Genomic DNA, 576,716 nt, shown 5'->3' with positions numbered 1-576,716 from the left:
AATATGTTGATCACCGTTGTCTGGATCAAATAATGCCCAAATGAAGTGAGCACTGCAGACCCAATGGCCTGCAAGGCAGTGTCTGGAGAGGAGTGTTAGCATCCATTTGTAGCACAACTAGCCACAACTTCAGCATCTCGCCGTCCGACAAAGGCAGCTTGTGAAAGCTGTACGGGGTGTTCGCGACATCCTGTTCTTGCGTTCGGGAAAAAGGCCCATTTATTTTAGCACTCCAAAAACTCCGGTAACACTCCAGAGGGTAGCACGTAAAAGACTCCGTCCCAAACTCTGACTCTTCTAGCGTAACACACACACTTCATACACACATACTCATTGACTGACAGCTGACTCCACTCATTCACACTCACCACTGCCCCGGGGCTGCTACAATATGCTATCTACAGACATAGCACTGGCGATCTGAACCGGTCAGTGGCGAAAAAAAGCACTTTTATACGGGACGCATTTGCCCCTGTTACCGTTTTAGCTCGTTTCGCGCCTCAATAGTGAACCAATTTTAGAACGAGTGGTACCCATGAATCATATGCACACATACACATGGGGAAATAGAGCCCAGGTTGAAAAATACCGAAGTTATCCTTTAATGTGAGCAGAGGTCTAACTCTGCTGAATGCAAGTCATCTAAATAGCGCATGGCTTTCTTGTTAGCCATATGTGTGTCATGGAGGAGAGAAGCATTTTGCTCTCTTAGAGTTTCTACCTCCTTCTCTAGAGATGCTTTGCTCTGAAAGGCAAGGGTGGTTTGCCTGTGGAAGACCAGAAGCAAGCATTTTATCAATGTACCATTGGATGCAGTCTTTGCATCACAGTGGTCACTGAGTAGAGAGATTATCTCTTTATTGCACTCACTGGGACTCAATCCGTTGATGAGTTCAGGACAGCCAGGGTTTATGCTCTGTGCAATGGAAGAGATAAACTGTTCTAAACAGGGGTTCTCCGTTCTTAGTTAAGGAAAGGAGGGTGAGGCTAAAACAGGTTGTCTTAGTACAGAAATCAAATGTGTAGTTGGCTATGGTGTTGCTTGGCAGACATCTTTAAGTGTAACTTGTGAGTACACTAGCCTAACAAAAGAATGTGCTGGCCTTCACTGTGGGGGTAGCTTCCTGTAGAGGAGGGTAACTACAACACCAACAGGCACGAAAGATTAGGGCAGGAATTTACGACTACAAATGTGCTTTCAAGGATAACAACATGCACTAACTAAAATGCGTGGCAGTATCAGCTAGAGTGTTGTTTCTTAAAGTTAACTCAAACTGGAACTTGGATCGTAACAGCGAGGTACATAACTTCACAGGGCTAGTAGCACTCTGTGGCTCTATCTTTTACTTCTCTATGTTTCACAGGGCCGTTGGCATGCTGTGATGAATTACAAAGGAGAAAAGGAACAATAGAATCAACTGCAAATTTTGACAGCTTGACCAGACTGCATTGAATATGTGGTATTCAAATGCCGAACCAAAATCTTACAAGTTTCTACAGGGTAGGTCAACCTGAAAAGCTAGCAGCAAGCAAACTCTAGTCACTATGAGGGCTTAAGATGGCGGTGATCAGTTACACAATGTCTCTCAAACTGCTTTAGCTTTATGAATAAAATAATTCTCACCACAATGTACTTGTTTGTAAGTACAGCTGAACATGTACTGCTGTAGCAAACTAGTGGTGAACGTAAAGACTTCTGGGTAGTCTAAGAATGGAATCAAAGATTTTTGGTGTGAACCAAAAATGTTCGCTGATATTAATATTGCACAATATGAATGAATGTCAGCAGTACTACGCCTCACACGGGGCACCAATTATGTTGGGAACAACAATATTAGGCCTCACCAAGGGGACACCACTAACCCTGTAAGACCCAGATATAGAAAAAAATGAGCAAAATTTTTTTTGACCTTCAGATATTGTTTTAGGAGGCCTCTGATGTAGAAAAAGAGTTTTCAAAGTTTTTACATTTTAGTAAGTTTTTAGGGAAATGTTGTAAATTTGCAACGTTGGGCATAATTGGGAGCAGAAATTCTGTGTTTGTACTCACTTTGTCTGAACAGATATACAGAACATTTAAGTATTCATTTGCAGGGTTGATTGCTTACTTAGCCCCATAACAGTATAGATCATGAGTAATAATCACACAACAATCATAGTTTTATGAATAAGCATTTATTAATAAAAAATATTGGAAAAAAATGTATTTACAAAACTTTTTCCTCCATCACTTTCAATGTGGTTTGAATGAAGTCTGTGTTCACTTGCACTGATAGTCCCTAAAACAGTTCTTTTCATCTGTGAAGCACAGGCAAACATTGCACTTGCTACACAGTGTGTTTGTGTATCCATTATTGCAGTGTCTGCAGCGTCCTCTCTTCGTCTTTTCTGGGAAATGTGCAATCATGTCTTTGCGTACATCCAGTGGGGGGGTGGTCCGATGACCTCTTGGCTGGGGGACTCACATCTGTTGAGGATGGTCTCTTCTGAGGATCCAAAGGGCTCCCTGATGTCACCGTCTGTGTGAATGTGTTCGTCTTCCCTGAAGATGGTCGCCCTCTCTTGGGTGTTGTGTGTGTTCACTAAAAAACGATATATTTTTATACAGAACGATTCGATACGATTTGATACAGTGTAGGAACGATACAATATGATTCAATACAATTCGATACGATTCTATGGTTAACATTTGTTGATGTAGACATTAATCATACATTATAAAATAAAGAAGCCAATTCTATAAAAGTGACATTCTTACAGTATTTTCAGATTTGTAAAAGACCACATCCCCAAGCATTGTTGCTGTATGGCACTGGCAAAAATAAAATAAAAAGTCAAACAACAACAAAATCACATGTCAGATGTATTTATTTTTAGACATGGACCAAAAAAAGACTTGCTGAATGAACATCATTTTGTTGGATGGGATCAATATAAAAATGAGAAGAAGTTTTAAACTTTAAGTGAAGTGAACTTTAAGTAAAATTTAAGTGTTTTAAACCTACTTGTTGTGTTGTTTTTATGGTATTGTCTGTGTTTTTGTATGTATCTTATATGGACTTGAGTCTGGAATAAAGTTTATTATAATGCTGTACAATATAAACATAAAGCAGAATAAAATAATAACATGCGATGTAGGGGCAGAATCTGACATCTCCTGGTATCATGGTCTGTGATGACTAGCAGCTTATCACTAACAGCATGTCAGACTATTTCTCTGTGTTTGCTACACTCTGTGTTTGTCATTTATAAAAAGATAAATCACTTTTCTATAATACATCAATGATATTTCAATGGAATAAATTACTTATTGACTTATTCATACTTCAAAAACAGCATCAATAAGTGATTAACATAAGGGGGATCAAAATAAAATAAATAGAAAAAATAAAAATCAACCAGCCACCCTCCTCCTCTGACAAGTAAAGAACACTCCCTAAAGTGCGGTGAGGTTTGTGGAAATGTGAACTGCTTGTTTCTCCTCTGACACGTCACATACCTGAGTGCTGCCAGGGCTTGGCTGGAATTTCTGGGCAGTCATGACACCGACGAAGACTTCTTGGACCTGGAGTCGGGCTTGTCGGTCGATGGTAAGCCGTTATCATGCTCCGCCGTATTTGACAGGAATACATATTTCTGTCTGTGTCTGTGACCCCGCGTTCAACCCACAATCGGCAGGATTCGCCTTTAGTTTCTGTTGCAGCTTGGCTGCTCCCTGGTTTATCCAACCAGCATTAGCTTCTGTTCCTCATCTCCACTGGTCAAGCTGGCGCTAATGTTTACATCCATTATCGTTGTCAGTATTGCCTGCTACGAGCATGCCACCAGCTCTAGCGTTTTTTTTGAGATGCAAACTGTTAAAGCCAGTCAACCGATTGCTAGTCTCGCGATACCCGAATCCATGACTCTACAATCGATTCATCTAAGGATTCATGGCTGATTCATATCGATTGAGGAGGCTGCTACCGACGTAGCTGTATCTCTCGCTTGTCAAAACGGATATCCAGTCGTATTGGTTAATCGTTCCCAACCAGGATGAGAGAGGATGCAAGTTGTGCCTGAGACTGTCTCCTGTTCAGTATCTCTTTCTTGGTCATCTTCAGAGCTTTACAGTCCCACTTGTAGAGGAGCCAGGCGTTAATCACAGCAAGGATCATGGTGTGCCAGAAGATGTACATGTACCAGCGGCGGGATTTCATGGGGAACTTGTACTTGGCAGCAAATGAGTCCAACAAATCCACACCTCCCATGTGTTTGTTGTAGGTACCAACAATGTAAGGCCTCTCAGCATCAATAATGGTTTTGTGGGCTTTGTCCCAGCGCTGAATCTTCTGCACAGGTTCTGGTCCAGCAAAAGATGACACAAGTGTGACCGCTCTGTTGTCACACCATTTGACAGCGCAGATGTTGTGGTTCCCTTCCACTCGGACATCAAAGCTTCCTCGTCCCTTTTTCTTCAAGCTCTTCTCATCTTCAAGGTTGCAGTTGGGTAGGCGTACCTGCCTCGCTGTTCCCACATAATGGATTCCACGCTCAAGGAGCTTGACTACTAGTGGGACACAGGTGAAGTAGTTGTCTGCATAGATCTTGTAGTTTTGACCCTCTGGAAGCGTGGAGGCGAGCTTCATCACAACATCACCTGACTGTCCAAGTTCAGATTTGGCTTGACGTATTCCATCAACACTCCCTTGGTACACATCAAAGTCACAGAGCGTGCCAGAGATTCCAGTTCTCACCCACAGTTTGAACCCCCATGGGTGTGGCATGCTGCGCATATATTGCTTGATGTTACTAAATCTCCCCTTGAAAGGAATCATCATTTCATCCACAGAGTTGTGCTCTTCGGGTACCACCTGCAGGCATCTCTCCCTGAATGAATTCAGCCATGGTCTGTGTTTCCAGAGTTTGTTCTTCTTTTCCATCTCTGACACACTCAAGTTGTTTATAAAGTGTAATGAAGTCAACAGAGATTGGAATCTGTTGCTGGCCTATTATGCTCTCTACTTAACATACTAAAAGGAACACATGCATCCCCCCAGAGCACTTACAGGTTCACATTCAAGACCATTCGCACCTGTCCCTGAACAATGCAACAGCCCCCACCCCCCACCCCCCCCCCCACCAACAAATCCAGTTGTTTTTCTGTCTCCTAATGCTACAAACTGCTGCTTGGGCAACACTGAGAAAAATAGCTCAGGATCATTTAGAAGTTAAAAAACAAACAAAAAACTACAAAGATACAGGGAGTTTCAAATACTGCTATAGATGCTGGAGTTTCAAATACCCCATACAATTTATTCATGTGTTTAATTATGGTCTAAGCTAAACTAAGTAAACATTTAACAGAAAAGCACATTTAGAGCTTAGTTACAATGAATCATCTAATACTTTAAATTTCTACTACATTTTTTTTTTCAATTTGTGACCATGTGAGAAGTGCAGTGACCTTATGTAATATGTAAGGAGCACAGGCTATTTTGACTACCACACTGACCCAACATTGTAGAATTACAACATAGACATAACAAGCTCTAAATCAAATTTGATGAATGTTTTCCAAAATAACTAAATATGTACATGTTCTAGACATTGTAATAAACACAAAAAAATATATTTACAGAATTTTACTTATTTAAATCCTGACAAATCCAGTCATGCAAAAAAGGGAGATGAGCTCAATGGGAAGTTTGCAGGTAGAGTCAGATCATGGCCAGATGACCAATCCAATAGCATTGTGAGGACAAACAATAGGACCCATTAACTATGTAAATGTGGTCTTGAGGAAAAAAAAAAATTTGTAGGCCTATTTTTAGAATTGTTAAAAGTGATGTTGTAAATTTGCAACAGTGGGTTTTACAGGGTTAGTGCTGTAAATTGGCTATCGGAAATAATTAATTATTAATAATAATGAATAATTATGTTAAATAATGTGACTTAATTAACATTAAATCACCTTGTGGGGCACCATCCTGGAAAGGGAAAATGATAGCCAGTTAAAGATATCAGTCTCATGAAATAAGCTAAACTATTAATTTGGAAGTTTGATTAATTATTTAAGCAATATCACACGAGAGGGAGTGATGTTATACTGTATATCGTCACAACTGTGATTCGGTCATAGGCACAAGGCCACAGCTAACTAACAACTACATACAAGCTTGGTGAGTATATGTGTGTGTGTGTGTGTGTGTGTGTGTGTGTGTGCGAGAGAGAGAGAGAGAGAGAGAGAGAGAGAGAGAGAGACAGACACACAGACACACAGACACACAGAAAGAGAGAGGAGGTGTTTGTCTGACTGTGTGGTCAGGACAAAGACAAAGGAAAAGAAGCGGGAACTTTGAGATGCCTGTTTGGGTGTAGCTCTGTTAAAAGCCTAGCTGTTAATGAGTCTATGTGAATGTGATATGTGTTGCATAGAGTCTGGATTAGTGCAGAGATTGTTTAGTTGTGTGCAAGAATCTGTTTGTGAACAGCATTAGTAAACTAAACACTTAGCTTTGGCGAAGCCAACTAACCAATGACCTAACTGCAAACAATCATAACAATTACTCAGGAAACAGCATTAAATCACATACAGCAGGATAAACAGTCTTGCTTAGCCTGTACAGCTGTGATAAAGCTATGCCCAGTTGTCACGTTACCGATCCTTGAATGGATGGAAGAAAGAGTCACTTTGCGGTGTGCTGCTTTTGATAGCTGACAGAAGAAGGCTGGAAAGAGCTGTGGTTCCAGATGCAGCCTTTGTTGTGTCCCTTGTCCCAGAGGTGAAGATCCAAGGATGCCGGTCGCTCGGGGTCCTTGCAGAGTTAGACGCTTGGGTGCTAAGTCAACTTGGTTCTCCTTGTTGCTGGAAGGTTAGTTGCAAACCTTGTGCTTGCACCTCTAACTTTCTGGTTCAGGTTAACCTTGTGGGCCCTTGGCCTTTTTTGGGGTATTTTTACTGCCTTTATTTTTAATCTCATATCACAGTCATTATAAAGGCTACATACACATGCTATATCTTGTTTTTTTCAGGACAACCTGGGCTAATCAGATTTGCCATCATTATATGTCCTTCTATGTGCCTGTATTTTATATTCATTTTTACATCAATGAAATAAACAAATCCGTGTTACTAAATTCTTACATTTGTACCTGTATCTCAGCATAGCAAGTTGGAAGTTGACATATTCTGCCATATATGAAGAAGGGAGACTCTCTGGAATCTGGCAATATAAGAATCATGATGCTGGGACATTCTGTCACTTCACAGCTGTCCAAAACATGTGGTTTGTGCCAAGCGGACCCCTCAATGTATATGGTGACTACTACCCTGTCATGCATGCATAATTAGGCTACAGTTGTCTGGGTGCGCAAAGGTGAAGTGGCTGGTCTTGACATACAAAGTTTGATGGGGTGTCAACTGGACAATATGGAGATATTTACATCTTGAAAGCTGGACTACAAATGTGGATAGACAGGGAGAAACACGGAAGCCTAAGACGTGGTAAGATACGATATTCCTCACTATATGAAGTGACTGATAACAAGATCTGTATAATGGATTGTAAAGAAATTCGTCAGGTTTTTATTTTGTAGACAATTGATCTGTATTTACAACGAGATGGGATGACAGCACAATGATGTGTGTGGTATCCTGGGGCGCCGAAAAGTGGGAAAAAGAAGAAGGATTCTAGAGACCCATGATTAAAAAGGGTCCAGAGAGGCCCCTAATAAAATTATAATACTGCCAAAAATAATATGACACTAAGTTATTAACTAACTTATAATCAGAAATATATTTTATTTACAATTAGTGCTGGGTAAGGGTTACTTTAAAAGTAATCAAAGTACGATATTGCGTTACTTTCTAAAAAAGTAACCAGTTACTTTACTGCGTTACTCCCTGAGTAAAGTAAGTCAATTACTTTAAAAGTACTTCCAACATTAGTCCCTGAGAAAAATAACTCAAGCACTTTTAAAGTACTTTTGAGTATTCTACATTTCCTATTGGGCCAATTGGACCACAGGGCGCTAAGCCTACATTTTTTTTGTCTCCAAAATTAAAGTTATGGACCACTTGCCCTTCACTGAGATCCAATTCTCCCATCACAGCCGTCACTTTGACCAGTAGAAACACAGAACGATCTGCTGCCGTAGACAACTGTATGACAACAACACCCCAGTGTTTTAATATTTCCTCTAGGGATGTTACCACACAGAGTAAAAGGGGGAAATGATGGTGTGAAACAGCAGAGGCACTTTGTCAACCCGCTGAGTTAACGTTACTGTCATTAGCATCAAGCTAGCAAACTATGGTACATCCTCACAGTTGGACATAAAATAATAACATTAACAAATAGCGGCGGGGCTTTTACTCACCACAACTGCAGAGGCTCCCAGCTTCATCTGAAACAGACTACATTGTAGACGGTCCGTTATTTATTAATCCTTCTGTGTGTTTATATATTTTTACTTTTTATCCGCTCCGTTGTCTTTTTAAAGTTAACATATCGCACCGTCATTTCAAACTCAACACTTGTTTCAAATTAAAAGCCCCTTATAACCTCGGCTGAGAGAATCCCTCCATTTTCTAAATAGACTTTTATTCTGAAACATTTGTTAGAACTTCCTGTGGAAGATACAGTAGCTTGACAGTTTACATATGGCGCTTCAAATGCATAGACTGTATAAAATAATGGACGTAGTCACCATGACGTCACCCATCTGTTTCTGAAGAGTGGATTTGAAGCTCAAAATACTCCACTCTGGACGTCGCCATCTTTGCAGTGCCTGACTCCGCCCAACACCTGGACAATCAAAAATGGGCTTCTTCTTCTTCTGTTGAATTTCCGGCAGACTAGGCACGGTTTAGTGCATTGCTGCCTCACACTGGAGACTATTCATTATTGCAGCTTCAGGCACTATTCCCTATATTTTACCATACAGGTTTGTTGTTAAAAGGAAGTGAACTACTTCCCTAGCGCCCTCCCTTTCACCCAGTCCAGTACCCAACACAGTTGCAAGTGAAAATCTTTTGATTCCCACCTTTTCTAGCCCTAGAAATAGAGTCCTACTCTGCTCAGCATATGCTGGGCAGTGCATCATGACATGGAGCACTGATTCTGAGACTCCACAGTGTTCACACTTGCCATCTGTGTGTTTCCCCACCAATATCAACCCACTCGCAAGCGCACAGTGCCCCAGCCTAAGCCTTGTCAGCTTGATGTCATATACTCGTGGCATGCTCACTGTCTTGCTAGATTGCACTGATGGTTGGATGCTGAACAGTTTTCTCCCCCTACTGTCTCCCTCCACTCCTGCTGCCATTGCCGATGGAGTCTTTCATAAATAATGCTACGGCACTCCATTTTCCCTAACGCCACCCTAACATCCACCTCATTCCTACCCAAACTTTCCTTGGCCGCCCTGTCTGCCATCTCATTTCCCTCTACACCTACATGTGCTGGCACCCACATGAACCCCACACTACACCCCCTCCTCTCTAGTCGAGACACCACCATCAAGATTTCCCCAACTACATCCAGTCTAGCTCTGCCCCCTTCCCCTCCCCCCAGTGCCATCAAGGCCGAAAGTGAGTCTGTGCATAAAACCACCTGTTCAAACTCCCCTTCCTCCACCCACCACAATGCCCACAGCAATGCTGTCAATTCTGCTGTGAATATTGAGATCCCATCAGACAGCCTTCTACTTTGGCAGATGCGGACATGGGGAATATACATTCCAAAACCCACTTTCCTACTTTCTGGGTCTCTTGAACCATCTGTGTAGGTTTTAATATAATTACCCCACCTACTTTTAAGACGCCTCTCTACCCCTTCCACCACATTTCCTATTTCCCCCTTCCGCCTTAGGTCCCTCACTCCCAAGTCCACATCTGCCTCTGCCCATAACCACCTTGGAACAGGTGACCAGCACATTGTGGGTGCTACACTCATTTCCTTGAACCCCCGTTCCTCTGCGTATTTCCTAACAGACTCTATCTGACTGCTCCTATGAAGCCTTCTCTGCCCATTCTCAAACTCCCAGCATTCAGTCAGCAGGGCACTTGATGGGAGAGCTGATGAAAATCCCTTCAATTTAGCCCAGTAATTGAGTGCTAACTTTTCACGCCGCAGCCTCAGTGGGGCCTCCCCTGCCTTCACCAGCAGCGCAGGGATTGGCGTTGTCCAGAATGCCCCAGTGCATAGCCTCAGAGCTCTGGCCTGAATGACATCCAGCTTAGCCAGAGTAGTTTTGGCTGCTGACCCATATGCCAGACACCCATAATCAAAGATAGATCTTATCAGAGCCTTATAGATCATTAACATTTCACTCCTATTCGCCCCCAGGAACAGCCAGTCAAGCACCTCATAATATTGACAACCTTCGCACATCTACTGACCATTTTTTCCACATTTACTCCGTATGTCAATCTTTCATCCATCCAGACACCTAAAAACTTAAAAAACTTAACTTTTTCCAATGGTGCCCCCTACAACATTAGCCCCTGGTGGCCTATGTTCTTCTTTCTTCCAAAGGTTACATAGTTAGATTTAGCCACTGACATCCTAAACCCCCACTTATCAGCCCACCCCTGCACCTTATCCAAGGCTCTCTGCATTTCTTTCATCAGAAATTCCAAATTCCGCCGTCTCTTCCAGATTGCTCTGTCATCCGCAAAAAGGGATCTACCAAAGCCTTCACCTACCTATCATCAAACATATCATTGACCATTATATTGAACAGGACTGGGCTGATAACACTTCCCTGCGGGGTCCCATTATCCACAGCTACAGTACTAGAAAAGCTCTCTCCCACTTTCACCTGAATAGTACGACCTACCAGAAACTCCCTGATCCAATGCAGCATCCTGCCCCGGACGCCTACATCATACAACTTAATCACCAGTCCCTCCTTCCATAACATGTCATATGCCCTCTCTATATCTAAAAATACAGCAACCACCACCTCTTTTTTCACCAGTGCTTTCTTAATATCTCTGTCTAATACCAGGACAGCATCCCCACTTTGATGTGGGGAAAAGTACCCTCTCCGCTCTAAACAGTGCACTATCCAATCAGTAATCATTCTCTCCATTATCTTACATACAAGTGCTGTAAGGGCAATAGGCCTATATGATCCATGACTGCTGGCTTCCTTCCTGGGCTTCAATATTGGAATGACCACTGCATGCTTCCACTCTACTGGAACTCCTTCCTCCCATACTGTGTTTTTTTTAAGGCTAACAACTCATCTAATGCATCATCATCCATTTGCTTAAACACCTCATACCCTAAACCATCTCTCCCTGGGGTGGGGTTTCGCCCTCGCCCTATTGCACGCTTCAACTCTTGCACAGAAAAGAATACATTTACCACATCACTATTATCTATATTTACCCCCAACTTATATCCTTCCTGCTCAAGCATCTGCTCTCTCCTCAACTGTCCTTCCCTTCCCACATTGCTAGCACTGTGTACTCTCTGATAGGTCCTGACTAACAGGTCAGTCTTCTCCTTACTGCTCACACTTTCTTCACTCCCTTCTACCAACACAGGCATTGACTTTCCTCTGTTATTCCCAGCCATTTTATGAATCATGCCCCAGACTTGCCCTACGGTTGTATCTGCACCTATAGTGCCACAAAACTTACGCCAATTATCCCTCTTAGCCTCTTTGATAACCTTCCTGGCCTTTGCTCTCAGCCTCTTGTACTCAATAACATGGCTCTCATCTGGGCTTCTCCTAAGCTGCCTATACGCTATATTGCGGGCCCTCACTGCCTCATTACAAGCCTTGTTCCACCACGGCACTATCCTCCTCTTTTTCCTACCCTCCTTCACTGGCACTGCCTTCCTAACTGCTTCTATCACTACAGAGCAAAATGACCTGCTCCATTCCTCTACACTGTGTTCACTCATCACATCTCCCAAACTTGCAGTGAGCTCTTTCCGAAACTTGTCCCAATCAGCTTTATGATAGTCATACCCTCTCACTGTGCTACCCTCCTCCACCTGCAAGTCTCTACCAAACCGGCTTAAAATGGTGAAATGATCATTCCCCATGGTATAGCAATCCATAAGCTCCCATTCTCCACACCTGGCTAACTCAGATGATGTAAAAGTAAGGTCCAAGCATGACAGACTCCCATTTCCTACCTGAAACCTAGTCGCTCTACCATCATTCATCATCACAAGAGAGTGGTTATCCCAAAAGTCTTCAATTACTGCACCATTCCTATCTTTTCTTTTACTACCCCACAGAGGGTTATGCGCATTAAAATCTCCTGTCCACACCACTGGAGGGCGCACCTGACCCATTAACCCTTCCAATTTCTCCAAATCCAACTGGAGACATGGGTTGCAGAAATTAACCACTGAGAACCTACCTAAGGAGCTCCATATTTCCACCACCACACACTCAAAGTCTGATTTCACATTTACTCTCCTATGCTGAGTTCCGTCTTTAATGTAGACTGCACACCCTCCCCCAGCTGTGTTTCTATCATTCCGTAGACACACATACCCTGGTATCACAAAACTCAACACTGGCTTCAACCATGTCTCCTGCACACATATTAATTCCAGCCTCTCTTTAAAAGCATCCACAAATCTTTTTAACTCTTGCCCATTGGCAATTAAACTCCTAGCATTCCACTGGAGGATAAAAAACATGAATACTTTAAATATCATCTGCAGTTATCTCTTGCTCCCTCTCGACTCTATCCCTTCTCTCTCTTGAGAAAACTTGTCTATGGAGAGCAGACGGATCCACCCCTCCAATCCCAAGAACCCTCTCTGCAGCCAGCACAACACTTCTCACCACATCAGAGTTATTTTTGGTCTGCTTGACTACACACAGTACCTCAACAATGAAGGCCAGGAAATTCACCTTGCTCACCACCACTGTCTCCTCCGTAGCATATGCAACCTGTGGAGGCCCCCCTCTTTCTTTGCTTATTACACCATCTTCACCACCTTTTCTGACCTTCCTGAGAGCCTCAGCATAAGACACCCTTTTATTCACTTCCCTACACTGATGCACACTCTCGTAGCTTGCTTATACTTCTCACAATCTCGGCTCCCAGCAATGTGTCCTCCTCCACAGCTACTACACTTTACTTCCCTTTCTTTACAGTCAAAGATCTCATGTTCGCCACCACACTTACCACATCTCCTTACTCCTCAACAAGCAGCTGCAATATGGCCATATCGTTGACATTTATAGCACCTTAAAGGAGGCCTTCGATACGGGTACACTTTAAAGGACAAACACCCCAGAAACACACGCTCTGGGACAGCTTCTTCCTTAAAAGTTAACACCACAGTTGTTGAATCACGCTTCTCTCCATCACGGAAGACCCTTATCCTATATGCATCACTGACATCCACCCCTTCAATTCCCCTGACTAGATCCACCATGGAGATTTCAGCCGAAACCCCATAGATAACCCCCCTCAATCCACCAGCCCTACTTCCTGGGACAAATCCTTCAACTTGCTTCTTCCCTATCAACTGCAGAGAAACAACTTTGGCCAACTGAGTTGCAGACTTACACAGAACAAGCAATTTCCCATCTGCCAAAATTCTTGCACCAACAATTTCACCCAGCTCTCCCTTCAAAGCCCTAGCAAGCTTTATAGGATTGAGAGACCTAAACCCTGACTGCTCCCACTTCAAATTAAAGATAACTTTAAACTCTTCTGACTGACTACTGTCCATTCTCATTGTCTTTGCAACTATCCGCTGCTCTTCCCCTCCATCTTTATCCTTACACTCTGAGTTAGATCTCTTCCTATTGTTCTTTCCCTTAGTCTCCCATCTCCCTTCTTCTTCATCCATTTCATAACATCAACAGTAGTTCACTTCCTTTGCTTAAGGCTATGCAATTTAATTGAATTAAGCTCCTCACGGAGCAATTCAGAGTTCCTCTGGTAGCCCTCAAAAATGGGCAAAGAGGCGGGCCAAAGGAAGCCTGGTTGCTTAAACACGCCCACCTCGCTTGGCGCTGCTAACTTAACTAAGGCTAACAAGCTAGGCTAACAAGCTACGAGGCTAAGAAGCTACGCTACTTTGGCTAGCCCTGTGGTGTTGTTTGCTTCCGCTTGGTGCCAGCTCCCCTGCAGCTCCCTCACGAAACTTGAGGTAAGTTGAGTTTAGCTGAAACTAATGTTATACAACAAACCTTGAAACAATGATTCAGCTGTTATTGAGATTACACAATCTTAAAAACGCTTCAACGTTTTTAAATATATAACGCTAATTATTTATTACACTCATTTTACTTTCAAATGCACAGTGTGGATCATTGGTGACAGCTATGGTGGAGAGCTGCAGAGACCTTGGGAAGCAACCTCAGCATGCCGGGGCGTCCGTGTCTGCTGGTTTGGCTGACTGCAGTAGGGAGGCCTTCTCTCCTTCTTTTCCCACTCCCTGTCCTCATCATCCACTGTGGCGGCAATGACATGGGGAAGGTTAGCAGTGTCAAGCTGGTCAGCATGATGAAGGAGGACCTGCACCAGCTTCACCTCCAGCATCCTGGCATTAAGATAATATTTTCTTCATTGGCCCAAAGGTGCAGGTGGGAGGCTGGTGGCAATCCAGCAAAGACTGATAAGGCCAGGAAATGTGTTTACAGTGTTATGGCTACATTTGTTCATAGTTTAAATGGTGCCATAATTGAGCACCCTCACATCAGACACATTCATCTCACACCTAGGAGAATTTATATGTTTTTAAGTAAATTAGTTAATTGTCTTAAAGACCACCTCCAAACGCAGTGAACTGCTTACAGTTGGCAGTGTCACTGCTTTTGAATTTGGCCTTTAGGACACATTTTGTTAGGCCTGATCATAGCCCAGGCTGTCATGGCTAATGTTGAGTTTTTGATATTCATCTATAACTTGTTTAAAATTTCAATAAATTCTATTTATATTTGCACTCCTTTTGTCTTTGTTACTGACTGAATGATGTATTTCACAATCAAATCTGACTGTCAATTGAAAGGACAAACAAATCATACACTACAGATAAAACATTAAGTATTAATGTTTAACATTGTCACTGACAAAAAATTAAGCAGTCCATTTCTATGTGGGCCTGATTATTTTAACTTTGTACTTGAAGATAACTAAGCACCTTACACCCAGCAGCAGAGCCTGAGAAGATTTTGGAGAGTAACCTTTGTTTGCTGCTCTGTTAGAAGTCTAGTTTTAACACAGAAGAATGTGACTGGATAAAAGGGCTCAAAGTGAAAAACAAAGAATTAGCTGGACACAATAGTTTTGAAGCCCCCAAGGTATCACTTGTTTGCTATGTTGCCAACTCTGAGAGGGTCTTCCTCAGGCAAAGGTATTGTGACTTTTTTGTAGTGAGGCAAGCAGAAAGATAATCAGCCAATTATGTGTTGCTGTTTTTTTTAGCCTCACTATATAAGCCTCAATACCGAGCAATACCTACAGAACCTTTTCATATGTCACAGTGTCACAAATAAATAATACCTCCTACGGGACTTAAAACTATTCAGTGTGCAGATATTTCCTTGTTTTTCACAAAAGGAGAAGAGTTTCTCAGTGAAATTTTCTTCATTTGTCTTAAAGAAATGTTCAAACAAAACCAGCACATAACATCAGCTTTTCATTTTTTTTTACATTCTGCTAAGATAAATGCAAACTTGGGTAAATATTAAGACATAAATGAAAACATTAAGATGCCATTAATAATGATTATATTTTGTTAATGGTTTAAATCACCACTATATTTCCAATCATCACAGGAAACTGATGAATGACAGCTTTTAAAAAATTTGCTTTTACTCTAAAGTAAATTTTGTCTGATCCATTTTATATGGCAAAAGTTATAACCATTACACAAACAGTTTAAAAAAATTAAGTCAAAGCTTGCATTCATGAAATCATCCATATTAAAAGGTTACAAAAAGTACACATTGAAATAAATGAAAAGATTTATAACAGTAATTATAAAATCTATGGATTAGGACCCAGTGTCATAATTTGCAAAATCTTAATTTCTTGTGAAACAGCCTCTTTACTGTGGAGTAAATATCACATTGGTCGAGGCGTTGTAACTTTCCTCAAGTGTCCTACATGAGAGAAAGATGACAGGTTAAAAACACAGGTAGAAAACAACAGCCTGTCTTGGTTACAAGCCCACTCACCACCAAAATGATCTTATTGCTGAGTAAGTGGCTGTCATCCATAAAATAGTTTTGTGTTTAAATTCTGTAGATATTCGACTTTATATTTGAATGTGATTTTAAATTTAACTGTACTATCAAGACAAGTGGAGTATGAATGTACAATATGCAATTCATCCATATTAAAATAACTGTTGCTATTGTTACAGTCCGGCTCGGGGACTGCAACCAATAACGGGAGGGGAGATGAGGTTCCAATACAAAAGTGACATGTTTATTGAAACATAGTAAAATAAGGCGAACGATCAGTATCAGTGATCAGTAGTGTAGGCGGGTGTGGATGCATGTGTGTGAGTGTGCGAAACAAAAAGGAAAAACCAGGGAGCACAGCCGTGCCGTGGCGTCCCCCTCTGACGGCGTGGATGGAGTGAGACAAGAGTCTCGGCCAGAATGGGGATAAATACGCTCCACCGGGCCCAGCTGTAGCACATCTCCTGATGACAGTCTCACCTCTGCTGAACCTGGAACATAGAGCAGACCAACCAGCAACCTGCCCACACACCCCCCCAACGTAGAGGGCGGGGCCGTCACACTATCAAAAGGAAACTGAACTGTTCTCAAAGCTCATGCTATGTTTGGCTGTCTCATTATGAGAATATTTTTTCCATTGGTTCTTCACAGACTGTGTGTGGGGAAAAAGGTAGTAATTCTCACTTTGATAAAGGGTCTTTGCATAAAAGGCACTAAAATGTTAAAGTTGGTAAATACATGTCATGTTCCTTGATTGATAAAATCTTCATTTGGCCTTTTGCATCAGGGGAACACTAAACTGCACTGGTGTGTCAGTAATTTCACCTTATCAGTAATAGTACGGAGCAAGCTGTGCCCTAATCGAGTACTTAGTAATATATGAGAATTAGTAATTTATGTAATGCATTTAAATGTATTATGGACAATAATTCATCATTTTAAACTAATAAGTTTCTTGACTCTTTGTGAGGTACTGTATGGAAAAAAAGGTGTCTTTATCCTGGAGTCAGTGCTGAAGTGATGACTCTCAAAGTGTTCACTGCACAGACGGGAAGTCTTGTTTGGAGTCCAGTTCTGTCTCCTCGTGTTGTGTCCACTGGTCCAGTCTGTCTGGGTCACCTAGAGGAAAACTTTACACAGACAAATAGATATTAAAAGTAATGTATGTGTTAGCTACCTACTTCACAGACTTCTTTACATGCAAACAATACAACATAACTTACTTCAGTGTTCAACAGATCATAATCAGTTTATTTTAGCAAATCAAAAAGGTGGTGGCCATCACAGTCCTCATATTCTGTCTGTGCATTATCTATTGTTGTGTAACTACACGCCTACAGGCCTATATCATACACTAGTCTTCTTAATATTTTATATGTGACAGTCAAATGTCACATTAGTTTTTTTAATCACGTTACACACCTTATTGTAATTTCACACAGTTCGCCACTTTTTAATTTACATAATGTTACACAAGTATAGCCTTAATGTTACGTTAACGTTACACTGCTCATATGACAACGTTAACATTGCATCACGTTAGCTAACTAACGTGGTGGACCTTTATTTTCAAACCTCACACAGCCTCAGCCTTTTGTTCAAAATATTCTCCCCCTAAATGCCAATATCCTAACATTTCTCTGTCAGGCTCTGACTTCGATGCATCCCTGGACTGGCGTCTTGCTCGAAGGCTAACCGTTAGCTGGCTGGTTAGCTAGTTAACAAGCTAAACTTGTGTTGTATAGTATTGTCTGTGGCTCTGTAACTTGATGTGGATGTTGCTGCACTTGAAAATGAGACCTCCGGTATCAACGTGATTTTACATGTGTTAAATAAAGGCTTAATAATATAATAAGCTGACAAGCTAGGTGGTGACCGCAGACACCGATACCCCCTAATTAGTGCTAACCTATAAACATAAATAAAATAATACTAGAATTTCCGAATTTCACTTACCGAAAAACCTGGAGCACAGACTTCTTGGACGATCTGTTGGTATAATTAGTCGAACAGCAAGCCATATTACTCCAATATTTGCCTGAAAAAATATCCAAAAGGCACAAACACGGCTGAGAGGACAGGTTCAATGCCTTGAACATGGGCACGAATCCGCGCAGCGAAGCCAGCGGCTAGTTAGCATGCTAGTTAGCCACCCGTGATGGTGCGACCTGTCACCCAAAGTGGCCACGCCCGTAATTATGCGCAGTTTCAAACCTTAATAACATTTAAACGGAAGAGTTAGAAAAAAAATCTCCCCCCCCCCACCACCACAGTCGTCATGAAAGGGGAAATTAACTATAGAGACCAAAACCATTTTTTGTACCAGGCTGTAAACATGTTTATTTCTGCTCTAAAGTTGGGCATTTTAACATGGGGGTCTGTGGGAATTGACTCACTTCCGGAGCCAGCCTCAAGTGGACAGTCAGTGAACTGCATTTTTTGGCACTTCCACATCGGTCTCACTCGTCTCCCCCGGAGGCAATATTTTTTTTCGTAGTATGGTAGGGGAAGATACCGCCTTTTCCGCCTCTTATTGGCTAGAAGGGCTCTCCTCCGATTGGTTATTTGCTATATGCTGTCGGCTAGTCTGTTTTGATTGTCTTTACCACCAACAGAAGTAAACAAAGTCAATCCAACAGTGTGATAAGTGCGTGCCGTCAGATTTATATTAATGGAAAGCACATCGCTGAATTTAAGGTTGACACCTAAAGTGTATGTCCACATCTTAACATATGTTCTCATAGGCACGAAAAGTATGCAAGGAACGAGGAAACGGTAAACTAAGCGATTTCTCAAGGCACTTTGGCAGCACACTCTGGAGGACAGACATGTGTTGCAACTTTTCTCTGTAAGGCTGGACTCCTCAAGTGTCCAAACCAGCTAATGGAACTGAAAGTTGGACTAACCTGTTTTGAAGTCTGTGTTACTGGCGTGTGTTGTCACATGTCACATGAAAAAAAATATTGCCCCCTGGAGGTTGGGGCTTGTTCAAATGTAGCTCCTGCTATCTGCTGACGCTTTTAGGTGACTACAACAACATGTCGGCTGGCACATATTTTTATACAGCCTATGGAACAGACACAGTTCTGGCAGTGACTCAAATAACAGTCAAAGTAATAAAAATAGGACAAGAATAACCCGATGACATCACACACGCTGTGAAAGATGACCGGGGATAATTGGTGAGTACCAGCGTGTAGCGGGTACCAGGCATAATGCAAGTCCTGAGTCTGAAATATGTCTGTCAGCGAGTCCTACTCCACCTATTTAGACTCCACATAGATGACAGCAGCATTTCTCCGACCACGTAGCGAGCCACAAGCTCCGTGGCTTCTTTCAGACTGACAGGTTTAACGTTATCTCCGTTATTAGAACCAAACGACAGCTGTTGCTGTTTTGGAGCTGAAGGACCAGCGTTCTAAAAGTAACAGTCTTGTTTGAAAATGTACTTAAGTATTTGATTACTCAAACAGCAAACTAAAATGTTAGGTTACGCATTACTGCAAAAAGTAATCAAAGTACTCTAACACGTTACTTTGTAACGCGTTATACCCAACTCTGGTAAGGGGCCCAGTAAAAATTCTTTTCATGGGGCACTGAGTTGGTCAGAGGCCAGGAGAAAAAGCAGGCCTATCTGGGCACCTCTGGGCTGGTCCACAGCTCAGGGCGAAGAGGTGTGAACTGCTCGGCACCTACAGATTAACTGTGCGTTCACACCGGGCGCGAGTGAAGCGCATTACTTGCGCGTAACGCGTGTAACGCGCCACATGTAACGCGTGAGTTTGGACACCGGACCATTTTTTAAATTTGCGTTATCACGTCAGTCGCACGAGTAGCGAGCCCGCCCATTTTCACTAGATAACAACATCTGGCCCGCCATTGTCTCCTCAACCATGGCTGAGATAACCACCATCGCTGCTTTGTACCTGCTCTGGAAGTCCCAGATGCGTTGGAGGGCCAAACGCCATTGTTTTTGGGTTCACCCTATTCTGCAGAAGCACATCAAGCTCAGCAAGTTTCACCACCTCCTCCAGGAACTCCGTCTGGATGATAGCAGCTTTCAGCGGTACTTCAGGCTGACTGGGGCCCAGTTTTAGGACCTGTTGGCGAGGGTTGGCGCTAGGATCTCCCGTCAGGAGACCAGCTACAGGCGCTCCATTTCAGCTGCGGAGCACCTGTCCATCTGTCTCCGGTGAGTAGCAGTTTATTGTTGTGTCAGCAACTGGACGTCAGGGCGTCAAGATGTCACTGACGTCAGTGACGTCGGGAGAATCTCAATGCTGATTGGTGTCCATCGCGCCACCCGGTGCGAACTCGGGTCTAATCGCATCTTTGCATTGACTTTGTATGTAATCTTGGCTCACAAATTTGCGAATTCGCACTCGGTGTGAACGCACAGTAAGAGAGCATCTGGGCTTGTACAGGCCCAGTCGAAAAGAGAAAAAGTCTGAAGGGAGCAGACCTTCTACAGATGCCTGTGACCTCACAGAGTCACATTTCACCGTAAAAGTTCTGTCCAATCAAGTTTGGCGACTGTTCTCACTGAGGTGAGAAATAGCTCTCTTTGTCTGAAGAACAAAGAGCATGCAGAGAAGAGAAGCCTTCACATATCCAGTTTAGATTTTAACAAATCTAAACAAAATCCAAACAAAAATCATCTGTGGTCCTGTGAATCCCAACAACACTGTCCCAGCCACTTGGTTGTGCCTCTCCATGTACGCTGATCCTGCTTGCATCTTACACCCTGCCACTATGTGCTGGATCGTCTCAGTGGCATCTTCGCACAGCCTGCAACTTGGGTCTGATCTGTTGTGGTGGACCCTTGCCTCAATCAGCCACTTCCTCTATCTGATAGTGGTATGCACCAAGTAGGGGCTTCTCCCTCCATGTTGCTTGCTCCTCCACCTCTTTGCCCTCATCGGGTTTCTGTTGTCTGAGACATTCACCTAGCAGCTCATCCTTTGGGTGGTCAGATTCATATGTCACTAAACACAGTCATAAAACAAATTAAATCACACAATACCTTGTTCCCATCCCAGCTGAGTGTTTATTCAATACAAATCCTTTCTGTGACCAGGTGAGTATGTGATCAGGGACAGCCGTGCTTATGATTTTTATCGCTCTGTACCCCAGAACCAAAGCACCTTTTTAACTCATAGCAAGAGTTGATAACGGGGAGACTGAGGTTGGGCATTGTGACATATTTTTATTGCATGATTTTATTTTTTATTAACGGACAAGGTGTTTTAATTGCATGGAGTATTTTGTTGCGTTTTACTTTTGGATTGTTCGTACATAGCCACCTCATGTCCTGGTTTAATTGTCCGACTGCCTAACTAAGTCTTATCCTTATTTACGGGCCTCATTGGGGGTTGTAGTAGTTAACTATGCGTAACCCGTTTTCCTTCCTTCTTCACGTTAGTTTTCTGACTTTCAGAAGCGATCTCCTTCATGTCAAGTTACCTACTCTCATAAGCAAATTTCCGTAACCAACCAAGGGCGCCAAAATAAAAGACCCATTATGTCAAAAAGCACTATTAAAATAAAAGAAGGGCGAAAGTGGTTATTTTTACAATTAACAAAAGAAAGGTTTGCAGGAAGTGGATATCTTATTAAAAGACCTTCATAGGAGTCTTTTACACAGTGTGCTAGACTTGGGGTGGAGCCCTCCATGCATGGTGAGGAGCTTTCTTGTCTTGATATTGGTTGCTTCTATCTCCTCCTTTGGCCAGCTTATGATCCCAGCTGCGTATCTGATGACAAGCATGTTGATGGCTGGGACCTTGCTCTGACCATTCAGCTGACTCCTCAGGACTTGCCTTATTCGCTGGAGGTATTTGGTTGTGGTCAACTTTCTTGCGGCCTCCTCATGATTTCCACTAGCCTGCAGGATCCTAAGGTACTTGGAGCTGCCCTGGATATCTCCTATGTTGCCCTCTGGTAGGTCAACTCCCTCAGTTTTGATCATCTTGCCTCTCTTTGATACCATCTGTCCCAACTTGTCTAATCCAAATGACATCATTACGTGCTTGCTGTAGATCCTGGTGGTGTGGATCAGTGAGTTGATTTCTCACTCATTGTTGGCATACAGCTTGGTGTCATCCATGGAGAGCAGGTGGCTAATTGTTGCCCCACTTTGGAATTGGTATCCATAGCCAGTCTTCTAGATGATCTGACTGAGGGGATTCAGGCCTACGCAGAACAGCAGTGGTGACAGAGCATCCCCTTGGTATATGCCGCATTTGATGCTGACTTGGTCAACCAGCTTTGAGTTGGCCTCTAGGATTGTCTTCCAGATTCCCATGGAGTTCTTTATGGAGGCCATTAGTGTCCTGTTGATCTTATATAGTTCCAGACATTTCAGTATCCATGTGTGTGGCATTGAGTCATAGGCTTTCTTGTAGTCAATCTAGGCAGTGCACACGTGCAGTCTTGGGTGATTGCTCTGACAACCAGTAGTTGGTGCTTGGCTCCTCTGGTGTTAATGCCAATTCCTTTCTGTGCCTTGCTCATGTATTGGACCATTTGCCTAGTTATTTTAGTTGCTATGATGCCTGACAGGAGCTTCCATGTTGTGGAGAGACAGGTTATTGGTCTGTAGCTGGATGGAGTGGTTCCCTTTTGGGGGTCTTTCATGATCAGGAATGTCCTGCCCTGTGTCAACCATTCTGGGTGGGTCCCATCTCTTAGCGGCTAGGTCATCTGTGCTTTAGCAGCTGGGTCATCTGTGCTGCTAGGTGTTCATGGAGTGCAGTAGGCTTCTTCAGCCAGTATGTATGGATCATATCAGGGCCAGGAGCTGTCCAGCTCTCCATCTTTGACACTCTTTCCTGGATGTCTGCCATTGAGATGGTTACTGGTTCTTGTTCAGGGCGGTTACTGTGGCTAGCTAGGTCCACTAGCCACTGGGCATCAGCGTTGTGTGATGCTTCTCTTTCCCATATGCCCTTCCAGTATCCTTCCATCTCAGCTCTTGGTGGGTCTGATCTACTGTTATTTCCCTGCCACTGAGAGAACACCTTGGCTGGTTCAGTGGAGAACATCATGTTTATTCTCCTGGTATCTACTTCTTTGTATCTCTTCAGCCAGGTGGCAAGAGCTATTAGTCTTTGTTTGGCAGTTTCTAGTGCCTCAGGAATGGAGAGCTTGTTGTGTTTCCTTGGTACCTTGGTATTCATCATGTTCCCTCTGTGCTAGTTGGCTAATCTCTCTCCATGCTGCCTTTATCTTGGCTTCCAACCGTCTCTTCCATGGAGGGTATTGGTTCTTTTGTTACATGTCCATCTTGTATCCAAGCATCTCCAGGATTACTGTTGCTGTACTGTGAATCAGCTTGTTGGACTCAGTGATGGTCCTTGTAGGGATGGTATTTAGTGCAGCATTCACATCTTCTATCAGATAATCTGTATCACTCAGCAGGCATTTTAAATTTTTTGCCTTAAAATTGAAACTTCTTAAAGGTCATTTGATCACTGTTGTAGGTTGTCATAGACCAATTATCGTTCAAAAATTACCACTGTGCTCTGACCCTCCTGGTGCGTAGTCCAAATAAATATCCAGCAAGAACAAAAACAGTTTGAGGATCACACACAGATATGTCCATCAGCAGGTAAAAAGATTTTACCTGAATGAACATAGAAGGAGGAGGAGTTTAAGTATCTCGGGATCTTGTTCACAAGTGAGGGTAGGATGGAGCGGTAGATTGACAGGCGGATTGGGGCGGCGTCAGCAGTGATGCAGGCACTTTACCGGTCCGTTGTGGTGAAGAGGAAGCTTAGCCAGAAAGCGAAGCTCTCAATTTACCGGTCGATCTACGTTCCAACCCTCACCTATGGTCACGAGCTCTGGGTAGTGACCGAAAGAATGAGATTGCGAGTACAAGCGGCCGAAATGAGTTTCCTCCGCAGGGTGGCTGGGCTCAGCCTTAGGGATAGGGTGAGGAGCTCAGACATCCGGGAGGGACTCGGAGTAGAGCCGCTGCTCCTCCACATCGAGAAGAGCCAGTTGAGGTGGTTCGGGCATCTGGTAAGGATGCCTTCTGGACGCCTCCCTTGGGAGGTGTTTTGGGCATGTCCAACCGGGAGGAGACCTCGGGGCCGCCCCAGAACACGCTGGAGGGACTACATCACCCGGCTGGCCTGGGAACGCCTCGGGGTTCCCGCGGAAGAGCTGACGGAAGTGGCTGGGGAGAGGACTGTCTGGGCTTCTTTGCTGAGGCTGCTGCCCCCGCGACCCGGACCCGGATAAGCGGAGGACGACGACGAGTACAAGTACGAGTACGAACATAGAAGCAGCATTAAACGAGCCAACATGACATCCCCTGTAGCACGCCACTTCTGTGAACATGGACACAGGGTTAAATATCTCAAATGTATCGGCATTGAGAAGGTGGTGTTGAACCGTAGAGGTGGCGACCAGGAGAAAAAACTGTTACAACGCAAATGTGCCTGGATCCACAAACTGAAAACTCTTTTTCCATCTGGCATGAACGAGGATTTCAATATGTGCCCTTTTTTGTAACAGTTGACACAAACTTGCCTCCATGTTTCTCTCCACCCATGTCATTAAAAGAATTTAAAAAAAAAATTAAAAATAAAATCGTTTTTAGGAAATTCTGATAGATTTTTCGAAGACTGGTTTTTCTGAGGAACCTTACATCTATAAATATGAATACAAATTACATCTGACATTTAGAGTTTCCCAGACGGGTTACATGGAGTCTATGTTGGGAACCTTAATATGTCCAAATTGTGATCAGCTGTTGTATATTCAATCAACTTTTACCTGTCCTGATGTATGAACAGTAGTCATACCTGATGTTTTCAGTAACAGTTGGAGTTGTTGATAGACATGTTTTTTAACTTAGCACATATGTATGTGATATGGGATTGTCTGTTTGTTGTCTTTTGTTTTTCAAGATATTGTGTGAAGCATGTACCATCTTACATGCCACTCTAGGGTCTGTGTTGGTGACTGTTGATTGAACACAGCTGATCTGCAGACTCACCTGCAGCTGTTAAATCAGTGCATGCACTACTAGTCCTGTAACTCACATTGATGAAGGCCGGACGGCCGAAAGCGCGTTGTCATAGACCCCCATCAACAAGCAGTGAGGATTTGTTATCACTGTGTAAGCAACTATCATCCTTTGATTTTAATGAGATTCTCCTGACTGGAGATTTTAACTGGGACTGGCTGTCTCCTGCCTCTGACAACTTTAAATCTACCTGTTACTCATTTAACCTTACATAACTGTCACATTGGCGAAAAGCATTGTTTATTTTTAATTCTGGCTTATTGTGTGCAGTGTTTTTACTACTGAGTGCAGTGTTTTGATATTTGTTTGCAGTGTTTTTATTATTGAGTGCAGTGTGCAGTTATTTTGCATGTTGCATGTTTTTATAGTTATTATGAGTGGTTTTATTGTGCTTTTATGTTGAAACTTTTTACCTGGTGCTGACTTCCCGCTGCTGACACTAATTACTCATTGCCTGCACCTGCGAGCGGGTACCGGTGGACTTTTAATGCAACAGACTTGAATGCAGGAGAGACAGAGGAACAGGAGTGTGTGATCCAGGGGGAGAGGAGCAAGAAGAGAAATGACAGCTGTCGCCACCGGCCAGATGTACAAGGCTGACACCCGGCGGAGGAAGGCATGGAAGACGGCAGTGGTGCCAATCAACGGGAGTGGAGTTGATACTCTGCCCCATCGTGTGAGTAATGACCCTTGAAGTGAAGTTACTGTGCATGTATTGGGTGTAAAAGTGCAGTGACTGCCATCTTGTTACCCTGACAGCTCCCGAGTCTGCGCCCAGCAGAGGACAGTGTACGAGCTGAGGACCGGCGTGGAGGATTGATATTGCTGAGCAACCACAAGGACAGATCCACACTTCTCCCCATAGACCAACAAAGCTTCCGGCACATGCACTGTGGACCCTTCTCTCCTCTACAGATAAGACATTTCCCCTGAACTGACTTTTATCCTCCTTTTAATTAGTTTTTATTCCTTTTTAGCCTTGGTAGCCTTCTTTTTTCAGGCCTAGCCTTTTGGGTGATACTTTTCACCCTTATTGACTTTTAACTTTGATTTTATTTCTGATTTTATTTTCTGTGAATAAATATTGTTTTAAATGCCCATTCCAGTCTCCCGGCACAAGGTGAACATTATCAAGGTCAACAGCTGCTCTCTCTGGCTTGATTTTAAAGAACTTGTTTTAATTGAACACACGTTTTCAATTACACACATACCCTCACATAATTAATTAATGGCTTGACTCGTCCAAATCTTAAATGCCCAGAGAAATCCTCTCTTCTAGATGTATTTTTAACATTTGCTCCTCCATAAATACTCAGATATAGATATTTTTGCAAATGATATCAGAGACCACTGTCATTGCTGCTGTCAGACAAGCCAAGCTCCCTAAATCCAGACCTCGAATTGTTTATAAAGGAGATCTTAAGCACTTATGTGAGCAAGCTTTTCTTCATGATCTGTGGGCCTTTGACTGGAACAAAATCGCTCTCATTAATAACGTAGAATTGGCTTGGAAATATTTTCATGATGCTTTTATTAAAACTGTAAATAAACATTCTCCTGTTTGCAAATTTAGAGTGAAAGGCTGAAAGGATCCATAACGACCCCCAAGTTGTTGCTGACTGGTTGATTTTTATACAGCTCCGAAATCATGTCAAGTCTGATTTTTACCTTTATAAAACTACTAGCAACCTTAATGACCCAAAGCAGTTTTGGAAAGTAATAAAATCTTTGTATGGAAATGTAACCACAAACAAATTTCCAGCCTGCATTGTGAATGATTCACGCACTATAACGGATAAATCAGCCATTCTAAATTGTTTCAATGAACATTTTGTCTCATCAAGTTCCTTATTTGAATCTCAACATCCAGTTCCAATTCTGCCAAATGAAGAGAGGGCTCACTCTTTTGTACCACCAATCAACTTAAAAATTCAATCATTCAGTCTCACTCTTGATGTGATGACGTTCATAGAGCTTTAAAGCATCTGGATCCCAGCAAATTAGCTGGTCCTGACTTGCTGGATCACCACTATCTCAAGCTTGCAGCAGATTTTATAGCAGAACCTCTGACATATTTTTAATCTTACTCTATCTAATTATTCCTAGCATTTGGAAATCTGCTTATGTGCTCCCGTTGCTGAAAGGAGGAGACCCCTCAGTTGTTAATAACTACAGGCCAATCTCTAAATTATGTTTCTTGGCTAAAGTCCTTGAACACTTCCTTATGAACAACTTAGAGTTTTTAGAAACAAACATTTTATCACATCAGTCCGATTTTAGAAAATAACACAGCACAACAACAGCTGCTATTAAGGTGGTCAATGACATTATTAGGCACTGGACTCCATAAAATATTGTGCAACTCTTTTTTACAGCTGAGGAGACTGCTAATGCTATGTACTGGGACACTGCTATGCTGCTTGCCGTGCTGCTGTAGCTCAGTCGTAACTTTAACTGATGCTTAGACTCTACTGACTGCTGAATGGTAGACAGCGGTGGGTGGCGCAACAGGCCAAAACACAAATTCAAAACATAAACATGATTTGTGGACCGTAAAAAATTTTTCAAATGCGAATATTCTGGCTGTACTATTGTTGTTGGTGAGATCAGTATGTTATATGAACATTATTCCTTAGTCTCTGTGACATATTAGGAGGATTTTACGACTATTTGCTTTACATTCTTACATATATCTCCTTTTTAAACTGGCGTTAAATGCGGAAAAATCTAAATTCATGCTATTATCATACAGCAAAGAGTTAACATGTGATCTTCCAAAGATCTTAACTACTCAAGGGATTGAAATTGAAATGGTTACAATGTACAAGTATTTAGGTAGGTATCACTGTGCTTTGTGCTTTATTACTGGTTGTGCAAAATGCATACACCACTGTACTCTGTATGCCACTGCTAAATGGCCATCTTTGTATGTCCGCAGGCTCTTGCATTGGTTGGTTTTTATATATAAATCTATCCTGAGCCTGGTTCCCTCTTATCTGTTTACATACATGTGCAGAATCCTTCACTCTCATAATATTTTACAAATGCTGGTTCCAAGGGTGAGAACAGAACTTTGGCAAAAAAGCTTTTAAATATGCTGCTCCTTCATCCTGGAATAATTTACAGAAGGATCTGAAATTGGCAGAGCTGATCATTGTAGGGGAATTTATCAGTTATGAAGGATCGAGAAATTAGCTCTTTTAGTCAATGAGTGCGTTTACATGGACAGTTTAATTCACTTTTCATTCGGAATGAAAGTTCATTCCTATTAAAAGTGATCCTGTAAACACCAAATTCGGAATGAAAATGGCCAATGCTATTGAAAATTCAATCCGATGTAAGGGGCCGGAATATTCCATTTCTAATTCCGAATGAAAGAATTTCTCGCACTTGTATACACTTATTCCTCTTTAAGTTCATTCCGGTCTTTCTTCACATGCTCGTTTCCTTGCCCTTGTGGCGTGATGACGTATACAGCGCGCATAGCAATGGGCTGAGATAGAGCAGTCGGACTCGTTGCACTCACTGGTTTCCATTCGCCACAGCACGGTCTTCTATCTCCCTTCTTCGACCTTCTACCTTTCCCCTCCTCCTCAACAGACGAAGCATTAGCAGAACAAGCTTGTTGACGTACTGCTGCTTCAAGAATATAAGCAAAACAAGCCCAAAAAATGCACTAAGAATGGCGTTGTCAAGCATCTTGTTATCCGGAGCGAGGACTACAGTTTTTTCTTCCGGTAAATGTAAACACGTAACATCCGCCCCGCCCCCTATCCAGTCAGACACCTTTCCTGCCCCAAACCTTGCGCGGACCCAAATACAGGCAATTAAAAGGCGATTAAACTGATCTCCCGTGTAAACCCTCATTCAGAATGAATATTTCCCATGTAAACTACCTGGCATTCAGATTTATTTCATTCTGAATGAGAAGCCATCATGTAATTGCACTCAATGTGACTGTTCCTAAATCATTTTAGAAATTGTACTCACATCATATTTGTTTTCGTCCTGGACCTTATATTTCATGTTAATTTCATACTGTAGTTTTTGTTCATTTGTTGTGTATGACAGTTGTATACGTCTGTTTGCCTTGTTGTAACTTGTAACAATGTTTTATGCTGTCCCTGTTGGCCAGGTCACTCTTGAAAAAGAGATTTTTAAGCTCAATGAGGCTTTTACCTGGTTAAATAAAGGATATACAAAAATGTCCTCACTTTAATTGAGATTTATTTGAGATGTATTTATTCTTTTAAAAATGGGACAATTAAGCAATATCACACGAGAGGGAGTGATGTTGTACTGTGATATCGTCACGGCTGTGATTTGCTCGTAGGCACGAGGCCGCAGGCCTCACGAGCTTGAGTGTGATATTGCTTTTATACAACAGTTCAACAGTTAAATAAGCAAGGCTGATTAAGAAATGTTGAAAAATGAGGACAAAATAGATAATTTAAGCATTTTATTTGTCTTCCGCCAACAAAAATAGTTCCCTCAGGACTCCGCTGTCACCGTTGCTATGTAACGCAGACATGGTGCGCCAGGCACTTAATCTTTATACACATTTATCTGCATGTTTCCATTAATTGTGCAGCCGGTGAAATAAGTCTCGGGTGACTGCATGGTGGACTGTTGCTTCACAGGCACAGCCGACTCTGCCTTCTGATCTGACAGTATGTTGCTTTTCTCCAAGTCATTGAGTTCCGCTGATGAAACACTGACAAACCTGGATGTGTGCTCAGATGGATTCAGCTTCTCCTCTCCCTCATCTTCCTCTGATGACCATTCATAGTTCAATTCAAAACTTATTTTAGGAAATAAATCCATATTTTTGGCTGTTTGACAGTGGATGAATTAATTAGCCTACAACGCAACTGCTGAGCTAACTGACACTAACCATCAGTTTTGATTTGATTGTTGATTGTAATCAGCTGTGAGGTGGAGTGATACATACACAGTGAAATAACCGTGATGTTGTACTCCAATATCATCACGGTTTTACTGTCTCTCGACCAATCAGATTGCAGGGCCGGAACTAACTGTTGTATAATATGTATTAATAAACAATTACTTGTAAATACATGAGATTATAGCCAGGCAGCTAATTTCCGTCTCCAGTCCCATGGCAGGTTGATGTTAAACACATAAAAGGCAACAATGCCAACAATAAGAAAGTAAGATAAATAAAACAGAGTAAGACAAGCAAAACAACATACACAGAAACATAGTAGGCCAAGAGGTGGGAGACCATAGGAATGTTTAGATATCAAGTTATGAAGTGCTTGAGTGCTAGTTAAAGTGTCAAGTGCAAAAGTGCCAAGTGCTAAAGGGTGTGCTTGTTTAACTACTTGTCATATTGCACATTGCTCAAAATTGCACCAAATAGTAAAGTGCTAGATTGAATTGCATGATGCCCATAGCACACGAATGCAGGTGTGTGTCTAAATATTGCACAGAATTAGCATACATAGTTCTATTATGTACGCACTACTGCATAAAATTGACAATGGTGTCCCAACAATTTGCCTCATAGACAAATAAACAGTACAAACAATTTAAACATAGCTAATGATCACAGTCCTGGTTTCCCAATAGCCATGCTTTGAGATGTTTGGTAAAGGAGGTGAGAGTTGAAAGTTCACATATTGTACTACTTGGTATTGTGTTCCAGGTCTGGGATGCACGGTAAGAGAATATTGCTTGTCTAAGGACACTCTTCCTGAATGGTATAACACAGTCACCTCTAGAGCCTGCTCTGGATGACCTGTTTGAGTTCTTTTTGACAAAGTCTTGTAGTGGAGGTGGAGCTTGACCATGAAAACACAGAGTCGGTGTATTTTACTATGTTGTCCCAATTTAGTTGTTCATGTTTCTTCAATATCTGGCAATAATGGAACAATTTAGGTTTTTTATCTAATACTTTTGAAGCCTGTTTATAAACTGTTTCATTTGGCTTTAGAGTTGTTTTACAGGCCATGGCCCAGACATGTGTGGCATAATCATGGCATCAAAGTATAGCTTGGTTGACTCTGGGTTTAGGTTATTCCTAATAAATCTAAAGTTGGGCAAGTTAAATTTTACAAAAATGCATTTAGTTTCCAACATTGTCAGTTTACAAAAATACTTTTAGTTTACAAAAATGTCCTCCAATTAACAAAAAAGCTTTTAGATTACAGAATTGTTCTTGGTTTACAAAGATGTCCTGATGCATTTAGATTGTTCTCAGTTGACAACATTGTTCTCACTTTACAAAAATGTCCTCAATTGGGGGGAAAAAAAAAAAAAAAAAAAAAGACCTCAGTTTCCCCAAAATGTCATCAGTTTGCAAAATGCATTTAATTTATTGCTCTCAGTTGACAACATTGTCCTCAAACATGTCCTCACATCTCAAACATGTCCTCACTTTACAAAAATGCATTTAGTTTATTGTTCTCCATTGACAACATTGTTCAAAGTTTACAAAAATGTCTTCAGTTTACAAACATGTCCTCACGTGCTCACGTTACAACAATGTCGGCACTCTCAAGGTCTAAAACTTAAATTGGTCCTCACAAAAGAAACTGTACAATACATCACATACATACACACACTCTCAAACACATATTGCCCTTGACACGCTGACGGAATGTATTAGTGCATAAATTTAGAGTGTTCCTTTATGAAGACTTAATTCAGTTGTTGGTAGTAAATAAGTTGTGCCGCAGCTCTTCCTAGTGGCTGCTCATGAAAAATACAGGAAGTGATGATAGGAGAGTAAAAAGACGAGGATGAGGAAGAAGGAGGGAAGAAAATTGAATGATATAAAAAAAGAAGAAAGCATAGAATAAGGAGATGGAGAAAACGATTAATGATTATAAGAGAAAATGGGCTGTGACTTGACTAGGCTTTAACTGCAGCAGTATATCTTATCTCCACTGTGTACATGTGTAGCTCCTACAAAGGAAATCAGTTGCACTGCATCAGCAATAAAGGATAGTGTAAACTCGACATTTTACTGTAATTGTATCCCTCCAGAAATAAGACCTGTCTTCACAACAGATCCACAATCCTAAATGAAAATCTGCCTCTCATTTTATACACATCTGATCAAAATCCATGAATGATAAAAAAAAAAATAGCACTTAACTTTGAACTCTAATAAAATCTGGCTTTGTACACAGTTAACGTGGCAGACAGACAGAAAACTTGTAAACCTTGTTGAATTTCAAATACCACTGAATACAAACTTTCCTCATGGTTTGAGGTTTTTGTCATGATGGAAAAATAACAACCAAAAGTTATACTAACGTGTTAAAGACACAGCAAGTTTGTATCATGTGTTTTCTTCCAAATACAAAAAGGTGCTAACTCTAAAGCATGCTCAGAAGTCTGCTAATTTTCCAACCATGTAATTTTGTTAACATACATACATAGGTCCGTCTCATTCTTGTGATAAGATATCTCAAGAACACCTTGAAGAAATTTCTTCAAATTTGGCACAAACGCCCACATGGACTCAATGATGAACTGATTAGATTTTGGCAGTCAAAGGTCAAGGTGATGTTGTCTGTCTCATTCTTGTGAATGTAATATTCAAGAACACCTTGAGGGGATTTTTTCAAATTTTGCAAAAACGTTCACATTGCAGCCTGTTTAGAGCTGGTATTAACACATGTTTCGGTGATCCAAAAACAAATTGACATCCAAGACACATCACTGTTCACACCTGTGAGCTGACCACTTGTATTCAGATTTTGTAACCGCCCCGTACACAGTTACTATGTTCACACTTTTGCTGGCTGCTCTGTAGCTCGCTAGTCACTGTGTCAACACAGCTGGAGATATCGCTGTCAGCAGAATTCAGTACATCTCCTGCCATAGAGCAAAACAATGAATGGTCATGCAACACTTTGTCCAACTCCATATAAAATAGAAAGTTATAGAGCACTAGTGCACTGTCACCAAAACAACCACCAGGTCCTGCACTGATGATGTAGTCCTTGTCATAGATGCATCAGGACACATTTGTGTTTACACTATGAAAGATATATGGTCAAATACATCCCAGACTACCTCAGCAAGTGGTGTGAGTGATCAGATCACAATACATCTTGGTGGCTGTTTACACTTGTATTTAGCGCTGTCCACGTGTGATCAGATCAAAAGGTCAAAGGTCAGCTTCACTGTGACATCATAATGTTCTGCTTAACATTTTTCCAGCCATTACTCAACTTCATATCTCAGAAACAGAAGGTGAGACATTTAATGAAAATTTAATGAAAATACATCTAATACAGGATATAAATCCTCTACATTAGACTCAAAATACTATCAGCCATACAAGAAAACAAAACACAATATACAGTTAAAAACCTCAATAATACATACATATCACTTAAATACATACAGTGGTGGAAAAAAGTTTTTGGACACCCCATGCATTTGTGAAATATTGCATTAAGAATCACTCTTAGGTCTTCAAGTGCAATTTCTTTTAGTATGGTCACGGCCAAAATACTAAATAAATCCTAAAAAAAGCCATTAAAAACTTAGAATTGATTGGTTCCATAAAAATACATAAGAAATTTTGAGTATTGGGTCATTTTGGTACCAGTGATGAAGGTCGTTCTTTTTATTAAAAGACACAATTTTTGTTGCCAAGCTTCGTGTCTACATAAAGCCAGCACATTTGAAAGTTCTTCAGACACAAAAATGGCTAAAACAAGGAACCTAACGCAGGAAACACGCCTGAAGATAAAGATTCTCAGCCAGGAAGAGTACAGCTGCTGCCAGGTAGCCAGGAAGTGCAGATGCAGTCCTTCAGCAGTTGGATACACTCTGCAGAAATACAGACGAACCAACAGCTTGGAAGACAAACCAAGATCTGGGCGTCCAAGGGTTTCTTCAGCAAGAAATGACCGCATCCTGATCGGCACATGCAGGCAAAACCGCCGAATGACATCACAGGAGCTTCAGCAGCAGTGGTCAAACCAAACTGGTGTCCAGTGTTCCACCCGCACTGTACGTGGCCGACTTTTAGATCATGGCTTAAGGTCCTACAAGGCTATCAAGAAGTCCCTGATCAATGAGAGACAGAGGTTAGCCCGCGCCGTTGGCTGGCACCCAGGCACACAAGAACTGGACAGCCAGGAACTGGAAGAAGATTTTGTGGTCAGATGAGTCCAGTTTCCAGCTTTATCTTCCTCCTACTAATGTGAGGGTACGCAGAAGGCCAGGCGAAGCATTATCTCCAGCATGTACAGTACCTACTGTCAAGCATGGTGGAGGCAGTATCATGGTTTGGGGATGCATGAGTGCTGCTGGTGTTGGTCATCTCACTGTCTGTGATGGCACATTGAACTCTACCAAGTATTGTACCATTCTCAAAACCCACATGCTCCCTTCTGCGCACTGTTCCGTCGAGGTAAAAACTGGATGTTCCAACAAGATAATGCCCCTTGCCACACATCCAAGGCCAGTAGAACTTGGCTGCAGGAGCACAGTATCCAGGTCTTGGAGTGGCCAGCTCAATCCCCGGACATGAGCCCCATTGAAAATCTGTGGTGGATTATCAAAAGGTCTGTTTCAAAGCATAAACCAAAGAATTTAGAAGAATTAAAAGCAGTAATTCAAGAAGAATGGGGCAAGATTACCCCTCAACAGTGTGAAAGGCTCGTGGGGAACATGCCAGCCAGGATTAGAGCTCTACTACGTGCCAGTGGCAGGACTACTAAATATTAACTTGATGTGATGGTTTATTTATTTTTTGTTCAGTTTTGAACACATTCTCTGTTATTTGTTGACTTTGATACCGACAATGTTGAGAACTGACATATTGAAACTGTCAAGAATTTAGTTTTGTTAGTTTTTCTTGTAAACAATAAACAAAAAAATATAAATTGTATTTGTTTGTATCTGTCTAATGCAGCCACACCTTTTGAAACACAAAAAAGATTTTTCCACAAATATTTCATGATAATATTTGAGATTGTGTAAAATTTTAAGGGTGTCCGAAAACTTTTTTCCACCACTGTATAACAATATATCCAAGATAATCTCACTTTATCTCAAAAATAATCCAAATCCACAAATCATATCCTTACTTTATAATTATATATATAAAAATCCTTATTTGACCAGAATTTATCTAGTCTAATTTTAAAAGAATTCACTGATGGAGCCTGCACTACATCCTCTGGAAGCTCATTCCATACTCTTACAGCCCAAAGTGTAAAAAAGTTTTTTCTTTTGTCAGAGTGACACATTTTTGGGAGGAGTTTTAAGGAATTTCCTCTTAATTCATACCTATTATTCCAAAAACTGACAACAGGCTCAACTGTGGAGTCATATACTTTGTGGACAAGTTTGTGAACCTCAATCATATCACCTCTATACCTCCTATAAACAAGAGGTGGTAATTCTAAGTGCCTTAATCTCTCTTCATATGGCATCTCTTTCAGACCTGGGATTAATTTGGTTGCTCTTCTCTGAACCGCTTCAATTTTTTCTATATATTTTGCTTTATAAGGACACCAGACAGAACTAGCAAATTCAAGATGAGATCTCACCAAAGCTTTGTATAATGGTAAAACAATTTTTGGTCAGATACTGACTCAATGACTTTAATCTTGAATGAGTGTTGATTGTATTATAGATCTTCTGTGCTGTCGGTTGGAAGATGTGTGTGAAACATCTGTGTTTTTACAGACATGGCTGTAAACTGTAAGTGTAACTTGACTGGCTTGCGTAGGCATACAACCACTAGGCGGCAATTGCAGTGTTAAAGCAGCAGAGTTTTGCAAGAATGGTTTGCCTTTACAAGAGATATATAATGTTTGCTGGTTTGGTCTAAGGTTTTGTGGTTAGTGTACAGAGTTTTGCTAGAGTTTCCCTATAGTTTTAAAGATAGTGGCTAAACAATCAGACAAAACTTAAATGACAAAAGATTAGTTGATTTTGATTCCATTAATTTCCTGTGTGATGTTTCGCAGTGTTATTATTACAGTTACAGGCTCCTTGGTTATCTGACTCTCACTTGTTGTTGCAGCTCTTAATTTTGGCCACTAGGGGTCATAATGAGACCATATTCTTCAGGAGTAACAACAATGAGTTGTGAGTCCAAAAAGATTTATTGACATGATTTATTGACAAAAACATCTTGCATCCAGTCAGGAAAATCAAGCATTAATGTGTGTGAAAATGAACTTATAGTTGTGTTTATTTGTTTGTGGGTTTACTTTTATGAATACATTTCTATTTCCATCACCAGAATGAGAAAACATTGATATTTCCAGTTAAATCATCACTACAAATAGAAATAAAGCACTGCAGTGCATCTGGATCCTGTTCTATTTAATTCAACATAAACAATATCGCTTCTCCAAACAGACATGTTAGACACAGAAGGACTGTTCCTGCCTCTCTGTGCAAGACTTCTTAGATAAAAACATTTTATCATTATTATTATTATTATTATTATTATTATTATTATTATTATTATTTATGTGTAAGTGTTGGTGTGAGAGCCTTTATTGTCTGTGTTTTATTTTTTAAAAATATCTAACCACAGTAACAGTCTTTCTCCTCACTCTAACCTTGTATTTTTTTGACCATGTGAAGAATAATTAGTTACAAAAATGTTTCACCTGATACAGTGTTTTGCAGAGTCATACAGAATGAACCATTTATTTGTCAGCATTGGGTTGAAGTTTGAAGTCATTTGCACATAAAAACAGTTAATTTGTTTCAAATTCAATTTATAACATAAACATATTAAATAGAACCAGTGATCCTGCTGCTATTTTTAATTCACACATGCCTAAAACTAAGAAAACCAGGAACAATTCACGTTGCAGGATTTTTTTTCCAGATGATGGCCCGCCTCTGCCTTTATGTGATTGGGCTTAAGTTGTCATCTTGCTCTCTCACTGGCTCATCAAACTGTCGCTCTGCATTCCACCTGTTGGAGCAATCACAGTTAAACTCACTAAGTCCGTCCTGAAAATCATTCTGTGATTAAAGACTGTAGACTCACTATGTTTGAGAAACTTAATTAATAAAAGATCCATGCACTGGTCTCTGTGAACATTGAGATGCACAACATGGACAAAAGTAAGTGGACAGCTGAGCATTGCAAATGTGATTATGACACCATGTTCTTTAAAGGGATAGTGCACCCAAAAATGAAAATTCAGCCATTATCTACTCACCCATACCCCCTCTCCCCTTGGATCTCTGCAAGTGTTGTGAGGACTCTAAAACTTCACCTGAGCCTCCCTCGGCATGAGGGTGAGTAGATAATGGCTGAATTTTCATTTTTGGGTGCACTATCCCTTTAATGTGCTGCTCTAACAGCCTCCACTCCCTTCACAGCTCACTTCCCCCAGTCCATCCTCTCACTCCAGAGACCTGCCATCCTCCAACTATTCACAAAGTGCCCTCAGTCCCTCCTGCCAGTTCTGAGGCTCATCACATTTCCCTATTTTGTGCCTCCTCATCTTCTCTCTTCCCCCCTCCTCCTGCCCGTGAAGTCAATCTCAACGGCGCGCCTTCTTAATGTGTCAAAGGATGTCTCAATTCCTGAAATGCACCTTGAGAGGTGAGGAGAGAGGTGGCTTGCTGTGAGAGCTATGTACAGGTGTATCCTTTGCGGAAGTATTCTTGGCACCTGTGGCATATAAATGTGACATGACACACAGCTGGAATGTACAAACCATGAGCCTGGTAAGAACTTCCTGATGACGTGAACTCAATATTCTGTTTCGCTTTCTGTGTCAGTCTGGAAATTCAAATCCAATCAGGCCAATCAGGGATCTGCACCATAGTTGACAAAATAAGCAGCCAATCAGGAACTGCGTTGCAGATGATGATGTAAAATGCAGGCCGCAGCTTGCATAACAAGTGCTAACTCTAACATTAGCATAGTAAACACAGCAGTAGTAGGTGGCTGTGGCTCAGAGGTAGAGTGGGTTATCCACCAATCAGAAGATTAGCGATTCAATACCCGGCTCCTCCAGCCTGCATGTCAAAGTGTCCTTGAGCAAGATACTGAACCCCAAATTGCTCCTGATGATGCTTCCATCAGTGTGTGAGTGTGTGTGTGTTAAAAAAAACAACAACTGAGTAGCAGGTGGCACCTTGTATGGTAGGGTCCATGTCATTGGTTCGACAGCCCATTGGTTCGACATCTCATTAGTCCAACTATCCAAGGTGCTGAACGGCTCGCAGCGGGCATATGGTGCGCCACGACCGGCTTGAGGCGGAGCAGGCTCACGGCTTATGTGTTTGTCACTTTCTTTTTCATTTTAACCCACACAATGATCTTTTCCTGACCCTAACCAAGTGGTTTTTGTGCCTAAACCTAACCAGACCTTAACCACAAGGCATCATGATGATTTCGGAACGGACTTCGGAACAATGAGTTTAATATGGTTGGAACAATGGGATGTCGAACCAATGGGCAGTTCCCGTATGGTAGCCTTGGCCACCAGTGTATGAATGTGTGTGTGAATGTGACTCGTACTGTAAAAAGCCTTTGAGTGGTCAGATGACTAGAAAGGCCCTATATAAATACAGGTCCATTTACCAATAAGTGAAGTTATTGAGTCAATAACAACAATTAAACAATAACAAGAGTATGCACTGCAAAGTTTCTCAGAGGAAAAGACATTTTTGCTAGCTAACATTAGCCAGCAAACTAGGTTTCCGTGACTGGGACTGCCCACATTCAACACGAGTGTCGCCTCAGCAGATGATAATCCCTCAGTTGCTTATGTGTACCCTAATGCCGATCTGATAGATCATAAAATACAGCAGTTGGCTCTAACAAAACAATGGACAGGGGATGTACATGCACCACACCTCTCACTTAATTGACGTCACTTTAAAAGGACAGCTCCAAACCACTCATTTTAATAAATGCCTGTTGTCTCAACTCCTCTCTCCTCGTGTCTCTTCCTCAAGTGGGATTTATACTTTTGGCATTGAATTGATGCCGTATCTATGGTGTAGCCTGACGCGCACCTCTCTAGAAATGTAACCACATGTCATGGTGACACAAACTTCTTGTTTATTTTTGTAAACTGAAAAACTTTTATTTTACAGATAAATGGTAAATTGTGAAGACAATAAAGCACCTACAAAATATCATTTGAAGTGTGTGATTTATCCTTGCTGCCTATGAGTAGAGAGAAGTCTGACAGCCACTAGGTTAATTGATGCAATGTGAAATGTTGTTTGGTTAGTGCTAATAATGTTAGCATGTTGTATTTGTTGGGGAAATAAGTCCAGTATACGACAGTTGTTTTGTCTGTGAACCTTGTGAGTTGTAACGGAGCCAAACTGTGTCCTTGTGTTTGATATTGTCACTAAAGCGATGTTTAAAGTCTGTTCAAATCAATCAAACTTTACAGCACTTCACACAAACCCTACTGCTGACTAGGGTTTTGGACAGAGCGACACAGACATACCACCGCACAAGTGTAAATGCTCACAACGGCACAGGCGCTGTGTAGAGCCAATGTACAGCTATAAATTAGCCTTAAGATGCAAGGGAAGGAATTGAGGATGTACAAACTGAGAAAAAAGTAATGGTGCAAATCACCTGCCATCCCCTTATATCTACACACCTGTTCCCACTTCCCCTGTCAGCCCTGCAGTTTCCTGATATTACCCACCTCCTCTCACCTGTTTTCACTTTCCCTTGTCAGCCTTGTGGTTTATAACTGGCCCTTATCCACACACACACCCCCTGTCAGTTCCTCATAGTTTCTACATGCTTCTTGCTGCTTTCTAGTGTCTGTATCTGTTTTCTGTTATCTGGCTTTTGAGATTTGTTTGATTCCCTCACCTGCTCCTTGTTGGACTTGTTTGTTTGTATGGACAACCCCCCTGTTTTTGACCTTCACCAGCCTTACAATTCCTGTACCTGCCAGTAAGACTATTTACAGTATACCTTCATTGAAATCACTGAACTGACCTTGTCTGCCTGCTATCATTTGTGTTTGAGTGTTATGTTGTCTCTGGCCATTACAACACTGACTATGTTTACATGCACGCTAATATTCCACTATTATTCTGAATATAACAGTGTTTTGAATTTGATACAGGTCGTGTAAACAGCATAATCTGGATATTTTGAAATAACCTTTATTTCAATAAAGATATGTTGGAAATGTGGGGTGTTGGTTGCTTAGTGGATAGAGCAGGTGCTCCATGTGCAGCAGCCTGGGTTCAGACCATATTTCTGGTCTTCTTCAGACCAGAAATATGGGTTTTCTTTTCGGCATGCATCTTTACCTCAGCCTGCACACTGCTGGCAAGTTGGTCTGTATACGTAGCGTATCCATGACAACACATAGACCTGACCGTAAACAGACAGGAGGTTGTGTCACAAACTGTGGTAAAAAACACAGTTGAGACACATATTCTGAATGCACAGTATGTATATCCAAATAATGCTATTTAAACCACAATAATACTGACATTTCCCACATCTTAATTGGAAGATGCCACAGTTATCAGACTGACTATGGGGGAGCAGTCATGTCGTCCATCTTTATATTCAGCCTATGATTCTAACGTGATAAACGTAATGTTAGGGCATGTTAATTGCAGTATGCATGGCCAGATGTAAAAGGGAATATTAGTGGAATATTTTCATTTGCCAGGTAAAGAGCTTAGTAGGATTATTGCCGTTTTTGAATAAGGGCAAAACAGGGAATATTTAGTGCATGTAATTGTCAATGTCATGTTGAAACAGACAGGATAAAGAAAAACTGCCGACACAAATTTGGACGCTCACTCTTAATTTTTAGCTTTATTAAAACGAAGAAGCCTAGACCAAGAAAAACTACGAAAGAAATGGTACTTTCTGTGATAAAGTTAAACTACTGGCTCAATTCGTCTGATTGAATTCATGGTACCCAGTGGATGACTCATGATAACGTTGATCAGCATCACCATCACCATCAAAATAAGTGGTCCACTTTTACTTGAGGAATTTCACGGTCTTGCTGTCCAGAGGATGACTCCTTCAGATTTAACCCTTTAAAAACTGACCTCCTACAGACTGCCACAGGAGATCATTGTTCGCACGATCCTATTTAAACAGATCCATAATTACAACTGTAATAGCTAGAACACTGATTCTTTTAGCAGCAGAAAGCTAAGGCTTCTGTCTTAGGCAATACCTTATGTTACCCTACCTCACATGCCGCGCAAACGTAGTATTTCACTGTAATTATACCAAAATGTCCCCAGAAATTTCCTTGTAATAGCTGAGGAAAATCATTTGTGTAATCCTGTATATATATCAATCTAAAATAAAAGCCAAAATAGCTAGAGCATTCATTGTTTTTGCAGAAGAAGGCATCTGTCCTCTAAGTCATCACGTTGTACGCTCATAATGACATAACTGTGCTAAGTTACACTGGGTGCAAAACGCACAGTGGCACCAGAGGAATTGATGATGACTTTATCACAACAACTTCACACTCTGCTCAAAAAAATGAGCATATTTCAAATACTAAATGATGTATACAGTTCAAATAACATAGAGGGTGTTAAGAAATATTTTCTTTATGTTTTTACATTTTAAAATCTTTTGGATCAATATAATTTGTGCTTTCATTTTGTAAAATCTGATGAACATGACAGAAAAACATGACAGATTTTTATATTTTTTAATGACACAGTAGTAATACTTTTATCAATTTATCAATTTAAAGCAATATCAATATTGCTTTATTGAAAGCACAGTAGTACCATTGTTAATAGTGGGATAGTAAGTGGGCTAAAACTGTACATTAGTAGTTGAGGTAACACGTTGAAAGGCAGATAGTTAAAGTGTTTATATGTTGTATTGACTTAAAAGTCAGGGGGCGGCAGTAGCTTGGGTTGGGAACCGGAGGGTCGCCTGTTCAAGTCCCCGTCTGGACCAAATATGGAGCGTGGACTGGTGGCTGGAGAGGTGTCAGTTCACCTCCTGGGCATTGCCGAGGTGCCCTTGAGCAAGGCACCGAACCCCCCAACCGCTCGGGGCGACTGACCAAGGGCAGCCCCCTCACTCTGACATCTCTCCACCTTGTGCATGTATAGGTCCTGTTGGTGCATGTGTGTGTCTTTCGGACCTGTGTGTAATTGACAAGCATGAGTGAAAACATTGAATTTCCCCTCAGGGTGATTAATAAAGGAAATAAACTAAACTTAAACTTAAAGTGGGGTGTACTGGTAGAATGACTGACTGACAGAATGACACACTGACAGTTTCCGTGATTATGTACAGCATACCATACCATGACTTAGTCATACCAAAAATTAGAAGAAAAAAAAACAGTGGGCCACAGGGGGAGCCACAGTGATTGGTCACATTTTAGCCATTTTTAAGCATTTTTCTGTTGTTATAGCGCCACCCAGTTGCCAATTAGAGTTAAATTTCTCCAGTCACCTTAAGGCGTCCTGTTCTACATATCTACCAAGTTTAGTAAAAATCCATATGGCGGTTAGGCCTAGATAAGAAATGAGCTCTCTAGCACCCCCATTTTGTTTGATGGGGTCAATAATGGAGGGGTCCCCTCAGATTATGTGTGGTCATACGCCTAGAGATGTTATACACCTTTATGTGATGAGCCACACCCTTCGCAATATTCATTGTGTTAGTGTCACTCTGTGCTCTGTTATTGTTTTGCATGTGTGTGTGTGTCTGTTCTAAGTCTGTGTTCTAGGTGCACTTCACTGAGGAGTGATTGAGGGCACCTGCGTGAAGTTGTGGGCTGGGTCTATATAAGTGGCTCCTTTCTCCGCCCCCTCTCTCTCTCTCAACTCCCTGGCACAAGATTCCAGCTTTTGTTTGTGTTCTTTTGCCCTTTTTTTGTCTTTTTGTAAATAAATGTTATATCCTTTTTGCATTTAACCCAGTGTTGTGTCCCTCATTGTGTTGCGACTCTGAGTCGGTCGTAACATAATGGGGGTACGTCTAAAACCTAGTTTGGAGTAGGTGAGTTAATTTTTGTACCCCTGGATTGACATTTTATATTTTGTTTGTTAGTAAGAAGGTTCATGCTTATGTTGCCACATGAGGTAAGTTTTTTCTTTTTTGAGAGAGGTGTGACCATCACCACTTTATTGTTTTTGTGCAGTAACCCTGGGGTGGCCCCTGGCTTGCCCGGGAAAGCCGATGAAGACTACTTGAGTTCTAGTTAGATAGAATTTCAGTCTCAGATAGAGAGGAAACCAGGTAAGTTCTAGAGTAGGTTAGTTAGAAACGCCAGCTTCTAATTTAGTGATAGGATGTGGTGGCATTTGCTGGCCTTTGTTCTTCACACGCACCATGTTCTGTGTGAATGTAGGGAGTTAGAGCAATTTTATTTTGTTATGCGTAGTAGTTTCTGTTAAATACTGGGTTGTAGTGGTGCTCTTTTGGAACATTTGTAACCCTGATTAGTCTGGCAGTTTGAGTGTGAAGTGCCAGTGCTCATGCTTTCATTTTGTCCGTGTGAGCCTTGTGTTTGTATTGTCATATGCTTTTTGCAGGGACTACATTTTGTGTAACCTACTTTCTTCTCAGTGGAGTAAGAGTAGAGTTTAGTGCTTGAGTTGTGCTGACTCATGTAACGGTGGCAGTATTGTCAATATTATTTCTATACTGTGTGGTGAGAAATAGTCATGGAGTAACTGCTATGGTTATCAGCCTAGTGATTTCTTTGTAAGTCTTGATTGCTTACTTCTGGCTTTGTGTAGGTCTACAGTGATATTAACTGTGTTTTTGTTTCGTAACACTTTAGTTCTGTGTGAAAGTGTTATATTGTGTTGTGCTGGGTTGTTTGTAGTTTGTTAACTGTGCTTTGTTTTGTAGCATTTGTTCTGTGTGGGAATGTTACTTTGTCTTAGGGATAGCTTATTTTGTGTGCAGCCTCAAGTAGTATTTTTTTTTGTAACTTTGCATAAAGTCATTTTGGTAATTTCACGATGGAGTTTGATCTGGAGACGTTTGGTGAAGCTCCTATGACAGAGCAGCTTTTTCATTGTACCAAAGCACAGCTCATGTCCATTGCAGAGCATTACCACATTGAAACTGCATCAACTTTTCTTAAGAACGATGAACTGAAAACCAGAATAATCACTGTGCTTATTGAGCAGGGAGTACTTCCCAGGGAGTCTGAAGACTCAGACTCAAGTCAGTCTGTTAAGGTGTCTGCCAGCAAGACAGAGGCTGTAGAATTGCAAAGTCAAGCTTCTCAATCTTTACGTTTACAGGAGTTGGAGTTGCAGTTCAAACTAAAACAGCTAGAGGTTGAGGCCAAGGATAGAGACGAGGGGAGGAAGTTAGAAATGGAGAGGTTACGGTTAGCACATGAAGAGAAGATGAAAGAATTGGAGCTTAGGTCAAAATCTGAAGTTGACACTGTTAATTTTCAGAGTGCTAGTTCTCATACATCTTCTGTTGATGTTGGTAGGAACATGAGTTTAGCTCCTCATTTCTCTGGGAAGGAGGGGGAAAAATACTTTTCCCATTTTGAGCGTGTGGCCACCATTTTTGACTGGACTAAAGATGTCTGGACATTATTGTTGCAGTGTGTCCTAACAGGTAAAGCTCAGGAGGTCTATTACTCATTAACCCAAAGTTCTGACTACGAAGTTGTTAAAGCAGCCATTTTGCGTGCTTATGAGCTGGTCCCCGAGGCCTACAGGCAGTGTTTTAGAGGTTGTCGTAAGGTTGAGAAGGAAATCCTGTTTAATAGGTGGTGCACATCTAATGTGGCAAGGCAGCGAGGGCAATGGGAGACAGCGACACCAATTGGAGACAGAACACCAACTGGAGACAGCGACACCAGTTGGAGACAGAACAGCAATTGGAGACAGCGACACCAGTTGGAGACAGAACAGCAATAGATGTCAGAGCGGAGGCCCGAGCTAGCATCAGGGCTGGTAGAAGGAAGACTGGACATTAGACACAGCCCTTGACTGTCCAGCAGCTTCGTTGCCAACTGGCCGGGGAAGATGATGAACATTAGAATGTTGACCAGCTGTGGTTCGTCCTGTCCGACACACAGCTGGCTGGCTAGCACTGGGAGGACCTGCTGAGGGCAGAGAAGGATCCAATGAGGGAGGTCTGCCCTGTGCCAAGGGGATAGCAGGAATAGGTGTGTCTCCAACTGGAGTCACAGCAAGGGGCTCCATGGAACCAGGAGTTCTAACCACAGCAGTTGGCAAAGGAGTTTCAGGAACTAGCAACCATAAATCATCATTGGATAAGTTACCCATAGGAGCTGGTGATGGCGACAGAGCCGTAACAGGCGGAACAGCAGGCATGGGCCCAACTTGGGCCTTCAACATGTCGCGATGCACATGGCATACTTTGTGCAAGTCATTCACTGGGGCAATCGTGTAAACTGCTCCTTCGCCCAGCGGGGCTCTCAGCACCTGGTGGACCACAGAACTCCACATGTCCTGGATTTTATGTTGACCTCTAGCGCTATGGTCTCAAAGGTAAACCAACTGACCCACCTGCAGTGGCGCCTCATGCACCCGCTTCATGCATGACGCTCTTTCTGCTGATCAGCTGCAGCCAACAACCGCTCCTGTGCCCCCTCAAAGGCCATCTTAAGTCTGGCCTGATGCTTAGCCACCCAGTCCTGCACGTTCCCTGGTATGGGGTCCTGAACTCGACCCAACAAAAAGTCGACAGGAAGCCTAGGTTCGCGACCGAACATAAGAAAGAACAGGGTGACCACCATATTTTGATTTCCAAAAAAGAGCACACTCAGCCGGCCACGACATAGCCTACTTAAATGATACTCGCAGTTTACTCAAAGATGCCTTATAATTTTAATATATTTAAAATTTATATGTATGGATAGAAAATTCAGTTATATCACAAAAGAATATCTCTCAAAGACAGAAATTCAGATAGGCCCCAATAGGGGACACATTCACACACACACTAGAATGTGGCGATCCAAGCCCAACGGTACCCGACGGGTCAGGCCGGGTTTGGTCAGAAATGTAGCTATAAATTGTTTTCGGGCTCGGGTTGGATTCGGTCAGCTTTCAGTGAAAATGTAGTGTAAAAATAAATAAAATCCTATTGTCTGTCCTGTTTATTGCTTGGGCACTGTTATTTACGTGACAACACCTGAACATAACACACACAGACACAGATTGGCTGTTTGTTTCTACCGCTCCCCTCTCTGGAAGTCTCGGACCTCCAGCCGCCCGCCTCCGCCTTGATTAAACGCTGAAAATAAAATAAAAGAGGGAGACAGGTTTTTCCTATTTTATCTTGTTTTGTTTTATTTCTCCCTCTCGTCTCGCTGGAAGCGTTGGACCTCCTGCTCCCGTCTCAAACACGGAGGTCTCCCTCTCCGCAGCTGAGCACCCATGGCACACGCCCGGCCTGTTAAATAGCCTGTAACCACTGTGTGACACAAACTCAGTGCTTTGGTCGTTAAATAATGTCGGGCTCGGTTCAGGTTCAGACAGAAATATGCTGCCCGTGCCGCACTCTAACACACACACACACACAAACACACGGAAAACCGGACATTATCATCAGTTTATAAAACCCCCCTGGACGCCCAGGACGGGATGTGAAAAGTGGACATGTCCGGGCAAAAGAGGACGTTTGGTCAGCCTAAGAAAGAATGAACACTCCCCTGTGACCTGATGCTGTGTGGTGTTATAGCAGAACAGCACTTGTGGAAGACAGGAGGCCCAATCCTGTTTCCGCGACGTTGGCAGTGTGCGTAGAAGGTTGTGGAGGGTCCGATTGAACCGCTCGCACTATCCATTGCCTGCAGGGTGGTATGGGGTGGTGCGAGATTTCTCTACGGCATACAAACAACAGAGCTGTTGGATTAAAGAGCTCTCAAAACACCAACCCTTCATTCAGCAGAACCTGAGCCACAGTAGAAGCATGCTGATCTCGAGTTGGGACAGCTACAGTGTACTTGCTAAACACGTCTGTCATCACCAGAACATTTTCTAGCCCGTTCCGGGAGGGCTCCAACATGGTGAAATCAAGTGCCACAGTCTTGTTTGGCCTAGATGCAAGCAGGTGGCCCATAAACCTGTGTGACACTGGTCCCAAATCTTTCGCGTCCTGACAGCGCTCACATTCTCCGACCCATTGCTTTATGTCAGAGCACATTCCTGGCCAGTAACATCGCTGTCGTCAGCCTGCTTCTGACAACTTTATTGCATTTGCAAATGCCAATCTTATACGCAGGTGTTTACATGGCCAGGCCCCTCAGGTTCTCAGTGACATTGTGCGACCGTTACAGGCCGTGGGACTGGTCACTAGGAATACCACCACAGGGAACTGTAAAGTGCCGTACCGGAAGACTTCCTTTGGCCAGACATCCTTTGTCATAAAGGGAGCTAATATATGGAATGGACTGCCTATCCAACTTAAAACAGAACAAAACTGTCGACATTCTAAAATTAAACTGAAGGAATTTTTAAAAGGTAATCAGTTATGTAGTCATGTGTAGAGGTGGGTAGGTGGATGGGGTGGGAGGTAGGGTAGGTATACAATATGCATATGATGTGTATCTGTATGTAAATATGTGTATTGTTTTTGTTGTGTATGTATATGTTGTTTTGTATGGGTTTTTTTTAAAGGCCATTCTAGGGACGGGCATTGGAAATTAACAGTAGCTACAAATGCTGTGATACATTGCATTGGTTAATTGCTGTGCAATTCTCTATGTATATGTATCTGTCCCTATCAAATAAACATGAAAATGAAAAGTGTACCAGCTCGGTCGTTCGGTCAATGCCCTGGTGGCCGTGTGCCTGGTGGAGCTGTTTCAATGTCTGCTGTTTCAGGAGAGCAGGCAATATAAGCTGGAGATTTTCCATCCGAACCGAAAACCCAACGGTGGAGCACACCTTCTCTTTCCACCAAGCAGTCCCATTGGTGCAACAGTGTAAAGACCGGTCTGGAGAGTTGTCGCCTCTCCTCTGGGGTTGGCCGAACTTGTCGTCTCCAAAAGACTGAGACCTCCTTCAGGAGGGGGTCTGCCTCCTGCAAGGAGCGAATGTCAGAAAGCGAGTGGAACAGGAGGGCAGATACCATGGACTGAGTTACTGCTGCTATAGAGTCTGGGCAGACTGCTTGCTGAAGACGAGCTGGGACCAAAGTGCCAGGTAGGTGCTCAGCCAAGCTGGAGCCTGATGTGTACTGCCTAGAAAGCGCGTCAGCATTCTTATTGCTGCGGCCTGATCGATACTTCAGCTCGAAGTCGAAAGCAGCAAGTTGGGCAGCCCACTGATGCTCTGTGGCCCCCAGTTTGGCAGAGTGGAGATGACTTAGTGGGTTGTTATTGGTGAAGACCACACATTTGTGCCCCAACAATACTCATGGAATTTCTCAGTCATTGCCCACTTAAGGGCCAGAAATTCCAGCTTCATGAAACTGTAATTGTTCATGTTGCGCTCTGTGGACCGGAGACCTCGGCTGGCATAAGCTATAGGCCTAACACCACCGTCGCCCTCCTGAGACAAGACAGCTCCGAAACCACCATGACTAGCGTCAATCTCCAAGATGAAGGGGTGTGAAAAGTCCAACCTTGCCTCAAAGGCCTCAATGGGCGACATCATTGTGTTCTCTTCTTCCAACATGATATTGATACTGGTGATTGTCTTCCTATTAAGCAGCATCCTTATTGTGTGAATCCAACTAAAAGAGCTCAAATGCAGAGGGAGGTTGAGTATTTACAAAAGCATGGCCTCACTGTTCCTAGTTCCAGCACCTGGAGTTCCTCGTGTTTGTTAGTGCCAAAGTCCGATGGAACACAAACGATTTTGTACTGATTTTAGGAAAGTAAATGCTGCTACTAAACCAGATTCTTTTCCTCTTCCTCGTGTGGAGGATTGCATAGACAGGGTTGGAGCTGCACATCACAAAGCAAGACTTGCTAAAGGGTTACTGGCAAGTGTCCTTAACATTCCGTGCTTCTGAGATTTCAGAAGACCATTTCTATTGCAGACTTCAACAGGTTAAATAACCCCATGACCTTTCCTCCTGCACCGCCCTAAGGACAAACTTATCTCCACTGCTGGTTGTAATGAACGTTGCAACCTCTAGAGGATGCTAGCAGCAGTTCAGGCTGTTACTGTTCCAGTTTTTCCTAATTGTTTAAAGGAGACCTATTGTGCTTATTTCCAGGGTCATATTGATATAAATATGTAATATTGGGGTCTAGTAAAATAGATTTATGTGCTTCAATGTTCAAAACACATTATTTGTCTTATACTGCTCACTGCTGCAGCACCTCTGTCTGAAATGCTGTGTTTGGGCTTATAGAATAGAATAGAATAGAAAGCCTTTATTGTCATTGCACAGGAACAAAAGGATGCTACATATACAACGAAATTGTGGGGGCTACTTCTAAGGTGCAGACAAGCATAAGTTGCGTTTGCATAGCAGACAACATTTATGCAACAGGATTGTCGCGTAACATGAGACAATATATAACACACAATATAAGGTAAGTAGCGCGCAATGTAAAGTAAGTAGCATAAATACTAAGTGATGAGAGAGGATTGGGGGGGGGTGTAAGTTTGTGTTCAATGTAGTGATGGCTTGTGGAAAGAAGCTGTCTCTCAGCCTGTTTGTCCTGGATCTGATGGACCTGGAATGCCTGCCAGAGGGCAGCAGGACAAACAGGTGTGAAGCAGGATGGGTGCTGTCTCTGATGATTCCCTCAGCAGGATGTATAAATGTCCTTCAGAGAGGGGAGGGGGCAGCCGATGATCCTCTGCGCCATCTTGACCACTCTCTGGACCCTCTTCCGGTCTGCCTCAGTGCAGTGGGTGAACCATACTGAGATGCAGTATGTTAAAATGCTGTCAGTGGTTGAGCGGTAGAAGGTCACCAGCAACTTCTCAGTAATATTATTCTTCATGAGCACTCTCAGGAAGTGCAGACGCTGCTGTGCCTTTTTGATGACAGCCGTGGTGTCTCTGCTGTGCCTTCTTTATCAGCTCCGTGATGTCGGTGCCCCAGGTCAGGTCCTCCTCCATGTGGATGCCAAGGAACCGAAAGGTTGAGACCCTCTCAACATAGTCCCCATTGATGTAGAGTGGTTGAACGTCCGTTTTATTTTTCCTGTAGTCGATGATCACCTCCTTTGTCTTGGTGGTGTTAAGCGCCAGGTTGTTATTGCTGCACCACCTGGACAGCCGCTCCACATCGTCCCTGTGGGCTGATTCTTCCCCCCAGAGATGAGTCTGACTACTGTGGTGTCATCACCAAACTTTATAAACGTATTGCTGGGGTGGGTGGGGGCACAGTCATAGATGTAGAGGATGTAGAGTAGGGGGCTCAGCACGCAGCCCTGTGGTGAGCCGGTGCTGAGAGCAGTGGAGGTATGGGGGCCCACTCTAACCCTCTGCGAGCGTTCCAACAGGAAATCCAGGATCCAGTAGCAGATGGGTGGTGAGAGACCCAGCTCTGTCAGCTTGGACACTAGTCTGTGGGGAAGAATGGTGTTGAAGGCCGAACAGAAATCCATGAAGAGCAGCCTCACGTAGCTCCCCACTGCTCCAGGTGGGACAAAGCAGCATGGAGAGCTGTAGCCATAGCGTCCTCCGTGATTCTGTTGGCTCTGTAGGCAAATTGGTGTGTGTCCAGAACCGGTGGTAGACTGTCAATGATGTGCCTCCGCACCAGCTTCTCAAAGCACTTCATAATGATGGGTATGAGTGCTACTGGACGGTAGTCATTGAGAGTGTTAATGCCGCTTTTGGGGAGCGGCACTAGGACAAACCCCCTCCAGCTGGTCTGCGCAGTCTTTCAGAACCCAACCAGCCATACCATCTGGCCCCGATGGGGTTCACGGCCCTCAGTGTACCCCTCACCTCAGTTTCCTCCACTGTGAGTGTGTGGACCCTGCTGACAGGTGGTTGTGACGTTGCTGCCAATGAATCTGCCTCAAAATGGGCAAAGAAGAGGTTCATCCCCCTCAACAGCTGAGAGGATGCTTGACATACAGTACAGAACTCCTTCAAGACTGTTTTCCAACAGTCTTGAAGGAGTTCCCAGAGGTGTTTAGCACTTGTTGGCCCCTTTGCCTTCACTCTGCGGTCCAGCTCACCCCAAACCATCTCGATTGGGTTCAGGTCCGGTGACTGTGGAGGCCAGGTCATCTGCCGCAGCACTCCATCACTCTCCTTCTTGGTCAAATAGCCCTTCCACAGCCTGGAGGTGTGTTTGGGGTCATTGTCCTGTTGAAAAATAAATGATCGTCCAACTAAACGCAAACCAGATGGGATGGCATGTCGCTGAAGGATGCTGTGGTAGCCATGCTGGTTCAGTGTGCCTTCAATTTTGAATAAATCCCCAACAGTGTCACCAGCAAAACACCCCCACACCATCACACCTCCTCCTCCATGCTTCACAGTGGGAACCAGGCATGTGGAATCCATCCGTTCACCTTTTCTGCGTCTCACAAAGACACGGCAGTTGGAACCAAAGATCTCAAACTTGGACTCATCAGACCAAAGCACAGATTTCCACTGGTCTAATGTCCATTCCTTGTGTTTCTTAGCCCAAACAAATCTCTTCTGTTTGTTGCCTCTCCTTAGCAGTGGTTTCCTAGCAGCTATTTGACCATGAAGGCCTGATTCGCGCAGTCTCCTCTTAACAGTTGTTCTAGAGATGGGTCTGCTGCTAGAACTCTGTATGGCATTCATCTGGTCTCTGATCTGAGCTGCTATTAACTTGCGATTTCTGAGGCTGGTGACTCGGATGAACTTATCCTCAGAAGCAGAGGTGACTCTTGGTCTTCCTTTCCTGGGTCGGTCCTCATGTGTGCCAGTTTCCTTGTAGCGCTTGATGGTTTTTGCGACTCCAATTGGGGACACATTTAAAGTTTTTGCAATTTTCCGGACTGACTGACCTTCATTTCTTAAAGTAATGATGGCCACTCGTTTTTCTTTAGTTAGCTGGTTGGTTCTTGCCATAATATGAATTTTAACAGTTGTTCAATAGGGCTGTCGGCTGTGTATTAACCTGACTTCTGCACAACACAACTGATGGTTCCAACCCCATTGATAAAGCAAGAAATTCCACTAATTAACCCTGATAAGGCACACCTGTGAAGTGGAAACCATTTCAGGTGACTACCTCTTGAAGCTCATGGAGAGAATGCCAAGAGTGTGCAAAGCAGTAATCAGAGCAAAGGGTGGCTATTTTGAAGAAACTAGAATATAAAACATGTTTTCAGTTATTTCACCTTTTTTTGTTAAGTACATAACTCCACATGTGTTCATTCATAGTTTTGATGCCTTCAGTGAGAATCTACAATGTAAATAGTCATGAAAATAAAGAAAACGTATTGAATGAGAAGGTGTGTCCAAACTTTTGGCCTGTACTGTATAGCTGGTAATATTCTGGACCCCCTGCCATACTTGCCTGGTGTTGTTGCTGTTGAGGTGGTCCTCTATCCTTCTCCTGTATAGAATAGAATAGAATAGAATAGAATTGAAGTCTTTATTGTCATTGCATACCAGATACAATGCAGTTGGGGATGCTGCTCCAAATGGTGCTTGACAACATTCTCACATAAATAAATAATACTGATAAAAAAAACTCACCCACACACATCCCACATCATAAATCATAGAACTGACATTAAAAACAACAAGTCCAACCATAGTGCAATTCTGCATCAAGCAGCAGTAGTGGAGTGCAAACAGCTATATAAAAAGTCCATATTTCAAAATGTGTGGACCGCAGAGTTGTTATTGAGAGTTAAGTGCAATAATGGCCTGGGGGAAAAAAGTGTTATGAAATCTGGACGTGTGTGCTTTGATGGACCGATAACGTCTGCCTGTAGGCAGTAGCTGGAAAAGTTTATGGCCAAGGTGTGTAGAGTCTTTGGCAATGGTAGAGGCTCTTTTGAGGTAGCGGGCGGTGGCAGTGTCCTTAAGTGAAGGTAACGGGCAGCCAATGACGTTTTAAGCTGCGCATATAATCCACTGCAGTGACTTTTTCTCTGCAGCTGTGCTGCCTTCGTACCACACTGTAATGTTGTAGGTTAGGTAGGTTGTATGCCGCTTTAGCCCCTCGGATGCCTCTCTTCAGGTTGGCTCTGGAAGCACTGTATTGTGCCCCATCCCCAGACCTGAACGCATTGTTCATCTCCCTCAGGAGCTTCTGGACCTCACTCGTCATCAAGGGCTTCCTGTTCGGGTAGACCCGACTGCGTTTATCTACAGTGACAGTGTCCGTACAGAACTTAATGTATCCCAGGACCGCTACCTGATGTTCAAAGATATCCCAGTTTGTTCTCTGGAAGCAATCCTGCAGCTGGTGCACCTTCAGGCCATGTCCTAACAGTCTTTGATGTGAGAGCCATTGTCCTCGGGGGGAAAAACGTCAGGAACCCATACAACGCACACAAAAACAGCCACACAAAACACTGGCCAGAAGAGCACCGAGCCGCTGTGTCTGTGCGTGCTGCCATTTTCAGTTCATCTTCATCATGTAGAGGGGGGATGGATCTGCCCTGCGCTTCCTAAAGTCCAGAATTATCTCCTTTGTCTTTGTGGTGTTCAGAACCTTGTCCCTGTAGGCAGACTCATCTCCACAGAGATCAGCCCCACCACTGTCGTGTCGTCAGCAAAATTCACTATGGTGTTACTGATGTGGGCGGGTCTGCAGTCAGAGGTGTAGAGGATGTAGAGTAGTTGGCTCAGCACACATCCTTGTAGGGAGCCCGTACTCAGTGTCCGGGTGGAGGAGAGGTGGTGTCCAAGTTTCACTGTCTGAGACCTGTCCCCAGCAGCCCAGAGACAGCGTGTATCAGAAATATCACTCCCCTTACCTTATCTGACTTCACATCAACTAGCTACGTGGCGTTAGCAGCTGGCTTTAGAAAAACATTAGTTAATATTAGCTGAATGACTAGTATTAACCACTGGTTGACATACCTAGGTAATGTAATACACAGTAAGTTATTTAGCAGTTGTCAGCTGAGAACTCGCTTGACCACTAAGACTCGCTCGTGCTAGCGGCAGTAGCTGCTTAGCTCGGGCATCACACATAGAAATGTTTCAGCTTTTGTCAATGTGGACATGCTGAACATCTTAGCTCTGTTAGATTCTCCACAATTCAGTCATTAAATTCATCTTACTGACACCACCAAGCTGGCAGTTTAACTTACTGTATGCCGAGTAGCAAAAGCATTTTTAAACAATACCTTTGGTTAGCCAGTTAGCCGAGGCCTACAGCCAGTGGTCGAATTGTTAATTTTTAACAAGGGGGATGCAATGTAGCTTTGATTTTTTTTTTTTTTTTTTTTGCGTGCACAAATCATCAAATATGACAGCATAGATGTGCAAAATTCATCAAGATAAAGAAAAATGGCATGACCTGCTGCCTTTAAAAAACACAAATAAAATTAATCTTAGAGTCACTCTTATCCTATAGCCTAAGCCAGTTGTAATTTCTCCTTTCCTGTGAAGCCTTGGGCTGATAATTGGTGATGCTGTCAGGTCCCTGTCTTGATACCTGCCTGGTTTCTCCCTGTCCCTCTTCTATCTATTACAATAATATGAATAATAAATGTGCAAAGCAAAATTTAGAAACAGAATCAAGAATAGTAGTGGTGATATAGCTGTGGAAATTAATCGCACATTTACTTTTATGCTCTAGATATTTTCTCTCAGCCAGTTATAATCTCTCCTCACCCGTGAAGACCCTGCATGATCATCCTTGCTGGCCTCTGGTCCACTGTCTCCTCCCTGACCCTGCTCTTTTTATTGAGGCAATAAAGATTAAAATAATATGTGCAAAGCAATAGTGAGCACAAGTTCTGCACAGAAATTAAGGAGGAGTGGGTTTATTCCTAGCATGAAACTAGCTAGCAAGCGATTTAACATAGGTAACAATAAAATTAGTATTTTTGTTAACTAGCTTAACTTGATATACTGGCATCTATTAATTAGTCATCATTTAGCTAACATTATCTACATGCAACAACATTATTCAACTTACACGGTTTGTTTGATTTTACACAACAAATTCACAACTCATAAAGCATACTTACAGGTTGTGATCCCAAATCTCCAGATTTGTCCAACAATGGGAACTGCCCCATCTTTCAGCAGTAGCTGCTGTGAAAATCCAGCAGTAATGTGTTGCCAGTTTGTGAAGCAGTCCTCAGGAAAATAGGGGGAACACAGTAAAAGGTCCAGGTTGTACTGTGGAGGAATTGTATTAAAAATAAATTCCAACCACTTCTTCTTTGTTCCTTTGCCCTTTGGCAGTCCAAACAAGGATCATTTTTAGTCACAATGAAGAAAGCAGCGTCTCCTAGACATGGCGTCTCCTCAACAGCTCCTCAGTGGTTCAAACTCTGCAGCCTGTGCTCAGGCTCTGCTGAGAGCAGGCTTGTTTGGGGGTGCGGCTCAGTGGCCTGCAGGCAGGTACTGTGTGCCATGCCAATTGTGCAGTTAGGAAATAATGTCGCGTAACTAAAGGCGGGAAATTCAAATGAGCTGTTTCAGGCAGGTCAGGAGCTGTGTGCCGGTGTGGAGACAGAACTCCCTTTAGCCTGCACTTTTTTTTTTTTTTTTTTTAGCAGACCTTATAGAGGAAGAAAAATGCTATATAACACACTGAAGAAGAGGGAAACCCCCAAAAAGCATAATAGGTCTCTTTTAAAAGTTTTAAAGTTTCCTGAAACACAAACTGGAAAGAGTTAAACATTTCATCAAAACTCCACAAATCTCTTTCAAATTGCAACACTGCACTCCAAGCCATGTTTTCTCCTCTCAAAACTGATACTTTACAACAAAATTCACACAGCTATCATGTGGATATCTTACATAGCACCAGTGAAACACTGGTGTAACACATTTAAAAAACAACTGTATACTGTTTTGGCCTCATGAGGGAGTTGTATTTTCAAAATTGTGTAGAAATGTTTCCTTTTTCAAATTTTTTGAAGTTAGGAGTTTTTGTTTTTTTGTCCCTAAAAGGGGGACAAGGTTAAGTTTTGTTACTACTAAAATGGAAATATTTCTTTTTGCCTTTATATCTCCAGTGGAGTTTATTGCAGACAATTCATATTTGAATGTAAGTCAGATTATAAGTGGTTGCGCCAGCCAAACTTAAGTTTGAGAAAAAAGCAGCGTTACAGTTGTACCAGCTCTTCCATGAAAGTGCTGAATCTTTCATAACAACTGCTTTCTGTATAAAGTTTGAGCAGCTACATGTGAAGTCTACTCCAGAGGATTACTGGTATCTCTGAATGTGGACTGTGATACAGAGTCATTGTATTTATAAAACTGGCACTTTTGTCTCTACTTTACTTTACTACCATCTACTGGGTTTTGAAATGTATGGCATTTATTCCACGAAGACAAAATGCTCACAGTGTAACAAGAGTGACAAACAAGCTGTGTATTTGCCCCATAAGTCAGATCTGCTTCAAAATGTAATGGGTTCTTCTTTGGCCCATGCTACACTCTCACACCAAATTTCATGAAAATCAGGTGGCAATATAAGTCAAATGTTCTAGATAGATACTATATTAATCCTGAGGGCACACAGTCTATTATGCAATGCATACAAAAACACAGATACACATAGGGATAGAGAATATAAGTATAAGTCTGACATCGTATAGTATGCAGTAAAAAAATGTCATAGTATAGCATGTACTAAATTTTTCATCAAAAAATTCCTAGCATAGTTTGTAAAAATTTTTTTTTTTTTTTTAAAAATGTCAACGTATAATATGTCATTTTAAAAAATCATTTATAATGTCATAGCATAGTATGTCAAAATTTCCACAATGTCATAATGTCAGTATATTTTGTCATAGTAATAATAATATCTGAAAGCCATCGTACATTATGTATCACAATTTTTCACAATAATGTCATACTAGTTAGTCACAGTTTGTCAGAGTTTGCCATACAAAAGAGTCATGGTGTGGTATATCAGCATTTTTGCAGAAAGTGTCAAAGTATAGTATGTCATTAAAAAAAGAAAGTCATTAAAAAACACACACAATAAAAAAAATCATTGGAGTCACTGTTTAGTGTCAAGATTTTTATAAAAATGTCACAGTATAGTATGTCATACAAAATTGCATGGTAAGTATTAAAAATGTTCGTTAAAAAAGTCATAGTGTAGCATGTCTTAAAAAATCCTCAAAATGTCACAGTATATGTCCTAAAAAAATTAATTAAAAAAAACATAATCTAGTATGTTATTTAAAAAATCATCAAAAATGTCATAGTATAGTATGTCCTAAAATGTTGATAATTTTCAGTGTGAGAGTTTCAGCTAAATGTCTAAAATCTTTATTATTGCAAATATATCTTCAGTCCAACACAGTTCAGAAAAGTTGTCCTACTCTGCTTCCAGAAAAAAACAAACAAACAAAAAAAAACCCATACAGGCAAAGATTATTTCTGTCCCAGCTGACTTCCTGGCCGAGACAGCAGCTGGACGTCTGGAAAAGTGCCATCACTGATATAATACATTCCTCAGCCCCACACCCTGACCTAATTCTAAACCTACACCAAAGTCTTAACTCTCATTTTGAGACAGTGAGGACCAGACAAAACGTTCTAACTTAGATAGCCGCTAAATGAAGCATAGCAACAATACTGATGCGTCACAGTAGCAAAATGATTATTGCCAACTGTCCATCAGTCGGCTGCATACCTCGTGTTGCGGAGATACAAAGAGCCACCAGTGGAGAATAGATCCACAGACATCAGCTCAGGCCAACAGACATGAGCAAAGCGTTTTTGTCTTTGACAGCGATGGTTGCTGCTACTCTCCACATAATCCACAACACAAACAGAACTGCTGGGCAATCAACTCTTGAACACAGCGCTGGCTGACAGAGATTAACATGCTGTTGATGGGTTGATTCTCTCTCCACTCTAATGTGGTATTTTGTCAGTATGGTGGGGTGATTCCAGGTCCTAAAAGAGTGGCCATGTGTGGTTTGTAAACCTCAACAGAACTCCTGCATTAAATCTTGATTTAAAGCATTTACAATCTGAACAGAAAAAGAACCCAAACTTTTCAAATCCATTACTGTTAAATTTTGTCTCAATACAAAGCAGCTGCAAAAGACCTTTGTCTAACCCTGTAAAAGTTTTAATTTGGGAACTATCGTATCAAAAAGTAGTCAGAAAGTATTGCAATTCAATCTTTAGTCCTAAACAGGAAGCAGTTCAGAGTCTTGCTGCACTTTGTCTACAATATCGGGCGATACGGAGATAAGAAACACAGTTTAAGTAAAATAAATCTGGTAGGGGTAAAAACAAACGTAAGAATATTATTCAGCAGCCCGAACAAGAAAGAGAGGTCACTAAGTGAAGGTTTCCGTGATGTCGGACAAATTGACTCTTCAGTTAGCCCCACCCCTGAAAAATGGCCCATAGAACCCAAAGCCCAAGTTATCAGGCCCACATGGAATCAGCACGTACAGAATTCTCAGAACAGAACTCCAACTGAACTGATTTTTTTTTTTAATGAATCTATAATATTACAAAACAAAAACCAACAAAAAAACATTTCAATCTGGTTCTGGTTAAAAATAATGATAATTTTTTTTAAAAAAATCAGCAGATTTCATTTGGGTCTGCTAATTACTTTGTGGGGCGGCACGGTGGTGTGGTGGTTAGCACTCTCGCCTCACAGCAAGAGGGTTGCCGGTTCGATCCCGGGCGTGGGAGCCCCTCTGTGCGGAGTTTGCATGTTCTCCCCGTGTCAGCGTGGGTTCTCTCCGGGCACTCCGAGAGTCCAAAGACATGCAGACTGGGGACTAGGTTAATTGGTAACTCTAAATTGTCCATAGGTGTGAATGTGAGCGTGAATGGTTGTTTGTCTCTATGTGTCAGCCCTGTGATAGTCTGGCGACCTGTCCAGGGTGTACCCTGCCTCTCTCAGCTGGGATAGGCTCCAGCCCCCCCCCCCCGCGACCCTCAAGAGGATGAAGCGGTTAGAAGATGAATGAATGAGAATGAATAATTACTTTGCAGAATGACATCATCAGGCGTTCCGACCGGTTCTGACTATGGTTAAGGCATGACCAGCCCCACTCTGCCCCTGACTGACTAGAACTCCTTTGTTGGTCTGGTTGGTTAGTTTTAGGCATGAGGAGTGAGACTGTTAAAGGTCAAGGTAAGAATATCAGGGTAAGCCAATCAGAGGCAGAGTAGGGCAGGTAATGGCTATAGTAGGAAGGTCTGATAGGGTCATTCTGTTTAATTATTAGCTATGTACTTCTGTTTGTAAGAGTGTGTAACACATTTTCAGAGAAATATTCCTTTTCAGACTGTTAAGGCTTTGGAATTATGGACCTTCAAAACAATGGCATGGCCTGAAATGATGCAAATAATCTAACCTTATATACTGTAGGTACATTAGCATGTAGTTCCTATTGTCACGTCCTTGATCAGGGGTGTTGGCACTGACTGGCTAAGCATTGGTACCACTGTGGCATCCATTGGATTGATTGCTTTGTTAAGCAAGATGCCACTATTTCATGTGATGACCAGACAAAACAGTCAACTCTGCGGATTTAAAGCATTTAAAACCCAAGCAATGAACCACCAGGTTAAATGCACAAAAAGAAGCACCTGAACAAAGAGCCAAACAGTTCATGTAAAACATAAATATGCAGACAGATCCAGTGGTACATAAGATACAGCACAAATTAAAAGCACAGCACAAGCAGACATGTAACAGTGTAAGGCCTTGAAAGAAGCTTTTATTTTAACCTCTCTTCAGCCACTCTAGACATGTACAAAAACCACAGATTGAAAACAAACACACTCAAACACAGTACAGTACAAAAGGATTGATCAGGATCATGTGTCTGTTTGTTTGTTTGTTTGTTTGTGACGTAAACTTCATCAAATATGCTTTCACTTTTCCACTTACAGTTTTAACATCTTGTAAATCTGTGCATGACACCTACAGCACATTTCCATTGCATTAAATTCAAATATTAGCTATTATTATTATTATATTACCATCACCAAACATTTTGTGTGTTGTTAACACATTGTATTCTTTGCATTCCTACAACAAAATGACTAATATGTCACTGCCTTCCAAAATAACTCACCTGAGCCTTTTCTAATGTGATGTCTCTGTAGTTAAAGTTTAGTGAGGTTAAGGCACAAAAACTGTGTTTAACACAATAAAAAATTAGATTTCCTCCTGTCAGACACACGCACCCCCTAAAATAAAAGTATATAAAATGTTCAATATTGTTGAAGTTCTGAAGTTTGCCATGAACATCACATGGCAAATAGAAGAGAGAAGCTATTGTGGAAAATAGAACAGTCTTAACAGTCAGTTTCAGTATTGCTTAGTAGAGAAAAACTTAAGGACACAGCTAACAATTATTTTCACTTTGGATTAATTTGTTAATAAACTTTTCAATTATTCCATTAGATGTCTAGTTTATGAAACAATAACTTATTCCTGTTCAATGTGATCTCATCCCTGCTCATCATATTTTGCTGCTTGGGCAGAAGTGTTGCTATAACGACGCATCGTCATACAACAGTTTGTATGATAGCTTGTGAAAATGCATACATAACTGTTGATATGATATTAGTGATATATGATATCAACAAATAAGCACTGCATGAATAGGGTTGTCATATTACGTACTTAACGTAAAGTTACGTAGGTGAGGTTTAGGAAAAGGAACATTAAGTCATGCGTTTATTTGACCCATCCACTACCCAAACCCACCTCCTGCTCTTTAAACAACTTTCTTCTTTACTTTAAGCGTTCATCACCCGATTGCAGCCTTCCCGAATACGTGAGTAACATAACAATTACTGGCTCATGATTACACAGGATTTATACAAATTCTGGTGCATTACATTTTGCTGGTATACAACCAGTGCATGAGAACAGCCTGACTATAATAACACCAGGGGAGGCCTTTTGCATTGTATCTTGACGCAGAAGGGGTCGACAGTTAGAGTTAGGCAACAGAAATACTTAGTTATGGTTAGGAAAAAGATTGCTGATGATGCATGAAAACACCTGGCTTTGAGTGGCACAAACCCCGCAACCCTAATGTTGCTGTTTATTGGCCTAGAACTCTGGCCTCTTGGGTCAAAGTCCTGTGCTTGTTGGACCTGTTGACATCCACTCCCACCAACCCAAAGGGAAGTTTCTCACTCTTTAAACTGTCTATTGCTCTGAATGTCTAATAATGATGTTGATGGGTTCACATTATAGTTTGTAAAAAGTACGGTGAGTCTGACACAGATGCTAAAGGGTGCCCCCGATGTCATTATAGAGACGCCAGGGTCACTGCCCAACCGGCATAGTTTGACGACATGGGAGTGAGATCAGGCTGCTACAAGGAACAAGAGTACTAAGTTTTTTGTTTTTTTTGTTTTTTTTAGATATTTAATTAACATATTAATCTAAATAATTAAATATCTGAAGCTGAGGCCAATGGGTAATATTTTTACTTTATAATGTAATAACAGGGCCAATTATCAGTTTCAAATGGACTGACTCCTTGTGTCTTATTGTTAATATTTAATGTTTTTACTCTGCCTTCCCATAATCACTCCACCAGTGTTCTCTCAGTTTTACCAGACATGTTCAGCCTCCTTACTCGACGATCTCGTCCTCCTCGTCCTCAAAGTTCTCCTCGCCGTCGTTGGCAGTGGCCTCTTGGTACTGCTGGTACTCTGACACCAGGTCGTTCATGTTACTCTCCGCCTCTGTGAACTCCATCTCGTCCATGCCCTCGCCCGTGAACCAGTGCAGGAAAGCCTTTCTGCGGAACATGGCAGAGAATTGCTCGGAGATCCGCTTGAACAGCTCCTGGATGGCAGTGCTGTTACCGATGAAGGTGGCGGCCATCTTGAGCCCCCGGGGAGCAATGTCACAGACAGCCACCTTGACGTTGTTGGGGATCCACTCCACAAAGTAGCTGCTGTTCTTGTTCTGGACGTTCAGCATCTGCTCATCTACCTCCTTCATGGACATGGGCCCGCGGAAGACAGTTGCAACGGTCAGGTATCGTCCATGGCGAGGGTCGCAGGCTGCCATCATGTTTCTGGCATCAAACATCTGCTGGGTGAGTTCAGGGACAGTAAGTGCTCTGTACTGCTGGCTGCCTCGTGCTGTCAGAGGAGCAAACCCTGGCATGAAGAAGTGGAGTCTGGGGAAAGGCACCATGTTGACGGCCAGCTTGCGGAGATCTGCGTTGAGCTGCCCGGGGAAACGGAGTGAAGTTGTCACGCCGCTCATGGTAGCTGACACAAGGTGGTTAAGGTCGCCATAGGTGGGTGTTGTGAGTTTAAGAGTGCGGAAGCAGATGTCGTAAAGGGCCTCATTGTCGATGCAGTAGGTCTCATCTGTGTTTTCAACCAGCTGGTGGACAGACAGGGTGGCGTTGTATGGCTCCACTACAGTGTCTGACACCTGATAGATCAAAAGAAGATCAGATACAGAGATGTTAAAGTTTCAAGGAGAAGGAGACATGAAACAACTACAGAAAGGGTGGTCTGTGGAGTTGTTGCATTCGCCATAAGAAGAAGGTTTGGGGTAATGGTTTAAGGATTTCAGTGAAAAGAGTAGATGAGAGGCATGAAAGAAAGCAGGAAGAATACCTTTGGTGACGGCATGACGCTAAAAGTGTTCATGATCCGATCAGGGTATTCTTCCCGGATCTTGCTGATCAGCAGGGTGCCCATGCCTGACCCGGTGCCCCCTCCCAAAGAGTGAGTCAGCTGGAAACCCTACAGAGTTACAGCAAAACAGTCATTTCACAGTAAACAGTGTTGAGAGATGGGGGGGGGGGGGGGGGTTCATTTAACTAAAGAAGACAAAGTTCCCAAATGTTAGATATTAGGCAATTTTGGACTGGAGGGACTTTCTCGAAGCTCTAACAACTTTGTTTTTTACTCTGTTACTTAAGTTCCTTAAGACGCTAAAAACCTGAAGTCTTGTTCACCTGGAGACAGTCGCAATGCTCACACTCCTTCCTCACTATGTCCAGGACCGAGTCAACGAGCTCCGCCCCCTCCGTGTAGTGACCTTTGGCCCAGTTGTTCCCCGCACCTGTCTGACCTGCAGACAACCAATCAGCACAGAGAAAATCCATCTGTGAAATGTAAAATGATCACCACAACAGTTGGGAATGTGCGTGCAGACACACACTCAACTGGTGACCCATTTCTCAGATGGGGGGATAGACAGATCTACAATCTCCCTGCTTCTTCTCCTGCTGAGACATCAGTTTATAAAACAAATGCTACGGTCTGTTTACAGTAGAGATTTAATGCTGGAAAGTTTCACTGCTGCTCCAGCTCTGTCCTCTGTAACTACACAAAGAATAAAGTATCTCAGAGAGTGATGAGCTCACGGAGAATTACCTCTATCTCTGCAGCTCTATGGAGCTTTTTAGCCTCTTTAGGCTCCTGGTTTTGGATTTGTGGCACATTTCCTGTTTGGCTCAGCAGCAAACAGCAGACAGAGATTAGCTGTTGAACATAGTAGCTTTAGCAGCTACAGAGACAGATATTTCCCTCGGGAGCTGGTGAAGACCAAAACCAGAGCTACAAGAGAGAGAATATTGGACTGACATTCATCAGGTGAAACACAACGATGAATCACCGTTTTGCTCTGTAACTGCTGGAGGAGGAAGCAGTTGGCTGTTTGTTAAAATGTTAGCCACAACATCTTTATAATCTGATAATGTGTCAATTTTTGCATTTTAGGCTTCTTCCTCTGCAACAAAAAAAACTGTTAAATCATCTTTAAGGAATTTTACCTGCTAAATTACACTCACCAATCTCATTCAGCCTCGCTGGTGTTTCCTGGTGTTTAATTACAGTTATGTTTTAGGATTTTTTTCAAACTGCAAAAAACTTGTAGCTTACCAACTGTCTAAATATATAAATGAATGAATTTTTTTTTCACATTAACAACCCTGTAAACTTGCACAAAAGGCCTAAAAAACCGAATTCATTGAGTAAAAAAATGTGATTGTTACCAAAAATAAAGTTGTCTGGTCTGAAGAGTTGTCCGAAGGCTCCTGAGCGTACGCTGTCCATGGTTCCTGGTTCCAGGTCCACCAGCACAGCCCGGGGGACGTATTTATGTGCTGCACAAACAGAGAAGAAGAGTTGTCATGTTCTGGCACCAAAATGTTGTGTTTTATAACCGATACATGTCCTCACCACCATCAGTCATCTGTTCAAATGCTTTCAGATGGTGCACGTCTCTTCGTGACCACACTCATGGGCACATTATGAGACAGTATTCCCTTGGGCACAGATATGCAAAAGAACCCACCACCCTTCCTACACAGGAGGAGGTGATTTTGCCTCTTTTGTTTTGTGGTTGTTTTATGACCCTTTGTGGTCTTTTTGTGTCTTCTTGTGGTTTTTGTGTGTATTTGTAGTTGATTTGTGTCTCCTTGTGGTCATCTTGTGTCTCTTTATGGTTGTTTTGTCTCTTTGTGGAATTTTGTTGTCTCTCTGTGGTAATCTTGGATCTTTTAGGCCGTTTTGTGTGTCCTTGTGTTTATTGTTTGTCTCCTTGTGGTCATTTTACATCTCCCTGTAGTTGTTTTGTCTCCTTGTGGTCATTTTGTGTCATCTAGAGGTCAGTTTGGGTCTCTTTCAGGTTGTGCTGTGTCTGTTTTGAGTCTTTTTGTAGTCATTTGACTCTCTTGTAAGTAAATTTGTGTCTTATTGAAGAAATTTTGTGGGGGTTTTGTGTCGCTTCATCATCATTCTGTGTCTTCTTATAGTTATTTTGTGTTTCTTTACAGTTCCTTTACATCTCTTTGTGGTCATTTTGAGTCTCTACCTAGTTGATACATGTTAATTTGGTGGACACTTTGCAGGTGAAGGTCAGTGGGGCAGCTGACAACTGGGGCCCCTGGGCCTGTTCCCCGTGGGCCCGTTCAGTAATCCATCCATGACCACCCTAAACAATTTTTGTTTGAGTCAGTCTGCCTTATTTAGTAATGTGAATTAGTGATGAATAGGTTAGGTGGCTTCTCTATGTCTTAGAGAGGAGGGTAGGGTGACAATTAAAATATTACTTTAAAATATATAAAATGTCTATTATGAGAGCTAATAAGCTGTAAAATATGATGAGATGAATGTTTAAAAAAATTTAAGGTCAAGATAAGAGCACAACAAAGTTCACTTATCAAATTAATAAATAAGGTTGTGTTTATCATCCTTGACCCTTTGACACTAAGAAAAAAAGGCCACAAAAATCCAAAAACCAAGCTTGAGTTGGTTTAGGAGGTGAAATGTGATTAATTTTCCAGTAGAAGCTGAACTCAGACCATCTCCAGTCATCCAGAGGACATGTGACTCACAGTGACTCTCACACTCACACACACACACACACACACACACACACACAGACACACACACCTCTCTACTGTTATTTTGTACTTACAGGATGCCTCATTGTAGTAGACGTTGACCCTGTCCAGCTGAAGAGATGAGTCACCCACATAGCTCCCCGCTGGGTCAATGCCATGCTCGTCACTGATCACTTCCCAGAACTGACCGAGTCACAACAGCAGAAAAAGAGAAGAAGAAAAGAGCTCAGACCTGGTGACCTCCTGTCTGTACAGTACATTTATTGACACTGCTCAGCTTCTCTGACTGGTTTAAAGTTCTAGTGTGAATTTAGGGGGCAGAAATGGAATAAAATAAAATATAATGTTTTCTTTCATGTATAATCACCTGAAAATAAGAATTGTTGTGTTTTCGTTACCTTTAGAATGAGCTGTTTATATCTAGATGGGGAGAGTTTCCTTGTCTACAAAGATCACCATGTTGCACTGCCACGTTTTTACAGTGGCCCAAAACAGACAAACCAAATGCTGGCTCTAAATAGGGACATTCACATTTTCGCATTGACCACCGTAGTTAGCAGCCCCTCCATGATGAGAGAGTTGGAAAAACACTGATTTTTTAAAACATGAAACTGTTTTATTCAGTATTTTTAACTGTTTAAATCAGCTGGTCTGTTTGTTTCAGAGATGAAGAGCTCCCGTTAGATAATTCAGCTCCTGGTAAAAAACCTCCTAAACATCTGGATTTTAAGTTATCAGAGAAAGAAGGTGAGCACATTAGCAGGTGCTGGGCCAGCAGCCCATCCCTGACATGCCAAACAGCATCAGAGAAACACGGATTTTTAATGTGAAAAAACTTTATTCAGTGTTCTTATTGGTTTAAATCAGCTGGTCTGTTTGCTTTGGAGAGGAAGAGACCTCTGTGGATAATTCAGCTCCTGGTAAAAACCAACTGAATACTGAAAAAAGGAGAGTTTCAGCTTGTTGCATGCAATTCTCACCTCTAGACACCGATGAATTTACCTAAATCTAATAGACTTCTCCTTCATATGTTTCTTAGGCTGCTCTATTATCTTAAGCAGTATTGATGTTTGGGAATGTGCTGCATGAGTTTCACTACCAGGTAGCAGGATGAGGTTGGACAACAAGAGCTATACTTCCTCTCACTTTGTAACAAAAAGATAAAGTTTTAATGGCAGCAGAGAAAATGCGTAGATGTGAAGACTTCAAAGTCGAAATAAATATGCTGGTTTGTTTTCATAAGTAAAGAAATAAACTTCCAACAAGTGAAACTACATCCCAGCGTCCACTTGTGTCTCTGGCAGGAATATAATTAAGCACGTTAGTATATTGTTCTTTTAAAAATCCTGCTTATAATCCCCATTTTTACTAAAATCTAAAATCTTGTTTTTCTGTAGCTGAGAACATTAAGGCTGCCTTCTTCTGCCTCTGTGAAAGCATTAGCTGTGGCCTAAGGCATGTTTTTTGTTTGGCCATCTGTGCATCTCATTCTCGTTGAACGGGATATTAAAAAAAAAAAAAAAGGCCTTGACAGCATTTCTTCAAATTTGGCATACATCCACCTAGAGTCAACTGATTTGGTGGTCAAAGGTCAGTGTGTGACTCAAGAATTCATACACTAATTATGACAAAACTTCACACGAATGTCTAACAGGATAAAATGATGAAGCAATTTATATCCAAAAAGTCAAAGGTCAACCTCACTGACATCAGGATGATTTCTGGCCATAATTTAATGCCATATTTGAGGTATTGTCAACTGTGATGGCAACATATGAATCTGGACAGACATGGATGTGTACTGGGGCTGCAATTTCACTGATTTGCAGAGGCATACAACCGTGTTGAGGTAATTCTAGTGTAGTATCCTAATTACTTGGGCTGCACCTGACTCAGACTGAAGTCAGTCAAATCAGAAATTCAAATACAAATATTGATGATTGTGTTTTTCCACATAAAGTTTCAAAGATTGAATGGGGCTCAATGGGACATTCGGCATTCATGTAATATAGAAAACACACTAACAATGGATCAGAAATGTGCAACATTTTTTTCCAACATTAAATATCAAACAAAAGCCAGAGACCGTGGCATATTAAGTATCTGTGAGCTGTAAATTCACCACTTCTAAGCAGAAGAGAGAAGATAAAGTTATGTTGGCGCCATGTTCACGGCTGTTGATACCAAAGAGTAGCGTGAAAGTCAAGAGTGGTCACTCTGCAGAAAAATTTGGGGACCAAATCACTCCTAGAAGTACACTGCACAACACACTGACAAGCAAAAAAACTCCCACAAAAACCTGAGGGGTCTCTGACTGATGATTTGAATTTCTGACTCTCAAGGGGCAGCTCTACTTATAATGTAACACCATGTATTCTGTTACTCACCAAGCCTTGTATTTCACACTTTCCTCACAAGCACAGCTGGTTCATTACCCAGAAACCTTTGTAGTAGTTGACCTGCTAACTGCTCACTTAGCTCTGGTTCTTTCTCATGTTTCACTTTCTTCTTCTACAGCTGCATGCTTGTACATAGTTTAGTAGTTGCACTCAGACTCCTTGAATAGTTTCTCAGTGGCTCTGAGTTCACTTCACTCCCCCTCTCCACTGAGATGAGTTTCTTACAGGACAGAGAGCAGTCAGTGCTCACTGCATTCATTCATTCACTTATTCATTCAAACGTGCTGTAAACTAGAACCAGATCTCAAATGTCAACATGTTCTGGTAATTTAATTTACAACGAATATAAGGGTATGGACGGGGCATGGGCAGATGACGCCTCAAAGAAATCCAATATCTAATCTTCCCTTTCTGTCAAAGATCCTTGAGAAAGTATTCGCAGACCAGCTGCGTGATTTTCTCCATGATCATAATTTATCTGAGGAATTTCAGTCAGGATTTAGAGTGCATCATAGCACTGAGACAGCACTAGTTAAAATTACAAATGATCTTCTGATTGCTTCAGACAAAGGACTCGTCTCTGTACTTGTTTTATTAGATCTTAGTGCGGCATTTGACACAAATGACCATCAAATTCTGCAAGAGAGACTGGAACATTTAATTGGCCTAAAAGGTTCTGCACTAAGCTGGTTTAAATCTTCTGATCGTTTTCAGTTTGTTAATGTTCATGATGAATCATCTTTACGTACTAAAGTTTGTTTTGGAGCTCCACAAGGTTCTGTACTCGGACCAATTCTATTCACTTTATTTATGCTTCCCTTAGGTAACATCATTAGAAATCACTCTGTAAATTTCCATTGTTATGCGGATGATACACAGTTGTATTTATCTATGAAGCCAGAAGAAAGTAATCAATTAACTAAACTCCATAATTGCCTTAAAGACATAAAAACCTGGATGAGCACCAATTTCCTGATGTTAAATTCAGACAAAACTGAAGTTATTGTTCTTGGCCCCAAACAACTCAGAGACTCCTTATCTGATGACATAGTTTCTCCCGATGGCATTGCCAGAGCAATGCCATCCAGAGAAATGGCATTTGTCTTTTAATTCCCATTTAAAACAGACCGCACGGACTGTGTTTTTTCATCTGCGTAATATTGTGAAAATTAGGCCTATCCTGACCCGAAAAGATGCAGAAAAATTGGTCCACGCTTTTGTTACCTCAAGGCTGGATTGCTGCAATTCCCTATTATCAGGTAGCTCTAGTAAGTCCTTAAAAACTCTCCAGCTAATTCAGAATGCAGCAGCACGTGTACTAACAGGAACTAAGAAACGAGATCATATTTCTCCTGTTTTAGCTTCGCTGCACTGGCTCCTTGTAAAATCCAGAAATTAATTTAAAATCCTACTCCTAATTCACAAACTTTAAATGGTCAAGCTCCGTCATATCTTAGAGAGCTCATAGTGCCATATTATCCCACTAGAACTCTGCGCTCTGAGAACGCAGGGTTACTCGTGGTCCCTAAAGTCTCCAAAAGTAGATCAGGAGCCAGAGCCTTCAGCTATCAGGCTCCTCGCCTGTGGAATCATCTTCCTGTTACGGTCCGGGAGGCAGACTGTCTCTCTTTCTGTCTCATTGTGTCATACGGATTACTGTTAATTTATTATGTTGATCTGTTCTGTACGACATCTACTGCACGTCTGTCCGTCCTGGAAGAGGGATCCCTCCTCAGTTGCTCTTCCTGAGGTTTCTACCGGTTTTTTCCCCGTTAAAGGGTTTTTTGGGGAGTTTTTCCTTATCCGCTGTGAGGGTCATAAGGACAGAGGGATGTTGTATGTTGTAAAGCCCTGTGAGGCAAATTGTGATTTGTGATATTGGGCTTTATAAAGAAAATTGATTGATTGATTGATTGATTGATTGATTGATTTTCTGGCATCTATTTTCTCCTGCAGAAGACTATGTGGAATATTAATTGCCTTCTGATCTCCTATTTCTGCACCTCTGTTCCCGCAGCAATGCAAATGACACTGTGAGGGGCAGATGGTATGTGTTACAGAAACCCAGGAGGTACAGAAGAGACGATGTGCAGCTTTCCAAAGGAAACATTAAAAGTAACAGTTGATAAAAATAACTCATAAAGATAAAATTGATAAATATTCATCAGAAATTTAAAATGGTGAATAAAAAAAACAAATAGAGCTTAGCAACAATAATAATGAAGCGCACTTTTAACTCTTACACAAAGTTGTTTATAAAATGACAGTTAAAAATTATTAGTTAATTTTGTGGCCCTGTGTCAATATCTACTTTTAACAACTTTCTTATAGATTATATTATACTCATATGATGCACATACCTGTTGTGTTTTATCCTGTTGCTGCACAGTTACACTAATTAAGTATTATACCATAATGGGAGTGCTGGCTGCACTGGCCTTAAAGTTAGAATCTTGAAAATCTCTGTTTCGGTCTCTTTGGTGATAAGCAGCACTTCAGTTTTTTATTATGCACTTGTTTTTTAATTTTCATCATCTGTAGTCATTGCTCTTCTCTTCCTTTTTCTTGTTTGGCCATAGTATCCATTTACTTGCAAGGCTAGCAAAGACCAGAAAAAACACAGTATGCTGCTTCACACACAAGTGAGTTGAAGAGTGAGTCTGCTGTGTTAGCGCCGCCGACCTTTTCCCGTGGACCAATCACTGCTGGGTGACGGACTAACTGTGCACCACTTGTGATTTTTTTGGATTGCCGCCACAAACACACAGTTATTAATACTGCAAATGTGCTTTCATCAGTGGGCCACAGACTCAGTTACCATTATGTTACCTCACTGAACGACAGACAGTGACTTGATGGATAGCTTCTGTATTTTATAATCTGGACTCTATTTTCATCAATTCTTAACAACCATTTTTGAAGCTGGTCCAGTACTGAGCAAGAAAGAAAAAGCTGCAGTGTAATCATCGCAGGCAACTGAGCACCGTCAATGTACATTAATGTACATCAATGTACTAAAAGTTTGTTTTTGTCACTGACAGGCTCAGGTTGTTATTCTAAGTGTCAACATTATGGAAAGGATCTCTACAGAGATATACCTTCTGTTAGAGAAAAAAATCCTTTTTGTTTAACAGAAACAGCCCCAACATCACCATTGTCAAACCTACCAGACTCCATTTAAATAAACAGTAATTTTATCATTGAAAATTAGACTTTATTGAAAATTGACAGAAAGAGAATAAAACAAAAGCCATGTTGGTGATTGCTGGAACAGTGGAAAGACGAACACTTGTTTGGTTAAAATAAACCCTTAATTTACCCAGTTAGATGTGAAAATATGCTGGCTCTATACACACTAAAATGACAGTTTATTTAAATGGAGTAAGGATCGTTTCCATCATGTTGTCAGACGCTTAAAATTACAATCCGAGACTGTCAGCAACAAAAACAAACACTCTTACTGGACATAAACACAAACATGGACTAAACATGCTCAGAGTGCTGTTGAGCCCATTAGTCACTTTGACACAAAAACATGAAAAATCCATCTTGAAAAATACCGGAGTTAACCTTTAACATATATTAATTTAAATGAAAAATCTTCGATTGTTACTTTAATGAAACAGGATGGATATTTTTGCAATCTTTTCAGTGTTACACTGAGTGAAACATTCCAACAGGGTACACGTTAAACATTATATTCTACAGTTCCTCAAAATTCAGCCTGAAATATCTGGAAACTTTGTGATCATAAAATAAAGTTTGGTTGGTTCGGGAAATGTTTTGCTTGTTGTTCTGTTTATTAGGTACAGCTGAACACGTGCTATGAGAATGTTACAGTACAAGAAACTATTTTTTAGAGTATTATAATTTGGAATAATGAATAGCCTAATAAGAATGCTTCAGTATGTAAACTCACTGCAGAGAACCACTACAGAAAAGCTTCAGACTCTACCTTGGTCCCGATCTGGTTCCCGCACTGTCCGGCCTGGATGTGAACGATTTCTCTCATCTTTCCTCCTTTTGTTGGTGTGTCTCTCTCCGCTGCTGTTCTGCTGTCTGTCTGCTGCTACGGGCTGATGTGCGTCTGTTTAACGGAGCGCGCGGCCGGCCTCCTCCTCCTCTCACGCGCGTTCACAAGACCACGCCTACAGGGGCCACCCGTGGGCTCAGTTTGTTCCAGTCAGCATAAAACCTTTCTTTGTTTTATTTGTCCCACAGAAATACCACTACTGCTACTATCATTGTTGCTACGTTTAGTACTTCATTCTCATGCTGATACTATTTAATAAAGTGTGTACAGTATCTGATGTAGCAATTTTGTGATGTAGCAACTTTATTTTATCTTTTTATTTATTTACTATTATCTCATTTTATTTTATTTTTCTCTTTAATCTTATTCTATTTAATTTGTTTTGTTTTGTCTTGTGCTGCTGTGATATTTGAATTTCCCCTCTGGGGGATCAGTAAAGTATATCTTATCTTATCTTATTCCGGAGGCAGAAAGTCAACTGGTCACCTGGCTCATTAAAACTGTCCAACAAATAAAGCTCATTTTCATTGTGGTAACAATACTTTTTTGTTAACCTTTCTTTATTAGAGTTTCAAAAACAAACTATATCAATATACAAGCATATACTAGACAAATGAAAATTAAAAACACTACATTACATTACATTACCCTCCAGCGTCTGTTTTCGATGTTTAGAGATGGCATGGCAATTTATGCTCCTTCCATGCACACAGTCTTTGCCAAAATAAACTTACAACTTCAGTAAAACACTTTGTTTTTGGGTTAACTTCCAAGAGTTTAAGCAACAAATGCATATGGTTAGGTTTAGGGGGAAAAAAACACCTTGATTTGACTTACAAGCCACATGGGAACTGAGCAGCAGGCTCCTGTGTGAAAGTCTGGAGTTTGTTTGACCCACCCACCCTATAAGGACTTTCTCGCTATTTATATCATGGTAGTTGCCAGCTGCATTACAAACTGCTGGTGACCGGTGGTACGAATCGTGCCTCTCTGCGTGTCTGTTAGCGCCCACTCCACTGACAAAGTGGTGGTATTCGATGATTTGGATTATTGCCCGCTGCCTCTAAAACTGACACACCTAGTGCATATCATACCACTGCGAAAGTTGCCTCTGCCTGTCTGTGTGAGATGCTGAAATCACAGACAAAGCGACGATATTTGACAAGTTGGGAGTGAGAGTAGGCTGGCTGCTGCTAGCAAGGGACCATAACAATACTTTTACTTTATGTTTGTTAATTTAGCTAAAATGCAGTTGTTTCCTTTTTTGAAGTTCAGCTTTTTGTGTATGCTCCTTTGATAATTATTTTGATGATTTTTGATGGATGCTAACAAGAGCTTCTCTGGGACTAAAGAATTATCTTTAAACCCAATTCACTGCAATACAACTTTATTTATTCCTGTATGTATGCAGGAGTTTCCCGCCCAGTTCTTGGCAGGCAAAAAAAAAAAAAAACAAAACATACAAAATTAAGAATTGTTCAACATATTTACCACCATTTACCACTGTATAAACATTCAAAAAATTCCACAGAGTAAAATTCATAGAGACAAACAAAAAAAAACCTTTTTAAAGTATTTAGGTATTTATTTTTTGTAGCACTATCCCAGCTGGAAACGCAACAATGTCTCCATAAAAAAAACAATACCCACGCTTTGTGCCAAAAATGTCCCTGGAAACATATGAAACATACAAATGTCACATATTCTGGGTTTGCAGAAATGCACAATACAAACATTTTCTTCTGGCACTGGCACAATACAACAGGTAAATGAACAAATTCAAGATACACAGAAAGGCAATCCAAGCACTAGAAAAACATATAGAAAACAAGTGAGGAAGCCAGTCAGGGCTTTAAAAACATACAACAAATGTATGGTCCCACCTATATAGTTGCAGGGACCAATAGGAAGCCATCATATGGCCCAGGTAATCACATGACAGGTGGAACAAACAGAAAATAATGAAGTTGTAGTGTATAAAATTTGCCCACTCCATCACTGACTAATCACTTGGCAACAAGTTAAAGGTAGGGTCTGGAGGATTTTCCAGCTGCTGTTTGTAAACACACATTCAAATTTGGCCCCTCCTATCAGGCTCAACTCTCCCGGGTGTACGGAGCCCAGAGGTACGGAAGAAGGCTTCACAGAAGAGGTTCAGGCAAGGCTCGCGCTGGTGCACGCTCGGACACGCTCGGGCACGGCACCTGCGCTCTCTCACTGGCTGGGGAAATCTCCGTCCAGAAGCGGTCCGAGCTCACAAAAACATCAAAATACAGTTAAAGGGCAGGAGCTCTGCAAACAGAGTCACTACCACACATGAGTAGAAGCCCATAGGTGACGATTAAGCAGGATTTCATCTGTATATCTATAAAAAGCTTTCCACACAGTATAACAAAAGTAATGTTGCAATTAATAAAATAATTTAGTTTAACGGTTCTGTTTGTGTAAACATCAACAAAATGTTTAGATTCCAAAACATTGTCACAGTGAGGACAATGCATACATTTAAAAGTGCGAGGTGATTTGGATAACCAAGTGCCTTTTTGTCTGCTGGAAGATGTTAAAGGGAAATTTCGGTTTATTTCAACCCGTCTCCTATCGTCCTAAATTTGTTTCAAGTCACTAGTGACATGGAAATAATAGTTAGCATGTTAGCCGTTAGCCTAGATACAGCCGGGGTGCATAGTAGCATCAGACCTGTTAAAACGTAAGTGAACGGGCAACCTTCAAGTGCAAAGTTAGTCCACTAAACAAGCTTTTTTTCCCACAAAGACCGCCTCTTATCGTTAGGATAAATGTCAGAGAACATATAGAAAACGACATGTAAACGTGTTGTCTTACCTTACTGGTGTGGTGCCATGTTTGTTTATCATCTAGCTCTGCTTTCCAAAGCGCAGTCGAAATATCGCGAGAACAAGCAGCAATCTCATACAGTGCCTGAAATCTCGCTGGCTCTAGATAAAGCCCAGCTGGATACTGCTGTCTCGTCCTCGGTCACATCCAGACCTTGAAAATAAGGCTGAAACCGGTCCCATTCCTTGCAACAGAGGCATTCCTCTTCTGTGGGCACTGGGGCACAGCATTCACAGGTACACCACTAATCTCCAGAGCTACGCAGCCTTGCAGCAGCCATTCCTCCTCTCTCGTCCTCTACCTGTTGCGCCTCTCTCTCTCCTCCTCCGTTCTTCAATTTCACGGAGCTCTTCGTCAGTGTATTCTGGCTCAAATAAATAAGGGCGGCCATCAAACTCTGCAAAATCAAATTCATCAAATTATTTTTATGTCACTTGTCACTTTAAACAAATTTAGGACGATAGGAGACGGGTTGAAATAAACCGAAATTTCCCTTTAATGCACAAGTCTGTCCCTACACATTGGGAGACATCTAAAAAATATTAAAATTAAATAAAATAGGGGTTTCAGGAAAGACTTAACTCAACAAAGTATCACTCTCAATAATGGCCCTTAACGGTATGTTTGATTTGTTCAGCATGTCTACGACAAAAAATGGATGAGACTGATATGCAGGCTTCTGCCTGTTGTGCATGTTTTTTTTGAAGAAGTGTGTCACACTTGGGGCGTCGGTGGCTTCGTGGATAGAGCAGGCGCCCTATGTACATGGCTGCTGCTGCAGCGGCCCGGGTTCAACTCCAGCTTGTGGCCCTTTGCTGCATGTCACTCCCTCTCGCTCTCCCCCTTTCACACTTCTCTGTCCTATCAATTAAAGGCTAAAATGCCCCAAAAATATCTAAAAAAAGAAGTGTATCACGCTCAGTGAAAAGCCTGCTTTTACACCCTGGGTTTGACAGCTTTGTTTGACATAGCCTCAGGCAGCCTCAACGAAATCCATGTCTTCGTCACAAATATGTTGCAGGCATTGGAACTGGCCATATGATATGTATTCTTTAAAGGTAGTGGGGGTGAAAAGAGTCTGTGAAGAGGACTATGTTGTGTGAAGTACTCTTCCTAAAAGGAGTTGTATGTAACTGTCCTTCAGCCCCCTTACAGATTCATCAGTTCATCCCTGCAGTCCATCCAACAGAACCACTGAAGTAAAGATGAAGTATTTACAACATTTCCATAGTTTTCCGTTATGGTTTTAATGATGAATGAATGCTCTTTGCCTCGTTCTAGCTGCAGAACCTGTCTGAGAATCATTACGTTTTTAACTTTTCTTCAGTCTCACAGTAATCCAGTGATAGTTGTCTGTACATCCACATGTACAATGCAAACATGAGCTGCTGACAGGCCATTCAGAACACTGTGAATGCTAATTTAACTAAATGTACATAAACTGTTCTAAAACTTAGAGCATGATTTTCCCACATACAAAAATAAGACAAAGATATAAATATTAATAATAGCAGTGTCAAAATCTCAGATGAATTGAGTTTTAATGTTTCACTATGAGTATGCTTCATCTTACTAAGACTCAAATATCTGTGGGCTAATGACGCTCTCTGCTTCAGGTATTTGTCCTGTGTGGGGAAAAAATCTGATCTGCAGTGGTGAAATAAAACATTTACTGTATTCAAGTCCAGTACCGAGGTACCTGTACTTTTCCCGGGTGTTTAAATTTCTTGCTACTTTATACTTCCCCTCCACCACAGAGTCACAGGAGTTGCCATAAAAGAATAAATCTGTAAAAGAATAAGAAAATAAAATGTGGAAATATAAAGAAAAATATATCTACAAAACAAAAATAGACAGAAAATAGGAGTAATTAATATGCAACAAAATAAACATATTAAAAAAATACATAAGTATAAACAAAAATGAATTAACATGCTAATAATTATTACTTTATGTCTTTACATTTCCACATTTTATTTATGTATTTTTTTTGCTTTTATTCCTCTGTATAATTCCACATTTTATTAATTTATTTAATTTTTTATTTACTTATTTTTAAATTTTATTTATCCTTATATTTCTGTGTATAATTCCATATTTTTATTTACTTGTTTTTAATCTCCTTTTATTTCAACATTTAATTATTATTTTATTCATTTCTCTGTATGTTTTCTCATTTTTTCTATTTACTTATCATTTTATTTATTCTTCTTTATATTTTTTTAACATTTATTTTATTATTCTTATGTATTCTTTTAATGGTACTCCTGTGAGTCTGTACTCAACTACATCTCAGAGGAAAATGTAGTTTTTTAGTACTACATTTATCACCTGCAGTTACTTTGCAGATGAAGATTTAAAAAAACAATGGGCATAAAAAAATCCAACACACTGTTACGCAGTAGATGAAACTACGGAACAATATAAAAATTTGATCAAAATACTGCAGCCCACTGTGACATTAAAATGCATCTTAATGATAGTGTAATATATAACAATGTAATGTAGTGTAATATGTAATAATGTAATGTATGATAATGTAATATGTAATAATGTAAATGTGCATAGTGAGTACTTTCATATTTAAGTACATATACACTGAAGTACATATACACTGAAGTACTTTTACATGTAAGTATTTTTAAATTGTGGTATTGCTACTTTTATTTATGTGAATGCTTCTTCCACCACTGGTGGGTTGTATATGCAAACACACCAAATAGAATGAGTGACTCTACAGCATGACTCTGCACTGCAGTGTGCACAGGGAAATGAGGAAGGACACACGATGGGGATTTTTTTCTGCTCTGTCAGGGAACATTCCCACAGAGAGATGATGAAGCATGGGTCAGCTGCTGCCTGCTGGGGCCAGCAGCAGTGTCAGTTTACACAGCACCCAGAGCTATAAAACAGGAATTCATCCCTGATACTGTACGCCTGCTACTTTCTCTGTGTGCATGACACTGATGACAATTCATCCTGCTGATCATGTTCTACACAGCCATAATCCAGTCTGTTCTCTGCACATCCATCACCATCTGGTTTGGATCTGCCACCAAACTGGACAGGAACAGACTGAAAAGGACAATCAGGTGTGCAGAGAGGATTATTGGGAATGAGTTTGCCTCCATCATTTTTAATATTTGATATATAGTTGTATATTTTTTGTATATTGTATATTCTGTATATTCCACTTCTTGTCATTTCTGGTACTTTGAAAGCTAATCTACCGGAGTCAGATTTTTTGTATGTACACACGTACTTGGCAAATAAAGCTGATTCTGAGTCTGATTCTGATTCTGCAGACAACAGGCTGTGGGACACTGTAGGTTTAATCCTGACCTAGACATTAGTTTAAACACGACAAAAAACTGGTCTGTTAGTATGGGTGGATCATGAGACAATGGGCCTCTGGGCAAAGACATGCTCGAGGCCCCACCACTACCTCTTCTAAATGGTAGAAAGACACAGAGACTATGTGGTGGTTTTACTTCATGCCGGAAGGGCTGACCAGATCTTTTTTAGAAATGTTTTCACAAATTCCTGTGAGGTGATACATTGTGGCCAATGAAATTCATTTCTATAAATGATTGAAAGTTGCGTGTAAATGCTGCAGTAAGAAATATGACCCCAATCAGCCACATGGGGGCACTATAATCAAGCCCAAAAAAATTCTGTTTTGGAAAGGCCACACCCCTCACACCATGAGTCGAACCTGAATTTTGACACACTAGTGCAGCTCAGTGTGCTCTACGAAAAACACATAAGAACCATTAAGGTCCACCAGGGAAGATTGTCTGAGGTATTTTTGAGTTTTTGAAAATAACATTTTTAACAACTTCTCCTAAACGGGAAGTCTGATTTCTACCAAATTTTCAGTGGATTGTCATTTGACCAAGCTTATCAAAATGTATCAAAAGCAGCTGAGGTTACAAGTTGTAGAAACAGCTAAATGTTCAGTCTCAATGTCAGAGTCCCAGGTAAATAAATAATATCATGAAAAGACCTCTAAACATATCAATATTAGAATGTATGTACCAAACAACAGGAAATAACACATAAATACTGTACATGTATCAGGTGTGACAAATAATCAGCTGAGATTACTAGTCACATAAATAGTCTCCTGCTCAGTTTCAACATCAAAGCCAAACATCCAGGTACATCAACAATACAGAGAAACATATCACACTCAAACATCGGCCAATTCAGTCAACAGTAAATTAGAAGAAAATACATGTAATAGAAAAAGATACGTTTCTTTTTCAGAGAGAGGCCTTCTGGCTCCATACTCTGCAGTCGGAACACCCTAAGGGTCTTAATGAAGAGCTACTTTGGGGATGTTTTTTATGATCTGCAAGTAATTGTTTTCTTTTCAGCTGCTTTTTGTGGCTGTTTTAGCTCTAAGATGGGTAGATATATATAATCGATAGGACCCATTCTTTTGTATATTGTGTATATTTCTTGTGGATGTTAACATTTTTTAATCTTTTTCTATTAAAAGGACATTTGTGAGTGCTGGCCTCCTTTGATATTCACTATATAAATAGACCTAACTCTCCACACTTGGACCAGTCATCACAAAACCCAGTGGCGTGCACAGACTTTTTGAAGGGCAGGGGCGAAAAGAAAAAAAAGGGCACATACAGCGCGTTCTCGCCACTGAAGAGGGCACTAAGTTCCGCATGTTTTCGAGGGCACTTTAGACATGTTTATATGTTATACATGTTATATGTTATTCTGGCTCAATATAGATCAAAAAAGGGCCCAATATAAAGTCATTGCAACAGTAATGTTTTAACCAGCCAAGAGGGAGTTTAGTGTGTTTTTTGGCTCCAAAGAGGGCACTTTAGTGCAATTAATTAATTAATTATCTAAAAATGCCAGTGGGGTGAACCATTAAAGGTCTCAATCCTTGGCAGCTTTCGTTTTGGTCATTTTGTGTCTCTTTGTTAGTCTCCTTGTGTTCTTTTTGAGGATATTTGTGGTCTTTTTGCATCTCTTCCTGGTCTTATTGTGTCTCTTCCTGGTCAGTATGCGTTGAATTAAGTGACATTTTGCAGGTGAAGGTCAGCTGGGCCGGTTCCATAATCCATTCATGACTACTGGCAAAAGACGACAAAGTCAAAAATGAGAAATCAAAAGAAAAAGAGAAATTAAAAGAGAATCAACAGATTAAAATAGTTTAGATTTATAGGGTTGTGTATCTGCGGTTATCTGCGGTTACAACTTGTTCTCTGGAAATTGACTATAAATCTAAAGAGTGAGATATCCTGCTTTCCGGTAACTTACAGGCCTAAATAATTTAGAAAAGCTCATCTTTATTCATGTGTTTGATTTACAGTCACATTTTAAAATTTACAGCCCCAAACTTCCTCTTATGGCACTAAATACAAAAAAATCCACACAGCTCAAATCAAACATAAAACAACATCAAAGTAGAAATAATTTCCTCTCACCATCACATCTAAACACACTGTCATAATATAGACATTCAGACAGTTTAATCATGCCTAGTATTCAGACAAAGAGGAAGTTAATTAGCAGATAAAAATCTGAACTAGAGGAAAACTTTTAAAAGCTTCGTCTCATACACACAAACTGATGGACTAACTTCAGCTGTTGGCTGGAGGGTCCCTCCCAACTTAGTTAGAGTAACACACACACACACACACACACACACACACACACTAGCAGTGTTCCTCTGTGGTGAACTGCAGTAATGATAAGGAGGTGTAGAGCAGCAGCTGGCCCATCAGTCTGGTCAGGTATGTGAGACAGTGCAGCAGGGACCTGACAGGAAGTTACGCACTACATATGAGCTTGAGCCAGGATGTTGTTGTGGCACATTATAGCATTTATGAACTCCAGTTGATTTGATGATCGGCACTAACAGAATAAATATAAAACTAATGACTGATTCTTCTAGCCTGAGCTGTAATTTGAGAGAAATGCTAGCTACAGAAGAATTTAAAAAGACTAATTTCACATCTAAAGACAGTGTGAATCTTTAATTGACTTCTGTTTCACATGGGGTATGAACAGCAGTCTCATAGGTGAAAGTCTGTAGCCCTTCTTACAAAGAGATCACCCTATGGAGCAGCGACAAAGACCCTTCTTTATGCAGTCTTTGCATATTTACACACAACCAAACAATGGCGGCATCATGTCGCTCCAGTGTGTGAGCTTAGACAGCATGCTGGCGCCGGCAGCGCTTTATAAACAATAACTGTGGCATTAACATGTCAATAACAATCATTTACCATTTCCTTTATATGGCAGCTGATCTATCCTATGCTCAGACTGAGGGTAAGGAGCTCTTGGACCTCACTGCTTTCCCAATTTGTGGACATTTACAGACACTACTCTTTTTTGAGTTCCTGCGGTGGGTCACACACATAACATTTTGTCGAAAATGTCACACCCATCCTGACAGTAGTCCTGTCCTGATGGCCGTCCCTTTTATATTGACATTGTTTTGGCCCTGTTACAGCTTAAAGGCGAGACAACTCTGTCCCCCTATTCTGCGAACGTACCTTTCATACAGAAGTGGCGTGATATTCCTGTCTTGAACAGGCAGTGTTAAAGGGGCTCATTTTTGTTTGACCCATTCACCTCCCTTCCCACCCGACACAGACTTTCTCGGCCTTTATCCTACATCATTTGCTCTCAGTGTCGAGTACTGCCATTGATGTGTTTATATTGGAATTAGTTGAAAGCTAGAGACGCCAAAGGACACCTTGGGTGTGATATCACACGCTGAGGGGCATGATAAAAATTGTTGGATTTTGTCAGAGCACACAAGAATATGAAACCTGATCTTTATACAGTTCAGCCCAAACTCACAGCCTCACCAGAGAAACACTCCGTTACAGCAAGGATGTTTTATTCAGTGATTAGTCTTATGATTCATCTGGATGACAACTCCAAACTCAGTCAGCAGCGTCTCCACAAGCTCACCTTCATGGTTCAGCTGAGGTCAACTCACCTGAGGATGCATTTTATGCTGGTGCACCTGAAGGTGAGTGTGTAAGTGTCATACAGAGTGTTGCCAGATGGTACCATTTGAACATGTTGCCATCTGGTGTAAGAACTGGAGAAAGTAACAGTTCACAGTAACTCGTACAATTAACCTTTAAAACATCCAGCTGACTCTGAGGGGGGCTGGGACACAGTGTTGAGGAAATACAGACTACAAATAAAGTTTTAATATCTGCTGTTGATACCTTGTGATTTTAATGGAATGACAGCTACTCTTAGGAGTTTGAGACCAATTTCTCTACAGAGACATATAATCCATTCATCAGTATCATGGATCTGATCACCACAGGAGGAGCCATTTTCTGACTACGTCACAGTCGCACATGTTGGAATGTTGCTCAACTCTAATGCAAGTGTAAAAGTCCAGCAAAATAGATATAAAACTATCAGAACATTAAAATAACCACAGTACCAGATGATGTCTGCCAGCAACACGCAACAACACTAGAGCTGCAATAACTAGTTGAGTAATTGATTGGCCAATCGACAGAAAATTAATTGGCAACTATTTTGATCACCGAATAATCATTATAGAATTTGTTTAAAGCAAAAAAGCCAAACATTTGCTGGAGTTAGGTTTCTCAGATGTGAGAATTTGATGCTTTTCTGTCATACATGATAATCAGTGCCGTGCACAGACATCAGCCATTTTGCAGGGCAGGTGCTCAAGTGGAAAAAAAGGGCATCCCTTCCCCATTTTTTTTTTTTTTTTTTTGTGCATGCGATGTGCTGGTTAAAAAAAGGAGGTTTCATCTGCCAGCATCAACGGGGTTCTTTAGGCCCAAGCACACACAGTACATTTGTACACAGTAATGAGCAGCGAAAATGTCTAGCTTACAGCTGCCACACATATACTTTCACTTTCGACATTTATCATTTATTTATAACAGGCAACAACAAAGAAAACAATGCCACACTGTGCATTCTTTAGTTGTCTGTGTAATAAATAATCATTTCAGCCAACAAATCCTTACACAAAAATGAAAATAAAATCCTATTCTGACTAAATAAAATATTACACCAACCAATTTTCCCTCCAACCTGTGTTCATTTGCAACAAACAGGCTAAGTGCACTCTGTTCTCCTCTCCTCTCTTTATCCTCCACTCCTTTCCTTTTCTCTCATCTTCTTAATTTGTTCTCCTGCTCTCCTCATTCTCGTTCTCCTTTCTTTTCTAAATAGTCACATGCTAATTCTTAGAATAAGCTTTAAATTTTCTTAGAGTCCCAGAAAACAGATACATGGAGCACAGCGCTCCTTCTCTCCTCCTCTGTGCCCTCCTCTGACAAACAGCATGTCATTTTTGTTTAAATTAATTAGCAAATACATCATCTGAAATGTACATAGGAATCATTAGATAAATGTGATAAATAGGCTAATATTAATTTACACATGTGGTGAATTTCATTAGGCGTACTTGAATTGTTAGATTTAATAGGTGTTCTTATCTACATATATTTCGTCCCTTTGATGCGGGATTTATAGAACATGATATTATGCTGAAATGCTTAATTTTCTTTGTCACTTACGCATTCAGCCTGTCGGCAGTATTCTGCCACGCCACCTCCTTGGCATAGCTGATTTCAACTCTCGCTAATTTCACTTGATGGAATGGGTTGGCGCTAGAGTGGGAGTTGGCATTTAGTCAAACTTCAAAATTACACCTTAGTCTGGATTTTCTTAGCTACATTGATGGAATATGCCCCTGATCTCCGCAAACAAACAAACAAACAACAACTGTGTTTTTATTCACAAACAATCAGTGGTGGAATCTATGTTAGTAAATTTACTGAAGGTCTATACAGATGTACAGTTTTGAGGTACCTTCACTTGAATTCACTTGAAATTTTTCTGCTATTTCTACTTCTTCACTACACCTTACATAGAAATATTATACTTTTTTATTGCACCACATTTATGTAATAACTTAAACTGCTTTACAAATAAGATAATTAATACAAAATATACCAACTAATAAATGATGATGTATTAGATGAAACTACCCAGCAAACTTAGAAAATAAGCTCCATGTTTAACCAGCTGCAACTTTAAAGTGATCAACACATGAAAGCATCGATAATTGTAATATAATACATGATTCTGCATAATGAGTATTTTACTTTTAGTACTCTACATATATTTTGATGATAATACTTTTTGTACAGAGTATTTGTATTTTAACATTTTTGGACTGGCTTTTCAAATCCACCGGAACTGTTGACGGTGGCTTCTGTTTCCATCGGACCTTAGACACAGACGGACCAAACAAACTAGCAGCGCTTTTTAAGTTACATCAGACATACATCACCTGAAACGAAAGCAGATGAACTCCATAACTCAGCTCAGATTTCATGGTTGAAGTTACTATCACAAGTCAGGATGAAGTTTCGAGGGAAAATCATAGACATCGCCTGTCTCAACCATTTCACCCGTAAGTCACCAGCTTCTTCTACCGGTAAACGACAAACTGACACTGCTAACCAGGGTTAGCTTCCACTAACAGTCCGCACGAAAACTCACGATTCTCTGCGATAAAATAACAACAACGTAAATCCACCCTTTACTCCTATACAGTAGCGGATCCTGATGTGGGCCGAATGGGCGTTTGCCCAGGGCGGCACTTTGTCACGACGTGTGGGGGGGCGGCAGGAGCGGCAAGTGCTGGAATTTGAAATTTACGTGACAACGCCTGAACGCAACACAGGCTCCACTGTGTGTTCAGTACTGTGCTGCGCTGCTGTGTGAGCTGCGTGTTACACACTGGCCATAACAATAACTATGTCAGGTAACAAACTGCGTCGGGGTCGTTTTCGGTCAGGTAAATGCGGCCCGAGCCGCGCTCTAGTGTGCCCTCCTGTGTGTGTGTGTGTGTGTGTGTGTGTGTGTGTGTGTGTGTGTGTGTGTGTGTGTGTTGGGGCCGAACTCCGCCGTGCGCGATACAGAGAGCAGAGGAGAATTGTAATCGTGACCATGTAGAGACAGAAATTACATGCCTTCATGTAAATAAGATAAATAACATAAGAATATTTGGTGTGTTTAATAAAAGGACAAGGAACACCCGCAAAATCTTGGGAGCACCAACGGTGTAATCGATTGTTTTCATTGCAACAAAAAGTCCACATCACACTGTATACATTACATTGTATTTGTATAGTACCCTTATCATTAAAATTTTTTTCAGTTGAAGACATTTTTAGAAAAAACACCACTGAACACCACTGTGAATGATAGAGAAACCTTAGACAATGATAACAATGATGATGATGATGAAAGCCATCACAAGGGGTGGACTTGTGAATGAGACATTTGACTTGGGGCAAAACAGTCGCACCAGAAAAATTATTTACACTTGCACCAGTGCTCCCAATTATATTTTGAGGTCGCACCGATGAAATTTGGTCGCATAGTCGAATAAGCACTGTGTTACTTTCATAAGGAGAAAAGTGCTACATCAACAGCTTTCCAGGATTAATCCATTATTTCCTGCGGCGGGGGGGACAGACTAGGTTACCTGTGAAAATGGGGGTGTTTTCAAAACACCCCCGTTGTTGACAGAAAGTTGAACTTGCCCACCCTCACGCTCAGCGTCGCGGACGGAGACCTCCTATCTGTTTCTGTAAGCTGAAACATTTTAAGTCATGTGTATGATTTATCCTTCAGTGATTTATTCACCTTATTTTTCACGGAAACACGGAGGCAAAACAGAACGCAGCCAGCTTCCGTTTTTTTGTGCGACAATTCCGGTCCAGCACTCTTGACCACTGTGTAAATGGGAATCACCTTGTTGTTTACCTTGTTGAGTTTAGCTATACATATAAATATACATATATATATATATATATATATATATATATAGATAGATAGATAGATAGATAGATGTATGTATGCATATGACATTTTTCACGTCACTATATCACTGTTTAGACTAATCTGATGTTTGTAAAGTCTATAAACACAATGACTGAACAAACATTACTATTTGTGTGTGCACATTTTGTAATTAATAACATGGTTAACGTAGATTAGCTGGGCTAACCGTTAGCTGTTAGCCGTTAGCCATTAGCGGTGTCTGTAATAACTCAATAAATGGTCCGTGAAAAAAAAACATTTTCCAGCAGATGTCTTAGTTACAACATGATTGAGCTGGAGTAGTTTCATGTCGTATCCGACAACAGGAGGCTTTTTACAGATGACGTCCTGATGTTAGCTTTGCTGCTGCTGTTAGCTGTCCCTGTCAGCTGCAGCCACTGATGCTTTCTAGACATCTTGATTTCCCAAAGCTGAATAAATACCACACACAGCAACACAAGACTGCTTTGCTAACTCAATCATGTTATAACGGCTGGATGGCTGATGCGTACATGCTAATTCAGGTACTATCAGAGCCAATCTGCGCATCACTATGGCTTAATAATCAATTCAGTCAATAAAAACAACCCGTCCTGTGTTAGCAGTGTATGTCACTGACAGAAAGAAAGAAAGAAAAAAAAAGATAGAAAAGCAGCGTACACCTCACATATTTATTTCTCACAGTTGCGCACACATTTGGCTGGCGTGTAGAAGCACTGTCTGCGTGTCTGTGTGTCAAGGGTGCGAGCCGCAGCTTCAGCTGCTCAGGTAGAGAGGCTGTGTAGCCTGTAGGGTTGGGTACTGAAACTTGGTACTTTTTGTACTTGGTACCAATTCACGTCAGTACTACCGAGTACCGATTCACTTAAAATGAATCGGTGCCAAATTTCGGTACCTGAGGTGGAGGCGGAGCAAGAGCGCATGACTCGCACCTCAGACTCAGCAACAATGGCGACATAAAAAATGTGCAGACAAAAGTTAACATGCAGCACAGTTCCTAAATGTTCTCAAACAAATGTTGTAACAGAAGTTTAGACTATGGGCCTGAACGACGCATAGTGTGTCCAAATTCACACCTGTTCTTTTCTGTGGGTTTTCTCCGTGACCATGCGTCATAGCGAGAAGCCATGCATATCACGTGAAACAGCAGAACTGTAGCTTTCCAATAAGGCCAAGCACTTGTCGGTGATCCAGTGTTTTCACAGCAAAAAAAATTATAAATTTACAATAAAATGATGTATAACAGAGCTTTCATACAGCTTTGCACACACATTACTGTTGGATGGATTACTCGCGAACGCAGCGAAATGCCACGCTTATCACATGAAAGCGCAGGAGCAGAGCTTTCCAGTGATACCACACACATCATTGTGCTGTCATCCCATCACGCTATAAATCTAGATCAATTGTCTACAAAATAAAAACCTGACGAATTTCTTTACAATCCATTATACGGATCTTGTTATCAGTCACTTCATATATTGTGGAATATCGTATCTTACCACAGGGTATGAAATTAACAAAATATTTTGGAGGCAATTTTGGCCCCCACTGTCTAAAAAATGGGGGCATTTTCAAAATGTTTGGGGGCCATCAAAAAATTGTAATTACGTTTTAACAATAAGCACATGAAAAGCAAAACCAACTAAGATAGTGTCTTCACTTTTCAGTAGAAACCACTATAAATGAAATAAATAATGGGTTACATAAAGTTATGGTTGCAAAATATCACTCAGATTTCCTATAATTCAACCAGTTTAAATGTGATGATTTAACCATTAATCTACTGATAGCAGTACTAATGTTTCACCACATTACAGTTACTTTTACTGTTAAAAAGGCCAAATTACTATAAATTCCTTAGATGCAATCCTGGAAGTAAGTTAATTTAAAATTTAACATTCATTCTACCTTAATTTTTCATTAATTTGTCATTGTGTAGACACAGATCACCCAAGAAATGGTTAATTTAAACTTATGGTACAGCAAAGCCGCCTCCCCTTCTCTGTCAGATTACTCTCACGTAATCAGTGCAATCTCGTTGATTATGCCTAGAAAATGAGTTGTAGACGTGACGGCAAATTAATTTAATGAAAATAAAATTATACTTTAATGTCAGATTGTAATACTGTTAAAAATATAAATACATACAGTTGTTTCGAAAACTTGGGGGCAATTTTGGCCCCCAGAACATGGCTTTTGGGGGCATTCTTGGATAAATTGCGGGCCAAATGGCTCGTGGCCCTTGCTAATTTCTGACACTGTCTTAGCATGTCTTAGGCTTGCGTGTGTTTCTCCCTGTCTATCCACATTTGTAGTCCGGCTTTCAAGATGCAAATATCTCCATATTGTCCAGTTGACACTCCATCAAACTTTGTATGACAAGACTAGCGCACTTCACCTTTGCGCACCCAGACAACTGTAGCCTAATTATGCATGCCTGACAGGGCCGTAGTCACCATATACATTGAGGGGGACACGTGCCCCCCCACCAATGCCCAAAATGTCCCCCCAATATATAGCTGAAACTGAAAAACAACAACAAACTTTGTTTACTGCAAACAAAGTGGCAAATATTATCTTGGAGGACATCATTGCACTTGGTTGACTATTTTTCTATGATCTTAGATGTAAATATTGCATGTTTCTTTCAGATAAAACACATTTTTGACTTGTGAATGAGTCAATGGAATTTCTTGCAATAATGAAAAAATACTGGCAATTATGTCCACCTGGTACAAACCACATGTTTTGGACAGCTGTGAAGTGACAGAATGTCCCAGCATCATGGTTCTTATATTGCCAGATTTCAGAGAGTCTCCCCTCTTCATATATGGCAGAATATGTCATTTTCCAACTTGCTGTGGTGAGATACATGTAAAAATGTAAGAATTTAGTAACACGGATTTGTTTTTTTCATTGATATAAAAATTAATATAAAATACAGGCACATAGAAGGACATGAAATGATGGCAAATCTGGTTAGCCCACATTGTCCTGAAAAAAAAAACAAGGTATAGCATGTGTATGTAGCCTTTATGACTGTGATATGAACTTAAAAGTAAAGGCAGTAAAAATACCCCAAAAAGGCCTATGGCCCATAGGGTTAAAAAGAACCGAAATAAGGTACCGTTTGGTACCGGTACCGAATTCCAGATACGGGTACCGGTACCGGTACCGTATTGGTTCAATTATGAACGGTACCCAACCCTAGTAGCCCAGTGTGTTTTTTCGCTGATTCGGTTCTGCAGGTTCTCTGCTGGTACACTGGAGACGGGGATCAAGCAGTTTGTCTCACTCGGGATAGATTGTACTTTTTTGGTTCATAGTTTTTGATTGACGTGCGATTTATTCGCGTTTAGAGGGAATTATTTTTACCGGCAATTACCGGATAACGGAAATTGGGCACAGTTATCTGTATAAAATACACAGACTGTTGGGAAGAGGAGAAGCTAAATATGATCATTGGCAATAATTCATAATTATTAATATTAATTATGGATTATTAAAATATTTGATTAATTAATTAATAATTAATTAATTATTGCATAAAGGGAAGCACTCAGAAGTGTGGTCACGCAGGCGGTATTGAGATGCAGTAACCCGTCTGTGTTACGCAGAGACGCGCTCGGCTCAGCTGGTGAGCGGCGTGAATCTGGACATTGAACCAACACAGCCGAAGTACTGATCGATCCCGCGTGCGGGGCAACACAGTAGCGGTCTGACGAGGTGGGATCACTATGTATTACAAGCAGACACAAACGGGCAGAAGAATAACAGACAGCAGCAACACAGGCAATATTTTTACAAGATCAAAGCAGCCAAAATCGGACGTGGCGGTCCGTATCAACAAGCCCTTACAAAACTTAAAAAGAAAACACACACTAACTACTATCTGCCCAGAGCTAAAGCCTCTTACTGTTGCAGAAGGTGGAGTGATGTGTCGGTCGTTCCTCGTGCGTCCTTTGTTGCGGCAGAGGTGAAGTGGTTAGCGGCTGCCCCAGATTTTTTTTTTCCCACGACTAATCGATTATGTGCGACTTTAGTCGACCAAGATTTTCTTTGGTTGACTACAGCCCTACTTGGTGTATTGGTGCATAACAAAGAATATAAAATATATAAAAAATATAGAGTAATTAGAAGCATACATATTAAAAGGAAATACTATATACAATTAAATATAAAATCTGAATGCAAATAATAATAGAATATAAAAAATATGTACACTGTAAACATGAATAGAGTTGTGTGCAAATAACAGTTAATAATAATAATAACTGATTTCTTTTACTCTTTTACTGGTGGTTCAATATGTATGTAATATTTTTGTTGTATGTTTTTATTCTGTGAAGCACTTTGTGCTGCAATGTATGAAAAGTGCTATACAAATAAAGTTTGATTGATTGATTGAACAGTTGTGCAAAGTACAGATGTGCAAAATCAACAGGATGCAGAGTGTGACAGGTGAATGACCAAGATGATGAAGAGATGTCTGACTGTGTGTTACAGGGAGGGTGGGGGGCAGAGTAGCTGAGGGTCTCTGGTCAGCTGCAGATGGATTCAAATAAACACTCTAGAGAAAGGATCAGCACTCAGTTAATAACCCCCTAAGCCCTATGATAAGCTATTATGGCAAGGCTTAACTATACAGACCAGTGAGCGGCGATAACTAACATGTCTTTGGGGTCATCAGGTGGGAACCTCCTTTCACCAATGTTTCATCTAGTTGGTCCCATGACACCTACAGGAGGCCAGACACTGATCTCTGACTGAAAAAAAACTGTTTTTGTGGTGTGAGGTTTTGGTCCTGATTAGTGTTGTCACAATACCAAAATCTTTGTTTCGGTACCAATACCAATATGAATTTCGATACTTTTCGATACTCTTTCCTTTTCCTAAGGAAAAGTCCTTTTGGCTACAAACCTTTGGAACAATAAATAGTAGGGGTGTAACGGTACCAAAAAATCATGGTTCGGTAAGTACCTCGGTATGGACGTCACGGTTTGGTTGCTCAAATGTTTCACCAAGTTGGTGTTGTCTCGTGTTGTCTTCCTTTGCGAGGCAGACTTTCTCTTGTCTTTTTTCACGTACGCCAGCTGCGAATGTTGATACAGGTGTTGTCATACACACCACTTGCGCAATATGTGCTCCAATAGGAACAAGGAAGGCGTTTGTGTGCATAAATTAATTAAATGAATGAATTGAATCAATTTAAAAAGTACTGGTATTTTCCAAATGCAGTATAGTACCGTTTGAATTACTCTAGTACCACGGTACTATTTTAGTACCAGTATACCATGCAACACTAGTCCTGATGGACCGCAGCCTCCTGCCAGAGGGGAGAGTCCAGGGTGGGAGGGATCAGCCACAATCTTTCCTGCACACCTCAGAGTCATGGAGGTGTGCAGGTCCTGGAGGGAGGGCAGATTGCAGCCAGTCACCTTCTCGGCGGAGCGAATGATACGCTGCAGTCTGCTTTTGTCTTTGGCAGTGGCAGCAGTGTACCAGATGGTGATGGAGGAGGTGAGGATGGACTCAATGATGGCAGAGTAGAAGTGCACCATCATTGTCTTTGGCAGGTTGAACTTCTTCAGCTGCCGCGGGAAGTACATCCTCTGATGTACTTTCGTTATAAGGGAGCTGATGTTCAGCTCCCACTTCAGGTCCTGGGTAATGGTGGTCCCCAGGAAGCCGAATGACTCCACAGTGTCAACTGGGGAATCACATTGTTCAGCCTTTACCAGGTCACCAGCTGGTCAATCTCCCACCTGTAGGCGGACTAATCCCCGTCAGAGATGAGTCCAATAAGGGTGGTGTCGTCCGCGAACTTCAGGAGCTTGACGGACTGATGACTGGAGGTGCAGCTGTTGGTGTACAGAGAGAAAAGCAGAGGAGAAAGAACACAGCCTTAGGAGGATCCAGTGTTGATAGTCCGGGTGTCAGAAACATGTCTCCCCAGCTTCAACTGCTGCCAAACGCTGCAAGTGTGTGTTCCACCAATCAGCGTTCTTCAGCGCACAGCCCCGCCCCTCAAGAATTCCGGGTAATCTGAAAAGTCCTACCCCCCTACTGGTACTTTTTTCAGGGAAGGTTTGGGGTTGAGGGAAGTGGAGTGGAAAAGGGGCTTATGTAACTGTTCAGATCAATGTGTCGTTACACCCCTGGTATTAAAATTTGATTTGTATTTGACTTTTCTGTAGATATTCTTTATCTGCACGCAGTCTGTAATAACGATACAGAACAAATCAGAGACACTGTCTCTGTTTATGGTTCAAAGCAGCCTGGATTTAAATAAAATGTGTTTTTACAGGCTGAAGTTATGTTTGCTGTGGTTAATAACTTCTCTCTTCCTCGTCGTTACCAGGAGTCATCACTACCATCTCAAAGCTGACCAAGATGTGTGTCTTGAGACTGACTCCAGACAACCTGTTCTTCATTCTGTCTGGTAAAGTGGCCAACGGAGGTGTCAGCATGTGGTGTGAACTGTCACAGGTAAGAGTTCCAGTTGTCCAGTTGGGCTCCATGTTTGCCAACAGGATGGAGACGGATTAGGCAGGAGCTTGAAAAAAAAGAAAGATGAATTGTGAGGGAGACACCTGATTAGGTCTTTAAATGTAACTTTGTCTGTGTTTTTATGCTTCTGTGCCGGCAATAGCTGTGGCCGGAGGCATTATGTTTTCGGGTCGTCTGTCTTTCCGTTTCATTCTCGTGAGCGCAGTATCTCAAGAACAACTTGAGGGGATTTCTTCAAATTTGGCACAAACTTCTACTTTGACTCACTGATGAAGAGATCAGATTTTGGTGGTCAAAGGTCAAGGTCACTTTGACCTTGTGTCCGTCTCATTCTCATGAATGCAATGATATCTCAAACGTCCACTTGAACTCAACAATGAACTGATTTCAATTTGGTGCTCAAAGGTCACTGTGACCTTGCGTCCGTCTCAATTTGTGAATGCAATATCTCAAGAAGGCCTTGAGTAAAATTCTTCAAATTTGGCAGAAACGTGTACCTGGAGTCAAGGATGAATTGTTCAGAATTTGGTGATCAAAGGTCAAGGTCACTTCGACCTTGCGTCCCTCTCATTCTCATGAATGCAATGTCTCAAGAAGACCTTGAAGAAATCTCTTCAAAGTTGGTGCAAACTTCCACTTTGACTTAATGATGAAGAGATTTTGGTGGCCAAAGGTCAAGGTCAGTGTCACCTTGCATAGGTTTCATTCTTGTGAATGTGATATCTCTCTCTCTTTTTTTTTTTTTCAATTTTGGCATAAACATCCACTTGGACTCAGATTTTGGTGGTCAAAGGTCACTGTGACCTTGTGTATGTGTCATTTTTGTGAACGCGACATCTCAACAAGGCCTTGAGGAAAATTCCTCAAATTTGACAAAGACATCTACCTGGAGTCAAGGATAAATTTATTAGGAATTGGTGATCAAAGGTCAGGGTCACTGTGGCCTTATCTGTCTCATTCTCCTCAACGTGATAACTGAAGAATGTGTTGAGGGAATTTCTTTAAATTTGGCACAAACTTCCTCTTGGACTCAACGATGAAGAGATTAGATCTTGATGTTCAGGTCAAGGTCACTGTGTCCCTGCATCTGTCTCACTTGTGAAAAGGATATCTCAAGAACAGCTTTAGGGAATTTCTTCAAATTTGGCACAAACATCCACTCTGAGTCAAGGATAAACTGATGAGAATTTGGTGATCCAAGGTCAGAGGTCAGTGTGACTTCACAACACGTTTTGGGCCGTAACTCAAGAATTAATTTACTACTTACGACAAAATATCACACAAATGTCTAATAGGATAAAATTATGAGGTGATGAAATTTTATATTGAAAATGTCAAAGGTCAACTTCACTGACATCTTCATGTTTTATGATTTGGGCTAAGTGAGCCTTTACTCTTCCAGCCGATCCTGTCAGTGTGTCCTTGCTCCCTGTAGGCCAACTTTTTTGATGAGTACCAGATGGAGGGCGTGTCCTCAGAAGACAATGAGATCTGTCTGGAGGTGACTCCAGAGAACCTGTCCAGAGCCCTGAAGACGGTCCAGTGCGCCAAGGCCGTCAAAGTTAAACTGACCAAGAAGCACTGCCCCTGCCTTACCATCGCCGCCGAGCTGGTGAGACTGTAAACATGAAAACTCAGCAGTATCATGCAGTAGTATGCACACCACCACACTAAGTAATGTACTAGGGCAAATCAAAGAAAGTTGTGTTCTGCTAAAAAAAAAATTTTTGGGAGGGGGGGTTCTTGATCAGAATCGTCTAAGGACAGAGGGCGCCAGATGCTGCACTGATTGTAAAGAGGCAAATTTTTGATATTATGAATTTTAACTGTAAATGTTTTGTACAAAATTAAAATTAAATTATTGACACTGAAATAAAAAAACTAAACAGAGAGGCACTCACACGGACAGCTAACTATTCTCTTCCTGTTTTCAACAGTTGTCATCACTAGAACAACCATAGACACATTCAGCTGAAAGTCACCAGTTAACAGATTCACTCGTTAATCAATAACTCTGGTCTGGTTACAGTACTTTTCCACACACATACATACCATAGACTGTGATACATACACATATACCAAACGCCACCAGACTGCGTCACATACAGTGGTGGAAAAATGTTTTTGGACACCCCATGCATTTGTGAAATATTGCATTAAGAATCACTCTTAGGTCTTCAAGTGCAATTTCTTTTAGTACAGTCACAGCCAAAATACTAAATAAATCCTAAAAAAAGCCATTAAAAACTTAAAATTGATTGGTTCCATAAAAATACATAAGAAATTTTGAGTATTGGGTCATTTTGGTACCAGTGATGAAGGTCATTCTTTTTATTAAAAGACACAATTTTTGTTGCCAAGCTTCGTGTCTACATAAAGCCAGCACATTTGAAAGTTCTTCAGACACAAAAATGGCTAAAACAAGGAACCTAACGCAGGAAACACGCCTGAAGATAAAGATTCTCAGCCAGGAAGAGTACAGCTGCCGCCAGGTAGCCAGGAAGTGCAGATGCAGTCCTTCAGCAGTTGGATACACTCTGCAGAAATACAGACGAACCAACAGCTTGGAAGACAAACCAAGATCTGGGCGTCCAAGGGTTTCTTCAGCAAGAAATGACCGCATCCTGATCCGCATGTGCAGGCAAAACCGCCGAATGACATCACAGGAGCTTCAGCAGCAGTGGTCAAACCAAACTGGTGTCCAGTGTTCCACCCACACTGTACGTGGCCGACTTTTAGATCATGGCTTAAGGTCCTACAAGGCTATCAAGAAGCCCCTGATCAATGAGAGACAGAGGTTAGCCCGGCGTCGTTGGGCCCAGGCACACGAGAACTGGACAGCCAGGAATTGGAAGAAGATTTTGTGGTCAGATGAGTCCAGCTTCCAGCTTTATCTTCCTCCTACTAATGTGAGGGTACGCAGAAGGCCAGGCGAAGCATTATCTCCAGCATGTACAGTACCTACTGTCAAGCATGGTGGAGGCAGTATCATGGTTTGGGGATGCATGAGTGCTGCTGGTGTTGGTCATCTCACTGTCTGTGATGGAACATTGAACTCTACCAAGTATTGTACCATTCTCGAACCCACATGCTCCCTTCTGCGCGTGCACTGTTCCGTCGAGGTAAAAACTGGATGTTTCAACAAGATAATGCCCCTTGCCACACATCCAAGGCCAGTAGAACTTGGCTGCAGGAGCACAGTATCCAGGTCTTAGAGTGGCCAGCTCAATCCCCGGACATGAGCCCCATTGAAAATCTGTGGTGGATTATCAAAAGGTCTGTTTCAAAGCACAAACCAAAGAATTTAGAAGAATTAAAAGCAGTAATTCAAAAAGAATGGGACAAGATTATCCCTCAACAGTGTGAAAGGCTCGTGGGGAACATGCCAGCCAGGATTAGAGCTCTACTACGTGCCAATGGCAGGACTACTGAATATTAATTTGATGATGTGATGGTTTATTTATTTTTTGTTCAGTTTTGAACACATTCTCTGTTATTTGTTGACTTTGATACCGACAATGTTGAGAACTGACATATTGAAACTGTCAAGAATTTAGTTTTGTTGGTTTTTCTTGTAAGCAATAAACAAAAAAATATAATTTGTATTTGTTTGTATCTGTCTAATGCAGCCACACCTTTTGAAACACAAAAAAGATTTTTCCACAAATATTTCATGATAATATTTGAGATTGTGTAAAATTTTAAGGGTGTCCGAAAACTTTTTTCCACCACTGTACATGCATAACCAGTCTTAAAGGGGAAGACTGGCCAGTAACATTAGCCTTGGCAAGTGAGAGCCTTGCTCGAGGAGTTGTAGCATGACATGTTTGAGGTAATTTGCATGACTTGACATTACACATTCTGCATGCACACATCACAGTGTTGATGCTGAAACAATATATGTAGTGAAGAGTGAGGCTCCAGAGGAGCTTTGTCATGACTAACCGAGTGATATCCTGTCCAGCCCACCCTGTCCAGCATCAGTCGAGTCGTCACTCATGATGTCCCGGTTGACATCATCCCCCGGAGACTCTGGCACGAGTTCAAAGAACCAAGCATGCCAGACTTCGATGTAAGTAGCATTTCTATACAGAGCAGCACACATCTAACCAAACACTAGAGACATTATCGGTTTTTATAGGACAGTTCCTCTTAAATTAGTCTTTCATTACAAGTCACGTGACGGCATCTTCGACATGTTCTATGATGTTATGTATGTTCTTGCAGGTCAGTATCTACCTGCCTCCTCTGAAGACAATTAAGAACGTTGTGGACAGAATGAAGAACCTCTCCAACTTCCTGGTAGCATCATATTACTTCAAACTTCACTCAGGTTAAGGTTTGGCAATTTAGGGTGTTCTCAAACCTGAAAAAACTGATCCATGCAAATTTAAAACAAGGAAAAGTATTAACATTTTCTTAAATATGGAGTTTAGAGGCCTTAATTAAACCTAAAATCACGTCATGGTTTGGAAATGGAAAGCACCACAACTTGTCACGAGACCAAGTGAATGGAGATTACTTTATTCTTTGGTTTTTTTTTTTATAAGATTACCTGCATCTTATTTAAAGCCCCATTCAGACAGGTTTTTTTTCTGTGGAGGTGGGCTGTTTTTAATATTCCTTCTGCTGGTCAGTGATTTTACCCCACTGACATATGTATATCAACTACTCACCCCATGTTATCTTGAATTCATGAAGGAAACTTTTTTTTCTCGCGTGCCTTCATGGTGACCGTGGAATCGAAAAACAAAGAGAATTCTTGATGACTTGGGGCTCTAGTTTCCTGGCCCAGCGCAGGTGGCGCAGGGTGGCGAACCCCGCGCAGAGCTAGTTTCGAGCAGCACAACCCGGTAGTTTTGGCAGACCGAGGTGCGCTGAAATGGGTGTGGCAGCGCAGCAGGGGGAGGTGTCGACAGATCCAGCTTGGCGCAGTGACAGTTTCGTGCCAAAAGGCTTCGCCGAAGGTGCGCTAAAAGCTTGCCATCTGAAACCAGGTCTACTGTCAGCGCAGGGGGAGCGCAGCCGGTGTAAGCCAAAGTTTGGCTGACCGGCGGATAGTGTGCACACGTCACCAAAACCTCACAGGCAGGTTTCCAGAATGTCAGGCACATTAACGATGCAATAAATAGCCACAAAACCACTATTCAATGCAACTATCTGCAATCAGCACATAAATGTATCTCTATATCGACTGTCTTGGCACATCTGATGTCAGATCAAAGGGGATTGGCACCGTTTGGCACGTTTGGCATGCGTAATGGAAACCCAACCTGATTTGATTAACACAGCTGCAAACTAATGAGTTCACACCCCTCTCAGCCAACCACAAACAGCCACAGCATCAGATAGGGAGTATATATTCAGCATCTGTCATCTTAGAAAAGTCAAAAAAAAAGAAGTAGACTGTGAGAGAGAAAGAGAGAGCGCGCGCGCACGAGAGAAACGCAACATTGATTTACAATTGTGGTGACCTCCTCCCCAGGCTACCTTTGCATCATCAGTCCGTGGAGGTCTGCTCGCAGTTGCATATATTCGGACACTGCGAGCTTGGACCTCCCAGACCAAAACATCAGTTTCCTCCTGGGAGAAGTTTGGCCGTCTGACGCTGCTGCTCTCTTCTGCCATGGCGAATTGAGTAAACTCTCATTACACCTTCGCGCGGCGCATTTAAGGGCGAGGAGAGGGGCTCATTTGACTGGTGTGATGTGTGTAAAACCCACTCCACGCCTTCTCTCCTCCCTCTTTCCGTCTTGCGCCGGTAGGAGGGACGGAGGTGGGAAAGAGGAGTAGCTGTGCCAGGGCGCACGGTGTGCCAAACTTGCAAAATCCGCCTGGCCACACCCAGTTGGCAAAGCGCAGGTGCGCTGCGCCCCCGCCTCGCCCGGTCTGCGAAACTAGAGCCCTCGGAGTCATAGGCGACTGTATTTAACCACAGCAAAACTGTATCAGAACATCTGTTCACAAACTCTCACACAACTTGAACAGTATAATCCAAGTCTCATTCATCCAGTCATGCTCAGTACTTCACAAACAGACAGACCTTTTCAATGGGTAACTGAACTGAAAGTGAAATTATCTATGCTCTCTTCAAAGCCAGACTTCAAACTTCAAACTAACTCTTTAAAATGCCAAAGTCACACAATGTTTGATTGAGGCAGCAGTAGACCAGCAGCTCATGTGTTCAGCAATGTAAAATTGTTATTTTTATCAATGGAGTCTGGCTTTTGACGAGAGCAAAGATAAGTTTCACTTTCTGTTCACTTTCCTGTCAGAAATGTTTGTCTGTTTGGGAAACACTGAGCATTGAGCTGGATAAATGAGACTTGGATTATACTGCATGAGTTGTGTGAGAGTTTGTGAACACATGCTGTTTAAAGCAGAGCCTTGTGACTTCAATTCATCAAGAATTTTCTCTGTTGCTGGATTTATCGTTCACCGTGGAGGCATGCAAGAAAAACAAAGTTTTCTTCACAAATTCAATTTAACACGGGGTAAGTTGTTGATTTACAAATAATCATTTATGGGTTGAAGTAATTCTTTAAATCCCAACTGGACTAACGTCAGTTTATTTTGAAGTGAGTCTTTAAAGTTTTTTTTTCTTTAGAAGAGCTGCTTTTTTCCCGCTGTGTTTTAGCAGCTCACTCTAATATTAACTTGGTGAGAATAATGTTGTTATTACAGAAATGATGGATAAAACTGTAATACACCAATTTATTGAATTGGAATCATCTTTTGAGTTTGTCAAAACATTGATTAAAATGTTCTCATAACTGACATGCTGAGTGTAACCTAATTAAAAAGTTTCAGTTGGTTGAATGTTAATTAAAGTTTGTGTGCATCTATCAGGTAATGGAGGCCAACCTGAATGGAGAGATGAACCTGAAGATCGAGACTGATCTGGTCTCTGTCACCACTCACTTCAAAGACCTTGGAAACCCTCCATGGGGTAAAACAATGTTACTGTCACCTGTGTCTTTTTCTCTTTGTTTGTTAGTTTTTGCCATGTGGCAATGTCAGTCTGTCAGTCCAACCCTTAGGTCCAGTTTGAGAATGAGAGCAAATTTACTGCAGACATTTACTGTATGTTCCCCAGAGGAAGAATCCCACAGACTTTGGTGATCCTCTGACTTTTCCTTTAGCACCACCATAAAGTTAACATCCCAGTTTTAAGTGAAATGTCATGGTGCATTTTCTGTTGGATGGATGTGATAAAAATGTAGCTTTGATGTGCATGTTCCCCTCAGGATTAATTATACAGAGTCCCCATGGTGAAATTAGAGAAACTGTTTTCCAGGCCTGGAAATGGTTTGCAATTAACAAAATGTTTTGGAAAAGTTTTGAATATACACTTTTGGCTATTGCTTAAAATATGTTCATTAAAATCCCAAAACTCGTCTAACATAATGCAAAATATGTTCCTTGTATTACTAATTTAAAATTTGGTTGTTGCATTCCCCGATCAGGCTCAGGGGATGAGGGAAGTAACACTGAAAAAAAGGGGAAAATGTAAGCAGAAATGTGGTGCACAAACAAAAGTTATGATTTATTTACAAAAACAGAGAAAAGTGCACGTAATAATCCTCCAAAGAGTTCACAAAAAACACTTTGTTTAAAAAAAAAAGAGAGAGAGAAAGATACGAAATTACTGTTTACTGATTAACTGATTGAATAAGATCACAGTTGAACAAAAGTTCACCACCGTCCCTGCAGAGGAGAGTTAAGTTCACAGACTCTGGTGCACTGCAGCTGAGTGTTTTCAATCTGCAATCCAACACAAAGCACCTTAGCTGCCACACTGGCTCTGACTATTCACTTCTTCAGGTTTTTAACTACCATGTCCTTGATGAGTGATCAACCACAGGTGTGTTTAACCACTCTCTGCATGGTGAGCAAGAGAGGGCAGCACAAGGCGGCACAAAAAAAAAGCAAAACACAGCAAGAAAAATGGTGAACTCCAGTTTCAGCTGGAACACTAGTGTTTCGCTGTGAGACAGTTGAAATGTCACTAGTGTCTCATGATACTCATAAACCAGACCAGCATCGTGTCATCACCGTGACTGCATACTCTTTTGGGAGAAAGAAACGTGCCGTCACATTAGGAGAGAAACAGGAAAGCTGCTGTGTAGCAGGTTAAACAAGACTTTCACACTGAGATTTGAGTCACATAATATTCACTGTCAGTGTGGTAAATCTCTAAATGATGCTGGTGACAATTACTACAGATGGAGAGCTAATGTTAAATTATAATGTAATAAAATAATTAAGGTCAAGGAAAATTTGGTTTTGAAAAGCCACCACCCTCACACCACCCTCAGATTGACATGAAACTTGAAAATAATGGTCTGGTGAAGGAGTTCTATGGAAGCTTACAAAATACAAAAGATCCGCCCAGTATACGTATTGTCCACCATATTGAATTTTGTGAAAAACACCTTTTGATATCTCCTCCTAAGGCGTAGGTCCAATTTGTACCAACCATTCTATGAATCAGCATGGAATGAAGGTTTGTAAAAGTTAAAATGGACCTGCATTTTTATAGTGGCTTTCTAGCCAACCGACTACTCAGAGCGCTTTTTACACTTTGAGTCACATTCACCCATTTACACACACATTCATACTGGTGGCCAAGGCACCATACAAGGTGCCACCTGCTACTCAGTTTTAACACACTCACACACCGATGGAACAGCCACTGGGCTCAAGGATACTTTGACATGCAGACTGGAGGAGCCGGGGATCGAACTGCTGATCTTTCGATCGGTGGACGCTCTACCACTGAGCCACAGCCGCAGTTATCAAAGACTTTTTGATATGTCATTGCATTTTGATGTTATTGACCAATGAACTTTAGAGGGGGCGTGGCTCAGCACATACATGGCTTTTACTCCTTAACCGTTGAGTCAATTGTCACAAAACTTGTAGGAAATGTTGACAAATGTATCATACCAGGAAAGTTTGATTCAAATCAACTAATAATGTCACCAAAATATTTGACAATATACTTCAAATTAGCACAATGATTTGCGATTATTTTCAGAATTTTATAACCAACGCTTTAACTGTTATTGATATCTCATTGCTTTTTGAAGATATTCACCAATGAACTTTAAAGGGGGCATGGCTCAGCAAATGACTCCCCAACGTTTGGACCAATCATCACAAACCTTGCAAGCAATGTCTTAAGAGGTTCAAGGCGCATATCCTGAAAGTTTCATTCAAATTGACCAATTGACACATATCAAACTAAAAATCAGAAATTGATTGTCTAATCATGACAAAACTTGCAGGGTATGTTAAATAATAATGAAACATGTGCATTATTCTGAAATTGGTCAATAGGGGGCGCCACAAGTTTAAAATAAGTGTAATGGCCTTTCACAAAATTTGGCTATAAATCAATGAGGGTTTTTTCAAACATCACCAAACTTGGTGGACTTTTTTAATTAAACCATTAAAGATTGTCCCTAAAATGTTTCTGCAGTTGACCAGTAGGTAGCGACAGTGCTGCCAAAGAAGAGTGTGGACCAATAAAGATTTGGACATTAATGAATGAGCATCTGTCTGATTGTCAGACTGTTGGTAATCTTTAATGCAGGTATCCTGAACTGTCAAAGTTTTTTAATCTACTTAGCTCTAAAGATTTACATTTCCATGCTGGCTTGAACCCAGGCATTGACACTTGCGGCTATATTTATGATTGTTTTGCAAATTTACCGTGCAAGTTGGTCTGGTTTATTGGCATATGCAACTAGTTGGTGGTAGCATTGTCTAATGAGCAAGTGAAGTTAGCAAGCGCTAGCAATTTGCTTATCTGCAAATGCCTGGGAAGTGCAAGTTTAATAATGTATGGCTGTATTGCTATATTGGCCTAACCATTTTAAACTTGTTTTGGAAATGGGGTAAAATATTATGGAATTTAAAAAAATAAAATAAAATAGTGGGTTAGTCGTATAGCCAGAGGGTGGGTTGTGTAGCGGCTCCAGCTGCAGTTATACCTTTTGGCTGTTGTTGGTCTGAACACAGCTTTGTGTGATGATGATATAATCCCCTCCCCTTTGTTGCAAGATCAGCAGGTTAAACATAAAAATAGCTGATAGAGGAGCTCACTTTGGGTCAGATTTTGGTTCAGGCCCCAGCCCCTTCACCATGTCTCTTCCTCCTCCCTGTCTCGTTTTGTCTCCCACTCATCTCCCTTCATCCCTCCAGGTGATGACGCCTCCCAAGACGGTGGTCCGTCTCAGAGCAGGGACCCAGAGGCCATGGCCCAGGCCAGAGTGGACATCAGGAAGCTGCAGCAGTTCCTCATGGGACAGCAGGTCAACCCCAGCAAGGCCATGTGCAGTAAGTCAACCCATAGCCGAAAAGAGTGAAATGCAGTCGAACATCTTTATCTTGTCATGCTTCTCAGTGACTGCCGTTACAGTGGAGAACATTTGTGTGCACATGATGTTATTATTATTTTTTTTTTTTTTTAAATCCAGTATCATTTTATGAGCATTTTCGCTGGGAGCAGCCATGCCCAGAGCCCTTGGGTCTCATTCATGAAATGTGAGCAGATCGAATTTGTGTGTAAACAGTTGATGTATCTTCAGCGTTCATCAATATGTGAGTCACTATGATCTTTTTGTAGGTACTAACAAAATCTATACCTGCTTCTGACTGCTCGTAGTGCTTATCTTAATAAGATATTGCACATAGATATTGTCATTATTAGAAATTGCATATTGTGACCATAAGAGCACAGTACAAATTCAAATTGTAGACACCTTTGAAACACGCAAGTTAAACATGAAAAAAGATTAGTAATTTAATACGTTTAATTGAAGTAGTTGGCAATTAGCTGATTTAAGCTTCAGATTAGGGTTCTTAAAAACGTGAATGAGTTATTTAAATCGACTTAATACCAAACTGGAAAATGCTATTCTCTGAATAAAAGAAATAACAAACCAATGCGCTCCTCCTCTCCTCCTCTGCCCTCTCTATGCACCACAGCCCCAGACTGCATGTCATTTTTGTTTAAATTAATTATCAGGATGTGACATGGTTGACGTAAACATTATTTCATTGAGTTTTGGTTTAAAAAGACTTGTGGACGTGGGAAAGCAATTTGACATCTGTCTCCGCTCACACTGGGCAGCTTGTGAACCCGAATCTGCTAGAGAGTTGGAGGGAGATGGTATGATTTTACACCAGACTATCTTGTTGTTAAACTTAACTGTGGGTTATTGCCTAAATTAGACTGGCTGTATGAAGATGTTTTAATAGTGGCTTAATTTCACAAAAGAGAGAAAGAATGCCAAGGCTTAGGGCAGACACTATTGTTACCGGGCTGTCCATGATGGCAGATGAGGGAGACATGATGCTGCAGGGTGCTTGATTTGTGTGCTGCCGCCACAAGGGAAGCTGAAGAGGAAGGAGCAGGGGCTTGACTCAAATGCAGTTGTAGGGCAAACAACACACTTATAATTAAGAAGTGATGCCATGGGCCAAATTTAAAAACTAAAATAGGAAATCATTAAAAAGAATTAGAGAAAACAGAGGGCAAGAGGGCAGGTGCTTGAGCACCACCTGGGGGTCTATCTGTGCACATGCCATCACCGTACCTTCTAAGTTTGCTGTTAAAGCCCAACTTGCAGGTTGGAGACCATGGTGAATAAATGTGTAGGGAAGTGATGCAGAAACTCGATTAAAACAAAAACCAAAAACATATACACACTACAGTGACTTTTGGGGTCGTTTTTGTGAGAAAATTTTGCTTCCGCATCTAAAAACCCACTAACCGGAAGTGACGTAGCGCAAGGGAGTCTGGCCAAGTTCGACTGAGTGTAACATTAATAAACATGGATCCCAGTACTAGTTTTGAGACTGATGAGGTTGAAAATGTACGTTCATATGCATATGACGGCCCACAGGCTTATAATTATGAGCCTGTTAGGCGTCCGAGAGACCAGGAACAGATCAGGGTTAGGAGAAATAACGGCCACAGGAGAGAAATAGAGCTGTGGTGTGAGGAGAACCAGTGGAGAACTGGGCAGGTGTCTTGGTGAGCGACCAGCGTTAGCTAATGACAGCTAACAATGTCTAACGCTGTGTTCACATCACAACATTAAGTTTGCCATCAGGTATTAGGTTATAACAAAGCTACCAATAGTTCTGCCAGTATTAGATAACTAATGCTACTTACCCATAACAGAAACTAATGCGCAAATATCAGCTTGCATCAGTCGTATCTTGCTATGCGTGTTATAACTCTGCATTACGGTGTATTGACGTCTGCAGGGAAGAGAGGGAGAGAGAGAGAGATACGAAGATTTCCTGATAATTTTTTGTATGATAGGTGCTTGTGTGGGAACTGCCAGCCCATGTCCTCAGCTGTGTAGAGTATGTGCTGCAGGGAGGTGGATGCCTTCTGGGCTCTGGTGGAGAATCTGACCCCCAGACCAGACATAACATGCCTCACACTGCCCATCAACCCTCACGCCGCCCGCTCCCGTCTCAAACTCAGAGGCCTCCCTCTCCGTGGAGACCGCCCGCCCGCACATAACCCCGGGCTCCACCAGGAACATAATCCTCCTGTCCAAAATGAGCGCTGCACACAACCACATTTTTGGGCACAGATGAAGGTGTGAAATCACGCCTCTTCACCTGCACAAAATGCACCCAGGCACGAAAACTAACTCCACTCCTTTTTCTGTCTGGAAAATGGTGGACTCGATGTCCTGACAGACTCAAGTTTGTGCAACCTGCACAAACACAGTAATTCAGCATAATCACAAACGGAGAAATGCACTGTTAACAGCCGAAATATTACTAACTCACAAGTTTACTACTGCTCAGACTCAGTACCACCTACTACTGCGCATTCGACAGAGGCAGGGTCAAGGACGCAGAGTCCCTCTCGTGACGTAGTATCAGGTGATGTTGGAAAAAAAAGCGTTTTTAGAAGAGGAGCTAAAAAGAGCCACTTTTTCCTCTGAATTTGTGCCCTTATGTCATGTAAACCATAATAAAATTCTGAATTAACTTCTCATATGGTAATTTTCATTTAAGGTTATGTCTATATTTTTTAAAAAAAATTAACCTGCAGGTTGCACTTTAACTGCTTCAGTGGAGGCATGTTGCTTTCTCCCCTGACAGAGAGGTCTCACCGATGATTCACTTCACCTAAAATAACTTTTCAATCTCCATGTCAGAACAGCTTTTTTCTCTCTCTCTCTGTCTTTGTTTGCTTCATGTTTGCAGGACGACAGGATGCACCTATCCATACTAATTATCACCTCCTTATATGGTGGTCACTGGGTATTCATGGGCAGGGATGTATGCTAATTGCTGACAAGCGGGAGCACTTTGTCAGTTTACTATTGATATTGATACTACTTACTGGCATTCATGAACATACACACGTAACTACAATGAAATCCCAGTTTCTTGTGGGGTTCATGTACCCGGTGAAGGTTTTTAGTAACGTTTTTTATGTGCAAAACTACTCACAGATTTACTAACATTTCATGAATGAGACCCAGTATGGTTTCTGATTTTCAAATTGTCATGAATGTAATATCTCAAGAAATCCTTGATAATTTTTTTTTCAATTTTGGCACAGACGTCCAGTTTGAGTCAAGAACTGATTAGACTTTGGTTGTCGAAGGTCAAGGTCACTTTGACCTTTGGTCTGTCTAATTATCTTGAACATGACACCTTAACCTTGCCTTAAGGGATTTTTTTCAAATTTGGCAAAATCATCCACTTGAGCTAAAGAATGAACTGACTAGATATTAATGGTTGAAGGTCAAAGGTCACTGTGACCTCACAAAACATGTTTTTCCCATAATTCAAGAATTCATACACCAATTATGACAAAATTTCACACACATGTCTAATAGAATATAATGATGTAGTGATGACATATCCAAATTTCAAAGGTCAACTTCACTGTGACATCATAATATTCTGCAAAAACACTTTTCTTTTCTTTTCAACATCATATCTACAGAACAGAAGGGGAGACATTTGGTCAGTTACTGAATTGGTGACAATCTTGAAACTGTGCTGATTGTATAGATCTTCTGTGCTGTAATTTTAATTAGTGTCATGTTTCCTTTGAAAAATAATATGAAAATGAAAATGTCTATTTCTCATCAAATGTCATTATTGTGGTTTTACATTAGAAGCAAACTGAAAAGTGGCAGTTTTAAAAAGTGAATGCACCTCTAGCTGATCAATTTGTTTATTTACCTAAAAAAAGATATGACAATATGTTCCATCACTGGTTAAATCGTATTTCCATTCATCTTCTCCCCTCAGATATCGTCCATGAGAGGGTCGTCCACCTGATTCTGCTGCATGAAGACGTGTCACTGCAGTATTTTATTCCTGCTGTGGCGTAAACACTCTGCAGACTGCATGTTAATCCTGCTCACTGAGAGTTTGGGGAAATGAAAAATGGGCTCAGAACCTGTGTCAGGTTTTCCCCCCACATTGCAAAGGATTCTCTTCCTTGTGGAACCCAAGAGACAAAACTCACACTCTCTGGGAATCTGTCCTACATTTTGATGAGACTGAGGTTTCTGTCCTCACAGTGGACCTCTGGAAGACACTGAACTTCTGTAGTTGTTCGCACATGCTGGTGAATCCACATTTATCAAGTAGGATTCTGACTGTTGAGATTAAAGAGAAAACAAAAGTTAAGTAACTGTTAATGTTTGTGTTTTGTATTAAAAGTTTTGTGGTATTTCATTTGATTATTTCTTTTGGTTTCACTTACACACATCATGGGTGTCGATGTTGATTGTATAATTTGTTGAGAACAAAATGATGTAACAGCGGTCCTCATGCTATCCTTATGAAGTCTGTTTATGACAGTTAAGTCAGAAACATGCACACAAATAGCCTGCTGCAGGTCATTTTGTAGGGCTCTGACAGTGCTCCTCCTGTTCCTCCTCACACAAAGGAGCAGATACTGTTCCTGCTGCTGGGTTGATGCCCTTCAATGGCCCTGTCCAGCTCTCCTCATGTAACAGCCAGTCTACTGTTATATCCTCAATCCATATGGATATACCATCCTGGAGGAGCTGCACTACCTGTGCAACCTGATTGGGCTGCAGGTACCACCATATGCTACCAGTAGTGACAAGGACACTAGCGGAACACAAACCTAGAGAAGAATCAGTCAGGAAGGATGAGGAGAGAGCAACTGTCTGTGGCCACCACATGTAAAACTATTGCCTTTTTGTTGGTTGTCCTGGTATTTGCCTCTCCATTGAACATGTCACTTTCATTTGCACCCAAGCAGGTGAAACTGATTCACAATTACCTGTGCTTCCTTAATGGACAGATTGATATCTCTGAGGTTTAACTGACTTGGTGTTATACTGTGATGATTAAGTGGTCCCTTAATTTTTTGAGCAGTGAATATGGATAGGAATGAAACAGAGCGACTGTCCAAGAGTGCACTTAGACACAATCCCATTTATGAATAAAAATGCCTGGAAAGAAAACAAATTACGTAATCAGTGGGTGAAAACAACTTTAAAAATATGGTCAAATGTGAGAAGTAAGTTAAGTCTCCCCATGTCCATATCTAGAGCAATGAAGATTGCATATAAAACTGATTTTTTTGGTAACACTTCCTATGAAAACCACATCTATAATGCATTATGAGGGCATTCATAGTGAATTGTAATGCATTTATGGTGCTTTATGGCTATACTCATGAAAACACACAATGCTTACTGATGTACTATATCAACAGTCGTAAAACACTACATATGTGACTTATAATGAATTAAACAATTATACAACTCAACAATCAACTGTGTCAAGGACTCATAGAATGTTACAATCATCCATGCAGTATCAAGCACAGGTTAAACCTGGAGTCTACGATTTCTAACATATGTCATAATCATCTTCAATATGATGGTGTTTATGACTGAAAAGTACTCCCTATGTGTTACAAACAGCAAAAGGAACCAAAAAATCCACCCTCCCTGGCAGTTACAGGCTTGCTAAGAATCTAACCAATCCAAGTATCGCTGGCCAGGTGGGCGTATCGCCTCGGTCAAGTTTGCCCATCCCCTTGCTTCCGTCTCCTCCCTGTTCTCCCGCAGCGTCCTCCCTTCCAACCTCGTGCTACGCCCCTCAACACTCAAACAAGTGGCGTGGCTTCCCTCAACTGCGCAACACAGAGAAAACTTAAGCCAGTGCAGCCATGGAAGGAACAAACACACCTCCCCCGCCTCTGCTTGCCCAAACAACCAAGAAAGGAAGGAAAGGAAAGTTGAGCAGTTTCCTTACAAAAGAAAGTTGGATCAGACCAGAGGACAAACACAAGTAAACATAGGGGCTTTTCAGCGCTGGAGGCAGCTCCGACATTCACTGGGCCTTAGAAATGATACCACAACAGCAGCGTAATCTTTTATGCAGAGGTGGAAAGTAACTAATTACATTTACTCACGTTACTGTAATTGAGTATTTTTTTGTGTAATTTGTAATTTTTAAAGTAGTTTTTAAAATCTGTAATTTTACTTTTACTCAAATAAATTTTGACTGAAGTACTGTACTTTGCTACGTTTGAAATCACATCCGTTACTGAGTTTAAAAAAAAAAGAGAGATGGAGGTGAGTGCTTTAGCAGAAGCACAAGCAGACGCAGCAGTTGAAACGAACAAAACGAAAGGAAAGTCCGTGTGCACAGGGGAACTGCCCATTGTTCCGACATCCCATTGTTCCGACCATATTAAACCCACTGTTCCGAAGTCCTGTTGTTCCGAAATCATCATGATGCCCTGTGGTTAAAGGAGCAATAAGTGAAATCATTTCACCGCTAGGTTTGCTGTTGTGCACTGCCTGTAGAGCAAAACAAAGTGTGTCATGAGCACTCCTCCCTCTACCTCTGCTCTAGCCTACCTCTGCTATTTCCCTGCTTTCCTGTTAGCGTTAGCACTACTTGGCTGCCACGCTAACGCTCCAACTGAGCTGGGAGCCGGGCTCACTAGGCGGTAGGCCGAAGGTCGCTATCTGCTTTTGTTTTTGAAATGATCGATCCTCAGCGATAGAGTAGCTGCTTTTTTAACATTAACTTGATATATTTTTTCTGAACAAGTTTCTGTTTGTTGGCAGTCTCAATTCGATCATATTTTTATGAAAACTAAACTTATGTTTGATAAACTAATCAGGCAAACGCTATGGTGCACTATACCGCAAACCAATCAACAACAAGTTCCAGCGTCACCTGACTTGAAGTGTGCCAATGATATTCGCCCAAATAGGAAGTTAACCGTAAAAAGTATGTAGTCTGTGTCTTTATTCATGGTCTTTATGCTATCTAACCGACAGTATTCACCTGGACATTTTCTGCATATCTTCCGTGAGAAGCTGAAGACGCTTCTAACGTTAACTTAGTTGAAGTGTTTTGAACAGTTATTCACGTCGTGTATTAGCTCATTAGCCACCGATGTGTTGTTCAATCAATCAATCAATCAATTTTATTTATAAAGCCCAATATCACAAATCACAATTTGCCTCACAAGGCTTTACAGCATACGACATCCCTCTGTCCTTATGACCCTCGCAGCGGATAAGGAAAAACTCCCCAAAAAAAACCCTTTAACGGGGAAAAAAAAACGGTAGAAACCTCAGGAAGAGCAACTGAGGAGGGATCCCTCTTCCAGGACGGACAGACGTGCAATAGATGTTGTACAGAACAGATCAGCATAACAAATTAACAGTAATCCACATGACACAATGAGACAGAAAGAGAGAGAGAGAGAGAGAGAGAGAGAGAGAGAGAGAGAGAGATGAATTAATAATGAAAGTAATAATATTATAGTTATAGTTCTGGCTACTGTGGTACAATATGTTGAAAGTATGTATTAATATCTGGCAGTATACATGTGTGACAATAGTCATATGTGTGTAATAACAGTAGAAGTATGACTAATGACTAATGATGGCAGCAGCAGCAGCAGCAGCAGCAGCAGGAGGCATCTGGCAGGACCACGGCAGCAGCACAACCACACACGTCACGCTGTCCAGGCACCGCTGCGATATGAGTTAATCTGAGAGACAGTGGAGCACAAAGGCTCCGGAGAAGAAGCCGAGTTAGTGACATCCAGAATGGCCGAGTTAGCAAGATGCAGTAATAGAATACGAGAGAGAGAGAGAGAGAGAGAGAGAGAGAAGGAGAGAAGGTGCCCAGTGTATTATAGGGGGGTCCTCTGGCAGACTAGGCCTAAGTCAGCCTAATAGGGGCTGGTACAGGGCAAGCCTGAGCCAGCCCTAACTATAAGCTTTATCAAAGAGGAAAGTCTTAAGTCTAGTCTTAAATGTGGAGATGGTGTCTGCCTCCCGGACCGTAACAGGAAGATGATTCCACAGGAGAGGAGCCTGATAGCTGAAGGCTCTGGCTCCTGGAGCCGAGTGCACCAGCTGGGCGTAAAAAAGAAGGTCTTAACTCTTACGCCGGACTTAACTACGTCCGACGTTGTGACTGGAATTTACACTGCGTGCACCAAGCCTGACTGACAACGGTCGTAGCTGCGCCTGGTCTTACAATGCGCGTCCACGTGAATACACGCGAATCGATGATTGTTGCCAAGCAACACACTTCTACCCAAAGCGCTCTCAAACTTGTCCCCACAGCTGGAAGAAGAAACAATATGGAGAACACTAATCAAAAAAAAAAGGAAAAAAGGAAAATTTTTACAGATGGAGAAATTAGGAAGCTGATAGAATTATATTCAGAACATAAGGACATCCTCACGGCAAGATTAAATAACACCAACACCAACAGGCACAAACTGTCGGCGTGGAAAACAATCACTGCGTCCATAAACAATAACTGTGATGGAGGATCATGGACAGTGGAAGAGGTCAGGAAAAAGTGGAAGGATCTTTTGTCAAGAGCCAAAAAAGACTCTTCCATTCTCAAAAACCCGCCGACTGGGGGAGGACCTCTCCCGAAGATATCACCTTACAGCGCTATCATAATCGAGCTGTTTGGAGAGGACTCCCCCACCTTCACGGGTCTGAACGGGATTGACAGTACAGAAATGTCAGCAGCCGCTGATGTGTGTGAGTCGGACCGCTGCAGCACAGACTATGGTGTGACAGCTGTCAGCTGCTGTCAGAGTGGTAGGTTATTAACAAAGTAGCTTTATACTACAAGTGACTTTTTCCTACAGTCATCAGTTCGGCCTATATTGTCTCAACAAACTTTGAATACAATGTTGCAATTTTACAGACTCATGCTGTTGTCCGGTGTACATTGATCATGTCCCCCACTGTATTTTGAAAGGCCCCGTTGGCGTAAAACCTGAGCGCAATCAGCACCTGCAGGGCGGGGGACAGCGCCGAGTTTCTGTCAGACCGATGCTGCAGTTGAGGGGAGAGCTCTTCAATTAACTCAAAGAGCGCTTGTCTGCCGAAACGAAACCTCTCTATCAGCTCACTCTCTGTATACACATCGAGCGGGTTTGTCCTGTCACGAATGACTCTTTCCCGTCTAAATGCTCTCTCGTTAAGCATCCAGTAAATAAGACGTCTTGCCATCTTTCTTTCTTTTTTCCGGCCGTTTGATTCCGTTAAAATTACCGTGGCTACAAGTCCGAGTTTCCAACTTACGCCTGCTCCACATTAGGCGTAAAAGTTACACCCAGACGGAACACACACAGGGCTTAAGTCTAACTGGTGCACTCGTCTTAACCTTAAACTGGTCGTAACTTTCCGTTCTAAGTCGGACGTAACGTTACACCCAGGCGTACGCCCAGCTGGTGCACTCGGCCCCAGATCTACTTTTGGAGACTTTAGGGACCACGAGTAACCCTGCGTTCTCAGAGCGCAGTGTTCTGGTGGGATAATAAGGCACTATGAGCTCTCTAAGATATGACGGAGCTTGACCATTTAGAGCTTTATAAGTTAACAGTAGGATTTTAAATTCAATTCTGGGTTTTACAGGGAGCCAGTGCAGAGAAGCTAAAACAGGAGAAATATGATCTCGTTTCTTAGTTCCTGTTAGTACACATGCTGCTGCATTCTGAATTAGCTGGAGAGTTTTTAAGGACTTACTAGAGCTACCTGATAATAGAGAGTTACAGTAATCCAGCCTTGAGGTAACAAAAGCATGGACCAATTTTTTTTCATCTTTTCGGGTCAGGATAGGCCTAATTTTCGCAATATTATGCAGATGAAAAAATGCAGTCCGTGAGGTTTGTTTTAAATGAGAATTAAAAGACAAATCTTGATCAAATATCACTCCGAGGTTTCTTACGGTAGTGCTAGAGGCCAGAGCAATGCCATCTAGAGAAACTATGTCATCAGATAAAGAGTCTCTGAGTTGTTTGGGGCCAAGAACAATAACTTCAGTTTTGTTTGAATTTAACATCAGGAAATTGGTGCTCATCCAAGTTTTTATGTCTTTAAGGCAGTTATGGAGTTTAGTTAATTGATTAGTTTTTTCTGGCTTCATCGATAAATACAACTGAGTATCATCCGCATAACAATGGAAATTTATGGAGTGATTTCTAATGATGTTACCTAAAGGAAGCATATATAGAGTAAATAGGATTGGTCCAAGCACAGAACCTTGCGGAACTCCAAAACAAACTTTAGTACGTAAGGATGATTCATTATGAACGTGAACAAACTGAAAACGATCAGATAAATAAGATTTAAACCAACTTAGTGCAGAACCTTTTAGGCCAATTAAGTGATCCAGTCTCTGTAGCAGAATTTGATGGTCAATAGTGTCAAACGCTGCACTAAGATCTAATAAAACAAGTACAGAGACGAGTCCTTTGTCTGAAGCAATGAGAAGGTCATTTGTAATTTTGACTAGTGCTGTCTCAGTGCTATGATGCACTCTAAATCCTGACTGAAATTCCTCAAATAGATTATTATCATGGAGAACATCACACAGCTGGTCTGCGACTACTTTCTCAAGGATCTTTGACATAAAGGGAAGATTAGATATTGGTCTATAGTTGGCTAACTCCTCTGGATCCAGGGTGGGCTTTTTTAGTAGAGGTTTAATTACAGCTACCTTAAAAGACTGTGGTACATAGCCTGTTAATAAGGATATATTGATCATATCTAATATATGAGTGTTAACTAAAGGAAAGACCTTCTTAAGTAGCCTAGTTGGGATGGGGTCTAAGAGACACGTTGATGATTTAGATGAAGAAATCAATGCGGTCAATTCTTGAAGAGAAATTGGGGAGAAGCAATCTAAATATATATTAGGTTTTACAGCTGTGTTTGAGGGCAGATAGGTACTATCTGAGGACAGGAAGTCATGAATTTTGCCTCTAATAGTTAGAATTTTGTCATTAAAAAAGCTCATAAAATCATTACTGCTAAGGGCTAAAAGAATACAAGGCTCAATAGAGCTTTGACTCTCAGTCAGCCTGGCTACAGTGCTGAAAAGAAACCTGGGGTTGTTCTTCTATTAATGCTGAGTAATAGTTTGCTCTGGCATTGCGAAGGCCCCTCTTATAAGTTTTGAGACTGTCTGTCCAGATTAAACAAGATTCGTCCAGTTTGGTTAATCGCCAATTCCTTTCAAATTTTCACGATATTTGTTTTAACTTACGGGTTTGGGAGTTATACCAAGGAGCGAACTTGTTGTTCGCAGCGAGCCTACGGCGCTATCGACAACATGATCAAAGTCGGTACGGGAAACCTCTGTTACTGAGGGACATGGTATTGAATTTAACGACGGGGTAATCTTTTCCTTAAATTTTGCGACAGCACTATCTGATAAACATCTAGTATAGTAACTGTTGCTGAGTGGCGTGTAATCAAGTAAGTGGCATGTAATCGAGTAAGTGGTGTATAATTGAGTAGTTAGCATTCATCACTAGCAAAGTGAACAGACTTTTAGCCACAGTATAACCTCTATGAGTACAGCTAACTCAGCTTACTAATGAGGCTGCAGTTCATAGTTTCCGATGAGGAGACCCTGAGGAATAAACGGACTGTGCTGTGAGTAACCCAGCTAACGCTCAGAGTATCCTGACTGCACTGCTCGGGCCCCGCTGTCATGGACGACATCGACGGGCCGTCTTCATCTTCGCCACTGACTGAATGAATGACTGAAAGGCTGTTACACATCATCTGGACACATGTGTGACATCTTGATCCTCGCCTGCTGGTTCGAGAGACCATGGAGTTGACAGGAAATCAGACACAAACTATCTAATTATCAAACTATGTGATGACTATGGTATTAGTACTTTTACTGAACAAAAGGATCTGAATACTTCACCACTGTATGATATATGAATAACAAAAGCATCTGAATACTTCACCACTGTATATGAATATTTATGATATGAAAATTGAAATTGAATGTACTGTCCAAAGTCAAAACCACAATGTTGTACAAACCAATCTGCTGTATTGCTCTCTCTTTACTCTTGCGAGCTCTCTCAATGTTTCTTCTGTTGGCATATTGCATATAACATTCTCGGTGGTAGCCAACATTAGCTGGCACACAGACATTTTCCTTTAACTCATATTTTTCTACAGCTATTGCTGCAACTTGGCTTTCTTTATGTGGTGGACTAGTGCAGGAGAGGGAGTGAATGCAGCTTGGGCCTGACTCCTCCTGTGTTTCCACCTCCTAATCAGGGCCTGGCAAATATAAGTCACCTGTAGCCTTTCCCTCTCCCCTTTTTCTTGCCTCATGCTCTGTTCCTGCTGTGGCTGTTTGCTTGCTTGCTCCAGGTACCAGGCTGATTTCCCTCCTGCCCTGCTGCATTCCTATATCAGATACCTTGAGGTGGTCCTCCTGCCCCTTTTTGTACCGCTGCTGCTTTGCCCTACTTGGTTTTGTTTGCTTTGTCCCTTTGGCTTTATGTGCCTTTTTGCCGGTTTTGCCCTGAACCATTAATTTGTTTTTGTTAATTATTACTTTAGTTATTGTACAATTGATTTGTGATTTAGCTGTTGTTTTTTTTTAGTCTGGCATATTTTGTAATGTTATCTCTTGAGTTTCCATAGTTGAGTTTTGAGTTAATTCACATTTGTTCAGCCAACTGGGATGCATTTTTGTTTGTGTTTCATTATCTTTCTGTGAGTTTCTTTTTCTTTATTACAGGAGCAGAGAGTCATATTGGTAAGAGGCTAGGCACCCGTGGTGAGGTCCCTTCACGTTTGTGTGTGAGTAGTTGCACTGGGACACCATAGACTGCACCATTTTTTTGTTAAGGATTGCTGTGTTTGTTTGCTGTGCCCACTTGTGGTGGTTAGTGGTAGCACCCCGAGGCACTCCTCTGTGTAGTCTGCCTCTCCCAAGTGGCCTCAGCTCCATTTCTTTTCCTTAGTTTTGTTTATGTTGGGCTGAGTTTTTAATTATTGTATCAGTCATTTTTAGAATTTCTATCAAGGCCTTTTTTTTAGTATAAATTGTAATAAACTATTTTTATATACCTAAATTTTTGGTTGTTTATTAATCTTATTCTTCTTCCTTTTCAGCAGCCCCAGCCCCCGCCATTTGCTTTGATTATTTTGTTTATCAATAAAAACATTTCTGCCTTAACTGATGACACGTCTCAGCCCCTTTCAGTAATGAACCTGTGTGCCTTAGCAATTATTCTACACACTATTCACGGTACTTCAAGTATTTCCTGGGGTGAAACTCCCCAGGTGGCGTTGTTGGCTTATCCTCTATGCTCCCGTGTGTTAAAATTCCAATTTATACCTACCTCCCCCTCGCCACATTTAGTATCAAAACTGACCCACTCCAGAGAACTTCTTACAAATGCTGCCCAACTTGTGCTGCCTGTTATGTGCATACAGCACTCCATATTTTCCAGGATGCATCCTTAGCTGCAGATGTGCTAGCTAAGGTAAACATGTGTTTGGGTTGATGCAAATGAGATGATATTTTTTTTAAAAAAAATCAAATCAAGTGGAGAAAACGACTCAGACTCATCACTTGTTGTATACTGTAGTTTATTAGGTCATTCATTAGACTCTAGAAGCTTATAAACTAGTCAGTTTAGGGTCTATTATTAAGAAATATATACATATATATTAAAATTACTCTTTTGTATAGTTTTAGAACAATATGAGAAGCAGATGTAACATATGCCTCTTGCATGTTACATTAAATACATCAGTTGAGCTTTAAATGGTCACTATGTCGAATAGCAAAATCTTGTAATATAGAATATAATTTTGCCAGTAATTTTACCTTTATTTAATAGTTGTAAGGTGTACATATTTGTGTTATTTTCATATTTTTATGCTATTGTCTTATATTTCAAATTTAATACTTGGCTACACAGTATCCAAGGTAACGATGCAGCTATAAAGCCCATCACCGGGGGAACAAGTCAGACCGGGCTTGTATCCCCCAGGTGAGTGTGTGACTGTTAAATGGAAACCTGTAAATATTAATGTGTAGCTGATCTGAGAGAGACTTTATTACTAATTATAACTATATTGACATTCAGAGTGATTATCAATGTGTACTTGTTCATCTGTATCAATAGTGTCTTTTATGTAATTTGTAATATAGTAAGTCTTTGACATAGCTGTCAAGTCTCCCATTTTGGCCAGGAAACTACAGTATTTTACCCCTCTTTCCCGCCGTCCTCCCGTATTAGTATTTTCCCGTAAATCTCCCGTATTATAATAACATAATAACCCTGTATTATAATGTAGGAATGTTCACAGCATTTCAATGTCAACAAAGGTAAGCCTATCAGACTCTGATCACCTAATTGTAGTTAGTAAGTGGTTGACAAATGGTTATTTTAGATTTCCTGTACACCTGTCTTAAAATGTAAGGGATACTGGAGCTTGGTTGGGGTGGTGGGACGACTCGCGGCGGGCGCCGGAAAATTTCCCTTATTTTCAGATCCAAAACTTGACAGGTATGATCTTTGATCCTGGTCAAAGTTAGACCGTTGACCATGTAATTTGTTATTTAACGGTTATTAAGCTTTGTCATGTTGACATCATTTATTAGTATTGTAAGTTTCCTTTGATTATGATTCTATTTATATTAAATAGTTTTACTGAGACCGGGCTTGTATCCCCCAGGACCCCGAAGTGCTTGTAAGCAATAAACAGTCATCATTGAATCGACATCGGAGCATCTGTGTGTCTTCGTTGGAGTCAACTGACGTTACTAACTGTTAGCCGTTCGTCCACCGTCATTATCACAACACAACGCAGAGACTGTAGGCTGTCGCTATTATCAGCAATATAAAAGAAACTTAACGGGGGCATACATAGAAAAATAAATCACAACACTGGCCATTTTTAGCACCTGCAAAGGGATTTGTGTAGACCCTAAGATTATGCAATCATGTTACATACATATATTAATGATGATGGTGATTATATAATTGTTCATTTTGACACAATAATAAGTCAAAAAAAGACGGAGCTGTCAGTTTTCCCTGTTTACATTTTCGGGTCCTAAGGCCGTCTGCCATTGGCTATTCTCTAAACTACAATCTGGTTGGTTCATCAGCTAGAGTTATCCCGCAAGTTGCCTGAGCAGAGTGACAATTAAAATACAAGTTTGTGAAAATATATGATCAAACCAGAGCTGACAACAAATTTTCCCGGACTCTATAGAATTGTTTAATATCACACACAAAAAACTGTGTACTCTATCGATGGAGATCGATCAACAACACGAAAAACACGTTCGGCCCACTGTCTACACGGTTTAACGCAGAAGAGTTGGAACGTTAGCATGGCAGCCCATTAGTGCTAACGTCCCCATGCTTCTCCGCCAGGCTCAGTGAGTCGGAGCCGAGAAGCGTGGGGACGTTAGCGTTAGCAGTAGTCGGCTGCCATGCTAACGTTCCGGGAGCCCACTTCTTGGCTCCGGCGAGCTCTAGCGTGGGGACGTTAGCGTTAGCACTAGTTGGCTGCCATGCTAACATTCTGGGAGCCTGCTTCTCAGCTCCGGTGAGCTCTAGCATGGGGACTGTTGGGAATAGAATGATTTTATGTGTTTTACTATCAGTTGTGTTTCACTATGTAAGTTTTAGATGTGTGAACAATGAGAATACTGAGATGATTTCAGCTGATCTGAATGTGTTTGCTTTGCAGAAGTGGAGAAGTACAGGAGAGGAAGAGACATGAACTCTGAGGAGCACATACCGCAATGCTTAGATAATTAGTTTCATATATGGTAAAAAGAATAGAAAGTGATGTACAGATAGTAAGGTACAGCACGTGTAGGGAGTTGTGTTGTTCTCTTGTCTTTCAAAACAGGAACCACGCCCCCACCGCCAGCGGGAAGGAGTCAGATTAACACGAGGCAGGGGCGTGGTGTGGTGAAGGAGGAAGTGGAACTGCCAATGAGAAGAGGACAACGCCTTGCGTGCACAATGACACTCTGTTACACTCAAATATACTGGGTCAGGGAAAGGACAGGAGGTCAGACTTCGTGAACTGACACACCTTTGTTGTTCGTCAGGGACGTGAAGTTGAGACCCAGAGCTCTGTAATTTTATTCCTTTACTGCTTAATAAACTACATTAACTGAGACCGAATATCTTCTCCTATTGCTTCATTAAAGAACACGCAGGACTGAGCTCACACATAGCACACTGGAGAGTAGGATGAGCCCCTAGTCCATCAGGACGTTAGCATTAGCACTAGTCGGCTGCCATGCTAATGTTCCGGGAGCCTGCTTAAGCATGGGGACATTAGCGTTAGCACTAGTCGGCTGCCATGCTAACGTTCCAACTCTTCTGCCTGGCGGGCTCACAGAGAAGAGAGGAATGTTAGCGTTAGCTCCCAGAGTTAGCACTAGAGCTACTACGGCTATTGGAGTAGCTTGCAGCTGTGGAGCACTTCTACCAGCTCTTCTAGTCACTGAGCCTCGCCTCCATTTCAGCAAATATAATGCATTTATTAAAGGTACCATCATCATTGAAGTAGGCAGGGGAATAGCTAAACACAGCCGCCAGGCTGCCTGCTGGGCTACATTTTACAGTGCTAATTGCAAATGTTACCTGAGCTGCCGGGCTACTCACCCTAACACAAACGAAACGCCTGACCCATTGCTGGGACCGAGCTGCTAATAACTCAAGCTCCGGACATTAACCCATGCTACGATTGTAACATTAAATTTAATTTAATTGACATAGTGACATGTGCCTAATGTTACTGTAACACTAATTAAAACAGACATTTGTATACAGAGAGCAGAGGAGGATTGTAAAGGTGCGACCATGTAGAGACAGAAATGACATGCCGTCGTGTAAACAACAGAAGTCATCACGTTATAAGGTGAAACGTTTCACCGTATAACACTATAAATAGTAGGCCTGTTATTATATGAAGCATCCGTCGCACAAAATAATGTAACTTTAATTTATGAAGAGATAAGACAGAGCCTCCCAAAAATCCGACCACAGTAAATTTACATTTCAGGGGGGACCAGGCAACTTTCCCCTTTCAGTAAACACAGAGCAGCTGTACCACTAAACAGCTGCAATATCTCTATGCGCGGACTGTGAGGAAAGTTGCATTTATCTCATCGACAGGAAATCACATCATCTGCTATATGTGATGTACGTGCCCTTATTTGGATAACACATCCTGGTATTCCCCACACACGGGAAGATGTTTTAAGTAGGGGGACTGCCAACTGAATGAATCAATGAGTGACATCATTGTATTTTTTTTCCTGCTGTATAGCGCATCGCACATCGCCACTCACTAGGCTGCTGACTGGCTGCCATAAGCTACACACAAATAAAACATTAAGAAGTTCTAACAAATGCAAATTTTATTACATTTTTTCCATAAGGAGGCCAACAGTAGAATTCACCACATGACAAAAGCAGACAAGAACCACCGTAGTTTGAGCGCTGTCCTTGGTGCTGAAGATGTCCCCGAGCCTGTTACAGGCAGCGGTTATAACAAAATCACTTTAAGCGCTGCAAAAACAAACAAATGTCTATACTCCAAAACTCACTACCTCTGACATGATGAACCAAGACAGTGACTAGGGATGTAACGATATGGAAAATTTGATATCTCGATTATAGTGACCAAATTATCACAGTAAACGATAATATCCCGATATATTTAAACGCTGTAAAATGTCAAAAAAATAGATACATTGAAATAACTTCATTAAATCTTGTAACTTCCTTATCATACCTAAATGTTAACAGCCAAAATCTTATATTAAAATGAAACTTTCATATTAAAGGGGCAAGGGATTGGCACAGCAACAGAAAAATGTATTTTAAATTAACAAAATATGTAAACACATTACAGGAGCAAAGCTTATTTGTCTGGTGCATTTTAACAGTCAGCAAAATATGTAAACAATTTATATATTAATTATTTATTTATTAGCACAAGAGGAAAAATATATATAAAACAAAACAATGCAAGAGTAGAACAAAAAACAAACAATATATAGAATAGATATCACAAATGTGGAGGAGAAACCAAAAAAACCCTAACGGCAATGGTCATCATTACACAGAATAATTCACACATTAGAAGTGTGCATGTGAGTCAGGATTACCTGTATGAGAAAAGGAGTGCATGCTCTCGGTCAAAGGTTAACACGGCAGTGTTTTATGTTGTTTCCTTGAGCTTATGTCAAGAAAGCATAACTGGCCGTCTATATCGATTCTAGCTCGCCATACAATAACAGGGTTCAGCAATAAGGATTGCCCGATTGCCTGGGGCAAGTAAAACTCGCAGTCGGGCATGTAAACTAACAACTCACTCTCTGATGCAGCGGTCTCTCTGCCTGAAGTCACAGGCACAGCTGTGTAACAGTGTCCTGCCCACAGCCCCCATTGATATTATTTTGCGCTATGGACGCTTCATATAATAACAGAACAATATACTATTTATGGTGTTATGTCATCGTGTCATTTCTGTCTCTACATGGTCACGTGTTAACAATTCTCCTCTGCTCTCTGTATCGCGCACGGCGGAGTTCTGCCACACACACACACAGGTGAGCACGCTAGAGCGGCTCGGCCGCATTTTCCTGACCAAACCTGACCCCGAGCCCGGTGCAGTTTGTCAGCTGACAAAGTTATTGTTATGGACAGGGTGTAAATAACCATCAACAGACTGCTGTTACGCACAGACAAACACGCAGCACGGCATTCATGCTGAGCTTGTGTTGCGTTCAGGCGTTGTCACGTAAATAACAACTTCCAACACTTAAATAGGTCATAGCACAAAACAACAGCATGTCAAGTGACTTTACTTTTATTATATTCAATAAAATTGTATGTTCCTAAATCTTGAGACACCTCATATGTAAGCTAGACAGACATTTCACCTGCTCATTACTGTGCACACATGTACTGTATGTATTTAGTCCTAAAGAGCCCTTCTGGTGCCAGTAGATACATAGAAACATCCCAGCAGGCTGTGCTTTGCAAGCATACAAAAAAGTTTCACGCATGTGAAAATTATTTTTCATGTACAGTACAGGCCAAAAGTTTGGACACACCTTCTCATTCAATGCGTTTTCTTTATTTTCATGACTATTTACATTGTAGATTCTCACTGAAGGCATCAAAACTATGAATGAACACATGTGGAGTTATGTACTTAACAAAAAAAAGGTGAAATAACTGAAAACGTTTTATATTCTAGTTTCTTCAAAATAGCCACCCTTTGCTCTGATTACTGCTTTGCACACTCTTGGCATTCTCTCCATGAGCTTCAAGAGGTAGTCACCTGAAATGGTTTTCCAACAGTCTTGAAGGAGTTCCCAGAGGTGTTTAGCACTTGTTGGCCCCTTTGCCTTCACTCTGCGGTCCAGCTCACCCCAAACCATCTCAATTGGGTTCAGGTCCGGTGACTGTGGAGGCCAGGTCATCTGCCGCAGCACTCCATCACTCTCCTTCTTGGTCAAATAGCCCTTACACAGCCTGGAGGTGTGTTTGGGGTCATTGTCCTGTTGAAAAATAAATGATCGTCCAACTTAACACAAACCGGATGGGATGGCATGTCGCTGCAGGATGCTGTGGTAGCCATGCTGGTTCAGTGTGCCTTCAATTTTGAATAAATCCCCAACAGTGTCACCAGCAAAACACCCCCACACCATCACACCTCCTCCTCCATGCTTCACAGTGGGAACCAGGCATGTGGAATCCATCCGTTCACCTTTTCTGCATCTCACAAAGACATGGTGGTTGGAACCAAAGATCTCAAATTTGGACTCATCAGACCAAAGCACAGATTTCCACTGGTCTAATGTCCATTCCTTGTGTTTCTTGGCCCAAACAAATCTCTTCTGCTTGTTGCCTCTCCTTAGCAGTGGTTTCCTAGCAGCTATTTGACCATGAAGGCCTGATTCGCGCAGTCTCCTCTTAACAGTTGTTCTAGAGATGGGTCTGCTGCTAGAACTCTGTGTGGCATTCATCTGCTCTCTGATCTGAGCTGCTGTTAACTTGCGATTTCTGAGGCTGGTGACTCGGATGAACTTATCCTCAGAAGCAGAGGTGACTCTTGGTCTTCCTTTCCTGGGTCGGTCCTCATGTGTGCCAGTTTCCTTGTAGCGCTTGATGGTTTTTGCGACTCCACTTGGGGACACATTTAAAGTTTTTGCAATTTTCCAGACTGACTGACCTTCATTTCTTAAAGTAATGATGGCCACTGGTTTTTCTTTAGTTAGCTGATTGGTTCTTGCCATAATATGAATTTTAACAGTTGTCCAATAGGGCTGTCGGCTGTGTATTAACCTGACTTCTGCACAACACAACTGATGGTCCCAACCCCATTGATAAAGCAAGAAATTCCACTAATTAACCCTGATAAGGCACACCTGTGAAGTGGAAACCATTTCAGGTGACTACCTCTTGAAGCTCATGGAGAGAATGCCAAGAGTGTGCAAAGCAGTAATCAGAGCAAAGGGTGGCTATTTTGAAGAAACTAGAATATAAAACATGTTTTCAGTTATTTCACCTTTTTTTGTTAAGTACATAACTCCACATGTGTTCATTCATAGTTTTGATGCCTTCAGTGAGAATCTACAATGTAAATAGTCATGAAAATAAAGAAAACGCATTGAATGAGAAGGTGTGTCCAAACTTTTGGCCTGTACTGTATGTGCTTCACCTCCACTGCTACAACTCCATCCTAGGGGAAACACTGCTGTGTGCGTTTTGTGCAACAGGTGGATGTGGTAGTCTACTGGTAGAGTAGAGAGAGAACTAAGTAGCGTTGAAGTAGAGTAGAGCAGGGCAGAGAGATGGAAGCAAAATATATTAAACCCGGTGTTAATACAGCAGAACTGGAGAGAGGGGTGAATAATAAATAGAGGTGGGCATGGCTCAAGTAGGGTGCAAAATTATAGATGGAGAATGACTGACAAATTTTTCACTTTAAGCCCTGACACTGTCATTTTTGTGTAGGAATTAAGCTACAGTACATGACATATGTTGTTTTAATTAATAAATACAGTGTGAATAAAGATTACATTACATAAAAATAACTGCAGTCTTTGTTATTTGATAGCCGCTTAAATTAAACAGTTTTTTCAGGGCAAGTAAAAACTGACTTCGGGCAAGTAGATCTCTGACCAACTTGCCCGACTGAGCAAGTGAAAAAAAACCTTAGTGTTGAACCCTGCAATAACCATAATCACAGTGATTCAATCATAGTTGATCTCAATTAGCGTTACGTTACGTCGGTTTATATTCTGTCAGCTGCGCTCAGTGTTTTCAGCTCCGTTTCGTTTTGAAACACTTAGCAACATAGCTGTTAATACAGCTATTAGCTATTCAGCTAGTATTAGCTCCTAAGTGTCTTAAATGAAAACGGAAAACCTAGGACGTTTAGGAGGACAGATACGGCTCAAATGTCCCGTATACGTCGAGAGTTATTATGACAATCTTAGTAAAACCGAAGTCCCTCACACAGTAACTGACGTTTGCATGGTATAACTTGCATTGGCTGTAAAGCTGCGGATGATGGTCACGGAGATGAGCCAGCAGATTTGTAGTGTTGCTACCCTTCGCAGCAACTTTCTTTCTGCATGTTCTGCACACAGGATAGTTGTCCTCCACCAGCTGTCCCTCGGCATTCTTCAGAAACCCAAAGTACACCCAGACCTCAGACTTTGTGCTTTTAGTTGAGGGGAAAATGTCCTGAGTGCTGCTATCACCACCTTCCGCCATGTTTTCATTTTGTGTTTACACATGCTACGCATTCACGCAGCACCTGCATCGCGAGACTTGAATGAGGCTGTAATTACATATCCTGATAATCCACCACGATAATGCAATTAATTTAAACATAAACGGTAATTCTTACCGTGTAAAAATTAGCCGAGATTTACCGTAATATCGGTAATTGTTACATCCCTACAGTGTACATAGATAAAAAAAACAACATCAGCAGAAAAACAGAAGTCCTGCAAACCAACAGCAAGCGGCGATCACCATGACCAAATAACGTCGCATATCTATAATAAAGAAATAAAAACAAGACAGCTGTTGGTAACTAACACTGTTGCTGCTGCAGCTACTATTAGGCTACTACTGTTATCCAAACTAAATTAAAGGAAGCAAAGATTGTTTAACCTATAATTCCACATTATGTTGCCTTCTTTCCACAGCCAATAAATTATTTCCTTTTAACGAATGGCTCAGAGAAATGCCATCTAACAAAGTTAAATATTTTCACCACCATTTCATCACCATTGTCTACAACAACCTTATGAATTGATTTATATGTCTTTCTTCTCTTTTATATGAACACTGCATGACACTCTTGCAACCCCCCCTTTTTTTCCCCTCTTTTTCTCCCTCCTCTCGTTGTATGTTTTGTCCTGTATGTATGTATGTGTGATTTGTATGTATGTTGTTTTGTTGTAAAATAATAAAAAACTCTTAATAGCAAAAAAAAAAAATATATTTTCACCACCATTTTAGTTATGAAATAGCCTCACATATGATATTCAAGGTGCACACACACACAAGCAGGATCTCACACACATAAAACGTGACTGGAATTAATAAACAAGCAGTAAATGCACAGGGGGGGTTATTTGTTTTCTGTATCGGTGTGACGCGCTGTGTTAATTGAATGAATTGTCCGAGCCAGACACGTATTAATTTGAGTTTGATTTAATTTAATTACACTAAAGTTGTTGAGTTAAACTAACCATACGTGTCCTTTTCGTTTTTATACAATTTATTGCTGCATTTTGAAAGCAAAAACAGTTAGGTTTTTTTTGGGGTTTCATGTTATATCAGGGGTTTCAGCTTGGCACCATGAACCTGTGCCTCCTGTGACCTGTAAAAGTAGCATTGTGACATAAGCCTCAGTTGTTGTTGGCGAATTGTTACAAGCTGATGAATTCGCTGGTCAAGGCTAGGCAAAACGTTAGTACAGGTGAGACGACAGACAGATGGATAGTTTGTCTCTAACAAAATACTTTCTGTAGATGTGCTGTAAGAACAGATTAATGCTTAATATACATCTGCAGCCAGAGCGCATTATGCTGTCAATAGGCTTTATGTGTGGGGAATGCCAGGATGTGTTATCCAAATAAGGGCATGTACGTCACATACAGCAGATGGGTGTGATTTCCCGTCGATGAGATAAACACAGCTGTCCTCGCAGTCTGTGGCAGCACAGTGAGGGAGAAATGCACAGACTGTTTCGTGTTGGAAGTGCTGTGGTTGGACTAACGGGCGGTCGACATTATGGGACTAAAACTCGCCGTAAACCTACATGGTCGGATTAGCGGGTAGTCAGAGTTATGGGTAGTCGGACCTATGGGAGGTTGCACTAACGCTTGGTCCCCAATGCCCAACAACATTGCTCAAGAAGTTGCTCTGTGTATCATCAGGCTAACAGTTGTGTTGGTGAGTCAAAATGAATGAGGGCTGCACAATATTAGACAAAACTGACAATGCGACAATTTTGTATACTGTGATATGTATTGCAATATACAGTGTATTGCAATAACTTGAATAGCTCTATTTGGAAAGAAGTCATCATTTGGGCTTTGGAAAGGCTGTATTTGCATGAAATATACATTTTACAATCAAACTGTCATGGAACTTGAGAACTTCACAACCTAAAATATTAACCAGCAAAATAAGTATGGCATATTGCCTTTGACTAATATTATATTGATATGATGAACTTATACTGCGAGTCTCACAATGTGACTATTGCACAAGAACACATTGCGATGGTGATGCTCTAATGATATTGTGCAGCCCTAAACTGAATTGAATTCTATGGTTCATCATAGAAAAATAACCAGTTTTCAGATTGGATTGATGACTCCTGGACCATTTTTGCACTGCACGGGAGTGACCCCCATCAAGTTGTTGGAAGTAACTAAGTAACTTCTACTTTAAGTACATTGTAAACGAACTACATTTTACTTTTACTCGAGTAGATTTTTAGATGGGTAAGTTAGCTTTACTTGTACTTAAGTAGAATTTCATCAAAGTAAAGGTACTTTTACTTGAGTAGAATTTTTCAGTACTTTTTCCACCTCTGCTTTTATGTTATTGTGGAAGTTGCGTCATGTTTATGAAATGACTTACAGTAACGTCACTGTATGTAACGTTATCCTATGCAGTGCGATCGGTAACTTGAATGCCAGATTTTAAGACAGAAAAGCTAACATTAGTGTATGTTAGCTTATCTGTCGGCTGGTGACAGCTATTGTTGGCTAGTGACAGCTACTCGGCCTCAAAGTAATGCTAGCATCTATACTGGCTAACAGCACTAATCTGTTGCCTCGATATGTGAACTAACTGTGATATTTCATGTGTACAGCCTCTCACAGTTACCTTGTTCACTTTAAAGATCAACAGCATCTGTTAGCCTCTGTCACCACAACAGCGTTAGTAACATGAAACTATGTCTGCATGGTCCATGTGTACAGTAGGCTATTGTGATGAGGAAGTGTTTAGTCTCTCTTTGTGAACTTTGTTTGTCATCTTGCCGGTAGAGTATGCATCCTGCATACAAGGCACGCATTTCTTACCCAAAGTAACGTTACACAGGTACGAGAAGTCTGCTGAAAATACGCAAAACAAAGAAAGTGTCTGATTGGCTTACTGTAGCCTATACAACCCTCAGATTAGATCAGGTGAATTGGGGCTTTTTTCGCATAGCCTAGTGTTTCACCTCAACAGTTTTCAATGGTCAAAATGTGCCCTAAACTTTGAAACAAAGCGATCCTCATTTTTTTTATAGGGTGCCATTTGGATGTCATAACTTGTGGAAAAAAAAAATTGACTCACCCAGATTTGAATGTTCCCTTAAAAACAAACACATTTAACGTAATGAAAAACATATTGGTTGAGCTCAGGCACCTACATAATATTATATGTTTTAACAACATGTGACACATGGGATGTGTCCACTAAGCACATAGACATACCATTTTAAATGTGTTTTTACTGCATGACTCCTTTTGAAATGATATTTTTAAAGAAAGTGTATGTCCCTCACTTTAGTCAGATAGTTTATTTTACAATCAAGTTATTTTAAATAAGATTTTATTTAGAAAAACAAGTGTGTATTATGATCATGGAACATATTCCTCCAGTTAATTTCATTAGAAAAGTGAATTATGATGCAAATTACTAAACATTTCTAGCATGTACAATCAAACCCCTCCATATCACTATGTCACTACAAATACATGGTTAAAATATTATTTCATGAAACTATGATATATATATAAGGAAGTAAAGCTGCAACAATTAATCGAATAATCAATTATTAAATTAATCGCCAACTATTTTGATAATCAGTTAATCGTTTTGAATCATTTTTAATAAAAAATTATCCAAATTTTCTGATATCAGCTTCTCAAATGTGAATATTTTCTGGTCTCTTTAGTCCTCTTATGATAGTAAACTGCATCTCTGTGTTTTGGATATAACAAGACATTTGATCACGTCAACTTGGGTTTTGGAAAACAGGGTTCACCATTTTTCACCATTTTCTGCCATTTCACGGACCAAACCACTAATCGATTAATAATCGATTAATCAAGAAAATAATCAACAGATTAATCGATGATGAAAATAATAGTTAGTTGCAGCCCTACAAGGAAGGCCAAGGAACAGCTGGAGAATGTCTGTTGGGCAGAACTCAAAGAAACTGAAATATATTGGAATCCCAGCACCAAACCACCTGTAAAAAGTTCAAGAATAAGAACCAATAAAAATGACACTGTGGAACTTCTCACTCTCTAAAAGTGACACTACCACACTGCACTCAAGTCAGGCTAATCAGACAGATGAGTGAAAACACCTGTGTGGGTGCACAAAGACTTTAAGCCACATTTTTAGTCTATGTAGTGGTCTTCCAGATATTTCCATTAGGGATGTCCCTATCCGATATTCGAGTCGGTATCGGCCGCCGATATTAGCAAAAAACGGGCATCGGCATCGGATCGGACTGCATGGAAAAATGGCGATCCATGAACTCTGATCCAGTTTTTCACGGAGTTTTTCCATGCCAGGTTTTCCAGCCAGCCCAGCGCTCCGTGATTCAAGCAGTCCATTCCAGTGATCGGCTCCAGCTCTTACTATCAATTAGTGTTGTGACGTTCACGAACGAACCGATTCTATTGAACGGCTCGTTAACATGAACGATGGGAACCAAGTCGCAGCTGGGAACCGTTCTTTTTTTTTTTTTTTTTTTTTTTTTTAATATCACTGTGTTTTCCTCCTTTGCTCCTCCCCTGAGTGGGACAGAGAAGTTACATGGGGAGGAGCGCAGCCCAGCTGCATGGTGCTTATTAGATATGCAAATGTAGCATGACGCCACCTGAGTTGTGCACGATGCCTTTGCGTAAAAACAAAACAAAACAAAAAAAAAAAACAGAAACACGTGACTGCCCCTGCCTTAGAGAGCAGAGCAGCTGCAGCGGTCTTAATTAGGAGGAGGACAGTCAGTCTGTCGTGTGTCGTGACGTCGTCGTTTGGACAAAATGAGCCAAAGGAAACGGAGCAGCATTTGGATGTACTTTTCTCTTGTGGAAGACAGTAAGGCAAAATGCATTATTTGTCAGAAAAATATTTCTTTTAAGTCCGGTTCAACAAATAATTTGCACAGACACTTGAAAACACAACACCCAACAGTGAAAGTGGCAGAGGTGAGAAGAGAGCCAACTGACTCAGGCAATAGTGACAATGAAGTCTCCATTGACACTGAAAATGCTAGTGCTTCCCCTGCCTCCACATCAGGTGGTGCTAGACGTCATACCAGTGCTACTATTACTCTAGCCACAGCTACAGCTACAGCAGCCTCTGACACCACTGGGCCCACATCTTTGCCTGACCAGGCACCTGGAAAAAGCATTCCTGCTGCTACCACAAAAACAAAGCAGACATTGCTCAGTCAGTATTATACAGCTCCTGTCTTGACCCCATTGAGACAGGGGAAGATAGATGAAGAGCTGGCAAAGATGATAGCCACTGATTTTCAGCCATTTAAAATTGTGGAAGACAGGGGATTTAAAAACTTCTGCTATGCTCTCAACCCCTCCTACATTCCTCCATGTAGGAGGGTACTAACCCAGAGAGTGTCTGAAATGTATGAGAGAGAAGCAGCATCACTTAGGAGAAGGGTGTCCAAAGTGTCAGCAGTATGCCTAACAACGGATTGTTGGACGTCAAGGGTTACTACCTCATTCATGTCTGTAACATGCCACTTTATTGAAGATTTTCACATGTCCTCCTGCCTACTGGACTGTTTTGAATTCAATGAACGGCACACAGCAGACAACCTGGCAGAAAAGCTTCGTAGTGTTGCAGCAGAGAGGGGGATTGATAAGAAAGTGGTGTGCTGCTTAACTGACAATGCTGCAAACATTACAAAGGCCATTCAAATAACAGGATGGACCCACCTTCCATGCTTGGCACATACCATTAATCTTGTGGTCAGAGATGCCCTCAAAGGTCCACAGTCTATCATTGATAAAGTTAAAGAGGCAGTGGAATACTTTCACAGAAGCACAGTGGCTGCGCAAAAACTGAAGGAAACACAGCTCCAAATGAAGATGGATGAACTCCAACCCAAACAGGACTGTGTCACAAGGTGGAACTCAACATATTACATGTTGCAGAGTTTTCTGACCAACAAAAATCCCATCGTGTCCACCCTGGCCCTCACCAATGCACCAGTCCGCCTTTTATCCCAAGAAGAATGGACTACAGTGCAGGAAATGTGCACCATCTTGAAGCCATTTGAGGAGGTCACTGTTGAACTCAGTGCAGAAAGGTATGTTGTTCAGCTGGTCAGCAGTAGATTTCTATAGCATGCATGCAAATTACCTGATACTAAATTATAAGATTTGGTACCATAATAGATATGTGTAGTACATTGTAGTATTTGTCATTGTTTATCAACTTTATAATTGTATCATTAAAGTAATATTTATTTTTTTCTCACTAGCTATGTGACGGCTTCCAAAGTCATACTGCTGGCCAGGGGACTGCAAAGAGCCACAAACGAGGAGGGCAACAACACAGGCAGCAAAAGACATGGTCAACTGTCTTTGTGCAAGCATGTCGGCTAGATTCCATCAAATCGAATCAAACCACATGCTTGCAGATGCTGCTGCTCTTGACCCTCGATTTAAGAGGATGGCTTTCGCTGATGCCAAAACTGCAGATGTGACCTTCCAGAGGATATTGACTGCAGCAGGAAGATTCAGTCCTAGCAGCAGTGAACCCATCCAGCAACCAGTCGAAGTGGAAGGAGCAGGCAGTGCGGCCGCAACTGAATCAATGGTTTGGAGCTATTTCCATGAGGATGTAAGTGTGGCAAAATTGATCACAATTTTTTCTCTAAATCTAGGATGACATCAATTTAATATCACAATCTCATAAATTGTTGTATCTCACATTGTTATATCTCCCACCCCTATGAGCAGGTAGAGGGAACAGTATCAGCCAGGAATCCCATGGCAGATGCTGTCATGGAGGTGCGAGCCTACCTACAGGAGCCTCTTGTTGCAAAAAATGAGGATCCCCTCAAGTGGTGGGAAAGTCGGGTCCCTGTGTACCCCAGGCTTAGCAAGCTGATGGCCAAGAAGTTGTGGCAACATCAGTTCCCTCTGAGAGAATATTCTCGAAAACCGGGCAAATTATCTCAGAGAAGAGAAGTCGCCTCAAGCCAGCAAAGGTCAGATCACTTGTCTTCCTTAACGCTAATTTGGGACACGTAGAAGAAACCATAAAGTATGGAACTGCTTTGTATTTGTTTACACTGCATTTTGTTATTGTTCAATTAAGACTTGAAGGGGCTCATCTCCTGTTTTTCTAAAAGGAGCTCATTTGCACACACTTGTAGGACAGTCCACCAGTCCATTGCAGAGTTTATATTAGTAGTAATAGTGGACTTTATGTTCATATTTTCCTCTTATTTATTCTAGTTATATCTATTTTTCTAATACTTGAAATATTTTTTGTAATTGAAGTACTATGTTGCAAGTTGTTTTCTAAGTTTTTCGAACAAAAATAATAACTGTATAGAATTTGCACTGATGCTCAGGTATAGGCTGCTATTCACCCAAGGACAGTTCAGGAGTCCTCCTCAGGGTTTAACTTTTTTTTTACAAAGCAGCAAAATGCACGCCAGGACAGTCCACCAGTATATGCAGATTTTATATTAGTAGTAATAGTGGGCTGTATGTAAATATTTTCCTCTTATTTGTTCTAGTTTTATCTATTTTACTTGAAATATTTTTTTGTAAAATGTGTTTTGTTTTTCTATCAAAATATTCTTGTGTGAAATGTTTAATCTTATAATAAGCCTTTATTACAGTAGTGTAAAATTGTGTGGAAATGTTTGCACTAAAAGCTGTTTTGCATGGAAATTCATTGTAGCCTGCTTTGTTTTTTAATGTTTATTTGTAAGTGTTAAGGTCACAGTGTTGCATGAATAACAAGTCATGGTAGCTTTACACACATACAAACAATTTGTATAAAGGGTAAATCCAAAATAGTGATGTCACTGTCAAAGCAGAGTGATATGGCGCAACCTTGTGGAATATTGACAATGAATCCAGATCAGACTTTAAAATCTAGTCCACACATGTCAAATGAGGTTATAATCAATATTTCAGAATAATTCAAACTCAGATATTGGTGGGATATCTAATTTTGTATTATTTTGTTCCAAATCTCACCCCATCATACCTCCCAGTGATTTCCAAGATAAAATGAGTTACCACCAGGCTGGCTTCTTAAAACTTAATAAATATAAAAATCAGTCAAATGAACCAGTTTTTTTGAACGGCTCTTTGAAAGGAACGGCTCACCAAGATCCGGCTCCCCTCAAAGAGCCATAAATCCCATCTCTATTATCAATCCACCAGGTCAGCATGCAGATGGCAGATACACAGAGGGTAGGAAGAGTAGCGGTCAATTTAGTTAACTGACTATTTGTTTTCTGCTCTGGTTTTTTGAGAGTGATATTTTTATTTGGTTTACACTCTTACTGTTTAAGTAAAGAGCACTGATGGCACTGTTTTGGGCACAATTAGTGAAATTGGAGCCATGGATGGACTACAAAAACACTACTAAAATAACTGAAAAGGAAAGGCTGCATTGTTTGTTAAATGTCAAAAATGTCTTGTGGTGTTAATCTATTTTTTATTTATTAGGGGGGCAAAGCACAAGTGTGTGGAGTCTTGCTGCTATTTTAATTTCATTGTTAGACATTTTAAAGATTTCTTGTGTTGATTTATTTTCTATTAAGGGGCCAAAGCAGCCAAAGCAAACCAGCTATATTTTTATTTAATGTTAATGTTCAAGTTTAAAGTTTGTTTATTTAACCCTGTTAACAATAAACAGGTCAGTTTCTCATACCAACTGTTGTGGATCATTCTAACTAACCTGATCAAGTAGTTGTTCTTTGCTTGATCAAACCTTTTCTAACATGACTGACAACAAAATAAGTGAATATGTATAATACGTGCTTGGATCGGATCGGTATCTGTTTCGGCCAAAACTCAACGCTGTAATATCGGTATCGGATCGGAAGTGAAAAAGCTGGATCGGGACATCCCTAATGTCCATGTAGACTTCTCCAGTTGGACGGAGCGCTTATTGAGTGCTTGTGGTTCTGGTATAAGACAGAGAAGTTGGTCATCTGCATACCAGCTTACATCTTCACGTGGACTTGGCCATTTGAATTTATTCACCCCATTGCTATGCATGCACTTAACTTGAAAGCTGTGTTCTTCAACATCCATGATGATGCCAGGGTACGCGTCACTGTCATACTTGACAACACACCACGCTCCAATGTAGTTGCTGTCCACCTCCTCTGGTCGCCATGGCATCTGTCTGTTCGTGGTTGGGGGTGTCTGCACTTGGGGTGTCACTGCTCCATCCAGAGTAGCTACTTTAAGGCCAAAGCAGGCACAACCCAGTCGACTATTCAGCCTTTGACAGAAACAAGTAATGTCCCAGTACTTTATCTGCCCAGGTATGAGGCTGATTACCTGGTAAATCATCAACTAGATCTGCTTCTGTGTTCTGCACCATCTTCTTCATATGACCTTCCTTTCTTCTTCCCCTGTTCTTTCAGCACACCATTGTACCACTTCTACAGTTTCTTCCGTGGCAGCTCTCAAAATTGGGTAAGTGGTGCTGCGGAATTCTTTGCAGTCACCATAGGCGCAGACTTTAATTCATGTGGCGCAAACAGTGCGGTCAGCAGAGGTGGAAAGAGTACTGAAAATTTGTACTCAAGTACAACTACTGTTACATTGCTTAAATTGTACTCAATTACAAGTAAAAGTACTGGTGTTTAAAAAATACTTAAGTAAAAGTACAAAGTACTCTTCTCAAAAACTACTCAGAGTATTAATTACTTTTAACTGATGGATGTTTTATTGTGTCGTCAATAGCAGGCATTCGATTCGATTCACCTGTATAAAATATCAAAAACAGCTCACCTTATACAGTGAAATTACTGCAATGATATGCCTATTATGAGGCAAGAGTGCAAGAGTGTAAACACATGGCACACACATGAATACATGGGGCTCACTGACTCCACAAGAGTCACAGCTTTCCAGTCAGCCCCAATTTATCCAACTGTAATACTGTTTAAGGACTCCAATATGCAGAAATAATGAAATAGAATAGGCGAAATTACATAAATACCACACTCAAAATAACCGTGTGGGTTTTGCACAAAACTGCAAGGGATTAGAGTGAAGTGGATGTGTCTGTAAAGGGGTAACGCTTATCGTACGAAAACATCTTCATTCAGGTATCTTGAAGTAAGAGAACAAGGGACCCCTTGCTTGTGCCCTGTTTACCATGCTAAACGTTAGCCTGAATTTGGAACACTATTTACCCCCCTTACCGACAAGCTAACATGACATGGTTAATTTTCATGGTTAATGTTTCATATAACATAGCGTCACTCTAGCACAAAATATAGGCCTGCTGAATGTAGGCCTGTGAGTACTAAATGTCTACAGATTTAATTTATTGTAATGACGGTGGTTTTCCAAATATTAAGCTAAAACATTTCTAAGAATTGTAGCTTAATTATGCATGCAGGCACGCGCACACGTTAGCTAGCTCCGTCTTATTTTAATATCAGGCAAACCGGTGGCAGTGACAATATCTTTGCAGATTTATCTTAGCCAAACTAATAACCAGTGCTTAATTTGTAAAATTAGAAGTCGGTGAACACTTTGGGCCTCTGAGGGAGCAGTGTTCCCCCACTCCCAAAAGTGGGAGCCGCCTCACTGCGCGACCCCGAATGGAATGGTTGTGACATCTTGTCACGGTACCAAAATTGGGACCCACGGTACGATACCAGTGGAAGTATCACGGTTCTGAGTAGTATCACGATAACACAGCAAAAATGAGGCAGATGTGCCTTTTGTCATTTATAAAAAGATAAATCACTTTTCTATAATACATCAATGATATTTCAGTGGAATAAATTACTTACTGACTTATTCATACTTCAAAAACAGCATCAATAAGTGATTAACATAGGGGGATCAAAATAAAATAAATAAATTAAAAAAATAAAAATCAACCAGCTACCCTCCTCCCCTGACAGTCCCTTCATAAGTAAAGAACAGTCCCTAAAGTGCGGTGAGGTTTGCGGGTCGTTACTGACACAGAGAGAGAAATGTGAGCGGCTCATTTCTCCTCTGACACACCACATACCTGTGTGCCTTGGTTGTCCAGGTACTACTGGGCAGTCATGACACCATTGAAAGAGGAAATTACTGGACCTGGAGTCGGACTCGCTGGTAAGCCGTTATGTTGCGGCGCGGAGCTCACGGGATTTGCGCGGAGAGCATGGACACTCACCCCGATTCTTGTCTCCAAATCTTCAGTCCATAAATTAGTCTCTACTCCGCTGTGTAGGTATGTTACCGCCAGACACTTGTGCCTGCTGCAGCGGAGTTGTCCTTTCCTTATGTCATAGATTAACTGGCGCGGTCGCGATTGGACAGCCTTATGGGCTACAAATATGAAAGGTTTGAATATTAATTCAAATTGTGGACGTACTCAGTAGCGACTTATGATTTTAAAAGTAGCGAAGTAGATTACATGGTGTAAATTGTACTCAAGTAGGAGTAAAATTACACACTTGAAAAAAATACTCATAAAAGTACAAGTAGGCCTACCCAAAAAATCTACTTCATTACAGTAACGTGAGTTACTTCCACCCCTGAAGACAGATGTATACCAGCTTTCACCAGGGTCTGTGACAAATCCTGATTCACCGCTATGCTCAGGCAATTAATTTTGGAAAATAAAGACATTAAGGACTGGCGACAGGGACAGGTTTAGAGAGCCGTACAAAGTACATGTTTAGCAAGGTGGTAAGAAATGTTGAAGAAACTTGCATAGCAGTTCTCGGCAAACAAAACTGCCTCCATCTGGAACAGAGCATGTGAGCGGAGCGGGGAGCGGGAGGATTTTGTGTTGAGCGAAGAGCGGCTATTTTTTTAAAAGGTGGAGCGGAGCCTTGTCTCTCGCTCCAATTTCGCTCCAATTTCGCTCAGAATGCAAATTTGCACCTGCACACACCCACACTATTTTCTTTCAAAACTATGGAGTTTACTGTGTACTTCAGAAAAGAAACTGAGAAGAGAAGCAGCGGTACCTTGGAGAACAGTCCCTAATAGTGGGGCAGATAACTGCAAATTACAGAAGAATCGTTCACTTGTGGAAACAAGCACCAAAATTGGCACACATACTCCTTGGGGATTGCTCTTTTGATAAAACCCGTTAGCCACCTAAAAATTCATGATGGCGGCCATTTTTCAAGATGGCCGCCATTGAATATACAGTAATACTGCATTTCGCGATAAAATCGCATAGACTTATCCTATTTGAATGATATTGGTGTCAAATCATACACTTTTCACTATGTAGAATCTGAATTTGGACCCTTGGACTCACTCACTGGCTTCCTTGTACCATATATCAGTCCCAAAATCCTAATATTCTGCTAATTTAGAGGTTCAGTTTAGTATGTATAGCATCTTCCTGTGCAAGGCTTCCAAGCTAGACATGACACAATGCATTGTCTGTGTGTGTGTGTGTGTGTGTGTGTGTGTGTGTGTGTGTGTGTGTGTGTGTGTGTGAGTGTGTGTGTGTGTGTGGTGGTGGTGGTGGTGGTGGGGGTCAACAGAGCGGATGTCAAAGCACAGCCAGGGCACACTGGTGGCACCGCTGCTGTGAAACTCAGCATGGGGTTCAGTATCAGCTAAATAATTAGTTTGCTGTAGCTAAATAATGACTTTAGTGTCCCAAATGCTGTCTAACAAGCCCTGCATCAGTTAGCTAGTGTTGATTACATGTAGTTTAACATAGATGTTTAGTTAGCCAGCCGTGCCTGAATTGACAGGGTGTGCCAGCGCGGGAGAGCCGAGCCAAGGGTAAGGGGGCTAACATGACTTGTTCATGGACTTACCCGGATGGTGTACAGATCGCACGGGACTTAAATGATACTGGATGAACGATCGGGCTAGGTGTAGGTCATATATTTTTATCCCCGAACCTAGTCGTATCCCATACCTTATTGTGCATGATTGCCCATTGTGCAAGGTGGTAAAAGGATAACCCCTCGGCCTTGATTCACTGAATACAGATAATTGTCGTACTGTGATACCTTGATTACCATTCACCAAGATGGCCAATACAGATCCAGGACCGTCTAAATTCCGGACAGACTGGAGCATGTGTTGTCTTTGCCAAAAGAATAATGGTGAAGAGCTCAAGTCACCACGTGCACAACAACCACAACAACATGATGGCTACACTATGATTGCGACTAATATTCCCCTCTTTCATGCAATTAATGATATGCCTATTGTTCTGGATCCAGCCAGACTTGATGATGGCTGTGGCATTGAAGAAACTCTGAGGAGGAACAAGGCGCAGTATCACCAAAGTTGTCGCCTTATGTTCAACAACACAAAACTGGAGAGAGCCACACAAAGAAGAGCAGAGAGTGCTCATCCAGTGGAATGCCAGACCAAGCTGCGTAGAACCAGCTTTAAAGGCCAAATGTGTTTCATATGTGACAAAGAAGCCCCATCCTCTGAACTCACAAGACAGGTTATGACAATGACTCTCAATAAGAGAATTAATGAATGTGCAAAAATTTTAAATGATGGAAAACTTCTTGCAAGACTAAGCGGTGGAGATGCTATTGCACAGGAGTTCCAATACCATGTTGCATGCTTGACAGACCTGTACAATAGAGAGAGGTCATACATCAGAGCCACCAAGAGACTGGAAAAGGAACGTGCATCCGAAGAGGATGCCCACCCACAGGCATTCTCTGAGCTAGTCACGTATCTAGTGGAGACCACCAGATCTGGTGAGGGTGCTGCAGTCTTCCGTCTTGCAGACATAGCTCACCTGTATGCCCAGCGCCTGGAACAGCTGGGTGTTGATGCACCTGCTGTCAACTCCTCAAGACTGAAGGAAAAACTGCTGAGTTGGAAGCTCACAAGCAGGGAAGAGATGTTCTTCTGGCTTTCCAGAAAGATGTTGGCTTTGTCTTGTCAGAAGCTTCTGACTATTATAGTGAAGCTATTATCCTTGGCAAAACAGCTAACATCTTGCGAAGACATATGCTGAACCACAAGTCCACATTTGATGGAACCTTCCATGAGGGCTGCATCGAGGAGGCCATTCCAGTCACTCTTCTTCAGTTTGTGGCCATGCTTGAACATGGAGCGGACATCAAATCTCAACTGAGGTTTGGCACATCAAAGACAGATCTAGCAATTGCTCAGCTGCTTCAGTACAACTGCTACACGAGGTACAAAGAAGGAGCTGCAACTCACAGACACTCTAAAAACAGAGAGACCCCATTCCCTGTTTACATGGGGATGTCCGTCTATGCAAAGACCAGAAAGAGAAAGTTGGTGGAAATGCTTCACGAGCATGGCATCAGCATTTCATACGACAGGGTGCTAGAAATATCTGCACAGCTGGGAGACGCAACAGTCAGCAAGTACGTGGAGGATGGGGTGGTCTGTCCACCAGTTCTGCGAAAAGGACTGTTCACCACATCAGCCATGGACAACATAGACCACAATCCCACTGCAACAACAGCGACGACTTCTTTCCATGGAACCAGTGTCTCTGTTTTCCAGCACCCAACCAAAGAAGACAAAGGTGAAGAACGTGGACAGCTGAAGTTCGGAGAAGAGAAAGTGAAGACTGTTCCAGAACTTCCAGACTCCTTTACCAATGTCCAACCGGCATTCTTCACTAAGAAGAAACCCTCTCCTCCCCAGGGTGGTGTGTCACATCCAGACACCAGTTTGGTGAGGCCACAACTGGCAATGGAGTACGAGTGGCTGGAGAAAGTCACTGTGACAGATGGGCCAGTGGATGTGACTTGGTCAGCCTACCATGCTTCACAGAAGCGAGGAAAACCATTTGAGATCAGCATTACATCACTTTTGCCTCTGCTGCGAGATCAGGCCCACTCTGTTGCTACAGTCAAGCATGTGATGGACAAGATCAAGGAGATAGTGACATTACTGAACCCCGGTCAGGTGCCTGTCATTGCTGCTGACCAGCCAATATATGCAGTAGCCAAGCAGGTCCAGAGGCACTGGCCTGAAATCTACGGTGAGGACAAGTTTGTCATAATGTTTGGAGGCTTGCATATTGAGATGGCGGCACTGAAGTCCATTGGAACTCTACTCCAGGACAGTGGTTGGACAGGAGCCCTCTTGGAGCCAGGGTTAGCATCTCCTGGGACAGCAGATTCGTTTCTGACAGCTTCGAACATCACTAGGACACAACAGATGCACCAGATAACAGCATGCAGTCTGTACAAGCTTCTGAAGGCAGCTCACACGGACTACTCGAAAGAGACAGATGAACAACCCGAAGAGGGGCCTAGCTTCGAAGCTTGGTGTGAGCAGCGCAAACTGCAAAGTCCCCAGTTTCATTTCTGGCATATGGTGCTGTCCATGGAACTGGTGATCCTCTTGTTGATCCGATCATTCAGGGAAGCCAACTTCTCCCTGTACTGTCAGTCACTGGCTGAGATCATACCGTACTTCTTTGCGAACAACAATGTAAACTATGCACGGTGGCTTCCGATCCACTACAGAGACATGGTTACCCTGGGACAGAAGCATCCTCAGCTGGCTCAGGAGTTCCAGAATGGAAACTTTGTTGTACACAAATCAAGCCGACAATTCTCAGCAATGATGGGCGGCACGGTGGTGTGGTGGTTAGCACTCTCGCCTCACAGCAAGAGGGTTGCCGGTTCGATCCCGGGCGTGGGAGCCCTTCTGTGCGGAGTTTGCATGTTCTCCCCGTGTCAGCGTGGGTTCTCTCCGGGCACTCCGGCTTCCTCCCACAGTCCAAAGACATGCAGATTGGGGACTAGGTTAATTGATAACTCTAAATTGTCCATAGGTGTGAATGTGAGCGTGAATGGTTGTCTGTCTCTATGTGTCAGCCCTGCGATAGTCTGGCGACCTGTCCAGGGTGTACCCTGCCTCTCGCCCGATGTCAGCTGGGATAGGCTCCAGCCCCCCCGCGACCCTCAAGAGGGTGAAGCGGTTAGAAGATGAATGAATGAATGAATTCTCAGCAATGGCTATTGACCAAGCTCATGAGCAGGCTAATGCTGTCATCAAGGCAGATGGAGGTGCGATTGGCGTCACTGAAGACCCATCAGCACTGAGACGGTGGATGATAGCTGGTCCTGAAGTCAGTCACTTGGTTGCACAGTATGAGGAAGCATGTGGGACCAAAGAGGGCACTACGCACACCAGCCACCATGAGGAGACTGAACGAGCACAAAGAGTGTTCCTTGAGAAAGTAGAAAAGCTCTCTCAAGCCATGAAAGATATGGGCAATCCTTTCCAGGAGGAGAGTCAGGACCTGCTTTCGCTTGATACAAGGGATATTGCTCACCCCACTGCCGCTGAGCTGGTTGGCACACACCTTGAGAAAGGCAAGGTCCGTTTCCAGGAGTTTATGAAGGGACTGGGAGGGGAAGAAGAATCCACCTTCTATGAACCAATCAAGAAGAATAGGCTTGACTTCTTCCAGCAGGTACCAGCTTCTGCTGACTCTTCAAAGCAATAAGTGATGTAGGAAGACTGTCAACTGTTCTCCAAGCTGTTCATATCATGCCAGAGCAGAGAGTGTGACTTGAAGGAATTCTTCCGTCATGAGAACCAGTCACATCCTGCTGCCCTCAGTGATGGTGGAAAGCTCCACACCTGTCAGAAATCCCACCTCACTACCATTCTTGAGAACCAAGTTACAACCCCGGAGGCAGAGCCGTGCGCCGACACCATCATCATTGATGGTGCAGCGTTGGTGAACAGTCTGCCCCCACGGACTTCAAAGACATTTGAAGAGTATGCAATTCTCGATGTCCTTCCTGCAATACAAGCATACTCTACCAAGTACAAGAGAACAGACATTGTATTTGATGTTTACAGACCATCTAGTCTGAAAACTGAAACTAGATCAAAGCGAGGAAGCGGGGTGAGACGCAGGGTGACAGGTTTGGGCAAAATTCCCCCAAAATGGCAAAACTTCCTGAGAGAAAATGACAACAAAGCCAAGCTGTTTAACTTTCTGGCTGATAAGATAGCATGTATGGCCACACCAAATGTGGTCATTGTGACCAAGGAAGTTGGAGTACTCCTGGCAGGGTTTCCCAAGTTGAGCAGGTCAAAGGGTAGAGACTAGACAAAGAGTGACCCCACAGCGCTATTACTACATGTAATCTACACTAGCTAACTGATGCGGGGCTTAGTAGACAGCACTGATATATGGTACAAGGAAGCCAGTGAGTGAGTCCAAGGGTCCAAATTTGGATTCTACATAGTGAAAAATGTATGATTTGACACCAATATCATTCAAATAGGATAAGTCTATGCGATTTTATTGCGAAATTCAAGATGGCAGCCATCTTGAAAAATGGCCGCCATCATGAATTTTTAGGTGGCTAACGGGTTTTATCAAAAGAGCAATCCCCAAGGAGTATGTGTGCCAATTTTGGTGCTTGTTTCCACAAATGAACGATTATTACAGTTATCTGCCCCACTATAACTGCGGGGAGAGGCGAGAGGGCTTCCCCGGAGAATCTACCAAGCTCATGTTTTATTGGTGACCTATTGTTCCGACATCTCATTGTTCCGACCTCTCATTAGTCAGACGTCCCGTTGTTCCGATATGTGATTTTTACTGTAGTCAGTAAACAGTAAACGTAACAAAGTAGGCTACTGATCAGGATACATGAGAGTGAAACTCCATAACCTCCTTTTATTAACTTTGGGGTCCGGGTTGTGTGGGGAGCTCTCCGCGGTGCTGAATGGCTCCCGGCGGGCGTATTTCTGCCTTGATGGTGCGCCGTGATCGGCTCTGGGTCAGCTGGGAAAGACTTGAGGCGGAGCAGGCTCACGGCTTATGTGTTTGCCACTTTCTTTTTCATTTTAACCCACACCATGATCTTTTCCTAACCCTAACCAAGTGGTTTTTGTGCCTAAACCTAACCAGACCTTAACCACAGGGCATCATGAACAATGGGTTTAATATGGTCGGAACAATGGGATGTTGGACTAATGGGCTGTCGGAAAAATGGGCCCGTTTTATTTGTGAATAGAAGATTACAGGTTAGGGTAGTACGACGCAGTTGTTTTGAGCGGAGTGGTGAGCGAGTGGAGCGGGATAAAATTTATGATGGAGCGGAGCAGAGCGAAGTATGCGCAGAACCAAGCGGAGCGGACGAGTGGCGCAAAGTGACAGGTCTGCGAGCAAGGAGCGGAAATTTTCACCCGCTCCGCTCCGCTCTCATGCTCTGATCTGGAAGGGTCTCAGACAGATCATTTAGCCTACTACAAACCCAAAGCCCACCGACTGGAGTTGGACTTGGCGTTCTGTGCATGCCCCACTTTTTCTTTTGTGGGCTTTCACCCGGAAGAAGAAGGAGATGACTTAGCAGCAGTTCAGTATATAGCAGTGCAGTTATTCCTGGAAAATCAAACAAACAAATACCATGGCGACAGAGAAGCAGAAGATGCACTTCTGGACGGACGAGGAAACTACATTCATGCTCCGCCATCTTCATTTGTCATTAGCTTCCTCTTCGGGTCAACCGGAACTAGTCTTCTTCTTCTTCTTCTTCTTCTTCTTCTTCTTCTCCTTCTTCTTCTTCTTGATTTCCGGCAGTGTAGACGCTGAACTGCGTATTACTGCCCTCCACTGGTCGTTATTTCTAATCTACTTCAGATTCTTCTATATAGTCCAGTTTCATGCAGAAACTGCAAAACCGCTCTGGAAGTCAATTGACGGTTCTCACAGTGGCAACAAAGAAGAAATAGAGAAAACTTGAACTTCTAATTCTGCCATTTGGGAAAATAGTCTCTGCCTTTCAGCGTTGTATTGACTGCATTCTACGAACACATGTTTGACTGTTTCAGGCCTCCCACAGTGACATAGACCTGTGTCGTGCTTTCCTATAATAAAAAGAGACTGGTTTAAACCACAATGACCCAACCTCAACCTACACAGTTTAACAGAGTCCCTTCGGGATGGAGAACTACAATGACATTTCCTATTGACTAGAGATTGTATAGAAAAGTAATGCCTCCCCTTACTTTCTTTCTCCCAGCCCACCTGCCACTCCTTTATTATGCCCTCTTTAATTATCCCTCTCAGTTCCACTCTTCCTAGGGGGAGTTGTACTACAGCTTGCTTATTCAAGCTTTCTTTGGCTAAGCTGTCCACTTGTTCATTTCCCTGAATCCCAGCGTGCCCAGGAACCCAGCAAAATGAGATGTCACTGCCTACCCTTACTTTAATTATTACTTTCAGGATTTCATTTACAATATCAGATCGAGCTTGAGATTTCCCCCCCCTTAACGCCTCCAGGGCAGCAGCAGAATCAGAGCAGATAACAACTCCTCTGGCCTTTGTCTCCTCTACCCACCGTAAAGCCCAAAGGATTGCCATTAGTTCAGATGTAAACACAGAGCTTTCATCAGAAATTCTAATACTAAATTTCAAGTCAAGTTGCTCTACATAGACCCCAAACCCAGCTCTCCTACTATCTGGATCCCTAGATCCATCTGTATAAATTATCAACTTGCTCTCCCTGATTGAACTAAGATACATTTGAACACTTGTAGTCATCTCTCTCTTATCTTTCTTCTGAAGAAAACTCAGCTCGATGTCTAATTCATCCATTACCCACGGGGGAATGGGAGACCAGTTTATGTGCTCCACTATGCCCCTATGCTCCATGTTTAGTTTTGTAGCCCACTGATTCACATTAACAATACTCTTGTAGAAGACGCCTAGCTGGGAAAGTTTGAGCACTCCCAGAAATTTTTACCCAGTACTGTAATCCTAACTTAAGGCACCTTAGCCATAAGGGCATTTCTCCCATTTCAACAAGCAAAGCAGGGATTGAGGAGGTTCTAAAAGCTCCACAGCAGAGCCTCAAGGCCTTTGCCCGAATTACTTCCAGCCTGGCTAACACTGTTTTTGAAGCCGCACCATAAATAAAACACCCATAATCAAAAGCTGATCTAATCATGGCCTGATAAATAAGCTGCATCATCTCCCTGTCAGCTCCCCACTCACATCCAGCCAGGCTTCTTAAGATGTTGATAATCTTTTCACACTTTCCCACTATTTTACTAATCTGTACAGCCCAAGTCATACGCTCGTCAAACCAGACACCCAAAAACTTAAAAACCTTCACTTTTTCTAATGGAGAACCATATATTTTCAACTCAGTAATAGGTAGTTTCCTTTTAAATCCAAATATCATATATTTTGATTTTGGTGCTGAAATCTTAAAACCCCATGTCATTCCCCACTCCTCTACACTCTGTAAAGCCTTTTGGACCTGTTTCACAATAAACTCCACATTTCGTCCTCTTTTCCAGATAGCCCCGTCGTCTGCAAACAAGGACAGCCCAAATCCTTCCCCTACATTATCAAAGATGTCGTTTATCATTATATTAAATAACACCGGAGAAATAACACTTTCCTGTGGAGTGCCGTTCTCTATTAACACTGTCTTAGAACTGACACCACCCACCCGAACTTGAATAGTTCTTTCCCATAAAAAATCCCTGATCCAATTAAACATTCGACCTCTAACTCCCAGATCATAAATTTTAATCAATAATCCATCCTTCCACAGAACCGGAACTAGTTCAATACGCACTATATTAAAAAGGACACAGCGCCGCCTATCGCGGCGGTGTCAGACATATTTGGTTAGAAATTCGATTTTCTTTACTGCATGTATACTCAGACAAGACGAGAAGTCCAACTTGACTCATCAGCCGAGCTATGAGCTTAGCTCAACTACTGCGTGTATGTAAACGTACTGAATGTTACCTTTCTCCATCCTAGAGAGGGCTGTCAACAGACTTTTCAAGAGGCAAAACCCCAACAAAGCAGCCAGGCCAGACTCTGTCTCTCTTTCTACCTTGAAGCACTGTGCTGATCAGCTCTCTCCAGTGTTGACAGACATCTTTGACACCCACTGGAGTTTGACTACACAGCCAGCAGGTCTGTCGACGATGCAGTCAACAAGCCTTTCATTTCATCCTCCAGCACCTGGACTCCTTGTCCTCCATGTCACGATCCTTTTTGTGGATTTCAGCTCTGCCTTTAATTAAGGTTCAGCAATTTCAATTCAATTTCAATTTCAATTTTATTTATAAAGCCCAATATCACAAATCACAATTTGCCTCACAGGGCTTTACAGCATACGACATCCCTCTGTAATTAGGACCCTCACAGCTGATAAGGAAAAACTCCCCCCCCAAAAAAAACCCTTTAACGGGGGAAAAAAACAGTAGAAACCTCAGGAAGAGCAACTGAGGAGGGATCCCTCTTCCAGGACGGACAGACGTGCAATAGATGTCGTACAGAACAGATCAGCATAATAAATTAACAGTAATCCATATGACACAATGAGACAGAAAGAGAGACAGAGAGAGAGAGAGAGATGCAGGACAGACGGTAGTGACAGTATCTTACAACAACATTAATGAAAGTAATAATAGTTATAGTTCTGGCTACTGTGGTACAATATGTTGAAAGTATATATTAATATCTGGCAGTATACATGTGTGACAGTAATCATATGTGTATAATAACAGTAGAAGTATGACTAATGACTAATGATGGCAGCAGCAGCAGGAGGCATCTGGCAGGACCACGTCAGCAGCACAACCACACACGTCACACTGTCCAGGCACCGCTGCGATATGAGTTAATCTAAGAGACAGTGGAGCACAAAGGCTCCGGAGAAGAAGCCGAGTTAGGGACATCCAGAATGGCCGAGTTAGCAAGATGCAGTAATAGAATACGAGAGAGAGAGAGAGAGAGAGAAGGAGAGAAGGTGCCCGGTGTATTATAGGGGGTCCTCCGGCAGACTAGGCCTAAGTCAGCCAAACTAGGGGCTGGTACAGGGCAAGCCTGAGCCAGCCCTAACTATAAGCTTTATAGCGATATGGCTAAAAATGTTATTATGATAAAAATGTACAAAGCAGCTGATATTGATACTGCAATAAATGTCAAATCATTATTTCTTTCAAGTTTAAAGGCTGATTTTTGATCCTAAAGTTAAGTGAAAGAAGCCATACGGTTGATAGTAGTTTAGTTTATTTCAGGACATCCATCATGGTGATCTTGATTGTCTATCATGCTTTTTGTGAGCATTAAGTTTTAGATCTGTTCTGTTCGATAAGCCTCTTGGTGTTAGAGGTGTGGCCTGTCGAAAATGTCGCTTTTTTTGGCTGTTTATGAAAGTGACGTCAACCGACTAATTGGGATCAAATTTGATGTGAAGCATTTGCACATAATATCCAGTTATTGGGCCAATTTCATGTTTCTAGCTCACTCTAGGTCATGGCAATTTTGCATTGCAGCAGAAGACAACGAATAACAATATTAATAAACTGGCACAAACTCATTAGGGTTCTGCTCCTTTGGGGCTTAAATATAATCATTTTAAATCTAATGTCTCACATTGTACAAACTGAGCAAGAAGATTTGTCATTTCTGGCTACCATCTATGTTTGGATAATGAAAAAGTGTTCTAAGGAACTTGTCAAACAAGTTAAAAACTCCTTTAATGGAGAAACAGAATATTTTTTATCCACATGTTGATACTGTTGACACCGACTTTGTAATAAAAAAGACACAGAAATCTGACCTTTTACAATATTGCATTTAAAGCAACATTTAGACTGTTAAGCCTATGTATGTAGGTAGAATTTTAAAAATTGTTTTTCTTTTCTGCCTGAAAGCGGACAGGTTCGTGATGGAAGAATTTGGATTCAAAGCCTCAGTATTTCTAAAACTGGCTACGGCCCTGAACCCATATAAGATATAAGACAGTGTATGATTCATACATTCATTTAATATGTAAGGGGGGCTGACAACAGAAAGGAATATGTCAATTAAAACATATTATGTGGCTTAATTTCATCATAAGAATGTATGTATGTATGTGCATATGTTGTTATTGTACCTTAATATTCTGTGTATATTCTTAATTCTGAGAATAACTAATAAAAAAGAAAAAGTTTAGAAAACACATCTGTCAACAGAGACAACAACATGTCCTCTGTCCCCTCCCATCCCAACAAACATTTCAGCCACAGTATGTGGGAGGAAGCAGGCAACAATAAACATCTGCACTTCAAAATAAAGGGAGGATATAAACTACAGAAAATTAAACTTTATGTGATGTAATTTGATATATTTACTTGCCTCTAACTAAAATCACATATTAAACATTTCTGTCAGATATCACCACAGTCCTCTTCTGAAGTGTTGGCTTTAAGGGTTTGCTGTATAGCATGAATATGACGTACAGACCACCAATGTGACATTATGTATAAACCCAAATCTGTATATAGGCCTAACTAAATATAGGCTAGCATACACAGATACAGTATATAACAACTAGGCTTGAGTAGTATCTATCTTCATTACCTTCATACTTTCCCAGTATTTCAGAAAAAAGAAAAAGGAATGTCAAAACTGTCATGGAGCATGTTTGTCATTGTACAGCCTAAAATGCTATGTTTCTAATATGAAATTAGTCTCCTCAGACAAGTCTTGCTGGGTTGAAATACTCATAGTTCATAGAATAATGAACAGATAGGGAAAAAGCGTTGTTCTCAGCAAGAACTCGTTGCCATGGAAGCACATAAGTGGACTGAAGTGTTGAATAAAATTATGTGACTAATAAACTGCTTTTGTAGCTTGAACAAATCGTTTTTAAATAAAACTATATCACAATACTCACAAGCAGGGACAGAGCCATTTTCTCCACTCTCTCTCCCTCCCTCTCCTTCTCTCCCTGCCTGCAGGGCAACAAGGAGAAGAAACTGCTGTCCTGTGCTGAAATGGATGATGCGGTAAAAGAGCTATCAGGCTACAGCAAAAGACACAGGAGATGATATCAATCAATCAATCAATCAATCAATCAGTTTTTCCACCATAGCACAAGCCCTACCTGACCTGGCCAATCAGTGCACATTTTCGGCCTGAACCTGGTTAAACCCGTCTGGCTTTTTGGGACCCACTGGGCTCGGGTTGATATTGAGAACCCTGGCCTCTGGTGGCATGTGCCACTGCATCATTACAATAGTATCTCCGTATCAGTTGGAGCATCTGTATTTTTGATGGTGTTGAAAATCATACTGTCGGGATTTCTAAATATCCCTGTACACTGTAATACATTGATACTGCCCAAGCCTAATTATAACATCTAAAATTGTAGCGTTTAGATTTATTTTGTGGCTGGTCAAAAACATTTCTTAGGAATTAGTTCCCCAGCATGGGGTCCTCACCCCCGCCAAAGCTTCACATTGGGGTCACAAGTCCTTCTTGAATTTAAGGGTTATGTGTCTTATAATTTCATTCAATTCTATGATGAAAAATAAATGAAATTGTTACTTTTTAGTAAGTTATGATTATTATTCAAAATGTAAACTTTGAAAAATACATCCCCAGGATACAAGCAGGGTATCAGGGTTCTTATCAGTATGTATGTCTCTGTATAGATATAGTATAGGCTACAGTAGTATAGTATAGTATAACAGTATGAAAGAAAAGAGTTTTGGAACCACTGCATTAGAGGGTGGGATTACTCTGAGGGACTTCTGACTATTTTGTATCTCTAAAATCTTGGCAGTAGTCCTGCATCTGACAGTGTAGACAGAACTACTGGTAGTAGGCCAGCAGTGGTAGAAGTAAAAAATGTGGTTTTGATAACAATAGTCACCCACAGTTAAGACAGTTATATATTACTAGCAACAAAAAAAACGAACAAAAAAACAGGTTATGTTCATTTAGCTACATGGAGGTGACGCTTTTATTGTGAAAGAATTCAGTAGGAAGTGTGTGTGTTGCTGTACTAGGAGCACGGACACCGGTGGCACAACCTAAGTGTTGCGTTGTTGTCATTAGTATTCGATTGTCGGAGGGTTTAGTTTCGTCTCTGTGTGGACGGCAGGAGCGCAGGTATCATTCTGAATTCATCTGAAGGCTGATTTACTGAAACATAATTGTTGTAGTCAAATGAGGAAGTCGTGTTGGTCTTTGTCGCGAAGCTGTCAGAACACGATCAGAAAACTCACAAAGTCCGTTTTATTCCAGATGTCCTTCAAACGGCTTCACGATGTGTCCAGCACACAGTACGTTTTATCTCTAGAACTTGATTCAGATCAGTAAAAACTCCCAAATTAAACTTTAACGGGGAATAAACGGCAGAAATTTGTGAGCAAGATCAACAGAGATGCCAGGACAGAGATGAAATACATCCCATGTATACATCCGTGTTGGCTTTATTTATTTATTTATTTATTTATTTATTTATTTACTCTTTACAAGTAAAAGTCGATTTCAGAAACATAAAACCTTTATATTGTAATTTAATGTCTAAAATGTCGATGTTGCCTGGTAAAAGTCGAGCTCATTTTAATGACTTCACTGCTTGGTCATTTTATTATAATCATATATTAGAATTCATGAGTTGATTATATGTATGTGTTAATAATCTTTATCCATCAGCAAAGTAACTAGTAACAAGCTATCAAATAATTATAGTGAGGTGTAAAGTACAGTGTTTGCCTTTAAAATGTAGTTGGAATAGAAATACTCAAGTAAAATAAATAAACACTAAAAGTAACACACCTCAAAATTGTTCAGTACTTGAGTAAATTACCAACCAAAAGTTACATTTTGCCAAAAATCAGGTAATATGGGACACTTTTTGGTAGAATTGCCAGACCAACACCAAAAAAGTGGTTATTCACTGATGAATATGATGTTTTTATCAGTTATCATAGATCTCTACAAGATTTCTGTTTTGAAATTATGTTGTAATGTATATTTTTTTAAGAAACTACAGACCTATAAAGTCACTGAGACCCCCTTCTCTCCCCGTTCTGCATATTCAGGTAAAATGGGACAGGTGTTATGGTAATATGGGAGATTCATTTTTAGTCTAATTTTCTCTTCTTTATTTGAACATATTAGTGGTTCAGGTCAGTTTTTGAACATAGAAATTGATAACATAGTTAACAAACAGTACACCAAGGAATTCATCAATCAATTCATTATAATTAAAATAACATTTGTTGAATACATGAATACTGTTATTGCTTAAAACCTAAAAAAGGCTGAGTTGCCCAGTGAATTAAAACAGAATTGAGACACTGTAGATTTGTGTTTCAGGTTTGTGTGGCACATTCCATGCCCTGGCAAGGAACCTCAGCCTGGGTTTCTAACCTGCCGCAACTTCCTCCTGATATTCTTTGATGGCACCCTCCATCCTCTCCTCACTCCACTGATTCCTATTTAGATTCTTTCCCTCTCTTCTCTCTCTCTCTCTCTCTCTCTCTCTCCTTGGTGCCATGTCTGTAGACTAAACTATCAATTTCAAAAATGTTATTTATTTATTTATTTATTTATACCACACACACACACACACACACAGAAAGAGAGAGAGAGAGAAAGAGAGAGAGAGAGAGAGAGAGAGAGAGAGAGAGGAACAACCTAATCCCTAGATTCACAGTGTTAGCATTTGCTAGATTAATGTAACGTTGTGAGGCTAAATGTGTCCACAGTTGAAAATTATACAAAAACTACCTGTAACAGCAAAGCGTTTCAGCATAACTGCTTAAATCATGATTTTATTGCAACTATTAACAGTTTATAAAGTGTCCCGATGCTGCTGAAATTTTTGTCCCATATTACCAAACACCTTTTGGCAATATGGGACAGTGCCTCAAAGGCTAATTCACAAAAAAACAATGTGTATTTGGCAAATGTATTCATGAAAATTGTAAGACTTAATAAAACACTTCGTGAAAATACAGTTTTTTCAGATACTTAAATAGTTTGATTTCTGTTTAGAAGCCTTATTTTGTAAAAATGAAATCCCACATGTCACTGCACTTACCGTGTGAATTTCCCTCCAAGATCTCCTTCAAAGTTCATCAACAACTTCCTGGTTACCAGTGACCAATCAAATTGATTGTTTGCTGCTAATATTTTAATTGCAAATACCTCAGACCTTATATGTCCTGTATTGATGATGAACTGATGTCCCATATTACCATATTACCCTATGGGTCATACCCACCTTGTTTCCTGGCCGTGTACAGTATACCCACCTACCAGCCAAAAGCCATTGAAATAAACCCACTTCCTCCTCAGTAACCTATAGTCCACCCAGCTCATCAAGTACCACTACACCACTGAGCGGGACAATCAAAATTACAGATAGATTATATAAAGAATATGGATCTTAGAGTAACTTCAGGTGCTGCTAAATGGGACTCCCTAAAAACACAGGGTTTAACCCGGGCTTATCCATGTGTAACATCAAATACATCAGTAAATACCCCACTTGTTTATTTTGAAGCTTTTTTGTGTTTTGAATGTCATCATTCCAATGCAGCTTTACAGCCGCACTGTTGGGGCAACATTCAGACACACGACCTTGGTGTAGTTTGTTGATAGTCTACCATTGTCATAGGTGAGCACGCTAGAGCGCAGCTTGGGCCATGTTTTCCTGACCAAACCCGACCCGAGCCCGGTGCAGTTTGTCACCTGGCATAGTTATTGTTATGGACAGTGTGTAAATAACCATCAAAAGACTGCTGTTATGCAAACATGCTGCTCACACAGCAGTGCAGCACAGCAATGTACACACACTCAGTTGGAGCGGAGCCTGTGTTGAGTTCATGCGTTGTCACGTAAATAACATCTTCCAGCACTTAAATAGGTCAGCAACATGTCAAGTGACTATTTACTTTTATTATGTTCAATGAAACTGTATTTTCCTGAATCTTGAGACACTTCATATGTAAGCTAGACAGACATTTCACCTGCTCATGTCCTAAAGAGCCCTTCTGGTGCCAGTAGATACATAGAAACACCACAGCAGATACTTTCTTCTCCTCTTTCTCCTATCTCTCCTCCTCTCTGTTCTGCTGTCTATGCTCTCTCTCTCCTCCTGTCTGTGCTGATCCTCTTTGGATGCTTTCTTCTCCTCTCTGTGCACTCGGTCCTCCTCTTGGTTCTCCGCCCTGTTCTCTCCGTTCTCCTTTCTGTCCTCCCTGTCCACTTGGTTCTCCGCTCTGCCCTATCTCTTCTCCTCTCTGTTCTCCACTCTGATCTCTCTGCTCTCCTGTCTTTCCACACAGTTCTCTGCTCTGTCCTCTCCATTCTCCACTCTGTGCAGTTCCACACTTCTTTCTATCCTCCTCTCTCTTCTGTCCATTCTCATCCTCTCTGTCCTCATTGTCACATGGCTTAGGTTTTTTTAAACAAATGAATCTAATGTATTCTGGAGAAAATGTTATCTTTTTGACATCTTTCTTTCCCTCTTCTGTCACTTTCTGACTTGTTTTTTTCTGTGTGTGTGTGTGGGGGGGGGGATCAAGGAGCTTGATTAGACTTTATTGATTACATTATAATGTTTGAGGATAATTTGGAATTAAAGGTTTGAATTATTGCATGTGATTATTATCAAATTCTAGACTAGCAAGAGTAATGCAACAACAACAAATAAATAGTAGATGACACAAACGTGTAGTCATGTACTTTTCAAATAAGTGAATAAAGAGCTGCATAATGTAACAACATTATTTGATGTGGTTTAAGACTTCAAGCCACTGAATAGTGTTCAGATAGATAGAGGGATGCTATTATTGCCCAGTGCATTATATATCAAATACCCATCTCAATCAAATCTAGTGTACAACATACAAGTGCATCACCATAATTTAGAATATCAAGTTAAATGTTTTTGTCATATATAGTTTCTACACCACCTAACCTCTTGTAACTTTATTGGGTCATGGAACAGCCACCTGCATAACGTTAAATAATGTTACCTTCAGGAGCATGGCACTGACTTATTGAGCTCACATCATGCATGATTGGCCAGTAGCTTTCAACCCATTGAGTCACAGCTAAAGCTTCTAACATTAACGTTACTTATCAAGAACTTAACTTTTTCTTAAACTTTAACTTACAGTGGGCTGCTTGGTCGTTGCTAAAATAATAATAAAAAAAACTGTCATTCATTCACCTCGTCTTTCAGCTAGCAATATCGTTGTCTTCCTGTCAACTGAATTCAAGTTTTCCGCGTTCCGCCGATACATCAGATAACTTCCTGCTGTCTGGTGTGTTAATATGTTTACCATGCTGTTTGGGGTTTCTATTTTTTTCTCTTTGAAATTTTTACTGAGGTCAGGACCTCGGTGACCTCATAGCTGGCTATGGCCATGAGACCAAATATTCAAATAATAGGAATACATTAATAGTGTATTCTGTATGCCTTCTCACTTGATGTGCATCAAACTTTGTCACTCAGTCCAACTCCTCATTTTCATCAAACGAAAGTAATTCAGGATTTTTGTTATGCATTCTTACAAAGATACACACAGGTTATCATAAAGTAGCCTACAGGCTAAGGTGGGCACCGAGCTTGCAGAAACATGTGAAACCACACTCATCCAGGTGAAATGCCACATTTTTAGGGAGTTGCGTCCCCAAACAGACCTGAGCCACATTACCTCCTCTCAAGCGAGTGTGCTGACTGTGCATGCTCCAGTGAGAAAATGTAATCTCTTGTTCCACACTTGAGTCCAATAAGTGGTGCATGCACCTCCAGCTGGTTTGCCAAGAAGAAGAAGAAGATACTCATAACAGTTGCTTGATTTGATGAGAGGTGTGCAAGAAGATCTGCCGTTACCCACATTTCTATCATTTGTATTACAAAGACAGCCAATGATACTGGTTTTCCTCTCAGACCTGTGAAGATGAGTGATTTGGAGGAAGAGGAGGGCAGAGCAGAGCCTCCAGTATCCAGCTGTCTGTCAATGAAGAGTGATGAGACCAAAGGAAATCCTCCACTGTTCAGTAATGAACCTGGACCCTCAGACACAAAGTAAGAGACTGTTTTCACTGTATACTGACCTGAAGTTCACTTCTTTAAAGTCATCTTATAATCAGCGCTACAACACTGTTGTGTTGTAACTTTTATAGTTACATGGTATCAGTCACCAGGGATGTTTCAGTAAAGTTTATTTGGATCCACATCCATTCAGAGTCCTTGAACATTGGGTATCTGCCCATACTGAGTCCGACCCAGTACTTCTTTTTACTTAAGTGTCAATTAAACATTTATCTTTCACACTGAAATAACAGCCCGAGACATCAAATCTGGCACATATTAGGCCCAGACCACATGTACATGGGTACTTTTGAAAATGGGGTTTTTCCTCCTCTGTTTTGTCCAAATGAAAATGCAAAAACACAGTTCAGCGCTCTCAACAACATGTTAAACCAACAGGCGGCAATATATTCTTAACCCTAAAGCCACACAAAGAAGACGTTGGCCAATCAGACATCTGGAGGAGTTACTCCAAATATTGCCATGGACATACATGTGGCAACTAGCCATCCAAACTGTATTGAAAAAGTTTTAAATATTAGATCTTGTACTTTTATTTTTAAATGTGTTAAAACTCCCATTAGCACATGAGAACCAACACTTTTATGACCATGTCCAGGGCTTAAAATTAACTTTTTTACATGGTAGCACTGGTGCTCCTAACTTCAAAAAGTTGGGAGCACCAGCAAAATTTTGGGAGCACCCACCGTAATGTAAGAAGCACCAACAGTGTAATCGATTTTTTTTATTGCAACAAAAAGTCGACATCATACTGTATACATTACATTGTATGTGTATAGTAGGGCATTGACAGAAAAGTCAATTTGTCGACGTGTCGACATCAATGGCACAAGTCGACACCCCCTGGGAGGAGTCGACAAATTGTGTGTTTTTTCCCTCTCTCTCTCTCTCTCTCTCTCTCTCTCTCTGTGCTTGTGTATGGAATGCAATCGCTGCCTCTGATTGGCTTACGCTGATACTTTATCCTTGACTAAGTGAACATACTCGGGCATACTAAAAGCGGAGCAGACTCCGCGAGGAATGTCCACAGTCATTCATTAAAGCTGTTACAGCTCATATAGGTTTAGGATGTGTAATTTGACAAGATAGTTGATTTCCCAAGACTGTCCAATATGGCGAGTCGCTTAAAATGTTGCTGCAGCACAGAATTGTGGGATGGCATTGTCACCTTTCCTTTCATAAAGGGTGGTCCTATGCTAAAGCTGACTATAAAGGAAGCATTGCATCAGTGTAATGTGTTAATGATCACTTATACTGTGTAATATTCAATATGTGCAATAACCCATACCCATACTGTATACAAAATCCTTATTTTGGATACAGTATACTTCTTTTTTGCATTATTTATTTAATTTTTATGTCTTATTTTTATATTTTACATACATGTCTGTACTGGGTAGGAGCTGCTTTTAATTTCATTGTACATGTGTATAGTGACAATAAAAGGCATTCTGATTCTGATTCTGATAACCTCCACAGAGACAAGAAGAGGAGTCATGTTTTTGTGGAGGAGCGGCTATCCTGCTGTGCTTTGTGTCAGGATGTCCTGAGGGATCCGGTCTCTACCAGCTGTGGACACTGGTTCTGCAGACAGTGCATCACCTCATACTGGGACCAGTCTGCTTCATCAGGAGACTCCTCCTGTCCCCACTGTGGAAAAAGATCCAGAACAAGAGCTAGACTGCAGACAGCCAGTCAGACTAGCACAGTTCAAAGTAAGACTGCACATCTGTCTGATGATGTAATGACATATTTTCATAAAACCCATACAATTTGAAACCCTTTTTCATTCTTCTGTTTTTTTCTTGTTTTTGTTTTGGTCTTGAAAATCTCCAGATTCTCAAAATCTTTTTCTTTAGGGTCACATTTTTTCTTCTCTTTCAGCAGATGTTTGTCTGCAGGAGGTTTTAGATGAACACAAGATCAGTCTGAAGAGGAGATGTGAATGTGTGACTAAAGGAACTGATGAAACAGGAAGTGGAACCCTCCTCAACAGGATCTACATCACAGAGGGACAGAGTGAAGAGGTTAATACCCAACATGAGGTTTGGCAGCTTGAGACAGTTTCCAAGATGAGGACCCTCCATGACACTCCAATCAAATGCCACGACATCTTTAAAGCCTTACCTGACCAACAGGAACACATCAGAGTCATTCTGACAAATGGTGTCGCTGGCATTGGAAAAACCTTCACAGTGCTGAAGTTCACGCTGGACTGGGCAGAGGGTTTGGAAAACCAAGATGTCAGTCTGGTGATTCTGCTTTCGTTCAGGGAGCTGAACTTGATCAAAGATGAGCAGTACAGCCTTCTCAAGCTGCTCCATGTTTTCCATCCAACATTACAGAAGGTCACAGCAGAGGACCTCGCTATCTGTAAAGTTCTGTTCATCTTTGACGGCCTGGATGAAAGCAGACTTTCATTGGATTTCCACAACAATGAGGTTGTGTCTGATGTCACACAGGAGTCATCAGTCAACGTGCTGTTGACAAACCTCATCAAGGGGAATCTGCTTCCATTGGCTCTTGTCTGGATAACTTCCCGACCTGCAGCGGCCAATCAGATCCCTCCTGCATGTGTTGACAGGGTAACAGAAGTAAGAGGCTTCACTGACCCGCAGAAAGAGGAGTACTTCAGGAGGAGAGTCAGTGATGAAGAGCTCTCCAGCAGAATCATCTCACACATCAAGACTTCCAGGAGCCTCCATACCATGTGTCTAATCCCAGTCTTCTGCTGGATCACTGCTACAGTTCTGGATCACATGTTGACCACAGAGCAAAGAGGAGAGCTGCCCAAGACCCTGACTGAACTATACTCACACTTCCTGCTGGTTCAGACAAAGAGGAAGAAGCAGAAGTATGACGAGGGACATGAGACGTGTCCACAGGAGCTGACAGAGGCAGACAGGGACATTCTTCTGAAGCTGGGGAGGCTGGCGTTTGAACATCTGGAGAAAGGAAACATCATGTTCTACCAGGAAGACCTGGAGCAGTGTGGTCTTGATGTCACAGAGGCCTTGGTGTACTCAGGAGTTTGTACAGAGATCTTCAAAAGAGAGAGTGTGATCTTCCAGAAATCAGTCTACTGCTTTGTTCATCTGAGCGTTCAGGAGTTTCTGGCTGCAGTCTACATGTTCCACTGTTACACCAACAGGAAGACAGAGGTACTGAAGGACTTCTTGGGGAAAGGCTGGATATATAAAAACCGTGACTCATCTCTAGATGTCTTCCAGAGGAGGGTCATGGAGAAATCCCTGAAGAGCAAAAATGGTCACCTGGACCTGTTTGTCCGCTTCCTTCATGGTCTCTCTCTGGAGTCCAACCAGAGACTGTTAGGAGGTCTGTTGGGTCAGACTGACAACTGTATAGAAATCATCCAGAGAGCCACCAACAATCTAAAAAAGAAGAGGACCAAAATCTCTCCTGACAGAAGCATCAACATCTTCCACTGTCTGATGGAGATGAATGACCACTCAATTCATCAGGAGATACAAGAGTTCCTTAAGTCAGAGAACAGATCAAAGAAGAAACTCTCTGAGATCCACTGCTCAGCTCTGGCCTACATGCTGCAGATATCAGAGGAGGTTCTGGATGTGTTGGACCTGAATAAGTACAACACATCTGCAGAGGGAAAACTAAGACTGATTCCAGCAGTGAGGAACTGCAGAAAGGCTCTGTAAGTCTGGATCTGATTTACATTTTAATTTAGTGTAGAATGGTTCTTTTTAGTTCTATTTTTTATTTTACAATTAAGTGCTAACAGTAAGACAATGCAAAACATGGTGTTAAAGTCAGAAGGGGTAGTAGCGTCACAAAATAATCAGAGATAATTAAATCAGAACAGAACAAAACAAACAACCAAATCTTTGAAGGGCCAATTTTGCTCCACACCAAAGCACTTGTTTCAAGTGTTGGTGGCCCCTATGGAGCAATTTCAAAATGATTGAACAAACAATTACTCATTTATAGTCTGATTTGTATTATGCCACACCTTTTTTTTAGGGATGCACCGAATATTCGGTGGCCGAATATTGCAAAAAAAGACACATTCGGTATTCGGTGGAATAAATTAAAAGCAAGGCCGAATAATAGCGGCATGTTTTGATCACGCAATCAAACGGTGTGCCTGACGGACGGAGTAAAATGTCGGCAGTGTGGCGATCCGTCCGTCACCACACTCGCATTTGCAACTAAAAATAGTTTTGAGCGAGCAAAATAGGCTTAAATCATTCAGCAAGCTGTGCGAACAGCCTACAGATTTCAACCAGCAGCAGAAACGAAAGGCGAATCCCATCAGTTGTGGGTTGAACGGGGGTCACAGACACAGACAGTAATGCATTCCTGTCAATTACGGCGGCCATCGGTTTACCGGGCGACGGAGAAGTCGGCTCCAATAATATCCTCTTCTTGGTGTCATGACTGCCCAGAAGTACCTGAAAAGCCAAGCCAGCCGAACACAGACCGTACGTGATGTGTCAGAGGAAAAACGAGCCGTTCACGGCCCACAAACCTCACCGCACTTTGGGGACTGTTCTTTACTTATGAAGGGACTGTTCTTTACTTGTCAGGGGAGGAGGGTGGCTGGTTGATTCTTATTTTATTTATTTATTTTATTTTGATCCCCCTTATGTTAATCACTTATTGATGCTGTTTTTGAAGTATGAATAAGTCATTAAGTAATTTATTCCATTGAAATATCATTGATGTATTATAGAAAAGTGATTTATCTTTTCATAAATGACAAAAGGCACATCTGCCTCATTTTCGCTGTGGTATCGTGATACTACTCAGAACCATGATATTTTCATTGGTATCGCACAGTGGGTCCTAATTTTGGTACCGTGACAACACTAATCTGGAGGGGGTGCATCTGCAAAAACTAATGAAAAACTAAACAATGATATTCAGTATTCGGTACTGGGTATTCGGCCAAGCGCTTAATAATATTCGGCTTCGGCTTCGGCCACAAATTTTCATTTCAGTGCATCCCTACTTTATTTGTATTTGTAGTGCCCCTAGCAGTCAATTTGAATGAAACTTTCAGGGTATATTTTAGGTACTGGATACATCCTGTAAATTTCATGATGACTAGCCAAACAGTTGTGGATTTAGGTCTATTTACGTGCTGAGCCACACCATTTCGAAATTACACTGAACAAAAATATAAACGCACCACTTTTGTTTTTGCTCCAATTTTTAATGAGCTGAACTCAAAGATCTTAAACATTTTCTATCCACACTAAAGACCATTTCCTCACAAATATTGTTCACAAATCTGTCTAAATCTGTGTTAGTGAGCACTTCTCCTTTGCCGAGATAATCCATCCCACCTCACAGGTGTGGCATATCAAGATGCTGATTAGACAGCATGAATATTGCACAGGTGTGCCTTAGGCTGGCTACAATAAAAGGCCACTCTGAAATGTGCAGTTTTATCACACCGCACAATGCCACAGATGTCGCAAGTTTTGAGGGAGCGTGCAATTGGCATGCTGATTGCAGGAATGTCCACCAGAGCTGTTGCCCGTGAATTGAATGTTCATTTCTCTACCATAAGCCATCTCCAAAGGCGTTTCAGACAGTTTGGCAGTACATCCAACCGGCCTCACAACCACAGACCACGTGTAACCACACCAGCCCAGGACCTCCACATCCAGCATGTTCACCTCCAAGATCGTCTGAGACCAGCCACCCAGACAGCTGCTGCAACAATCGGTTTGCATAACCAAAGAATTTCTGCACAAACTGTCAGAAACCGTCTCAGGGAAGCTCATCTGCATGCTCTGCTCGTCCTCATCGGGTCTCGACCTGACTGCAGTTCATTGTCGTAACCAACTTGAGTGGGCAAATGCTCACATTCGATGGCGTCTGGCACGTTGGAGAGGTGTTCTCTTCATGGATGAATCCCAGTTTTCACTGTTCAGGGCAGATGGCAGACAGCATGTGAGGCGTCGTGTGGGGGGGGCGGTTTGCTGATGTCAACGCTGTGGATCGACTGGCCCATGGTGGCGGTGGGGTTATGGTATGGGCAGGCGTATGTTATGGACAACGAACACAGGTGCATTTTATTGATGGCATTTTGAATGCACAGAGATATCGTGACGAGATCCTGAGGCCCATTGTTGTGCCATTCATCCACGACCATCACCTCATGTTGCAGCATGATAATGCACGGCCCCATGTTGCAAGGATCTGTACACAATTCCTGGAAGCTGAAAACATCCCAGTTCTTGCATGGCCAGCATACTCACCGGACAGGTCACCCATTGAGCATGTTTGGGATGCTCTGGATCGGGTATACGACAGCATGTTCCAGTTCCTGCCAATATCCAGCAACTTCGCGCAGCCATTGAAGAGGAGTGGACCAACATTCCACAGGCCACAATCAACAACCTGATCAACTCTATGCGAAGGAGATGCGTTGCACTGCGTGAGGCAAATGGTGGTCACACCAGATACTGACTGGTTTTCTGACCCCAATAAAGCAAAACTGCACATTTCAGAGTGACCTTTTATTGTAGCCAGCCTAAGGCACACCTGTGCAATATTCATGCTGTCTAATCAGCATCTTGATATGCCACACCTGTGAGGTGGGATGGATTATCTCGGCAAAGGAGAAGTGCTCACTAACACAGATTTAGACAGATTTGTGAACAATATTTGTGAGGAAATGGTCTTTAGTGTGGATAGAAAATGTTTTAGATCTTTGAGTTCAGCTCATGAAAAATGGGAGCAAAAACAAAAGTGGTGCGTTTATATTTTTGTTCAGTGTAATTGGTCAGTATCTTCAAAAGGCAATGAGACTTTAGCAAGCTTCATCTAACTTTTGATAAGCTTGGTCCAGTGATGATACACATAAAATTTGATACAAATCTGACCTATGGTTTTGGACATGATGTTAAATGTGTGTACTAAAAAAATTTCAACAAATCTAGTCAGGTGGACTTTAATGGCTGTTGAAACAGATTTGTGGAGTGAGTATAGATGGATGTCTGTGCCAAGTTTCATGTAGATCTGACCTATGGAATTGGTTTTTGAACAGAAAATCCTACACACTGGTCAGCTGTGAGTGCAAAAAATGTTGATGTTTCAGCTGATTGTGTCTCAAGCTGTCAAGTTAATGAACACAGTTATTCTAATTATTTCTACTAACTTAGATTTGACAGACCTGGTAAAACTAAGGAAGGATTGCAGAGGTTTTAGTCGAGGTTTTATCACAGTAGTGTTTTATCACAACAGAAGTATTCTACTGTTTATAGTGAATGTAGTGAAGTTATTATTAAATGTCAATCTGTTTTGTTTTGAAATGTGTGGACTGAAAAATATAGTTGTGATGGGGAAATAAAGTTTCCTCTCTCATAGTAAAATATTGTCCTCTTTCTCTTCCCTCTTTCATAGTAAAATTTTGTAATAAATATGTCCTGACAGACTTTCCTACAGTGGACTCTCAGAGACTCACTGTGAAGTTGTGGCCTCAGCTCTGAAGTCCAACCCCTTCCATCTGAGAGTGCTAAACTTGAGTCAGAACTGGGAGCTAAAGGATTCAGGAGTGAAGCTGCTGTCTGGTGGACTGGCGAGTCCACACTGTAAACTGGAGACTCTGAGGTCAGAAACCATGTTTACATCTGTGCTGAAATTGATGAGATGTAAAAGTTGAAGTGACACTAAACTGCATACATAAGGCTGATATTAGGCTTGAGCGGTATCTATTTTCTATACACTTTAGAACTTTCACCAGGGTATACAGTACATGACTGTATTATTGTCCAGCGTTACACTGCTCTCCTAGCTTTTTCAATTTAATAAATACATTATTTAAACTCACACAATGATTAGAAAGATGACATACCTACATTTATTTTCCTTATTAAACAGAGAAATACACACCTTCTGAATTCCAGTTTGTCTGTTTCACCTAATTAAGACTAACACTAGCATGATTGCCTTGTTAACCCATCCTAAAATACATTTCATTCAAACTAGATAAAAACAGAATGAAACTCACCAAAACCATCTCAGTTCGTCTTGTTAGTCATCTATCATCATCTAGTAGTCATCACCAGCTCTGGTGTTGTCGATATAAACCCTTAATTCAGGAGTTAGATATGAAAACATTGTTTTTCATTCGAGTTTTGTCTGAGAACAAATCTAAACAACTTTATTTATTTATTTTCAGATATTTTCTGTCTTTCCAAATGTCTGATTATTTGGTATTTAGAGAGATGAAAAATTTGACAAGACAATTTTTATGCCTCTGTGCTGGCGATAGCCGTGGCTAGAGGCATCGTGTTTTCGAGTTGTCCGTCAGTCCATCTGTCTGTCTGTCCGTTCCATCCTTGTGAACGAGATATCTCAAGAACACCTCAAATTTGGCACAAATGTCTACTTGGACTCAATGATAAACGAATTTGATTTTGATGATCAAGGATGAAGGTCACTGTGACCTTGTCTGTCTCATTCTCATGAATGCAATAACTCTGAGAATGCCTAGAGGGACTTTCTTTAAATTTGGCACAAATATTCACTTGGACTCAGTGACGAACTGATTAGATTTTGGTGGGCAGGGGTCAAAGGTTAATGTGACCTTGCATCTGTCTCATTCTCGTGAACGTCATATCTCAAGATCACCTTAAGGAGACCAAGTTATCCAGACAGACAAGGCCAAGCACTTGTCAGAAGTCCAACTTTTTCACAAGGAAAAAAAATTATAGTTACGCTAAAATTATATATATAACAAAGCTTTCATACAGCTTTCACCCACATTATTCTTGGATGGATTACGCGCTAATTGTAGGGTCGCACAGAAATGCCACGATGAAAGCGCAGGACCGGAGCTTTCCAATGATATTAAACACATCACTGTGCTGTCATCCCATCACGCCATAAATACAGAGAGGAAGAGCAACTGAGGAGGGATCCCTCTTCCAGGACAGACAGACGTGCAGTAGATGTCGTACAGAACAGATCAGCATAATAAATTAACAGTAATCCGTATGACAGAATAGGACAGAGAGATGCAGGACAGACAGTAATGACAGTAGCTTACAACAACACTAATGAAAGTAGTAATATTGTAATAATAATTACGGCTATTGTGGTACAATATGTTGAAAGTATATTAATATATGATATACGTATGTGCCAATAATCATGTGTATAATAACAGTAGAAGTATAACTAATGATAACAGCAGCAGCAGCAGCAGCAGCAGGAGGCATCAGGCAAGTCAAGATCATGTCGAAAAGAAAACGTCCAGAATTTTCTTTACTGCAAACAAAGATATATATTATCTTGGAGGACATCATTGCACTTGGTTGACTATTTTTCTATGATCTTAGATGTAAATATTGCATGTTTCTTTCAGATAAAACACATTTTTGACTTGTGAATGAGTCAATGGAATTTCTTTCAATAATGAAAAAATACTGGCAATCATGTCCGCCTGGCACAAATATCTCGAACGCCGTAGCGTTTTGTGCCAATGTGCTCAGGCTGTCAGATCCAGCGTTCAACAGTGCGAGCGTTTCACTCGACTAAAAATACGTGTGCGAACTGTAAAAAATATTTAGGGACACGTGTGCATAAAAAAAAATCAGCCGAAGCAGCCTATATTTTTGTCAATAAAAATATATGATAATCTAACCGCAAATGTTGGAGGAACTCCAGCCGCCTTCCCTCTTCCCTCTTCCCCGTGTGACACGGTTATGGGCGGTTTTCCAAGCCACTGTCGGCACAATGAATATAAGTCTCACTGTCGGCAGCGTGGAAATAAGTCAAAGGGCTCTAGTTTCCCGGTGCAGCGCAGGGTGGCGAACCCCACGCAGAGCTAGTTCCGGGCAGCACAACCCGAGGCGCGCTCAGTTTGGTAGTTTGGCAGACCGAGGTGCGCTGAGATGGGCGTGGTGGCGCAGCAGGGGGAGGTGTCGACAGATCCAGCTTGGCGCAGTGACAGTTTCGTGCCAAAAGGCTTCGCCGAAGGTGCGCTAAAAGCTCGCCAGCTGAAACCAGGTCTACTGTCAGCGCAGGGGGAGCGCAGCCGGTGTAAGCCGAAGTTTGGCTGACCGGCGGACAGTGCGTACACATCACCAAAACCTCACAGGCAGGTTTCCAGAATATCAGGCACATTAACGATGCAATAAATAGCCACAAAAACACTATGCAATGCAACTATCTGCAATCAGCACATAAATGTATCTCTATATCGACTGTTCCATCACATCTGATGTCAGATCAAAGGGGATTGGCACTGTTTGGCACGTTTGGCATGCGTAATGGAAACCCAACCTGATTTGATTAACACAGCTGCAAACTAATGAGTTCACATTCCTCTCAGCCAACCACAAACAGCCACAGCATCAGATAGGGAGTATATATTCAGCATCTGTCATCTTAGAAAAGTCAAAAGAAAAGAAATAGAGTGAGACTGCGAGAGAGAAAGAGAGAGAGAGCGCGCGCACGAGAGAAATGCAACATTGATTTACAATTGTGGTGACCTCCTCCCAGGCTACCTTTGCATCATCAGCCCATGGAGGTCTGCTCGCAGTTCCATATATTCGGACACTGCGAGCTTGGACCTCCTGGACCAAAACATCAGGTTCCTCCTGGGAGAAGTTTGGCCGTCTGACGCTGCTGCTCTCTTCTGCCATAGCGAATTGAGTAAACTCTCATTATGCCTTCGTGCGGCGCATTTAAGGGCGAGGAGAGGGGCTCATTTGATTGGTGTGATGTGTGTAAAACCCACTCCACGCCTTCTCTCCTCTCTAGTCTAGACTAGTGTAAAAAAAACCCATCAAATTTCAGTTCAGATTTATTTCATGAAAATATAGGCAAATATGTATGTATGTTAAATTAGATAATGCCTCATTTGCATATTTTCTGAAATTTACATTTTAGAAAATGTGTAATACATAAAATAACTGTCTCACTGGAAGTAATCAACTGGGGAAGTTTCATGGTCATATCTATCAGTTTGAAGTTTTACCCTATTCACCTGTAGTATCTTATGTTTTGTCTAAACATTTATAGAATTTTACAGTTCATATCTTTAAAAGCCATTTCACTAACAAAGACTATGGCAATAAAGATAGATTCAGAACAGTTCATTGCATATGATGGATTAAAAGTCTGGAGGAAAGGATGAAGGGATGAGGATTGGGGGATCAGGGGATAAAGAGATGAGAATCAGAGGATGAGGAGATGAAAGGATAATAAAATGTAAGTTGAAGGGATGAGGGTCAAAGGGATGAAAGGATGAGGATTGAGGGATGAAAGGTTGAGGGTCAACTGATGAAAGGATTAGGGTTGAGGGATGAAGGCTGGGTCTACAGATCATGGACAAGTGTGATGATGGACTTGTCATTTAAAGGCAGGAACTGGATGAGTTGAGACCGAGTGGGGGAGATGTCTCTTTGTAAACTTGGATTTGAGGAGAGCCTCCAAGAAAAGACTTAGAGAGTGCAGGGGCGTTTCAGATGTTTAAATCATAGCGCATGTACATGAGGTTCACTTAAAGAGCAGTAGTCAAGAATTTTATGACGTGGTCAAGGACTTGCTGCCTATAAGCAGTTGAAGTGGCTCTGTTGTATAGAGAGGAACTCAAAACAGTGGGACTAGAGTTGAAAGAGTGTCAAAGGTTGGTGCTAATTGTCTTACTTTCTGGATACAAGGACTGACAAGTCAGTCAACAATTAAGTTTGTAACCTAGGATATGGGAGGCTTGGATGAGGAAGAGAATGGATCAGGTGTGTTTGGTTGGAAATGGAATGTGTTGGAAACGTGGTCTTTGTTCCCAAACTTAGTTATAAAACTACATTTTTTTCAAAATTGTTTTTTTTTTTCTCTGAGCCAGAATCTCCATTTCAGTAGAACTTAGATACACCAAACTTTCCAGTTTAATTCCTATCTACACTCTAAAAGGTTTTCCAGAGGGGTTTGTGAGTTATAAAACAGTTATTCTTATTATTGTTATTAGTATTAGTAATACTACTACTACTACTACTACTACTAATAATAATAATAATAATAATGATGATAATAAACATTGAATGTTTTCAAGCAGGAACATTGTCCTCTAAAATTACATCATTCATTCTTTATTCAGACTGAGTTTCTGCAGTTTGTCAGAGATCAGCTGTGTTTCTCTGGCCTCAGCTCTGAAGTCCAACCCCTCCCATCTGACAGACCTGCAGCTGGGTGACAACAACCTGCAGGAATCAGAAGTGAAGCTGCTGTCTGACCTTGTGAGGAGTCCAAACTGTACACTGGAGACTCTGAGGTCAGTAGAAGGTTGGAGTCAGTCCATGCTGGTTTCAGCATGCTGTGATGTGTTGCCTCAGTGAACCTGTGAGAAGAGAATGGTGACAGGCTTCAGGATTAGACAGAAAGACAGAGAGAGAGAACAGTCAGCCAAGCAGATCAGCCAGAAGCTTGTTGTGATCATGTGTTTGAGTTGATGTGAAGATGACTGCTGTTGTTGTGTTCATGTCTCCAGAAAATTAAGCTGTGTTACAGGTGACAGCATCAGCAGATGTACAGAGACAGTGTTCCTCATTCATCAAACTGTTGTACCATCAAATCTGATCTTAAAGTGTTTTTTCTCTCATTTCAACACTGAACAGCTGATCAGTTTTTCTTTGTCTCAGCTCTGAGATCAGTCTGACTGAGGCCTGCAGATCACTGGCACTTATTTCATAGAACCAACATTACAATTAATAACCATGTGGTCTTTATACAGAGCAGAAGCTCTGCTGAAGTCCAGTAATCACAGCTGATGTTTTCCTCTTCAGTCTTTGGATGAACATGTGCGAGCTGATTTGTTTGGTTTAAATATTGGTGGTTTGAACAGGACTGAAATCCCTGCTGCTCTTTATACTGGATGTGCTGCATCAATGACTGACAGCTGATGAAGGGAGTCTCTGTAAACACTGAGTCATGATTTCTGTTGTATGACTTCTTCTCTCATCAGATGGAAGTGAGAGCTTCATCCAGCAGTGACTGATGAAGGAATCCCAAGAATTGGAGATGTCTCTCAGTGCTGCTGTCTGAGCTGCTCTGCTCTTAGCTCCACTAATGTCAAGTCCACCATCATCCCTGTGTGGTCCTCTGGATCTGACAGAGTCTCATCAGCTGCTGCTCTGTCCTTCTACACTGTCTCTGCAGATACACTGAGACTCCTCCACTCCTTCTGCTCCACACTCAACCACCCCTCCACCTTCACCTGGGTTTTTTATGCTTCCGTGCCAGTGGCGGCTGCTGGTCATTCAAACAGGGGAAGCTCACTTTAAGTTTACATCATAAAATTTGTCATATTGTAGCGAGGCAGTAACTTATAAAAGGAACATTTAATTGAAGCTGTTTTTCAACCACACTCATGCCAAAGAACCACAGCAAAACACACCTCAAAGATTTTCAGATTGTTTGTACAGACAGTGAAAATTAGCTATATCGCTTATGGAAATAAGGAACTCCGGACGGCACTCTGTCAGTAGACTCCACTTGCATATATCCGCATAGGACTGAGCTCGAAATGCAACGATGCCGCTGTGTATTTCCAAAGCGCTGTCAGTCACAAAGGGGTTCAGCCTTTTAGACAATTCCTCCAATCATCATGCATACACCGAGCATCCGCTCCCGCCTACCGCTTCATTAGGTCCCAGGGAAGCTGAGCCTCCGTGGAAGTGACAATTTTGTCGCATTTATCCAATGATCGTCTCACTTTGCTACATGAAAAAAACCTGCTCAGCGCTGTCTCATAGGAATGCTTGGAGGCTCCGCGTCCACCGTGCTGACACAAAAATGACAGGGAGGTCGCATTTGAAAACTGGTGATAAACAGCTGACATTTGAACATCATAGTCATGATGTTAAGTGCATCCTAGCGCGCGTTTAATGCAATGCAAATTCTGATTTTAATGTAAATTCAATAGTGCATATTTGACCATTTCCTCTATGGAATTTTAGGGGAAGTTCAGCCTCCCTTGTTGTCTCAGAGCAATCGCCCCTGCTCCATGCTGGAGATAGCTGGCCAAAAGCATTATGTTTTCGGGTTGACTGTCCATTCATTAGTCTCATTCTCCTAAATGCAATATGTCAAGAACATCTTGAGGGAATTTCTTCATGTTTGGTATAAATGTCGACGATGAACTGATTAGAATTTGTCAGATGTCAGTGTGACCTCACAAAACATGTTTTTGGCCATAACTCATATGCTAATTTTGTTTTTATTTTTTTCAAAATCTGTTTATTGATTTTCTCATTTTAAATGACAAACATACAAAACACTCATAACAACATCCCCAAATACCCCACCCCCCAATAAGGTCCTCAGCAAAAGTACTTGACAAAAAAATAAATAAATAAATGAAATGAATAACATAAAAAAAAATTTTAAAAAATGGTAAGAGTTACGCTGAATAAATATATGGAGTGATCTTCCACAAAACCTAAATAAAAAGTGAATAAATAAATAAATAAATAAGAAAACAGAAAATCATAATAAGTGAAATAAATTTAACATATCTGCAGATTCATAGTTTGTTCGTGCACAAATCATATGTTAAAGTTAGGATTACATGTTTCCCTAACATATCAGCTGACATGAAACCCGTTTCTCCTAAGTTTGAAGACTATAGGAAAGATAAAGAAAGCCAACAATATCTGTGTCTCATAAGCGGTCACATTATGTAAATGAAAGGATAAAATAAATTAAAAAGTGTCTAAATAAGTAATGGATAAAACCTTAACTTTTTAGTTGGTAAAATTTGAAGGGTACTACAGAACTACAGAAAACAGATCCAAAGCACTAAAGAGAAGAGGAAAATAAAGAGAAAGAAAAAGATAAAATACAGGTGGAAGTACAATCATCCCATTTCCCGTATAAGAGCAGCAGAGTCAAATTGTTGTACTCTTAGGTATAGTGTAAAAGAAAAAAGGCATTGAAAATAAACAACAATTAACTGTCATCTGATCTTTGTTCATGGGCACCACTGGGCAGATTGTCCATAAAATACAAAAAGGGTGTCCACGTGTCATTAAATTCTTCAATTCTACTTTTTAGAATATATGTTTAATTTTTCTAAAACTAGATGTGAAGATATCTCTTTCAACCACTGAGTGGGATCAGGACTCTGAACATCTTTCCACTTTAAGGCTACTAATCTCTTGATTTGTAACAAACAAAAATCAATGAGCTTTCTTTTCTTTGCATTTGCCACAAAGTCCTTAGGATATATATGAAATAGACATAGTTTAGGTTCAACAGGGATTATACATTCCGTTAATCTTGAAATCAGGCAAAGGGTATCTTTCCAAAATGTCTGGAGCTTCTGACATTTCCATATGCAATGAAACAAAGTGCCTCTTTCTATGTTACACTTAAAACAATTGTCTGGAATGTTGGGATTGAAATGATTTAGTTTAACCGGAGTAATGTAGGTTCTGAAGAGCCATTTGTATTGTAATAATCTGCCTCTTGTGTTAATACTCTGGATTTGGGCCAAAAGACAGGCCTTATCCCATTCCTCTGTGGATATATCTAGCTGTAGCTCATTCCTCCAAGAGGATAAATAAGAATGGGAGTTTTCCCTCGAACCATCTAAAAGCACGTTATATAGCTTTGATAATTGACCCCTGCCCTGTAAATGATTAACTGTAAATTGCTCAATTAGAGGTAATGGCGGTTCCACATAAGTTTTACTTGGAGCGTGTATGAAGCTTCTCATTTGTAAGCCTTTAAAGAAATGTTTCCTGGGAAGGTTATAATTATCCACCAGCTGTTGAAATGACATTAGAGTGTGATCAATAAATAAATCCTTCATTTTACTTATCCCCAAATCTATCCACTGTTTGAAACATGCATCTTGCCTCCCAGGTTTAAAACTATCATTTCCTCAGACAGGAGTGAAGCATGATAGTTTAATGTTTTCATTCAGAAAGGTGTGGGCTTCAAGCCAAATAGATATGGTGTTTCTTAGAAAAGGGTTGCGTGTTTGCTTCAAGAGCGTTTTCCTTTGTGCTGAATACGTATAAGAACAAAGTGGAAGTTCTGTTGAACTATTCTCCCTCTCCACCCAGACTGGAATATCTCCGTTCAGAAAATAGAACATGGCAGCCTGAAGTTGAGCAGCCCAGTAGTAAAGTTTCATGTTGGGCAGTCTAAGCCCTCCCCTGTCAAATGGTAGGTAAAGGAGGGAAAGACACAATCTAGGACGCTTATTGTTCCAAATAAAGTTGGCGATAATTCTCCTCAGTTTGTTAAAGAAAGAGGCTGGAAGAGGAAGAGGGATTGATTGAAAGAGATACAGGAACTTGGGTAATATTGACATCTTTATGATATTAATTCCTCCAATCATGGAAATCAGTAATGAACTCCATTTTTCAAGCATGTCCTCTACCCCTTTAACCAGCAGGTCATAATTGGCAGACAAAATGTTATCAACCTCTGCAGTTATTTTAATTCCCAAATAAGTAAACCCCTCTGTAGCTTTGGCAAATTGAGCTTGAATCAGTGGGTGTTCCCTCTCCTCTTTATTCAGCATTAATAAAGCACTTTTAGAGTTGTTTGTTTCATATATATATATATATATATATATATGTATGTATATATATAAGGTAGAGCATCCCATAGCGTATATCCACAGCTCTGAACCGGGCTTTGACTCCGTCAAATTGCCGCTGACGCTTGCGGGTCTCGGACGACAAGTCAGGGAAAAAACTGAGACGGTGATTTTCGTGTTGCACTTCTCCCAACCTCCTGGCTGCTCTCAGGGTCTTCTTGCAGTCCTTATAGTTCAGAAATTTCACGATGATGGTTCTGGGTGTGGTAGAAGACCTGCTTGGGTTTAACTGGCCGACACAATGGGCTCTCTCAATAACAGGTGCAGGAGCGAGAGTGTCGCCCAAAGTTTTAGGAAGCCAATCTTCCAGGAGGGCGCACATGTCCGTACCCTCAGTTTTTTTCAGGGAGTCTGACCAGCCTCACATTAGAATGTCTTGCCCGGTCTTCTTGGTCCTGAACTTTGTTGCTCAACATCTCAATCGTTTCTTCCAGGCGTTCAGCCTTCTGTTGGAGAGTTACGTCATCCTCCACTTGTGAAATTCTCCCCTCTGCTTCTTCAATTCTCCTGGCATGGGATTCAGTATCTACCTTGATCCCGTTTATTGCTTCCATCACATCGGCAGATTGTTTGGTGATGTCCTGCTTTAAAGAACGAATCTCACTCAGGATGTCACTGTTTGTGGGCATGCCTGCTCCCGCTATCCCCTCGCTTGCATTATCCATGCTGCTAGCATCATTCGTGGAGGAGTTAGCCTCTGCATTAGCCACGTCACTTCGCATCCCCGTTTTGGATGTTTGCTGACCTGTTTTACAACTTTTAGGCGGCATCCTTTCCAATGAAGTCTTTACAGGGCTGCAGATAGTCGTCTGTCAAGCTGTCAGTAGAGTTTCAGGTATATTCCAGAAAGTTAGTGGAGAGCCGTGTTACCTTTGACTAGTCAGTGGCACGTCATAACCACCTCATATGCTAATTATGATAAACCTTTACACAAAGGTCTGATAGGATACAATGATGAAGTGATTACATTTTATATCCAAAAGGTCAAAGGTCAACTTCCCTGTGACCTCACAGTATTCTGCAAAAATGCTTTTCTGGTCATTATTCAACATCATATCTCAGCAACCAAAGGGGAGACATTTGGTCAGATACTGAATTGGTGACACTAATCTTGAAACTGTGCTGATTGTATAGATCTTCTGTGTTGTTGGGGCAAACTATGTGTAAAGCATCCATGTTTTCACAGACACAAATGTAAACTGTCTTCTCTCTCTCTAGATGCATTCAGATATGCAGAGCTTAAAGTGACTCTGCAGAGTATTTCCGTTTATGACAACATATCTGTAAATGTACAGGCACACAGAACTCATGTGACCTCTGTGGTTAACTTTGTTGGGGCTATAAAGTTTTGGTTGAATGGTAGATTGTTTGGTCGTGATGCACACAGTCAAAGTCTCTTTGATCAGACAATCACTGGTGTTTCTTTAATAAGGCCGTGTGTCCACCAAAACCTTTCATTTCCCAGCTGAAAAATGTCAGCTGTTGTTCAGCACTTTTATTTGTCCTCTGTGACGGTCGGTCTTTGCTGGGTTTGTCCTGCTCCTTCTTCACTGATATGATGGCTGGTGACAGTGACGAGTGCAGCATTTTACTCAGTTAAAACATTTTCAGTACTCATTTTTCAACAGAAATCAGAAAGTAATCACAGACGACATTCAGTGTTAAATTTATCACAGCAGATTTATTTTACTACATCTCCTGAAAGACACTGTAGTTCAAGGCTGGATTACAAAGTGTTAATGTTGAGCTCTGTTACAGGAAAAGCAATGCTTTTGTGGAAACAGTGCTGCTAAGTAGATTTAGGTAATTTAGTTAACCTACAGATAACCCGTGCCAATTTTTTCACCCGTCAACCAATTGATTGAAGAGTAGGTAGAACTTCAGTTGACCAAGATTTTCTTTGGTTGATTACAGCCCTAATCTCTGTATTTCTTTGCGTTACACCTGCACGCTGTTGAATGATGGAGAACTGATCAGTGAACTCACATACAAAAACTTAGACATGATGTCAGAATGCAGTAGTCTGCCATTAAAGGCTCATTCTCAACGGTGCTGAATTTTATTTCTGTGTACTTGTTGTTTTTCTATATGTTTATGTTCATATTTCATATGAATCATTATATTCTGGAACTGACTGCATTGCTGAAACCAGTGTGTTGACATCACCAGTTTAATAAAAATGTTAAAACAGAATTAAAGTCAACATCACTTTTGTCATGAACTGTGTTCAGACAAACAAGGGAGACCACACAAGTAATTCTGGTTAAAGTAAAATAAATGTATTTAACCAATTTTAAACATTATTAAAAAATAAGGTGAAAAGTGTAAATCAGTATTATCAGTGATGTAGGGAGTGCTTGGGTGGAATGAATGTGTGGTGTAGGTGAATGCAAGGGAAAGCAAATCAAACTAACATAACAAAACAACCCACAAACCCTGTTAGCCAGGAGCAGAGAGAGACTGGAACTGATACATCCAGCCCTCTATATAGACCCAGTGGCTTAATGAGAAAACTGGATTCAGGTGTGGCTCATTCTCCAGTCACACCTCTGCACGCCAGCCCGCTTCCTGCAGGGAAGCAGTAAAAAGGACACCACAGAAACAACCATCAAAGAGGGAGGGGTTGTCACACTTTCTCTAAGGCCTTGTTTACATGGATACTGATACAAATAAAAACAGATTTTTATTTATCCTGTATAAAAAAAAAATTCTGGGTTTACACGATCACTTGTGAAAACGATATCCCTGTTTCCACGAAAACACAGAAATGGCAGCTTTTTGCTGCAATTAGCATGCCAGGCCAGTAGGTGGCGATATGCCATAAGTCAAACACCATAGAAGAACATTCTGCGCATGCACCGATTTGCTTTCCTCTTGGCGCTAGTGATAAAAACAATGATAAACTACATTTTAACCTTATGTAGCATAGTTAGCTACTATGCACTTACTAATATTGGGCACAGCATATGTCTTTGGTGCCGATGTAGCGGTGATGTTGATGCAGCAGTGCTAAGTTCATTTGTAAGCCTGTAAGTAGTCCCACAAGTGTTAACAAAACATAAACAACCCAGCATATATCGGCCACTGTTGTTGTGGTACCTGGGCGCCTAATTGGCATCCACAAATTGGGTTGCAATGTCATTGTTGTCCAAAATCTCCTTTAATCCTGTTACACGTCTCCACAGAAACGGATATTTTTGTCGAGAAAAACGCCGGTTACGTGTACATGATAGGTGCAAATGCAAAGATAAATAGGCCTACCCATTTTCAGAAATATAGGGAACTGTATAAACAGACCCTAAATGCCACATGTTTCAGATGAATGAGAGGAGGTCTAAATAAAATATTACTGGGCTGTTCACATGTCACAGCCTCCACCTGCATGAAACTGTCAGTGAATTTTTGTTCTGTAATAAACAAAACTGTTTAAAAACAATGTTGTTGTCATTTCACACGCTGGTTGATGCTCAGCTGCTTACTTGTGAAACATTGGATAATTTGACCTTGTTAGGCCTCAAACAGTTTTGGTGTTCAAATGAAATACAGAGGTTTGGGGGGAACTGCTAACAACTGACAGACATCTGATATTTGACAGCGAGTCCTGACTAGATGTTTTTTTTAAGGAGTCAAACTACTGGTTGAATTTTTTTAACAATCCACTGAGTTTAGCTGATCAGCTTTTGTATAAAATCTGCCTACAGCTGTCAGATAAATGTAAAGAGGACAATATTTCCCTTTGAAATGGTGTGCAGAAAAATGGATGTTTTATATGTAAAATATCTGATCAGAACATGTGCCCGTCTGTCCGTCCTGGAAGAGGGATCCCTCCTCAGTTACTCTTTCTCCTGAGGTTTCTACCGTTTTTTCCCCCGTTTTTTTGGGGAGTTTTTCCTTATCCGCTGCCCTGTGAGGCAAATTGTGATTTGTGATATTGGGCTTTATAAATAAGATTGATTGATTGATTGATTGGTTGACTGATTGATTGAACTAGCAGGCTAACAGCCGTCAGGTCAGTGTTCTGCAGTAAAATGTCCATTATTTCCAATGTAATGGAGTAAAGTGTTTTGAGTCTGGACTGTTGATCTGAATGTTCAGTTGGGAAAGTGTGAATGTTTGAGTATTTACAAAGAAAAATTAAAAATGAAGTGGCAAAGGAACGACAGAAGAGTGAAGGGGCAGACATTATTTCTCTCTGCAGCCTTCTTTTAAGAGGTAGAGGTTAATAATTAAATCTGGAAGATGGGAGGCTCTTGTTCAAACCATGCTGAGACTGGGTAATTGTGGTTTAGCTATTTGAAAGTCACAGGCAAACATCCAGAGCTCTGTGTCAGCGTAGAGATTTGGAATCAGTCCAACACCTTATGTTCTCTTGTAACAAATACAGAAGTGAAAGGCAACTGTTACCCAGGGAATTGTCAGATCTGGGTCTTCCAGCCTTCTCTTTCAAATCTATTTTTACCTCTCAAGTGAGCTTTCAATTTATTGGTAGTGTTACAGGCCTCAGCACGGGTTACCTGTAGGCAGAAGATATGTCCTGTGGTGTACAGGAAAAGTACAGACAAGAGCCATCAGTTGTGTTCATTCAGCAGGCTGTCCTCTGTCAGAGGGACGGAAGCCTGGCGCAGCTTACTACAACTAGCGCTCATTTTTTGGTGATACTCCCTCTTGTGGTGGAGTTGGGGAAACGCACCTTACAAAAACCCATACAGAAAACACATTTAAATCTGGCCTTTTTCACAGAAAACTTCACAATAATTCAAACAACTTAACAATTGTGACCATACATTTGTAGGTGTCACACACTCCCCAACAAAAAAATAAAATGGCTCCTGACATTTTACCCACTTTAACTCATTTACTTAATATCATTCAACTCTCAATGCTCTCCTTGCCCCTTCTGAATCAAGTGTACATAGGCATGTTATAAGATACTGGCCATGTGTATGGTGGTGGCAGGTAGGATGATGGAATGTGATGTGCGATTGGAACAGAGTACGGTTTCGGGGTGTATGGTTGCATGTTCCAAAGTGTAGGGCTGTGCAATTAATCATCTGGTGATCGCGATTACGATTTTGAGGTCAAACGATTTCAAATTTACTGACATCGAGGGTAAACGATTTTTGGTCACAGACACCTGGAGATGTTATTTTGTCTTCTACGGAAGCCGCGCATGTGCAATACCGCCCCCTCCCCTCCTCTCAATCCAGAAGCCAGTCAAGTAGGTGAACTACGAATGATGCGAGGGGCAGGTGATTGTGTAAGATTTCAAAAACAACGTGTGGAAAATGGCTGAGGGAGAGCGAGAGAGGTTGGTCTGTGTGTGTGTGTGTGTGTGTGTGCGCGCGTGTGCACGATACAGAGCAAAGGAAAATTGTAAACGTGCAACTATGTAGAGACAGAAATGACATGCTGTCGTGTAAACAATATAAGTCATCACGTGAGCTGCATAATCGTTTGCATAATTGTGATTTCAATTTTGACCAAAATAATTATTATGATTTTTTCCATAATCGCACAGCCCTACCAAAGTGTCATGTGTGGCACCTCATAAACCTCTGCACTACTGACCGATGGTTGTGCATGAAGTGAAGGCTGGCCTAAAGTGTTGTAGGTGAACAGTGCTGCTGGTCGCCTATCTCTAGCGGACCTTCTGAGTGTCTGTTCATCTGGATGAGGGGCCAGGCCAGGTCCACCATGAGTCTCTTCTGAAACGGGCTGCACAGTTTCACTTTCACTCTCCGTGGCTGGTGCGTGAATGACCCCTGACTCCGCATCACTTACATTTTCCTCCTCTTCACCAAACCCGTTAGGTTCCATGTTTTGTTCGTCACACTGGTCTTGTTCGGTTTCTCTCTGTCCTCTTGTCAGTTTTACCAGTGTCTCCTTTGTGTGTCTTAATTCTCTTTCCTTTGCAGGTTTTCCAGAACTGGCTATGTGGCTGGATTCAGCAGGAGCTGAATTCCTCCATGGAACACTGGGGGGTCCACCGGTAGGTATGACATTCTTTCTGTTTCCAGTTCTCAGGTTATATCTTAGTTCGTAGTAGGTGGAATCGTCATCCTCACCAGAACTTGTTTCACTGTCTGGTCACAGTTCTGTCTCTCCTACAGTTTTTTTTCCTGTTTGTCTTCTCTGGGGTTGTCTTTGCTTTCTGCCCTGTTACAGGCAGATCAACAGGTAAGTCACTGATGAGATGCAGTAGGTTACAATGCAGGACACGTGACTTCTTCCCGTCCCTCTCTGAGACGACCTTGTAGACTGGACTGTCTGTGATTTGTTCTTTCACGACATACACAGCATTTTCCCAATATGCCCTCAGTTTGCCAGGACCACCTCTATCGCTCAGATTTCGTTCCAGCACCCAGTCTCCAGGTTGCAACACCACTCCTCTTGTGTGCATGTCATAATACTTTTTGCAACATGCAATTGAGGTTTTGCTGTTCTCCGAAGCTATCCGGTATGCCTCGGTCCGCCCACTTCTCAGCATAACTCCTTGCTGTCTGGGGTTCCTTTTCTGTGGTCAGCCTGAGCAACAGGTCTATGGCCAAACGTGGGTGTCGGCCAAAAAGCAGGAAGAAAGACGAGTACCCAGTTGCTTCATGGCGCATACAATTGTACGCATGTACAATCTGGGGAAGGTACTCTTTCCACCTTTCCTTTTCCTTCTCACCCAGGGTGAGGGGTCGCTTTATACATGGGCACTGTCTGCTAACATAAGCTTCAATCTCACGCCTCATGCACAGCCAGTAGAACCTTTGCCTTGCCAAGTTGAGGACCCTTTCAGTCCCGACATGACCCATGTCATCGTGTAAGTGTTTGAGGACCAGTGGTTTAAAGCTAGTAGTTAAGACTATCTGATGCCTCTCTGCAGTCTTACGATACAGGACCCCATCCTCATTGTGAAGCCTGGTCCATTCATGCATCACTTTTCTGACTGTGCCTGTCACATCACGTTTCATGTCATCTGTGAGAGTTTGGCTAGAACCTTTCATTTTTAGGATCTCACCTATCACTGGGTCTGTCCTTTGGGCCTTTTGCAGTTCAGCAAGGCCAATGGGTTGTATGGGTTCTCTACTGCTTAATTTGGCTTGCTCACTTTGTGACAGAGCCAGGGCAGCAACCCAGGCGATGTCCCCATCCTTGTCTGCCCTACAGCCTTCCCATGCGGCAGTGACAGTCTCCCTAGGCAGCTCTTCTGTACACTCTGAGACAAACGTGCTAATGTCGAGTGGGCATCTTGACACGGTGTCCGTGTCGACGTTTATTTTGCTGGGTCAGTAGCATATGTCAAACCTAAAATCGGACAGTTCACCCACCCACCGAAAGCCAACAGCATTCAACTTAGCAGTAGGCTACACATTATATACGTCAAGGGATTATTGTCTGTGAAGATGGTAAAATGTGGGGCATAGAACAAGTAATCCCTGAATTTCTCGCAGACGGCCCACAGCGAGAAACTCAAGATTTCCTGAGTAGAGCTTGTAGTTTCTTTCAGCGGAACTACTTTTCTTGGATGGTAAATGGGTACCCTTTCCCTTCTGTCCCCCACACCTCACCTGAGACTGCTCTGGGCTCCTTTTTGGCTGCAAAAGCTCATAGAGCCTCGAGAAATCTTGAATATATGAGCGATAGTAGCTCAAAAAGCCAACAATCCTCCTTACCTCTCCGACAGTAGCAGGTTTTTCCTTCCTCAGTGCATACACTGCCTCCAGGTCCTTCGGATCAATGCACACGCCCTTGGCTGAGACCAAACGACCTACATATCCGACCTCTCATCTGAACAAGTCGCATTTTGTGGGCCTGAATTTGACCCTGTGGTCCTGCAGGGCTCTCAGGACCTTTCTCAGCCCTTCCACGTGCTCCTTGAATGTGCGGGCATAGCATAGAATGTTATCCAAACATGGAATGCAACACTCATCTCGCAGGGGGGAGAGCATTTCTTTCATGCTGCGTTGAAATGCAGCAGGTGCGTTTGTCAGCCCAAAAAGTATACGCACCCACTCATAAAGACCCCAGGGGGTAATAAATGCAGTCAGGTGGCGTGACCCCTCTGCTATGAACCCCTGGTGGTACGCCTTCCCTTGATCCAGAATGGAAAACCAACTGTACCCACCCAGAGTGTCTGTGAGGTCTTGGATTCTCGGTAAGGGGTGGTGGTCTGGGACTGTGCGCTGGTTAAGGAGACGGTAATCGATACAGAGTCTGAGTGTTCAGTCTTTCTTACGCACGCAGACGACAGGTGCTGAGTAAGGGGATTTAGACTTCACAATCCACACCGCCTCTCTGAGCTGAGCTGAGCTCTGGGTGACCCATCACCATCAGCTACCTGAGTGACACTTGGTGTGGGTGGGTCTAGCTCATCAGTTTGCACCACTTTGACTATTGACTCAATGCTCCCTAGTACAGTTCTACTGGGCAGGGTCACATCATGTTTTGTGTGGTTACCTATGGGGACTTGCACATAGGGGACGTTTGTCTGGCAAATCTCTATGAGGCTGTCACCAACATCCAGCTGTTGCAACTGAGGGTTGATCTCACTTGGTTCAAAGAGTACGAGTGGCTTTGATGTGTCAAATGTGGATGGTATTTTACACTTAACGTGCCTGACCTGACCAGCTGGAATAACCACATCATGCGGTCCCACCTTCAACACACTCTGACTGAAGTCATCCTCATTGGTGAGTTTTATCTGGATGAGGCTGACTAGTGCAGTGGCTTTGTCATCCCGCAGGTCCATCGCACCACAAATGAGGCTCACAAGGGTGGGGATGAGATCAGCATCGTCCTCTGGTCCCATTATTAGTTGCTCGACCACACTGAAACCAATCAGGGGGCGGTCCAAGGACACGCTACTCACCAGGAAGGGCACTTGTATTACCATGTTTGGGTTGCTGTTGTTTGGGAGACTCACCATCACTCCCACCCAACCATCATACGGCAAAACGGTACCATTGCCAGCCAGCACGTTGAGAGTCTTCAGTTCAGCCAATGGCCGCAGCTTGTGGTCACAGAGGTAGGTCTTTACCCACTGGGGATCGAGGATGCTCACTTGGGCACCGGTGTCCATTAAACAGTCCACCGCATAGCTGTTAATGTAGCACTTGATCTTACATTTCCTTCCCACTAACCGAGCCACCTTTACATGAGTTTCAGTTTGGTTTGTGAGTGGAAAAGTGACACAGTTGGTTTGTACATCGGTTTGGTTATCCAGTTGTAGCTCTATCTTTGTGGTGCACTGCCACTCACTATTGCTTAGCGCATGTACATCAACGGAGGGCTGGCTTGAGTTCTTTGCTTGCCACCTCTTAAGACATCCAGCTGCTCTGTGACCTGCATTTCCACAAATGAAGCAGTGGTTACATGAGTCTGTGCCCTTTTCAGCACACTTTGGACAACCATATCTCTTTGCTGTCTGTCTGTGTTTTGGTTGGGTGTGGACACACTGATGCCAGATTTCCACTGGATGCGTTTCCGTTGCGGAACGGCAGCGCTGGTTATCCGCTGCGTGCTCCGCTGTCCGTCAATACCCACCGGCTGCGTTTGCTGTGCGGTGCGGTGCAGCTCCGCCGGAAGACTGCCATGATTAATATCTCCTCGTCCATGGTGTTCACGGGGTGAAATGACGTCTGAAAACCTCTGACCTGTTGACTTCAGGCCTGCCTCTGCCCATTATGATGTTTTCAAGGTGTAGTGCAGGGAAATATGATCCGCCGTGAACACTGTGTATTTTATTTTGAAAATTAACCGGATGTTTTAATGTGTTTCTGTGCACGACTTCCTGCCCCGCACGATCTGCTCTGTGCTGAACTGCTGCGTTGTGCTCCGGCGTCCGGCAAAAATAGAAGTCCTGCATATCTGTTGCGGAGGGCTCCGGAGTGCCGGAGCTGAGACGGAGCCGGAATGCATCACAGCCGCAGCTGGTGGAAACACACACATTGACTAGAATGGAATCCTATCGGCTCCGCTGCTGTTCCGGGGCGCAGACACAACCAACACGCATCTGGTGGAAATTGGCCATGACAGGGTTGTTCTACAGTCTTAGTGGCTGTGAGAGCTTCAGCCATTCTGGTCAGAGCATCAACTTTTGAGCTCAGTTCTTCTATCTCTTTATTTTTATTCTTTGTTTTGGAGTCTGGTGGTTTTTCAGTGTCTTTATCAGTTTCAAGTTGAGCACTGTGGGCATGGGTTACCTTTTGGCGGGAAGAATATCCAAGCCTTCGCTGTCGCTCACTCTCTTCACTGGATATTTTATTCACCTGTCGTATCAGCGCTTCATCTGATACCGAGCAGTCAGAAAGAAGAGGCTTGAGTTCATTACGAATGTCACTGTACTTGGGGAGGAGACCCTGATGAATAGTACGCAGAAACACATTCTGAACTGTACAGGACTCATATTCAATGTCCATGTTGTCTTGTCTGGAAGCAAACATGACTTTCTGCTTCAGTCATATCATCCTGTATAGAAACTGTTGGGGACTCTCATGCTCATGTTGCTTTGTGCTCATTAACTCCTGAAATAACTCACTTCCACTCTTTTCACTGAAGTGTGAACGCATGAAGCTTCTGAGTTCACTGAGGGATAAGTCATCTTTGTTAATCAGCATGTCCTTAAACTGCCCTCGTTTGATGATGCGTAGGACACCTTGGATGATCTCACTCTCTGTATACCTTGCCATCAGTCCCTCATCAATCTGCTTACACAGTCCATGGTAGCTAATGTCTGATGTATTGTCCGCGACCTGACCCCGGTGAACTTTGAATTCTCTGCGCTGCAGAAATGACAAGTCTCTTAAGGAAACCATGTTATCAGGTTTGTTGTGTGCTGAATCTGTTGTAGGGTCGCTATTGGCTCGACTTCCTGCTCTCAAATGTGGCAGTTGTGTGGCCATGGAGGTAAGTGCATGTTGAACGGGTGCCATCTTAAACTCAGTTAACTTTTTACCCAAAGCCTCATAGTTAGCCATTAGCATTAGATACTCTGCCAATTGTGTATCTGCAGACTCGATGGTAAGTGTGTCAGCTGACTTACTCTGTGTTACTCTGCTGTGCTATTGTGGTTGGTGAAGATGGTGTTGGTGTCAGTGTAACAACCTCACCCCCTGATAATACAGGCTGGCTGACTTCAGTAGCATGACTAGCAATAAGCCCAGTAATTACATCTTTCAAACACAACAAATGGAAAATCCCTGGTCCTCTAAATCAAGCAGTGTTTTACAACTCAAATAAGTACATATGTAATCAACACAACTCTCCTCATTACTCTGGATGGCACTTACAGGATCCAGATCAAGTACTGGTGTGATGTTTCTGATGACCTGAAAGAGTTCCTCTGCTGTCAGCGCGTCTTACAGTAATCTCGAGCAAGCAGTGTTGCACTCCTCCAGCTGGGGTCTCCCTCACACTCTGTGGCCCCGTAGCTGCCTCATTCACACATCTGCCGCTCCGCCTCGCCGGTCCTGTGATGTCTGCCTTGGTTTCGTAGATTAATGGATCAGCATCACCTCGCATATGACGCCGATCCCAGTGGTGCCTCCAGAATTCTGTTACAGGCCTCAGCACGAGTTACCTGTAGGCAGAAGATATGTCCTGTGGTGTACAGGAAAAGTACAGACAAGAGCCATCATTCAGCAGACTGTCCTCTGTCAGAGGGATGGAAGCCTGGCGCAGCTTACTACAACTAGCGCTCATACCTTACTAAAACCCATACAGAAAACTAATTTAAATCTGCTTTTCACAGAAAACCTCACAATAATTCAAACAACTTAACAATTGTGACCATACATTTGTAGGTGTCACAGTAGCAATCTTAACATTTCTCCATAAAGAAGAAGAAGAAGAGGAGGAGGAAGAAGAAGAAGTAGAGGAAGATTTTTTGATATTTACAAAAACACTTTATTTACCATTTTTCACATATTTACAAAAAACATCAGTAAAAAGTTATGAAGTGCATATCGTTTTCTTTCATTAAAAATTTGCAAACTTCAGCTCTTAATTTTCAACTGTGCAAAGTATGTCTCCATAACACCACTGTGTTTTGAATGTTTGTAAATCTGCCAACATTGTATAAAATTTTAATTACAACAGCAGTCTGGACCTAATACTACATAAAAACATGGATGTGACCTCCTGACCTGCCTTGTCCTCTGCTCTGTTCCTCCTGCTCACATATATGGCCAGCTTAGCTTCTCCAACAATGAAGTTTAGGAGCTGCCACTTGATTTTGTTTGTCTTTTTGTAGCCTGCACCTAAAATAAACTAGGCCACAGAGGACTGTTCATCAAACAGATTAAAAACACGTGTTAAAACAATTGAAAGACCTGAGCATCTGTTACACTGTCTAAAAACAGTTTCCTGCGAATCACAAAATAGACATCTGTTGGACCCTGTGGGGTTAATGATTGAAATAAAAGCATTGGAGGCAATAGCACCATAAAGGATCCTCCACTGGAGGTCAGCTGTTTGCTTTCATATGGGAGGCTTGTATAGGACCCTCCACTGTGGCCTCAGTTCAGTGTCCCCATTAAATTGGTCTGTCCAGACACTGAGTCCTCTGTTGCTCAGTCCTGTCCTGTTCAGACTTTTTACACAGTTTATAGATGCTCTTTTTATCCACTCTGTGCAGGCTCAGCTTTTTAGGGTTGCCCACAGTCAGGAGGGGTCCAGTCACATCTCCAAACACAGGGCTCAGCTTAATATCAGGGAAGAGGTCTCTGGGGTTGAGTTCAGCGGTTCCCCGGCTGAACTCCATGATGAGGCTCCTCTCCCTCCCATAGAGTCTCTGTCTCCAGAGCTGCAGGACCCTCTGAGCCACCCTCATGGACTGGATGCCCAGGAGAGAGCCCATGGCCTCAGCATCCACCAGCTCTGGTTCTGCTGCCTCCACCAGCTGTTTTAGGCACATAGTCCTTGTGCGGCACAGTGTCTTCATCAGTCCAGGTTTAGCACTGCTGCAGACATCCAGCCTCGCCCTGTGGATCAGCGGCTCCCTCAACAACCAATGCAGAGAGTCAGATTCCTCGCACCTTTTAAAATTTAAAAGTGCCCAGGATTTAAAAACGCACTGATAAAATGGAGGTAACCCATTTAACTTTAGAAAATTAGAATCAGTTAAAAACAGAGCAGCATCCAACACCAAAGTATTTGCACGTCTGAGAATACAATCAGCAACCTCTCTCCACACTAAGTCTGAGGGACCAGTGAGATACCTCTGAACAACCTGTAACCTGAAGGTGGCTGTTCTGCTGGCCAGGTGGATCAGGCTCTGCCACCCTTCTTCTCTGGATAAAAACAACACGCCTTGTGGTACCCAGTGTAAATCATCCCAGAAAAAATTGACAAGTTTTCCTTGAAGCTGGGCTAATAAACCTGAGGGGGGGTCCACACATGCCAGGCAGTGCCAGAGTAGAGAGGCCACAAGGTTATTTAGCACAAGTACTCTACCTCTGTAAGATATTTGAGGGAGTAGCCATTTCCATTTAGCTAGTTTACCTTCTATTTTTTCTGTGATGTTCTCACAGTTCTTCTGTACCATCATTTTATTTCCTAAAAAAACACTAAGGTATTTTAGGCCATCTTTTTTCCAGGCCAGGTTCTGAGAACTGGTAGACCATAACACCATTCACCAACAGCGAGGGCTTCACTTTTTTTCCAGTTCACTCTCGCCGTCAATACAATGGTAAAATCATTTGTAATATTTGCTAAAAGGTCAACATCACTCTGTTTTTTAATAAGAACAATAACGTCATCCGCATATGCAGATAAAACAATGTTCTCATTAAAACCAGGTAAAAACAGGCCTTCAGTGCTTGAGCGTATTTTTTGCAGCAGGGGTTCTAGGGAGAGTGCATAGAGCATACCAGACAGTGCACAACCCTGCCAGACACCCCTATGCGCTCTAAAAGGAGCACACAGACTACCGTTAAACTTCATCACACTCTCAACATCACTGTACAACACCTTGAGCTTAGCAATAAAACCAGCGCTGAACCCAAACCTCTCCATGACTTTCCAGAGGAAGCAGAGCTCAAGACGGTCAAATGCCTTTTCCTGATCTAAAGAAATGAGACCAGAGTCTATACCCAATGAGCTGGACACGTCCAAAACATCTCGAATTAGGTGGATATTATCTACCATGGACCTGCCGGGCACACAGTACGTCTGGTCCCGATGGATGACTTGCTCCGTAGCTTCTCTGAGCCTACTGGCTAAGGCCTTGGACAGTATTTTGTAATCCGTGCAGAGGAGAGACACGGGGCTCCAGTTTTTAATATCCTGCACAGGTTACAATTTTTTTGGTAAGAGGGTGATGATGGCTCTGCCGCAGGATAGTGGCAGAGAACCAAGCCCCAACCTCTGCAAGACTGTATGGTGAGACGAGTGAGACCAATGCGGAAGTGCCAAAAACTGCAGTTCACTGACTGTCCACTTGAGGCTGGCTCCGGAAGTGAGTCAATTCCTATAGACCCCCATGTTAAAATGCCCAACTTTAGAGCAGAAATAAACATGTTTACAGCCTGGTACAAAAAAGTGGTTTTGGTCTCTATAGTTAATTTCCCCTTTCATGACAACTGGGGATTTTTCTAACTCTTCCGGTTAAATGTTATTAAGGTTTGAAATTGGGCATTATTAAGGGTGTGGTCACTTTGAGTGACAGGTCGCACCATCACGGGTGGCTAACTAGCATGCTAACTAGCCGCTGGCTCTGCTGTGCGGAGCTCGGCGGAGCTGAGCTCAGACTCGGCCGTCTGCTCGGCGTCATCTCAGCCAATTCATGCCCATGTTCAAGGCATTGAACCTGTACTCTCAGCCGTGTTTGTGCCTTTTGGATATTTTTTCAGGCAAATATTGGAGTAATATGGCTTGCTGTTCATTTAACTATACCAACAGACCGTCCAAGAAGTCTGTGCTCCAGGTTTTTCGGTAAGTGAAATTCGGAAATTCTAGTATTATTTTATTTATGTTTATAGATTAGCACTAATTAGCGGGTTGCAATGTTAACGTTGTCATATGAGCAGTGTAACGTTAACGTAACATTAAGGCTATACTTGTGTAACATTATGTAAATTAAAAAGTGGAGAACTGTGTGAAATTACAATGAGGTGTGTAACGTGATTAAAAAAAACTAATGTGACATTTGACTGCCACATATAAAATATTAAGAAGACTAGTGTATGATATAGGCCTGTAGTTACACAACAAAAGATAATGCACAGACAGAATATGAGGACTGTGATGGCCACCACCTTTTTGTTTTGCTAAAATAAATTGATTATGATCTGTTGAACACTTGTAATTTAAGTTGTATTATTTGCATGTAAAAGTGTCTGTGAAGTAGGTAGCTAACACATACATTACTTTTAATATCTATTTGTCTGTGTAAAGTTTTCCTCTAGGTGACCCAGACAGACTGGACCAGTGGACACAACACGAGGAGACAGAACTGGACTCCAAACAAGACTTCCCATCTGTGCAGTGAACACTTTGAGAGTCATCACTTCAGCACTGACTCCAGGATAAAGACACCTTTTTTTCCATACAGTACCTCACAAAGAGTCAAGAAACTTATTAGTTTAAAATGATGAATTATTGTCCATAATACATTTAAATGCATTACATAAATTATTAATTCTCATACATTACTAAGTACTCGATTAGGGCACAGCTTGCTCCGTACTATTACTGATAAGGTGAAATTACGTTCCCCTGATGCAAAAGGCCAAATGAAGATTTTATCAATCAAGGAACATGACATGTATTTACCAACTTTAACATTTTAGTGCCTTTTATGCAAAGACCCTTTATCAAAGTGAGAATTACTACCTTTTTCCCCACAGTCTGTGAAGAACCAATGGAAAAAATATTCTCATAATGAGACAGCTGAACATGATTCCACAGTGGCAGTGAGCTTTGAGAACAGTTCAGTTTCCTTTTGATAGCAACAATTATTTTAATGTGGATGAATTGCATTGCATTGTACATTCATACTCCACTTGTCTTGATAGTACAGTTAAATTTAAAATCACATTCAAATATAAAGTCGAATATCTACAGAACTTAAACACAAAACTATTTTATGAATGACAGCCACTTACTCAGCAATAAGATCATTTTGGTGGTGAGTGGGCTTTTAACCAAGACAGGCTGTAGTCAATGTTTTCTACCTGTGTTTTTAACCTGTGATCTTTCTCTCATGTAGGACACTTGTGGAAAGTTACAACGCCTCGACCAATGTGATATTTACTCCACAGTAAAGAGGCTGTTTCACAAGAAATTAAGATTTTGCAAATTATGACACTGGGTCCTAATCCATAGGTTTTATAATTACTGTTATAAATCTTTTCATTTATTTCAATGTGTACTTTTTGTAACCTTTTAATAGTGATGATTTCATGAATGCAAGCTTTGACTTAATTTTTTTAAACTGTTTGTGTAATGGTTATAACTTTTGCCATATAAAATGGATCAGACAAAATTTACTTTAGAGTAAAAGCTAATTTTCTGAAAGCTGTCTTTCATCAGTTTCCTGTGATGATTGGAAATATAGTGGTGATTTAAACCATTAACAAAATATAATCATTATTAATGGCATCTTAATGTTTTCATTTATGTCTTCACATTTACCCAAGTTTGCATTTATCTTAGCAGAATGTAAAAAAAAAAATGAAAAGCTGATGTTATGTGCTGGTTTTGTTTAAACATTTCTTTAAGACAAATGAAGAAAATTTCACTGAGAAACTATTCTCCTTTTGTGAAAAACAAGGAAATATCTGCACACAGAATAGTTTTAAGTCCCGTAGGAGGTATTATTTATTTGTGACATTGTGACATATGAGAAGGTGCTGTGGGTATTGCTCGGTATTGAGGCTTATATAGTGAGGCTAAAAAAACAGCAACACATAATTGGCTGATTATCTTTCTGCTTACCTCACTACAAAAAAGTCACAATACCTTTGCCTGAGGAAGACCCTCTCAGAGTTGGCAACATAGCGAACAAGTGATACCTCGGGGGCTTCAAAACTATTGTGTCCAGCTAATTCTTTGTTTTTCACTTTGAGCCCTTTTATCCAGTCACATTCTTCTGTGTTAAAACTAGACTTCTAACAGAGCAGCAAACAAAGGTTACTCTCCAAAATCTTCTCAGGCTCTGCTGCTGGGTGTAAGGTGCTTAGTTATCTTCAAGTACAAAGTTAAAATAATCAGGCCCACATAGAAATGGACTGCTTAATTTTTTGTCAGTGACAATGTTAAAAATTAATGCTTAATGTTTTATCTGTAGTGTGTTGGGAATAGAATGATTTTATGTGTTTTACTATCAGTTGTGTTTCACTATATAAGTTTTAGATATGTGAACAATGAGAATACTGAGATGATTTCAGCTGATCTGAATGTGTTTGCTTTGCAGAAGTGGAGAAGTACAGGAGAGGAAGAGACATGAAGTCTGAGGAGCACATACCGCAATGCTTAGATAATTAGTTTCATATATGGTAAAAAGAATAGAAAGTGATGTACAGATAGTAAGGTACAGCACGTGTAGGGAGTTGTGTTGTTCTCTTGTCTTTCAAAACAGGAACCACGCCCCCACCGCCAGCGGGAAGGAGTCAGATTAACACGAGGCAGGAGCGTGGTGTGGTGAAGGAGGAAGTGGAACTGCCAATGAGAAGAGGACAACGCCTTGCATGCACAATGACACTCTGTTACGCTCAAATATACTGGGTCAGGGAAAGGACAGGAGGTCAGACTTCGTGAACTGACACACCTTTGTTGCTCGTCAGGGATGTGAAGTTGAGACCCAGAGCTCTGTAATTTTATTCCTTTACTGCTTAATAAACTACATTAACTGAGACCGAATATCTTCTCCTATTGCTTCATTAAAGAACACGCAGGACTGAGCTCACACATAGCACATTAGAGAGTAGGATGAGACTCTTAGTCCATCAAGTGTATGCTTTGTTTGCCCTTTCAATTGACAGTCAGATTTGATTGTGAAATACAACATTCAGTCAGTAACAAAGACAAAAGGAGTGCAAATATAAATAGAATTTATTGAAATTTTAAACAAGTTATAGATGAATATAAAAAACTTAACATTAGCCATGACAGCCTGGGCTATGTTCAGGCCTAACAAAATGTGTCCTAAAGGCCAAATTCAAAAGCAGTGACACTGCCAACTGTAAGCAGTTCACTGCGTTTGGAGGTGGTCTTTAAGGCAATTAACTAATTTACTTAAAAACATATAATTTCTAACTGTAAACACATTTCCTGGCCTTAATAACCTTTGCTGGATTGCCACCAGCCTCCCACCTGCAACTTTGGGCCAATGAAGAAAATATTATCTTAATGCCAGGATGCTGGAGGTGAAGCTGGTGCAGGTCCTCCTTCATCATGCTGACCAGCTTGACACTGCTGACCTTCCTCATGTCATTGCCGCCACAGTGGATGATGAGGATATCTGGTGCTGCTCTTCCTCGCAGGGAGTGGGAAAAGGAGAGGCCTCCCCACTGCAGTCAGCCAAACCAGCAGACACGGACGCCCGGCAGTAGGCATTCAGAGGGTGACTCCCAAGGTCTCTCCAGCTCTCTGGACACCACGCCGGACATAGCTGTCACCAATGCTCCACACTGTGCATATGAAAGTAAAATGAGTGTAATAAAAAACAATTAGCATTATATATTTAAAAAAAAGCTGAAGATAACAGCTGAATCATTGTTTCAAGGTTTGTTGTATAACGTTAGTTTCAGCTAAACTCAACTTACCTCAAGTTTCGTGAGGGAGCTGCAGGGCTAGCCAAAGTAGCATAGCTTCTTAGCCTAGCTTGTTAGCCTTAGCTAACTTAGCAGCGCCGAGCGAGGTGGGCGTGTTTAAGCAACCAGGCTTCCTTCAGCCCGCCTCTTTGCCCATTTTTGAGTTGGAGTTGGGCGGAGTCAGGCACTGCCAAGATGGCGACGTCCAGAGCGGAGTATTTTGAGCTTCAAATACACTCTTCAGAAACGGATGGATGACGTCACGGTGACTACGTCCATTATTTTATACAGTCTATTATTTCATACAGTCTATGCAGAGAACCTGAAGCCAGACTTTCATTAAAAACATCTAATATGTCATTGACAACGATGTCCCAGAAGGCTCTGTAAAACTCGATGGTCAAGCTGTCAATGCCCAGAGCCTTCTGTCCCTGCATATTCTGCAGAGCAGCGTATAGATCCTGCAGCTGCAAAGGCTTCTCTAGCTGAGAACTGACCTATGGCTAAGCCCCGCCCTCAGACACGATGAGCCAATCACAGTGCGTATAGCCATTCCCATACACTGGGACATTCTCTGCCTGGACGTTCATTGAAATGCATTACAGAAAGTCAGTTTCATTCAGTTTTATGAGCTTTATCAGAGATTTGGAGTTTAAAAATGGTCAAGCGGTGTGCATGGGGTACATGCAACTCTGACACAAGGTATCCTGAGAGGCTGGGCGACGAGGTGAATTTTTTACACTTTAAACCACATCTCAACCGAGAAAAGTGTCTCCTCTGGATAAAGTTGTGTGGTAACGTTAGACCACAACATCAACTCAGTGTGAATAAGATAACAATGATGTCTACATCTGTTCTAAGGTAGTAAGTCAAGATTGTGTTTGAGGCAACATATTGTCACTTTGCTGAAAAGAAATATAAAGTTATCTTTAACATCTCTAGCTAACGTTAGCTAAAGTTAGCCTAACGTAAGCTGTAGCACTCTATGCACCATACCAAAATCACACATATTCACAGATGTGTGTGCCATTGATTGAGAATCAAGCTGTTGTTTCTTGGCCTGTTGAATTTATGAAAACATGATTTCATTTTTCATTTTACAAAATATTAATAAAATGTCTTTTTAAAAAAACATGTTTGCTTCCCTGCCCTAAGGTCAACAGTCTGCTGGCTTTATGTTGTAACGTTACTAACTGCTCTGCTGTTTGTTGAAATAATTAGTATATTTAATGTAACCATATCATGAGATTATATATGACCATAAACATAACATAGGCCTTATTTAAGAAATCCATGAATGTCTTTTTTATGTAATTGCAGCTCAATGCAATATCCTACATTCACAGGCCTGTGTCCCAAATGACCAAACCTACTGTCCCAACTTACCAAACAATTTGCAAAAAGTTTTGTGTCAGCACCTCTATAATAGAGTGCTGTGCTCTCACAGAATATTTTTAGTACATCATTACTCACATCAAGAATGTAGACACCTAGAAGGTGTACAAGGAGGGTCAAAGTGGTCTCCACCTGCTGAGGAGGCTGAGGTACTTTGGAGTGTGCAGGACACTGCTAAGGACTTTTCATGACACTGTGGTAGCATCTGTCATCTTCTATGCAGTGGTCTGCTGGAGCTGTGGAAGCACGGAGAAGGACAGGAAAACACTGAACAAGTTGGTCAGGAGGGCCGGCTCGGTCCTGGGCTGTGCCCCGGAGACCATCCAGGAGGTGGGTGAGAGGAGGATGTCAGCCAAGCTGATATCCATCAAGGACAACACCTCTCAACCCCTACATGAGACTGTCTGTGCACTGAGCAGCTAATTCAGCAGCAGACTGCTGCACCCACAGTGCAAGATGGAGCGCCACCACAGGTCATTTATCCCATCAGCTGTCAGACACTTTAACATCAACATCTGATGTAATGTAGCACTCTTATGTCTGCTGCATAACACTGTTTTAAACCATCGCTGCTAAGACCCTGTGCAATATACATAACCTGTGCAATATACCATATCTTTATTACACTGTATATATATTGTAAATACTCTTGTGTGTACAGTAATTCAATTTAGTGCCTTATTTTTTTAAATATATATATATATATATATATATATATTTATAGTATCTGATAAAAGTTCCCATCAAAAATGCTTTTGCTGTGCTCATAAGGATGTGAGTGTGGTCTGTATAACAATGATGCAATATGAGTTTGTGTGTGTGTGTGTGTGTGTGTGTGTGTGTGTGTATGTACATGGGCTCAAAATACACAATGTCAAATCCCTATGTGAAAATATAGCTAAATGTAAAACCATCAATTCCATATTTCTTCATCACATCCTCTTGGCAACTTATGAACATGAATTTGATGATATTAGTCATGGGTTATGGGATAGAAATTGAAGTTTTTACTAAATTCCAGTAATTTTGTCATATTTTTTTCATTATTGAGGTTTGCAAGCCATTGTTGCAAAAAAATAAATAAATAAATAAATAAATAATAATACTAATAATAATAAATGCCAAGTTTGTGTTGATATGGATGTTGATAGTCTTCAAAGCACCACAGTTCCTTGAGAACTGCAATATCATTTTTGACAACAATGTCAATTCATAAATTGATCAGTTATCAGTCACTTTATTTGGGTTCAACCTGAGAACTAATTGATTTGATGTGATTTATTTACCTTCTGTAACAACATCAGAACTTACGTTATACAGATAGGCTTCAATTTGTATTCTGTAAGACAACAGTAGTGCAGCAGAGACAGAAGGAGAAATAACTGGCATACGGTAGAGGGCACTGAGGGCCAGAAAAAATGGCATGTGCTACATACATGTTTATAATAGGCCTACATGCGGCTTTAAGGCTACTTGTAGTGGAGTATTTTCACACTGTGCTATCAGCACTTTGACTTAATGAGTGAAAGTGCAAATGTCCTCTTGTCTGTTTCAACACTCTACACTGTCACGGCCATTGCATCTTACCTTACCACATTTTGATTTGTATTTTGTTTCCTTGCAACCTGCCTTCACAATCATGATAGCCCCCATTAATACCACAATCAGTTGGCGTGGTTGGGAACTGGGCCAATACCTGTTTTTTCACACTTTATGAGACAGTTATCTGCCGTGGCCGAGCGATCAACGCCCATGTCCACAACACCAATCTATACTGCGCACGCGCACCTGCTTGAGACTCCGCAAACGGCGGTTCGATCCCCGCTCGCTCACCACTTCGCCATTGCACTCTACATGAGAGGGTGCCTTTACATCAAAAGCTTTCACCACACGTCCTCCTCCACAACCAAAACCCACCTCACCCTAAGCAGTGCCTGCTCCAGCTCCTCCAGGTCACCTGCACCCTGCGCCACATGCAATTTAGGGCTACAGCTCAACTGGAGGTGAGGGACGGGAAACCACACACCCCTTTGCAGCGCCCTGCTCATTTATTTTCCTGCTTTCTTTTCATCCACAAAACTCACAGCTCCCATCCTATCCTGGCTGCTGATAGGCTGACATAGCCGCCATTGGCAACAGCCAATCAGCTTTGGGCAGGCGTATTTCAGACTCCTTACTGTATTATAATGATAGGCTATATAACAACAGTAATGGAGGATCTTTTATTTATTCATTCATTTTTTTTTACCATGTATTAATACATAAAATTAATTTAGAATACTTCATAAATACTCAATGCCACTAAAACCAAACTTTTTTCTGCTTACAGCAGGTGGTGCACTTTCGCTCACTGCTTCAATACATAGGGTGAATTCAGGTATATTGGGACATCAGGTCATTTGCCACGGCTTAAAGGGATAGTGCACCCAAAAATGAAAATTCAGCCATTATCTACTCACCCTCATGCTGAAGAACGCCTTGGTGAAGTTTTAGAGTCCTCACATCCCTTGCGGAGATCAGCAGGGGGAGCGGCCAGCACATCTAATGGCTGACGGTGCCCCAGACTAACGTCCAAGAACACAAAACTGAATCCACAAAGTATCTCCATACTGCTCATCCGTAGTGATCCAAGTGACTTGAAGCCCCGACATAAAAAGTTGTTTCGAAAAACGTCATATGAACTCTGTTTTTAGCCTCACTGTAGCCTGTAGCTCTGACTGCTTCTCTGTGAGCTAATAGAGAGTTACAGTAATCCAGCCTAGAGGTAACAAAACCGTGGACCAGTTTTTTTTTGCACCTTTTCGGGTCAGCATAGGCCTAATTTTTGCAATATTACGCAGATGAAAAAATGCAGTCTTTGAGGTTTGTTTTAAATGAGAATTAAAAGACAAGCGCTAGAGGCCAGAGCAATGCCATCCAGAGAAACTATATCATCAGATAAGGAGTTTCTGAGTTGTTTGGGGCCAAGAACAATAACTTCAGTTTTGTCTGAATTTAACATCAGGAAATAGGTGCTCATCCAGGTTTTTATATCTTTTAGGCAGTTACGGAGTTTAGTTAATTGATTACTTTCTTCTGGCTTCATAGATAAATACAACTGTGTATCATCCGCATAACAATGGAAATTTATAGAGTGATTTCTAATGATGTTACCTAAAGGAAGCATATATAGAGTAAATAGGATTGGTCCGAGCACAGAACCTTACGGTACTCCAAAACAAACTTTAGTATATAAGGATGATTCATCATGAATGTGAACAAACTGAAAACAATCAGATAAATAAGATTTAAACCAGCTTAGTGCAGAACCCTTTAGGCCAATTAAATGTTCCAATTTGATGGTCAGTTGTATCAAACGCTGCACTAAGATCTAATAAAACAAGTACAAAGACGAGTCCTTTGTCTGAAGCAATCAGAAGGTCATTTGTAATTTTAACTAGTGCTGTCTCAGTGCTATGATGCACTCTAAATCCTGACTGAAATTCCTCAAATAAATTATTATCATGGAGAAAATCACACAGCTGGTCTGCGACTACTTTCTCAAGGATCTTTGACAGAAAGGGAAGATTAGATATTGGTCTATAGTTGGCTAACACCTCTGGATCCAGGGTGGGCTTTTTCAGGAGAGGTTTAATTACAGCTACCTTAAAAGACTGTGGTACATAGCCTGTTAATAAGGATATATTGATCATATCTAATATATGAGTGTTAACTAAAGGAAAGACCTGCTTAAGTAGCCTAGTTGGGATGGGGTCTAAGAGACATGTTGATGATTTAGATGAAGAAATCACTGCAGTCAATTCTTGAAGAGAAACTGGGGAGAAGCAATCTAAATATATATTAGGTTTTACAGCTGTGTTTGAGGTTAGATAGGTACTATCTGAGGACAGGAGGTCATGAATTTTGCCTCTAATAGTTAGAATTTTGTCATTAAAAAGCTCATCAAATCATTACTGCTAAGGGCTAAAGGAATACAAGGCTCAATAGAGCTGTGACTCTCAGTCAGCCTGGCTACAGTGCTGAAAAGAAACCTGGGGTTGTTCTTATTGTCTTCTATTAATGCTGAGTAATAGTTTGCTCTGGCATTGCGGAGGCCCCTATTATACGTTTTGAGACTGTCTGCCCAGATTAAACGAGATTCTTCCAGTTTGGTTAATCGCCAATTCCTTTCAAATTTTCGTGATATTTGTTTTAACTTATGGGTTTTAGAGTTATACCAAGGAGCGAACTTTCTTTGCTTTGTTAACTTCTTTTTTAACAGGTGCTACAGAGCCAAGTGTTGTTCGCAGCGAGCCTACAGCTCTATCGACAAAATGATCAATTCAGGAGAGTTTAAAGTTGGTACAGGAAACCTCTGTTACTGAAGGACATGGTGTTAAATTTAACACATATGGAATCATTTCCTTAAATTTTGCTACAGCACTATCTGATAAACATCTAGTATAGTAACTGTTGCTGAGTGGCATGTAATCGAGTAGAAATAAATCAGAAGTTATTACATAATGATCTGATAGCGAGGGATTCTGTGGAAAGACTGTTAGGTTATCAATTTCAATTCCATATGTCAGAACTAGATCGAGGGTATGGTTAAAGCAGTGAGTGGGTTCATGTACACCCTGACTGAAGCCAATGGAGTCTAATAATGAGATAAATGCGGTAGCCAGGGAGTCATTATCAACGTCGACATGAATGTTAAAATCGCCTACAATAATAACTTTATCTTATTTAAGAACTAAACTGGATAAAAGTTGTATTTCCTGATTGTGTGCATACTGCATGTAGCAGTATGCACTTTTTAAGGACAGCTGCAGCACATACTAAAGGTAAAAAATATGTGTTTTGGAACACACGAAATTGTTAGTAATGTATTATTTTTAATTTCTTTTTTTAATGTTTACTTGGGTCACTTTTGGGGAAACTGCATACTTACATTTGCTGGAGATTTACCCAAACTGTAACCCTAACCTTAACCAATGACCTTACAGATCAGCTTCTGTTTGAACTGGGAAGACAGTGTCCCTGAAGTATCTGAAGTACACTCACACACACACACTCAGTCAGATGTTCTTATGATTTCCGGTAAACAGAGAGGGGAGGGGCACAGCTGAAAGTGATAGCATTTAGTGCAGTAAGTCCAAACACCATTCTAAGTCGACAGAGCAGGAGGCTGAAAACGGTGAGTATTAATACTACATTTTATTATTTGACTGTCTGTGAGTCAGTTGTTTCTCTGTGGACTGTAGAGGGAAGAAGAGTCAGGATGAAGTCAACAACAGTATGATTCGTGTGGAGATACAAAGTTTATTATTCATTATTTCTGCAGTGTGTTTGATTATCAACTGTCAGGAGTGGCCATTGTTTTTTTAAACAAAAACATGGAATAAAATGTGTCAAAAATAACTTCATGGCCTGTTTTGCTAATAGAGAAACATTAAAACTTAACGTTGAGGTTTTTTGTTTTTTTTTAAATAACTGTGTACACATATGGACAAAACACATTTTCTCACAGTGAAAGTAAGAGATTTAATTTAGGTTTGGTCTCAGTTTAAAAATATTAAAGAATAAAGTTCTTATTACTTAAAATAGATATGTTGTTGTGATATAATTAGTAAAAGGGAGCTCAACTGATGTTCTTCCTTTTAGATTTAGGGGCTGCATTAAAAATAGCACACACAAACACACATACATTCATTTAGCAAAGGGTTTCCAGTAAAGGTGCTGCTGTTTCAGTAACAATAAGAGAACAAGCCTGCCATAAAATTCATCCAAATTTTCAAGGCTGTTTTGATCTGTTGTGATGTAATTGAGCAGCAAAATTGAAAACGGTTGGTATAAGTAAAAACTATGCAAAAATAATTTCTGAATTTATAGCTATTAATATTACATTACTTTAGACCTGTGTACATGAACATGGATATGTGCTGATGTGCAATGCAATTTGTTACAGTAGTGGAATTTAGTAAATGCCTTTGCCTTTATTTTTGTCTTGTGTTTATCTGTATTTATTTTTGTACCAAAACATGCAGGAATCATACTGAAGAAACATCTAGCAACAGAGCTGGGTATAATAATGCGTTACAAAGTAACATGTTAGAATACTTTGATTATTTTTTGTAGTAACGAGTAACCTAATGCGTTAGTTTGCTTTTTGAGTAATCAAGTGCTTGAGTACATTTTCAAGCAAGACATCAGTTACTTCCGTTGCTTTTAGAACGCTGGTCCTTCAGCTCTGAAACAGCAATGGCTGTCTTTTGGTTCTAATAACGGAGATAACGTTAAACCTATCAGTCTGAAAGAAGTAATGAAGCGTGTGGCTCACTACGTGGTAGAAGAAATGCTGCCGTTGTCTACGGTGGAGTCAAAAACATCCTGCAGGATCATCAGTAAAATCCCCAACGCTAACGTTATCCTAGCCTTGGCTAACATTATCCCAGAGCTACAGCTAAATGGTTAGCCTAGCCTACAGCCTAATCTGTTGATTCCTCTCGCGCTGCTGCGAAGGCTGCCACCCTCTCCTCCTCCTCTTCCCTCTGGGTAGCCGAGACACACCTCTTCGTCTGGCTGTTCCTGCACCACTTCTAACGTTACCCCCTCGCCCCCTTCCTCTCCCTGGTCTTCCTCCTCTCCCTCTCCCTCTTCCTCATCTCCCTGTGTCCTGTGGAAGAACACTCTGGAAACGGATATATTATAATTGTACCAACCTATATTTGCTACACTGTGCCGTGACTATCACATAAAATGCGTTATTTTAGCATTACTGTGCAAATGCTCGTGTTACCAAAACAATTAGAAATAAAACACTCCTAACATATATCTCACAGATAACCTATATCTCACTGGTAAGCTACAACATATCGTAACATGGTTTAGATTCCTAAATAAATATTCACCTCGTCGCCAGATACTACTGAAAAACTCGAAAAACTCTGCTGTCTGTGCAAGGCTTTTTGTCCTACGAGGCCACCATCACTTACCTGACAGGAGGGGTGAGTGAGTGAGCGCTGCAATCTAGAATTTGACCGCTGATGTCAGTGTTACTCACCATTTTTACACACTGAGGCTTTAAGCTCAGTGTGTAAGCAGCATGTTACTGTTGTAGCTGCTGGAGATGGAGCAAGTTTGAATTATTTTATATATAGTTTGAGATAAGTAAATAAATAAATCTAATCTAATCAAAAAAATTAGAGCTGTACCGATACCACTTTTTCCTTCCCGATAGCGATTCCGATCCCTGAACCTTAGGTATCTGCAGATACCGAGTAGCTATCCGATACCAGCGCGTAAAATAAAAATGGATGGGATATGAATTGTTGTATGTCTCAACTCCTAAAACTCTATGTAAAATATTAAGAAAGAAAGAAATACATAATAGTAGAATGAATGCCATAAAACTTTCTTCTTCTTCTTCTTCTTCTTCTTATTATTATTATTATTATCCAGTGTTGACACAAATCAAGACAGTTAAAGTGCATCCACACAATTTGGTAAAAAAGAAAATACATTCTAAAGGCTGCAGTAGAATGTAGGGCTTGTATTAACAAATACAAAAATTTTCACCAGATGACTTAAAGTAAGAAAATTAAAAAATAGTGGCGGGGCTTTTACTCACCACAACTACAGAGGCTACCAGCTTCATTTGAAACAGACTACATTATAAAAGAGACGTTATTTATTAACACTTTATGACCTACCATAGAACAAGTCCAATAGGGCATATCTTTACAATTTTACCTGCTGTAGGGCCATTTTTTGGAGTATTTTAACATGCTATACATCAGTACAACCCTTAAATCCCAAATTTTAATATGTGTGAACATAAGTCCATACTAATGAAATAAATTGATAAAAAGTGCAATAAACCATAAAAAAGAGAAAATGTTTTTGTTTTTACACATATTTTTCTAAATACAGAAATATCATGGCTGTATCCATCAAAATTGTAAATGTAAAAGAAGTTGCACAAAATCCTTTCAAACCACAGAAAATTTATTTTGAGTGTTTTCATAACTTAATTTTTGAGCTATACTCATTTTTATAAAACATGACAAAAACTAAAGTTAAATGCACATTGTGAACAATTTGCAAAAATACAACATATACATCAAAATAAACTATTTACAATAGAACAACCAAAGTTCCAAGTTCAAAGTCAAACATTACTTTTCAATAGCACCAGGGGAGCTGTGATAGGTCTTGTGACAGTTCCTGTCCACGATGAGCAATATGTTTTGCTGCATTTTTATTGGTGTTGGCACACAGTGTTTTGATGGCAGCCCGATCAAGGTACATCCTGAACAGCTCAGATGGAGAGGGATTGTCCACATACTGTGATAGAGGTGGCTGCACACCTGGCCTCCTTTGGGGCAGAAAATGTGGTAGAGGATGTGACACAATGTCAGGCTCCTTTTCGGTTCTCCAGCCAGCTTTATTTTTCATGAATGCTCTCTGACCTGGAGCCACTGTTTGCTGGAGACCAACTCCTTCCTCTCCCTCTGCCTCCCTCCTAGATGCAGGGTGAGGAGACCCCCACTTCCTCCTCCTCATCATCGTCAGTTCTGCTCACAGAGGTTACACAGTGTGTTAGATGTGTTCAATATGAGAGTAATACAATAATGATGCGTATTTAGTGCAAAATGCATTTGTGTTACTATATATTTTCTTTACTTTTCTTTAACTCAAAAACAAACAATATTTCATGAATATATACGTACATGTCATAGGAGGAATCTCTCCCTTCAATGAAGTCGGCTTCATCTCCACTGTCAGCAGTATCCGGACCAGATGAGTGGACTGAATCTTCATTAGTGCTGCACGATTTGATAAAAATGCGCATTGCGATTTCAGTGGGCAATATCGGGATTTGCGATTACGATTACAATATAATTTTAAAAAATGGTATTATTAGTCTTCTTGCTTGATTCAGTGTTTCCCCTACATTATATGAGGGGGGCACTGACCTGACCTGACATAGTTATTGTTATGGACAGTGTGTAAATGACCATCAACAGACTGAGCACAGTCAAACATGCTGCTCACACAGCAGCGTAGCACGGCACTGTACACACAGCGGAGCGAGCATATGTTGTGTTCAGGCGTTGTCACGTGAATGACAAATTCCAGCACGCCATAGCACAACACAGCAGCGTGTTAAGTGGGCTGAGCCTGAGCAAAATTGCTCAATTTTTCATTTGTTATTATATAGTTTGTTGTGGAGTCCATGATTTCCTGGTGACACTTACAAATGTTTGCATAACTGTGCTTGGATGTTGTTTTATGATGCTCTGGCATTTTTTAGTTGTCTGTTTGTCTTTAATGTTACTCAGCTCGGCTTTCTCTCACATCAGCGTTGCCAGGTGTATGATAATTATAGTATTTGTACGATAATTTGGCCCTCTGTACGATGTACGATCAAGCCCTGAGCCCTGAAGGCATCTGTTCCCATGTGTTTCCAGCCAATCGCACTTTGCTTAGCGTGAGATACGGGTGATGTTTGTCTCTGAACAATGAGCACGATTGACTGAATGGTCAGCTGTAACTGCCCCACGAGGTGCTAGGACCCGTCAGGAAGTCGAGCGAGAATGAGATTCAAAACAGAAGAAGAAGAAGAAGAAGAGGAAAAACAGAAGCAAGGAAAATGGAAAAAAAGTAAACCAAAAAAGTAAATACTAGAGTGACTATATTTGCCTATAGCGCATCAGTAGGATTGTTATTTTGGTTATGATGGATGTACGATAATTTCCCTCAAAATACGATAATTTTGAGTCTCTGGTACGATAATCCTACTTTTCCCACCTGGCAACGCTGTCTCACATGCATTCCTCCTACTTTTCTCTGTGCTGTCTCAAGTGTTGATATAGATTGGTTGTGTTGCCGCGGGACTGGCGACTTTAACTTTTAAAGTTTTACACAGCACGTCTTTCTTTTCAACATCGCCGTACCTGAGGACGTTGCGCTTTTTTCCCCACCAACTCAGCCTGTTCATGGTCGTGCTCATGCATGGTCACCTGACCATATGTGCTGCACACAGCAGAATAGCTTGTGGGCGTAATATCAACAAACTCCACACACTACAGGAGAGGTAGTCACGTTCACAGACACACACATTAACATTTATTTACATTAAATTGCAAATCGCAGCCTTTTATGCGTTTATGTAATCGCACAGCCTGACATCGCGATTGTGATTAGATTAATCGTGCAGCACTAATCTTCATCCGATGCTGTAATTAGCTTGAAAGCTGCACACCAGGAGAAAAGCCTTTTCACGCGTCCAGGTTGTTGCGGTTCCATAAATATGTGTGTGTGAGTGTGTGGTGAGTGTGTTGTGAGTGTGTGGTGTGTGTGTGTGTGTGTGTGTGTGTGTGTGGTGAGTGAGAGCGAGTGTGTGACTGCAAGCTGAGAGAAATATTTACCGTGGAAGAAAGAAAGAAATTTCCCGGGAAATGACGTCACTCCTTGTTGTCACGCGTAGTGTCGCGAGAAAGACACGCAAGAAAATCACGTGATAGTTCACGCTCACAACATGATGATGCTTAGTCCCCTTATAACCCCGGCTGAGAGAATCCCTCTATTTTCTCAATAAACTTTTATTGTGAAACATTTGTAGGAACATGTTGTGGAGCATATAGTAGCTTGTGTGTTTACATACGGCACTTCAAATGTAGCTCCTGCCATCTGCTGGCGCTTTTTAGGTGACTACAACAACATTTCGGCTGGCACACGAACACACACAGTGACTGAACAAAAATAAGACAAGAATAACCTGATGACATCACACACGTCATGAAAGACGACCGGGGGATAATTGATGTGTACCACCATGTAGTGTTTCATGTCTGTCGGCCAAGTCACGGCACGATTTTATGACTCCACAGTCGTGTAATGTGACATAGTGACTATCAGAACGGGCAGAAAACTCATGTAGTGTGTACCAGGCATAAATCCTCCTTTACCATTTCTCCCTCCTGCATGTCGCTCATTTTCAGTGTGTGACTGCAGCGTGTGCATGAGAGGGGGAGGGGCTGCTGCCCCCCTGCTTTCCTCCTTGGTTCATCCCCAATCCATTCCCACATCGATATGCATCCCAGTCAGAATCTCAAATAGATTTAATAGACCAGCTTCACCATGGACCAATCGCAACCCAAAAAACTTAGTTCCTGTCACACCTGCTTCACACTCACTACAATGTGACAATGAGCGCACGTTCGGCACAAAAATTAACTTGGCCGTGCTGAACGTGTGCTCTCTTTTAAATAAAACTTTTATCATAAACGACCTGATTTTAGATAACAAGTCAGGCTCAGCGCCTCGATGCTGCCTGGATGGCTGGCACCTGGAAGGGTGAAAGTCAGCAGCAGGCTGTTCAGTAGACCGCTGGAAGCCTCCCCAGCCACTGTGCGCAGGTGGCTGAGGGCGGCGCCTAGAAGCAGATGAGGGGCCCCTCTCATTGCTGGGAGCAGGTGCTCTCCTGTGAAGGCTGGCCGACCGCTGCCTGGTCTCATTAGCCATAGCAGTACAGTCCAGTGCCTTGAGAGCAGTTGATCCAAACAGCTCCCCTGGTTCTGCTGGCACCTGATGAAGGACCCTACGAGTTGCCTCCGTCAGAGATGACTGGGCCAACCAGACATGACGGCGAGTGTGCACCAGAGTGGACATCAGCCGACCCAACTCCTTCATCTGGAAGGCAAAAGCCTGCAGCGATGCATCACAGATATCACGGGTGGGGTCATCCACCTGTGCACCTTGCAGGGAAGTTGAGACGGCAGGCAGCAGGTGAGACAGGGTGTTCCCAAGCCGGCCAGTGCATGTGGCTGTATTATAGGCCTTACAAAAGTAACCATCAGTGACCCTACACTGGGCAGAGGGGCACTTGGGTTCTGGCTTCAGAGCCACATCTGGAGCCACAATCAAAGCTGCAATGGAAGGCTCAATCACAGGCATGTGGCCGAGACTGACTGCTTCCGCTTTCTCCATTGCTGCCAAAGTGCGCTCATCCGACATCGGTCTGGAGAGAGCTGCAGTATCTCTCCAATACGTATGCAATTCAGCCAGAAAGTCTGGCGAATGCAGAACAGTGAATTTAACTGGAGATGGGTTGCACTTGTGGAAGGCGCTAGGGGTCACACCCCCCTGTGGTGTGTCAAGTTGCAAGTGCGCCGGGGCAAGTGAAATGGCGTCGTCTGGCGGGGATGACCCCAGTGCATGCCCCAGTCCAACGGGTTCCGCCCTGGCAGATGCAGGCTGCAGGTTAATAAGAAGAGCCTTCATCTGCTCCATGTCGGCAGCCAAGCAATCCACTGTAGAGGACAGCTGGCTCTTTGACCTCTTCCACTTGGGGGCCCTCTCAGTGCTCTGTGCTGAGGGCCTCCTTAGTGGTCCGTCATTACCAATGCCACCCATTGCTGACTGGAATGAGGGGAGGCTAGCCAGTGGATCCAACTGTGCCAACCTTGCCATTCACACTGAGCGAGGCATGATGCTGCAAGCACCTTCAGTGAGGGCCTCCTGCAGGTGCTCGAGGCCAAGGCAGCAGGGGCAGAGATCATGGCCGTCCACCGGATCCAGGGGGGCCAGGCACCCGTTGCAGGACTGCTCCATTACGGCGACAGCTCACTGGAGCAAAACAGATATGCAAAAAAGCTGGGAGAGGGGAGCGGACACGTTGCCTTCACCAACAAAGTCACTATACAGGTAAAAAATAAAAATGAAAAACAACCATTTCAACACAGGTGGGATAGGGGAGCGGACACGCTGTCTTCACCAACAAAGTTAAAATGCCAGAAAAAGAAACCAGCACAGGTGGGAGAGGGGAGCAGACACACTACCTACACCAACAAGGTCAATATGCCAGAAAAAGAAAACAGCACAGGTGGGAGAGGGGAGCAGACACGCTGCCTTCACCAACAAAAGACAATATACAGTCAAAAGTTAAAAAATTCAACACAGGTGGGAGAGGGGAGCAAACACACTGTCTTCACCAACAAGGCTAATATGCCAGAAAAAGAAACTCAACAATGGTGGAGTGGACACGCTGTCTTCACCACTTTTTTTTTTTTTTTTTTTTAGAAAAAAGAAAGACAAAAGAAAACACAAAAAACGTTTTCTTCTTGGAAAAAATATAATTATCTTAGTAGCTCTCTCCTCACCTGTTGAACAATACTGAGGGGGAGGGGCGAAATGCCGCTATCACCAGCAAAGCCCAAGCAGGACAGGTGAGCATCAGACCAGCCTCTCAGAGGACGAACAAATCGTTACTCCTACCGTGATGGCCCGAGGCTGCACAGGGCTGGCAACAAAGAGAAAGCAGTTGAGAGGCTACAGCTGTAGCTCGTATTCAGTCTGTGTACTCTTGATGCACGATCGCGAGAAGAAATGAGGAACCAAAGACTGCTTAAAGCACCACCTGGCGATCATTGAGGGACGAAGTAGAACGGGGACTACAAGGGCACCCAGTACAGCTCAGGTGTGTGCTTCAGTTAACAGAAGTCTTACAGTCCTTACAGTATCTTGCTTGTTTAACGAAATGTCTGCAGTCTGTAGATTAGGCATAACCAAATGGCGGACCAAGTGATGGTTCTGGGCGGACCCATGACCAGTCTCTGATAAATTCACGAGAACAGATAATTTTCATGGAGCATTTTTTCCGACGGTCGCAGCTAAAGACAGCGGGCGCTGCTACTCCAGTTAATATGACAATAGCTTCACTCAGTTGAGCCAATCAAATCGTTTGTTTACCCAGCGCGGCCAGCGCACCAGAGCAGAGAGGACGAGACATTGATGACAACACGGCTTGCTCTAAAAGAAGGAAGGTTGATGAGGAAAGCCGTTGTTTTAACGATGAATGGACGGAGAAATTTATGATCATTCTTCCGGCAAACAGTTCAAAACCAGTGTGCCGCATATGCTCCGAAAACGTGGCATTAATTAAAACTGGCAACGTGAAGCGCCACTATGAAACAAAGCACAGCTCTTTTGAGCTGAAGTCTGAGCTGAGTGCACGCAAAATAATTGAACTTCAAGCCCAGTATGATAGATCTACTCGAACCAACCAACCAGAAAATCAGAAATATTAGCAGATGATGTACTGGCACAGCCTGATGCAGCTATTCAGAGTGCACCATGCCAATCTTTGGCCATTGATGAATCTACAGATGTTACTGATAATGCCCAGCTTTTGGTGTATGTGAGATTTTTTCACAAAAATAAGAAGGAGCTCTGTGAAGACCTGCTGGGTGTAACACCACTTGAAACACCCACAAGAGGAGAGGACATATATGCAGCAATAAAAGAGATGCTGAGAAAGAGGGGCATAGATCTGAAGTGGGTTGTCTCTGTCACCACAGATGGTGCCCCTGCCATGGTGGGAAAAGAGAGGGGGGCTGTGCCCTGGATGAAAGAAGACAGCCCAGATCTTATTGCTTACCACTGTCTCATCCATCAGACTGTTCTGTGTGCCACTCTATCAGAACATTTTGCTGAAGTAATAAACACAGTGATGAAACTCATCAACTTCCTTAGGGCATCCTCACCCCTTCAGCATCACCTCCTGAGAGAATTCCTGGAAGACGTTGAGGCAATGATCTGCTACTGCACAACAATGTGAGGTGGCTGAGTAAAGGCAATGCACTGGGACGTTTCTGGTCTGTTCAAAAAGAAATAACAGCTTTCTTAAAGCAGGTCCAGAGTCAGAGAGCAACACAGTTTTCACTTTCTCTGCAAGATGAGCACAAGACAGATATGGTTGCCTTTTTGGTTGACATTACATCACATCTTAATGAGCTCAATTTAATGCTGCAGGGCCAGAACAATTCAGTTGCTGATTTGATGACAGCTGTTCGCTCTTTCCAGAGGAAGCTGGACATTTTCAAAGATCTTGAAGGAGAGTGTGAACACTTCGCCAAAACTGCAGGAACAGATTTAGGGTGAGAGAGATGTTTCTCCCTATGTTGACTTCATAAACAAGCTGATTGGAAACTTCAGTAAAAGGTTCAACAGCTTCTGCCTTGGGCAGCAGCTCCTCCTACTAATCCAGAATCCTTTCCTCATCAGAGAAGTCAGAGGATTTTTGAAGGAGGTGACACAGACATTCAAGTGGGCACATGCAGGATCTCTACAGCTTGAGCTCACTGATCTGCAAGGAAATGCTGCATTAAAGGGGCAATAAGCGAAATAGTTTCACCTCTAGGTTCGCTGTTGTGCACTGCCTGTAGAGCAAAACAAAGTGTGTCATGAGCCACTCCTCCCTCTACCTCTGCTTAGCACCAGTCGGCTGCCATGCTAACGTTCCGGGAGCCTGCTTCTTGGCTCCGGCGAGCTCTAGCGTGGAGCCTGGCGGGCTCACGGAAAAGAGAGGAATGTTAGCGTTAGCTCCCAGAGTTAGCACTAGAGCTACTACGGCTATTGGAGTAGCTTGCAGCTGTGGAGTGCTTCTACCAGCTCCTCTAGTCACCGAGCCTCGCCTCCATCTCAGCAAATATATTACATTTATTACGGGGGCCATCATCACTGAAGTAGGCAGGGGACACAGCCGCCAGGCTGCACGCCAGGCTACATTTTACAATGCTAATTGCAAATGTTAGCTGAGCTGCCGGGCTACTCACCTAACACAAACGTAACACCTGACCCATTGCTGGGACCGAGCCGCTAATAACTCAAGCTCTGGACATTCTGTCATTCTGTCCCTTTCTTTATTCGACAACTTCTTCACCAACAACCGTTGTTTCTTTAGCGGTAATGTCAGATCCTGGTCGTCTTCAGGTGGACGTTCTGCTCTCTGCCATTTCATTTCAAAAATACGCGCTGCCATTGCTCACTATCTGTAGCCTTTTATAGGGAGGGAGGGAGGGCCAAGGGCTCCAAGGGGGGGGGGATTCACATGAACGTACATGAACGCGCAGCCGGACCGGCTTGTAAACAATGGGCCGGAGATCAACACAGAGAGAGGGTGTGTGAGGACATGCTATACTCCAGATGAAATTACACCTCTAGTTCTTCACATAGCAATTTTTTAATTCCTTCAATCTAGAAATGATGAATTTCGCTTATTGCTCCTTTAAGAGAGCATTTTGAGGCAAGTGACCCTGCTACTTTCTGGCTACAGACTGTGTCTGAGAGTGTGTTCCCTGGTCTAACCAAAGTAGCACTGCACACCTTGACTATGTTTGGATCGACTTACAGCTGTGAGTCAGCTTTTTCCACTATGAACATTATCAAAAACAAGTACCGTTCTAGGCTCACCAGTGAACACCGACATATCTACATGACAATGTCACTGACTCCATTCCAACCAAGATTTAAATTACTGGCAGGGCAGTCACATGCCCATTTCTTTCATTAAGAAAAGTTAAAAAAGAATAATTAAAAGAGGTGGTGTTCAAAGCTCTCTTTGCATTTTTTTCCTAAAAGAGCCACTTTTTAATAATTGTTTTCTGAAGATGTTGACTTTTTTTACTTGAAAAGTAGGCCTTCAGTTTTTTTAGGCTGGGACCTCTTTAATGTAAGAAAAAAGAAGAGAAAAATGTTTAGTCAATGCCCTGTTTGCACTTGTTTTTTCCTAAAAGAGCCACTTTTCATTTATTGTTTTCTGAAGATGTTGACTTTTTTACTTGAAGTGTAGGCCTTCAATTCTTTAGGCTGGGACCTCTTTAATTTAACAGAAAAAGGGTTATTCGGCTCTGTTTGCACTTTTTTATTTATTTTATTCTGAGGTTTCTGTTTTCTTTAATCTGAAATAAAGGTCTTAAATTTATTTGCCTGGGACTACTTTTATTTATGGTAAAAGAGGTCGGTTCGGACCTTTTACTTGGAGGAGATTTTAATAACTGGACCTCAGTGACTTTTAATTGAATACCCCTGCTGTAGATGATGATAGACCATATTTTACACCATTTAACAGCTCATGGGGCACATACTGTACCACACAAACAACTTTTGCAGTCACCAACAAATTATTCTAGATCTAAACTGCCAGGTCAGACCCCCCTTTCCACACACACACACCCTAGTAGACTATCATTTCTGCTCAAACGCAGATCCACACAATGCTGAACTAGAACCGAAAACACTATGCCTTTTGTGTTAGTCAGACACAGGTCTAGAGCCTTTATGGTAACACATCTGCCTTCCTCTTTGGCATGTTGATAGTCCGCCCAAAAATCTAAATGTGTCAGCTGTTTTCTTAAGGCCAAAACACACCGGCCGCGTCATATGACGGCGGCGTCATTGACGCGAGTCAAGTGCCGCCCCCAACACACACAAAAACAGTGGCGGCCCCTGTGTTGCTTCTACATTTTTACCAAATTGATACTGTATGTTGATATTTGTATGTAAAGCACTATGAGTCAGTTTCATTTTTAAAAAAAGCTTTCAGTACACATGGATTTTAGTTGTTCAACTACCCAACCAGATTAAACTCCTGCATACCTGAGTGAAAACTACTGTAAGGGGGTGCCTATTATAAAAGATAATATCAAAAAGGCAAAAGCCTAACTAAACCACCACTCAAAAGACTATTAAAAATAAATAATATAGATATTCCATGGTGGAAAGTAACTGCATACATTTACTAAAGTATTGTACTTAAGTACAATTGTAAGGTACTTTGGGTGTTTCCATTTTATGTAACTTTATACTTCTGCTCCACTACATTTCAGAGGGAAATACTGTACTTTCTATTCCACTACATTAAACCAGTGGTCCCCAAACTGTTTGGCTTGCGGGCCTTTACAAAAAAAAGAAAAAGATGTGTGCCATAGACACACATTAGCATTCATCTGTCTTCTAGACACCTGACACAATATAATTCTGAAACTCTGAAAGTGAGAAAGTAAAGTGTCTTAAACTAGCTAGATAGCTACTTACATTAAAGCAACTCGTACCTTTCTTGCATTTCACACAGCACTTAGAAAAAATCCACAACTCCCGCCTCCCTCCAGAGTCCCATCCCCCTCCTCCTGTAACTCCACCTCCCTCCAAAGGCCTACTCCCCCCTCCTCCATTACATCCTCATTATGTCTATGATAGACGTAGGCATTGGCAAGGTAACGTTAGATACAGGGAAGAGGAGAGTGAGTGTAACGTTACAACCAAGACAGTCAAACGCAACCCCGGAGTTTTAAAACTCAGCCGGAGTCAGTGATGACTGATGAGTTTTAGATTAAGGTTATAGTGCTAACGTTAGATAGTAGCGTCGTTAACATTACTAGTAAGTGGAAACGCACAAGGAGGATAACGTTAATGTTTCAGAGGCTATGCTACAGTAGGCTAACGTTAGTCATTAGCAACTGGATGCTGTGTTGTCATATATAACGTTATGAACTGAACTGAACTTCTTTTTTTGTCCTTTTTTATGCGCAGCACAAAAACGAAATGACATCTTGCATACCCCAAGCAAAAAGAAACAAAACATTTAAAAACAATTTGCGCAACATATAAAGAACATATATATAACGTATAAATATATGGTAGATATTGGGGGTTGACACTTCTGTCTGTTCTTTCAAAGAAAACCTAATAAAAAGGTCAAATAAATAAGAAGCTACTAATTGAAAAAGTGGAGTACTGACTGGGTTTGATTACAGTGTGCATGTCTTCTGTTTCTTTACCTGTCAGACTTGAGAAGATGAGTGATTTGGAGGAAGAGGAGGACAGAGCAGGGTCTTTAGTATCTGGCTGCCTGTCTATGAAGAGCGACCAGTCCAAAGACATTCCTTTATTCTTCAGTAATGAACCTGGACCATCAGACATGAAGTGAGAGACTGTTTCTACTGTAAAGATGCACTGTTCTTTAATCATTACATGAGGTTTTTTTTTATTCAACCATCAAGATTATCCTGAACAAGTTTTTTGGGCCCCAGGCTGAGATCTTTAAAGTTGGGTATAAGGTGCAGCCTGTAACTTTTTCTTCTTTTTTTTTTTTTTTTTTTAAATGAATCTGACTCACTGAAATAATAACTGTAGATACAAATTCTGACACACCTTATTTTAACTACCTACTTGATCTAAAAACTAAAGGTCTCAATTCAAAACTATACAGCTGATCTGTTGAAATTATCAATATGATATGAATCAAAGTTTAACTGGAAGAATGTCACTCATTAGAAAAAAGAGGTCCCACTCTTTGTGAGTGTGACTCGAGTGAACTACAGTAAGACTCAGTCCAGTCTCATTGTACAGTGATGTTACAGAATGGAGCTTCTTTCTTTACCAATGATCTTTGGATGAGAAAAGACACTGGCTGTGCTTTAACCAGACAACCTTTACTTTTATTTTGGCCTGCCATCAGGTTTCTCATTGAATTAACATTAATTAGTGACAGCTGATCTTACCAAACACAGTCTCGAAGAAAACTGTGAAATGGACATGATGTCTTACAACTAATAACATTGTGGTGAGCACAAAATAATAATAATAATAATAACAATAATAATAATAATAATACTTTTATTTGTATAGCACTTTTCAAAACACTCAAAGACACTTTACAAAAACAGAAAAAACAAGATAAAAACAACATAAGAGCAGCAAAACACAGTTAAGAGAAGGAATCGGGATGGAATGCAAGTCTGAACAGATGGGTTTTGACCAAAGAGTTGAAGGAGTTTAAGTCTGTACAGTTACAGATGTGTGCGGGGGAGAGAATTCCAGAGGGAGGGGGCGGCAATGGAGAAGGCTTTGTCCCCCCAGGTTTTGTGCTTTGTCTTTTGTGGTAGAGAAAGGAGATTTGCATCAGAGGAGCGGAGGCTGCGGAAAGGGGTGTGATGGTGCAACAGGTCAGTGAGGTAAGATGGGCCTGGTTATGGAGGGTTTTGAAGGTGAGGAGAAGGACTTTGAACTGAATGCGCTGAGGAATTGGGAGCCAGTGGAGTTTCTGGAGGACTGGCCTGATATGGTTGCGGGAGCGGGACTGGGTGAGGAGACGGGCAGCAGAATTCTGGATGTATTGTAGTTTGTTGAGGACTTTAGAAGATGAACTATACAGAATGCTATTGCAGTAGTCGAGTCTGGATGTTATGAATGCGTGAATCAGAGTTTCTGCAGTGGAAAAGGTGAGTGAAGGGCGGAGCCAAGCTATGTTTTTTAGATGGAAGAAAGCGGTTTTGGTGATATGATTAACGTGCGGTTCAAATGAAAGGTTGCTGTCGAAGTGACTCCAAGGCCGATTAGGATCATGTCTGATTTGCCACAGTTAAGTTGTAGAAAATTAGTTTGCATCCAGGATTTTATTTCAGTGAGGCAATTTTCAAGTGTGGAGCAGATTGCTGTAGTGATGGATTTGGTGGCGATGTAGATCTGGACGTTGTCGGCATAGCAGTGGAAATGGAGGTCATATCGGCGGATGAGGTTACTAAGTGGGAGGATGTAGAGGATGAAAAGGAGAGGACCAAGCACAGAACCCTGGGGGACGCCAGAGTCAGAGTCAGCGGAGAGGAGGAGGTCGTTGGTGACTTTGAAAAGAGCTGTTTCAGTGCTGTGTTGTGACCGGAATCTGGATTGAAATGGCGGTGAGGTGGGTTTTGAGGTGAGTGGCAACAACGCACTCCAGGATTTTTGACAGAAAGGGGAGGTTGGTCATGATGTCGGGATTGAGTCCAGGTTTTTTGAAGATGGGGTTGACAGCGGCGAGTTTCAATGGATCTGGGACTGAGCCGGAGCTGAGGGAGGCACTGATAGTTCTGGAGATGAGTGGGGAGATAGAAGGGAGACAGGACTTAAAAACTGAGGAAGGGATTGGGTTGTGAACTGATGTAGAGTTACTCATACCTGTAGTGACTTTTGTGAGGTTCAGAGGAGTGAGTGGGGTTAAGTGTGACAGTGGTGGGACGGAGATGGGGGGAAGAGCAGGTGGAGGGGTTGGGAAGGGAGGGGAGTTGGTCAGGTTGCTGTAGATGGTGTTGATTTTTGTTTGGAAGAATGACAAGAATGAGTTGCACTTGTCGACTGTGAAGGATGTGGAGGTGTTGTCGATGGGTTTGAGAGGTTTGTTTATTGTGGAGAAAAGAGTTTTGGGGTTGTTGGAGCCAGAGTGTATGAGATGAGAGTAGTAGTTGGACCAGGCTGTGTTGAGGGTGTTCTTGTAGTGTAGCAGGTGGTCTGTGTAGGCTTGAAGGTGAACTGTTAGGCTAGTCTTTTTGTTGAGTCTTTCCAGCTGATGCTTTCGAGATTTCATGGCGTGGAGCTCAGGGGTGTACCAGGGGGCAGAGTGAGTGAAGGAGACGGTTTTAGTTTTGATGGGGGCCAACTGATTTAGGCAGGAGGAGAGGGTGGTGTTATAATAGTGGACAAAGTCAGTGGGGTCATCAGAGAATGGGGGAGGGGAGGTAGATATTATGCTGGTGAGTGAGGCTGGGAGAGCTGAGGGAGTGATGGATTTGAGATTTCTAAAGGATATTGTGCATTTTACTTCAGGAGTGGGGATGGGGATATTAATGTCCATAGTGATTGCCAGGTGGTCAGAGATATGGAAGTTGATGCTGGAGAAGTGGTGTAATGTTAGACCAGTTGAGCAGACCAGATCCAGGATGTGTCCATGTGAGTGAGTGGGGAAGTTAACATGTTGTGTCAAGCTGAAGCAATGTAAAAGATCCAGAAATTCAATGGCAGATTTGCAGACAGTATTATCAATGTGGAGATTGAAATCACAGAGGAGGAGAACATAAGGTGAAATGGCACAGACCTGGGTAAAAAAAAACAACAGAAAAATCAGACAGGAAGGGGGGGTGGTAGATGATGGCAGAGACAAGGGGAGTCGGACCAGAGAGTTTGAAGACAAGATGTTCAAATGAGTTAACTGCTGGGATGGATGTGGTTATTTTGATGTCCTTCTGATGAATAGCAGCAACACCACCTCCACAGCCTTCAGGGCAAGGTTTGTCAGTGTATGTGAATCTGGTGGGCGTGGTCTGATTAAGTGAAAAATAGTCCAGGGGTTTGTGCCATGTTTCAGTGATGCAAAGAATATCCAGGTTGTTGTCGGTGATTAATTCATTCAGGATGAGGCTTTTGTTGTTCAGAGATTGTGTGTTGAATAGAGCCAGTTTCAGATGACGTTGCTTTTGGATGGTTTGAGAGGACTGAGAAATAGTAATGGGTTGTAAATTCTGTGAATGTCTGTGAGCAAAGTGAGGCTTGATTGAGTAGGGTCTTTCAGTGATGATTACAGGAATGTTTGTGGGAGGGAGGACATAATCGGTGGAAACATATTGTGAAGGGTTGGGAACTGTAGAATGTTTGGGATTTGACCTGGAGCTGGCTGTAGTGGTTAGTGGCAGTTGCAGTTGGAGCCTGTAGGGGGAGAGGTTGTGGGAGCCAGTGCTTGCAGAATGATCCGTGGAGGAAGAATAGGAACGTACTAAGGAGGGGGTGTGGCATGTAAACAGTCATGGACTTGCCCTGGTGAAGGCCAGTGAGCATGGCCGAAACATGTTGGTGACTTTAATGTTCATCATGAACTAGCCATTTAATAAAGGCCTTTGAGTTGCCTTGGATGTTGTTTTTTTCATGAGTCATGGACTTGTGTTTTCCATGGTGTGTACAATGCTGTAAATTCAGCCCTCTTCAAAAATGGCTGCTGTGGCCTTCTTTTGTTCATCAGACAAAAGAAATGCCAGTTGAACTCAATTTCCCAGGCTCCTTCACTTTTCACACCTTAGTATGAAGCCCCGCCCATGGGCTCACTTTTCATCTACCATTGGTCACTGTGTCATGTGACCTTTGAAATCAACAAGCCAACAAGAGGAGCAACTCTCCACTCCTCTGTCTCTTTCTCCTGGTACCTCCACAGAAGTGGGTCGGGAACATAACGGTTTAATCTCGTCAGAGATCTTTGGTCTAAACTGGGCTTAATATTGCACAAAAGTGAATGAATTGCTATCCTTTGCTATGTCAAGAACTCTAAAATTCTTCAGTCCTTACTATTAATATGGTCAATCAATCAATCAATTTTATTTATAAAGCCCAATATCACAAATCACAATTTGCCTCACAGGGCTTTACAGCATACGACATCCCTCTGTCCTTATGACCCTCACAGCGGATAAGGAAAAACTCCCCAAAAAAACCCCTTTAACAGGGAAAAAAAATGGTAGAAACCTCAGGAAGAGCAACTGAGGAGGGATCCCTCTTCCAGGACGGACAGACGTGCAATAGATGTCGTACAGAACAGATCAGCATAACAAATTAACAGTAATCCACATGACACAATGAGACAGAGAGAGAGGGAGAGAGAGAGAGAGAGAGAGAGAGAGAGAGAGAGAGAGAGAGAGAGAGAGAGAGATGCAGGTAATGACAGTAGCTTACAACAACATTGTTGAAAGTAATAATATTATAGTTTTGGCTACTGTGGTACAATATGTTGAAAGTATGTATTAATATCTGGCAGTATGCATGTGTGACAATAGTCATATGTGTATAATAACAGTAGAAGTATGACTAATGACTAATGATGGCAGCAGCAGCAGGAGGCATCTGGCAGGACCACGGCAGCAGCACAACCACACACGTCACGCTGTCCAGGCACCGTTGCGATATGAGTTAATCTGAGAGACAGTGGAGCACAAAGGCTCCGGAGAAGAAGCCGAGTTAGTGACATCCAGAATGGCCGAGTTAGCAAGAAGATAGATAGATAGAGAGAGAGAGAGAGAGAGAGAGAGAGAGAAGGTGCCTGGTGTATTATAGGGGGGTCCTCCGGTAGACTAGGCCTAAGTCAGCCTAACTAGGGGCTGGTACAGGGCAAGCCTGAGCCAGCCCTAACTCTAAGCTTTATCAAAGAGGAAAGTCTTAAGTCTAGTCTTAAATGTGGAGACGGTGTCTGCCTCCCGGACCGTAACAGGAAGATGATTCCACAGGAGAGGAGCCTGATAGCTAAAGGCTCTGGCTCCTGATCTACTTTTGGAGACCTTAGGGACCACGAGTAACCCTGCGTTCTCAGAGCGCAGAGTTCTGGTGGGATAATATGGCACTATGAGCTCTCTAAGATATGACGGAGCTTGACCATTTAGAGCTTTATAAGTTAACAGTAGGATTTTAAATTCAATTCTGGATTTTACAGGGAGCCAGTGCAGAGAAGCTAAAACAGGAGAAATATGACCACGTTTCTTAGTTCCTGTTAGTACACATGCTGCTGCATTCTGAATTAGCTGGAGAGTTTTTAAGGACTTACTAGAGCTACCTGATAATAGAGAGTTACAGTAATCCAGCCTAGAGGTAACAAAAGCGTGGACCAAGTTTTCTGCATCTTTTCGGGTCAGGATAGGCCTAATTTTCGCAATATTACGCAGATGAAAAAATGCAGTCCGTGAGGTTTGTTTTAAATGAGAATTAAAAGACAAATCTTGATCAAATATCACTCCGAGGTTTCTTACGGTAGTGCTAGAGGCCAGAGCAATGCCATCTAGAGAAACTATGTCATCAGATAAAGAGTCTCTGAGTTGTTTGGGGCCAAGAACAATAACTTCAGTTTTGTCTGAATTTAACATCAGGAAATTGGTGCTCATCCAAGTTTTTATGTCTTTAAGGCAGTTACGGAGTTTAGTTAATTGATTACTTTCTTCTGGCTTCATTGATAAATACAACTATCATCCGCATAACAATGGAAATTTATAGAGTGATTTCTAACGACGTTACCTAAAGGAAGCAGATATAGAGTAAATAGGATTGGTCCGAGCACAGAACCTTGCGGAAGTCCAAAACAAACTTTGGTACATGAGGATAACTCATTATGAATGTGAACGAACTGAAAACGATCAGATAAATAAGAATATGGTAATTTTGGTTACAGTTATTATTTTAATTGTTAATCATAGTTGCAAATTTATAGTTAAGTGTATTTTATGAGACTGAGTTGATTAATTAGCTATCATTTTTCCCTTTTTGGGAATGGTACCCCACAAGGTTATTTATTGTTATTAAAATCATATAATTTCACATAATTAATCATTATTTCTTGATAATCAAATCAATCAATGTTCTATCTTAGGGCCCATTTTATTTGCACTGTATATGCTTCCTCTAGGCTCCAGCCAGCACAGTGTCTCCTTTCATTGTTATTGATTTTAAGGTCCTTTTATTTATTTTTTAAAGCCATACATGTGCTGGCATCCCAGTATATTGCTGAACGTCTCTGTCCCTGCCCCAGCTCCCCACCTCTTAGATCTTCAGAACAATGTCTTTAAACTGTCCCACGACTGAGGCTGGTGGATAAGGGGGATTGTGACTTTGCGGTAGCTGTTCCAAAGCTCTGGAACAGCCTTCCACTCTCAATCAAATGCTCCCCCTCCACTGACACCTTTAAGACAAATCTTAAGACATACATATTTTCAATGGCGTTTGCTTGCTCATAGTGGTTTTAATATTTTAGTATTTTATCATTTGTTTACATATGTAATTGTTCTTACTAGTGTTATTCTGTTTTATATTTGTGTACCTTATATTGCTATATATTTGTATGTCATTCTTTTAATTTATACAGCACTTTGGTTAAGTGTACTTGATTTTAAATGTGCTATATAAATACATTTGATTTGATTTGATTTGATTTGATTTGATTTGCAAGATATGCAAACTCCATGGTAATATAATATATGCATAATATATTGAAGAATGAGTTCACCTCCACAGAGAGAAGAAGAAGAGGTGTCATGTTTCTGTGGAGGAGCAGAGTTCCTGCTGTGCTTTGTGTCAGGACGTCCTGAAAGATCCAGTCTCTACCAGCTGTGGACACTGGTTCTGCAGACAGTGCATCTCATACTGGGACCAGTTTGCTTCATCAGGAGACTCCTCGTGTCCCCAGTGTGAAAGAAGATCCAGAACAAGAGCTAGACTGCAGACAGCCAGTCAGACCAGTGCTGTACAAGGTAAGGCTGTGCATCTGTTTGATTATGTCATGACATATTTTTATAAAAATCCAATTGTTTTGTGTTACTTAATGTTGGTCATGAAAATAATTACCAGATTCTCAGAATTGTTTTCTTTTGTCTCAAATCTTTTCTTCTCTTTCAGCAGATGTTTGTCTGCAGGAGGTTTTAGATGAACACAAGATCAGTCTGAAGAGGAGATGTGAATGTGTGACTGAGGGAACTGATGAAACAGGAGGTGGAACCCTTATTAACAGGATCTACACTGAGCTCTACATCACAGAGGGACAGAGTGAAGAGGTTAATACCCAACATGAGGTTTGGCAGCTGGAGACAGCCTCCAAGATGAAGACCTTCCATGACACTCCAATCAAATGTCACGACATCTTTAAAGCCTTACCTGACCAACAGGAACACATCAGAGTCGTTCTGACAAACGGTGTCGCTGGTGTTGGAAAAACCTTCACAGTGCTGAAGTTCACTCTGGACTGGGCAGAGGGTTTGGAAAACCAAGATGTCAGTCTGGTGATTCTGCTTTCGTTCAGGGAGCTGAACTTGATCAAAGATGAGCAGTACAGCCTTCTCAAGCTGCTCCATGTTTTCCATCCAACATTACAGAAGGTCAAGGCAGAGGACCTCGCTATCTGTAAAGTTCTGTTCATCTTTGACGGCCTGGATGAAAGCAGACTTTCATTGGATTTCCACAACAGTGAGGTTGTTTCTGATGTCACACAGGAGTCATCAGTCAATGTGCTGTTGACAAACCTCATCAAGGGGAATCTGCTTCCATTGGCTCTTGTCTGGATAACTTCCCGACCTGCAGCGGCCAATCAGATCCCTCCTGCATGTGTTGACAGGGTAACAGAAGTAAGAGGCTTCACTGACCCGCAGAAAGAGGAGTACTTCAGGAGGAGAGTCAGTGATGAAGAGCTCTCCAGCAGAATCATCTCACACATCAAGACTTCCAGGAACCTCCAAACCATGTGTCTAATCCCAGTCTTCTGCTGGATCACTGCTACAGTTCTGGATCACATGTTGACCACAGAGCAAAGAGGAGAGCTGCCCAAGACCCTGACTGAACTGTACTCACACTTCCTGCTGGTTCAGACAAAGAGGAAGAAGCAGAAGTATGATGAGGGACATGAGACGTGTCCACAGGAGCTGACAGAGGCAGACAGGGACATTCTTCTGAAGCTGGGGAGGCTGGCGTTTGAACATCTGGAGAAAGGAAACATCATGTTCTACCAGGAAGACCTGGAGCAGTGTGGTCTTGATGTCACAGAGGCCTTGGTGTACTCAGGAGTTTGTACAGAGATCTTCAAAAGAGAGAGTGTGATCTTCCAGAAATCAGTCTACTGCTTTGTTCATCTGAGCGTTCAGGAGTTTCTGGCTGCAGTCTACATGTTCCACTGTTACACCAACAGGAAGACAGAGGTACTGGAGGACTTCCTGGGGAAAGACTGGAACTACAAACACAGAGATTCAAACTCACAGTGTTTTCTCAAGAAGATTGCTAAGTATCTTGAAACAGATGAAGATGAGTACTGTGATTATAAGAATTACACTGACTCATCCCTGGACGTCTTCTTAAGGAAGGTAATGACCAAATCACTTGAAAGTAAAAATGGTCACCTGGACCTGTTTGTTCGCTTCCTTCATGGCCTGACACTGGAGTCCAACCAGAGACTGTTAGGAGGTCTGCTGGGTCAGACAGACAACAGTTCAAGAAGCATCAGAAGAGCCATCAAAAACTTGAAGGAGATGAACAGCGGTAAGATCTCTCCTGACAGAAGCATCAACATCTTCCACTGTCTGATGGAGATGAATGACCACTCAGTTCATCAGGAGATCCAAGAGTTCCTTAAGTCAGAGAACAGATCAGAGAAGAAACTCTCTGAGATCCACTGCTCAGCTCTGGCATACATGCTGCAGATGTCAGAGAAGGTTTTGGATGAGCTGGACCTGAATAAGTACAACACAACAGAGGAGGGACGACTGAGACTGATTCCAGCTGTGAGGAACTGCAGAAAGGCTCAGTGAGTCCAGATGTGGTTCACATTATTAATCAGTGTAGATTAGTGGTTAAGGTCTTCCAATATGCACACACCACAAAATTTTAATTATTCTTAAAATACTGTTACACTTGTAGGTTCTATTTTTATCACAAGGGTACTTGAGCTGGTTCAAACTGTGCAGAAGTAAAACATTTTGATTTCAGTTAGTTGTGTTTATAACTGTCAAGTTATTAAACATAGTTCTGTTTATTTGTAATAATTCTTGATTTTACTGTTTTTTTTGTGTTTATCCTATTTTGGGTGATGGAAAAATAAATCAAGGACTTTAGAAACTGTGGTTGAGGTTTTATTATAGCAGCATTTTATCACAATATATTGTATTATTATATGGTTATTACTGTATGCAGTAAAGTTATTGTTACATGAGTCTGTTTTGCAAGTTATCTCATCCTGATGACGTGGGCTCAACACTCTGTTTCGCTCTCTGTATCAGTCTAAAAATTGCTGCTGCTTCAAACACTTTCCAGAGCTGAAATCTAGTTGGGCCAATCAGGGGTCTGCACCACAGTGACAATGTAAGCAGCCAATCGGGGACTGTGTTGTAGTTGATGATGTAAAATGCAGGCCGCTGCTTATAAAACTCTGCGTCCGCACCATTACCCCACTGGCGTATGCCAGCTGTGCGCCGAGTAGGTGAAGTCTGCAAACCATTTGTCGGATATTTTAGCCGGCAGATCAGCCAGATATGTTGCTATATTTGAGTGGTATATATCACCATGACCACATGGCTCATTCAAACACAAATAAGTCAAGGGAGACTGATAAAACAGAAAACTGATGAATGTCATTCAGACTTACAGGAAATCATACTTTGAACATTACTATCCACGCAGGTTATTATTTGCAAACTAAGAAAGATACCATGGCTTTAGCTCTGTAGGCCGTTGTTTGTTTTGTCAGGTGACAATTACATGGTTGCTACCGTCTGCTGACAGATTACATTCCATTTAAATTGCTTTCCCAATCCTCACAGTTACGTAGTAAGTGGTGCACCGGTGCACTGAAATGGAGCGGGCCCAGTAATAGTGGCTCCCAGACCAACAAGCAAGCAATACAATTTCACCTGTAGGTGGGGCTAAAAGATTTGAAAAATTGCTGTTGTAGCAGCAGCTGCAGCTGGGAGCAGAATCAGCCCCAGCTAACGGCTTCGAGCTCTCACACCCATTTTCTTCAGAAAATGCAAATATTGTAGTTTATAAATACAACCTTTATTTAATCAGATCTCTCTCCAGCCTGAGAGATCTTTCAGTCCAGCATGTCTGATTTGAATTGAGCCTGTTATGATAGACTTGACTGAGATCAGCAGCATATAGGCTGACCAAACGTCCTCTTTTGCCCAGACATGTCCACTTTTCACGTCCCGTCCGGGGGGTTTTTATAAACTGATGATAATGTCCGGTTTTCCGTGTGTTTGTGTGTGTGTGTGTTAGAGTGCGGCACGGGCAGCATATTTCTGTCCGAACCCGAACCGAGCCCAACATTATTTAATGACCAAAGCACTGAGTTTGTGTCACACAGTGGTTACAGGCTATTTAACAGGCCGGGCGTGCGCTGTGGGTGCTCAGCTGCGGAGAGGGAGACCTCCGTGTTTGAGACGGGAGCGGGAGGTGGGAGGTCCGACGCTTCCAGCGAGACGAGAGGGAGAAATAAAACAAAATAAGATAAAATAGGAAAAACCTTTCTCCCTCTTTTATTTTATTTTCAGCGTTTAATAAAGGCGGAGGCGAGCGGCTGGAGGTCTGAGACTTCCAGAGAGGGGAGCGGTAGAAACAAACAGCCAATGTGTGTCTGTGTGCGTTATGTTCAGGTGTTGTCACGTAAATAACAGTGCCCAAGCAATAAACAGGACAGACAATAGGGTTTTATTCATTTTTACACTACATTTTCACTGAAAGCTGACCGAATCCAACCCGAGCCCAAATACAATTTATAGCTACATTTTTGACCAAACACGGCCAGACCCGTCGGGCTCGGATCGCCACACTCTAGTGTGTGTATGTGTCCCCTATTGGGGCCTATCTGAATTTCTGTCTTTGAGAGATATTATTTTGTAATATAACTGAATTTTCTATCCATACATATAAATTTTAAATATATTAAAATTATAAGGCATCTTTGAGTAAACTGCGAGTATCATTTAAGTAGGCTATGTCGTGGCCGGCTGAGTGTCCTCTTTTTTGGAAATCAAAATATGGTCACCCTAGCATATTATTAATCAGTGTTGTTATGGTAACATTAGGATGATGTCTGTAGGAGGCTGACATTATGATGATTCACAACAACACAATGACAAATGACAAAGATTAGCAGAGTGAACACAGCAATAGGTTAAAATTATTGCAAAAATAGAGTCACTAACAAAGTCGAGTTTTTCAGAGGAAAAATACATTTTTGCCATTGGGCTGACTGGATTTAGCAAAAGTTTGATTTATCAACTGGCTCCGCTGGTGATTAAGAAGTTCCCTGGTGTTTTGTTAGGCTGATTGGCTGAAGGAGTTTGTCTGTCAAGGTGAGTGCTCCTGCCCACTGGAATTGTTTGGAGCAGCAGTGATGCCAAACTGATACAGAGAGTTAAACATAATGTTAAGTTCACATAATCAGGATGGTCTTAACAGGCTAATATATTAAGACATATAGGTAATACCTGATTTCAACCTACAGGAAACACTGACAACATATCTTTTCATTTTTGTGCCATGATAGACTGTCTCGCTGTGGAATCTCAGAGACTCACTGTGAAGTTGTGGCCTCAGCTCTGAAGTCCAACCCCTCCCATCTGAGAGAGTTGGACTTGAGTTACAACACATTGCAGGATTCAGCTGTGAACCAGCTATCTACTGGACTGGGGAATCCAAACTGTAAACTGGAGACTCTGAGGTCAGTCCACTGACTGTAGTTTATGTCGTTTTACATGTACAATTCAAATCAAATGTATGAATTAAAATTTGATATCTCAGTCAGCCCTTCATGATGGTTATGATCAAGGATATGTGTACCCGGCCCGGAGGGTTACCGGGGCCCCGCCCTGGAGCCAGGCCTGGGGTTGGGGCCCGTGGGCGAGCGCCTGGTGGTCGGGCCTTCGCCCATGGGGTCCGGCCGGGCCCAGCCCGAACCGGCTACATGGGTTCGTCCCCCTGCAGGCCCACCACCCGTAGAGGGATCCAGAAGGGTTCGGTGCAATGTGGATTGGGCAGCAAACCAAGGTGGGGGCCTTGGCGGTCCGATCCTCGGTTACGGCTAGATATAGTCGGCCTCACCTCGACACATAGTTCCAGCTCTGGAACCCTAGTCCTTGAGAGGGGTTGAACTTTCTCCTTCGCTGGAGTTGCTCCGGGTGAGAGGCAGAGGGCTGGGGTGGGCTTTCTGATAGCTCCCAGACTCTCTGCCTGTACGTTGGGGTTTACCCCAGTAGACGAAAGGGTTGCTTCCCTGCGCCTTCGGGTCGGGGAACGGGTCCTGACTGTTGTCTGTGCTTATGCACCAAACAACAGTTCAGAGTACCCACCCTTTTTGGAGTCCCTGGGACGGGTGCTGGACAGTGCCCCGACCGGGGACTCCATTGTTCTGCTGGGGAACTTCAATGCTCACGTGGGCAACGACAGTGGGACCGTGACAGTGGGAGGAACGGCCTGCCCGATCTGAACCCGAGTGGTGTTCAGTTATTGGACTTCTGTGCGGGTCGCAGTTTGGCCATAACTAACACCATGTTCAAACATAAGGATGTCCATCGGTGCACGTGGCACCAGGACAGCCTAGGTCGCAGGTCAATGATCGACTTTGTAGTCGTATCATTTGACCTGCGGCCATATGTTCTGGACACTCGGGTGAAGAGAGGAGCAGAGCTGTCAACTGATCACCACCTGGTGGTGAGTTGGATGAGATGGTGGGGGAAGACGCCACGCAGACCTGGCAGGCCCAAACGAACAGTGAGGGTCTGCTGGGAACGCCTGGTGGAAGAACCTGTCCAGATGATCTTCAACTCCCACCTCCGGGAGAGCTTCGATCGCGTCCCGAGGGCGGAGGGGGACATTGAGTCCGAATGGGCATTGTTCCGCTCTGCCATTGTTGAGGCAGCGGTTGCGAGCTGTGGCCGCAAGGCCGCTGGTGCCAGTCGCGGCAGTAATCTAGCCGTCAGACTGAAGAAGGAGGCCTACAGGGCATGGTTGGTCTGTGGGTCTCCGGAAGCAGCTGATGGGTACCGGCGGGCCAAGCGGAGCGCGGCGGCAGTCGTGGAGGCAAAAACTCGGGCGTGGGAGGAGTTCGGTGAGGCCATGGAGGAAGACTATCGATCGGCTCCAAAGAGGTTCTGGCAAACCGTCCGGCGCCTCAGGGGGGGAAGGCGGCAACTTGCTCACACTGTTTACAGTGGGGGCGGGGAGCTGCTGACGTCAACTGGGGACATTGTCGGGCGGTGGAAGGAATACTTTGAGGAGCTCCTCAATCCCACCAACACGTATTCCAGTGAGGAAACAGAGACGGGGGTCTCAGGGGCGGGTCGTCCAATTTCTGGGGCAGAAGTCACTGAGGTGGTGAAACAACTCCGAGGCGGCGGAGCCCCGGGGGTGGATGAGATTCGTCCCGGATATCTCAAGGCTCTGGATGTTGTAGGGCTGTCTTGGCTGACACGCCTCTGCAGCATTGCGGGGCAGTGCCTCTGGAGTGGCAGACCGGGGTAGTGGTCCCCATTTTCAAGAAAGAGGACCAGAGGGTGTGTTCCAGCTACAGGGGGATCACACTCCTCAGCCTACCCGGTAAGGTCTACTCCAGGGTGCTGGAGAAGAGGGTCTGGTCGATAGTTGAACCTCGGATCGAGGAGGAGCAATGTGGTTTTCGTCCCGGACGCGGAACCGTGGACCAGCTCTTTACCCTCGCCAGGGTGCTGGAGGGGGCATGGGAGTTCGCCCAACCAGTCCACATGTGTTTTGTGGATTTGGAGAAGGCTTACGACCGTGTCCCCAGGGGCATCCTATGGGGGTGCTCGGGAGTATGGGGTGGGTGGCCCTTGCTAAGGGCCATCCAGTCCCTGTACCGAAGGAGCATGAGTCTGGTTCGCGTGGCTGGCAGTAAGTCGGACCTGTTCCCGGTGAGGGTTGGACTCGCCAGGGCTGCCCTTTGTCACCGGTTCTGTTCATAACTTTTATGGACAGAATTTCTAGGCGCAGCCGAGTGGTGGAGGGTGTCAGGTTCGGTGATGGGAGAATCTCGTCCCTGCTTTTTGCGGATGACGTGGTCCTCCTAGCTCCATCGAACAGCGACCTCCAGCTCTCACTGGGGCGGTTCGCAGCCGAGTGTGAAGCGGCTGGGATGAGAATCAGCACCTCCATGTCCCAGGCCATGGTCCTCAGCCGGAAAAGGGTGGTTTGCCCACTCCAGGTCAGGGGGGAGGTCCTTCCTCAGGTGGAGGAGTTTAAGTATCTCGGGATCTTGTTCACCAGTGAGGGTAGGATGGAGTGGGAGATTGACAGGCAGATTGGGGCAGCGCTGCAGTGATGCGGGCGCTTAACCGGTCCGTTGTGGTGAAAAGGGAGCTTAGCCAGAAAGCGAAGCTCTCGATTTACCGGTCGATCTTCGTTCCAACCCTCACCTATGGTCACGAGCTCTGGGTAGTGACCGAAAGAATGAGATCGGCTGAGGAGAGGACTGTCTGGGCTTCCTTGCTGAGGCTGCTGCCCCCACGACCCGGACCCGGATAAGCGGAGGACGACGAGTACGACGAGTACGAGTACGAGTATGATCTCGGTCAGAGCAGAAATCTTAAGAATTTTCACATTTTCTGAAGTTTACGGTCTTTCCAAATGGCTGAATATTTGGTAGCGTAATGAAAAATTATAGGAATAACATGCATGAGAGGACTGGCCTATCAGTCAGTGAAGATGATGTCAGTACTGATGGGGCTGTAGAGCCTGTGAGGGCTATGTAAAAGGTTTTCGAAGATCTGATGATAGCAGATGAAAACAAAACAAAAAACATTACTAGGTCTTGTGGCATGTTTTGCTTAAAATAATTTCCATTTAATAGAATTTTATTCATACACTGCATTTTGCAGTGCACTCTTCCATTACATGTAAAATCATTTGACAGCATCACATTTAACTGGAATTCAATGAAATCACAACCCTTTACACACACATTGCATTCTTCAATCACATGTGCAGCCCGCAATACTGCCAACACTACTGCATTGTCTGAGTCAAAGAACTAAGTCTTAATAACTTATTCTGAGTGCTGCTTTGTTACTTTATATACTGCGTGCTGAAACCTGTGATATTTCTAAAATATTACCAGTGAATTAAAAAAAAAAATACAGCAGTCAGCTCAGTTAATGTGAGCAGATATTGACGTGGCAAATCCTCTCGATGACGGCAACAAACTTGGTCATTAAAATAGTGTTTGTGATTTAGAGCAAGAACAGAATATACTCTTTTTTAAGCTGTTTATCTTTAACAAATGAGATATGGCTTGCCATGACTCTGAAGAAGATGCAGTAGCGTTGAAACGTCAGTTTGTTTGCACCTTATTAAAAGCTCTGCAATTTTATCGAGTGCTCCAGACTCCTTTTATTTGGGTTCAGTCATTTTTTGAAGTGGCCCACTTGATTTAGTGTCTAAATGAGACATGGGGCTCTAGTTTCCCAGCGCAGCGCAGGTGGCGCAGGGTGGCAAACCCCATACAGAGCTAGTTTCGAGCAGCGCAACCCGAGGCATGCTCAGTTTGGTAGTTTGGCAGACCGAGGTGCGCTGAGATGGGTGTGGCGGCGCAGCAGGGGGAGGTGTCGACAGATCCAGCTTGGCGCAGTGACAGTTTCGTGCCAAAAGGCTTCGTCGAAGGTGCGCTAAAAGCTCGCCATCTGAAACCAGGTCTACTGTCAGCGCAGGGGGAGCACAGCCAGTGTAAGCCAAAGTTTGGCTGACTGGCGGACAGTGCGCACACGTCACCAAAACCTCACAGGCAGCTTTCCAGAATATCAGGCACATTAACAATGTAATAAATAGCCACAAAACCACTATTCAATGCAACTATCTGCAATCAGCACATAAATGTATCTCTATATCGACTGTTCCGTCACATCTGATGTCAGATCAAAGGAGATTGGCACCGTTTGGCACGTTTGGCACGCATAATGGAAACCCAACCTGATTTGATTAACACAGCTGCAAACTAATGAGTTCACATCCCTCTCAGCCAACCACAAACAGCCACAGCATCAGATAGGGAGTATATATTCAGCATCTGTCATCTTAGAAAAGTCAAAAGAAAAGAAACAGAGTGAGACTGCGAGAGAGAAAGAGAGAACGCGCGTGCACACGAGAGAACCGCAACATTGATTTACAATTGTGGTGACCTCCTCCCAGGCTACCTTTGCATCATCAGCCCGTGGAGGTCTGCTCGCAGTTCCGTATATTCGGACACTGCGAGCTTGGACCTCCTGGACAAAAACTTCAGGTTCCTCCTGGGAGAAGTTTGGCCATCTGACGCTGCTGCTCTCTTCTGCAATGGCGAATTGAGTAAACTCTCATTACACCTTCGCGTGGCGCATTTAAGGGCGAGGAGAGGGGCTCATTTGATTGGTGTGATGTGTGTAAAACCCACTCCACGCCTTCTCTCCTCCCTCTTTCTGACTTGCGCAGGTAGGAGGGACGGAGGTTGGAAAGAGGAGTAGCTGCGCCAGCGTGCACGGTGTGCCAAACTTAAAAAATCCGCCTGGCCACACCCAGTTGGCGAAGCGCAGGTGCGCTGCGTCCCCACCTCGCCCGGTCTGTGAAACTAGAGCCCATGGCGTTTACACAGAGCTCTTTAGATCAGAAAGTTCAGCAAATTTTTTAAAAAAAATGAGTTTCTCCTTTGTTCACCAGATAAAAGAAAGGCCAAATGAAATCATTCCTTCACAGTTTCTCACAAAGGCTTCTTGACACCTTCTTGAGAAGCTTGCCAGTTCAAACATGATTAACCACTCTGACATGTGACCCCTTGTAATGTCACCAAGCTAACAAAAGAAGAATTTTCTGCTCTTCATTGTTTTTTTTACTTTTGGAACCTCCAGAGAGGTGGCTTCTTGGGCAGCTGGAGCTGTGACACCCTTCTCCTGCTTTTCCTTACCGGTCTGCATGCTCACAGCAGAAAATACTCTCTGATTTGAAAATGGCCTGCTCACGCAGCCACACTACAGAGTTAGCACTGAACTGCTAACTGTAAGGACACACAGAGCAAACTCCGCCACTGGAACATAGCACAGCAATAAATGCATCTGGAACCACAAGTCTTTCCAGCTTTGCTCTGACAGAATCGCTGGCCCACGCAGTACAACAAAGTAACTCTTCCCTCCATTCATGGACTGGTAATGTAACAACTGGGCATTGTATTAGTACAGCAATAAAGGTTAAGCAAGCCTGTTAACATTTGTCACTGTATGTAACATATATTAATTTAATGTTTTTCAATGGATTATAGTTGTGATTGTTATGCCTGAATGTATGCCTTATGTCAGGTTATTTGTTAGTTGACAGCTAACCATATGATGTTAGTTAGGTCATGATTTACACTCTTGCATGCAACTAAACATCCTTTTACTAACCATTTATACCTCTAGATCACATATATATACTGTAATTTGGTTTTCAAATAATTACACTCAAAAAAGGGAACTGAAAGTTCCCACTTCACACATTTGCATTGTTCCTTTGTCTTGACTGATCACATGTAGTCAGGCAGAACCTCTCCTGGTCTGAGGCTATCTTTGATCCAGCCAACCCATTTGTAGTCTATGTTGTCAGCCAAATGTTGTCAACACTTGTAAATAGTGACTAGTTGGGATTGGTGTGTTTATTTTTGCTTTTTTGCTTTGTTGTGAATATATACCTTGTACCAGAGTGAATGCCAGCTACCTTGTCAAGAACTCCAACATCCTTCAACCTTTACTATGTCTGATTTGAATTGAGCCTGTTATGATAGACTTAACTGAGATCAGCAGCATCAGTGTTGACATGAATAGGTGTATGGATGTTATGGTAACATTAGGATGATGTCTGTAGGAGGCTGGCATTATGATGACTCACATCAGCACAATGACAAAGTCACTGCTCATTTTAGTGAAAAGCTCATTGATTAGGACATAGTAATGTTGAAGTACACCTTTAAAACCTGAACACACCTGATTAGGTTGTAAATGGATTTTTATCTATATATTTGTATGTAATTTATTCTTTATTCAGATTGAGTTACTGCGGTTTGTCAGAGATCAGCTGTGTTTCTCTGGCCTCAGCCCTGAAGTTCAACCCCTTCCATCTGACAGAGCTGGAATTGAGTAACAATAGCAAGCTGCAGGATTCCGAAGTGAAGCTGCTGTGTGAGTTTCTGGAGAGTCCACACTGCAGACTGAAGACTCTGAGGTCAGACATCATTCTTTTTACTTCTGTGCTGAGATTGAAATGATGTGAAAGTTGTGGTGACACTACATTGGAGACATAAGGCTGATATTATACTGATCAATACTGAGTATCGTTTTACCAAAGTCTGTACTTGATTTTCATCTTATTTTCCCCATCAACTTTATTTAAATAAATAATAATGTAAATCCATAAATAAAATTAACAATGAACCTCTATATTAACCCTTTAGGCGCTGGAGTTTATTTAAGAAAATATTCAATTTTCATTTAAAGATTTCAAAAGGCTGTAGCTTGAAAGTTGTGAGAGATAAAGGCATACTGTAAATGAGAAAACTATTCATCATGACCCAAAGTTTGTGATGGGAGTAAATTAACGTATCTAATTTGCATATTGTGACATCATTAGGCGGCAGCTGTTGAGTTAAGAACGACAGGTGGACTCAATAATGCAGACAACCAGAGAGCTCAGTTCAAAAAGGGTTTATTTGCTCCACCAAGAGAATTATACTACTTGTCCAGAGTGGGTTTGGGTTCTGCATTGAAGGTGGCAACACTGCTGTTGGACCACATGGACAGGTAGTACTCACTGGCTGATAACACAGATAACCAGGACAGGGGAGAGGACAGAGCTGGACTGAGGCAGGGTGGGGGGAGATTCAGGATGGGGTGTCAGAGGAGTGGGGCAGGCAGTGGAGCAGAGCAGGCTGAGGAGGATGCAGCTTGAGGCTGGACTGCAGCGGGCACAGACAGCAGCAGGTGAGGCAGGTCAGCAGCTGAAGTTCCGGAGATGCAAACATACAAAGGTTGACAACGAACTGGCGACGACTGCAGAGAAGAGCCGGTCTCAAATACTCCAGGTAGATTGTTGAATGATTGCAGGTGTGGAGATGATTGCTGCAGCCTGCCTCACCTGCGCACACTCACACAGAAAGGAGGGGGGAAGGGAAGAGGGAAAGGAAAAACCAGGTGCAATCCTAACAGCAGCGGACATATCTTATTATATAACGCTTAGTAAAACTGAATTTTGAACATACTTACACAGTAGATTTTTTAAAATTTATTTTTATTTTTTATTTTTGTTATCTCATCCTCAAAATGCCCAGTGGTCCTCAGTCTCAGACTTTTCTGCAAGCCACATGCACAAATGAAGTGACAGGAAAGCTTTCATCTCAGGGACAGTAACATTATACCAGTCACTGAGTCTGGATTTTGGTTTTATCTGTTCTCTGGATGAGAACTGATTAGCATAACTGTTGGTTGCATTTGTGATAAGGGTCCAGAAATCACTATCTAAAAATAGAGACAGGAAATCAGTGAGCTTAGCATTTGTGAGATCCGTGTCTCCACGATAGTGAACAGTCCCTTATCCACCTGTGATCCCCTTCTTCTTTTCTCAAGTAAACCCAGCCATCATCATCACTGTTTACAGCTCTGCTTTTACCACCCCTGCTGCCTCCAACACATCCCCTCCTTGTCTAATTTCTGCCACCCAGACCACGGTGAAGTAAAGTCTGGTTATTATCGATGTCATGTGCTGCTTTGTGTGGGCCGTCATGCATACGATGCACAGATGCACCTTCACTTTCACTTTTGTCTCTTGGCTACCGATCATCATCAGAGGGCAAATATTTCCCATCAGAATCAGAATCAGCAAGTAACTGACTAAGTACTTCATCAACAGTGAAAAGTCCTTTAGGCATTTTGTGTGTTTTTGTTGTATTTTGCTCTCTATCTGCTGGCCCTTGCACCGCTCTGTCCAACTCCGTTCACCCGCTATGTTCACTCTGCTCGCTGGGTTCTGCCCCTCCCTCCCCTGTTTTAAACTCTTTTTTTCTCAAACTTTTTGAATAGAAACACACTCACACACACACATGTTCACCACCTAGGGGTACAAAGTAGTAACAAGATTTGGCAGTATATTTGGAGCTATGATCTGTTTTATTCAGCAATGTTGCTTGTCACAATTTTGCGACTTTGGCGCTTAGAGGGTTAAGTCTCAGGGACGGCATGGTGGTGCATTGGTTAGAACTGTAGCCTCCTTGCAGCAGGAGGGCTCTGGGATTAAACTTGGCGGTCATTCTGTGTGGAATTTGCATGTTCTTCTTGTGTCAGCATGGGTTTACTCTGGGTTCTCCAGCTTCCCCCACAGTCCAAAGACATGCATGTTAATTGGTTACTCTAAATTGCCCATAGGTGTGATGTGAGCGTGAATGGTTGTCTGTTTCTATGTGTCAGCTTTGTGATAGTCTGGCTACCTGTTTAGGGTGTATCTCACCCACTGTCAGCTGGGGTAGGCTCCAGCTCCCAGCCCTAAACAGTAAGACTGGTTATGGATAATGAATAAATTAACTATCAGACTTCGTTGTGCTGAGTGGCACAGAAAAAGGAGAGAGCTCGGAAGTGTACATATTTCATTGCAAATTCCTTCGAATTTGCCAAGAGAATACTCCGACAGGAGCGCAGTTGCCGACTTACCTGCACGCAGAAAGAGGTTGACAAGTACCTCGGTGCCACCTATAGTGACAGTACAGGATCAGGGCCAAGTGGAGGAGAAATCAAGCACCATAGAGCACATCAGGAACATCTCACTCAGTGTTAAAGGGCCAGTGTGTAAAATGGGTTGAAAACAGTGACATCAGTGGTCAAATTCTAGATTGCAGGGCTCACTCGCTCACCCCTCCCATTGGGTAAATGACGGTGGCCTCGTAGGGACAAAAAGCCTTGAGCAGACACGACTTTTTCAGGAGTAGGTCTATCTAGTGACGAGGTAAATGTTTATTTAGAAATCTAAACCATGTTACGATACTGTAATGAATCCCTCATGAGCAGGAGACCAGAGGAGCATTCGAGAAAAAGGCCAGTTTATTTGAGCACTCCAAAAACTCCGGTAACACTCCAGGGGGTAAAAGACTCCGTCCCAAACTCTGACTCTTCTGGCGTAACACACACACTTCACACACACATACTCTTTTTTTGGCAACAATTAAATCGTAGGCAACTGGACTTTGATTTTGTCTAGAAGACGTTTAGCCTCTTATCCAAGCGGCTTCCTCAGTTCTCAACGCATCGGTCTGACTAGTCCTCACTAGTCTGACAAACGGTGGAGTAAGACTCAGGTTTTTAACCTCTGTGGAGGTGTACACCCACCACCCTCATAAGACAATACTTCGTTAGTGGAGTTTCACTGGACCATTGTTTGGGTCAGGTGAGTCACACTAGTGAACGACAGTCGTTAGGAGTGAGTGGGGCCACGTGGCCAATACTCATAAGTATTGTCTTATGAGGGTGGTGGGTGTACACCTCCACAGAGGTTAAAAACCTGAGTCTTACTCCACTGTTTGTCAGACTAGTGAGGACTAGTCAGACCGATGCGTTGAGAACTGAGGAAGCCGCTTGGATAAGAGGCGAAACGTCTTCTAGACAAAATCAAAGTCCAGTTGCCTACGATTTAATTGTTGCCAAAATGGAATTGACCTGGATAAATGAGAATATCCACAGACCACACACATACTCATTTACAATACCTAGGGGGACCCCCTCCCCTCTCTGCTCCACCAATCTCCAGCCCGCACACTGACTGGCAGCGTAGCCTGTAAACAGAGCTCAGCTGTTTATTTAGCCTAGCAATATCTCCGGACTATAGTAGCTGCAATGGACAACTTTGAACGCGATTTTGAAGAGTTTCTTGTAGCGGACACAGATCCAGAGCCATACCTGTTTGAGCCGGAGTACACAGATGAGAGCCAGAGTACACTGAGTGGGCAAGAAGAGAGGCTGAATCCTCCGCTCCCATTTTGCTGCACAGAATGGGATTCAGTGCTACCATCGTTGGGGAGATATATCATCAGGAGGAAAAGCGCCGCAGACAGTGCATCACAAGGAGTGAAGTTGTGTCTTCTTTTCCTCGCAGATGACGGTTCAGGTTCATTCTCTCCTGTTGCGTGGTAAGTGTGGTCCATTTGCAAACTTTATAACTAAAAAAACTTTTCACTAATCTCCATCGACGAACTACTAACACTCTCTGCTGTTTCCTCCTCCTTCTTCCTTCCTTCCGCTGTCTTCGTTGGTTTATTTATACATGCAAAACGCGTTCTCTGGCTGGCTGGATTGTCCGCTCGGTCTGCCTTACATACATGGTGGCGCAAGATGGTGACCTCTCGGCGACCGCTATATATATACTGTACATATATATATATATATATATATATATATATATATATATATATATACAGCACAGGCCAAAAGTTTGGACACACCTTCTCATTCAATGCGTTTTCTTTATTTTCATGACTATTTACATTGTAGATTCTCACTGAAGGCATCAAAACTATGAATGAACACGTGGAGTTATGTACTTAACAAAAAAAGGTGAAATAACTGAAAACATGTTTTATATTCTAGTTTCTTCAAAATAGCCACCCTTTGCTCTGATTACTGCTTTGCACACTCTTGGCATTGTCTCCATGAGCTTCAAGAGGTAGTCACCTGAAATGGTTTCCACTTCACAGGTGTGCCTTATCAGGGTTAATTAGTGGAATTTCTTGCTTTATCAATGGGGTTGGGACCATCAGTTGTGTTGTGCAGAAGTCAGGTTAATACACAGCCGACAGCCCTATTGGACAACTGTTAAAATTCATATTATGGCAAGAACCAATCAGCTAACTAAAGAAAAACGAGTGGCCATCATCACTTTAAGAAATGAAGGTCAGTCAGTCCGGAAAATTGCAAAAACTTTAAATGTGTCCCCAAGTGGAGTCGCAAAAACCATCAAGCGCTACAACGAAACTGGCACACATGAGGACCGACCCTGGAAAGGAAGACCAAGAGTCACCTCTGCTTCTGAGGATAAGTTCATCTGAGTCACCAGCCTCAGAAATCGCAAGTTAACAGCAGCTCAGATCAGAGACCAGATGAATGCCACACAGAGTTCTAGCAGCAGACCCATCTCTAGAACAGCTGTTAAGAGGAGACTGCGCGAATCAGGCCTTCATGGTCAAATAGCTGCTAGGAAACCACTGCTAAGGAGAGGCAACAAGCAGAACAGATTTGTTTGGGCCAAGAAACACAAGGAATGGACATTAGACCATTGGAAATCTGTGCTTTGGTCTGATGAGTCCAAATTTGAGATCTTTGGTTCCAACCGCCGTGTCTTTGTGAGACGCAGAAAAGGTGAACGGATGGATTCCACATGCCTGGTTCCCACTGTGAAGCATGGAGGAGGAGGTGTGATGGTGTGGGGGTGTTTTGCTGGTGACACTGTTGGGGATTTAATCAAAATTGAAGGCACACTGAACCAGCATGGCTACCACAGCATCCTGCAGCGACACACCATCCCATCCGGTTTGCGTTTAGTTGGATGATCATTTATTTTTCAACAGGACAATGACCCCAAACACACCTCCAGGCTGTGTAAGGGCTATTTGACCAAGAAGGAGAGTGATGGAGTGCTGCGGCAGATGACCTGGCCTCCACAGTCACTGGACCTGAACCCAATCGAGATGGTTTGGGGTGAGCTGGACCGCAGAGTGAAGGCACAGGGGCCAACAAGTGCTAAACACCTCTGGGAACTCCTTCAAGACTGTTGGAAAACCATTTCAGGTGACTACCTCTTGAAGCTCATGGAGAGAATGCCAAGAGTGTGCAAAGCAGTAATCAGAGCAAAGGGTGGCTATTTTGAAGAAACTAGAATATAAAACATGTTTTCAGTTATTTCACCTTTTTTTTGTTAAGTACATAACTCCACATGTGTTCATTCATAGTTTTGATGCCTTCAGTGAGAATCTACAATGTAAATAGTCATGAAAATAAAGAAAACGCATTGAATGAGAAGGTGTGTCCAAACTTTTGGCCTGTACTGTATATATATATATATATATATATATATATATATATATATATATATATGTATATATATATGCATAATTATAAGGCTACGAAAACCAAACGAATTTTATTTTATAGCAATTATACACTTATATGAATATATTAATGGGTAGAATATTCAGATTCAGATTCAGATTTGACAATAAAACATGCCAAATATTACACACTGGCCCTTTAAGGGAAAGATATTCTTCAGTATCATTGCCTGATGCTTGATGGAGTTACTCCTGGAGAATGCATTTACTGACACTGCTGTACAGAAGGGTGGAATCCTAAAGGTGCCACGATGCATCAAGTATGTTTGAGTTGTCACCCAGCTGATCGTGGAGGCTCAGGAGGGCAACAGTGACCTGGTAGTACTGTGGCTTGACCTTGCCTATGCCTATGGGTCCATCTCACACAAGTTGGTGGAAACTTCACCCGCCTGACACCATGTTCTAGACAAGATCAGGGACCTCATCCTAAACTTTTACAGCTGCTTTAGTTTGAGAGTCACTTCTGGATCAGTGATGTCTGCATTTCATTGGCTGGAGAAGGATATAATCACTGGGTATACTGTCTCAGTGATATTGTTTGCCTTGGCTATGAACATGCTTGTGAAGTCAGCAGAGGTCCATCCACCAGGTCAGGTGTGTGGCAGCCCCCATAAGAGCATTAATGTACAATCTGACAATGACCACAGCATCGGTACCGGGCTACAGACAGATCCTCCAGTGTTTCAAACGCCTCATCAAGTGGGCGCGGATGGGATATAAGCCAACCAAGTCCTGATCCCTAGTTGTGAGGAAGGGGAAAGTAATGGATAAGTTCCGTTTCTCCATAGGAGGAGTCCAAATCACATCAATCACAGAGAAGCTGACGAAGAGCCTGAGAAAGGTCTTCAGCAGCTCCCTAAGGGGCACAGCCCCAATCCAAGAAACCGGCAGAAACTTAGGATCCTGGCGGTTTAGGACATCCCACTGACCATTGTCAAGGGCTTTGAGAGGAAGATAAGCCACTCTCTCTGTGGGTCTTTGTCGTAGCTGCAGCAGCATTGCCTTATGTGGGAGTTAGAACAAATTACAACTTCCCTTCAGTGGCCTGTCAGAAGAATGTATGATTTCCAGGGCAAAAGAGTTGCAGCTGTCCTCCCCAGCCCACCCAACTCCAGTGACATCAAAGTCTTGTCGGCCACCATACAGGTGAGGATGGGTAGGAAGTGGAGGCGCAGGAGGCAGTTGACCAGACAGCAGTGCGGCTGCGCAACAGTGTGCTTGTAGGGGCAGTTGCATTAGGATGGGAAGGACTTGGCAGCAATACAACAAGGCCCGGGGAAAGGAAAAATGTCAGATGGTCCAGAAAGAAATCCAAGCAAGGGTTGAGGAAACCCGCACCAGCAGGATCGTTGGGATGCAACAGCAAGAGGCGTGGACTCGTTGGGAGCAGGCAATCAACCGGATGCTCTAATGGCCAGAGTTGTGGAAAGCTTAGCTACACCGGATTAAATTCCAAATCCAATTAGTCTAAGATGTCCTCCCCAGCCCATCCAACCTCTTCTCCTGGGGCATGGCAGAAGTGACTGCTGTGCCTGAATGGAGGATCACCATAACACATATTTACAGTTTTCATTTTTTAAAATTCGACATATTAAACCTTTTTAGAACAGATTACTAAACACTGAATGATTTCAAGCTGGAACATTATCTTCTAATGTTACATGTTGTTTTTTTATTCAGATTGTGGGGCTGCAGTTTGTCGGAGATAAGCTGTGTTTCTCTGGCCTCAGCTCTGAGGTCCAACCCCTCCCATCTGAGCAAACTTCAGCTGAATAACAACAAGCTAAAGGATGCAGGAGTGAAGTGGCTGAGTGATTTTCTGGAGAGTCCACATTGTAGACTGGAGACTCTGAGGTCAGATCACCTTTTTATTTCTTCTGTGCTGGGAGTAATATGATGTGAAAGTTGTGGTGACACTGACATAAGGCACTGATTACACTGATCCGCACTGAGTGTTTTTATGCTGAAGTTATTTCTATGTATATATAATCATAATCATTAATGATATCAAATAATATGATTTAATATACATGAAATCTGTGGGACACCACCTTCTGATATAGGAAAATAATTGATTAACTCAGCCTATAAAATATACTAAACAATCAATTTGGATCTTACCCACTTTCCAATTTGATACTTTGTATGAAATTATGATATCAACTAGGGATGCACCGAATATTCAGTAACCGAATACATTCGGCCGAATATTGCAAAAAAACACACATTCGATATTCGGTGGAATAAGTTAAAAGCAAGGCTGAATAATAGTGGCGTGTTTTGATAACGCAATCAAACAGCGTGCCGTGACGGGCGGAATAAAATGTCGAGAGTGTGGTGATCTGCCCGTCACAGCACTCGCATTTGCGACTAAAAATAGTTTTGAGCGAGCAAAATAGGCTTAAATCATTTAGCACGCTGTGCGAGCAGCCTACAGATTTCAACCAGCAGCAGAAACGAATCCCATCGGTTGTGGGTTGAACGGGGGTCACAGACACAGACAGTAACGTTAATGTATTCCTGTCAAATACGGCGGCCATCGGCTTACCGGCGACGGAGAAGTCGCCTCCAATAATATCCTCTTCTTGGCGTGTGGACTGCCCAGAAGTACCTGAACAGCCGAACCAGCCGAACACAGGTATGTGATGTGTCAGAGGAGAAACGAGCCGTTCACATTTCTCTCTTTGTGGCAGGTAACGGTCCACAAACCTCACCGCACTTTAGGGACTGTTCTTTACTTATGAAGGGACTGTTCTTTACTTGTCAGGGGAGGAGGGTGGCTGGTTGATTTTTATTTTATTTATTTATTTTATTTTGATCCCCCCTATGTTAATCACTTATTGATACTGTTTTTGAAGTATGAATAAGTCAATAAGTAATTTATTCCATTGAAATATCATTGATGTATTATAGAAAAGTGTTTATAAATGACAAAAGGCACATCTGTCTCATTTTCGCTGTGGTATCGTGATACTATCAGAACCATGATATTTTCACTGATATCGTACAGTGGGTCCCAATTTTGGTAGCGTGACAACACTAATCTGGAGGGGGTTCATCTGCAAAAACTAATGAAAAACTAAACAATGATATTCGGTATTCGGTACTGGGTATTCGGCCAAGCGTTTAATAATATTCAGCTTCAGCTTCGGCCACAAATTTTCATTTCGGTGCATCCCTAATATCAACAGTAGAGACTGAAGGATTTCAAAGTTGTAAACACAGCAGAGGTTGGCATGATTAACTTTTGTACAACATTAAACAGACTTCCTGTATATTCCAAAAGTACTGACTCAGAAAAATAATAACAGCCAAACACACAACTTATAATAAACAAGTAGAGAGGGGGAGGGTAACCACATGTTCAGTCACAAATGTGTGAAGTGGGGACTTTGAGTTCCCACTTTGAGTTTTGTTTTAAAACCAGTCAAAAGTGTTAAGTGTGTGATCTGTGTAGACCACTGGTGCAAGCTTAGAAGGAGGATGGTTAGTTTGCATGTTTGTTTTTTGCTCACCAATGAGCTGTCAAAGTGATGACAGGTGTGGCCAAACATTAAAAACACTTGTGTTGTTTTGAGCATCTCCAATTAACCAATTTGGCAAAAATACATGGAAAAGGTATATAGAAATGCATAGAAAAATACATAGAGACATGGATAGAAATATTAATTCAAAAAGAGTGTAAGAGCACATGTGGCCAACATAGAAAAACTTCTTAAAAATAGAAATACAATATTTTTAAATACAGAATTCTTCAATATTCTAGACTTTTGAATACAGTATGCCATTACAACAAACCTGAAGCATAAATTGCTCCCCTTCATTATCATTTTTGAGATAATTTATAAAAAACTGACACCTCTTAGGATTTTTTATATATGATATACAAAATTATTTTAAGTCTTGAGAAGAAAAATATATTTAAACAAAATGTTTGATATCATACTCCTGGTTTAGATCTCGAGGACTGCGAGTCTGAAGGGAAAAAAATATAAAAAGATTCTTTTAGGAGTAAAAGGTTGTTTAGATCCCCTCCTCTTCTAGGATATTTAACATGCTCGATGCTGATATATCTCAAAGAATGATTGGCCTCCTTAAAATGTAACGCTACCGGGCTACGTTGGTCCTGAGTTCTAAAATTGCTCCTGTGTTCTGCTATTCTTGTTTTTAGTGCTCTTTGGGTTTTACCCACATATGCTAAGCCACATTGGCATTTTAGAAGGTAAATGACATTTTTAGTGGAACAGGATATAGCGCCTCTAATCTTCGTGGTTTTGCCTGTTATCGGATGGTTATATGTTGTGCATTTGTGTGCATGCACCACACCAATAGTTACCTGGTGGTGGTTCCAGGAAGGTAGCATTCTTAGCTGTCAGATTTGACTAACATTTGCCTTAAGCTCGGAGGACATTTATACACCACTGTGAGGAGGTCTTTAAATTCATTTTTCAGTTGTGGGTCAGAATTAGTAATAACTGTAAATAAACAAATAAAAAGTGTTTTTTGCTAGTGACCCGTTATTAGCTTACATTGCATAAATTGGCCTTGTGGCTAGAAATAAGGGCTTCTAACCCACCCCCTATCTGTTACACATAACACTGATGATTAGCAGGTGCATAGGTACCATTATGGCCCAGTGAAACACCCTTCACACACCCACACCCATTTTTACCACCAGTGACTGACTGACAGGTGTCGAACCCAAATACATCCCTTGCTCCTTGAACATTTCCCAGTTGAAATATTGTAGATTACAGTATTTGACACCTTAAAAAGACATTGGGATCTTGACTTAAATTTTAAATCAGTTTCTGTGGGTTTTGATGATGGAGCTACTGCTGAAATCGGCAGAGTTTAAGGCACAAAGACACACTGTCTTTATTTAGGTTGCAGCACATTGTCATTAATATCAATGAGAGCTCTTTTTCACTTTTTGTATTTTACAGTTTTTAACCTGCATCCTGTTGAGTTCAGCTGTTTAGAGTTTCCATTTTCTGAACTTCTACATATTAACTCCTTCAGTTTTGAACACATTAAATATTGACTTACTTCAAGCAGTCTTCTAATGTTTTATTCTTAATTCAGATTAAGGGACTGCAGTTTGTCAGAGATCAGCTGTGTTTATCTAGCCTCAGCTCTGGAGTCCAACCCCTCACATCTGACAGAGCTGGACCTGAGTGGAAACAAGCTGCAGGATTCAGGAGTGAAGCTGGTGTGTGGTTTTCTGGAGAGTCCACACTGTAGACTGGAGATTCTGAGGTTAGTTAACAGGCTCTTTGTTACTATTGTAGATCTTACAAGTTTAATTGTGTGGACTTCAGGAAGAGTGGTCATTACTGTGGTAACAACTAATGGGGATCTCAAATAAAGAATAAAGAAGAATCAACTGAAACTTAATTTATGTATAACTACATACCATTCATAATTTACATGCATAAGGTTGTGAATTTCTTGTATAGATTTAGTCTGCAGTCACAAAAGATCTCTGTTTCTTCAATAAACTGCAGAAAAGGTCCACTGTGAATTGTTAACTAAATTAATTTTAAATGTTTGTGATATGGTCACATCTGTATATAGTATGTCATGGAAGATCATCATTTACCTGCTAAAATTCAAATATTTCTTTTTTCCCATTAATTTCAATGTATTTTCAAAAATGATGTCTGATCACTGATACTGATTAAGAACACACACTCACTGCGGAATTGGGAGCATGGCTTTTGTCCTCAGTTTGCTGATTAAAGACCAGTGAAATGTCATCCAGAGGTTAGCCTAAGTCATACTGAGAAGGGAGGTGGACAATATGATGACTCACCTTAACACCACCATCATCAATTTTATTTATAAAGCCCAATATCACAAATCACAATTTGCCTCACAGGGCTTTACAGAGTACGACATCCCTCTGTCCTTAGGACCCTACGGATTACTGTGACAAAGTCACTCTACTTATTTTAGGGAAAAGCTCATTGATTAGGACATAGTAATGATGAGCTACACATTTAAAATCTGAACACAGATCACTTATTCTTTATTCAGATTGAGTGACTGCAGTTTGTCAGAGATCAGCTGTGATTCTCTAGCCTCAGCTCTGAAGTCCAACCCCTCCAATCTGACAAAGCTGGAGCTGAGTAACAATGACCTCAAGGATTCAGGAGTGAAGCCGCTGTGTGATTTTCTACAAAGTCCACACTGTCGACTGGAGGCTCTGAGGTCAGACACAATTTAATTCTATTTTTTTATGTCCTGAAATTAAAATAAAGTGAAGTTTGTTGAAACACACACCAGACTTACTTACAAACAATACATGGTATTTTTATTTTGTCTTCTAAAGTTAAATATTTTATGCTTTATTCAGATTGAGTCTCTGCAGTTTATCAGGGATCAGCTGTGTTTTTCTGGCCTCAGCCCTGAAATCCAACCCCTCCCATCTGACAGAGCTGCAGCTGAGTGGAAACAAGTTGAAGGATTCAGACATGAAGCTGCTGTCTGATTTTGTGGAGGGTCCACTCTGTAGACTGAAGACTCTGAGGTCAGTAGAGGGTTGGGGTCAGTCCATATTGAACCTAGCAAGCATCAAATCAAAGATCCTAAAGATGCTTATTGTGATCATGTGTTAGAGTTGATGTAGGGACGACTGTTGTTGTTGTGTTCATGTCTCCAGGAATAATGCTGGATGACAAATTCCAAATATTGTCAGGGATAGCCTTCATATCTATTTGTCAGATGGTACGTCAACTCAAACTCAGTGTCAGTGTCAGAGAGCTGAAAAGACTCCGTTTAATATTCACTTCTGTCAAGTCATGTACAACAGAAGCACAAGCACAATACAGCAAGTAGCCTAGGTTGTTATTACAATGGTCGATGGTCATCTCCCTCCCTCCATCCAGCTGCCACCTTATTTAGTTTTTTGTAGTGAAATAATAAACCTTGTACAGACAATTCCTCATTTCAGCTTCATGAATCAGCTGTTACCTGTCAGTTGTGACATTTTTGAAAGGAATCATCAGGAAAACACAGAAACAGAGCATCTGACCAAAGCTCTGTTCAATTATGTTGTCATATTGCCTTTTACTAATGCGATACAAGTTGGATTTAGGGCTGTGACACCATCAACACAGGTTTCTGATGAAGGCTACTTTTTCACCTGCCAGAGGATGTCATAATGACAAATGCAGGTTCAGTCAGTTTGCATTAAATCTGACCAGTTAAACTTCATATGCTAAACCAGACCAGCAAAACCTGAAATTGACCCATCTCTACTGACAGCTGATGAAAGGAGTCTCTGTAAACACTGATTCATGACTTATGTTATCTTTCTTCTTTTCTCATCAGATGGGAGTGAGAGCTTCATCCAACAGCGACTGAAAGAGGAATTGCAACAGCCCTCACTTATGGAACTAAGATACAACAGAAAACTGGGCGTACGGTCAGTTCCATGCAAAGCCCGGCATTTATCAGTGTGGATGTGGGTGGAGACTACCAACAAATCCCATGTCAGGTCTCATCTTGTGTACGTCAGTTTAAGTCAGAATGAACATGAGTGAGATAAGCTATGTTTGAGTTATGTCTTTATTGTGTAAATTAAAGCTTTTAAAAAGACCCAGCACTATTGGTAAATTGAACTTAATATTTTGAAAAAAAAAAAAAGGCAGTTTAGAACAGGCCCAAAGTTACCGGTGTAAGGGAAGGGAGGGGAAACTGAACATACCCTAGTGAATGAGCGGACAGCCATGGCATGCACACATGCAGACAAGGGGTGGACAGTAGATAGCTATGGTATGCATATGAAAACCTTGCCAAACAGTCAGCATTTCCATTTCCAGCTCAGAAAAGTTTTTCTTCTGGGCCATATTATGCCTCTTCATGTTGGAAACTCTCAGGGCAGGGCCTTTAAACTGAGAATACATTGTGGCAGGATCTATAAATGACAACTGTCCATAGCCGTCAGAATTATCAACACCATTTCATTCCCACACTGTGATTGGCTGGATAAAAATGTTTAATAAATCACACGCAAAGCCTGTCATAAGATGATTTCTGTTCTCAGATCTGTGCTGGTTTGTACGTTAGTTTGATAAAGGAGGGCTAACAAGTGGAGATGACTCGGTGCTGCAGTCTGAGCTGCTCTAAGACCAGCTCCACTGATGTCAAGTCCACCACCATCCCTATGTGTTCCTCTGGATCAGACTGAGTGTCATCAGCTGCTGCTCTGTCCTTCTGCAATGACTCTGCAGACACACTGAGACTCCTCCACTCCTCCTGCTCCACACTCAGCCACCTCCTCCACTCTCCACCTCCACCTGGATCTTGGTTTAGGTGCTGGTTTTTGTTTAGGTTTTGGTTTCTGAAAGTATTCTGGATCATCCACAGCAGGGGCTTGTTTTGGAAACGTTTCTGATTTTTTTTTTTTATTTTATTTTGGTTGTATTAAAGTTTCAGTTTTATCTAAAAGGGAGATTTCCTGTCTGTATGCTCTGAAACATGTGACCATCTGTATCTGTTAAAACCTGCAGATTGTTACTGTTAATGGAACTAAAACTGTCCATTTACATTTAATTCAAAGCTCCGCTGTGTTGGATTTAGGGGGGAATATTGGCAACTATGTTTTTATTAGTTTATAATCAGCTGAAACTAAGAGCGTCAAGTTTCCATAACATTAGCATGGGATGTTCATATCTACATATGGAGCGGGTCCTCTTCCACAGAGTCCACCATGTTGTTCTCACAGTAGCCTGAAATGGACAAATCAGAAACTGGCTCTAGATAGGGCCATTCACGTTACCGTGTCAGCCACCACTTAGGAGAAGTTAAACTTCTGAAACCTCACTGCTAGATGCCACTAAATCCAAAACACTTGACCTTTTAATATGTGAAAACATCAGTAGGCTGAAGTGGTGTAAACATTACAGGCCCTACTGTAGCTTTGTGTTGTTCATCCATTGTGTGGAATAAAAAGATTGCACCTAGTTTCCACACTATAAATATGAATGTCTGGATATCAGAATACCAGACTTGCATGTAGGAAGAAATGCAAGTTGAAGTATCATTCTTAAAATACTACATTTCTTCACATGTGTTGTTTGTTGGTTGTTTTTGTTTTTTAATAAATGTACTCAATACACATATTCTGTAAGTCTGACAGATCATATCACAGGAAGAACCAAACATCTCTTGAATTAACAGCCCATCTCACCTGCTTCCTACATAATACATGCCAGCAGGGGCAGCTCTAGAAAAATATTTATGGAGTGGCAAGAGGGGTGCAGGAATTTTTGAGGGGTGGCAACATATGGGAGACGTATATATACTGAATTTAATCACAGTTACCACAGTTTGATGAGAAATAGTATGTTCACACTACATAAGGGCAGAAGCTGCCATTACAAACTCATACAGACAAACTTAATCTCATGCAATCAATGTCTTGCATTTGAGGTTTCATGTGAAACAGTTCATATTAGGAATAAGTGTTGAAGGAGGTTCAACAAACTCTGAGTCTAACCCTGAACTCTGAGTTGATTTACCCTGAGATGGGAAACTCTGAGTTATCGGTTCCAGAACAGCTGATTTGAGTTAGTTCACTACATCCACTGGATTAAAATGGTGGCCTGTCTTTTATTTACCTGTTGCCATGGTGAATCATGGAGTCGGAGCTCCATTGATGATGGCTTTTTATTGTCGGCTTAACCCAGAGTGAACATACTCAGAGTTGACTGAACTAACTCAAATCAGCTGTTCTGGAACCGGTAACTCAGAGTTTCCCATCTCAGGGTAAATCAACTCAGAGTTCAGGGATAGACTCAGAGTTTGTTGAACCTCCTACCTGGAATACCCCTCTGGCGTTATGTCGTGCTGCATTCATCAGTCGGACATTGGAGATTCACGCTCGTAAATGTCAAATTGGCCATAACTTTTCTTTGAATTCCTTGCTGCCAACTGGGGTGGCAGCAGGGATGGCATGGCTTTCTTTTAGGGTGGCATTTGCCACCCTGTGTCACCCTGGTAGATCCGCTCATGCATGCCAGTACAGTCTAAACTACCATAAAGACTATGTAGACTACTACATATATGTGTATGTTGACCCCTAGCTCCAAGACAAATTTCTCTAAGGAGACCAATAAATGAACTGAACTGAACTGAACTGAACTAATAAATAAAGCACTCTGTTAGATTTCCTTTCTGGATTTCCAGTAGGCCTATATTTTTTTTTTTTTTCAGACTGAACAAGACTGTGATGAAGGCAAGGACATTTCCAGTCACCACTCTGTCAGCTCCTCTAAATTTGTGCTAAATCTACTGTGTGGTCTTAGGTCTATTTTGCTGGTGTTGGTTATCTAGTTTGTGGTTGGCTTTGGACGGTGGCTGCGAATTACTCATTAAGATGAGGAAATCAACTCGCCAGTCTGTAATCTCTTCTCCTGTTCACTTCTGCTAGCTAGCCAAGTCGTACTTTGCAAATGTAAACATCAGTAAACATCAAGGAAAAGATGGAGAAGAATTAGCTTCAGCTGGACTAACATCCTGCTAGCCATTGTACAGGTATAACCTGGATGACCTCTGTGCTGCATCAATTTCCAACAGCATATCAAGAACTGTGACATCCTTTGATTCACCAAAAGTTGGCTAAGTCCTGGACAGCACTATTCAACCAGATGACTCTTTTCTATATGCTGATCTGACAGAGCCGAGGACTCTGGGAGAGAAGGAGAGGAGGAGTTTGCTTTATGGTGAATAAGGACTAGTGTGACAGTGGGAATGTGAGCTACTGTCTTGTTCCTGCTGTGGATCACTGCTTTACACCGTTCAGAGGCAGCTGCACTACGGTGCTGCCTTGTTTTGGAGGAGTGATCATTGAGCCATCTTACTTAAGTCAGGATGTGTGGACATTTAAATCATTCCACAATCAGAAACTGGATTACCAGAACCATCTGGCAACATGGACAATTATAAATCAGCAGTCAACAACGTAAGAAGATGCAAAAAAAAAAGGACTAAATTACAGTGAATCAGTGAAGGAGCTGAAGGGATCACATGTGCACCAGCTGCTGGATGCACTAAGTGCTAACATTTGTCTCCACTATACTGCACTAAGTCACTCATAGATCATTTAATGCCCTTGGACCTGGACTTAAGGCCATCAGGTGTGTCAATTTAGATTATTTTAGAAGAGGCAGAAGAGATTACAGCCTCTAAACATGTTCCTGTGCATATAAATAGTTCATGTAATTAGTGTTCCAACCAGCATCATTGTACTAGCCAAAGCTGAACCTGGCTCAACCTTTTCTGCAACACAATTAGACGTTACATTGCAATGTGATGCGTTATATGCTCTGATAATTTTTCACAGTTGTAAAATCCCTTTATTATTACAGCTGTGCAGAAATTTGGCCTCTGTTAAGTCGTGGGTGCATTACTCAGACTGGCCTTATCAATCATATTTTATCATCTCACCTCCACCTGAAACAACTCCCACACCAACACAGCCCTGGCTTTACATATTTGACCACAGTGGTATTTTTCATCTGAAGGCCTAGTGATTCAGCTGTACAGTTCAACCACCCTGTTTGAATATCTTTGCGTAAACAAATAGGATAATATACAGTTAAACTCAAAGCTTTGAGAGGTTGGAAAGAAACGTAAAGAATTTGAGCAGATTTCCGGGGGTTTTGGGTTTTTTTTGTTTTGTTTTTTTTTTTAAATATATGTTTATTTAATTTTCAAGATAAAACACGAACATATATGACAGAACAAACAAACATACATTTGGCTCACACACATAAAGATTCAAATTTCAAATTTATACAGGCGAGAGATTCAGGTGTCACATCCCACACAAAGAAAACAAGCAAATAAATGAACAAATAATATATATGTATATATGTATATACATATATACATGTGCACATACACACACACACACACATACACAAAGTAAAATAAATTGAGGGCACACTGCCATGCATTATACATCCACATGATCGGAGAGAGGTGCACCGAAATAAAAGCACATAAACAGCAAGGTGTCATTTATGAAGCAGAGCGTTCGGGGCTATGATACAAACCCTCTTGCGAGAATGGTGGAAATATTCAAACCAATATATGACAGGAAGAGTTCCCATGTTTTACGAAAAACATCATCTTTGCTGTATAGATTACACGTCAGAATGCAACATATTCAAGTGTCACTCTGTGCCACTGAGCCTTAGATGGAACTTTCTAGCACAGAAAGCAAGTGTTTGGTGAAGTTTTCTTTTACATTTGCCAGTGATGGACAAATCAGATATGCCAAGAAGCAAATATAAGGGGTTGTTGTTTCTATTAGTAGAAACAGTGCAGGTCCAGCTGATGAGGAGAAAGTGGAGCTGGACTGGTCACACACTTTGAAGAAACAAAACAGCAATAACCAAACAGGCATTAACATGGAACCCACAGGGCAAGCGAGGCAGAAGAAGGCCCCAAAACACCTGGGGCCGGTTGCACCAACTGGTCTTTACTAAGCTTGGTCCTAACTGCTAAGTCGGTCTTAGTTAAGACAGTCTTTGGAATGGACTTAAAGTCAGTTGCACCAACAGGGCTTACGCCTGGTCTTAACTACGCCCAGTCTTGGTGATGCGCGTTCATGAGAAAGCGAACGTTACTATGTTTATTGCCTAGCAACAAGCTTTGCTAAGATATATTGTTAATTTTCTCACTTATCACTTCACATTTTGCGGCATCGTTATGGAGGATCAGCGCAAAAGAAAGGGCAATTTCACAAATAATGAAATAAGAAAATTAATAGAGCTGTACAGTCAGCACAGAGACACGCTGACAGCTAAGCAGTCAAACGCTGTCACAAACAAAAGGAAGCAGTCCATCTGGAGAGAGATCACGGAGGCCGTTAACGACTGTTCCGACTCTGGCAGCCTACGTTCAGAGAGCGACGTGAGAAAAAAGTGGAAAGACCTTCTGAGTAAGGCGAAGAAAGATGTTTCTGCAAAAAAAATCCCTGTAACCGGTGGGGGTCCTCCCCCGAAAACATCAATATATAGTGACATTATTGTTGATATGTTTGGGGAGGATTCCCCTGCTTTTACCGGCTTGGTCGGTGTGGAAAGTGGCAGTGTCGACCCACCACCGGAGGAGGAGGATGCAGCGGATGTGATCCATCTAAGTGATGAGAGCATTACTTTGAATTGTGAAGGTGTGTAACCTATTTCACATAAACTACCCATTTAATTTCGTGTTTATTCAAGTCAGATTTAACGAATTTGCTATTTGATTTCAGACTCGACCGACGCCTCTCCTCCTCAAACCGGCAGCAGCGGAGCACCAGCCAAGAAACAGACTACTCTGAACTGTGATGGTGTGTATTTCACATAGGGTAAACTACCAGGCTTGGCGCCAGGATGAAGTGACTGAGGGGGCGGTTAAAAATTACGAGGGGGCAAATCTTTGTTATGCAACATAGGTTCGCAGCTGTGCGTAACTGTCGCGCGTAATGACAGCTTGTCGCCGGTAAAACACAATAAACTGCACGTCTTCTTTCATGTTTGTCTCATGACAGATGGATCTGTCATCCAAAATCACATACTACGGTGCGCCGTGAGGCCAAACCTAATACAACACACAACAAACGGCGCTGTCCATGGTTTTCAAATTACCGCAAATAACAGGGGGTTATGGTGTTTCACTCTCCTCTCAAACACCTTTGCCCCCTGTGTTAACAAAAAACAAACAAAAATACTGGTCGGTTGCCCATTTAGGAATTTGCCGAATTCACAAAAGGATTGCGTGGCTTTTGCGGCCTCTTAACCGGTAAAAAAATGGAGCAAACAGATAGCGTCTAATTCACAAAGCATGCTCAGAGGGTGAAATGCTCCACTAACTGCGCTGTCAAGCAGATTGCGTCTCAGTGCTCCGGTGTTATTTACACGTATTTAAATGAGGTAATATGCATATATTTGGCGGGAAAATTGCCCCTTTCTATGTAAATGAGCCTCATTGATAAACAACGTCTAATTCACTAACACCAGCGCTAATAGCCACACGCAGTTTGAGTGAAGTAAATGACGTCTTTAGAAAGCTGGTGCAAACTGGACGCTCCTCTGTGGAAGCCTCTCACCCAGACTTTCCAGTGATCGTGGCAGCATGCAGTGATCGTCTGTTAAATCAGTCTGTAAATAATATTTTGACATTATTATAATAATCATTATTACTTTAATGGCATCCGAAGATATTGATGCGTTGAACAGGTGACAGTCTGCGGTCGTTCTCAAAACGCACTTCTGTCACGCACTTCAAAAGCAACTTTCAATAATTTATTTTACGAAACGGGGGAAACAAACGTGAACAAAAACAGTTCCATAATTCATATTAAATTCAAAAGATAACGAAAAAACAGCTACAAGTGAGAGGGAATAGTGATAAAGTGGTCAAATCCACAGCCTCAACCCATCCGACACTGTTAGACTGACTCACCAGCAGACATCACTACATGAGGGTCTACAGTATTCAGTACTTTGCCAGACAAAGTCTGCCATTGTTCTGCCACAGTGTTCTTGGCGCAAAACCAGCATTTATACTTTGCCATGTGTGGCTTATTGCAATCAGGGGCAAATCAGGGGCAAACTGCACTCAGCTGCCAAACTTTGTGGGCGTGTTTGCGCTGGTATCCTTTGTAGAGAAGGAGAAGGAGAAGGAGCAAGAAATAAAGAAGAAGGGACCCAGCTGGAGAAGATGGCCCATGACAGACGAGGGTGGAAACGTTTCATCAGTGGCCTATGTTCCGAAAGGAATACAAAGGCCTAAACTAAAAACTCTAGTGTAACATAGGCTATAACGTTATATATGACAGCACAGCATCCAGTTGCTAACGGTTAGCCTATTGTAGCGTAGCTTCTGAAACATTAACATTATCTTCCTTGTGCGTTTCCACTTAGTAGTAACGTTAACGCTACTATCTAACGTTAGCACCGTAACCTCATTCTAAAACTCATCAGTCATCACTGACTTCAGTTGAGTTTTAAAACTCTGGGTTGCGTTTGACTGTCTTGGTTGTAATGTTAACCTGTGTTACACTCGCTCTCCTCTTCTGTATATCTAACGTTACCTTGCCAACGCCTACGTCTATCATAGACGTAATGAGGACGTAATGGAGGAGGGGGGAGTAGGCCTTTGGAGGGAGGTGGAGTTGCAGGAGGAGGGGGATGGGACTCTGGAGGGAGGCGGGAGTTGTGGATGTTCAATTTTTTTTCTAAGTGCTGTGGGGAATGCAAGAAAGGTAAGAGTAGCTTTTAGGTAAGCTTTTTTCATCTTCCAAACTAGCTTGCTGTTTTGTGACAAATGTGAAAATGAATCCACTAATTCAATTGTTGTATTTCAAGTCAGTAGTAGGATGATAACAAAAGTAACCTTGTTACAAGTTGTTTATTTTTGAAGTAACTGTAATATTACTACTGAAATTTTTATCAGTAATTAGTTGCACTACTTATTACTGGAAAATGCAATGCTTCCTGAAGGGGATTAGAGATCGGAAGGTCTACTCTGAAAGAGCTGGCACTGGACACATTGAAAGGCTTCACCAAGGGTCCCACTGATATCCCTGTCCCACCAATATGGAATGAGATCCATTCCTAATTTTGAACCATTTGGAGCATTTTGACCAAAAAAAGATTTTAAACTGTACCCAAAAAGTTGGTTCCCTGGCAGAACCAAAAAGAAGGTTTTCCTTGACCTGGGCTGTGTTAAGCCCCAACAAAACGTTGCACAATATTTATTCAAACAAAAACAGTGATGCATTAAGCACATTGTTTTGTTACACAAATGCACTGCCTTTTAGTATGGCAGGGCTTAATTCAGGTCGCTTAAAAAGGGCTTTATTGGCATGGAAATGTGTTACATTTCCAGTATGAAATAAAACCAAAATTGTATGTACAGTAAGTAAAAACACATTATATACATGTCCCTGCTGATTGGTTAACACATCTGACACACCCACCAAATGAGAGAAAAGCCAGTCTCACACAGTTTCAAGAAAACATGTCATTTAACCCGGACACCATAGCAAAACAGTGCACACAGTCTTCTGATTGAACTTGCCCCTGAAGTACAAGCTGTGATGACCTCAATGGGTGTGTCATATTCTTCAATTTCAAAAGAGCGTACGCAGGGTGAAACAATAGAGAATAGGGACACCAGTTTGGAATAATTTTGTTTTGGATGTCCTGACACCCATTAACTGGTAACTAACACAAAATATTGTGAAATACAATAAGCCCTCCTTTCAGTCCGCGCTCCATTATTTTAGTGAGCTTTGCATTGCAAGCATTGCATTTCTGAGCTACCAGCAGTAATTGCCGAATGACTGGTGCTGCTAGTTAGCTCCCACCAGACCCAGCTGGTGTCGCAGTACCATAAACTGACTGAATTTACTGACTAGACCAACATGTGTAACCAGTCAAAAATATTTTTGGCTGCAGTGGTGTAGTGGAGGGTGTGCCACCATAAATAATACCCCCCGAAGCTTCTTGTGTCTTGTCATGTCATTATAGACTACAATATAGAAGGGTGCCTGTGATCAGCACATCCGGGTGATGTTGTACTGTGCATTAGTATGTTCAGCGTGTTTACATGTATATACCTGCAATGGTTACAATGTTCCGTGTCTTAAAACTGCTTGAAAGCAGTGGTGATAAGGTGACTGATTACGTTGTTTGTTTGTTTTTTTTCTTGTCCCGGGACATCTGGATGATGTTTGTTAGCATGTTGGATGTTTTTCCATTCACCTTCCCTTCCACAGTGGAGCGGCGAAGACCATCCCGTTCTTATGCATGACTCTCTCTTTGGTGCTGTTGTAGCTGACAGACACACCAGAAACCAGCAAGTGGGTCTTCCAGCTCAAGTGTATTAGTTTGCATTCGTCAGTGACGGACTCACGAGCCAATCTGTTTGTTGAACTAACCTCAACATTTGCTTATTGTGTTTCATATGATAAGCCCACAGATATTGATCCCTATCTCATAATTGATCAGACTTTGATCCTTTAATGTGTGACCCTGTGTCAACAGCTTTTCATTTACTTAAATTTTTTTGGCTGTTTAATTATTCTATGTCATGACATGATTGCTATAAGAAGGTGAATTTGATACAAAGTGGTAACAACTGCAAAAGAATGCATGAATGTGTCAGATCCTCTGGAGGAGAGCATTAGGATGGACTGTATCACTCACCTCTGGATATGTGATGAACTGGAGGAGGACATCTGTGCTTTTCAAACATAAGGGAAAACTGATCTCAAGATCTAATGCTAACGGTTGCCTAGGGCCCGTTCCCCCAAAATGAAGTAGAACAACTGGTTGCATTGGTCAGCACACACTGTCGCTTATCATTTCTTTTCTACAAAGGAGGCAGCTTTGTTGTGCGTTTAGTTGCTGAGTCACTAACATGCACACACACTTCCCTGCTACGGTTACCATGGAAACAGTCAAACTTTTCCCTTGCAGAGCCAGTTTTGATTTTAAATCCTGAGTTCACTGCGGCTCTCTGTCTCTCATTGTCTCAGAGCCTTGCTGCACCTGTGACTTAGACTTGCAGGTTTGTTTCATAGTTCAGCAGTAACTCGTCCTCACACCCTGACTGTTCAGCAGGACAGATAACACACAGGTCAGCCACCACTTTTTTCTTCTTTTACAGCCTTTACACAGCTCCAGCAGTTCACTCTGTGGCCCGCGGGCACTTTGGCAAGTCAGGTTGTTCTCTGTGAGGATTTACAGATTCTGTTTGAGCCCGTCAGAGTTTCTGATGTGAGAGAGGATCATCCAGAATGAAGTTGTATTTATTTGTTTGTAATTGTTAGTATGAAGCACTCTGTGTTGCATTTTGTGAATAAAAGTTGATTTATATTTTTAAAGTGTTATTATTACGAACTAATTTTAAAATATTTGCTTAAAAATATTTAATCTTGCTTTTTAATCACTTCTCATGTTGAATGCATATTTGTTAATTTTCAATTTGGCAACTAATAGTTGATCATTTACAGAAGGATTAATTTTTTACTATTGATATAACATTTAGGAGATCAATTTCAGGGCATCAGTTCATCTGGTTTCCAAGACAGGTGCTTTTCTGTGAGCCCCCCGTTCACAGAACAGAAAATAAATTTCATTTAATAGATTTTTAACTTCCTCATTCTCCTTTTTAGGCGTGCAGACTGGGGCTCAGATTTAAACAGGGGATGCCCATTCCTAAACTGAGTAAAAATGTGTTAGGAATCAAGTCTACATTATTTATTCAATGTGATAAATGAATGCTTAATACACAACTTTAGATAAAATCAATAAATGAATATGCCTTGACTCTCAGATGGCAGATCCAGATTCTCCAGCTGAGATTTCACAGAGGGAACAGTCACCTGTTGTTTCCCCTGCCGGCAGCTCTGAACCTGGGCTGAACGGCTGTGCTCCTTCCCCGGACACAGAGCTCCAGGCAGGAGGGCAGGAAGTCCAGGATGGTTCTGGGGGAGATGAAGAGGAGAAGGAGGAGGCAGGAGGAGGAGCAGATGAAGCCTTTACCAAACCCAGACCTCCTGTACTTCACCTCCACAGAGGTACAGAAAACATCCTGATTATGAAACGTATTCATAAATTAGTATGGGCCTCCTGATGCTACAACATACTAATAGTATTACTTCTTCCACTTTATAATACTATTATTATTATTATTATTATTATTATTAATAATAATAATAATAATAATAATCATCCTGCTACAGAATTTCAACAATAAAAATTTATGATGATCCTGATCTGAATCTCAGAGTATCAGTATTATGGCTGATGACTAAATGTGCTTCTAGTTATACTGCAACACAGTTGCCAGAGAAAATGTTGGCATTGTACAGATACATTACATTTGTATATTATTATGTAGGGGATAACAACTTTACATTTCAACAACGCTATGGCTAACATGGTTATGTTTAGAAACAAAGGCCATTTGGTTATGTTTAGGAAAAGCTCATGTTTTTGGCTTTATCCTGGCAGGATAAACAGCAATGGGTCACTTAAAAACAACCACGTTTAGTGCCTTAAAAGCTGCTGGAAATAGTGATGACTTACTAAAACATGGCCATTTTTGTTGTTTGTTGGTGGACAGTGGTCTGCAGCTTGACAGGTGTCTTACCAAGGTGACACACCATCCACCGTCTCCTCTACTTCCTGATTACACAGTTGGCTTATATATTACATCACTTTAGAAATGTTGACATAATACATATGAAATGTACAAATGTAACTCATTTGTATTTTGCAGTTTACAGTACTAACAACATTTTTTTCATTACTGCAATTAGTATGACTAATCACAAATCCTATTACTAGTATGTCACCTGGATTTAATGCACCTACACCATTTCAAGATGTGATTGAGGTTCTGATGCTTTTCTGTTCCTGTCCTGGTACATTTTATGGTCTCACGACACTTAAATCCTCAAAACATGGACTGAAAAGTCAAATTTAGCAGTGGTCTGATGACATTAGCTACCTCAGCTAAGTTGCTGACAGCAACTTATTATATGGTTGTCTAGCAATGGCATAAAGAAAAAAGAAAAAAGAAGGAAAATTTTGAAAACATAGTGATGTGACTGAATGATCAGACTCTTATTCAGGTATCTCTGGGATGCTTAAAAATTTACAAAAATTTGCACAGACTTTGGAACTGGTGAAAATTACAGCGTGCTTTATAGCAAATGGGCTCTAGCGTGGCCAGTGGGCTACATAGCGCCTCCAAATGACATCAGGGTTAGGGTAAAAGCAAATACATCTTTGAGGACTTTAAGATGCACCAAAACTCATGAAACTTTGCACCAGTGTTCAAGCTGGTCATTATTTTGATTTGGTGGTGCAATTTGGCCTGAGCATGGCACATCAGTATAGTGCTCCTCCATTACATTTAGCATTTGAATGCATATTTGACGACCTGGGTTTACTCAAAAAGTCATCAAACCTAGGGCACACAACAACCTGTCAACATTATAACAATCTACGTAGCACCACCTTATGTGTGGAAGGCCTCAGCCAGGACAAAGTCGCTTACACATTCACAAATGCACATTGTGACTATCAGATGTACGCACATTGCTTTTGTCAGTTTGGACATATTTTTCCCATGCCATATCTAGTGGCATGCACTCCCTGTAACAAACAGGTGCAAGGGCCTGTTCATCGCTGCTTGCAGCTTTAGTTTGTTTTGTTTTTTGTACACTGTTCTCCTCTGATCCTCAGATACTACAGTCAGAGGACATCGGCGATTAGGAGGCCAGAACCTGAGAGCCATTAATGACATGTCCTCTCCGGCGGCTGCTCCGTCCCCGACCACCGGCACCTCTGTGAGTGAACAGTAACAGCGGTTGGAGAGCAGCCACTGTGTTTTGGTGTGTGATTTACCATTTCAAGATACAACCACCATAGTAGGTCAATAAAGCTTCTGTCACACAAACAACAAACAAACAGTTATAACTCACCTATTACGCCATAATCCACAGATCACAAATATTCCAACAAAATAGTCCTCATACACTCCCAAAGGTCCAGATGATCTAAATCCAGCAAAATATTCAGTCCGAACACATCATTACATCCACAGCTATCCACAAACTGCCCTCGTGTCAACGATTTTCTCCACATACTGTCTGAAGAAACTCAGTTTACATGTTTGTGTGCATAAATATGCTGACGCCAGGATACCAAATTGTTGTCTGAACTCTAACCTTTTGATTGACACCTCACTTGAACCAATAGGGGATCCATGTTGTTCCTGTTTCCTACCAAAGCTAACAAGAGCCTGCATTGAAACCTGCCTCTCTTTTCTGTGTATAGAGCCAGCCAATGGCAAGCGGCTGGTCTGATGACTAACTCTTCTTATAATCCATGAAACTCCTGACCAGAGGGATGCTTTTTAACCCCTTAATGTCATCATAAACTGTTAAAATTGACAGAAATGACAAATAAATCGCTCCTCTGTTGTCTTAAGGGAAAAACAGTCTTTTTTTTTATCAATTCAGGGTTTGTAGAAGTTTTTTTTATACACAGTAAGCTCCTAAATAGTCATTCCTGTCCATGCTGATTAGTTTCACTCATATTCACACATTGTTTTACCCTCTCTTTTTTTTGAAAAGTGCCTGGACAACACAAAATGTTTATTTTCTGTGACATTGTTATCTACTGTGAATTTGGACTCTGTGAGGCTTCATGGTATGGTACCATTCTGACTGTTTGAGAAAAAACTTTAATGTTACCTGTCAAATGAGACCATGCATTTACATGTACTAAAAATGGTACAAGAACATCTTTGACTTGGATGGGCTTTACGGGTTAATTTTACAGGAATGGTAAGATTTAATCAGTAATATACTGTAACAATTAACTAGGAAACTACTTAAATATAACCTGTTACAGTTTTTGTTGTTTTTTTTTTTTTTACATTTTTAATTTTGTGTCAGTTATTTAGTTGTATTTTAATTTTCTCTGTACTGCATTTAGTCAATACATTTGCAATGGTTTTTGTTTTTTTTTTTCAGTGTGCTCAATAGTAAATTAACTTCTGGCGCAGAATCACGTCTTTGTTCTGACCTTCAAAGATCAGAACTATAACCCAGGGAATCACTCTCTGTATAGTCTCTTCAGGGTCTCATTTCTCCCCAGGTGTCTGGTAAAAGGACAGTGCTGTTGTCCAATGAGGCAAGGAGAGAAATGGCTAAGCAGGCGAGAGCCATGAAGGAGGAGAGGAGAGTGATGCTGGATGCTCGACACAAATACTTGATTAGCAGATTGGTGGATGCCAGGACCCTGGTAGAGCCAGAGGTGGAGGACGCTCTCATCTCTGATGACAAGGTAACATCACAGTCTGGTTCTAAAGCTACAAACTTTTCCTCTGTTCTCTACGAGTCAGTGGTCAGTCTTTGGATTATCCATGTCTGATTCTTCCAGTTCAGTCTGATTGATGATTTCTTTGCTGCAAATGGATCCAAGAGGCTGATTTTCTTCTATCAGGATGTGAAGCAGGTAAATAATGTACAATAATTAATGTACAGGACTTTTATGTACAATTTCACATTTTTTCTCTCCTCACCACTCCTTCTTTCTCTCCCCTCTGTATCCTGTGATTTCTTTTTTAAAATCATGCTTTTCTTTTTTTTTTTTTTCCATTTTTCTTTACAGCATCTGTCTTCCAGTCATTTGTGCTCTGTGGACGTGGCAGCTTCAGCTGTGACTCAGAAAAAGTTCTTCCTCACCACAGGAAGCTCTGAGGTAGGTGCTGCTTACCCAGACGTTAATACTGATTTTTCTGAAGTCAGACTTAAAGTAAAAAAAAAAAAAATCACAGACAAAGCTGAGGGTTTACCAGAGAGGAGATGCACCTCTCAGTGATAAAACTTGCCCATACACATGTGCTGGCTTGGTTTGGTGCATCTGTCTAGCCCAGCAGGGATTTGCATCTCAATACAACAGGGATTGTCTTTAAAGGGAAATTTCGGTTTATTTCAACCCGTCTCCTATCATCCTAAATTTGTTTCAAGTGACTAGTTACATAGAAATAATAGTTAGCATGTTAGCCATTAGCCTAGATACAGCTGGGGCGCATAGTAGCGTCAGACCTGTTAAAACGTAAGTGAACGGGCAACCTTCAAGTGCAAAGTTAGTCCACTAAACAAGCTTTTTCCCACAAAGACCGCCTGATATCGTTAGGATAAATGTCAGAGAACATATAGAAAACAACATGTAAACGTGTTGTCTTACCTTACCGGTGTGGTGCCATGTTTGTTTATCATCTAGCTCTGCTTTCCAAAGCGCGGCCGAAATATATCTCGCGAGCTCTAGATAAAGCCCAGCTGGATACTACTCCAGGTGGAGGTGTCTCGTCCTCGGTCACATCCAGACCTTGAAAATAAGGCTGCAACCGGTCCCATTCCTTGCAACAGAGGCATTCCTCTTCTGTGGGCACTGGGGCACAGCATTCACAGGTACACCACCAATCTCGAGAGCTACGCAGCCTTGCAGCAGCCATTCCTCCTCTCTCTCTCTCTCTCTTTCTCTCTCTCTCTCCTCCTCCGTTCTTCAATTTCACGAAGCTCTTCGTCAGTGTATTCTGGCTCAAATAAATAAGGGCGGCCATCAAACTCTGCAAAATCAAATTCCTCCTCCACAAAGTCGAAGTCTGGCAAAAAGTCAGCCATTATTCTAGAAATCTTACATAAAATAAATGAATGAACTTTTCAGGCTACTGTCCGGTTCTGCCTTCCAGTTGTTGCTGCTTATTCTCGCGAGATTTCAGGCACGCTATGAGATCACGATATTTCGGCCGCGCTTTGGAAAGCAGAGCTAGATGCTAAACAAACATGGCACCACACCGGTAAGGTAAGACAACACGATTACATGTCGTTTTCTATATGTTCTCTGACATTTATCCTAACGATATGAGGCGGTCTTTGTGGGAAAAAAAGCTTGTTTAGTGGACTAACTTTGCACTTGAAGGTTGCCCGTTCACTTACGTTTTAACAGGTCTGATGCTACGGCTGTATGTAGGCTAACGGCTAACATGCTAACTATTATTTCTATGTCACTAGTGACTTGAAACAAATTTAGGACGATAGGAGACGGGTTGAAATAAACCGAAATTTCCCTTTAATTTAGAACTAGACTCTCTGACTTCCTATAATGTGTTATGGGTTTCTAGAGGAATGTTTGCCTCTGAAAATATCTGCTCAGGTTTTACACACACAATGAGAGAGATGTGAGACACTGTATTGGTGCAAAGCCAGTGTAGACAAGATGTATTTGGATGCTTTATGAATGCAGATCTGCCTGAGCAGTTGCCAACATATTTTCAGTTTCACTCGGAGCAATTCTACACCGCCTGCTGAATGTTTACCATTGTCCTGCCCCACAAATAATTACTGCTATGGTTGAGTTTGTGTTGAGTTGCTATGGCAGAAAATTCTGTGAACTGCTTTGTTTGGCGGTTAGCACGGTGACATAAAACACCTCCAGCATATATTACACAGTCTGAAGAGTGCATGCAGACTAATCTGACTCAGGAAGAGTAGACTGTTTAGCTTACCATCCAATTCTCTTGTATCATGTACCAATCTCAGAACCAAACGGCTATCAGCCTGATGACAGTTTAGCCTCTGGCCAATATTTCATGGCTTTCAGTGTAGTTTCAGTGAATAACAGAGATCTGGCCCAAAACTTCCTTTTCTGTTCAGTGGATAATATTTACAGTTTGAGTGAGAATTCATCTAATCTCTAAAATGATGGCAGTACGTTCCACCAGGTCTCTCTGAAAAACCAGTGCAGACTAAACATTTTACAAAACTAAAAACAAAATGCTGCTGGTTTACAATGTCTCTACATCTCAGACTGGTGAGATGTCCTCAGGTAGACCTGATCCCTTAAAAAACCTGATGATTCTGGCTCAACTGAAACTGGTTTAACAGTGTCTAGGCCAATCTGACATAAGCTGCTACAGATCTCTGATCTGAAGGAACAGACTGAAACCACAATATTTTATGAGATGGTTATGGTTAAGTAAAAATCTCATACCGTTGCAACCCTAGTCACAGTACCCTTGTCTCACAGGAATTTTATGTCAGTTTTACATAACTTTTTGTTGTTGTTGTTTGAGCATTTAATTCAATGTCATATGAACATAGTGACCATTGAGTACACATTTTACAACCTTTTTTTAATATCATTGAACTATAAAACTGCAGGATTAAGGCAAATTAATGGATTCTGAACCAGAAAGTGCTCTGTACACTTAAGCACAACTCTATGTTAGGCACTCTGATATCCACACAGGCGGGAGCTCACTAAGGGCTCTAGTTTCCCGGCACAGCTCAGGGTGGCGCAGGGTGGCGAACCCCACGCAGAGCTAGTTTCAAGCAGCGCAACCCGAGGCGCGCTCAGTTTGGTAGTTTGGCAGACCGAGGTGTGCTGAGATGGGTGTGGCGGCGCAGCAGGGGGAGGTGTCGACAGATCCAGCTTGGCACAGTGACAGTTTCGTGCCAAAAGGCTTCGCCGAAGGTGCGCTAAAAGCTCGCCATCTGAAACCAGGTCTACTGTCAGCGCAGGCGGAGCGCAGCCAGTGTAAGCCGAACTTTGGCTGACCGGCAGACAGTGCGCACACGTCACCAAAACCTCACAGGCAGGTTTCCAGAATATCAGGCACATTAACGATGCAATAAATAGCCACAAAACACTATTCAATGCAACTATCTGCAATCAGCACATAAATGTATCTCTGTATCGACTATTTCGTCACATCTGATGTCAGATCAAAGGGGATTGGCACCGTTTGGCACGTTTGGCACGCGTAATGGAAACCCAACCTGATTTGATTAACACAGCTGCAAACTAATGAGTTCACATCCCTCTCAGCCAACCACAAACAGCCACAGCATCAGATAGGGAGTATATATTCAGCATCTGTCATCTTAGAAAAGTCAAAAGAAAAGAAACGAAACAGAGTGAGACTGCGAGAGAGAAAGAGAGAGCATGTGCACACGAGAGAAACAACATTGATTTACAATTGTGGTGACCTCCTCCCCAGGCTACCTTTGCATCATCAGCCCGTGGAGGTCCAAGCTCGAAGTTCCGTATATTCGGACACTGCGAGCTTGGACCTCCCGGACCAAAACATCAGTTTCCTCCTGGGAGGAGTTTGGCTGTCTGACGCTGCTGCTCTCTTCTGCAATGGCATGCTGGAAAACTCATTTTGCCCCAATCTGCCACAATATGTTAAATGCACAGTGATAGCGTTGTTCAATGGCCTTACACTAATAAAGCAAAATTGGGTTGATAAATGTTAGTCAAATTAAATTAAAAAAAAAATTGACTTAAAAAAATATGTCAAGCTCACAAGAGTTTTTGTGTCAAGTAAACATAAAGTTTTTATGTCATTTTGACAATGCAGGGCACTTGTGTAGACTTTAGCTACATTCAGTTTTGTGTCATGGATGGATTGGGGTTCACAGTGAGTGCTATTGCTGCACTACATAACCACACATTAGGGATTCATTAGCACTCAAATGTTTGACACACTGACCTGGTACATAGCACTTCATATGTGTCTCCACCAATGTTGAGACAATTTAACACCATAGGGGACTGAAATAAATAGTCTAAATAATATAAAATAATAATAAATAAATAATATAAAAAATCGATGTGCTACTCGATTTTTTTAGATTAATTGTTATGATAGTGGTGGCCTTTTTTTCTGCCTGACCACCAGCTCCTTAAAATGTCTCTGCACAGCGCTGGAGAAATGTATGTCATACTGAAGTCCAGCACTAATTTAAGTGCATTTGCTCTGTGTCTTCACGTTTTGATCACAGTACCTGATTCAAGTGCATTTGATTCATATTCAAATAAACCATTTTGTTTTTCTTCAGCCTTTACTGGGGAAGTGTCTGTTCTTCCTGAGAACCACTGACAAGGCGATTACCACCGCTAACATACAGCAGGTCTGTAGCTTCACTTCACCTCCACATTCACACCAAACAAGGCTGAACCTTTAGGATGGGGCAGGGCCTGCTGACTCTGGATGACATCTTCAGTATAACACCATCATGCTGTTGTATTTTGATTATCTTAATACATATATATATTATTGAGAGGGGAAAAAGGTAAAATGATTGTTAAGATAACCAGTCTGCCACCTGCTGCCAAATAGGGGTGAGTCCGTGTACACGTTTGAGATCATAAACAGTTGTGAAAAATTAGTACACAAAAAATGTTTTTTTTTTTTGTTTTGTTTTTTAGGTGGGAGGGGGTGATACTAATTGTTGACTGACTGTGATAGACTGTGAATATGACAAGAAATGGTGTGAGATCAGGTTTGGCAACAGGTCAGTACATGCTCCGTTCTATTAAAACGGCGCGTTAGTTAAGGGGGTCGTTCACCAGTGGGTTACAATGAGTACCGGGCCATCAAATCACAGCATCCGCGGTGAGAGGACACGGAATTGTTTGCGCTTTTATGCACGGGTCAGTGGTGAAGTGGCGCACATGACTCGTGCTACGGACGGATGGACAAGCCATGTATCTCGGTGCCGCTTAAAAACAGGTAATACATCTGGCTACATCTTTCCCACATCAAATATCTGTGATCGCCTAGACCCGTGTGCGTAAAAGTGCATACAATTCCATGTCCTCTCACCGCGGATGCTGTGATTTGATGGTGCGGTACTCACTGTATCCCACTCTTATAAGACCCAATAATAATAATAGTAATAGTAAGCTACTGTGGGCCATGCCTTTTAAATTAAATTACCAGAGGAGTTCGTTGAAAAACAGGTAATGTCAGCCTGAATTACTCGCGTGCGTCCCTGGTGAAAATTGCTGACATGCATGGGAAATACGGCTTCTACAGGCTCGCCATAGCTTACTGTCAGGACTCAGGGACCAGAATTCGGGATGGCAGACCGTCAGAATGGCGATATTTCGGAGTGGCGGCCTGTAACCGCTGGTTAAATGGCCCGTTTGGTTGGTATTCGGATAGCTGGGGCTTTACTGGTATAATGCAATAGCACCACCCAGCGGTGAAACCCGTGTAGACGTTTACATGAAAAAAATTACCCACTCCAAACGTTTAGAGATTTTTGTACAGGAACTCACCCCTACTACCAAATAATGCAACAGCCAGACAAAAGCAAAATCAATGCATCTGCACAAAATCTATTCTTTTTTATTCTCCATATCGTCAGCATTTTTCTTGGCAATCACTTCTTATAGAAAATGTTAAACACTGAAAGACAACACTGCGAGAAAGAGGAGCATCAAACACAGTTTTCCAACAAGTTTGAAAATGATGTGGATAAAAGGTTACATAAAAGATTTGTATCAGAGTTTATTTTACAATATATAATTTCTAATGCAAACAATCGAACGTTTTTGCTAATAGGTTTCCACAACAAGGGATAGCAGACATCAGCTGCCTGTAGCAGTGCCTTCAGATATCCCCATATTTAAAAATCAAACAGAGAAAATCTCCCTTGATATCCAATATTTCATTCACAAAATAAACGATTATCTGAAAGTGGTAGCCAGCAAACAATAATTAAAAAAAAGGGATGCAACAAACAGCTTAGATGAAAAAGAATCTGGGTTATTATACAATCTTTGTATCCATTAAGCTTTCAGATCAAGAGCTGACAACTGAAATGTAGACCTCCATTTTCACATGTATTACACTAATAAGTGTGCTACATTATTAATGAAGTACCTGCTGTGTTTACAGGAGGTGAATTTCGGGATGTTGGACTGCAGCAACAGCAGCATCCTCAACAGTCTGGAGGCTCTGCTGGCTGACATCATGCTACCAGGCCTCCGCTCACAACAGGTACCCACTACCACCATTCACTCTGTGAGAGCACTGCTGACTCTGATGAAGAAGCGTCACAGGAAATGGGATGGCTTTTTTGTTTTCAAAGGAACCTAAATCAAAGGATTTGTTATGTAGAGATCTCTTTAGTAGCATCAGTAGCAAATTATATTTTTTTATTTGACTGATGCCATTTTGTTTTATAATTCACCATCTAGTTAAAATCATTGGAATTGTGTGAACTGTTATTCTGATGAACAAAAGATCCATATACAGTATAAGTTTCTATCTTTATTTCAGTCTTAACTGTGACATGCAAAAGTTTGGGCACCCCTGGTCAAAATTTTGTTTACTGTGAATAGTTAAGTAAGTAGAGGATGAACTGATCGAAAAAAAGGCATGAAAATAAAGATGAAACATGTATTAATTTTGTTTTGTACAATTTTAGAGTGAGGAAAAAGGAAAGGACCACCATGCAAAAGTTTGGGCACCCCAAGATATTTATACTCTCAGACAACTTTTACTAGGGTCTCTGACTGTAATTAGCTTGTTAGGGCTATGGCTTTTTTACAATCATCGTTGGGAAAAGGCCATGGTGATGCAACATTCAAAGCTTTAAAATTGGCAAAATTTAGCATTGTCGCCTCACAGCAAGAGGGTTCCTGGTTTGAACTCAGGATGGGGGAGCTCCTCTGTGTGGAGTTTGCATGTTCTCCCTGTGTCAGCGTTTGTTTTCTCCAGGTGCTCCAGCATCCTCCCAAAATCCAAAGACATGTGGGTTAATTCGTGAATTGGTAAATTGCCTTTAGGTGTGAATGTCAGGGTGAATGGTTGTCTGTCTCTAGGTGTCAGCCCTGTGATTGTCTGGCGACAGTGGTGTTTACACCTTGTGGCCCAATTGTTGAAAAACGCTCGCTAAAGTGCCCTCTTGGGAGCCACAGCACACGCTAAAGTGCCCTCCTGGGAGCCAAAAGGCGTGCTAAAGTGCCCTCTTTGGAGCCAAAATGCGTGCTAAAGTGCCCTCCTGGGAGCCAAAAGGCGTGCTAAAGTGCCCTCCTGGGAGCCAAAATGCGTGCTAAAGTGCCCTCTTTGGCGCCAAAACGCACGCTGAAGTGCCCTTCTGGTTGGCAAAACACACTAAACTGCCTTCTTGGGTGGAAAAAACACACTAAACTCCAGAAGACTATTAGGACCAAGAAATACTATGAAATACTACTGTTGCAGTGACTTTTATGTTGGGCCCTTTTTTTGATCTATATTGAACCAGAACTATATCTCACAGAACCAGTTTGGATTATCTGGTGCTAATATGGTGTTAAAATGCGCTAGAATACAGGTAATGGCATCTACTTAATTGAAAATGTTCTGGGGGAGGACCCCCAGACCACCCCCAAGGAATCCTAACTACAAACTAACTTGAGTAGTCTGTCTAGTTAGTCTGTTTTGAGGCTGTATAATGTGCCATTTGTATAACATACAAACATGTCTAAAGTGCCCTCGCGGTAATGGAAAATAAATGAATGAATGACTAAGTAAATACTCTGACTCCTGCAACCTTGTCCCAACAATCAGCAGCCATGGGCCACTGTTCTTGTGTGAAGCGACACCTGTTCAGATATGACCTAAATGGAAGAGACATCAGAGGAAAACCTACCTGTGTCCTCACCACAAAATTCAGCATCAAAATTTTGCAAAGGAACATCCAAACAAGCCTGATGCTTTTTGGAAACAAGTCCTGTGGACTGATGAAGTTAAAATAGAACTTGTTGTACACGATGAGCAAAAGTATGTTTGGAGAAAAAATGGTGCAGAGTATCATGAAAACAACACCTGTTAAACACAGGGGTGGATTGCTTTGGCTTGTGTTGCAGTCAGTGGCATGGGGAACATCTTATAGGTAGAGGGAAGAATGGATTCAGTTAAATTCCAGCAAATTCTGGAAGCAAACATCACACCATCTGTAAAAAAGCTGAAGATGAAGAGAGGTTGACTTCTACAACAGGACAATGATCCCAAACACACTTTGAAATCCATACTGGACTGCCTCGGGAGGAGCAAGCTGAAGGTTTTCCCATGGCTCTCACAGTCCACGACCTAACATCATTAACAATCTGTGGATAGACCTCAAAAGAGCAGTGTATGCAAGACGGCCCAAGAATCTCACAGAACTAGAAGCCTTTTGCAGGAAAAATGGGTGAAAATCCCCCAAACAAGAACTGAAAGACTCTCAGCTGGTTATAAAAAGTGTTTAGAGGTTGTGATACTTGCCAAAGGGGCACTACTAAGTATTGACCTTGCAGGGTGCCCAAATTTTTGCTTTGGACCCTTTTCCTTTTTTGTTATTTTGAAATGGTAAAAGATTGAAATAAAAAAGTAATCTTACTATATCTTACCATATAATGATGAAAACTCTGTGTGTGTGTGTGTGTGTGTGTGTGTGTGTCTGTTCCACGTTTTTCTCCTCACTGACTTGGTCAGTCCATGTGAAATTTGGCACAGTGGTAGAGGATCATGGGAGGATGCGAAGGAAGCAATATTACATCAAAGGGGGGCGCTTTAGCAACCGATTGAAATTGCAAACTTTGAATGGGCATATCTCATGCCTTGTATGTCGTAGAGACATGAAACTTTGTACAGAGAACCCATAACTTCCAGTTATATAGATTTTCCACCATTTTAAATTTTTTGAAAAACACGATTATGTTCAGAGTTTTTTGTGAATTTGATAGTACGATTGCTTTATTGAATTTACAGTAGAACCATTGCCAATAGAGTGTGCCAGTAAACCTGGAACTCCATTAGCACTTTTAGCACTTGCGGTTCTCTCATCTAAAAGTCAATACATTTTTTGAATGGGAAGTTTGAGCGATCTCCATGAAACTTCCTAGGAAGTTTGAGCGATCTCCATGAAACTCGGTGAACATAACATAATCAAGGGACCAATATCTAATATCCAATATCTATCTTGGCAAAAGTTGGAAAACTTACTAAAACTGAGCTTCTGTAAGGCAATGACTTTAACTATCTGCCTTTCAGAGTGCTACCTCAACTACTAATGTACAGTTTTAGCCGACTAACTATCCCACTATAGAGTGTGCCAGGGCTGACGTCAAAACCTGGAAGTTTAGCATCGCGCTGGTTCCCGGAAGAGAAAGTGAATGTGATTTTTGCATTGCGATTTGGATTATGTCAGAAAATAAGCTCTGTGGCTAACACAAGTTTATGATACTTACAGGTTTTGTTCAGCGAGATAATCTTCACATATGAACACCTTTTATACTGCATTTGAAGCTTAAATGCGATCGCCAGAAGTAAAAAGCTAACGTTAGGCTTTAACGGACTACATGACTACTCCACAGCCGCATGACTCTTAACGTCACCACCACTAAGCTTTCAACTGATTTCGGCCGCTTTATTTTAAAAACATTGTATAATGAGGAAATCAGACTGTTTAAGCTAAATAAGAAGCTGTAATGGCGGACTGCCAGCACTCTCGCCTGTTCAGGGGTGATGATGTTTACTGTCCCCGACAGGGTTTGTAGTCGTATTGAGCAACTTGTTAGCAACCGCCTTTTTTACAAGACATAAAAGCTTCAAAATTCACAAGTAGGGTATTTACTGACGTGTTTTATGTCGTAGAACAAAACCTGAAACTCGCTTAAGCTTTTGTTAACCACAGACCTTATTTGAGGCATTTTACCAAAATCTCATTCAAAAAACGTAGTGTCTTTTAGACGAGAGAACCGCAAGTGCTAAAAGCGTTAATGGAGTTCCAGGTTTACTGGCACACTCTATTGGCAATGGTTCTACTGTAAATTCAATAAAGCAATCGTACTATCAAATTCACAAAAAACTCTGAATACATTGTTCTTCTTAATGGGTTCAGTTGACAATGCAATTTCCTATGACCTGTATCCCAAACACACACCATGTGAAATGTATGTGGGCAACTGTGCACTCAGTGGCTATGGACTAGTCTTGCTTTAAATATTGAAGAAATGTTTCATCTTCAACTTCATGCCTTTTGGAGATCAGTTCATTTTGTACTTATTTAACTATTCACAGTAAACAAAATATTGACCTAGTGTGTCCAAACTTTGCATGCAACTGTACATGGATCATATTATACTCAGGGAGAGGAGGAGAGTCTGCTGTCTTTCAGCAGTACATTTTATGTTCCTGCTGTTATTTCAATCAATGTGTGTGTGCTTCAGATAGAAACAATAGTTTAATGTCAGATATATTTACATAATTTCTACGTTCTCTAAAAATAATCTGTACAGATTTTAAGACACTACAATCATAACATAATTAATAAATACATTTACAAACAGCATAATAAAAAATTTAGATGCGGATAATGAATATAGAAAACTTACTGCTGCAGAAATGTCTGCACTCAGTGTCTGCGCAATGAAGAACGCTGGTTTGATCGGTACACAGTATAGATGCAGAATGCAGGTTTTTAAAAAATGTGCAGAAGGTTTATTGTAGGGGAAAACACACAGAAACTATAAATGACCTCTGCACTGGCACATATATCTGCAAACACAAACTTCAGACCATCAGGGGTCACTGTTGAAGCCGACCGATGGTTCAGAAGAGAGGACGTCTCACATCTCATATCTTTCCTGCATCTCTTCTCACATCCTACTCTGTCCCAGTAAAGGTGCAAGTGAGAGAAATGTTTTTTAAAAGTTCTAAAATAACAGTTGTGGTATTAGAGTCTAATGATGTAGTATGTATGTAATCTCAGATCTGTTAAATCAGGTATGTAGGAGTAAAATAACAGTGACAGTGACAGTTATTAGGATCTATCTCCTTCATGTCCTCAGCCTGATGACACTGAGACATTTTATCCTGTTTTTTTTTACTGCTGACTTTTAATTCTGTGTCCAGACATGGGGTTCTGTGCAGGAGGGGACATCTTGTCCAGACGTCCAGTCCTTTCTGTCTTCAGTGGACCAGTTCATCAGTAATCTGAGCTCAGCCAGAGTAAGCATGGAGAGAAAGTTCCAGCTGCAGCAGGTTGACGTTCCTGATGCCATTGAGCAGCTGAGCAGCCCCACAGACTACAAGGCTGCAGGTGAGATGCTCGAGCTACAGCTACATACAAGTTACGAGTTCTTACAACTTTTTATATCTTTTTATTCAGAGTTAACATAAACACAAAAATATTAAAGACATTGAGTCTCATTCATGGAATGTGAGCAGAACAAATTTGTGTGTAAACTGTTTGTAGAAGGAAATCAACGTGTATTTTGGCGTTCATCAATATGTTATAGCTCCAATATTTTCGTAGGTACTAACAAAATCTGCATCTGCTTCAGACTGCTCGTAGTGCTTATGTAAATAAGGAATGCACATAAATATTGCTTGCCATTAATAAAAATTACAATTTAACTTTCTATTGTGTTCTAGTATGTGCACAATACACAGATGCCTTTGAAACACACAAGTTAAACATGACGAAAGATTAGAAATAAAACACATTTAGCTAAAGTAGTTGACAATTTGGAGATTTAAAGCTTCAAATTAGTTTTCTTAGAAATGTGAATAGGTTACTTAATTCGACTTAATACATGTGTTTTCTACATTTCTGGCATCCTGTTCCCACTTGAATCAATGAGGAGAGAGAACTCCACATTTATCTTCTGTTTGAGAGGTGAGACTGTAAGACCCAGGTGACTGACCAAATACTAAGCTATCAGTGATAGCTGTCAGATTGTACGATTTAATACTAAATATAACATGTATATCACCGTACCTTCTGAGTTTGCTATCGACTGCTCTAGTGGAGGCATGTCGCTGTCTCCATCAGAAATAATTCCTGACATGCATCCAATGATGCAAGCAATGCTCTCAACTGCAGCAGACAGCTGTGAGTTGGGAGAGCCTGCTGTGACTGTTGTGATTTTGTGAGTGTACATGTGTTTTTTTTGTGTGTGTGTGTTTTGTTTTTTTTTTGCATTAAATTTCATATCGAACAGTTTATTTAACTGTTTGGATGGTTCTTAGGACATGTAGAGGACAAGGAGTTAATGGCAACTGTTACCTCCTTCTAGGCCTTTGATTTGCATGTCTCTGTCACACCACTACTAACAGAAGGAAAAAAAATAGGCTGCTCCTATGTTTCCTATAGGAAGATCTGCCACTGCATCCATAGTTGTCAAAGTAATGATTAAGAATTTGTGCATCTGCTCTCAGCCAATAACAGTGAGCTGGTGGAGCGTTTGGAGGGTGTGGTCTCAGTGTGGTCCAATCAGATCAAACAGGTGCTGACAGAGAGCGAACAGATGAGGAAGGAGGCGGATGACGTTGGGCCGTCAGCTGAGCTGGAGCACTGGAAGAGACGCATGGTCACCTTTAACAGGTAGACTCAATATAAATGCTATGTTTGAATGATTCACCCTCCTTTTATTTACCAAGAGTCCTGCTCACTGTATATCACTTGCACTCAGTCTGATCTTGTCTTATTTAACTTTGTCTCGTCTAATCTTGTTCTGTAGCTTGTATAGCATCTATAAGTGCGTTGATTTTTTTGAAAGATGCGATATATATAAAATTTGATTGACTGATTGATAATCTGGTTTTATATGATTTCATATAATGTCATTTAATTTTGTTTTTGCTAATCTTGTTTTTTTCTTTTATGTGTGTAATTTTGTTTGTCGACTCAAAATTTGATTTTACATTTATGCACTAATTTATTTCATCAGGAATGCTGGTTATAACGTGTGTGTGTGTGTGTGTGTCAGTCTGATGGAGGAGGTGAAGCATCCTCAGGTGAAAAGGACTCTGGGAGTTCTGCAGCTCACCAAGTCCCGAACTCTACGAGCGTGGAGAGAACTGGTCAGCTTCGGAAACCTCACTAGTTCAAACTGAAGTTTAGTTCACAGCTGTTGAGTTTATGTTGCTAATATAATAATTCATTGATTGATTGTTTAAGGACAGGGACATCACCGTGGTGGCTAACGAGGCTAAGGACAATGTGAAGTATCTGTACACTCTGGACAAGTTCTTTGGACCCCTGGGGAAATGCACTCCGGTAAAAATATAAATATGTTTTTTAAAAAAAATGGTGGTTGCGGGTGCTGCATTGGCTAGTCACTTTACACTTACATTAGTAATGGTTCCTCTTGTGCTGGGAGAGTAACCACTCTGAAGTAGGAGCTAAAAATGTCCCTCACAACAGCATTCTGAGGGATTTTGAGGGAAGAACTGCAATGGTGTGATACAAACACAATAAAAAGTTCGTTTCATAAAACTATAGAAAAGTTCCTTCTCTCTGAAAACATCTATAATAAGAGGATATTGAGCTTGGGAAAAACAGATATACTCCCCCTCAGGTCAACAGCTGGTGTTAAATAGATGGCATCTCCTATTGTTGTCGATCCCTAACCTCCCCTCCTTCCCCTGTGGCTCTGACAGAGCAGCATGCTGGAGCACATTCCCGGTCTGATGGCCAGTATCAGGATGATCCACACTGTCTCTCAGTACTACAACACCTCAGAGAGAATGACCTCTCTGCTGCTCAAAGTCACCAACCAGATGATCACCACCTGCAGGAGCTACTTGTCTCAGGGCGTGACCCGCATCTGGGACCACAGCAGGTACAGAGGAGCTTATCAGATCCAGACATATCTGGATTAGACAAGATAAAAACATGTTTGTTTGTGTGTGTGTGTGTATGTCAGACCAGTGCTGCTGCAGCGTATCTCTGACTGCTGTCATCTGTATGTGGAGTACCAGAGGAGCTTCCACACCGTCAGAGACAAACTGAGAGAAAACCCTAAAAACAGACAGTTTGACTTCAGGTAAGCACCAGGCAGCAGCACATCCTCTCATTTTATAGCACTCACTGTGATCAGTATAACCGATGACTTTCATGTCTGTCCCTGTTTCTTTCCTGTCTTTTCAGTGAGAACTGCATCTTTGGGAAGTTTGATGCTTTCTGCAGGCGTTTAGAGAAGATTGCTGACATGGCGTCTTCACTGGAAAGCCTGGCTGCTCTGCAACACATGAAGGTTTTTGGTTTCTAAGATTATTGGGCCTCATGCAGCAACATTCTCTTAAAAAAATACGAGAAGTCAACTCCAGATGCAACAAATCTGGTCCATCCAGATTGGATAGGACCAAATCTTGAAAATAGGTGGTTTAAAAGAAAAACAAAAGGACTCTAATCTGAAATCAGATTAGATCATGTGATCCAGTCTTGGTTTTGATCTGGATCAAACCTTCAGTACATGTTGTTTTTTACTAGGATCAGGATACCTTTGAGCCACACAATCAGGATTAACCTGATCCCAACAGAAGGTTGGATTTCAGTGACCAAATGTCATAAAACTTTCAAATTGGTCAAATATATACACATTTATTTATATAACAGTTACTGTGATAACGTAGACATTGGGTTGCATGTTAAGCCTCTAATACAGTAAAAAAAAAAAAAAAAAAAAAAAAGAGACATTTTTTTTCTTACCTAAGAAAAGAGCAAAAATAAGAAAACACTGGTGAATCCCAGAAATCAGTGGACACTAACAAAATAAGAACAACTCATCTGTACGAACAAAAACGATTTTTTCTTATATTGCTTCCTGCATGAGGCCCAGTGTCTACACTATGTAACCTTTAACTTTTTTATAGATACCATCAGCCTCATTTTATGCTTAAATTACTACAAAGTTTTAATTTGTATTTTTAAACTATGACTTTTTTTCGTTCATTTTGGTTACATTCAGGTGGAGGCAAATTATTTTTGGGAGGTCGTCATAATTATGTTTTTAAATATGAAAAAAATATATATTTGTTCACACAGTCCTTACAAAGTGTACAAATAGTTTTGTACTTAACTTGACATTTCACTAACAAAGACCATACCAATAAGATAAAGATTTAGAATGGTTTATTATATATGATGGATTAAGGGTTTGAAGGAAAGCATGAAAGGATGAGGATTAGGGGATTAGAGAATAAAGGGATAAGGATCAGTGGATAAAGGTATGATAGGATGTACAATAGGGCATTAACGACTTTGATTTTTTTTCAGGTTGACTTATCTGTCAATAAAGTCGAAGTCGAGTCGACAAGTCATTTGAATGACTGCGGACATTCCTCGCGGAATGCACTCCGCTTATAGTACGTCCCAGTATGTTCACTTCAAGGATAAAAGTATCAGCGTAAGCCAATCAGACTGCATTCCCTACACAAGCACAGAGAGAGAGAGAGAGAGAGGGAGAGGGAAAAAACACACGACTTGTCGACTCCTCCCAGGGGGTGTCGACTTGTGCCACTGACGTCAACACGTCAACAAATCGACTTTTCTGTTAATGCCCTAATGTACAATGAAGAGATGAGGGTTGAAGGGATGAGGATAGAAGGGTTGAGGGATGAAGGGATGAGGGTCAAGACATGAATGGATGAAGGATTGGGGATGAAAGATTGAGGGTCAAGGGATGAAGTGTGAGGAACAAAGACATGAGGGCTGAGGGATGAAGGGATGAAAGATTGAGGGTCAAGGGATGAAGTGTGAGGAACAAAGACATGAGGGCTGAGGGATGAAGGGATGAAAGATTGAGGGTCGAGGGATGAAGGCTGGGTGTCTGAGTCATGGGTGAGTGTGATGATGGATGTGTTGGTCAAGGGCAGGAACACAGGAGGGATTCAAGGAGTTGAGACTGAGTTGGGGAGTTGTCTCTTTTTGAACTCAGCTTCAGATAGAGCCCCCATGAAAAACTTGAAGAGTGCATGGGTGTTCCAGATGTCGTTTGGATCGTAGCACATATGTGTGATGTTCACTACAGAGGACAAGCGCCCTAGAATTTTAATGTGTCAAGGATTTCCTGCCTATAAGCAGTTGAGGCGGCTCCATAGCAAAGAGGATGACTCAAGTCAAAGCAGTGGGACTATGGTTGAAAGAGGGTCGGAGGCTGGTGCCAACTGTCAGAACTCTAGAATCAATAATGGGAAAGTGAGTTGGCAGTTGAAGATATGGTATACTTATGGCCATGAAGAATTGGTGCGGGGCCAAGGCCAGGGTGAGCGTCTGCATGAATTGCATGATGTTTAATAAATGCAACTGTGCCCCCAAAAGAATGCCTGCTATAGAGACTGGGTACATTAGGCAGACTATGGAGTGAGGGGTGGGGTGGTTGCATTTGTGTACAGCTGACTGGCTTCTGGCTTGGTGGCGTGATCATCATGAAAGGGGATGTCATTCCAGGAGGAATGGCACTGGTGCTATGGTTTTAGCTCCATCGTACATGATAAGTCAAGCTTGAGTGATGATGGAAATTAAATTTGAGTCCTAGCAGTGAAGAGGTTGGATTGGGAGGAAATTTAAAAAAGCTACGGGGGCTTTCGTGTCAGGGACCTGGGCCTGAATCTGTGCATGCTTGACCTCAGTCTGACTCTTTGGGTAACAGTGTTTCCCCGGGTCATTAAAAAGCATTAAAAGTCATTAAATAGATTTTGCGAAAATTAAGGCCTTAAATGGCATTAAAAAGCATTAAATTCGATGTCCAGAGGCATTAAAAAATTAAATACACTTGATGGAAAAAAACATTGTTATTCACGATTTATTTTGATTATATAAACATTTAATCATTTTGATGGGAAGTATAATGTGATGATTGACAGGCGGAACCCTTTAATTGGCTATTGTTTACGGCCGGTGCACGAAGTCACAACACTGGATGCTTGGAATGCAACGTTCTGTGAGCGTGCTCATGCTGTGGCGAAAGAGCGGAGGGAATATTAGCAAATGTTGGAAAAATGGGAAAATGCAAGTTTCAGCAGAAGTGGTTGGATGAGGAACTATTCAGAACCTGGTTAAAGCCCATCGACGGTAAACCCAGAGAGGCATTTTGCAGCGTGTGCAAAAAATCTTCAAACTTTGCACAATGGACGTCAATGCGGTGAAATCACACATGCTGTCAGATAGTCACAAGTTGGATATTAAAGGCAGGCAGCAGTTAACTGTGCTGAATTTCTTTGTCGTGACCAGCAACGCAATTTCTGCTATTGCCACCACAACTTCAGCTGCTGCTGCTACCACCACACCTGCCGCTACAGTGACCGCCTCCAGCCTTTTCATGTTAGAGTTAGTTTTTCACATCATTCTTCAGGCTGGCTTTGTTATTTTTGAAATGTGTAAATAAATTCTGAGACTGTGGGGCGTCGGTGGCTTAGTGGTAGGGCAGGTGCCCCATGCACAAGGCTGTTGTCGCAGCGGCCCGTGTTCGAGTCCAGCCTGTGGCCCCTTGCTGCATGCCACTAGCTGCGGCCGGCCTTGGAGTGCGACACGGCGAGGAGCCATGCGCTGCCTGTATCCATACAGGTGCTGACCACACTGGGATTCCTAGCAAAAGGGGCATTCCAGAAGGAGCTGGCCGACCGATCGGGACTGTGCCAGTCGACCCTGAGCCGAGCCATGCCAGCTGTGTGGGACGGAATTATCCGCATGTCAGCCAGGTATATCAAATTCCCATATGCAGCTGAACAGGCCAACATTAAAGCGCAATTTGCAGCGACCACAGCCGGTTTTCCTAATGTAATCGGAGCGATCACTGCGCACACATTATAAAAGCGCCATCACAGGATGAATTTTTTTTTATGTCAACAGGAAGCATTTTCATTTGATCAATGTACAGATAATATGTGATGCGCAAATGCAATCAACCAACATTGTGGCGAGGTGGCTTGGTTCAACGCACGATTCATACATTCTGAGTAACAGCATGATTGGGAACAGACTACTAGCTGGCACTGTGCATGATGGGTGGCTTCTTGGTGAGTAAATAATTTATTTGTTTAATTGCCTAATATTAATCCTCCTGATGCGCACTGAGCATGTGCGCCCCCAAATATTATCCTGTCTTCACAGCATCAGTACTAGTCAGTGGTTAGAGTTAGTGACTTGCTGTTTTTGCTGGTTAAACTACAGTTTCAGAGCTTTCGAACAAGCCCCTGATTGTCTCTGTGTGGAAAGTACTCATGTCAATAAACCCGTGCGTAAAGTGTGAAATTTCTTGATCAGCCTCACCTTTTCCCCAGCGCACTTCTGCATTCATTCATGAACATTTACGCATGAACCACTATCTTATAGGGCTGTGAGCAGGCTATTGTATGACCCGTATGAACACAGTTGTTGTAAGGTACACAGATGTATTGGTATTTACCTTGGGGGTAATCCGAGTCACCCATATGTGCTCCCACCACCCCTGAGAGAGCAGTGTCACCCAGAATTGCGGCGACTCTGTTCAAACGGGTTGAGCTCCTCCTCTCCTGTCCCCCCGCCTGTTTTGGCCACACTTTGGCAGTGGGCAGCCGTCCTCCGCTTCACGTCCACCTTAATGTCGGACCACTTCTTTTTTAATTCTGCGTGTGTACGCTCTTCTGACCCCACAGCATTGACAGCCTCAAACACACTCTCTCACTCTCTCTTGTTGCGTATAGTATTGATGCCAGAGGACTGTGTGTCAAAAAGTACATTTTTGCGCACCTCCACTTTTCCCGTCTTACTCAGTCTTTTGTTTCAGTTTTCTGATCGTGCAGAGAGGGGAATCTCAGGTGCAGGGTTCATTTAAATACAATTTGCATATTTAAATGTGGGAGTGGACAGGGAGGGGTCAGGTACTCCAACATGTGCGCTCAATTCCACGTTGATTGGGATGTACAAAGGAAATGTGCTTGGATTCATGTGTACGCACAGATTCATACATCTGGATGTTTTTGTGTGTACAACGTTTTCTGGATTTAAGGGTACGCCATGTTTTGGTAGGAAATCCACGCAAGTCTTTGTACATGAGGCCCCTGGTCTTGTTGCCGAGCAGTTAAATGAGTTGTTGGGCAGAAGGTTGTCCATTAATGCTGGTCTGGGGCAGATGTATGAGGGTCAGGGGGGAGGAAATGGTTAAGAGTGTCGCAAATGTGGGAGTGGCTACACTGATTTACTTTTTAGGAGTGCTGCGTTCGTTTTGTACTCGGAGGTCGGAAATTCCCAGTTCCCAGTTGGAAGTTTAAACTCGAACACACCCTCAGGTCGGATTTCCAACTCGGAAATTCGGAGCAACTGCATCAACCCCGACCACCCCGACTTACGAATTCATGATGGCTGCCGGTCACATACATAGTGAGTAGACACTCTGTTAAAGTACTGTTTATAGCAATTCTATCTTATTTGTTTTACATTAGGTCAGCCACACCCATGGTAGCCTACTGTTAAATGTTTATCCATGGGCATGTTGCTATGCGCTCTGCATGTGCAAAATGCCACGTAGAGCGTTGTTATCAACTGATGTTGCTAACAGTGGCTACGGCTAGCCCAACGGTAAAACGGTAACGTCCATGTTTTTTTTCCGACTTGTCCACCGTTGTCAACTAGAATGCAAAAACTGTTGTCAACTCGGAGGTGACGTCATTCCCACTTCCAGCTTCCGACCTCCGAGTACAAAACGAACACAGCATAAGAACGAGAGAGAGTCTTAAGTATGAAATTGGGTTAGAAAAAATGGGACAAAGAGGAGGGTGGTAGATATGTTGGGGTGAATTTGGAGCACTGCAGGAAGCCAAAAAATCTGCAGGAACATGGATGCTACAGAAGGGTCGAATGAGAACGGATGCCAGACTAAGAAGGTCAGAAGTCGGTGGCAAGCATTTGCCATAAGAGCGGGAACCTTTTTGCAAGTGTTAACGTGGGAATGTGGGTAGCGGTTCACAACTGACAGTGGCCAGATTAATGGAAAGCTGGTTCCATATAAGTAATTTTGGACAGAAAGAATTTTATTTATTTATTTTCTATGAATACAATGAGTGGTGAAACTGCAAATGGACGTGATGTTTTAAGGAGAAAAGCTGACACTGGCTAATACGATAGGCAGAGGGTGTGCTTAGGATGAGGAAAGTTTTCCAGCTGTGGAACTGATTAGCCTCGCGTCACCAGGCTCTTCTATTCACTCTGAATTTTCTGGTTCCGGTCTAGAGAGCGGATGCGGAATTCACCAAATTCACCAAAGTAAAAGTGTTCACCAAAGTAAAACTTCTTCTGGCACACCATCGATTTGGGGTGATGAGGGGTATAAGAAAATCGATCTGGGGCTTTTCTTGTAAATTATATTCTTTAAATTAAAGTTTCACCGCATTTCTATTAGGTTGGTGCTTTTATTTTGATGGAAAGGCGCATCCATCGAATTCCGGATCCTGTCTCACTCGCTCTGGTTCCGGTTCCTTACCAAAATGGCCACTAACAGCCCCAGACTAGGAACTGATTGGACAGCTGTGAGGAGAGGCTAGAGATGGTCAGATAGATGGATGTTTGTGCGTGGGGATGTAATAAGCCATCAAATGCAAGGATGACAGGGCAGAAACATAGGGTTATTGTTTATTTATTTGTTTGTTTGTTGTTAACTTGAATGATTTCCTTTTGTACAACTAAAATGAGCAATGGTTAGGCCTACATGAGAGATTTCCTTTAATACATATTAAATGAGCATTGGTAGAAGGAACCTGAGATTTAAGATTATTGTTTGCCAAACAATAATTGCTTTCTGCTTCCATGGTGAGTTGATTATTTGATATAGTTGAATTAAAGCTCGTGTTTGTCTTACTTTTAGATTGAGGTAAACCTGTGGTTACACACAAAGCACACCGTCCATGTGAGAAATGTGTCGATGAGAAGAGAATGGATCATGTGTAGTTAAATACTTTTGTGCAGAAATGGGATGTGTTCGAGGCGTGGTATTTGTTTCTAAACCCAGTTTTATAGAACTACACTTAAAGGTTTCAACATTTCTTTTCAAACGTATGAGCAGTAATTTTGTTTTAGGTTAGTGCTGATAAATTGCTGAGCAGAAATCTTAACATACAAAACTACTGAAAAGCTGTATTTAACAGTTACTTTAGTGGGCAGCAACTCGTCTCCTGCTCCAATCAGCAAGTACCTATGTTGATGTCTCCAGATGGTTTGTTGATGCAACCACAAAAGCTAAGTGTCGAAATGAGTTTGTCGAGTGCTGCATGTGAGCGAACTTCACAGTGATGCTGAACCTTATTAAAAGACAACCACGTGTTCCAGGTGGAGGGCGCTGAGAAGATTTATGCTCGCTACCAGACCATCGTCTCCACGACCAAATCCAAGACCTACGACATCCTGGACCACCGCAAGCCAGAGGTAACATTATATCAATCCTATTAATGCTACATTATATAAATATGCCATACAAGAGAGAGAATAATAGATTCTGTTTTGCAAGACAGAAGGACTAAATTGCACTTATTGCACTGGTAAAGTTACAAAATGCTTCAATTTTCAAAGAAAATCATGTCTGAGTTGCTGGAGGCGACAAACAAAATACAGTGCAGGATTTTTCAGTGACAGGTTGATGTGTTTTTAAGCGTTTTAAAGGCTTTTCAGACTCCAAAACAGTACAGAACAGGGATGTCAGACTTACTTTAGTTCATGGGCCACATACAGCCCAGTTTGATGTTTGATGAAGTGGGCTGATCCAGTAAATCCATTACATAATAACCTATAAATAACACCTCCAGATGTTTCCCTTTTCTTTAGTGCAAAGACGCAGAAGTAGCTCACATTCTGAAAGAGTTCACGTTTATGAACAATCTATTTACAAAACAGATGCGAAGTGATACATTGCTCAGGGCTCAACAATAACGATTGCCCGATTGCCAGGGGCAAGTAAAACTCAAGGTCGGGCATGTAAACTAACAACTCACTTGCCTGATCGGGCAAGTTGCTAAAATAGCAAAAGTTAATAACTAATTGATAAAATAGGTGTATTTTAAAACGCTGATGCAGTGGTCTCTCTGCCTGAAGTCACAGGCACACGTAACAATGTCCTGCCCACAGCCCCCATTGATTGGTTACATGGCACAAGTGAAGCACAGTGTGGCACAGCTTATAAGAGGAGAGGAGAGGAGAGGGCTCTGTCTTACCTCTTCATAAAGTCATATAATTTTGCACGACAGACGCTTCATATAATAACATAACAATATACTATTTATGGTGTTATGCCATCGTGTCATTTCTGTCTCTACATGGTCACGCGTCAACAATTCTCCTCTGCTCTCTGTATCGCGCACGGTGGAGTTCCGCCACACACACAGGTGAGCACGCTAGAGCGGCTCGGGCCGCATTTTCCTGACCAAACCTGACCCCGAGCCCGGTGCAGTTTGTCAGCTGGCAAAGTTATTGTTATGGACAGGGTGTAAATAACCATCAACAGACTGAGGACTCAGGAAAATTTTTCACTTTAAGCCCTGACACTGTCATTTTTGTGTAGGAATTAAGCTACAATACATGACATATGTTGTTTTAATTAATAAATACAGTGTGAATAAAGATTACATTACATAAAAATGACTGCAGTCTTTGTTATTTGATAGCTGCTTAAATTAAACAATTTTTATAGGGCAAGTAAAAACTGACTTCGGGCAAGTAGATCTCTGACCAACTTGCCCGATCGGGCAAGTGAAAAAAAACCTTAGCGTTGAACCCTGTTGCTGCATTTTAGTTTTGGTAAACTTGGCGACTGACAAGTAACTTGTTGATTGGACAGTTTTAGTGTTTATCATCCTGCATCATCAGGACCCACATGAGGAAATCAAATTCTGGTGACTGACAGAAGTTTCTGTAGCCAAAACTTAATGCTTCTAAAGTGGACAGATTTCACAATTAGCAGATGGATTTATTATTGCATTGGATGGATTAATTCTTTCATACCACAAACAAACTGCACCAGAGTCAGTTTGGAAGCAGACGGAGACCCAGCTTTTCGAATGGTCTGGGTTTTGTTGTTTGATCCACACCAGGGTTCAATTGACAGCTTCCTAATCGTGCAAACAGACCTAAGTTTGTGAAAGCAGCTGAATACTCATAGAGCCAACACAGTGCCTGGCTGCAAGATGCTACAACAAAAGATCCAACTTTTTTACTTTGTGTGTGTGTGTGTGTGTGTGTGTGTGTGTGTGTGTGTGTGTGTCAGTTTGACAGTGATTATGCAGACTTCCAGATCCAGGTTCAGGGTTTGTTCCAGTCTCTTCAGTCTCTGCTGGACTTCTGGTTCCGTCAGTCTCTCACTGTGAGTTCAACATAATCGGAACTGAAACCAGATCAGCGTTTATTCTACTGTTGTATGAACTTCAAACTGTTAAACATGTGTAGAGTCAAAGGTACTATGTGGAATTTTCTGAAAATCCTTGTTATTAGTGACACTGTTGGCCGTTACGTGAACTGCAGTCAGCACCCTGTTGCTGCTTATTTCTTCTCTGCTCTGAGCGTGTCCACTCTCTCTCTTACCCCGTTCCCACTGCATAAAAACCCACTACCATCTGGCTTTTGTATTTAAAGGTTAGAATCAGCATTCAGGCATTGGATAAATTAGGTATTTACTGGCTCCAGCTCTGATCAGCAGTGATGAAAATATAATGTCCGGATGGACACCTAATTTTATGCCCTTTGCCTGCACGATGCAATGAGCAGTACTCGACCATTGATCCAGTTTGAGAGAGACTGAAAAAGTAACTAACATTAAAAAAAATAACCACTGTAACATTTCATAGGCCTCCTCCACAGGCCTGAAAACAGGTTAGTAAACAGTAGAAACAGTATGTCTGTTTACTTATTCAGTCTCTCTCAAACTTGGTGTAGACTAAATTTGGCATGATGTTCAAGGGCTGCCCAGATGGAGACAGATGGTGTTTTATGTTGGCACCGCATTGCATCTCGCTAGTAAAAGGGCTAAAATTAACAAGTTCACCCAGGTGTTATTCCATCACAGCTGATCGCAGATGGAGCCGATAAATCCCTGTGACTACTGCAGAGTCATTCGACCCAGGAATGAATGCCAATTGTAACCTTTCTCTCCATTCATCCATCCATTGTGCAGTGAGAAAGGGGCTTCCCTGAAACAGTGTCCTCCACCACCCTCACCCTGCCAACCTTGACACTGGTTTCCCCTCCATGTCAGTCACATTCCCATTTGGCCAGACAGGCTTTACTGGATAAAACTTTATTTTTTATCTGTACTTAACGTGGACTCTGTGTTGTGGTGGGTGCCGGTGTTTTGATGACATTAGTGGACTCCATTAGACGTCAGCTTGTATTTCACACTGTTGGTGCTGTAGCGTAGCGGGACTCACGAAAAACACTGGGTTTTACCCAAATGGGTTTGGTTTTGCAGGACATAGCAGTGCAGGCTTCAGCAAGCTCTGCGAGCTGTTGGGAGAAGTTCTCCAAAAGGTCTTTCTTACAGAGAGAGACGGCTTGTTTAAGGTTTGGACAAAATGTCATGGCTGGAGGTTAAAATGGATAATTTGGCAGAAAACCATTTAGGTGCATTTTTTCTCATGGGCACTCCATGACTGTCTCAGCTCCACTCAGCTTGTGCTGTGAGTGCACACTCATGAGTTTTTCATAACTGAGGGTAAGTTACTTTTGTACAAATAATAAGTCCATTTGGGCATCTGTTGTTGCCAAATACCACGCTGATATCAGAATACAGACCCCCATGTGAGTGGATTTTTGTTGTTGGACATAATTTAGTCCATTTAAATGTCAGAATATTTTAGTATTATTTACTCATATTTTCCAGTATAATGTTTTGATGGTCAATATGAGAATTCATCAGCAGTCAGGAAAGTCATTTCAATATCTGCAGGGAGGACGAGTGGCGGTCCAGCTGTGCCAGCAGCAGACTCCGTAAATTGATGGTCACAAAAAATAAAAAAAAGTAAATTCTGTTTGAAGTTACAGTCAAGCCTGAGGTCTCCTGTGGGTTTAGTCTTGGGGTTAAGGGAAAGATTACATTAATAAACAACTTTTTCGGTTACAGTTTTTGCCAGTTTATCCAAAAAGTGACAAGACGACCCACTGAGAACGGATGAAACGTGCATCAGGCACACCTCAGTCTGTCTAGGTAAAATACCACGTTTTTAGGGAGTCCCATAGTGGAGCTAAAGAGATGCAAGGCACTCCATAGTGTACATGATTTTCTCAGAAAATTCATCCTTTACATAGAAATCAGTTCAGTCAGAGGCAACTGAGAACATTGGGGAAGGTCTCAGTTTTTAAGTTGCAATCTGTTCACCCACTGGCAATAAATAACTATTAATACATTTTTTACACATAGTAGCTTTAATACTAGTGGTAGAAGATATGATGTTTGAAGGGAAACAGACCAACATTTGAAGCAAGGGTGTGTGTTTCAGACGGAACGGATGCTGGAGCTGCTGAGAGTGTTTGAGTCCGGTCCAACGGCTTGTCTGGACCTGAAGCAGCATTACCTGATGCTGCTGCAGCGCTACAGCAAAGAGCTGGAGCTGCTGAGGAAGACTTACCAGAGACAGAGAGACAAACCGCCCACTGGACGCAACCTGCCCCCGGTACAACCTGTCTGCCTGATGGACTCTTTCATTATTGATTACTCTACCCATAATTTGATGAACTGTTCTATAAACTGTCAGAAAATAGTGAAAAATATCCTCTATAATCTACATTTTAGATTTTAGACATCTACGTTTTAGATTTTAGACATCTATATCTACATTTTTAGAAAAAGTAACTTTACACACAAAATACCCACATGCAGATTGCTTTTCACACATTTTCAAGGCAACAAATTGCAACCTTGACTTGTAATACTTGCCATATCTTTGATCACGATGATGTTAGAGTCCCTGAAATTTGGCACAACGTCGATCAAATATTGACAGATTGACTAATACAGTGGCATCTGGCTATTTTCATGCCAAACAATGCAAACATTCCATAAACATTCGGTATTTTATATCAATTCCAGAGTGAGCAAGTACCTTGTAACTGGTATAATAAAAGAAACTGTGGAAAGAGGTAGGATGAACTACACTCTGTTTTGGTAGTTTTGCTGAAACATTCAGATTTGTTCATTTGCAGAGTTAGGGAAACTGAGTGTTAATGTATTTTAATATTCAGAATTTCTTTTTTTAATCATACAGTCAAAATGTAAAAACTATTATCCAACACTTAAGGGCACTTGCCCCAGGATATTCAGATGGCTCTTAGTTTGAAACTGACATGTTATTTGTTGTAAGCCAATCTTCCCCACTTTGTTCAATGTAAAGAGCATGAAGAAACGTATAGAGATTAGGACCTCTAGCAAGATGGTCATGATGGCTCAATGGATTTGTTCTGTTTTGGAATACACAATATTCTTCCAAATTAGTGTTTGTGAATTTTAATATTCAGAATTTCATTTTGACAAGCTCTCTCTTTTTTGACCATACACCTGTTTGCATCCCTGTAATTGGTTGCATAGAGAGGAATCATGTTATCTATCAGCTGACTCCCTTCCATCAATCAGCTGCTCCGTCAGTTGACTGGGCTGTTTGAGATCAGCTGATGTAGCTGGGATGTGAGCTGAGCTTGACATTGTGCCTGAACTAAAGCTATGTTCAATTAATGTTAAAGTGTGCAACAGGTATCTAAGGAATTACCAAGGGTATGTTCAGAATGCTCCCAATGTACTTGGCAGGGCGCACCTAACTGTGATCTGGCTGCACGGCTTGATTCAATATAGTAGAGCCTGTGGTGTCTTCTTGTATGCACAGAAAATGGGAGGACAAAAAGTATTATTGCTCTGCTTGGAGCCATGCACCAGTGCCAGTGCATTAAATGTCTGAAGAAATACTTTTAAAATGACAAAAAAAATGCTTTTTAAAGGTATGAAAATGAAAACATTAACAGTGGCAAAAATTCTCAAAATTCAGAAAAATATTTTACAGAAACTATTTTTGGTGTCAAATAGCATATCCATGAAGTTTGAAAAAAATATGAAACTTACACAAAAACCTCAGTCTAAGTTGATTTGTTGCCAAATGTCAAAAATTCAACAGCTACTCAGTTTATTGTCACCTATGCCAAAGACAAACATGAAATCACATTTATTACATTTAAGGTGCTTGAACAGCTTTTTTAAAAAATTAATTTATCAATAGTAGCTGCTTCTGTTGATCCACTAACTAATTATTGGACTAACCAGAGACAGTGACATCACCTGTCTGTCTGTCTGTCTGTCTGTCTGTCTGTCTGTCTGTGTGACCTCTCTCTGTACCTGTCTCAGGTGACAGGTAGGATTCTGTGGTGCCGACAGCTTTTCAGAAAGATTGAAGCTCCCATGTTGATCCTGAAGAATAAGCTTGACGTCCTCAAGGTACGACCTCTGATTTTACCTCATCAATCATGTCAGTATCACAGATCAGTGTGATCTCAGGGACCCCGTCTGCCTGTCTCTCTACCAGGGACCAGAGATGACTAAAGTGATCCAGAGCTACAATAAGATGGCGGTGGTGTTGCTGCAGTATGAGGTGCTGCACCTGCAAGGATGGAGTCAGGCTGCAGAGACTGCGCCGCATTGCCTGAGTGCCACCCTGCTGGTCCGACATGAGAACAGCAAGGTGCTGGACGACGTAACGATAGATTAAACTGGTTAAGTGTGGATTTAAGGTCAACTGGTTTTTATGTGGAATTTAAAGTGGTTGGCGCTGCGGTCCCAAAGGCAACTGGGTCACTTTCTGTTCTCATCAGGGCCAAGAGACTACCAACAACACAGGACACACTTCATTTTGTTTACCACAGTTACTTTGGTTGTTCTGCTGACTGCCATTACCCCTACTGGAGATAATAATTGCACACAATTTACATTGATACTCTTTGGTAACTGGGGAAAACTACCAATAGCTACAGGGGAGAACAAATGCACTATCCTCCTCCTGTTTTGTTTGTGCAAGAGTTGACACACTTGGAGACTGTACATGGTGACAGACAGAACTGCATAGTAGAAGCAAGGCTTATAGGGAACAAATGTAAACGCGGATGGTGTCATTATTCTATAGCCATTACATGGTGCAAACAACATTTACTTCATTTTTTTAAATAAACACAAGAAGTTTGTGCTCTAGAGAAAGGATCAGCACTCAGTGAAAAACCTCCTAAGCCCTATGATAAGCTATTATGGCAAGGCTTAACTATACAGACCAGTGAGCAGTGATAACTAACACGTCTTTGGGGTCATCGGGTGGGAACCTCCTTTCACCGGTGTTTTGTCTAGTTGGTCCCACGACAACTCCAGGAGGCTAGACAGTGATCTCTGGTGTCCCAGAGACACTCCCCTAATGCCAGGTCTCACTGCTCCCCGCACCAACCCAACAACCTCCTTTACCTTACTTATGCATGGCTTTCTCAGCCTGAACAGCACTGCCACCTTCAACCAAACCCAGGCTCCGTACATGCGAGCTCCAGGTAGAAACAGTGCTAATACTACCTTTCCTAGCACATTCATCATACTCGATCTCACATGCTACATAGCATAACTCCAATATAAGCTAAAGTTAAAGGAGATAACTCACAGGATCAGCAAACACACTTACCTTGCAGCATGGTCTCAAACAAGAGGGATTCAAGTAGGCCACTCCTACACTTAAATAACCTTCCTCTTCCTGGATTTCCTCCTGAGAGGAAGTGAATCTCTTCACTTGATCTCAAGGAGTTATGTACTCTGTTTAGTAGTTCCCCCTGCTGGTCCCCAACTGACATTATTTCTTCTCACCCAGATCCATTGGCTTGCTCTGCCTGTTTCATCTGACATTTCCTTCAGTGTCTTCCTCAAACTCTGTCCCCGCACTCCGAGTTCCCCCAGGAGTGAGACAGTTGATCTTACTATGAATCCCCTACACCCCACTTCCACTGGACAAATCCTAGTTTTCCATACTCGCTGCTCAGCTTCTGCTCCTAAGTCTGCATATCTAAGCATAAGTTCATTCTGAATTTGATGCTTGCAACAAAAGACCTGTTCGGAACATTTCACAGGTAAACAGGTTCATTGGTAACAAATGATCGTGTCAGTATCACGATTTGGTCTGACAGTGGCATCGTCGAAAGGCTTAGTCACTCACAATCAAGGACGGCATGAGGTTCAGCACTTTGTGAAAAACTGTCAACAAGTAGTCCAACAGTTGAACACTTCTCAACAATCATCATCTATGGTGATTCCTAAATTCCTGCAGTTGTGATTGTAGATTTACAATCAATAATATCATCAAAAGAAAACCAACACTGAATGCCTGTGACCTTTGACCCCTACGACTGCAGTGCGTTAAAAGTTAACATGACTGTATAAATGATATTACTCCATGGGCTCAGGAACACTTTTGAAAACCATTGTCAGTAAACACAGTTCATCGCTACATCTACAAATGCAGTTATTATTATTATTATTAGGCATTAGCACACCTGGTAGAGCCCCATAAGGGCTTTGGCCTTACTGGACACCTCCGACCTCTCTGGACCTGAGCTCATTTGAGATGGATTGACACAAAGTAAAAAAGTGTACTGTGGTCTGACAAGTCCATCATGGACATCGTGTCTTCTGGCTAAAGTGGAAAAGGACCATCTGCATTGTTACTAGCTCAAAGTTTAAAGACAGCATCTGTGATGGTATGGAGGTGTGTTAGTTCCCATGGCATCATGTGCGTTACTTCACATCTGTGAAGGCACCATAAATGCTGAAAGGTACATACAACAGGGTAGCAACAGGCTGCCATTCAGATGATGTCTTGAGCTTATTACAGCAGGAAAATGAGACGTATTTTGCCTGTGTTCCAGCAGCGTAGCTTCGTAGTAAAAGAGTGCCGGTACTAGACTGACCTGCCTGCAGTCCAGATCTGACTCCCACTGAACATGTGTGGAGCATTATGAAGCACAAAATACAATAACAGAGACCCCGGACTGTTGAGACAGTCAGTACGTTTATATGGACAGTTTAATTCCAGTTTTAATTGGAATGAACGGCCATTCCGATTAAAAGTGGTCATGTAAACGGTCATTCCGATTGAAAAATGGTCATTCCGATTGAAAATTAAATCCGATTAAAGGGGGTGGTTTATTCTGTTTGTCATTCCGAAAGAGTTTTGTGTGCATGTATACACTCATTCCTCTTTAAGTTCATTCCGGTCTTTCTGTGCATGCTCGTTTCCTTGCCCTTCTGGTGCGATGACGTATATAGTGCGCATAGCAACGGGCTGCATAGCAACGGGTTGAGCTAGAGCAGTCGGACTCGTTGCACTCACCGGTTTCCATTTGCCACAGCACGGTCTTCTGCCTCCCTTCTCCTGCTCAACAGATGAAGCATTAGCAGAACAAGGTTGTTGTCGTACTGCTACTTTAAGAATATAAGCAAAACACGCCCGAAAAAGGCACTGATAACGGCGTCGTCAAGCATCTTGTTATCCGGAGCGAGGGCTACAGTGTTTTCTTCCGGTAAACGTAAACACGTAACATCCGCCCCACCCCCTATCCAATCAGAAATCTTCCCTGCCCCAAACCTTGCGCGGACCTGAATAAAGGCGATTGAACTGATCTCCCATGTAAACCCTCATTCAGAATGAATATTTCTCATGTTAACTACCTGGAAACACTTTAATTCCGAATGATTTCATTCAGATTTATTTCATTCCGAATGAGAAGCCATCATGTAACTGTAGCCACTGAAGTAGTTTATCAAGCAAGAAAGGGGAAGAAATTTTACCCTTCAAAACTTCAACAATTAGTGTCCTCAGTTCCCAAACAACTACTGAAAAAAAAACAAACAATTAAGTTTATCAGTTTGAACGTTAAATATCTTGTCTTTGGAATATATTCAATTGAATATAGGTCATGTTTTGGACCAGTACCTTTGTTGTTGGATATAATGTCAAACATCTGGCAGGACAGAGGCACAGTATCTGAGGACCTGTCTTTTCCCAGGAGGTTTTTGTGAACCTGGACCCGCTGGTGTTGGAGGTACTGCAGGAAGCCCGGTGGATGACTAAGCTTGGGGTGACCATACCAAAGGTCGTCCTAAAAATGACCTCCAGAGAAGCACAGGTCAAAGCTCTGTACAAACGGTGAGAGAAACTGTTGGCTGTTTACTGTGGCTCGCCTTGTTTTGTTTGATTTTAAGATTATTTTTTGGGGCTTTTTGCCTTTTAATGGACAGGACATATTGCAATGGGGTGAGAGAGAGAGAGAGAGAGAGCAATTGACATGCAGCAAAGGGTTGCAAGCCAGAGTCAAACCTGGGACCTGCAGCGAGGCATCGCCTCTGTACATGGCGTGCTGGCACTACCCACTACACTACCAACGGCCCTTGTTTTGTTTGATGAAGCAAAAGAGTTGCATAGACATTCAGAGAATCAGACCATCAAGTTACAGAGTGAAAAAAGAAGACACGATGCAATCATTAGAAAACAAATTAGACATCTTACTGTTTAATTTCTCTGTAAAATACACAAAGCAGTGCTTGTGGTTTATGCAGGTGCCCTAATTGTCAGTGTTTTGTATGTTTGTGTGTGTGTGTGTGTGTTTAATTTTTACTTGAACTTAACTTTAATTGCTTTGTGTGGGTTTTCTTGTTTTTGTAATTTGACTTGTCAAATGTAACATTACTTTTGTTAAGCTGACTACTTTTTTTGGTGGAACTTGATTTTACTGAATGTTGTAACTTGACAGTAGCCATGTTTTCGTGTTTGTTGTACTAGTTGTGACACTAGCTCAAGACAGTTTTTGCCTTTGTTGAAAAAGAGTTGAGGTGATAAATATGACATGGAAACACCTTTGCCAAAAAAGTTCTGACATAGCAAACCACTAAGTCACATGACTGATCAGCTGATTCCGCTGTTGGTGTCTTCCTGAATATACCAATCATAATGTCATTTGTCTTTGTATCCTAACAGCATTAACATGGCCAACAATATCTGACATGAAAGAACAATCAAGATTTGCTCAGTTAAAACTAATTCTTAAAGACCTCTAAATTGTTTTCCTCGAAGATGAGTTAGATGTAAAGCTTTGATCATGCCAAAAAAATCAGGCACGACCCTTCATGAAACACATTTCTTTCCAAGCCCGCCCGAACCATTGGGCTAGAGCTTAGCTCAAAACCCAAATTTCAACTAAAAAAATTAAAAAATATTAAAGCATTTATAACAAGCTAAGGGCTCATGTCAGGGCGTATAATTAACATTTACCTCATCTGCCATTGGCTAGTGACCTCCAAAAATTTACAGGCCAAACCAGCCAAATAAAAACCAGCCAAATAAAAATATCATGCCTTGTTTGACTAAAAATAATTACCTTCTGATTTTAGTATGAAAATCCAACTTTAGCATCACTTAAAGAAGACAAAATTGCAACATTGAGTGAGCCGGTAGCTTTAAGCAGAGGTATACAGACAGGATAAATTTGGGGCGCTGGGATAAAAGTTTTGCTGTCAAACATAATGAGATAAATCTTGAAATACATTTTCAAATGCAAAATTCAACCAAAGCAGATTTTTTTTTTTTTTTTTTTTTTTATCAAACCAGTAAGCTAACGTCAGTGACGTTAACGTTACATACAGTAGCACCAGTGTTGGGTAAGGGTTACTTTAAAAGTAATCAAAGTATGTTACTGCGTTACTTTATAAAAAAGTAACCAGTTACTTTACTGCATTACTCCCTGAGTAAAGTAACTCAGTTACTTTAAAAGTACTTCCAACATTACTCCCTGAGAAAAGTAACTCAAGCACTTTTAAAGTACTTTTGAGTATTCTATACTTCCTATTGGGCAATGGACCACAGGGCGCTAAGCCTACATTTTTTTGTCTCCAAAATTAAAGTTATGGACCACTTGCCCTTCACTGAGATCCAATTCTCCCATCACAGCCGTCACTTTGACCAGTAGAAACACACAACGATCTGCTGCCGTAGACAACTGTATGACAACAACACTCCAGTGTTTTTAATATTTCCTCTAGGGATGTTACCACACAGAGTAAAAGGGGCAAATGATGGTGTGAAACAGCAGAGGCACTTTGTCAACCCGCTGAGTTAATGTTACTGTCATTAGCATCAAGCTAGCAAACAATGGTACATCCTCGGGTCCATGTCATTGGTTCGACATCCCATTAGTCCGACTGTCCGCGGTGCTGAACGGCTCGCGGCGGGCGTATGGTGCGCCGCGACCGGCTCGAGGCGGAGCAGGCTCACGGCTTATGTGTTTGCCACTTTCTTTTTCATTTTAACCCACACCATGATCTTTTCCTGACCCTAACCAAGTGGTTTTGTGCCTAAACCTAACCAGACCTTAACCACAGGGCATCATGATGATTTCGGAACGGACTTCGGAACAATGAGTTTAATATGGTCAGAACAATGGGCTGTCGAACCAATGGGCAGTTCCCACATCCTCACAGCCGGACATAAAGTAATAACATTAACAAATAGCGGCGGGGCTTTTACTCACCACAACTACAGAGGCTCCCAGCTTCATTTGAAACAAACTACATTATAGATAGTCTGTTATTTATTAATCCCTCTGTGTGTTTATATATTTACTTTTTATCCGATCTGTTGTCTTTATAAAGTTCACATATCGCACCGTCATTTCAAACTTCAACACTTGTTTCAAATTAAAAGCCCCTTATAACCTCGTCTGAGAGAATCCCTCCATTTTCTAAATAGGCTTTTATTCTGAAACATTTGTCAGAACTTCCTGTGGAAGATACAGTAGCTTGACAGTTTACATATGGCGCTTCAAATGTAGCTCCTGCCATCTGCTGACGCTTTTAGGTGACTACAACAACATGTCGGCTGGGACATGAACAGACACAGTGACTGAAATAATAGTGAAAGTAATAAAAATAGGACAAGAATAACCCGATGACATCACACACGCCGTGAAAGACGACCGGGGATAATTGGTGAGTACCAGCGTGTAGTGTGTACCAGGCATAATGCAAGTCCTGAGTCTGAAATATGTCTGTCAGCGAGTCCTACTCCACCTATTTAGACTCCATGTAGACAATGGCAGCATTTCTCCGACCACGTAGCGAGCCACAAGCTCCGTGGCTTCTTTCAGACTGACAGGTTTAACGTTATCTCCGTTATTAGAACCAAACGACAGCCGTTACTGTTTCGGAGCTGAAGGACCAGCGTTCTAAAAGTAACGGAAGTAACTGATGTCTTGTTTGAAAATGTACTTAAGTATTTGATTACTCAAACAGCAAATGACCGCGTTAGGTTACTCGTTACTGCAAAAAGTAATCAAAATACTCCCGTTATACCCAACAGGAGTACTACTGTGTGCTACTGTATGTAACGTTACTGATGTTAGCTTACTGGCTATGATATAAAAACACACACACACATCTGCGATATCGTTCAGGCAATGTTAGAGGACTAACATAATGTTACCAATTTAGTAGTAGTAAGTTAACTTAGCGTTCATAGGGGTAACATTAACAGTAGTTAACACTAGCTAACATGATAGCAGCCGACGAAAAGCGTGATTGATGTTAACGTTGACTTAGACTCAACAGTTCTCACCAATTGACCCTTCGCTAAGTTACGCCCCCGAACGCAGACTGGCCAATCATAACGTAGCATCGGGCCGGCTCAGACAAGGGTCCTACAACAACACAGTTGTGCTTCATTGACTCTAATGCAGTCATTTCATATTTCCTTCATTTTCAGGCTGGATTTGGAGCTAAATGTTGTGCCTGGGGCACATCGTGTAATAATAAGGTTGGAAAAAGATATACGTTTCTTCCCTGTTCCAAAACCAAAATCAAACCCTGAAAAACGTAGGGTTAGCTAGCTAGCTTGTGAAGATATAGCCTACTGAATGTACATGCTGCTTTTGTTTTTTAACGATTATAACAATGAAAAAAAGACCGACCCTGTTGTATAGGAACCAGTGAAGAGAAGCAGGGAAACTTTGCTGATGCTGAACCAGCTGTGTGTCATTGCATTGTGTGCAGATGAATGTTGTTTGAGTTCTTTCGCAGCCCCCCGACAGTCCAGCTGCCAGTCTGGGTGCTGGCAGCAGCACGGAGGGGTGAAGCCAAACAGCGTTCATCTGCACACACTGCGATGCCACACAGCTGGTTCAATATCACCAAAGTTTCCCTTTATATTCATTGGGTCTCGTTCATGAAACGTGAGCAGAAGGAATTTGTGTGTAAACTGTTCGCAGACGGAAATTTACGTGCATGTCCGCATTCATCAATATTTTAGTAGCTCCGATCTTTTCGTAGCTACTAACAAAATCTACTCCTGCTCCTGACCACTCATAGTGCTTGTGTAAATTTAGTAAAGCACATAAATATTGCTTGTCACTATTGGAAATTACAATTTTAACTTGTATTGCGCTCTGTTGTGTACACAATACACAGATGCCTTTGAAACACGTAATCTAAACATAACAAAGTATTAAAAATATAACACATTTAGTTAAATTAGTTGGTAATTAGCATGTTTGAGATCCAGATTAGGTTCATGATTGTGAATTATCTATGTAAATCGTCTCAATAGATTACACGTTCTTTCTGCATGTTAAATGATGATAATAAAAATATCTGTAACGACAGCTGGATCACAGCCTCTTCGGCCTCGGTGCCTGGGTTCAGCAGGAGCAGCAGGAGCAGCAGGTGGTGGAGCCACGAAGGAACACGCGCCAGCTGAAAGAATTTTTTGATTTTTTGAGACAACACAGGTTTTTTTTTTTTTGGGGGCGTTGTGGCTTTTTGATCATTTGAATGAATCAATCTGATTTGAAAAATGTTTAATTTACGTTGTATAAAACAGAGCTTTAGGCTATTAAGGTTCACATAATTTGAAGATTATGCATACAGACTGCTGTAGGCTATATGTTATCCGTATCATTTCTTAAAATAAATGTTAAATAGCTCTACATTCAGACAGCCATCACTGATTTAGAGTTTATCCATTACGCACAAAACATCTCTGGTTTCCCGTTCCCACTTCATTCACAACCCCACAAATCACTCTTCTGTTTGTTTGGTGACCGCTGTATTTTTTTTGTGTGTGTGCTTATGCGTTTCTTTGCCTCCAGTTTCATATCAAACCATTTACGCTTCACCTCTGACATGGTTCAGAGGAGGCTTTTATGTGCAAATCTACACACAGATTTACTCACTTTTCATGAATGAGTCCCATTGTCTTCTGTGGCGATCAACAGTGATGTGGTGGTTCACTTTTACTCTGTGATCTGTAGGCTTTAGCTTCAGTCTTTATTTTGTTACCTTGATTCCGTTGCTGTGTCAGTCTGACATCCTGAATATATCCTTCAAATGCATATTGTAGACCCTTCTGTCTGCTTCTGTCTGAAATCGCTTTTTTGTTTTTCCAAAAATATGAGAGTATTTCTCCAGGGAGTGCAGTTAGCGACAGTGGGAGCGCCATGCCAGTCTAGCTCCAAAACCCAAAGTTTGTTGGACTTAGCAACAGTAACTAAGGGGGGCGGGCCTTAGCGAAGGGTAAATTTTATAGTGACTGAAGAGTAAAAACACTTACTCGCAGAGCCACTCGAAGTCCACCATCGGCCTTCCCTTCTTTCCCAAGGCGTGAACGGTCCTGAACATGGTCATCATTTTTCTTTTAGTTGGGTCGGGTCACCATCACTGACCAGAGGGGTTGAGTTCATAAGTTGAGAGGCGTTCAGGCAATCACTGTGGCATCTAGACCTCTCGTGGTCTTTAATACCTTACAATTTCATGTTCCATGCCCCTAAAACGAAGGGATTTTGCCTCTGTGTTTCTTTGGCGTGCTTGCGGCAAAGGCTGCAGCTCACTGTGTTGGTGTGGGGGTCGTAGGTCAACCGTGACCGCGGCTGGCCAGCCTCATCTAGTTTGCATTTTTCAATAAGATGCTGTGCGACATTTGTATTCTGTTTAACTGTCTGTTCTTCTTGTACAAGTCCAACATGTTCATCTTCATTTTTCCTCTTTTCTGGCAGTGGCTTCATACCAGGAATGTGTCGCCACATCTTGCTCAGAAGTTACCATAGAATGCCAGAAGTTCCGGTAGCTTACATCATGTGTTCCCGGCACACGTACAATAAGCCGCGAGGGTCAAAACAGTCTAACACAGCTGGCAGAAATGGTCGAAGCACATAAAAAAGCCACATGCAATTCAAAATTTTCCATTGGCTACTGGCGATTTTACACGCCAAACTCATTTTTTACCCGCCATTGGCGCTTGGCGGGTGTTAATTTTACGCCCTAGCTGACGTGCTTCCTCGCACCACTGTCCCTTCTGTTATTTCAGTAGTCTGTCATTGGCTCTACGTCTTGTGCACAACAGGTTCGGCAGAACAGGATGCTCCCCCCAGTTTGTCCTTGTCTTCAAGTGTGCACGATGGTCCATGGCGACGCAGTCCACAGATGATGGTCACCTCTCTCTGCTGCTTATTACTCACATTTCTCCCACTGCTGGAGAGGCAGCAGCAAACACTGTAGCCAAGTTTATTCACTCCAAACCAGTTGATGGAAATACCCTTAATTCAAGTTTCTTTTTTGCAAACATTTTAGAAGTTTGCTTAAAATTCGCTTGGCAGTTGAATGGAAACATGGATACTGACACATTTTGCCTTGACATGATTTGACCCATGCTTCTTTGACTTGACCCCTCTCACCTTTACTTATTTTGACTTGGCTGGATTTGTCCTGACCTTGTTAAACTTGTTTTATCTTTAATTGAGACTCTGCTCTGCTGGTCCAGACTGCTGGAGCTGCTTCAGGACTACAGCTTGGTGGTTGCCAGGATCCCATCTTTCCTCTTCCCTCTGATGCAGCCCTTCATCGGCCGAGTGGAGGCTGCTCTCTCTCCTGGACTCACTGCACTGTCCTGGACCTCCCTCAACACTGACTCATGTAAGCAGGAACAGATGAACAGATGGTTTGATGGATGCAGAGAAATATATTTGATGTTTTATGATGCTAAGAAACCCATTTAAAAATATGAACAACACCAAAGTGCAAAGATATCCAGTAATGATGCAATTCCACTCTGTGTCCTGCTCAGTCATAAACAGTGTGTATCAGGCTCTGAAAGATCTGGATCAGGTAAATAAAGTGGCCACAGACCTGCTGGAATGTCGCATCGGTCGGCTGCTTCAGGCCATGTCGTCCTGCTATCTGCTGGTCCTGCCTGAAGACTCACCTGTCTCACCTCAGGACCTACTGCTGCAGACAAACAGCTCAGTCCAGGCTGCTGCTGCCACTCTGAACTGGTAATACTGATCGAAAACATTATTCACACTACTGATACTACTCATACTACTGGCACACCAGCGGGGTCTTAACATGTGTCAGATGGTCAGGATGTGGTGCTGTCACCTCTGTAACTGCTCATCTCTGCTGCAGGCAACAGACTACATTAGCTGCTGCTAGCATGAACACCAACTTAATTGTGAGCAGTGGAGTTGCATGATGGGTAATGTAGGTGCCAGGTTTTGACAAAGAAGAATGTGTAGAATGAAAAAGACCATATCTGTGGTTTTGTTGCATTTTAATCTGTCAGTTGTGAGTCCAATCAGTGGAGGACTGATTACAGCAAGTAACCGTGTGTGTGTGTGTGTGTACAGGCAGAGTCAGCAGGTAGAGAGATATGTGTTTGAGCTGATTGAGGAGCTGAAGAGGAGGATGAAGACAACAGAGGCTGTTAATCTAGAGGTAACACACACACACACACACACACACACACACACACACACACACACACACACACACATTTGAAATGTGTCATTCATTATGAGACATTCTTCTTTTCTCCTCTCCTTGTTTCCTATTTTCTCCTTGTCTCCTCTCCTCCCTTCTCTTCTCTTCTCTTCTCTTCTCTTCTCTTCTCTTCTCTTCGGCTCGGCTCGGCTCGGCTCGGCTCGGCTCTCCCCTGCCCTCAACCATGGACAATATTTTTCTTATCAGGGATGTACTTGATTTATGTAGATTTTATAATGTCAATGTTGGGATTGTGTCACTGGATTAAGAGAAGGCTTTTGACAAGGTGGATCACTCATATCTGTTTGCTGCACTTAGAGGTTTTGGGTTTGGTGATGTGTTTTTGTCTTGGGTTAGTTTGCTGTATAGTGGTGCACAGTGTATGGTGAAGATGGGGACAGGGCTGAGTCGGACAATTCCTGTACAGCGAGGCATAAGACAGGGGTGCCCTGTCTCAGGGCAACTGTATAGCCTAGCCATTGATCCCTTGCTGTGCAGGCTGAGAGAGCGCCTCATTGGTCTGTCTTTCCCTGGAACCTTAAGTGTACCTCGTGGTCTGCCCACTGTATCTGCTTATGCAGATGATGTTAATGTATGTGTAAGCAGCCAGGAGGATGTTAAATGTCTGCAGGACACCCTTTGCGCCTATGTCAAGGCCTCACTGCAAGAGTGAACCGGGCTAAGAGCGAAGCCTTGCTTGTGGGACAGTGGAGGGATCAGGCAGTGACCAGTCTGCCTGGGGGACTTAGGTGGGGAAAAGAGGGACTAAAAGTTTTGGGGATGTTTCTGGGCTCTGAAGGGTTCCGAAGAAACAACTGGGAGAGAGTGAAGGAGAAAATGTGTGCTTAGTTGTCTAAGTGGAAATGGTTGCTACCTCAGCTGTCGTATAGGGGAAGAGTTCTGGTCGCTAATAACTTGGTCACCCCGACTCTGTGGCACAGACCTGTCGCTCTGACACCTCCAAGGGGTCTGATAGAGGACATCCAGAAGGACATCCTCAACTTCTTCTGGTTGGGCAAACACTGCAGCTGTTCTTCACCTGCCTGTGGTTGAAGGGGGACAGGGACTGAATGACATTCAGTCCAAAGTTGCCTCCTTCAGACTGAGAACTGCTCAGAGACTGCTGTACGACTGTGGCCCCAGCTGGTGTGATACAGCTCGCCTGTTGCTGAGGAGAACAGGATGGTTGGGCTACGACAAGCAGCTTTTCCTCCTAGAACCAGAAGCTGTGGACTTTACAGGTGCAACACCATTCTACAGCTCTGTGTTGCAGGCTTGGCAGATTTTCAAGACTGTACGGGGCACAAATGCGCCTCCGAGCATGTGGCTTTTTGAAGAGCCATTGTTCTACAACACCTTTATTAAGACCCGTACACTGCAGTCTGCCAGCCTGAGAGGCAGTCTTCGTGTAGCTGGCTGCACCAAACTGGGTCACCTTATGAAGATGATGTCCACAGCTATGGAAACCCTGATGGAAGAGAGCAACATCAGCTCTGTCAGGCTCATCAACAGAGGGGTGGAGGAAGTCTGTGCAGCCCTGCCACAGCCACTGAGAGTGTTTGCAGAAAACCATGCTCTGTCTGACCAATGGGATGATGAGTGTGAGTACAGTTTTCCCTCTCTCTCCATCACCCCAGCTGTGGGGGAGTGGCAGGAGGGGGGGTCAGCTGCTTTCCTTACAAACCCCTCACCTGAACAGCTTTGAGGTGGTGGAAAAAAGGCAGTCTATGAAGTCTGCGTTAAGGTTCTGAACCTGCGCTCTGTGGCAGGGCTGAAGAAGTCAAGGTGGGCTGGGTTCTTTGACCCAGACATTTCCCCAAAAGGCGGCTGGCGGTCCCTGTACAAGATCCCCTTGGAGAAGTGTACAGCTGACCTCCAGTGGAGGGTAGTACATTGGGCAATAGCTACGAACAGACACAAGAGCACACCTTGATCCGGAGCTAGGGGAGGGTTGTAATTTCTGTTTGTACACTGAGACTCTTTTTCATTTGTTTGTTGAGTGTCCTCGGCTGTCACAGCTCTTTGACCTTTTGAGGAGTTGGTTGCATGGTCTGCAGGAGGCCTTTTCTTTTCCACTGTTCATTTTTGGCCCAAAATACAGTACTAAAAACAAAAAAAGTACACACATTGATAAACTTTCTGCTGAGTTACTGCCAGGTTGGCTATCTGGCTGACTGGCAGGAATTGGACTCAGGGTGCGGATAGTGTGGACCCGATGCCGGTCTTAGAAGGACTCTTGAAATCCTGGCTCAGAGTGGAACATCGTTACTGTCAAACTGTGGACAATTTACAGGACTTTAAAGAAAGATGGACTGTTGGGGGTGTCCTGTGCTCTGTGACAGTGGATGGAGAGCTGGTATATAATTTCTGAGTAGTTGTTTAACATTTACTGTGTCTGGCAGACTGTTAATTCAGGAGCAGCTTTTGTCTGTTTTTGTTGTTTGTTTGTTTTGTTTTAATTTTTTTTTCTTGATGGTTTGAACTTAATGGTTTTCAGTCATTGCTGAAATGATGTAATAAAGGGCCTTGAAAACCAAACCTCTCCTCACGTTTCCTCCTCTCACCTTTCCTCTCCTCCTTCTCCTCCTCCTCAGGGATCTTTCCAGTGTCTCCATCCAGACTCCAAACAGAAGACTCGCTGTCAGTCTTGTCTTCCCTGTCGTTTCTACAACCTGATTGGTCAGCTCTGTCATCGCAACACTGAAGCCCTGGTCAAAGGTCAGTCATCTTTCCTACCGTGTCTCCTTCTTCTCCCTCCTTCCCTCTTTCCATCTAACCAGTGCCGTAACAGAAACACGTGAGGCCCCCCCGCAGCTAACCCTACATTTTACGGGCATGCATCTAACCCGTCTTTTATCTTGTCTTTCAACAGTTTGACTCACTTCCTCTCCATTTTTCATCTCTTCCTTCTCTTCTTTTCTCCTGTGTTTAGAACAGGTAAATGATTCTTTTTTCTTTCATTAATTAAAATTTCCTCTGAGAAATTTAATGGAACATTCCGTTGTTTTTATAAGTTTAAGCCAAAAAACTACTTTTTGCTTACATTGTTATGTCTCAAAACATGCAGTCATATTTTAACTTTGGTGATGTTTTGCAGAATTGTGTACATTTTTTAAAATTGAGTGTTCACATGAGACACGTTACATCCTCACTAGTGAATAACATTATTTATATTATTTCCTGTGGACCAATTAGAGCATTTACGTGACTTTGAATTAGAGGAGCTTCAGCCACACCAGGAATGAGTCACAGACCACTCCACAATTTTAACACAATTAAATGAGTCTCACTGAGGATGTTATTGTCTCTGAGTGTTGATTCTAATAGCAAACTAAAATGAACTGAGAACGAAGAGCCTCTGGAGGCAGGAAAAAATTACAGTGCTACTTTAAATCAATCAATCAATCAATCAATTTTATTTATAAAGCCTAATATCACAAATCACAATTTGCCTCACAGGGCTTTACAGCATATGACATCCCTCTGTCCTTATGACCCTCACAGCGGATAAGGAAAAACTCCCCAAAAAAACCCTTTAAAGGGGAAAACAAACGGTAGAAACCTCAGGAAGAGCAACTTAGGAGGGATACCTCTTCCAGGACGAACAGACGTGCAATAGATGTCGTACATAACAGATCAACATGATAAATTAACAGTAATCCACATGACACAATGAGACAGAGAGAGAGACAGAGACAGAGAGAGAGAGAGAGAGAGAGAGAGAGAGAGATGCAGGTAATGACAGTAGCTTACAACAACATTATTGAAAGTAATAATATTATAGTTATAGTTCTGGCTACTGTGGTACAATATGTTGAAAGTATATATTAATATCTGGCAGTATACAAGTGTGACAATAGTCATATGTGTATAATAACAGTATAAGTATGACTAATGACTAATGATGGCAGCAGCAGGAGGCATCTGGCAGGACCATGGCAGCAGCACACACACACGTCACGCTGTCCAGGCACCGCTGCGATATGAGTTAACCTGAGAGACAGTGGAGCACAAAGGCTGTGGAGAAGAAGCCGAGTTAGTGACATCCAGAACGGCCGAGTTAGCAAGATGCAGTAATAGAATACGAGAGAGAGAGAGAGAGAGAGAAGGAGAGAGAAGGTGAGAAGGTGAGAAGGTGCCCGGTGTATTATAGGGGGGTCCTCCGGCAGACTAGGCCTAAGTCAGCCTAATTAGGGCCTGAGCCAGCCCTAACTATAAGCTTTATCAAAGAGGAAAGTCTTAAGTCTAGTCTTAAATGTGGAGACGGTGTCCGTAACAGGAAGATGATTCCACAGGAGAGGAGCCTGATAGCTGAAGGCTCTGGCTCCTGATCTACTTTTGGAGACTTTAGGGACCACGAGTAACCCTGCGTTCTCAGAGCGCAGTGTTCTGGTGGGATAATATGACACTATGAGCTCTCTAAGATATGACGGAGCTTGACCATTTAGAGCTTTATAAGTTAACAGTAGGATTTTAAATTCAATTCTGGATTTTACAGGGAGCCAGTGCAGAGAAGTTAAAACAGGAGAAATATGATCTTGTTTCTTAGTTCCTGTTAGTACACGTGCTGCTGCATTCTGAATTAGCTGGAGAGTTTTTAAGGACTTACTAGAGCTACCTGATAATAGGGAGTTACAGTAATCCAGCCTAGAGGTAACAAAAGCGTGGACCAATTTTTTTTGCATCTTTTTGGGTCAGGATAGGCCTAATTTTTGCAATATTACGCAGATGAAAAAATGCAGTCCGTGAGGTTTGTTTTAAATGAGAATTAAAAGACAGATCTTGATCAAATATTACTCCGAGGTTTCTTACGGTAGTGCTAGAGGCCAGAGCAATGCCATCTAGAGAAACTATGTCATCAGATAAAGAGTCTCTGAGTTGTTTGGGGCCAAGAACAATAACTTCAGTTTTGTCTGAATTTAACATCAGGAAATTGGTGCTCATCCAAGTTTTTATGTCTTTAAGGCAGTTATGGAGTTTAGTTAATTGATTACTTTCTTCTGGCTTCATCGATGAATACAACTGTGTATCATCCGCATAACAATGGAAATTTATGGAGTGATTTCTAATGATGTTACCTAAAGGAAGCATATATAGAATAAATAGGATTGGTCCGAGCACAGAACCTTGCGGAACTCCAAAACAAACTTTGGTACGTAAGGATGATTCATTATGAACGTGAACAAACTGAAAATGATAAATAAGATTTAAACCAGCTTAGTGCAGAACCTTTTAGGCCACTCTCTGCAGTAGAATTTGATGGTCAATTGTGTCAAACACCACACAAAGCTCTAATAAAACAAGTACAGAGACAAGTCCGTTATCTGAAGCAATCAGAAGGTCATTTGTAATTTTAACTAGTGCTGTGTCAGTGCTATGATGCACTCTAAATCCTGACTGAAATTCCTCAAATAAATTATTATCATGGAGAAAATCACACAGCTGGTCTGCAACTACTTTCTCAAGGATCTTTGACATAAAGGGAAGATTAGATATTGGTCTATAGTTGGCTAACTCCTCTGGATCCAGGGTGGGCTTTTTTAGTAGAGGTTTAATTACAGCTACCTTAAAGGACAGTGGTACATAGCCTGTTAATAAGGATAGATTGATCATATCTAATATATGAGTGTTAACTAAAGGAAAGACCTGCTTAAGTAGCCTAGTTGGGATGGGGTCTAAGAGACACGTTGATGATTTAGATGAAGAAATCACTGTGGTCAATTCTTGAAGAGAAATTGGGGAGAAGCAATCTAAATATATATTAGGTTTTACAGCTGTGTTTGAGGGCAGATAGGTACTATCTGAGGACAGGAGGTCATGAATTTTGCCTCTAATAGTTAGAATTTTGTCATTAAAAAAGCTCATAAAATCATTACTGCTAAGGGCTAAAGGAATAGAAGGCTCAATAGAGCTGTGACTCTCAATCAGCCTGGCTACAGTGCTGAAAAGAAACCTGGGGTTGTTCTTATTGTCTTCTATTAATGCTGAGTAATAGTTTGCTCTGGCATTGCGGAGGCCCCTCTTATAAGTTTTGAGACTTCTCTGTCGAGATTAAACGAGATTCTTCCAGTTTGGTTAATCGCCAATTCCTTTCAAATTTTCGCGATATTTGTTTTAACTTACAGGTTTGAGAGTTATACCAAGGAGCGAACTTTCTTTGCTTTTTTAACTTCTTTTTAAGAGGAGCTACAGAGTCAAGAGTCAAATCAAATGGGAAATGTTTACCAGTAATCTAAACTGTAAGAAGAGAATATTTACTGGGCTGATTGCCCAGCATTTTACTGGACAGTGTTTCCTTGTATCTTGTTTAACTGGGACCTCTGACGGTCTGTTCACCCCACGCTTTCTCTTTTTCCTCCCAGCCACCAAATCCTCTCTGGAAGTCCTGAGGAAGAGACTTCATGTCCACAAATACCAGCCATCCTCTTCCTTTTCCAGCAGCAGCCAGTCAGCTCCTCCTCCTCTCTTTAGAGCCTCCATCCAGCTGGCCATCCCCAACATCATCCTGAGACCCAGCCTGGACGACATCCAGGTACTTCTGTTCATCTCTATAGCTACAGTGAACTCTACTGAGCTCCTGTGGGATGAACTGAAACAGCGACTCAGTGGATCACTAACATCGGTGTTGGAGCTCACTGACACTCTGCTGTCTGAATCAGGATCAAACCCCTGCAGCAGGTTCAACATCTGACTGATGTAGTAAACTACAATATTAGGCCTCACCCAGAGAATACCATTAATGTAGTAAACTACAATATTAGTCCTCACCCAGGCAACACCATAAATGTTGGGAACAATATTGGGCGTCACATGGAGGCACCAAAAATGTATGAATCTACTGGTGATACTGTAAAAGAGGGGATACTATTTGTTGTGATCTAGGCACCAGTGCTATGTTTTACATGGCGGCACCATTTGTTGGGACTTAAGCCTTAACACGGGCCTGATTTCATAATAGATCTCAAATTAAAGTATCAAATTGACTATCTGAAATAATTAATCATTATTAATAATAATGATTAATTATGTTAGATAATGTGACTTAATTTACAATTAATCACCTCGTGGGGCACCATTCCTGAAAAGGGAAAACATGATCGTCAGTTAAAGATATCAGTCTCAAAAAGTTCACTAAACTATCAATTTGGAATTTTGATTAAATTAAATTAATAACAATAACCAATTTTAATGGTAAAGCCTGAAGGATTTCAGAGTTCTTGACGTAGCTGAGGTTGACTATTCATTCACCCTTATGCAACATTAAGCAGACAGCAGGTGTGATTCCAAAAATATATTTATTCATAAAGTAAGCAAAGCAAAACCAACGGATCGGGAGAGGTGCTGTCTGACTGTGTGGTCAGGACAAAGACAAAGGAAAAGAAGCAGGACTTTGAGATGCCTGTTTGGGTGTAGCTCTGTTAAAAGCCTAATTGTAACTGAGTCTATGTAAATGTGATATGTGTTGCAAAGGGTTTAGTTGCATGCAAGTCGTTGTCTGTGAACAACATTAGCAAACTACATCATTTAGCTTTGGCGAAGCCAATTAACCAATAATCTAACTGCAAACAATCATAACATTGACTCAATAAACAGCATAAAATCAGCTGTGATAAAGCTATGTCCAGTTGTTACATTACCGATCCTTGAAAGGATGGAGGGAAGAGTTCGTTTGAGGTGTGCTGCTTTTGTTAGCTGGCAAGGAAATGCTGGAAGGAGCTGTGGTTCCAGGTGCAGTCTTTGTTGTGTCCTCGTTCCAAAGGTGCAGATCCGAGGAAGCCGGTCGCTCAGGGTCTTTGCAAAGTTAGACGTTGGGGTGCTAACTCAAAACGCTGGAAAATTTGTTGCAAACCTTGTGTGTGTGTGTGTGTGTGTGTGTGTGTGTGTGTGTGTGTGTGTGTTTCAGAGTACAGTGAACAAGCTGGTGAGCGTTGTGTTGTCTGTGACGAAAGACATCCCTCTGTGGACTTACTCTCATCTGCAGTACAAACAGCAGCAGGTACACCCATCATTCATCTCCCATCTTGTTTCAGAGGAGAGTTACCAGACAGCCAGTCACATTCCAGCATTATTCTGTCCTCCAGGTGGAGCAGGCGGCGGTACGGGATGCAGGAGACGACATCCCGGTGAAGCCCCCAGTACTGAGGCCTCTGGACAGACAGCTGGCCGAACACAGAGACATCACCAAGTCAGTCCAGAAACGCTGTCATTAATTTGATTTTTAAATATGTCGTCGTCGTCGTCCTCCGCTTATCCGGGTCCGGGTCGCGGGGGCAGCAGCCTCAGCAAGGAAGCCCAGACAGTCCTCTCCCCAGCCACTTCCATCAGCTCTTCCGCGGGAACCCCGAGGCGTTCCCAGGCCAGCCGGGTGATGTAGTCCCTCCAGCGTGTCCTGGGGCGGCCCCGAGGTCTCCTCCCGGTTGGACATGCCCGAAACACCTCCCAAGGGAGGCGTCCGGAAGGCATCCTTACCAGATGCCCGAACCACCTCAACTGGCTCCTCTCGATGTGGAGGAGCAGCGGCTCTACTCCGAGTCCCTCCCGAATGTCTGAGCTCCTCACCCTATCCCTAAGGCTGAGCCCAGCCACCCTGCGGAGGAAACTCATTTCGGCCGCTTGTATTCGCGATCTCATTCTTTCGGTCACTACCCAGAGCTCGTGACCATAGGTGAGGGTTGGAACGAAGATCGACCGGTAAATCGAGAGCTTCGCTTTCTGGCCAAGCTCCCTTTTCACCACAACGGACCAGTTAAGCGCCCGCATCACTGCTGACGCTGCCCCAATCCGCCTGTCAATCTCCCGCTCCATCCTACCCTCACTCGTGAACAAGATCCCGAGATACTTAAACTCCTCCACCTGAGGAAGGACCTCCCCCCTGACCTGGAGTGGGCAATCCACCCTTTTCCGGCTGAGGACCATGGCCTCGGACTTGGAGGTGCTGATTCTCATCCCAGCCGCTTCACACTCGGCTGCGAAACGCCCCACTGAGAGCTGGAGGTCACTGTTTGATGGAGCTAGGAGGACCACGTCATCTGCAAAAAGCAGGGACGAGATTCTCCCATCACCGAACCTGACACCCTCCACCACTCGGCTGTGCCTAGAAATTCTGTCCATAAAAGTTATGAACAGAACCGGTGACAAAGGGCAGCCCTGGCGGAGTCCAACCCTCACCGGGAACAGGTCCGACTTACTGCCAGCCACGCGAACCAGACTCATGCTCCTTCGGTACAGGGACTGGATGGCCCTTAGCAAGGGGCCACCCACCCCATACTCCTGGAGCACCCCCCACAGGATGCCCCTGGGGACACGGTCGTAAGCCTTCTCCAAATCCACAAAACACATGTGGACTGGTTGGGCGAACTCCCATGCCCCCTCCAGCACCCTAGCGAGGGTAAAGAGCTGGTCCACGGTTCCGCGTCCGGGACGAAAACCACATTGCTCCTCCTCGATCCGAGGTTCAACTATCGACCAGACCCTCTTCTCCAGCACCCTGGAGTAGACCTTACCGGGTAGGCTGAGGAGTGTGATCCCCCTGTAGTTGGAACACACCCTCTGGTCCCCTTTCTTGAAAATGGGGACCACCACCCCGGTCTGCCACTCCAGGGGCACTGCCCCTGATGTCCACGCAATGTTGCAGAGGCGTGTCAGCCAAGACAGCCCTACAACATCCAGAGCCTTGAGATATCCGGGACGAATCTCATCCACCCCCGGGGCTCCGGGTCGTCCCCAGAAATTGGACGACCCGCCCCTGAGACCCCCGTCTCTGTTTCCTCACTGGAATACGTGTTGGTGGGATTGAGGAGCTCCTCAAAGTATTCCTTCCACCGCCCGACAATGTCCCCAGTTGATGTCAGCAGCTCCCCGCCTCCACTGTAAACAGTGTGAGCAAGTTGCTGCCTTCCCCCCCTGAGGCGCCGGACGGTTTGCCAGAACCTCTTTGGAGCCGATCGATAGTCTTCCTCCATGGCCTCACCGAACTCCTCCCACGCCCGAGTTTTTGCCTCCACGACTGCCGCCGCCGCGCTCCGCTTGGCCCGCCGGTACCCGTCAGCTGCTTCCGGAGACCCACAGACCAACCATGCCCTGTAGGCCTCCTTCTTCAGCCTGATGGCTCCCCTCACCTCTGGTGTCCACCAGCGGGTTCGGGGATTACCGCCGCGACTGGCACCAGCGGCCTTGCGGCCACAGCTCGCGACCGCCGCCTCAACAATGGCAGAGCGGAACAAGGCCCATTCGGACTCAATGTCCCCCTCCGCCCTCGGGACGCGGTCGAAGCTCTCCCGGAGGTGGGAGTTGAAGATCATCTGGACAGGTTCTTCCGCCAGGCGTTCCCAGCAGACCCTCACTGTTCGTTTGGGCCTGCCAGGTCTGCGCGGCGTCTTCCCCCACCATCTGATCCAACTCACCACCAGGTGGTGATCAGTTGACAGCTCTGCTCCTCTCTTCACCCGAGTGTCCAGAACATATGGCCGCAGGTCAAATGATACGACTACAAAGTCGATCATTGACCTGCGACCTAGGCTGTCCTGGTGCCACGTGCACCGATGGACATCCTTATGTTTGAACATGGTGTTAGTTATGGCCAAACTGCGACCGCACAGAAGTCCAATAACTGAACACCACTCGGGTTCAGATCGGGCAGGCCGTTCCTCCCAATCACGCCCCTCCAGGTCCCGCTGTCATTGCCCACGTGAGCGTTGAAGTCCCCAGCAGAACAATGGAGTCCCCGGTTGGGGCACTGTCCAGCACCCGTCCAGGGACTCCAAAAGGGTGGGTACTCTGAACTGTTGTTCGGTGCATAAGCACAGACAACAGTCAGGACCCGTTCCCCGACCGAGCGCAGGGAAGCAACCCTTTCGTCTACTGGGGTAAACCCCAACGTACAGGCAGAGAGTCTGGGGGCTATCAGAAAGCCCACCCCGGCCCTTCGCCTCTCACCCGGAGCAACTCCAGTGAAGGAGAGAGTCCAACCCCTCTCAAGGACTAGGGTTCCAGAGCCGGAACTATGTGTCGAGGTGAGGCCGACTATATCTAGCCGGTAACGCTCAGCCTCTTCCACAAGCTCCGGCTCCTTCCCCGCCAGAGAGGTGACATTCCATGTCCCAAGAGCCAACTTCTGTAACCGAGGATCGGACCGCCAAGGCCCCCGCCTTGGTCTGCTGCCCAATCCACATTGCACCGAACCCTTCTGGATCCCTCTACGGGTGGTGGGCCTGCAGGGGGACGAACCCATGTAGCCGGTTCGGGCTGGGCCCAGCCGGACCCCATGGGCGAAGGCCCGACCACCAGGCGCTCGCCCACGGACCCCAACCCCAGGCCTGGCTCCAGGGCGGGGCCCCAGTAACCCTCCGGGCCGGGTACACTTGTCCTTGATCATAACCATCATGAAGGGTTTTTTAAAGGGTTTTTAAATATGGATTATTTTAAATCTCCTGTCATCATTGACTGCAAAATCTGCTGCTTGCTCATGGTGTTTTTGTTGTTAATTGTTATATTTAGTAAAGACACCATACATTTGGTCAGATTAAATAAATATGAAACCAAATTTCTGACTTATACAAGCAAGAGTTAGGGAAAAAAACTATTTATTTTACAAGTAATGGTAGGACCTGATGCTACAGAGCTTTGCAAAAAAGAAGCTGCATTTATAAATCAAATACAAAAAAGAAACCTGAATGTGTGTGTATATGACCAAACGCCCACTGTATCTATTTTATATTTCTGAATGTTTTTCTTGTTAGACAATGAACAAAATTTCCCTCCAAAATTTCCCTTAGACCATCAGTCTAAGTTTTAGAATGAGTGAGATGATCTGATCTGTAGGAATTTGCCTTTATACTGAACTATACTGACTTTAAACCTCAGGTAGACTAAGTCTGCAGCAGGACTGTGTTAAACATGCTCTCTTTAACAGTCAGGTTCTTTACTATTATCGTACACACAACAGTTACATAGAAGCACTCACTGGTAATGAAGATCTTGGATTTCAGGCTCCCTCCAACAATGACGAGCACTGAAAAGAAAATCACACAGGGAGAAAATCACGCGGAAAAGGAAATCGTGGGTAAAAGAAAATAATGCTAAAAAGAAAATCTCATTGAAAAAAACCACTGGAAAGGCAAATAATGCTGGAAAGAAAATCATACAGACAAGTAAACTATGCAGAAAGGGAAATCACGCAGAAAGGAAAATTGCAAGCAAGAGGAAATCATGCAGAGAAAAAAAACTGTGAAAAGAATCCACAGCAAAAGGAAAATCATATGTGAATCAAAATCCCACGTATAAATATTGTCAGAGGTGTAAACAGCAGTTTAGGTTGCACGTACAGGACACAGTTTATAATAAACAGTAATATGGCAGTTTGAAACCCATCTCTGACCTTAAACCACAGCTAAGCCAATAACAACCAGAGCCACCAATGTTCACATCCCATTGTGTTGTTATTGTTGTTGTTTTTGTCATTGTTTGGAGCAGGTTGGTGATCCAGCTCAGCTCCATCGTGTCGTCTCTGAGAGCTCAGGCTGCTGACACTCTGAATGAACTCTCTCACTTTTCTACTCTGTGGAACCAGGTCAGTGTGTGAGTGTTGTTGTTGTTGTTGTTGTTGCTGCTGAGCTGGACTAACAGTCAGGTGTGTTTAGGATCCAGAGGAGCAGGTGAAGGCCTTCCTGCAGTCCAACCCCTCGCTGGCAGAGTTCAGCTCTCAGATCTCCCTCTACTCTGTGAGTCCATTCCCCGTTTTTATATTTACTGAACATCGTCAGCAAACACTTAGCTCATGATTCACTGTAGGTCACACTACACATCAGTTTTATCATTTAACATTATCAGACTGAGGACAGATGTGGGACCGCTGAACAAGATGACGCCTAACAACGTCACTCCACATAACCCCCAGAATTTCTTCTCAGTAATGTTGCAATTGACTCCGCAATACTAATGAAGTGTTGTTAATTAACACGTGAATACCACTGCAAGTGAATGCCCATAGTTTAGCCGACGTCCGGCATGACAACCATGAGCACCAACTCGAAAACGAGAGCTGCTCAGCATGACGCTAGCTATGCTAGCTTAGCAAGTGGAGCTTCATCTGGGCCCGCTGAAAAGAAGCCGCAAACTGCACAAGCTATGACACCGCCTGGGTTTGCCGAACTGCTTGCTGCACTGCAGAGAGCTATGGAGGAAATGGCTTGGTTTAGCGGCACCTTATCAACCCTACAAGCAGATGTAACCAGTGTCAAGACTACTCAGGGTAAAATGAAAACAGATGTGGCAGCCATTTTCCAACGACTCGACGAGGCTGAATCAAGGATTTCTGAACTAGAAGATGAGAATGGGCGCCTGAAGCAGCTGGCCAAGATGAGTGCCAAAGAGTGTATGGTGCTTCGAGAAACTGTGAATGATATGGCTAACTGAGAGAGACACCTGAATATACAGCTCTCTGGACTGAAAGAAATGTCCGAAAACAGGGTCAAGCTTCAGGAGCATGTGCTCTCGGAGTAGACATGGCTGAATCAGAGCTGCAGATAGTGCACAGATCAACATAATAAATTAACAGCAATCCGTATGACAAAATAAGACAGAAAGAGAGACAGAGACAGAGAGAGATGCAGGACAGACAGTAATGACAGTAGCTTACAACAACATCAATCAAAGTAATAATATCATAATAATTATGGCTATTGTGGTACAATATGTTGAAAGTATATATTAATATCTGATGGTGTACATATGTGACAATAATCATGTGTATAATAACAGTGGAAGTATGACTAGTGATAACAGCAGCAGCAGGAGGCATCTGGCAGGACCACGGCAGCAGCACAACTGCACACGTCACACTATGCAGGCACCGCTGCGATATGAGTTAATCTGAGAGACAGTGGAGCACAAAGGCTCCAGAGAAGAAGCCGAGTTAGTGACATGCAGTATGGCTGAGTTATAGGAGGTCTCCTGGCAGACTAGGCCTAAGTCAGCCTAATTAGGGGCTGGTACAAGGCAAGCCTGAGCCAGCCCTAACTTTAAGCTTTATCAAAAAGGAAAGTCTTAAGTCTAGTCTTAAATGTGGAGATGGTGTCTGCCTCCTGGACACAACAGGAAGATGATTCCACAGGAGAGGAGCCTGATAGCTGAAGGCTCTGGCTCCTGATCTACTTTTGGTAACTTTAGGGACCACGAGTAACCCTGCATTCTCAGATTATTACTCCGAGGTTTCTTCAGTTTTGTCTGAATTTAACATCAGGTAATCGGAGCTCATCCAGGTTTTTATGTCTTTCATGAAATTTTGAAATTTAGTGAATTGATTAGTTGCCTCTGGCTTCATCGATAAATACAGTTGTGTATCATCCGCATAGCAATGGAAAGTTATAGAGTGATTTCTTATGGTGTTACCAAAGGGAAGCATATAGAGTGAATAGGATTGGTCTGAGCACAGACCCTTGTGGTACTCCTAAACAAACTTTAGTATTTAGACATGATTCATCATGAACATGAACAAACTGAAAACGATCAGATAAATAAGATTTAAACCAACTTAGTGCAGAACCTTTTAGGCCAATTAAATGTTCCAGTCTCTGTAGCAGAATTTGATGGTCAATTGTGTCAAATACCGCACTAAGATCTAATAAAACAAGTACAGAGACGAGTCCTTTGTCTGAAGCAATCAGAAGATCATTTGTAATTTTAACTAGTGCTGTCTCAGTGCTATGATGCATTCTAAATCCTGACTGAAATTCCTCAAATAGATTATTATCATGGAGAACATCACACAGCTGGTCTGCGACTACTTTCTCAAGGATCTTTGAAAGAAAGGGAAGATTAGATATTGGTCTATAGTTGGCTAACACCTCTGGATCCAGGGTGGGCTTTTTTAGAAGAGGTTTAATTACAGTTGGTAGCCTAGTTGGGATGGGGTCTAAGAGACACATTGATGATTTAGATGAAGACATCACTGCGGTCAATTGTTGAAGAGAAATCGGGGAGAAGCTATCTAAAGATACACTGAACAAAAATATAAATGCAACACTTTTGTTTTTGCTCCCATTTTTTATGAGCTGAACTCAAAGATCTAAAACATTTTCTATATACACAAAAAACCATTTCCCTCAAATATTGTTCACAAATGCCATTCATCCACCACCATCACCTCATGTTGCAGCATGATAATGCACGGCCCCATGTTACAAGGATCTGTACACAATTCCTGGAAGCTGAAAACATCCCAGTTCTTGCATGGCCAGCATACTCACTGGACGTGTCACCCATTGAGCATGTTTGGGATGCTCTGGATTGGCTATACAATAGTGTGTTCCAGTTCCTGCCAATATCCAGCAACTTCGCACAGCCATTGAAGAGGAGTGGACCAACATTCCACAGGCCACAATCAACAACCTGATCAACTCTATGCGAAGGAGATGTGTTGCACTGCGTGAAGCAAATGGTGGTCACACCAGATACTGACTGGTTTTCTGACCCCCCCAGACCCTCCCAGTAAAACACAACTGCACATTTCAGAGAGGCCTTTTATTGTGGCCAGCCTAAGGCACACTTGTGCAATAATCATGCTGTCTAATCAGCATCTTGATATGCCACACCTGTGAGGTGGGATGGATTATCTCGGCAAAGGAGAAGTAACTAACACAGATTTTAGACAGATTTGTGAACAATATTTGTGAGAAATGGTCTTTTGTGTATATAGAAAATGTTTTCGATCTTTGAGTTCAGCTCATGACAAAAGGGAGCAAAAACAAAGTGTTGCGTTTATATTTTTGTTCAGTGTATATTAGGTCTTACAGCTGTGTTTGAGGTTAGATAGGTACTATCTGAGGACAGGATGTCATGAATTTTGCCTCTAATAGTTAGAATTTTGTCATTGAAAAAGCTCATAAAATCATTACTGCTAAGGGCTAAAGGAATACAAGGCTCAATAGAGCTGTGACTCTCAGTCAGCCTGGCTACAGTGCTGAAAAGAAACCTGGGGTTGTTCTTCTATTAATGCTGAGTAATAGTTTGTTCTGACATTGCAGAGGCCCCTCTTATACGTTTCGAGACTGTCTGCCCAGACTAAACGAGATTCTTCCCGTTTGGTTAATCGTCAATTCCTTTCAAATGTTTGCGATATTTGTTTTAACTTACAGGTTTGAGAGTTATACCAAGGAGTGAACTTTATTTGCTTTGTTAACTTCTTTTTAAGAGAGTGCTCAGGGTTCAACGCTAAGGTTTTTTTTCACTTGCTTGGTCAGTTTTTACTTGCCCTATAAAAATTGTTTAATTTAAGCGGCTATCAAATAACAAAGACTACAGTTATTTTTATGTTATGTAATCTTTATTCACACTGTATTTATTAATTAAAACAACATATGTCATGTACTGTAGCTTAATTCCTACACAAAAATGACAGTGTCAGGGCTTAAAGTGAAAAATTTGTCAGTTGTTCTCCGTCTATAATTTTGCACCCTACTTGAGCCATGCCCACCTCTATTTATTTTTCACCCCTCTCTCCAGTTCTGCTGTATTAACACCGGGTTTAATATATTTTGCTTCCATCTCTCTGCCCTGCTCTACTCTACTTCAACGCTACTTAGTTCTCTCTCTACTCTACCAGTAGACTACCACATCCACCTGTTGCACAAAACGCACACAGCAGTGTTTCCCCTAGGATGGAGTTGTAGCAGTGGAGGTGAAGCACACGCATGAAAAATAATTTTCACGTGTGAAACTTTTTTGTATGCTTGCAAAGCACAGCCTGCTGGGATGTTTCTATGTATCTACTGGCACCAGAAGGGCTCTTTAGGACTAAGTACGTACAGTACATTTGTGCACAGTAATGAGCAGGTGAAATGGGGAACTGCCCATTGGTTCGACAGCCCATTGGTTCGACAGCCCATTGTTCCGACCATATTAAATTCATTGTTCCGAAGTCCGTCCCGAAATCATCATGATGCCCTGTGGTTAAGGTCTGGTTAGGTTTAGGCACAAAAACCACTGGGTTAGGGTCAGGAAAAGATCATGGTGTGGGTTAAAATGAAAAAGAAAGTGACAAACACATAAGCTGTGAGCCTGCTCCGTCTCAAGCCGGTCGCGGCGCACCATACGCCCGCCGCGAGCCGTTCAGCACCGCGGACAGTCGGACTAATGGGATGTCGAACCAATGGGCCGTCTAACCAATGACATGGACCCGGTGAAATGTCTGTCTAGCTTACATATGAGGTGTCTCAAGATTTAGGAACATACAATTCTATTGAATATAATAAAAGTAAAAAGTCACTTGACATGCTGTTGTTTTGTGCTATGACCTATTTAAGTGTTAGAAGTTGTTATTTACGTGACAACGCCTGAACGCAACACAAGCTTAGCACAAGTGCTGTGTGTTTGCTCGTGTTTGTCTGTGCGTAACAGCAGTCTGTTGATGGTTATTTACACACTGTCCATAACAATAACTTTGTCAGCTGACAAACTGCACCGGGCTCGGGGTCAGGTTTGGTCAGGCCCGAGCCGTTCTAGCGTGCTCACCTGTGTGTGTGGCGGAACTCCGCCGTGCGCGATACAGAGAGCAGAGGAGAATTGTTAACGTGTGACCATGTAGTCCCATCACAAACCATCACAGTCCCCTCCTGAAGGGGACACTAGTCCATTACTTCAGCACTCACAAGATGTGTGGCACAAAGTCCTTAAAATGTTTGGTTTGTCTCAATATAAACAAGGTTACTCATCTACAGTACATGGGAAAATCCTGCAATTAAGATAGGAAAGAAAACTATATGTTGGAGGGCGTGGCACACTAAAGGCATAGCCACAATTGCTGATTTATTTGAGGAAGGAGTGTACTACTCTAATCAGGGGCTAAAGGATAGATATGATCTAACTGATAAAGGGGATTTTTGGAAATATCTCCAAATGTGGAGCAGTGTACAGTCTTTGGGTTACAATGCAGGACAGGACCAAAGTGTATTGCAAAGGTTTCTAAAGCTTCCTAATGTTGTACAATCCTCATCTGTATTTTATAATATGGCAGCGAATGTTCTGCATGGTAAAAGTGAGAGTCTGAGGACAATATGGCAAAGGGACCTTGACACTGAGCTTGAACAAGAGGTTTGGGAGAGTATTGTCCTTAGCATGGGCTGGTCAGTAAGGGACAGTAAGAGTAAATTTGTACATTTTAAAATAATTCATAGGTATTACTGGACTCCAGTCAGACGTAAAAGACTTGCTCTAATTCAAAGTGATGAATGCTGGAAATGTAAGAGCTCTATAGGCCCGTTTCCACCGCTGGAACTTCGGGGTAATTTTACGGGGCCGGGGCTGTTGGTGCGTGTCTCCACTGCAGGAACCACCCCCGAAGGACAGAGTTCTGGAACTTTTACGGGGGCTAAACAAGTCCCTGCCTCGGAGTAGGTACTCAGAACAGCCCCGAGAAACTCCTGGCTGGGGCTTGGGGATTACTTGGTGTTGATTGGATATACTCAAGGCGGGATGTGACGTTTTGTAAATAACAACATGGTTATCGTAGATTAGCTGGGCTAACCATTAGCTGTTAGCGGTGTCTGTAATAACTCAATAAATGGTCCGTGAAAATTTTTTTTTCCAGTGGATATCTTAGTTACAACATGATTGAGCTAGCAAAGCAGTTTTGTGTTGCTATGTGTGGTATTTATTCACTTTTGAGAAATCACGATGTCTAGAAAGCATCAGCTGACAGGGACAGCTAACAGCAGCAGCAAAGCTAACATCAGGACGTCATCTGTTAAAAGCCTCCCGTTGTCGGATATGGCATGAAACTACTCCAGTTAGCTCAATCATGTTGTAACTAAGACATCCGCTGGAAAAAATATTTTTTTCACGGACTATGACCGGAGTTATTACAGACACCGCTAACAGCTAACAGTGTCCCTACGCCCCTACATTGCCCCGGTCAAAATGGTTGCGCAATGATTACGTCACATACAGAGCCCAGTAACTTTACAGGAACCTTCCTCCTACTCCTACTCTCAGTGGAGACACGGCGGTTCAGAGGGCAGAGCGAGAGGACGTTCCTGTAGTAGTTCCTGCCCCTCAAATAGTACCAGGAACTTCTTCAGTGGAAACGGGCCTATGTGTACTTTTCTACATCTCATATGGGACTGTCCACTGGTTTCCCCATTTTGGACACGAGTGGTTGTGTCAATTGAGGAGTGGCTGGACAAACCCTTGCCAAGCTCGCCTTGTCTCTGTCTTCTTGGTGACAAATCTGTTTTACCAGCTGGACTTACGAAGGCACAGTTTGGGTTGGCCCTTGCAGGTTTCCTGAATGCTGCCAGGATCATACTATGGAACTGGAAAATGCATATACACCATGTTATAAGGACTGGATTGAACTCATGACAGTTACAGCCTCATATGAGATGATGCTCGCTAAAGTGAATGATTCTGTGTCTAAATTCACTGAAGTGTGAGTTAGGATGACGTGACCTAGGCATAGGCATACGTCATGTTTGTATTCATTTTATTGATTGATGGCCAGGACATCTGGATCTGGTTTGGGCAGAGACCCAAGGTATTGATGTTGATGGATGATGTGTTTTCTTCAGGGATGCCACAGATCAGGTACAGGGGGCCCATATGAGACCATAAAGATCAGTTACATAGGGGGGCACTGAGAAAAACATCACATCGGTTAAAGGACTGTATAATGATTCCAGATGTGGGTTTTGGCCAACTATATAAGTGTCTATATTAGGGGTGTAACAGTACACAAAAATCACGATTCGGTACGTACCTCGGTACACAAGTCACGGTTTGGTTTTTTTCGGTACAGTAATGAAAAAAATAGACAACTATTAAATATCTTTTACTTATTGGTAACCTTATTAAAACATACCATCACAGCAGTTAACTCTTTTTACACAATTTTTGAATGAAACAAATATATATAAAATCCTGCTTTTTCACACTGTTTGAATGAAAATAGAAATGTAAAAGTGAAAAATAAAATCCTGCTGTTTTTTTAAACACATTTTTTGAATGAAAAATATAAATATACATTTCTGCTTCAACAGTTTTACTCAATTAAAATAAAAAGTATAGTGCAGCTGGTCAGCTTTAAAGCCTGCTCAGATTCAGTTTTACTAGGAACTTAATCAGCTTTCCCACTTTGTTAAAGTGCAGTAAACAAAACAAGCTTATATCTAAAGTGCAGCTTAAACAATTTTACTCAACTCCAATGACGCTGATTATTTCTTTAGCGCGATGGTCAGGGAAACGCTCTTTCTTTTTAAACGACAACGATATCGTAGTTTGCACCAGATTGCTTTTTCTAGTCGTGCCGGTTAACGTTCAAACTCAGGTGGTGTCGCTTTAGATGCGTTAGCATGTTAGACGTGTTTCCAAGGACATACCCGACCGCTGTTCTGCAGTGTCGGCACACTGCTTTTGTCTTGTCAACTTATTTATTTCCATCTTCGTATTTTACCCTGAAACCAAAGTGTTCCCAAACGGAGGACTTAAGGTTTGCGGGTGGGTCTTCAGGTTCGTCAGGCTCACTTGCCATGTTGTCAAAATGCGAGAATGCGCTGACCTTTGCTGGATATTCATTGATCCATTCATGCAGTTTGAATGAACTACACAGAGGAACTTAGGTTAGTCTGGTCCTGCCATAAGGCAGACCTCCTCTTTGGGAAGTGTATTTGTAGATGGAGCTGCTGTCAGGTGTGCTCTCTGTGCACACCTGATAACTTTAGTAAAATAAGCAAAATGCTGAATTCAGAAAACATACATTTCACAGCAGTGTTAGAATGAGCAGAACATGTTAATCAAAACTACAATTTTAAAAAAGTTTTACCTATAATGCCTTGCTATCCCTGCAGAAGCTGGAGGTGCAGATTTCAGAGCTCCCAGTGTGTTGCATGGTGGGTTCAATCCTGTTTGACACCGACCAGCTGAAGCTGGCACTCACTCAGGAGTGTCGTCTCTGGAAACGGGCCTTCGGCGCTGCACTCAACCACCGGGCGTCCGCCGACATGGATGATGTTTTCTCGTTTGTGGAGGGGCTGACGAAGCGCCTGCAGCGTCCAATCACAGACCTGGAGGATGTCCGAGGAGCCATGGCAGCACTCAGGGAGGTCAGCCAGCATCTTATGGGCTGCTCTCTGTCATCATTCATTCATTCTTAATTAATAGACTGAATCATTTACAGTTCCATACAAAAGTTTGGGCAGTAAGCAGAAGATGAACTGATTTCCAAAAGGCATGAAGTTAAATATGAAACATGGTTTTCAGATTAGTGTATTATTTTTGTTTTGTACAATTTTAGAGTAAAAAAGGAGCACCCTGCAAAAGTTTGGGGACCCCAAGACATTTGAGCTCTCAGACAAATTTTACCAGGATCCCAGAATTCCTAGAATTAGTTTGTTAGGGCTCTGGCTTGTTCACAATCATCATTAGGAAAGACAAGGTGATGCAAATTTTATAAAGCTTTATAAGTAATGTGACTCCTTTAACCTTGTCCCAACAATCAGCAGCCATTGGCTCCTCTAAACAGCTGCCTGGCACTGAAAACTAAAATAACTGATGGCCACAAAGCATGAGAAGGCTGTAAGAAGATAGAAAAGTGTTCTCAGGTAGCTGTTTCCTCAGTTCATAATGTAATTAAGAAACGGCAGTTAACATGAACTGTGGAGGTCAAGTTCAGGTCTGGAAGACCAAGAAAACTTTCAGAGAGAGCTGCTTGTAGGATTGTTAGAAAGGCAAATCAGAACCTACATTTGACTGCAAAAGACCTGCAGACAGATTTATCAGACTCTGGAGTGATGGGCACTGTTCTACTATGCAGTGACACCTGTACAAATATGACCTTAAGAGAGTCATCAGAAGAAGAGTCATCAGAAGAAAACCTTTCCTGTGTCCTCACCATAAAATTCAGCATCAGAAGTTTGCAAAGGAACACCTGAACAAGCCTGCCCAAACTTTTGCTTCAGGCCCTTTTCCTTTTTTGTTATTCTAAAACTGTAAACGATTAAAATTAAAAAGTAATCTTGCTTAGAATATTGAAGAAATGTTTCATCTTCAACTTAATGCCTTTTGGAAATCACTGAAATTACTAAATTAATTAATTCATTAATTACAGTGGCTCATTAATTCAGTCAATAGCTTTTCATCATTACATGCATTAACTGAGTTTATTTACTTATTCATTCATCCTTTCATTTTTTTCACTTTTTCATTCATTCATTCACTCAATTATTATTCTTAATTGATAGACTGAACCATTTATCTATAAATCTGTGCAGAGTTTGCATATTCTTCTTGTGTCTGCGTGGGTTCTCTCTGGATACCCAGGCTTCCTCCCACAGTCCAAAGACATGCAGGTTAATTGGTGACTCTAAATTGTCCTTAGGTGTGAATGTGAGTGTGAATGGTTGTCTGTCTCTATATGTTAGCCCTGCAATAGTCCGGCATCCTGTCCAGGATGAACCCTGCCTCTTGCCCAATGTCAGCTGGGCTAGGCTCCAGCCCCTCCCACGACCCTCAAGAGGATAAGCGTTTATGAAAAGGGATGGATGCATGTGGTCATTCATTAATAAATTAATAAATACCTTCATGTAAACATTTATGTTTTCATTCATGCGTAGAATTTGTATTAATGATATTTATTTGATCAAACTGCGTTCTAATGATTAAATAATAATATTTTATCTAAACAATAAAGTACTTTGACTAATAGTACCTAGAGCACTACTGCTATGTACTGTTAATATTTTCGGTAATACTGTACAGGTAATCAAGTACTGTTTAGTCATTCAGTCCTTTTCTTGTTTATTTCTGCTCTCATGTATTCCTCAGCCCAGGGATTGTAATTCATTCATTGGTCCCTCACTCGTTCACCTCTTCACTCTTTATTGTTTGAGGTTCGGGAGGAAGAGGTTCGTATCGACGCCACCATTGGCCCGGTGGAGGAATCCTTCGCTCTGCTCAACAAACATGAGCTGCTCTTCAACGACGGGAACGCTGAGCGCGTGGATGGCCTGACGTATGCCTGGAGGAACCTCAGCGCCCTGGTGAGACGGAGGGAGGCGTGTTCATGATGTCACTGCAGAGGAAATGTGGTTGATAAAGACAAATCTGATGCATATCTGCCACACTGAGACGAGCACAGGATGGTGTTTGTTGAAGAGAAAATGTTATTGCCTCAACATGTTTAATTGAATGACAGAATGTAGTTTTTCATTTAAAAAAGTACTTCACTCTTTAATATAAATTAAAAAAATACTTTTACACCTAAGCTGCTCAAACTGAAAAATAATTGGGATTTGGACTGATTGAACCTTGTGGTCCAAATGTTGTAACATTGCCCTCTTGTGGAGTTAATCCTCAGGACCTCATGTTATTACTAACCAAGGACGACTGTTTATGGTCCTCTATTACAAACCAACATTAACTAGAAATAAAGCATTTAACTAGTAGAAGTTTTACTAACACAAGTATTATTTAATTTAAGTTCATTTATTTTCAAAGTGCTTTAACACAACCAAGGTTTTGCTTATGCAAAAGTTAATAACCAGTTCAACTGTGCATTTTCATATCCTGTCTAACATGCCCAATGAGTATAAATATTTCAAGAATTAGTGTTGAAACATTAGTTGCACAAAACTCGACAGTAAACCAGATACAGTTTCCAGCTATCAGTGTCAGGGCTCCACATTAACGCTTTAGTATGTTTTTCTTTGTTGTTGTTGTTGTTGTTGTTGTTGTTGTTATTTCAGACTATTTGGATTTTATTTTTATACAGAAACATTTCTCTTATTTCCTGATCTTTATATTTGGCTGGTTTTGTACAGACTTCTGGAAGACTGGTGACCACTTTGTGAAGGCTGATGGTGTGTGTGTGTGTTTCTGGGTGTGTTTTGTGGTTTCAGGTGGTGCAGAACCAGAACACTCTGGTGAGGATCCAACCCAGCATGAAGGCAGACCTGCTGTCTGCAGTGCAGAGCTTTCAGAGCCACGTTCAGAGATTCTGCAGCGATTACAACCACAGGTACATGTCAGGGACCAACAGCTGTCATGGTGCATGATAACAACGTGCACAATAAGTCAGAGGTGTGTGTTTGCAGGGGTCCAGGGATGGAGGGGGTCGCTCCAGCTGAAGCTAGTGAGCGGCTGCAGAGTTTTCAGGCTGAGTTTGATCAGCTGTGGAGGACATACACCACCTGCTCTGGAGGAGAGGAGCTATTTGGACTGCCTGTTAACGGTATGACTGACTGACTGACAGACTGGATTCCTTCCTTCTGTTATTCCTTCCTAATCTTTCCTCTCTTTCCTTCAGAGTATCCGGAGCTGCAGAGGATTAAGAGGGAACTCTCTCTGCTGTCCAAACTCTACACTCTGTATAACTCTGTCATTGACAGCGTTGCCAGCTACTACGACATCCTGTGGGCTGACCTCAACATCGAGAAGATCAACAACGAGCTGCAGGACTTCCAGAACCGGTACAGCAGGGAGGAACATTATCGACAAATGTTTTAGAGTTAAATTAAAAGTCTGAAGTAATTCAGTCAACCAATTAAAATCTGTACTTCAGCTTTGAATAACCATTGGCAGCAAGGGATGGGAGTCGAAAACTGGTATCAAAGTATCTGATTTATTGGAATCATAAGCCTCCGAGCTCATCAGTTCTTGTTATTAATGTTGGCATGTTTTTCTGACAGTTGCGCATTGAAAATCAGTGACATCAAACTCTTGCATCTACACTGCTGGAAATTTGCAATCAAGCCACCTTGAACAGCATAGAGCTTTGAATCCAGTTTATGTAGTGGCCTTTGTTCAGGTCTTCACAGTGCCCTTACTCTGTGAGATTTTTCTTTAAGTTTCTATCTTGAATAATAATCCAAAGTTTTGTTGTCTCACACCCCTTAAAATCAAGAAGGCCTCATGACCCCCTGTGCAGCTTTGGTGATCCCTAAAATGGTGGCTGGGAGCCAGTCATCTACACTGTGAGCAGACTCACAGATGTTAAAACCTGTACAGGGCTTTTTCCCCACACTGAAAATTGATCAGGAATTAATATGGGACTCAATAAAGGATCAAACCGATAAGCAGAATAAGTCAGTATCAATAAAATCTGATCAGTTGGTCTCCCTGGCAGCACTGATTGCTTCATCTCTCTCTGGGTCGTCTTTTGTGTTTTCAGGATCCGAAAGCTTCCAAAGGCGTTAAAGGAGTGGCAGGCCTTCAGAGATCTGAAAAAGACCATCGATGACTTCACTGAGACGTGTCCTCTGCTCTACATGATGGCCAACAAGGTGGGACTACCTGTGTGTCTGTCTGTGTGTCTGCCTGTCTGACCTCACTTACGTCTCTCAGAGTGAGATGTAACAGTAGATTTTAATATTTCAATTCACATTAGAGATGATTTTAAATGTACAAACATCCTCAGAAAGGCAATGATGACATGTTACTAACTTCCTGTGTCCTTCAGGCGATGCTGTCCCGACACTGGACTCGTCTCAGTGAGCTGACTGGTCACAGCTTCCAGGTGGGATCAGAGTGTTTTTCCCTCAGAAACATCATGGAGGCTCCACTGCTGAAAAATAAAGAAGACATTGAGGTACTTATGCTGAAAACACTGAAGGTGTTTACATACAGACACTGATGTTGAAGTTCTTAACCCTTTCAGAACCCAATTATGTTCCAAACACAGAAAAATATATTGTAACCATGGATTTCTACTCAGAAAGCACTTGAACTTAGAAATTTTTTTCATTATACTTTATTCCATGTTATTTTTTCCTGTCCATTCCAATGGATGGAAAATCTGAACCCAGAAATCATCTAATAGTAAAAATGACAATAAATGGTCAAACAGACCTTTTTTCCAACAAAAAACATGGAAATCATATTTTTTTTATGAATGGTTAACTCATCTAACTCAAGATATTCTTTATCTCCAGAAGAGTATGTTGAAACCCACCTGAGATGAATATTGTTTGTACATAATCAATAAAATGCATTATAAGCTGATTGTATTATCAGAAAATATAGTCCAAACATTATTTCCATATTTATGCAGTATTTCCCCTAATTATTTTCCTGTGACACTTAGATCCACTGTCCATTCTAATGGAAGGATGCTTTTGAAAATAATCCAGAGTAAAAGCTGTAAATATTTCATAGGATTTTTGACATGTATGAGTAATATAACATCTCATGTTTACTTTACACACAGTTAAAACACAAATTATATACTTTAACAATATGAACAGACTGAGACATGGCTTGCGCTTCCTTCTTGCTGATGATGTAGATGATGTATGATGTAGAACATGATGTAGGACACTGATTGGCTACAGACATCCCATCAAATAAGTCTATGCATTTGGATGGAGTCAGATGATAGTAATTATAGATTTAGACATCTTAGAAAAGTTATGTCTATCACAATGGAGGGGGGAACTGAAAAGGTTAACTCTGTTACTTTCACCTCTTTGATTAAAAGAACATTAATAAACTCAGGCTGCTGCCCTGAATTTATGTTCTTTAAATCAAACAGTGATGATGTAGTGATTAGCATTGTTGCTTCATAGCAGTAAGTTTGCATGTTCTCCCTATGTTATCATGGGTTTTCTTCATGGGTTCTGCAGCTTCCTCCCACAGTCCAAAGACATGCAGGTTAAATGGTGAATCTAAATTGTCCGTAGGTGTGAATGTGAGCGTGAATGGTTGTCTGTCTCTATGTGTCAGCCCTGTGATAGTCTGGAAACCTGTCCAGGGAGTATCCTGCCTCTCGCCCAGTGTCAGCTGCAGTAGGCTCCAGCCCCCCCGCGACCGCCAACAGGATAATCGGTTATGGAATGAATATTAAACTTAGTATGTTTAATCTTTTATTGTTTTAGTCTCACATTATAATGCCTGTTCTTTAATTTTATCATAAATTACAGTTCCAGATGTATGGAAAGTTTCATACATCAGCTGATCTTCTGAGCAGATGATATTTCACATAGTTTTCAGATCCAATTTTTAATTTTAAATTTTAATTTATTCTGGGACTTAGCTCACTTTTTAAATCCTGAAATGTCCAAAAAAGACCATCAAAAGTTGTGAATAACCTTAAAAGTAAGTATTAATCTGGAAAAGTCTAATATAGTGGTGCAAGTAAGATGATCTTGAAAAGTGGTGATAATTTTAAAAGATATAATCCTGAAAAGTCTAGAATATTCCTAAAAGGCCAGAGGTTTATTTTTATAGGACACACAAAAAGACCCCACAAGAATGCTCAATTTTTGGGCAATAATCCAACACTGAAGAACGAAAGATATAATCTTACAATACTATAATTTACTTCTGTAGAGTTGGGAGTGATCCAATAACATTTGAAATCATATTGAAAAATAAAGAATAATCCAGAAAATTAGAAAAGTCAGGGGTGCTTCTTAAGACTGCTTTTGGATGAAAATAACTTTAAAAAGTGGAGCATGATTTTGAAAAAATGTCTGAAATCCAGAAATACAAAAACAACCCAGAAAAATTGGAATAACCCTGAAAAGTCTGGAATACTAGTGCAAGTGAGATGATCCTGAAAATTGGTAACTTTAAAAGATAAAATCCTGAATTTCTTTCTTTTTTTTTTTTTTAATGATATGGAAATTCAAGAATACTTTAAAACAATATCAAAGCTCTGCAGCAATAGTTAAAAGATGGAGAAGTTCCAGATGGAGAAGTTCCAGAGTTCCAGAGTTTTCAGGGTTAAACTGTTGAGAGAAGGTTGCTGATTGGGAATGTTTTCCTGTATGTGTCAGGACGTTTGTATCAGTGCTGTGAAGGAGCGAGACATCGAGGCCAAGCTGAAGGATGTGATGGCCGAGTGGAGCAGTCAGACGCTCAGCTTTGCCACCTTCAGGACCCGAGGAGAATTGCTGCTGAAAGGAGCCGACACTGCTGAGAAGATCTCCATGATGGAGGACAGTCTGATGGTGCTGGCATCACTGCTGAGTAACAGGTGGAGAGATGAGGCCTCGGGCAAGGAAGGGAGACAGAAGTGACTTAGAAGGCAGGAAAGATGGAGATCTTAAAGCAAACACACAAAAAGAAAATAAGGTAGAGACAAGGATGGAAAGAAGGAACAAAGAAAGGAGGAGACAAGGAAGGAGGAAAAAAGGAAAGAAGGAAGAGACAAAGAAAGAAGGAAGAAACTGATGGTAAAAAGGAAGAGTGGAAGGAAGGAAGAGACAAGGAAGGAAGGAATAGACAAAGGAGAAGGAAGAAAATAAGGTAGAGACAAGGATGGCAGGAAGAAGGAAAGAAGGAAGAGACAAGGAAGAAAGAAAGAAGGTAGGGGAGGAAGAGACCAGGAAGAAAGGAAGAAGGAAAGAAGGAAGAGACAAGGACGGAAAGACGAAAGAACCGAAAGATATGAAAGCAAAAAATTCAAATAAACATGGCATAAAATGTAGAGAAAAAAGAATGGAAAGAATGTACAAATGTCAGTGTAGAAAATAAGTTAAACATATGAATGAATGAATGAATGAATGAATGAACAAATGAATGGAAGAATTAATGTATAATGAATGGTTGAATAAATGATTGGATAAATTAATTCATGGAAAATGAATGAATGACTGGATAAAAGAATGAATAAATAAATGACTGGATAAATGAATATATGAATGGGTGGGTGAGTGGGTGAATGAATGAATGAATGAACATGCCATCTGTGGTCCTTTCTGCTGCAGGTATAACGCTCCGTTTAAGCCATCCATCCAGCTGTGGGTCCAGAAACTCTCAAACACCTCAGAGATCATTGAGAAGTGGCTGTCGGTTCAAAACCTTTGGATCTACCTGGAGGCGGTGTTTGTGGGTGGAGATATCGCCAAGCAGCTGCCTCAGGTCACATGATCATCATGTTACACTTGTAATTTAAACATTTCCTCTCACTTCAGGTAGATCTTAAAGTTTGTCTTTGCCTCATCCAGGAGGCCAAACGTTTCCAGAACATTGACAAGTCATGGCAGAGGATCATGCAGCGAGCCCATGAGCTCCCCAACATGGTGCAGTGCTGTGTGGGAGACGAGACGCTCAGCCAGGTGCTGCCCACATATCTTAGAGCAACACAACACACACAGTACTTAACAGGGTTGTTAACCATGACACTGTGTCTCCTCCTCCTGTAGTTGTTGCCTCACCTGCTGGAGCAGTTGGAGCTCTGTCAGAAGTCTCTGTCCGGTTACCTGGAGAAGAAGCGCTTGGTGTTTCCTCGTTTTTTCTTTGTGTCTGACCCTGCCCTGCTGGAGATCCTGGGCCAAGCCTCGGACTCACACACTATACAGGTAACACGCAGGTGTACAGGTCATACACTTCTACTGCTGTCACTAATATTTCATTCATGTTTCTTTAGTAAAATAGGCCCACAAAAAAAATCTGTTTGAGTTTTACTTTTTCCCCGTTCTCCTTGATGTCTCTCTGCTTTTCTTCCTTTTGACCTCTTTCCTGTATTCTTGTCTGTTTTTCTGTGTTGTTGTTTGGAAAAGTCTTATTTAGTTAATCTCTTTCTGTCTCTGTCTCTCAGGTTCATCTGCTCAGTCTGTTTGACAATGTCAACAGAGTTGTTTTCAATGAGAAGCAGTATGATCAGATCATCAGTTTTCAGTCTCAAGAAGGAGAAACTGTGGAGCTGAGCCAACCCATCCTGGCACAGGTACACACACTAAAACTGAAATCACTGTCATTATGGGGACCGTACTACTTTATTTTGATTTTTGGATTTATGCTGGATTTTCCTACAAAACAATATACAGACTCATCCAGCAGTAATCCCTCTCCACATGAACACACGTCATGTTTGACTCGTGAGGGCCGCAGCTTTACCTGTCAGACTTGTCTCTCCCAGGGAAACGTGGAGGTGTGGTTAGGACAGCTGTTAGCAGGGGTGAGGCAGACCCTCCATGCTATCATCCGTCAGGCCTACCTGGCCATCAGCGACCCAGGCATGAAGCTGCTGGAGTTTCAGTTGGCATTTCCAGCTCAGGTTGGCCTGCTGGGAATCCAAATGATCTGGACCAGAGACGCAGAAGATGCACTCGTCCTCAGCAAGTCTGACAAGAAGGTACCTGTATTTTGAAAAAAGAATCAGAGAGGAAACATTAAACCTGTCTTTTCATTACCATGCAGATCCTCTCCCCTCACTGTTCCTCATCTGATTGGCTGACAGATCATGCAGACGACCAATCAGAAGTTCCTGGATCTGCTCAACGAGCTGATTGACATGACAACCAGAGAGCTGAGCAGAAATGAGAGGACCAAGTACGAGACGCTCATCACCATCCATGTCCACCAGAGAGACATCTTCGACGAGCTGGTGGGTGGACAGACAAGAATTTAGTTTGTTGATTGAAGCAGTATTTTCTACAATGTAATTATCTACATTAGGTGCGTCTAAACGTGCGATCTGCGTCAGACTTTGAGTGGCAAAAACAGTCAAGGTTTTACTTCCTGGAGGAGACGGACAGATGTGTCATCCAAATCACAGATGTGGAGTTCAGCTATTGTAATGAATACCTGGGCTGTACAGACCGACTGGTCATCACCCCGCTGACAGACAGGTACACAGACACCCGACACTGACTGCTGGGTCATACCATTATTAACACTTAAACGTCCAGTCAGAGTTGAATATGTTCTTCTGTCCAGGTGTTACATAACTCTGTCCCAGGCTCTGGGGATGAGTATGGGCGGAGCTCCGGCTGGTCCGGCAGGAACAGGTAACAGTTCTTGTCTCTAATGACAACTCACTAAAATGTCTGCGTTGCATGTTGCTTTAACTCAGTGTATGTGTATGTTCAGGTAAGACGGAGACCACTAAAGACATGGGTCGCTGTCTGGGGAAATATGTGGTGGTTTTCAACTGTTCGGACCAGATGGACTACAGAGGACTTGGACGCATCTACAAAGGTGTGTCAATGTGTGTATGTGATTACTTCTGTACAGAGTGGTGCATGAATAGTTACTGGAAGCCTTCTGCTTTAGTAACTATTGATGGATCAACCCAGTCACCAGATAGCTGGCACTGTACTTTTCTGCAAACGACAGATACATTACATTTGCACATTATTACGTAGCGGATACGATTAAACTTTACATTTCAACAGCAATGTGGTTAACATCTGGTTAGGTTTGGCACAACAACCACTTGGTTATGTTTAGGAAAAGCTCATGTTTTGGCTTAAAGTACTCGGTTTGGGGGGCACTGTCCCAGAAGGAAATACAGGGATATATCAGTAAAAACAACCGCTTTTGTTTTAATTCACAGGAAACACAACAATAACTTGATAAATCCAGTGTTCTTTGTTGGTCTTAAACAGTGGGCTGCAGCTGGCAGGCATCTCTCCTTGGTGTCACACCACTATCCCCTCCACCTCCTGATGACAAAGTCAGCTCATACACTACATCACTTTAAAAACTTTGATATAATATGTATGAAACATGCAAATATAATGCAGCCATAGTTTGCACAAACATTACATTGCCAACATTTTCTTCCGGCGACTGGGCTGGATGGATTCACCTCAAAAAACTGTGTTTAAATTAGACAAAAAGAAGAAGTTTTTATTGTTGTGACAAAGGGGTTATCTCCCGGTCTGAAAAGTACAGCCAATGCTGAAGTGCCTTAAACATGCATTCTTTCTAATGGCCAGCAGGGGGCGAGTCCACTAGTTGCAAAAAGAAGTCAGATTATATTAGCCTGAGTGTCAGACTGAAGCTCCCAGAACCTTCAGTCTGACCTCGCCTCCATTGAAAGCGATTTACAAGGGGGAAGGAATTTGATTCAGTAACCATTCAGTAGAGATCAACGACTCACACAGAATCTGACGTCATTATTATCCATGCCTCGGGGGTGCCAAAAACAAGCGAGCATTGCCCGTTTAAAATGTCTCCATCGTCGTGCACGCCCAGCTGCATCGCTGTTAAATCCAGTTTAGCAGCTTCCTTAATTTGGTCCTCCATTAACGCGAGTAGTGGCGAAATACCTCGATAGCATCGTTAATGTGGTCTGTAGGATCTGTAGCAGTCGCCATTGTTGCTATCCTCACCAGTTACCCACAGGCGCACAGCTTGACATCAGCGGCGCTGATTGGCTAATCGCTAGACCCGTCCCACCCCCGGTGTTCATTGGTCCTTCCATCTTTTGGACAAGATAAATCGCAAATTCATTGCACTATGCCAGACCAGAGATGCAAGCCTACTCGGTTGAGTAGGCTTGCAGTTGAGTTTCTCTCTCTGGCCTTCAGGACCAATGACTAAAACCTCTGTTTTGTCCTGGTTGAGCTGCAGGAAATTTGTTGCCATCCATGACTTTATATCTAAAATGCAGTTAAAAAGGGCATCGATTGGCCCTGTGTCATCAGGAGACACGGTGATGTACAGTTGCGTATCATCAGCATAACTATGAAAGCTGATGCCGTGCCTCCTGATGACGTCCCCCAGAGGAAGCATGTAGAGATTAAAAAGAGTTGGACCTAAAATTGAGCCCTGGGGGACCCCACACTTTATCTCATGGGTTCCTGAGGAACATGTATCCATACTTATAAAGAAGTGTCGACCAGTAAGGTAAGAGACGAACCAGTTAAAAACAGTACCAGAGAGGCCGACCAAGTGCCTCAGTCTATTTAATAAAATGTGATGATCTACTGTATTGAAGGCGGCGGTTTGATCCAGTAGTACCAAGACTGTGAGTTTATGGTTATCTAAATTGCACCTGATGTCGTTTAAAATCTTTAAAAGGGCTGTCTCGGTACTGTGGTTCATCCTAAAACCAGACTGATACTTCTCTAAAGTGTTATTTGTATTTAAAAAATCATTTACTTGGTTAAAAACCAGTTTTTCTAAAATTTTGCTTAAAAATGGTAAGTTGGATACAGGCCGATAATTATTAAAAATGTTGGGGTCTAAATTGCTCTTCTTCAGAAGGCGCTTCACCACCGCCGTTTTCAAGGAGGCCGGGAAGACACCTGTCTGAAGAGAGCAATTCACCATGTACAGTAGCTGTTCCTCAAAGAATCCATAAAATGTTTTAAAAAATGGTGTGGGAATTGGGTCTAAAAGGCAGGTTGTGGGCTTTACTTGGGAGAAAACTCTCCAGTGTTTCCTCAGGTAAAAGCAATGATCCAGGTGTGTCGACAGTTAAAATCTGTTGCGATAAAAGACTGGATCTGATGTCATTGATTTTACTTCTGAAGTGGTCTGCAAAGTCCTCACAAAGGGCATTGGTTGTTGTCTTAAGTGATCTGTTAAAATTACTGTTTGTTAAAATATCTATTGTAGAGAAGAAGAATTTGGGATTGTTTTTATTGTCAGAGATTAGTTTTTTGAAGTGGGAAATTCTTGCGTGTTTGACTGCGTTATTGTAGGTTTTGAGATGTTGACGTAATATTTCGTAGTGGACTGTTAGGTTTTATTTTCTCCACCTTCTCTCAGCACTCCTGCAGTATCTTTTCAGTCGTTTGATTTCCTGATTTCTCCATGGGGGAGTAGGTTTTGTTCTAATTGTTTTGATTAAAAGTGGAGCCACTGAGTCCAGTGTTGACTTGAGGTTGTTGTTAAAATTGTCCACAATAAAATCACAGGGTGCTGGTAAAATTTCAGCAGGAGTGCTCTGTAAAATCTGGATAAAATTTGTAGCCACTTCAGAAGTTAGGTAGCGTTTCCTCACTGTTCTCACCAGGGCCTCCTGTTGGTTAAAACTGGTGATGTTAAAAAACACACAAAAGTGGTCAGACACAGCCAGATCCACAACAGAGGACACACCCACGGACAGGCCATAGGTTATGACCAGGTCCAGGGTGTGCCCTCTGCTGTGGGTCGCCTGCGTGATATGTTGTTTAAAATCCAGTTTAAGATGTTCAAAAATTCTCTGGATACTGGGTCCGAGGTGTTGTCAATGTGTAGATTAAAATCACCAGTTATTAAAATCCTGTTGTAGGTGGAGTGAATGATTGATAATAATTCAGAAAAATCACTGATAAAAGAAGTGGAGTACTGGGGTGGTCTGTAATGCAGGTTATACAATGGATAGGAGGGCTGCTAAAAACAAAGGCATGATGCTCAAATGACGTGTAACTGCTAAAAGAAACTTCATTTGAGGACATTGTGGTTTTTGTTACTGATGCAGTTCCGCCTCCTCTTTTACCTCCCCTAATAGAATATAAAAAATTAAAATTTAGTGGAGAAGCCTCGGTGAGAACAACAGGTGCGTCGGTGCCAAGCCATGTCTCTGTAAGGAGAATACTGTCTAGGTTATTGTCTAAAATTAAATCATTTATGATAAAAGATTTGTTTAAAAGGGAGCGCACGTTCAGCACTGCCATTTTAATGTTTGTGCTGAACGTGCGCTCTTCATGACTTTTCAAATGGATGTTAAAAACACGGTTAGGTCTAAAAACATTCCTGGGTTTCAACTTTCTAAGTGTAATTATGGTTTTTATGGTGTGAATGTCCTGTGTTTCCGGTTGCAGAGAAGGTGCTACTGAGGGAGAAGTGTGTGTGGTGCAATGTGTAGTGGAGGAGGGAGGAGGTGGCTGTGGTGCAGGATCGGACGGTCAGGTCAATGTTGACTGATAAAAGCCGTGATCCCTCCTGGTTTGGGTGGAGGCCGTCCCATTTAAAAAGGTGGGGTCTGTTTAAAAAAGCTATAAAATTGTCGACAAAGGGGATACTTTTGGACAGGCAGTGTCCCTTCAGCCACAGGTGCAGCTGACGAAGGCGGCTGGTGGTGACGTCACCATAACAATGTGGGGGCCGGAAATAATTAGCCACTTCCCCGTGTCCAGCAGGCGGTCCACCAGGGAGATGAAGTCCTGCTTGAGGACCTCTGACTGCTGGTTCCTGAGGTCGTTGATACCGGCCTCCAGGACCAGTGTGGAGGCCGAGCAGTGCCGTGCAGTCAGCTGGAGGGCGGAGGATGCAACCTCACTGACACGGGCACCAGGGTGGCAGAAGGTGCGGCCGTTGTGCACTTCCACGTGCCTGACCATGGAGGTCCCGATCACTAGCACAGAGGGGGTGCGCTGCTCCCGAGTGCGCACCTCCGACTGCCTGGAGGTTCGACGGTGACGGGATGGAGCCCGATGTTTGTGGCGCCGGGCCGCGGTTCCTCCTGACCGGGATGGAGGGGAGGGGTCAGGCTGGACAAGCAGATGCCGATTCCTGGACTGGTGAGAGCCACGGCCAGCTAGACGTAGGCCTACAGGTTCCACAGGCGAGCTGGATGAAGCATCCACGGGAGGGAAGTCCTGCAGGCTTAGGATGTCATACCTGTTATCCAACGGCAGCTCCAGAGGCGGAGTAGGAGGAGATGGACGAGCCCCAGAGCCCCTGGCCACCACCGACCAGGGCTCCCTCAGCTTGAGTGGAGCTGAGCTCACCGGTGCTCCTGCTCCACCCTCCGTGATGAAGCGCTGCGGCTCTGCGGGGCAAAGGCAGGAGGTGGAGAGTGCCGATGATTTGGGCTTGGCTCCCTGGCGGTGCCAGCGGGACTGGGCTAGTGCTGGTGTCGGAGTTCCGGTGGTTATGGAGCCAGTCCACGGCAGGGTGGTGTTGTTCGGGGCCATCATGCTCCGGTCACCAGCGCCGGATGCCGTCAGGTGAGCAATATGTTTCGTCTGGGTCGTGGCAATGGTGGTAAAATCCAGGAGGATCTTTTCCCTTGATGTCGGCCTGCAGTCCGGAGATGCTCTCCCTCAGTTTTGACAGGGTCGGGAGGCAGGACTCACACACAGCCAACATACCTGCGGCCTGTGCTGGAGATCCGTACCCCGGGACACAGCATCAACACACGGAGGTGAGTTAAAAATTTTACCCTTGGTCGTGGGGCCGAAATGTCCAAGGGGACCTTCCCCAATTTTAAGGGGGCAGTCCGCTTCAGGTGGTGAGTTGTAGGTCTCCCACAGTTAAACGATTTTTAAAAGTTGGCGCCTCGCTAATGCGTTTCAGCTGGCGACTTCTGCGTTCACTTCTGCGGTAGTCTATGATCCATGACAACCACAGGCCCGATGGCTTAAAACCTTAGTCCATGTTTAAAAAGTACATACAATAAAAGCTGAGAGCAAGTGGTTCGTTAATAAAAGAAGCGAGAAACTGGATTAAAAGCTCTGTTTTAACGGATTGAGGTGACGGGGAAACCAGTGATGCCACGGATGCGCAAACAGGAAGTTGTATGGTATCCTACGAATTTGCGTCCCACAAGAAAATCTGCCCATAATACGAACAAGGCTGTCCAGATACAGATATGTATGGTTGACCATGAATTTTATAAGCTTTTAAGTTTTGTCATTTTTTGTCACACACGCACACATTACTCACAATCAGCACACACACTGTATATTTTCACGGTGCACTCTTCACACACTGCATGACAGCACCTCATGTAGTCTCTTACACAGACGCCGATGACATCAGCACGCTGGCTGACTCTGTCGTCTGTGGACATTCCTATAGGAAAGTTGAAACTAGCGCTGGCTCCAGCGGCAGTGATGTGATAGGATCCAAATTCGTGTACTTATGTAGGCCTACTTCCTCGACCAACGGCTGATTAACTTTGCCTTATACCCACCTACACCGGAATTGCTGCTCCCCGAATTGTTGTCCGTAGTACAACAGAAAATATCTGGTGCTTTTTTTTTCGATGACAGGAACGACTCCGAACAACCTCGACAAATATCGACAAGTTTCTTCGGTGTAGTAGCCTGAGCCATGACTAACTACATTACGAATCAACATCACAGTACTACGCACCGGTAACCTGCTCTCTGTGTTTCTGGTACATCTCTGTTACATGTAACACATGTGCCGTACCTATGGCAACGCCATCACGTGGTCTGGATATCCCCACCCATTTCTATTACAAAATGAAAGACGAATGTCCCCAGACTCCCATTCCGAAGTAAGGGAGACTGGTCATGCGAGACTACACCTGTAGTTTTGTTTTTTGTGCATTTGCGCTTCACACACCACAATTCTACCTCCTCTGCTCGGGGATGGTTGGCAAGGGAGCCCACTTTGCAGCTTGTGGTGGCGCGTGCATTACACCTGCACTGACGCACTTACTGCACATCTGTTGGCAGAGCTCCAGAATGTAGCCAAGTCGTGTTGGCAACCATGGACCGCTCCACACCGACGCGTCTCTGCCACTGTACAGTCGTAGATGTGTTGCAGCATGACAAGATCCATTAGGCACATGAACGCGCTCAAATAGTCATCAGTATTACGGCGTGCATGTGCATTTGGGCCAGCTACTTAAGTCAAGATGTTCTGTGACTGTGCTCTCCCAGTGAGTAATCCCAGCTGTATACGCTTCCACACAGTCCCATCTTGGATGGCCCTCACACAGATCTGGTTGATCCGACACTATAAAAAATAAATAAAATTTGTACTACTAAACTGCTGAAGGACATTTTTTGTATATATATATATATATATATATATATATATATGTATATATGTATATATGTATATATATATATATATATATATATATATATATATATATATATACAAATGTATATATATATATATATATATATATATATATATATATATATACATGTGTATATATATATACATGTGTATATATATACATGTATATATATATATATATATACATATATATATACATGTATGTGTGTGTGTGTGTGTATGTAAATATTAAACTTACTGTTACCAGTCAGCCCCCTATGCTCTACGTCATCGTGAGGGATCTCATTAGAGCTACGAGCCCGGCCAGGTGATGACAGGGACCTGTCACGGATCGGTCAGGGCTCTACCACGGGCCAAACAGAAATTTGTTTGCTGCAAAATGTCACTGATTTCTGCGTGTGTCTTGCCACTCTCAAAAAGTTCACAGATCAGGTCTGCATAAGGCTGGAGTGCGGCCATAACTAGGCTACAAGTAGTTGAGAATGGAGCACTCCTCTGCGAAGTTCAAAAGTTCCTCCACAGATCTCCCAGCATTCCCCGAATTTATCCAAATATCACAATAACAAAACAAAGAAATTAAAAATCTAATTTTCACGTTCTTCTGTTTTAATTTTAAAACAAAAAAACAACTACAACAGGTGTAATTTCTGTTGTTCTGTTTTCCCGTTTTTCTGTTCTGGTTTTAAAACAGAAAAACAAGATGGTTTTGAAACAGAAAAACGAAAGAACGAAGGGTACACGGATTCTGAAACTGTGGTCCTGAAACTGCAGCCTCCGTTACTGCAGCATCACCTTGCCCTAGATGCACAACCTAACGCATTGACTGATTGACGCTGACCGGAAGTCATTCATTCCAATGGAGGTGAAAATGACAGATAGTAACAGACTAGCGTGCAGCACGGCAGCGGTTCCGTTGATCATCGGACCGTGGAGGCGTTGGATTTTTCCTACTCGGGCGTTGACAACATGGGAGAAACGGAGCGTTACGGTGCCGGAAGTAGGAAATAAATTGCAATCGCAGTTGTAAACAAACAATATCTCATTTATTTATGCAAAAGAAAAATATGCATAAACTTTTTTTTTCCACTATTAAAAGTGATTGTTGACCATAGGAAAAATAGGTTGTGCACCCGGCGTTACCCCCAATTTCCACATACTCCATTTTAACGACGTGTATCTGGAGCGACCGGGAATGTGTACCCTCACCTACTGGGGTACTGCGTTTCTGGAGCGTTGCGCAGTGTAGCGGAGCCGCATGCTCACATGGGAACTGCGAGATCACGTGATAAAAAGCAATAGACAAAGTGTGAGCCAGACCAAAACAATAGTTCATTCAGAAGGAGAAAGAGAGAAAACAAGTTCAACTCGAGATCGCCTTGTTGTTCACATCAACGTTACTTCGCGAATTAAAAAAAAAATTGAGAGTTCACAATCCGTAGTCCATGCATTGTGTTGTATTTTGAAATTTACTGGATGCTGTGTGCGTTCCGTTTCCGGTTTGGTGCGATCTGAGCTACGTGGCTTGACGTGAAATGGAAGCGTAGTCGCTGAAAAATAGACCTGGTGCGTATCTTCAATGAAGCGGAGCGGGGTGCAGCTTCTGGGACGCTCCAGAGACGCGCTGTGGAAATGCAGCTATTCACTAGACACAAATCTTGCACACACAAATGCAGGGAAGTTTACAAATTAAAAGCACTTTGTTAATGCAGGTTTGACGGTTCATATATCAATGTAACAACCTGAAAATGAAAATTACAAATACTTTTACATGCGTACATTTGTGAATTTCAATTGCACATATTTAAAACAAGAAATATTTGTGTGTGCATCACAAATATGTTCATAAATATTATTTTTTATATGTGAATTTTCTTTTACTTATATATGGAATGAACCATATTTTTGTGTGCATATACATATATATATATATATATATATATATAAATTCCCAAATACATTTGTGATTCTTTTTTGTGCATTTATGGCATTTTGAGACTGTTCTAGCTCCATACACCCAGGTGTCTGTAGCCAACAATGCCATTTGCATTTACATATACCTGGGCATCTTAGCAATGTTTGAAAAATGACATTAACAGAACGATATTGTGCTAGATTTTAAGATCACAGTGTGCCATCTGCAGCTTTATACATTGTAAAAACTGAAAAAAAAAAAGAAGTCAACTAAGTCTAAAAGTAAGCGAACATTGCTTCACTTGTGACTCAAACTCCAGTGTCCTGTGTGAAAGTTCTGTTATTGACTCATTCATCCACCACATCTTACTCCTTTCATGAACTGTGTCAATCTCTATACTATGTCACCTGTCTTTTTGGCAGTATATTTGTGAGTTTTTTCAGGTAAATATACTACATTAACATTTGAGATGAGCTAGTACTAGCCCTAACCATGACCTCTTTGTCCTAACCCTAACCACTTCCAACCTCAAGCATCAATCACAGCACACAGTGGGATCCATAATAACAAGATGTAGAGATGGGTGTAAATAGCCAAATAGCTGCAGTGTGACAAAACGACACAAAACAGACACAAAATGGAGCAAAGGTATGTTCAAAATTTTGACCCAAGACCCAATCCAGTTCAGGTTGGTCCACATCTTTGACGGGGCAGATCTCCCTGAAGACCTTTTATTTCAAGGAAAGTGTCAACAACAAAAAAACAGACCTTCTCATTACATTCATAGACTTGACCAAGACATTAGATCCTGTTTGGTCGTAATGGCTCTATATGGGGTCATGAGAAACTTTGGGAACCAGATGATGTTCATATCGCCTACATCTTTGTTTCTTTCCGGCTGGAAACAGAGTGAGCATTGTACATCCCTGCTATCTAATTCAAGAAGGAGACTCAGGACATTCAGTACAGAACAGATGGTACCTTCATCAACTTACGAAGGCCCTAGACCAAGATACAGATCTACATGAGCTGCTGTCTTCTTGTCTAATAAAACATCTCCTAATCACTGTAGCTGTACCTGTTGGCCTTAAGGTCAACACAAAGAAGACTCAGGTTACGTGGTTACTGACCGCTGGTAAACCATATGAAGATCCAAAAATTACAGTCAACAGGTACAAGCTAGAAACAGTGGCCAGATGTAGAAAATGTTACTAAATAAGCACCATAGATTCTTCTGGGATATTGCCAGTCTTGCACGATGTCATCAGTTTGTTTTGTGTCTTTACAGGTCTGGCCCAGTCCGGAGCCTGGGGTTGCTTTGATGAGTTTAACCGCATCGAGCTGCCGGTCCTGTCCGTTGCTGCCCAGCAGATCTACATTGTCCTGCAGTGTAAGAAGAACAAGAAGAAACAGTTCGTCTTCACTGACGGAGACGTGGTGGACATGGACCCTGAGTTCGGCATCTTCCTCACCATGGTAACTGAGCTCTGACCTGATGAAGCACCCTGTAAATGGTGCCACATAAACTTGCCTTGTCTACAGTTGGTTTCATACTAAAGTTTAGAACATATTAAAGTATCATACTCTTTTAGTATACTAAATACCATGCTAGTCTGGTTTTGGACGCAACGAACAGAACTACCTCAAAACTATTTTTAGAGCTGCTCCACCTCCGAATCAACCACAAAATTCCTGACTTTAACTTACTTCTTGGTCCCCTAGAACCCTGGTTACGCCGGTCGTCAGGAGCTGCCAGAGAACCTGAAGATTCAGTTTCGCACAGTTGCCATGATGGTCCCAGACCGAGCCATCATCATGAGGGTCAAACTGGCTAGTGCAGGTTTCCGTGACAACGAGGTCCTCAGCAGGAAGTTTTACACCCTCTACAAACTGTGTGAGGAGCAGCTCTCCAAACAGGTGGGAAGAATAATGACAGTGATGCTGCTGATACTATGACCATCATAAAAATTCACCTACAGAAACACTCTTATCTGTTGCATGAAGTAGCTCTTGTACATTTGACTTGACGGATTCAGTTCTGTCTTTACACCAGGTCCATTATGATTTTGGTCTGAGGAACATTTTGTCAGTTTTGAGGACACTGGGAGCTGTGAAGAGATCCAACCCATCAGAACCAGAGAAGACCGTGGTGATGAGGGTCCTGAGAGACATGAACCTCTCCAAACTGGTGTGTCTTACTAGTTTTTAGGTGGTGTGTGTGTAACCTACACTGTGGAGAGCTTACTGTGTAAGCTGGGTTGCACCATTCATTAATTTTCCGTAACCACTTATCTTGTAGTGGGGTGGCATAGCTATAAAATCGTTCATTTCTGTGATAAAAGCACCAAATTTGGCAGATGTGTTGACAAATATATTTAGAACAAATCTGGATATTGGGACATCAGAAACTCGCCCCCTGGTGGCCAGAGCAGGCAATTGACTCCTACCGGCCCATGGACCTGTCCCATTAATAGAGTGTGCCAGGGCTGACGTCAAAACCTGGAAGTTTAGCATCGCGCTGGTTCCTGGAAGAGAAAGTGAATGTGATTTTTGCATTGCGATTTGGATTATGTCAGAAAATAAGCTCTGTGGCTAACACAAGTTTATGATACTTACAGGTTTTGTTCAGCGAGATAATCTTCACATATGAACACCTTTCATACCACATTTGAAGCTTAAATGCAATTGCCAGAAGTAAAAAGCTAACGTTAGGCTTTAATGGACTACATGACTACTCCATGGTTGCATGATTCTTGACGTCACCGCCACTAAGCTTTCAACTGATTTCGGCCGCTTTATTTTAAAAACATTGTATAATGAGGAAATCAGACTGTTTAAGCTAAATAAGAAGCTGTAATGGCGGACTGCCAGCACTCTCGCCTGTTTCGGGGGTGATGATGTTTAATGTCCCCGACAGGGTTTGTGGTCGTATTGAGCAACTTGTTAGCAACCGCCTTTTTTACGAGACGTAAAAGCTTCAAAATTCACAAGTAGGGTATTTACTGACGTGTTTTATGTCGTAGAACAAAACCTGAAACTCGCTTAAGCTTTTGTTAACCACACACCTTATTTGAGGCATTTTACCAAAATCCCATTCAAAAAATGCTCATTGCATCATCTGGGATCTCCTGTGGTCCACTTGCCAGCATCAGTAATGCATCTGTCAGTTCTGGCAGCGACTTCCATGTTGACCATGCTGCCTTCTTTCCATGTCCAGCAAAGCTGGCTGCCCATTCACCTCCATTAATTTTTTGGATGAGGATTACGTGAAAACTGTCCAACCGAATTTCACAAAACTTGGTGGAGGCATGTAGCATGGTCCAACTTTGAAGCCATTACATTTTGGAGTGGATCCAATTAACGGGATGGGTCCATGGGCAGGTAGGAGTCAATTGCCTGCTCTGGCCACCAGGGGGCAAGTTTCTGATGTCCCAATATCCAGATTTGTTCTAAATATATTTGTCAACACATCTGCCAAATTTGGTGCTTTTATCACAAAATGAACGATTCTAGAAAAATAGTACAGGAGCCTATCCCAGCTGACACTGGGTGAAAGGCAGGGTTCACCCTGGACAGGTGGCCAGACTATCGCAGGGCTAACACAGAGAGACAGACAACCATTCATGCTCACATTCACACCTATTTACAGTCACCTGCATGTCATTGGACTGTGGGAGGATGATTAATTCAAGCTAATTCATTAGCAAAACTAAGTTTAAAATGAGGAAATCCACATTTAACATTAAACACAGCTCTTTTGCACAATTAAAATGAATCTGTTTAGTAAATAAACCAACATTAAATACAGTTTAAACAAGCTAAAAAGTCAATTAGCCTAAGGTTACTCATGAAGGCTTGACAGAGAAGCTCTAATTTCTGCTCCTTTGAGAAAAACATGTTGGCTGAATTAATGGAGAAATAGGGCCAAATAGTAGAAGATTAAAAATAGCAGCAGGGACAGGAAGAAAACTGGCTGTTAGCAGCTGGCAGAGAGTTTTAACATTTCTTTCTTTTTTGTCATGTTTAGTAACAACTGGTCCAATCATCCTCTTCAGCTCCATAACAGTTTTCGCACTGAGTGGGTATCTTGAGAGAAATTCCTTTTGCTGTCGTCAGGGAACTTGATTAGTTTGCTCAATCCATTTCAAAAAGGCAGCCATTTTAAAAGTGAAACAACCACAGGTGTGGGTTTAAAGATCATACTGGATCACATTTTAAATTGGAGTTAAAGTTTAGAGCAAGAGAATAAAATTGAATCTACGTAGATTTAGAAAGTGAAAACTAGACTGATTTCTAGACTGTTTTCTCTTTAAACATCAGTTAAATTGAACCTTTCTTAATGTTGAGATAGATTTAAAGTTTGGTTCATGTTACAACCTAGCTCATATAGGGAAATGGAAGCAACTTAAACTAGATTTTAGTAAAATGGAGTTCTGTATTAACAAAGGAGTTTGGTAATGTGGCAAACACAAATATGAGGAAATCTGCAAAGACTCAAAGAAATATAACTAGGGCTGTCAATCAAGAAAATATTGTAATCATATTTACAAATTTCACTAATCGTGATTGATCACGTTTTTTATCAGATGTTTATATAATTCCATTATTCTGCATTTCAAAACAGTTTTGAAGTCCATATTAACAAAACGAAGAAGAGTGCTGATTGGGAATCAGATGACAACATTTGAACTTTTCAGGAGTTCCAGTTTAGTGTGTGAAACTATTATCCCCCACGACAGTCAGACATATGACTAGTCACAACATGTCAACCTAAGAATGGCACTTAGACCAAAGTCTTTCACAATGTTAACTGGTCTGCAGTCAGTTTCCACCCATTTATCAGTGCTGTAGTTAACTTCTTTAATATAGTTTCATCCACAGGTCTGTGACAATTCGTCCACTCCAAAATAGTGCTATACCGGCTTTAGTGATGCAGTTGCCTGCTGATATCAGTCTGATTAGCTGCAGCTTTGTGCTCAAGCAGTTTCATGACTGTTAAGGGACCCCAGTATACAGAAATATTCAAATACAATAGGTAAAAATAACACATTTATACTGCATGCAAATAAGTGCATAGGGTGTGTCCAAAACTATGTGGGACTAGCATAAAGTGGACATGTTTGTAAAGGGGAGACTTGTGGGTATCAACAGAACCCTTTTTCATTCAGATATCTTGAAGTAAGAGGTCAAGGGGCCTCTGTAAAAATGGCCATGCTGTTTTTCCCTTGCCACAATATAGCTTCGTTCGTGAGAGGCTAGTATGACCTGGTTGGTACCACTGGATTCCTTCTGTCTTCTTCTTTTATATGATACCAGTATCATCACTCCAGCCCAGTACAGCCTCTTAAAGACAGAAGTGCCGGCTGGGATTGCTGCAAATTAACGCAGTTTAAAGATAAGACCTTAATTGCATTTTAATGAACACATTAATGCAGACAGCCCTAAATGTAACCAAAGGAGGAAATGAGAGTTACTAAACTTACTTTAAGAAAAGCAAAAATAAAAACCTAATTTTCCTAACTCAGTGGAAAAGGAAACAAAGACACAAACAAAAAAAACAGATGAAACAGCACCCCTACACTTAGTGTTTCCAACACAAGAAATGATACAGCATGAGTGCTCTGTCAGTATTTAAAACTACCCCTTGTCCAGCCCTCAGGCAGTTTAACAAGTACCTCAATACTAGTTCTGTCCAAAAGCTAATTCAAAAATTAACTATATACAACACCAAGAGGCACACTGGCGGTAGGAAGACTGTCAAGATGGATAGCCTTTTGTAGCATCTTGGGTCCTGAGCTGCATCCTCTGGATTGGAGAGCTGACCCAGTGCCACTCTAATCAGAATCCTTGGCTCGTCAAGACTGGAAACAGGAGTGGGGACAAGCCCCACCTCAGCAGGTGGACCCAACACCCTAATTAGGGCACACAGCATTTTCTGGTTAAGATATAGCCTGTGTCGGTGATATTTGGGATTTAAGAGCATTCTTTGGACATGCACATGACACATTCAGAATATGTGACTCAACTGTGATTTGTACTGCAGTTTGTGACACATGGCCTCTCGTCTGTTGATTGTCAGCTCTGTGCAATGTCATAAATCAACTCACCAACAGTTTGCAGGCTGGGGTAGAAATACATGCCCAAAATAAAGCCCACATTTCCAGTCTGAAGGAGAAACATACCTACTTTTAAACATTATGACAGACTTGGATAGCAACCATTATACCTACCAGGTTTTTTGATATGAGCAAATTTCACAACACCTTTTCAAGAAGGTGATTGAAGGAATGAAAGAGAGAGGCTGAGTTCACATGATCCAACAAGTCCACCACCAGTGGAAGACTTCAAAAAATCCTATTTTGATGCAAAGAAGCAAATGGCCGAAGCCATTCCACTTTTCTATTTTTAGACGAGATAAACAACACGATAGACCACGTTAATCAGAGTATACACAGTTGCATGTAAATGTAAATATTAGCGTAATGTTTGTTTAAATGTGTTTGTTTTTGCCCTTATTCCCAAAAAGACAATATTCCTAATGAACTATTTACATGTGTAATTAAAATAAACATTCCACTAATATTCCTGTTAACATGCAGCCGTGCATACTCTGATTAACGTGTCCTAACATGTTGTTTATTACATCTAGACATAGAAAAGTGGAATGGCTGGAGCCGCCTGTTATGTAGTTCAAAGTTTTTAGGTTAAAGCTCGATGTTGTGATATTTTCACAAAAACCTGCTGATATTCAAGTCTTTCATAATGTTTAAAATTAGGTGCGTTGAGAAATGTGAAGAAAAGCCCCAGAAACATTTTATCAACATGCATCTCTACCCCATAGCCTTCGAACTGTTGGCAAGTTGGTTTGTGTACAATGTATCCATGACAACACACAGAGCTGACTGTAAACAGACAAGAGGCCATGTGTCGCAAAATAAAACCCCATTTGAGACATATATTTTAAATGTGCTGTGTGTGTGTGTGTGTGTGTGTGTGAAGTCTGGGAGTGCTGAGGACTGTCCAAATTCACAATTCATCCAGTCCACAAGGGGCTTCAAGCAGACTTTCTGCAGACTTCCAGAGAGTCCGCTTGGGGTGCAGACTTCAGAAAACTTTAATGATTAAATTTCCCACAAATCATTGCAGTACTGACGTGATGTTGTATTTTTTTTTTTTCCAATAGCCACCTAAAAAACAAAACTTATGTTTAACATCATGATACAGAGACATGTAGAAATATGGGCTTTAGAGGGGAATCAAAATGTATTGTATTATTGCAGCCTACCCTATAGGATGCGCAGTGTAATGCCAAATAAAGGCTAGAAAAGTGGCCAAAAAACAACTAAAGAAGGTCTTCTGACGTTGCTAATAGGACAACCAATTTATTTAGTCGTAGCTTGGTTTCCTGATTTACAAACATCTCAGTATTTGAATGTCTGCAGTCTATATGGCGTACAGAAATGTATGTTGTTCACTCACAAAACTACCCTGTACATGAGATTTATATCTTGTTATCTGCAGGGACTGATGAGCAGACAGAATATGACAGCAGCAATCACTGTGTACATGATTGTAATTGTTGTCCATGGCAACAAGTAAAACAAACTTGAGGCCTGTCTTTCAGTGGCTTGCGGTCTCTGCCATTCTAGACTTTACGTGATGATGGTGAACTCGTCACACTACACATGACTGAAGTCTGCAAGGGCTCAGTCCACAGGTCCAGAGGGTGGACATCTGGATGCAGCCAAGGAGACAACCTAGGATGCTCCCCCTCAGCTCAAGGAATTATTTTCCCTAAGGGACAGACTTACCAACTGGGCACTAACTCCACCACTAGCACTACAGATCTGTAACGGCAGCAGGGTGGAATAGATAATAGAACTGCAGAAACTAGAATGTGTCTGACCTAGTGTGCAACCTGCTTTTACAAAGCTCAGGTTGGCACTGTAACAAATATTGTTTTGTTTACCGGTTATGTTTTGGTGATTTTTCACTTTTGATTGCAAATTTAAATTTTAAAGAGATGATAGTATTTTAGCCAGTGTAACCATGCTGTGACATTGTCCCAGCAGTAACTTGGCTTCTCTGTTTGTCTCTGTAGGTTGATGATGACGAGCCTCTGTTTATGAGTCTGATCAATGATCTGTTTCCTGGTATTGGTACGTTTCTGTCTCGCATCTAATCCAGAACACCTTTCTGTTGATGCAAACTATGAAGTTTCTAATCATAGGGTTTGGGATGTGCAAACAATAACATGACCATTTGCAGGATATATCTCCATGAGGTTTTGTTTATTCATATTAAACTCACAAAGTTGATTATATCATGGACATTGACAAATAAATTGCAGATCTTTTTATGAATCTTATTATTAGTTTTCTAAGTATGTTTTTTGTTGAATTTTCCTCCTCTGTAGTTCTTGATAAAGCCGGGTATCCAGACTTGGAATCGTCCATCGTCAGTCAGGCTCAGCAGGCCGGTCTGATCCCTCACCCACCCTGGATCCTCAAACTCGTTCAGCTCTACGAGACGCAGAGAGTCCGACATGGTACGGATCATCACAGACAGAATACACAACATCCTGATGACCGCTATATTCTGAGAGCCTTAACAGAATATACAGTTAATCCCAAAGGAGGTACTGCAGGAAAGGTCATTAACATTTAAATGGTCCATCCTCTGGGGAGGGGGAATATGAACTCCAAATTTCAAATGCCTAAAGGGGACCTATAATGCTTGACCTTATATTCTGTCATATGTATATATAATGTTACATCATCAGATGTTCATATTAAACATGCCCAAAGGTTCACATAATGAGATAGCTTATGTTAAAGTAATCCCTGTGACTCGGAGTTTATGTTAGGCAGCATCATGTGTTGGCCAGCAGATAAAAAAATATCAATGTTAAAAAATATCTGGTGGGAAATATGCTAAATGAATTAATGATATAAAAACCGCAACTAAATAAATAATGGAGCCACCCTTTAAATAGCTGAGAACCTCCCAGGAAGTAATGAAATGAAGAACCAGAAAAATTGAGCTACATTGTTTTTCCCTACATGAAGACTGTTTTAAAGCGCTCTCCCTGCAACCTGGGATTAAAATGCAGGCAGAGAAATAATAAATCCTTTATTTTTTTGCTGACCTAAATTAAAGTAGGAAGTGCACATTGTAACAGAAACACAGAAGCAACATTGAGGGTCCTCAGTATCGAAGATGAGCTTAGCTGTGGCATGCTCCTGCAGGTATGATGACGTTGGGTCCTAGCGGTGCCGGGAAGACGACCTGCATCCACACACTGATGAAGGCCATGTCAGATTGCGGCTCCCCACACCGCGAGATGAGGATGAACCCCAAAGCAATCACGGCCTCACAGATGTTCGGCACGCTGGACGTCACCACCAATGACTGGACTGATGGCGTCTTCTCCACTCTGTGGAGGAAGACTCTCAAGGCCAAGAAGGTTTGATTAGATGAATGAACCGATGCAAAATCAAAGGGGCCAAACATTAATACAGCTTTACTAACTGTGGAAAGTTTCAGAATAAATACAGTGCTTCTATCAAGTTTAAGTTTGAACAGACTGCAGCTTTCAGATTTGGTTTGCCTAAATATGTCATTTACTTTCACAGAGTTAAACTCTTTTTTTCTGCAGATCTTTATTATCAGATTTTACACACAATTAGCTGATTAGCTGTAACCAATTTGTCTGAAAATCAAATTTAAAAAACTTTTGCAGGCTGCGCAGTATATCAGTTTTTTTTTTTATCTTCATCAACCTGCGTGATAAACACTGCGATATGCACTGTCAGAGGTAAGCTGCATTTAAAATATAATTATTATTTTTTTTTGGTACCGTTTGTGTTTAGAAAAATGTTGGATATAGTTTCCTTTCAAGCAATTTGTTGTATGTTACTAGTTGACAGAAAGCAACAGAAAACAGTGCACTTTAATATCTGTTTATCGCAACGAATATCCAGTTATCCAGATATGCAACAATGTTATCATATATTTTTCTCATGTCATGCAGCCCCAGTGTTAAGAGTTTTGTCACCATGTCATATGTCGTCTCTCCAGAGCACTCATAGAGCACTGAAGCAAGTGAAATACATAGAGCACTCATAGAGCACTCATTGCTTTCACTTGCTTCAGTGCTCTATGAGTGCTCTATGAGTGCTCTATGAGTGCTCTATGAGTGCTCTCCAGAGCACTCATAGAGCACTGAAGCAAGTGAAAGCAATTCACAGCACTGGTTGGATTACAGATTGCCAACTGAATCAGATAAACCTGTTCAACTGCTGTTCAGTATCTGGACAGGAAAAGATTTATTTAGAGTGCCTTGAATGCTTAAAGCGTGTTAATTCAAGAGTGCTTAAGGCTGCAAAGCTGAAAATGTTGCAGAAATAAAGTCCTCTCTTTATTTTCCCTCCAGTTATACTAAACCTGAAGCTAAAAGCTTCAGTGTGCTGTTTAATATCTTTATATTAACAAGGTCCAGTCTTCTTTTTAACATCTTAGGAACATCACCAAAATGTGTTACTTTCTAGGTTGTACAGACACTGAAACCACCGTATGCACTTTAAATATCCAAGTAAAGTTTATATCTTGTTAATGTACAGTATTTTTTTAAATGCTAAAGGACATAGAGTTAATAGAAAAAACAGTCAACACCATGGCTCAGCAGTTTTGCCTTGGAGCTGCAGTGTGCCAATTATAGTCTCAAAAACACAGATTCAGACAGCCAGAGTTTGTTATGTTACAAACCTGAGAAACATCAACATAACACTACAGCAAAACAAGGAATATCAGAAAAGAAGCAGGTGTAAGTAGTAGGAATGCACCAATTTGCCTTGTTGACTGCCATTGACCTGTAAGATGACATTCACTGATGGCAGTGGCTGACGTTTTTTCTGACATGTCTCATCAATTTTCAGCCCAATTCAGTAAGCGAGTATTGGGAAAAAGTAAATAACAGCATTCTCATGATGATTTTCAAATGTTATTTTGTAAAATGTAGTTTTTGGTGAGAAACTTTAATCAATACAGTTGATGTTTTCACAGCAATATAAATTAGATATCAGAGAGGGAGTTATGATATATATGTATGTGTGTATATACATATATACAGTACAGGCCAAAAGTTTGGACACACCTTCTCATTCAATGCGTTTTCTTTATTTTCATGACTATTTACATTGTAGATTCTCACTGAAGGCATCAAAACTATGAATGAACACATGTGGAGTTATGTACTTAACAAAAAAAGGTGAAATAACTGAAAACATGTTTTATATTCTAGTTTCTTCAAAATAGCCACCCTTTGCTCTGATTACTGCTTTGCACACTCTTGGCATTCTCTCCATGAGCTTCAAGAGGTAGTCACCTGAAATGGTTTTCCAACAGTCTTGAAGGAGTTCCCAGAGGTGTTTAGCACTTGTTGGCCCCTTTGCCTTCACTCTGCGGTCCAGCTCACCCCAAACCATCTCCATTGGGTTCAGGTCCGGTGACTGTGGAGGCCAGGTCATCTGCTGCAGCACTCCATCACTCTCCTTCTTGGTCAAATAGCCCTTACACAGCCTGGAGGTGTGTTTGGGGTCATTGTCCTGTTGAAAAATAAATGATCGTCCAACTAAACACAAACCGGATGGGATGGCATGTCGCTGCAGGATGCTGTGGTAGCCATGCTGGTTCAGTGTGCCTTCAATTTTGAATAAATCCCCAACAGTGTCACCAGCAAAACACCCCCACACCATCACACCTCCTCCTCCATGCTTCACAGTGGGAACCAGGCATGTGGAATCCATCCGTTCACCTTTTCTGCGTCTCACAAAGACACGTGTTGGAACCAAAGATCTCAAATTTGGACTCATCAGACCAAAGCACAGATTTCCACTGGTCTAATGTCCATTCCTTGTGTTTCTTGGCCCAAACAAATCTCTTCTGCTTGTTGCCTCTCCTTAGCAGTGGTTTCCTAGCAGCTATTTGACCATGAAGGCCTGATTCGCGCAGTCTCCTCTTAACAGTTGTTCTAGAGATGGGTCTGCTGCTAGAACTCTGTGTGGCATTCATCTGGTCTCTGATCTGAGCTGCTGTTAACTTGCGATTTCTGAGGCTGGTGACTCGGATGAACTTATCCTCAGAAGCAGAGGTGACTCTTGGTCTTCCTTTCCTGGGTCGGTCCTCATGTGTGCCAGTTTCCTTGTAGCGCTTGATGGTTTTTGCGACTCCACTTGGAGACACATTTAAAGTTTTTGCAATTTTGCGGACTGACTGACCTTCATTTCTTAAAGTAATGATGGCCACTGGTTTTTCTTTAGTTAGCTGATTGGTTCTTGCCATAATATGAATTTTAACAGTTGTCCAATAGGGCTGTCAGCTGTGTATTAACCTGACTTCTGCACAACACAACTGATGGTCCCAACCCCATTGATAAAGCAAGAAATTCCACTAATTAACCCTGATAAGGCACACCTGTGAAGTGGAAACCATTTCAGGTGACTACCTCTTGAAGCTCATGGAGAGAATGCCAAGAGTGTGCAAAGCAGTAATCAGAGCAAAGGGTGGCTATTTTGAAGAAACTAGAATATAAAACATGTTTTCAGTTATTTCACCTTTTTTTGTTAAGTACATAACTCCACATGTGTTCATTCATAGTTTTGATGCCTTCAGTGAGAATCTACAATGTAAATAGTCATGAAAATAAAGAAAACGCATTGAATGAGAAGGTGTGTCCAAACTTTTGGCCTGTACTGTATTTATACATACATATACAGTACAGGCCAAAAGTTTGGACACAACTTTTGGCCTGTACTGTATTTATACATACATTTATACATACATATACAGTACAGGCCAAACGTTTGGACACAACTTTTGGCCTGTACTGTATTTATACATACATATACAGTACAGGCCAAAAGTTTGGACACACCTTCTCATTCAATGCGTTTTCTTCATTTTCATGACTATTTACATTGTAGATTCTCACTGAAGGCATCAAAACTATGAATGAACACATGTGGAGTTATGTGCTTAACAAAAAAAGGTGAAATAACTGAAAACATGTTTTATATTCTAGTTTCTTCAAAATAGCCACCCTTTGCTCTGATTACTGCTTTGCACACTCTTGGCATTCTCTCCATGAGCTTCAAGAGGTAGTCACCTGAAATGGTTTCCACTTCACAGGTGTGCCTTATCAGGGTTAATTAGTGGAATTTCTTGCTTTATCAGTGGGGTTGGGACCATCAGTTGTGTTGTGCAGAAGTCAGGTTAATACACAGCCGACAGCCCTATTGGACAACTGTTAAAATTCATATTATGGCAAGAACCAATCAGCTAACTAAAGAAAAACGAGTGGCCATCATTACTTTAAGAAATGAAGGTCAGTCAGTCCGCAAAATTGCAAAAACTTTAAATGTGTCTCCAAGTGGAGTCGCAAAAACCATCAAGCGCTACAAGGAAACTGGCACACATGAGGACCGACCCAGGAAAGGAAGACCAAGAGTCACCTCTGCTTCTGAGGATAAGTTCATCCGAGTTACCAGCCTCAGAAATCGCAAGTTAACAGCAGCTCAGATCAGAGAGCAGATGAATGCCACACAGAGTTCTAGCAGCAGACCCATCTCTAGAACAACTGTTAAGAGGAGACTGCGCGAATCAGGCCTTCATGGTCAAATAGCTGCTAGGAAACCACTGTAAGGAGAGGCAACAAGCAGAAGAGATTTGTTTGGGCCAAGAAACACAAGGAATGGACATTAGACCAGTGGAAATCTGTGCTTTGGTCTGACGAGTCCAAATTTGAGATCTTTGGTTCCAACCGCCGTGTCTTTGTGAGACGCAGAAAAGGTGAACGGATGGATTCCACATGCCTGGTTCCCACTGTGAAGCATGGAGGAGGAGGTGTGATGGTGTGGGGGTGTTTTGCTGGTGACACTGTTGGGGATTTATTCAAAATTGAAGGCACACTGAACCAGCATGGCTACCACAGCATCCTGCAGCGACATGCCATCCCATCCGGTTTGCGTTTAGTTGGACGATCATTTATTTTTCAACAGGACAATGACCCCAAACACACCTCCAGGCTGTGTAAGGGCTATTTGACCAAGGAGGAGAGTGATGGAGTGCTGCGGCAGATGACCTGGCCTCCACAGTCACCGGACCTGAACCCAATAGAGATGGTTTGGGGTGAGCTGGACCGCAGAGTGAAGGCAAAGGGGCCAACAAGTGCTAAACACCTCTGGGAACTCCTTCAAGACTGTTGGAAAACCATTTCAGGTGACTACCTCTTGAAGCTCATGGAGAGAATGCCAAGAGTGTGCAAAGCAGTAATCAGAGCAAAGGGTGGCTATTTTGAAGAAACTAGAATATAAAACATGTTTTCAGTTATTTCACCTGTTTGTTAAGTACATAACTCCACATGTGTTCATTCATAGTTTTGATGCCTTCAGTGAGAATCTACAATGTAAATAGTCATGAAAATAAAGAAAACGCATTGAATGAGAAGGTGTGTCCAAACTTTTGGCCTGTACTGTATATAGTAAAAAGATTTTTAATTATTCTTTTGAGATAAATTTTATTTGAAAGGTTATATTAAATGTTGCTTTATAAATTGGGTTGAATTTGTGCTCATTCAGAGACAGCATAATAAAGGAGTGAATTACTGTAAAGGTCCAGTGTGTGGGATTTAAATGGAATATAATATAATTAGTGTTTTCATTCAAACAAGATTCATTGTGTTTTCGTTACCTTAGAATGAGCCATTTATATATCTATACAGGGAGCAGGTCCTCACCTATGAAGATCGCCATATTGCACTGCCACTTCTACAGTAGCCAGAAAGGACAAACCACACACTGGCTTTAGATAGGGACATTCACAATTTTGTGTTTTCATGTCAGCCACCATAGTTAGCAGGCCCTTTGTGACAAAACCATCTGGTTTTGTCCATACTTTTTATTCTGTGTTTTTACTGGTTTTAATCACCTGATCTGATTGTTTTTGGAGAGGAAGAGACCTCTGTGGATAATTCAGCTCCCAGTAAAAACCTCCTGAACAATGAACACCAAAGGAATTCTAACCAGGAGAAGTTTCAGCTGTTTGCAATCTGCAGTCATCACCACTAGATATCACTAAACCCCCTTAGGTCTGACACACTGAACCTTTAGGCACTTTGTAATCTCTGGCTCTGATCAGTACAATTAATAGATGTTATATTATTATACTTATTGCTAGAAATTTTTTAAACAAAATGAAAGTGTATAATTCTAAAATGAGCATCAGGAATTAGTCAATAATATTCATTATTTATTAATGGTATTTGATTTCATGGCAGCTTTCAAACTGTTGTTACAGCATGACATGTATGGGCGGAGGCATGCTAAAACCTGTACTGTATGTGTGTGTGTCTGTGTGTGTGTGTGTCAGGGTGAATATATCTGGATAGTGCTGGATGGTCCCGTGGATGCCATCTGGATTGAGAACCTGAACTCAGTTCTGGATGACAACAAAACTCTGACACTGGCGAACGGAGACCGAATCCCTATGGCTCCCTGCTGCAAGGTGACATCACAACATCCGTCTGTCTGTCCACGTGTTTGTCATGTTTAATTTTTAGTGAGCAGGTTTATGTTGCTGCATGACATTGTGATCCTGAGCCAGAAGAGATCCAGAAACTCAAACTGAATCATACGGAAGGTCCAAAGTGAAGCCTTGTTCTTGTGTCCTTCCTCCAGATCGTCTTTGAGCCCCACAACATTGACAACGCCTCCCCAGCCACGGTGTCCAGGAATGGGATGGTGTTCATGAGCTCCTCAGTGCTCGGCTGGAGCCCCATCCTGCAGGCCTGGTTACAGAAGTTACCGGAACAGCAGGCTGACACCCTGAAACTCTGCTTCAACTGTTGCTACCAGGTGAGGGCGAGACTCAGACTTGAAATTCGCAGCAGAGAGATAATCCATGAAATTGCTCATTTATTTTGAGTTCTTTATGCGCACTGAAGTGCTTGAATAAAATAAAAATGTGTAATGTCTGATGTGTTTTTCTGTTTCTTCTACAGGACTTGTTGGACTTTATCTCCACTGCTGTGTCTCCTAAGATGCAGGTGTTGGAGTGTATGTACATCAGACAGACCATTGACCTGCTGCAGGTACGACACAGACATTAAACACAGGAGACACCATGGTAGAGCACAGATTGCATTTGTTGTCACTGTTGTATGGCTGCCTGTACAGTGGTGAGGTCTTTATGAGAGCACTGCAGCATGCAGCTGTTAAACAGGCTGCAGTGTAACCACTCAGGGCATGTTCACACCATCAATGTACATCCAATAAAGTGTTTCTGTCACTAACAGGCTCACATAGTGTGCCCCAAGAATGAGTCCTAAAACCATGAAATGAGTACGACAGTGCTAACCACCACACTGCAATGCCAACCTTGTTGTGGAATAAAGAGACTCAAAACACATAGGACTGGATGGTTTATTCACGAGAACGCCAAAGAATTGGTACATCATGACAATTTATAGTGTCTGACATACAAGCAGTATCAGTTCACAAATACAGTATGTGACACACCCTCAAGCTTTCCCGTACACACATTAAAAAGGTGCTTCCTGTCACTTAAGCTGCTGTTTCCTGTTATTAAAATAACCAGCGCTGGGAACATTTGCTTCTCCTCACATACCCAAATTTGGTCAGAGTCATGTCAGGTCATCTGCAGTACAGGGTGATGCTGAGTTATGTGATCGTGGTGTAGTTGTTAATAGCAAGTATCATAATTGTTTGACACAATGTATTTTATGCAATAATCCAGAATCCAATGGAAAAATCCTAATGGCTTTTGGGTGCAGGGACCGCGGTGATGCTAACTTCCTTGTGGGACAACAAAAAATGTTTTCTATTATTATTCTAAGTGTCTGACAACATTATGGAAATGATCCCTACAGAGATGAACCTTTTTGTTGAACAGTAGGATCCTTTTTGTTTAACCATAAAAAGCTCCGAAATCGCAATTGCCAAACCCACCAGACTCACATTTAAATAATCACTGATTTTATAATCGTAAAGTACACTTTAAAGTCGACAGAAACAAATAATACAACTCACAAAAAATTGTCTTGGGTAAATTTCCCAATGTTCCAACATTCACCAACTCTAGTTTGGTTGAAGTACACCCTTTATTCACCTGGTTAGATGTGAAAATATGCTGGCTCTATACACGCTTAAATGACTGTTCATTTAAGTGGGGTCTGGAGGGTTTGGCGATGATGATTTTGGAGCTTTTTCTTGTTAAACAGAAAGGATCTTACACTTTAACAAAAGACACTTTTGGTGGATGAACATTAACAGCGCTCAGTTGCCTGCAGGGATTATATTGCAGCCTGTTACGACTCTCTCAGTACTTAAGACTTTTTGTTCCCATCAGTCACTTAGACACAAAAACATGGAAAATAGGGTACAGGTTAAAACATACTGCAGTTAACCTTTAAGTTTTAAAGGTTTTAAATATTTTAATAAATTCCTCCTGTTTCATTCTGTTGATGTGAGTTTTTCTTTAAGTATTTTTTACGTTTGTGTGTTCAGGGTTTGCTCCCAGCAGTGGAGGAGAAACAGGGTTGCCATGGCGACGTGGGTCGACTGTTTGTATTTGCAGTGATGTGGTCTCTGGGAGCACTGCTGGAGCTCGATGACAGAGCCAAGATGGAGGCCTTCCTGAAGGTGTACTGATGCGTTTTGACTCTCTGTGGGTGACGCTAGGGTTTGTAGAGTGTGACGTGTCCTCTAACATGTCCTGTTTGTTGTTGTTGTTGTTGGTATTTGAAGCGCTACAGCTCGTCTCTGGACCTGCCACAAACTCAGGACAACCAAACCATCTTTGAGTTCACTGTCAACAAGCAGGGACAGTGGGAGCACTGGTCCAACAAGGTCTGTGGACACTGAAGACAGTCATTAATCTTACACATACATTTAAGAACATGTCTTAAACACACTGACAAACACTGAGCACGTGGTCCAGGAGGTCCAGGACACTTTTAATGCCTCAATGCTGGCCATAGCCGTGACCTCAGGCATCATGTTTTCAGGTCTCATTCTGGTGAATGCAATATCTCAAAAACAGGTTGAAGGAATTTCTTCAATTTTGGCACAAACATCCACTTGGACTTAACAGTGAACTGATTAGATGTTGGTGGTCAAAGGTCAAGGTCACTGTGACTTTGCGTCTGCCTCATTCTTGTGAGCGTGACATCTCAAAAACGCCTTGAGGGATTTATTTTTTATTTATTTATTTTTTTCAAATATGGCACAAATGTCCCCTTGCACTAAACAATGAACTAATTAGATTTTGGTGGTCAAAGTTCAAGGTCACTGCAATGCTATGTCTGTCTCATTCTTGTAAACACAATATCTCAAGAATGCCTTGAGGAAATGTCTTCAAATTTGGCACAAATGTCCACTTGGATTTAAGGATGAACTAAATAGATTTTGGTGGTCAAAATTCAAAGGTCAAGGTCGTGGTTATTCTAGGTCTATCTCATTCTCATGAGCGTGATATCTCAAGAATACCTTGAAGGATTTTTTTTTTTTTTTTTAAATCTGACACAAATGTCAAACTCAAGGATGAACTGATTAAATTTTGGTGGTCAAGAGTCACTCTGACCTTGTGTCTATGTCATTCTCATGAACATAATATCTCAAGAAGGCTTCAAGGGCGTTTCCTAAAATTTGGCACAAACGGCCACTTGGACTGATGTCTAAGACACAAATGTCTAAGAGGAAAAAATGATGAAGTGATGACATTTTATATCCAAAAGGTCAAAAGTGAACTTCACTGTGACATCATCATAATATTCTGCAGATGCATTGTTTTTATTATTATTATTCAATGTCATATCTCAGGAACAGAGGGGGAGACATCTGGTCAGAAACTGAATTGGTGACTCTAATCCTGAAACTGTACTGATCTATGTTTTCACAGACATGGATGTGACCTGTCACTGAAACTTGACTTGCTTACAGAAACATACAACCACATGGTTGGAGTAGTAGTTACACATGTTGTGTATCTTTTCTTTGCAGTCTGTCGTTAAAACACACATCTAAAGTGTAATATCCTGCAGCATCACATCAGGAGTGTCTGGTTGTATCTTCTGTAACTCAAGCTAGAGATACTAACCAGTATATTAAATTAAGTTCAGGTGGTTTGCTTAAAGCACTTCTGAGTGCTGACACTTCATTCCAACTCAGCATATGTACCCTCTTGTATATGTTATTGTCATGATGTAGGTCCCAGAGTATGTCTACCCTAAAGACCATGTCCCAGACTACTCATCCATCCTGGTTCCCAATGTGGACAACGTGAGGACAGACTTCCTGATGCAGACCATTGTGAAGCAGAGGAAGGCTGTGCTGCTGATTGGAGAACAAGGAACCGCCAAGACCGTCATGATTAAAGTAAGAGAGGAGTGTCATGTACCAAAACTTTTCTCAACTTTCCAAGTTGTTCTGGCTTCAGGGGCATTCAGGTGAATCTTTCTCAGGAGCTAATTTCTCTGATTACTACAATACAGCATGATTGCATTACTACAACCTTGATTCCAAAATAGTTGGGACGCTGTGTAAAATGTAAATTAAAACAGAAAACAATGATTTGTTAATTCCTTTTTGACAGATAGTCAATTAAATCAGTACAAAGACAAGATATAAACTGATAAACAATGTTTTTTGTAAATATACACTCATTCTGAATTTGATGCCTGCAACATGGTATACCAGTAATAAAGTTGGGACAGGAGCATGTTTATCACTGTGTGACATCATCTTTTCTTTTAACAACACTCAGTAAGTGTTGGGGAACTGAGGACACCAATTGCTGAAGTTTGTCTTGCTTGATAAATGACTTCAGTGTCTCAACAGTCTGGGGTCTCTGTTGTCATATTTTGTGCTTCATAGTGCTCCACACATGCTCAGTGGGGGACAGGTCTGGACTGCAGGCAGGTCAGTCTAGTATCTGCACTCTTTTATCACGACGCCACGCTGCTGGAACACGTGCAGAACAGGGACGTCCCTGAAATACATCATCTGGATGGCAGCATATGTTGCTCTAAAACCTTTATGTACCTGTCAGCATTCATGGTGCCTTCACAGATGTGAGAGTTACCTATGATACCACTGGCACTAACACACCTCCATACCATCACAGATACTGGCTTTAAACTTCGAGCTGGTAACAATCTGGATGATCCTTTTTCTCTTTAGCCTGGAGGACATGACGCCCATGATGGATTCATCAGACTACGGCACACTTTTCCACTTTGTGTCAGTCCATCTCAGACAAGCTCAGGCCAAGAGGAGACAGCAGTGTTTCTGGATGTTGTTGATAGTGGCTTTCACTTTGCATGGTAAAGTCTTGACTTGCATCTGTAGATGCAGCGACGAACTGTGTTTACTGACAGTGGCTTTCCAAAATGTTACTTAGCCCATGTAGTAATATCCTTTATACAGTTATGTTGTTTTAATGTAGTACAGTCTGAGGGGTTGATGGTCTTGGGAATTTAATATTGGTTTTTGGCCTTGCCCTTAACATGCAGAGATTTCTCCAGATTCTCTTTATTTTTGATGATATTATGGATTGTGGCTGTGAACTCCATAAATTCTTTGCAATTGTCCACTGAGACACATTGTTCAATGACGGAGCCTGTCAGTTTATTTACATAGCTGAAACATTAAACATTTTGTCTTTGTGCTGTATTCAATGAATACTGGTTGAAAAAGATCAGAAAATTATTGCATTCTGTTTTTATTTACGTTTTGCACAGCATCCCAACTCTTTGGACTCCGGGTTGTAATAATATTGTTAGTAGTTTAACTTTTACGTAAATGAAAACTAATCTGCTGCAGACACAATAAGTTTTTCCTGCTAACTAGTTGCAGTTGAAGGAAAAACTAAAAAGTATAAAAACTCGCAATGTCCCACTTTAGTCAAATTTATGTAAGAGATACTGTTGGTGTCTCGTAGTCAGGGGGCATAGTGAGGGTGGAGTCGGTGAGAGGGAAAGCAATCTTTTCCCTCAGTGGTTTTTAAACTAAGAGAAAAGTGAACACACTCCTTAACATCCAGCCATGGTGTTTGCAGTTTGTTTCTATCGTCAGCTAACTAAAGCTCTGTGTGTCTCCCTGACTCCCCCCTGCAGGGCTACACCAGCAAGCTCGACCCAGAGCTCCACCTCAGTAAGACGGTGAACTTCTCGTCAGCCACACTGCCCAGCATGTTCCAGAGAACCATTGAGAGCTACATTGATAAACGAATGGGCGCCACCTACGGGCCGCCGGCTGGACGCCGCATGACTGTCTTTATAGATGACATCAACATGCCCGTCATCAACGAATGGGGAGACCAGGTCAGCTTCAGGCTTTCTCTGGCTCGTTTCTTTTCTTGCTTCCTTGCTTTTTTTTTTTTTTTTGTTCTTTATTTTTTATAATATTTAATAATCATTATTTTTTACAAACAAATTCAACATGAGAACAAAAAGTAAATCTGTTTTTCTTTTTTAATTATTACAAGAAAAAAAATTCAAGTAAGAGATGACCAATCATGTATTACATTCTAATTTCTGCTTGCTTGCGCCTCTCTTCAGACAACCTGTCAGATATTGTTGTACCCGACATGAGAAACAAGTGTGCACTGTGTTTTCGTCATTATTGTATTAATTACACCTGACAGTAACTAATCAGATTATTGAGCTCAGTTCCTTCCTGCCTTCTGCCTCCCTCAGATAACCAATGAGATTGTGCGTCAGCTGATGGAGCAGGGAGGTTTCTACAGTTTGGATCGTCCAGGAGAGTTCATCACTGTAGTGGACGTTCAGGTAACAACAAGTGAACCAGCAGCTGGTTGTGTATAAGGGGGAGATTGTGATGACTCAAAGATCCTCTCTGGTGTCAGATCACATTTTCATGATACAAACTGATTTCTTTCCCCGCAGGCAGAGGTGGGTTTTAATTTGTTTCTTTGTTGCTTTCACTTTCATTCTGTCATAGGTTTAAAGGTCAGCCTCAGTTGGAAGTTGAAAGTTAGGGTTTTCTATAAATCTTAAGTGGTGGAAGTTTGAAAAATATGGTTAAACAAATACAGATTTTTTTTCTTTTGACTTTGACAATGGGTATTCAGCTTTTAATGTTTCCCTTGCAACCTTTTAAGATATTTTGAAAAGCGCATTTTTTAAGAAAAGCTAGCAAATTAAGGTTTGTTTGTCCCGATTACAATGACAGCCCTCTAAACAACATTAGTTAGATGATGCCACTCTTAATGAGTGAATAAAGAGTGTAATAACCTTTAACAGCTGGTGGCAGCCATGATCCATCCAGGTGGCGGTCGGAACGACATCCCCCAGCGTCTGAAGAGGCAGTTCTCCATCTTTAACTGCACACTGCCTTCCAACACCTCCATAGATAAGATCTTTGGAACCATGGCTCAGGGATACTTCTGCTCGGAAAGAGGTTTCCCCGCCGACGTCTGCAACCTGGCCGCGGCCCTCGTACCCACCACCAGACGGGTGTGGCAGGCAGTGAAGACAAAGGTAAGATATTCATCCTACTATTAAAAGGAGAAACCTCTGTCCCTCCGTCCGTCCCTCCGTCCATCCGTCATCATCCGTTTTCCTCCTCACTGCTTTGACCTACTTCTCTGAACTTGCACATAGGCTTTCATCTTGGTCATGTGCAGACAGCCATGATGCCGTTTTTGCATTTTTCCCACATTTCTACTGTTTATATTCGCGTTTTTGTCTTCTACCCATTCATACTGTGAGCACCATCAGCAGCGCAAGCTGCGCATGCGTGGGTCATGTGCAGACAGCCATGATGCCATTTTTGCATTTTTCTGACATTTATTCTGTTTATATTTGCGTTTTTCTCCACTACCCATTCATACTGTGACTACCATTAACAGCGCGAGCTGCGCATGCGCGCTGGGACCACAGTTTGGCATGGAAGCCTTTATCTCCAATACTTGCGGATTGAAACCTGTATGTGTGTACCTGTGCCCCCGCGCACGGCCCCGCGCACGCGCGTCCCTCCGTGCCATCAGCCAAAACTATGCTCCATGTATTTGCCATAAAACATGTTTCTAAATATAGTGTGCATTGTTTGTCTTACATTAATATTTATTACACAGTGCATTTACAGTGCTCTGATTTTGAATCTCCTCTAATATACTGTTTTGGATTTCTTATTCCTCTATACATAACACATCCCCGGGTATGGACTAGTAGCTAAGAAATTAACTAACTGTGCGCACATGGGAGTCGGTGTTGTCAAGTGATTTTGTCATAAACCTTTGGTAATGTAAAGCGAGAAGTATACTTGCTGCGTGGCCAAACATACGCATACATGGTGTGCTGCACCTCTGTGTATACTTGCTGCAGCACGGACGTTCGTCGATGCAGCCAAAACTTCTGATACTGGTGGTCTCCGCTAGGGGCAGACCGCAGCAGTCAGATGCAGAGGTCGCAAAAAGCGAGGAACGCGGTGACAGTGTATTTCCGGATAAACACAAACATTGATGAAGAGGAGATCATAATTTTATTGCTTTTGAGATTTCGGCAGAGGAAAAGGCGTCGTCTCCGCCGTCATCGGAGATGGTATGTGCGGCCTCTTAACCAATCACATGGGGAGTTTGTTTGCCTTGTTTCACCCATGCGAGCCATTGATGAGGAAAAGTACAGGGAATTCTTCTTCTATGGAGTTTTATGGTGGTTGGCATCCGTTACGTTGCATTACCGCCATCTTCGGGGTCTACCTTGCTCCTACATCTTTCATTCCATTATCTTTTTCACCAGTCCACCTCCGACCTCACGTTCACAGCCTCTAGTGTTCATGTCAATATTGCATTGCGTGTACGTGTCATGCTACCTCGTAGCAAAGTGTGCAGTCTACGCCCCAAATGACCGCAAAATATGCGTGGCAGCCAAACGTGCACGAAAACTGCACGCGTTTCATGCAGCAAGTATACTTTAGCCTTAAACCTATGTGACGCTTGCAGATAGACAAAAAACTCCATATATATGAATGTGCAATAGTTATGGTAGTATAACAGCCTGTCACAGGTTACAGCGTGATGATTAGAGGAGCAAAAAGGTCCTGGTGGGAAAAAAAACTCAATCATTTAGTCATCATGCAAAATCATTTTGCATTGCCTGTTGATTTATATCAATAGATGCCAGGATGCATTATTGTAATTGGGAGCGTTTTAAATGTGTAATTTGTGATAGATTTTATTTTGTTGAACTATTAGAATCTGAATCTCACTCTGAATTACTGTTGTTGTTTACAAAGAAATGAGAGATCATTTTTGTTCAGTTTTTCATGAATATTTAAATGCAAACTGATGTTGTTTTTTGCCTATTGTATTTGAATATTTCTGTACACTGGGTCCATTAACAGTGTTGGAAATGCATATATTGTGTATGACGGGGCTCACTGAAAGGTTCAGTGAGCCCAGTTTTATTCATGTGTGATGATGTCCCCATAGTAGTCATTTCACCATAGTGCAAGGTTTTTTTTTTTTTTTTTTAACTTCACAACCACATCTGGAGACCTCGAGCATTCTGAGGATGTTTGGCTTTCACACATATGGACAGCAGGAGGAGTTTCTCTGCAGTTTTCAGAACAGAAGTGTTTGCATCTAATCACTGAAAAATGTAGTTCTAGCAGAAATCTCCAAATGTCAAAAGTTTTTGATACCAAATCACTGCATGGATTTTTCTGTAGCATTCCTCAACCTTTGACATCCCGTCACCTCGGCTCTTAATTTATAACTTTAAACCAGTTTTATGCCACGTCTAATGAACTACTACTTTTAAGATTTTATTTGTTTAAAGTCTGTTCGCTTGGCCGGATGGCCGATCTCGTGTTTTTGATCGGCGGATTTTGAGCTTTTTGGACACGTGTGACTGGTGACACAGCCGCACCCCAAACTTCAACTTTTAGCAACAATCTAGTTTTTCTCTGCTCTACATCTGGATTAACTACAATGATACTGCCTGCCTGGGAGTGAAAGTCCCTGTGAACACTTCGGCCACCCCAGAAGCCTTTTTACACCTTCTGTGCCATTTTCTGGACACCGGAGTGACTGCAGCTACCTGGCAAAACTCACTGGTTTCTCCCGGACACTCATTCACCTCTATGCGCCGGTAAGTCCCGCTTTCTACCGGACCCCAACCCACCCTGATCTGAGTCAACACACTTTTGGAGTCCCCGCGCGTAAGTTTTTACTGTGGCTCATACCAACTGCTAAAATTAATGAATGAATGGATGAATGAATGAATGAATGAATGAATGAATGAATAAATAAATAAAATAAAATAAAAATAAAAAAACCTTGAGAAGGTAGCTTTCTGTAGAATATAATCACGTCATTACGCATTACACCGTTGCTGCTGGAGTTTGTTTTCTGTTTCCTTGGCTACCCCATCTGTCCCCCATGGCTCCACTCACCTCTCCACACCACTGTGACAGCTGTATCCACAAAACCCAGAAGATCGCGGAGCTGGAGCAGTGCATTTCAAACCTCTACTGGATTAGGGATGAAGAGGCGCGGCTTGACTCTGTTGTCACTCCAGGTCCTGGTCCCCCTGGCAATCCTGCGGATCTGGACTTAACCATCCCAGAATTTGGTCCCGGCTCCATGGATACAGCAGATCCCAACCCCACTGGCTTGGCCCCAGCTGAGCGGTCAGCCTCGGCTCCTCAGCTCCGAGCTGATGATCCAGCCGCCACAGTGACATCCAGGCCGGCCTCCTCAGCTGCAGCCCCACATCTTCCGGTGGAGGACCTGTGGCTGCTGCTGGGGGCCAAGCCTAAATGGGCAAGCAGCAGTGAAATTTTAGCTACTTTCACCTTCAGTCCAAATCCGAGGTTCAGAACTAACAACTCCACTCCCAACCAAGGGCCATGGTCCACAGTACATGGCAAAAAGCGAGCGAGGTCCAGCCCGATACACGCTCCACCTTGTGAAGTCCAACTGGAGAACAGATATAACATCTTGAGTGTTGAGGAATTCCCTGTTGAGGAATTCCCTCTGCTGCAAACTGTCCATTCTCCTCCCGTTTGCTCTTCGACTGATTCACTGCCAGCAGCCCGGGGGGTTGGGGGGGTCTGTTTCGGGACCCCCGTTCAGGTCCGCGACCTCCTCCTCCAGGCGCAGGATCGTGAAGGAGGCTGCTCTCAGGGCGAGACGCTTCAGTGGTCTTCCATGCCGTGAAGGGTCGTGTGAGCCCCCAGCCACCGCTGAGGTTGTGACCTCTCCACACACTCCGCAAACAGTCCCCACAGATCAGCGGCGCTTGCCCCCTTGTCCTCGGCCACTGTTCCCCCTAACCACCGCCATAGTGGGTGATTCCATAACCAGGAACATTCGCTTTTTTAATTCCACCACCCACTGTTTTCCAGGAGCCACTGTCACAAAAATCAGAGATAAACTCCCGGACCTACTGCAGTCATTTTCACACTCCTTTAAACGTCTGATCTTGCACATCGGAAACAACGACGTGGTCCGGGGTCAGTCTGAGCTGCTAAAGAGCGATTTTAATAGTCTGTTTTCTGCCTTAAAAGACTGCGGGATGTCAATCTTCATCAGCGGCCCTCTTCCCACACTTGGCCTCAGCGCAGAGCGGTTCAGTCGCCTCCTTTAACTCCAGTCTTGGCTCCGAACCGCCTGCAATATCCACGGGTTTTATTTCATAGACAATTTTAACTTATTTTTGAACCGCCCCTCCTTTTATCGACATGACAGACTTCACCCGAGCAAGTTAGGAAGCCGTGTGTTAGCAGCCAACATACAGCATACCGTACACACAACGCCACTCACACATGCGTGACTGTTTACGTGCCACGCCCCCTTCTCAGTGCCTGCCTCTTCTTCTACGGAGCATTCTGTAGACATTGCCTCCCGTAGCTCCCCCTACAGGCTCCAGCTGCCACTAACCTCTACAGACAATCCCTCCTGGTTTCCTATTGCCCCAACTACTGGGCTAGTCTCTACTGTCCCACAGTCTCCCACCTTCATACCCGTAGTAATGAACAACAGACATCACAAATGTCAAAACCACACAACCCACAAATTCCGGTATCTGCAACCACTGTCACAATCATCTGTCTGCAAAGCTGGTCCCAAGTCTCTTAAGCTGGCATTGTTGAATGCTCGCTCGATCAACAACAAATCATTCACACTGAATGATCACTAGAGATTTAGATTTCATGTTTTTCACTGAGACCTGGCAAAGGGATGAAGATTATGTGTCCATGAATGAGCTACGCCCGCCTGATTGCACATTCATATGTGCCCCAAGGACCACTGGCCGCGGTGGTGGCCTTGCTTTGTTGTACAAACAAATGACAGTTTCTCCTCGAGGAGAGTGAATTTTGGAACTTTTACCTCATTTGAACTGCTTATTTCTGAAGTTGGCTGCTCTAACCCATTTTATTGTATTTTAATTTATCACCCCCCTGGTATTAATTGCGCCTTTCTGGCTGAATTCAGTGACTTTTTGGCTTAAATTTCAAAGAATCTTAATGCTTGGGGATTGGACCTTGTTTTTACACTTGGTTTGGACATTGATTGTATCGTCTCTGAGGAGCTGCCCGTCACTGATCACAACTGCACCCTGTTTAATTTGTCTATTATTTCTGATTGTTCAACCAGCAAGCGTACAAAACTCACCTGTATGTTAAATAACCTCTCTGCTGAGAAATTCTCATTCGCTTTTAACAGTGTGGCTCAGCCTGTTAGTATTAATGTTGACGTTGACTCCCAAGTTTTAACTTTTAACTCACACTGCTCTGCTATTCTTGATAAGATTGCTCCTTTAAAGCCTCAAACTGTTCCCGCAGCTAATCCCACTCCCTGGCTGAACGACGACATCCGCTGCCTTCGTCGTAAATGTCGGAGAGCTGAGCACATGTGGAAATCAACCAAGCTTCATGTACATTGTCTTTATTTTAAAGAACTGTTAGCTGAATTCAATTCTGTTGTTAGGGTAGCCAGAGCCTCTTATTTTAAAAATCTCATCATCTCCAACAAGAGAAATCCCAGGGTCATTTTTGACACTATAAGTAGCATTACTGGTGCGCAACCGCCTGCTCTACCTGTGTCCTCTGATGAGGACTGTAGCAATTTTTTAATGTATTTTGTGAATAAGGTTGCCAGTGTCAAGGCCAGTATAACACCCTCCTCCTCCTCCCTTCCTGATCCTCCCAAACAACAGTCAATTATTGACAATTTCTCCTTACAAGACTTAGCAGATCTTGTGTGCACTATGAAGATCTCTTCTAGTCCACTGGATATCCTGCCCACAACTTTGCTGAAAAATGTTTTCAGCACTATTGGTCCATCTCTGCTCTCCATAATCAATAGCTCACTGGTTTCTGGTCGTGTCCCGTCCCATTTCAAGCAAGCGGTTGTTCAGCCACTTCTCAAAAAGCCCAATCTGGACCCCGATGTTCTTAGTAACTACCGGCCCGTTTCCAAGTTGCCCTTTGTATCTAAGATTCTAGAAAAAGTAGTTGCAAACCAGTTAGTGACAGCGTTGAACAGTTACAATATCTTAGATAAATTTCAGTCTGGTTATCGTCAGTTACATTCCACAGAAACTGCTCTTCTCAGGGTCTCCAATGACACCATGATGGCGTCCGATGCCGGTAAATCCACTATCCTGGTTCTGCTTGATCTCAGTGCAGCCTTTGACACTGTTGATCACCACATCCTTTTAGACAGGCTGAGGGACAGGGTAGGAATCTCAGGGACGGCGGTCCCTGGGATTCCTACCCTGTCTCTCATTTGTTTTAAATCCTATCTGTCTGATCGATCCTTTTCTGTGGCTGTTGGCCCTCATAAATCAGAGTTTGCCCCCCTTTCTTGTGGGGTGCCCCAAGGTTCAGTGCTTGGGCCTATCCTCTTTACACTATACATGCTCCCTCTCAGAGATGTCATCAGCAATTTTGAAGGTATCTCATACCATATGTATGCAGATGACCTCCAGTTATATTTTTCTTTTAACCCTGATAGGACCGATGGAATTGACTCACTGTACAATTGTATGAATGTAATTAAGGACTGGATGTCTTCTAACTCCCTTCAGTTGAACGCAGCTAAAACTGAGATTTTAATTATTGCACCTGACTCCTCAGCATCTAAAGTGGCCAGCTGCTTAGGGTCCCTCAGTGCAAATGTGCGCCCCAAGTTGAGAAACCTTGGGGCGCACATTTGATCAGGCCATGCTCTTCAACGACCACATCAAAACTGTCACTCGCTCCTGCTTTTTCCACCTCAAAAACATTTCCAAACTCAGATCCATGTTAACTTATTCCGAGCTAGAAATGATCATTCATGCTTTTATTTCCTCACGTCTGGATTACTGCAATTCTCTTTTCACCTGTCTAAATAAAACTTCATTAGACCGCCTCCAGCTGGTCCAGAACGCTGACGCCAGGCTTCTGTCCAGATCTCATAAGTTTACTCACATCACTCCAGTCCTGGCATCCTTGAACTGGCTCCCTGTTAATTTCAGGATCCAGCACAAGATTCTAACCATCACTTACAGAGCCCTCCATGGTCAAGCACCTGCATACTTGACGGATCTGGTGTCCTTTCACTGTCCTGTCAGGTCACTGCGGTCCGCTGAAGGCCACCTACTTACTGTCCCTCACACAAGATTAAAGACAAAAGGTGATAGAGCCTTTAAGGCTGTAAAATGATTAAATGTGGCACCATATCTGTAAAGAAATGAGTTCCTAATTTTAATAATAAAAAAAATCTGAACAGGTGCCTTACCAAAACACAATGTTTAGTACAGATTTATGACTATAAACTAAAATCTTGACACATAGTGCTGAGCTGCATCTCAAATTAATCTTCTTCAGATCCAGCTTTCAGATCATGTATATCACTTACCTATAGCATATACTGTTGACTATTGATCTTTGCCTAAACAGCATCGAGTTCTCTCTTAGTGTTAGCTTTTTCTGCTATATTCTTTCTTTTGCCAACTGATTTCCCTGTTGGAGCGGTTGGAGGTGGAAGCGGTGGTCAGCATTTGTCTGCCATTGTTACGAAGAAAAGTTTATATCCACAAGCGTCCCTGTTACTAGCCTATTTGTTGTCAGTTCACTTACATTTTAGTGTGCCATCAGCTTATTAATGTAGTTGTAGGCTACTTTAATTTGGACTGTATCTAGGAAATGTTGGTCTATGTTGGTAGTAAGTGGCATAAGTTCACTTTTACTCCAGTTTATTGTGAGCCCGGAGAAAACACCAAAGGTTTCCAGAGGATCTAATAGAGGGGGAACTGAGGCCTCTGGTTTGTCTGCATAGAGCAAAATGTGTTGTTGTCAACCCTCTGTAATGATGGGAGCTATTCCAGTACTTTGCCGGATGCTGATGGCAAGTGGTTCCATGGCTAGTGCAAATAAATAAGGGGACAGGGGACACCCCACCCCATTTCAAGAACTTATCCCCAAATCCAAATTTGTTAAGGGTTGCTAAACATATATGGCCACTCAATTTGGTCGAACGCTCTTTGCGCATCAAGCGAGATCAGACATGCCTCTGTGTCCTATTTCGTATATGATATTGAAAAGTCGTCTTAAATTGGATTGTATGTGTCTGTTTGGCATGAATCCAGTTTGATCCTTGTGTATGATTGAACCTAATGTTTTTTAAGTCTATTTGGTATGGCCTTGCTCATTATTTTAGTCTAAATGGGAATAAGAGACACTGGACGATAAGAGCCAACCTCCAGCTTATCCCTCCCCGGTTCTGGTATTAAAACTATATTTGTCTTGTACAACGTTGGTGGAAGTTCTGCTCGGAGTCTGGAATGTTTGATCATGCCAAGCATTATCGGACTGAGTGTGAACCGAAATGCCTTGTAAAATTCAGCACTAAAACCATCTGGTCCTGCACATTTGTTATTAGGCAACTGATTGATCACCTCGTTTATCTCTTCCAATTTGATATCCCCTTCCAGTAAATCCCTAGCCTCCTCACTTAGCTTAGGAAGCCCAGCGTTTGTTAAAAAACTGATTTAATGCAGCAGTTTCTATCTCTCCTTTCGATTCGTAAACGTCGTTGTAAAATTCGACAGAACGATTATTTAATGCCTTGGCCTTGGTTAAAATAGTACTGTTTTTAGATTGGATCCTACGTATGGCCTGTGTCGCCTGTAAGTTTCTAAGTTGCCGGGCAAGTAGTTTGTGGAGTTTGTCTGTCAATTCAAAATGCTTTTGCTTGACCTGATTAATTACTCTGATTGTCTTTGAGTTATATTCACTTTTAAGTGAAATATTTTTTTTCGGTGTTTCTGAATTTAGTTTTGACTTATAGTCTATCTCCAAATCTGTAATTAAACGTTCAATTTCAGTTAATCTTCCTTTTCTTCTTTATCTTTCTTAATTTGAAAGGATATTATATCTCCTCTAATGACAGCTTTGAATGATTCCCATAAAACTGATTCTATCACATTACCTATATCTTTTTCTGTAAAAAAGAGTGACATTTTTTCTTTAATATATGTGCAAAATGAATCATTCAGTAATGAATCATCAAATCGCCAACTGTATGTGCCCTTGTCTACTCTTAAATTAAGATCTAATGATAAAGGAGAATGATCAGATATCAGTCTGTTATGGTATTCAACCGCTTTTACCATCTGCAGTAATCTGGAGTCAGTGACAAATAAATCTGTTCTAGAGTATGATTTGTGTACTGTTGAGTAGAATGAGTGTCATTTATCTAGTGGATGTAGGCTTCTCCATGCATCAGCCAAATTAAAATTCTTCAGGTAATTAAGATTGCTGTGGATTTAGTGCGACTTGAATATGTATTTCTTGGATACATATTCAGGACACAATTAAAGTCCCCACCTATAATTAATTTAGACAGACTAGGGTCAGGAATTATGTCCATTACTTTTTTAAAAAACAAAGGATCGTCATAATTCAGGCCATATAAATTAATCAAGGTGACATCAACCGAATTTATTTCCCCAATAACGATTATGTATCTGCCATTTATGTCCGATATAGTTTGTTTATGAATAAATGGAAAGTGTTTCCTGATGATAATGGCCACTCCCCTCGTCTTTGTTGTGAAATTTGATTGATAAATTTGGGCCGCCCACACTGGTTTTATGAGTGCTTTTGCCGAATGTTTAACATGGGTCTCTTGTAAGAAAAGGATGCAAGTTTGTTATTGCTTGACATGAGTAAAAACTTTATGTCTTTTAACTGGATTATTCAATCCGTGTACATTCCAGCTGAGCAAACGTATTGTGCCGTCCCTGCGTGCTTTGCTTATATCACTCATTTAATAACATCTGTATCAACTGCAGTATAGTCTGTGATATCCAAAAGCTCTCTGATAAAGTTAAACCTCATAAGAACATCTGTAAAGAAACATATTGCCTGAACCCCCTCAATAAAGAACCTAAACATTAACAAGAACTTCAATTCAATCAATCAGTCAATTTTATTTATAAAGCCCAATATCACAAATCACAATTTGCCTCACAGGGCTTTACAGCATACGACATCCCTCTGTCCTTATGACCCTCGCAGCGGATAAGGAAAAGCTCCCCAAAAAAACCCCTTTAACAGGGAAAAACTTCACAATTTCTCCTCCCTCCCCTTCACCCACCTCTCCCCTCCTATCTCTTCCTCCCTCCCCACACCCTTCAAAGGGCGAAAATGACAACATTTACGTTCACGTCTATCTACTCACAACCGCTGCGACGTTGTTATTCCTTGTCCCGTTTAACCCGCACGGATCTGTCCCACTCTCCCCCTTCGTCCAATAGTGATTTTTTTCCCCACATATTTCAACAGTTTTAAAGGGAAATTTCGGTTGATGTCAACCCATCTCCTATCGTCCTAAATTTGTTTCAAGTCACTAGTGACATAGAAATAATAGATAGCATGTTAGCCGTTAGCCTGGATACAGCCGGGGTGCATAGTAGCGTCAGACCTGTTAAAACATAAGTGAACGGGCAACCTTCAAGTGTAAATTTAGTCCACTAAACAAGCTTTTTCTCCACAAAGACCGCCTCATATCGTTAGGATAAATGTCAGAGAACATATAGAAAATGACATGTAAACGTGTTGTCTTACCTTACCGGTGTGCTGCCATGTTTGTTGTTTACCATTCAGCTAAGTCTGCAACCGGTCCCGTTCCTTGCAACAGAGGTATTCCTCTTCTGTGGGCATTGGGGCACAGCATACATAAATAAGGGCGGCTGTATCTAGCTGTATCTAGTCTAACGGCTGTACCTGTATCTAGGCTAACGGCTAACATGCTAACTATTATTTCTATGTCACTAGTGACTTGAAACAAATTTAGGACGATAGGAGACGGGTTGAAATAAACCGAAATTTCCCTTTAAGTGACGCAGAACTTTACATGTTTAAGTCCAATATGAATCCGACCCACTTTCTCTGACTTTTCTGGGATGCCAATTATACGTATGTTATTTTGTCTTGACCGAGCCTCCAAATCACACATCTTCTCCTGTAGCCTTTTGCACTTTTTTAATTGTACTCAGGCACAATGAAATCTACATCTCTCAGTCGTAGTAAGTAAGTAGTAGTTAAGATAGAATAAAATAAAACAATTAAAAGCTGTAATAGCATATAAAGATGTGCAAGCTTTAGAATAAATAATTAAAATACAGGACTATTTACATTTAATGTACATTAAATTATGTACATAATTAAATTATATACATAATTATTATTACATTATGAAGACAATATTTAAAACAAAATTAAAGTGCAATTTCCTCACAAATTGAAAATGGAAATCACATTGTGTATTTTATTTTAAAAGATTTAATCTGCTCTACAGTGAACAGTATTCAGTTTATAATGCAATTACATTTTCATTTTCAAGTTTACATTATCGTTTAATAAAGTCCACTCTGGGCTACCATAGGGAAGGCTGTAACATGTTTATAGACATAACACTGGCTTTTGTGTGCTGTTATTTTGTTTTGTTGTTATTTGTTTGAATGTAGCTGTTTCTTCAGAAGTTAAACAAATCACTAAAACACTGTGTCCTCCTCAGATGTTACCGTCTCCTGCCAAGTTTCACTACATCTTCAACCTGAGAGACCTCAGCAGAATCTGGCAGGTAGAAAACACACATCACTTTTTCTTTTCGCGTTATCTCTGAAAGGACAAAATCAAAAGGTATTTCTTCTGTCAATCAATCATCAATCAATTTTATGTATAAAGCCCAATATCACAAATCACAATTTGCCTCACAGGGCTTTACAGCATATGACATCCCTCTGTCCTTAGGACCCACAGCGGATAAGGAAAAACTCCCCCCAAAAAACCCTTTAACGGGGAAAAACGGTAGAAACCTCAGGAAGAGCAACTGAGGAGGGATCCCTCTTCCAGGACGGACAGATGTGCAATAGATGTCGTACAGAACAGATCAACATAATAAATTAACAGTAATCCGTATGACACAATGAGACAAAGAGAGAGACGGAGACAGAGACAGAGAGAGATGCAGGACAGACGGTAATGATAATAGCTTACAACAACATTTATTAAAGTAATAATATTATAATAATAATAATTATGGCTATTGTGGTACAATATGTTGATATATTAATATCTGATAGTATACATATGTGACAATATGATAACAGCAGCACGAGGCATCAGGTAGGACCATGGCAGCAGCACAAGAAGGAGAGAAGGAGAGAAGGTGCTCGGTGTGTTATTTATTGTTTTAAATGAGAATTAAAAGACAAATCTTGATCAAATGTTACTCCGAGGTTTCTTACGGTAGTGCTAGAGGCCAGAGCAATGCCATCTAGAGAAACTATGTCATCAGATAAAGAGTCTCTGAGTTGTCTTGGGCCAAGAACAATAATTTCAGTTTTGTCTGAATTTAACATCAGGAAATTGGTGCTCATCCAGGTTTTTATGTCTTTAAGGCAATTATGAAGTTTAGTTAATTGATTACTTTCTTCTGGCTTCATAGATAAATACAACTGAGTATCATCCGCATAACAATGGAAATTTACAGAGTGATTTCTAATGACGTTACCTAAAGGAAGCATATATAGAGTAAATAGGATTGGTCCGAGCACAGAACCTTGCGGAACTCCAAAACAAACTTTGGTACGTAAGGATGATTCATTATGAACATCAACAAACTGAAAACGATCAGATAAATAAGATTTAAACCAGCTTAGTGCAGAACCTTTTAGGCCAATTAAGTGTTCCAGTCTCTGTAGCTGAATTTGATGGTCATTTGTGTCAAATACCGCACTAAGATCTAATAAAACAAGTACAGAGACGAGTCCTTTGTCTGAAGCAATGAGAAGATCATTTGTAATTTTAACTAGAGCTGTCTCAGTGCTATGATGCACTCTAAATCCTGACTGAAATTCCTCAAATAAATTATTATCATGAAGAAAATCACACAGCTGGTCTGCGACTACTTTCTCAAGGATCTTTGAAAGAAAGGGAAGATTAGATATTGACCAGTTGCAGTTTATGGATGGACTTGTCTGGTAAACCAAAAAGAAGGGAATTACAGTAGTCAAGACAGGGTGTGGACCAGGATAGCAGTACTGTTGGGTGTGAGGGACGGGCGCAGGCGTGAGATGTTACATAGATGGCAGTAAGCTGAGCGAGTGACATTGTTGATGTGGGACTGGAATGATAGGGTGCTGTCAAGGATGACACCCAGACTCTTAACCTGGGGGGAGGGAGAAACTGAGGAGTTGTCAAAGGAGATAGAGAAACTGTTTATCTTTGAAAGGGTGGATTTGGTGCCAGTGAGAAAGAGCTCAGTTTTGTCACTGATAAATTTGAGAAAATTGTAGGAGAACCAGGATCTGATTTCCTGATATCTCCAGAATAAACACTGTTGTCTCTAAAATGTAATATTTTTTATTTAAAGATTATTTTTATGGGCTTTTTGCCTTTAATGGACAGGACAGTATGTGAAATGGGGAGAGCGAGAGAGTGGGGAGTGACACGCAGCAAAGGGCCACAGGGCAGAATCGAACCCACGGCCACTGCAGCAAGGCACAGCCTCTGTACATGGGTCGCTGGCACTATCCACTAGGCTACCAACACCCCCTAAAATGTTATAATTTAGCTGGCTGACAATACATGCTGACAAAGTTTTATCAGCCTCAAATGTTGACAAAGTAGGTTATGTGATATATTAAAGGAAGGAGTGTTGGTTCAGCTCTTCTAAAGAATATGGAAATCACCAAAGTGGAGATGAAACATTTTCTACAGTTACAGTTTGATGGAGCAGTCAGACTGAGCTGTAGCTTTTCTGTCCATCATCCTGCTTATACTCCTGGAAAAGTTTTAAATGCAGTAGTTTTGCTTATTTTTACATGGCAATATTTTTTTATTTCACTTGACAGAATAAATAGAACATCTGCTGTGTCTAGAGTTTGTGTTTAGTGTTATTGATTTAAAAGGTGTCACAGTCAGTACGTTTACATGCACAGCTTAATCAAGCTATGCTCAAAATTCGATTTTGGCGTCTAATTGGACTTCTGTCCTTGTCCCAGGTTACATGCAACTGAGAAAATCGAATTACTGACAGGAACGTGTCTTCCTCCTCAACACTAGGTGGCGATATGCATCGTTTCAGCGGGTTAATACCGCCCCCTTTCCGGTTGACCTATTACGTCAAGTGTCATGTAAACGTACTGAGTGTGTGTGTTGTATCATTAGGGTGTGTTGTGTTGTGTTTTCAGGGGATCCTGACGGTGGTGACTGAGGTGTGTCAGAGCTCTGAGCTCCTCTCTGCTCTCTTCCATCATGAATGTTACAGAGTGATCGCCGACCGATTCATCGACAACAGTGACAGACAAACCTTCAACTCCATCATGGAGAAGGTGTGTGTAGTTCGCTGCATGCAGTGTTAATGTCTTTTTATATTGGTTTTAAACCACTGACAACTGGTGTGTTTTATTCCGTTAAATACTCTCCTGCAACAGAATTATTGTTATTGTGAAATAAGATAAAACGATTTTTTCAATGTCAAAGACACTCACTATTTAAGTACATATAATTAATATACTCTATATCCATACCTAGTAAAATAGAATACACACAGGTACTAAAATATAATACAATACATTCAAAGCAAAAATAAAAAAATTAGGGACGCACAGATATAACAACTGAGTATCGATATCGGCTGATATTCACCTTGCTCCAGACTAACAGCGTCCTGTCGTTCCATGAACAATAGAAAATGTGTTTAGAATGAACAGAGATCTTTCCCAGGATGAAAGGACGCAGTTAACTCACTATCGACGCGTCAGAGGAAGGACCATATTGGACTATATTGTTTCCCTGATAATGCTACTTGTGGACAACAAATCTGTGATGACATCATAGATGTATAATAATAACTAGATACCAGATTCCATGATGGCGCCTCTTCATTCCAATGGAGTTGCTCGCCTGGTGCAGCCGCCAAAAATTTCTGGAGCTACAGGGTTTACTTTGCAGTATGTGGCCCACTGAATATGTGCAGTGGTGTTTCTACCACTGGCTCCGCCCACAAGTTCCCAGTCAACTAATAGATTTTACTTGGTGATGACATCACAGATTTTTAAATTGTTTTTCTCAGCTCCAATAAATTTCTACAAATATAAAACCTCCGTGAATCAAAATTCACAATGAAAAAATCATAATTGACCTTGTTTGCAGTTGCAGGTCTCCTGTCAACAGTTTTACAGATGTCTCTTTTATAATGGTGGTCTATGGGGGAAAAAAGATACCACGAGTGGCCACTGGGAAAAACTGGAAGCAATGCTGAGCTGCTTTCCTCGGGGCCTGGACAAAATCAGCAGGAGGAGAGCTAGTTAATGTTAGCTGAGCTGTTAGCTGTTAGCAACAGGTGGATGGAATTAACTGCAGACAGAGGTTGCACTGAGTTACATTATGATGCTTTCAAACTCTATTCAGTAAACATGAGTATTTTTACCTTAATTGTAATGTTCTTGTGACGTGTTCAAATGTAATCTTGTAAAATGTACCTTTTGGTGAGAAACTTGAATAAATACAGCTGTGTGAAGTAGAAATTTCTTGATGTTTTCACAGCAATATAAAAAGGTATTAGAGAGGAAATTATGATATTATGTTTAGTGAAAAGGCTTTTGAAGCAGTTATTTTATGTTTTTCACATGAATGGTTACATTAAAGGTTGTTTCATAAATGTGTATGATTGAATTTGTGCTCATAAAATGGTAGTATAATGAAGGGCTGAACCACTGTAAAACAGTTCAGATATTTTTATACCTCTGCACTGGTGATAGCCATGGTCAGAGGCATTAAATTTTTGCGTTGTCCATACATATGTGCATACGTACGTACCCTCTGACCTCTGTCAAAGGTCAAGATCATTGTTACCTCCCAAAATATGTTTTGGCCATAACTCAAGAATTCATATGCCAATTATAATAAGACTTAACACAAACGTCTAATAGGATAAAATAATGAATTGATGACATGTTATATCCAAAGGTCAAATGCCAACTTCACTGTGACATCATAATGTTCTGCATAAAACAGTTTTCTGTCCATTACTCAACGTCATGTCTCAGGAACAGAAGGGGAGACATTTGGTCAGATACTAAATGGTGGCACTAATCTTGTGTGTCCACTTTGAAACTCTACTGATTGTGTAGATCTTCTATGTGTGAAGCATCCATATTTTCACAGACATGAATGTAAACTGTAAGAGAAATTTGATTGCTGCGCAGAGGCATACAACTAATTAAATTATACAAAACCAAATCATGAAAGATCATATTCAAAGAAAAATGAAAGCAGGACAACATGCTGCACAGCTGTGATGCAGAGTAGCACCGTGGTACCACACTACATCATTCTGCACAGCTGTTAAATGCTTTCATGTAACCTTTGTCTCTCCTCAGATCACAGTGAAGGATCATGGGAGAGCTCTGACTGAGCACGCTCAGTGGGACAGCTTCTTCGTGGACTTCCTCCGGGAAGCTCCAGAGGCGACAGGAGATGAACCTGAAGACACCGAGCTGGAAGCTCCAAAGGTCCTCAGTTCTGAGAGGACATGTTACATTCAAATATGTCCCAGTGTTAATGCTTTTATTGTGGTTATTGTGTTATGCGTTTAAAGTTGTCATCACAGTCAGTATTAGTGTGTTCCTCACATTATTGCAGCAACATTCAAAACAGATCTTGTTTTTATAATGAATCATTTTTCATGTTGCTCTGATGTTTAATTTTTGTATAAATTGACTTGACTGACAGGTGTATGAGCCAATCCCGTCGCTGGACGCCTTGGCAGAGCGGCTGTCTGTTTTCCAGCAGCAGTACAATGAGGCAGTGAGGGGCGGAGCCATGGACCTGGTCTTCTTCAAGGTAATGACTACTTCTGTCTAACTGATCACCTTCATCAGGCAGCCATCACGGAGGTTCATCCAAACTGCAACCTCTTTTACCCTTATCATCCCTTTAAATCAGATTCAAAACTATGACTAGAGTTATCAGTCAGCCGGCTACGCAAAAAGAATTATTTGAAGCACCATGATAGGCTCATTTCTTGCTCATTCACTGACCTGATACACAACTCTTATGGGAGCTGATGTGAAAAAATAGATTTAAACAAACAAAGTAGCAAAACATTTAATAACTTAGGAGTGAAACATGCATTTGTCTGTCTGCCCTCTCTGCGTTTCTGTTGGTAAACAATCCTCTGTTTTTTGTCCAATGGCAGGACGCGATGACCCATCTGATGCGGATCTCGCGGATCCTGCGGACGCCACAGGGAAATGCCCTGCTGGTCGGGGTTGGAGGCTCAGGGAAGCAGAGTCTGACGAGGCTGGCGTCGTTCATCGCAGGATACCAAACCTTTCAGATCACACTAACCAGGTCTGAAACACACAGAGACACACATCATCACCACACACCTGTTTCTGTGCTTTTGTTTTATTCTTGGCTAACATCCACTCTGTGTGTGTTTGTGTGTGCGTCCTGCAGGTCGTACAGCAGCAGTAACCTGATGGAGGATCTTAAGACTCTGTATCGCATCGCTGGTCAGCAGGGGAAAGGAGTCACGTTCCTCTTCACTGACAACGACATTAAAGACGAAGCCTTCCTGGGTACCTGACTTTACAGTTTAGCCCAATTGCTTTTGTATTTTAATCTTCAAAATACAGCCAAAACATTTGTTTTCAGATAGATGTAGTCCTTACAGTGACATGTAAGTGACATCAAGTGAATTTTACAACTATCGGGAGGAAAGCATGGAGCACAATTGTACCTAAAATGGCCAGTTTTAAAATCTCGCCTAAACATTTCACTACTAAAACCTCTCTAAAACTTCTCCTGATGATAGAGGAAGATAAAAGTTGTAGAAAATCTAAGCCTCATCAAGGTGGTCTAACCTCATAATAGATCTCCAATTAAAATATCAAATTGGCTATCAGAAATAATTAATAATTATTGGTAAGTATTATTAATTGTGTTAAATAATGTGACTTAATTAACATTAAATCACATTGTGGGGCACCATTCCCAAGAAGGGAAAAGTGATAGCCAATTAGTGATATCAGTCTCATAAAGCTCACTAAACTATCAATTTGGAATTTTGATTAATAATTAAATTGATAACCATAACAAAATTAATAGTAAAGCCTTATGGATTTTGGAGTTCTTGACGCAGCAATGGTTGACTATTCATTCACTCTTGTGCTGTATTAAACAGACAGCAGGTGTGATTCCAAAAATATATATTTATTATCACAAGTTGACATTGTTTGGGTTGTCTTGATTATGACAACTTGACATTAATTAAAGTGACATTACCAGAAGTTGTCTTTGTCATGGCATTAAATTTGTTTGGGATGTCCTTATTATGACCATTTGACATTAACCAGGATGACGTTACCAGAAGATGTCTTTGACAATAATAATCATGTCAACTTGTCATAAACACAAAAAGAGGTGCATTTCTTGTTAATGTCAAGTTGTTATGACAAAGACAAACACTTAAAGGGATCATGGTGATCATGTGCATCTTTCAATGACAGCAGTCAGTACAGTCAGTGTAACAACTGAACAATTATTTGAACTGTACATTGAACTAAACTGGGACGCAGATATTTTTGCCTGCTTTTCAGATGCAACATATCTTCCGACGCGCTCTCTTTGTCTGCTTGTGGAAGTGCGATCACCTGTGTGTGTGTGTGTGTGTGTGTGTGTGTGTGTGTGTGTGTGTGTGTGTGTGTGTGTGTGCACGCACGCGCTAGGGCTGGGTACTGCCACTGATTTCCTGAATCGATTCCATTTCGATCAATTCGACTGGAGATTTTTCAGTTACAATCAGTTTTTGCCAGTATGTGAAAGAGAGTCTCAGAGAACTAATAGTGTAACATTTACAAGGAATATTTTTTTTAAAAGACCAAATTCACAACAGGAATAAAACTGAATATTTTATGACGTATTGTTGTTTCTAGAGCAGCAACAGTAATATTAAAACAGCAAAGTCACAATATAAACACTTATACTTACACTTACATCACATATCTCTCTGGAAACAAAATAAGAATGTCAATAAAATAAATCATATTCCCGACATCACAATACTGACTGAAGTTTAGAAAGAATAATGAACACAGACATCAGTCAGTGTAGGAGCCAAAGTGTGTATTTACCCTCTGTTGTTTATTATTTGTTAGACTGCACATGTTATTTTGATCACTTTCACTTCCGGTGGTAATTGGCACTGGTGTGGGTGTGGTTTCACACTATTTTACCTGTTCTTTCACTGGCGTGGGTGTTTCGTTAGACAAAGAGGGTGAGTGTTGGCCCCAATATTTTCTGTTGACCGTAATCTTTATTTGCTTTAGTTTGTCAGTTGTTTTTTTAATAAGTCATCACAAAAACGCAACATTGGACTTCTACATGGATTCTTTGTTTCTTCTTCTCCCCCTACCGAATATAATAGTAGGGGAAACACTAAGATGCCAACTAACCAATAACCTAACTGCAGACAATCACAGCAATAACTCAGTGAACAATATTAAATCACAACTGACAAAGTTTAACAGTCTGGTTTAGCCTGTACAACTGTAATAATGCTATACCCAGTTGTTACGTTACCAATCCTTGAATGGATGGAGGGAAAAGTTGTTTTGTGATGTGCTGTTTTGTTAGCCGACAGAGGAAGGCTGGAAAGAGCTGTGGTTCCAGGTGCAGTCTTTGCTGTGTCCTTGTTCTGAAGGCGCACATCTGAGGAGGCTGGTCACTTGGGTTCCATGCAGAATTAGAGGTTCGGGTGCTAACTCTATTTGGTTCTCCTTGTTGCTGGAAAGTTAGATGCAAACCTTGTGTTTGGCACACTAAGTTCTTTGGTCTCCAGTTTCTGCTCCGCTGTGGGCATGCAGGTCGTTTTCCAGGAGAAAGAGAGCAAGAGTCTGTAGAGCGAGTGCCCCCTTTACTGGTTCAGGGGCGAGAACAGGGGATCTGAGCCAGTCAGCAGCTCAGGAGGAAGAGGTGCATCTGGAGAGTAGAGGGCAGAACTTCAAGTTTGACGACTGGTCTCTCACTTGGGTGTGACCATGAGGCATCCTGTGGAGATGAGTGCTGTTCTTTGTTTGGTGAACAAAGAACCTTTGCATGTCCAGTTTAGATTTTAACAAATGACAAATCATCTGTGGTCCAGTGAGTTCATGTACTCATGAAAATGTAAATGGTTCATCCTCTGTGGAACAGGAAAATGATCAGCAAATTACACAAAAATCTGCTGGTTAGATTTTGATATATTTCGTCATGATGATACAGATGCAACCACTTCAAATTTTCCACGCCATCCGAAAGCCCTCCGGATGCCTCCCAACTTCCAGTCAAATACCATTCCCCCCAGAGATGCTTGTACTTTACCTAGTAGTATTTCCGTTAGGGTTGGGTCGGTATGAGAAAAAAAAAAAAAAACGGACCCTTTTTTGTGAAAAACTGCAGTTAGTAATACCAGATTTTCGCCACTTGGGGGCGCAATTGACTCATTTAAAATAAAAAACGACCATAGGACAACAGAGTGACAGTAACACGTTGTTTCTTTTATTCCTTACAAATAAATTTTGCAGCTTACTCAATCAGTGCAAACAAGGGTTGCCTCCTTCGTCTGGCTCAAAGCCAAAGTGTTGCCATAGTGGCGTATTCTTTGATTTCTTCGAGACTAAATTGTCCGCCATTATCGACTCCCCAGGCTACAGTAGAGGCCTCGGCGCATGTGCACTCGCACCCCCTAGCTCAGTCCCCGCCCCCCCCCCAACCCCCCCCCCCCTCTCTCCTGCTCGCTGTGCGCTTGGAGAAGAGGCAGACACAGGTGCTCACAGACTCGCACGTACTATAAGCGGAGTGGACTCTGTGCTACATTATTAATTTACTGCACTGTCTCAGATGCAAATATTACACATTTTTTAGCACTACTTTTATTTTAAAGATTTAGTTTGGCCCATTATTTACAGTAATTTTGTACAATAATATAAATTTGTTAGGATATATTACCACAGGTTTCAACAAGCCACCCAGCAGTATTTAAGTTATTAAAATGACCACCTTTATCTGCTACAGCAAAAGTGTTATAAACACATTAGTTAATAAGGAAAACCTAAAATGTTGTTACAGTTGGCCCAGGTCTCCCCTATCTGAAAATACTGAGTTAGTCTCCCAGAATACTGAGAAACATTCTGAAAATAACTTAGTGCCTGAAAATAATTAATTAAATCATTTGTAAAAAAGTTGCTCATCAAGAGACTTAAATTTTAAAATGACATTAACGTCAATTAAGAGACAAAATCCTTTTTTTTAGTTTATAATGTGAAGAATTGTAAAATGTCACTTTTACGAGGTAGTTCAGACACCAACAGAGACGATGTGTTGTTGAAAGTTTGCATCAAAAATTCGTATAACCCTCTTAGTGTGACGATCTGAGTGACTGGGAAACCTATTCAGATGGAAACACTCACCCATTCAGAGGGAATGAAAAGGTTCATGGTAATGCTAATTATGTGTTTGAGCTCTCTCACCTTTCAACATAAACAGGACCACATTATGTCGCGTTAGTGAAAGTACTGCACTTCTCAGTTAAACTCAGCAGGCTACATGCAGCTTGACCTTCGTTGTGGCTGCAAGTGAGAATGAAATGCCAATTTCAGCCTGTGACCTCTCACTGACTGACTGACAGCCTCATCCAAGTGATATTTTACAATTCTTCATATTTAAAACTAATGAAATTTGTTCGTTCGTAATTAAGTATTTAAATATGCACATATTTTAAGCGAAGACATGCACCTGGCAGGGTGGTCTAACAGCACCATGAACTAAATATATATAAATACTGCATAGCCACAATAAAATATGCATATTTGGTATTATTGAGCTGCTCAAACAAGTGCTGCAAACACAGTGTGGGGGCTGGGGATCTTGTTCAGATGGCCACTCAATGGCAGTGGCCCATTCCATAGGAACAAAAGGGTACAACATAATGCTACAAGCATGCGATATATAGAAGAGCTGAGGAGTCATTTTCACAGTTCTCCTCTGCTCTCTGTATGGCGCACAGTGGAGTTGTGTTGGCAACCATGCACCGCTCTACACCGACGCGCCTCTGCCATCGTACAGTTGCAGATGTGTTGCAGCATGACACGATCCATCAGACACATGAACGCGCTCAAATGGTCATCAATATTACGGCGTGCATGTGCATTTGGGCCAGCTACTTCAGTCAAGATATTTGTGACTGCGCTCCCCCAGTGCATAATCCCAGCTGTGTAGCCTACACTTCCACACAGTCCCATCTTTTCCAGTTGCATGGCCCTCACACAGATCTGGTTGATCTGACACTATACAAAATAAATAAAATGTGTTCCGCAAGTGCAGTAATCTTGCTAGAAACTACTGAACGACATTATATATATATATATATATATATATATATATATATATATATATATATATATATATATATACATATATATATATATATATATATACATATATATAATCCAAATCCCTCTCTTTTCCTCTTGTCCTCTTTTCTGTCTGTCTCGCTTTCTGTCTGTCTGTCAAACAAGATGTTAGAGTTTTATTGTGACAAACTTACAAGCATTTGAGAATGACAGGGGGTTAAAAATGACCCCTCTGGCGACTGTGGTTCTAGTATTAATAAATAGTAATAGACATGTTATCACAAATTCCTGTTGCATCAGATCTTGTGAAACATCGCTTCCATGAATCTGTTCAGACAGACTGCGACAGATCAATGAGGTGAAGACGTGCTGTGTGCGGCAGGCAGAGCGTGTGCAGAGCCTTGTACAGTCCGAATGTCAAAATAATGATTAAAAAAGAAAAGATCTGTGTAATCATTTCCAATATTCACAAGCTGCTTTTATCTAACTAAAGATTCTACTTCAGTCCATATTTTTTGGCGTGTAGTCTTTGAAAAACAACATTTTCGCTGAGGTTAAAAAAAAATCCCCTTGTCTTTCGCACATTCTGTAAACGGAGTGGGAGCAGCAATCTAACAGGACCATAAATTACATTTATATAGCCATAATAATGGTATTACATATACATAGTGATAATCATTAAATATGCTCTGTGTGAGAAGTTCTCTCCCACTGTTACAGTAATAAGAGGCGCAGTAAACCGCTTCAGCTTCCACACTCGCTGCTCCTCCTGGTGGATACACAGACCATTGCAACTGGTTTCTACAAATTAACCTTAGGTGCGTTACCAGTTGGCCCCGTATTCTCTACATCATCGCAGGGGATCTCATTAGAGCTATGAGCCCGGTCAGGGCTCCACCACGGACCAAACGGAAATTTGAAGTGGCTGCATCTGTAGAGGATGAGGGAAGGTCATGTAGTCATTAAAATGTGGAGGGTTCATCCTCAGAGGAACAGGAACTTGATCAACAAATTTCACAGAAATCTGCCAGATAGATTTTTATATTATTTGTACTGATGATAGGGAAAGAGGAAAGTTCATGCACTCATTAACATGTAAAGAGTTCATCCTCTGAGTAAAAGGTACATGATTAGTAAATTAGACAGATATCTGCCCAATACATTTTGATATATTTTGTTCTGAGGATGGTGTTAAAGGAAAGATCATGTAGTCATTAAAATGTAAAAGGTTCATCTTCTGAGGAATGGAAACATGATCAACAAATTACACAGAAATCTGCCTGATAGAGTTTGATATATTTTGTCCTGATAAGAGGAGGAGGAGGAAAGTCATCCTCCTGACACCATGATGATCTGTAAACCTTAATTTCCCCAGCAGTTCTCTAGTTTTAGCTCTCCTTGCTCTTTGACTGGTTTCACCTTCCTGTCCTTTTCTCCAGAATACATGAACAACGTCCTGGCGAGCGGTGAAGTTTCCAATCTGTTTGCTCGTGATGAGCTGGATGACATCACTCAGGATCTGATTCCTGTCATGAAGCGGCAGCACCCTCGCCGCCCTCCGACCTCAGAAAACCTCTACGACTTCTTCCTGTCACGAGTGCGGCGCAACCTCCATGTCGTGCTCTGCTTCTCGCCAGTCGGGGAAAAATTCCGGACTCGTGCCTTGAAGGTGAGTCAAAGAATGTGAGTTCAGTTGTGTCACATGAGGTCAGATCAGCAGTGTGTAACAATACATGGGTTACAGTACATTTAGGATGTGATTAATCAATGTGTGCTTTAAGAATGATGTTTTTTTCTGTCATGTCATCTTTAAAGGAGCTCTTTATGACATTCAGAGCATTAACACAACTTGGACTTGACTAACCCACCTGTTCCACAGTGGCGGACAGCATCACTATCGAAGTGTTAACACTTTAGATGACCCAGAACAACAAAACATTGAAAAAAGCATGATAATACTTTGAATTTATTAAATTAAAGTGAAGGAAATGTACATTATTTTTAGTTGGCATGCACATTTTATTACAGACATCAGGAGTTCAGGCCTGCTTTTGAGAAAATAGGCATCAGGGTACCGAAACTTCAAAAGTTACAGTCTTTTTAGTACAAAAATCCCTCTGTGATTCCACAGACAGTATTTACTTGCGGAGGAGGGATAGTCAGAAAAAGGAGTTTAAGTGTATCATGGCTGTCATGGATGGAAAGAGATGAGGTGATGTCATGAAGTCATTTGATGAGTTTAAATATGTATGTGTTTTGTTAGCTTTGTCAGTGACCCTTGACCTGAACAGTTTCCAGGCCTGATATCGGGCTGCACTGTGGACTGGTTCCAGCGCTGGCCCCGGGACGCCCTGGTGGCCGTGTCACATCACTTCCTGTCTCAATACCAGGACCTCCGCTGCTCAGAGGATGTGAAGCAGAGTGTGGTGGTAACCATGGGAACCTTCCAGGTAGTGCTCACTGTTGCCTCTTTTTCGACAAGGAACTGGTTCCATTCTGGTCTCTGCACCTAATTTTGAACTGTTCAGAGCATTTCAACCAAACATAAATTGGCTCAGAACCCAAAAGATTGGCTCAAAAAATAGGTTTTTCTTTACCTGAAGTGAGAACCGTGACGACATCAGAGGCCGTGTCATACAGGTTGGAAAGAGAGGATGAAGAAGGCAAGTGAGAAACAGTCAGAAATAATAATTAAAAAAAACGTGCAGTAGTCTCATAAGTAGTTTGTCTGTGCTTGTTTTTTGGTTAAAAACAAATATCTGTAATAGCAGAACAAAAGTCCACAGGTAAACAATGTGATATGCAATTTTCCCACTATTGTTTATTGTCATTGTGCAACGCCCTCCATTGATGATGTCATCCTCAAATATAATGGTTCCACTCAAACTGGTGGAAATGTGCACTGGTTTGCTAGATAGCACCAGACTTCCAAGAATCCTGAACAGAACTGATTCAAGAACCAGCTCATCTGGTGGAAAAGTGTTATTTGTGATCAGGTGTGCATCATATTATCATCAGCATGTTTAGCTGACTGATCACTGGACCTCTGTCTTCTGCAGGACCTGGTGGCGGAGAAGTGTGCAGAGTACTTTGAGCGTTTCCGCCGTCAGACATTTGTGACGCCCAAATCCTACCTATCCTTTATTGACAGCTACAAGATCATCTACACCCAGAAGATCGCACATGTTGGCACACTGGCCGAGCGCATGAAGACAGGTGAGGCTGGGATACACCCCAAGTCCCTCCCCAGACACTTTCATGCTGTTGTTTTCCACATTAATTATTCTATTCGATCCATTGATCAACAGAAACTGAATTGGCAACAATTTTGACAATCAAATAATTTGATCACATAATTGTTTTAGTAGTTATTTAAGCAATCCTCAACTGTGAGGATTTGATGCTTTTCATTATCATATTTAAGAACAAAATGAATATTTTTGCACTTTTGGTCAAATGAAATAAGCCAAAGATGAGGAAAACGTCATCTCAGGCTTTGGAAACTTATCCACCATATTCCTGAAGGCACTATTGTAGACATGATTATGTGCACAACTTCCAGTGTGATAGCAGAAGTAGCATTAAGCTAGTTAGTTCCATAGACTGTCTGTGGTTAGTCCCAGTGGCTACTCTTGGTAGCTAACTGCCAATGCTGGTTCTTTTTGAAAGTAATTTGCCTTCAGTTCAGCAAATACCGATTTATTTTTTACAAATATTTATCTAATGTTTACTTAACATTTTCTAAAATGTCTTTGCGGAGCTCTGGTACCTGTTGCACTGTCCGTGTCTGTAAGGACTAACAACCAGTCTAAGCTAAATTTTTGACTTCAGCAACTGTGTGTTGAACATGTAACCAGAACAAAAAGGGATTGTTCCTGTTGCCAAAGGCACCACTGATATCAGAAATAAAACCACAAGAGTTTCACGAGGCATAGTGAAAAAGTATTTAATCAGAATTTGACTGATTGATTGAATGATTGATTACTTTATTGTTCCTGAAGGAAATTTGTCTTGGACAAGAGGCCACTGCATTAGACACATCACAATACACCAAAAATACAACACAGCAAAAACAGTGCAAACATACAATTAGGCTTGTGCCGGTTTGAAAATTTTTCCAACCGGTTTGATTTAAAGCCAAATATCTAACCGAACCAATATATCGAATTATATACCTAATTTTACCACTGGGGGTCACATTTGAGCTATTTTTCCCAATAAAAGTCCATTATATGTGTAATGCGCTTTCAAGCCACTAGGTGGTGGTAAGGCTGTATTAACCGCCAATACACACAAGGTTACACAAGAAGAAGATGACGCAGAAGGACACCAAGGAACGTTCCTCCGACTCTGCTCTCTCAGTGGAGACACGGCGGTTGAGAGGGCTGAGTGAGAGGACGTTCCTGTAGTAGTTCCACCCCCCCAAATAGTACCAGGAACTTCTTCAGTGGAAACGGGTTACTAGGGCAACAAACTGAATGACTGCTGACTCCCTCACACTTTATCCCGCCCCCAATGAAATTTGATCTCTCGCAGCATAGTCTGGGGCTGTTAGTGGCCATTTTGGTAAGGAACCGGAACCAGGTCGAGTGAGACAGGATCCGAAATTCAATGAATGCGCCTTTCCGTCAAAATAAAAGCACCAAGCTAATAAAAATGCGGTGAAACTTTAATTTAAAAGAATATAATTTACAAGAAAAGCCCCAAGCCGTTAAGTTAATCGATTTTCTTACACCCCTCATCACCCCAAATCGATGGTGCGCCAGAATTTAAAGTTTTACTTTGGTGAACACTTTTACTTTGGTGAATTTGGTGAATTCGGCATCCGCTCTCTAGACCGGAACCAGAATTCAGACAAAATTCAGAGTGAATAGAAACCAGGCTCTTCACTTTATGTAAAGAGCCTGGTGACGCAAGGCTACTCACAGCAGCAGCAGACAGCTGAGCGGAGCAGCTGCGGAGTCCCTCTGAAGCCTCCGAGACAAACTAAACAAAACACTTGTAGGCTCCTCCACTTCATTTATAAACAAACATAAACCTTATTAAGTTGTCATAATGCATGTTACAATGCAAGATAAGTTAAATATAGTCCCTTGACACGCTGCCGATGTGAAAAGCTTTTTTTTTTTTTTTTTCTCCTCCGGTTTATCTGGTTGACGTGAATTAAACCGGACCGAACCAGTTAAACCGGATATTGGCACAAGTCTACATACAATATGTGTATGGTCAATTCATACACCCACCCTACATATGACCTGAGTTGAGGAGATTCACAGATATGGGTATGAATGAATTCTTATATCGATTAAGATATCTTTTTTTGTTTTGATGGGGATCCTGTAACGCCTCCCTGACGGGAGCAGATCAGACTCTGCATACAGGATGTGGGAGGGGTCCTCTTTGCTTGTCTTATTACACTATCCTCAAAAATCTTTTGGATGGGAGGGTATTCTCTCACCCCCATCACTTTAATTGCTGTGCGAACCAGCCTGTTTAGTTCTGCTCTCAGCGAGACATTTAAGTTTCCAAACCAAGCTGTAATTCCATATCGCAATATGCTCTCTGTCACAGTTGTACAGAATAGCATCATGATCTTCTGTCCTACTCCAAACACCCTGAGCCTTCTCAAGAAATGGAGTCGTTGCTGGATCCTGCTACACACAGAGTTCACATGGACATTCCAAGACAGCTTACAATCAGTGTACACCCAAGTATTTGTATGAGTTAACCTGAGCGATACATACATTATGAATCATTAATGAGGAGTGATCACCCAAATGACCTGGGTCGAAAATCATTTCTTCTGTTTACTTTGCATTGACAATGAGATGATGATCATCACACCACTGTACAAACTTGTCAGCCTCCATACTGTAACCCAAGATGTCAGTGTCTGTATCCATCAAACCCAGTATAGCAGTATCATCTGAGATCTTAACTATACAGGTGCTAGGGTGAGTACTTGTGCAATTGTTTGTATATAATGTAAATAAAAGGGGCGAGCTAACACACCCCGGGGGCACCCCTGTGTTAATTACTTTTACCTCAGACAGTGTCTGGTTCACTCGGATCCGCTGGGACCTGATGGTCAAAAATGAGTGATACCACCTGATGGTATGTGGGTTGACCGACATCTCCCTGAGATTTTTTAGAATGATGTGTGGCTGCAGGGTATTAAAAGCAGAGCTGAAGTCGACTTCCGGTAAGATGGCGGAGAGAGCAGACGTGTAGCCAGGTACTCTCCCAGGTCGGGCATTAAAAACCCACCATAGAAGTTTAACTCGACGACTTAAAGTTATATTATGGGTGGGAAAGGTAACCGAAGGACAGGAAAAACTAACCAGAAGCAAGAAAAAGCTGAGGAAATACCCGAGACGAGCTCTGAAAGCGAAGATAGCAAACACGAGGAAGACACAGCAGAGAAAATGGACGGACAAGATCACAACGAGACGCTACGAGTCGGGCTAGCAACAATCAGCAAAGATATAAAAGATCTCAAACAAGAGATTCGACACGAGCTGGTCACACTGAAAGATGAGTTGAAAAAAGAAATGAAAGAAGAAATCACCGCTCTTCAGCAAGAAATCGAGCGCAAGCTAACAGACAATATAAACGAGCTACAGACACAGAAGGCGACTATGGCGGAGGCCCAGGAGCGCATAGCAGAGCTGGAAGAGTGGAAAATCGACGCGGGACAGGCGATGATAGAGATGCTGGAGCAGACACGCCAGATGCAAGAAAAGGTAACCGACCTCAAAGGGAGATCGCGGAGAAATAACATTCGGATCTTCGGCATCCCGGAGGAGACGGAGGGGAGCTCTACTAGCAAGTACGTGGAACAGATGCTAAAAACAGAGCTACAGCTACCTGAAGGAACGGAGCTCCACATCCAGAGAGCGCACCGCAGCCTCGCACAGAAACCAAGCGCAAATGCACCACCCAGGTCCATTATAGTCAACTTTCTCAAGTTCGAGACGAAAGAAATGATCCTGAAGACGGCATGGAAGAAAAAAATACAAGTTGGAAACAAGCAAATCTTTTTCGATCACGACTACCCTGCTGAAGTCGTCCAGAAACGGAGATCATATGTGGGCATTAAAAAGGTGCTCAAGGAAAAACAGATACGTTTCCAGACACCGCTGACAAAAATACGGATACACTAGAGCAACGGATTGAAAACATACAACAGCGCCATGGAAGCCGCGCAGGCTATGAGGGAGAGGGGTTACACAGTAGACCCACCGAGGATGACAGCACACCTGCAGCGATGGAGAAGACACGAGAAGCACCGGGATGGCAGCGTGTCAGAGGAAAAGAGGCGACACGTGAAGCAGCGCACCGTGCCAGAGAGAAGCTACAGGAGTACCACAGGAAAACAGGAACATTTACTGGAGGAGGAAGGTAGCTGTAAAACATAGACTTCTTCCACACTGATAGTATTCATACCCGACTGGGAGATGTTTTTTCTTTTTCATAGTTGGACACATCTAGACCTTATAGAGTTCTTAGGAACTAAGTGAGTCTAGGAAGGGGCCCTCTTGAGAGATGAGGATTTCCCCTTCACCCACCAGCAGGGACTCGGGGCTTAGTGTACCCCGTTGTTTGAAGCCACAAACTGTTTTGGTTCATATTGTTACTGTTCATGAGTGTTTGGTTCAGTGTTGTTTGGGAGTATACCAACAAAGAATAACAAAACATACAGATGTCTGATATCAAGATAATGTCGCTGAATATAAATGGTATAAATAATCCAATAAAAAGACAAAAGGTCATGGCAAAGCTTAATAAAGAAAAAGCTCAGATAATTTTTCTTCAGGAGACCCACCTGTCTCCATCAGAACATGATAAACTTAAAAAATATGGCTACAGGAATTTATATCATAGTTCATTTAAAGGAGGAAGCAGAAGAGGAGTAGCAATTCTGATATCAAATGCAACTAAGTTTGATCTCGAGAAGGAATGCAGAGATAAGGAAGGAAGATACGCTATTGTAAAAGGAAGACTAGAGAATGAATTAGTAACATTGGTAAACATATATGCACCTCCAGAAAGTGACAAATCCTTTTTTAGATGCCTATTTGATGACATCATAGCAGAGGCAGGGGGTGTTTTGGTTTGTGGGGGAGACCTAAATGTTATTAGAGACCACAAAATGGATACAACTAGTCTCAAAAAGAACAAAATGCATTTGACAAGATTCATAAACATGTCTTTGGAGGAGATGGGAATGATTGATGTTTGGAGGAATCTGCACCCCCTGGAAAAAGACTTCACGCACTACTCTGCAGTGCATAAAGTCCATTCAAGGATAGACTATTTTTTTATGAATGTAGAGGATAACTATATGGTAAGAGAGTGCAGAATAGGGGGTGCAGATTTGTCAGACCACAACCCACTCTATTTAACAATAAATCTAAACAACAGAAGACGACATACAGTATGGAGACTTAATCTGGGAATTATGAATAATGATCAAACAAGGGAAAAGATAAAAATGGAAATTGAAAGATACATGGAGGAAAACAACAACGGCACAGTAGACCCAACGATTATTTGGGATGCCATGAAGGCAGTTATTAGAGGAAAACTGATAGCTGAAACTGTGCATGCAAAAGAGCTAAAGTGGAGGCCTATAAAATACATACTGAGAAGTTAAGGGAACTAGAACAGGAATATCAAATTACTAATGACCCCCTGATAAGTCAACAAATTAAAGAAACAAAAACAAAAATAAATGACATGCTATTGGACGAAATTGAAAAAAAGAATAAATATTTTAAACTGAGCTACCATGAAGTAGGCTCAAGGGCCACTAAAATATTAGCTAAGCGTATAAGAAAACAACAAGTAATTAGTAATATATACAAGATTAAAGATCCCCATACAGGTGAGATAATATCTACTCCAGATGGTATTGAAAATATCTTCCAAAGATATTACCAAGAGCTATATACTCAACCTGTATCTGCGGAAGAGAATGAAATGATTGCATTCCTCGAGATGCTAGACCTACCCTCAATTGGACGTACACAAAATGATAAATTAACAGCTGAAATTACAATGGAAGAGGTACAAGATGCAATAAATACACTGAAAAATAATAAATCACCAGGGAGCGATGGATATCCAGCAGAGTGGTATCGGATGTTTAGAGAAGAGCTGTCGCCACTGCTCCTTGCCTCTTTCAATTGGACACTCCAGAACAATAAAATACCCCCATCATGGGCTGAGGCGATAATTACAGTCATTCCGAAACAAGGAAAGGACAAAGAATACTGTGCAAGCTATAGACCAATCTCGATATTAAATGTTGACTATAAAATATATGCAACAATAATTTCAAAAAGGCTGAACTCCTTTATACCAGAAATAATAGAGGAGGATCAAACAGGGTTTATAAGAGGACGTCAGACACATGACAACATTAGAAGAACACTACATGTAGTGGAGCAAGCAAAACAAGACAAAAAGAGCACTGTATTAGTAAGTATCGACGCAGAGAAAGCTTTTGATTGTGTCAATTGGAAATTTTATATAAAGTACTAGAGAGATTTGGATTTAGCAATAAATCAGTACAGTGCATAAAAACACTCTACCAACAACCAACTGCAAGAATTAAAATTAATGGGAGCCTGACAGACAAAATAAGATTGCAGAGATCAACAAGGCAAGGATGCTGTCTGTCACCCGCTCTATTTGCCCTGTTTATAGAGCCGCTTGCACAGGCTATTAGACAGGACGAAGAGATCAAAGGAGTGGTGGTGAATGGCATAGAACAAAAAATAGGACTTTTCGCAGATGACGTAATAACCTATCTTGAGCGCCCAAATGAGTCATTACCTGTGTTGATGAAACTTTTGAAGCATTTGGGCGCCTATCAGGATATAAAATAAATGTCACAAAGACACAGATATTAGCACTCAATTATAGTCCACCAAAAGAGATCCAAGAATTATTTAATTTTAATTGGAAACTCAAGAGAATTGAATATTTGGGGTCACAATCACAAAAGGACTAGCTAAACTATATAAATCCAACTACGGCAAGATAAATCAGGAAATACAAAAAGATATTGAAAGATGGTCCACACTAACACTAGATCTCAGCTCACGAATACAGATAATCAGGATGAATCTTTTACCAAGGCTCTTGTACCTATTCCAATCCCTACCAGTAGAGGTCCCACCGTCTCAATTTATGAGCTGGAATAGAATAATTTCAAGGTTTGTTTGGGGTGGAAAAAGGCCTAGAATAAGATTGGAGACTCTCCAGCTGTCGAAGGATGAAGGTGGGATGGGACTTCCAAACTTGAAAGCATACTTCCATGCAGCCCAGTTGAGGTATATTGTTGGATTGTGTAAACCAGACTACACTGCGAAGTGGAAAGAGATGGAAACACAACTTGGCGAATACCCGCTACAGACTATTATAGGAGATGAAGACATATACAAGGTGATGAAAGACCAAGTAAACCCAATTACAATGTTCACACTAAAATTATGGTTCAACATAATAAAAAAATATAAGATCCAGAAAGATGCCAATCTATTAAAGTGGGTGGCATATGATAGCAAATTCAAACCTGCTAGATATGATAAAGGGTTTAGGCGGTGGACAACCAAGGGAATCACAGCATGGTGTGTGCTAATGAAGAATGGACAGCTGGAGAGTTTCCAAAATATAAAAGAAAAATACGATTTAGATAAACATGAATTCTATAGATATCTACAACTTAGGATTACTTCACGAAAGAGATCAGGATGGACCCCTCCGGAGAAGTGAATGGTGTGATCCAACTCATAATCAGCACATACAAAGAAACCAAAGTTAGAATTGTGTCCGGGTTATATAAAAAATTGATATTAAATAAACACTCAACTAAATACATAAAAGAAAGATGGGAATCAGAATTTCAGATAAAAATCACAGATGAAGAGTGGCTAAACATGTGGAAAATTCACCACACATCCACTAGTTCACGGATCTGGAGGGAGTTCTCCTGGAAAAATCTGATTCGATTTTTTATTTCACCCAAAGTCAAGAGTAAACAGTTGAACAAAGATGTACCCTGTTGGAGAGACTGTGGAGTAATGAATGCGGATCTCTCGCATATTTTCTGGAAATGTGATAAAATCAGACGGTTTTGGAAAATGCTACACGATACACTGTTGAAAATATTTGGATATAAGATTCCAATGTCTGGTATAGTATTGTATCTGTGTAACTTATGTGACGAAAATATAAGAACAAGGGACAGATACCTGGTAAAAATATTACTAACAGCAGCTAAAAAAGCTATCACAAAAAAATGGGGAAGGGAAGATATCCCTACACAAGACCAATGGACTCAACTGGTTGAGGGAATCTACACAATGGAAAAAATGATACACCGCTTGAGACTACAGGAAGCTCAGTTTGAAGAGAAATGGATGAGATGGACAAAATTTATGGATGAACAGCGACAAAACAAAAGACTTGATTGAACAAAAGACAGTGGAATATGGACAGATTGTTTTGGAAGTGACTCCCATACGTTTATATTTGTTTGTGTGTTTACTTGTATTCATTTAGTTGTTACAACTTTGTAAAGGAAAAATTTTAAATAAAAACCAAAGTGATAAAAAAAAAAAAGCAGAGCTGAAGTCTACTAGTAATAATCTAGCATAGGCCTTGGAATTTCCAAGATGTTGCAGAATAAGATGGTATATGGTTAGAATTGCATCATCATTGCTATGGTTGCTTTTGTAAGCAAACTGTAAGCTAACTGGCCATGTATATCTTCCTTCAGCTTCCCCACCATCAACTTCTCTAGAGATTTCATAACATTGGAAGTCAGGACCACTGGTCTATAATCATTATGTTCTTGGGCGGTAGGTCAACTGACTCCTGGTAGACAAGGGCCCAGGCTGGTGCAAGTTCCTCTGCAAATGTTTTCAAGAGGAAAGCTCAGACCCGGTCTGGCCCTGTAGCCTTTTTAGTGTCTATTAACTTAAACACTCTTGTAACCTCCTCGAGGTTGATTACTATTTTTGGTACCCTGTTATCTATTTCTATGGTACTCATAACACCCTCACATTCATGGGAAAAATCATGTGAATCATATCTTCAGTAAAAAGTATTCAGATCCTTTGCCATTTTTCTTTCATCATTAGTTTACAACGGGTTCCTTTTCTTAGTTGTATTTGTAATAAATTTCATAGTGGCCCACATTTTCTTTGTGTTATTAGCCCTAAAGTCATTCTCTATGGATTCCTTGTATCTCCTTTTAGCCGCATTGAGTTTCTGCTTAAGCTCCTTTTGCACTGATTGTAATTCCACTTGGTCGTAACTCCTAAAGGCAAGCCTCTTGCGCTTGATACAGTGTTTAAGTTTAAATAAATCAGAAGTTAAAAAAAATGCATGAACTGTGTTGTTGACGCAGACGATCAGAGGATTAGCTGGGAAACATGACATTCATTCACTTTACATGGAGCTACAGTTAATACTGAATTATGTAAATGTTTGCCAAGTGTGTTAGTATCTCTTAATAAGTCATCAGAAATCTGAAATCATCTTTAGAAGGAGCAGATGTTTATCTTAAGCTAGCTCAGACCATGTTAAAGTCAACAACATTTTAACGGACCAAGGCAAGCTTATTGCTAGCATTCTCGGTTGAAAAGAAAAAAAAACAGAGATGGCAGAGGTATTCAAGTTCAATTCAATTTTATTTATAAAGACCAATATCACAAATAACAATTTGGCTCAGAGGGCTTTACAGCATACCACATCCCTTTGTCCGTTGGACCCTCACAGCAGATAAGGAAAAACTCCCCCCAAAAAAACTCTTTAACGGGGAATGGTAGAAACCTCAGGAAGAGCAACTGAGGAGGGATCCCTCTTCCAGGACGGACAGACGTGCAATAGATGTCGTACAGAACAGATCAAAATGATAAATTAACAGTAATCTGTATGACACAATGAGACAGAGAGAGAGAGAGAGAGAGAGAGAGAGATGCAGGACAGACGGTAATGACAGTAGCTTACAACAACATTGATTTAAGTAATAATATTACAATAATAATTACGGCTATTGTGGTACAATATGTTGCAGCAGCAGGAGGCACCTGGCAGGACCACGGCAGCAGCACAACCATGTCGCACCATCCAGGCAGCACAAAGGCTCCGGAAAAGAAGCTGAGTTTGTGATATGCAGAAATAGGATGTCATTGTCAGCAAAGGAGAGAGACAGAGAGAGACAGAGAGAGAGAGCCCGGTGTATTATAGGGGGTCCCCCGGCAGACTAGGCCTACTGTATGTCAGCCTAACTAGGGGCTGGTCCAAGGCAAGCCTGAGCCAGCCATAACTATAAGCTTTATCAAAGAGGAAAGTCTTAAGTCTAGTCTTAAATGTAGAGACGGTGTCTGCCTACTGGACCGAAACAGGAAGATGATTCCACAGGAGAGGAGCCTGATAGCTGAAGGCTCTGGCTCCTGATCTACTTTTGGAGACTTTAGGGACCACGAGTAACCCTGCATTCTCAGAGCGCAGTGTTCTGGTGGGATAATATGGCACTATGAGCTCTCTAAGATACGATGGGGCTGCATTTTCCTGACCAAACTTGTCATGTAAATAACAACTTCCAGCACTTAAATAGGTTGTAGCACGAAACAACAGCATGTCTAGTGATTTTTTACTTTTATTATATTCAATGAAATTGTATGTTCCTAAATCTTGAGACACCTCATATGTAAGCTAGACCGACATTTTACCTGCTCATTACTGTGCAAACATGTACTGCATGTCCTTAGTCCTAAAGAGCCCTTCTGATGCCAGTAGATACATAGAAACATCCCAATAGGCTGTGGTTTACAAGCATACAAAAAAGTTTCACGTGTGTGAAGCTTTGTGAAGGGCAGATAGAGGGAAGCAAAATATATTAAACCCGGTGTTAATACAGCAGAACTGGAGAGAGGGGTGAAAAATAAATGGAGGTGGGCATGGCTCGAAGAGGGCGCAAAATTAAAGACGGAGAACAGACAAAGATTGCCGCTGCCCGCCCCCCCTCTTCTAGAAAAGAAGAATAGAGTACAAACTGTTACCATTGGAAATCGCCGGTTCAGCGCCAGAAGTTGCACCCACAATCCACGCAAGGTATCACGGGGGCTTTTGTAGACAAGATAATTCATTCACTCATAAAGGAATAATTGTGGGATTACCAGACGGTGAAAATATTTGTAAATTGCAGTCCCTAATGAAAAGTATCAGATGTTGGATTGAGGCATACTGATGACTGTGGACAGACAGGGAGGAGCTGAACCTTGTGGTTCCCCATAATTCACTGCAGGTCTGTAAACAGGAGGAGGAGCAATTGATAAATGTGCTGGTCCTCATCTCGTTTTTGTTGTTGTTGTTGTTGTCTACTGCAGGTCTGTGTAAACTGATGGAAGCAGAGCAGTCGGTGTCTCAGCTCTCTGAGGAGCTGGTGGTGAAGGAGCAGGAGCTTGCCGTTGCCTCCCAGAGGGCAGATGAAGTCCTGCAGGAGGTCACGGCGAAAGCTCAGGCTGCTGAAAAGGTCTGACATGAAACAACACATCCTGTTTCCTAAATCAAAAGAGTGAATACAGGAGCTTTAAATTCATAACAAGATGCAGATAGATTGTTGACTAATTACTTATTAGTTCTGTCTGTTTATTCAAGCTGCTCTGTGGAGATTTTTTAAGTATAGTTATTCAGATTTTTGTTCGTAAAAAAATGAATGATTTCCACTTTTACCTCTCGTCACAAAAGTCCAACATTTTTAAGTATTTCAGTGTTTTAAGGGACCTGACAATAAGAATCATTCTGTTTTTGTTACCTTAGAATGAGCCATTAGTATCTACATAGGGAGTAGGTCCTTGTCTCCAGAGATTGCCATGTTGCACCGCCATGTTTCTACAGTAGCCCAGAACAGACAAAACAAACACTGGTTCAAGATAGGGACATTCATGTTTTCATGTCAGCCACTGTAATTAGTAGCCCCCCCCCACGACAATCAGCAGTAGAAAAACTGTTTTGTTTTGGGGGGTTTTTTAATAAAAATGCATTATTCAGTATTTTTACTGGTTTAAATCACATGGTCTGTTTGCTTTTGAGAGGAAGAGACCTCTGTGGATAATTCAGCTCCCATTAAAAACCTCCTGAACAATGAACACTGAAAGAATTCTAACCAGGAGCAGTTTCAGTTGGTTACAGTCTGCAATCCTGACCATCAGATACCACAGAATCTCTCTAAATCCTACACACTGCTCTTTAATTCATTTTATTGTTTTAAAGCCAAACCCATCTATATTTTTATTGGAACAATCTATGGATTAGCTCTTTGTAGCTTTTTGCCCCATCATGGCCAACAAAGACACAACTTTAATCTGTCTCTCACTCTGCAGGTGAAGCAGCAGGTGCAGAAGGTGAAGGATAAAGCTCAGCTCATTGTCGATGAGATTGAAATCGATAAAACAGCAGCAGAGTCCAAACTGGAAGCAGCAAAACCGGCACTGGAGGCTGCTGAGGCTGCACTGCAGGTCACACACACACACACACACACACACACATACACGCAAACCTGACCAACAGTGCACTATCGAGTTACATTCACCAACAGTGGACTTCAGTTTCTGGGCATTTTAAAAATAGAATAGAACATTAACGTTTAAGCTCTTTTACCACAATATTACTGGAAAGACTAGAAAACTCAGGAAAGACTAGATTGTGGATTTGTGCCATTAAACATACCATGTTGTTTCTGGAGGGCAAACAGTGACAGCTGTCTCTAAAATTAACTATAATTCTTGGATTAAAAAATGAACGTGAATCGGAAAAAATAATCTATGCAGTATTAGTGTATCGATACATCCCTCCCTCCCTTGTGTCTCTTCTTAATTACCTCAAAACATCTAAAAACATAAAATCTATCTTTTTTGTTTGGTCATGCAGGCTTGGGTGACATTTCCTGCAAATCTTACATCTTAAATCATTCATTTTAACTTCAATATTGTTCACAGGAGCCAGACATTTTATTCACATCCATGAATGAGTGTGTATGTCGCTGCATCATATTCAAGCGGGGACCTGTGTCGTTTTGTACAAGCAAAGAGGGGACCTCAGTCAATATATAAAATCTATCTTTATTGTTACAGAGTCAAACTTCAAAACAAGATTCCATACATGAAGTCTTCCTTAAAGGTCTGCATCCTGTTGTTTTGATTCTGAAAGAGGATTAAGGTTAACTCCATCGAGACACTGAATATTTCAGCACCCTATGAGGTCTTTTTATGATGGGTCTGAGAGAGGCATTAGCAGTTAGTGTAAATATCTCATTTTTGACTACAATATGGGATCTATGATTCATATCCAAATAGATTAGTTTTTCTCTTCAAGATAGATTCATGCAATGCAAGATTTCTACATAATGTGTATTTTCCAGAAAATCCGTTGTATACAATTCATACAAATACAAACATACAAATACAAAACAAAGTGTATTCCTATAAATACAGCTTTTTTTTAAGTCTTCCTTTCTTCAGATTTTTAAGTACTTATTCTATTATCCTATAGGTTTGGGTTAAGCACAAAGTCACTTTCAAAAAATGACTTAATTGACATCCAGTGCTTGTGAAACGTAGGAAGAGGAAGGTTTTCCTTTTTGACTGAAAAGTTTTATAGGTCCACTCTGATGTCCACTTAAAGTCTGATAAAAGTTATATTAGTTGTTTTCTTTATTCTGTTTATTATTCTGCTGCTCTCTGGATGGCACTTCAGTTTAATATAGTCTAAAGCTTGAAATTAGCTAGTAAAGGATATTCACCAAAGTTGGGCCTTCATGATTTGTTTCAAAAATAAAACATATCATGGTTCAAGAGGGTATTATGTCGAGAATTTTATTTCTTTCTCATAAATATTGTTAATTTGACTTGACTTTTTAATTCATCCATGCTGGAGTGTGATTATCGCTCTATGCTATCCAAGAGGGAACTTGTGTATGTCCACTCTGATGTCCACTAAAAGTCTGATAAAAAGTCTGAAGCCTGGCTATTTTATTTCTATCATTATTGTGGTTGTTTTTTTCCTTTGTTTTTTAAAGTAAAATTGTTAACTATTCTGCTGTCCTCTGGATGCCCCTTTATTTTAATATCATCTAAAGCTTGAAAGTAGTTAGTAAACAAATTCACCAAAGTTGGGCCTTAATGATTTGTTACAAAATTAAAACATATCATGGTTCAAGAGGCTATTATGTAGAGATTTTTATATCTTTCTCATAAGTATTGATAATTTGACTAATTTCTTTAATTCATCCATGCTGGAGTGTGATTATCGCTCTATGCTATCCAAGAGGGAACTTGTGTCGTTCTTTGCCAGCAAATAGTGGACTTGTGTTGTTTCATAAAGTATAATCCTATGTGTGTAGAGTGAGCACAAAATTACATTACATTCTTTTTTAGTTTTTAGTTTTCTACCACTGAATAGTTAGTGATTATTGAAAATAATGTAAAGTGGTGTACAAGTGTATTGAAAAAATGATTGACAGTGAGTGCCTGTGAAAACGAGGTCAGGTGAATATTTTTGGACTAAACTTCACAGGTCTAGTCAAAGTGTGATGTCAAATTAGTTTTTAGTTATTAATTAAAAGTGAAAGCAAAAGATTACTGCTGGCCATTTCATACATAATTGTTTTTTGTTTTTGTTTTTTTGTTTTGTTTTTTTTTCTATTTTTCATCCTTTTTAGATTCATAAATATTGTGCTGCCTTTTGGGTAGCCCTTTATTTTAATAGTGTTGAGCATAAAACTTCCACCAAAGCTTAGCCTTTATATTTTGTTACAAAAACATAATGTAAAAAATCATGTTTCAGGGGACTAGTTGCTTCACCAAGTTGCCAGTTTAATAGTCCATTTACATACTAATAGACTTTCTGTGGCTGCAAGCCATTCACACTATGGGGAGTGTTAAAAAGCGATGTGTGTGACTGAAGCGTTAAAATCCTGGCTCCAGCCAGCAGAGGCACTGCTGAGTATGCGCTTAAACACTCACACACCTTCAGGTCCCCTCTTGGCAAAAGTTAAAAAAAAAATTCACCAGAGGGGTTTAGACATGATTTTATCATGATTTAAAGCATGACCAAGAGGGGACTTAAAAATTGTCCTGTTTGTGAGTGTGTAACGACGTTGAAGTCCACTGTTAGATATGTTCGCAACAGCCCACGCACGCACGTACGCACGCACGCACATGCGCACACACATTCTGCTCTGTGCTGTTACAAAAAGAAGTTTTTAGAAAAGTGAATCTGCCGAACTGTTCTATCAGCAGAGGACATCTGAGGAAGAGCTTAGATTGCCTGCCCAACCCCAAACCCTACCTGGACCTAACCCAACCCGTGGGCCCCCCCTTGACGGCGCCACTGGCTGCGCACATGTGAGTTGTCGACAGTGACAATGCGTGTGGGCTTTGTCGAGTGTACCAAGTGCAACACGATACTGGTATATGACAGCAAAAAGACGGGGACCTCGACACTTAAGAGGCATATGACGAAGGCTTGCCATGGAAAGAAAGACGAGAGTCGGCCTTCAATGTCCACGTTATTCGTTTAAACCAGGTTCGGGCTCGTAAATTATAGTTAAAGGGCCAGGCCGGGCCGGGCTCAGACAGAACATGCATGGGCTCGGGTGGGGTCAGGCTGGATTACATGAAGAGGCGTTCATGGCCAATGGGAGATTTACACTGAATGGCACTGATAACAAACTAACGCAAGTCCTCAAACCTCAAACATGACTTTTGAATAAACTTCCTGTGCCTCTGCAGACCATTAAACCAGCTGACATCGCCACAGTGAGGAAGTTGCAGAAGCCTCCTCATCTCATTATGAGGATCATGGATGCAGTCCTGCTGCTGTTCCAGAGGAAGGTCACTGAGTCTCACCTGCTCTGAAACATTTAAACACACTCTTCTGTCAATCTCACTTTTCCTCTTTCACTTGTGTTCCTCAGATCGACACAGTGACCGCAGACCCTGAGCGACCTTGTCCGCGACCTTCATGGGCCGAGGCAATGAAGCTGATGCAGAACTCTGCCTTCCTCAGCATGCTGCTCAACTTCAGCAAGGTCTCAAACAAATTTGTATTATTACACTTGTGAGGATCCTCATTAACATCATAAACTCACGGTTCATTTAGGGACAACAGTTTACAGGTTAACAGGATTTATTGTAATTGATTTAAAACATAATAATTTATAAAACAGTTTCAGGATTGTTTGTGATAGCAGATTTCATAATTCTCATTCTAAATTTCGACTAACAGAATTACAGCAGCTTGTGTTAAAAAAAAAAAAAATCAATTAAACCAATAAATAAAAATGTTTTTTTCCGCTCACAATAAAGCTTGCTTGATTCATGATTATGAATAAAAGTAGTGATGTTGACACAAGTCAGACACACAGAGCCAGTCCCACAAAACCATCCCCACAGAGCCATTCCTACAGAGACAGTTCCAAAGAGCCAGTCTCACAGAGCCAGACGTACAGAACCAGTCCAACAGTCAGACCCACAGAGCCATTCAAAATTATGTGTAACAAAGCTTTCATACAGCTTTGCACACACATTACTGTTAAGTGGATTACTGAAATGCAACACATATCACATGAAAGCGCAGGACTGGAGATTTCCGATGATACCAAACACGTCATTGTGCTGTCATCCCATCACGCTGTAAATACAGATCAGTTGTCTACAAAATAAAAACCTTTCTTTACAATCCATTATACAGATCTTGTTATCAGTCACATCATATAGTGAGGAGTAATATTATTACTATTTTTCTATGATCTTAGATGTAAATATTGCATGTTTCGTTCAGATAAAACACATTTTTGACTTGTGAATGAGTCAATGGAATTCCTTGCAATAATGAAAAAATACTGGCAATCATGTCCGCCTGGCACAAACCACATGTTTTGGACAGCTGTGAAGTGACAGAATGTCCCACCATCATGGTTCTTATATTGCCAGATTCCAGAGAGTCTCCCCTCTTCAGATATGGCAGAATATGTCAACTTCCAACTTGCTATGCTGAGATACATGCAATCATGTAATGTGGATTTGTTTTTTCATTGATATAAAAATTAATATAAGATACAGGCACATAGAAGGACATGAAATGATGGCAAATCTGAATAGCCAAGATTGTCCTGAAAAAAACAACAACATATAACGTGTATATAGCCTTTATAATGACTGTGATACAAGCTTAAAAGTAAAGGCAGTAAAAATACCCCAAAAAGGCCTAGGGCCCATAGGGTTAACAGAGCAGATATGTTGCTGAAGAAGACAAAAAAAATAATAATTTAAATTCAGCTGTAATTTCTTTTTGCTTTATCTCAGAGTGTTAGCATTGAGTCTCGACATGTTAACATTAAGGCCAGAGACTCCTAATGAATCCAAATAATCAGATCATGCTGATCTGTAACTGCTGGATGTGGAAATAAAGTTCAACATGTCAACTTAAAAGGTGACAATTATGTTAATGTTCATAACCTGTTTCTGCTGAAAAGAAGATTCAATGAACCTTCATGCAGCCCGCTGAACGAGAAATGTTCTCGCAGTCCACTTGCCTAAACAAGTACAAGAGGTCATACACACAACTTTCAGTGTGTGTCTGAGGGAAACTCCCGTCTCATCTTATCACACTGCAGCCGTCATCTGCTTTTAAAAATGTGTGTGTGTGTGTGTGTGTGTGTGTGTGTGTTGGGTGTGTTGGGTGTGTAGGTGTGTGTGTGGGTGTGTGTCATACTTGCTAAGCTGTGGATTAGTGGGCGCTGGCATTGACCAGTATGACCTGTATGTTGACAGCTGGAAAAACCCTAAACTTTGTGTCCCTCTCACACACTCGGATGAGATGTTGGTTTTGTTCCAGAAGTTTTAAATGTGTGTGCTGACATGATACCTCAGCTACGCTGCACCATCATTAACACATAATTTTTTCTGTCATCGAGTCCTAAAATCTGACCCACAGAGAATCAATGTCTCAACCCAACAGCAGCTAAAATCTCTCTTGGTTCTTGGATTAATGAGAGAAAATGAATGAATGAAGCGCCAGAATCGGTCCAGACTCCAGGTGATCACATAGGGCCAAAGCTGTTCTGAGTGCTAATTCTGAAACCAGAAATCCGAAACCAACTCAACACAATCAGAGCTGACTCCTAGTCAGTCTAGGGCTGTACTTCATGGCTATTTCCATTAGTGCTTCAGCAGCAAGCATCGCCGTGAGCCCCAATGATTTTGTTCTCCTTCTTTCTTTCTTCCTTCTTCTTCTTATTTTTCTCTGACAAATATTGTTCTTGCTGAAGAAATAGTAAGACCTAAAATCACCTTAATTGGCAGTTCCAAATTCCAGCCACTACTCAGACACAAAAGTCTCTCAAGTCATCTGCATATTTGCTTTGATGGTCTTCTGCTTTAAAAATGTAAAATTTTGCAACTTTTTATCAGTTTCTCCAAAATCCTATTTTCGACGTCCTGTCAGGAACTAGGGGTCATCCCCAACCTGAGGTTACTGTTCAAACATATGGCACCACAGATTACTGAATATATGCCCTAAAATATAATTTGTAACATAATCCATGCAAAATAAATAATGTTTCTACAGTAGCCCAGAAAAGACAAACCCAACACTAGCTCTAGATAGGGACATTCATGTATGTGTGTTGGCCACAGTAGTAAGAAGCCCCTTCATGGCAAGCAGCTTTAGAAAAACACCAATTTTTTAATATGAAACTGCTTTATTAGTTTTACTGGTTTAAATCACCTGGTCCGTTTGTTTTGGAGAGGTAGAGACCTCTGTGGATAATTCAGCCCCAGTAAAAATCTCCTGAACAATGAACGCTGAAGGAATTCTGAACAGACGTTTTAGCTGGTTGCAATTTGCAATTCTCACCACTAAATGCCACTAAATCCTTAAAACAGTTATTTTGATTCTTCAGTCTATAAAATGTCAAGAAAACAATGAAGAATACTCATCACAACTTTAGATATCTTGGTTTATGACATGTAGAAGAGATAACAGTAGCTACTCTCCTGTACTGTGTGTTTGTGCTGTAGGACTCCATCACAGAGGAGGTGGTGGAGCTGCTCGCTCCCTACCTGGAGATGGATGACTACAACCTGGAGTCTGCCAAGAGGATCTGTGGCAATGTGGCAGGACTCTGCTCCTGGACTCAGGCAATGGTCGACTTCTTCGCTATCAACAAGGAGGTGCTGCCTCTGAAGGTACACACACAGAGGAGTTAAGTATTTAGTCAGGCGATATATTAGATAACAAGATCTTATGCTAACAGGTGTCGTAGCAATAAAGGTTCTGATTAGCTGTTCAGCCTCATAATACAAGGATTAATTAGATGAGTGTGTGCAGGCTAACCTGGCCCTGCAAGAGGCTCGTCTGGTGGTTGCTCAGAATGAACTCGCTAAAGCTCAGGAACAGCTGGACGCTAAACAGCAGGAGCTGGACGCCGTGCAGGTAGCACACACACACACACACACACACACACACACACACACACACACACACAGTCAAGTCAAAGCTTGTGTTTGTGAAACCGAACCATAGATTTGATTTTTGGTATTTTTTCAAAGTTATTTTAAAATACATTTCAACTAGTATATCATTTCAACTCCATGCATTTGTATTTTCTCTTCCTTTTGCATTTATAGTAGTTTTCTCTGTTTAAATCATTTATATATATGTATTAAATAATATGATCCGAACTGAAATTTAGGCACTTTATGACGCTGCCATGAAGGAAAAGCAGGACCTAGAAGACGACGCCCAGGCCTGCCGCCGCAAGATGGCCAATGCTACAGCTCTGATCGACGGACTGGGAGGAGAGAAGGTCAGCCTTTATCATCCATCCATCAATCCATCCATCCGTCCGTCCATCCATCCATCCATCCATGTATCCATCTAACCTTTCATCCATCCATCCCTCCCTCCCTCCCTCGCTCTCTCTCTCCTGGTCTTGTGTTTCAGATTCGTTGGACCGACAGCAGTGCTGGGTTCCAGACTCAGATCAAACACCTTGTTGGGGATGTCCTTCTGTCCGCAGGTTTCTTGTCCTATGCTGGGCCCTTTAACCAGGAGTACCGCAGCTTGCTTCTAGAGCTGTGGAAGAAAGAGATAGAGGACAAGTTCATCCCCTTCAGTCCTGTAAGACTTCACAACTCACTGAGAGTTAACCTGCTTTGTTTTCAGACAGTTAAAGGAGACCCATTGTGCTTATTTTCAGGGTCATATTGATATAAATATGTAATATTGGGGTCTAGTGGAATAGATTTATGAGCTTTAATGTTCAAAGCGCACATCTTGTACTGCTCCTTGCTGCAGCACCTCTGTCTGAAATGCTTTGTATGGGCTTATGTCTTGCCTCCCCAGCAGCCTAGTCTGTTCTGATTGTGCAGCTCGCTTAGTCTGTTGTGATTGGTCCAACGCTTAGAGCGTGTATCGGAAATGTCACACCCCTTACCTTATCTGACTTCACCTGCGGAGGCTGGTGCAAACAACAAGCTATGGCTAAGCTAATAATGGCAGCCATCCACCATTATCAATTTGAATGAAGAAACACAAGCTGATAGACTCTGAATCACTTTCACAACTAACACTGGAGCAGGATGTTTCACAGTGGTAAGTTTTTATTTTTTTTTGCCTCCTTATATTTCAGCTGTTGCATGATAACTGAAACTTTTCTGACGTTATGGTAACAACTGTATGTCTGTCCTCTGACTGAATGAAGTTGGAAAAGTCTGCTGCAGAGTACAAAAGGTTTCTAAAAATACAGTCACTACATAATGTGGAAACACCAACAGCAGCACTCACCTGTTACATGCAGTGTTGTAAAGCATGACTCCTTTTTTTATCTAAGCAGCCGTATCTATGATCAGACTAATGTAGCTTGTATTGGGTAATAATACAAAAGTTATAAATTCTGCTACGAACACATTCCCCATTAAAACCACAAAAGTTTTAACCCGTGGATTCATCAATTTTACCACAGCAGATTGAGATGACAGATTTGTGTATTATACGAAAACAAATGAATATAAATAACTGGTACATTCAGATGTCTCAGCTGTCATGTTTACTGAAACCATTCTACTAAAATGTAGCTGCATTTTATAATCATCTTTACCTTGTGTTTGTAATATACAATATGTACGATGTACCAGTGTATCACAGTTTCTCCACAGCATTTATATGAAATCAAAGTTTCATAGTAAAATGCATGTTGCTTCCTGGATCAGTATTTGTTCTATGCAGTGATGTTGTCTCCTGAGTCTATATTTGCTTACTTTTGAAACAGTATGCCTTGTGTCTTTTTTTATCTATTAGGTTTTGGGGTAATGGACCAGGTTCCAGTTCATCCTACATGTTTGATACACCATCCAGGCCTGGTGAATCTGTACACCCCACAGAACATTCACAACTGTGTAGACTCAATTCTGAACACTAAGGTTTCATTATACCAAAAAACCCACAAATGACAAATAAGTCTTTTGTCAAAAGAACTTTATTTTTAGCAAATGTAAAAAACAAAAACTACAAGAAATGTACTAAATAATATACAATAGATAGATATTTAAATATAAACACAGCAGTGATTTATCTGCAACACTAATAGTGTCCAATTCTTTCCATTCAAGCGTTCATCCCATCCTGTGTTGGATAGAGTTTCCTGATCTGGCTGGTCACTGCGTTGGCCTAGTGCTGCCCCTTGGCTGAAGTGAGAGATTTGTAAGGCAACCACTTCCTCCTTTGAGGGTCTCTCATACTGGGATGCCAGGTCCTTTGGGATGGGAATTTTGGAGAAGATGAGCCTCATCAGGTCATCGACAGTCTGTAAAATATTGAACCTAAATATTGATTTCCTTGTGTTTTTAAATTAAGTGCTTCCCTGAATCCACCTTTCTTGTATTTCAGGTGTTGCCATAAGTATTTCATTTTTTAAAATATTTTTTTTATTATGTTGGTAATAAAATAAAATTATTTACAAATTACTGCATATAGGGTCTGTTTTTACAGCCTTTGCTGAGGGTAAATATAAACTAAAATAATGCATTTTGCTCAGATTCCTCTGTAATAACAGAGTCACGAGAGTGTTGAGTCTATATATATATATATATATATATATATATACAGTACAGGCCAAAAGTTTGGACACACCTTCTCATTCAATGCATTTTCTTTATTTTCATGACTATTTACATTGTAGATTCTCACTGAAGGCATCAAAACTATGAATGAACACATGTGGAGTTATGTACTTAACAAAAAAAGGTGAAATAACTGAAAACATGTTTTATATTCTAGTTTCTTCAAAATAGCCACCCTTTGCTCTGATTACTGCTTTGCACACTCTTGGCATTCTCTGGATGAGCTTCAAGAGGTAGTCACCTGAAATGGTTTTCCAACAGTCTTGAAGGAGTTCCCAGAGGTGTTTAGCACTTGTTGGCCCCTTTGCCTTCACTCTGCGGTCCAGCTCACCCCAAACCATCTCGATTGGGTTCAGGTCCGGTGACTGTGGAGGCCAGGTCATCTGCCGCAGCACTCCATCACTCTCCTTCTTGGTCAAATAGCCCTTACACAGCCTGGAGGTGTGTTTGGGGTCATTGTCCTGTTGAAAAATAAATGATCGTCCAACTAAACGCAAACCGGATGGGATGGGATGGCATGTCGCTGCAGGATGCTGTGGTAGCCATGCTGGTTCAGTGTGCCTTCAATTTTGAATAAATCCCCAACAGTGTCACCAGCAAAACACCCCCACACCATCACACCTCCTCCTCCATGCGTCACAGTGGGAACCAGGCATGTGGAATCCATCCGTTCACCTTTTCTGCGTCTCACAAAGACACGGCGGTTGGAACCAAAGATCTCAAATTTGGACTCGTCAGACCAAAGCACAGATTTCCACTGGTCTAATGTCCATTCCTTGTGTTTCTTGGCCCAAACAAATCTCTTCTGCTTGTTGCCTCTCCTTAGCAGTGGTTTCCTAGCAGCTATTTGACCATGAAGGCCTGATTCGCTCAGTCTCCTCTTAACAGTTGTTCTAGAGATGGGTCTGCTGCTAGAACTCTGTGTGGCATTCATCTGGTCTCTGATCTGAGCTGCTGTTAACTTGCGATTTCTGAGGCTGGTGACTCGGATGAACTTATCCTCAGAAGCAGAGGTGACTCTTGGTCTTCCTTTCCTGGGTCGGTCCTCATGTGTGCCAGTTTCGTTGTAGCGCTTGATGGTTTTTGCGACTGCACTTGGGGACACATTTAAAGTTTTTGCAATTTTCCGGACTGACTGACCTTCATTTCTTAAAGTAATGATGGCCACTCGTTTTTCTTTAGTTAGCTGATTGGTTCTTGCCATAATATGAATTTTAACAGTTGTCCAATAGGGCTGTCGGCTGTGTATTAACCTGACTTCTGCACAACACAACTGATGGTCCCAACCCCATTGATAAAGCAAGAAATTCCACTAATTAACCCTGATAAGGCACACCTGTGAAGTGGAAACCATTTCAGGTGACTACCTCTTGAAGCTCATGGAGAGAATGCCAAGAGTGTGCAAAGCAGTAATCAGAGCAAAGGGTGGCTATTTTGAAGAAACTAGAATATAAAACATGTTTTCAGTTATTTCACCTTTTTTTGTTAAGTACATAACTCCACATGTGTTCATTCATAGTTTTGATGCCTTCAGTGAGAATCTACAATGTAAATAGTCATGAAAATAAAGAAAATGCATTGAATGAGAAGGTGTGTCCAAACTTTTGGCCTGTACTGTATATATATATATATATATAGCCTACGTATCACATTTTTCACATTACTGTATCACCATTTAGACTAATGCGGTGTTTGTAAAGTCTATAAACACAATGATTGAACAAACATTACTATTTCTGTGTGCACGTTTAGCTGGGCTAACCGTTAGCTGTTAGCCCTGTTAGCCGTTAGCGGTGTCTGTAGTAGGTAATAACTCATTAAACGGTCCGTGAAAAAAATATCTTGTCCAGCAGATATCTTAGTTACAACATGATTGAGCTAGCAAAGCAGTTTTGTGTTGCTATGTGTGGTATTTATTCAGTTTTGGGAAATCACAATGTCTAGAAAGCATCAGTTGACAGGGACAGCTAACACTAGCAGCAAAGCTAACATCAGGACGTCATCTGTTAAAAGCCTCCCATTGTCGGATACGACATGAAACTACTCCAGTTAGCTCAATCATGTTGTAACTAAGACATCCGCTGGAAAAAATATTTTCTTCACGGATGAGCACACGTTTGATAAAACGGAGTTTAATCTCTCGGCATCCATTTTCAAGCTCTCTGTGTGTTTGTTTCCTTGCAGATGAAAAAAGGGGGAGCGCACATTTCCGAGAAGGCGTGTCCTTTTCAAAAATGCAAGAGGCGTTGTATTGTTGCCGGCCGTTTTCGCCGGCGTGTTAAACACACTTTAGAAAGGAGTGTCCCCAGACTATCAGAAGGCGGAGATCTTTGATTGTCTGGTGGCGAGACTATATAGAGGCAGAAAAATGCTAATTAACACACTAATGAAGAGGGAACCTCCCAAAAGGCATAATAGGTCTCCTTTAATGTTTCTTTAAATGTCTCTTTTTTATGCTCTGATCATAATCTGAATACCCGAAAACTGTCTCACCTGTGTTCCCCCTCAGAAATGAGTTTATTTATATCATATAAGCGCATCGGCAAGTATCTATTTGAACCAGCATTTTAGTTGGAGATCTAAACTGTATTCAAAGTTTTTGTAGTTTCTGTCAAATTGATAATGTATCTACAAATTAAAACAGTTCAGGAAGAATTCAAAGCTGAACTTTCCACCATAGGTTCACTGTAGTTTGTTGAAAATTGTTTGATATCTTGTTACCCAACAGGAGTGCAAACAAAACCTCCTCAGCCAACTTAAGTAAACTAGATGTAGTAATTTTACTGAATAAATACAAAGAGAACTAAACCTTTAAACAGGCTTACATTAGAGACGAGCTTTGATTGTTAAGTATGCATCTGCGTCTGCGATAGCCTCAGCCGAAGGAATTATGTTTTCAGATTGTCTGTTTATACGTCCATATGTTCTCATGTCCCATTCTTGTAAGCGTGGTATCTCAAGAACACCTCAAGAGAATTTCTTTACATTTGGCACATATGTCCACTCTCACTCATTGATGAACTGATTAGGTTTTTGTGTTCAAAGGTCAAGGTCACTGTGAACTTGTGTCTGTCTCACTCTTGTTAACGTGTTATGTCAAGAGGACTTTGAAGGAATTTCTTCAAATTTGGCACAAACGTCCACTTTAAATCACAAATGAACTGATGAGAATTTGGTGGTAAAGGTCATTGTGACTTTGTGCTGGTCTCATTCTCGTGAAAACAACATCTCAGGAAGGCCTTGAGGGAGTTTCCTCAAATTTGTTATAAACGTCCACCTGTACTTGAGAATAAACTAATTAGAATTTGATGGTTGAGGGTCAAGGGTCAGTTGTGACCCTACAAAACATGTTTTTGGCTGTAACTCCAAATGATCAAATGATAAAGCGATGATATTTCATATCCAAAAGTTCAAAGGTCAACTTCATTGTGACATCATAACGTTCTGCAAAAACACTTGGTCAGACATTTGGTCAGTTACTGAATTGGTGACTCTAATCTTGAAACTGTGCTAATTGTATACATCTTCTGTGTGTGAAGCATCCATGTTTTTGCAGACATGGATGGAAACTGTAACTGCAACTTGACAGGTTAGTAGAGGCATACAGCCGTGAGGCGATAATTCTAGTATCTTCCGCTGGATAAATAAATTTCATTATATTTTTGTCTCTTTCTTTATGAGGGGTGAGTTTGACAAGACTCTGTTGTACTTAGGAATTACTCTGGACATGAACATTATTCTGAATTCATTAAGTGAGCTTTCATAATACAGATAATTCTACCACATTAGGTTCATGTCTGCCTGCTATTTAAATGTGAGCTTTGAGAATTTATGATAAGTTAAACAAAGCAGGATAATACATAAAAATGTTTCCTATAAAGTTTTTACTAAATTTTCTTATGTGTTCAGTCAGGATAGACTATTATATTGTGATGTTTTACTGACCGTAAATGTCACACTTTAAGCCAAACTAATTAATTGAAGAGAAGTGTGAATCTTGGAAATGCAAACACTAAAATATTGTTGGTGCAGAACAGATGTGAGGAAGAAATTCTAATCTACTGCAGGACTTAAACGTGATTGGTCTGTTGGTGGACAACCCCACAGTGAGTGAGTGGAACCTGCAGGGTTTACCCAGCGATGACCTGTCCATCCAGAACGGCATCGTGGTGACAAAGGCGTCCCGTTACCCACTGCTGATAGACCCCCAGGGTCAGGGCAAGACCTGGATCCAGAACAGAGAGAGAGACCAGCAGCTGCAGGTGAGGTCACAAAACGTCATGTTGAAATAAAACAAAGACACAGGAAGTCAAAATGAAACTGAATGTTCTCCTAATTGGTGGTTGTGTTCCTCTGTGTCCCAGGTGACGTCTCTGAACCATAAGTATTTCCGTTCCCACCTGGAGGACAGTCTGTCTCTGGGGCGTCCTCTGCTGCTGGAGGACATAGGAGAGGAACTGGACCCCGTCCTGGATAACATACTGGACAAAAACTACATTAAGTCTGGATCAACTTATAAAGTAGGAGATATGTGAATTTTCCTTTTTCTCCTACATGAATCTAAGAATATAGCAAAACATTTTAACTCACTCTGTCATATCAGATCTCTGTATATATTAAGTTTGATTATAGAAGAAAATAAACGTATCATTGCTTTGTTGATGTGAATTCTTCTTCCTCCCACAGGTGAAGGTGGGAGATAAGGAGGTGGATGTGATGAAGGGCTTCACACTCTACATCACCACCAAGCTGGCCAACCCGGCATACAGTCCCGAGGTCAGTGCCAGGGCGGCTGTGGTCGACTTCACCGTTACCCAGCGAGGCTTGGAGGACCAGCTGCTGGGGCGAGTCATACTGCTGGAGAAACAGGTCACTACACCAAGCTGGCAGTAGCCAGTTAGCGAATTAGTTAGTTGGCTACCTAGGCCCATTTTTGTAAATACGATATCTCAAGCACAACTGTAGGGTATTTCTTCAAATCTGGCACAAACATTCACTTGGACTCAGTGATGAACTGATTAGATTTTGGTGGTCAGAGGTCAACAGTCAGATCAAATCAAATTGGATCAAATATCTAATTGTATAAAATGATGAAGTGATAACATTTTATATCCACAAGGCCAAAGGTCATCTTCACTGTGACATCATAATGTTCTGTAAAAATACTTTTCTAGCTGTTACTTAGCATCATCTCACCATATCACAAGAACGGAAAGGGATAAGGTGGGTGTCCACCTTGGAACTGTGCTGATTGTTTAGATCTTCTGAAGCTTCTTTGCAGCAACATCCATATTTGAAGCACTGCCAACTGTCATGGCTACATATGAGTCTGGACTGACATGGATGTGAACTGTAACTGAAACCTGACTGTTTCGTGGATTCATAAACCATGAGGCAGTGATTTTAGTTTCTGTTTGTCTGTTCACATTATCTTTTAAATATGGCAGTTATCAGCTTCCAGTGTGAACTGGTCATGGTTCTGAACTGACCTGAATGAGCAAAGAACAATAACAAAGACTTTACATGTAGAACACTGTTGTATAGATTTAAACATGGAAGCCAGTTTCATTTATAAGTTGATATGCAGTGAATGTCAGCAAATTTGTGAGCCTGTGTTGCCAGATTTACAGTAATTATCGCATTTGTACAATAATTTTGCCCTCTGTACGAAGTACGATAAGCAATGCCAAAAGTGCCATAATGTACACGAATTTGACCGTTTTGTGACACTTACAATTAGAAACTGGTTTGATTCTGTGGAGAGCAAAATATGGATCCTGCATCTGTGTGACCTCTTTCCAAACAATCATTCTTGTAGGACGACTGTTGTCAGAGCTTGAACTTTGTCTCTAAGGTGCTGTGTTCCAGTCCAGGTGTTTGGAATGCATCAGTAAACCCAGTCATTTATGTATTTAGGTTAGCCAATGGCCTTTACTGTTCTCATGCAGAATCAGAATCAGAATCAGAATCAGAAATACTTTATTGATCCCAGAGGGGAAATTATTTATGTTACAGGTGCTCCTTGCAAGAGAGGAAAGATACGTGAAAATATAAGAAATTTAAACAATAGTATTAACAAATATATAGTTAAATAAACAGGAATTATTAACAAACATAAATGTAAATAAATAAATACATATATATATATATATATATATATATATATATATATATATATATATATATATATATAAATGTAAATAAATAAATATATATATATATATATATATATATATATATATATACACATATATATATATACACATATATATATATATATATATATATATATATATACAGTGGTGGAAAAAAGTTTTCGGACACCCCATGCATTTGTGAAATATTGCATTAAGAATCACTCTCAGGTCTTCAAGTGCAATTTCTTTTAGTACAGTCGCAGCCAAAATACTAAATGAATCCTAAAAAAAAGCCATTAAAAACTTAAAATTGATTGGTTCCACAAAAATACATAAGAAATTTTGAGTATTGGGTCATTTTGGTACCAGTGATGAAGGTCGTTCTTTTTATTAAAAGACACAATTTTTGTTGCCAAGCTTCGTGTCTACATAAAGCCAGCACATTTGAAAGTTCTTCAGACACAAAAATGGCTAAAACAAGGAACCTAACGCAGGAAACACGCCTGAAGATAAAGATTCTCAGCCAGGAAGGGTACAGCTGCCGCCAGATAGCCAGGAAGTGCACATGCAGTCCTTCAGCAGTTGGATACACTCTGCAGAAATACAGACGAACCAACAGCTTGGAAGACAAACCAAGATCTGGGCGTCCAAGGGTTTCTTCAGCAAGAAATGGCCGCATCCTGATCCGCATGTGCAGGCAAAACTGCCGAATGACATCACAGGAGCCTCAGCAGCAGTGGTCAAACCAAACTGGTGTCCAGTGTTCCACCCACACTGTACGTGGCCGACTTTTAGATCATGGCTTAAGGTCCTATAAGGCTATCAAGAAGCCCCTGATCAATGAGAGACAGAGCTTAGCCCGGCGTCATTGGGCCCAGGCACACAAGAGCTGGACAGCCAGGAATTGGAAGAAGATTTTGTGGTCAGATGAGTCCAGTTTCCAGCTTTATCTTCCTCCTACTAATGTGAGGGTACGCAGAAGGCCAGGCGAAGCATTATCTCCAGCATGTACAGTACCTACTGTCAAGCATGGTGGAGGCAGTATCATGGTTTGGGGATGCATGAGTGCTGCTGGTGTTGGTCATCTCACTGTCTGTGATGGCACATTGAACTCTACCAAGTATTGTACCATTCTCGAAACCCACATGCTCCCTTCTGCACGTGCACTGTTCCGTCGAGGTAAAAACTGGATGTTTCAACAAGATAATGCTCCTTGCCGCACATCCAAGGCCAGTAGAACTTGGCTGCAGGAGCACAGTATCCAGGTCTTAGAGTGGCCAGCTCAATCCCCGGACATGAGCCCCATTGAAAATCTGTGGTGGATTATCAAAAGGTCTGTTTCAAAGCATAAACCAAAGAATTTAGAAGAATTAAAAGCAGTAATTCAAGAAGAATGGGACAAGATTTCAACAGTGTGAAAGGCTCGTGGGGAACATGCCAGTTCTACTACGTGCCAATGGCAGGACTACTAAATATTAATTTGATGATGTGATGGTTTATTTATTTTTGTTCAGTTTTGAACACATTCTCTGTTATTTGTTGACTTTGATACCGACAATGTTGAGAACTGACATATTGAAACTGTCAAGAATTTAGTTTTGTTAGTTTTTCTTGTAAACAATAAACAAAAAAATATAATTTGTATTTGTTTGTATCTGTCTAATGCAGCCACACCTTTTGAAACACAAAAAAGATTTTTCCACAAATATTTCATGATAATATTTGAGATTGTGTAAAATTTTAAGGGTGTCCAAAAACTTTTTTCCACCGTGTATATATATATATATATATATATATATACAGTACAGGCCAAAAGTTTGGACACACCTTCTCATTCAATGCGTTTTCTTTATTTTCATGACTATTTACATTGTAGATTCTCACTGAAGGCATCAAAACTATGAATGAACACATGTGGAGTTATGTACTTAACAAAAAAAGGTGAAATAACTGAAAACATGTTTTATATTCTAGTTTCTTCAAAATAGCCACCCTTTGCTCTGATTACTGCTTTGCACACTCTTGGCATTCTCTCCATGAGCTTCAAGAGGTAGTCCCCTGAAATGGTTTCCACTTCACAGGTGTGCCTTATCAGGGTTAATTAGTGGAATTTCTTGCTTTATCAGTGGGGTTGGGACCATCAGTTGTGTTGTGCAGAAGTCAGGTTAATACACAGCCGACAGCCCTATTGGACAACTGTTAAAATTCATATTATGGCAAGAACCAATCAGCTAACTAAAGAAAAACCAGTGGCCATCATTACTTTAAGAGATGAAGGTCAGTCAGTCCGGAAAATTGCAAAAACTTTAAATGTGTCCCCAAGTGGAGTCGCAAAAACCATCAAGCGCTACAACGAAACTGGCACACATGAGGACCGACCCAGGAAAGGAAGACCAAGAGTCACCTCTGCTTCTGAGGATAAGTTCATCCGAGTGACCAGCCTCAGAAATCGCAAGTTAACAGCAGCTCAGATCAGAGACCAGATGAATGCCACACAGAGTTCTAGCAGCAGACCCATCTCTAGAACAACTGTTAAGAGGAGACTGCGCGAATCAGGCCTTCATGGTCAAATAGCTGCTAGGAAACCACTGCTAAGGAGAGGCAACAAGCAGAAGAGATTTGTTTGGGCCAAGAAACACAAGGAATGGACATTAGACCAGTGGAAATCTGTGCTTTGGTCTGATGAGTCCAAATTTGAGATCTTTGGTTCCAACCGCCGTGTCTTTGTGAGACGCAGAAAAGGTGAACGGATGGATTCCACATGCCTGGTTCCCACTGTGAAGCATGGAGGAGGAGGTGTGATGGTGTGGGGGTGTTTTGCTGGTGACACTGTTGGGGATTTATTCAAAATTGAAGGCACACTGAACCAGCATGGCTACCAGAGCATCCTGCAGCGGCATGCCATCCCATCCGGTTTGCGTTTAGTTGGACGATCATTTATTTTTCAACAGGACAATGACCCCAAACACACCTCCAGGCTGTGTAAGGGCTATTTGACCAAGAAGGAGAGTGATGGAGTGCTGCAGCAGATGACCTGGCCTTCACAGTCACCAGACCTGAACCCAATCGAGATGGTTTGGGGTGAGCTGGACCGCAGAGTGAAGGCAAAGGGGCCAACAAGTGCTAAACACCTCTGGGAACTCCTTCAAGACTGTTGGAAAACCATTTCAGGGGACTACCTCTTGAAGCTCATGGAGAGAATGCCAAGAGTGTGCAAAGCAGTAATCAGAGCAAAGGGTGGCTATTTTGAAGACACTAGAATATAAAACATGTTTTCAGTTATTTCACCTTTTTTTGTTAAGTACATAACTCCACATGTGTTTATTCATAGTTTTGATGCCTTCAGTGAGAATCTACAATGTAAATAGTCATGAAAATAAAGAAAACGCATTGAATGAGAAGGTGTGTCCAAACTTTTGGCCTGTACTGTATGTATATACATATATACATATATACACACATATATATATATATATATATATATATATACATATGTGTATATATATATATATATATATATATATATATATATATATACATATTGTAAACTGAACAAGAATATTTACACAAACAGAATGTATACAGTCAGGGTGAATGGGGTTATTGCACAAGTTAAATTAAATTATTGCAGTGTGTGAAGAAGTCTCAGGGCCACTCAGAGGGAGGAGTTGTACAGTTTGATGGCCACAGGCAGGAATGATTTCCTGTGGCGCTCAGTGGTACATCTTGGTGGTATGAGTCTCCCACTGAAAGTACTCCTGTGCCTGACCAGCACATGGTGGAGTGGGTATGATACATTGTCCAAGATAGTTCGTAGCTTAGACAGTATCCTCCTCTCTGACACCACCATCAGAGAGTCACACTCCGTTCCCACAACGTCACTGGCCTTGGGGATCAGTTTGTTGAGTCTGTTGGCGTCCGCCACCCTCAGCCTGCTGCCCCAGCACACAACAGCATAGAGGATAGCACTGGCCACCACAGACTCATAGAAAATCCTGAGCATAGTCCGGCAGATGTTGAAGGACCTCAGTCGCCTCAGAAAATAGAGACGGCTCTGGCCCTTCCTGTAGAGAGCGAACAGACTTCCAGTTGTGCTGTCTTGCATGAAAAATAGTTAGCTGCTTCATAGTAAAATTGTCAGACTGATCAGCTTGCTTTAAGAAAATGATGTCTGTAGAATCGTAGTCTGTTTGTAAAACTTCAAGCCTGTTTGTTCTTGTGGTTATGACTTTACCTAAGATACAGTAATTTTAAGCATCTGCTACCCTAGTTCAGCATTTCCGATTGATGGCACAGCATCTGTATGGAGGCGTGTGTGGATATGGAGTAGGAGTCAGGAGTGGTGGGATAATGACATGGTGCTTCACTGAAACAAGAGTTTATCCATAATTTCGGGGTGTCAGGGGCTACTTTAAACTACATCTGCCAGCACCTCTCCACAAAAATTCTCAAGCCAAAAAAACTTGGTCGCATATAAGTCACATGATATCACAAGTCTGTTCAGACTGAAGTCGCTTTGCAAATATCAGACCTGTATCTGTTTTTTTTAATCTTTATTTTAGGATTTTCAATATTAAACAAATTCTTACTTCATCATTGCAGCAACTCAGCAACAAATATCTTTACAGGTAGAAAAACAAACAAAAAAAAAAAAAAAACATGTCCAAGGACAACATCCATGCACAACATCCATGCATATACACAGCGATAGAGGTTATACTGCTACTCAGTGAGACCAGTACAATCAACTAGCCTTGAGATAGTCAAGTACAGGGCTCCAAACTCTGAAATTCTGACAAATATTTGAGTCCTATTCTTATTAGAGAACCTTAACCTTTCTAAGTCCAGTACATTCACCAGCTGTCTTTTCCACATACCATATGTTGGTGCACAGAATGACTGCCACATAAGTAGAATAAGTTTCCTTGCCACAACCATACCAAATGAAACAGCCTGATTGCCTGCCAAAGGTAACACACTTGTGGCAGTTAAGACAGCAACTAGTGGGCTAAGTTACCAGTTCTTCTTAATGCATTAGAGAAACATTCAAATACACTCTTCCAATAAGTAAACAATTTCCAACATGTCCAAAGAGAACGTGTTAATTTCCCGTTTGCCGCTTTACACCTTCTACAGAGAAGGGAAGCTTATGAAAGCTGCCCAAATCAGATATGAAAAGATCACATTCCATGTGATGTGTGCTTGTCACACTGTATGAAAAAAACAAAAACAGATCTAAGTCACATATGAGCAAACAAAACTCATTTAGGCAACTTTTGCATGCAGTCTGAACATTGCCTTGTTTGACACCTAAATAGCCACTATTTTTTATTAATTAATGTTTTTAATAAACATAAAAAACATGCTCTTAGAGTCAGCTTTAATTATGTATTCCATTATTTTGGGTTATTTTGCATTTGTGAATATGTTTAAAAATAATAAGGACTGGAAAATAATTGAATCCAGTGATCCAATGAAAGCAATTTGCATCAAAAATTGCACCCGTTTATCAGTCCCATGTTTCAGCTGATACCAAAAGGTAAACAAAAGCACACACATCCAGATAATGAACACTAGTTGCTGGACAAGAGATCATGCAAAGACAAAAAAAAGTCAGTCTGCACACTAGACTAGTCTCCCATGAATATTTAATTGATTTTAATTAAACATAGCATAGTGTGCAGACTCTGTTTTTCCATCCTCAGCCGATACCATAAACTCTGTAATCAGTGTGATTGTTAGCTTGAATTCAACCTTCCTTTCCCTGTAAGAAGGATTTATGTCTACTGAGGTATCAGTATATTTGTACATTCAGGATAAACTGTGTAACAATGTAAAAAGCATGACTTTTAATCATAAATTAATGCCTGTGCAGTGACACCTACTCAAGTCCAAAACTTAAACCCTCTACATAAATACATAAATCTGAAGCGTCTACCCTGTGGGTCCCTTTAGGAGTTGGAGGCGGAGCGAGTGAAGCTCTTAGAGGAGGTGACAGCCAACAAGAGGAAGATGCAGGAGCTGGAGGACAGTTTGCTGTTCAGGCTGACCAGCACCCAGGGGTCCTTGGTGGAGGACGAGTCTCTGATAGAGGTTCTGAGGGTCACCAAAACCACTGCTCAGGAGGTACTGCTCCCTGTCCACCCACTGTTTTAACGTCCCTTTTCCTCCGTCGTCCAACACAAAATAAAGCAAAGTCTCGCTGACTGAAGAACAATAACTAAAGATGAACAAAACAATCTGGTCTACTTGTCTTCAAGGTGAGTGAGAAGCTGTCAGTTGCAGCAGAAACGGAGGTGAAGATCAACCAGGCCAGGGAGGAGTACCGGCCGGTGGCCACCAGGGGCAGCATCCTCTACTTCCTGATTGTGGAGATGTCGCTGGTCAACGTTATGTACCAGACGTCTTTGCGTCAGTTCCTGGGGCTGTTTGACTCGTCCATGCAGAACTCTGCCAAGTCGCAGGTCACCTCCAAACGCATCAGCAACATCATCAACTTCCTCACCTACCAGGTGCTGCTCACCAGCAAGACCTTTAGTCCAAACCAAACATGTGACCTGTAAACCATACAGAGATGATCAAATCTGCAATTAGTTATTTGTTGGCGGTGATTCTGACCTTTTTATCTGTCCAGTCATCACTCACTATGGCAACCCGAGCCTATAGAAGTATGCTGTGATTTAGGTTTTGATTGGATGTGCAGTATCCTGCTGACTACCTGTTTGTCCCTCCCTCAGGTGTACTGTTACACAGCCAGGAGTCTGTATGAGGAACACAAACTGCTTTTCACTTTGCTGTTGGCTCTAAAGATCGACCTCCAGGCCAGAAACATCTCGCACCCCGAAGTGCTCACCTTTATCAAAGGTCACACATTCATCTTCTTCTTCCTCCTCCTCTCTCTCCATTCTTTTCTTTTCTTTACTTACTCAAGTCATTTGACAGTAAATGCTATCTCCGTAGGCGGAGCCTCTTTGGATCTCAACTCTGTAGAATCCAAACCACGGCGCTGGATCCTAGATCAGACCTGGCTCAACCTGGTGCAGCTGTCCAGCCTGCTGCCGTTCACCCAGATCCTGACCCAGGTAGAATCCGGGTGTGTTAACATTGGAGCAGGTAAATCTGGAACACACAGACCTACAGCAGTTATGTTTTCGTGTGTCCAGGTGAGCCAGAACGAGCGTGCCTGGAGGACGTGGTTTGACCATCCAACGCCAGAGCATGCAACACTGCCTGATGGGTATGAGGAAAAGCTCAACACCTTCCAGAAGCTTCTGCTCATCCGGAGCTGGTGTCCCGACAGAACCACCGCTCAGGTCTGACTGCGAAACACTGAAGTATATAAATAAGGGCAAGGCAAATATAACTAAGACCACACCACTGCTTAATTCATTTGAGTTTATACTCAAATGTAGGGATTAAACCAATATGTTTAGTGGAAGTGTTCATTAATCATTAAATCACAAGCGAGAAATTTATGTTTTGTGTTTTTTTGTTTCTTGATGGCGCCCCTGAGTAAGAGACCTTATTTTAATAAGGCCAATCAAATCTTCAATCAATGTCACACACAGATTCTGAATAAGAAAAACCACACTATCTTTTCTGCTGAAGTCTCCTTCTTATCTAACTTACAAACATGAACACATATCTTGTCCTGCACCTTAGCATGTTGAACGATCCATCAAATAAACATTAACTGGGGAAAAAGTGCTCTGTTGATGTCAGTTTGCAGGCTGCAGACTGCTAAATGAGCTGCTCAGTTGCACTTTAAACAGCATGTAAACGTACCTGCAAATGTCACATCAGGCAGTTTAGATGCTGGTGTGATCCTTATTCTTCAATACCACAAACAACACTCTGTCTGCCCATAACATGTATGCTACAGCACAAGTTTGTTTACTTTGTCGTGTTCCCTACACCGGCACTCTCTAGGTCCCTACAGTGTAACACTGGCACTCTCTAGTTCCCATCAATGTAACACTGGCACTCTCTCCTTCCCTACAATGTAACACAGGCATTCTCTTGGTCCTACAATGTACCGCTCGGACTCTCTAGTTTCTTACATTATGACAGCAGCTCTCTCTTATTCCCTACAGTGAAACACCTGTACTCTCTAGTTCCCTACAGTGTGACGCCAGCACTCTTTTGTTCCCTGCAGTGTGATGCTAGCACTCTGGCAGTGAGAATGAAATAGTGTGTGTATTTGTGTGTGTGTTGACCAGGCGCGTTGCTACATCTCGGACTCTCTGGGTCAGCAGTATGCTGAAGGTTTGGTTCTGGACTTGGACGCCATGTTGGCAGAGAGCGACAACAGGACGCCGATGGTCTGTCTGCTGTCGATGGGCTCTGATCCAACTGAAAACATAGAGAGGCTGGCCAAGAACAAGGTGCATGAATGGGATGAATGAATGCAATGGGTGGAGAGATAAAGATTAATGTGGAAAATGAATCAGTGGATGGAGGAAACATAATTGATGGGAGGATGAAGGGTTGGGATATTTAAATACGGGAAATTACAGTAGATGGGTGCAATAGGAGATAATGAATTGATCAGGGAAAGGGGGGAGCATTAAAAAAACATATAGATGATCAGATAATGGACAGAAATGTATGAAGGGATTGAGAGATTGATGTGGGTGGATGGAGACAGAGAAGATAGACGAAGTATCGATGATGATTAACAGTTAATGGATCAATAAATCGATAGAAGTTGGGTAGGATATAAATATAATCAGTGTACCCTTTGTTCTTTCGTTTTTCCGTTTCAAAACCAAGTCAGAAAAACAGAAAAACAATCTAATTTTTCTGTTTTAAAACCAGAACAGAAAAACGGGAAAACGGAACAACAGAAATCCCACGTTTCGTATTTGTTTTTTGTTTTTTTAAATTAAAACAGAAGAACGCGAAAATGAAGTTTTTAACTTCTTTGTTTTGTTATTGTGATATTTGGATAAATTCGGGGAATGCTGGGAGATCTGCGGAGGAACTTTTGAACTTCACAGAGGAGCGCTCCATTCTCAACTACTTTTAGCCTAGTTATGGCCGCACTTCGGTTTTAATTTTAAAACCAAAACACAACTACAAAACATGTGATTTCTGTTGTTCTGTTTTCCCGCTTTTCTGTTCTGGTTTTAAAACAGAAAAACAAGATTGTTTTCTGATTTGGTTTTGAAACGGAAAAAAGAAAAAGAACGAAGTGTACACTGATTAAATATGGCTCATTGTAGTCACTCTTAAGTCCTGTGATTTTTATTAGTATTTTTGAATATCAAAAACCAGGTGAAAAGCTGCTTTAAAATGTCAATAATTCAGAGTACTTCAAATCAAAATTTGACTTGGAAAACCCATCATCCATTGACTCTTTTATTACCAAAAGCCTAAAAATTGGTTCAGACTGAGATCCTGCTTTTAAAAGACCTGGATGTCTGAAAATAGCGAAACCCTAACCCTAACACCAAGTCTTAGATATATAAAAATATGGATGAGTAGGTTGAACATGGATGGATATAAGCATGAGAACAGATGGATGAACTCTCTGCCTGCAGGGGGCACCGTGCCGTCCCATTTCCATGGGGCAAGGCCAGGAGATTCACGCTCGCAGGCTATTGGCCAACAGCATGACGGATGGCGGCTGGCTCCTCCTCCAGAACTGCCACCTGGGACTGGACTTCCTGGACGAGCTGCTGGAGACAGTCACCGCAGCAACCCCAGAGAGCGTGCACAAAGGTTTCCGAGTGTGGCTGACAACCGATGTGCACCCAAAGTAAGACACAACGAACCCCTGCTGGCATACTCTGGAAGTTGCAGTGTTCATCACACCAGAACAAATAACACACTAAAGATTTAAAGATGATAGATGTAGGATTCATACTTCCCGGTCAGTAGGTGTCACACTCACACTCGCCCACTCTCGCTCCACTCTTCAGTTCTGTAGGTTGCCAGGTTTGTAAACAACAGACACTGGAGACAGCGATGTCAAGTGAAGAGTCTTTTGTGGAACAGTAATTAAAAAATAATAATAATAAATCATGAATCCTCTCTTGTGCGTCCTATAACACACTGTAACAATCTCTGTAAAGCATTTTTAGCTCTGCTCGTCACTAACGCTAACGTAATTAGTCAATTAGGATCCTTTGTCATGGTGGACACACGGATTCCCTGATTCAACAACGTCTTGTATACACACAAAAACACAAAAGTGTTCTTGATATTAAAACGGCAAATATATTCCTCTGTTAAAATTTCCCACCAATAATAATAATAATAATAATAACATGATAGTTTGGCTGTACTAGATATTTGATATATTCAGTAGATTTACTTTTTACAACACTATTTGACAACTCTACAACCGGAACAATCACAGTCCCAAAAAACACAGTTTCTAGAGAACTTGCTAAAATATCTGAAATTAACCATCATCCTTACTTTTTCTTAACATATTTCATCTAGATGCAGTGTCATTACTAGTTCGGCTTTACTAGATAGTTGATATATTCAGTAGATTTACTTTTTTACGACACTATTTGACAGCTCTACAACCGGAAGAATCACAGTCCCAAATACGCCATTTCTAGAGATAAAATATCTGAAATTAACCATCATCCTTACTTTTTCTTACCAATTTCATCTAGGTGCAGTGTCATTACTAGTTCGACTTTACTAGATATTAGATATATTCAGCAGATATATCTTTTTACGACTCTATTTTACAACAAGCTGCAAAAAACTAACGTTACCATCCCAAAAACGCAGTTTCTAGAGTATTAGGTAAAATATCAGAAATTAGCCAACATTTTAACTTTTTCTTAACATAGTTCATCTAGGTGCAGTGTAATTACTAGTTCGGCTTTACTAGATATTAGATATATTCAGCAGATATATCTTTTTACGACTCTATTTTACAACAAGCTGCAAAAAACTAACGTTACCATCCCAAAAACGCCATTTCTAAAGTATTAGGTAAAATATCAGAAATTAGCCAACATTTTAACTTTTTCTTAACATAGTTCATCTAGGTGCAGTGTAATTACTAGTTCGGCTTTACTAGATATTAGATACATTCAGCAGATATATATCTTTTTACAACCCTGCTGCGTTAGTTAGCAAACATTAGCTTACCTGTCCAGAAGGAAAGTGGCAGCCTCTGCGTGGCTTTTTAGCCCCTTTTCTGCCTTCAGCTGACACCAACAATCAAAAGCTGAACCAGTGTTGATTCTGGTTTTGCTTCTCTGTTGGTCGGCTAGAATTTGCGACGCATAGCGCTGGGACAACGCCATACCTCTGCAGCTATCACAATCTGGCAACCCTGAGGCCCTCCACCCCATAACCAACGTAGCCAAATCAAAATATTGAAATGTTTTGGACCCCTCAAAATTTCTAAAACAATTATTTCTCTACTGTAATTATTTTTTTTCAGGAAAATATAGACTTTAATTCTACACTTTTCTAGACGTTCTATGGATGTATTATTTTTTTTAAAAATATTCGTTTTGATGAAAAAGCTATACATATGACCTTTAACTGTAGTGGAGAGTCCTGGAAATCTGTAGTTTCACTCTGTGTGTGTGTGTGTGTGTGTGTGTGTGTGTGTGTGTACAGATTCTCCATCACCTTCCTTCAGTCCTCCATCAAGTTCACTAATGAACCTCCTCTTGGTAAGAAACTCTTTATCTAGTTCAGAAACCCAAATCTTCACCTGATCATCTTCCCCGATCCTATGCCCTGCTCCTTCATTTTATTTTTTATACTTTAGCAGATGTGGGTACTATGGAAACCCATTTCCGCCACTTGATGGAAAAAAATTAAGATCTAATAAGTCAAAATAATGAGATACTAAGTCAAAATAATGACTTACTAAGTCAAAATAATGAGATACTAAGTCAAAATAATGACTTGCTAAGTCAAAGTAATGAGTTACTAAGTCAAAATAATGACTTAAATAATGACTTACTAAGTCAAAATAATGAGACGCTAAGTCAAAATAATGACTTGCTAAGTCAAAATAATGACATACTAAGTCAAAAATAATGAGATACTAAGTCAAAATAATGACTTGCTAAGTCAAAATAATGAGATATTAAGTCAAAATAATGACTTAAATAATGACTTACTAAGTCAAAATAATGAGACGCTAAGTCAAAATAATGACTTGCTAAGTCAAAATAATGAGATACTAAGTCAAAATAATGACTTGCTAAGTCAAAATAACGGAATGCTTCTCGTCCGTGTGAGCGGAGTGATTTTACTGTTACAAGTCCCAGTGATGTTATACTCTATATCAGCACTCACGGAATGCTTCTCGTCCAATCAGATTACTCGGTCGGAACTAACTGTTGTATAATTAACTTTATGTTAAGTGTAGTGTGTGGCATATCAGATGTACATGAGTTATTTCGTCATTGTTTTGAGTTAGTATCCCTCAATGATGTTATCCATCATGACTGAGAGATGAACAGTATGAATTGTCGAAGGCTGTAACTGTACTCATTCACCTCATTATTGGATTTGGTATCTCATTATTTTGACTTAGTATCTCATTATTTTTGACTTACTATCTCATTATTTTGACTCAGCAAGTCATTATTTTTGACTTAGTATCTCATTATTTTTGACTTAGTATGTCATTATTTTTGACTTAGTATCTCATTGTTTTGACTTAGTAAGTCATTATTTAAGTCATTTTTTTGACTTAGTATCTCATTATTTTGACTTAGCGAGTCATTATTTTGACTTAGTATCTCATTATTTTTGACTTAGTATCTCATTATTTTGACTTACTGTCTCATTATTTTGACTTAGTATCTCATTATTTTTGACTTAGTATCTCATTATTTTGACTTAGCAAGTAATTATTTTGACTTAGTATCTCATTATTTTTGACTTAGTATCTCATTATTTTGACTTAGTATCTCATTATTTTTGACTTACTATCTCATTATTTTGACTTAGCAAGTAATTATTTTGACTTAGTATCTCATTATTTTTGACTTAGTATCTCATTATTTTGACTTAGTATCTCATTATTTTGATTTAGTAAGTTATTATTTTGCCTTAGTATTTCATTATTTTGACTTAGCAAGTCATCATTTTGACTTAGTATTTCATTATTTTTGACTTAGTATCTCATTGTTTTGACTTAGTAAGTCATTATTTAAGTCATTTTTTTGACTTAGTATCTCATTATTTTGACTTAGCAAGTCATTATTTTGACTTAGTATCTCATTATTTTTGACTTAGTATCTCATTATTTTGACTTACTGTCTCATTATTTTGACTTAGTATCTCATTATTTTTGACTTAGTATCTCATTATTTTGACTTAGCAAGTAATTTTTTTGACTTAGTATCTCATTATTTTTGACTTAGTATCTCATTATTTTGACTTAGTATCTCATTATTTTGATTTAGTAAGTTATTATTTTGCCTTAGTATTTCATTATTTTGACTTAGCAAGTCATTTTTTTGACTTAGTATCTCATTATTTTGATTTAGTAAGTCATTATTTTGACTTAGTAAGTCATTATTTTGAGTTAATAGATCTTATTTTTTTCCATCAAGTGGCGGCAATGGGCTTCCATAGGGTAGAGTACTGAAAACCTATACTCAAGTAAGTATAATTACTCCCCTAAAAAAATGACTCAAGTAAAAGTATAAATTACCATTTGAGAAACCTACTCAAATAAAAGTAAAAAAGGTACTGGGTTAATCAGTTACTCAGAGTACAAGTTACTCATTTTGATATTTTGGCGTGCTGGCTGGTGCAAAATGAGCACTGGTTAATAAAACTTTTTTTAAATTAATGAATAATCCTAACCCCTTTTTGATAAAGATGAATGAATTCAAAAGGCCAACAGATTACTAGCTACAAGATAAGTTAATGTCTTATCATAACATCAACGATTAACGATACACATGGCAAATTAACTTAGCGGTAGCTAACATTAGCCAGCTAACTACATTTCGTCTACAGTATGTGTAACTTCAATGTGCTGGTGGAATTTAGAAGAGGAGTTTCAGGAGTTTTAATATCTCATAGTTAAAGTGGTGTTATCGCCGGCTCACTCACTGTAAATGCAAACATTGGTTGCTGTCTCGTTTACTGTAATGTTACTGTTAAAATTAAACAGGCTAACATTAGCTATCTGGTAACTTTAACATCACGCTAGCAGGCTTACCTCACTGACTTAGGTTGTCAGACAGTTTAATTTTTATCACATTCATTGTAACCTCAGGAGGGTGTTTTTCTACTGTAGTTTAAAAAACACCTTAAACTACGCCTTTTTGATGCTTTGCTGTGTCATTGGCATTTGCAGTAGAGGTGGTACTCATGTGCTTTCCCCCTAAACTCAACCCTATTTAGAGCAGACTGGTTGTAACAAAGGTATAAATGCAGGGCGTAAAATTAACTTTTTACCTTCTCTGCCATTGGCTAGTGACCTCCAAAAATTTACCAGCCACACATATTTTTCACCAGTCAAATAAAAAAATCATGCCTTGTTTGACTAAAAATAATTAACTTACATTTTTAGTATGAAAATCCAACTTTAGTAAAATCCAACCCTGTCCTCTGTGTTTCTTTGGCGTGCTTGCGGCAAAGGCTGCAGCTCATCGTGTTGGTGTGGGGTCGTAGGTCAGCCGTGACCGGGGCTGGCCAGCCTTGTATAGTTTCCATTTTCCAATAGAACGCCGTGCGACATTTGTACTCTGTTTAACTGCCTGTTCTTCATGTCCAGGTCCAACATGTTCATCTTCGTTTTTCCTCTTTTCTAGTGGTGGCTTCAAGGCAGGAATGTGTCGCCACATCTTGCTCAGAAGTTACCATAGAATGCCTGGGGTTCAGGTAGCTGATGTCATAACAACAAAATCATTAATAGTTGGACACAGCTGGCAGAAATGGTCAAAGCACAAAAAAACCCACATGCAATTCAAAATTTTCCATTGGCCACTGGCAGGTGTGTGTTTTTGTTTTGCTCGCCAAACTCATTTTTTACCCGCCATTGATGCTTGGCGGGTGTTAATTTTACACCCTGTATAAATGGCAAATGTAGTGAAGTAAAAAGTAGATTACTGGTTCAAAAATATACTCGAGTAAAGAGGAGAAGTACAGTTTAAAAAAGGAACATGAAAAGTACTTGTCCTTCCTTAACTACTTTTTTACTCATGTGTTACTTGAAATTTGTTACTACCCACCCCTGTATTTTAGGTTTCTGGTCCCATTTACATATTAATTAGGCTTGGGTGGTATCTATTTTTTTTTTATACTTTTCTAATATTTAACCAGGATGTACGCTGTATGACAGCATTTGTGTGACAGTATTCAAGGTGATTAACATTATAAAACACACTTCATTCAAACTCAACAGCAATAAAATAAAACTAACCAAAACGTCTCAGTTGGTCTCATTAGTCTTCTATTTAGTTAGTCCACTGTTCCAACAATCACTACCTCTGGTCAAAATAAACCCTTATTTCACAAGGTTAGATGTGAAAGTGTGCTGTTTTTATCCCACAGTCCCTCTGTGCCATTGTTTGCTGGTTGTGTACAGTCCTCTAAATTTATGCCCACCACTCGCAGTCGCCATTTTCGCCAACTCGGTGTCCTGTTCCACTTGTAGTGACTGCCCTCTGGTGGTGTCTGATATGCATTATGTTCAATACATCCCTAAAACAGTATCTCTGTATGAGTACAATTAAGAAGAGCATCTGTATTTTTGACGGTATTGTAAATAATACCGCTGAGATTTCTAAATACCATTGTCTGCTGTAATACTGTGACACCACTTAAACCTAATATTAATTTATTTATCTTATTAATCCATCCATTCATAATTTATTTTAATTAAAAGTGTGTTAATCCTCTGCCCCTCCTCTTCATCAGGGATGAAAGCTGGACTGAAGAGGACCTTCAACAGTGTCACTCAGGATCAGTTGGAGATCAGCAACCTGCCTCAGTGGAAACCTCTACTCTATGCCTTGGCCTTCCTTCACACCACTGTGCAGGTCTGTATACAGTCTATCTTCTTGTTCAGAGCTTTAAACGAACAGTGAGTAAGATTTATGGGGGATTTAGTGGCATCTAGTGGTTACAGATTGCAGCCAGCTGAAACTTCTCCTGGTTAGAATTCCTTCAGTGTTCATTGTTCAGGAGGTTTTTATCGGGAGCTGAATTATCCACAGAGGTCCCTTCCTCTAAAACAAACAGACCAGGCGATAAAAAAGATAAAAACACTTATTTTATGTTGCAAATCAAGGTTTCTTCTATGCTGTTTGGCCTGTTGCAGACAAGCTGCTAGCCTAGCACCTGCTAATCTGTGCTTACCTTATTTCTGATCCAGACGTTCAGGAGGTTTTTACCAAGAGCTGAATTATCCACAAAAGTGTCTTCCTCTCCATAATAAACCAACCAGGTGATTTAAACTAGTAAAAACACTAAATAAAGCAGGTTCATGTTTTTTTTTTTTTTTTTAAATCAGTGTTTTTCCAACACTTTCATTACGAGGGGCCACCAACAACAGTGGCTGATGTAAAAACATGAATGTCTTTTCTAGAGCCAATGTTTGGTTTGTCTGTTCCTGACTACCACACATGGCAGTGCAACATGGCATCTTTGTAGATGAGGACCTGCTCCCTATGTAGATATAAACGGCTCATTGTAAGATTTTGAAAACACAAAGATTCTTATTTTCTGGTGATTATACACTAAAGCAGAGGTCTTCAACAGGGGGTCCGCGACCCCTAGGGGACATTTTTGGTTGATTAGACAATTTTTTTTATATTTTTTAATTTTTTCCCCACAATTTTTTCCACAAATTATAATGTCTTTAGATACGCATTAACAAGGGGGTTTGGCCCCATACAGAGAGCAGAGGAGAATTGTAAACATGCGACCATGTAGAGACAGAAATGACATGCCGTCGTGTAAATACGATAAATAACATAGGGCTATTTCGTTTGTTTAATGAAAGGACAAGGTATAGACCTGTCCTGCATATGAACCGTCCACAGCACCAAATGATATAACAGTAGTTTATAAAGAGCTAAGACGAAAAATAATCAGCAGCGGCAGCGCCCTGCTGCTAGTTGCATATAGGGGAAACTACTTTTCTGAGGCTGACTCCTGGGGCAGAGACAAGACATGGATAGACCCAGTGCCTGACAACCTCCATCCATCTAAGGATAGATAAGTTGTCTGCGACTCATCAGGGTCAGACATCTCACTAATGTGAGAGTAGGCCTATAAGTGCCATCCACAGATGGCTTGAGGATTCACTGTCCCCTTACAAGTATGTTAAAAAAAAAAACAACCATGAATCTGTCCATTATTTTAATAGTTTAATATTGTATGGAAAATAACAGGTATGTTTATGCATGGCAGTAGCACTAATAGGCCATCACTCACTTTTGTTTGCACATTTATGTTTAAAATAGAAACGTCAATTTGAATAGCTTGCATGCTTGATTATCATGCAATTGACAGACGGTGTTGATTTTGGCGTTGGTATCAGCTGATGAGATATGTTTATAAATGGCAGTGGCAAGGCCACCCTACTCACTGTACCCTGCACATGTTTAAAATGAAAACATGAATATATGAACCTGTGTATCATCTGAATAGCTTAATGCACAAGAACAAGGTGTGTTTATACATGATACTAGGCCCAGATAATATAAAACACAATTTAATATATAATATATAATATATATAGTAGGGGGTCCCTGCTCCATCTCTCCATCAGTTTGGGGGTCCTTGGCCTGAAAAATGTTGAAGACCTCTGCACTTAAGAAAACATACCTGTTTTATTAAATTATATTTCTGCTGATATGCCCCCTACATCCTACACACTAGACCTTTAAAACACCATAAAATGATAATTTACTTTTGACCAAAAAAAGATAGAAATCATTGATGAGAGAAGGTCTCTGCAAATTGATTCTCGTACAAATTAAGTAAAGGAATGTTTTCCTAGAAGGAAGAACAGTTGTTTATATGATTTGGTAATACTGCCCTCTCATACTCTTTTCCTCTGTCATTACTTTTCTCCTTCTTTGTCTTCCTGTCAGGAGCGTCGTAAGTTTGGTCCTCTCGGCTGGAACATTCCCTATGAGTTCAATCAGGCAGATTTCACGTCCAGCATGCAGTTTGTGCAGAACCACCTGGACAACCTGGACTCAAAGAGAGGAGTCAACTGGAGCTGCCTGCGCTACATGCTGGGTCAGTCTACTCTGCTCTTTATCCTACCAGTTGTGAACCAGATAAGGTTACGTCCATCTGATTACATGATGACACAAGATAAAAGACAGGATATTTAAAAAGTTACAACATGACAGGATGTGACAAAGCAAGATATGATACTACAGCATAAGATACAACACAAGAAGACACAAAGAAGAAAGCAGTAAACCTCTGACTTCCTCTGTTAGAGCTGCTCAAACATCAAATCATTGATTTATTTATTAGATCAGTTGTGTCTGTGCCGGCAAAAGTCGTGGCCAGAGGAATTATGTTTTCAGCTTATCCATCCGTCCATCCCATTGTCATAAACGCGAGATCTCAAGGAGGCCTTGAGGGAATTTCCTCAAATTTGGCATAAATGTCCACTTTGACTTGAGGATGAACTGATTAGGTTTTGGTGGTCAAAGATCAAGGTCATTTTGACCTGATGCATCTCATTCTTGTGAATGTGATATCTCAAGAAAAACTTGAGGTAATTTCCTTAAATTTGGCAGAAACATCTACTTGGTCTCAATAAGATTTTGGTTGTAAAATGTCACCATGACCTTGCGCCTGTCTCATTCTCATAAAAGTGATAATTCAAAAAGGCCTTGAGGGGAATTTCCTCAAATTTGGCACAAAAGTCAACTTGAACTTAACAATAAAGAGATTAGACTTTGGTGGTTATAGGTAAAAGGTCATGACCCCATCCATCTCGTTTTCGTGAAGGGCTCAGAGGTAGAGCGGGTCATCCACCAATTGGAAGATCAGCAGTTCGAACCCCGGTTTCTCCAGTCTGCATGTTGAATTATCCTTGAGCAAGATACTGAACCCCAAATTGCTCCCGCTGATGCTTCCATCGGTGTGTGAGAGTACTAAAAACTGAGTAGCAGGTGGCACTTTGTATGGTTGCTTTGGCCACCAGTGTATGAATGTGTGTGTGAATAGGTGAATGTCACTTGTAGTGTAAAAAGCGCTTTGAGTGGTCGGATGACTAGAAAGTCGCAATACAAATGCAGGTCCAATTACCAAAGTCTAAAGAGTAGCAGGGAACTTGTGTGGCACAAACATCCTCTTATACTGCTCGAGAAACAAGTCACAGTTCACAGTTAGTTAGTTTGCAAGAATGGGCCTACATAGCCAACTAGCTAACATGTTATCTCAGGAACACCTTGAGAAATTTTTTTCAAATTTGGCAAAAACATCCACTTGGACTCAAGAATGAACCAATTATGGGGTGATCTCGTGGTCATCTGGTAGTGTGCGCCCCATATAGAGTCCTCTGCAGCGGCAGCCCACGGCTCCTCGCCAGCCCATGGCCCCTTGCTGCATGTCATCCTTCCTCTTTCTCCCACCTTTCCTGTCTCTCTTAGCTTTCCCACATATGAAGGAAAAAAATTACACAAAAAAATCTTTAAAAAAAAGAAAAGAATCAACCGATTACAATTTGGTGGTGACAGGTCAAAGGTCAAGGTCAAGGTCACTGTGACCTTACACAATATGTTTTTGACCATAACTCAAGAATTCATATGCTAATTATAGCTGCTGTGCATCAATGGTCGGGGCCAGGCAATTTTAGGCAACATTAGGCAATTCAGAGCAACACACACACTAAAACAAAGCATATCACAACATACAAGTTACATCATATAATTATGGCATGCCCTTCAAATTGTGGATGAGTGGCTGAAGTGATCAGACTCATAATATACAAAGGAAAGAAAAAAACTCAAGAACAAGAAAGTAAGAATAACATTAACTGCTAGCAATTATGAACAAACCGGCCTGATCTAGCTTAAAGCTAAACATTATCCATGGTGACAAAGATGAAAACATTTTTTAAAATGTAAAAGTAGCTATTGGATAGACTGCAAATTGACTGATAGCTAAGCCAAATAAACAGGGAAAAGAGACAAGGGATAACAGGGAAAAGTGTTGATAAAGAGTATTTGTCTCTCTGCAAAACTGCCTGGATCATAATTATTTTAACCTTAGTAGTCCCTAATCCACATAGCATGATGCCTGAACATAGGACTTTCACATTAGAATGTCCATTCTGCCTTAGCTGAGGCTTGAACTCACAACTTCTGAGACTGAGGTCCGTCTTCTATCTCACTGAGCCAATTGGCAAGTGACAGTTCAAGTGTGGCTTCACAAATTGACTAAGCCAAGCATCAGGGTGCCAGACAGTAGCAAATTTCAAAGTGAAAGTTCCAAAGCTGTAGCACATATGGTTGATTTGTTATGAATTTTCAAAGTTTGAAATTTAGAGGCTTGCTGTAGCGCCACCATCAGGACTATTGTCTTGTGTTTCCAGTTGAGGACATCTGGCATGGGACTGGACCTTTATGAAAAGTTTGGGTAGATTTCTCATATGGAAATGTTGCACGACCTGAGGCTTGAAATCACAGTCTTTAACACCAAGAACCATCCTGTATCACTGAGCTAATTGACAAACAGAAATGTCACATGTAGTTCACAAATTGACTAAGCCAGTCACCTGTGTGCAAGACAGCAGCTGTTAGTGTGTAAAGGCAGATTTCAAACGGCTGTCAAAAATTCAGTTATTAAGACAAAAATCCGAAAATACACAGATTGCATCTAGACAGCATGGAGATGTTGGTAATTTGTTTTTAGCAATGATTTATTGGCTCCATAAGTGAAAAACTGATGTTTAAAAATGCCATTTTTGCATTGACTCCAATTGTTAGCATGACGGTGAAATTCAAAATGCTGTAAAAAAATTCAGTTTTTGAGATAAAATTCTGATATTTTCCAAACATCATCTGCCATGACTCCAAAATTTTGTCATTTTAATGAACATTGAAAATGTATTTAGCAAGAATTGCAAGTATATGTTTACAATACCGTTTACAGTCAAACATTTTGATGCACTTGTAGGCTCAATTTTCAATAAATCAAAAATCTGTGTGGATCGTTTGTGTAGGACAGTCTGAAGATGCTCTGTAGTAAGTTTGGTGTCAATTGAGCAAAAGAGTGATGAACTTCATAATCTGCAATAGGTTTAAATGTACAAAAGTTTCTTCAGTATTGGGGCTACATTTTGGTGAAAGTTGCAAATCTGTAGCACATATGGTTGATTTGTTGTGAATTTTCAAAATTTGTAACTTTAGAAGCTTGCTGTAGCGCCACCATCAGGACTATTGGCCTGTTTTTGCAGCTGAGGCAATCTGGCATGAGACTGGACCTTTGTGCAAAGTTTGGTGATTTTTCGCACATGGGAAGTATGATTTCCTTGGAAGAAGAAGAAAGAAAAAGAAGAACATGCAGGATAACAATAGGGTCCTGGCAGCTTAGGCTGCCCAGCCCCTAATTATGACAAAATGTCAAACAATTGTCTAACAGGATAAAATAATGAAGTGATGACATTTTTATCCAAAAGGTCAACTTCGCTGTGACATCATAATGTTCTGCATAAAACACTTTTCTTGTCATCACTCAGTATCATATCTCAGGAACAGAAGGGGAGACATTTGGCCAGATACTAAATTGGTGACACTAATCTTGAAACAGTGCTGACTGTATCGGTCTTCTGTGTGTGTGAAGCGTCCATGTTTTTTACAGCAACATCCATGTTTGAAACATAGTCAGCTGTCATGGCTATATATGAGTCTGGACAGACATGAATGTGAAGTGTAACTTGGCTGGTTCACGGAAGCATACAACCATGAAGGGGTTATTGTAATTTAAAACTCACCTGTCTCTGTGTCATTATGTCCATACCCAGGTGAGGTCCAGTATGGCGGCCGGGTGACAGATGACTTAGACAAACGTCTCCTCAACACCTTCACTCGTGTCTGGTTCAGCGAGAACACCTTCAGCGACAAGTTCTGCTTTTATAAAGGCTACAGCATCCCTGGCAAGGCCAAGACGGTCCAGGATGTGCTGCAGCACATCGAGGCTCTGCCGCTGGTCGATTCCCCTGAGGTCAGAGCATGCTCAGACACACAGACAAGTGCAGCACTGAAAACACAAAGCCTGAATGTCCAAGAAACGCATTTTATTACCCACAGACCAACCAGCAGCTTCATCATTAAACCTCTGTCTTCATGTTTGCAGGTTTTTGGGCTCCATCCCAACGCTGACATCACCTACCAGACCAACCTGGCCAATGAGACCCTCAGCACCATCATCAACATACAACCAAAGGATAGTGGTGGTGGGGCCGGGGAGACCAGGGAGGCCAGCGTACAGAGACTGGCCAGTGAGATGCTGGAGAAGCTCCCACCTGACTACGTCCCGCACGAGGTGTGTGTTCAAGCCAGGTGCACACACCTGTGTCATCAGTTCCTCTGTAGAAATGTTGAGTAACTCTGAGTGTGTTTTAAAGGTCAAAGGTCAGCTGCAGAAGATGGGTCCACTGCAGCCCATGAACATCTTCCTGCGGCAGGAAGTAGACCGTATGCAGCGAGTCATCAGCAGTGTACGGAGCACGCTCACTGACCTCAAACTGGCCATCGACGGTCTGTCACAGCACACACACTTAATAACAATAATAATAAACTTTATTTATATAGCACCTTTGAAAACCCAATTACAAAGTGCTGTACAATGAAACTAAACACAATTAAAACACAAGAAGATTAAAACAAATAACATGTCATAAAATGTCAACTAGTAAAAGATAAAATAAGGCCACAGTTAAAATCAAGATAATAAAAAGTCATTAAAATCAGTAAGATAGCAATAAAATAGACAGACAGCTCAGAGGAAGTCAGGATATGCTTTACAATAGAAGTATGTTTTTAGGAGAGACTCAAACAAAGCCAGTGACTCAGACAGCCTTATATCCTCTGGCAGGTCATTCCAGAGCCTCAGGGCCCTCACTGCAAAAGCTCTGTCCCCTTTGGCTTTCAGCCTAGACTCTGGGATAAGCAGAAGAACTCTTGCCCAAGGATCTCAAACTATGTAAAAGTTCATACGGGACTAACAGGTCTGAAATGTAGTCTGGAGCCAGGCCATGAAGAGCCTTAAAAGTAATTAATGAGATTTTAAAATCGATCGAACAAACAGGGAGCCAATGTAAAGTGGCTAAAACTGGTGTGATGTGGTCGTGCTTCTTGGTTTTGGTTAAGACCCTTTTACCTGAGTTCTGTACAATCTGAAGTCGTTGTAAGGTTTTTTGATTAACAGGGTTTCTGCAGGTCCTTAAAAAGTCTTAAAATGTCAGAAATTATAATCCGGGAAATTAAGGTTTTAAATTGTCTTGAATTTACCGTGAATTTGCTGTAGGTATTAAATTTTCAGACAGTGGGTTTAAGGCCGATGGGAAGGCACAGTGGCCCACTGTAAAACATCTAATAGCATGTATTTTTTGATTAACTTAGTACAAAGACGGTGTTGTCAATGAGAGACTCCGCCATGAACATCAGTTTTACGGTACGACAGCTACAGACGTTGACGTCAGGCTGCGTGTCGCCATTTCGCGGTTGCAGTCAAAGATGCAAAGATGGGGAAGTGTAAATTTAACATCAAGTTAAAAAAAAAGACTTTTTCTTTAGGGACCATGGGGCTCAAAGCCATCGAGTCGCATATGAAAGAAAGCACCAGTGGTACATGGCAGCAGCTAGCCATAGTGGGGACAGGCTAATCCCTGCATTGTTTGCATCATGGCCTAACATTACAAGTTCAGACTCCCTCGTCACCTCCCATTCGGCTATGAAAAGCTTCATTTCACCACCAGACACCCAAAAGGCAGAGATACTGTAGGTTCTCCACACTGTGATGAGGCACAATTCATTTAAATTTAACAAGGACATAAGTGGCATCTTTGCTGCCATGTTCCCCAATTCGCAGCTTGCAAAGGCATTCACCTGTGGTGAAAATAAAAGGGCACATGTCGCCAAATATGGCATCGCTTCATTCATCAAGAAGGAGCTTTCGCACAGCGTTAGTGAGAGGCCATATGTTATCATGTTTGACGAAAGCATGAATAAATCAACAAAGAGCAAACAAATGGACCTTCATTTGCGGTTTTGGACTACTGATGATGAGACCGGCACACACCATGTCATCTCCCTCTACCATGGGTCGGAGTTCATGGGTCACTCCAGAGCCGAGGACATGTTGGGACATTTCAGTGTAAGTGAAATTGCATACTATTCATACTATTTGTGGTGTAAAATTGAGTATCGTTAGTGCAGTCCAAAGCCCCTGTGCTAGCGGTATAAACACCAACACTCCCCCGGTGCTCAGTGCAGGAACTGCGCATTGGTCCGACAGCCCATTGGTTCGACATCCCATTGTTCCGACCATATTAAACTCATTGTTCCGAAGTCCGTTCCGAAATCATCATGATGACCTGTGGTTAAGGTCTGGTTAGGTTTAGGCAGGAAAAGATCATGGTGTGGGTTAAAATGAAAAAGAAAGTGGCAAACACATAAGCCGTGAGCCTGCTCTGCCTCAAGCCTTTCCCAGCTGACCCAGAGCCGGTCGCGGCACACCATACGCCCGCCGCGAGCCATTCAGCACCGCGGACAGTCGGACTAATGGGATGTCGAACCAATGGGCTGTCGGACCAATGACATGGACCCGCTCAGTGCTCCCTATCTGGGCAGAGTCAGCAGTGGACCACTAGATACATGGCTAACAGAGCTAACTAGCAAACGGCAGCTACAATTAGCAGCAGTTGGCTGGTACTTTAGCAACAAGCAGTGCTGGGGAAGCTACTTTCAATCAATCAATCACTCAATTTTATTTATAAAGCCCAATATCACAAATCACAGTTTACCTCACAAGGCTTTACAGCATACGACATCCCTCTGTCCTTAGGACCCTCGCATAGCATAGCTTTGCAAACTACCAGTTACCTCACATTGGAAGAAGTTGAACTACAGCAAAGCTACCCTAGGGATAAATCTAATTTGGTTATTTAATTTTATTTTCCAAATCACAACAGAGGTCATATAAGGTCACCTTTCCCACAGAACAGGTCTAGACCTTGTCTTTTTATGAAACAAACTAAATAGCCTTATGCTATTTATCTTATTTATGCGATGGCATTTCATTTCTGTCTCTACATCGTTGCACGTTTGTCCCCCACCCCCCAAGCCGTAAACCTAATGATTCAGTGTTTACCCTAGGTTTACTGTCCCATATACCAATTATATAATGATTTATGTTAATAATTGTGCGTGTTTGTGTATGTTCGCGTTTTATTGTTGTGTGTGATTTTGTATCTGTATGTGTGTATGTATATATAAGCAAGAAATCATTAGAATAACAAATAATAACAAAAGAATAATTGCGATTATTACAATTAAATTGTCAGGGGGTTTGATGGATGTTTTTGATCTCTCTCTCCCTCTCTCTCTCTCTCTCTCTCTCTCTCTCTCTGCTATATAAGCACAACCATTATTATTAGTATTAATATTATTATTATCATTATTATTACACTAATGGAACCATCCCTTAACCTAATGTGGATTACTTGGCATATTGAATTGATCATTTCCTCTGTTTTTTCCAAATGTGCAGGAAGGTACAAAGGAGCTCAATTTGAACAACATGCTCTCACTGTCAATTGATGGGCCCAGTGTTAATTAGAAGTTTGTTGAACTCTTACAAGATGAACACAGAGAGCAGTGTGAGCCCAACTACAAATAACTGGGAGTTGTGGCCTTCACACAATGCACAACTCTGCACTACCTGTTTCATTGTGCACCTGCAAGGAGGGAAGACTTTGTGTTAGTGACCAAGTGTGATACATTTCCTCTGCAATTTTGTGGACATCGTTGGCTGGAAAACCTCCCAGCAGTGGAGAGAGCCATTGAAATTTGGCCATATATTGTCACCGATGTGGATCAGGTCAAAGCCAAGAAGCTTCCTAATCCAAGGTCGTTGTCATATGACACCATCACAGACGCCCGGATGGATTCCATTATCCTGGCAAAGTTGCACTTCTTCATGAGTGTCTCCAGAAGTTTTAAGTCATTTCTCACCAAGTACCAGACAGATGCCCCGGTGATTCCCTTCCTCGGCAGAGATTTGGAGGATCTAATCAGGGTAGGCCTAATGACTACTAAAAATGTATTAATGGTTTAGTCATTCAAGCACCATTATTTACAGAGGATATGAACACTAAAACAAAGTAAAGAGTTTTCAGCATGTTGATGTTTGTAGTATGTATGCTAAATACTGTAATACTTTATCCAATTTTCATTATAATAACAATTATTATTATGCCTGGGGGGTATTCCAGAAAGCGGGTTTAGTGAAAACTCTGAGTATGTTAACCCTGAAATGAGGGAAACGCTGGGTTTTTAGTTCCAGAAAAAGAGGTAAGTCAAACTTTGAGTCAATCACCATGGCAACTGACTCTGTGAACCTAACCTGCTCGCTGGCAGGTTTTCTTTAAGAAACCCTGAGTTCACCCTGTCTCCTCCCTGCTGCCGAGCCTGAAGCAAGCTGTCAGACACACGTGGGTTGTTCGTATGAATGAAATCCGATTGATATCGAGGCAGAATTAATGCTTACGCCGGGAAGGGATCTTTAGACCCTGTTTAGATGTGCTATCGTTCCCCAATGAATATCTGTTTGAACAGTACCGTTGAACAGTACTTTTTTTTTTTTTTACCTGCATGCTACGATTTTAATTAAGTGTGGTTAAATGTTAAATTAATGGACTAGTGTATTCAAACTTACGCGTTGACAGTAATTTTCTCCCATGCCGCCTCTCTCTCCTTGGCAGCTTTAGCGGTGTTACCTTTTTTTACAAAATATATGCTCATATTCATTGTAGGCATTCATGAGCACCTCCAGTATCACAGGTGTAAAATAAGTTGATTGCTTTTTCTCTCAGGTTGCCATGGTGAATCGAGGTATCAGGGCTCCATTGATGATAGCTTTTTATTATGGTTATGCAAGCAATTAATTCAAGGTGAACCTACTCAGAGTTGATTGAACTAATTCAAATCAGCTTTTCTGGAACCGGATACTCAGAGTTTCCCATCTCAGGGTAAGTCAACTCAGAGTTGAGGATTAGACTCAGAGTTTGTTGAGCCTCCTACCTGGAATACCCCCCACTATTCTGTTTTCAGAGCCTTCTCAGACGCTTCATAAAGCGAGACTTTGAGGTTGATGTTTCCCCAGTAAAGCTGGTCAAGCGTGATGTGACAGACCAAAGGCTTTGGATTACCCCAAAGCAAGTGGACATTGGCATCGGAGCCACAGCTGCCCTTAAGGTAACATTTATAATCTTAGATGATTTCAGCACTGTGCTATAGCAGCTGCAGTCACTTGACTAGTGAAGTAATTATGTTGAAAATTTAAGAGATCAGATTACAGTTTTTCTTGATTAAGAGATTAGATTACAGTTTTTCTTGATTGCTTTGACCTGCTTAAAGAAACTGGGATCCACTCGGTTTTCATCATCACATCACATCATCACATCGGTTTTCATCATCATTTCAGCAGAGCACAAGACACCTCTTGCAAATGTGTTAACCCTTTCTCATTGGATTGACACATTTTCCCCACCCTTTTGCAGAACAGTTAACACGGATGTCATTCAAGCAGTCCAGATTCCATTGTTTTAGCTTTGGTAACCAAACAGAAACCATCTGTTCCTAACTATTAGAAATTACCTACATCAGTATGAAATCACTGAAGCACCTGTTTGACACTCCTTCACACAAATCTTCAATTAGCAATCAGTCTGCAGGCCTTAAAAGGTGCAGCGTCTGTGTTGTTCTTTGCCAACATGGATGGAAGAGGTCTAAGACAGAAGAGACTGAGTATCAATAGTGGCTATTTCTTATACTCTACAGTAATAGATTTTTATACTTTACTGTAATAGATTTTATTTTTATTTTCTTAATTTCTTATACTCTAATAGATTTTATTTTGGTTTACATGTATTTTGTGTAGTACTTACAGTATTTCAGTTTTCAGTCATTTTTGACAACAAATGGCACTGGCATGAAAGCTACGTACAGTAATAGGCTACAATGACAAGCAATGGTGCACTGATTCGCACTGAGTGCTGTATTTTGTATTTTGCTGTCCACTGTGTAATGGTTGATTGGAAGAGCTCATACACTTGTTTGCAAGTTGTGTTGTTTGACGGCAACATTTGCTTTTGTTGCATATTTTAAATGTTTTGGCACGGTTAGAGCCTTTTGCAAACAAAATGATTTGTTCATTTTGACCATGAGTGCCACTGTTTCGGCCTGTGTGTTAACTGTTTTGAAAATGTGGAGTTTGAGTTGACTGCTGCATCAAAGCAATCAAGAAAAACTGTAATTGTTTAGACATCAAGCAGTTGACATATTAACTGGATTTGTCAAATGTGGTGTAGTGTAAGTTACACATAGCTTTTGTCAGGGAATGTCAGGCAGTCAGAGTGGTGAAAGAGAGTGTGATGTGTTATCAGAATCAGAATTGGTTTTATTGCCTAGTAGGCTTTCACATACAAGGAATTTGGCTTGGTGTATTGGTGCATATTAAAGAATATAAAATATATAAAAAATGTAGAGTAATTAGAAGCATACATATAAAAAGTAAATACTATTAACAGTTAAATATAAAATCTGAATGCAAATAACAATAATGATAGAATATAAAAAATATGTACACTGTAAACATGAATTGGGTTGTGTGCAAATAACAGTTGTGCAAAGTACAGATGTGCAAAATCAACAGAATGCAGTGTATGACAGGTGAATGACCAAGATGATGAAGAGATGTCCGACTGTGTGTTACAGGGAGGGTGGGGGCATAGTAGGTGAGGGTCTCTGGTCCTATTGATGAGGCCAGCTGCAGATGGAAAGAAACTGTTTTGTGGCGTGAGGTTTTGGTCCTGATGGACCGCAGCCTCCTGCCTGAGGGGAGAGTCTCGAAGAGTTTGTGTCCAGGGTGGGAGGGATCAGCCTCAATCTTTCCTGCACGCCTCGGAGTCCTGGAAGCATACAGGTCCTGGAGGGAGGGCAGATTGCAGCCAATCACCTTCTCGGCGGAGCGAATGATACGCTGCAGTCTGCTTTTGTCCTTGGCAGTGGCAGCAGTGTACCAGATGGTGGTGGAGGAGGTGAGGATGGACTCAATGATGGCAGAGTAGAAGTGCACCATCATTGTCTTTGGCAGGTTGAACTTCTTCAGCTGCCGCGGGAAGTACATCCTCTGATGTGCTTTCGTTATTAGGGAGCTGATGTTCAGCTCCCACTTGAGGTCCTGGGTGATGGAGGTCCCCAGGAAGCGGAGTCATACAGGGTGGTGAGGTGGGCGGGGCTGGGTTCTTCCTGAAGTCTACAACCATCTCCACTGTCTTAAGAGCGTTGAGCTCCAGGTTTTTCAGCCTGCACCAGATCACCAGCTGGTCAATCTCCCACCTGTACGCGGACTCATCCCCATCAGAGGTGAGTCCGATGAGGGCGGTGTTGTCCGCGAACTTCAGGAGCTTGACGGACTGATGACTGGAGGTGCAGCTGTTGGTGTACAGAGAGAAAAGCAGAGGAGAAAGAACACAGCCATGGGGGGATCCAGTGTTGATAGTCCAGGTGTCAGAAACATGTCTCCCCAGCTTCACGTGCTGCCTCCTGTCAGACAGGAAGTCAGTGATCCACCTGCAGGTGGAGTCAGGCACAATCAGCTGGGAGAGCTTGTCCTGTAGCAGAGCCGGGATGATTGTATTGAAAGCAGAGCTGAAGTCCACAAACAGGATCCTGGCATAGGTTCCTGGGGAGTCCAGATGCTTGAGGGTGAAGTGGAGGGCCATGTTGACAGTGTTGTCTACAGACCTGTTGGCTCTGTAGGCGAACTGCAGGTGGTCCAGGATTGGATCGGTGATGGCCTTGAGGTGTGACAACACAAGATGCTCAAAGGACTTCATTACCACAGAGGTCAGGGCAATGGGTCTGTAGTCATTAAGTCTTGTGGTCCTTGGCTTTTTAGGGACAAGAATGGTGGTGGAGGTCTTGAAGCAGGCTGGCACATGGCATGTCTACAGTGAGGTGTTGAAGATGTGGGTGAACACAAGAGATAGCAGGTCGGTGCAGTGCTTCAAGGTGGACGTAGAGACAGAGTCTGGTCCGCCTACTTTGCGGGGGTTCTGCCATGTGTTACTGTTCATGCGAGACAGCCAAAGTGCTCTGTCAAAAATTTCTCAGAACATTCTATTAAAGTGCCCACTGAAGTACCCCACTGTCTGAAATATGATGTGCCTGGACTCCCAAAAGATGCACAATGAACCAGACATATGCCTACAAAAAATGAAGGCCCTCATCATGAACTTTGTGCAGGACAAGAAGTTGTCAGGAGGAGTCACAGTGGATAATATGCATTGACATAAGACATGTGAACAGTATGCCTAGTGTTTAGCAAAGGGAGTCTTTGGGCACCTTCTTTAAATCAGTGGTTTTACAAGTGGGTTCCGGGGTCCTTGAGGGGCTTCCCAGGGGGTCCCCAGCAAAAAGGGGAATCATTTATTTTCACTAAAATTATTTATAGATAACACAGTGACAGAATGTATGTCTGTTTTGGTCATGGGATTCATACACTTTTTGTAATAAAACATCTAATAGCAAAAATCTTAAAAGATGGGGATTTGTGGTCTAATTTGTGTCAGTTTAGGGGTTATTTTAAATCAGCAAATTGCCATAGTTTAGATGTAGAAGTTAAACTAGCCTGTTATTTTGCAGTTCATCATTTTAATTGTATTTTATCATTGGAAATATATCCTAGTATGAGTTATAACAAATATCTGTAGGCCTAATATATGTTTAGAAATAATAATTGAAATATAGTTGGAAATCTGAGATTCATTTTCCAGAGTATACTGATAAATAAATCTTTTCTGATTTCCACAAAATATAATTTTAACTGGAAAATATTACAAATGTGCTTGTCTTTATCTAAATACAGGTGATGAGACTGCACAACAATTTCAGAAGTTCTTCTTCAGTGAGGCCAGAGGAGAGGAATTCATGGCCTTCAGTGCGTTGGATGGAAAATGGTGGGTTGACAGCTTCCTGCATAAGGCCATGAATGAATATGCAGAACTTTGGAGCTTTGTGGAAAAGCTGCTGCTTCTGTCCCATGGACAAGCTACTGTGGAGCGTGGATTCTCCTTAAACAAGGAGGTGGAGATGTGCAATATGAACTATCGACTATGACTATGATTATAGTCTCACAGAGACTAATCTTGGACTACGTGAGGATGTGTGGTGGAGTGGTGTCACTAACTAAAGAGCTGCTAAATGAGTGTGCAACTGCACGCAACCGGTACAGGATCTACTTGTAAGATGACAGGAAGAAAAAGGAAAAGACAAAACAGATGGACAAGAGAAAAAGGCCTGAAGATGAGCTTGAAGAGCTACGCAAGAAAAGAATAATCTCAAGTGTGTGCGAAACTCTAGAGAAGGATGCAGATAGCCTTGCAGAGAAGGCTGAGAATACAGCAGGGACCAAGATGGCAGAACTCATCACTAAATCCAACTCCATGAGAAAAAGATGCAAGGACAAGAGAGGGGAGTTGGTGGACCTAGACCGTGAAATTGAGAAGAGAGTGACAGAGCTACGCTACATGTCTTGAGGAGAATTTAAGATGTTACAAAACAATGGACCTCTCTGTTCATTGGTTTCTCTCGTTAAGTCATGTGATAGTATTTATGTTGTTTTTCAAACAGTTATGTACATTATTCCTTTCAACTTTGCACATAGCACATTATTGATAAAGAATGTGAAAAGTTAAGTTTTGTTTTCCAATGTAGGAGGCAATAAATTGTGTATTTTCTACCAAAGAAATTGTTTTGGCATTTTTGGGTCTTAAATTATATTTGTTGAGGTCTTGAAAAGGTCTTAAAAAGCATTAAATTTGACTTTTAAGACACGAAAAAAGGCTGTTGCAATAATCAAGACATGAAGAGATAAGATCATATGTAACAGTTTCTGTGTCTCTCAATGTTAAAATATATTTTATTGTAGCAGTGTTTATGAGGTGATAAAAGCATGATTGGACAAGTTTAGTGACAGTGTGACCAGCATATTACTTCTGTGCATGCACGATCTCAGCAAAGACTCTGTCATCCGTAAGCTCAGATAATTGTCTGCTGCCCCTCATCTTCTGCTGTTACTCTACAAAAGTATTATGCAACCTATATCCTGTTGTACTGCTTACCATGCTTTTTCAATCTCGTGACCTTAGTTAACAAAAACAAACTACAGTATTACACATATTGCTTCCAAGGTCATTGGTCCCTCCACACCCCAACTTTCTGACATGAATGACAAAGCCATAATACACCATGCACTTACAATAGCAAATGACACTGATTATCCCCTCTATCGCTACTTTGAACTTTTGCCATCGAACCAGCGTTATAGAACTTTAAAATGGGGGAAGGTTCGCTTTAGCAGGAGTTTTGTCCACTTAGCTATTGCGGCATTGAACAAACTGCCTCGCTGATGTGTTGTTGGTGCCGTGAGGTTTGGTCTGGAGATTCTGTTCATTGTCTCTTATATTGTGTTTTTTTTAATGTATTGTTCCTATAAGGGATGCAACAGTCCTTGGTAAAATATTGAACCGTTCGGTCCGCCTTGCACGGATCAATACGCCCTTATGGACCGCAGGTTTTCGGTTTTGCAATTAATTTTGCATTGATGCTTTACAGGCCACTGTGTGTGTGTGCCTATCCACAGGCCAAGTCCATGGATGTATAAAGAGAACGGCCGAGTCAGCCTGCTGCACAAAAGCCCTCCCCGCGAGTTAATGTCCAATCACTGTTGTGGCTCCGCCCACTCACCCCCTCACACTGTTGTAACTGGAGCCGGGGAAAGTGACGCTCGCTTCACACAGAAAAGAAGCGGGAAAAACAAACATAAAGAGCCATGGCAAAGGCAAGCAGGGAGTTGAGAGACAGAAGATAGACAGATACACACCTTACAATGCACATCAGAACAAAAATTTGTTACTCCAGCTTGGATAGTGCAGTGATACAGCAGCAGGTGTTAAAAAAATAAAATAAAATAAAATAAAATAAAATAGTTCAAAGTATAAGATATACTGTATATAAAAATGTACAAAAATAAATTAAGAATATATTTTAAAAATATGTTTAAATATATTGCACATGTATATTGCATGTAGGCTAGGCCCTGAGTGGGTGTGTGTGGGTGAGTGAGGGTGGATGGGGGGATTTTTTATTTTGAGTTCAACAGTCTTATGGCTTGTGGGAAGAAGCCGTTGGTGAGTCTTGCTGTTCTGGTCCGAAGGCTGCGGAACCTCTTCCCAGAGGCCAGCAGCATGTACAGTCCGTGGTGGGGGTGGGAAGGGTCTCTGCAGCGTTTTTCTGCAATATCCTGGATGGGAGGAAGTGAAGTCCCAATTATTTTCTCCACTGTCCTCACCCCCCTCTGCAGGGACTTCCAGTCAGAGGTTTTGCAGGCTCCTGACCAGACAGAGATGCAACTGGTTAGTATGTTCTCTATAGTGCCTCTGTAAAAAGTGGTGAGAATTGTAGGGGGGAGGTGTGCTCTTCTCATCCGCCACAGGAAGTGCATGCGCTGCTGGGCTCTCTTTGCAAGAGCTCCGGTGTGGTGGGACCAGGTCAGATGGTCCGTTATCTGTACCCCCAGGAACTTAGTGCTGCTGACTATCTCCACTGCTGTGTCGTTGATGAGGAGTGGTGTATGACTGGGCTGGCTCCTCCTTAAGTCGACGATGATCTCCTTGGTTTTGTCGACATTCAGGGCCAGATTGTTGCGTTTACACCAGTCCACCAGATGTTTCACCTCCTCCCTGTAGGCCAGGTCACTGTCATCCTGGATAAGGCCCACTACTTTTGTGTCGTCAGCGTACTTCACAATGTGGTTAGTAGTGAACCTGGCACAGCAGTCTTGAGTCATCAGGGTGAACAGCAGCGGACTCAGGACGCAGCCCTGAGAGGAGCCAGTGCTCATGGAGATGACACTGGAGACGCTGGTGCCCACCTGTACAGACTGAGGTCTGTTGGTGAGGAAGTCGAGCAGCCAGTTGCAGAGGGGTGTGTTGAATCCAAGGGGGGTCAGTTTGCTCACCAGATGCTGTGGGATGTTGGTGTTAAATGCAGAGCTAAAATCCAGAAACAGCATCCGCACGTTTGTTCTTCCCTTCCAGATGTTCTAGGCTCTGGTGGAGTGTAGAGGAGATGGTGTCCTCTGTGGAGCGGTTTTATTTTTTTATTTTATTTTACTTTTATTTAACCAGGTGAGTCAGTTGAGAACAGTTTCTCGTTTACGATGACGACCTGGGCAAGAAGCAGCACAGAGAGTCAGACACATTAAATCACAGTGAAACAATCAATCGGACACACTATATAAAAAAACACACAACACATAACAAAAGTATGAGCTAAAAGTGGTACCGCTGGTCCAGAGGATTTAAAAACATGCAACGATCACAGATTATTGTTGGAAGTGTGTTTTGGAAATTGGAGAATGGGATGAATGTGTTAAGTTTAAGCTTTTGCTGCAGATGATTCCAGTCAGTAGCGGCAGCAAATTGAAATGATTGACGGCCAAAGGAGGTACAGGCTTTTGGAATGACCAGATTATTGTAACTGCTGGAGTGTAGGTTACGGTTGATGTTGCTGATATGGAGTAGTGAGCCAAGATATGAAGGGGTGTTCAGTGATGGTCTTGTAGATGAAGTGATACCAGTGGATCAGTCTACGGGAGTGAAGTGATGGCCAGTTGACAAGTAAGTGCAGGTTACGGTGATGGGTGGTTAGGGTTAGGGTTAGGTAAGCGAACTGGTAAGGGTCAAAAGTGTGTGTGCGTGTGTGTGTGGGGGGGGGCATTGTTCTACATAAGGGGAGCAGTGACTAGAGATTATCTCCCCGTTGTTACAGCAGTTGTTGTTAGTGTATATGCAGACACTACCACCCCTGGATTTACCAGTGAGAGAGCTGCTCCTATCCATCCAGAATGTTGTTAGCCAAGCTAACAGCGTCATCTGGTACGGATGGATTCAGCCATGTCTCCGTAAGAATAATGGCGCAGCAGTCTCTTATCTCCCATTTGGTTGTTAGATCCAGTTTCAGGTAGTCCAGTTTATTCTCCAATGAGCGGACGTTAGACAGCATAATGGAGGGAAGCGGCATTCGACATGACTTAGCCTTTAGCTTAGCTGTTAGCCCCGCTCGATGTCCCCACTTCCGCTTTCTGTCACACCGTCTCCGTCTCCCCTGCTGGCGGACTCCACTGAAGCAAGGTCCCGCTGCTTCTAAGGCCACTAGTTGAAGCCAGCGTAGCAATCCTAGGCTACATAGAAGGTCCAGAGTGGTTGCATCTACAGGTTCTAAACTGCAGGATTCACCTAGAACTAGTAATGTGTGGCGGTCGTATATTAGTCCGGAGTAACTACGCTGTAGATTCACCATGAACCTAAACGGGTTGACTGGGTTATTTGCCATTAAATCACCGATGCTATCACAAGCCAGAGCAGCTGCAGCCGACACGGGCACCGCCATCTTTCGTAAATAATAAATTCCAGCACTTGAATTGGCTGGAGCACAACACAGCAGCATGTCAAGTGCAAAGTCAAGCAAAATAAAGAGATAATTTTGGGGGGAAAAAATTGTTCTCTTTGCGCACAAAACACGTACCGAAACCGTGGCCCAAAAACCAAGGTACCGTACTGTGGGGTACCTGTACTGTTGCACCCCTAGTTCCTATGTGTTGTTTTGAACAGACTGTGAAGTCAAATATCCCTCTGGGACAATAAAGTCTAATCTAATTTTGTTCAAAGCATAGACTACTATCAAATGTGACACCAAGACTTCTTGCAGCAGGCTGTATGTGTTGTGACAGGTGACCAATAGATGGCAGTATTTGTTTTGTGATATGTTGTGACCCAATTTCAAGAATTTCTGTTTTATTAGAATTGAGCTGAAGAAAATTTGGAAAACATCCAAGTTTTGATATCACGCAGACAGTCCTGTAGGGAGCTCAGCATGCTGAGTTCAGTTGGTTTAAGAGGGAGGTACAGCTGAGTGTCATCCGCGTAAGAGTGAAAGACACACCATGTCAAGGATGACATCACCCAAGGGGAGCATGTATAATGAAAACAGGATAGGACCAAGGATTGACCCTTGAGGCACACTTTACTTGATATGGGAAATGGATGACATGACATTATTAATGGACACACAAAGCTTCCTGTCTGACAAGTATGACACAAACCAGTTTAGGGCAGTACCAGATACACCCACCCAGTGCCTCAGTCTGTCTCAAAGAATGGCATGATCAATTGTGCCAAAGGCTGGACTCAAGTCGAGCAGCACAAGATTTGAGCACATGCCTACGTCAGCATTCATTAGGAGGTCATTGTCTCAGTGCAGTGACATTGGCGGAAACCAGATTGAAACTTAGCAAATATGCAGTTATTATCCACAGCAGCAAGCAGCTGCTTTGAGACATTTTTTTATAGAATCTTGGAAATGAAAGGCAGTTTAGAGATTGGGCGATAGTTTTCTGAGATGGTGGGATCCAGCCCAGGTTTACTAAGGACCGGTTTGACACAAGCAGTCTTAAAGTAATCTGGGACACAACCAGTAAAAAGTGAACTGTTAACTATGGAAAGCAAATAGGGCCCCATACAATGAGTCACTTCAAATAAAAATTCTGTTGGAATTATGTAAAGAGGGGCGGTTGAAACTTTCATGTGTGACATGGTTTTTAGGAGCTCTGGCAGAGTAATGAGGGAAAAGGAGCTCAGGGAATCATGGTGCCGGTGATCAACATCCAAAAAGGTTGCATTTGGGGTGATACCAAATCTGACTGACTCCACCTTACCAGCAAAGTACAATAGAAAGTTCTCACCGTCACCATCAGAGTCTGCAGGAGCAGAAGGATAGGCTGGGTTTAGTAACTGGTCAACAGTCTTGAATAAAGATCTGGGGTTGTGTCGATTGGCGGAAATAAGATCAGAGTAGTAGTGAGATCTTGCATTTTTCACCATCCTATTGTAGATGAGTAGTTGCTCTTTAATAACAGCAAAGAGAACCTGACTGTGTTCTCTCTGTGTTCAGCTTTTCTGCATTCCCTTTTACAGATTTGAATGTTTTCAATTAACCATGGCTGTATTCTAGTGTTAGAGGTTGATCTTTTCTTCAGTAGAGCTATGAGATCCAAGGAAGTGGAGTGTAACGAGTGTGTGAATGGGACACGAAGGAGGATGACTCAATTAACTTTTTCCTGCATTTATTCGCTCCTGCAGAAGACATAAAAACACATTATTTGCCTTCTGATCTTTTCTTCTGCACCTCTGCACCCCCAGCAACCCCAAACAGCACTGTCCAGATTTTTTTCTCAGTTTCTCAAAATACATATACATTCTTTTTTTTGTGTGTTACATTACAATATGCATCTAACTCATTTTTCACATCACGAATCAAGAGCTTTAAAATTTCACAAGAAAACATTTGGCCTACAATCAATTTTACAACAAATCTCCTAAAAACCAGAGAAAACCTGTATACAAGAAGAAAACAGTACCTCCCAGTGGACAAAGGAACACAGAGCGTGGGGTGGAGTGACTAAACAGAAACAACAAAATGTATAACTTGACCAAAAAAAACACATAGCCTTCCTGCAGAAAACATAAAAACACATTATTTGCCTTCTGGTCTTTTCTTCTGCACCTCTGCACCTAAACATGCACACATGCACAGTTGTTACACTTGGAAATTCAAGCTGTGCAGCATAGGTTATATGACACAGGTCGGACTGCCTTAGTACAAATCGCGCCAAAAAAGTGAAACTAAAAACGTCTTTAAAACTTACGTTAACGATCAAAACTACACAAAACAGCTTGGTAACATAATAATATGCAACAGCGAACAATATACACCAAAGATTTCAACATAAATGGCTCAATTTCCCAAGAAAATAAAACGAATTCACAGCAGCATTTTCTCATACAACTTGCCCCCAGCAACGCCAAACAGCACTGTGAGGTAGTGTTGTGTCGTTCGTGAACGAATAGTTCAAAAGAATGAATCTGTTGAGTGAACATACTGAACTGAATCACTTCCGGAACTGATGAAGTTAAAACGTTAGGCTGGCCAGTAATGAGACTCACCAGTGCAGGGCAGACGCAGCAGCTCAGCCGTGTATCAGTTCAGTGAGTCGGACTATGCAGTACACAGTCAGGGCTCCTCCCGCCAAGCAGTGAATGATTTGGTGAACAAATCTTTTGAACGAATCTTTTTAATGAACTGATTCTAGTGATTCAGTAACATCTAAAGAACTGCTTTGCCCATTACTACTGTGAGGGCAGAAGGAAAGGGCTATGGAAGCCCAGGCGGTATGGAAAGGGCAGAGTGCAGGAAAGTCATTTCCACGGAAAAAAAAATTATAAAATAATAGTAAATAAAAATAACTAATTGAGATAAAATTGACTCAAAATAATCCTAACATGATAAATAAAATTCACAAATACAAATTGGGAATAATAATTAGTAAAGTGCATTTTTAACTCCGTTACAGGAGCACATGTAGTTGAAGGAGTTAACCAAATCATTAGTGGTGGATACCAGAATACACATTACCAGTGGAATTAAACAGTGTACAAAATTTGGAGGAGCTGTGCTCATTAAAGGTGAGAGTGTACTTGGAGCGGGTTAAGACATTGTGACATATAAACATGTCCATGTTTTCTACAGAGGGTATTTTTAAACCCAGACTAAATACTAGGTTTAGGGTGTGGCCACGGTTTGGCCTGACACACATTATTGAAAATTAAATGAATTTGTAATATTTAGGAAATCAGTAGCAAGGACATTAAACACACACACAAAGATAAGACAGTGTGTTTGACCTAATGTCTGTTGCTTCAGGCACCATCATCATGTCGGAGGACCTGCGTGATGCTCTTGACTGTATGTTCAACGCTCGGATCCCTCGCCTGTGGCTGCGGCTCAGCTGGCCTTCGGCAACGCTGGGCTTCTGGTTCAGCGAGCTGCTCGAGAGGAACCAGCAGCTTAGCGGCTGGATCAGCACTGGCCGACCAAATCAGTTCTGGCTCACTGGCTTCTTCAACCCACAGGTCGGCTCAGACTCGCCAACACAGTGAAGATGAGTTGAGATGCATACATCATGTTTATCAGTGAAACATTGTTTGTGTCTGTTTTTCTCAAAGGGGTTTCTGACCGCCATGCGCCAGGAGACAACACGCTCCAACTTGTCCAGGGGCTGGGCATTGGATACTGTCATCCTTAGCAATGATGTCACCAAGATGATGAGGGAGGACGTGTCAGCTCCACCTCCAGAGGACGTGGGCGGAGTCTACATCTATGGCCTCCTCCTGGATGGGGCAGGATGGGATCGACGCAGCGCCAGACTCTCTGAGGCCCCACCCAAGGTCAGTCTGTGTATAAAAAAAAAATGAAACAAAAGATAAGACAAGAAATATTAAAACTAAAAAAACAATAAAAGTATAAAAAAAATTAGATAATTTAATGATAAAAATGATAAATAATAATATATATTAAAAAAACACAAATAAGAAAATATACCAATGATAGTAAAAAATAGTAAAATAAACTATAATTATACATTAATTTTTTTTGTAAATAATAAAATGAAACAATAAATTCAAAATGTAATAATGTTGTAATTTGTGTAAACTATGAAGTGATAAAATTTTAATATATAAATAATATATAAATATCGATTAAAAACATTAATAACATAATAAATCAATGATAAAAATAAGTTGAAGACAATTAAAATGAAAAGAAAAAGTAATAAAAATTAAATAACAAAAAGTATTGATAAGTGATCAAATAAATAAAATCTCCTCTCTGCTGTCTCCTCTCAGGTCCTCTTCACTCCTCTCCCAGTGGTTCATGTCTACGCTGTCAGCTCAGCTAACGTGGCCGACAGTAAGCGGCAGCCTGGTGGCGGCGGGGCAGTTAGCCTGTACTCTTGTCCGGTCTACAAGAAACCGCGTCGGACCGACCTGAACTTCATCTTCTCTCTGCAGCTGAGGAGTGCTCAGCCAGCAGAGCACTGGACTCTGAGAGGAGCTGCGCTGCTCTGCGACTGCAAGTAATCCTCCAACTCTCTGAGTGGATATGTTTATTATATACAGTTTAATTTTTCTGTATTATTCCACTGCAGAAACAATACCAAATCCATACTGGTATCATTTTCAGGTTTTAGCCCATTAAGTACAGGTCACACTTATTGTACTCTCCTGATGATCATTTTGCAAAATCCTCCCTCAGCTTTTAGATGAATTTTTCTTGGTTTTACTTCACATAAAAAATCAACTAGCAGAGATGTGAATCTTGAAGCACTTCAGTAAGCTCAGATTTAAAGCCCTGACATAGCAAATACAACATAACTGATGGTGTTGAAATACACCACATAAAATATTTCAACTAGGGATAATTATTTTACTATGTTTTCTAAATGGTATGTCATAAACATTTGTGTGATATTAGAATGAATTTGTTTTGAATAACTCAAGTATTTGGCACATTTAGACACCAATCTGCTTCAATATCAGTTGAAATCCATAACAAAAAGCTTAAGAAAGAAATGTTTCTTTTATTCCACAGACACAACTGTTAAAGTTTTTGTTTTTGAGTGTCTTTGTTTTTGCTGATGTTCTTATGATCCAGGGGGGTATTCCATCAAGCAGGCTAAAGGCAAATCCAGGCTTAAATGGCCAAGTCTGGCTAATGTGAGCCAGAGATCTGTTCCATCAAAGTGGCTAAGATTAGCCTCACATCGGTAACCATGGAAACCATGGTTCTGGCTAAGCCTGATACATCAAGCTGAACTGCGGTTTCCATCCCATCAACCTGAGCCACAACTCCATTCCATCAAGGTGGTTAACCTGAATCCCAGCCTAGTAACCATGGTAATTTATGCTGCCGGGCAATCCTGAACAGATGCCTAAAAGACAGTTCTGCCAGCGCTTTTACACACTCACAACTGTCATGTAATGATAATATGTAGATCATAAAATATGTAACATAATTAATCAAAAACACACATAACGATTAAAAAACAAATTAAAATGTAATAAAAATAAGATCATCAAAAAAACAACAACACAACAATAAAGCCAAAATCGAACTAATAACAACAAAACTATAATAAAATGAAACTGAGGCATTAAAAAAAGATTGTATATGTACACCAAACCACATGAATATGTGATTGTCCTCCCATCCCAACCCCACTCTGTTTCCAATTGGCTAGCAAATTCACAGCCAATTAAGGTCAACTGACAACGGCCAGAGAAGGAGAGGGACACACCCAGAGAGACGCAGAGCAAGCAGGATTCTTATATTTTATCTTCACCTGCTGCCAAGTCCTCCTCTGGCTTCTGAGATTGCTTCTGATGAGACATAACAGTGAGGGATGAAAATGGGACACACACCATTGTGGTTTGTCTGTTCCTCATCCTATAGCACATGCCATACATTTAAGGGGATTTTCCTTATTTTGATATAATAAGGGATAGAGCTTACAGTTGACTGCCACATGATGACAAACAGACAATTGATTCACTCTCACCTGCATTCACTTAATAGTTTCCCTTATCTCCACTGAACTGATGGATTTGCTAAATGTCATTTTCTACAATCAATAGATAAATGTCATGTGATTATTTCCTATAAACTGATCTTTTCGGAAATGTCATAATCTACAATCAATTATGTGATAAATGCGATGATTGACATAAAATAGTTTGATTAAATGCATCATCTGAAATGTACATAGGAATCAGTAGATACATGTGATAAACAGTCTCTCACTAATATTAAGTTACACATGTGGTGAATTTCATTAGGCATACTTGAATTGTTAGATTTAATAGGTGTTCTTATCTACATATATATTTTGTCCCTTTGGTGTGGGATTTATAGAACATGATATTATGCTGAAATGCTGAATTTTACCACCTCCCTTGCTTTATTAATTGCTGCAGTATTGCCTTTTTTCTTAATTATGTCCTTATAGTCCTCATACACTTCCATAAGGAGCGTTTGCTCCACTGCAGAAAAAGCCTCCGCTCGCTCCTTTATTTGCTTTATGACATTTTGCAACATTTTCGGCACTCGACTAGTTTGGACTTTTTATTTTCCCTGGACACATGCATGAGTTGAGGCTTAACAGGTGAGGCTTGAATTAGCGTCAGTTGGAGCCAGCTGATTTCACTTGATGGAACGGGTTGGAGCTAGATTGGGAGCTAGATGGGGAGCTGGCGTTTAGTCAAACTTCAAGATGACACCTTAGTCTGGATATTCTTAGCTACGCTGATGGAATACCCCCCAGCCTGTCTTTGTTTGTTTTTGTTTTCAGGGCTTTTGTGTTTTTACCACTTCAATTGCTTGATAGTCGTCTTGGATTGTGTTTGTCTCTTTGTGGACTTCACCTAACTTTGCTTTTAAAGCATCTTTAACCAAACCCTACAGTGTCTAAAACTCCACAGCAAACTTTATAACCTTTGACTGAAATTGACCAGAGGGGTATTCCAGGTAGGAGGTTCAACAAACTCTGAGTCTATCCCTGAACTCTGAGTTGGTTTACTCTGAGATGGGAAACTCTGAGTTACCGGTTCCAGAACAGCTGATTTGAGTTTGTTCAGTCAACTCTGAGTATGTTCACTCTGAGTTAAGCCGACAATAAAAAGCCATCATCAATGGAGCTCCAACTCCACGATTCACCATGGCAACAGGTAAATAAAAGACAGGCCTCCATTTTAATCCAGTGGATGTAGAGATATTAATGCATGTGTAGCAGACGGTACACGTTTATCTTTAAAAGAAGAGCCTGAGTCAGAGCGAGGAAAGTGTCAATAAGTTAACCATAAAGTTAATAAAAAAGTTTTATTCAGTGTTGTCCGTTTATTCATCATTTATCAGACTTACATTTCCTTAATGAAGATAAAGTGGTGGAATCTGACTGTGTATCAGGCTGTAGATATATTACATTATATTAATTATATACAATAATATATTTGTTGAGATTGAATCTGATGGGGAAAAACACAGGAGGCAGAAGATTTAAAACATACAAGCCAGGCTATAGATCAAAGACATAAAGACATGACTGTAAACTCACAGTCTGACCCAGTAATAATATGTTTGGTGATTTGCACTTGAAAAGACGTTGAGGTTAAAATACAGTAGATTTGAAAATGCTGCACATCTATTTGTATCTTGACACAACAGCATTCAGTGACTTTATTTCAGCTACAAATGTAGTAAATGTAAAGACACTGAAATGCTACACCATTGCTCACTCAGAAATATGAACATATAATCCCCAATATTAGGCTATAGGAATTATGTTCCATCAGTGCGACCAATGACATCAGTGATAGAGATCATTAGTCATTGATACTACGTGTCTAAAGCTTCATACCCATTTTTAAAATTTAAATAATTAGACCTACACATTATGTGCAATAAACATTTGGGAGCTGCTCTAACAGACTGACAGTCTGATCCTTGTGCACAGTGTTATAAAAAATAATAAATATAAAAAGGACAGAGGTTTGATTCTGAGCTGAGGGTGAATTCTCGATGTGTAATATTTGAATGTAAAGACAAAAACCGGTGTCCAAAGAAATGATTGATGTGCATAAATTCAGTAGTCTAACGTAAGACAGTCCTGAGTAACAAACTAATATCCAGCAGGATTTAGACTGTGACAGACGGTAAATCTCTTTGATACAAGCTTTGACACGGACTGAATGAATGAGGAAATGAAACAGCGTGTAAGAGGGAGGAGACAGAGGAAAACTCAGGGTTTATTGAAGAAAACCTGTCAGCGAGCAGGTTATGTTCACAGAAGTCTGTTACCATGGTGACTGACTCAGAGTTTCAGTTGCTTCTCTTTCTGGAACGGATAACTCAGAGTTTCCCTCATCTCAGGGTTGACTTACTCTGAGTTTTCACATAACCCGCTTTCTGGAATACCCCCCTGCAGATTCACTTACATGAGGTTTCTTTTCAGATTGCTCATCACCTAAGCAGTGAGGAACAAAACCACAAACACACGAGTAACAAATAAGAAAAAGAAAAAAAAAAGAAAACAGTGTATGGCCCTAATCACACAGAAAGCATTTTGGCTACAGGAGGCAGCTTTTTGTGTTTTGTTTTGTTTTTTTTTTTTAATGAACATGAAGCTCTTAGCTCACTGTTTTTACGTTGCTATGTGCCTCCATTTCTGTGTTCTAGGCGCCTGGTGTTTTTGCCAGAGCGCTCTGAACTCCTCAAGTTGAAGAAACTTCAACTCAAAGTGGAAAAGCACCCTGCGTCATCTCCACTTTTTGCCCATTGTCCAGTGGGATGATTTGAGAGGCGGGCTCTGTAGTGGTTGTGACAACAAGTTTACAGTTGGTAAACAATGGAGGAGAAACTACTGGTACTCCCCATGATCCAACCCTCTTTTTAAGGGTCTCATGTACCCACACAGATCTCCATTTCTCTGTGCCCAACAAACTACTTGCTGACAGCCTCTCAGCCTCAACCAGAGCGACAGCAAGTACCCTCTGCCTGTCTGTTTTAAGGACAAGATGCTAATTAGTTTGAAATAAATAAAATAGATAGATAAATGGTAGATTGATTACATGTGAAGGTTAGGGTAAGGAAGAGATTAAGTGGTTGTCTGACAACAATAAAAAGGCAGAGCAAGCAGGCAGAAAAATATCTGGTGTCCTGCAAATGGCAACAACTGAAAGGAATTAAATACTCTCAGATATTTCAGCATTAATGTACATGTGAGCTTTAGAGTTTAGTCTCCTTACAGTTTGTCAACCAAAGAGCTGACAAGTTTATTTTTACATTCTGAAAATTCCCAAACACTATCTGATTCACTAAAAAATAACCAGATAAACAAAAACAGAACACAAACACACTCTAAGACAGAAAAAGGAAATGTTCAGATTAAAAATTTCAAACTGAATGAAAAAACACAAAAACTCACCTGAAAACACCTAAACATATATTTAAAAACAAACAAACTGAAAAGACTGTGGTACAAACACGGTCCTTGGAGTATTCTCAAAGCGTATCTCCACACTGATGAAACTTCCTGTCTTTGTGCTAAAGTCTCAGTTTTAGGTGAAAAGCAGACTTAGTATTAATATTTTTCCAGAGGCTATATTTGAAAAACATATGCAATATAGATAAGCATGCTGTCGCTTTCTGATCCTACTTTATGTTTCCAGTAAACACCTCTATGACAGGGAAACTGTGTCTGACCTGTCTGACTTCTTTCATCTTCCAATACTTATAGTTTATGGAGGTGCTGTCCAATGGAGCGGAGCAGGAAGCTTGTCGTTTCCACAGTCAGGAACAAAACACCAGTCATTTTGATCCATTGCTATCCAATGCTCTACTTGGTCAATGAAAGTCTAGTGCTGTGTTTGTGGAATCAGCTATAGCTAACATTATTTTACTATCTAAATAGCTGGCTACCAAAACATAATATGCCGTGCCTGTTACTAGCTGCAACTAGTCTTCTGAGTTTTCACACTAAAGTAAAATAGATTCAGAAAGTGACAGCATGTTTTTTTTATATTGCAAATGTTGCTGAGAGTCTTGGTCCATTCATATGACCACTGGCAGGCAGTTAGTGTTTACTGTAATGACACTGCCACCTAGTGGTTTTCCAGCGTGCCTTCATATTATGCCCATACATGAGCAGATTGCAGTGTTTCGTCCATCATGTGATTGAACTGGTATTCATCTGAAACATGAGACTCTGGAGAGACCAGAGAACATTGTACTAAATGTCGGACTGTTCCAGTACTACTGATCTCAGCTCTCAGCTCTGTTATGCCTCTCTGCTCGCAGAAGAAAAAATGTAATTTGTTTTGTTTTCTCTTTATTTCCTAAAATCAAGATGCCTACTCAGATTTTCTCTCGTCTTTTCATGTGGATGATGGTTTGTTGATTTGGTGAATTTGGTAATAATAAACTAATAAATTAAACTTCATGTAACATCAGTTTTTCTTCTTTTGTATTCAGTAAGGTAAAATTCATAAACTTACTGTTATCAAAACTAATGTGAAAGTAAATGTATTATGTCAATCCCTTAAAGGGGTTGTCCATATCTTTTGAAATAAGGTTAAAAAGGTCCTTATCCATAGTCAATGTATTACCTACAGTAGTGGGAGGTTGGTATGCCCCCAGTTTGGAGAAGCAGGCTGGAAGTTAAACACTGCCCTGCTGTGGATGAGAACAGCAAAACATATAGACACCTAAAAAATCTATATCAGTTAAGTATCCACTATAATGAGAGTCTTTTCATCACTTGATCTTACCATCAAGCAGTCATTTCTGATCAGGAAGCCCTTTACAGGCATCATTTCCATAGCTATGCTCTTGTCAAGGCCACCAGACTCCAGTGACAAAAGCAGTAATTTTACACCATTAGAACACAGGAACTGCTGGTCTACTACTGTTTGTGTTATTGTGTGACTTTGGTGAATCCAAACTAACCCTTTAAAACACCAGCGCCACACAAAAACACAAACTAACTAACTAATCGAGGCAGCAGTAGACCAGCAGCTCCTGTGTTCAGAGATGTTGAATCACTGTTTCTCAATCACATTCAAATTAATTTTTATAGGGGATTTATCTCTGAAGTTAAAGAATGTGCAGCTTCTCTGTTGTGTTTATGTTCAGGGTGCTGTTAGAGATGTGAAGACTGAGGAACAAATCCCTAAAAAACTAATTCACTGGTGAGGTAAATCAGTGATGCTTGTTTCTTAATTGAAATTCATTTTGAAGAATTTATCAACAGAGATTTAGCGAGAAAACCAAAGTAAATAAAAATCTAAACGAGAAGAAAAACTTATTATATTCAGAAGAATCAAGTGTGGAAACCTCAACATCTGCATGTTGTTTCTTCACTTAAAAGCACTGCTCATCATAATTGGTATATTTTTTACAAGTTTGTGAAAATCAATTTTAAATTCCGTGGGATTATTGAAGAGTGGACTTCACTTTACAGAAATGACTCAAGTGAACTTTTATTTTCTCAACATGACAATCAAACACAAACCTGCTTTAATGTGATACCTCTGACAAACTACAGCCATGCAGTCACTCAGTAACAAACCCTAACAACGCTAACAATACTGTCAAAATACTGACAGAACATTAGAGTTACAAGGTTTGCTTACAGGATAAACATCAACAACAGTGTTGAAAACCTCATAAGACAACAGCTTTATTTTTTCAGCTTGATGTGCCAAAGTGTTAATGTTGAAAAGTTAGCGATGTAAAATACAAAGCCAGTCTGAGGCTCTAAAATTAACTTTAAAATACAAGGGGAAATTGAAATGGGGAGGGGACCTTATGAAATTGTCTCTCAGGCCGAATCTGGCTCAGGCTGGTTGTTTGAGACTCCTTCAAAATAGAACTTCTCAAAAAAAAAAAATTTTTTTTCCTGTTTACACAAAAAGTTAATTTCCACCGAAATAAATCTTATCTCCAAGGTAATTTTTCACTTTTGTCACTAGCTTAATGCTATAGTGACAAGACTGATTTCACACATGTGTAACACTAGCACACTAAAACTTTATACAGTACACATTTTATATATGACTTAAAGGTCCAGTGTGCAGGATTTAGTGGTATCTAACTGTGAGGTTGCAGAACTGAAACTTCTACTGTGTGCCAAGCATGTAGGAGAACTACAGTGGCCGACACAAAAACCCAAATGTCCCTATCTAGAGCCAGTGTTTGGTTTGTTTGTTCTGGGCTACTGTAGAAACCTGGCGGTGCAACATGGTGATGTCTGTAGACAAAGACTTGTTCCCTTTGTAGCTATTCTATTCTAGCTCATTCTAAGGTAATGAATGATTCTTATTTTCAGGTGCTTATACCCTAAAGAAAACACACTGATTATATCCCATTTCTGCCAATATGTCCCCCTAAATCCTACACACTTGAGCTTTAATCTATTATTTAGATGTTTATTAATCAATCAGTTATTAAAGGCTTTTAAACCTGGACTTCATGACCCGGTCTTAGAAGTATTTTACTGATGTAAATGTGGTAAAGACTTAATGGTAAAGGACAAGTTTTTGTTTGTTTGTTTTTTATTTTTAACCGCTTTCAGGGATCTGCGTGTTTACTGTTTTACTTTCTGTGTCAGTAAGAATTCTGTTAAACACAGCTCTTAAGGTCTTACTCACTTTAAAGTCTGGGTAAAGCTAAATCAGTGATTTCTTTCAAAACACATTACACATGTTAGAAAATACTTGTTGAAAATGTGAAAAGACTGAGCCGTGTAGTACTGAACTGTGCAGTTAAACTGTTTATCATCATTTCTGTGTCCAGAATTGTTTGAGTGGGCCTAAGAGCCTGCTCGATGACACACTGGAGGCATCCTGAACATAACCCTCCCCTACTATATAAATACTACTTTACTGCCGACATTAGAGGTCGTATTATCAGTGTTGTTTCGTTCGCCCCCTGGTGAGTTTGCTACATCCCACGAGCTCTCTGAGCTCTTTCAGTCCAATAAATACATGAATAAACATCTCTGTTAAATGCCAGAGTCATACACAAGCTGAACAGCTGTCACTAACAAACCTTTCAGTCTCTCAGACTAAATCGGCTACAGTTACTGCTCGCTCCTGTGGGTGTGAGACTTGTGCTAACATTAGCTGCTGAACAAGAGGCTGTCATTGTGCACTGACTCAGGGTGTGTGTGGTGTGCTATCAGACTGTGTGTGTGACTGAGTTAGGTGCCAAAAGAGTCTGTCACTGCTAGGTGGCTCATTCTTTAGCTCCGGGGTGTGTGTAGTTTGGTGTTACTGTGTTAGCCGCTAACAAGAGACTGGTGCTGCACAGTGGCTTGTTCTTTAGCTCTGGGGTGTGTGTAGCCTTATGCCACTGAGTTAGCCGCTAACGGGAGTCTGTAGCTGTGTGGCAACTCATTCTTCAGCTCAGGGGTATGTGTAGCATTGTGCTACTGGGTTAGCTGCTAAAGAGAGTCTGTAGCTGTGTGACGGCTCGTTCTTAAGCCCGGGGCTGTATGTAGCTTTATGCTACTGGGTTAGCTGCTAATAAGACACTGTAGCTCTGCGGTGGCTTTTTCTGAAGCTCGGGTGTGTATGTTACTGTGATAGGCTACTGGGTTAGCTGCTAAGGAGAGTCTGTAGCTGCATGGCTTTTCAGCTCCTTCGGTGTCTCAGAGCAGAAAATCCTGCTAATCTTTCAACAATTTCAAAACCTAATATTATACACTTGCGATTTTTTAATCATTCAAATTTGGCTGGGTGGTTAATAACACATTTTTCTGTGGTGTGACAAACTCACATTTATTTTTACTTTACCTGGACTTAAAATCTGCTCTTAGCTGGCAGAACTATCAAAGTTGTTGATACATTTTCCACTTACACAAACTAGAGGTCTTTACAGGTCCTCTAGTGACCAAGACCCAACCCAGGACTTGAATCTGGGAGCGTCCAAACCTTTGGACATGTGAAGACCTCTACAGAAACAAACAGCCTCCATCCTGATCACTGCCTCCAAACACACACTTGTTTATTCTCACTGTTAAATCCAGTTTATTCAAGATGATCTTCAGCGACAGAGTTTTTCACCTTTTAACTTAAATTATTGCTCTACTGAGCATTAATTATTGCTCTACTGAGCATTAATACTCTTAATCTCTTTTTTCCCTTCTACATTACCCAATGTATTATAACCCTGTTACAGCTTTAACATCCAACATTTCAACCTCATTAACATGCAAAAACAAGTGAACAGCAGTGGCGTGATGATGGGAAAAGTTCTGAACACTTTGTTCTTTAATTTCCCAAAGTCAGTGTTTATTGAACACAAAACAAAAGACCATATGTATATTTGCTGATTTGATAATAAATGTCCAGAACAGACTCGACAGCATGTGAAATGACCTCAGTGATTTCAGGGCTCTGTTTGCTTGTTGTCTTAATGTTCAGTCAGATTGGATCTGTGACCGGCCTGTTCTCTGCTCACTTCCTTCAACAACGTTCAAACAAATGTTTTTCTTCATTATTGGTGCTCTTACAGCTCTGCTTATTACCAGCAACCTAAAACTTTCTCTCACTCCCTCTATGCGGTCTCAGTGGTCCAAAGAAAATGGTGCAGATCTTGTCACTGTGTCACGGTTTAGGACAGCTGCTTCATGTCGTACATCGGCACCTCAGACTCCTCCGCCTTACCCTCATCATCAGCTGCCTCAGCGGCATCTGGGCTGCCCTTGCGACCCTTGGGAGGAGGGACGGGCGCAGCTCCCTCCGTGGCACCCTCAGCTCCTTCCTGGCCCTCTGCCACAGTCCTCTCCTTCTTCAGGTTGAGCTTGGCCGGGACGCTCTTGGTGATGGTCTCCTTCAGCCTCTCGCCCGACTGCTTCAGCCTCTCGCCAGACTGGCGGATCTTCTCACGCCTCTCGGCCGTCACGATGCGCTCACCAAACTTGTTCACCTTGGTGCCAAGGTTCTCGCGGGTCTTGGTCATGTTCTCCTTGGAGAAGGTGGCTTTGAAGCTCTCGATGCGCGTCAGCCCTGTCTTCTTCAATCGCCCGGCCGCTGTGGAGTCTGCCTCCTCCACCACCATATACTCTTCATCTGACTCTGGAGGGAGCTCAAACTTGTCCGGTTCCACCTCAGCTCTGGCGGTGGAGCTGCCACTAGGTTCTGCTGGCTCATTGCCTGGTGTGATGGCCTTCAACTCCTGGTCACCCTGAGGGAGGAGAACACAGAACAGAGTGTGAACCCAAGAATGTAATGATTCCATACCTGATAAAATGGACTTTGTGCTGGGGAAAAAACATGTTGTGCGTTAGATGTAAAAAAAAATGTATTTGTTTTTCTTCTCAGTCAGATGGACAAAGTTTAATAGTTGATGTCAGGTTTAAATCTGTCTCTGGTTAAAGTGTGTCATGTAGACTTTGGCTGTCAGTGTGCAGGCTTGATCCTGCCTCCATAAATAAACTGTAGCACCTGTTTCTGCAGCTCAGTGCTCGGCTGCAGGAAGCTAAACATATCAGCCAGCAGCAGCGTGCGAAGCAAAGCTGGATCACTTTCAGCTTCAGGCTACGTCATGCATCAGTCTGTAACTGAAAGATAAGTTTACACCGAACATGAAATGGAGTAAAAATGTCAAGGCCGAAGCTGCAAACTGCTCCAGATCCCTGCAAATGTAATCTACTTTGGGAAGGTTGACCAGGATTCACTATCCGATTATCCTGCTCATTCATTCGGAGAGCTGACCAGTACTACTGATGCCTAATACTGGTGAAAAGCAGCCAGAGTTCCACAAAGAACAGACTTAGCCAAAAACTAGTAAGGTCTAAAAAAGTGAAGAAAAAGAACATAAAGCAAGGAAGCAACAGGAGACAGTGTGTTTTGTGTTTCTAGTCCTTAACCTAACCACCAAAATCTGTCTGAGTAAATTCAAAGAAAACATCAGGGGCCTCATTTATAAAAGAGTGCTTAGGATTCATACTAAAAGTTGATGTGCGCCCAAAAGCTGAGAATGGTGTGCGCCAAAAAATAATCTGATTTATAAAACCGTGCGCACGCACACTTGCACGCAATGTTCTCTTTATAAATCACAGACCTCCTGGAGTTGTGCGCACCCAGATCCGCCTCATATTCTGCCCTCTACACGCCCTAGTTCAACCATAAATGGTCATGCAAATCACCTCATGAATGCGATCTGCATATAAATAAGCCGGCATGCGAGTGTTCTCTCGTTGTGAGTCACGGCGACAGGTGTGAGAAACGAACTGAGAAACGTAATTTCTCCGAGACTGAGCTAGAGACCCTTTAACGGGAGGTGGAGGACTGAAGACAGATTTTATTTGGTGGCCACAGTAGCAGGATCAAATAAATAAAAGAAAGCGAAAAAAAGTGGCAACACATAGACCAAATGTTTCTACTCCTTTACCAACATGTAGTTAATGTGTTGCTTTTAAATTTGAGGATGTTTGACATTTGGATGTGCGACATAAAGAATCACATTTATTAAAGGTGGAGGCAAAAAGGAGTATGTGCCAGTGCCATCTTGCGCAATTACGCACGAGGGTCACTGCAGTGTTTATATGTTTATGGCAATTAATCTTATCAGACACACGGCCTGAATTACAGCATGAACCAGTGGTATCCCTGTCCCAAAATACAATGTGTAATTTGAAATACAATTCAAAGACGAAAGTGTAATAGGCGAACACGTTTCTTCATGCCGGTTTTGTCATGAACAGCACATGTCTAAGTAGGGCTGATGAAATGAGTGTAACGGTTGTGCTTAATGGTTGTATTTTGAGACATGATAAATGCACTGGAAATATTTAGCTAAATAAATAAATATATTCCATGCAGTCGCGCCGTCCTCTCCCCCTCCTGCGCTCACAGAGTGGACAATGAGACGTTAGAGGCAGTGCGGATTAAATACGTATTTAGAAAGAATTTCAATTCAGGATTTGAGTTGGATTTTACAACGTTTTTATGAAACAATTATCACTCACTCCAAGCGCAAAATAAGGCTGCTGGATTTAATTTCAATGATAACGTGGATCTAAGGCAGATATAGCGTGACATTAAATTTGCCTGAGACATCAATAAAAATCTGACTCCACTTCTCCACCTCGCCATCTGCGTTGCCACTTCCCAGTGTCTCCAAAATGTGCGCACGCATGACTCAGAGTTTGCTTACATTTGCGCACATTCTCCCGCCAAGTTTATTTTTATAAATCACAACCTTTGTGTGGTAAGTGGCGTACGCCACTTTCAAGCCCTGTTTTGTGAGTAAGCAAGCTTTATAAATGAGGCCCCAGATCAGTAACACCCAGTCTAAATCACTGTTGATGATGTTCGGCAGTTTTCTACACTTTGATCTGTAGTGAAATGTGAGCTGGACAGATGTACTAAGCTGAATTTGTGGGGCAATGAATTTACTGGGGACCGCCTTTAACTTCCTTAAGAACCCCTGAAGGCCCCCAAACACCTGAACTGGAAAACAAAGAACAAAGTGAGAAATGTCAGAAAACTGAGTGCCATCAGCTTTCTGTGCTTTCATCAAGAAATCTGGCATTTGTTCAGGTCAGTCCTGGATGAAATGAACATTCATGCTAGGTAGCTAACTCGTCTGGAGCATGCTAATGGGATCATCAGGATCTTTGATTACATGCATCATAGGCACTTTATGACACCTGATAGACAGACTGACATTTCCAAAGCTTTGACAGAATGCATCCCAGTCATAACTGAGCTACACAGCAGGAGCATGTGGCAGAGTCTGCTAACAAACTAAAACTGAGTAAATCTAAAATAAATAAATAAATACACCTACCAGCTTCTCCAAATCTCACTAAATAATTCACTTATATCTTGTTTGGTTAATCTGTACCTGTACAGACCAAAACGTGTTCACTGACTGCATCTGCACAGCAGCACTTGGCATTTGTCGTTCAACAAGAAATAGTTCCATCATGTAACTCCTCCTAAAGCTGATTAACAACGTGTTTATCACTGAGCATTAGAGGTGTTGAACGATGTATTTTAGAACTGTGGAGCCAGGCTCACTGTTTCCACCTGTTTCCAGTCTTTATGCTATCATAGGCTAACCCTGTCCTGACTCCAGGCCTGTACTGAACTCACAAACATGAGATTTTTATGCATCTCCTCAAATCACAGCAATGCCAACTTTAAGTCCTTTACACATTTTAAAACTCAGTGCTACATTTCTGTCACCTCATATCACAACAAAGTTAAAGCCACAGTGTGTAGGAATTTCTCCCATCTACCGTTGAAATCATATAGCATTCAAACGGATAGCGCAGTCTAGCGCCTCACTGTAACAACGGTAGCTGCTGTGTACCAAAAATCTATGATAACATTGATGAAACCACGTCATCCGATACTTCATGGAGTATTCATTCAGGCTCCTACACAGACACATGCAACGCGAGTTGACAAACCCCCTCCTCACCATGCTGGCTGTGTTTACAACATAGGACTGTTGGGGCGGGTGTAAATTGAAACAAACCAATCATGTCTTGTCTTTTGACAACTGACAAGTGGCACAACCTCACACACCTCATCCCTCTCCTCGCATCACTGCGCCGCTAACAGCGGCTAATCACTGCGCGGCTAACAGCTAACAGCGGCTGACAGCGGAGCTGGCTGCTAACAGCACTAACAGCTGACAGCGCCGCTGTTAGTGCTGTTAGCTGTGATTGCATTACCTTTCTCATTCAGCAGCTCTTTCCACCTGGGAAAGGCTACCCCGATGTTAACCCCCCTTTTTTTAATTCGCCGGTCACGTTGACTTTTTGATTCCCTTTTGCACTTTCTTGGCGATGAGGATTCCATCTCCCGTGATGCTGCATGATCCTGTATTATGCTCAAAGAGTGGGACTTTGTTATGCTGCAGTAATGCGGGGTGGTAGCGAAACGCCTCTTGCGCCTCTCCTTCGGCTTCTCAGTCACATAGTGCTGGCCTGGCTCTCAACGAAAATGCCGAAGGCGGGGCTGTATGTATTGCTGGCGGATGTATTCTTAAGATGGCAAAATGTTATGGAACCCCCCAAACGACTTGTACAAAAAAAAATCCGAAATTCTCCTTTTATGAGAATAAGTCAGATTATTGGTGGAGGTAATAGTACACCAATGACGACATATTTATGAATGCAGACGTTGATTTTTGCCAATAAACAACTGAAAATGTTACACAATGTCCCTTTAATGCATAGTCCTGTTAAAAAGTTCAAAACAGGGATGTCAACAGATGGCCATAATTCGTCTTACTGCTGAGTATAATTTTACGAGGTTACATGTCAGTCTATAGGTTAATTTTGCTGGGCTTCAATGTGCTACACTGCACACCAATTGGGTCCGGTGGGAGCTAGCTAGCGGCAACACTCATCTGGCGACTACTGTTGTAACGCTGCAACACAGGGTGTTAGTAGTAACACAGTGTTGCTGTGGGAAATATTGTGCCCACCCTGTGCTGCCCCCAAAGATCACCCTTGTCAGTGAAGCAGCTCAATTTTGAGACGAAAGCCCCCTTTAACATTGTTAACTATGTTAGCATTGTTTGCTCTGGTAGCACCATTAACATACTTACTGTGAAATTCGCAATATAAGTCGCACTGGCATATAAGTCGCAGTCTATTTTTAAGGTCTCAAACAGGGAAAACAAAGGTTTATATTTGTTAATAAAAACGTTATACAAGTTATTCCTACACTGTTTCCCTTTATTTTTAATTTGAAACACATTCAAAACACAATAACCTCTTAAACCTCTCAATTTTCCAAACACCCTCTTCAGGAAATAAAATTATAACGTTAAACGTTTTTTTGTTTTTTTTCATGTATGTCAATGTGACAATATGGCGGCTTGTTCACTGGCTGGCTATGATGTCCGTCACAAATCTTTAGCTACGTAGCGCCATCTTGTGGGTCAAATTACCTATGTCAGCATTTACCTTGATCTATAGGTCACACCGGTCTATAACCCGCACCCAACTTTTTAGATGAAAAAAAAAGGGGAAAAAAGTGTGACTTATACACCGAATTTTACGGTAATAATGCTAAAGGGGTTTCGCAGTTAAAAATGAAGCCGCTTACTCACCCGGGTTACATGCCGTCCCAGTGGCAGTGCCAGCTGTAATCACAGATGAACGACGCCGCTAGCTAGCTCCCACCTGACCAGGGTGGTGCGACCAGTGGAACCAGCTAACCAGTGGAAAGCAGAAGTTGGGCAGTGCGCGCTATGTTTCCACATGTTAAAGCAGTCAGCCGGCTGTCGTCAGCAAAGCCAACAGAAAATATAATGAAAGGCAAAACATTAACATCACAAAACATTAAACTTTCACCACCTCTAAAGCTCACTGAGTCAGTGAATCACCAGATTTTTTAAAAAAAAAAAAAAAAAAAGGCCCTCTTATCTCACACCATTTTTTTTTTTTTTTCATTTAAATCAACCTGTTAGTGACTGATTAATGGGTGTCAGGCTATCAAAAGCTAAATTAAACCAAACTGACATCCCTAGTTGAAAGGTTTATCAACTTTTTGAGTTTTGCTGTTGATATCAGTGTATGTAACTACAAAGTTTTTCATAAAACTGTCACTTCCTGTGTGACTTATTTGAATATTGCCAGTCAGAAACAGCCCAGTTGCCAGAAGAAAATGTTGGCATTGTCCAATTTTGCAAACCTCGATACGTTAAATTTGTATGTTTCATACATATTAACATTTCTAAAGTGACATAGTATATCCCACCGAGCATTTTTAGGTCTATTATACGTCTAATATACGTCTAAATGTTCCTTAGACATCTAGTCTAAAATTGGTCTATCAGGGGTATAGAAATGAAAGTTTTTTAGACGTCTAAATCTCAACTATATCTGTACTATACTGTATATCGCTCAACGGCTATCATTATTATTTTAGTTAAGTATTTGGAGATCAGTTATGCACCTTACAGTTGTTTTTTTTAATTAATAGTTATCGAATACTAGATTAAAGTGCAACGTCTAAATTCCGTCTAAAAATAGACGGAATCCAGACGGTTGAAATTAGGTCTAAAAAATAACTAGACGTCTAATATCCGTCTATTGCTCAGTGGGATGAGCTGACTTTGTCATCACAAAGTGGAGGGGATGGTGGATGAAGTGACAAGACAGCTGCCAAGCTGCAGACCACTGTTGGAGACCAACAACGAAACCAAATATTTATTTGTGAGTCATTTCAGTGTTTCTTGCGGCTTTTTAGCCACTGAACGCTGGTATGTTTTTTGCAATCGGTAGCTGTGTGTCCACCGGAGATAGAGCCATGACAAGTGCATGTGTGTTTTTAGTGAGACATAGCTGCATTTCCAGCGAGACTGTGCCACAAAAAACACCAACATTTTTTCCTGGCGATTTAGTTGTCAGAAAAGTGTCACATTGCTACACAGAGCAACAAGACTGAACAGCAGCTAGCAGACAGTTAATCCAACAGAATGAGGAAACAGAAGTCAAGACTTCAGGTTTAAGGTCTCTCTGTTCTGTTAAACTGTGGGCAAGGAGGAGTGGTTAGAAAGGGAGGGTCAAAGGTCACAAGCCCATCTCACCCCATGACATCACAGTTATGTGCTGAACCCCCACAGCTTCTGCTTTGGCTTCTGCTCTGAAAGGATTTCCTCCATCCATCTAATTTGTCAGAACAAATCAAACAGCAAGCAGAGCCTGTTAGCAGCTAATGATATGATTTATAACCCTCGTCCAGAAGATCATCGTTAGCAAGTCCAGAGAGAGTAAGAGGAAGGGAGAGAGAGCAGACAACTATATTAGGAGATGGTGGAGGTCCAGACTCAGAATAACCTGGCCTGTCAGTGCTCAGCTGGCACAGTCACTTACAGTACAGAAACCACATAACAGCACACACCCATTTGTTTTATCAGTGGGCTTAAAATAAAAGACTTTTATATCACAATGATACCAAAATCCTTTTCTAATCTAAACAGCATGTAGGTCGCCATGTGCAGATATTGTAAAGAAGGGAGAGTTTAAAAACGTTGGCCTTTATACAAACCATTTTGGGTTTTTTGATCATGTCAATGCATGTAACCATAGGAATCTTTTCTACCTCTGCCTTCAATCCCAAACAACATCAATGCAGCACTAGTGTGCACAATGCAGCCTGACGTCCAGCAGCTGAAGCCAGCCAATCACAGTGTCTTTCTGAGGAGTGCTCAACATGTGGCCTCACTGAACCGTCCTGCAACCTGACGCTGTTCATTACAGAGTCCAGATTACAGTAACTGAACCACACCCCAGAGAGCTATTCCTGCATTCAGTCCTAGTCTACAAGCTAATTTACATCAGAACTCTTAATGTTAACATTCTGATATTAGCATTTCAATGTTATCATGGTAAGATACATGCAGTTAGCATGCTAATGAAATACAGTACACACAACTAACAGTTCATTGTATTCAGCATCTTCACAGTAAAAAAAAAAAGAAAAAAAATCCAAATTAAAAGCTCTTTGTTGACGACTAACTTGGTGAGAACGCTGACATTAAATCCTCTGTTTATTTGTCCTTTTGGTGAAGGAGTACAATTTAGCAATTTTAAAGCATCGTTCTCGTCATTTTGGCGTCAGCTCAGTGGCATCTTTGACCTATCAGATTGTTAGAATCAGTTCCTAACCCAACCCAAGTATAATGGTAAAACACTGCAACGGATCCAAGATGCAAAAATCAAAGAAAAATAAAATGCCAGAAAAGCTAAGCTGGAGCTGCACTCAGATTTACACGCAGAAACCGTCACTCAGTCCTCAGCTGCACCAGTCAGCATTAGAGAATATAGTTTTTTTTTTTAACAGCTTAACAGTCATTCACAAATTGTTCATTCTAACTGAAAGCCCACTCTATGAGCTCCAGATCTGTGTTGTAACCTTTCAGCATAGTGACGTTTATCCAGAGCTAAAATAACCAGGTCACCATCGCGCTGGCAGCTGCTAACTGTGAAGGCCAAAGAAGTAAAACGAAGCTGTGTGTGTGTGTGTGTGTGTGTGTGTGTGTGTGTGTGTGTGTGTGTGTGTGTGTTTGTGTGTGTCTGTGTCTGTGTGTGTCTGTGTGTTGCTATTTCAACCCTTAGATTGAACTGAGATGCTGGTTGACTAATGCAGTTTGTTAACGTTGAAAGAGCTCAGATGTGATCCTTTGGAGACCTTAAAGTGTTGCTCAGTGATCTCAAGTGTCCTCTCACAACAGTCACTTCATGCCAGACTTAAACACAAGTGAAGATCTTTACTTAACTGCAGATCTCATTGGGGCCTGAGCACTGTCCAGTGCAAGGGTCCTATTGAAATTGCTCGATTTATTATTTCACAAAAAGAAGCACATTTTTGAAAGGCTGAAGGTGCTCAAAAACTCATTAAACTTTGCACACGCATCAGAACTGATGAAAAAATGAATGATTTCATGCAAAGGTGTAACACAATGGCCCACTAGAGAATATCAGTGAAGCAGCCCCTGCAGTACGTTTCACCAACATATGAAAATTGGGAGGCACATATAACATCCCAAAACTTTAAAAAAAGTGTCTGGAAGCCATAACAGGAAGTCAGTCACTTTAACAAACTTCTCCTTTAGATTTTGCCAAGACAACTTTAATTTAGGAACAATCTAAAGACCTTAGCAATACCACATTGTAAAGCTTTTGAGTTTTCGTTGAGCAGCATGGCCATGGCAATGTGTCAAATTTCCATGCTTTGCCACAAAACATGAAGTGGTCTGTAACCACTGTACATGGTCCAATTTGCCCAAAACTTCACGTTTGATAGGAATCCCGGCCTAAAGACATCCATGTGTCAATATTGAGTTATCATCAGAGCGCCACCTACTGCCAACACTAAATGTCATGATTTATACTTTGATGTACTGCTCCCAGCAATTGTCCAGATACATCTCAGATTTGGGCAGCAAGTCCTTAAGACATTGATGACGCTTTATAATGAAAGTTTTCATTAAACTGTGTTGCAGTGGTGGCATGGCAAATTCTAATGTTTCGACATGACACAGGAAACTGTTGTAACATAATTTACATAAGATAATCTGCCCTAAATTTCACACGCTGCTTAAGAGTCCAGGCCTGAAGAAAGCTACAAGCCCATATCGACTTCTACTCATAACGTCACCTTCTGAGAACAGAAAGTCAGCTATATGTGACAAAGATCATTCAATTTACATGAAATTTATCTTGTGTGGTCTACACATGATATTTAGCAACATGACAATAATTACTGTGCATTCTCTAGCACCATGTATTGGGTACAGGAAGTGGTACACAATCTTTAATACGGCATTTCCAGCACAACACAGTCCAAGCAGGAACCATCTAAGTCGTGCACACAATGTCAATGCACAGCTGCGTGAACCGGTGTTCCGCCAGCACCTCTGTTGGTGGAAAGGTGTTAGGGCCTATTCATTGCTGCTTGCAGTTTAGTTGGGCTTTAATATCAGCACTGCCAGTATTGGCAGTCTGGATCATAAGTGCATAAAAAAAAAGATACAGAGAAGCATTTGGCAACATCTTTCTGAAAAGTTCTTTGTGTTTTGAAACGGAAGAAACTGATTTGTTATATTAGTGTTTGCTGCTTCTTAAGGTCTTTGGGAGAATCATGCAGCAAAATCCAATTTAAAAATAGGATGAAGACAGAGGTTTGCACCTTTCAGAAAAATGTTGCTGTGACTATTTCTTGAAGAGTGAAAGTTCTCCTATTCTGTGGAAACTGGATGTAGGCTGACAGCTATTTTAGAACTTGTCCAGCTCCACATCCACCTTTAATTCATCACCTGTCAAACATACTGGCCCTTTTGACCTCATTAGTTCCACAGTTCAGTCTGTCTGCAGTTGAAAGTGTCTACCAGGAACTGATGATTATAATTAGACTTATGATGTTATTCAAGTCATATAGTAAGTGAGATGCCAAATCTGGTGTCACCAATACATGCCCCAGAACCTTTTCTTTGGCTCCATAATAAATGTGAGAAACTTGGTTCCCAACCAGGGTCATGAGTTGGGCCCCGTCCAAGTTCCATTCTGTATAATGTGATCAGGAAAGGTGGAGTTCTTGTGTATTGTCACAAGATTTGTGTCTGTTCAAGTTAACCCTGTTTTTCAATTGGTTCTTTTCGACTGGGCTCAGTTGTCGTCAGGTTCCTTTCAGATTGGGTCCTTTTATGGATAATTAATTTAAGCATGTTTGGTCCAGGTAGGTTTTCTTTAGAATCTCTTTCAGATCAGGCTCAAAATTTCAGAGATATGAATACCCCTCCTGTGATGTTTTAGCAAGGCAGTAAACAACCTTCTTTGAATGCTGATTAGAAATCTTAAGAGCATTAGAAGTATATTTTATGGTGTATTTAGTCAAGTAGCTATAGGTTAGCCTGATGCTCGACACCATGTCTAGACTAGAGTCAATACTCCACTGCCCCGATACAAGGGGAATTTCTTAAGCGATCAATTCAGAACCCCAGTGGTCGTTTCCACTGGTCTTAAAGTAACTATGAAGCATCTATCTTCACCCTGATGTTCTGGTTCTCCACACGGACCCTGACATCCTTGATGTGGCGGCTGACCTTGCGTGTCTTCTCCAGCAACCGGTCAACGGTGGAACTGGTGGTGGCGTGGTTGCTAGTCAGCTTGATGATGTCTGTCTGAATGGTCTTTACCGTGTTCTCCAGCTCCAGCTGACGCTCTTCCATGCGCTGCTGCGTGGTCTGGACACTGTCCATGAGGCCTGCCACACGCTCCAGCAGCGCCATGATGCCTCCCGCATCATCTCCACCACCCGTTGGCATGCCTGGTTTGTCTGTCATACTTTCTTGTTGGTTGGCTTTTTCCCCTGCAGTTGACTTGCCTGTTGGTTGTTTGGTTGATCAGCTGTTAGAACCCAGTGATCCAGATGTAGAGGGGAAAAAGGGATGAGGAGTAGCAGGGTGGATGAGGTAGAAAGACAAGCTCCAGCACGAATGGTAAAATCTTCAGATTTTGAGGAAGAAAAGAAGATCAAAGGGATGGAAAAGATGATAATGAGAGTTTAGGCATAGGGGGATCCAAAAAAGAGAGGGAGTACAAGAGAGGAGGAATAAAAACCTCCTCGGGAAGGAGAAGGACAGAAAGGAAGAGGATAGGAGTACCGGATCACCCCTGTACAACTGGAGGTCGACCCTGAAACTGGTTAGATCAACTGATAGACTCCACCCTGCTGGTGGCGGGAGGGAGGGGTGACAGGAGTGAAGAGGAGGGTGGGAGAGATTTAGGGAATGGTGAGGCTAAAAAGAGAGTTGAGCATATTAGAGAGTTTTAACAATGTTTAATCAATGTAGTAACAACATAGTGGTAGATTTTAAAGTAAGTGACCAGATTGTAAAACTGGATAAACTAAAGTGGAGATCTTATTTCAAGTTTATCTCAATCTATCTTGGTATTTAGAGGTTATTTTTGACTTCTCAGGGTCCTGAGAAACACTGGGCCACCTTCAAACTTCTCATCAATCAGAGAATTTTAAAATGAAAATGGATATCATAAGACCGGTCGTGTTAATGAGAGAGATAGATAAAGAGTGACATGGATCCTGGCTTCCTTCTGTGTTCCCTGCTGCTAAAAATACAGTGAGGGTAAAGTGACTCCCTGCACCTCTTTGGGAGATGAGTGTATTAAAAGGAATGGAAACCCCCTCCCATCTTTTCCTCCATCATCCATCTATCAGCTGGCACCTTTTCACTTATTCTGTCTTAATCCCTCCCTCCCAGGTTTAGACTTTTCTGGCATCCCTGAGCCTCCAAATGAACAGCTAGGTTTCCAGAAAGAATTCCTCATGCTAACACTTGCCGTTGCTCCCGTCTTTGTTATGTACTGGAATCAGACAGTCCAAATTTGTGCAGATAGGGGGAGGGGCCTGGGATGAGCTGAGGTGGGACAAGCGAGTAGCAGCCAACACAACTCACTGTGCTAGGTGAGACAACTTTCAGTCAAAGCAAACACAATCTAAGTTGGTCAGTGGTGTGATAATTTTAATAAGCAGGGGCGGCCAAGCTTTTTTGATTGTGGGACAAATGCAGAAAAATATAATATATAATATAATAAAATATAAGGAGTCACGGGCCAAGCAATAGTAAAAACAAAGTTTTCAACCAGTTACACAGAAAGAAAATCACTGATTCTAGACCAGAAAAGCCCATTTGACACAGAAAATGTGTTTTCTATCGCAACACTACAAAACTGTTTAACATCTGACATTGCAGTAGTTCACTGGTTTGCCCACATATAACAAAAACTATTTCTCCTTCCGTCTTTTCAGTTCAGCAGCCATGTTACTGAAGTAAATGTTTTTATCTATCCATCCCTGTAGGTGAAACAGCGACATCTAGTGTGCAAATGAAGAAGTGCAAGATGAAAGTGGCATTGTGTTGTAACGAAGCTGTGCAATGTACACACAGTGCAAATTATTTGTTCTCATTTACAAAAAAAAGTTAAATGAAATCTGGGGCTTTTTGTGGTACCTGCAGGTGTCAAGGAATATTTAAATGTAATTTTATAGGTTAACTGTAATTTAAAAAAAATAATAATTAAATTGTGAAAAAATGCTGCACTACCGTGGCATTTAGTGGGCTTATTGAACTTATCGTGTGTTTCTTTGCATAGTCTACTAAAAACCTATATATGGCCTATATTAAACCCAGAAATGTTGTTTCCTGTGAATTTTTAAATGGTATCTGATTTAAATGGCAACTCTTAGGCTCTCAGTTGCCAAGAGTTGAATGTTGGGCAATTTGAGTAATTAGCTAATTAATTACCAAAATCAGAGATGGTTATAATTTTGCCTCTGATTAACTTGGAAAGTTGATCTAAGAGTCTGTGTTCATGTTTGTGATGTCCAGAAATTCATCTGTTACCATGGTGTAGTCATGCAACCTTTCCCTATTAGCATAATTTGCATTAATTATGTAAAAAAAAAGAAAGAAAAAAAAGGGTAATAATCAGGAACAAGCTATATTTATATAAAAGCAGAGTCTGAATGGGTAAAATTTTCAAAACCCACTCTGAACTGGCACTGCAATGTGCAATATTGCACCCGTTCCCCTTTACTTTAAAATGAAGGTAATTCAGGAAGTACAATTTAAATGAATAATTTCTGAATTTTCTCATAGTATGGAGCAGCAAATCTCTACAGTTAACGTGCCTGTTAGTAACACACCTCAGTGAAGCGACTCAAAAGACAAAGCCGACACACAAAGTCTGCAGTCAGAGGATTAAAACGTTACATTAAATGATTGTTATTCCCACTTTTAAAAATATATTTATCATCCAACAACCTTGATCCGACCCGCATATTTTTTGTTCAGGGCGAGATATCCTAGATGAAAACATAGCTTTTTGATGCACAGGTCGACTTTGAGATTTTGGGCTATTTTGCTCCTATAACAGGTCTTCTTTCCGGCTAGTAGAAAGAAAATGTTCAAAATACACAAACAGTGTTTTGGTTTAGTTTAGACTGCTTTTCTGTACATTTTTGGTATATTTAATTAGATAATGCCTCATTTGCATATTTAAACATAACATTTCAGAAGACTGAGGTGGAGCCAGACATCTCCATTTCACTAGCACTTACATACAACAGACTTTACAGTTTTATTCCTGTCTATACTCCAAAGGTTTCCACAATGTTCATATATCATTCACAGCCCGATTTATAGAACATTTTATGCCTAAAAATATGGCAAAAATTATTTTTTTATAGCAATTGACAGTATTTTCTGATTTATGGTGCAATAAAATGAGATATCCATCATTCCCTCTTTAAAAACCTTTGACATATGACAACAAAATTAAACAAGAATTTTGAACTTGACTTTATCCAGTGTTCAGATTCCTGTTCTGGAAATGTATGCAAATTAGTGCATAATTAATTAGACACTGCCTTGGTAACACATCGGAACTTCTGCTTGTCACTTCTGTGACTGTTTGGGAAGGACAACACAGGCTATTAATTATGTAATTAATTATGCTATTAATTCACACTACGCAACTAAATAATATATCACACATTTTGTGGATAAAATATATTTCATATGCATAGCATATGTAGGCCTATTTATTTATTTTATTAGATCCTGTGCTTGCATAATGTTGGGTGTTACATTTTAATTTTTTTTTTAATTGAATGGCCATTCTACCCTCTTGAATTTTATTTTGATATTTTTACACTTCACTTCCGCTTCCTGTCTGTCCACCACGCTACTGTCTGTCCCAAACATTTGCAAAAACCAAAATTGCACAGTCTTTTGAATTTGGTTTCCTGGTTTTTCGTTTGGCAACAAAAAAGGAAAAAATCACGTGACTTCCGTTTTTGGTTTCAAACGCAAAAACGAATTGGCTGAATGTCCGCAGACCTGTTCAATATTCAGTCCAAAAAGGAATAACGATAAAATGAATCAGCAAACACCAAAAACGGGCTGGGTTTGATTGGTTTTTCGTTATTTGATTCTGACACCAAAAACGTTTTTCCAGTTTTTTGTTTCGAATCAAATAACAGATTTACGTTTTTTTGGTTTTTGAATTACAAATGAATTACAAATTATCCGATGATACCCAGACCATAATTATTGGTCACAATGAAGAAAGAAGCATCTCCTAAACATGGCGTCTCCTGAGGTTCAAACTCCGCAGCCTCTCTCCTCCGCCTCTGCTTGGTGTAGGTGTGTTTGGGGGTGCAGCTCAGGCGGGCACTGTGTGCTATGATCGCTGTAAGGTTATCACGGAAGTATAAGCGGGAAAAGCGGGAAATTCAAAATGAGCCGTTTCAGCGCAGGTCACATGATGTGTGTCTGTGGGGGGAGAGAGCTCCCTTTAGCCTGGACTTTTTTTTTTTTTACTTAGCAGACCTTATAGAGGCAGAAAAATGCTATATAACACGCTAAAGAAGAGGGAAAACCCCTAAAAGCATAATAGTGCTCCTTTAAAACGTACATGTTTTCAATTGCCTTTGGTTGTCTATAGTAGTTTTAATATTTTAGTATGTTATAATCTTTGCATGTTATTAATTGCTTACGGGTTTTATCCTGTTTTATATTTGTGTACATTTTAAATTGCTATATATTTGTGTGTCATTCTCTAATTATGTACAGCACTTCAACTCGGTCAACTGGTCAACTGCGTGCTATATAAATAAACTTGATCTGATTTGATTTTTTTTTCTCTGAGTGAGGATTAGAATATATGCAGTTCACATAACCTGGTTGAAATTAATATACTAAACTAAATGCTTGAAGATCCATTCATTACTAAAAGCGTATGTCATATAAAGTAATGGTCAGTGGAATTTAAGGTGTGCTAATGTATTCATGTCGTGAACTCATGCACTGAGTAACATTACAAGTTAACGTTCCACCTTAAACGTTGGCGACAGTCGGCCCAGTGAATCACGCTATTTTTTTCCCCTGACTCCAGCTGCTGCAAGAGGCAGCAAAACATCCTTTTATTTTATAGTTACAGTAATAAAACACAGTATGAACAGTGGTTACATGAGCCACAACTCAGCGGAATACAGAGGTCTGGTCAGCTTACCTCTTTCTAACATCTCCAGATTTTCTTACTTTTCAAACTTGTAAACTTCAGCTGACACTGACTCAAGTGAAATTACTTGAGGTTATTTATCAGACTTTTACACAGCTCTCTCTGGAGACATTGAAGACTTCATACTTAAAACACATGCAGTCCTATTTTTTCCCCTGGAAACACGCTGAAGTGGAAGTTTGGTGGCGGTCCCCTTTTCAGATTTAAAATATATCTGAGCTGGAACACAGAGAGGTGATGCATGTTCTTAGTTAGCTAAAGGTATTGTAGGTACTTTTATTGTCACATGGCTGCAAAAACACTCTACAGTACTTGTTTGCCTGATTATTCCAGTGGATCACCTCTGTGGGCTATATGACTCAACAGTAGATACTCTTTTGTATTTAGATGTGAAACATGATCTTTGCTTGGTAAAGGTTTGAATTCACTGATCTTAAACAAATGGACTTTTACATTCTTCAGACCGTTGACATTTGTGACAAAGACTCAAGTTTTATCTCGGAACCGTCTGGATGCCAGTTAACTGACACTCCTTTACTTTAACATCCATAAGCAGCGTCCTGTCACAGTCGGATCTTTCAGAAGGGGCAGCCACAGTGTCCTTGAAAGTTGAGAAAACTTCTAAAACCTTGGAGGGCAGCCAGCTGATGATCAAAACATACAGAAGACAGGATGAGGAAGAATGAGGGTGACAATGTGAGAGAAGATGAAGAGAGAAGGGGACTCCCCGTGGTCTAAAAACCCTCCACCAGCTGCTGCCTATAATTATCCTGCCATCACAGCTATATTTAACTCCACCTCCCTGTAGAAGACATGGACGCTTCAACAGCCAACAGGAGCACTTGATTTTCACTCCTCATGCGCTCAAGATGGTTGGAGTCTTTAGGTTGACATATTAAAAGCTCAATTAGGCAGATTTTTTGAAAAAGAGAAAACAGCAGAATTTGAAAATACCCCCTCCACCTGCAACTCTCCCCTCTCTGTCCTGAGCCCCTCCAACCACACAATCACAGACATTTGCACATGCTTCATACAGTAACCAAGTGTTACCCATACATTGACTTATTTAATCTTAGTTAATCCTAAAGCTCTCTCTCTGTATCAGACCACATACCAGCACCCCCTTGCACCGGGTCGAACCAACATGTTCTCATCCCAACTTGTCAAACTCCTCCACTCTGTCGATGGACCCACACGTCAAATTAATATGTACTATGTACCCTCCTGTGTCTGTTTTGGACATTTAGGGACAGTGTGTCAGGTTACACTTGTTACCTGCATTGTATTTTTTCACTTCGGTCTTTTCACAGAGTTCCTTCAAGTTTCAACAAGTCAAATTTAAGACTTTTTTAGACCTCTTTGAATAGAATTTAGACCTACTCGCGACACCATATGATAGCTTTTTGTCATCCTCGAGGTGATGAAATTAGGGATTTCACTGCCATACAGACAAAGAAGTCTGAATGATAATAAATATAAAATAATTAAGTCCCAAAATTAATCAAAAGTAAATTTATTAAAGTAGAAAACAGTCATTTCATATGAACACAGTCACAAAAGCTCAGTTCAGATCAAAGCCAGAGCAATCAAACCTGGTTGATAAGAAAACTGAACCAGTTCCGAACAACAAAAAAGTCACTTAATCTTTCTGAGCTCTGCTCCAATTGCCTCTATCTCCTTCTCAATGATCTCAAGCTCAGCCAACTTCTCCTTGCTGCCCTTTCGCAGGATATTGGACTTGGAGATGAGCTCCGCCATCTTCGTGCCAGACTTGGCCTCTGCCTCTTCTACTGACTTATCAGCCTCTCTGGCCAGACCTTGACACACCTCTAGGATGGTTTTCTGTCTCGTTCTTAGTTTCTCGAAGTTGTCCTCTGCAGCCTTTCTCTTCTGAGCCTGCGCTTCTAACTCCTTCTTCCTTCTCTCCTCTGTAAGGTAGTCACAGTACCTGGTCCGAGCTCCTTCCGCAGACTTCAGGAGGTCCTTAGTGAGTGGCACCTGTCAGGGAAATTCATGTAATTGTATTATAAAACATTGCATTGCTTTTAAAACTAATAGATCACTTAAAGCTCTCTACCGCTGTGCCTGTTGACAGTTTTTTTTAATAAATGAAGAAAATTGATGAAATTAACACACCTGAGTAACACCTCAGTGTAGAGCGACATAGTCGCACACAAGCCGCCAAGCAACAACAGTGTCCTCCATTATGTTGGTTGTCTCCACCTCTTTGTTCACCGAAAAGCCTCTCTCGACAGACGCTTGACCATGGGACAAGATGAGCAGCTTCTGGCAAAAAGCCCAGAGGTCAGGGTAGGGCTTGCTGAGGACATCACACAAGAAGACATCCACTCTCTTTCACATGGGTTGGAAAGAGTGGAACTCCTCACTTCTCCCCTCACGGGACAGGAGAACACCGAACTGCTCCAGTATAACATCACCTATCACAAAACATATAAATAAAGGTGAGAAAAATAACATAAATCAGTAAATCAACAATCAGACATGTATTAGTCATTATTGAGACCTGCAAACTCTGTAGTGAAAAAGGTGGCAACATACAAAACTAAAACCCTCTTGATTCACTGATTCACTGGTTGACATAAAAAGTTTACTGTAGCCAAAAGGTGACAAGTTTGCAGGTATGATTATTGGTGAACAACATGATGGTGATGAAAATACATTTTGTGAGGGTGTAGTAAGTGAAGGTGCAATTTGTCACAGCCTGTTCCAGAACTACTCCTACCAGCAGAAATCCCTGTCAGTTGCTTGGCCCACGGTCCGCAAATAGGCGGCTCGGACCGTGGGCCGCCATTTGAGGGCCACTGGTTTATGATTTTTTTGCCTGGCCGACGACTGGGGGTCAATCTCTGGAGTTCCTGCTTGCTCTCCTCCCATTGAGGTGGTCTGTAATGTCGGCGCGTGAGGCAGAGGACAAACTGTGATTTGAAGCTCTTGCTAATGTTAGCTACATAAACATGAACTTGAAGCTGCAGCTGTGAGCCTTTGGCTTTAGTTAACAGAGGGCTAAACTATTAACAACATTTTCTCTTCATCTTCTCCACCATTGAATCAGACTTTCACCATCTGAAGGGATGTGCACACACATCTGCATTTGTAGAACAGCCAGTAAATGGACCTGCATTTGTATAGTGCCTTTCTAGTCATCTAGTGACCACTCAAAGCGCTTTTTACACTACGAGTCACGTTCACCCATTCACACACACATTCATACACTGGTGGCCGAGGCTACCATACAAGGTGCCACCTGCTACTCAGTTTTAACACACTCACACACCGATGGAACAGTCATCGGGAGCAATTTGGGGTTCAGTATCTTGCTCAAGGTGGAGGAACCGCTGATCTTTCGATTGGCGGACGAGCCGCTCTACCTCTGAGCCACAGCCGCCCCTGTAGGAATGCCCTCTCTCTGCTATGATCTGTGATTGGTCCGAGTCTCCTGTTGACTCTGTTTTTCAAATTTATGTGTCAGAGCTTCCTTAGAGCAGCCCCTAGTGGCCAATAGAAGAAGAACTGCATCTAATCACAGCCCCAACACACCCTCAGGTGCTGCTCTGCCTTCAGCCATTTTTAAGCTTTTTTTTTTTTTTTTTTTAATTTTATTTACTTTATTAATCCCCCTGAGGGGAAATTCAATTTTTTCACTTTTTTTGTCATTAACACACAGGTCCGAAAGACACACACATGCACAAACAGGACCTATACATGCAGAAAGTGGAGAGATGTCAGAGTGAGGGGGCTGCCTTGGTCAGGCGCCCTGAGCAGTTGGGGGTTCGGTGCCTTGCTCAAGGACACCTCGGCAGTGCCCAGGAGGTGAGCTGGCACCTCTCCAGCCACCAGTCCACGTTCCATATTTGGTCCGGACGGGGACTCGAGCAGGCGACCCTCCGGTTCCCAACCCAAGTCCCTATGGACTAAGCTACTGCCGCCACCCAGTTGCCAATTAGAGTTAAATTTCTCCAGTCACCTTGAGGCATCCTGTTCTACATATTTACCAAGTTTAGTAAAAATCAATATGGCGGTTAGGCCTAAATAAGAAATTAGCTCTCTAGTGCCCCCATTTTGTTTGATCGGGTCAATAATGGAGGGTCCCCTCAGACTATGTGTGGTCATATGCCTACAAAGTTGCATGGTGATTGGTTTTCCAACTTTTGCCAAGAGGGAACTTTAGATATTGGTCCCTAGATTATGGTCACTGAGTTTCATGCAGATCGCTCAAACTTTCTAGGAAGAGATCGATTTTAAGTGTTTTTCAAAAAATTTAAAATGGTGGAAAATCTATATCACCGGAAGTTTTGGGTTCTTGAGACAAATTTGTTCCTCATGAGGAGAGGCATCTCTGTGCAAAGTTTCATGTCTCTACGACATACAAGGCATGAGATATGCCCATTCAAAGTTTGCAATTTCAATTGTTGCTATAGCGCCCCCCTTTGGCCAATTGATGTAATATTACTTCATTCGCATCCTCCCATGACCCTCTACCACTGTGCCAAATTTCACATGGACTGATCAAGTCAGTGAGGAGAAAAACGGTTTTCGTCATTGTATAGTAAGATGAAATAAGCAAAAATAATATTAAAATTATATTGAAATTTTAAAATGTATTTACAGAGTGGAATGGTAGCCTAATAATAACTTACTAAGATACTATTTATCATTGTTTAGACACTGACACAACAGCAGTCGAACGCACCACATCCGCCCACAGCACAATGCTCTTAAAGCCCTACGCTATCAAAAGCTGGCAAAATACATTTATTTTATTTTATGGCCTTGACATTAACCTATCATATTATTGCGTTATCAAGGACACTTCCGTGTTTTTGTGTGTATACACAAATGTTAAAGGTATCATTGAGGAAAACGAGGTTGATGTGACATTGTTGAACCAGGGAATCTGTGTGTCCACCATGACAAAGGATCCTAATTGACTTTACATTGGCATTGTTCCCGTGGTACTGGCACGTAATCTTTTTTTTGTATTGATATATTTATTGAGAATAAACAAAGTATGAGATTTACAAAAGCAATATAGATATCAGTATATTCCCTTTTTCTTTTTACAATCAAACTAAAAAACAACACAAAAACGCACCCCTCCCCCTTCCCCTCCCCTCGTATGGTCAGTAGGCTATGTTACATCATTCATCGTTTGATCTCATTTAAGTGAGGAAATAAATAAATAAAAAATAAAGCATAAATATAAATAATGCTATTCTTATTGATAAATAACCAGGTGAGGAAGTCCAGAAGTAATAAATAAATAAAAATAAATACATACATGCAAATCGGACCGACAGCGTACAGTTTCCTGCAGAATCCATTATCCATAATCACATTCCCAGCATGTTCTCAGAAGACAAAAAGGGGATAAATAAATATAGTACTTTTCATGATGAGTCATATTAAGTGAACTGACATCGCCCAGTATTCAAACTTTAGGATCGGAGATGATATGAGATTTTGAAATTTCAGAGATTGTTGTGAGAACATATTTCCAAAAAGCTCCAGAGCATATGAAGCAAAGTTCCAGTGGATATTTTACATCTTTGACACATGGCAGAAACTGCACTATTAAGTTTGTTTAATCTATAAAGAGTATAATACATTTTATGTAAAATGTTAAATTGAATTTGTCTGTGTGGAGTAGATATCAATACCGTTTGTGTTTTTTCTAAAAGACTGCACCAATCTTTATCATCATGAGAACATACCAAGTCTGATTCCCATTTTTGCTTCATTGAAAGTCTATGATATAACAGGAGGTTATTAATGAGAATGTTGTATATTAAAGATGTTAGGCCTTTTGTTGATGTGATTCTGCTGACAAGTAATTGTCTTTCCAATGGAGATATAGCAGGTATATTGGGGAATAAATCAAGCGAATGACTCCAAATCCATTCTCTTATTTGAAAATATTTGAAAAGATTATGAGTTGGTAAATCAAATAACTCAGATAACTGGGGCAAACTGGCAAACAGACCAACTTTGTAGAGTTCTGTCAGCAATAGAACTTGGTATATTAGGATGATCATTAACAGGGGTATTCACAAGGAAACATGTATTTACAGTTAAGAGTGTGTGAGAGTCCTGCCATGCGCTAAAGGTGCTCAAGAGAATTTAATTTTTTGTGATCTTAGAAAGTTTCTTCCTGGAGCCTAAGAAGGGAATAGTTGTTAATGGAGTGGTTTTCATTTCATTTTGCTCTATTGAGACCGATCTCACATCCCTGTACTTTGGGTGAAGCCAAATCCACAGAGGACGAAACTGAGAGGCTAGGTAATATAATCTAAAATTTGGAAGATTTAGTCCACCTTTAGCGTATGAAGCCTGAAGCGTGAGGAGTTTAACCCTTGGGGTTTTCTTTTGCCATAGAAATGATGACATACCTTTGTTAAGATTTTTAAAGAAATACATAGGAATTTTAAAAGGGATACAATGAAATAAATAAATGAATTTGGATAGTACATTCATTTTAATAGTGTTGACTCCACCAATTAATGACAACGGTAAGCCCATCCACCTCTCAAGGTCCAGTTTGGTTTGATTAAATAATTTCACATAGTTTTCTTTATGCACTTTACGAGAGACGCCACACATATTAATACCCAGGTATTTAAAACCGCTGAGGCAACATTTTAGGGATCCAGAAATAATTCTAATATCATTGTTGAGTACATTAATTGGAAAAGCCTTGCTTTTTGAAAAATTTGTCTTGTAACTAGATACTGAACTATATTCCTTAAGACCCTGAAATAATGGGGAGAGAGAATTAATTGGGTTTGTTAAGAATAATAGAAGGTCATCCGCATAAAGAGCTAATTTGTGCTCATCTGTACCAAATGTTATGCCGGTGATAGATGAGTTTGAGCGTATAGCAATGGCTAAAGGTTCGATGGCAAGTGAGAATAGTCCAGGTGAGCTTGGACATCCCTGCTTACATTCTCTTGAAAGTGAGAAGACGTCCGACAGAACTCCATTAGTTATAATCTGAGCCTTAGGAGCATTAAAGAGCATTTTGATAAATTGAATAAATGTGTCACCAAAGTTCATAGCATGAAGGGTCTGCAGGAGAAAATTTGGTTCTATTCTGTCGAACGCCTTCTCAGCATTCATAGATACAATTACCATGGGTTGCTCTCGTTTCTGTGCAGCATCTATCATATGAAACAATCGGCACACATTGTCTGCTCCCTGCCTGTTTTCAACAAATCCAGTTTGATCTGCATGGATAATTTTAGGAATGACATTCTCTAATCATAAGGCAATTATTTTGGATACAATTTTGTAGTCAGAATTAAGCAAGCTGAGGGGTCTATAGGAGCCACATTCTTGCTTATTTTTTACCTGGTTTAGGCAGCAATGTTATTGTTGCAACCTCCAATGACTGTGGCAATACTTGTTTATCTAGCGTTTCCTTGATCATATTGGTGAGAGGGGCCAGAAATTTTTTGGAAAATGTTTTGAAATACTCAGTCGGAAATTCATCTGGTCCAGGTGCTTTATTGTTCTGTAATGAATTAATAGCACAAAGCACTTCCTCATCAGATATTCCAGCGTCCAGAAAGTCTTTGTCTATTATATCAATCTTAGGGAAAGATAATTTTGATAATTTTTTGGGTTCTTCTAAACATCTACCCTCCTCAGTTTTAATACAGTGAATATATTTTTCCGAGTCTTCCATTTTATTCTGCCATGTGAGTAATTTACTTGTTTTATTGCCAAATTCATAATAATGGTACTTTGTTCTGGCCATAGCAGCCTCGGCTTTGCTGGTACATAAATTGTCGTATAAGATCCGTTTTTGAGTAAGAGTATTAAGAATTTCAACTTTTTTGTTAGGGAATGTTCTTGTTCCAGTATTCTGATATCATTTTCTAATTGTGATAATGTTTCTCTCCTTATTTTACTTTTATATGCCCCATATGACATGATGTGCCCTCTCATATATGCCTATCACTCTGAAATCTCTCCACTTTGTGCATGCATAGGTCCTGTTTGTGCATGTGTGTGTCTTTCAGACCTGTGTGTAATTGACAAGCAAGAGTGAAAACATTGAATTTCCCCTCAAGGAGATTAATAAAGTAAATAAACGTTTTTACACTTAAGGGCTTCCCAAATATTGGAGTGAGTAGAGGAATTCAAGTTGGCTTCCAGGAATGTATCAATATGGGTATTTATAAAAGTAATAAATTCTGGATCTTTCAATAGATAACTCTTAAATCTCCATCTATAGGAGGCAGGTTCAGGTGGGCCTAGCTCCATGTCCATCTTAATGGGGTTGTGATCAGAAAGGGAAGCAGCTAGATAACAGCAAGATTTAATTCTGGACAAAATTTTATGTGAAGTCAAAACATGTCTATTCTTGAATAGGTGTTGTGAACAGTAGAATAAAATGAATAGTCTTTCTGATTTTGGTGGTATGATCTCCAAACATCACATAATCCCAATTCTTTCATTCCTTGACTTAGGGCTATCGCTGATTTTTAGGGAAAGAGCAATCCATTGATGGGTTTAAAACCAGATTAAAATCACCTCCAACAATGCAGTGGCCGTCAATTGTAGCAAGCCTCATGATTAGCTCGTTAAAGAATATTGGGTCATCTGTGTTTGGGCCGTATAAGGATACAAGTGTTATCTTATTCTAATTTATTACACAATCTATGAGAACAAATCTACCATTCTCATCTTTTTCTGTGGAATTTAATTTAAATTTAAGGTTCTTGTTAATAAGCAGTGATACTCCCCTTGATTTGGATGAAAAGGATAGATAAAAAAACATGACCCACCCAGTCCATACATAGTGTCATATGCTCCTGATTAGTGAGATGGGTCTCTTGGTTAAAAGCAATGTCGGTGGATTGTTTCTTAAGATATGTTAAGACTTTCTTTCTCATATTTTACATAAAGACATACAAAGAAAGCATAAGTCCCATACCAAGAATTAAATACAGATAAAAGATTATAATTCATATTAATTCTGGACATTACAGTTACTGAATTTGATGATATAGGTAAAACATGAGGACCATAAATACCCCCCCCCCCCCCCAACACACACACACACACAAGAAAACAAACAAACAAAGAAAAACAAAACAAAACAGAAAACCCACCCCCCAAAAAGGACACACATAGGGGTAGGTAAGTAGCCTCAACAATTTGATTATTATCAAACCCCAAAAGGGAACATGATGCACGCAAAAAGCATGACGTTGTTCGCTTATTTTTCATTTATTAGCCTAATTACTTTTTTAAATAAGGTAGGTAGGAGGTAATGATCGGTAGCCTACAAAACATAAGATTTATATTGCCTTAACCTACCGAATAACACAATATTATACGCTTAAGTTGGAAAATAAATCACTTCATGGTTGTACCTTTGTGGACCAAACAATATATTTTTCTTCAATGAAAGGTTAATAATTCGGACTAACTCAAATTTGAAGGCAATTATTAATTATCAGTCCATGCTAACAAATGAAATGTTACTCCAAAAAACCTTAACATAATATAGGCTGTAAATGTGTCACGTTATGTAAACTACATGTGACATACAAGCTGTTTTATTGGTTTAACATTACCGACTTGTACTGAGTCCCATTAAGTCCATGTCAGTCCCATAACAGACGCTGGTTCCTCTGCACATCACCGTAATTTCCCCCACTACCCCTTATCCACCTCGGCGAGGAAAACTTCAACTTCAGCTGCTGTCGAGAAGAGTTTAAACGCTCTTGGTGTCTGATCTGAAGTTTAGCTGGGTAGCAGTTAGCGTACTCAATGTTTCTCTCCTGCAGTTTCTTCTTAACGTCATTAAACCTGTTTATCCTGCGTTGAATCTTGATGCTGTAGTCTGGATAGAAGGAGATTCACTTGTTGTCCAGGTACACGGCCCCCTTCTCTCTGGCTAAACGGAGCACCTTGTCTTTTTCCCTGTAGTTAAGGAATTTCGCAATGATGGGTCTAATCCAGTCTGAAGGTCTTCCCAGGCAGTGAGCTCTCTCCAGAGTAATCGGGGAACTGAAGTTGTCTTTCCCCAGCAGCACGTTTATGATCTTTATATTTGATCTCCTGCTCCGGTTTTCCAAATCATCTGCTTTGTCTTTAAGAAAAGTGATCTGCTTTTCCATCGTTTCAATTCGAGAGCAGGCGTCTGTCAAATTATCCTCATTAGCACTAACTGGGGTCTTGACCTCATCAACCCATTCGGCTAAAGTTGAGATTGATTTTGGACAGTGAAGTTTGGATGTCGGTTGTCCTGTTGTCTGTGTGACAAGTCAGACCTTTATTAGAACCTTGAATCGTTTTCATCAGTGATTTGACCGTCAGCCTTTCTTGATCAGCACCCATTTCAGCCGTGAAGGAGATTTCAGTCAGAAGCGTGTGATTAATATCAGTGTGTAAGTTTCTTACAGTTTGAGTTTTACCGCTTCACATGAGAGATGAAAAAGTAGGGGGAAGGGGGAGGGGGACAGTTAGTTTCCCATTCGGAGTTGAATTAGTAGGAATAAAATAGTGGCAATTGCTGAGGCGTACCAGGAGCTCACAGACACACGTTCAGCATCAGTCTGCCATTACCCCCGAACCCCACCGGCACGTAATTTTAACTCATTACGTGCTGCCACCATGGAATGCGGTGTTAAGAGGTCGTGGTCATTTTACGTATTTCTGTGAGATCAGGTTGCAATTTAATGGGAATTCAGGCTTCCCTATCCTTCAATTCACCACCAAAAATGTGGGCCCACACTCACCAAGCACACACACGCACAAGCCAGCAAATATTAATATAAAACAAAACAAAATAACCCCCCGTTGCAGGCCTGCTACGACGCTCGGGTGCGGAGAAGCCCAAAATTGTATGGCTGCTTCACTCAGAAGAGCATAAAATAAAATATGGTACCATACTTTAGTGTTTGGAGTTCAAAAAGCAGCTTTAACAGTCCTTTGGCTGTGCTCCGGCAATGCTGCTATGTTCTTCGGCGATGTCCCTTTGTTTTCCAACGGCGTCACTCTGTCTCGTGCAGTAGGTGAACTCTTAACTTAATATTATCAGCACACTCTGTAAAATCTTCAGTGCTTCCTTGTTGGAAACGGAAAACAATAGCCTTTAACATTAGCTGGGTTAGCTAACCCGCTGGTATGAGTCTACACATTGTGCTAATGCATGCTGTCACACACAGTTAGCGGCTAACGCGCTAATAAACTTGAGCAGTAATTTCATACACTTCTGAGCAGAAAATGTCTCAAACAACTCACAAAGCTACGTAGACTTAGTATCTGTAACTGTCGAGCTGAAAGTCTATGACACAACTACAAACTTCTTTCACTAACTTTCCATGGGCTTTTTCACTTCGCGCTTTTATATGCATGGAAAGAGTATATGAAAATAAGTTTCTTGGTGTAATTCTGGATCATAAAATCTGCTGGAACCTCACATAACTCATGTGCAAGCAAAGTTGGCAAAGGGCGTTGCAGTTCTGGGAAAGTCAAAACAAATTCTGGATCACAAATCGTTACACACTTTGTACTGCTCACTAGTTTTACCGTATTTAAGTTACTGTGTAGAGGTCTGGGAAAACACCTACAAAACCACCCTACAGCCATTATGCATATTACAAAAAAGAGCCATACGGACAATTAACAATGTAGGATACAGAGATCACACCAACCCACTGTTTTTAAAGTCCAACACCTTGAAGTTTATGGATCTGGTCAAACTCAAAACAGCACAAATAATGTAAAAGCAATAAATAATCTACTTCCAAACAATATACAAAACATGTTCAAAGAAAGAGAAAGGGTGTATAATTTGAGAGGAGAACTAACTTTTAAAAAACTCAGTGTTTGAACAACAATGAAAAGTAAGTGCATATTAGTCTGTGGGGTTAACTTGTGGAAAGTTTGGAGCTGGAGCTAAAACGAAGTACAAACATAAATCAGTTCAAAAAGATGTACAAAAACACTTTTCTTGAGAGGTATATGGAGGATAGCTGACAGTGTTTATATTTGTATTATATGGGGTTGTATACTTGGGATAGCCATTATTTTTGTATTGTTCTGGGTTGTTTATAAATAGGGATATCATTATATTTGGATTGTTGTACATTTTGTTTGTAAATAGGAATAGATGTTTATATTTATATGACATTGGGATGTATATAAATTAGAGATAGTGTTATATTGTTTATATTGGTGTTGTATTGGGTAGCACATGTGAATTATGATTATGTATACAAGGGGTAGAAGTTAATAAGTGTAAACTTCTTCCTACTCCTTTTCGGACATGTAACACATTGTTTAGGTTTATTGCTTATGGTGCTCTAAGATCATTTTAGCATGTTTTTAATTTAATATTTTTTTGTTTGTTTTTGTGCACATGTTTGAAATAAAAAATTCATTCATTCATTCACTCACTCAGTCCAACGTTAACATTGCACACCCTCATTTCCAGTTTTCATCCCTTTGTCATCTGACCAACTTCAACTTCCTGTTGCTGCTATGAACCCTTCACAATAAAATAAAACAGTCATGTTTGTACAACACAAGTTATTTACTTCACTGTGTCGTTTTCACTAATAATGAATTTTAACCATGTTTATGAAGAATATTTTAAACTTATTTAACAATCTCCTACACATTAACTTAATTACAATGTATATTTTTAACTGGGCTACATAAATGTAAGACTTTTGAAAAACATCATAGAATGTAACTTTTAAAAATTATGATGGAAAACCAGCAGAGACAAAACTGCCAACAATAACTTACTATATCACATTTTTTATGTACTGCAGTATACAGTAATTCCCAAATATAGAATTGATGTTATTATTAATTAGAAAATATTTATTTAAAAATAATAAATTGTCAGAGGGACCCTGAGAACTAAGAATTTATTGCCAGCGACAGCTTCACTGTAATTGTTGTGACAAATACAAAACTGACCTTTGATGAAATCAACATAACCTGTAGAAGAACACAGCTGTAAGACCTAATATATATTTAGATTGCTTCTCCCCGATTTCTCTTCAAGAATTGATCGCAGTGATTTCTTCATCTAAATCATCAACGTGTCTCTTAGACCCCATCCCAACTAGGCTACTTAAGGAGGTCTTACCTTCAGTTAACACTCATATATTAGATATGATCAATATATCCTTATTAACAGGCTATGTACCACAGTCTTTTAAGATAGCTGTAATTAAACCTCTACTAAAAAAGCCCACCCTGGATCCAGAGGTGTTAGCCAACTATAGACCAATATCTAATCTTCCCTTTATGTCAAAGATCCTTGAGAAAGTAGTCGCAGACCAGCTGTGTGATTTTCTCCATGATAATAATTTATTTGAGGAATTTCAGTCAGGATTTAGAGAGCATCATAGCACTGACACAGCACTAGTTAAAATTACAAATGACCTTCTGATGGCTTCAGACAAAGGACTCGTCTCTGTACTTGTTTTATTAGATCTTAGTGCGGCGTTTGACACTAGTGACCATCAAATTCTGCTACAGAGACTGGATCACTAAATTGGCCTAAAAGGTTCTGCACTAAGCTGGTTTAAATCTTATTTATCTGATCGTTTTCAGTTTGTTCACGTCCATAATGAATCATCCTTCTGTTCTGCAAGGTTCTGTGCTCGGACCAATCCTATTTACTCTATATATGCTTCCTTTAGGTAACATCATTAGAAATCACTCTATAAATTTCCATTGTTATGCGGATGATACACAGTTGTATTTATCGATGAAGCCAGAAGAAAGTAATCAATTAACTAAACTTCATAATTGCCTTAAAGACATAAAAACCTGGATGAGCACCAATTTCCTGATGTTAAATTCAGACAAAACTGAAGTTATTGTTCTTGGCCCCAAACAACTCAGAGACTCTTTATCTGATGACATAGTTTCTCTAGATGGCATTGCTCTGGCCTCTAGCACTACCGTAAGAAACCTCGGAGTAACATTTGATCAAGATTTGTCTTTTATTCTCATTTAAAACAAACCTCACGGACTGCATTTTTTCATCTGCGTAATATTGCGAAAATTAGGCCTATCCTGACCCGAAAAGATGCAGAAAAATTGGTCCACGCTTTAGTCCTTGAAAACTCTCCAGCTAATTCAGAATGCAGCAGCACGTGTACTAACAGGAACTAAGAAACGAGATCATATTTCTCCTGTTTTAGCTTCTCTGCACTGGCTCCCTGTAAAATTCAGAATTGAATTTAAAATCCTACTGTTAACTTATAAAGCTCTAAATGGTCAAGCTCCGTCATATCTTAGAGAGCTCATAGTGCCATATTATCCCACCAGAACACTGCGCTCTGAGAACGCAGGGTTACTCGTGGTCCCTAAAGTCTCCAAAAGTAGATCAGGAGCCAGAGCCTTCAGCTATCAGGCTCCTCTCCTGTGGAATCATCTTCCTGTTACGGTCCGGGAGGCAGACACCGTCTCCACATTTAAGACTAGACTTAAGACTTTCCTCTTTGATAAAGCTTATAGTTAGGGCTGGCTCAGGCTTGCCTTGTACCTAGTTAGGCTGACTTAGGACCCCCTATAATACACCGGGCACCTTCTCTCCCCCTCTCTCTCTCTCTCTCTCTCTCTCTCTCTCTCGTATCCTATTACTGCATCTTGCTAACTCGGCCATTCTGGATGTCACTAACTCGACTTCTTCTACGGAGCCTTTGTGCTCCACTGTCTGGCAGGTTACCTCGTACCACAGCGGTGCCTGGATGGTGTGACGTGTGTGGTTGTGCTGCTGCCGTGGTCCTGCCAGATGCCTCCCGCTGCTGCTGCTGCCATCATTAGTCATTAGTCGTACTTCTACTGTTATTATACACATATGATTATTGTCACATACGTATACTGCCAGATATTAATATATTATTATTAATTATAATATTTTTACTTTCATTAATGTTGTTGTAAGCTACTGTCATTACCGTCTGTCCTGCATCTCTCTCTGTCTCTCTGTCTCTCTCTCTCGCTCTCTCTCTCTCTCTCTCTCTCTCTCTTTCTCTGTCTCATTGTGTCATGTGGATTACTGTTAATTTGTTATGCTGATCTGTTCTGTACGACATCTATTGCACGTCTGTCCGTCCTGGAAGAGGGATCCCTCCTCAGTTGCTCTTCCTGAGGTTTCTACCGTTTTTTTCCCCGTTAAAGGGGTTTTTGGGGAGTTTTTCCTTATCCGCTGTGAGGGTCCAAAGGACAGAGGGATGTCGTATGCTGTAAAGCCCTGTGAGGCAAATTGTGATTTGTGATATTGGGCTTTATAAATGAAACTGAAATTGAAAATTGAATTGAGAAGTGGCTAATATGGATGGGTGGATTTACCAATTACAAACAGGGATATATTATTAAACAGGCACTACCTGGCTATTTGTGGATGAGCAAACTGCCAGCACTTGCTAACTTTACTCACTCGTTAGACACTCAACTAGGTGTGTGACACCCCTCCCACTGTTTTGGAGAATGTTCCAGCCAGCCTCATCAAGCAGTTGGCTGACATGGGAGGGTTGTTGCCTTGATTAGGCTCACCTGGGCTTCCAGGCTATAAAAGCTGCCTCGTGTTCGTTTGGTCTCTCCCTCTCTCCCTTCCTTCAGCTGACATCCACTGAGCATCACTGGTTTTGATTTGCACCTTCAACACCTCCACAGCACACCTGACACACACCCATGCATGGCTTTCATAACTGACTTTGCTGACCTACACACTCCATTTATTATTTAAGTTAATTTTAGTTTAATAAATTCGACTTGTTTTAAGTAAATCTTTTGTGTGGACTCCCTTCTTGTCACATTCACTGAGCCAGTTTGTGACAGGTGCATGTGCCCTTTGTAAATAGACCAGACTGGCACATACATCACTAAACATCAGGCTTCCCTTGTTCCAAGAGTATCAGTGAGTATTAGAAGAAAGTTATTTTCCTTTACATTAGACATGTTTTATTGTTGTTGTTTTTTTTATGAACATACTTCTGTAGATTAAATTTTAGATTTTTGAATACGTCAGGGCTTTTTTTGAGGAAACTGAATCCTTTCTTAGTTTTTGATCACGGTCTATACTATACTACTAGACTACTTTAGATTAAAAATATTCCTAATGACTAATTTTTCTGACTTTTAAATAGCCGATGAGTCAATTTGTTAACAATATTTTTTAGAAGAATAAATCATTCAAAGATGTGCCTAATCATTACAGTGGCATTTTCATTGAGTGAATACAGGTGCACAAAATAATAATTTTAATAACACGATTAAGCGACTAGTGTTTCTGGTGCCGTAGGCAGCAACGTTTAATCGACTAATCACACACATGAATTTAGACTCTATTAAAGCTCTGTCCAATCCGACCTGCTGTCAGTACGAGAGGAAAGATGGTGAGTGAAAGGATCAAAGTGATGACACAATGGATTGTGGTTTCCAACATCATAATTTAATTCTAGTTCAACTACAGAACAGCTCTAAACAACAACTTCAACTGGTTCATGCATTACGCAACATCTACAGCAAAATCAGCCTGGATTCCCTCAGGCGTCACAGGACCGAGACCTCAGCTTCAATTAATCTGATCCCAGTGCAGCAATACTTCAGGGAACCTCGCAGCTTATTGAGTCTACTCCTTCTACCACAATAAAACGACCAACACAAACACTTCGTACCATCATCACAAATTATATATATAAAAAAACAGAAAAAAAACTTGACCATAAGAAAAAGTATATTAAATTATCATTAGCTTGTCAAAACACACAATAAAAACCATTGGATTCCATTCCTGAATGGCGCCATCTGAAAATGAAGCAATAAAATAATTAAAACAACCTGTACATGTCAGCTGGTACTTTTTATCAGTTTTTAAGCAGTAGAAAAAACAGCATTTTGGTTTTTAGGTGCGTCTCATCATTACAAATACAAAAAAAGTAAAATAAAGTTTATCTGGGTGGCATGAAAAATGATTTTTGACCCTATGTGATGCAGCAAAACAGAATACAAGCCATCAGATTCATCTTCAGCAACAATACCCAGGAGGGCTACAGTGGTCCCTGATAATCCTGTAGTCCTGGTACACATCGCCCTCTGGAGTATTAAGGCTTTCATTACACAAAGTAAACAAAAAAAGAAAAGTTGTTCCCACTATGAGAAAATGGAGAAAAGCAAACAAATCTGTTGTTTTATTTTTCATATTGATGGCATACTCCAGCTATGGAAGAAAAAAATGATCACAACTGTAATTTCAATCAAGCAACTCAGCAACTGAATACCTCATTCTGATATTGAATCACTGGTAAATACTTAATGTTGACATTTAAGTATCACTTAATTTGTAATTTATAACATTTTATTTTGAAAATCCCAGACAAATTTCCAGAATCTATATTCCTGGCTAAAAACCCAGAGAGACTATATGTGTTTAACCAATCAAATTTCAGCAGCAGATTTTATTTTATTTTTTTAACTGAACTTAACTGAACTAAAAAATAAAAATCTTGAAATCTGAGTTTTTGAAATTGTAGAGCTTGAGAAAAAGAAGGAAATCTAAACCCCGAACATTCAGCTAGATGTCATATTTAAATATCATCATTAAGTTTTCAGGATGTCGTTGAATTTTTCAGATTTGGGTATTAAATAGCTTTTACTTCCCTGATCCTGACTAAATCTAAAGACAAACAAAAATACAGCATCAGCCTGCGTCCTACAGGGCTTAAATAAAAAGGGACAATCTGTGTTTTTCCCAGCTTGTATGTGGACGGTCCAAAGTGAAGATACAATCAGAAAAATAAGGTTTGAGTTTCCTGCCGGAGGATCCACAGTGTTTCAGAGTCTGAGAGGATGGCAGCATCACGACAAACACAAACGTTTTCGCTCCGCCTGATGGGAAACATAAAATCATCTGCAGACCAAAAAAAAAAAAAAAAAAAAAAAATCAAACATGGAGGAAAATCTTCAAAATAAGGCCCCTTTCAGAAATTCAAAAAAATAATTTTTAAAAAAGGGAAAAAAAAAGAGGCACCAAAAAGTCGAGATATCAAAAATGTAGTCAGTCTGTGTGGTACGAAAAATTTAAACTTGTATTTTGTAAAAACATGAGAGAGAGAACAAAAACAGAAGAAGAGCAGCTACATCATCCTAGAGGACGTTCCTGATGGGAAGTGACCAAGGTGCTGCTTCTGTCGCCGCCCACGCTTTGTCTTGGTGCACCTCCTGCAGGACAAAAAAGGAAGTACATGTCAACAACATTCAGCTGCAGGTGCTCAGTAACAATTAACTAAAACCCCATCCCCCAAGCAGCAACTGTCCAATCATTGCTTAACAACCATGATGACTCACAGCAGGTGTGTCTGTGTTTGTTTGCTCATGAGTTGCTAACATGAACAAGTCAGTTTTATTTCTTTAATTCACTGGCCTACCCAGGCCAATTTCCAGACCTCAGTGATCAGACTGTCAGCTGTATTTCCCCTGACACAGAGGTTGGATTTCTGTGCTTGTTTGACTGTGTGCGTGCATCTAAAAGTGAGCAAATCCCATCTCATATGTACTGATGGATGAAGTTGATGAGGTGTAATCCTCATGTATGAGTTTGTGTATATGTAGATTAATTTCTGTTTCTGATCCACCTCAGTTAACAGGTGTAGCGACCGCAGGTGGCTTTAACCGTGCAGTTTATGTTGTTGATGAGTAACATTTGTTGAATTAGAGATGCAAGTTAACATGTGCAGCAGTGCTGTTGATTAGCAGGCGAGAGACCAAAAGTAGGTCAAACTGCAGTGCACCCGCTGCACCACTAGAAGGAGCCACATCGTAATTGTTTACTGTAAGTTGCACATAATAAGAAGCTAACATTGAGTGTATTGGTCTAAATATATCACTTTGCTCTGCAATGTCTTTTACTGTGATTTGTATGTATCGACCTCCCTCAGCAAAGGATGTATTTTATGATCATCTTCAGACAATTTTAAATCATTGCAACTCTAAAAAGGAAATCATCCTACTCGGTGACTTTAATAAAGACACTTAATAGACATCCAGTCGTTGTTCTTGTCAGACACTGCAGTGGACCTGGCACCTATTCACCTCCCTTTCACAAACTAGTTTTTTCACCTACCGTCACCACAGCTTGTGAAACAGAGTACGGACAGAAGGCTCCATCTGTCTGCGTATCTAACACTGAACATAATGGTGCCCTTAACTAATCAAAATCATCACACGTTTTAACCAGATCTGCATTCAGTGTAACACTATGAAGGTTTAGTTAACTAGATTTACATTACAGTTTACAACAATACCTCAGATGTTGCCAAATACAAAAAGTATGTTGTGTAATGGGATGTATTTCCCTCTCACTGTAAACTGCACTATCACTACTACTACTACTTTTAACACATATTGGGTTTTTTCCATGTGTGCAGATAGAATGAAGTCATATTTTCATTTAAAGAGGATTTTCAGGTAAGTTTAATAATTGTTTACTGTAATATTTGTAAATTCTGCTACAACTTGTGACACTACAGCGACTTCCTGTGATGGTAGCAGTGGTGGTGTTTGTGGTATGAACAGTAGTGATGAGAGTACCTGGTGAAGCACATGACCACAGCTACGATGACAGCGATCTGAACAGCTCCGATGATAGCAGCAATGAGGATGTAGTGCAGCTTCTGACCACTGGGCACCACATACAGGATGTTGAAGTCCAGAAGCTGATCACACTGAGGACCACCATAAGCTGCCTCACACCTGACACACACAAAAACATTGGCATGAATTTGTCTGGATTGTTAGTAAGCCATAAAAAAGTGATGCACAAATCATAGTTTAGTATGCTCTAAAATATCATTAAGGAATGCATACTGTCATTAAAAAAGGTCAATTTAAAAAAGTCACATTATAGCATACACTAAAAATATAATGAAGGAATGCATACAGTCATTAAAAAAGTACATTTATTTAAAGTAATAGTATAGTATGCCATAACAAATATGAAAAAAGTCATTGTATAGTTTGACATAAAAAAAGATAAAGATAAAAAAGATAAAAAGTCTTAGTCTGGTACATAGTTTCTCATAGTGTGGCCCTACTTTTAATACCGTAAGTACATTTTCCTTGTTATACTTGCAAACTTTTAATTAAGTAACATTTTTTACTGCAGGACTTAGACTTGTAATAGAGTATTTTTTACAATATGGGATTAGTACTTTAACTTAAAGGTCCAGTGTGTAGGATTCAGAGTCATTTATTGGCAGAATTCTTATATATTATTCATAACTATGTTTGCTTTGTTTATGATCATCTGAAACTATGATTTGTTAGAATGAGCCGTTTATATCTACATACAGAGCAGGGTTTTCTTCCAGGGAGTCCACCATGTTGTTGTACAGTAGACCAGAATGGACAAACCAAACACTGGTTCTAAATAGGGCCATTCACATTTTCATGTCAGCCACTATAGTTCTCCCAACAGGTTTGGCACACAGGAGAAGTTTCAGTTCTGCAACCTCACAGTTAGATACCACTAAATCCTGCACACTGGACCTTCATGTACAGGAGCTGAATACTTGCCCCTGACTGTGAATTGCACTAAAATGGAAGAGTGGCCTAAAATTAAGTTTTAACTCTTTAACAGCCCCAACTTCCTTGTCTCTGCGGAGCACTCTGATTGGTTGAAGACAGACAGTCGGGTGTTACCTGCAGGTGGGCAGGCTGTGTCTCATCTCACATTGGCCGTGTTCACAGAACTGGGTGTAGTCTTCAGGACAGGGGGTGTGGCTGTCCACAAACCCCTCACCCTCACCAGGCTTGGACACAGCTTGGGAAAAAAAGATGATAAACTGGTTTCTCATTGGCTCTTACAGAAATATACAATATAAACTACGGGCAGACTGTAGTGGAGGGGTCTTACCATAGATGTCTGGTTTGGTCTTCATGCTGTCATCTTTCCTGCTTTTATCTGAAACCACAGAAGAAGAAATAAGATGTGTTATTGTGATGTATTTTCATATTTTATCTCCTCATTATTCATCTTTGTTTTGTTCTAGTCTGTTTCAGTGGAAGGGTGGAACAGCAGGTGGCAGTATCAACACTGCTTTAAATAAAACCAGAACAACACCCATTGTCATCGCTCATTTCTACAGCTTTTAGCTATTTTTAATGAGTTACATCATATTCCTGTCATTTCCATAACAGAAGCAGCGATAAAGTCTCCAGCCTATGAAGACATAAGAAAAAATAAACAAATGAATAAATCATTGAGGAGTGAGAAATCCATGTCAGCTTGTATTAAAGATGATCAGAAATCATGACTTATTGTCTCTACTTAATACTGAATAAATATTTTGTATGTGATTACTTTTGTAATGTACAAATACTATAAGTATCTGACCAAATGTCTCTCTGTTCCTGAGATATAACGAGTAATGGCCAGGAAATTTTTTTTGCAAAACATTATGATGTCACAGTGAAGTTGACCTTTGACCTTTTGGATATAAAATGTCATCACTACATTATTTTATCCTATTAGACATTTGTGTGAAGTTTTGTCATGATTAGTGTATGACTTAATGAATTATGGCCAAAAACATATTTTGTGAGGTCACACCGACTTTGAACTTTGAAACTTTGACCTTGGACTATAGGTGAGCGATAAATATCGTCTACGATAGTATGATAAATGTTGTTTTGACAATGTGCAATTTTACATTATTGAGTATTTATACTATCTCAAAAAGAAAACAAATGAAAGGCGTGTAGATGGTAAAGGAGAGGTGCATAAAAGTCAGAATTTGTGCCTCAGAAGCCAATCAGCAGGCACGATTCAGTCATGTGGTGATAACGTGATCTCCCACAAGCAGGGTTGCCACAACTTTGGGCTTGTGTTTTTGTAAAGTCGCTTACAAATATTGGTAGTCGCAGGTTGCAGTTTTTTGGGCTTGTTTCTAAAGCACGATGGCCTATCCTCTCTTCAACTCCTCCTTCTCCTCCTCCTCGTGGCTTGTGGTTGATATGGTGTCAGCTGACATGATATCTGTATGTGTTGTGCAGTTTTTCTGTTCATTAATCACAGTGATGTATTTTCTTGTTACCTTGGCAACGTCCCACGTGTTTGATGTCGATCTTGAGCTGTTTGAGGCAGGAAGCTTCGCGGACATGGCAGGGCGTGTCGTAGGTGATGCCATCACTGCCACACACTGGGTTGTCGTTGTGGCCGTTACACACAATGTTACACATGCAGCTGGAAACAAACACAAACATCAAGATCGTCTTATTTGTGTTGTTGTTACATGTAATCATTAACAATTCCTGGGATTTTTTTTAATTACAGATATTTTTTTTAACTTTTTTATGCTTTCCATGTTTGAGTTTTTAAATACTGACATTTTTTACTTTTTCATGCCTGCCATATTTTTGACACTGTTTTCGCTCCCAACATTTTTGACTTTTTTGTTTTTGCCTGACATCTTTTTGACTTTTTTTCATGTCAACAATATTTTTGACGTTTTTTTCAATCCCAACATTTTTAAATTATTTTTATGCCTGACATATATTTTTTTGACTATTTTTCACTCCTGCCATTTTTTGCTTTTTCATGCTTGACACTTTTTTATTTTTCACTCTTGCCATTTTTCACTTTTTTTTTTTTTACTTAACATATTTTTGACTTTTGGTATCACTCCAGACATATTTTACGTTTTTTCACTACTGACATTTTTAACTTTTTTCATGCTTAGCATGTTTTTGAATTTTTTTCACTGACAACATTTCTGATGTTTTTATTTGCCTGACAAACGGAGTATTTTTTTTTTTTTTACTACCAACATTATTGACTTTTATTTTGCATGACATCTTTCTGACTTTTTTTGCCTGAAAAATTATTTTTTACTCCCAACATTTTTTTTTGTGATCAATTATTTATTGAATTTTTCCATAAAAAAATAGCAAAATGAAAAATAAGAAACAAACCCTCTCCCCATCCCACAAACCTCTAGGGGACCATTAGGCCAGTAGTTTTTACAAAACAATTCTAGGAACTCGGTTGAGCATATTAAGTAGTGAATACATAACATACACAAACCCATATGTACCATACATATCAACTGACATATTCGTATAGTATTGTTGATATTGTTAGGAAATGTGAGAACAAAATATCAACTGACTGTGATGACACTGACATGATGATACTGAAAAAAGTTATAGACGGAATATCAAAACCACTCACATATATATGTAACTTATCATTCCCATCCGGTACATTTCCAAACAGAATGACAACAGCTAAAGTCATTCCTCTGTACAAATCCGGGAACAAACACCACTTCACAAACTACAGACCTGTCTCACTACTTCCGCAGTTCTCGAAAAACTTTTCAATAACTGACTGGACTAATTTACTGATAAACACAACCTACTTACTGATAGTCAATATGAATTTAGAGCACACAGATCAACATCACTGGCCTTATTAGAATTAATTTAAGAAATGACCAATTCCATAGAGCAGAAAAAACATGCAGTTGGAATATTCATCGATTTAAGGAAAGCATTTGACACAATAAATGACATATTAATAAAAAACTGGAACGATATGGCATCAGGGGTATAGTTTTAAACTGGGTTAAAAGCTACTTAAGCAACAAGAGACAGTTTGTGAAGCTGGGAGATTGTTCCTCTTCATGTTTGGTCATAACTTGTGGTGGGGTCAGTGTTAGGACCAAAGTTTTTCATATTGTATATCAATGACATATGTAATGTATCTTAAGTAATGAAACTTGTCTTGTTTGCTGACGACACAAATATCCGTTTTTCTGGTGATAATTTAATGAAACTATTGCAGGAAATCACAACAGAAATGAGTAAATTGAAAATATGGTTCAACAGTAACAAATTATCATTAAACTTGAACAAATCCAAAGTAAAATTATTTGGTAACAACAACATAAACATACATATAAATATTCAAATAGATGGGGTTATTATAGAATGAATTAAGGCAATCAAATTTCTTGGAACAACTATCGATGAAAAACTCAGTTGGAAACCACATATAAAAAACATACATTCCCAAGTATCAAGAAGTATTGCAATATTAAATAAAGCCAAACAGTTTCTAGATCACAATTCACTCCGGGTTCTTTACTGTTCACTGGTTTCACCTTATTTAAGTTACTGTGCACAAGTATGGCACAACAATTACAAAAATACAATACATTCATTATTCATCCTCCAAAAAAGCGCAATAAGGATTATTCACAAGGCTGGTTACCGGGATCATACAAATACATTATTCTTAGAGTCAGAAATACTCAAATTTGCAGATCTGGTGGACTTTCAAACAGCACAAATATTATTCAAAGCAAAAAATAATCAACGACCACATAATATTCAAAGATTGTTCACTGAAAGAGAAGGGAGTTATATTTTAAGGGGTTTATTTAATTTCAAAAATTATAGGGTGCGCACAATCAAGAAAAGTTTTTGTATTTCTGTTTTTGGGGTGAAGCGGTGGAACGGTTTAAATGAGGAGCTCAAGGGATGTCCAAACATGAAGTGTTTTAAAAATCTGTACAAAAATTTGATTTTCACAAGGTTCAGGGATGAAGGGGATTGATCATAACTGGATGTTTACTGTGTATCTGTTTAGTTTATTTTGTTCTTTCCTGATTTACCATCTATCTGTTTTGTTTTGTTTTGTTTTTCTCCATCGTGGGTGTGGTTATTGATAGTAAATTTATATATCCATATTGATATACAGACATATATAATTATTTAATATATATATAAGGAAGCTAGATAATCAATTTATTTTGAATTACGAAGAGGGGTGGGATTAAGTTAAGTTTTTACTTCAGCCCTTTGTTTCTTCTGTTTGTTTATTTACTGTATTTGTTATTTGTTTCATTCATCCATCTTCTAACCGCTTCCTCCTCTGGAGGGTCGCCAGACTATCGCAGGGCTGACACATAGAGACAAACAACCATTCACACTCACATTCACACCTACGGACAATTTAGAGTTATCAAGTAACCTAGTCCCCAATCTGCACGTCTTTGGACTCTTGGAACCCTCTTTCTGTGAGGCGACAGTGCTAACCACCACACCACCGTGCCACCCTGTTATTTGTTTACATGTTCGAAATAAAGATTAGTAACTAAATTACATGTAAACACACATAACATCATATGTATGAGTATACACATACTCATACATATAACATCATATGTATGAGTATGTGTATACACCCACACACCTAGCACATGCCCCAATGCTAATGAGAGAGAGAGAGATAATAAAAAAAGAAGAGAAATAATAAAAATAAACAATAAAGATAACTGCAAAAGTACCACATCCCATACCCTCCACTCCCACCCACCCACAGGACCCAAAGGAAGGATCATAGATGGCTATAATAAAGATTTTAAGGTGATAATGGCACCATTCCAATATGAAATATTTTCAGGTTTGGCGAGATGCAGATTGGCTGCCCAGCAGTCTATGATTGCTATATCTATAAAATCTAGCAGCCATTTTTAGATAGTATATGGAGAGGTTTCCATCTGCATGCTATCAGCCTTTTTGCAGCAGTGAGGCCGGCCAGAAAAAGGCGTTTGAGTTTGACAGGCAGGTCCAAGCCAGACGAATCATTAAGTAATAATATAGCACGTGAAAAAGGAATCTGTTTAGACAATAATATGGATAGGACACCACACACTTTCTTCCAGAAATCCACAACACCTGGGCACTCCCAAACCATATGATAAAAAGTGCCTAAGCTGTTTTGAGGGCATAGGGTGCCATTAGGGGATGGCAAGGCTATAAGTTTAAATAGAGTGCGTAGAGTGAGATAAGACCTGTGAAATTGAAATGAATAATTCTGTGGTTGGGGTTTCTGGAAGATAACTACAGGTTTTGCCAGATAATGTGCCAATCCAAAACACTGTCAACCTGCTTCCACACTCTGTCAAGAGGGAGTGGCCTATTTGGAGCCTGCATCAAAGTAGCACATACAGCAGAAACCACCCCCCTATGAACCGTCAACACCTTATGAAAAGGATGTGAACTGAGAGTACAGTCCCAGGGCACCCCATAAGTTCGCATTGCTGTACGCAACTGAAGATAAAAGAAAAAAGGAGGTACCAGGTAGGTTAAAGTCTTTCTGAATGTTTGTGAATGAGCGGAGACCTTCAGCCCCAACAACATCAGACAGTGTAAATATACCCTTACTTGACCGGGCGGGAAAATTTATAGGGTGCCCTCCCAACTTGAGACCAGAGTTGAAGAATATGGGAGATTGAAGATACCAACTGGGGTCACTTTACAAAGTTTTTCAACCATTTTCCTGACGGAAATAAGCTGTGAGATAATGAAGCCAAATTTCAATTTAGAGTGTTTCACAGAAACATTAGAATAAATAAGGTCTTGTAGTCTGTGGGGCTGAACAATATTTTCCTCAACAGGACGCTAAGATGCACAAGATGCTGTATCAAACCACGTGGAAAGAGGGCTCAACACAAAGGACCAATAATACCACTGGAAGTTTGGGAGCCCTAATCCACCATCCTTTTTTGTTCTTTGGAGAGCAGATAATTTCAGTCTCGGTCTTTTTCAAGCCCAGCTAAATTTAGACATCAATGAGTGAATCTTCTTCCAGTAGTCTGTAGGAGGGGCCAAAGGGAGAATGGAACTAACAAAATCTATGCGTGCCAGGATATTGATTTTTATTACTGATATATGGGAATGAAAAGACAAAGATGAAGAGCTCCATTTATGAAGGCTAGATTCCACCTCAGCAAAGACTTTCTTATAGTTGTTAGTTACTGTATTTGAAACCGTAGGAAAAATTGATATTCCCAGATACTTAAAAGTCTGGACCACAGGGATATTTAGAATGGCTGCCGAGGAAGACATCTGCCTAGCGGAAGAGTTCAAAGTTAGTAATGCTGATTTTTCCCTGTTGATTTTATATGCCAAAACCTGGCTAAAGTCCTTAAAGATGTTCAAAAAGAAAGAAAGAGAGTGAGAGATATTTTGGAGAAAAAGAAGAATATCATCTGCGTACAAGTAAATAAAGTGTTTGGTGTTATGTGCCATAATAAGGAAATGCCTAGCTGACTGCCGGACAGCCTGGGCTAGAGGCTCTAAAGATAAAACAAACAGCAAGGGTGAAAGGGGTAGGGCTGTCAGAATGAACTTCGCTATTCGAAAACAATTCGAATTATTGCAAAAATAAGCATATTCGAAGTTGGAAACTAGGGTTCGAATATTTTAAAAAAACAAACAAAAACAAAATAAAGAAAAATGGCGCGCTACCGTGCATTAAGAGATGTTTTTTGGGGAAATACATGACTGTCAGAGAAGCCCCGTTTACAAACAGACCTACAATCCATCTCCTCTCCTCTCCTCTCCTCTCTTCTTTTTCTTCTCAGCGGAGGGTGCCCTGTCAGCCCTGCGCTGACAGTGACAGGGCGCATCTCTTTGATCCGAAGTGACACAGCCCGTTTGCTTATTCTTCGGGGTCGTTCAATAGAGTAATTGCAAATAAATATTGTTTTAATGTGTAACTACTGAAATGTTCACAAGGGCTTTCATAAATTCCTACAATGTTGCGGCACTGCTGCTTTTGCAGGTTAAAAGTTAATGACAGCGACTTGAAGTGAGGAGGAACAACACGTCTCCAGCTTGTCAGCACAGCGGTGTCGACACTGCTGTGCTGACAAGCTGGAGACGCTCACTAATGCATGTGATGCAAAATATTAAAATAATGTCATTATAACACAAAAAATATAAAAATGCGGTGGTAGGCATAGGCTATAGCCTATACCAAGGAAAAATTTGAATATTATTCGAATTTTTAACGTAAAAAACATTAAAAATTCAAATCTGATTTTGGGGGAAGATTGACAGCCCTAGAAAGGGGACAACCCAGTCGAGTACCCCGAGAAATAAAAAATTGCTGAGAACGTGGTCTCAGTCAATACTATTGCTGATGGGTCTTTATACAAGACTTGAATCATTGTTAAAAAAGTATCCCCAAAAACCTGCCATAGAAAATGCCACTCGAGCCGATCAAATGCCTTCTCGCATGAAGTGACAAGATGGCATTTGAGGAATCTGCGGTCTCAGAAGCTTCAGTGATGGGGACATGATCTGAGGCCAGGCGATTCTTAATGAAACCAGTTTGGTCTGGATGAATTAAAATGGATAGATGCAGTTCTAATCGGGAAGCTATGGTTTTAGCAAACAACTTAATATCCACATTCAAGATTGATACAGGGCAGTAACTAGAGCACTCCAGAGGGGTCCTTACCCTTTCTTAAAAGAAACAATAGCAATATTAACATTCTGGAAAAAAGAACCCTTCTTTATTGCAGAATGAAACATCTGCAGTAAAAGAGGCCTGAGGCCAAAAGGCCATATAAAATTCTGGGGGCATACCATCAAGCCCTGGGGATTCACCCTTATTCATGCTCTGTGTAGCTCAGTCAGTATTAAAGCCCACTGATTGTCACACAGCTGAGTGTGTGAAATTTGTTCTCCGCATTTGACCCATCCCCTGAGGGATGGGTGAGCAGCAGTGGTGCTGCGCGCGGGAATCATGTGGTGATCTAACCCCCCAATTCCAACCCCTGATGCTGAGTGCCAAGCAGGGAGGCAATGGGTGATCTAACCCCCCAATTCCAACCCCTGATACCGAGTGCCAGTCTCAGGGCGGACACTCTACCGCTAGGCCACTGAGCTGGTTATGGGGGGCCTCAAGTTCAAAGGTAGCATCAGCTTTGGAAGCTGGAGGGGGTTCAAAAAAACTCCTGCAAGATCTCAGAAGAGTATAAACTAGAGTAAAATGAACGAAAGATATTGTTGACTTCAGCTGGGGCAGAGCACAATTTACCTGTGGCAGATTTGACTGAGGATATATTTGCCAAATCTTCATTGGTGTTGAGTTTCTGAGCCCATAAATGGCTTGGCTGTGCACTGTGTAAATACTCAATTTGCATAGTCCTATGGATAAGAAAATCAGAAAATTTCCTCAGTAACTGATTGGGATCTTTAATTAGAAAATCTCGTTCGAGGACAAGATCTGGCTTGTCCCCTCAGCTACTCCAGTTCTATCCAGTGAGTGCAACCAGACCGCATTAAAGTCGCCTCCTATTATCAGGCTAAACTCTGATAAATCCAGCATAAGTTTAGTAAGGAATTCAAAAAAATTCCTATCAAAGGAGTTAGGGGCTTAAATAGAAACAAAAGCTAATTTTTTAAGGTAAAAACAGGAATCCTGAGGTTAATTTCAATACCTTTTTAAGACTTTTTTAAGACCTTGCAAAAAAACTTTAAGACCTCCTCGCCACTTCAAGCTGTCGTTAGCAGCAACGCATCTTTAACTTACTAAACAGTTGTAGTTTGCAATTAAATCTATGAAGCACAAACATACAACAGAACTCAGATAAGATGAGAAGGAATAAAGCTTGAAAGAATAAATTAAACCAAAGGCAGGTTTATTAAAATACACCTTAGGTCATAACAAGTAACACAGCTCTACAGCCCAACATCAGCTATTCAAGGCCAACTTGCTGAAAACAACAACCTTATGGCTAGCCCCTTGCATGTGGGATTTAGGGCTGACCCAAAAAATTTGAAGCTTTGTTCGTTGGCACGGGATTCGATTGTGTTTTTCTCCCGTTTTTTGGGGGGACCTTGAACGCAACACTAATCATGCCATCTGTTTACTGTTGTTTTTTTCCCCTTTAGCCATAATGTAAACTCAAAGAAGCAATATCTGTTAGCCATATAAGATTTCATGTTCCAGTTCCAGTTCCAGTTTGTGTTTTTGATTGATTGATTGATTGTTTTTGGTTGGTTGACAGATAAAGGCCGGCCCCATTAGGCTGAGTAAAGAAGTCATCTGGTCTGATTGTTGCATGAATTGCATAAAAAAGTTTCACAGTGAATCAGAGAACAGGGATATTATTATTGCCACGGGTTATTTGAAATGGACAAAGGTATTCTTTACTGGTGAGTTAAGGGAGAATAGCTATCATATAATTAAAAAAGAAAACATCTCCGACAAGGAAATAGAAAGCCCGATGTGCAATGAATGGAGACCTATTATCCTGCTTGAACACAGACGACTAAATTCTTTCAACAATGTGACTCAAAATAATGATAAAATAGATTTTATTGATGTAAAATAATATGCTGATGGAGACATTTTCCACTGGTCTGCTGCGCTCTGAGTCTGATGTCAGTGACACATGCTGCTGAAAAATCAAAAGTTAAACACTACTTATCAGCAATCACAAGTGTTTTTTCGTTTGTAAATATTTTTATCTTAATTATAGGGTTGCAAGAAACTACCTTTTCGCCATAATTTTTAAGTTATTAACTTTTTTTGACTTTTTTTTTTTCGCTGAAAAATAACAAAAAAAAAGAAAGCCATCCCTTGGATCCTATCCCACCAACCAATTATGCCCCCATACTGTGCTACCCATACCCACCAACCCTGCCAGCCCCATTTCCGGACTGAATGTCGGATCCATAAAAGTTAAGTCCGAACTACTCCCAACATTTTTTCACTTTTTTGTTTGCTTGACATATTTTTGACTTTTGTTTTAACTACTGACATATTTTTGAGTTTTTTTCCCTCCTTACAAAAAAATGAAAATCATGTTTGTGAAACTTCACTCTGAGTGTGCATTAACAAAATCAGAATATATCTTTGCACACATACTGAGACCATGTCCATACTTATGTGGATAAATCTAAAACACGGATGTGTGTGTGTGTGTGTGTGTGTGTGTGTGTGTGTGTGTGTGTCCTTACAGCATGTCTTCAGAGTCTTCATCACATTCAGCTCCAAACTTGCAGTTTCCACATTTCGAGGCCTTTTTACCGCGACCTGAGCCCTCATCATCTGCAGAGACAAAAACATCACAATAAACATGGCTTCTACATGTGTTATTATAATAATAATAATAATAATTATTATTATTATTATTATTATTATTATTAGCATTATTGTTGTTATTGTTACTGTGTTGTTGTTGTTGTTGTTGCTGTTATTACTATTATTATCAGATTCAAAATATTGCATTATAAAACCAACATAAGAGTGTATTGGTAATATATGAATCTGTTTACCTCCATCACCAGATCCTGAAGCACCATCTGACAGAGAGACAGACACACAGACATGTTTTGAAATTATCAGCTGACAGGAAGCAGTTCCCTATCAGAACACATGTCCAACATATTTAGATCAATGAAATAATAAAAAATTATGCCTCAGAGGTTGGTCCGACACAAACTGAACAATATATCACTCATGAAGAGGACTTGTTACAGGCTTTTTGTATTTGACTGATTTATAACCAGCTGTACCAAATTTCTGGATACATTTTATGTCAACAGAAATCATGGCTTCAGGATTTTTACCATAGTTCATTTATTCACAGCTTAATTAAATTTTCCTATGAATTTTTATTTCCAAACAAGATGGTCTAAATATAATTTCCAAGCCTCCTCCATGACTACTTTAAATATATATTCAAAATAAGTTTAAAGTCAGCAAGATAACTGTCCACCACATTTCTGACTGTAAAATGTGACTGTGTGTGTGTGTGTTACCGTGGTAACACGGTCCCTCTGACATGATGGTGATAGCTCTCTGTTTCTTGCAGGCGGCTCTTCTCAGGAAACACTCATTCTGGTACGTGTCTCCGTTTGACCCGCATACAGGGATGTACTTCTTATGACACTGAAACACACACAGTAAAATAATCGTAAGGATTAATAAAATACTCTTAAAGTCAGTAAAACTAGATAATATGTAAGTAATTCACCTTTTATTTTCACATAGACACATTAGCCCCTTTTAGAGGGCGATCACACAGAGATGAAGCGCTAGAAGCGCAACGCCAGTAAAACAATTGTTTTCCTATGATACGGCGCGTCTGACCGGCGTTAAAGCATCTTTTTAAATGGCTGGTTTTTTTAGACACGCGTTTTTGTAGACGTGCGTTTTTAGACGTGCGTAGATGCTGAAAAGTTAAAATATTTTCAACTTTTTGAGCGTCAGACGCCAGTAGCACTATTCGTCATTGTCGTCATTGCCCCAGGCAACCAATCAAATCCTCCTTCCTGTTTTGTTGTGGCAGTTTGGCCAGTTACGGCAGTTTACGGCATTTACGAGCGACAGACAACACAATGCAATCCGAAGATGAGAAATTTATCCTGACTTTGATTTTTAAGAATTATACAACACACACACACACCACAGTACTCGAACAAACACTGGAGGGGACATGCATGGAGCTGTGCGAGCAGCGCAACGAATTTGTCTGGTGAGTACAATGTAATTGACGACGACAATATCATTGTAGCAGCTAGTTGAGATAGTGGGATGTGTGAGAGGGCTGGTGACCTTATTTTGTAGTTCACAGTTTTTGTGCTGCATTTTTATGTATGAAAAGTGCTATATACACAAAGTTGGATTTGATGTGATAGCTCATGATAGTTTCATGTAAGCTAGTACTGTCTCTACTGTCTTTGAGGGAAACACTATATTCAAGGGGAGACATAGCGAGATGACAGGAGGTGTGTGTGTGTGTGTGTGTGTGTGTGTGTGTGTGTGTGTGTTGCGCACACACCCCCGCTCCACAGGCGCTCCTTGCTGTTTTTTTGTCTAGCATGCACTGAATAAGCGCTTCCAACGTTTCAAGCGTCTTTGAAGAGTCTGCGTCTCGAGCGTCTCATTTCTGTGTGATCGCTCCCTTATACTGCCAGATTTTCCGCGAATGTTGGTCTGTTTTGCCAGCATTTAGACACACAGAGCCGGATTGGTGAGTTGATTTGAGGTGCCTCAGCGAGGTTCCGCCTCGTAGGGTAGTCATATTGGTGGAACCTTTTAGTTTAAAAAGATGGCCTTCCGCAACGGTAGGGGCTGTTGAAGACTTGTGGGAGGAGCTGTTGATGATGCCGCACGTGTGAGCGACTGGCAGTGGATACACAGGAAACAGCTGATAGCAGGAATTAGCAAGCAGCTAGTAACAAGAGGGAAACGCAAACCTGACAGACACTGTAAAGATGAGCAACTAGGGAGACAAGGAATTGCGCGCCCTCCTTGCCCTCACAAACAAAGAGACCATTAACCGTCAGATGACGGGAACAGTGAAGAACGAAAACACGAAGTCATGGCTAATGATGCTCATAATGTTTAACTGTTGGTAACTTCAGAGAGGATCAATGAACACATCAGAGTCAGAATGTGATTTCCCTATGTGGGTCCATGTAGCGCTGATGATTCAAGATGGCACTGAGGCCGGGTCTACACAGGGGCAAGAGAGGGCAATGCCCCCTTAAACAAATGTCTTGCCCCCTCAAATCAAATCCACCGAAAAAGGCACAAAACAGAAAAGTTTTCTCATCTATCTGCACTCCACTCTGTGCTGTGTGCCGGCTGTGTGTGATCTACTGTCTGCAGTCGGCAGAGACCCTCCCCCCAGTAAACACCCAATCACTGTTTAGTATGCAAATGAGCCACGATGCATCGGCGTCAGGTTTCTCAGTCTCAGTGAAGCAGAATGCAGCAATAAAGTGAAGCTCCGTTAAACTCGTCATAGCGTCTCGTGTGGTGAGATACTTAATAGCCTATATAGTTAACAACAAAAAGCAAAAATAAATATAGCAAACAAAAGTAAATATAGCAGTGTGAGCATAGAGTGTGAGCCTGTCAATGCAAACATTTCTTTAATCACACAAACACAGCGAGACATGAGTGCCTGCTGCACGTCACATACCGAGGACAAATGCCCTGTGTGCCAGACCCCTACATAAAGCCCCGCCCAGCCTCTAGTTCTGCACTCTGTTTTTTGATAATCACAGCGATTTTTACAAAGCTTTTATTAACTTTTCACTCCTGCAGCTTTCAGCAGCTCAAAGGAGAGTGGAATGAAGAGAAATCTGTTAAATTGCTAAAAAAAAAAAAAAAAAAAAAAAGACAAAAAAAACAAACCAAAACAAAAAAAAATATAAAATGTTTTGTTCTAGCCTATATCTGTTGTGTTTGTTAGTTCTGTTAGTTTAAGAAGTTTTTTTTATAAGACTAGCTTTGGTAAATACTGGCTATATTGAGGTTATTGTAATTATTAGGTTCAAATTTATTTCATATGCCTACATGCCTAATGGCCATCCAATAAGATAAATGTTAAGATGTTGGTTGTGCCTGGATGAAGGATATTTTTATTTTATTTTTTCTTAATTTTTATCTTATTTTTTGTTTATTTTATTTTTCAGTTTTCCTCCCTGAGGGATTGCCACCTTATTGTGGTCAGGGGGTTTGCGTGCCTCAGTGACCCTAAGAGCTATACCAGCAGGAGCTTAGTCTTAAGGTGGGACACCCAAGTTGGACAGGTCTTAGGGTAGAGGCCTGACAGAGTGCAGTCCATTTCTTTTGATATTTTTCTCCCGTTAAAGGAGTTTTTTTTGGGAAGTTTTTCCTTTTCCGCTGCGAGCGTCCAAAGAACAGAGGGATGTCGTATGCTGTAAAGCCCTGTGAGGCAAATTGTGATTTGTGATATTGGGCTTTATAAATAAAATTGATTGACTGATTGATTCTTTAGGTTGGGGGTTGAACACACAGCTAACAACAACCAAATTGGCCTATGGCTAAGTCCCGCCCTCAAACGCGATGAGCCAATCACAGTGCATATAGCCATTCCCATACACTTGGACATTCTCTGCCTGGACGTTCATTGAAATGCATTACAGAAAGTCAGTTTTGTTCGGTTTTATGAGCTTTTCTGAGATTTGAAGTTTACAAATGGTCAAGCGGTGTGCATGGGGTACATGCAACTCTGACACAAGGTATCCTGAGAGGCTGGGCAAGGAGGTGTGACCCCAAAAAATGTGAATTACCTCCTGCGAAATGCTGTGTACTGTGACACCTGCCATAGCGCCGGTCACTGAATGTTGATAGTTTGTCCGAGTGAGTGGAGGGGGGCGTGGCTTAGCCATAGGTCAATTACATGTAGAAAACACTGTTATCAACAACAAAACAAGCGGCGAGCACATTTGAGACCATGGTGCATTGACACCCTCTATAGGACACTCACACAGCATCTCCATATCCTGTGAGTGAGTGACCTTTATTTGTCAGCTCTACCTATGGCAAAAATGTGCTGGAGCATGATGCCCCCTTCACATTTATGACTGCCCCCTCATATATGCCTGCCTAGAACCGGGCTTGGATGGCATCACCAAGACTGTCCAATCACAGACTGACCTGTCTGTCTGGATGACTTCATATTTACTCATCTTAGTTTGTTTCTAATAAGTCAGTGTGAATATGAAACCAAATGTAAACAACTACAGGTGAGACACAAAGAACAGGCAAATCAGTGTGTGTGTGTGTGTGTGTGTGTGTGTGTGCGTGTGTGTCACTCACATGGAACTGGCAAACACACTTTATGTCGGCTCCATTCTCGCGGCAGGTTCCTCCAAAGCGACACGTCCCAGCGTCACACACTCGCAGGTCGCTCTTCTTCTCTGACAGATCTGGAAAAACAAACCAATCATCATAGGGAGTATGTTTGATTTCTTTAACCAGTCAAAATGAAAAAAAAAAATGCATCTGAAATCACACGCCCTCTAAGAGTTATAACTAAGTCAGATATACAGCATTAGATTTAGAGTAATTCACACTTTAAAGGATATTCTTATCTCTGATGTCTATCATAAAAAAACATCAATAAATCCGCTTAGAAATAATTTTAAAAAAAGAACTGGAATTCCCACCCCGCGGTTGTATGCCTCCGCTTACCACTCAAGTTTCTCTTACAGTTTACATCCATGTCTGTGAAAACATGGATGCTTCACACCCATTGTCCCCTCAACAGCACAGAGGATCTATATACAATCAGCAGTTTCAAGGTGGGCACCCAAGCTTAGAGTCACCAATTCAGTATCTGACCAAATGTCTCCCCTTCTGTTCCTGAGATACGACGTTGAATAATGGCCAGAAAAGTGTTTTATACAGAACATTATGATGTCACAGTGAAGTTGACCTTTAACCTTTTGGATATAAAGTGTCATCACTTAATTATTTGATCCTATTAAACATTTGTGTGTAGTTTTGTCATAATTAGCATATGAATTCTTCAGTTATGGCCAAGAACATATTTTGTGAGTTCACACTGACATTTGACTTATGACTACCAAATCCTTATTAGTTTATTCTTCAGTCCAAGTGGAAGTTTGTGTAAAATTTAAAGAACTTCCCTTATGAGTTTCTTAAAATATCGTGTTCACAAGAATGAGACAGATGCAAGGTCACACTGACCTTATCCATTGACCACCGAAATCCAATCAGTTCATCAGTTCAAGTCCAAGTGGACATTTGTGCCAAATCTCAAGCAATTCCCTTGAGGCATTCTTGTGATTTTGTGTTGACGAGGACACAGATGTATGTATAAATGGACAGACAGACGGACAACCCAAAAACATAATAAAAATAAAATTCATAAAAATTCAGAGATTTATGCGTGTACCACTAGAGGGAGCTAAGGTACCACCAGTGTTACGTGTACCCATAGGCGTAGTTTTAGGTATGGACGCTATGGAAATGTCCATACCAAAGCCATGAAAACATGAATTGTCCCTACCAAAAAATAATGCTGAGTGAAAACTGTAGCCTACTTCACAAAATCACCGTTTTAAAATTACCATTCACAACTTGCGAAACCTTATCTGGCCTGGCTCACAGCTGTGTTCAGCAAGCTATCCAATCAACAGCCTACTTTTCTTCCCTCCCTCCCTCGCCTGGCGTCAATACTCCACCAGCGTGCCTGTCACTGACAGTGAGGATTTTGATTAGGCAGCAAATAAGATTGAAGTTAATGAAAATAGGGAATAAAATGTTGAGCGTCTATTATTTTTCTGTACAGAGTTGTATCAATGCTAATAGTTTAGTTTGTAGTTTGTACCGCTGCTAGCCGGTGGTGCAGCTAGTCAGAGAGCTAGCACTAGCTACTAAAGCTAGCTATAAGCTAATAGGTCTCGTAACGTTTGCTGAGGCAGAGATAAGGTGCTGTCATGTTGTCATAACAGTTGCCTTTAGCTAGTAATAAATCAGTTTTGGTATGTAATGTTAGAAATAACTGTTGCAAACTCCTAGCTAAGGTTGAAGCAATGACTAGGTTCACTCGTCCACTGAATTGACACCTGATTTGTTTATGTAATTTAATTGATAGTTGAACGTAATTATGTTTCTATTACATAGGCTACACAGAAAAGGCTGTAGGCTACACGAAAAAAAGTGTTTCTGTCTGCCAGAGAGTAGTGGGCAGCTTGTTAGGCTACTCTATACATCAGTTTCATTGTTTTATGAAAATTTTGAAACTAATCTGTAAACTACAAAAACTTGAAAATTAAAAGACATGACTGTGGAATAATGGTGTTGTAATGTGTGGATAATATTATAAAGCATAGAACCGTCTACAGTTACTATATACTGTTATATATCATCTGTAGGACAAATGCATACGTTCAGGAAGCTGTTTAAAGAAACAGTCATCAAGATCATCTGATCTGTAGCTCAAAACTGCACGCAAATTAGTGCTGAAAATTTTTTCCCATTAAGGGCGGGGCCGTTTGAGTGACAGGCTGTCTGCTGATACTGTCCTCAGCTTCTTTGTCAGAGCAATCTCTTGCTCCTCCTCTCACCCAAGTATGGTGATGCCACAACAGCTATGTCCAGTATCTTTACAATCTATGCTAATCACACTCATTCCTAATCTGTACATCCTTAGATACACAGAAAAACAGGAGCTGCTAACAGATCATTCAGCATATTTTTAAAGGTAACAACTAGCCAAAATATCTAGAAATCTGGTTAAAAATCATAAAAAAAACATAAATTCAGATCTTGTCTGATGGTCATCCTGTTTTAAATTTTCTTCTGTATCAAACTATCAAAGGCTGTTTATCTGTTAATGACATTATAATGTGTCACAATGTATGTGTGTACACTCTATTTGTAAATGTTAATTAGGGGGGTTAAAGTCAAGGACTGTAGTAACATGCTAAAATTATAAAGTCATAATGAGTTCACAATTCATCCAACAGTTGTGGAGATACGTCAGTAATGCGACTGAAACCAACGAAGTAATGTACAAACACAGTGTGGGAAACACAGCCAGGCCGACAGACACACACACACACACACACACACACACACACACACACACACAATTATCTAGGGTAGTAATTTCCTGATGGCAGCTGATTGGTCGGCAGTCCTGCAGGCTAGCCAATTAGAGCTGGTAATTACAGGGGTCGTGACCCCCGCTTCCCCTGTAATTAGTAAATACCTTGGTGTGCTGAGCCTGCCAGAACAGCCTGCTGATACACAGAGGGCCTGCTGCAGGGGTGGACAAAATAACAGAAACACTGTGTTCCCAGGATTCCTCTCTGTCAGCTTCTGTCTGCACACTGGAGGTCTGTTGTTGTGTTTAATGACTCTTCACATCACTGCTGGAGATTTTAGGATTTAAGTTTTAAACTGATTCCAATTTTCAGAGTCAACATTTAGTCACATCTATGTTTATGTAAAAGTTAGTGTCATTTCCTATCAATATTAGATATTTTTGCACTAAGGTGATGAGTTGATTAATCATAGAAAAGTATTTTATTTTACAATTAGCCAGTAACAAGACCAAGAGTCTACAGTTATGCTACCAGCTCTGCGAAGCTGTTCTTAGACACAGCAATGCTTTGAGCTAAATGCATACATGCTTACAACATGACAATGCTAACATGCTAATTAACGATAATTCAATTTGATCAAAATAGCAGTACGCACCAAATATAGTGAGGCTGATGGGAATGTATTTTAAACGTCTGGTAGTCAACCAGCAAGAAGCCAACATGGATGTCACAAAATGGAATGCAAAGCTTCTTGCTTTTCTAAAACACACCAACATGGAATCTCTTCTCTTAACTACATCACCACCCAACAGTAACAAAACTTATAACAAGAGCCCGATTGATATATCAGTTGGCCAGTTTTATCGGCGGATATCAGCCTATCATAGATGTATCAGTATTAGTTTATATGTTGTCCTATGTACACTGATATGAACAGTCTATTTTTACCAGAACATAATGCAGAAAAAGATGCTTGAAGTAGTTTCTAATTATTAAATTCCCAATGAATTTTCTATTTTAGTGCACTGACAAAGTTAATTGTTAAATTGTAAAATACTCTGCCTCTATTATATATCTTTGTCACAAGTGTTTGACAGCCATATTTGAGGGATGAGTGTATTGCATAAGTGCACATATAGGTTAGTAATTATCGGGTTCTACTTATATCACGATGTAAACGTGACTAAACCATTTCCAAGCTTTCACTTTATTCAAATAAAGTGAAACCAATGTCGACCTGAAAGTAAAGATTTGATGGGGGATTTGGAAAATGATCAGCAGAAGTGTGAGCTTTACTGGGTCACTAGTTAATGCTCTAAAACGGGAAAAAGCAGTGGTATTGTCCTTTAAACCAAAGGGATTAAACCTTTATCAGGTGATGAAACAGTCCTGAGTGAAGACTTTGATCTACAGAATTTTAAACATATACATCCACCAGTTTAGTAGAGGAAATACACCGGTATATGGGGCCAGAGCTTTTTCTGGCTATTTACAGTATACCAACCTATCAGCCAAAAAGCCATTGAAATATACAGAAGCGTATACCCACTTCCTCTCTGGTAACCTACCCATCTACCTACCACTACACTGTCTGCACCTGACACACAAGCCAAGGCTTTTCAATAACGTCTGGTTGCTATAGTTACTAACTTTTCATCTGACAGCCATTAGTAGTATTACCAACCAATTACAGCTTGTTTACAGTCAGACAAGTCTGCAGAGACCCCGTCAAGAGGCTCTGTGGGGAGTTATAGTGAATAAAGCTGCCGTTTACACACTGACATCACAAATCACAACCTACATAAAGCTGTTTGTAAAATGTGAGCAAGATACGGTTTCACAGTTGGAGAGCCACAAAACCCAGAATCTAAAGCTTAAGCTTAAAGGGATGGTGCAACCAAAAATGAAAATTCAGCCATTATCTACTCACCCATATGCCGAGGGAGGCTCAGGTGAAGTTTTAGAGTCCTCACATCACTTGCAGAGATCCAAGGGGAGAGGAGGTAGCAACACAACCTAATGGAGGCTTACGGTGCCCCAGATTCAAATGTCCAAAAACACACAATTGAATCCACAAAATATCTCCATACTGCTCGTCCGTAGTGATCCAAGTGTCCTGAAGCCCTGACATAAAAAGTTGTTTGGAAAAACGTCACTTGAACTCTGTTTTTAGCCTCATTGTAGCCTGTAGCTCTGACTGCTTCCCTGTACACTGCGCTCATGTGTGTGCGCTTGCGCAAGACCAAGAGACATGGGCACCGCCTTCACGTGTGTTCACGTGCTTTCGCTGGTCTCACGCGCAAGCATGCACACGTGAGCGCGGTCCACAGAGAGGCAGTTAGAGCTACAGGCTACAATGAGGCTAAAAACATTTTTCCAAACAACTTTTTATGTCGGGGCTTCAGGTCACTTGGATCACTCCGGACGAGCAGTATGGAGATACTTTGGGGTTTCAATTATGTGTTTTTGGACGTTTGAATCTGGGGCGCCGTCTGCCTGCATTAGGTGGAGTTGTAATTGGATCTCCGCAAGTGATGTGAGGACTCTAAAACTTCACCAGAGCCTCCCTCGGCATGAGGGTGAGTAGATAATGGCTGAATTTTCATTTTTGTGTGCACTATGCCTTTAAGTCAGAAAGTTAAGGCAAGAACTAACGTTAGCAACTAAATCAGGAGCTGAAGTCACAAAATAAAGGCAAGAACTAATGTTAGTAACAAAATCTGGAGCAACATCAAAAGTAAAGGCAAGAACTTAAGCTAAATCAGGAGTTAGAATTAGAGACTAAAGTCAGGAAGTGAAGTCCTGTTTGTGTTTCCAACAGCTCTGAAAAGACTGAAAGTAGAAGATTCTGGAGACACCAGTCTGAAGTGAAGTGATTTTTTGCTTGCTTTTGTACAAAATTACATTAACATTATATAATAAAGTTAACTTTTGTTCCTCATATTATTCATTTATTTATTTATTTTTAATCTTGACCTTTTTTTACTTCTCTAAATGTCTATCACAAAACTATATTTAAACCTCAACAAAAGTTATCATTGATAATGTTATCATCTGAAAGATGTTATAGGCTACAGGCGTCAATAATTGCTCCCGGACAATGAAAAATCGTATCCTATGTGGAACCAGATTCTACACAAATGTGGAACCTGGTTCCTGCACTGCAAAATAAAGTTTAAGTTTCTGAGTTCATTAAAGGTTCCTTTATTCTTGGAAAGTTCCTACAATCAAAAAGAGACTGAAAGTTTTTTTTTAGCCCAGCTGTCTTTTGCTGTTTTCGTGACAAAAAAAACTGATTAAAAACTTCACTGGAAAAGACTTAAATTTTGAAGTAAACCAAGGACAGATTCCTGAACCAGACCTGAGTTTCACATCAGCCTTCACACTACAACAGCCTCAGGTCTAGGGTAACGTGTACACGTGTTTGAAACCATAAACGGTGATGAAAAATTAGTACACGCAAAAACTTTTCTTTTTATTTTTTTTTTTTAGGGGGGAGGGGGGTGATACTAATTGTTGACTAACTGTGTTACCTTTTCCAGTCTGGCGCTCCGAACTGTAGTTGGGAGACTCTGGTTTTTCTGTAGATTATCTTTACAACTTGGCTCCCTGCTGGTAACTAGCTCTAGGAGTCCAGACCAACTCTGCTTGAAGAATGTGGATGCAGAACTGACGTCCGTGCAGAAGCACATTTATTTCTCCTCTACAACAGGAAAACATAACATAACACAGGACCTTCTCACAGCGACTATGCTGTAACTGGAGCCTATCTAAACACTGTAAACAGACTGCAACCACCCGTAGCATGAAAGCGTCTTAAAGCGAAGGGCTGGCTGGTAACAACTGTGAATATGACAAGAAATATTGTGAGACAGGTCAGTAGCCTACATGCTCCGTTCTATTAAAACGGCACGTTGGTTAAATGGTCCGTTCGGTTGGTATTTGGATAACTGGGGCTTTACTGGTATAATGCGACCCCTGTACATGTTTACACAAAAAAAAAATACCCACTCTAAACATTTAGAGATTTTTGTACACAAACTCACCCCTACTTAGGTCCCACTGGCTCTGAGTATGAGAAAGTCACTGTGTTGTGAACTGGATTTCAGGCACTGATCAGGTCACTGATTCAGAACTCTGATGAATCAATGAACTGTGATAACAACATCTCATAGTCAGTAACAAGTTTGATTTAAAGCTTCAGTGATAAGGAAAATGAAGCTGATTTGAGGCCAGTCGGTAGCGAAGGGCAGTGAGTGAAGAAGATCGGCCTCAAACTGAAGTGGACGAACGTTTTCATCCTCTGAAGATCAGTGAGGCAAAGACTGACTAACATTTCTCTCTCTCTTTGTATTACTCCATCTCTCTTGTCCTCTCACGCTCTTATGACTTCATTATCTTGCTCCTTGTTTTTCTCTCACCAGCCTACATCCAACTGTGACTGCATTTACACTGCCCAAAGTATGTGGACACCTTAACATCTTGTACACCAAACCAGGAAAAATATGTTGAAACAGGGACTGGTTTTCTCATCACTGACACAAAGTTAGAAAAAAACTGTTGTCTAAAACATCATAAACTGTTTTCAGATCGGACCAAACTTTGTCATAGTTATAAGAACCCCTTTTTGGATGTGTCCGCACTGCAAAAACTAGGAACAAATGTAGAGCTTAGAACTAAGGGACTTTAAGGGACTTTTAAAGCTCCTTTTGCAGAGAAGGTCCTCTCCCAGCACAAGAGCAACCATGACTAATGCAAGTGTATAATGATTTGTGCAGATATAAGCGTGTGTTGATAGGTCAAGTACAGCCAGTACAGCACCGGCAATCACCATTTTTAAAACCCATTGAAATCAACGGACAACAAACTACAAACAACAGCTTCTAACAAAAAAGAAAAAAAGAAAGAAAACATGGACAAATGGACCATGTTTTACTGTGCTTTACTGAGCATATATGTGACCATGAAAATACAGGGTGATCTTTTGCTCCACAAAGTTAAAGTGACATTGCTATACCAACAGCTGGCCAGCTTACTGTAGCTTACTTTAGCGTTTCTATTGGCGATGCAAATGCAAACACAGAAAAAGCCCTTGATGGTAGTTCTTAGGGAAGCTCCCCAGTGGAACGTCCCTCTTAGGAATCCCCCAGAACTGTGTGGGCCGAAAATGCCCATCGTGTGCTGAAGCATAAAGATTTCCCTTAAACCTTTTATTATATAAGTTGGTAACTTACTATTAGAGCAGATACTTTGTGACACGACTCTGCCTTATATCTATGTTATATCTGCTCAGCCGCTTGCCCTCTCTGGCTTCATTAGGCAGTTCCAAGGTCCACTCAGTTGTCTAACCACCAGCACTGTTTAGTCTTACCAACAGCCTCTGTTCACCAACCCCTCCTGTATCAGACACCACTGTAAATGAATGTCTGTAAACCCCTTTATCTACCAAATTTAGTGTACATATGACAGGTTTTTTTTAATTAGCTGCTGGACAGTTGAATTTCCCTTCGGGCATGAATAAAGTTCTTTCTACTAAATAGAAATAGGCCATTGACTCCTTTCCAATTGCCAGTAGACCAGAGCTCTGTACATGCACTCCCAAGTAGACCAGAATTCCCAGTATTCCTTTCTGTTTTTTATTTTTTTCTGGTGTGTCAAAACAGTGTCAGAGAACAGGGTTAGTAAACAACTGTAAGAAGCATGGTGGTCAGTGAAAATGTTAGTGTCTTTTTATACATGTTACTTATTCAGTCTATCTTTTAAACTTGCCGCAAATGTATTCTGAATAATGTTTGGGGGCTGCCTGGACTGAGACGGATGGTATTTGTATTTTTTACATCATTGCAATGAACTAGAAAAGGGGCAAACGTTTACATGTCCACCCAGGTGTCGTATTTCCATCATTGCTGATCATCAGCTGGAGCCAATAAATACATGTGACTATTGCAGAGTCATTAGTCCTGAGAATTGTTAGTGGGTGTTTTATCCAGTGGGAAGGGGGCTAAATATCCCTTTTCCACTAAAATTACCATTTTTAAACACAGACAAAACCCACTTCAATAGGTGAAAGACTCCTTTCCCATTGCCAATAGACCACAGCCATGAATACAGTTCCGCAACGGACAAGTATGCCTTTCTGTGCGTTTTTCCCCCTGGTACATCACATTCAATGCCATGGATGGGCCGGAGGCTAGTAAACAGTAGAAAGCAGCACGGAGGCCGGTGAAAGCTTTATGGTGGTTACGTCTTTTTTATATCTCTTCTTTATTCAGTCTCTCTTTCAAACTCGGTGCAGCCTAATTTGGAACAATGATTTAGCACTGCTTGGACGGACAAGGATGGTATCTTGTGGCAGCCGGGGACTCCGAGGTTTTTCGGACCTAACTGTATTGCGGAGTTTTGCACAGCGGTGACCGGATCTTTGCTCTCAAACCACAAAAAAATGTGATGGCACAACAGTCTCCTTCAGTCCATTATTCTATGCATTCTTTTGATTTTCACATTGGCTAGTCATCCTGTTTAATTTGTCTTCTGATCAAATCGGAATCATTGAAACAAGTTGTAGGAAGCCTCTGCAAGTAATTGGTTGCTGGCAGACACTCTGTGCTGCAATAAAATGGTTAATCAGCAGTGCCGTGCACTGTAGAGCCGATGCGCTGCTGGTTCTGCCGGCCTGAATAGAATATAATGTCTATAGCCTTACTGTTGTGTACAGCCTTATAGACTGAGCTGAGTAGTGATGTGCGGGTCGACCCGTAACCCACGGGACCTGCAAATGGACCTGCGGGTCAGGCAGCAGTGATCGTCTGTTAAATCAGTCTGTAAATGATATTTTGACATTATTATTATTATAATCTATTAATCTATAATCTATTACTGTCATGACATCCGAAGGTACTGATGTGTTGAGCAGGTGACAGTCCGCAGTCGTTTTCAAAACATACTTGTGTCACGCACTCCAAAAGAAACTTGAAACAATATGAAATGAAACTTTAAACAATAATTTATTGTACAAAACGGGGGAAACAAACGTTGACAAAAACGGTTCCATAATTCATATTAAATTCAAAAGATAATGAAAAACACAGCTACAAGTTAGAGGGAATAGTGATAAAGTGGCGTGCGCACAAGCTCAGTTGGTAGGCTTTACTATATTTTCACATTTTTAACAATGCAATTTAAAAGTTTTGATTTTTATTAATAACCTACATTTATCAACAACAACAACCAAAAAAAAACCGAATATCAAATACCAACAAGCTTGTAAATGACAAAGGGTTGAAGAGACTCAGAGACAGAGTGGTGTGTCTGTTCCAGGGGAACATCTGTGACTGAGCTGATGTGGGTGAACATGATGAGAAAGAGTTCAGATCTTCTGAAAATAGAACTCACAAAGATTTTATCCTTCAGATCCTAAAAAAAATCCCTTAAAGCCATGCTTTCAAACAGACTGAAGCAAGCCTGTTTTTTCTTATGTGTTTAAAAGAACTATTTTAGTTTTAGATTTCTAGATTTAGATCAGAGAAGTTAAAGAATCCATAAACTGTAAAAGTTTAAGACATCAACAAACAAACTCTGACAGAATATAAATCTGGTGCTCTTCTATGTTTTTTTTGTTATCAATACTGTCTTTACAGTGTAGAGTCTCTCAGGTCTGAACCCATTGGTTCCTACTAATCATTAAAAACACAAATATACAGTTCCAAGTTTAGAAAAGTTCTCCGTAATTTCCTAACATAGCTGCTTGCTGTAGTTTTTAATCAAACAGAGGAAATAGAGACTTCTTTGGAGAATATTTTCATACATTATGTGTATATGGATCAAACTGTTCTGGGAGCTCCCTGAGAGTTTGTTTGCAATAACTTCCATACAGAAAACGCCCCACGTCACTTATATACAATGAAACAGAGCTGAGCAATGCCTCAATTGGTTTAAATTTTAGCCACCAAACAAGAACCACTATATTAAAAAAACTAGAATTCTTGCCCTGTGGCTGTATGCCTCTGTACACCAGTCAAGTTGCACTTCCAGTTTACATCTATGTCTGTGAAAACATGGGTGCTTCACACACATCTTCCCCCTGACGATTAGCACAATTTCAAGATTAGAGTCACCAATTCAGTATCTGACCAACTGTCTCCCCTTCTGTTCCTGAGATATGATGATCCATCCTTGACTGAAAGGAAGGTGTTCTTGCGATATCATGTTCTCAAGAATTAAATAGATGAGGTCACAGTGACCTGTGACCACCAAAATCTGATCAGTTCATCCTTGAGTCCAAGTGAAAATTTTTTGCTGAATTTGAAGAAATTCCCTCAAGACATTTTTGAGATATAGTGTTTAGGATAGACAGATGGATGGGTGGACAACCAGAAAACACAATGCCTCTGGCTGCAGCTATTGCCAAGCCTGGAAATCCAAACCCAAATCAAGAAAGATTTAGGGTTTGGCTATGAGTAATGCAAATGGCCTAACTCGAGGGGCGGCACCAAGCATGCATTTGTAAATATCACTGCAGGCAATTGGATAACACTACGACCAATCAGACCAATACACGGGGTGACGTATCCAAAGCTTAGCTACCAGCGGAGCTAACTGGTAGATTAGACTCTTGCCGTATCTGGTCGGCAAAACAGCGAAAACGTCCTTCTTGCAAAGGAAAGACTCGAGTGCCGTTTTCTGTTCCTCTTTTAGAGAAAAAGCCAAGTCTAACTCATTCATTGTAGCGGCCAAAGCCGTTTCAAACAACTGGTGTTCATCCGTAGCCATCTTGCAGTGTTTACTGACTGATTCCAGAATTCGTCGTCGCAGCGCTGTTGTCATCTGTTTAGCTCGCCTCTGGCCCGCCTATATCAGATACACCTATGTGATTGGTGCAGCTCAGCTCCAAGGGCATGGGTAATGAGCATCATTACTGATTGCCAGAGTGACTCGCTGAGCAAATTCAAATTGTGCTCTAGCGAGAACTCTGGATTTCTTTGGAGCTACATTAGGGTCAAATGTTTTGTACTTGAAAAAATAAAATTTGTAACTGAAAATTCATGTGTTGATCTTGAATTTTGAAAAATACAACAATGTATTCAAAATAAAAATAAGTATATGAAACATTTTTTTCAGGTTAAATATAATTTTGATTCACTTTGGTAATTCTTTTGAATGAATAATTTATTTTCACTTTTCACTTCCATACATATTTTAACATTTGAGGTCTTATTTTTTTCAGTTGCATGTTTTATCTTTTCAGATTCAGATCTTATTTTTTACAGTTTCAAATCTTATTTTTTCACTTTCAAATCTTTATTTTGAGTTTCAGACTTTTGACCCTGATGTGGCGTGGGGGACGTGGCATCAACTGAGAGGGGTGTGGAATCATGAGTGACAGTGCCTTCAGGGAACGTAGGAACTAAAAAAAATTCTGACTCAACACTTATATACAGCATATTCATGTGACTGGCAGTGTGAAAATTGATGCCAGTGACAAACTTCCATTTAGAAATCGGTTTTAGACAGTACTGAGCACCAATTGCGGTATAAGAGCAATAAATTATGTCAGATTTTGCAGTTCAACAGCCACATTTTAAGTGCTGATATGTCCAATTTCCACATAACACTGTGAACGCAACGCAGTGTCCGTTTTGCTTGCGATGATGGCATCATCATCATAAAGATTTGAAAGTGAAAAAATAAGATTTGAAACTGTAAAAAATAAGATCTGAATCTGAAAAGATAAAACATGCAACTGAAAAAAATAAGACCTCAAATGTTAAAATATATATGGAAGTGAAAAGTGAAAATAAATTATTCATTCAAAAGAATTACCAAAGTGAATCAAAATTATATTTAACCTGAAAAAACGTTTCATATACTTATTTTTATTTTGAATACATTGTTGTATTTTTCAAAATTCAAGATCAACACATGAATTTTCAGTTTCAAATTTTATTTTTTCAAGTACAAAACATGTGACCCTAATGTAGCTCCATAGATTTCCTGGGTAGCTATTGCCTGCATGAACATATAAAAAGCAACTAATCATCACATTAATAATTTTGATGGATTTCTAGGTAAAGCTGGGCAATATGGCTAAAAATGTCACATATCATCACAATAAAATACTTCATATCAGCCAATATCAATAATTATCTAAGAAAGTCTTAATCTTTATTTTTTCAAGTTTAAAGGCTGATTTTGCCTCCTGAGTTAAATTTGAAGAAGCCAGATGGTTAATTGTGGTTTATCTGAGGCAGATTCAAAACAAATTTAACAAAATACCTTCAATAAATAAAACTAAATTAAAATAAAACTAAATTAAATAGACAAAGAAGTCTTGATTCTGTTTAGCAGCATGTCCAACTCTTTGCGCAGACAGTTTAAACAAGTGTTTTAGCTGACAACGGAATCAATAAACAGACATAACTAAACTCTCAGCTGTGGTCTGTGTTTTCTGTACAAGTTTCAAATGCACAGTATTAACTTTAACAGTTTCTCAACCAGGTGAGCAACTCCACTGGAATGAATAGGCGCCATCTTGGCATCCAGTATCTAGTAATGTTGAAAAAAATCTTTAGGCTGGTCTTATCTTTCTTCTCCTACTTCTGCTACTGCTGCTGCTCCTTCTAATAGCGGAGACTGATGCTTCATGAGCATTACCGTTACCGCCCCCCTATATGGGTGTATGCCTTGTTTAATTATATGGAGGATTTATCGAACATTTATTATATCGAACATATGGAACATTTATTATATCTCTGTATTTATTATATGCAACTAGGGGAAACACTGCAATTCTTGCGCACTTGGAGGCGCTTGGGTCAATTTAGGAACTACTTTTCTAAGGCTGACTCCTGGCGCAGAGACAAGACATGGATAGACCCAGTGCCTGACAACCTCCATCCATCTAAGGATAGATAAGTTGTCTGTGACTCATCAGGGTCAGACATCTCACTAATGTGAGAGTAGGCCTATAAGTGCCATCCACAGATGGCTTGAGGATTCACTGTCCCCTTACAAGTATGTTAAAAAAAACAACCATGAATCTGTCCATTATTTTAATAGTTTAATATTGTATGGAAAATAACAGGTATGTTTATGCATGGCAGTAGCGCTAATAGGCCATCACTCACTTTTGTTTGCACATTTATGTTTAAAATAGAAACGTCAATTTGAATAGCTTGCATGCTTGATTATCATGCAATTGACAGGCAGTGTTGATTTTGGCGTTGGTATCAGCTGATGAGATATGTTTATAAATGGCAGTGGCAAGGCCACCCTACTCACTGTACCCTGCACATGTTTAAAATGAAAACATGAATATATGAACCTGTGTATCATCTGAATAGCTTAATGCACAAGAACAAGGTGTGTTTGTACATGGTACTAGGCCCAGATAATATAAAACACAATTTAATATATAATATATATAGTAGGGGGTCCCTGCTCCATCTCTCCATCAGTTTGGGGGTCCTTGGCCTGAAACTGTTGAAGACCTCTGTGTTAGAGTAATCCTTTAAGAACAAAAAAAGTAAACTTTCTCAGATTCCAGCTTCTTAAATGTGAATAGTCTTAGTCTCTGGTTTCTTTACTCGTCTATGATAAACTGAATTTGGGTTGTTGACAAAACAAGACATGAGGATGTCATGCTGAGCTTTGGGAAACACTGATAAACATTTTCTTAATATTTTCTGATAATTGACTCAAAAACCTATCAGCTGGTAACTAATAAACTAATTAGCAATGAAAATGATCTTTAGCTACAGCCCAAGTTCATGGTAATGAAAGAACAAGTCATCCAGTGCAACACTGTGACTTATAGACTGAATCATTGGGACGTCAAGCTCAAAACAATAATCACTTCTGGGCAGACCACAGGCAATCGATTTGAATTTAGGAGATCTGTAAACATAGTGAAACATGGTGGTCGGACCTGTCTGATGTTTCTGCCATGCTTATTGTAAACTACTGTGTTGCTTTGCTTTTATCTTTGATTAACCAAATCTATCAGCACGACAGCTGAACAATGTCCTGCTGTTGACAGGGCCACAGCAAAACGCTTTTAACTTCCTAAAAAAATCAGTGTCAGTTTAAGTGCACACTACATTTAGAATATTGTAACACTTTACCTTACTCATCAGCACTGAGTTGCAGCAGCTGACCAGCAACTCCAGTGTTCTACAAAGTAAAATGACTGTTTTTGTTGGTGGAGTCTGGTGCCTTTTATACTACAGCTTCAGTTTCCAGTCAGATAAACTGTCTGACAGCGAGGAAAAGCACTGGGAATATTCTAAATATAGTGCTTAGACTGATATCAATTTTTTTGGGTGGGCCTTTTTATGTGGCTTAAAAACTAAGTAACTGAAGAAGTGTGTGCTCAGCACCATTTGATTTTAATGTATGTGACGCAAGGATTTTCTGCCTGGAAGTACTGTAGATGAACATTGTGATTCAGTCTATGTCATATAGTTGTGACATCACAACTTCACAAAAATCCTGACAGCTCATTTAAAGGCACAGTGTCTAAATACAGACTGACAGTATTTCTCTGTGGATTGAGTGCCTTGATACTTTCACAGTTTTTATATCAGTGCACCTATATCTGCTCTGTTTTTTAAGAGACATGGAAATCTGACTTTTCACAATATAGATGGTGCAATCAGCGTAACTATAAGGTCGGACTTAAAACGCCAAGTTATGACCAGTTTAGCTTCAGACCAGGCGTTAGCCCTGTTGGTGCAACTGGCCCCAGCACACTGTGGTTCCTGTTTGATGTATCCACAAGTTCTTATACATATAGGCTGAACATACACACAGGGTACTCCGTCATTTAACCTCGCCCTGTTTCTCCTTTCTCCACCCTGTAATTAACTCTAAAATAGAGCTCAGTTAAAGTGAGGAGTGGTCAACACACACACACACACACACACACACACACACACACACACACAGACTGTAACACAGAGGCTTTGAACTGACACACAGCCTTTAGTGAGCAACATGGCTGCTTCAGCAGGTTAAACCTTTCTTACACTGTATAGGTGTTGTTGGTGACCTCATGTTTCTGTTGTCATGGCAACTACACTGATATGACATTGATAAATATGACTAGTACTCTTTAGTATGACTGACTGAATGAATGAATGAATGAATGAACGCAGCAGCGGCCATCATCAGGGAGCAGTTCATGAGCCTCCATCATTTCTCTGCTTCATCCTGCTGCCACAGTCGTCATGACAACAGAAACACAGAGATGTGTAAATGACAACAGCTGGATCACGTGATCAGCTTCACCGTGACAGAGAGCAAATCAGATAAATAAATAAGAATGTGACCTCTGACCTCCACTCTGAGGTGAACGGTGACGCGTTCAGGTGTAAACAGGATGTTGTTGTGTCTCACCTGGACAGTCGGTGGCTTTCCCGGGCCCACAGTCCACACTGCTGCTGCTGCCTCCACTGCGGGGGAACGAGCTCCGGACGGCGGCGGGGAGAACCAGTAGAACCAGCAGGCAGCAGAACCAGGAGAACCGGCACCTTGGAGCCATGATGGAGGCCGGTGGGAGGGAGGAGTAAAGCACAGAGAGGCAGATGGAGGGGAGCGGTTGGGATTGAAAGGTATGAATTAAAGGGAGATAAAGGGATAGATGGAGCTCAGTGGAGGTGAAGAGGAGGAGATAGGGAGGTACAGGAGGTTTATGGAGATAAATACAGATATATTTTAAAACAGAGGGACAGATGTGTATGTGTAGGGATAGACAGAGGTGTACAAAGAGAGGAGGATGAGGAGAAGGAGGATAAAAAGGTACAAAGAGGGGAAAATAAATAAAAAGAATGTGTTTCTTTTCTGGATTCGTCCCTTAACAGAAAAACACGGCGCAGTATGAAACGTTGTGGGCTTAGATCCTAATGCTGTCCATGTGTTTTCACCTCCTCTCTCCAAAAACTCCTTCCAGTGTCTCTCAGGAGAAAAGCTCCATGGTGAACCAGGGAACAAATAGACTGGAAAACACGATGAGAAAGCCGGGAGGAAGGCTACTGACTGGAGCCCGGGATAACAAAGCAAACCAGGGCCTGGGGCTTCTTCTCACACCGACCCCCCACACCTCCACACCACCCCCTTAAACCAGTCTGCTCACAGCCCGGACTGAGCCTCCATCCCCCAGCCCCGCTGCCTCGCACTCAAACCGGGCGGGGAGAACCGCGGATCGCCGCGGACAAAAAGATCCAGGTAAAAGTCCGAAGGGGCTTCCAGCAGCATCCAGACCGAAGCGCAGCGACGATTGACGTAGGCTATGCAGCAGGTCGGTTGGTCGGTTGGACCGGGACTTTTTCCTGTCCTCCTGCTCTTTCTCCTGTGAATCTAATCAACAAAGGCTCAGACCACGTGACCTGTAGGAGACCACGCCCACAGAGCGAGAGGAACAACTACACATCCCTGCACGCTCTCCCCTGGATGGGTAAAGGCTTGTGTTTGCTGTTGACCTCATCCATCTGCCCAAATAATGCGTCAATACATAATAATCTTTTTTTTTTTTTTTTAACCTAAGTATACATTGTCACCCTCCATTTTCTGTCTGTGCTTTGAGCTGCTGTGACGCGAATTTCCCAGGTGTGGGATTAAAATTTTTTTTTATCTTATTTTATCTTATAAAACATAATGCGAAAATTATCCTCCTAATCTTCCTAATCCTGTCATACCTGCTGATATCTAACCCTCTGCTCAGTAAGAGCCGGCCCCACACAAAAAGGTTCAAAGTCATTTGTTGTCAAATAAACAAGTCCAGGCCACTGAAAAACTTGTTAGAAGAAGAAGAAGAAGAAGAAGAAGAAGAAGACTGAAGTATAATAATAATAATAATAATAATAATGTAATATAATAAAGAAAGAGTTAAAATAAAGCGTTTGTGGACCATTCTTGAAAGCTCGGACAAATTTTGTTCTACAAAAAACAAAAAACAAAACAAAAAAACACCTTAGAATAATCACCTATAAACACACCAATTCTGTTTCGAGGCTGAAACATTATTTTTTAAGGAATTATTTTGAATGGAGTAAATAGGATTTATAAAATATTCTGTTTGCATATTTTTTTTTAGCTTACCCTGTGTCAGAAAACAGCCCTGTCCCACACAAGAATTCACAACTTCCTACAATTTAAAAAATGTATTAACGGCCCTCAAAATCTAAACGTAACAGTAAATACTATTAACATAGGTGTCAAAATGTACTGCTATAATTATCTCTGTTTTACAATATATTTTTATGAAAATTTTGGCTCTTTAAAGATGTGTCCCAGATTTTTGTCATTTCCTGTCACATATCCACAAAAACATCATTTGATCAGGTATAAAAGAGGTTAGCTATACCTCAGTGACTCCTGTCTCACTTCCTGGTTTCAGATAGGAGCCTCTGAGCTGGAAGCTATCACCCATAAAACAATATCAGCAGTGACATGAGACAATAACTAAATAAAAACTTAAATTAATTTGGTGCCATTTTTGCCAACAAATACTGACAACACACTGAATGTTTCAACCAGTTTGGAATTGACTGTGTCACTACAAATGATCATATTAACAAGTTCCTCATGAGAAATAATACAAATTAATTCAAGTATAAACCCTCGTATATGAAATGTCACGGTGATAATAATCAATTAAAGAAAAAACTAAGACTAAAGTCGTGCTTCAAACTAAAGTCGTGCTGATTTCTGGTTTTGGTTCCTATCAACGTGTTTACGTTATGTTGCCTTTTTCTTGGTCAATTTAATGTTAACATTTTAACACATTTTAAAACTGTGCTCCTTTTGTCTTTCTCATCTGATCACTGTACCAGACTTAATACAATGTTATTAGATATTTGTAATAGCCTAAATGTTTGCTCCTCTCCATATATGACTGCCATGTTTTAGCTTGTGTCACATCTATTCTTACACATGAAGACAGATTAGATCCAGCCCTTTACAATGAGACTACAACACTAAAATATGTATCATACCTTCACCAGATTGATCGAAACGTCCTGACAAGAACCGTTCATAGGGTCAGGGATTAAGAGACAAATACTGTATTTACTGTAGTCTATTCAAAGATCATGTTGCTACTAATAGGTCCCAGTTTAGGATTTACTGACTCACTGGATGTAGGCTGTGGATTTAAGCATGCCATTGGCTGACTGTTTCAACTCTGCATACTGCCTTCATAATCTCATTCACTACAGGAAACAACAACCTCCAAGCTGACAACTTACACACTGAAAATGACTTGACAAAGATTTGGATCATGCAATAAGACATGTCTGCTTTGTTTTTTAAATCAATTGTTGTTCAAATCTACAACAAATAAAACAACTTGTTAACGCACCTTGAAGCCCAGACTCCGTCTCACAGGACTCTTATGCCCAATGTTGATCTGTTTTCTGACACGGCCAGTCGGAGTTCATTTGCTACATCTAACAATATCTGAGTTCTATCCTTTTTGAGCTGTGGTCTGATCCTGGACCATCATGAGCCCGCCCCCTGCCAGATCAGAAAACTTTTCTTGCCGGTGTCAGTAGAGCAGCTCTCCTCCCAGTCTGCCAAGTTGGCACGAGCTAACACAGCAGCCGTAACACCCCACACTGAGCCATAATAGAGTCCCAACAATTTCACACATTCACACAAAGAAACAGCTCAACTCTGTTGTGAACCCCATTGATAATTGTTAAGAAATGTTAGCCGTGTGATGCTAACACAGTCCTCTTAGGGCCATTGCTGCATCTGAGCTTAGCTCCTCCCAGGATAATTGTGATTGGTTTAGAGAAACAAAAACAAGCAGGAGTGTGATCTTAATTCCAGACCTTTCTCAAAGCACTACCCCACTACACAACACTAGTCTTCACATGCTTGTTTGTACATCATGTGTGATATTTGCATCAGTGCCATAAAAAGAACACATTTCAAAAGGAGGGCCCCAAACCAAATCCAGCTTAGGGCCACCAAAAGTCTAAGGCTGGCTCTGTTAGGAGTGAGCAAACTCCGCCTAAGGTTGATGTGAATTCAACAATATGGAAGATGGAAGTCCTTTGAGCATCTTGTACAATAAGAATGAATGTCTGAGGAAAACTTACAAAATTCTGAAAAGTGCTCAGCAATTGATGAGTTAAGTGCACATATTTGTACATGAACACACAAGTCTATAGGTATATGTTCACATTGATAGCAGTTTGTATTTACTGAAAAGAGGAGCAGATGAATCAGATTTTTTAGCAAAGCTCGTCATTCTCAAAAATTTCTTTTGAATCAACAAAACTGTATTGAGAAAAGTGAGACATGTGGCACCCTGCACAGTGTTACAGTACATAATATACGGGTAAATTAAGCTGTAATAAAAAGTAATTTATCGTTTGTGTTTGTTATCAATGAACGAAATCTACTCAATTTTCCAATTGACTTAAAAGTCTTTTTTATAGACAAATTCAATATGGTATTTCCATGTTAATTTTTCATCTACTATGACTCCTAGGAATTTAATATGAGGAAACTGAGTAATTCTAATATTGTCTATGAATAATTTGGCTTCTTCTTTAGTATACTTTTTATTTTTGTTACAGAATATTATAAAATTAGATTTATTCATATTGAGAGAGATTTTGTTCATCTGAAAACATTTAGAGATTGATGATAGCTCTCCATTTGCTTCTCGAATCAGTGTGCTTAAATTTTCATGTGAGGCAATAAGACACATGTTATCAGCAAATAAAAGAGGCAGTACATTATTGCAGACCCCGGATAAATCATTCATATATATCAAAAACAAGAGAGGTCCAAGGATGGAACCCTGAGGTACCCCACAAAACAGCTTAGCTCTATTTAAATTGTGCGTATTTAGAGATACATATTGTTCCCTGTCCTTTAAATAATCAATCAACCATTTAAGAGCAACATCATGAAAACCATATTTTTGTATTTTAGCAATAAGGGTATTGTGATTGATGGTGTCAAAGGCTTTTGACAGGTCTAAGAATATACCAAGATCATATTTTTTTTTTTTGCTGTGTAAAGCTGTAGAGACTTTAAGAACAAACTGCAAAAGGGCCATTTCTTTTGACCTTTTTTTTTTTTTTTCGAAAATCATACTGATGGCTGTACAGTATGTTGCTCTCATCTAAATGTTTTTAAATTCTTGAATATACTAGTTTCTCTAAAACTTTAGAAAAAGTGGGTAAGACAGATGTGGGATGATAGTTTGTAAATATGCTATAATCACCTGATTTAAATAGTGGAATGACTAGTGTCACTTGGTTCAACACCTGTTTTTAAGGAAAACTTAACTTAACTTAAAACATGGGTGAGGGGCTCAGCAATACACAAAAGTACCTTCTTTACAAGACTAGATCTTATTTCATCACATACTTCTTTAGAGGTGGGGGGTCAAACGTACTGATACAAGGATATTCACCAAGAGGGATTCATCTGTACTCTCTATATTTTTAGCTAAGGAAGGACCGATATTTACAAAGAAATCACTGAAACCATTTATGTCAAAAAGATAAGTGAAATTTCTCACACCATCAGATAATTGAGATGGGATAGTAGTGGAGGCTTTTTTCTTATTCAGTAATTCATTATTGAGGTAACGTGTTTTTTATATCATTACGGGATTGTTTGAATTTTTCTTAATAGTAGTGTTTTTATGTTGTTTCTTTTCTGCAGTTTGGAGTAATTTTGTGAAATAATTATTATATTTTCATAAACATCAATATTAAATGGGGTGGGGCAAACAAAACATTTTTTATATAATTCATTCATTTTAATTGAAGCTCTTTGTAGACCTGGCATGATCCAGGGCTTTGAATTTTTTGGGTTACATTTCCTTTTTTATTTGAGCAAGGGGAAAACATTTATCAAATATGGATGTAAATATTTTCATGAAAGTAAGGTAAGCCAATTCAGGATACTGATTATGGAAGACCTCATCTCATGAGGCTTCCTTCATCTGAGCTATAAATGAGATTTCATTCTTTTTAGTGAACTTCGACATTTCATCCTCACGTCAGGTGTGTCTTGTCGATTGGTTTTGGTTAAAAAAAAAAATGGAATTATTGGAAAATGATCAGAAATGTCAGGTTACAATAACCAAGAGCTGATTGTATTATCAAAATAATTTCTAAATATATTATCAATCAAAGTTGCAGATTTACTTGTTGTCCTGGTTGGTTTATAGATGAGAGGATGAAAAAAGGATACATAAAAAATATTCAGGAATTCAGTTGATAAATTAGAAGAATGCACACCTTTCCTTTGTTACTTAAAAACTCTACAGTAGAAGATAAAACATAATTAAAGAAACTAATGTCAGTATCAGGTGGATGATAAATGCAACCAATTATATCATTTTTCCCACTGAAACTACTGGAAGTTGGTATTTCTATGAAAGGGGATTCAACTTCAGTCTTGTTAAAGCTATTACTATGCTCCTGTCTCTCAATAAACTGTGTTTGTGGGGTTGGCAAAGGTGTGCATGGAAGCGTGTAGTTGTAGCAGTGATGGCGCGGCTTAATACTGCCTCAAAAATTACTGCCTTAATGATTTTGAAATTAAAATATCCTTGATACAATTCATCCATCCATCCATCTTCTAACCGCTTCATCCTCTTGAGGGTCGCGGGGGGGCTGGAGCCTATCCCAGCTGACATTGGGCAAGAGGCAGGGTACACCCTGGACAGGTCGCCAGACTATCGCAGGGCTGACACATAGAGACAAACAACCATTCACGCTCACATTCACACCTACGGACAATTTAGAGTTATCAATTAACCTGATCCCCAATCTGCATGTCTTTGGACTGTGGGAGGAAGCCGGAGTGCCCGGAGAGAACCCACGCTGACACGGGGAGAACATGCAAACTCCGCACAGAAGGGCTCCCACGCCCGGGATCGAACCGGGAACCCTCTTGCTGTGAGGCGAGAGTGCTAACCATCACACCACTGTGCCGTAGACTGTACAGTCTTAGTTCAAAAGATCCCAGATAGGCTGGTATGTTGAAACCTGTGTGGGGGGACATCTCTGTTTGCATGCCAAGTGATTAGCATCTATCTTCTAGTAAGCACCCGCTTTGTTACATATTTTATTGGATTCCAACACTCAAGAGGAGGTCCAACTAGTTTGATAAACATAAGAGCTGATGCATTTTCAATTTTGAGTTGTGTTCGCAAAGGTTTTCCTTAAAATCCCTGTAGCTCTGTTTGACACCTGACACCCCTATCTTTAACTGACTGCAGAGTTCTCTTATTTCCTCTTCACCATACATTAATGGTAGAGGCGTTGGCCATGTGTTTTGATCTAATACATTTACCTTGTGGAAGAGTGATTCTTCCTCTTCAGTAACCATCCTTGTTTCCATACTGGTGTACAGTGCTTCATAAAATCTGCTAGAATCAATAACCTTTTGCCTGCTGTCTTCTTTTAGTGGCACCCCATTAAAGGAACCTTTCTGAGCAGCTTCACATGCTGCTTTGTAGTATGGACCATTACCTGGATTGTCTCTCATTGCAGTAAATACAGCTGCTTGCCTTTTTATCAGATTGACTGAGTGTGACAGTCTGATGTCTCTGGACTGCAGAGTTTCAGACAGATCTCGAAGCTCCTCTAGAGCATCCATCATGAGGCCTAGGTTTTTAACAAAATCCACAGAGCTCAGCTTTGCTGCTAAACCTTCAAACATACATCTGTCACTTGAATTTCTTTTTTCATCTTCACTTGCAGCAGTGATTGTACAGTGTACTGTACACTGTCCAAACAGCATTTACTGTTCTGTAGGATGAAGCCACCCACCTTATCCCCAGCACCCGACCTATCCCTCTCAAATGGACACCTACTTCAGAGGCTGCAGCATAAAGTTCCCTCAGGTTCTTTGGTGACTGATGGTATAGCCAGTATAATTTGTCTAAAAAGCTAGTGAAGTGGTTGGTTTCTGTGCAGCACTTCACTGCATCTCCAAAGGACAACTCCAACCTATGGTTTAGACACTGCCAGCCTATGAGATCTGGAAACAGGGATTTCAACTTTGAGTACACCCCAGCCTTTCTGCCTAGCATTACAGAAGCACCATCTAAACAGAATCCAACTAGACACTCTTTAAGAAAGGCATCATCAAGGCAAATTTCTGCAGGCAGTTTAGTAGTGTGTCAGTGATTTCCTCTGCATTTGTATTATCTAGCTCAAGTAGATCTGTTGGGGTCAACACATTAGGCCTCACCAAGGAGCACCAAATATGTTGGGATTTAATTGGCTATCGGAAATAATGAATAATTATTATTAATAATTAATAATTATGTTAAATAATGTGACTTAATTAACATTAAATCACCTTGTGGGGCACCATTCCCATAAAGGGAAAAATGATAGCCAGTTAAAGATATCAGTCTCATAAAATACGCTAAACTATTAATTTGATTAAGTTTTGATTAATAATTAAATTAATGACAACAACCAAAACAGTTACGCCTGAAGGATTTCGGAGTTCTTGACGTAGCAGAGGTTAACTATTCATTCACTCTTGTGCAACATTAAACAGACAGCAGGTATGATTCCAAAGAATTATATTTATTCATAAAGTAGCAAATCAAACCAACAGAGCCGGCCCAAGGCATAAGCGAACAAAGCACCTGCTTAGGGCCCCGTGACCACTAGGGGCCCCCCAAGAGCAATTAATTTAAAAAAAGAAAAACAAAAAATTAATTATTTTTTTCCATGTGTGAGTGTGATTGATATATTATCAAATGTACATTGTTGTACAAAAAGACAAGAAAGGGTTAATGCCCGACGAGGTGTCCATTATCAGGAATTGATGGATGACACGGAGGCGTGAACCGTCCGCAAAGTCCATTAATTCCTGATAATGGACACTTCGAAGGGCATTAACCCGCTTACACCATGGTCACTTACCAAAGAAATGAATATTAAATCATTTATTTATGCTTTAATGTGTTTTACAGTTAAAATCACGAGTTTTTCACAAGCCACAGCTGAGCGGACTATTTAATCTCTGTAGTTCACAGGCGTTGCCATGAAAACCCGCTGTGGCCGCAGTGTAGAGAGCATAGCGACTCTGATCAGTGAAGGGAAGTGAGATGATGGCTAAACGTTACGTGATATTATTCAGAAGATGATTATTTCAGAAAGCCAGTGCACTTCTTACCACTTGTGTGTTACAGACTTTGGTGGTCAGAGGATGATGTGCAAAAAAAACCCTTGAGATAGGCCTAGGCCTATTACTTTCATGATTCATTGGCGTTCATTTATAGGCCCAAGAAAATTTGTTTCAAATAAGCAACATCCAAATAGTAGGCTAGTCAAAATTGGTTTTTAATTGCAACATATAATTCATAAGCATATAGTAGTAGTCGAGATTAAATCATATAAAGACATTAACGATTGTTTCCTGTTTAAAATGAAATGCTACATTACCATTAATAGTGACATTTGAAAGTGATATGGGTATGTCCATCATAGTGGCATTTGAAGGACGGAGATTGACAGATTGAGCACTGCTTGATGGGACATTTGAAGACGACAACATGTTGCTCCAGTCTCGTCTCTCCATCGCTGATGGAGCTCAATAAGCTTGCCGGCTGCTCTCACACCGATGTCCCATGACGGTCATGATCTGACGAGTTTCCAGGCCGGCGTCAGAGAGTCGACCTACAGCTGTGCTCTGGAGGCTGTGATTGGTGTAGACCCGCGACTGCTTGTGCCGTTTCTCCCTTTTCTTTTCATTCTCTATCCTCTCTTCTTCTGCATCCCAGTCATCAAAATGATCAAATTCACCAAATAAATTAACTGAAACGATAAAATCACTCATGATGCTCGTTGTAATCTGTTGCCACTGCTCTGTGTCTCTGTTGTACCAGCCCCTAGTTAGGCTGACTTAGGCCTAACCCCCTATAATACACCGGGCACCTTCTCTCTCTCTCTCTCTCTCTCTCTCTCTCTCTCTCTCTCTCGTATCTGCATCTTGCTAACTCGGGCATTCTGGATGTCACTAACTCGGCTTCTTCTCCGGAGCCTTTGTGCTCCACTGTCTCTCAGGTTAACTCATATCGCAGCGGTGCCTGGACAGCGTGACTTGTGTGGTTGTGCTGCTGCCGTGGTCCTGCCAGATGCCTCCTGCTGCTGCTGCCATCATTAGTCATTAGTCATACTTCTACTGTTATTATACACATATGATTATTGTCACATATGTATCCTATCAGATATTATTAATTTAAACATATTGTACCACAGTAGCCAGAACTATAATTATAATGTTATTACTTTCATTAATGTTGTTGTAAGCTACTGTCATTACCGTCTGTCTCATTGTGTCATACGGATTACTGTTAATTTAGTATGCTGATTTCTTCTGTACGACATCTATTGCATGTCTGTCCATCCTGGAAGAGGGATCCCTCCTCAGTTGCTCTTCCTGAGGTTTCTACCATTTTTTTTCCCAGTTAAAGGGTTTTTTGGGGAGTTCTTCCTTATCCGCTGTGAGGGTCCTGAGGACAGAGGGATGTCGTACTGTAAAGCACTGTGAGGCAAATTGTGATTTATGATATTGGGCTTTATAAATAAAATTGATTGACTGATTGATTGATGGCGGCACGGTGGTGTGGTGGTTAGCACTCTCGCCTCACAGCAAGAGGGTTGCCGGTTCGATCCCGGGCGTGGGAGCCCTTCTGTGCGGAGTTTGCATGTTCTCCCCGTGTCAGCGTGGGTTCTCTCCGGGCACTCCGGCTTCCTCCCACAGTCCAAAGACATGCAGATTTGGGGACTAGGTTAATTGGAGACTCTAAATTGTCGGTAGGTGTGAATGTGAGCGTGAATGGTTGTTTGTCTCTATGTGTCAGCCCTGTGATAGTCTGGCGACCTGTCCAGGGTGTACCCTGCCTCTCGCCCGATGTAGCTGGGATAGGCTCCAGCCCCCCCGCGACCCTCAAGAGGATGAAGCGGTTAGAAGATGAATGAATGAATGAATGAATGATTGATTGATTGAATTGACTGTTGCTGTGGTTACAAACTAGCAGTTGAGCAGTTGAGCCAGTGCAATAATTTAGAACTTGTCATCAGGCAATTTAACCGGAACGTCTTTTTAGCTGTCCTATAACACCTTTTAATGGACACCCTGCAGCCAATCAGAATTGAGTATTCACCCAGACCATGGTATAACATGAAATAACTTATAGTAGGTGTGTGAATGATTAGTAATCAGTATTACTGGCAGTAATATAGGGCCCCAAAGTCAAATTTTGCCTAGGGCCCCACTGAGGCTTGGGCTGGCCCTGCTGTGAATATTATGTGGATTGAAAAATTTCAGTTGGCATTTGACTGACACGGAGCCTAAACCATGCCATAAAGTGAGCTTTAAAGTGAACTGTTCCTTAAGACAGTAACTTAACCATTTTGAGGTTGAAGATCATCTGTCTTAATCTCATATTAATGTTGATAATAATGAGTTTTTTGTTGTTGTTTTTTTACCCTGGCAGGTGGACCAAGATGTTGTCAGGATGATGGATGAGGAAACCCTGTCAAAATACATTCCTCATTTTGGAGACCGTGTGTTTGCCAAAAATTGGACAGGCTCAGCCTCAGCAGAAGCTGGGAGCAATGCAGATAAGAAAAAGAAACGTACAGAACACATGAAACTTCCAAGCTCTGGCCAAGCAACAACAAGCTCATCAAATCATACTTGCTCAGGACTTGGTTTGGGAAACAAGAATGCTGCACGAAAAACAAGAAAAATAGAACTGGGTTGGATGAATTATCAAGATGGTTATTTCAGGCAGGTTAGACGACCAACTGGTGGGGGCACAAGAGAGATCATTGCCAGGAAAGATGACACTGTGAACAAAATTCTAGGAGATGGGAAGAAAATATTCTTTCCCAAGGGGAAATCGTCAAAAGGAAGAGTCGAGGACTCTGACTTCACACTTTGTGTTATGGGCTCAGAGGAGCCCTTAGATGGCACACTCACAGTTGGGGCGTTGTACAATACAACTCATCATAAAATACTCAGTTGTACATTTGCTCAAAGAAAACTCATACTCATACCATGTCACCTGAGTGCTCATGGAGCTCTCTGTCAGCTTACATTGTTTTGCTATTCATTCATTGATTTATTTATATTTGGATGAACTGTACAGCACTTTGGTCAACCAAGATTGTTTTAAATGTGCTATATAAATAAATTTGACTTTGACTTTGACACCTCTCTGTCCTCAGATGGGCCTTTGTCTAGCTCCAGCTCTTTCAGGCATGCAGGTGTACCATCAACCTGAGCAGCAGGCATTAGATAATATCATTGAAGTTCAAGTGGATTCCAACTCTGCCTCCAGTACCAGAGATTGCAGAATAATCCATCAAGTGATAGAAATCGAGAATCCTGAACCCATGACTGAAGTACAAAGTTCCAACCTTGTGCCCACAAATGGTAGCACCACTTGAAGTCATAAATCAGGAAGCAAGTTCAAACCACACCTCAACAACCAGCTCATCTGTAAATTTATATGAGAATCCAGAGAACATAGTTGAGAAGCAGACCATATTTATTTGCACAGTGCATTGTCTTTCTGACATGATTGAGGCATTTTCAGATGAGAATATACTAGATGCCAATTTTGGATTCAGGTGTGTGCTGGAAAATGGTGAGTTGAAGAATGGAGTTGGAAGTGGGCTTGTTATGGACTGTCTCACTGATTTCTGGAGCAGTTTCTATGCATCAAGAACCTCTGGAACCACATACAAGATCCCCACATTGCTTTCAAGAAAGGGAGTGGAAAGCCGTTGCCCGTATTCTGGTTTTTGGATGGCAGAGATTTGAATACTTACCAGTTCAGCTGGCTCCGCCCATTTCTTCATGAAGCCCTTTCCGTATCTTCAAACAACTGTAGCCTTATGGAGGTATTTTTCAACTATATCAGCCCCACTGAGAAGGAAGCACTTACAGAGGCTTTGACTGATTTCAAGGGAGCTGATATGGAAGAGCTTCTCACCATTCTGAAGAGTCACAACTGCACCACTCTACCAACAGAACAAAATTTTCCAATATTGTTGGAAGAAATCGCACACAAGGAGTTGGTACAACAGCCATCATTTATAATAAAGTGCTGGAAGCCAGTCCTGGAAACTATTGGAGAGTCTTTGAGTGGTGGAGTGCTGGACAAGATCCCTGCTGATCTTCAACCCAAGGCAAGAAATATCACAAAATACATTCAGTTTCCAAACTCAGTGTCACCAGCAGAGAGGACCACCTGTCTTCATCTTCTGAGATTTCTCAGAGAAATTGATCAGAGAGAGATTGGACAGTTCCTTAGGTTCTGCACAGGGTCTGACCTTTTTCTGTCAAAAACCATCAAGGTTACATTCACCGACATATCTGAGTTCTCCAGAAGGCCTGTGGTCCACACTTTGACTTGTGGACTGGAACTTGCATGCAACTACAGCACTTATACAGAATTCAGGTCAGAGTTTCTGTCTGTGTTGCAAAGCGGAATATGGGTGATGGATATGGACTAAACATGGTATGTGAATTGAAGACCTCAGAATGGTCATGGTTGTGATGTTCTTAAGAAATTGTACTGATCTTTAGCAATGAACCTGCACATCCCATCAGGGAGCATAATCATAGATTATACCACTTAACTACAATCAGCCACTAGGTGTCAGTATTTCATGTACAACAGTGTCATGAGGACCATAAATGCTATGTTATTGTACAAAAGGTCGTCCCTCTGTGCATGTTTCCCTCCTATATATCTCCTTTGCCTAATCATGCACTGTGCATGTGAACTCAGATATTCCACACTGCCTATATCCGTGAACGCCTCAAAGACGTGTAGGTCAGTTCAGAGCGTGGAGACATCAGATGAACGTTTCTGCAGTGTATGCGTCCATAAAACCGTGAGCTGATGTTATGTCATGTTTACGTTACGCTCTGATGATATTTATGGGGCATTCTACCGAAAGTGTGCAAAGTCAGGCTGGAAATATTTTTGAAATTTTGTATGTTTTATTTCCAAAACGTTGTCTCTATATATATTGTACCATATGTAAAGGTCACATATCTAGTAAAATAACTGTAAATTTTTATATTGTATTTTCAGACTGTTTTGGAATGTTTTTCCAAAATTTGTCAGTACCGAAACATATAGTATTATATTCTACAAAAAAATATATATCAACCTGTTATGCTTGTTCCTTCCCTTGTCTAAAGATTTAAATTTTTACAAATTTTGACTGAAGATTTTCACAATTAAATCTATAAAAATTAATATTTTAACACATTTCAAAGTTCAGATTATAGAATTCAAAATCTAAATGCAATGTTTCTTTGTAAAATGCATAACAATGATCAGATTGATTTCAGAGTTAATAACTGATGAAACAGAACATAAATGTAACCGATTAGCATCATAACACTTTAGTTGATAACTCAGTATACTTTATTTTTTACAAAACACCCAGTGTTTCGGTAGTGACTGCACTGTTTCGGTAGTGACCATTATTCTGTTTTTAAGGTTGCATCATATTTCCTCAAATGTATGCCTTATGGTGGGAATATTACAAAGACAAAGACAAATGTTTTGTGGTCAATAAAACAATTTAAGTTTTGAGAGAGCAGAGCAGAGTAGAGTAGAGTAGAGTAGAGCAGAATAGAGCAGAGCATAGTAGAGTAGAGCAGAGTAGAATAAAGTAGAGTAGAGAAGAACAGAGCAGAGAAGAACAGAGCAGAGTAGAGCAGAGTATAGTAGAGTAGAGCAGAGTAGAATAAAGTAGAGCAGAGTAGAACAGAGCAGAGTAGAGCAGAATAGAGCAGAGCATAGAGTAGAGCAGAGTAGAATAAAGTAGAGAAGAACAGAGCAGAGTAGAGCAGAATAGAGCAGAGTATAGTAGAGTAGAGCAGAGTAGAATAAAGTAGAGTAGAGAAGAACAGAGCAGAGAAGAACAGAGCAGAGTAGAGCAGAGTAGAGTAGAGCAAAGTAGAGTAGATCAGAGTATAGTAGAGTAGAGCAGAGTAGAATAAAGTAGAGCAGAGGAGAACACAGCAAAGTAGATAAGAACAGAGCAGAGTAGAGCAGAATAGAGTATAGAGTAGAGCAGAGTAGAGTAGATTATAGAGTAGACCAGAGTAGAGTAGACCAGAGTAAAGCAGGGTATAGAGTATAGCAGAGCAGAATAGAGTAGAGCAGAGCAGAGTATAGTAGAGTAGAGCATAATAGAGTAGAGTAGACAAGAGTATAGTAGAGCAGAGTAGAGTAGAACAGAGTAGAGCAGAGTAGAGCAGAGTAGAGTACAGTATAGAGTAAAGCAGAGTAGAGTAGACCAGGGTAGAGTAGAGCAGAGCAGAGAAGAGGAAGACTCTGGACCAAAAATTATGGGGTTCAACTACGGGCCGTTCCATTTTGTCACTACCGAAATGATCATGACACTACCGAAACTTTACCATAGGTTTCGGTAGTGAGTGTTTCGGTAGTGACATTCCTAGCTATTTTTCAGGATAACTAAAGAATGCTAGCAGTCACATGGCTAACAAGCACATGTTTGAAGAGTTGTTCACACAGAAAAACATAATATTTTGCATAACCCCCCCAAATTTTTACATTATTGAAGAGAACGTGTGTTCGGTAGTGACGGTTTTAAAAGTTACACACTGATTTTCAGACTTTGGAAGACATTTATTTAAAAAATGACGGGAGTCAGCGACTTATCATGCAGCCATGTGGGACAGGGGTGCAGTACTACCCCCCTTCTCAGAAATTCAGGGGTGTGGCTAAAATCCAGACTCAACCAGAGCATTAAAACTCTTGTGTTTCGGTAGTGACATGAAAACGAGGGACACTATTTTTTTAGCATAGTTTCTTAATTTTAAAATGAATCCCACAATACATCTGAATCTTTCAACTTCTGTTTAAACTTCATCACAAAGATGTTTTAAATTAGACTTTTGAAAAAAATATGAAAAATGTTTTAAGTGTTATTTACATGAATTGAATTTTAGAGGTTAGGGTTGGGGACAGCTACTTCCCAACAGAAAGTACCCTATAAATGGTGATTTTGTATATATTTAGCGTATCACTTTTTCATTTAATGTCCTGGGTTTAAATAGGTCATAACATAATCTTTGTAAATATCTATGTCTAAATACTCAATTATATCATTTTTGTTGTTTTTTTGTCAAGGGACAGCACTTTGCACAAAATCGGTAGAATGCCCCTTATATTATCCATATTTTGCCGACTTATTGGTTAATTCTATCCGTTTACATGATGCAGAGCTAGCCACTAGCTGGTAATTGCCTGAGAGACTGCATTTTGTAGACTTAATGTATATTTTGGTCACTAATTTCTGTCATTTATATATTGAATGATTGCACACTGAATGCTTATGGCTTAGTGAGTGTCTGTCATTCATATGTTGCACAGTTTGAATGATTATTCAGTGCCGCTAATTGATGATTATTAGCTCATTAAGCTTTCATAATCAGTCTGGAGCTCTGTATTCTAGCTGTTATATGATAAGATGTATATGTCTAACTCAGGTTTGTCCTTTATGTTCAAGCTGGAATTTATGTTGCTAATCAGTCTGTATTGTTGTGCTTTATGATAACGTAACCACACACACACACACACACACACACACACACACCTATAGATAAACAGACTGAACTTTACATCTGGACTCTGCCTTTTATTTCTACACTCTCACCTGAACATTAAAAGAGTGTCCTGACCCGATACCCTGAAGCGACTGCTGCCACCCAAGATCCATACACACTATCTGTCACACAGTTATGTACAAACATTACACTAAGGGCTAAATATTTCAAAAACTACAACATATTGTTCTCAGAGGAGCAATGTTGTGATTGTTGTGATTTGTAAATGTTGTTCTGGAGCATTTTGTATACAGTATATTTGTTTGGCATAGACACATGAGATCACTTAGATGATTTTTTTTGAATATTTTATTTTAACTTTTTTTTTAACTTTTTTTTTTTTTAACAAAAAAATAGAAAAAACCTACATACAAAATAGGTATACAGCACCTGACATTGTTACATGAAGTAACTGAAGTAATAAAAAGAAAGACAGAGGCTATACGAGGATAATCTATATCTATAATAACCAAAGTAGTCCTGTGCTTCCTGTCTCGTGATACCATCAGGGGTATGAATAAAAAACAAAACAAAATAAAAAACAAACACACACTCAAAAAAAAAATAAAAAAAATAAAAAATAGAAGAAAACCCAGAGAGGAGGATCAAAACCTTAAACAGTACAGAAAAAAATACATTTTTTTTTTTTTTACAAACACACAGCAGCCTGATTCATACATTGGTCATTTAGGTCTCATCAAGTAAAGCCAAAAATGGCTTCCACGCTTTCTCATAAGAATTTGGTGCCTTCCCTCTGCTAAGGCGAATCTGTTCCATCCTAGAAACAAAAACCATTTCGTTGAGCGACCTCTTAAAGCAAGGGGATGATGGAGACTTCCAGTTGAGTAAAATCAATTTCTTGACTACTACCATGCCTGTTTTGAGAGCCTGCTTACAGTGGGAAGGGAGGGTCGATGTCCTTTCAGAGGAGCCAAAGATTGCCAGGTTACAGTCTGGTTGAATGTTTATTTTATATTGCTTAGAAAACCAGTTAAATATGTCACTCCAAAAGTTGTCCAGTACTGGGCAGTGCCAGAATAAATGTGAGAATGAACCTTCGGCTCTGCCACATCTATCACACATGGGAGACACTGATTCAAATATTCTATTAAGTTTAGTTTTGGAATAATGCAGTCTATGTATGACTTTAAATTGAATTAACCGATATCTAGAGTTTATAGAACACTTCTGTATACTGGACAGGCCCTCCTCCCATAATTCATCTGACAGTGGAACTCCCAATTCTTTTGCCCATGCCTCCCTGAGATGACTGGTACTCGCTGGTGTCTCAAAAGCAGTGATAAAGCGGGAAATCAAATGTTTGGAGTTTGGTTGTAAGAGAAATGTATCATAAAGATTATAATTGTGTGGTCTTATTGGGAAATCAGAGACGTGTTCCCTTACAAAATGTCTCACCTGTAAATATCGATAAAAATGTGACTGAGTAAGGTGATATCTAGCCTGGAGCAGAGGGAAAGAAGCAAAATTGTAATCTATGTAAAAATCTGAAATGCAACGTAGGCCCCTCTCCCTCCAGTCCAAAAAAACACCATCCGTCAATCCTGGTTCGAACAAGTGATTGCCTGTTATTGGGGCATTTACCGAAACATTTGGTAAGAACTAAGAACGAAATTGTAGCCAAGTAACTTGTGAGACGGTTGTACATTTGAAAAGAGCAACGCTAGGTGCGAGGTTTGTGACACAGACATGGATCCAATCTTTAGCCAGAGCGGAGAGGAACAGTCATCATAAGGAGGGCCCCACTGCCAGAAAATGAGAGCCCTCGTGTTTGCAGCCCAGTAATAATGCCTAAAAACAGGGAGGCCGAGACCCCCACTTTTTAAATTCTTCTGCAGATGGGCTTTAGAAATGCGAGGGGGTTTATCTGCCCAGACAAATGACAGGACAACTGAGTCCAGTTGTTTAAAGAAATATAATGGCAAATAAATAGGGAGGTTTTGAAAAAGATACAGTAACCTGGGAAGTGCAACCATTTTAACGGCATTGATACGGCCAATCGTTGAGAGAGGGAGCGGCTTCCAGTTCCTAATATTAGATTTTTGTTTATCCACCATATCCAAAAAATTCAATTTCAGTAAAAGTTTGGGGTTTCTGGAGATCTTAAGGCCAAGATAATTAATATGGGCAGTAACTAATATAAATGGTGAAGATTTCAAGAAAGTAGGACACATATTTGTCAATGGCATGAGCTCACATTTGTCCCAGTTAATTGTATACCCAGACAATTTACTAAATGATTTTATATAATTCAGGAGGTTGGGAACTGAGACCACTGGGTCTGATAAACAGATCAATAAATCATCAGCATACAGATTAACAAGGCTTTCAACATTACCAAACTTTACCCCATGAATACCTGGGTGACCCTTTATACCTATTGCAAGTGGTTCCAAGGTAATATCAAAAAGAAGAGGAGAAAGAGAGTCGCCCTGCCTTACACCCTGCTGCAACTCAAAAGGTTGGGATCTATCCGAATTAGTGAGAATAGAGGATACTGGTTTAAGATAAATTATTTTCACCCATTCAATGAAATTTTCCCCAAATCCAAATTGTTTTAGTGTCTTCAGCATGTAAGGCCATTCGATCTGATCGAATGCCTTTTGGGCATCAAGAGATAAAACAGCAGCCTGTGTATTTTCCCCATGGACTGAGTATATTGTATTTAAAAGCAAACAGACATTACTAAAAGAAAACCGATCTGGGATAAATCCAGTCTGATCAGGGTGTACAATCGTGGAAATATGCCTACCTAATTTTGTAGCCAAGACTTTAGTTATTATTTTCAGATCACAGTTTAAGAGAGCAACAGGTCTATAACTTGCAGGATCAAACGCTTCCCTTCCTCCTTTCAAAAGCAAGCAGATATTTGCTTCATATAATGAACTGGGGAGCGTCTTATTTCTTATAGAATCGTTCACCATTCTCAGCATGAGCAGAACTAATTTGTCATGAAATGATTTATAAAATTCACAGCCAAAGCCATCTGGACCGGATGTTTTTCCAGAGGGGAAGGCTCGAATAGCACTCAAAAGGTCAATTTTAGAGATTGGGGCATCCATATCATCTCTTGCTGCACTGTCTAATTGGGGAACATTTAAATTGGCAAAAAAGTTACAGAAATCTGCTTCAGTGGCCTTTACTTTACTAGAATACAGTTCCTTATAGAAGTCCCTGAAGCAAGCATTTATCTCTCTCGGATTGGTTAGGAGTCTGCCTGATTTGGATTTTATCCTGTGAATGGCCTGTTTAGCCCTTTCACCTCTAAGTTGGCTAGCTAACAGTTTCTCCGGTTTATCTCCAAGTTCAAAATAGTTCTGTTTAATTTTCAATAGAAGACTACCAACACGTTTATTAAGAATGGTATTATATTCACATATTAATTTCAAGATCTTATTGTACTCAGTGGATGAGAGGGAAGATCTATAAGCCTCTTCCAGTACTGGAAGCATTTTCTCAATGTCCTTAAGGCGGCTGTTAAGTTCTCTTTTCTTGGCTGATTCAAATGAAATAATGAGGCCCCTCATAACTACTTTGAAGGTCTCCCACAAAATAGAATCAGAAACCTCCCTATTATCATTTGTAACCAGAAATTCATGCAGTCATATGCTCGATAAAAGACTGGTCTTCAAGAACAAGAGGGTTGAAGCGCTAGCTATATTTTGGACTAGACAGGATATTTTGGAAATTTAGAGAAACTGGACTGTGATCAGATATTAAAATATTATGATAAGTAGAATTAGTAACACTGGGCAGTAATTCAGAAGCTATCAGAAAGTAATCGATCCTAGTGTAAGACTTATGGACATGAGAATAAAAAGAAAATTCCTTATCTGTAGGATGCTGCAGTCGCCATATTTCAACCATATTCCTTGTTTTAATTAAATCATTCAGAGTTCCCACTGAGGTTATTGCAGGAGGTGGTTTTGTAGAAAGTCTATCTAGGACCGGGTCAAGATAACAATTAAAGTCACCTCCAATAATAACATTCGGGGTAGAGGCCGGTATCAAATCAAATGCTTTATGGAATAAGTCAGGATTATCAATATTTGGACCACAGATGTTAAGCATCGTTATCGGAAGGGAGTTTGTGTGCCCAGATATCATCAAATACCTGCCATATGGGTCTGCTGTCATACAATCAAGGCAAAATGGTATATTTTTTCGGAAAAGAATAGCAACCCCCCTAGACTTGCGGGTAAAAGGTGCTTGATAAACTTGGGAAATCCAATTCGCTCTCAACCTGTGCTGCTCATTTACACTAATGTGCGTTTCCTGAAGAAAAATTACATCTGGCTTTAATGACTTGAGATGCGAGAAGACTCAACCCCTTTTAATCACATGACAAAACCCCTTTACATTCCATGAGACCAATGTAAATGTATCATTTATACTGCTATGTGTTGTGCTGTCGGATACTGACATTATCTCTAGAATAAAAGCAATCTGGTATCCTCTCAAAAGTGCATAAAACATAATAAAACAAGACACATAAAGAACCTGTCTTGCAACCTGAGGTAACACACTCAAACAAACCCATGAACCTGAACTTGTCCCCTGCCCACCCGCAAGCACTTCCCCAAACGAAGCACAGACATCCCTTCATGCCTGGGGCCGCTACACGCACGGCTGTAACCCGCTTTCAACCCTGTGACTCGCTATTAAAGCTGTGATAGCTAACTAAGCCCAGCTCTTCTACCAAGCATAACTGACTGATGTCAGAGAAATCAAATTGACAGTCTCTCAAAATGTTGAACACAGTTATCTAAATGAGAAAAGTAGCATAACAATAATGCTATTAGCCCTCTGTGTATATACAGTATACACCAAGGGACACCAACAGTCTTGAGATCAGTTCTTGAAGTCAGTGTTGATAAAAGTCATTGCCTCACTCGGTGTGTTGAAAACCTTAAACCGATCCTTGTGTTTTATCCGGAGCCTCGCTGGGAAAAGTAGGCTGTGCTCCACCTTCAGCTCCCGTAGCATCCTCAGGGCCTCGGTGTATTCACGCCGCTGCTGCATCACCTCTGGCGTGTAGTCCGGGAAAATGAGCACCTTGTTGCCTTTGTACTGCAGTTGTTGTTCCCTTCGAAGGCGAAGTATGAGCTCCTTCTCACGATAGAAGTGGACCCTGGCGATGATGGTGCGAGGCCTAGCTCCGGCTGTGGCCACAGGGTCCGGTGCGCCCGGTCGATAACCACCAGTGACTGAAAATTGTCTTCGCAGAGAAGCTTCGGAATCAATGCCTCAACGAATTCTGTTGGTTTGCCCCCTTCTTCCTGCTCAGGTATGCCGATAATCTTAATATTATTGCGACGCGACCGGCCTTCGAGGTCATCCACTTTTAGCTTGAGCGCGTCGTTCTCATTTTTCAGGCTAGAGACCGTCTTCTCCAAGCAGGTTATGCGGTTCTCATGGTCCAGCACTTGCTCTTCCACCAACTCTACCTTCTCCAATAGTTTCCTTTGAGAGCTTTGCACCTCTTGAAGTGTCTGCTCTAATTTATCAAACCTGCCGTTGATGTGTTCAAGGATCTTGTCGGAAACTTTCTCCCAGATTAACAGCAGATGCTCCGTGTCGCTGTCGCTGGAGTCATGGCCTGGCAGGCTAACATTACCGCTAGCACTGTTAGCATTAGCATTAGCAGAAGCTGAGGATGGTCGAGGCAACTTCACGTTTTTGGACGACTTCTTCGGCATGTCGTTGCATAAACTTAACTGGTAAAGCCTCTTCTGTGTAAGGTTATTCCAGAGGCTGATAGAATTAAGTACAAGACTGTCAAAATAATAATTTTAAATATTGGCAAAGAGGAGCCTCTGAAAGCACGTCTACTCCATGCGCTGCTCACTAGCGCCCCCGTCACTTAGATGATTTGAGTGTGTTTTCACTACAAAGGTGGAACAGTGGCTTCACCAAAAGCCAACAATGTCCTAATAAATTCGAAATGTTACATGCTTGAAGATACTTTAACAGAGATAATGCATTTTGATACATTTTGCAGTTTTGCACAAACAGTTGAAGTCGTTTACAGAAGGGTTAAAGGGAAATTTCGGTTTATTTCAACCCGTCTCCTATCATCCTAAATTTGTTTCAAGTCACTAGTGACATAGAAATAATAGTTAGCATGTTAGCTGTTAGCCTAGATACAGCCGTAGCGTCAGACCTGTTAAAACATAAGTGAACGGGCATCCTTTCAAGTGCAAAGTTAGTCCACTAAACAAGCTTTTTCTCCACAATGCCTCATATCGTTAGGATAAATGTCAGAGAACATACAGAAAACGACATGTAAACGTGTTACACCACCAATCTCCAGAGCTAAATCCTTCCAGCTGCCATTCCTCCTCTGTCGTCCTCTCCCTGTTGTGCCTCTCTCTCTCTCCTCCTCCGTTCTTCAATTTCATGAAGCTCTTGGTCAGTGTATTCTGGCTCAAATAAATAAGGTCATGCTAACGTTCCCCTAGCTTCACTAGCTAGCTAGTTTGTTATTCAGGTTAAAGTGGGAAGAAGCAGCGGGTCTGTCGGGCAGTTGAGTGAAGTGGAGCCTGAAGAGGAAGCACCGGTTAGCCCCGGTTTCACTACAGGCAGATTCACTCGCTACAGAAGTGAGGAAATAAAACCTGTACAGCCAATCAGAGTGATCTCTCTCACTGACAAGCTCCGCTGCCAATTCAACAGGCTCAATCGGCTTGATGTGTCAGGGCCTTTAAGATGCGGGGGATCACGATCACATCTACCAAATCAGTTGACAAACAAAAATTTTATGTGTCGGATTAAACAACGAAATTGTCCTCGGCCCCGCTGAATCTCACTCCAAGGTTTTTTGAAAAGTTGGCAACCCTGATAAAACCAGGGGCAACAGCGACATTAAACAAAGGTAACGGCACACAGTTTTGCTCCATTACAACTCACAAAGTTCACTGACAAAACAACTGTCCTGAACTAAACACGTTTTCCAAACAAATATAACATTCTAACGTTATTAGCACAAACCTATGGCATTTTACACTGTAGGCTATAGATTAGCCTAGTGGCTGGGGATCTTTTCATCTTCTCATATAAGCCAGGTACAACAGCAACATTTAAGAAAGGTAACGGCACACAATTTGGCTCCATTATAACTCACAAGATTCACTGACAAAACAACTGTCATACTAAACACGTTTTCCAAACAAATACAAAATGCTAACGTTATTAGCACAAGCCTATGGCATTTTACATTGTATACATTTTGCAGTAACTACACAAGTTATCCAAGCATCCACCACAGCTTTAGTCAGATTTAGCCCGTTCACTGGCAATAGCTAAGGTTAGCCACTGATTGGTGGAACTAATTGTTTTGATTAAAACTTAACATTGTGACAAATAAAAGGCATATCGTTACTTCTGATGATCTGAAATGTTGATGAGAACTCCAGTAAAATTGCTGACTACTCTGGTAAAATTGTGCCCTCTGAGTGATTCAGAGTGAGAGACATTAGTGGTACACATGCGTATTGTGCTGGAACTACTCGCTGATAGCAAATGCAAAGTGAAGGCTAGGTTAAAGGGGTTAAAAGGACGATAACTCAGAAATGTACCCTGCAGCAATCTGATAAGCCACTTCAGACTGGAAGGGACGTTCACAATGATTTATTTTCTGCGCTGTCATCGTGACAATGAAATTTCTATCAAACAAACTGGCGGTTGTAAGCATTTATTCAACAAAGATTATGGGAATAACACACAGCTTTTACAATCAAAAAATCATCAGAACACACATCAGGGCAGAAACGTTCCTAAATTCTTCACTTTCTGTTGACATGAAAGATGAATGTCCGCTATTTTTTTGTACGTGCAAAGTTTGTTGTCACACATCATACAGGGGTGATAATAGCCCAGCTGAGAGGCCAAGGCTATTTATACTGGGGTGCAAATAGTCACTCCATTTTTATAAACAGTCACCATTCTTCCTCCACGGCCCGACGTCTGCGGGGAGTTAAAGTAAGAACAGCCAGCCGGTAAAAGTTCAACGAGCGCTGCACTCACCGGCACTGATCCAAGTCTCTGTCACAGAGAAAATCCAGGCCCCGGGAGCTGAAGAAATCCCTCAGGATTAAAGTTTTGTTCGTCAGAGATCTGGCATTCACCAGGCCAATCCTGGCAGGAGCTGGGGCCTGTGGTTCGGTGGAATCGGGGGGCCCGGAGCAGTGTCTTCAGATGCTGGTGATTCACCTGCGCTGATAGAGCCGAGGAAGGCAGGGGCGGTGGGGCCGGAGTCCCTCAACCGAGCCAATGACAGGTACCAGGCAGGCGTTGATGGGATCCAGGAAGGGCCGGGGCATAGCTAAGGGAGGGTATAATCCATGTCCCCACCGGGAAATGGACGGAGAGCGTGCCGACAAGACTTTCAGCTTCACCTGCCGGCTGCTGTGTTTACTGCGCCAATGGAGATGCTTCTACCAGGAGGGTAGGGCCGAGGCCCGGTAAAGATGAATCGGGATTCCCGCCAGGAGCGGGGGCAAAGTTTTCTGTCCACCATGATCAAACGCACCTAGATCTCTGGAATTATGTCAAAGATCCAAGAGGAATTGGCGATTATACACCAGCAGAGACTCGTATAGTGTTTGTATGTATAGTGCCAAGGGTAAGAAACAACAAAAAACACCAACCAAAGTAGGAGCAGCAGACAGCCAGCCACACACACCGGCACCATGAATTCTTGTGCAATAATGTGAGCTAGCTAACGCTATATCACTGTGTGGCATTGATCCATAAGGCCAGGTAAACTAGTTAGTTAACCTTTACATACTATTAACACATATTGGCCAGTAGTAGTATTGTAGTAGTAGTAGTATTCCAAGTGGAGGGACATTCTTGAGAGCCACTATGGATGGTTCTGGAACTTTATGAACAAGAGACTCTGACGCACTGCCGACTTCAGAAACTACTTCATGGCAGGGATGGGTACTGAAACCCCGTATTAAACCAGCCCTGGAGCTAAAGGATCAAAGACTGTAGTAGATAAGCTCTGACGTTATCATTCCTTTTATCTGTACTTTTTAAAATGTTGGTTTAATTCATCATCATCCTGCTGCCACTCACCTGCTCTCTGTGCCGGGGCTGACCTCCTCCACATACAGACACGTCATAAAGTAAGGTCAATGAACACCATAGAGGCTGCGGTGGAAATTGGGTGAAAATTTCTCGAAAATGACTTGAGCTCATGGCAACTACGCTCGTGACTTTAAGCGCAATTAAACCTTTGCAAGTAAAAAGCCAATGCTTTATCAGTACACATGCTCAGCAAGCATGAACATGTAAACATGCAGACAGAGATATTTTAATATGCTCCGTCCAGTAACATCCACATAACTAACGTTATTTTACACGCGGACAGCACGCTAGATTGGCTAATAGCGAAGTGTTACAATAAGGTAAAATGACCACTGCCTGTATGCAGTCAGCTTAGTTTGCTACTTACCTGAAAGTTGGGCAGATACTTTTAAACTCAGCTGCTGGCTGAAAGAAACAGCCCCTCCTCTCTCTATCAGCACTAATGTTACCTGCACACAATGAATCGCATCAGCAGAGAGGGAGCAGGACAGAGGACAGCAGGACAGAGGACAGGAGGAATGACTTAAAATGACTGATAAAAACTAAACTTCACTCAGTATGGTGATGTCAGGAATATTATTTATATAGTGACGTTGCTGTTGTAAAAATTACTGTTGCTGCTCTAGAAACAACATGCAGATATATTTAAAATATTCCATAATCCTGTTCTAAATTTAGTTATTATTATTTATTATTTTAAATTAATATTTTTTCTACAAAGCAATTATTTGGAAATGAAAAACATCCGATAAGAGTATCTTTAACAGTGCCACCCTGTGGCATAGTTCAGTATAGGCTAAATAGTAAATGCTAAGGGCTCTGTCATCCATAGGGGGCGGAGTGGATGTGGAGAGAAAGAACATGAAATCAGTAGAAGGAGGAAGGATTGTGTTCATGTGGCTTGCCTCCTGGCTACATTTGTTGTTAGCTTGGAGAAAATGGTCCCTATGAAAGTGTATTGCTGAGAAGAAATGATTTGAATCACTCAGGGATTGGGGTTACGCTGTTCACCGAGTGATTTGTTCACCGAGTGATTCGTCACGCGGTAGGCAGTCCCTCCCTGCACCCTGCCTGCCATCGTTCGCACGGACTGAATCGGCAGTTCCACTCCCGGCCTGCACGCTCGCTGCAGATTTGTTCTTTTGAATGATTCGTTCGCGAACGACACAACACTAGTTATCGTTACCTCTAAGCAGCCGGTGGCTGGAACGAACAGCTCTTGGAGGTTGAACTGATTTACATTGTGAAGCGTTCAAGCTCTATTCAGGGCGAAGGTAAATTATAACATTCTCATGATGTGTTCAAGGTAATCTTGTAAAATTTAGGTGAGAAACCTAAATAAGTCTAGGGCACCAAATGTGCTAGGGCTGCTACTGATCTAAGTACCGAATCGATAAGGAGTATCACTAAGAGTAGTAGTATTGGTAAAATCATAACGATACCCATCCCTACTTCACTGCACAGGGTGAGGCTAACACAACTGCAAAGTGCAACTTTTTCTTTTTCACAACTCATGAGGTCATAGGTTCCAGAGCCTAAGGGGTTCTTGACCTGAAAAATGTTGAAGACCCCCTGGGCTAGATGAAAAATAAGACAAACACCAAAGTTACTGTTCATCCTGAGGGGAACATGAATGATGAACCTCATTTAATCACAATTCATCCAAAAGCTAAGATATTTCAGTAGAACCTATAAAACCATTCAAATATGTATATTCTAACAAATTTGGTCATTTAATTTTTCACATAACATTAACATGTAAAAACCAAGGCTATGCTTCACACTGGACCTAAAGGCACAAGGCAGGTTCTGCTGCTCCCTGTTGACGAGGTACTGAAATCAATCAATCAATCAATCAATCAATCAATTTTATTTATAAAGCCCAATATCACAAATCACAATTTGCCTCACAGGGCTTTAAAGCATATGACATCCCTCTGTCCTTAAGACCCTCACAGCTGATCAGGAAAAACTCCCCAAAAAAACCCTTTAACGGGGAAAAAAATGGTAGAAACCTCAGGAAGAGCAACTGAGGAGGGATCCCTCTTCCAGGACGGACAGACGTGCAATAGATGTCGTACAGAACAGATCAACATGATAAATTAACTCTAATCTGTATGACACAATGAGACAGAAAGAGAGAGAGAGAGAGAGAGAGAGAGAGAGAGAGAGATGCAGGACAGACGTTAATGACAGTAACTTACAACAACATTAATTAAGGTAATAATATAATTCTAATTACAGCTACTGTGGTAGTGTGGTACAATATGTTGAAAGTATATATTAATATCTGATAGTATACATATGTGACAATACTCATATATAATAACAGTAGAAGTATGACTAATGACTAATGATGACAGCAGCAGCAGGAGGCATCAGGCAGGACCACGGCAGCAGCACAACCACATACGTCACGCTGTCCAGGCACCGCTGCAATACAAGTTAACCTGCGAGACAGTGGAGCCAAGTTAGTGACATGCAGTACAGCCAAGTTAGCGAGATGCAGTAACAGGAAATGAGTGTTAGCAAAGGAGAGAGAGAGAGAGAGAGAGAGGGAGAGAAGGTGCCCGGTGTATTATAGGGGGTCCTCCGGCAGACTAGGCCTAGGTGAGGAGCCTGATAGCTGAAGGCTCTGGCTCCTGATCTACTTTTGGTGACTTTAGGGACCACGAGTAACCCTGCATTCTCAGAGCGCAGGGTTCTAGTGGGATAATATGGCACTATGAGCTCTCTAAGATATGATGGAGCCTGACCAGGGACGGTTTTTGCTATGGGCAATGTGGGCGACCGCCCAGGGCGCAATCTATGTGAGGGCGCATGAGCGCCCTCCAAAAAAAAAAAAAAAAAAAAAAAAAAACCTCGCTTTTCTAGACTACTGCTCATTTCCACGTCAAGTTAGTGGAGTGGGCGCTGGGGCGCCCCTATTATCACATTTCAACAGGCAGCAGAAAGGAAAGGAGAATCCTGGCGGTTGTGGGTTGAATGGGGGTCACAGACAGGAATATGGCGGAGGCTCATAGTGCTCTGCAGCGCAAGATAACAGCTTGCTGGCGACAGAGAAGTCCGACTCCAGGTCCAGTAATTTCCTCTTTCGTTGGTGTCACGACTGCCCAGTAGTACCTGGACAACCGAGCCGTGGTGGCACACAGGTATGTGGCATGTCTGAGGAGAAACGAGCCGTTCACATTTCTCTCTTTGTGGCAGGTAACGGCCCACAAACCTCACCGCACTTTAGGGACTGTTCTTTACTTATGAAGGGACTGTTTTTTACTTGTCAGGGGAGGAGGGTGGCTGGTTGGTTTTTATTTTATTTTTTTATTTTATTTTGATCCCCCCTATGTTAATCACCGCCGAGGGATGGTTTGCCCAGGGCATAAAACTAGCCAGGACTGCCTCTGACCCTGACCATTTAAAGCTTTGAAAGTTAACAGTAGGATTTTAAATTCAATTCTGGATTTTATAGGGAGCCAGTGCAGAGAAGCTAAAACAGGAGAAATATGATCTTGTTTCTTAATTCCTGTTAGTACACGTGCTGCTGTGTTCTGAATTAGCTGGAGAGTTTTTAAAGACTTATTAGAGCTACCTGATAATAGGGAGTTACAGTAATCCAGCCTAGAGAAATCACATCTTGGTGTTAAAATAAAACAGTAACCAACACTTACTGAAAACAAAAGTCAAAAATAAAATGTAATTATTATATAAATGAGTTCCAAATCTTTTAAAATAAATGTTGTATTTCCCTTAATCCACAGCCCAACATGACAACATCCATCAACACAACTTTGCTCGCTTGGTCTGTTAGCAGATTTCAATGCCAGAGTGATTTATGTTTAGCTTTAAACAGAATATAACCATCTGATCTGATCTATTGTTTAGTATACAGTTTACTAGGAAGCATAAAAAAATACAGGGGCATATACTCGGAAGCTATTATCTCCTTCCAGTACTCTATACTGTCGCAGATTTCCAGAGGCAATGAAACAAGCTGCTTTCATGTAAACCACATTTGATACATGGATCCAGGGACGGACTGGGACTAAAAAACAGCCTTGGACATTGACTCGACCTGGCCCACAACAATCGGTGCACGGAAACTCATGAACCCCTGGCACAGGTGTCAAAATACTTTAATCATGACTCATGATACTATACCATCCAAATTATAGCAGTAGCACCGATGTTGACTAGATTTTGTGTTTAGAGCATAGTATTCTAGTTTAACTTGAATAGTCACAGAGAAATGAAGGTCTCATCACACTGCAGTCTCTCTGGCTGAACCAATACAAAACAGTTACCTGAAACACACAACACATAGTGTGAGTTATGATAAATCACAATGTAAAGAGGCTGTAATTATACAGTTTGACTTGAATACTCACAAAGAAATGAAGATCTCATTACACTGCAGTCCCTCTGGCTGAACCAATACAAAACAGGTACCTGAAACACACAACACAATAATCTTCAGTAATTAATCTTACTGCACAAATAATAACACCACATTTTAATGAAAATACACAATACAAATTTAACTTCTGTATTCAAAGCCTTCAGCGTTTTTAACTATTAACAGAAAACTGTACCAAAACTTTAAAAAGTAAAAGCACAACAGTCCCTGTCAGTTTTATACTATTTTTTTTTTATATATTTCTTAATATTACTGCTGCATGTGGCATTTTACAGCTAAAAGTGGAGCTGTTTTAACTACTGTAATCATTATTGCATTTCATTTTATTTCATTTCATTTTTTTGCATTGTATTGAGCAACACAAACTCAGTATAGATAAAAATGTAACAACCTGAATAACATTTGCTAACATCAGCCCTAGCAAGTAACTCTCTTTCTCCCTGTCTCATGTTCCATACTTACTTGCCGTGAACTTGTGCTGCAGTGCTGCTGCTGCTGCTGTTGGCTGTGCAGCTGAACATTTCGGTTAGGCCTAGTTTACGACATTTAGCAGCGTCACTCTCTAAATGTTGCAGTTTTTTTCCATCCCTTCTCTGCCTCACCCTTTTCTTTTTACTGGTGTTATCCATATTTTTTCCATATAGTCGCTTCACTACTACCAAAGATGCTCAGTTATCATCTTTGCTACTACTACTTCTTCTTCTCTTTCTTCTTCTTTAAAATTAATTGGCGGGCACGGGCAGTGCCGGCTGGCATCCAACTTATTCTCCGGAACACACAGATGGCCAGTCCGCCCTTGCATGGATCAGGTGTGTTACTGATATGTAATGTATGGTCTCATTATCCATTTGTACTGAAGCAGTTTGAACCAAGTGTTACTTTGGATTCAAGACTGTGAACAAATATGCTGCCATTCTTCTTCCACTGAAATTTGATGAAGATGTTAACATCCAGCAGGCCTTTTACCCTCTGACTTTTCCTTTGCTTCAGCTGCAATAATCTGATAAAATCTGGAAATTTGGCCATATGTTTCAACATGGCTTTGGGCCATTTTTTCTAAAGCATTAATATTTGACAGACCTAGAGAGTTTTATGTCTTTGTTATAAAGTTTCTAATTTGAAGATACTTTAAAACGTGCTTTGAATCAGTTCCACACATTTGCCCAATATCTTCAAATCTTAAAAGACTAACATTATTAAATCAGTCTGTGACTTTACTACCCCTATCTGCCCACATCTTAAAGTCCCTGAAAATCAGATTAAAGGAGGATTTTCTCCTGCATAATTCAGCACATCACGTCACACGATCAGTGTACTCTTTACATAGGGCTTTAAACTGTATTTTTTCAGTCTGGATAGTTTTGCTGAATACAGATTCAAAGGAATCTTCGAAGTTGTGGCCTCCTCCATTCTTATTCAAATTTACTGTGTAATTGAAGCAATTTTATTACATGCAGTGGTGTAAAAAGTCACTAGGGGGCAGCACATAGTTGTTGAGGCTCCATACACACACACACACACACACACACACACACACACACACACACACACACACTCATTCCCCTCTGAAGCATTCTGCTCAAAGCTTCAGCAATAAACTAGATAGATAGATAAACTTTATTTTGGTGTCACTCCACAACACACATTAAAAATACATGAGGGTACAGAGGGAATATGTTTATAAAAATACAATATTCAATACAATTTACCCCCCTCCCCCTTGACAAAATTTAAAGTGTTGGGGACCACTCAAAAAAGAGTTGTGAGACACCAACTAAAACATCATGAAAAAGATTATAAAAACGTACACTATGGTACCATGAAAAACGAAACACAGAACAGTTGTTTTATAAATTGGAACTCATGAAAGACAATCTTCTGTTAAGGAGAAGATGATTCAATGGAACCATTAATACATAAAGTACAGTAGCATCTATCCACTGGGATGTTCGTACATCTACCAGTTTCTATTGCTAAGGAGCAACTCCACATCTGAATTTTTAGCAAAGGCACTTCTAAGCTGTTTTGATAATATATTTTGTACATAGGACTCTGTCTCAAATGTATCCTTAAATAGGCAGTAAGTGTGTAGTTTGTTCCCTTCTGGTGTATTTATTAACTGTAGCCATGATTCCTCGTCTGCCTTTGACACTGCCGTATCAAAATATTTAAGGTCGTTACTTAAGTAAACCACATCTGTATGAGCAAGGTGAGATAAGTTCATGGAACTAAGAAATGTTTCATGTGTGCATAATTTTTTACATTTGACAAATGAGCCGCCCACTGAAAAACACATTTACATAATCGGTTGTCAGGCATACCACAGATTCTCTGCCAGTTTTTAAAGATACAGGACCACTGGTGTTGCCATGGAGTTTTCCAACCCATATCAGCCTGTATAGCAGCATTTGGGGTGTATTTACCCACACCTAAATAAAATCTACATGCCTGGTTAAACACAGCATTAACACAAGAATAACTTTTGTAACCCCCAGACAGCAGCAGCAGCACAAACTAGTGTTTGTGTTTGTTCACTGGGATTCTGACCTGAACTCTTCCCCTTGTTTCCTGTCACCTCTGCTGTGTATCCCAAATATGTGAACATGATATCTACTTCAGTATAAAATTACCTTAAAGGTCCAGCGTGTAGGATGTAAGATGTAGGGAGATACATCAGCAGAAATGCAATATAATATTAAGTATGTTTTCTTTAGTGTACTATCACCAGAAAATAAGAATTGTTATTTTTTTGCTACTTTACAATGAGCCATTATAACTACATAGGGAGCAGGTCCTCATCTACTATACAGAGATCGACATGCTGCACCGCCATGTTTCTACAATAGCCCCGAACTGACACACCAAACGATGGCTCTAGAAAGGGACATTCGCATTTTCGTGTTTTCACAGTGGCCACTGTAGTTAGCATCCCCTACATGATGAGCAGTGTCAGGAAAACACTGATTCTTAACATGAAACGTCTTTATTCAATGGTTTTACTGGTTTAAATTGTTTAAATTTGTTTGTTTGAGAGGAAGAGACCTCTGTGGATAATTCACCCTCCAGTAAAAAACCTCCTGAACAATGAACACTGAAGGAATTCTAACCAGGAGAAGTTTCAGCTGGTTGTAATCTGCAATCCTTACTGCTGGACACCACTAAATCCCCCTAAATCTGGTGCACTGGACCTTTAAAGTTAGATTTTGTCACAAGGCTCTTCCATATGTCAGGTCCTCAACCTAAAGGTGCAGGTTGGAATTTAACATTACAGTTTTCATTCAGTGGTACATATTTCCAAACAAAGCTGCAATAAATGAAATGATCACAACGTGACTGCCACACAGGATTCTAGGGTCCTGAAACCCTGCCATTATAGACTGAATACAAGTACATAAACTGTATATGAATACACTGAGTGTGTATAAATACATCGACTCTATCTAAATCATTATCTGTTTATAAATACTGTCTATGGAACATCCTCAGAGTCCACAGAAACACATGGATCAAATGATGAACTAAATTCCACTTTTAATTACAGCTCAAAACAGAGCAACAAAAGATTATAAACATCTTAAAGCCAGTGAGTGGTGTGTGTGTGTGTGTGTGTGTGTGTGTGTGTGTGTGTGTGTGTGTGTGCGTGCATGTTTAGTCATGCTACAAGTCATGCTACTGTGTGCTCACAGTTACACGCTTCTCCCCCTCTCTGCAGCATCCCACAATTTTAAGTTGCTTTAGTGGCTTTAAATATCTCTTAAACCCACTACTGCACTCCCGCTGCCTTTTCTGGTCATCGACGATTGTTTTATCTACTTTTTAACTTTAGTCTTCTTCAGAAGCGTCATCTCACGTGTGTCATGACGTGTCTTTATCAGCTGGTGTTTCCGGCGTGACCGACCTGGCAATCTGACAGATCTGCCAGGCCGGTTACGCCCCCCGCCGCCCACTGGTCTCTGAAGGAGAGAGAGTCCCAGGTGTGCAACAGCATGAAAGCCCCTTCATCCCGGTTGATGGTGTCCCTGGCCCTTTTCCTGATCTCTATGGCCTCCTTGAGCCAACGTTTGAATATGTTGCTTTCTGACCCAATGACCTTCGCATTGTCCCAGTTGTGAAGTTGACAGTCGAAACATGTCAAGGTAAAGCAACATCTCCTAATCTCTTTGTCTGAAAAAAGAAAAACCTCTATACTAGGAAATCCACAGAATCTTGGCTGTTTTTACAGCCGCCCACAAATTTAGTGTGCAAATTTGTCATCAGGGAAACCTCTACTATGTCTCTGTAGCATTACTGGGTAGAGCGGACAGTCTGATGAGCCGTACCACTGGGCGAGTGTAGGTCCGATCCTTCACTTGGACAACCGCAGTCCTCACTCAGCCATCTGCTCCAGGTATGATGGTCTTTACTGTTCCCACTTGCTACAGCGCTCTTGGAGTCTGATCTACAATGAGGACTACAGTTCCAATGGTGATGTCTTCTTTTTCTGAGTTCCATTTCTGCCGCGCTTGTAGTGTTGGCAGGAAGTGCTGCATGAAATGCCTCCAGAAATGATCAGCCAGGACCTCTTGTGTATCTCACCACCTTTTGCAACTTAGCAGTTCTGATTCTGAGTAGACCACTTGTGGCAGGGTGGAATCTGGCCGCCCCATCAACAAGGAATTTGGGGTGACAGGATCCGGGTCTGCAATGTCCGTGGAGACGTAGCCCAAAGGTCTGGCATTGAGGATGCTCTCTCCCTCGATCAAGACAGTCCACAACACCTCCTCTGTTACAGACTGAGCTCCTAATGTGGTGCTTAAAGCTGTCTTCACGGATCGCACCTCTCTTTTCCAAGATCCACCAAAATGAGGAGCGTTGGGTGGATTGAAGCAAAAGTGGATCTGTTCTGCTGCCAGCTGGTCTCACAGGGCAGGCTCCAAGGCACTGAATGCTTCATGCTTCCTCCTTTGAAATTGGTGCCTTGATCTGATAAGTTCAAAGGGCTTTCCCCTACCAGTGATAAAGCGCGAGAGACATCAGGAAGAGGTCTAGGTGGACTGCTCGGGTGGTCAGACACTTATACAGGGTACCCCACCTCTTCTCAGTTCGTCTTCCCACTTTGATGAGCATAGGGCTGAAGCAATCCATGCCAGTTAAAGCTATGGTCTACACTGAGAAAGACTGATCATTATTATTAACATCATTTAGATGGTGGTTTTGGCCCAATAGTGCTACCTACACAATGTGAAGATCAAAAGGAACCAAAAAAATCTATTCTCTCTGGTGGCTGCATGCCTGCAAAGAAATTGACCAATCACAGCTATCCGGTCCGCAAGGGAGTTACTCCTTGCTCAAATTTGCACTCTCTCTCTCTTACCCTCCGTCCAATCCCCTCGCTCCATTTTGTCGCTCTGCTCCTCGTCCTGCCTCGTCCCAACCCTGTTTGTAAGGCCCTGAGCTTTTTTTGTTTGTTTGTTTGTTTGTTTGTTTTTCCTGTTAGAATGTAACCTGAAGTAAATACCCTGAGACTACACACTCCGGTACAGTAGGTGGCGGTATGCAACTTAAGACGTTGGTTGTTAAATGAAGAGAAGAAGAAGAAGGCCCTGAGCGATTCGGCTACACGAGTTTCGATATGGAAAATAAAGAGAGCGACAGCAGCAAGTGGCCTCTGCTTGACCCACCAGCAAAGTAAGTCTGCCTCCGAAAAGGCAGAAACGAAGAGGAAATGTGACAAATTGAGGGCTCAAAGCAGAGTAAACATCCTTTGACCGATGGAGAAAGCTCTGGCAAGATTTGGGCCTGAAAAGTGATGCAGATACAAAGGAGTTTTTGTTGAGCAGGTAATATTTCGTTTTTATTGTGGATGTTGTGACATAGATAACTGTATGCCAAATGCTGGCTTATGACTGTGAAAGCTGCTGTTAGTTTTTTGTGTGGTTAGACGGCGTTGAAACATTTCTATGCCGGAGGGGGTGTGTCGTTAGGAGGCTCCGAGGGGAGAGGGACACAAGCTCGGAGGGGAGGGATCATGGAGCACAGGGGGAGGGGTGTGTGTGTGTGTGTGTGTGTGTGTGTGTGTGTGTGTGTTGGGGGGGTGGGGGGGGGATGCTTTTTTCAAATCTTTCTCATCGTCTTTCTAGACGTAGACCATAGCTTTAAATAGAAGGCAGGTCGGAAGAGCCTCAGACTTGAAGGGGGCAAGTTGGCCATTTTTGGAACCTTGGGTTTGCCTCTCCACTTCATGCACTCAGGGCAGTTGTGTTGATGCTTTTTCACTGCTTTCCTCCCTCTCAATATCCAGAACTTCCTGCGCAACTCAGCAAAGACACGTTCAGCTCCAGGGTGATGCAACTGATTGTCAAAGTGCTGGATTAGGAGCTTCGTGACTGGGTGAGAGGGGGCTACCAGTATCGGGTACAGAACTTAATGGCTCAGACTATCACACCTGCGGAGTCTACCTCCCACTTGGATCAGGTCAGAAGACTCATCATACTCAGGAGCAAGGGTGAGCAACCTGCTGCTTGTTGGGACAGTCTTTCCTGATTTGATTAGCTCAAACTCCTCAGGAAAACTCTCCATTTAAGCATGTCGCAGGAGGGCCAGCTCTGCTTCACAGAAGTCATCGGCAGCAGGGTGAGCAGTGTTGTCAGCCGCCCCATGTAGCGACTGTGTGGTGGCTTCCAGGAGGTCCTGATATGCATTGAACTGTTGGACATCAGGTATTGTTGGACTGGTTGCTCCTGTAAACAGACTGCAGGACACTGTCTTCTTCAGCTCGTCCACCTCTTCTATAGGTTCTTTCTCTGGGGCATTTGGCCAGCAGTTGGCTGGGAGCTGAAGAAAGGGTAGGCCTTGGCTTCAGCGATTCTGTCCAGCAAGCTGAGTGAGTGTTTTCCCTCTTGTTATATCATCAGCAGGATTGGTTGTTGGGTCAATATAGTGCCAGGATGCAGGGTCAGATAGCCCTTGTATCTCTGTCACTCTGGTTCCCACAAATACTTTATACCGACATGAATCTGACTGGAGCAAGTTAAGTACTGTGGTAGAGTCTGTCCAATACACAACCTCTTGGGGTCTAAGTGTGAGCTCTTTCTTCAGGACAGAAGCCAGCTGTGCTCCCGTCAGGACTCTGCGCAGTTCCAACCTGGGAACAGAGAGTTGCTTCTTAGGTGTGACTCTTGAGCTCACAGCCAAGAAGGCCACTTGGACTTGTCCTTCATCCTCTTCAGTGCGCAGGTACGCCACAGACCAATATGCTCGCTCGGAGGCATCACAGAACACGTGGATGCTCTGACTGCTATTACTACAGTCCAGTTTGTGGTTGGAGTGGCATCTCGGCATTGATATCTGTGACAGCTGGAGAAGCTCACTTTCCCACGACCGCCAGGCTTGCAGTAGGTCTTCTGGTAGGTGGGGATCATCCCATCCTCTTTTCTTGTCCCAGAGACATTGCACAATGACCTTGGCTCTTGTGGTGTATAGGATTATGAATCCAAGAGGATCATACTGTTGGGCAGGCAGTCGATAAATGTTGCGCATGGTAGGCTCTGGACTTTCATGCTGGTGGTGTTTGTATGGCAGTGTGTCAGACTTGCACTGCCATACAAGTCCGAGAGCGCGCTCTCGGGGCTCAGCCGTCTCTTGAGTGAACCAGGGTATGCTGCTCTCTGACTGAGACTCTCTTGGTAGGTGGCCAATGACTGTGGGCACATTACTAGCCCATTGCCGCAGTTCAAATTCACCTTCCATAAGAAGGGATTGCTGACGGTCTACCAATTCCTTAGCTCGCTCTTCGGAGGGGAGGCTCTGTAAACAGTTGTCAACATATAAACAGCATTCAACTGCATGGTGGGCATCTTCTCCTGGCTCTGTGTGCCTCTGGACATGAGTTTGAAGCGCAAAGGTAGTACAACATGGGCTATATGTTGTCCCGAAAAGGAGTACATGCCACTCGTAGACGGTTGTTTTTGTTTTTTTTTTCTAACAGGCTAGCTCCCAGTGAGGGACCAGGCAGGAGGTGGTCATTCAGGTTCTGGCCATTGAAAGTGAAGGAGCAACTGAAGACTATATGGTCTTTTCCATTGTGGCGTACCATGAGTGCGGGATGAACCAGGAAAGGCTGCTCTTGTTAGCATCTGTTAGTGACACAGTGGTGGCATAATTTGCATCCAGCAACTTGTGAATCTCCTTAGAGTAAGTTGCTGCCTTCTCCGGTTCTCTGGCAAGTCGTCTTCCTGTCCCACGCAGCTGAGGGATCACAGCTTCCTTAGGAGCATGGAGTGGGGGGAGATTCTCCTTCCACAGCAGTGGGGTAGCATATCGTTGGACTCTGTTCACCTCAACCCTGATTGTTTTCTCATCATGCCTTCGCATTGCCTCTGCGTCTTGCTTTGACCTGGTGATGAGATGCTCACTCTGATATGGCAAGGTATCCAGCTACCATAGTTTCACCACATTGTTGGACTGGACTAAAAAACAGCCCTGGACATTGACTCAGCCCAGCCCACAACAATCGATGCACAGAAACTCATCAACCCCTGGCATGGGTGTCAAAATACTTTAATCGTGACTCATGATACTATACCATCCAAATTATAGTGTGGCGGGCGGGGGGGCAAGCAAGGGTGGTGGACAAGTGGTAAAAAAATTTAAATTTAGAGTATGTATTCGTGACAACGCCACCTAGGGAGTTTCACCCTAGGAACGACCAGGGTTACAGTAAACAACCAAAAAGGCACAGAGGTTCGTATTGCTACATTGAGAGAGACAGGATGTGGTTCCAGTTTAACAAAAATGTATTTATTTTAGGGATGGGACACGATTTTCAAGTTTCGAATAGTCGTTTTATTTTTGAAAAATCGATTCTTCAATGCGACTATTACTATTCGCTGTCTTATTTCCCCTCCTTTATTTGGCATGCAATTCAGCTCCTAACCGCACGAGGGCAGCCTAGGATTGCTACAGCGGTGTGAGGTGCTCTTCTACAAACAGGAGAAACATGCAGAGACTGCTACTCCGTGAGGAATGTCCGCAGTCATTCGGGCTTTCAGTGCTTTTGCTTGTGTTGCCCATCCCTAATTTATTTATTTATTATGTAAATCAATACTTTTTAAAAGCCATAAAAATCTCACTCACACCCTTAAAAAGGACAAAATAAGGTGGACCTGTTCGGTGCTGAGGCTTACCAGTGGGGGAACGTCGAAGAGGGGGTGTGAGGGATTCCAGGAGAGAAACAAATCATCCCAATCATGTGAAACCAAAGAAGACAAAAAGGGGGTGCACGGCCCACACACACAAAATTAAGGGGAAACCACCACGGGACACCAGGGACCACCACCGGCAGCTCTCAGCCACTGAAAAGGAGAACAAAATTAGTGAGGCTGGCTAAACCAAAAGAAACAAAACACAAATAAACACCAATAAACAAAAGTAATAATGTGGAAAACTACAGTGCAAATATACAAAATAAACTGAAATATGGTTGACGGCCATGTAAGCACAACAAAATCTTAAAGTCTTAGGCTGCCAAACATCACACTAAGGAAAAAGAAAGAATTAACTTTAGCCTAATCAAATTAGGATTTAAACAAAGTAGGCTAACATGTAACAAACAAGGGCATAATACAATATAAACTATATAAATCAAAACATACAAAACAAATCAAAGACATAAACAAAAACAAATTCGACTCAAAACTAAGCAAAATATATATAAATTGTCAAAATCATACAATTACATAAGGCAACTAATGAAAAATAAACCACAAACTACTCCCAAATAAATAGAAAACCAGAAAAAGACAAATAATACAAAATTAATCAAACTAAATTAAATTAACTCAACCCCACAATTAGGGCCCACGTTTCAGGCGGCTGCCAGAATGCCAGAATTCCACTGGATGCGTGTCCATTGCGGAACGGCTGCGCTGGTTATCTGCTGTGCGCATCGCCGTCTGTCAACACCCACCAGCTGCGTTTGCTGTGCGGAGCGGTGCAGCTCTGCTGGACAGCGGGTGCCCGGAGGACCCACAAGATCTTGCGAATTCATGCGCACGATATAACAATATGTAGTTCCTATAAACAGAACCACAAAACCAGAGGAGTAGTAGGAAGACATCTCGGTGCACCTTCATGATTAACATCTCCTTGTCCATGGTGTCAGCGGGGTGAAATGACGTCTGAAAACCTCTGACCTGTTGACTTCAGGCCTTCCTCCGCCCATTATGACGTTTTCAAGGTGTAGTGCAAGGAAATATGATCCGTCATAAACACTGTTTATTTTATTTGGAAATTAATTGTTTTTGTTTTGTGAATTACTGCGTTGTGCTCCGGCGTCCTGCAAAAATAGAAGTCCTGCTTATCTGTTGCGGAGGACTCTGGAGCACCACAGCTGTGACGGAGCTGGAACGTAGCACAGCCGCAGCCGGTGAAAGCACACACATTGACTAGAATTGAAACGTATCGACTCCGCTGCCGTTCCAGAGCACAGATGCAACCCACACGCATCTGGTGGAATTTGGGGGGAAGACCAACACACACACATGCTCCCAAGCATAGACCTACTGGCCATAAAGGCCACAAGCAGCAGTGGGCAAGAGCAGCAGGCGGAGCAGCACAGCACAGCAGTGCATCACACCAGGCAGAGCAGACATCAGGCAGAGCAGACCCTAGGCAGAGCAGACGGGGCCTAAGGATATGTTAACCTTTGGGGCTAACAGTCCCTATCAAGTGCAACAGAGCTATGTTAAGCAAAACACTAACACACTGTAAAAGTGGAGGCTAAAGGAGGCAGAGCCCATGAGGTGTACATACCGTCTGACAGCTTCTGTCAACCCCTGCAGAGAAAAGTGTGGCACTCGTCCCGCAGATTAACGGGGTATAAACGATGTGTCGCCGCAGCACGGGAGTTCACTCTGACAGACCGGGGATATCAGCGTTGCACAGGGAGTCTTAAATGGCGAAAATCATAAGACGCCAGGCGAAAATTGTAGCTTCAGTGAAGCCACTGCATGCTTGCCTGCAACCAGTGGGATGCAACAGACAGGAAGTGAGGCAGCTGGAAGTGGGCATGCCCCAAAGCCCAAAAGCAAGAGAGAGAGAAATAGAAATGGCATCTCTTTATAGAGTGCTCTCCCGCTGTGATTGGGCAAGGGGAAACATGGCAACAAACCCAATCACTCCAGCAGGGGAGACATCTATCCTGCTACAATAGCAATAGCGCCAATGTTGACTAGATGTTGTGTTTAGAGCATAGTATTCTAATTCAACTTGAATACTCACAGAGAAATGAAGGTCTCATCACACTGCAGTCCCTCTGACTGAACCAATAAAAAACAGGTACCTGAAACACACAACACATAGTATGAGCAGTGGTGGAAATGGGGGGAACGTGCTGGAACGGTGTTCCAGGAGTAAAAGTCAAGAGGGAACGCCCATTCCCTCTCAGCAGATTTAGAAAATACCGACTATTCAATGTTTTTTATAGGGGAAATCACTATAGCTGTTTCTAAACTGCACGCTTCTTTTGCCGAAAGCACCTAAGTGCACTGAAAACATCTGCAGTCCCAACAGCCAATGGGAATTCATCCCCATCAGCGCGAGACAGCTGTATGTTTTCCAAAGTGCATTGTCTGAGGAGAACTTGACAGAAGAACAGCAACAGTAGCTAACAGCAGGTAAGTTATGAAGCTGTTGATGGTGGGAGTTTGCTTTAATTTCCTCAAACATTGGTGGTGTCTTTGACATATCTAGTCTTGTTAAAATAATTTTAATCTTGATTGTTTGATGATTTTGTGTTTATCGTAGCATATGGCACACTTGCTAGCTTGTTAGTAATGTTAATGTTAGCTTACCAGTTGGCCTTGGTGACAGCCTGATATGGCAGCCAATACACCAGCCAAGGTGTTAGCTAGCCGTTATAGACATAGAGTAGCAAGCCTTGCTGGTTTAATTTAGTCAGAGATATTTAGCCAGTTGCTCTGTGTGAAGGTTTTACATGAGATGAACTAACTTATCTGCTGATAGAGGATTGAAAGCTTTAGACTAGCTAACGTTACCTAATGTTATTTTCATTAGCTGGCTTGTTCACTCATATCTGTACGGTCTGTTGTATAGTGAATAGAGAATGCTGCAGATAATTACAGGAATAGTTTCACAGTTGGTAAGTAAGTTACTAGTTAATTACAGTTACTGATGTTTAGTCAGCCTACAAATAGTTTAATATTAACTATTTTTTGTATTTGTCATTTGTCTTTGGAGCAGAGCAGTGAAGAGAACTGAGGAGACTGAATGAGTAACCACTGCTGCCAACTCCTCCGTAAGAAAAGTAGCTATTGGCTGTCCTAAAAGTCGCTAGAAGTCGCTAAATGACGTCATCGCCTAATTTGCATAATTGTCCATATGCATGTAATTGTAATGGCTGCTGTAGGAGAGAGGAATAACGTTGTGGGATAGACAAAAACTGAGTAAAAAAACACCCTGCATATGTTTAGAACTACAAAATGAACCTTCTTTCAGTGATTTATATTAGACAAATAAAATTTTACATTTACACCCCATCCTGACTGTAAACCAGGTCTGTACCAGCTAGCGGCAGTTCAGCGCATGCGCGACCCACTTGCAGTCTGGACGTGGAGGGGTTAACATTTCCTGCTCTGACTGCTGCTGGGAGGGAGGACTGGGCCGTCTGTGAGTGCTTTGGGGTGAGAGAGGAGCCCATGACAGCATCCGCTGCTCATTGAGAAGAATAAGAATGATACATACTCTCACAACAGAGTCTCCAGAAGTCTTCAGTAACATCAGAAAAAGTTGCTAGATTTGTTGCTAGTCGCTTTATTGAAAAAGAATTTCTAGAGGGGTCTGAAAAGTCGCTAAATATAGCGACAAAGTCGCTAAGTTGGCAACACTGTGAGTAACGTTAGAGCAGTGAAAAGGATGCAGTGTCAGCCCTCTGTTTTTAAGAGGTAAATTATATTTATTTCATGATGAGAATTGCAGCACATATGAAGAGTTTATTTGGTAGCCTAACTATTATTTCAGTTAGTTTGCGACATTTAGCGGCTTCACTCTCTAAATGTCGCAGTTTTTTTCCCTCGCCTTCTCAGGCCCACCCTTTTCTTTACGTTCTTTACCGGCTTTATCCATATTGTTTCCATATTCATCAAGACCACATGACGTCACAGTGTTTTCACGCTGCCATACTTGTGTCCACCCACAGCAGTCAGGTCACAGGTCACAGCGTTGTCACGTTACCAAAACAAGTAGAACAGGAGGAAAATCAGCAAGAGACTGGAAATTTATGTTCATTGAACGATGCCAGGAATATGTTGTGCTGTTGACTGTGATACCAGTCGACAAAGAAACCCCGGACTGCAGTTTTATTCCATCCCAAAGGATGTAGACCGGTGGAATAAATGGTTGGCTGCGATAAGAAGAGATCATTGGCAGCCAACAGCTAACTCCAGGTTGTGCAGTCAACACTTCATGTCTGGTAAGTCCTCAACTCTATCTAATTTTTATTTTAGTCTTTGAAAACCCCTTACAAAACACGCGAAACATGATTAACTTCAGATGCCATATGATTAACACCGACAGCCTGACACTACGTTACCTAACGTGATGTTTAGCTACCTCAATGGAGATTCACATTGTGAATAATTATACATTATGTTTATTATAGAGGTCATAGTGGATGGTGCTGGTGTACTGGAGTGCATTATATTGTGCGGTGTTCTCATAATTTTGCCCAATCCATTAACATATATTGAGGGGGACAAAATATTAGGAACACTTTAATATATTACACTCCAGTATGCCAGCACCACCCAGTACAACTTTAATAATAAACATAAAGTGTACTTATCACTTTTCTAACAATGTCAACAAAAACTGAAAATGTATAAGCTTTGTAAAAATAGCATTTATGGCATAACCATTGGATTGGATTGCATTAGACCGCACAAGTGTTACTTAATGAAGTGGCCGGTGAGTGTGTATTATATTTAAGGACCCACACCACGACAAGAGTAGGTATGAATAATAGTTAATTAGTGACTGACATCAGTTCAAACCACAAGCTTTTGAGTGTACCGTAATCAGATAAAGTTAGCTAACGTTAGCATAAGACAATGTGAATCTCCACTGAGGTAGCTAACATCACGTTAGGTAACGTAGTGTCGGGCTGTCGGCGTTAATCATATGGCATCCTTCACCCATCCAGCTACAGCGTACTGGTAGGCATCCATGCTCTTAAAAGCCTTCAGGCTGTCCCGACTGTAGGGGGACGGATTATGAATCAAATAAATATAAAATATCCGGGAACGTGTGTTGGGGCAGGCGTTTTGCAGAGGTTAGCGGACAAAATACTGTTGAGGGTACTAAATATGGGTTGCAACCAATAATGGAAATTTTTAACAAATATTGTTGTCTCTCCGTCTTGTTTAAGTGTGAGGTGTGTACTGCCATAGCAAAACTGAGGGGTAGGGTCAAATTGGACACAAATATGGCGGCCGTCTCGTCAACATGACGTCACTGGTACCCATGAATAGTCGCTTCGCCACTACTACCAAAGATACTCAACTGTCTTTGCTACTACTACTTCTTCTTCTCCTTCTTCTTCTGCTCCGTCTTCTTCTTCTTTACTATTAATTGGCGGGCACGGGCGGCGCTGGCTGGCATCCAACTTAAAGGCGCATTGCTGCCTTGACTGGAGTGTGAAACAGTATATTAGCAGGAGAAAAAAAAACCTGGTGATGACTGCGTGGCGGGAGCCGTCTGTCCTGGAGTACCGGCCGTTCTGTGATTCTCCAGAACACACAGATGGCCAGTCCGCCACACAGGAGGTGAAAAGGCACTGCTGCCGAGTTAGACGTTGGTGCAGGAATCCACCCAGTTCACCCAAGCCTTGTATGCACAGCCGCAGGCCCACCAGGAGGGCCCAGGCGTACTGGCTCTACGAGCCGAGTGATGACATGTGGGTAATCCGAACCAATGAGCAGCAATGGCTGTGCCTCCTTGATATTTGGCAGTGGCAGGTCCTTCAGGTGGTGATACTTCTCCTGCAGAGCTTTAACTGGGTACCTATGGCGGGTGAGGCCCAGTTCCTTTGCAGTGAAAGCCCTGTTGATGTGAAAGGACTTGCCAAGCTGTAATGCAGAAACCGCGGAGAATGACACAGTGGCTCCATGGATGGTACAGACCTCTTGCTGGACGATGTGGAGTGCCATGTAGCTTCCCGGTAAAGGTCTAAGTAATCAGCAGCTTCATGTAAGAGTATGGTGTGCTCTGAACCATCATCCAATATAGCGTAGGTCTCAAGTGACTTGTTGCCGCTATGAAGGATGACACGTCTCAACTTGACTGCTGCTTGTTGGCCGATCTAGGTACAGAGTTTCAGAGATGGAACTCACTAAATAGCTTTCTTCAGTAGCATTCGGCTTATCAGCTGCTGCAGCAGTTTGGTCGGCAATGACCTCATGTAGAACCTCAAGGTGCTTTCTTTCACACTGTTTGCACTTAGCTTTGAGGGTACACTTTGCTGCTTGGTGATTACGGCCGCATCTCCAGCACCTCTTGTTGGCTTTAATTCACTCTGTCTTCTGCTCTGTCAACAACAGTTTAAGGTTGTTGCACTGGTTGAGGTAATGCTGCACAGAGTCACAGAAAGGACAGTACTTCTTTGGCTTCTCATGTGTTGTCTCGCCTGCAGATACAGTCAAAGCGTTTTCCGACTTCTCTTTCTGCTCACTGCTGTGGAGAATAGTAGCACTCTTCTGAGACTTGTGGTCAGTGTGCCGGTCCCGGCATGTAGCTTGCTTCTCTTGACCTGAGTTGCTACCATACTGGTTTCCATTCACCTGTACATGCACGTCATACTCAAGCCACTCAGCTAGGTCAAGCAGGGTTGGAATAGGGGTGCGGATGGGGTTCACAAATTTCTGAAAACTGGTTTTTAGGTCGTGTGGCAACTTAGTTAAGAGGCGAGATACATGTGAGCCGCACCTCAACTCCATCAAGCCTTGGCCTCCTAGCTGCTAAAACATGCATACTAGTGCACGGACTTGAAGGGCAAATGACTTGAAGGCTCTGATGCCACCACTCTTGATGTTGGGGCCATCCATCAGATTAGAGATACGCTTCAGGGCTAGCTGTTGAGGTTGACCGTACATTAAGTACAGTAAGTGCTCTGATGGTATCACTGAATGGGAACAGACCATTGCAGTGCTTCTTCGCACTTTAGGTGATCCATCAGTATCTGGAACTTAAAGAGCTCTGAAGAATCTGGCGGGAGTATATTGTCCAATGCGAGCTTCAATCTTGCTAAGTCACAGGGTCCTCATGTTTGAAGTCTGGGATCGTTGGCTTAGGTCCACAATTTTTTAATTTAATTTAATTTTTTTTTTTTTTTTTTTTTTTTAAAGTCTGGGATCATTGGCTTAGGTCCACAATAGTTCTCTACCTGTGGGTGTCTGCTGAAACGGGGTTGGGCCTGAGGCTGCTCCCTCAGATTTAGATGGTAATATGGATATTGGCGGAGATCATCTGGGTTACGGTCATCACAGTGTCTGTTCTGTGGATCAGGTCCATAAATGCTGGCATAGCCATAGGCTGGACGATAGCGATCCTCAGGATAACGTCTCCTATCAGGGGGATGATGTCAGCCATCATGCAAGTAGTAGTGATCATCGTGATGAGGTCTAAGACTAGGCTGTAGATAAGATTCAGCAGGCGGACTGTAGCTTTCACCATGGTGACGATAAGCCTCGCTGAGGGGAGCGCAGGCCCTGTTGTCAGTCCAACCGCCTGAAGCACCATATAAAGGGCGGTTGTGGTCTTCAGACCAACCATAAGCAGCCCCATGCTGAGTATGGGATCTGTCGTCATGCCAGTGGAGGCTGTCATCATGGCGATAATAGGCTTCATCAGGCCAGGAACGGTACCTGCTGTCAGCCATAGAGGTTGTAGCCCCATGATGAGGGCTGCAGCTGCTGGTAGGCTGACGGCAAACAGCACCAGGTGAACAGTAGTCCTGGTTTTCTTGGTGATGCGGATGTGACTGTTGCCCCGTGCTCAGGCTGTGAGGTGGAGGAGCCTTTCTTCCATCTGGTGTTTGCGAAAGGGTGTCTTTGTAATGAGGGGATGACTCACCTGAAGTTGCTGGTGAAAGTGCTGCATGCCTACTGGACAACCCTGCTCCCTCTAGACTGTTACTGAGCTGCTGAATGGGGTCATGTAGGCTGCTGTGTGGTTGTGACTCATCACTGAATAGCACCTGTGGAGCTGGGTCCAGATGACCACAAAACCGCGACAGCTTACTAGTGGGCGCAGGTGTGTGTGACATCTCATCCACATGGTGTCTGGGCCGTGATATGACATCTGATGAAGGTAGTATAGGAGAGCTAGAGATCAGGTCTGTAAGGTGTTGCACATCTTTTCGCAGTTGGTCATTGTCCTCCTTCATCCTACGAATACTTCTTATAACATCAGTGGAAGTAGCCTGTCTGGCCTGCTCATCAACAGGAATGCAATGACTAATAGGGTAACTGACCTCATAGTTCTGAAGGTATGATGGCAGGTGGCTGTGCCGGTTTACAAAGTGTAGCCGTCATCTGCTCCTCTGTTGTCTCACTCACTCACGGCTGTGTTCGGGGGGCGTGGTTAGGGCAGTCACTCCAGCACTTTTTAAACAGGAATTGTGCAGATTTGCAGGAAAGTCTAATCAGTCTTCTTTCAGCATTGGCAGTATAAAAACAAAATCAGCGAGTGCAGCAAAATTCCGCCTACCTCCTTTTGTTTATACAGAATGCGCCTTTTCTGGGGCAATGGGGGGGCGTGAACAAGTAATAAAATGTGTAGCTCAGCGTTTGACATAAACAGTGTCATGGGAGGGAAGCCGTGGCTGGTCAGTCCTTTGGCAGTTCTCTCGTAAGTCGGCCTGTTCTTCACTGTTCCTGTCATCTGACGGTTAATGGCCTCTTCGTTTGTGAGGCCAAGTGGGCACGCAATTCCTGGTCTCTCCAGTTGCTCATCTTTACAGTGTCTGTCAGGTTTGCGTTTCCTTCTTGCTACTAGCTGCTCGCTAATTCCTGCTATCAGTTGTTTCCTGTTTATCCACCGCCAGTGGATTGCACGTCATCAACAGCTCCTCCCACAAGTCTTCAACAGCCCCTCCCATTGCGGAAGGCTGCCTCGGTCTTTTTAAA

The 576,716-nt window shown here is 41.4% G+C and overlaps 6 protein-coding genes across 7 annotated transcripts; 3 read left to right on the top strand and 3 right to left on the bottom strand.

Annotated features, from left to right (window-relative positions):
- Window positions 1–36,303: 36,303 nt before the first annotated feature.
- On the bottom strand, window positions 36,304–72,037 carry tubb6 (tubulin, beta 6 class V). Of its 2 annotated transcripts, none has more exons than XM_049565813.1 (7): window positions 71,911–72,037; window positions 65,631–65,739; window positions 64,204–64,314; window positions 63,163–63,278; window positions 62,819–62,947; window positions 61,816–62,630; window positions 36,304–37,139 (listed from the first exon to the last, which is right to left on the bottom strand). In XM_049565813.1, the coding sequence occupies exons 1-7, from the start codon at window positions 71,965–71,967 to the stop codon at window positions 37,070–37,072; spliced, it is 1,407 nt and encodes a 468-aa protein (XP_049421770.1). In that variant the 5' UTR covers window positions 71,968–72,037; the 3' UTR covers window positions 36,304–37,069. The 2 variants fall into 2 exon arrangements, with proteins under 2 accessions (XP_049421770.1, XP_049421771.1); XM_049565814.1 differs by having other exon boundaries at window positions 61,794–62,630; window positions 71,911–72,005.
- Window positions 72,038–84,114: 12,077 nt separating this feature from the next.
- hus1 (HUS1 checkpoint clamp component) lies at window positions 84,115–106,983 on the top strand. Its single transcript, XM_049565833.1, has 8 exons — window positions 84,115–84,313; window positions 92,096–92,223; window positions 93,680–93,856; window positions 96,209–96,316; window positions 96,472–96,546; window positions 99,094–99,193; window positions 102,454–102,588; window positions 106,552–106,983. Exons 1-8 carry the CDS (start codon window positions 84,262–84,264, stop codon window positions 106,632–106,634), a joined length of 858 nt encoding a protein of 285 aa, XP_049421790.1. The 5' UTR covers window positions 84,115–84,261; the 3' UTR covers window positions 106,635–106,983.
- Window positions 106,984–149,149: 42,166 nt separating this feature from the next.
- LOC125882098 (NACHT, LRR and PYD domains-containing protein 12-like) lies at window positions 149,150–243,509 on the top strand. The gene is made up of 11 exons (XM_049565764.1): window positions 149,150–149,260; window positions 154,065–154,202; window positions 155,709–155,944; window positions 216,969–218,859; window positions 221,602–221,775; window positions 228,108–228,284; window positions 235,882–236,055; window positions 239,287–239,460; window positions 240,241–240,414; window positions 240,560–240,733; window positions 241,537–243,509. Exons 2-11 carry the CDS (start codon window positions 154,075–154,077, stop codon window positions 241,544–241,546), a joined length of 3,312 nt encoding a protein of 1,103 aa, XP_049421721.1. The 5' UTR covers window positions 149,150–149,260; window positions 154,065–154,074; the 3' UTR covers window positions 241,547–243,509.
- Window positions 243,510–249,417: 5,908 nt separating this feature from the next.
- dnah5l (dynein, axonemal, heavy chain 5 like) lies at window positions 249,418–456,345 on the top strand. Its single transcript, XM_049565752.1, has 98 exons — window positions 249,418–249,466; window positions 252,547–252,790; window positions 254,466–254,569; window positions 255,885–256,073; window positions 256,170–256,244; window positions 256,401–256,490; window positions 260,639–260,710; window positions 262,486–262,587; window positions 267,469–267,655; window positions 268,777–268,942; window positions 269,328–269,421; window positions 269,519–269,617; window positions 270,001–270,182; window positions 270,267–270,386; window positions 270,491–270,596; window positions 277,643–277,738; window positions 279,570–279,665; window positions 281,794–281,967; window positions 283,683–283,772; window positions 283,861–284,016; window positions 287,363–287,502; window positions 294,157–294,308; window positions 294,460–294,667; window positions 295,022–295,109; window positions 297,749–297,872; window positions 301,517–301,686; window positions 303,058–303,150; window positions 303,236–303,339; window positions 307,626–307,722; window positions 307,793–307,873; window positions 315,992–316,246; window positions 318,032–318,181; window positions 319,040–319,158; window positions 319,235–319,371; window positions 319,447–319,609; window positions 320,311–320,422; window positions 320,599–320,727; window positions 322,916–323,115; window positions 323,849–324,002; window positions 324,089–324,199; window positions 324,287–324,442; window positions 324,682–324,810; window positions 325,003–325,218; window positions 325,324–325,470; window positions 325,542–325,714; window positions 325,803–325,873; window positions 325,956–326,063; window positions 335,783–335,970; window positions 336,217–336,411; window positions 336,548–336,682; window positions 342,596–342,653; window positions 342,911–343,042; window positions 343,743–343,960; window positions 349,921–350,055; window positions 350,229–350,405; window positions 350,552–350,641; window positions 352,077–352,211; window positions 352,317–352,418; window positions 353,778–353,945; window positions 355,685–355,891; window positions 356,267–356,359; window positions 356,834–357,070; window positions 368,605–368,670; window positions 371,285–371,425; window positions 373,478–373,609; window positions 373,830–373,940; window positions 374,296–374,450; window positions 374,559–374,680; window positions 380,932–381,161; window positions 381,784–381,942; window positions 382,552–382,708; window positions 393,898–394,043; window positions 394,894–395,028; window positions 398,302–398,403; window positions 398,487–398,600; window positions 401,593–401,760; window positions 401,903–402,007; window positions 402,267–402,380; window positions 402,518–402,694; window positions 408,762–408,956; window positions 409,059–409,214; window positions 409,381–409,563; window positions 416,787–416,957; window positions 417,092–417,343; window positions 417,569–417,695; window positions 417,792–417,913; window positions 417,995–418,144; window positions 419,051–419,215; window positions 420,374–420,591; window positions 422,430–422,485; window positions 426,708–426,829; window positions 428,891–429,041; window positions 432,790–432,989; window positions 433,122–433,310; window positions 433,393–433,525; window positions 449,876–450,084; window positions 450,178–450,399; window positions 450,859–456,345. The coding sequence occupies exons 2-98, from the start codon at window positions 252,547–252,549 to the stop codon at window positions 451,090–451,092; spliced, it is 14,088 nt and encodes a 4,695-aa protein (XP_049421709.1). The 5' UTR covers window positions 249,418–249,466; the 3' UTR covers window positions 451,093–456,345.
- A 1,672-nt stretch (window positions 456,346–458,017) lies between these two features.
- Window positions 458,018–472,750, bottom strand: cavin4b (caveolae associated protein 4b). The gene is made up of 3 exons (XM_049565851.1): window positions 472,085–472,750; window positions 463,243–463,258; window positions 458,018–461,808 (listed from the first exon to the last, which is right to left on the bottom strand). Exons 1-3 carry the CDS (start codon window positions 472,382–472,384, stop codon window positions 461,180–461,182), a joined length of 945 nt encoding a protein of 314 aa, XP_049421808.1. The 5' UTR covers window positions 472,385–472,750; the 3' UTR covers window positions 458,018–461,179.
- Window positions 472,751–493,585: 20,835 nt separating this feature from the next.
- LOC125882130 (tomoregulin-1-like) lies at window positions 493,586–529,195 on the bottom strand. The gene is made up of 10 exons (XM_049565834.1): window positions 528,744–529,195; window positions 512,593–512,702; window positions 508,776–508,905; window positions 508,290–508,316; window positions 507,972–508,062; window positions 499,241–499,389; window positions 498,061–498,108; window positions 497,847–497,967; window positions 496,737–496,898; window positions 493,586–495,368 (listed from the first exon to the last, which is right to left on the bottom strand). Exons 1-10 carry the CDS (start codon window positions 528,886–528,888, stop codon window positions 495,284–495,286), a joined length of 1,068 nt encoding a protein of 355 aa, XP_049421791.1. The 5' UTR covers window positions 528,889–529,195; the 3' UTR covers window positions 493,586–495,283.
- Window positions 529,196–576,716: the final 47,521 nt, after the last annotated feature.

The sequence above is a fragment of the Epinephelus fuscoguttatus genome, linkage group LG21 (assembly GCF_011397635.1).
Source record: "Epinephelus fuscoguttatus linkage group LG21, E.fuscoguttatus.final_Chr_v1".
In the NCBI taxonomy this organism is placed as follows: domain Eukaryota; kingdom Metazoa; phylum Chordata; class Actinopteri; order Perciformes; family Serranidae; genus Epinephelus; species Epinephelus fuscoguttatus.
The sequence above is the reverse complement of the archived record's forward strand: the minus strand, read 5'-3'. Positions and strand labels throughout refer to the sequence as shown.

What these genes read in the sequence shown, in the direction of transcription:
- LOC125882130 (XM_049565834.1), bottom strand. Translation starts at nt 528,888, where the DNA reads ATGGCTCCAAGGTGCCGGTTCTCCTGGTTCTGCTGCCTGCTGGTTCTA. An exon ending in GAAAGCCACCGACTGTCCAG is followed by an intron (nt 512,703 to 528,743) that starts GTGAGACACAAC and finishes TTGTTTTTCCAG; the next exon opens with ATCTGTCAGAGAAGAAGAGC. An exon ending in GAAGACTCTGAAGACATGCT is followed by an intron (nt 499,390 to 507,971) that starts GTAAGGACACAC and finishes GTTTGTTTCCAG; the next exon opens with CTGCATGTGTAACATTGTGT.
- LOC125882098 (XM_049565764.1), top strand. Translation starts at nt 154,075, where the DNA reads ATGAGTGATTTGGAGGAAGAGGAGGGCAGAGCAGAGCCTCCAGTATCC. An exon ending in TCAGACTAGCACAGTTCAAA is followed by an intron (nt 155,945 to 216,968) that starts GTAAGACTGCAC and finishes CTTCTCTTTCAG; the next exon opens with CAGATGTTTGTCTGCAGGAG. An exon ending in AGGAACTGCAGAAAGGCTCA is followed by an intron (nt 218,860 to 221,601) that starts GTGAGTCCAGAT and finishes GTGCCATGATAG; the next exon opens with ACTGTCTCGCTGTGGAATCT.
- cavin4b (XM_049565851.1), bottom strand. Translation starts at nt 472,384, where the DNA reads ATGACAGACAAACCAGGCATGCCAACGGGTGGTGGAGATGATGCGGGA.
- tubb6 (XM_049565813.1), bottom strand. Translation starts at nt 71,967, where the DNA reads ATGAGAGAAATCGTTCACATCCAGGCCGGACAGTGCGGGAACCAGATC. An exon ending in CTACTACAATGAGGCATCCT is followed by an intron (nt 64,315 to 65,630) that starts GTAAGTACAAAA and finishes CTGTTTGTGCAG; the next exon opens with CACATAAATACGTCCCCCGG. An exon ending in GAGGAGGACGAGATCGTCGA is followed by an intron (nt 37,140 to 61,815) that starts GTAAGGAGGCTG and finishes TTGCTCCAACAG; the next exon opens with GTGGAATGCAGAGCGACAGT.
- hus1 (XM_049565833.1), top strand. Translation starts at nt 84,262, where the DNA reads ATGAAGTTTCGAGGGAAAATCATAGACATCGCCTGTCTCAACCATTTC. An exon ending in CTGTCTCAACCATTTCACCC is followed by an intron (nt 84,314 to 92,095) that starts GTAAGTCACCAG and finishes CGTCGTTACCAG; the next exon opens with GAGTCATCACTACCATCTCA. An exon ending in TTACCATCGCCGCCGAGCTG is followed by an intron (nt 93,857 to 96,208) that starts GTGAGACTGTAA and finishes TATCCTGTCCAG; the next exon opens with CCCACCCTGTCCAGCATCAG.
- dnah5l (XM_049565752.1), top strand. Translation starts at nt 252,547, where the DNA reads ATGGCAGATCCAGATTCTCCAGCTGAGATTTCACAGAGGGAACAGTCA. An exon ending in TGATCTGTTTCCTGGTATTG is followed by an intron (nt 342,654 to 342,910) that starts GTACGTTTCTGT and finishes CCTCCTCTGTAG; the next exon opens with TTCTTGATAAAGCCGGGTAT. An exon ending in GACGCAGAGAGTCCGACATG is followed by an intron (nt 343,043 to 343,742) that starts GTACGGATCATC and finishes ATGCTCCTGCAG; the next exon opens with GTATGATGACGTTGGGTCCT.